General features: G+C 45.5%; 4 protein-coding genes across 14 annotated transcripts; 2 read left to right on the top strand and 2 right to left on the bottom strand.

Moving 5' to 3' along the window:
- The first annotated feature begins 34,989 nt into the window (after positions 1-34,989).
- Positions 34,990-36,679, top strand: FOXI2 (forkhead box I2). The gene is made up of 2 exons (XM_032169449.2): positions 34,990-35,500; positions 36,234-36,679. Exons 1-2 carry the CDS (start codon positions 34,990-34,992, stop codon positions 36,677-36,679), a joined length of 957 nt encoding a protein of 318 aa, XP_032025340.1.
- Positions 36,680-166,179: 129,500 nt separating this feature from the next.
- On the bottom strand, positions 166,180-195,216 carry CLRN3 (clarin 3). Its single transcript, XM_032175195.2, has 4 exons — positions 195,129-195,216; positions 180,899-181,148; positions 172,014-172,193; positions 166,180-166,748 (listed from the first exon to the last, which is right to left on the bottom strand). Exons 2-4 carry the CDS (start codon positions 181,125-181,127, stop codon positions 166,477-166,479), a joined length of 681 nt encoding a protein of 226 aa, XP_032031086.1. The 5' UTR covers positions 181,128-181,148; positions 195,129-195,216; the 3' UTR covers positions 166,180-166,476.
- A 212-nt stretch (positions 195,217-195,428) lies between these two features.
- On the top strand, positions 195,429-371,994 carry PTPRE (protein tyrosine phosphatase receptor type E). Of its 7 annotated transcripts, none has more exons than XM_032175143.2 (21): positions 195,429-195,597; positions 271,057-271,079; positions 330,341-330,456; positions 336,840-336,936; positions 337,211-337,284; positions 338,979-339,115; positions 345,400-345,490; positions 349,972-350,048; positions 350,706-350,742; positions 352,111-352,208; positions 355,028-355,147; positions 357,018-357,181; positions 358,469-358,604; positions 359,078-359,227; positions 359,587-359,680; positions 360,923-360,999; positions 362,128-362,262; positions 365,413-365,538; positions 366,433-366,599; positions 368,373-368,508; positions 371,665-371,994. In XM_032175143.2, the coding sequence occupies exons 3-21, from the start codon at positions 330,348-330,350 to the stop codon at positions 371,737-371,739; spliced, it is 2,100 nt and encodes a 699-aa protein (XP_032031034.1). In that variant the 5' UTR covers positions 195,429-195,597; positions 271,057-271,079; positions 330,341-330,347; the 3' UTR covers positions 371,740-371,994. The 7 variants fall into 7 exon arrangements, with proteins under 7 accessions (XP_032031034.1, XP_032031044.1, XP_032031051.1 ...); XM_032175153.2 differs by lacking the exon at positions 195,429-195,597 and adding an exon at positions 196,349-196,403; XM_032175160.2 differs by lacking the exons at positions 195,429-195,597; positions 271,057-271,079 and adding an exon at positions 288,301-288,747.
- A 4,330-nt stretch (positions 371,995-376,324) lies between these two features.
- MKI67 (marker of proliferation Ki-67) lies at positions 376,325-414,779 on the bottom strand. 5 transcript variants are annotated; one of them, XR_009212668.1, is made up of 17 exons: positions 414,664-414,779; positions 414,138-414,312; positions 411,697-411,775; positions 411,486-411,601; positions 408,038-408,104; positions 405,296-405,341; positions 403,733-404,812; positions 402,206-402,381; positions 400,906-401,218; positions 400,697-400,815; positions 400,415-400,586; positions 399,146-399,301; positions 391,359-398,200; positions 390,030-390,473; positions 384,256-388,050; positions 383,111-383,232; positions 376,325-376,508 (listed from the first exon to the last, which is right to left on the bottom strand). XR_009212668.1 is itself a non-coding variant. In XM_058435892.1 (14 exons), exons 1-14 carry the CDS (start codon positions 414,227-414,229, stop codon positions 387,985-387,987), a joined length of 9,768 nt encoding a protein of 3,255 aa, XP_058291875.1. In that variant the 5' UTR covers positions 414,230-414,312; the 3' UTR covers positions 384,207-387,984. The 5 variants fall into 5 exon arrangements, 1 of the variants encoding a protein (XP_058291875.1); XR_009212670.1 differs by lacking the exons at positions 383,111-383,232; positions 414,664-414,779 and having other exon boundaries at positions 376,326-376,508; XR_009212671.1 differs by lacking the exons at positions 403,733-404,812; positions 414,664-414,779 and having other exon boundaries at positions 376,327-376,508.
- Positions 414,780-454,713: the final 39,934 nt, after the last annotated feature.

Genomic DNA, 454,713 nt, shown 5'->3' with positions numbered 1-454,713 from the left:
CCCCCTCCAGAGCTGTCTCCCCAACTTAGGTTCCGCCTACAGCCTTCCAGTTACCACCCCAGCCACGCCTGTCCTCTTTCCGGAGATCAGATTAAACGGAGGGGGTGTGAAGGGCACGGGATGTTGAGTCTCGTCCAAGGACAAGGACACCCGGAGCTGGAGACTAAAAATATCTCACTCCAGGATGGCGTTTGGGGTGGGGGTGGAAGAGACGCCCCTCACCTGTGCGAGGAGAGAGCAGCCCGATGGATAGAGGATAAAGGGTCCAGGCCTTGGAAGGATCCCCCTTGACCCCCACAGTGGGCTGGGCTTAGAGCCTGGCCCCCATCAGGTAGGGATGATGGACAGGAAGCGGGTCAGACCTCACGGGCCCTTCACCCACTGACCCTCCACCCACTTGGTGGAGGTGCTTCCCCAGGCCAGCAAGTAGACTAAGATTATATATTATATTATATGTAATATTTATAATTATATATTTTATATATTATATATAATTTATATATATAAATTAATATATTTATATATTACACAAACTATATATATTATTTATAATTATATATTATTTATATAATATATAATTATATACATAAATAAAATACATAAAAAATATACATAAACAAAATACACAAATATACAATTAAATATATTATTTATATAATATAATTATATAATTAAATATATTATATAAATTAACAAATATTTATATATATGTATGTATTTTGAGACAGGGTCTCACTCTGTCATCCAGGCTGGAGTGCAGTGGCACGATCTCAGCTCACTGTAGCCTCAATAGCCTGGGCTCAAGCGATCCTCCCACCTCAGCTTCCCCAATAGCTGAGACTACAGGCACATACCACCATGCCCAGCTAATTTTTCTTTTTTTGCGTTTTGTAGGGACAGAGTTTCACCATGTTGCTCAGGCTTACGCTGATTTTTTAAGTGTTAAAAATATATGGGGAAACAAAAAGATCAATAGAAGGACTGAAACGAAAAGTCAAGGAATTCTTCCAGAAAGTATAACATTAAGAAAAAGAGAGAATGGGACAGAAAAGATAAGGAAATGGTGGATCAATCCAGGACGTCCAATATCTGACCAGAAGGCATTATAGAAAGAGCAAGCAAAGAAGAATGACATAATTTTTTTAAAATGATAATATAATTACTTCCCATATTCTTTTTTTTTTTTTTTTTTTTTGCGCCACTGAACTCCAGCCTGGGTGACAGAGCGAGACTCTGTCACCCAGGCTGGAGTTCAGTGGCGCAATCTCGGCTCACTGCAAGTTCCGCCTCCCGGGTTCACGCCATTCTCCTGCCTCAGCCTCTCCGAGTAGCTGGGACTACAGGCGCCCGCCACCACGCCCGGCTAATTTTTTATATTTTTTTTTAGTAGACACGGGGTTTCACCGTGGTCTCGATCTCCTGACCTCGTGATTCGCCCGCCTCGGCCTCCCAAAGTGCTGGAATTACAAGCGTGAGCCACCGCGCCCGGCCTATTTCCCATATTCAAAGGATCTGAGTCTCTAGAAAGAAAAGGCCCTCTGTATGTTCAAAATAATGAAACAGAGGCTTTATAATCATGAATCTTTAGAACACCAAGAACACAAAGAAGACCTCAAAAACTTTCAAGTAGAAAAAAAAATACATCTTAACCCAAGATTTAAGAATTAAAAATAGCATTGGAATTCTCAGCTGGTTTTGAAACAGAAGTGCAACGAAAAAAAATCTTCAAAATTCTGAGTAAAAATAATTCAAATCTATAAGCCTATACCGAAACAGACTACTAATCAAAGTAAGGGTAGAATTTTCAATTTACGAAATTCTCAAAACCACATACCTCCCTTTCTTGGGAAGCAACAGGTGCTCTACTTTCAAAGAAGCAAATAACCCAGGAATGAGACAGATAAGAGACCCACAAAGGAGGAGATTCAATAAGCAAAGAGGAGAAAGAAATTACATGGATTACAGCAAAGGAAAATCCCCAGATACCTTCAGAGCAGCCAGCCTGGCTTAAAGAAAGTTCAAAGGAGTCCAGAAAGACAATTTCTCAGACACACACACACACACACACACAGCTAGTTAACTTCTTAAATGACACGGTAGATTGTATGAAGAATTGTATTGATACATCTTCAGAGAGTACAGGAATAAGGAGTGTCTTAGGCAAATGAGAAGAAAAACTACGTAAATTGAAAAGATGAGGCACTTGGAAAATTGGAAAAGTAAATGTTTACAGAAAAGACAATGTAATCATACCACTCTGCATCATCAGCAGTGAATGATATTTACACTATTAAAATAGTTAAAAACGCTGAAGGTGGATTTAAATAAAAATAAAGATGCTATACCAGAAGAATGGGTTGGGAGTTAGGATAAATGAGCCAGAATCTCATCTCTCTTAAATGAAGCCAATAGACAAAGCTAAAGTCGTTGAATCAAGTCATAACATGTGGAGGTAAATATTTTTAAAATCAGGTGAAAGAGTTTGAAAGTAATCAACTCTGTACAACGGAACAGGGCAGGTGCGCAGGAAAGGCAACAAGTTCATGTTCTAAGCTCTTGGTACTGCTTTGATAAAAATAGAAGCTAATCAAAAAAAGAAAAATGGTATAAGGATATCATTTAGAGTTAGAGAGGAAAATTCAGAAGTTCTATCACAGAAAGAATTAAAGGGAGTTACCTCTAGGGAATAGGTTGGGTTACAGGGAAGATGGAGATTTTGATGTTTCACTTTAAACTGTTTAGCATTATGTACGTATTGCTTTAATAACGAAGAAAAACAAAAAATTATATAATTAAAAATTAACATATTTAAGGTTATTATAGCAATTTAAAAAGATGTCAATATCTAATAACCGCCCAAAGAAAAATGTGATACTAACAAATATTGGGGGCTTCCTGAGTGCCAGTCACTGAGCTAAATGCTTTTCCATGAATTACCACATTTGGTGTTATAATGCCCTGTTGTAGCGACCGTCAACTAATCCCCAATTTAACGCAGAAGGAAGTTAAAGCTTAGCAAGGCGAAGTAACTTGATTAGTAAGAAGTCATTGTGGAGCAAAATTGAAGACCAGACCATCACAAACACAAACCCTATACTTTCAGCCACTCTGCCAGGTTACCCTCACTGCAGGCAGCAGTCTGCAAAAATGTGCTCACGGACTTTCTGTTCTCTGTGTCAAAATGGAAGCAGCTGTGAGTAATGTTATGAAGAACATTTGTGGCTACATTTTAAACTCTTGTATTTCACTTTTGCTCAAGTCTTTGTTCACATCTTTGATTTATGCTGAAAAAATGTTCCCCCAGAACCTGGATTTTGGGTCTGTGTTAGAGTACTGTATACAGCTGTGTTAGGCTATATAAAGCTTTCCTTTCAGAAACAGGAGCTCTGAGCGCCTCTCCTCCTCCAAAGGAGTGCAGCTCCTCGCCAGCAATGGAACAAAGCTGGACAGAGAATGACTTTGACCAGTTAAGAGAAGAAGGCTTCAGACGATTGGTAATAACAAACTTCTCTGAGCTAAAGGAGGATGTTCGAATAAATCGCAAAGAAGCTAAAAACCTTGAAAAAAAGATGAGATGAATGGCTAACTAGAATAAACAGTGTAGAAAAGACCTTAAATGACCTGATGGAGCTGAAAACCATGGCACAAGAACTATGTGACGCATGCACAAGCTTCAGTAGCCGATTTGATCAAGTGGAAGAAAGGGTATCAGTGATTGAAGATCAGATGAATGAAATGAAGCCAGAAGAGAAGTTTAGGGAAAAAAGAGTAAAAAGACATAAACAAAGCCTCCAAGAAATATGGGACTCTGTGAAAAGACCAAATCTACATCTGATTGGTGTACCTGAAAGTGACGGGGAGAATGGAACCAAGTTGGAAAATACTTTTCAGGATATTATCCAGGAGAACTTCCCCAACCTGGCAAGGCAGGCTAACATTCAAATTCAGGACATACAGGGAACACCATAAAGATACTCCTTGAGAAGAGCAACTCCAAGACATCTAACTGCCAGATTCACCAAAGTTGAAATGAAGGAAAAAATGTTAAGGGCAGCCAGAGAGAAAGGTCGGGTTACCACAACGGGAAGCCCATCAGACTAACAGCGGATCTCTCGGCAGAAACTCTACAAGCCAGAAGAGAGTGGGGGCCAATATTCAACATTCTTAAAAAAAAGAATTTTCAACCCAGAATTTCATATCCAACCAAACTAAACTTCATAAGTGAAGGAGAAATAAAATACAGACAAGCAAATGCTGAGAGATTTTGTCACCACCAGGCCTGCCTTACAAAAGCTCTGAAGGAAGCACTAAACATGGAAAGGAACAACCGGTACCAGCCCGTATAAAAACATTCCAAATTGTAAAGACCATCAATTCTAGGAAGAAACTGCATCAACTAACGAGCAAAATAACCAGCTAACATCATAATGACAGGATCAAATTCACACATAACAATATTAACCTTAAATGTAAATGGGCTAAATGCTCCAATTAAAAGACACAGACTGGCAAATTGGATAAAGAGTCAAGACCCATCAGTGTACAGTATTCAAAAGACCCATCTCAGATACAGAGACACACAAAGGCTCAAAATAAAGGGATGGAGGAAGATCTACCAAGCAAATGGAAAACAAAAAAAAAGCATGGGTTGTAATCCTAGTCTCTGATAAAACAGACTTTCAACCAACAAAGATCAAAAGAGACAAAGAAGGCCATTACATAACGGTAAAGGGATCAATTCAACAAGAAGAGCTAACTATCCTAAATATATATGCACACAATACAGGAGCACTCAGATTCATAAAGCAAGTCCTTAGAGACCTACGAAGAGACTAAGACTCCCACACAATAATAATGGGAGACTTAAACACCCCACTGTCAACATTAGACAGATCCATGAGACAGAAAGTTAACAAGGATATCCAGGAATTAAACTCAGCTCTGCACCAAGCGGACCTAATAGACATCTACAGAACTCTCCACCCCAAATCAACAGAATATACATTATTCTCAGCACCACATCGCACTTATTCCAAAATTGACCACATAGTTGGAAGTAAAGCACTACTCAGCAAATGCAAAAGAACAGAAATTATAACAGTCTCTCAGACCACAGTGCAATCAAACTAGAACTTAGGATTAAGAAACTCACTCAAAACCGCTCAACTACATGGAAACTGAACAACCTGCTCCTGAATGACTATGGGGTACATAATGAAATGAAGGCAGAAATAAAGATGTTCTTTGAAACCAATGAGAACAAAGACACAACATACCAGAATCTCTGGGATACATTCAAAGCAGTGTGTAGAGGGAAATTTATAGCACTAAATGCCCACAAGAGAAAGCAGGAAAGATCTAAAATTGACACCCTAACATCACAATGAAAAGAACTAGAGAAGCAAGAGCAAACACATTCAAAAGCTAGCAGAAGGCAAGAAATAACTAAGATCAGAGCAGAACTGAAGGAGATAGAGACATAAAAAACCCTTCAAAAAATCAATGAATCCAGGGGCTGGTTTTTGAAAAGTCAACAAAATTGATAGACTGCTAGCAAGACTAATAAAGAAGAAAAGAGAGAAGAATCAAATAGACGCAATAAAAAATGATAAAGGGGATATCATCACCGATCCCACAGAAATACAAACTACCATCAGAGGATACTATAAACACCTCTATGCAAATAAACTAGAAAACCTAGAAGAAATGAATAAATTCTTGGACACATACACCCTCCCAAGACTAAACCAGGAAGAAGTTGAATCCCTGAATCCCTGAATAGACCAATAACAGGCTCTGAAATTGAGGCAATAATTAATAGCCCACCAACCAAAAAAAGTCCAGGACCAGATGGATTCACAGCTGAATTCTACCAGAGGTATGAAGACGAGCTGGTACCATTCCTTCTGAAACAATTCCAATCAATAGAAAAAGAGGGAATCATCCCTAACTCATCTTATGAGGCCAGCATCATCCTGATGCCAAAGCCTGGCAGAGACACAACAAAAAAAGAATTTTAGACCAACATCCCTGATGAACATCAATGCAAAAATCCTCAATAAAATACTGGCAAACCGAATCCAGCAGCACATCAAAAAGCTTATCTACCACGATCAAGTTGGCTTCATCCCTGGAATGCAAGGCTGGTTCAACATATGCAAATCAATAAACGTAATCCTTCATATAAACAGAACCAAACACAAAAACCACATGATTATCTCAATAGATGCAGAAAAGGCCCTCAACAAAATTCGACAGCCCTTCATGCTAAAAACTCTCAATAAACTAGGTATTGATGGGATGTATCCCAAAACGATAAGAGTTATTTATGACAAACCCACAGCCAATATCATACTGAATGGGCAAAAACTGGAAGCATTCCCTTTGAAAACTGGCATGAGACAGGGATGCCCTCTCTCACTACTCCTATTCAACATAGTTTTGGAAGTTCTGGCCAGGGAAATCAGGCAAGAGAAAGAAATAAAGGGTATTCAATTAGAAAAAGAGGAAGTCAAATTGTCCCTCTTTGCAGATGACATGATTGTATATTTAGAAAACCCCATCATCTCAGCGCCAAATCTCCTTAAGCTGATAAGCAACTTCAGCAAAGTCTCAGGATACAAAATCAATGTGCAAAAATCACAAGCATCCCTATACACCAATAACAGATAAACAGAGAGCCAAATCATGAGTGAAGTCCCATTCACAATTGCTTCAAAGAGAATAAAATACCTAGGAATCCAACTTACAAGGGATGTGTAGGACCTCTTCAAGGAGAACTACAAACCTCTGCTCAATGAAATAAAAGAGGACACAAACAAATGGAAGAACATTCCATGCTCATGGATAGGAAGAATCAATATCATAAAAATGGCCATACTGCCCAAGGTAATTTACAGATTCAATTGCATCCCTATCAAGCTACCAATGACTTTCTGCACAGAATTAGAAAAAACTACTGTAAAGTTCATATGGAACCAAAAAAGAGCCTGCATTGCCAAGACAATCCTAAGCCAAAAGAACAAAGCTGGAGGCATCACACTACCTGACTTCAAACTGTACTACAAGGCTACAGTAACCAAAACAGCATGGTACTGTACCAAAACAGAGATATAGACCAACGGAACGAACAGAGCCCTCAGAAATAATACCACACATCTACAACCCTCTGATCTTTGACAAAACTGACAAAAACAAGAAATGGGGAAAGGATTCCATATTTAATAAATGGTGCTGGGAAAACTGGCTAGCCATAGGTAGAAAGCTGAAACTGGATCCCTTCCTTCTACCTTGTACAAAAATTAATTCAAGATGGATTAAAGACTTAAATGTTAGACCTAAAACCATAAAATCCCTAGAAGAAATCATAGGCAATTACCATTCAGGACATAGGCATGGGCAAAGACTTCATGACTAAAACACCAAAAGCAATGGCAACAAAAGCCAGAATTGACAAATGGGATCTAATTAAACTAAAGATTTTCTGCACAGCAAAAGAAACTACCATCAGAGTGAACAGGCAACCTATAGAATGGGAGAAAATTTTTGCAATCTACCCATCTGACAAACGGCTAATATCCAGAATCTACAAAGAACTTAAACAAATTTACAAGAAAAAATCAAACAATCCCATCAAAAAGTGGGCAAAGGATATGAACAGACACTTCTCAAAAGAAGACATTTATGCAGCCAACAGATACATGAAAAAATGCTCATCATCACTGGTCATCAGAGAAATGCAAATCAAAACCACAATGAGATACCAGCTCACACCAGTTAGAATGGTGATCATTAAAAAGTCAGGAAATAACAGATGCTGGAGAAGATGTGCAGAAATAGGAACACTTTTACACTGTTGGTGGGACTGTAGACTAGTTCAACCATTGTGGAAGAGAGTGTGGTGATTCCTCAAGGATCCAGAACCAGAAATACCATTTGACCCAGCCATCCCATTACTGGGTATATACCCAAAGGATTATAAATCATGCTGCTATCAAGACACATGCACACATATGTTTATTGCGGCATTCTTCACAATAGCAAAGACTTGGAACCAACCCAAATGTCCATCAATCATAGACTGGATTAAGAAAACGTGGCACATATACACCATGGAATACTATGTAGCCATATAAAAGGATGGGTTCATGTCCTTTGTAGGGACATGCATGAAGCTGGAAACCATCATTCTGAGCGAAGTATCACAAGGACGGAAAACCAAGCACCTCATGTTCTCACTCATAGGTGGGAATTGAACAATGAGAACACTTGGACACAGGGTGGGGAACATCACACACCGGGGCCTGTCATGGGGTGGGGGGAGGGAGGAGGGATAGCATTAGGAGAAATACCTAATGTAAATGACAAGTTAATGGGTGCAGCACACCAACATGGCACAGGTATACATATGTAACAAACCTGCATGTTGTGCACATGTACCCTAGAACTTAAAGTATAATAATAAAAATAAATAAATAAACTATTTTCTTATTAAACTTGTATTGGATGGCATTAAAAAAAAAGTTCCTGAAAAAAAAAAAAAGAAACAGGAGCTCGGAGTGAAGAACATGTCAACGATTTTAAAATTCAGTGATACGATCCTGCAAAACGAAGCCCACTACCAATCAGACTATTATGGTTCAGGGCAAGTTACAGTTTATGGACCCTGACCATTATAAATCCCGAAGTTAGAACCCTACGTTTACCACCCACCCAAAGTGTATGGAATCAGTAAGATGAAAAGTTAGACAATATCAAGAGTTGGAAAGAATCAGAGCAACTATTATAATAGAAATCTTACACATGATATGTATGTCAATTAGTACAATCATCTTAGAAAACTGTCAATATCTAACAAATCTGAACATAAACTTACCCTATGACTAGGTAATTCTACTCCTTGAAAGCCGTACATATATTCCTCAAAAGCATTGTACAGGATGTTCCTGGCAGTGCTATATTTAATAGTCAAAACACTGGAAACAATGCAAATATCCACCAATGGGGGAGATGGATGGTTAAATTATAGTACAGTCACACAGTGGAATAGATGAAAGCAAACAAGCAAACAAACAAAAAACCTATCAATACTTGCAACCACATGGAAGAATTTAACAAACATTGTTGAATGAAAGATCTAGATACAAAACAGTACCTATTAAAGATTGTAGTCGCTTTACAGTGATAATCAGGGATTGCAGAGCTGCCACCTGTCTGCTGGAGCTGGAACTCACCGGATCCCGTGCCCGTTGCCATCGTGTGCAGGGCTCCAGGAGCTGTCTTCTGCCAGCTGCCACCTTTGCAGGAAGAACCCCACACACCTGCCACTGCAACAGGTGCTCCTGCCACACCTGCAGCTTTCCACAGTCCCCTGCCACTGCCCCTAGCAGGGACTATGGCCCTGCCTCACCAGAGGTGCTGCCAGAAAGAGAATGGCTCCCACCTTCTCCTGCCTGATGCAAGAGTCTCAAATTGGCAGAAGCTAATGGAACCCCAGCTGCTCCTATAGGTTTGTATCCCCGCAGAACAAAAGAGCAGATACAAAGGCCTGGAAGAGCAGATGGAGAAATGAGTGCTGCAGATGATATCTGGCACAGTTTTAAATACTTGTTATGCTAAAATGTATGCAGCCCTGGTCATTGTAACCACACCGATATCTAAGGAGAAAGTGAGACTGAGTAGGCTGCAGTTCATTTTAAGGGGACTTCAAAAAAATAAGTGTGAGAAGAATAAACTTTGAAAAATTTTCAGTTTTGGTAAAAGGCTAATTGAACATCATTTCTTTTTAAGAGATGTACATATTCCTTCCGTGTCTCCTGTGGAAGAAAAAAAAACAATATCCTTGTGTAGCACATCACAAAGTACTTTGACGCATCTCTTTTTATTCTTTATAAAGCCTTTCTGAGATATGACATGTTTCACCATTCAGAGAAACGGAGGCTCAAGCAAGTTTAAGGGTCATGCCCCAGCGCACCTGGATGGTAATTGGTAAAACAGGAACCTGAAGACCGCCCACCTGCTCCCTGGTCAGAGCTCTTCCCATTGCTTCTCTAGGGTCTCCAGGGTGGTAAAGGTCTCAGGACACAGAAGCTGCACTGTGTAAGGGACTCTGGCCATGGCTACTAGACCTGGTCCTCACAGACTAAGAAGGGTGAGTGAGACCCACCAGCCCAGTGTGCTGCCTCGGAGTGAACTGGTCAACCTTGTACCCAATGCTCCACCCACTCCATGTGCCGTGGAGATACACAGATGGTTGCCATATTGTAATTAAATTAGATTAGTTTTCTTTTCTTTCTTTTTCTTTTTCTTTTTTTTTTTTTTGTGGGGAGGGAGTCTTGCTCTGTCACCCAGCCTGGAGTGCAGTGGTGCAATCTTGGCTCACTGCAACCTCTGCCTCCCGGATTCAGGTGATTCTCCTGCCTCAGCCTCTCGAGTAGCTAAGATTACAGACATGTGCCACCACACCTGGCTAATTTTTGTATTTTTAGTAGAGATGGGCGTTTCGCCATGTTGGCCAGGCTGGTCTCGAACACCCAACCTCAGGTGATCCACCCGCCTCAGCCTCCCGAAGTGCTGGGATTACAGGCGTGAGCCACCACGCCCGGCCTAGTTTTATTTTCTTAATGGGATTCTCTAGAAATGTATAACAAACCTAGACAGATGTTGGGCATTTGGCTTTATGTCCCCAGAGCTGACAATCTGTTAGTAGCTATCTAAAGGTAATTAAAGGTGAAAGGGATATATCTAAAACATTACAGAAAACGACTTCTTTTCCACCATCCCTGCAAGACTCTGATGGAAACACAGAGCAAATTCCAAGCCATTGGCAGGGAAGAAAGCAGCGCTTGGTGTGGGAAGAGCCTCATTAAACTCATGGACATAGAGAGTAGAAGGATGGTTACCGGAGGCTGCAAGGGGTAGTGGGGAACCGGAGGTGGGGGAGGAGGAGACAGTTAATGTGGACCAAAAACATAGTTAGAAAGAATGAGTGAGACCTACTATTCGATAGCACAACTGGGTGACTACAGTCAATAATAACTTAATTGTACATTTTGAAATAACTTAAGGTGTAATTGAATTATTTATAGCTCAAAGGATAAATGCTTGAGGGGATGGATACCCCATTCTCTGTGACGAGCTTATTTCACATTGCATGCTTGTATCAAAATAGCTCATGTACCTCATAAATAGATGCATCTTCTATGTATCCACAAAACTTAAACAAATAAAAAAGAGCCTCAGAGTGGAACTCCTTTGGACACAGTACATTTTATTTCAGTTCTGCATCATCGTGGATAATGATGATCAGCTTGAGCTGATGTGGGTATGGAGGCTCTTCAGATGAAATCCATGGAGGTGGGAGGGGTTCAGCTGGGGGTACTGATCTGTTCCAAAAGCATCTCCACCTTTTATATACAAAATTGGCAAAATTGCAGAAATCCAAAGTTTTCAAAAATGCCATGGGCTATCAAATTCCAGGGAAGTAACCCATAAAAATTCTCCAGGCCTGGAAAATGCAACAAGAGGAAGAAGAACCAGACCTATTTAACTGACATGGGGAAATGGGGAAAGCTGAAAAACCAAATTATAGGCAATCATTATGTGGAAATGGAAGCACGATTTCCTTCATCCAGGAATACCAGAAAACCAAATAAATAAATAAATCTCAACCTATTAGTATCACACCATAATACATAATTAAAATTTTAATCTAATGGAACATATTAAATAGTATAGTATATAATAAATAATACATAATATGCTTTGATACAGACATGCAATGTGAAATAAGCACCTCATGGAGAATGGGGTATCCGACTCTTCAAGCATTTATCCTTTGAGTTATAAACAGTCCAATTACACTCTTTAAGTTATATGCAATTATATATATATATATAACATGTAACTAATATGAAAACCATCTAATATATTAATATATGATTCATTTAATATACATAGCATATAACAGTTAACTTTTAATAACAATGTATTAAGCACTAACCAGATGTCAAGCAATATGCTAACCGTTTAGCACATATGAGCTTCCCCCTGTGCCTGGAGGAAGCAGGTGCTGTTATTACACGCGTGTTACACACGGGGCTAATGAAGTTCATCACTTGTAACCAAGGAAAGGGCACAGAGCAAAGAAATAGATTCAGAGCCAGGACCCCCCCAACTATCCAGAGCCCACACTTAAACACTAATTTCACTGCCACTTAAGACAACATTTGGGCTCTCACGTCCTTTTGATCCCTGCCACAAGGGATCATTTCTGAGCCAGGACAGGTGACAGGTATCAACAATTTGTGCAGCAGCAAGATCAAGAAGACCACACAGGCCTTCCTCATTTCTGGAGAGTCAGTAACCTTCAGACATGACAGCTGTACTTTCTCGTTGTGGTACCTAAACACAGCAAGTGCCAAGGCTGGTGCAATGGTACCCTCCTTAAGGTGTGTCTCATGATCTCCATCTGCATCTCTGGCAGAAAGTTGGGAGCCTGGCCCCCTGGGCCCTCCTGCATATGCTGGCGCAATTCAGCACCAAACCCAAAGCAAGGTGGCAGGAGTCAGGAGACATTGATTCAACTAAAGCGATAAAATTATAATCATTCAAAAATAAAACAATTTTCTGAAGTCTAGTCAATACAAGGTGTGGCCAGGGTTACATCTGGGTAGCAGCAAGGAAGGGGTAGAAATGCCCCAGCAGCCAAGAGCATCCTAACAGGATCAATCGATTACCATAACTATTTCAAAGTAAAAATCATGACTTAGACTCCCCTATAACTGGTAAGCTACAGTGGTAAAGAGCAGGTCTCACTCTCCTTTACAAACCCGAAGCTAAGGATTAAAGGATGCCACAAGATGAAATGTGAGAGAGCTTCTCACCCAGTCTGATCATGTGCACATGGAGCGGGGGTGGGGCTCTACTCGAGGTCACACTGGATGGAAAGGCAGGAGCCCAACCTGGTCCCCTGGCTCCCTGGTGCTACCTGCTGCCACCACGAAACTGGATGAGCTTAGGTTCATGATCAGTGAGACTTTATATTCATTCCACATTCATTATTTTAAAAAAAAATCAAGGCAAAATAAAAAAAAGTGTTTAACGATGACAGGTCTTTCTCTTAAAAAGCATAGCCTTATTACAAGCTCCTGTGTATCTGCTAGCATTATGTTAAAACAAATTAAGTAGACTTATAATAAAAATTGACATGTAAAATCTTAAATACAAATACAAAAATACAAGAGAAAAGTTTTAGAATAAAACAAACCTACCCTCTCTGTAGGAAATTTTTCACTCATAAAATACTAAAGGCTATGTCCTTAAAATAAATTTCATCAAAAATATCTTTATTGATGACTATGGATTCTGAACTAACAAGGAAGGAATGGAACTTGAGCCATCTATTACATAAAATAAACATGGGATTTTTTTCCTTATCAACTGAGGCTACTTGAGGAAATAGACTCTGTCACCTTCCACTAGATGGCATTAAAGTCACATAATTAAGGACAGAAAAATTCACAGAGGAATGCTTAATATACAAAACTACCATAGTGAATTCATTCTCCTTCTCACCCTCACCCCCAGATTATTGGAGTTTGCTGTTTGTTTGTTTGCTGTTATGAAGACAAACCATGCTCATTATAAAAACATTTTTTGAAAAACCAATAGAATAATAAGAGAAAAAGTGCACTCTTATTTGCCACCCTAATAACATTAGCTACATGTATGGTGCCGGGAAACGTGCAAAGTGCTTTATATGCATTGTTTCATTTATCCCGGATTGGAAATGAAGCCCTGTGAGATGATTATTATTACTGTGTTACAGATAAGAAAATTGAGGGTTCAAGTTAACTCATCCAGGATTATACAGGTAATAACTGACAGGACTAGGATTCTTGCCTGAGTAAATCTGACCCTGCAGGCTGACATCTCAAATATTTTTTCTTATCGCTAAAGTCAAGCACCTTTAGCATCTTCCCTCTCAGTCTCTGAAAGGGTCCGCTTGTCTGTGGAGATACAACACAACAAAGGTTACCACGAGCCTAAAAGTCCTTAGATGAGCCCAATGCTTGCCATAAATGTTAACACTCAGTCAACCTATATAAATTCCATCACACCTAATTATTTAACACATACAGGGAAGAATAGAAATATTGTGTAAGTAAATCACCAACTGTGTTTTCCAACTTCTTATTTCTTAGCAAATTTAAGGCTTTAAACTTAAGTGGCATGAAATGAAATAACCCTAACTATATGCCAAAACAAGAAACCACTGAGAAAAATATTTCAAGTGACTCTATAACATAGTCCTTTGACTGTATGTCATTACTGGGATCTATTTTTTAAAGACAGGTCGGGCACGGTGGCTCATGCCTAAATCCCAGCACTTTGGGAGGCCAAGGCAGGCAGAGCATTTGAGGTCAGGAGTTTGAGACAAGTCCGACCAACATGGTGAAACCTCATCTCTACTAAAAATACAAAAATTAGCCAGGTGTGGTGGTGCATGACTGGCTCAGCTACTCAGGAGGCTGAGGCAGGAGAATCGCTTTAACTCGGGAGGCGGAGGTTGCAGTGAGGTGAGATTGCACCGCTGCACTCCAGCCTGGGCGACAGAGTGAGACTCCATCGCAAAAAAACAAAACAAAATAAAACAAACAAAAAACAAAACCACCAAGGAATCTTAAATCTCTTAAATCTCATTTAGTAGTTTGTTAACACTAATACTCATATGGTCATTTGAAACTATACAGGTATGCTGTAAGATAACACAAGAGATAATTTGTTGATATTATTAGAAACCAAGATTGTATAAGAGAAATGAGATACAAGTAGGGGGTAAATGTAAGTTTTTTAAAGGCCTGTAAGTATTTAATTTAAATAAGAAGCATATTAACTTATGATTTTTAGAAATATGTTTCCTAGTTTTGTCCATTGAAAGGTCTAGAAGCAATGTTACCCCTTCCCCAGGAAACTTAGCCCCCTAGTCCCATCATTTGGTTTATCTTACTGTTCTTTCTGAAAAGGAATCTGGGACCACTGGAGAAGTAGCCTATTTAATGTCAGGGTCTGGGAATGTGCAAAGTGAGACTGGGCCAGCTTGTGTCAGAAAAGAAGGAAACTTCTAGAGACTAGTAGAGCCACGTCCAAAGGGCACAAGAGCCAGTCCCCGGGGACTCCACGTGACCCAATGTTTGATGATATAAGGATCACAAAAATAATAATAATTTATTGAAACATTAAACATATTAAAATGTTTAAGTCTATGCTGATACACAAAAGAAGAGAAATCCCATACAGAAAAATGAAAAGTTGTGACCAATGAAGATGACTGTTTCACCAAATACATTACTCTAAAAACCAGTCAATAAAAGAATTAAGCAATTATTTTGCCTTTTTAATAGGAATTGTATTTCAGTGAAACCAAGTAAGTTCAGTTGAGATGATAGAAAGCTCGTTTTTACAGAAAAATGCCAGTTAGTGAATGTTAAACTAATGAAAGAACTAGAAAATTTCAATTTTGCAACTCCCAGTTCCTACCTGAACAATTGATTCAGGTAGAGGTCATTAATGGAAAACAAAAGCAATAGCAATTCTTATCGGGAAATCTCTTTACCTGTGGAACTGGATTTTCACAATGTATCCAGGCATCACCCCATGGACTAGTGGCTGATGACCTTTGCAATGGAGAGATCAGCTGTCATTCCCTAACCCAATGATCAAACCCCATGTCAGGAATAGTAGACACGCCTGAAATTATGTGCCTTCTATTGTGATGAGGTAAATAATTTAACCTGAATCTAAACATAGCTTTAGACCTGTTAAAGAAAAATAAAAATGGAGGCGGGGTGCCATGGCTCACACCTGTAATCCCAGCACTTTGGGAGGCCGAGGCAGGTGGATCACCTGAGGTCAGGAGTTCGAGACCAGCTTGTCCAACATGATGAAACCCAGTCCCTACTAAAAATACAAAAAATTAGCTGGTCGTGGTGGCAGGCACCTGTAATCCCAGCTACTCGAGGGACTGAGGCAGGAGAATCGCTTGAACTCAGTAGGTGGAGGTTGCAGTGAGCCAAGATGAGCAACAAGAGTGAAACTCCGTCAAAAAAAAAAAAAGAAAAGAAAAGGAAAAAAGAAAGAAAGAAAAGAAAAGAAAAAGAAAAATAGGCTGGGCAAGTTGGCTCACTCACACCTGTAATTCCAGCACTTTGGGAAGCCAAGGCGGGCGAATCACGAGGTCAGGGGTTCAAGACCAGCCTGGCCAACATAGTGAAACCCCGTCTCCACTAAAAATACAAAACTTAGCTGGTCATGGTGGCATTTACCTGTAGTCCCAGCTACTCGGGAGACTGAGGCAGGAGAATTATTTGAACTGGGACCTAGGAGGCAGAGGTTGCAGTGAGCCTAGATTGCGCCACTGCACTCCAGCCTGGGCTACAGAGCGAGACTCCGTTTCAAAATAAACAAAAAAAAAAGAAAAAGAAAAAATGGAGACCACAGGTTAGAGATAACCTACAGCCAACTGCCCATAACCATGTAATCAAAACTTTAAGTCATCCTGATTTCCCTTAAATGCTAGTTCTAATCATAAATGAAATACAAGAGATAAGTCTTATGGCCTTGTCAGCATGATTCAGTGAAATTAAATCAAATAGCTATAAACAAATTGGCTAAAACAATTCTGTTTGCCTTCCAAAAAAAGAAAATATAATAGCCAATCACAAAAAATATCAAAATACTTTCTCCTTAAACTCTGTGGAAACTGCTAATTATACAGTGCACTTCCTACCACTTGGTTTGAAATCTCCTGGATTGTGATCTGTAGTTTTAAATGACAATAAAATTTTAAATTGGTCTTACTTGATCTGATTTTATTTTTGATAGACTAAACTTTCAGTGTATAGAAAATCCAAAGGATAAGGTAATAAGTGAAACATCCCCAGAAAGAAGCAATCAGACAATTTCAGACTGTGGGATTCTTATTTTTGAGACAGAATTTCGCTCACTCTGTTGCTCAGACTAGAGTGCAGTGGCACGATCTCTGCTCACTGCAGCCTCTGCCTCCCAGGTTCAAGTGATTCTCCTGCCTCAGCATCCTGAGTAGCTGAAATTACAGGCATGCACCACCACGCCTGGCTAATTTTTGTATGTTTAGTAGAGACGGGGTTTCACCATGTTGGCCAGGCTGGTCTCGAACTCCCGAACTCAAGTGATCCACCCGCGTCACCAAAGTGCTGGGATTACAGGCGTGAGCAATCACACCCAACCCAGATTGTGGGAACTTCTGTGAGTTGAGTGGACTGCTCTTTTCAAAAAATTAACTCATTTTGCCTGAGCAACAAGAGGAAAACTCTGTCTCAAAAAAAAATGAATAAAATAACACATTTAAATAAAAAGTTTGAGAGAGAGGTGGAACAAGATGGTGGAATAGAAAGTTCCACTGATTGTCCCCGCCTTTCCCACCCTCACCAGCCTGGGCCCAGCAAGGACATCAAGTTAACTATCTACACAGAAAGAAGCACCTTCATAAGAACCAAAAATAAGTCCGTGGATTTAACTTCATATCACTGAAAGAGGCACTGAAGAGATAGAATAAACAGTCCTGAATTGTCGATGCCACCCTTCCCACCCCTGGTAGTGGCAGCGTGGTGCTGAGAGCTTCTCTGGGTGCTGGGAGGTGGACAACACAGCAACTGAGAAGGATTGAACTCGGTGCAGTCCTGTTAGAGCAGAAAGGAAACCCGGACAAAACTCAGCTGATGCCCACCCACAAAGGGAGAATTTAAACCAGCTCTAGCCAGAGGGGAATCACCAACCCCAGGGGACCAGACTTGAGTGCCTGAAAGCCCCTCCATTGAGGGCTACAGCGCTTCATGTCTCCAAGCAAACTTGAAAAAGAGTCTAGGCCATAAGAACTGTAACTCTTAGTCGAGTCCTAGTGCTGAATTAGGTCCAGAGACAGTGGACCGAGGGGGCACATGGCACACCGAGACACCAGCTGGGGCAGCCAAGGGAGTGCTGGCATCACCCCTCTCCTAACCCCAGCCTGCATAGCTGGAGGCTCCAAGAGACCCCTTCCTTCCATCTGAGGAGAGGAGGGGGAAGAGGGAGGAGGACGTTGTCTTGCATCTGGGATACCAGCTCAGCCTCAGCAGGATAGGGCACTGGGCAGTCGTGAGGGCCCCATTCCAGGCCCTACCTCCCAGATGGCATTTCTAGACACACCCTGTGCCAGAAGAGAACCTGCTGCCTTGAAAGGACAGACTCAGTCCTGCCAGCATTCATCACCTACTAACTGGAGAGCCTTTGGGCCCAGAATAACCAACAGTGATACTCAGGTACTACATCAGGGTCTCGTGCCTCTGAGGCTTGCAGGCTTTGAGTGAGACTCAGCACACTCCCAGCTGTGGTGGCTATGGGGCAAATTCCTTCTGCTTGAAAAAAGCAAAGGGAAAAGTAAAGGGGACTTTGTCTTATACCTTATGTACCTGCACAGCCACAGGGTAGTAAAGCACCAAACGGGCTCTTGGGGTGCCAGATGCCAGGGCTTGACTCTTGGATGGCATTTCTGAACCTGCCCTAGGCAAGAGGGGAGTCCATTGCCCTGAAGGGGGAGTCCTGGGCCAGGGAGCGTTCGTGACAAACTGACTTAAGAGACCTTGGGCCTTAAGGGAACATGGGCGGTAACTGTCTGGCAGTACTCCTCGTGGACTGGGGTGGCAGAGGCTACAGGGTGAGGCTCCTCTGCTTTGGAAAAGGGAGGAAAGAGTCAGAAGGACTGTGTCTGGTGGTTTGAGTGCCAGCTCAGCTGCAATACAGTAGAACACCAGGTAGACATCTACAGTTTTCGACTCTAGTTCCTGACTCCGCAATGACACCTGACTCCCCAATGGCACTTTTGACCCCACCCAGGGCATGGGGGACCTCACCTTCCTGAAGGGAAGGAGACAGGCCTGGCTAGCTTTGCCACCTGCTGATCGTAGAGCCCCATGGCCTTGACTGAACATAGGCAGTAGCCAGGGAGTGGTTACAGCAGGCCTTGGACCAGACCCAGTGCATTCATAGTAGTGGTGGCCACAGGGGCTCTTGTGTCACTCCACCCGCAGCTTTAAGTGGCTCAAAACAGAGAGAAAGGGAAAGAGAGAGAGAGAGAGAGACTCTGTAAGTGTGGGAAAAATGAAAAATTAAAGGAAGAGAACAAGAGTCTCTGTGGTAATCTGGAGAAAGCTCCCAGGTCTGGTCCAAGATCACCAAGGTGGTACCTCTACGAGTCTGCAAGAACTACAGCATAACTTGGCTTGGGATTCCCCCTGAAGCAGATGCAGCTTTATCACAACATCTAAGTCCTTTCAAATATATTGAAAGCCTTCCCAAGATAGATGACTACCAATAAGCCCAGACAGTGAAGACTGCAATAAATGCCTAACTCCTCAATTCCCAGACACCAAAGAACATCTGCCAGCATCAATGCCATCCAGGGAAACATGACCTCACCAAATGAAGGAAATAAAGCACTAGGAATTAATCCCGGAGAAATAGAGATATGTGATCTTTCAGACACAGAATTCAAAATAGCTGTGTTGAGGAAACTCAAAGAAAATCAAGATAACATAAAGAAGAAATTCAGAATTCTATTAGATAAATTTAACAAGGAGATTGAAAAAATTTTTAAAAATCAAGCAGAAACTCTGGAGCTGAAAAATGCAATTGGCATACTGAAGAATGCATCAACATCTTTTAGTAGCAGAACTGATCAAGCAGAAGAAAGAATTAGTAAACTCAAAGGCAGGCTATTTGAAAACACACAGTCAGAGGGGACAAAAGAATAAAAAAAAATGAAGCATGCATACTGGATCTAGAAAGTAGCCTCAAAAGGGCAAATCTAAGAGTTATTGTCCTTAAAGAAGAGGTAGAGAAAGAGATAGGGGTAGAAAATTTATTTAAAGAGATAATAACATAGAACTTCCCAAACTGAGAGGAAGATATTAATATCCAAGTACAAGAGCACCAAGCAGATTTAACCAAGAAAAACAAACAGATTTAACCCAAAAACTACCTCAAGGCATTTAATAATCAAGCTCCCATATGTCAAGGATTTAAAAAAGGATCCTAAATGCAGCAAGGGAAAAGAAACAATAACATACAAATGGAGCTCCAATATGTTGGGCAGCAGAACTTTCAATGGAAACCTTACAGGCCAGAAGAGAGTGTTTTGACATATTCAAAGTGCTGAAGGAAAATAACTTTTACCCTAGAATAGTATATCCAGCAAAAATATCCTTCAAGCATGAAAAAGAAATGAAGACTTTCCCGGACAAACAAAAGCTGAGAGATTGCATCAGTGCCAGGCCTGTCCTATAGGAAATGCTAAAGGGAGTATTTCAATCTGCAAGAAAAGGACATTGATGAGCAATAAATAATCACCTGAAGGTACAAAACTCACTGGTAATAATAAGTACACAGAATATTATCACACTGAAACTGTGGTGTAGAAACTACTCTTATCCTAAGGAGAAAGACTAAATTATGAACCAGTCAAACATAATAGTTACAAAAACTTTTGAAGACATAGTCAGTACAATAAGATATAAATAGAAACAACAAAAAGTTAAAAAGAAGTTAAGATGTAGAGTTTTCATTAGACTTCTTTTTGCTTGTTTGTTTATGCATATAATGTTAAGGTGTTGTCCGTTTAAGATAATGGGTTATAAGGTTGTATTTGCAAGCCTCGTAATAACCTCAAACCAAAAAATACAATGGATACACAAAACATAAAAAGCAAGAAACTAAATCACATCACTAGAGAAAATCACCTTCACTAGAGGAAGACAGGAAAAGGAAGAAAAGAGAGAAGGAAGAGAAGACCAGAAAATGAATAACAGAATGGCAGAAAAAAGTCCTTATTTATCAATAATAACATTGAATGTAAATGCACTAAACTCTTCATTCAAAAGACATAGACTGGCTAAATGGATGAAAAAACAAGGCCCATTGACCTGTTGCCTACAAGAAACATACTTCACCTATAAAGACACACATAGTCTGAAAATAAAAGGATGGAAAAAGATATTCCATGCCAATGAAAACCAAAAAAGAGCAGGAGTCACTATACTTATATAATAGAAAATAGATTTCAAGACAAAAACTATAAGAAGAGACAAAACAGGTCATTCTATAATGATAAAGGGGTCAATTCAGCAAAAGGATATAATAATTTTAAATACATATGCACTTAACACTGGAGCACCCAGATACATAAAGGATATGTTATTATATGTTATATAAAGGATATATTAAAGAGAGAGAAGCCCCAGTACAACAATAGCTGGAGACTTCAACACCCCACTTTCAGTATTGGACAGATCTTCCAGACACAAAATCAACAAAGAAACATCAGACTTAATCTGCACTATAGACCAAATGGATCTAATAGGTATTTACAGAACATTTCATCCAAGAGCTGTAGAATACACATTCTTTTCCTCAGTATATGGATTATTCTCAAGGATAGACCATACGTTAGTTTACAAAACAAGTCTTAAAACATTCAAACAAATTGAAATAATATCAAGCACCTTCTCTGACCACAACGGAATAAAAGTAGAAATTAATAACAAAAGAACTTTTGAAACTATACAAATACATGGAAATTAAGTAACATGCTCCTAAATGACCAGTGGATCAAAGAAGAAATTAAGAAGGAAATTGAAAAATTTCTTGAAACAAATATAGTGGAAACTCAACATACCAAAATCTATCGGATACAGCAAAAGTAGTACTAAAAGGGACATTTATAGCTCTAAATGCCTACACCAAAAAAAAAAGGAAAAACTTCAAATGATGCATCTTAAAGAACTAGAAAAGCAAGAGCAAATCAAACCCAAAATTAGTAGAAGAAAATAAATAAGAAAAATCAGAGCAGAAAGAAATGAAATTGTAATGAAAGAAAACAATACAAAAGATCAATCAAAAAGTTGTTTTCTTTTTAAGTAGAATTGACAAACCTTTAATCAGACTAAGAAAAAAGAGAGAAGATCCAAATAAATAAAATCAGAAATGAAAAAGGAGACGTTAAAACTAGTACTGCAGAAATTAAAATGATTATTATTGGCTACTATGAGCATTTATATGCCAACAAATTGAAAAACTTAGAAGAACTGGAAAAATTCCTAGTCACATACCTATTGAGATTGAACTAAGAATAAATGCAAAACCTGAATAGACCAATAACAAGTAACAAGATCAAAGACATAATAAAAAGTCTCCTACTAAAGAGAAGCCCAGGACCTGATGGCTTCACTGCTGAATTCTACCAAACATTTAAAGAAGAATTAATACTAATCCTACTCAAACTATTCAAAACAATAGATGAGAAGGGAATACTTCCAAATTGATTCTATGATGCCTGTATTACCCTGATACCAAAACCAGACAAAGACACATAAAAAAAATCTACAAGTAAATATCTCTGATGAATACTGAAGCAAAAATCCTCAACAAAATACTAGGAAACTGCATTCAACAATACATTAGAAAGATCATTTATCATGACCAAGAGGGATTTATCCCTGGGATGCAAGGATGGTTCAACATACACAAATAAATCAATGTGATACATTATATCAACAAAATGAAGGATAAAAGCCATATGATCATTTCAATTGATGCTGAAAAAGCATTTGATAAAATTCAACATCCCTTCATAATAAAAACCTTCAAAAACTGGGGATAGAAGGCACATAGCTCAATATAATAAAAGCCATATATGACAGACCCACATAGTACCATACTGAACAGTGAAAAACTGAAAGCCTTTCCTCTAAGATCTGGAACACAACAAGAATGTCCACTGTCACCATTGTTATTCAGCATAGTACTGGAAGTCCTCTCTAGAGCAACCAGGCAAGGGAAAGATATAAAAAGTATCCAAACTGGAAATAAAGAAGTCAAATTATCCTTGTTTGCAGATGATATGATCTTATTTTTGGAAAAACCTGAAGACTCCACAGGAAAACTACTAGAACTGATAAACAAATTCAGTAAAGTTGCAGGATACAAAATCAACATGCAAAAATCAGTAGCATTTCTATGTGCCAACAGTGAACAATCTGAAAAAGAAATTTAAAAGTAATCCCATTTACTGTAGCTACACATAAAATTAAGTACCTAGGAATTAACTTAACCAAAGAAGTGAAAGTTCTCTATAATAGAAACTATAAAACACTGATGAAAGAAACTGAATAGGGCACCAAACAATGGGGAAAATATTCCATGTTAATGAATTGGAAGAATCAATATTGTTAAAATGTCCATACTACCCAAAGCAATCTACAGATTGACTGCAATCTCTATGGAAATACCAATGACAGTCTTCACAGAAATAGAAAAAAAAAAAATTTATATGGAACCACAAAAGATCCAGAATAACCAAAGCTATCCTAAGCAAAAAGAACAAAACTAGAGGAATCACATTACCTGACTTCAAATTATACTACAGAGCTATAGTAGTCAAAACAGCATGGTATTGGCACAAAAACAGACAGACAGATCAACGGAGGAGAATACAGAACCCAGAAACAAATCCACAACCTACAGTGTACTCATTTTTGACAAAGGTGCCAAGAGCATACACTGGGGAAAAGACAGTCTCTTCAATGAATGATGCTGGGAAAACTAAATATCCATTTGCAGAAGAATGAAACTAGACCCCTATCTATCACCATATACAAAAGTCAAATCAAAATGGATTAAAGATTAAATCTAAGACCTCAAACTGTGAAACAACTACAAGAAAACGTTGGGGAAAATCTCCAGGACATTGGTCTGGGCAAAGATCTTTTGAGCAATACCCCACACGCATAGACAACCAAAGCAAATATGAACAAATGGGATCACATCAAGTTAAAAAGCTTCTGCATAGCAAAGGATACAATAAAAAAAGTGAAGAGACAACTCACAGAATGGGAGAAAATATTTGCCAAATATTCATCTGACAAGGAATTAATAACCAAAATATATAAAGAGCTCAAGCAAATCTATAGGAAAAAAGTCTAATAATCTAATTTTTAAAATGGACAAAAGATTTGAATAGACATTTCTCAAAAGAAGACATACAAATGGCAAACAGGCTTATTAAAAGGAGCTCAATATCATTAATCATCAGGGAAATGCAAATAAAAACTACAATGAGATATCATCTTGCCCCAGTTAAAATGACTTATATCCAAAAGACAGGCAATAACAAATGCTAGTGAGAATGTGGAGAAAAGAGAACCCATGTGCACTGTTGGTAGGAATGTAAATTAGTACAACCTCTATGGAGAACAGTTTGGAGGCGCCACAAAAAAAACTAAAAATTAAGCTCCCATGTGATCTAGCAATCCCACTACTGGGTATATACCCAAAAGAAAGGAAATCAGTATATCAGAGATATCTGTGCTTCTATGTTTGTTGCAGCACTGTTTGCAATAGCTAAGATTTAGAAGCAACCTAAGTGTCCAATAGACGAATGGATAAAGAAAATGTGGTACTTATACCCAACGGAATACTATTTGGCTATAACAAAGAATGAGATCCAGTCATTTGCAACAACATGGATGAAACTGGAGATTATTATGTTATGTGAAATAAGCCAGGCACAGAAAGACAAATATTGCATGTTCTCTCTTATTTGTGGGATCTAAAAATTAAAACAATTGAACTCATGGACATTGTAGAAGGACGGTTACCAGAGGCTGAGAAGGGTAATGGAGGGCTGAGTGGAGGTAGGGATAGTAAACAGATACACACACACACAAAAAGATTGAATTAGACTTACTATTTGATAGCACAACAGAGTGACTATAGTTAATAATAACTTAGTTGTACATTTAAAAATAGAAAATGTACTTGGATTGTTTGTAATTCAAAGGATAAATGCTTGAGGGGATGGATACCCCATCTGATACCCCATTACCCAAGTGCTGATTTCACATTGCATGCCTGTATCAAAATATCTCATGTACCCCATAAATACATACACCTGCTATGTACCCACAACATTTTTTTAAATAAAAAATTTGAGGTGGGGGGAGGAGCTCTTCTAGAATAAAAGAAACATAATGAACACGACAAATACATGAGCAGTCTCATAAATACACTGGATTCTGATTTGGAAAAAAAGGCAACAAGTTATTTAGAGAAAACTGAAAAAATTGAAATATGAAATGTGTATAAGATAATATTAGGGACTGCTGCTAATGTGTTAGTTGTGATTATGTACGAGAATATCTTCCCTTTTTTTAGATGGATGCCGAAGTGTTTAAGGGTGAAAATTTAAAAGTTTATATTTTTAAAGGCTCCAACAACAAAACACATACATAAACAGAGATGAAGTAAATATAGCAATTATTTACAAATTTAAATTTAATATCTAGAGTTTTTAGAATATACGTTCAAATATATATAATTTAAAATAGTTTTGAAATCATTTACATGGGATACTCTTAAATATCGTATTTTGGTACAGTCAGGTTTTTCCTAGTAAATGGACACTAGCATATATTTGGAGAAAAGATATTGTAAATAAAGTCTTTTCTCAGTTTAGTATCAAGAATATACATATTTGAATAGAAGAGTGTATTTAACATATAGAGAGCCAAACTTTAAACATAGAATTCAATCTCTAGGTCAATGAATGATAGAGAGAGAGAGAGAATACCAATAAATACTATACATAAATTACTTAATACTTGTGCTTAAGTGTTTTGAATGCGTTATCTCATTTTCATCCTCACAATATCCTATGAGGTGGGCACTATTAGTTCTATTTTACAGAGGAAGAAACTGAGACTTGGAGGGACTAGCACTTTACCCATTTAGCTGCTTGAAACTAGGGCCAAGATTTGACTACAGGTCTACCTGTAATTAAAACTGAGAAATTCACCAGCTGAGAAAAGTTCCTGAGAGTCTACATAGGCCTAACGTCGCTTTAATATAGTTTTTCTCAGTGAGGAGAGTTTGAAGCAAATTTTAGTTATGATAACCAGGGAGTGGTAAGGAAACAGGATATGGACAGGCATACCTCAGAGACATTGGGGGTTTGGTTCCAGACCATTGTAATAAAGGTAATATTACAATAAGGTGAGTCAAATCAATTTTTTGGTTTCCCAGTGTATATAAAAGTTGTGTCTACACTTTACTGTAGTCTATTAAGTGTGCAATATCATTATGTCTTTAAAAAACAATACACATACCTCAATTTTAAAATATTTTCAAAAAATGCTAACAACCATCTGATCCTTCAGTGAGTCATTAATCATTTTGCTGGGGGAGGGTCTTCCCTCAATGTTGATGGCCGCTGGCTGATCAGGGTGGTGGTTGCTGAAGGTTAGGGTGGCTGTGGCAATTTCTTAAAATGAGACAACAATAAAGTTTGCCAAATAGATGGACTCTTACTTTCACAAGAGGTTTTTCTGCAGCATGCAATGCTGTTTGATAGCATTTGCCCACAGCAGAACCACTTTCAAAACTGGAGCCAACCCTCTCAAACTCTGCTGCTGCTTCATTGACTAAATTTATGGATTATTCTACATCCTTTGTTGTTATTTCAACAATGTTCACAGAATCTTTACCAGGAGTAGATTCCAGCTCAATAATCCACTTTGTTTTTTTTTTAATTTTATTTTAATTTTAATTTTAAGTTCTGGGGTACATGTGCAGGATGTGCAGGTCATTACATAGATAAACATGTGCCATGGTGGTTTGCTGCACAGATCAACCCATCATCTAAGTATTAAGCCCAGCATGCATTGGCTGTTTTTCCTAATGCTCGCCCTCCATTGATCCCACCACACAACAGGCCCCAGTGTGTGTTGTTCACCTCCCTGTGTCCATTTGATCTCATTGTTCAGCTCCCACTTATAAGTGAGAACATGCGGTGTTTGGTTTTCTGTTCCTGTGTTAGTTTGCTGAGGATAATGGCTTCTAGCTCTATCCATGTCCCTGCAAAGGACACTATCTCATTCCTTTTTATGGCTGCATAGTATTCCATGGTGTATATGTACTACATTTTATTTATCCAGTTTGTCATTGATGGGCATTTGGGTTGTCAATAATCCACTTTCTTGGCTCATTTGTAAGAAGCAACTGCTCGTCTGTTTAAGTTTTATCATGAGATTGCAGCAATTCAGTCACATCTTCAGGCTTCATTTCTATCTATAGTTCTCTTGTTATTTCTACCACATTTGCAGTGACGTCCTCCATTGAAGTCTTGAACTCCTCAAAGCCATCTATGAGCACTGAAATTCACTTGTTCCAAACTCCTGTTAATGTGCTATTTTGACTTCCTCTCATGGATTATGAATGTTGCTAATGGCATCTAGAATGGCGAATCCTTTCCAGAAGGCTTTCAATTTACTTTGCCCACCTCCATCAGGGGAATCATTGTCTATGGCAGCTATAGCCTTATGAAATGTATTTCTTTACTAACACTTAAAAGTTGAAAATGTTCCTTGATCCATAGACTACAGAATTAACATCATGCTAGCAGGTATAAAAACATTAATCTCCTTGTACATCTCCAGTGACCGGATGTTTTGTCAATGAGCAGTAATATTTTTAAAGAAATCTTCTTTTCTAAACAGTAGATCTCAATAGTGGGCTTAAAATATTCAGCAAACCATGCTGTAAATAGATGTGCTGTTATCTAGGTTTTGTTGTTCTATTTATAGAGCTCAGGTGAGAAGATTTAGCATAATTCTTAAGGGCCCTAGGATTTTCAGAATGGTAAGTGAGCATTGGCTTCAACTTAAATTCCCCAGCTGCATTATCCTCTAACAAGACAGTCAGCCTGTCTTTTAAAATTTTGAAGCCAGGCATTGACTTCTCCTCTGTAGCTATGAAAGTCCTAGATGGAATCTTCTTTGTCTACATTGGAAATCTGTTGTTTAGTGTAGCCACCTTCACCAATGGTCTTAGCTAGATCTTCTGGATATGTTGCTCCATCGTCTACATCAGCACTTGCTGCTTCATGTTGTACTTTGATGTTATAAAGACAGGTTCTTTCCTTAAATCTCATGAGCCTTCTGCTAGTTTCAAACTTTTCCTCTGCAGCTTCCTCACCTCTCTCTCAGGCTTCATAGAATGGAATTGAGTTGGGGCCTTGCTCTGAATTGGTCTGGTTTATGGGAATATTCTGGGCTGGTTTGATCTTCTATCTAGACCAATAAAACTTTTTCCATATCAGCAATAAGGCCGTTTCACGTTATTATTCATGTGTTCACTGAAGTGGCACTTTTCATTTTCTTCAAGAATTTTTCCTTTGCATTCACAATTTGGTTAACTATTTGGCACAATAGGCCTATGTTTTGGCCTCACTCAACTTTCAACATGCCTTCCTCACTAAACTTCATCATTTCTAGCTTTTGATTTAAAGTAAGAGATTTGCAGCTCTTCCTTTCACTTGAACTTAGAGCCATTGTAGGGTTATTTATTGGCTTAATTTCAATATTATTTTGTCTCAGGGAATAAAGAGGCCCAAGGAGAGGGACAGACATGGGAATGGCTGGTTGGTGGAGCAGTCAGAACACACACATTTATTAAGTTCATCATCTTATATGGGCACGGTTCATGGTTCCCCAAAACAATTATAATAGTAGCATCAAAGACCACTGAACACAGATTACTATAACAGATTAATAATAATGAAAAAGTTTGAAATATTTCAAAAATTGCCAAAATGTGACACAGGGGCATGAAGTGAGCACACACTGTTGGAAAAATGGTGCTGATAGACTTCCTGAGTTAGGATTGCTACAATTACTCAATTTGTAAAAAGCACAGTATCTGTGAAGCATAATAAAACAAAGTACGCCTGTGCTAACTGAGAAACTTACTATGTCAAAGCACTTCACAGGCAGGGAAAAAAATGAGGCTCAGGGATGGAATGGTTGACCTAAGATCTCATTGATGGAGCCCAGTGTCAAACCAAGATCCGGTTGTATCCCCAGACTAAGCTCTTGGCCACAGTAGCCCCTGACCTGATCCTTTCTAATGTGAGAAACCAGAAGTCTACATAAAATTCCAAAACCTGCAACATAATTTGAAAGAGAAAAACTGCAAAAGTCAAGGAGAGTATCTGAGGATGTCGCAAATGATCCCTTCTAAGACAAAAGCCTCTTGAGCTCTCTCTGGATTTTGAAAGTTTGAAAATACTAAGTAGACTCCTCCACCAAGTTGATTCCTGCACAACAGCTGTAAATTCTAGCAAACACACCTTGCTTGGGATCCCACACTGGGGATGATGAGAACACAGGCTATAGGGGCAGAGCCGTGTCCTGGGGAGGCTCCGTCACACTGAGAAGTGGGAATCTTCTGAGACAAGGGGAGTGTCTGGCCTGGAGGGTACATGACTCTATTTCTTTTTTAGTTTTTGATTGCTTTGTGACAAATTACTACACATTCAGTGGCTTAAAGCAATACTCACTTATTAGTTCACGGTTCTGTAGGTCAGAAGTCTAGCAGGATATGTCTGAGTTCTCTGCTCAGACTGAGGTCAAAGTGTCAGCCACTGTGTTCTCATCTGGAGCTTGGGGTCTCCTTCCAAGGTTATTCCTGTGATTGGCAGAATTCATTTCCTTTTGGTTGTGAGATTGAAGTCCCTGTTTCCTTGCCAGCTGTTAGCTGGGACCACTCTCAGCTTCTGAAGGCTGCCCACATTCCTCCTGTGGCCTCCGTATTTAAGCCAGCAACGGTGCATCAAATCCTTCTCTGACTTCTGGCCAGGTGCGATGACTCACGCCTGTAATCCCAGCACTTCTGGAGGCCGAGGTGGGATCATCACCTGTGGTCAGGAGTTCAAGACGAGGCTGGTCAACATGGCGAAACCCCATTTCTACTTATAAATACACAAGTTAGGCAGGCATGGTGGCAAGTGCCTGTAATCCTGGCTATTTGGAAGGCTGAGGCAGGAGAATCATATGAACCTGGGAGGCAGAGGTTGCACTGAGCTGAGATTGTGTCGCTGCACTCCAGGCTGGGCAATGGAACAAGACTCTGTCTCAAAAAAAAAAAAAAAAAAAAAAAAAAAAAAATCCTTCTCTGACTTATGCTGCTACTGGCAGCCAAAGTAAACTCTGCTTTTAAAGGGTTCACCTGGCTGGGTCAGGCCCACTGGAATAACCTCTATATCTTAAGGTCAACTGACTTGGGACTTTACATCCGCAAAATCCCCTCACAGCAGTAACTAGGTTAGTGTTTGGTTGACTAACGTGGGAATCTTGGGAATCATCTTTGGAATTCTTCCCACCATGGTTTTAGAAAGGTCAGTATGGCCCTAGTGTGGATAACATATTGGGAGGGACAAGACAGACAGCAAAGGGGATCTACTAAAAGCTGTTGCAATCATCCTGAAAGACAGAGGAATGGGCTTTGGATTAGTGAGAAATGATTTAGACACAGCATAAAGACTTCTTGCTGACTGATTAGTTGTGGGAGGGAGGGAAGGGAGAGTCAAGGAGGACTCCCAGGTTTTGCCTCAAACAACTGAGTAATTGATGTTGCCATCCTCAGAGATACTATGGATAAACAGGTTTTGGAGTAGTAGATAATGAATTATTCCTCTTCATGTTGAGTTTGAAAGGAAGACAATCAAATGGATGATAAAAATGGAGGAATCATTGGTTAACGCAGGAGTTCTCCATGGGAGTGATTTGGCTCCACAGAGGACAGTTGGCCGTGTCTGAAGACATTTTTGTTGCCATAATAGTGGGGGCATTATCCACACTGAGCAGGTAGAAAGCAGGAGTGCTGCTAAAAATCCCACAACACACAGGACAGCAAAGGCTTACCCTGCCCCAAATGTCAATAGTGCTGAGGTTGACAAACCCTGAACCAGAGGCCAGAAATTAAAGCCACAGGAGTGAAGAAGAGGGCCCAGAACAGAGCCCTGCAGAACCCCAGCCTCAGAGCAAGGCAAGCCAGCCCAGAGCCCGAGAAGAAGCCAGAGAAGGGGAGGTCAACCAGATGGACAGTGTTGAAAAGCAGGCAGAGAAAGAGGTGTTGATTCTGGCAGGTGTCAAGGGCTGCTGCTGCGAGTCAAGCAAAATGAGGAGTAAAAACCATCATTGGATTTAGGGTGACTGAGGCCACTGGAGGCTGTGTCTGAGCAGTTTCATTTGAGTCGTGGGGGTGGACGGCTGTCTGCGCTGAGTGAAGAGTGTGCTCTTGAGAGAGGAGGTTGCGGCAGCAGCCACCAGAGACCAGGCTTCTGAAGACCTGGAGACACCTCAAAAGGGATGTGGGCTGAAGGGATTTGTTGCCACGGAGAGAATTGAGATCTGCAAATGCTGATGGGAAGAAGAGAGGAGATCACAGAGTGAGGCCCTTGAGAAAAGTGTGAGAACAGAACTAAGGGCACAATGTCTCTTCCAGGCCCTGCCAGCGAATGTCCCCTAAGTGCTGCATCCCAGGTGTGCACCTGAGTCCCAGTCCTGCCCAGGAGAGACTGGCCTGATGATGGAGAAGGAGAAGAGGTGCCCTCAGTAACAGGTATAGGTGCAGCTGCAGGTGGGCTTGGCAGTTTGAAAGGTGGGAAGCTGGGGAGACTTATCCTCCATGTAGACAGCGGGGGTCACTTTTGAGAATAAAGGAGAAGAAAATGGATCAGAGGCTTGAGGGGGGTGTGGAGGGCTGCTCTGTTTAGAGAACCCCAGCAGGACTCCCAGACAGGGCACAGTCTTTGTCCTTGTTATTTCTCTCCTGAGATTTTTTTTTCTCTTGGAAAAATTCTCATCAAAGTTCCATGCAAGACCATTTAAGGGTTAACACATCTTCCCCCAAAATGATTACAGTCCCTCTACTGAAATTCATTTTATGAGTCCAGTCTGTTGAAAGATAAGAAAACTATCACAGTGGAGATGGAAGATGGAAATTGGGCTCAGAGAGCAAAGAAGGGTGAAAAATATATGGACATATATATCCATAGCACAAATTTTAATGATTTCTGTAAAGTATAATTGAGGGAAATTACAGGAAGTTTCATTTGATTTTCTTAGAGGTCCTGAAACTCACGAGTGTTACAGAGTTATAGTATTTACAGAAGGAAAGGCTATTAAAATTCAAGAGAATGTGGAAAGAGCTGTCGTCTTTTTTAAAAAATTCCTGGCCGGGCGCGGTGGCTCACGCTTGTAATCCCAGCACTTTAGGAGGCCGAGGTGGGCGGATCACGAGGTCAGGAGATCGAGACCACAGTGAAACCCCGTCTCTACTAAAAATACAAAAAATTAGCCGGGCGTGGTGGCGGGTGCAGTGGCGGGCACCTGTAGTCCCAGCTACTCGGAGAGGCTGAGGCAGGAGAATGGCGTGAACCCGGGAGGCGGAGCTTGCAGTGAGCCGAGATTGCGCCACTGCACTCCAGCCTGGGCGATAGAGCGAGACTCCATCTCAAAAAAAAAAAAAATTCCTTTACATTGCAAAAGATGACCCAAGCTATTCTTTAAAATTCAACATCTCTGATATTATTCTCACAGTAGTGCAGTTAGCTACAGATAAAATTAGTTCTTCCTGTCAAATCATTGTGTTATTCCACCAAAAAAGGTGTCTTCTACGTACACAGCCTTGGAGAGTCGAAATCCTTGCAAGGAGCAGCTGCTTTTGTCCAGTACTTCACATCAGCCGCTAGAAAGCAGGGACGGCCAGGGGGGCTCTTGTAGAATCTGCCATGCCGGTGGCCCTGCCGGTCTGGCTGCAGCTCCCACCTTCGCACTCTCTCTGGGATGATTTGGGTCAAGGCAGAGCTGTGCAGCCTCTGTACATCCACATCAAGCACGGACTCAAAAGCTGAGTCCTAATCAGCAGCCGTTTCAAAATTCCTGAAGGTGTGGAGTCATCCCAGACCCTCTGGCAAGCTCTGGAATCGTGTTTATGGGAGGAAAGTGGGTGTCTATAGGCGGTGATACGGGTTTGCACCCTAAGGAGAGGATCCAAGTCGTGTTTGCTACACGTGTGCTGAGGGAAAGACACTTTCTTCAAGAGGGAGTCACCAAAAAGCTGGTCACATCTACGGACAACTGCATGGTTTCCCCTGAGGGGGGCACTGGAAATCGCTAAGCTGAGTGGCAGGTGGCACTGGCTGCTCTTTTGGGTGGAAGCAATAGACTGTGTTCACCTGAGAAGCAGGAAGAGGCGAGTCTCACCCCCGAGTACTTCCCGTTGACCCCGCAACCGCCCCTGCAAGGATGGGGATGGAGGGGGAGGGTGGCTTCGTAAAAGGCACCTGGGACGCCCACAACTGGCATTCCTTTGACAAAAATCAGAAATCTTTGGGAAAGGGGGGAGGAAAAGGGGGCAGAGTCCAGCCGAAAAGCCGACCTCAAAGAACCATTTGGGGCATGTCTTTTCTCTTGACTGCTTGGGAACTGCCTTCAGTTCACCCACCACTTCTGAAGGGGCTTCACTTCTAAGGCGAGAGGCCAACGTCCCAACAGAGGGTCTCTCACTTCTTTCTGCCATTTGTTAAATTGTTCCATAAATCAGTTGTTTTGCATAAAATTTGGAACTACGATCTGGGAGGCCTAGGAGCTGCACCACCAGTAAGTCGCTGACTCAGACCGGGCCCTTTAATCCCCAAACCCAAACTCTTTCCTCGATCGAACGGCTGGCCTCAACCTACAAGCCTCCTCCACCGCCAAAAGTCAGGAAGGGTTGGTCCTTTTGCTTTTTAAATGAATTAAAATTAGATCCACAGCCCCGCGTAACGTTGGGGAATACCCAGGGCGAGGCCAGCCTCCAGGAGGTCAGCGCCAACACCGCCGGCAGGAATTTGGGGGGATGAGGAGGTCTCCTCATCTCTGAGCCTTGAGCACCAGGCCTGAATTTTCGCCTCTTTCGCACAGGTGCCCCACTCGGAGTCCGGGAGGCGGGCCCTCTTCCCAGGTACCCAGCCCAGCGCGGCGCGTCAGCCTGGGGACATCCTCCGCCACCTCACAGCGCGGGGAGCAGGGGAGGCCGAAAGCCGGGCAGCTTGGGGGGCCGGGAGAACCCGGGCTGCAGCAAACCCGGGAGGCAGCAGGACTGCACGGCTGGTGTTGGACGCACTGCAGAGACGTCCCTGTTTTCGGTGCGTCCTCCCACACCCAGCAGAGAGCTTGGCTCCCTCCGCACTGCGCGGCCGAGGTCACAGCGCGGAGAAACCTGGCGGGGCGCCGGACTCCCCGGCTTAGGAAAAGCGATGACTGCCCTGGACTGCTGGGGCGTTCGAAATTTCCAGGGTCCCGACCCTCTGTGGGGTACGTGCGACTTCGGTGCAGATGTCAGTCCGCTGCCTTCGCGCGTTGAGGGCGCGAGGACTCCGGACGACCCCAGGGCGGCTGTCCAGGCCCAGCCCCGCGTTCTCCACCTCGCCACCTCCCTCTGCGGCTCCAGCCTGGAGATCTACGGACTTCATTGCGATCTCTTGGGCAGTGTAGTCGCCCTCTACCCCTAGCCCCGAGTCCCGGGTAACCCAGGGGCCCCTGCGAGGCGGGTTTCGTTGGGGCGAGATGTCCCCAGGCGAGCAAAGGGGCCGCGCATTGGACGGGGCTCCCAAGCCACAGCCCTGGGGCCTTGAGGAGTCGTGGTACGGTCCAGGGCAGTCGGGGCTGCGGGGCCCATGAAGCCAGACGAGGCTACGGACTTAGGGTCCCTGCAACCAAGACCGCGAGCGACTGTGGACTCGGGACGGAACGCACAAAGGAGGAAGGGAGAATCAGAGGGGCGTCCGGTCCAGGACCTGTCAGGCCTGGGCGGGGCGGAAAACTGACACCACGGCGAGGACAAGGATTTCGCTCCTCCAGGGCTGCCAGGGGAGGGGCTCGCCACCGTCGCTCTCCATGGGCTCTGGCCCCAACGGTGTTTAAAGGGCGGAGGGCTGGGCCGGGCTGGTCGCACCCGGGCGCTGCGGCGGCCAAGCTGGATGGGTCGCCAGTGAGTTTCTGTGCGGCACCGCTGGCCCAGGCCCGGGCGCGGCTGGACATGGCCACCTACTGCGACGACCTGGGCCCCTCCTCGGCCCCGCCCGGCCAGGCCTGGGCCACCGCGCACCCCCCGGGCTATGAGCCAGGGGATCTGGGCGCGGTGAGCGGGGGCCCGCTCCTGTGGGTGAACGCGCCAGCGCTCAGCCCCAAGTCCTACGCTTCGGGTCCCGGGCCCGCGCCGCCCTACGCGGCCCAGGGCTACGGGGCTCCCGGCCCGCTCCTCGGCGCCCCGGGCGGCCTGGCGGGAGCCGACTTCGCCTGGCTGAGCCTCTCTGGCCAGCAGGAGCTGCTGAGGCTGGTGCGGCCGCCCTATTCCTACTCGGCGCTCATCGCCATGGCCATCCAGAGCGCGCCGCTGCGGAGGCTGACGCTCAGCCAGATCTACCAGTACGTGGCTGGCAACTTCCCTTTCTACAAGCGCAGCAAGGCGGGCTGGCAGAACTCCATCCGCCACAACCTGTCGCTCAACGACTGCTTCAAGAAGGTGCCCCGCGACGAGGACGACCCAGGTAATAGCGGCGCGCCGGCTCGCTCCGTCCAGGACTCCCCGTCTTCTCGCCGGGCCGCGGGCACTCCGGGGGTGGGAGCGACCTTGGACGACCTAATTCCTCCCTGCGCGGTTGGGGATATCCGGGGAGGAGGGAGAAAGGGGAGACGTGCTTGGGCATGGACAGGTTCTCAGACAGCGGCTGAGCCCACAGGCCCGCGTTTACAGTGCGGCGGTCCCGGGGCTCTCAATCTCTGTGCGCTTCTTCGGAGGAAGAAGCGGGAGAGCCAGCAAGCTGGGTGACCTTGGGAGTGACTCAACTTCCCTGGGCCTCAGTGCCCTACCTGGTAAAATGGGGAAGACAGCGCCTACCCCAAGGATGGGCAAAACAAATAGGATGCCCGTTTGGAAAGCTCTGGAACCTACCTGGGAGCCTGGCGTGGTCTGCGCTGTCCTTGGCAGAGCGGCTGGCGGAGTCCCACCGTTAGCATCTCGCAGGCCTTCCTTCACCTTAGCGGGGCTCCTTCCTTCCCAGGCCTCCCTTCCTCCTCCTTTCTGGATTGTCACTTTCTTCCCAGTCCTGCTGTGGAGGCCCATCGGGTACAGAGTGCCCGTCAAGGGTGGGATGGGGGCGAGGACTCAGACTCTCTGCAAGGGCCAGCAGGGGGTCTTTCTGAAGCTGACCTCCTCGCTGGCTCACACCACGGCCCGTCAAAGCTCGAACTTTCTGAACTGGGCTGTTTCTTCTTCTTCAGGTAAAGGCAATTACTGGACCCTGGACCCCAACTGCGAGAAGATGTTTGACAACGGGAACTTCCGAAGGAAGAGGAAGAGGAGAGCTGAAGCCAGCGCGGCCGCGCCCTCGGGAGCCAGGAGCGGGGGAGGGGCCGAGGCGCCGGCGTTGGAGCCCCCGAGCTCGGCTTGCCTGGACCTGCAGGCCTCGCCCTCTCCATCCGCACCCGAGGCCGCCACCTGCTTCTCGGGTTTCGCCTCGGCTATGAGCGCTCTGGCTGGCGGCCTTGGCACCTTCCCCGGAGGCCTGGCGGGCGACTTTTCTTTCGGGAGGCCGCCGCCGACGGTCACCGCCCACGGTCCCCAGACCCTTAGCGCCTCGCCTGGCTTCGCCCCTGGCCACCAGACCGCGGCCACTGGCTTCCGCGTCAGTCACCTCCTCTACAGCCGGGAAGGGACCGAAGTTTGAAGGAAGGCTGGAGGCTAGCCGGGTGCGGTGTCCAGAGGTGCTGAGCTCAGGCCTCCGGTTTCCCCTGGTGACAGCCCCACGTGTCGGCGCCGAAGGCCTTGGTGCCCCGGGAGGAAGCGCAGAGCCAGCCGGGGGCGGCTCAGCCAGCAGGGAGCTGGGCTGAGCGGCTCTTGGGCTTCAAGGGGGTGGCCCTTCTGCTGTGCATCCCTCACCCAGGCGACCTTCAGAGCCTCCCTGCTCTGCCTCTAAGTCCAGCCCTCCTGGGCCTCTAGAACCTGTGCTCTCGAGGGATTTGCCTTGAAGGGGCGGCGGGTTGGCCCTCAGCTCCAACGTTTTCCAAGGAGGCTGGCGGACTCCAAAGAGCCTTAGAACAGGTGGGAGGAAGGTGGGCTGCCAGAGCGGCCCGGGTGGTGGGGGCCCTTTCCACCTCCACCCAGCTTGGCCCACCTGGCTCAGGGCCTTCCCTTCTGCTTCACGGAAGCTGCCGCAGGGGCTGGGGGACAGAGCTCAGGAGCAGCTGCAGTGGGCTCCAGGTGGGCCAGGAGCCTGCACTGAGGGGATCTGAGACTGTTGGGATTGGGTCCTGTGTAAGGAAGGTCTTGCTAATGGCTGTAACTGCCGGTGGTGGGAGGGAGAAGGGCTGCGTGGGCAGAAAATGCCCTTGGGATACCAGCTCCCTTCCCTGTCACTCAGCCCTGGTCCTTGATGACCCCCCTCTAGGACAAGGCAACTCCCCAGGGCCCCGCCATCACGGACCACAGGAGCGGTGCCCAGCACCCAGGAGTTCCCCAAGGGTCCAGGTTTGTGCCACCCCACCCACACTCACACTCACACAGGCTCATGAAAGGCTACACCTGTTTTGGTCTCTTTCCCCTCCAAACCCACAGTTTGAGCCAAAGCTGCGCCTGTGTTCAGAGCTGCTGAACAGCAGCCTCCTGTGTAAATTGAACCCTGGTCCATCCTGTTCGTTCTCAGAGATGGTATCTTCGTGAAGGACAAGGAGACCCCAGTCACTGGGAAGAGGAATTTTGGCCTCTGTACTCCTTAGAGGACCTAAGTGCCCCAGTCAGATGCCCTGAGTCTTTGTGGCATCTGGGACTCCCTGGAGATGGAGACGTTGGTGGGGAGGTACCCATCTTGTTGTCGATGGGGGGTACCCATCTTCCCTGCATTTTGGGGGAGGGTGGGAGGGGGCCTTCCCAGGAAGAGAGTGGAGACAGGCTACTGTTAATTTGGAGTGGGACAGGCCGGTTTAGCAACCCTAAGCCCCAGCCACGCAGGTATTCTTAATCTGCCCGCAGGGCCCCTCACTGCAGCTGCCACCAGTGCTGGAAATGAGAGCAGGGCTCCTGTCCGTCCCTAGAGCTGACTCATCATGGCCCTGCTGAAGAGTGAGGGGGGTGTGTGTGTGTGTGTGTGTGTGTGTGTGTGTGTGTGTGTGTAAGGCAGAGAGGGAGGGAGAAGGAGGGAGGCGGGGGAACATGGAGAGAAGGAGCCAGGAGTTGGGATAAACCTGGCCCCTGGTCATATGTTTCATCAGCAGCGGCTCCTAACTCCACGTGGCATCTCTGCTGCTGCCCCCCACAAGCAGGGGAGCAGAGTGCCAGTTGTGTCAAAGGTGATGATGTCACCTAACCAAACTCACAACCAACCCACAATCTCTCTTGTGGGGACACTCCCCATAAGCAATACAATTAAAGAAGGGCAGGAAAGGAAAATAAATTCCTCAGCTTATACATTTAAAAATTACCTCTTGAACCTATTTTAATAGAATGAAATGCTAAAAATAAAGACCAATATAACATACATAGCTTGCATGTGTATGCTATTTCGTATAAGAATTCCACTGCTATCACCAACATCCCCATTTTAGAGTCTGAACTTGCAGGAAACTTGGAAAGAACTTTTCCTAATTAAATTTGACAACAGTTGGAAAATGCAATGGACAATTGGACAATCAGTGGAGCTTTGAGAAAACTGGCTGACACGTATGGATGTAAACATGGAATTTCATGGCTGCATGACTGCCAGACATTGGGAAGCTGCTTTTTTTTTTCTCTAACAATGGTATTTATGTTAAAATTGAGAAAAAAATATTTAAGATTTTTCAACTTTTGGTTTGTTTGCCCAAAGATCGTTTTTTGCCGTTTGAAAGTTGCTCATTTATTCAAAGCTTTATACCATTAGTAGGTAATAGTATAAACAAATAGGTGAAATCTTCATGAGAAAAGCTTGGTTAAAAATACTTCCAGCAGTGCAAGGTATTTGGACATGGGTGGGGTTAGATGGCAAACCCATTCTCTCCTCCAAAACAGCCCACATGCCTGGATGTGTTTAGGAGAGGGAAAGCCAGGCCAAAATGCATTTCATAGGCCCAGGCATGGCACAGTCAGCTTCAGACTCATTATCCCACAGAAGCATTTTCCCATAGCAAAGAAACTGTTGAAATCAAAACAGAAAAATGCAGCTTGAGGTCACTTTATGGTTAAATACTTTCTTCTGGCCAGGGCTCGGTGAACTTGACCACAGTCCCTAGAGATCACTGAATGCAGGCAGCAGAAGGACGTGGTCCTGTTGGTCAGGCCAGGGCATTGCTGCCAGGAGGCTAGGAGGGTGCTCTAACCCCAGGGCTCTGAGCTCACTGTGGCACTCAGACCCCGTCTGCTCCCCTGCCCTGTCTTTTTTTTTTTTTTTTTGCATTTAAAATCGTGAATCCTGCAGACAATTCCAAAAGTAACTGAGAAACTTCAACGAAAGGAATACCTCTGCATCATGGCATAGGCACGTGGCAGTGTGCCATAGGAATATCCAATTCTTAGTCTGAATAAACAACTTGGTGGCACTGAGTAGTTTCAAATATAGAAGCAAGCTTCAAAATTCAGAGATGAAAGACAATTAAAACATGCCAAAATATTGGGTGACTGGGAATTCTTTGCATTGCCAAGCAGCAGTGGTAATTTCCTAGTGACTGAAACTCAAAGAGAATAATAACACAGGAAACTGTAATCTGCCCTAGAAAGCTTTGGTCACTGGGTCAGTTATCCCCATACAAAGAAGAACCATTCATGAAGAAGACTCAACATTTGTTAGAAATGTTTTTTAAAGTACCATATATAGTGTTTTAAAAAGTGAACATTGGATTTCAAGATATTCCACATATTGATTAAACATTGAGTATGTTTATTTCTGATGAAAAAGTTTTGCATTTTAGCAATGCTGCCTTGGGATATTAATCAACCTTCAATCTTTAGTCTCCTAAAATGTATCCACTGGTCAAGTGACATTTTTCATTCAAAGAAATACCATTATAGTAATTATTAGAACTCTTCAGTGAAACAGAACACTGAAGTTCATCCCCATTTTGCTGACAGAAAAGCTGAGTCAACGGGCTAAATGATCTCCAGAAGCTAAACTGATGAGAGCTAAAAGGGACTTCAGATGCACCTGCAACCTTTACATGGCTCATATTCGGAAATGCACCTACTGATGGACATGCGCACGCGCACACACACACACACACACACACACACACCCCCCACACACACACCACCGAGCCCCATCTTGGGTAGGATCTTCAAGGGAAAAGCCACAGATTACACCACCTACCCTCCATACCTAAAGGCATAGTATTTTCAAATAAGCCATTGAGTTCAGGATTTGACTCCAGGTAGGAGAGAAACATGTGGAAACACCATAGAATGCAATAGAGGTTGAATCACTTGTATCCTAATAAAATGTGACTTGTTCAATCTATCTCTTTTGAGTGTTAACTATGTGGTATCAAGTCATGCAGTGAATAAGTTGAGCTTGTTGCTACCCTCACAGAGCCTCCTTCCAGTGGTCAGAACAAAGATGAGTGAGCAATTACAGGCTGGACATGGCTTTTTGGCTCTATAAGGATTACTTATAGATGATCAAGTCGTCAACCATCTCACTTGTCAACACAAGTAACATATTGTGTCTTGTATACAGACCCAGTGTGTTCCACATCCTGCTAACTCAGGAAGTGTTTGATTTCTCAGTTTCATAACTTCATTGTGATTTTAGGCAGGGAGTTAAGCACTGCCCGGGGCTGCTGTAGGTCCCATCTGCTCACTTTTCCACAGTGTCATTTAGGAACCTTAAAACCTGCCCTCATATTAGAAGATCTGTCATGTGGCAGTGACAGGGGAGGCAATTAATGTGATCAGAGTTGGCCCTTCCCCAGGGCTTCTGAGTGTGCAGTCCATCTATAGGTTAAAGTTTTTAGAGCTCTTTTTCTTTCAATCTAATTTAAATTTGCTAACCAACGTTATTCAGGGCTAACTGCTGGGTACCTGCAATAAACTACTTTCTTTGGTCAGATTTCATCAGTGGCTGAACACAAAGAATTAAAAATATCTTTAGTTTCACTCATTTCATGGAGGGCAATAAATAGTATATTAAATTGGACCTTCACAAAGAAAAGAAAGAAAGAAAAGAAAATTGGAGTTGCGTCCCTGCTGTAATCTAGAGCAAATTAAACTTATAAGTCACTGAGTCTTTCTCTACCCCTAAGAGTCACCCATTCATCCATCAGACAGAGTGAAGGTCAAGGAAAGTGTCAGGGACTCTGTTAGGTGCTTCCTGTGCATTTGTCATTAAGCCTTCACAACAACCCAGTGATGCCCCTATTATTATCCCCATTTTACTTATGAGGAAACTGAGGCTCAGACAAGTTAAGTGACTAGTTTCTCAGAGGCCACAGATAATACTGAGCTACGTCAGTAGGAGCCTTCCTACTGTCTATTCCTGACTTTTCTGCTTCCCACTTCATCCCTCAGGTCCTAGAGAGACCTCACTTTTCCAGACTCCTTCTGACAATCCAGGTCCAAGTTAAGTGCCCTTTGGTGTGTTCTTGGGGCCTTGGATGTATTGCATCACACCCACAGAAGACCAAGTTCCTTCCTGCCTCTTCTCCTATGGTTTATGTGGGAAGGGACCTGCTTGCCTTCTTCCAGAGTAACATCCCTAGAGCCAGGAAGACTGTGGACAGGTGGTAGCAGTTGAACAATGGACTGACTGACTGAATGAATGACTGAATGAGTACATGTGTGAGTGAGTACAGTTATACCCTTAGCTTTTCATAAACCTTTCTACCCACCACCCAGCCCCCAGCCCCCAGCCTCCTATGATGGGTGTGATTCTTCCTTACCCAGGGCCGGGCCTGCTGCTGGACCCTGTAGATACAACACTGAGTGGGCCAAGCCCAGGGGGCCATTGCTGTTGAATACCCATGCTGGAGGGGCTGTGTGCCATGCTGGGGGAATTTGGAGTGGGCGCAGAGCTGGGGGATAGGAATATTCAGAGATAGTGTTGACAGTGAGGCCAGTAGGGTTTGGTTAGTCCATATAAGTTTCACTTTGAACGTGAAAGCAATCATAATAACGTAAATTATGTCCTTGAGAATCTAGGCTCACGCCCCCGCTTTCACTTGTTGATCAGTGATCAGACGTGTATTTTTATCTGAGGGATGATTTGTTATTTGCCAATGATGTCCAAGCATTTTCCAGATCATCCTTCCCCTTTCCTGCTGCACTCCCTGGATCTAAACCTCCTCATCCAGAACAGGACTTAGCTCCCAAGGAGGCAGGAAGAATTTGAGGTCAGGAATGGAGTCAGGCTTGTGTGCTCCTTTCACAGGGCCAGGGCGCAGTCAGGCTGAAAGATGAGAGAGGCATTGAAGATGCTTTCGAGGGATCATTTTTACTGCCTTCTAGAGGCATTGAGGAGTCGCCTGTCCCCAGGCCCCTAATCCAGTCTGGCAATCCATCACCTGCACTGAAGCCCCCAGACCTGCATGCACGGGTGGTTCCGATCTGCCTAAGGCACTCGTTCCCTTCGACACCTGAACCAAACAACTCCACCAGCTTTGACTGAACCTCCCTTTGCTGGGCTGAGACTACTTTACTCTGAGAAGCCTAAGGGCAGGTCAGGTTATGGGAAGAAGATGGACTTCTGGAGTGAGTAGAATTAATACTTTAATGGAAGGTTTCTGTTTCAGCATTCTTGAAAAGTGTGGAGCTTAATTCTCTATGTTCTTTTTGTAATCCTGAATGGTATAGGACTGCCTCCTTGCTCTGTTTATATTGACTACTTTGGTTTTTTAAAAATTTTTTCCTTTTTGCTAAAAAGAGTAGACTACATTGTATATTTCAATTGGAGGAAATTAAAGGCAGTTTGGTATACTGTTTAAATAATGCAACATCTAAGAAAGAAATTGCAAGGGGAGGAAGAGGGAAAACTTAAATAATCATTTGATATGCAGTTCTTAAGAGATACTTTGCTCCAGTCTTTCTTTTTTTGTCATTCACTATTGCTTTATTTCTCTACAATGCCTTGGTTAGTATATACAATACGTGAAAGAAAATTTGAGACATAAAAATTTAAGAATCTATAACAATAATACTGTTTTATTGGCAAGTTTATTTTTGTTATCGTTGGTGAGAATATTTTCTTCATTTTCAGGCTTAGAATGTGTAAGGCATAACCATATCTCTGCATTCACTGCAGGAACAAAATTAAAATGAGATTTATAACAGGAAAAAGCCATACATTTTCAAGTAACTGGTAAGATGGATGCTCCCACATTCTGACCTGGCAGGAGAGACCCACTCTTGAGCTCAGATTTCACACAGGCTCATTCATACAGCACATCAAAGCTCCCTTGATGGCCCAATGGGGCGCCCACAGTGAGATAGACTTTTAGCACAGCTGAGTGTAGAATGATGAGTCTTTGCTGAGATGTCCAGTTTACCCTGCACCAGAGCAGTCTTTCACGAAACCGGACATGGTGTTGTGGCCTTGTGAAATGGAGATGTTCCATTTAGAGGTGATGTGTTGCGTGCTTTATAAATGTTCTTGCACAACAGACTGAGTGAAATCTCCAAGACAGAGCAAAAGTTTAGAGCTGGATTGTTGTATTGAGGAATGCAGACACCTACAGCTGCAACTAGTGTTTCTAAGATGCAGCACACTGGCTTGAGTAAAGTTAGGGTGATGAGGACATTTAAGTGAGTGCCTACTAAGAGTAGAGATTTATAGATGTGATTTCTAAATAAAAACTCATAGTCAATGTAAGTATTACTAGCTTAGCTTTACAAATGAAAAAAAAACTATGGCTCAGAAGGGTAAGGTGAATTGCCCAAAGGGGAGGGATTAGGGAAAACCAACATTTTTTTTTAATGTAACAATTCTATTTTTAATTTTTTCTCACAAACATGTTTTTAAAAATTTATTAGATATATGTTCTTTTTTATATATATACTTTAAGTTCTAGGGTACATGTGCACAACGTGCAGGTTTGTTACGTAGGTATACATGTGCCATTCTGGTTTGCTGCACCCGTTAACTCATCATTTACATTACATATATCTCCTAATGATATCCCTCTCCCTCCCGCAACCCCACACAGGCCCTGGTGTGTAATGTGCCCCACCCTATGTCCAAGTGTTCTCATTGTTCATTTCCCACCTATAAGTGAGAAGATGTGGTGTTTTGTTTTTCTGTCCTTGTGATAGTTTGCTCAGAACAATGGTTTCCAGCTTCATCCATGTCCCTGCAAAGGACATGAACTCATGCTTTTTTATGACTGCATAGTATTCCATGGTATATGTGCCACATTTTCTTAATCCAGTCTATGATTGATGGACATTTGGGTTGGTTCCAAGTCTTTGCTATTGTGAATAGTGCAACAATAAACATACGTGTGCATGTGTCTTTATACTAGCATGATTTATAATCCTTTGGGTATATACCCAGCAATGAGATCACTGGTCAAATGGTATTTCTAGTTCTGCATCCTTGAGGAATCACAACACTGTCTTCCACAATGATTGAACTAGTTTACACTCCCACCAACAGTGTAAAAGCATTCCTATTTCTCCACATCCTCTCCAGGATGTGTTGTTTCCTGACTTTTTAATGATTGCCATTCTAACTGGTGTGTGATGGTATCTCATTGTGGTTTTGATTTGCATTTCTCTGATGACCAGTGATGATTAGCATTTTTTCATGTGTCTGTTGGCTGCATAAATGTCTTCTTTTGTGAAGTGTCTGTTCATATCCTTTGCCCACTTTTTGATGGGGTTGTTTTTTTCTCGTAATTTTGTTTAAGTTCTTTGTAGATTCTGGATATTAGCCCTTTGTCAGATGGGTAGATTGCAAAAATTTTCTCCCATTCTGTAGGTTGCCTGTTCACTCTGATGGTAGTTTCTTTTGCTGTGCAGAAGCTCTTTAGTTCAATTAGATCGTATTTGTCTATTTTGGCTTTTGTTGCCATTACTTTCATGTTTTAGTCATGAAATCCTTACACATGCCTATGTCCTGAATGGTATTGCCTAGGTTTTCTTCTAGGGTTTTTATGGTTTTAGGTCTAACATTTAAGTCTTCTATGCATCTTGAATTAACTTTTGTATAAGGTGGAAGGAAGGGATCCAGTTTCAGCTTTCTACATATGGCTAGCCAGTTTTCCCAGCACCATTTATTAAATAGGGAATCCCGTCCCCATTTCTTATTTTTGTCAGGTTTGTCAAAGATCAGATGGTTGTAGATGTGTGGTGTTATTTCTGAGGGCTCTGTTCTGTTCCATTGGTCTGTATCTCTGTTTTACAACTAGTACCATGCTGTTTTGGTTACTGTAGCCTTGTAGTATAATTTGAAGTCAGGTAGTGTGATGCCTCCAGCTTTGTTCTTTTGGCTTAGGATTGTCTTGGCAATGTGGGCTCTTTTTTGGTTCCACATGAATTTTAAAGTAGTTTTTCCAATTCTGTGAAGAAAGTCATTGGTAGCTTGATGGGGATGGCATTGAATCTATAAATTACCTTGGGCAGTATGGCCATTTTCACGATATTGATTCTTCCTATCCATGAGCATGGAATGTTCTTCCATTTGTTTGTGTCCTCTTTTATTTCATTGAGCAGTGGTTTGTAGTTCTCCTTGAAGAGTTCCTTCACATCCCTTGTAAGTTGGATTTCTAGTTATTTTATTCTCTTTGTAGCAATTATGAATGGGAGTTCACTCATGATTTGGCTCTCTGTTGGTCCGTTATTGGTGTATAGGGATGCTTATGATTTTTGCACATTGATTTTGTATCCTGAGACTTTGCTGAAGTTGCTTATCAGCTTAAGGAGATTTGGGGCTGAGATGAGGAATATAGCGGTGAATGATAAAAGGAGGTGACTAAATAGCCCGAAAAGTTCTGGGGACTATCACCAAGGGTTCAGGCAAAGGCAAGAATAGGTCCCTTATTTGGGTCTAAATCCTGGTGTCAAGCAGAGAGGGGCAGAATTATCAAGGCTCTATCTAAAAATTAAAAGCTATGATATCTTCAAACAATTATTTCCAACTACAAACTATGAAGTTGTATTGGTTTAAAGTAATCTTAAAATTCAAGCATTTTAGAGCAAGAAGGACCCTTTGACACCATTATTCCAGAAATGGCAAATCTGTTGCAGGTGTTTCTCCCAGAGAAGACATCAGTAATCTGTCACTGGACAGTTACCTGCTCTGTCTTCAGAGCCTTTCTCATCATTGTTTTTCATGAAGTCATTGCCTGTCTATCAGTCATCATTGTTTTTCAGGAAGTCATTGCCTGTCTATCAGAGTTCATATGTGTAATTAAACCTGTTTCCAGCCATGATAATATAAACGAAAACTGAAAGTGGTCAAGTAATTTGTTCAAAGTAGGACTACTGCTTAGTGGCTCAGCCATACAAAGACTCCAGGTCTCTCCACTCAGTCTGCCATCTGTCATTCTGATGTGTTGTGGAAAAGGTGGCAGACATTTCTGTATTTCAGCAATAACTGTATAATAGACCCAAATCTCCTTGAATATCCTGGTTCCAGCATTTTGTGCAAATTGGACAGATATCTTTAAAAAAGTCAAAGAAGCATTAAGAAAACCTCCAAAGGACGAGCATGGTGGCTCACGCCTGTAATCTCAGCACTTTAGGGGGCTGAGGCAGGAGGATCACTTGAGCCCAGGAGTTCAAAACTAGCCTGGACAACATACTGAAACCTTATCTCTTCTAAAAATACAATACAAAAACTAACCAGGTGTGGTGGTGTGTGCTTGTGGTCCCAACCACTTAGGAGGCTGAGGTGGGAGGATAATCTGAGCCTGGGAAGTTGAGGCTGTAGTGAACTGTGATCGTGCCACTGCATTCCAGCCTGGGGGGCAGAAATGAGACCCTGTTTCAAAAAAAAAGAAAACTTCCGAAACAGAAGTGCTGTTGGCCCAGTCAGGCTTGGTTTTAAATGGCCACCAAGGCATACCCTTCGTGTTGGAAATCTCAGTTGCTGCTTCATATGAGTGTCTCTGAAAGTTCTCTCCTAAGTGCAATTCCCAAGAGCTGATATTTACATGTCACAAATGAGCAACACTCTACTTTGAATACTTTAAATTTATTATATATTTTATATCATCCTACCAATAATCTTATAAAGAGATATATTATTATTTATCTCATAATAATATATCCAAGTAGATATTATTATTATTTATTGAGAAGATGAGGAAGCTGAGGCACAAGGGGCTTATCAAGGGACTTGCAGAGAGGTCACACAGCTGGAAGGTGACAGAACCAGAATTCAAGTTCAGGCCACCTGATTCAGAGCTGGATCCTTAATAATCCTTAACACATCTTCTCAGCAGAGTTCATAAGCCATGACCAATAACATATTTCAGCAAGTATCTTCTCTTTTAAAGGTCATCGTGGGTAGGTTAAAATTTTTTCTTGACCTTAAAGAAAGAAATTATCAAATACAAGATCAGAAGCCACTGATATTCCTTCCTTTTTTTAAAAAAAGGCAAATTTCAAAACAGTGAGTCTGTAAGCATTTTAGTCATCCTGGCCTTCAAGAACCATGTATTTTTTTTAATATGATTGGTAGGAGCTACATACTTTGTAACAAATAGTTCCCTCAAAAACTCTGAGTTATAAAGATGTGAACATTAATCTAATTGAAACTTTATGGTACGATAATACCATCTGACGACTTTCCGGTGTGGGACGCTTATGGATAAGGGGGCCATGCTGCACTCTTGGTCACTTTCATCCAATTCCAACAGAGGCTGGGAGAGAAGATCAATCCTTCTGTTTTCTTTGATGGTGCACATTCCACACAGATCTTTATTGTCTTCCAACTTCTCTTTTTCCTGCCATTTTCAGTCTAGAGAGAGAGGTTGAACAAATGGAAGTCCATGCCTGGGCCAGTGTGAAACTTCCCTGTTCTCTTACACAACTCTGCTAAAAACCAAGCTTGGGTGATCTGGAGCCAGTTCAGTGTTTCCCTCTAATAGTGGAGCTCAGCACGGCCTGGAGGAGAAGGGACTCTGCACTTCACAGCACTGCAAGAAGGAGGAAGCCCACATACCGAGTTCAAGCACTCTCTCGCCCAAACCTGGATCCTCATTTCACCAGCTCTCTTTTAACAGCCAGGTCTTGGCAAAGCCTCTAGAATAGAAGAGGCACTTCTCTCTGGGGACAAGGAGAAGCGAAAGATCATGACTTATTGGAACTAAAGGCAGAAACATACTTGGATTCTGCTGAAGAAAAAGTGAATCTTTTATGGAAGTTGTTTGATAAGTACATCTTTTTAATCACTTCCTTAATTCACCAGTCCACCAATTGGTATCTGAGATGATATTTGAGGATCACAACAGAAATGTCATACATCTTAGCCTCAATTTTAGAACTTAGCCATAATTAGTCCACCCAGTTCTATCATCTTCATTTTCTTGTGATTCTCTAGCTATTCCAGAGGCATAAGAATCATGTATTTTTTTTTTTTGTAAAAACACATGTATCTATTGGGAACCTTAATACCCCTGGCAGTTTGCCAAATGCAGTGTAAGAAGAGTTACACAAAGCTGACTTCCCCTCTCTAGAGAGTATCATTTGAGAAGGGCACATGGATGTGAAGTCACCTGTGCTCAGTAGAGACAGAATTGGGATAACCAACATAGGTATGGAAAGTCATTGTCTTTAACACACACGGACCTATTGGCAAAAGGGCTAAGAAAGAGTAGAAAAAAAAGAATGAGGCCATAGGAGAACCAAGTGTTGATTTAATCCATTTTAAATCATATATGACTAATCAAACAATGCTTCATTAGCCAAGTTCAAGGTTTTCCTACTTTGTCATTTTTGATTGCTAATTAAGTATAATAATATTTACTTCTCAATACCTATCACCTAAATGATATGCTCTTTTCAAGTTAAAGGCAAAATCTAAGGAAATCTGTATTTAACTCAGATATGTTTGTGCTGCATTTTATGTTCCAGATCATTATTTTAGTTAGTTACCTTATTATTACGTTATTTCATACTGTATTATAATGTAATAGCTATTACATTATTTTAGTTAGTTACATGGGTACATGACATCGCCTGTTACGTTAGAAGCTCCGTAAAGGAGGAACGAGGAACCGTGCCTTATTGACCTTTGCGTAGGGGCCTTGTCTGAGGGTTCCTAGGTGGATGTTCTGGATGTTCAATCGGTGTAGCCAGGTGGTGGGTATAAAGGAGGCTGTTGTTCATCTAGAACAACCGAGTCCACCACATAAAGGGAGGAGCTGGCCATCCTGCTGAGTTATGCTGCTGCCCACCACAAGGAGGCAGCAGAGCAAAGCACGCTGGGCCAAGGAAGACCACGTGTTGAATGACAAGTGGATACTAGGCACTGTGCTAGCAGCGTTTTGTTTTTTCTTGGTTCTCCTGGAAGACTCACAACAATATCATGCATCTCATAGGACTTTGGAAAGACTCTATCAGGAACACACCAAGAGCACCTGGGGCAGGCTTGCTGGAGCCAGGCCCTGCAAAATAATGTTTTTCCTTGGCTCCATCGAGGGCTTCCAGGCCTGTGGAGTCTCCCCAGGTCTCCTGACCTCCAGCTGAGCGCCTACTTTGAAATGGAAGCTCCTCTCCCTCCTGCTCACCAGTCCCCTGACTGCCCAGCCTTACCTGCTGGGACCCTCCCAGGAAAGCCCACTCTTGATGCCCCTCCTGACTGCTCTCTAGAGCCCTCTGTATCTCATAGGTGAAGACAGAGAAAGAGAAAGCTGGGTGAATGACACGCACGGTGCCCTTGACGCTATTGAGCAGAATTTTATTGCTTTGCTGGAAAGTTTGGAGAACAATTAGCAATTGATTCAAAAGAATACAAGTTGTGCAAGGCAGAAAATATAATCTTAGAATTTTACAAAGTTCAGCTATAAATAATAATTAGCTTGTTAAAGTAATATTTAAAAATGCATATTAATTTAACCAAAAATCATAATTTGAATGGAAGAATGGGGTCGAGAAGTGGAGGTGAGGTAGGCGTGGGACCAACTATACACCTATGTTGTAGGAGGTCAAAGGAAAATGTCTAAAGATTTTTTAAAAAAGAAAGAAATGGCAGTGAGGACATATTATTTGGAAACATGAAACAAAATACAAAAAAAAAAAAAAAAAAAAAACCCAGCTAGAAGAACTATAAATACGGCTGACCCTTGAACAACCTGGGTTTGAACTTCAGGGTCCATTTATACATGGATTTTCTTCTACCTCTGCCACCCTTGAGACAGCAGGGCCAGCCTCTCCTCTTCCTCCTCCTCCCCAGCCTACTCACTGTGGAGATGATGAGGAAGAAGACCTTCCTGATGATCCACTGACAGTCCATAATGAATATATTTTCCACTGCCACTTAGTGAATAGTACATATATTTTCTATTCCTTATTATTTCCTTAATAATAATTTTCATTTCTAGCTTATTTTAAGAACACAGTATATAGCACATATACAAAATATGTGTCAATCGACTGTTTATCAGTAAGGCTTCCAGTCACCAGCAGGCTATTAATAGTTAAGTTTTGGGGGAGTCACAAGTTATACATGTATTTTTAACTGTGCGGGAACTTGGCGCCCCTGATCCCTTCATTGTTCTGGCGTCAACTGTAGTTACCACCAAGGATTTGGACTTGAAAATGGGAGGAGATTAGGGTAAAAACTTTTATAAAAGCTCTGTAGCAATATTTAGCTTTCTAAAATATAAGCATATATAAGCTTGATAAAAATGAAAGTTAAGGAGAATGGAAAGTCCAGTGCCCACTTAGAGACTTCTGGGTGCTTTGCATCCTTGCATCTTCGGAATTCTGTCCCCTTAGCTGTTTCTGGGTGTCTGTAGGCCACAGAGGGGACAGTGCTTCATACCTCAGAGCAGAAATCTGAGACTCTAGGATTGGGCATCTGTTCCTCAAATATCCCTCTGCCCCTGGCTGCAGAAGACATGCCTGCCCCCGTGGATGCGGGCTGCGCTGGCCTCACCATCTCACTTCACAATCCTGTGTCTTTTCTCCTCATTATGTTCCTATCCTTGAAGATTGCCTCCAGCCATCCCGATTCGCCTCCCTCTGCTGTGCAGAAGGTTTCATCTCTTTCAGACTTTATTCCTCAACACTGCTTCTAACTCCCATTAGGACATCCAAAGCCTATCTAGGTTGTTGAGATGATGAGGAAGCCATGGGCTTGGGCAGTGCGTGTCCAGATAGCAATCTCTGCTGAGCTCTCCAATATTTCATGGTAAGTTAACTCCGCAGCATCCCCCATCCCAATTAACACTTCCCTTACAATCACATTTAGCTATTTTTATAATTTTTCTTGCTCCTTAAAAGACCCACCTTCTGGGAAAGCTCCTGAAATTTTGAAAATCTCTCCCCTCCCAGGTTTCCTAAGTGCCGACCTTCCGAGGCATTCCATACTCCAACCCCTTCTCCCTTTCCCCTTTCCGTCTATGTCTCTGGGGACTTTGCTTTCTTTTGTGTTCTTTCTAATTCCTCAGCTTCTGCACTTCTTGATTGGCCCTTCTCCTACATTTTGCTGATGTTCCAAAAAAATTCCATTTTCTGCCCTCTATGAGGTCTCCATGAAGTGTCAGATCTGTTCATCCCTCTATCCACTTCTTTTTCTTTTAGAGCAGTTTTAGATTTACATAAAAGCATGAAGATAGAACAGAGAGTTCCCATCTACCCTGTAGCCAGTTTCTCCTGTTACTAACATCTTACATTGGTATGGTACATTTGCTACAATTAATAAAGTTTATTATTAATAAAAATTATTAATACATTATTAGTTTATAGTTTTACCTAACGTTCTTTTTCAGTTCCAGGATCCCATCCAAAAAAACCCATGTTACATTTGGTGATCATGTTTTCTTAGCTTTTTCTTGCTGTGACAATTTCTCAGACTTTTTTTTTATGACCTTGGCAGTTTGAGGAGCACTGGTCAGGTATTTTGCAGAATACTCCTCAGTTTGGGTTGTCTGATATTTTCCTCGTGATTATGCTCAGATTGAGTTATTTAGAGGAAGACGGCAGAGATAAAGTGCCATTTTCATCACATCATATTAAGACTTATCACAACGATTTATCATCATGTTGACCTGTAACCTTAATCACCTGCCTGAGGTCATGCTTGTCAGGTTTCTTCATCGTAAATTTATCCTTCTTCTCTCCTTCCACACTGTCCTCTTTGGAAGCTATTTTTTACATATGGCTGTCTAATCATTCCACCACTATTTATTGAAAAGACTGTACTTCATCCATTCGAATTGCCAAAAGATCAGTTGATTATACTTATAGGGGTCTATTTCTGGGCTCTCTATCATATTCCATTGATCTATGTCCCTATTCTTTCTCTAATACTATGCTGCCTTGATTACTTGATTTTATAGTAAGTCTTGAAATTGGGTAGCATGAGTCCTTCAACATTGTCCTTTTTCTCAGCATTGTGTTGGCTATTCTTGTGTTGACATATAAACTTTAGAATAAATTTGTCAATATATACAAAAATAGCTTGCTAGATTTTGGTTTTTTGTTTTGTTTTGTTTTTGTTTTTTGAGACAGGGTCTCACTCTGTCACCCAGGCTGGAGTGCAGTGGTGTAATCTTGGCTTACTTCATCCTCAGCCTCCTGGGTTTAGGTGATCCTCCTACCTCGGCCTCCCAAGTAGCTGGGACTATAGGTACACACCGCCAAGCCTGGCTAATTTTTTGTATTATTTGTAGAAATGGGGTTTTGCCATATTGCCCAGGATGGTCTCAAACTCCTGGGCTCAAAAGATCTGCCTGTCTCAGCGTCCCAAAGTGCTGGGATTACTGGCATGAACCACCGTACCTGGCCTTACTTGCTGGATTTTGGGATTGCATCGAGCCTGTAGAGAAGATGAAATTGATATCTTAATATTGTGTTTTTCAGCTCATGTATATGGAATCTCTTTCCATTTTATTTCAATCTTTCTTGATTTTTTAAAATCAGAGATTTTTAGTTTTCTACATATAGATCCTATATATATTTTGTAGGATTCATATACAAATATTTATTTTTTCCATGCTATTACAAATAATATTTTTTATTTCAAATCCAGTTGTTCATTTTTGGTATATGGGAAAGTAATTGGCCTTTGTATATTAACCTTGTATCCTGCAACCTTTCTATACTCACTTTGTAATTCCAGGAGTTATTTTGTGGATTCTTCAGGATATTCTACACAATCATGTCATCTGCAAATAAAGGCAGTTTTATTCCTTTCTTCCCAATCAGTATATATATATATATATATATATTTTTTTTTTTTACTTATCTTATTACACTAGCTATGTCTTCTAGTACAATGTCAAATAGGAGTTATGAGAGAGAACATTCTTGTGTTGTTCCTTGTCAGAGAGGGAGAGGGTCTAGTTTTGCACTGCTAAGTATTGTATTAGTTGCAGGTGTTTTCAGACGTTCTTTATCAAGTTGAGGAAATTGCCTGTTAGTCCTAGTGATATGATTTATAATTTATATGATTTTTAATATGATTTATGATTTCTAATTTTTATAATTTATGATTTATAATTTTTCTTCTTTAGTCTGTTAAAATGGTTGAGTCTTTACATTTAAAGACTGCATTAATTTTCAACTATTGACTAATCTTGCATACCTGGAATAAATCCCTTTGGCTGTGATACATAATTCTTTACCTTCTTGGATTCAATTAGCTGATCTGACGTTGAGGATTTTTGCATCTATGGTCATGAAAGACATTGGTCTCTAGTTTTCCTTTTTTGTAATGTCTTTGTCTGATTTTGGTATTAGGGTAATATTGGCCTCATAGAATGAGCTATGAAGTATTTCCTCATTTTCTATTTTCTATGGGGGATTGTGGAGAATTGGCATCATTTTTTCTTAAATATTTGGTAGAACTCAACAATGAAACCGTGTGTGTAGTGCTTTCTTTTTTGGAAGATCATTAATTATTTTTTAAATTTATTTAATGGATATAGGCATAATCAAGTTATATCTTGCTCCTGATGAGTTTTGATAGTTTGTGTTTTTCAAGTAATTGATCCATTTCATTTCAGTTATCAAATTTATTGGCAGAGAGTTGTTCATAGTGTTCCTTTATTATAATTTTAATGTCCATGGGATCAGTAATTATGACCTCTTTTTTGCTTCTGATATTGGTAATTTGAGTCTTCTCCCTGTTTTCTTGGGTAGCCTGACTACAGGCTTATCAATTTTGTTGAACATTTCAAAGAATCAGCTTTTGCATTTGATTTTCTCTGTTGCTTTCCTGTTTTTAATTTCACTGATTTTTCACTCTAATTTGTGTTATTTCTTTTTTTCTGTTTGTTTTAGGATTTAATTACTAATCTTTCTTTAGCTTCCTAAGGTGGAAGCTTAACTTGTTGATCTTAGATCTTTCTTCTTTTCTAATATATTCATGCATTTAGTGTTATAAATTTCCCTCTAAGCACTGCTTTAGCTGTATCTCATAGATTTTAATAAATTGTATGTTTAATTTTTATTTAGTTCAAAATATTTTAAAATTTCTCTTGGAGACTTATTTAACCATGTGTTACTGAAACTGTCCTGCAAAAATTTTTATAAATTGATTAAAGGAAAAAAAGATTAAGTAGGTTTGGAGAACAATTGGCAGCAATCAGTAAGCCAGCTTGCCCTTTGGCCCCTTCTTTGTAGTTAGTTGCCACTTACTACCCCAGGATAACATAGCCCTTGTCATAAGCTTTCCATTCTGAGCTTCTCCTTTAGATTCTGCATACCACCACCACCAGCTGGTTCCAAGGGCCCAGCAAAACCCTAACTCATGGAAGAATGTAGTTTCTATATCCTAATTATCTGCTCCCCCCTTACCTCAACCAATTAATGACCCTAATTTTCCAGTCCCTCATCCTCCACAATCCCCTACATAACCCTTCCCCAGGACCCCTCACAGAGACAGATTTTAGGCTTGAGGATTCCTCCTGCTCCTGCCTCCTTGTTCAGTGTCCTTGAGATTAAACTCCTTCTCTGCTTCAAACCCCACCATCTCAGTGTACTGCTCTGTTGAACACAGTAGTCTATGAATCTAGCAACTCTATAACATTTCTTAAAAGTGCTTTGTTTAATCTCCAAACATTTTGTTATTTTCTAGCTATCTTCTGTTACTGATTTCTAGTTTAATTACATTGCGATCTGAAAACATACTTTGTATGATTTCTATTCTCTTAAATCTGTTAAGGGGTTCTTTATGGCCCATAATGTGGTCTATCTTGATGACTTTTTTCCTCTGCTATCTTTCAATATTTTCTTTTTGTCTTTGGTTTTTTGCCTTTTGCATATGATACACTTAGATGCCAGTTTTTAAATAATTATCCGACGTGGTGTTCTCGGAACTTTCTAAATCTGTGATTTGGTGTCTGTCATTAATTTTGAAAGTTCTTCAACCATTATTGCTTCAAATATTTACTTGGCTCATTTCCCTCTTCTCAGGTATTTCAGTTGTTTGTATGTAATTAATTGTATTACATTATTTGTATATAAAATATCTTCTGCAACGGTCCCACAGTTCTTGCATCTTCTATTCTGCTTTGTCAGTTTTATAAAATTTTTACATTTGAGTTTGGAAAATTTCTAGTGACCTATTTTTAAGTTCACTGATTCTTTCCATGACTAGTCTACTGATGAGTTAATCAAAGGCATTCTTAATTTATGTTATGTTTTTTATCTCTAGCATTTCCTTTTGATTCTTTCTTAGAGCTTCCATCTCTCTGCTTAACTTACCCATCTGTTCTTATATATCATCTATATTTTCCATAAGAGTCCTTAAACTATTAATCATAGTATTTTAAATTCCCTATCTGATAATGCCAACATCTGTGTCAAATCTGAATCTTGTTTTGATGCTTACTTTGTGTCCTCAATCTGTGGATTTTTTGTTTGTTTGTTTTTTGCCTTTTAGTATGCATTGTAGTTTTTTTCTAAAAAGCCAACTATAATGTCTTGGGAATTCAGATAAATAGACATTTAGAGTGAGGTTGTGTATTTATTTGGCTGGGGATTTGGCTGTGTTTAATATTTGCTATAGCTGTAGGTGCCAGAGGCTTCAAATTCCCCTAGTGTCCTTGTTTTTGGCTCCCCTGCTGACTTGGGGCTTCCCTAAATCCTCCTCCTGAAAGAAAGCCTGTGTCTTGCAGCTCTTTCAGCAGGAATCCACTGTGATTTTACTGACTCCCTGTTGGTTTGGTGGTAAGGCATGCAGGAAGGGAAGCATTCTACAATCTTATTATTACATCTCAGCATCTTAGTTGGCCTGTGTCCCTGGGTTATTGTGATCTTCACCAGCATTTCTTAATAATCTTTATGCCCTTTCTTAGACAAGAATATCTGAGGGGGCTAGAGTCAGAGAAATGCTCTTCTCCCATCCGACTAAGGCTGTGGTGAAGTCTTTTGCCTTGGAGAATATGCTTGTCCTATGAAGGACACTGCTTGTACTTCAGAAAGAATACTCTTCTCCTTCCTTTGCCAGAACCATGAGGGGATCTTTTCATCTCCTCACCATTGGGAGTATTAAAATAAAATTCTTAGCCAAATTAAATTTAATAGAGTTTAATTGAGCAAAGAACAATTCAATAATCAGGCAACCTCCCAAGCCAGAGTAGGCTCAGAGAGGCTCCAGTACAGCCACTTGGTGGAAGATTTATGGACAGAAAAAGGAAAGTGGTATACAGAAAACAAAGTGAAATACAGAAACAGCTGAATTGATTATAGCTTGGCGTTTGCCTTATTTAAACATGGTCTGAACAGTTGGCCCCCTTGGATAAACCAAAACTCAATGATTGGCACAAAAGTAGGTTACAGTCTGTTTACACATCTATTTAGGTTATAGTTCACTATGTACAGAGAAACCTTTAGACGAAACTCAAAATATGTAAGGAGGCAGCTTTAGGCTTAAACAGCCTGGTGGGATTCCTGGAAGTCAAACCCAGGAAAGTCTGGGGATCCCCAGTAGTTTCTCACTCTCACAGTAGTTCACACTCAGCCTTAAGCAATTTGTTAAAATTCCTATTTAAATTGTTCTTACCAGTTTATGGCCCCAGCAACTTCTGCTCCTGGCAGACAGATCTCTAGATCTGCTTCAAGCTATGACTCTAGATTTGCCTGTCTCTCCAGATTTTAGGGTAGTAGTTTGTCCTGAGGCCTCCGTTCTCTGATGAGTCTGAGAAAAGTCTTTGGTCTTCAGCTTGTTCAGTTTTTTTCTTGTTGCAAGGAGAGGAGTGATGACCTCTAAGCTTTTTGTGTGTCCAAGCTGAAACTAGAAGTCCCATGCATTTTTCCCCAATATTTATTAGAAGCCTACTCCATATCACGCCACATGGCAGTGAACACAAGACACAAAATCCCTGCCTTTGCTGAGCTGACGTAGATGTCTGGGAACTTCTAATGCTTCATTTCCAGCCTTGCTTTCCTCCTAAATCAAAGATACATGCCTCTAGCTGTTAGAAGGGTGTTCTATTGGCCCCTCGAACCCAACATTTCCAATCTGGAGCTCGGTTTCCTCCCACCTAACCAGCTGCTAGTTCTGCATTCACTCTGGTCCTTTTAGACACTGATCACTTCCTCCCCCAAATTCCTCTGTTTTATCAATAAACCTGTCACTTGCTTCTTCTTAGCTCTTAACTGAGACCTGTACTCTTCATCCCCATAGCCATAACCTTGGTTTGGGTCTCAATCACCTCTGTCTGGGATGCTCCAGTGGTCTCCTGACTTCAATATCCTCCAGTCCTTCGCCTACATTACTACCCTACTTATATTTTTAATGTTCCCTTATTATTCTTAAAATATCATGAATATAAGATAAAGTCCAAATTTCTCACCATGCATACAAGATCCTTTACCATCAGGTCACCAGCTGCCTACTCATCTTTCCATTCTCATCTCCATAACTCCTCCCACCCCTTGCCAACTGTGCCGGGGCCAGTCCCTTTGCCCACAGTGTCCTTGCTCTCTCCCCGTGTCCCATGGAACCCCTAATAATCCTTAAGCAGCTCGTTCATCTTTCCTTAATTCCTAGGCAAAATAAATTCATTCCTTTTCCATGTTTACACACATGCACGCTTTCTGTGACGTTTCACTCTCTAAGGTGATTATAAACATGTATTTTTTTCTTCTGCTAAAAAATATGTGACTTTTTAGGAGATACATCTCACCCTCAGTTACTTCTTGTGGCCTGACAAGCCAGTGGTATACAGCAATCAATAAGTATTAGTTCTCACATTAAGAAACCATATGAAAATTGAAATATTTGATTAATATTTGTTGCAAGAAAATTGAAATATTTCATCAATATTTGTTGCAAGAAAACAATGTTTGCTATTATAAAATGGAACGATCTGGGCTTTTCACTGACTTTTATCTTTATCCTGGCCTTGAGATTACCTGGCTGATTTCTAGGTTTACTCTTGCCCACCTGACACCCTTATCATATCCTCATTAGAAATACACTAAGCAAGCAACTAAATATTTTATTAACCAATAATATAACAGGAAAGATAAGCAAAACCCCATGCACCTTCAAAACATTTGTCTCATTTTGCATGCCTTCCTCTATTTAGTAAATTATATGATTTAAATGTAAAAGTCCCACAGTGAAGGAAACCTGACTATTCACCGAGGAGGAGAACAGAAGGAAAAACAAACTCTCCACTAATGTGTTTTAAAATTAAACCAGGCATGCTTCATAAAATAATAGATGGCAGCTTCTGATTAAGTAAGCTGGAGTTACATTATTTTTTAAAGAGTTGACACAGGGGCAAAAAGCAGGCAGATTAATTACTGTTTTACTGAATTTATGTTATATTTGAGGGGCTTGAATAAAGCTTACCAAATTATGAACAGGCGTATGTCTTCATTCTTTCAGCAAACTCCGTCTAGTATATAACTGAGGCTCTATGAAAACAGCTAAACGGCTTGCAATTGAGTTGGGAAATGTCAGTGAGTAAATCAGGGAAGACAATAAAATTGGAGAAGGGGTGCTATGTCCATCTACATGGTAGCATGTAGCCCACAGAAGACTTCATTATGAGACAACGTAGCTGCCCAATAGCTTCACCTTGTCCACTGCCTAGACAGAGTCCATTTATCAAGACAGGGGAATTGCAATAGAGAAAGAGTATAATTCATGCAGAACTGACTGTATGGGAGACCAGAGTTTTATTATTACCCAAATCAGTCTCTCCAAAGACTCGGGGATTGGGGTTTTTAAGGATAATTTGTTGGGTAGGGGCTAGTGAATCAGAAGTACTGATTGGCTGGGTCAGAGATAAAATTATAGGGAGTGGAAGCTGTCCTCCTACACTGAGTCAGTTCCTGAGTGGGGACCACAAGATCAGATGAGTCAGTTTATCGATCTGGGTGGTGCTAGCTGATCCATCAAGTGCAGGGTCTGCAAAAATATCTCAAGCACTGATCTTAGGTTTTGTAATAGTGATGTTATCCCCAGGAGCAATTCGGGGAGGGTCAGAATCTTGTAGCCTCTCACTGCCTAACTCCTAAACCATAATTTTGAATCTTGTTGCTAATTTGTTAGTCCTACAAAGGCAGTCTAGTCCCCAGGCAAGAATGGGGTTTGTTTGGGGAAAAGGCTGTTACTATCTTTGTTTCAAACTTAAACTATAAACTAAATTCCTCCCAAAGTTAGTTTGGCCTATGAAAGGAATGAACAAGGACGACTTGGAGGTTGGAAGCAAGATGGAATGGGTTATGTCAGCAATGGCGGTTTCAACCGCTACTCTTGAGTCCTGAAGAGCTTCCCGACCTGGGCTGCGTGGAAGGCATTCTTGGTAGCTGGGACTGGATGAGCACAAACCTTGTGGCTTAAAACAGCAAACAGATGTAGTGGGGTGTAGGGAGTGAATATGTGGGTTCGTATTGCCAAGGTTCTATCAGCTTTGTAGTATGGCACTGAAATATGAGGCGACTTTAGTCACAAGCATTGATATCAAAAACAACTTAAAATCAAGTCAAAATAACATTAATGCTTGCAGAAAAGTCTTGCTTGACCACTCAGGAAATCTTCCCATGGAAATTCCTACAGCAGTCATTACTTTTTTTTAAGATTTTCAACTTTTTATTATGATCATCAAAGATATTGTCATTTACCAGTTTCACTTTTTAAAGAAAATTCATTTTTTTAAATTCAAATTTTGATAGATTGAAATGGGATAGAAATTCAGATTTCAAAAAGGAAATTTATTTTGTAAATATACACAAAAATTAGGACAGATAAACTTAAGGGTAGTTTTTTTTTTAACTTGACGTTGTATTGAAGCTGGAATTGCCTGTTAAAATTTAGGACTCCAATTAAATTTGAATATTTATTCACTATTTGGGACATACTAAAAAATGTATGTATCTGAAATTCAAATTTTGGGGGGCATCCTCCTCTATTTTTATTTGCTAAATCTGGCAGCTCTAACTGGAATATAACTTAGTTGTATACCTCCCAAGCTTTATTTGCAGTTACGCATTTGAAAATGATGGTCATATAACACAAAGCAGAACAGAACATACAAGCAATCAACCAATTTGCAACATGACTGAAAATTCTCTTAAGATTTCCTGGTACCACTTCTATTCAACATAGTACGGGAAGTCCTAGCCAGAGCAATCAGACAAGAGAAATAAATAAAGGGCATCCAAATCCATAAAGAGGAAGTCAAACTGTTGCTGTTTGCTGATGATATGATTGTATACCTAGAAAACCCTAAAGCTCCTAGATCTGATAGATGACTTTAGCAAAGTTTCAAGATGCAAAATTAATGTACACAAATCAGTAGCTCTGGTATACACCAACAGTGACCAAGCTGAGAATCAAATAAAAAATTCAAACCCTTTTACAATAGCTGCAACAAAATAAAATACTTAGGAATATAACTAACCAAGGAGGTGAAAAACATCTACAAGGAAAACTACAAAACACTGCTGAAAGAAGTCATAGACAACACAAACAAATGGAAACACATTCCATACTCATGAATGAGTAGAATCAATATTGTGAAAATAATTATACTGCCAAAAGCAACCTATAAATTCAAGCAATTTCCATCAAAATACCACCATTATTCTTCACAGAACTAGAAAAAAATATCCAAAAATTCATATGGAACAAAAATGAACCCACGTAGCCAAAGCAAGACTAAGCAAAAAGAACAAATCTGGACGCATCACATTACCTGATTTCAAACTATACTATAGGACCATAGTCACCAAAACAGGATGGTACTGGTATAAAAATAGGCACACAGACCAATGGAACGGAATAGAGAACCCATAACTAAAGCCACATACTTACAGCCAACTGATCTTTGACAATGCAAACAAAAACATAGTGGAGAAAGGACACCCTATTCAACAAATGGTGCTGAGATAATTGGCAAGCCACATGTAGAAGAATGAAACTGGATCTTCATCTCTCACTTTATACAAAAATCAACTCAAGATGGATCAAAGACTTAAATCTAAGACCTGAAACCATAAAGATTCTAAAAGATAACATGAGAAAAACCCTTCTACACATTGGCTTAGGCAAAGACTTTATCAAGAACCCAAAAGCAAATGCAACAAAAATAAAGATAAATAGATGGGACTTAATTAAACTGAAAAGCTTCTGCACAGCATAAGAAACAACCAGCAGAGTAGACAGACAACACATAGAGTGGGAGAAAATCTTCACAATCTATACATTCAACAAAGGACTAATATCTGGAATTTACAAGGAACTCAAACAAATCAGCAAGAAAAAAAAACCAATTCTATCAAAAAGTGGGCTAAGGACATGAATAGACAATTCTCAAAAGAAGATATACAAATGGCCAACAAACATATGAAAAAATGCTCAACATCACTAACGATCAGGGAAATGCAGATCAAAACCACAATGCAATACCACCTTATTCCTGCAAGAATGACCATAATCAAAAAATCAAAAACTAATAGAAGTTGGCGTGGATGTGGCAAAAAGGGAACACTTTTACACTGCTGGTGGGAATGTAAACTAGTACAATCGCTATGGAAAACAGTGTGGTGATTCCTTAAAGAACTAAAAGTACAACTACCATTTCATCCAGCAATCCCACTACTGGGTATCTACCAAGAGGAAAATAAGTCATTATACGAAAAAGATACTTGCACATGCATGTATATAGCAGCACAATTTGCAATTGCAAAAATATGGAACCAGCCCAAATGTCCATCAATCAATGAGTGGATAAAGAAATTGTGGTATATATGTATACTTACACCATGGAATACTACTCAGCCATAAAAAAGGATGAAATAATGGCATTTGCAGCAACCTGGATGTAACTGGAGACCATTATTCTAAGTGAAGTAACTCAGGAATGGAAAATCAAACATCATATGTTCTCACTCATGAGTGGAATTTAAGCTATGAGGATGCAAAGGCATAAGATTGATACAATGGGCTTTGGAGACTCGGGGGAAAGGGTGGGAGGGGGATGAGGGAGAAAAGACTACACATTTGGTACAGTGTACACTGCTTGGGTGATGGATGCATGAAAATCTCATAAATCACCACCAAAGAACTTATTCGTGTAACCAAATACCACTTGGTCCCCAAAAATCTACTGAAATTTTTTTTTAATTGCAAAAAAACAAAACAAAACAAAACAAAAAATGTCCTGGTACTCCATTTTCCCAAACTTCTCTCTTTGTACATGTTTTGTGATGGTTAATTCTATATGTCAACTTGACTGGGCCATGGGGTGCCCAGATATTTGGTCAAACATTCTTCTGGGTGTTTCTGGATGACATTAACATTTGAATTGGTAGACTGAGTAAGGCAGCTTGCCCTCCCCATTGTGGGTGGGCTTCACCTAAGCCTTTGAAGTCCTGGCTAGAACAAAAGGCTGACCCTGCCATGAGTGACAGGGACTTTCTTCTCCTTGACTGCCTTCAAGCTGGGACATCAGTCATTTCCTGCCTTCAGATTCAAACTAAAGGGTTGACTCTTCTGAAGTCTCAAGCCTGCCAGCATTCAGGCTAGAATTCTACCATCAGCTTTCCTAGTTCTCAGGCCTTGGACTTGGACTGAACCTACACCATTGGCTCTCCTGGGTCTCCAGCTTGCTGACTCACACTGTAGATCTTGGACTGTCAGCCTCCATAATCATGGGAGCCAATTCCTTATGATAAATCCCTTTCCATCTATAGGCATCCTGTTGGTTCTGTTTCTCTGGAGAACCCTGACTAATGTGTCTGTGGAACTAAAATTGTATTCTACCTGAAACTTGCTTCATGGGTCTCCACTGCAACCTGAAAATACATGTTCCAAGTTCTGCCTCAGTCTCTGGGAATATTCACTGTCTGGACTTCTAGCTGAGATTACAAACATTCTATTTATTCTTCCTAGCTCTATTGGTGAAGTGGTCACTTACAGTTCACTTACAGAAAAAAACAGCAATTTTGTTCTTCTGCATTTTAAAACAGACATTTTCTTTGGCTTCCAAAATAATATTCCATTAAAATAGCCACTGATTGGAAGAACCTTAGTATGTATGTCATGGTTTCTGCAAAGAGAACCTCAAGTTCAAGAGATGTGAGTCCTTGTGAAAAGCACACCTGTGATATATAAAATGCACAAAAGACAGTGACTGTTCCCATGGCCACACTGAGGCAATGTCCTTGTGTTCTGGTCTCATCTCTAAAATATCACATATCATGTCGGGTCACCTCCTCTGGGCCTCCCCTTGGGATAGACATTTTCCCTACCAATCAGACCTAATCACTGCTTCCCCATGAATCCCTTTGCACCGTACACACATGCCTCTGGTGTTTATGTCCCATACTGGGATTTCATTATTTGTTTGCATGTTAACTTTTTGTGGAAAGAGTCTGGAATTTCCACTTCTCTGCAACCATTCCTGATGTCCAAAACACATTCTATAAGTGTTTACTTTGTACTTATCTTACCTGACACTTCCATTTTCTTTTAATCAAGGTGTGTCTGAGTCATCACTGTGTCCTCTCTGCACATGTATTGGGCAGCACCTTCATCCCAAGCCCACTGCTAAGCACTTCCATGGAAGAAGCCTGTGACCAGCAATGGGAGAAAAGAGTCTTTAACCACTGTCATTCATATTCTCATTTTTCTCCAGTTTCACCTAGGTCTGGGCAGTTCTCAGAGGTGTGTTTATTCTGTCCATAGGCTTTGACACTTAAATTTTTATGCAAGTAATAATCCAATAGTCAGACACTAGATAAATTTTTCTCTGTTTCTTTTTGCTAGTGATATATCTCACTACTCAGGCCACAGCTGGTATTGCCAGCTTCAGCCACCATAAGCGTTCTATATCAGCCAAAGTATAGTATTCAGAGCTGGTAGTGCAACACAGCTTCTGCAGGTGATATTTGATAGGCAAAATTCCTTTCCTAAATGCACCCTACTGGCTTCAGATATTTTACCAAAAATAATCATAATATTGAACTTAAAGCTTCTACAAGTTCACAGTGAAAAATCTGATCAGATTACATATATGCTCAAGTTTTATTGTTCTCTTAAAGTTGGAAGCAATAAATATGTAATAAAAATGAAAATATATTTTAATATTAGTTTCCCTGATGTCATTTCTCTACAGAATATCCTTAACTTTTACTTCAGAGATAGATTGATAAACAGTGGAAATAAAAAGTCTACACCTACAAAAACCTCTTTTAAACTGAATTTATATTAAATACTTAGGATAGCTCTATTCAGCCCTACTGGCTGAAAACCAACATTCCTAACCATTTGTTTGTCAAAACAGTGGTCCTATGTACCCAGACAACCAGTCTGATGGTGATGCTATGTGCTGATGATGAAGCAGAATTGATGCTAGGGGAGGGGGCTCAGGTTAAAGTTTGCTTCTCTCTTCCCTCCAACCCAACTTCCCTCCATCAAGCAAGCCTCTGGAAAGCTTGCTTTGAAGTGTATCTTTTTCATTTCTCTCCCCAGCTGGAGGCTTGTGGACCACGGTCTTACTGTTTCAAATTCACTGTGGTTTGTAAATAGAAATATTTCATCCTAGCAGGGTAACTGAAAACAGGTTTTTATAAGTACCCAGGCCCACCACCCATGGAGGCCACAGGGTAAAATTACAACAGGACCCATCTCTCTGGTTGTCCCAATCAGCCAGAGAATTTGCTTCTGCATTTAGGGTCTTGATTTTTCCGGGAAGGTCATGAAAATTGGTCCTCATCTTCCTCCACCCTGAATGTGAAAGTAGAGTAGGAAGTTACACTGAGCTTATCCTCCACCCAGGCGCTAGTTTAGTATCAGACTGACAATCCTGTAACTTTGGAGAGAACACATTTGTGAGAAGCATAATCAAGGAAGGCTCAGCTGAACCATATGCATCATTTTGATCATTTCTTCATAAATAGATAACTGACTTAAGTAAGACCTAGAAGTTTATGGGGTTTTATTGACTATAAACCTAACTGTTTCTTTAAAAGTGTTATACAATAGGAACACAAAATTGGGAGAAGCTCCTTAATGACCTCTTACTATCTTTCAAGCATCATCAACAAGAAGTTTGGCACAGAGTTTCTGTCTGAGGGAAAAAATCATCATTAGTTTCACTTGAATCATTACTATCACTCAATAATGAACGAGTGTCATTATCATCCAATAGCTCTTGTCTCTCTAGTTGGGCTTTGTTAATGAGTCACTCCAGCATTTGGCATGAGGGCTGTGTTGGGATGGGCAAGGATGAGAGGGAAGGTCCATTCCCACAGTTGCCCACATTGCAGGCATTGCCTGATGGACAGGCAGTTAAGTTCATCAAGATAAGTAAAATAAAAGCAGAAATCAGATAGATGGGTTCTCTGTCCCACAAATCACTCCATTTTTGAACCCATTTCCCATAGTGTGGCCAAGATGGTTTCCCAAAACCAAGATCCCTTCATTCACCTCTGGAAATATCCAGGGCCTCCAAATAACATGAACTTGAGTCCTAGAATGCAAGTTCTGTCCAGCTCAGAGCACCATAGCTTGTGGGAAGCTGCCTTGCTATCTATCCAGCATTCTACCTCCTCCCACAATGCTTTCTTCCTATTACTAATTGTCAAGATTTTTAAATTATTTCTTGTATTTTTACTGCATTGCCTGTCTATCTCCCTGAGTGGATTGTTGGCTCTCTTTGGACAAAGCAGGCTAACTAGTCTTCAGAATCCCAGGACACAGGTGTGGGGCTTGCCGGTGGACTCTCAGGACCTGTAAGACAAGTGCACAAGTTAGCTGAACTTGGCTTTCCATTCGCAGATCAGTAGGGTAGATGGTGATGTACAATAATGTTTTGTAATCTTAAATCTTCCAAAATGGAGTCACTTATAACAAGTGACTCATTTCGCAGTGAAGTTGCTGACCCCTCAAATTGAGAAGCATGTGTATGGTGGACTGTGGCGATTAGATGACACCTGCTGTGGCCAGGCATGCCCAAGACCTGACTAGAAAGTGAAGCCAACAGGAGACTGAGGTCATGGTCATGGACACTCCTGCAGAGGCCATAAAAACAGCAAAGGAACTGACCCTGGTGAGATGCTTGCAGAAGCTCTGCCCATGAGAACTCTGGCCTCTTTTCCATCAGGTGGCGGCCAACGGAAGCTCTGCTGGGAGAAGGGCACCCCCTGCCTAAGAGTTAGCATAACCAGGCTGATGGCATCTGACACACTAGATGGGGACTTGGTTCATCTTTGGAAGATCCAGGGGCTGTGGGAAAGGTGGAACAGCCCAGGATAATCTCAAAGTCCCTCTTCCCCTCCCCAGGCAATTCCTCTGTAAAGAGGAGGCTTGGTATCTCCCAGACAAACTTCAAGATCAGTGGAGAAGTCTCAGCCCTGTCCTCTCCCTCTTGCGTCCCTGCCCAGCCTGTCTCTGGACAAGCTTCTGCCCTGTCGCTGCCTCCGTTCATGCCCCTCTGCAGCCAAGGCTGGAGAATCCTCATCCCTGCTTAATTCTTTCAGCTGCTCCCTATTGCCTTCTAACCTCAAATCACTGGCACATCCCACAGGGCTCTGAGACTTCGGGCCTCTGCCTCCTCTCAGGCCACACTCACCCCTCAGCCCACAAATTTGAGCCATGCAGAGCCTTCCTCTTCCTGCTTATTTTGCCTGCATCCTTCCCACTGAAGCTTCCTCCCAGCCCCACTCAGCTCACTCAGCAGCATAGCTCCTCCAGGAAGCCCTCTCTGAGTCTGGCCCGATCTTCATTTTCACAACCCCTACTTCCTGGGATAACGCTCAGCACACTCCTAGTTACTCTCTGCGATGGGGAACATGTTGAGATTTTTCCTCATAGTGTCCCCTTGAAATAGCACCAGGGGCAAATCCAGCCTGGTGCCTGCTTTTGTATTGCTCTGAGCTGAGTGGCTTTTAGATTTGTAAATGGTTGTATGAAATTAAAATAAAATCCTAAGCCCCCTGACTGACTGAACAGACCAGTCTTAGCCAAGTAGACTCCAGAAAACTTTAAAAACTAAATTTCAGGGCCATCAAAGGAGGGAGGTTGGTCATGTCTCATTACACGTCCTTTCCTAGCTAACCATTGCCAGACCTTTTTTTTTTTTTTCCCTAAGAGTTAAACAGAAACCCGCCCTGGAAAACAAAGAACAGAAGACTCCTCCACTGACCAATGCCTGACACTGCAGCCAGACTCCTTGCACTTTTTGTGGGTTTGATATTGACAGCTGACCAGTTTCCTTCCTGTTAAATGACCCTGACCACAGGCAGCTTCTGCCGGTTTACAGAGGGTGTGCACTAAGCGCCCCTACATCTAAAGTTTCACCTTTGGAGGTATACAGCCTAGGTTTACAGCATTTTAATGTCGTCTCCACCCCAAAGTAAACACTGGACACATGTAACACGTATGATTGCTTACCACACGTGCACATGATCCCCCCACAAAATATTCTAGTTCTAGTTCCTCCTATTGTAAGAATCAAGTAGCAAAAGAACTGTTGATGAACTGTCATCTTCCCCCCGCCCCCGTTCCCTTAACACAAAAGAGTCTGAAATCTGTGCTGACTTAAGATGATACTTTAGAATGCCAGTTCTCAGTTTCGCTGGCTCTCTGAATAAACCTGCTTTTCCCCCCACCAACTCTCCTTTCTCCTGTTGGGTTTTTGAGCAATGAGCAGCCAAACCTGGGTTCGATTACCCTATAACCTGTTAAATATGTATGTTTAGCCAATCCATGTAGCATGAAACTCCCGTTCCACCCTTCCTCCCTGGAAGTGCCTTTCTGTCTCAGCTGGAGGCCCTGATTCCCAGCCTGCAGGTCACCATCCTTCTGAGGAATAAAGTGCTGCTTGTGAAATGTATAGATCTTGTGATTTTTAAGCTGACAGTTGTAACAAAACAATGTATACACACACACATTCACACACTCAAAACAAAAACAAAGAAGAATATGTGGGAGAGATAATGTGTGGTTTGAAAAGCGTAAAATATTTACTCTCTGGCCTTTCACAGAAAGTTCGCTGACCCCTGACCTAGAACGATGCCTTGGCACACAGTAGGTGCTCAACTAGTATTCGATAAACAAGTGATTATCTGTAGCTGAAGGCATGCCAGATGCTGCACTGTCTGCAAGGACATGCTCTTTGGGCCTCATTAACAAACTGGCACAGATTAAACTTTAGATTCTGGGAGTGACAGTTGGAAGCATCAGAAAATTGTTCTTGAGGAAGGTTGAGTGTATTTATGGGGAGTGGGTGGAAGAAAGATATCCTTCCAGTGTATTTGTGAAGGAATCCAGGGAATTTCACCCCAACATATGGCATCCTGGTATGCTGATTATTTTATATTAAAGGCCCCTGAAGGTCAGCAGATGCTGAAATTGGTCTACTCAGATATGCGCTTTTCTATCTTAAGAAAATAGAACACAATCACCTTCCATCCCCTCCCTGAAATCTCATCAGCTATCGAAGAAAAGAAGAGTGAGAAGGAAGGAATATAACCACACCTTGATGGACTTTTTCACAGGAGAACGTCTGCCTCCTGAGCTCATTCAAATTCCAAAAAGAATTATTTACCAGATGATTTCTGTCTCCCAGGTCCATTCATTCACCTAATAATTATTTACTACCCCTCCAAAGAATTGCCTGCATTCCCTATCTCCTCCCTCCGCTATAGAGAAAGCATATTCACACCTCTACCTGGTTGGGTTGTTGGGTTATCAACACAGTAATCAAATTGTTTGCCTTTTTTTCTGCTAATCTGTCTATTGTCAATTCATTTCACCAGACTTAGACTTGAAGCTTCAGAGAGAAAAGTTGAACCTCCCTATATTTGCATCAGAAACTGCGGGGAGACATTTTTAAGTACAGTCATGTGTACCTTAATGATTGAAATACATTCTGAGAGCTGTGTCATTAGACAATTTCCTTATTAGGTGAACATCATAGCGTGTATTTACACTAACCTAGAGGGCATAGCCTACTACACATCCAGGCCGTATGGTGTAACCTATTGCTCCTAGGCTATAAACCTTTATGGTATGTTATTGTAACCACCCAAGCGGTTCACCTTGCCTACTGGCTAGACAGAACTGATTCATCAAGACAGGGGAATTGCAATAGAGAAAGAGTAATTCATGCAGAGCTGGCTCTGCAGAAGACTGGAGTTTTATTATTACTCAAATCAGTCTCCCTAAGCATGCGAGGAGCAGAGTTTTTAAGAATAGCTTGGTAGGTTGGGGGAAGCTAGTGAGCCAGGGGTACTGATTGGTCAGAGAGGAAATCATAGGCAGTCGAAGCTGTCTTCTTGTTCTGAGTCAGTTCCTGGGTGGGGACCACAAGATCAGATGAGCCAGTTTATCCATCTGGGTGATGCCAGCTGATCCATCAAGTGCAGGATCTGCAAAACATCTCAAGCACTGATCTTAGGAGCAGTTTAGGGGAGGGTTAGAATCTTGTAGCCTCCAGCTACATGACTCCTAAGCCATAATTTCTAATCTTGTGGCTAAAGTTCATCCTACAAAGGCAATCTAGTCCCCAGGCAAGAAGGAGGTCTGCTTTGGAAAAGGGCTGTTACCTTCTTTGTTTAAACTATAAACTTTCTCCCAAAGTTAGTTCAGTCTACGCCCAGGAATGAACAAGGACAGCTTGGAGGTTAGAAGCAAGATGGGGTCAGTTAAGTTAGACTTCTTTCACTGTCTCGGTCATAATTTTGCAAAGGTGGTTTCACTACTGTACTAAATACTGAAGACAGTTGTAACACAATAGTAAGTATTCGTGTATCTAAACATATCTAGGCATAGAAAATGTACAGTAAAAATACAGTAGAAAAGATCTTCTGCTTCGTTTTGTTTATTTGTTTTGGGGATGGAGTTTCGCTTTTGTTGCCCAGGCTGGAGTGGAGTGGTGTGATCTCAGCTCACTGCAACCACCACTTCCTGGGTTCAAGCAATTCTCCTGCCTCTGCCTCCCAAGAAGCTGGGATTACAAGCACCTGCCACCACACCCAGTTAATTTTTTGTATTTTTAGTAGAGATGTGGTTTCAACATGTTGGCCAGGCCGGTCTCAAACTCCTGACCTCAGGTGATCCACCCGCCTTGGCCTCCCAAAGTGCTGGGACTACAGGCATGGAAAAGATTTTTTTTTTTAAAGTCATCGGTTGATATGGTTAGGTTCTGTGTCCCCACCCAAATCTCATCTTGAATTGTGATCCCCATGATCTCCATAATCCCCATGTGTCAAGGGAGAGACCAGGTGGAGGTAATTGAATCATGGGGTGCTTTCCCTCATGCTGTTCTCAAGATAGTGAATGAGTTCTCACAAGATCTGATGGTTTTATAAGGGGATCTTCCCCCTTCACTCAGCACTTCTCCTTCCTGCTGCCTTGTAAAGAAGGTGCCTTGCTTCTCCTTCACCTTCCGCCATGATAGTAAGTTTCCTGAGGCCTCCCCAGTCAGGCTGAACTGTGAGTCAACTAAACCTCTTTCCTTTATAAATTACCCAGTTTCAGGCAGTTCTTTACAGCAGTATGAAAATGGACTAATACCTCTGATAGGACACTTACAATGAATGAATGGAGTTTGCAGAACTGGAAGTTGCTCTGGGTGAGTCAGTGAGTGGCAAGTGAATGTGAAAACCTAGAACATTGCTGTACACTACCAAAGACTTTATAAACACTGTACTCTTAGGCTACACTGAATTTATGTAAAAATATTTTTCTTTCTTCAATAATAATCTTAACTTACTGTAACTCTTTGGCTTTATACACTTTCACATTTTTTAACTTTTTGACTCTTTTGTAATAACAGCTTAAACACACATTATACAACTGTACAAAAATATTTTATTTCATTATATTCTTATTCTATCAGCTTTTATCTATCAAAAAATTTTATAATAACTTTTTAGAAGTTTTGGAGAAAGCAAAGACACAAACACAAATGGTAGCCAAGGCCTACACAGGGTCAGCATCAACAGTATCACTGTCTTCCACTCCACCTTGTCCTACTAGAAAGTCATCAAGGACAATACAATGCTTGGAGCTGTGACCTCCTATGATAACAATGCCTTTTTCTGGAAGCCCTCCTTCAAGTCGTACCTAAGTCTGTTTTACAGTTAACTTTTATTTATTATTATTATTATTTTTGAAACAGAGTCTTGCTCTGTCACCCAGGCTGGAGTGCAATGGTGCGATCTCAGCTCCCTTCAACCTCTGCCTCCCAGGTTCAAGCAATTCTCCTGCCCCAGCCTGCTGAGATTACAGGAGGGATTACAGGCGTGGGATTACAGGTGTGCACCACCATGCCCTGCGAATTTTGTGTTTTTAGTCAGATGGGGTTTCACCATGTTGGTCAGGCTGGTCTTGAACTCCTGACTTCAAGCAATCCACCTACCTCACCCTCTCAAAGTGCTGAGATTACAGGCATGAGCCGTCACACCCGGCTTAACTTAATTTTTAATAAGTAGGAGTATGCTGTAAAATAACTATAGAAAGTATGGTATAGTAAATAATAAACCAGTAACATAATCATGTATCATTATCAAGTATTACGAATTGTACATAATTGTATGTGCTATGCTTTTACAGAACTGGCAGTGCAGTAGGTTTGTTTACACCAGCATCGCCACAAACATGTGAGTAGCACTGAGCTACAACATTATGACAGCTATGTCACTAGGCCATAGGAATTTTTCATTGTGATCTTACAGGACCACTGCCATGTATGCAATCTGTCATGAACGGAGACATTATCGTGCAGTGCATGACTGTACGAGTTGTGATGGAGCATTGCATTTTCTCCTTTCCAGCAAGCTCCCATTACACAGCCATATTTTTAGAGGAATGAAGAGAAAAAAGGGGGGAAAAGTCTAGGGTATAATTAAACCCAGTAATAACAGGCATCTTTTATGAACTACCACTACATATCCTGTTACCCTGTAATAAACATTTTTATGATTTCATGCTTGCTATGGTTTGGCTGTGTCCCCACCCAAATCTTTTCTTGAATTGTAACTCCCACAATTCCCACATGTCATGGGAGGAACCCGGAGGGAGGTGATTGAATAATGGGGGCAGATCTTTCCTGCACTGTTCTCATGATAGTGAATGAGTCTCATGAGATCCGGTGGTTTTAAAAACAGGAGTTTCCCTGCACAAGCACTCTCTTTGCCTGCTGTCATCCATGTAAGACTTGACTTGCTCTTCCTTGCCTTCTGCCATGATTGGGAGGTCCCTAGCCATGTGCAACTGTAAGCCCATTAAACCCTTTTTCCTGTATGAATTACCCAGTCTTGCGTACGTCTTTATCAGCAGCATGAAAACAGACTAATATAATGCTGTTTTTCTAATATATGTGTGACCAACTTTACAGTTAATATGAGCCTTTTCTTGAAAGGTTATATTCTTTAAAAATAAAAAAGGCTCCATAATGAAATAATTTGTCATTTCAGGGAGCCATTTCTTCTGTATATTGAGTGTCCAGGAAGGCAGAAGAGGATCTCTAATGATAAAGAACACAGAACAGACCAAGTTTATTCTTGCTTAAGCCCATTGCTTCAACCTGATTAGTCAGATAAACAGACTTCAAGTTCAGCGCACAGAGCAATAAATATTCTGTCTCCTTGTCTACTTTCTCTTACAGAGAAAGATAATTCTCAGCAAAGCTCACTAATAAACAAAATAAATGTAGGTCCTTGAGATTGTTTTCCAAACCTTTTGCCTGTCTTTATGACCTATAGTTTTGTTCAAATAAAAAAAAAAACTGAACAAGAATGTAAGAGTATTCCAGGTAGTGGTGACCTACAAAGCCTTAAAGGCAATGGAGAAGTTGGCATGTTTCAGGAAAAGGACAGCAGATCAGTATGGCTGGTGTCCACCATGGAAAGGGGCACCAGATGTGGCTGGGAGGCTAAGCAGGTCCAAGTCCTGTAGGGAATTAGGACTTGCTTCTCAAGACAAATCCACAGACCAGATGCTTCTGGTGCCAAGAGGGGCTGGCCCAGTGGGGAGGGGATTACTTGGAAATGGTTGTGCCCACTTGCTTTTGAAAACAATCATGGTGGAGTGAAGAGGTATGAGCACTGGCTTCATACACTGGCTCTGTATTTACCGTCAGGATGATTTTGGGAAAATTATTTAAGTTGTGAGATTCCCAGGTTTCTCTCTCTGCCATGGTAAAAGGCACACAACTTCATAGGGTTTCTGTGAGGACTGAATGAGAAACTACATACAAAGTTCCTGGAAAATGTCCTGCAGTTGGTAGGACATTTTTTATTTATTTGATTTTTTATTCTGCAGCATTTCTCTCTAAACATCCTTTCATATTTAGTGATCATAGCTAATATCCTGTGTCCCAGACTTTATTCCCACTGGTCTATATGAATTATTTCATGTAACCCTTACACCCTATAAACTAGGACTTATTGTTATCCTTGCTTTATAGAAGGGGAAACTGAGGCACAGATAGGCTTGATTAAAGTGCCCAAAATGACACAGCAACTAAGTAAAGATCTGGGATGTGAACCCAAATAGTCTGGCTCAAGTCCTCTCACAACCACAAAGCAATTCTGCCTATTACACAAAAATTATCCATCAGAGCCCCACAAACAACTGCTAAGGTTGCATACATTATTTTCATCATGATTTTCCACATACAGAAATTGAGGCTGAGAGTCCAAGTGGATTGTCCCTGATCAATTAGCCACAAAGAAACCAAACAAGGGCTCTGACCTAAGCCTGAAGATTTCAAATTGTGGGTCCTTCCCACCATACCTCATGGGAGTCCCACCCTCCTAAAGACGAACTAAAAGCAGGTTCCCATTTAATTACTAAAGGGCATAACTGTTCACAGGCCTAGTAAATCATTGTGTAATTGGAGGATATTCCAAGAGTATCACTCTCCCCTAACCTTAGTGCTTGTAACATACCGAGACAATTTGAATTAGGGCCTCTGACTGCAAGACCCTCACATAATCCAACACTTGCAAACCATAGGAGTTGTGATTTATACAAATTACTTCCACATGTCTCATTTATACATATACAGTCACACCTAATTTTGACACATGTTATTTGATAATAACAATGGATATCCAAATCAATTTTGTTTTCAAAAGAAACAACATAGCAGTAAATCTTGTGTAAAAGCCAGAAAAGATAGAAGATAGATAAAGTATATGTGTGTGTGTATATGTGTTTTCTAAACCTAGAAAGTGTGTTCTCTGCAAAGGGCAAAATATTAACTGTTCTATAATAGCTTCTATAAAGTGAGAAACTTAACCAGGATCTCAATAATGCCATATAAGTTATAGTTATGAAAAGTCAGACATGGAACTCCCTTGGAGTGGAGCGTGTGGAGATTCCTCAGGCCCTACTGCTGTCTGCCTGTCTCGTTGCTGCCATGTAACCTTACTCTTCTTCATGCTGCTGGGCTGGGCTCCACAGCATGGAGCCACACATCACTCTGGCTGGACAGGTATGAAAGACCCTCTGAAAGTCACTAATAACAAAGAGGAACACGATGACCTTAACCACGCTGGGAAGCCGAAATCACAGCTCTGCACCTTCCAGACATGATTCATTCTCAAACCTCATCCTTGCAGCTTCCTGCTCATTTTAAAGTAACCCACAAGAAAACTGTGAGGAGCCTGAGCTATTTCACACTTGCTAAATTTCCCACCCCTTTGATGCTGAAAATAGAACATATTTGGGAAGTTTTATTTTCATACCTCAAATTTTATACTGATTATCTGCCATGTAAATGCAACTGAAAATACAGTCATTCTTAACTACCAAATGTCATTTTGATTCGGTTATGCTGAGTCAGGACCTTTTACATATTCTGAGAAAAAATTTCTTTTTTTCCTGTTTGGATGCCCTCCATTTCTTTCTCTTGCTTGATTGCCCTGACTATAACTTCCAATACTATGTTGACTAGGAGTGGTGAGAGAGGGCATCCTTGTCTTATGTCAGTTTTCAAAGGGAATGCTTCCAGCCTTTGCCCATTCAGTATGATGTTGGCTGTGGGTTTGTCATAGATGGCTCTTATTATTTTGAGGCATGTTCCTTTGATACACAGTTTATTGAGAGTTTTTAACATGAATGGATGTTGAATTTTATCAAAAGCCTTTCTGCATCTATTGAGATACTCATGTGATTTTAGTCTTTTGTTCTGTTTATGTGATGAATGACATTTATTGAGTTTTGTATGTTGAACCAAGCTTGCATCCTGGGGATGAAGCTTACTTAATTGTGGTGGGTAAGCTCTTCAATGTACTGCTGGATTTGGTTTGCCAGTGTTTTGTTTAGGATTTTTGCATCAATATTCATCAAGGATATGGCCTGAAGTTTTCTTTTTTTGTTGTGTCTCTGTCATGTTTTGGTATCAGGATGGTGCTGGCCTTATAGAATGAGTTAAACTATCCCTGTTTGCAGATGACAGGACCCTATATCTACAAAACCCTGTAGTCTCAGCCCAAAAGCTTCTTAAGCTGATAAACAACTTCAGCCAAGTCTCAGAATACAAAATCAATGTGCGAACATCACTAGCATTCCTATACAACAACAACGATCAAGCCGAGAACCTTATCAGGAATGAGCTCCCATTCACAATTGCCACAGAAACAATAAAATCCTTAGGAATACAGCTCACTAGCAAGGTGAAAGATCTGTACAAGCAGAACTACAAACCACTGCTCAAAGAAATAAGAGATGACACAAACAAATGGAAAAACATTCCATGCTCATGGATAGGAACAATGAATATTGCGAAAATGTCCATACTGCCCAAAGCAGCTTGTAGATTCAATGCTATTGCTATTAAACTACCATTGGCATTCTTCACAGAATTTGAGAAAACTATTTTAAAATTCATATGGAACCAAAAATGAGCCCAAATAGCCAAGGCAATCCTAAGCAAAAAGAACAAAGCTGGAGACATCATGCTACCTGACTGCAAACTCTACTACAGAGCTACAGTAGCCAAAACAGCATGGTACTGGTACCAGAAGAGACACATAGACCAATGGAACAGAATAAAGAACCCAGGAATAAGACTTCATACCTACAACTATCTGATCTTAGATAAACCTGACAAAAACAAGCAATGGAGAAAGGATTCCCTATTCAATAAATGGTGCTGGGAGAAATGGCTAGCCATATGCATAAGATTGAAACTGGACCCCCTCCTTACACCATATACAAGAATCAACTCAAGATGGATTAAAGACTTAAATGTAATACCTAAAGGTATAAAAACCCTGGGAGACAACCTAGGCAATACCATTCAGGACATAGGCACAGGCAAATATTTCATGACAAAGATGCCAAAAGAAATTTCAACAAAAGCACAAAAGCAAAAATTGGCAAATGGGATCTAATTAAACTAAAAAGAAGCTAAAGAAAAGAAATTATCAACAAAGTAAACAGCCTACTGATTGGGAGAAAATTTTTGCAAACTATGCATCCAACTAGGTTTAATATCCAGTAGCTATAAGAAACTTAAACAAATTTATAAGAAAATAAATACAACCCAATTAAAAGTGGGCAAAGGACATGAACAGACACTTTTCAAAAGAAGACATACATGTGGCCAACACTCATATGAAAAAAAGCTCAACATCACTGATCATTAGTGAAATGCAAATCAAATGCAAATCAAAACCACAATGAGATACCATCTAACACCAGTCAGAATGGCTAATATTAAAAAGTCAAAAAAATAACAGATGCTGGCAAGATTGTAGAGAAAAAGGAACACTCATACACTGTTGGTGGGAGTGTAAATTAGTTCAGCCATTGTGGAAGACAGTGTGGCAATTCCTCAAAGACCTAAAGACAAAAATACCATTCGACCCAGCAATCCCATTACTGGGTATATACACAGCGGAATATAAATCATTCTGTTATAAAGACACCTGCATGCATGTGTTCATTGCAGCACTTTTCATAATAGCAAAGGCATGGAATCAACCTTAAAGTCCATCAGTGATAGACTGGATTTTTAAAATGTGGTACATATACAACATGGAATACTATGCAGCCATAAAAGAGAGGTGAGATCATGTTCTTTGCAGGGACATGGAGGCAGCTGGGGGCTACTGTCCTTAGCAAACTAACACAGGAACAGAAAACCAAGTATCACACGTTCTCACTTATAAGCGGGAGCTGAATGATGAAAACATGTGGACACATAGAGGTAAACAACACACACTGGGGCTCTTCAGAAGGTGGAGGGTGGGAGGAGGTTGGGAGGAGAGAATTAGGAATAATAAATAGTGGGTACTAAGCTTAATACTTGGGTAATAAAATAACTTGTACAAAAAAAACCCCATGATACGAGTTTACCTACGTTGCAAACCTGTACATATACCCCTGAACTTAAAATAAAATGTAAAAAGAAAATAAAATACAGTAGAGCCATAAATTTTTTTTTTTTTTTTTTTTTTTTTGAGAGAGAGTTTCACTCTGTCACCCAGGCTGGAGTACAGTGGTGCAATCACAGCTCGCTGCAGCCTTGCCAGGGCTCAGGTCATCCTCCCACCCCAGCCTCCCAAGTAGTTGGGACTACAGGCACAGGCCACCATGCTGAACTATTTTTTGTAGAGAGGGTTTCACTATGTTGCCCAGGCTGGTCTCGACCTCCTGGGCTCAAGAGATCCACCCACCTCGGCTCTCCCAAAGTGCTGCGATTACAGGTGTGAGCCACTGCACCTGGCCGAGGCAAAAATTTCTAATGATTATTCTATATTTTTTAATGTTGGTGAAACAGGATCAGAAATGTAAATGTAAAAAAAAAAAAGCAACCTTTTAAGTGCTAGAAGAAACTGTGAGTGAATCTGTCTTTAATATGGGAGTGAAGAAAACTCAAAACCCAAAAACAGTAAGAGAAAGGATTGACAGGCCAGGTGCAGTGGCTCACACCTGTAATCGCAGCACTTTGGGAGTGCCGAGGTGGGTGGATCTCTTGAGCCCAGGAGTTCAAGACCAGCCTGAGCAATACAGTGAAACCCTGTCTCTACAAAAATAGCTCAGCGTGGTGGTCTGTGCCTGTAGTCCCCGCTACTTGGGAGGCTGAGGTGGGAGGATCCCCTGAGCCCTGGCAAGGCTGCAGTGAGCTGTGATTGCACCACTGTACTTCAGCCTCTAGTAAAAATACAAAAAATTAGCTGGGTGTGGTGGCACACGTCTATAGCCCCAGCTACACGGGAGGCTGAGGCAGGAGAATCGTTTGAACCTGGGAGGCGGAGGTTACAGTGAGACCAGGATATTGCACTCCAACCTGGGCGACAGAGTGAGACTCCGTCTCAAAAAAAAAAAAAAAAAGAAAAAGAAAAAGGAAAAGGATTGATAGATTTAATCTCACATACACACAATTTTTTTCATAGCAAAATGTAGTTATATTGTCTTGATGTACAAAATGTTCCTCTTTGTAGTAGTATGTCCAGGCTTTAAATCTATTTTGTATGATATCATTGTAGCAACTCCCGTTCAATGTCTTCATAGGGTATCCTTATCCAGGCTGTAACTTTTAGTTGATTTGTTTTTATATTCAAAGTAAATATCTTGTAATAGTATATATTAACAGTTCTTGAATTTCTATACTGTCTTTTGACAGGTATCTAGTTCATTTCCCTTTAATTATTAATATTGTTGTATTTAAGATGGCTATTTTACTATTTTTAAAGTTTGTCTTATTTGTTTATTTTTCATCTCTTCTTCATTCCCTGCCTTGAGAGAGAGAGAAAGTGTGTGTGTGTGTCTGAGAGAGAGAGAGAAATATATAGAGAGAAATATTTCAATATTTCATTTTAATTCCTTTAGTGGCTTTGTAGCTACCTCTTTGCATTACTTTTTAGTGGTTGCTCTAAAAGTTACAATATGCATCTTAAATTTTCATCAAACTACTTAAAGTTAATATCGAATTATTGCAGGTGAAATACAGGAAACTCAAAACTGTATATTTCTGTGTATCCCGACACACCTTCTTTGTGATATTATTGCCTTATAGATTTCATCTATAGGTGTTACAAATCCATCAATACAGTGCCATTCTATTTGCTTTACAAAGTCACATATCTTTCAAGAAAATTAAGAGACAATGTATATGTTAATAATGTCTTTCATGTATCCACATACTCAACACTTCTGGTACTCTTCCTTCCTCTGGTAAATCAGTTATTTGTGCTGCTTTCCTTCAGCCTCAAGAATTTGCCTTACCAATTTGTTGTTGTTGTCCATGTCTGCTTCTACAAAATTCTCTCAGTTTTTTGTTTATCTGAACATGTTTTTATCTTACCTTTATTTTTGACAGATGATTCCACTGGACATCAAATTCTTAATTGATAGAGTTTTGTTTGTTTGTTTGTTTGGTTGGTTTGGTTTGGTTTTATTCAGCACTTTGAATATTTTTTTCCAACGTCTTCTAGTTCCCACGGTTTTGAAAAGAAGTCAGCCCTTAATCTTGTCACTGCCCCTCTATCTGTGATATGTTTCTTTGTTTCTTAATGCTTTCAGTATTGTTCCTCTGTCTTTTTGGCTTTCGGCATTTGACTATGGTATGTTTAGAAACTTTTTTTTTGGTGTTTATACTGCAAGAGGTTTGTATAGATCCCTGAATCTATAAAATAATGATTTCCACCAAATTTATTTTATCAAATAGGTACTTTTTCTGTTTTCTCTCTTTCCTTTCCCGAGATTCCCATACACATATGTTGGGCCACCTCATATTGTCCATATATCTCTGAAGTTTTGTTCATTAATCTTCAATACTCATTCTCTCTTTTTGTCACATTAGGTAATTTTTATTAATCCATCATCAAGTTTATTTATTCTTCTGCTCTTTATAAAGTGCTGTTGCACCCAACTAGCAAATTTTTATTTCAGTATTGAACTGTTTGCTCCAAGACTTTTTATTGTTTGCTTTCCTCTATTGAGTTTATCTATCCATTCATTACTAGCATATTTTCTCCAATTATTTAAATGTACTTTATTTTAATTCTCTGAATATATATATCACGGCATCTATGAAGTATTTGTCTGCTAAATTCAACAAACAGCTCTAACAATAAGGAAAGAAGTCAATTTCTACTGACTTCTTTTCTTCCTAAGTATGTGTCATACTTTCCTGTTTCTTTACCTGTCTAGTGATTTTTGGTTTAAAACTAGAAAATGTAAATTACATGTAGTAATAAGTCTATGGTAATTTTTCTGAGGTTTATTGGTTTTTTTCTGGATTCATACTGCAAATTCCATCTCCCCCCAATAAGCAGCTGCTGCTATGTATTCATAGGGCTTCCTCTGCTCTGTTCATATGTTGCCACCCGTATGTCTCCCCTATGCTTGTGAAATTTGGTGGTCAGCCAATAATGTGAGCAGAGATGAGGCTTCACCTCTCTGTTTTTCTTGCTCGTAGAGAGTCTCATTTTCAGTTACTCTGCTGGATTTGGGCTCTGCATTGTAACATTTCAAGCCCACTCAACTTCAGCTGTCACTCAGTCTCCTCATAATTGGAGAATACAGACAGTTTTTTAAAAGTATCAAACTCACTGATCTGCTTCCACATAGATATGTGGATTATCTTTCAAGAATCTAGTTCTCTCTATCCTCTTGTTGCTTTTTATGGGGTCCCTTGTGGTCTCACCTACAATGGCATATTTAGCATCAGCCAGAGATTTGGAGCTTATTCCTGAATTTGGGTCTTACCCTTTCTGAGGTGTTGGTATTGCCATAATTTCCACTTTCAATTTTCAGCTGTTTTTTCAGCTCTGAACTCCGACTTCTGGCAGGAAGGCCATGTTTTGTCCAGCCACCATTACTAAGAGCCATAATTGGGGTTGATCAGCCTTCTTGTGCTTATGAGCCACAAACTCAAAATTGCTGACACTTCCCTTTGCAATCTTTTGAAATTAAAGTCCCTTGGCTTCTATTTGTTTTTGGATGCTTCCCAGTGTCTTTAAAGAGTTGGTTTTTCTATTTTAACCCATTTTTTAAAGATTATTATCTTCAGGGGCCCGTGTGACTGCTTCCCTTCTCTGCCTCCTATGAAGTGGATGTTTGCCCAAAATTTATATGTTGAAATCCTAGCCCCCAATGTGATGGCATTAGGAGCTGAAACTTTTGGAATGTAACTAGGTCAAGCAGTGCCCTTATAAAAAGATAGGAGAGACCCTGCTTTCCCACTTTCTACTCTCCCCGATGAGAGGACACAGCAAGAAGACAACTATCTGTGAACCAGAAAGAGAGCCTTCACCAGAACCCAGCCGTGCTGGCATATTGATCTCAGAATTCCAGCCACAAGAACTGCAAGAAATTAATTTCAGTTATTTAAGCCACCCTGTCTATGGTATTCTGTTATGAAAGCCTGAACTAACTAAGGCACTGCCAGTACAAATAGTTGAGAGATTTTTCTGAAATTTTAAATATTTTAAAGTACTTAAAATTTCCTTGAGTTTTTCAGTTTTGTATTTGTTAAAAATACAATATACTTGTTAAAAATTACAAGTATATTGCATTATGCCAGAGTATCTGCATCTGTTCTACATTTGGAAGGAATTTATTGAGTTATTTGTAGTCTAACATGCATCAGTGTTTGTTAATGGTGCATCATAAGCAGTGAAAAAATAGATGTATTCACAGGTAGAATGGGATAAAGTTTGATATACCTATTAGGTAATTTTATCAATTATGTTTTTAAGAACGACCATGTCACATGTTATTTTTTCTCTTTTAGGTCTTTGATAAGCTATTAGAGGTTACTTAAAGTCTCTTGCTACTATTATGTTTCTATCCACTTTGTTCTTGCTTGCAGTCTACATTTCATGCATATTGATGCTATTGTATATTTTATGCACAGTGGTGGTGCTAACAATATTTTATATTATTTGGTACATAAAAACTCATGACAGTTACAGGTTTATTTTACAATGTATCTTCATTGTGAAATAAGTCTCAGTCATGCTTTTCAATGATATATTTATTATTATTTTTTTTTGGCCATTTGACATGATTTTAGTTGTTTAAAACTAATCTGTGTGTTTCTTTTCTGATACAAAAGTATCATTAAGTACTAGAGTTTTGCTGCAAGATTTTATAGAAACGTGTGGCAAGATGGAAAATATTCTTATGTCCTCATCAGCTACTTAATCATTCTGAATTTTCTCTCTTCCAAGGCTGAATCAGGCTCAACCCAGACCCAAAGCACAAGGAGTTCAGCATTATTGTACACCGTCTAGGTTCACGCAGGCCCCTTTCTCTTAATTCCATGAACGTTCATATTTAAGGCAAAATATCCTTTGCTTAGCCCTTTCTATAAGCTAGGCACAATAAAACACACTGTAATTATATAATATTGAAACTGTCAACAATTACGTGAGGAAAGTATTATCATCAGCAGTTGTACAGATGAGAAAACGAGGACTTGAACATTAATTTGCCCAGGGACACAGGTTCTTTCAAGGCATTTTATGGATGTTACATGCCAGTTAGACCATGCATTGTAACTAGTAAGGGTGACAGCCAGAGTCAGACAAAACTCTTGACTTCAAATATACTCCCCGACCTACCATATCTACCCTCCTCCCTCTCATACCACTTCCCAAAAACAGGCTTGGCTTGCGGCAGCATTCTGGCAGGAAACCTCCATGTAGGGCTGCTGGTTCCATTAGCTTTGAGTGAGGTGCCATGAAAGCACTCATGCATGGTGAATAAGCCATTCGCCACACAGAGCATGGGCCACAAAGAACCACTGGGACCATTTTCTTTGCAAGAAAGCAGGGCACTGGCATTCATCTGGAGGCTTCTGCATTGTTGTATGGAGCTTTTCTGTAACAGGTTACTCATTTCCAGAGCCCTTCAGTCCATTGCTTATCTGTCTTCCCCGCAACCAGCTCCTGCAGAGCAGGGGCCCCTCTTTGGTTACTGTTGTATTCCCAGAGCTCAGCACAGTGTGTGGCCAGGCACTCGGTGCATGTTTGTGGAGTTTTAAACATTGTGTGTCATGAGAATGCATTCTCTGTTCAAGAAAACATCATTGCTCAGATTAGCTGAAAGAAAAGCAAGTACGAATTTTAAAAAAACTTGGTATTATAGCTTCTATGCTTTTTGTAAATTATAAATCTAAACAATAGCGAATGGCTAAATGGAGAATGCTTCCCAGGGCTTTTGAAATGATACATACAGATAAAGGTCAATTAGCACAACTTTCAAAATAAAAATGGTGTTGTTGACACACTTAAACATAAAGATCTCTCCTCTTCAGAGAGTTAAACATACTTTCTCATCTCCAAAGTCATTTCATCTTTGGGCTGAAGTTCTGAATTGATAAAGTTTTATTGACTATTTTAGCCAATTGCATCTATTACAGACTTCCTTTCTCTAATATCTCTCTTAATGAAAGATCACATAGAATGTACTAAACCTTAAAAACAAAGGGCAGGCATCATGTATTTTAAGAACTTAAAATTTGAACTTCTTTTTCTTTCTGTTTGTTTTGTTTATTTGTTTGTTTGTTTTTGAGATGGAGTCTGGCTCTGTTGCCCAGGCTGGAGTGCAAAGGCGTGATCTCAGCTCACTGCAAGCTCCGCCTCCCGGGTTCACGCCATTCTCCTGCCTCAGCCTCCTGAGTGGCTGGGACTACAGGCGCCCGCCACCTCGCCCGGCTAATTTTTTGTATTTTTAGTAGGGACGGGGTTTCACCGTGTTAGCCAGGATGGTCTCAATCTCCTGACCTCGTGATCTGCCCGCCTCGGCCTCCCAAAGTGCTGGGATTACAGGTGTGAGCCACTGCGCCCGGCCCTGTTTTGTTTTTTTAAGACAGAGTTTCACTCTTGTTGCCCAGACTGGAGTGCAATGGCGTGACCTTGGCTCACTGTAACCTCCGCCTCCTGGGTTCAAGCGATTCTCCTGCCTCAGCCTCCCAAGAAGCTGGGACTACAGTCACCCCCCCACTATGTTAGGCTAAGTTTTTGTATTTTTAGTAGAGATGAGGTTTCACCATGTTGGCCAGGCTGGTCTTGAACTCCTGACCTCACCAGCTTCTTTGTTTTTTAAATCAATATTTTCATTTTAAAAATACCCAAAAATATCACCTGATTGGTTTTAAAACAATTCGTCCTTTTCCAATTAATTTCTTCTCATTTTATTCTGACTTTATGACAGCTCATCTTAATGAACCGGGATACAATTACATCTGTGACATAGATGTGCAGCACCTGTTTTTATAGCATCTGGGGCAAAAAGATCTGCTTGGAGGCATGCACTGCAGCCTCCAAGATTGCATCAAGAGGCTTCCATGCTGAGGTTGAGGGAACAAGGGATTTTTCTAATAAAGAAAACTCAAACATATTTTATTTCATCAAGCACAGTCACCATGCTGTGCAGTACTCCATTCTCCTTGAGAACTTAATGGGGGAGCTGGGTCAACCTGTATAGTTGTACATCTTTACATTTTGTTTCCCCTTTGCTCCTCACTTACCCTGAGTCCAGTGCTCCAGCTACCACCTGTAGAAGAAAGGAAAAAGGAAAAAACAAGGTCCTTAGATGATGGGGACACCAGCAGGAGGAATTCAGACCAACAGCCCCAAAGGTGCAAGATCAACATTCTGCCCCAGGCCCAGAGAGTGAAGAAAGATTCTATCCGGGGCAGCGGAGGCATTCTCACAGGACTCGAGGAGACTTATCCATGAAATAAGGACCTTTACCTTACAGTATTGTTTATGACTTAAAAGAGATAAAGTATCTGTAGCTCCCTGAACATGGTGAACACCCAGGAAGTGCTACCAGTGGTTGTCAGAGGTAGTCAGAAGCTCATGGGCCAAGTGGACATGGGCCAAACAGAGGAGACTAGAGGCAGCTGTTGGTCTATCCTGGAAATATTTTTGGTCTTTCCTATCAAGCAAGAGGCATAAAGGTGCCAAACCAAAACTACTTCTTTGCAGGCCCATCTCAGAAAAGAAGGGGGTCTAGACCATGGTAACAGGCTTTGCTTCACTATCAGAACCCCAGTGGAATCAGCTACTGCTAGGCACCATCCTGCTCAGTGCTTCTCCTTTCAAATTCAAGACCCCAGAGCCATGTGGTAGGAGATGGAACTGTGCCTAGAGTAGATAGCTCTCTAATTTTCATATTTTTTTAAATGTAGTGGGTTACATATTTTGTGTATATTGATTTATATTCTTTTTTTTTGAGACAGAGTCTCACTTTGTCACCCAGGCTGGAGTGTAGTGGTGCAATCCTGGCTCACTGCAACCTTCACCCCCTGGGTTCAAGCAATTCTCATGCCTCAGCCCCCCTAGTAGTTGGGATTACAGGCAAACACCACCATGACTGGCTAATTTTTTTTTTTTTTTTTTGTATTTTCAGTAGAGATGGAGTTTCACTATATTTCCCAGGCGTCTCAAACTCCTGGCCTCAAATGATCCACCTGCCTTGGCTTCCCAAAGTGCTGGGATTACAGGCATGAGCCACCATGCCTGGCCTAAACCTTCATTTTTAATGTTCATCACTGAAAAGCTTCAACAGAAAATAAAGACAGTTAGTTGCTTTTATGATATCTAGTCTTGGCCAGGCATGGTGGCTTACACCTGTAATTGAAGCACTTTGGGAGGCTGAGGTGAGAGAGTCACTTGAGGCAAAGAGCTTGAGACCAGCCTGGCCAACACAGCAAGACCCCCATCTCTACACAAAAATTTAAAAAATATCCAGCTGTGGTGTCACATGTCTGTAGTCCCAGCTACTCAGGGGATTGAAGTGGGAGGATCTCTTGAGCCCAGGAGTTCGAGTCTGCAGAGAGCTATGATCACACCACTGCACTACAGCCTGGGAAACAGAGCAAGACTCTTATCTCTAAACAAGTAGATAAATAGGTAACAATTTTTGAAACTCTAGTTTCCCTTCTTTTTTACTGTATCTACAAGATCTCACTATTACTGTGGGTGGAGGCAATGTACCTGTTTTTTTTTTTTTTTTAAAGAAACCTACATTTCTCATCATCCTGTGCAAATATGGCAGCCCTGTGACTAAGTTCTGGCCAATGAAATATAATGAGAAGCTGGTGAGGATTTGGCAAATCTTAAAATCATGATAAGGAGGTACATATTTGGTTTGTGTACTGCCTTTTTGCCGTTTGCTCTTTGTCTTCCTCCTGCCTGAAAGCAGACATGGCTGGAATTCTAGGAACTGTTCTGAAAGCATCAGGATGGGGAGGACCCCTGAGAACAGCAGAGCAGAAAGGTGGAAAGAACCTGGGACTCAGATGATTTTGTGGAACCCCTGTACTGATACAGACAGGAAACTGGGAAATACTGGGTAGAAGAGGGCAGTTCCCCAGCGAAGGCCCCACCCTCAAGTCTGCAAACCCATGGCCCTAAATGGAAACAGAAATTCTTGTTTTCACACCCAAATGTTGCCTTTTCCAAGACCATCCTGGCCGGCCACACCCCCATCCTTTACGCATAAAAACCCCAAACCCCAGGCTCCATGAGCAGAAGAGCAGCAGAGTGGTGCAGCAGAGAAGGAGAGAAGAGAAGGAGCATCACAATGTCGAGAGGAATTTGGCTGGGGAGAGTCAGAGGAGAGATCAGCCATGGGATGGCCAAATTCTAGGGGAAGATCATCTTCCCACTCCATCCCCTTTCCAGCTCCCCATCCATCCTGCTGAAAGCCACCTCCATCACTTAATAAAATCCCTGCATCCACCATCCTTCAAGTCCACATGACCTGATTCTTTCTGGACACTGGACAAGGACCTGGGTACCAAGAGGGCAGGGTGTAAAAGGCTGTTGCCCTGACTCTCCACTGAGCTAGTTTAACACTTAGCCGTCCATGGATGGCAACTGCTAAAAGAGCATTAATTGTAACACACCCCTAGACACTACCATGGGGCCAAAACCCAAAAGTGCTCACCTGGGTCCTGCACTTGCCCATCTGCATGCTCCTTTTCCCGTAATGGATTTGAGTGTGCAGCAGCTGAGCAAATGAGCCACACACACCTTGTGGGTTTGCAGTCCCACAAGTCCCACAAAGGGGTCAGGGAACTCTCCCATTTCCGTACCGGGCTTCGTTGGCCACTTCCAGATGGTTTTTACATCAGAAAAATTTAGTCTACTAGAGTGTTCAAGCTCTTGGCTCATCTTAAACATAACCATTAGAAAATAATTAGCCAAAGTTAATATAACTATGTGAGATAGAAAGAAAGTTCTTGGCTGGGTGCAGTGGCTCATGCCTGTAATCCCAGCACTTTGGAAGGCCAAGACGGGCAGATCACAAGGTCAGGAGATTGAGACCATCCTGGCTAACACGATGAAACCCTGTCTCTACTAAAAATACAAAAAATTAGCCGGGCATGGTGGCAGGTGCCTATAATCCCAGCTACTCGGGAGGCTGAGGCAGGAGAATGGCGAGAATCTGGGAGGCAGAGCTTGAAGTGAGCCAAAATTGCGCCACTGCACTCCAGCCTGGGCGACAGAGTGAGACTCCATCTCAAAACAAACAAACAAACAAACAAAAAAAGTTCTGGTTGGGAACCTTGCCTTATATATTCCTTTTTTTCTCCCAGACATTATGGTCAGTTCTTATCTATGCATACCAGAAGAAGTATACAGAGGGAACTATCCAAAATTTCAAAATCATTTATAATTAGGTTTCAAAACATAAGCAAGCAGAAAAGCAACAAATAGATAAATTGGATATCATCAAAATTAAAGACCTTTGTGCTTCAAAAGACACCTCCAAAGGGTAAAAAGACAACTCCCACAATGGGAGAAAATTTTTGAAAACCACATATCTGATTGTGATGATTAATACTGAATGTCAACTTGATTGGATTGAAGGATGCAAAATATCGATCCTGGGTGTGTCTGTGAGGGTGTTGACAAAGGAGATTTACATTTAAATCAGTGGGCTGGGAGAGGCAGACGCACCCTTAATCTGGTTGGGCTCCATCTAATCAGCTGCCAGCAAATATAAAGCAGGCAGAAAAACATGAAGAGGTGAGACTGGCCTAGCCTCCCAGCCTACATATTTCACTCGTGCTGGATGCTTCCTGCCCTCAAGCATCGGATTACAAGTTCTTCAGTTTTGGGACTTGGGCTGGCTCTCCTTGTTCCTCAGCTGGCAGATGGCCTGTTGTGGGACCTTTGAGTTAATACTTAATAAACTCCCCTTTGTGTGTATATATATATATATATATATATATATATATATATATATCCTACTACTTCTGTCCCTCTAGAAAACCCTGACTAATACACTGATAAAGGACTTGCATCTAGAATATATAAAGAATATTTACAACTCATTAATAAAAAGGCAAACAATCCAATGAAAATGGGCAAATGATCTGAATAGACATTTCTCCAAAATATATACAAATGATCAATTAACACCTGAAAAGATACTCAATGTTATTATTTCTCAGGGAAATGTAAATCAAAACTACAATGAGAAACCAATCAACACCCAATAGGATGGCTATGATCAAAGAGAAAGATAACAAAAAGTATTGGCAAGGATTTAGTGAAATGAGAACCCTTATACACTGCTGGTGGGATGTAAAATAGGGTAGCTTCTTTGGAAAACAGTCTGGCATTCTTCAGATTATTTTAGAAAAACCTATGACCCAACAATTTTACTCCAAGATATATATTCTCCAGTGAATTGAAAACATAACCACACAAAAACTTATGCCTGAATGTTTATAGAAGCACTAATTACAGTAGCCACAATGTGGAAACAACCCAAATGTCCATCAGCTAAGGAATGGAGAAACGAATGTGGTCTATCCATACAATGGAATATTATTTGGCCATAAAAATGAATAAAGTACTGAAGCCTGTTGGCAATATGGATGAACCTTGAAAACATTATGCTAAGGGAAAGAACTCAGTTACAAAAGGCCACATCTTATGTGATTTCATTTTTGTGAAATGTCCAAAATGGGCAAATCTGTGGAAAGTAGCTCAATGTTTCCTGGGGCTGGGGAAGACAGTGAGTGACTGCTGATGAATACAGGGGGACCCCTTTTGGGGTGATAAAAAATGTTCCAAAATTGACTGTGGTGATGGTTCACACTGTGAACACATGACAACCAATGAACTACACACTAAATAAGTGATGTTATGATGTCATGTGAATTATATTTCAACAAAACTATTATTTTTTTAAAAAAATAAGCAAGTGGTTTGTGTATGTTGTTGTTGTTACTTTGACAAGCTGGACTCCAGTTTTAAAGTGGTCTGAGGTCCCTGGGCACACCCTTTATGCATCCTCTCCCACTGAATGTCAGAGAATTGCCCTGGAAGCATCAGTGCTGAAGGGCGTTGAGTGAGTAATACCTGAGCCAGAGAGTCCACAGCACACCCGATGAGGCAGCCCACCCCAATCATGGAAGCTTCTCCATGCACCAAGGAGTTCCCCCTCTGCACTGGTGCCCTTCTGGCCAGGAATGACCATTCAGCTACTTCTCCATCTGGTAAATTCTAGCGCTTCTTGTAAGGCATGGTTTGGGGCCCCTCCTAATGAGCCTTGCCTAATTCTTCCTGTAGGGAAGCTGCCTTGTCCATTCCCCCACTTTCAGATGGCTCGCACTGCATTGTCATTGGATGAATTACATGTTCACCCCGCATTATGCTTTCAGATCCTTAAAAGTAGGAATTGAAACATGCCCATTTGAGTGCCCACATCACCCTACAAATACCTTGTAAACAAAGAATGAGAAAGCAAAGAAGTCTCTGAGCGTCCACTGTGTGTCACAGGCAGTGATGTAGTGCTCACACGCAATAGTTAAGTCTCACATAAACCTACGGGAGTTAGAATTATGAACACTCTTTTCCAATAAGGAGACTGACATTCAGAGAAGTCAGAAAACCTTCTCAGAGCTACAGAATTAATACTTGGCAGGACCTACATTCCAGTCAGTGCCACGTCATGCTGAAGACCACAGCCTCTTATGGATAATTGAGTGATCTTTCCAGACCACAACTACTCATCTACTCACCTAAAACTTTCTCCTGTTTTTTTCTTTCTAGCTCGCTCTCACTCCTGCTTTTGCGCCGGAGTCTCTGCATCCTCTGGCAGAGTCTCTGGGACTCGTGTCAGGTCCTGGCTTTTTCTTAAAGGTGACTTCACCTAGGATGTATGACAAATGCCTTCTTGTTTGCTTGGACCCAGTTCATGCCTCTCCAGTAGAGAATGTCTTGACCTTGTGACCCTGCCTGTCTGCCAACCTAGCCTTCTCACAGGCTTTGGACAAACCGTTGCTTTTAAAATTTTTACTTTTGGCAAGATTTCCAAGGTGAGGCATTTCTGAATCTGAAGTGCAAACTCTGCATGAGCTTTTTGGCAGATATTCTGTAAATGTTATGTTGGGTCAAAATGTCCACTGCAAAATAACTCTCCAGACATTTGGGAAAAATGGTTCCAGCAAAGCAAAAGTGGCATCACAGAGAGGGACAAGAGCATCTTGTTGCCATGGTAACAGCAGCTGAGCTTCTGGCACAGCCTGCAGCCCTGGTAAATGCCAATATGTTGTCTCACTTCCAATGAAAAAAACAAAACAGCTTCCTAAACCCATCCCACTCCCTCGGGGTGCAGGACTGTGATATGACAAAGAGGCAGGTCAGCAGGGTTTCATTTCTTCATCAGAGTGTTTCTCTGGAATGGGAAGTATTAAGCTGTGCAACAACTGAGATTTCTTTAATGACATTGGAATTGGAGTTTCTGTAAATTTCTCCTTTCACCCAATGCCAAGATCTCCTGGGAGGAAGAGAAGCTTGAGCCACACAGAGGCTTACTCAGAACACACTTTCATAATGGAACAGAGTGCCCGATTTCCTTTTTGAATGTGTTTGAAAGATATGAAGTGACCCAGAATGATTTACAGTAAATATTATTTTTACACAGATAAGAATAGCACCACGACACCTGCCTTCTCTGACATTCTCAACAGCTGAGACAACTCCCCACACTGTTGACTGTCAATAGAGTGAAAACAACAAGAGGATGCTTCCCAAGGTCACCCCCAAGGTCACCTTGAGTGGGTGTCCATAGGGCCTCAGCTTCCAAAAGGCACTCAGATCACTGCATTTGTTAAAAAGTCAAAAAGATGGTTTTTTATTCTAGAAACTCCTGAGGCATTCCTTCTTGATGTGGGAGACCAAACCCAGAGGTGGGCTGGGGTGGTGGGGAGGGAAGGCAATGCAGTCCACGAAATGATGTCATGGGGGTTGATGCCCTGTGGCTCTGAATGTTCACAGGCCTTTCTGGGAGAAAAGAGAACCCAGGAATCCATTTATTCTAGATTCCAGCAAGCCAGAAAAATATGCAAAAACAAATAGACCTGCCAGAGCCCTGGCCCAGATGGGGCCTGCAGAGACTCCTTCTAAAGGCTCTGGGCAGACTCCCTACCAGCTCCCTCTGCCATGCCTTCTGCTCAGTCATTGGCGTGTCTCTTGACAACCACAGAAAGCTACTTCTCCCCAACTGTCCTGTCTGGAGGGGCTGGTGCACCACCAGAACTGCCTTCCAAACACCACCTACTCCGTGCCCCACACCGTACTGCATTATCTGGGTAGTATTGTTTGAACTTGTTGAAAACATTACTCTATAAAAGTTTCTTCTCCTTCTGGACAGGAGCACTGTCTTCTCTTTTCATTTTAATCCTAAGCAATAATGCCATATTCTATCCTTGGTCAATGTTCTGGAGTTGATTGACTGATTTGGGACATTTCTGCCACTGCTCCCACTGGGTGTTCTCCATCTGCATTTTTAAAACGCCACCTCCGTCATCCACACATGCTTTCTGCTAAGCAGCCTTCCCTTCAGCCAGTGTTTGTGGATCTGTTCCTCCTGCATGTGCTTTTTCATAGAACCCTAGATTTTTAATCAGATGTACTTTTTGTTGTTATTGTTACAGCCATAAAACCTATGCTCTAGGAACCATGTGAACAAGTATTTTAAAAGGCACAAGGTTTGTTTCTTGCAGTCAGGTGTACTCTAAGGGATTCTAATTGTGCATTTGGTTCCCTGAAGAAAGGACACGGGAGCTTTTCCACTGTGGTCATGTTGACCTCCCCATCACACAATGTTTCCATCATGGGGGAAGAAGACAGAAGGAGAGGGAAGGGGAAAATGCATTTTCATCTCTACCTATCCCCAGCCCAGAATGCATGATAGATGCCGTATCCAGTCCTATCTGTCATGTTTACTGAAGCCCACCCTCCGCTCCTGCCCCTAGGCAAATTCAAACAGCTTCATTGTTTTACCAGAAAAATGAAAACCACCCCAAGCTGCCCTTTTGCACTCATGTGAAATTACTGCAGTGACCCAGTGCTGTCTCAGACCAACAAAGCTGAGATGACTGCCAGCTACCCAATTAGCTCTGTCTGCCACTGATGCATCCGATAGTGATGTGGAGACCTGGGTGCTACACCAAGCAGACTTGTCCAGCTGCATAACTGAATGTGATTCTCAGATGGAGCCCATCCCTTTATTATAACATAACAATCACTGCAGTTAACAATGTGCTGGCTGCCTGACTGGTGCTTGGAAAAGCAGATGTGCAGAGATAGTCTTAGGAAAAGAGAGCTAAAAATCAGCAAATTCCAGAACAGCTGTGAATCACCTGCTCTGATGTGGGAAAATGAGAAGAGATCATGACTATACGAACTTGCAGGCATGTGTGGCTGTCTTTATGGGCCCAGTGCAGAGCTCTAGGTTCATGCTTCTAACTACAATGCCAGGTGAGACAATCTTCACCTTTGCGGATGGGGATCTGTGCAGGTAATGACTTCACCTTCCCTAAGACTAATGGGGCATCAAAGGTCCTTCCTGATAGGCCTACAGCTCATGGTCTTATGCACCAAACTTTCCCATTTGCCCTTCACACTTCAGACACATGGAGTGATTCCAGCTTCCCGGACCCCACATCTGGTCTTGCAGAGCTCTGTGCCTTATGCTTAGTGTCCACACTACCTGGAATGCTTTCTTGTCTTCTGTCTGATGAGTTTCCACTCACCCCTCAAGACCCAGCTTAAGTATCCCCCCCTCCAAAAAGTGTTCCCTGACCCCAAGCCCAAGTTGGGCTCTTATCTCTTTCCCCTGTACCCATACAGGAGTTTGTTTCTTATCACAGTTATAACACTCATCAAATAGAACTACAGCTATTTATTCATGTGTCTGGTTCCCTACACAGAACTGCAAACCCCATGGAGGGTAAGGATCATGCTTTATCTTGTTCCTCTTTGTACCATCTGTGCTGGCATATAGATGTGTGTTGAATTAATAGATGATTGGAGCAATATGATGTGTTAAGTTTAATGTATTTAGGGTTTAATACTATCACCTTATGAGCTCGTGTATAAGGAACGGGTATCTTGTTTTGACCCCTAAGTTCTCTGATTGTTGAACAGAAAACACATAGCTCTTAGTTTATTCAAAGATACCATGGCAGCCCACCCAGGGTCCATGGGCTTGCCTGATAGAATGTTGATGACTCACCACTCTGCAGAACATAATATTTTCAGCAGAAGAATCCCAATTACTTATACACGTCAAACTCGGCACCTGCTCTTTTCAAAGCAGTTGGAAAGAAGGCTTTAATACTTGACACACATTATAAAACTACAAAGAGAAGAGCCAACCCATTCAACATCATAGCGTGTGTTGGTTGCTGACACTTCTGCTGGTATATAGAGAAAACAGACATGTGCAGAATACTCTACTTGTAAATCCTCTCCCACCCAAAGACCAATGCCAGTAGGAGTTTATATTACAAGTGTGTGAGGGAGAACACACCACACCTTCTCTGCAAGGTAAAGTAGGCTGCCCAGCAGCCTCTGGAATTCACAGGGAAGATCACCCTCTCATCCTCAGAGAAGATCATTTGTGTCCTAATGCCAAATTCCAGCCACTTCTGAGTCTGGGACAATGGGTACAGTTGTGCCAGCTTGCTTGTCTTTTGGTTCCTGACAATGATTAGAGGTTGCTCCATAAGCAATCTACATAACTATGGAGTGGGGACAGGTAGACTGTGTGAGTTCTCAGGGAGAGGTCATTAGACACAAGCGCCACGTAAGACGCACAGTGTCCTGGTCCTATGACTAAGCTGAGACAAAAGCAGGGCAGTTAACATCTCAGGGTTCAGTTTCCCCACAAGTAAAATTAATATAAAAGTAGCTTTTGCAAGGTCACTGTCAGCCCTAGCCCTTATTGACTTTGTACCCCACACCCCCATCTAGTCCAGTGTGAAATACAAGTGGCCTAGGTCCCACTGGGAGAAACTTTGGCATGCAGTGGGAATATCTACCACTGAAGATCACATGTGACCTTTTCAACCAGTACCCCAGTTTTCCTAACCCCCTTCCCTGCCTAGTTTTCTCCAGAGCACTTACCGCCACCCAATGTACCTTGTATTTTCTCAAGTATGTTATTTGTTTGCTTATGCTCTAATGCAGGGCTGATGGCCACAGAGATTGTTCTCTGCACCTAGACTCTTTCCTGATACATAGTAGGTTATTAATAAATATCTGTGGAATTAAAGAATTGAATTGCCCTCTGCTTTGAAAACCTTCTGTGTTATCTTAGGAGCAAATGATCAGGAAAAAAATACCTTTTTTACCCTAAATAGTATCTGTTACTGAGAACAAAGCTTCAAAGGTTAAATTACGGAGTGAATGACACTATAAGTCAGCTACTTGCTAAACAGTCTGGAAAAATCTGGAAACATACACACAAAAGAGAAAAAAAAGTGTGCAGTAAGTAATAGGTAATTGGGCTATTATAAATAACTGAAAAATGAGTCATTTTATGCTTTGATACATTTGCAGAAGAGTCAATGGATAGAGCTGATTTTAACCTTTCATAGCACACCTGAATCTCTATTTCCTGGGGTTTCCACTCTTCCTGGGACTTTGTCAACCTGCCTGTCCTTTAATCTCAGGTTTGCACAGATGAGAGAAGGATAGAAAGTAGATAAAGTTAAATTCTTAACTTTCCTGAGACCTAAGCAATGAGTCTGTAAGGCCACAGCATTATTACTTTAAGGTTTTCTAACATGATATGCACCCCTGCTCTGGGAACCAAAAGTCTTTGGAAGATGCAGCCATGACCTCCTGCTAATAGCATGATATAAAATGTAAGTCTAAACCCCAGGCTTCCCCTGTCTCAGGCCTTGGCTCTCAAATGTCTTAGCAGGGCCCCAGAAGCACGGGATCTGAGCCCTAAAGGCAGTGGTGATTTAACAGGAGCAGGGTTTCTGCTTAAACTCACTGGGTCTCAACATTCCTTAGAGTTCACAATGTGAGAAACTGATAATGGGAAAACAGGAAATCAACAAACTATTATTTAGCCCCAAAATGTAGAGTGTGTTTATCACAATAAAGTGGAAAACCCTAGAAGAGATGAAAAATCATCCTATTAGAATGGTGACCACATGATTTGAAAAGAATAGCTAGGTTTTAGACTGCTTTGAGTTTTTAGTGGGAACTCACAAGATTGGGCAAGGACTCCAGGGCAAACACCTCTGAAAAGTGGCCCAGCATCCCAAGTAGATAAACAACAGAAAGGGCTTAGCTTCCTTAAGCTGCCCAAAGCAAACTGGGGATACTCAATTGCTCTGGAAGAATGACTGCCAACTTCACGGGGATTTTAACAAATAATTCCCAAGAGTCTGGGCACTTTGAGTCTGATGCATGTGTTGCCAGATGGTTCCCACGTGTAGGGGATGTTTAGAGTCTCCACATTTAGGTTATTTGACGTTCTAGGCATTCCTTCTAACTCACATTTCAGACTTTGCTCTGGGTTTCTATATGAACTCTAAAACTACAGCATCGTCCAGGGTGGGATAAAAGTTTAGTTTTTGTTCATTCATTCATTCCCTGCAACAGCTGGGTAACCATCTATGCCCCTTTCCCTAAGCCAAACAGTGAATTGAGCCATACAGTGTGTGAAAAAATAAATAAATCTTGGGACCCCAAACTCACTAAGTCAAAGGGAAAAGTCAAGCTGGGAACTGGGTCTTACAATTCTGCCTCCCATTTTGGTTCCTAAATAAGACGGCTATGCAGATGAAAAGCTACATACCTCCCTCACATTTTGCCCACAAGGAAATTCCTTGTGGGCCCCAAGATCTTTACCCTAAAGCAGTTCTGTTGAAGTTCACCATGACGATGTAAATTGATAGCTTACCTTCACAGGTGTGGGACAAAGGACAGGACTCAAAGTCAACCCTCTGCTCACCTGAGACAAATGCATATCTGATTGCTTCCTCTGCCCTATTGTCTATGTTATCTTATGTAAAGATACAGGTTCACTAAGCCAGACAAAGGCATAAATAACTATTTCCCTACCTTCCCTCACATGAAAATTGTGTGTTTCCCCAATATCCTGCCTTTTCCCCTTTAAATATTGAAGCCCTCAATATTATCTCTGGAGGAAAACACAGATCTGTCTCCTGGGCACATATCCTTGACTTTGCCAAATAAACCTCCTAAAATGAGTAAGACTTGCCTAGCTCATTTTCTTTGATTTACAGGTGCCCTCCAAGCTAAAAATATAGATTAGAAATACAAATGGCTATGGTTAGAATGTGTCCCCCAAAGTTCATGAGTTGGAAACTAAATTCCCAATGCAACAGCCTTGAGAGGTAGCCCTTTGAGAGGTGATTAGGTCATGAGGGCTCTGCACTAGTGACTAGATTAATGCCATAATTGCAATAGTGGGTGTGTATTCTTGGGAGTGGGTCCTGATAAAAGGATAAGTCTAGCCCACTTCTGTTTGGTCTCTTACATGCCCTCTCACCATTCTGCCTTCTGCCATGGAATGAAACAGCACAGAAGCCCTCACCAGATACTGGTGCCATGCTCTCGGACTTCCCAGCCTCCAGAACTGTGAGCCAAATAAATTTTTCTGTTTATTATAAACTACCCAGTCTGTGCTGTTCTGTAATAGCAAAAATTAAGCATATGTGGTGTCCCAGATACGCATAAGCCCCATCAGGACCAACTCGTGTTAGAAGAGGCTTTTCCTGGTTTGCCCACTCTGGGTACCAGAATTTTGACTTTAACAGTCTTTGAGAATCCCTTATGTAAAAATACAAAATCAATGTGCAAAAATCACAAGCATTCCTATACACCAATAACAGAGAAACAGAGCCAAATCATGAGTGAACTCCCATTCATAATTGCTTTAAAGAGAATAAAATACCTAGGAATCCAAATTGAAAGGGATGTGAAGGAACTCTTCAAGGAGAACTACAAACCACTGCTCAACGAAATAAAAGAGGACACAAACAAATGGAAGAACAGTCCATGCTCATGGATAGGAAAAATCAATATAATGAAAATGGCCATACTTCCCAAGGTAATTTATAGATTCAATGCCATCCCCATCAAGCTACCAATGACTTTCTTCACAGAATTGGAAAAACTACTTTAAAGCTCATATGGAACCAAAAAAGAGCTCACATTGCTGAGACAATCCTAATGAAAAAGAAAGCTGGAGGCCTCATGCTACCTGACTTCAAACTATACTACAAGGCTACAGTAACCAAAACAGCATGGTACTGGTACCAAAACAGAGATATAGACCAATGGAACAGAACAGAGCCTTCAGAAATAATACCACACATCTACAACCATCTGATCTTTTACAAACCTGACAAAAACAAGAAATGGGGAAAGGATTCCTTATTTAATAAATGGTGCTGGGAAAACTGGCTAGCCATATGTAGAAAGCTGAAACTGGATCCCTTCCTTCCATCTTATACAAAAATTAATTCAAGACGGATTAAAGACTTAAATGCTAGACCTAAAACCATAAAAACCCTAGAAGAAAGCCCAGGCAATACCATTCAGGCCATAGGCATGGGCAAGGACTTCATAACTAAAACACCAAAAGCAATGGCAACAAAAGCCAAAACCAACAAATGAGATCTTATTAAACTAAAAAGCTTCTGCACAGCAAAAGAAACTACCATCAGAGTGAACAGGCAACCTACAGGATGGGAGAAAATTTTTACAATCTACCCATCTGACAAAGGGCTAATATCCAGAATCTACAAAGAATTTAAACAAAGTTACAAGAAAAAATCAAACAACCCTACCAAAAAGTGGGCAAAGTATATGAACAGACACTTCTCAAAAGAAGACATTTATGCAGCCAACAGACACATGAAAAAATGCTCATCATCACTGGCCATCAGAGAAATGCAAATCAAAACCACAATGAGATATCAGCTCACACCAGTTAGAATGGTGATCATTAAAAAGTCAGGAAACAACAGGTCCTGGAGAGGATGTGGAGAAATAGGAACACTTTTACACTGTTGGTGGGACTGTAAACTAGTTCAACCATTGTGGAAGGCAGTGTGATGATTCCTCAAGGATCTATAACTAGAAATACCATTTGACCCAGTCATCCCATTACTGGGTATATATCCAAAGGATTATAAATCATGCTGCTATAAAGGCACATGCACACGTATGTTTATTGTGGCACTATTCACAATAGCAAAGACTTGGAACCAACCCAAATGTCCATCAATCATAGACTGGATTAAGAAAATGTGGCACATCTACACCATGGAATACTATGCAGCTATAAAAAAGGATGAGTTCATGTCCGTTGTAGGGACATGGATGAAGCTGGAAACCATCATTCTGAGCAAACTGTCACAAGGACAGAAAACCAAACACCGCATGTTCTCACTTATAGGTAGGAATTGAATGATGAGAACACTTGGACACAGGGTGGGGAACATCACACACCAGGGCCTGTAGTGAGGCAGGGGGAGGGGGGAGGGATAGCATTAGGAGATATACCTAATGTAAATGAGGAGTTAATGGGTGCAGCACACCAACATGGCACATGTATACATATGTAACAAACCTGAACGTTGTGCACATGTACCCTAGAACTTAAAGTATAATAATAATAATAAATAAATAAATAAATAAAAATACTTTATAGGATTTAAGGATTCCACAATGATGACAAAAGGGTTTGTAGCCAGTGACTAGACTCCAGGCAGTTTTTAATGAGAACTGTGTGTGTTTTATTCAGCATTCCTATATGCAAAGTGGTGTGAAGTGTGTGTGGTAGTTCTGAGGTTGAATTTTCAGTTTCTTCTCAGTGAGGAGCTGGTGATACCCTACTCAGAGACTGAGGACACAGTTCTGGCTGAGTTTTCTTCGTTTTGCTCCATGCATGGATCTTAGCCTTTGCCTACACATTGTCCAGATAAGTCTTGAGGCACTATGCCTTTATTTATTGCTTCATGTAATAAACCTTGCTTCTTCTCCATGCACTCTCTAGCATAAACTTTATCTTAGATCTTTTGCCATGTTCAGGGTTCCATGGGCTGTGGTGATGTTAGAGATATTTTGTGTTTTTTTATTTTTTTTATTTTTTTTTCCTTTTTTTTATTGTTATTATACTTTAGGTTTTAGGGTACATGTGCACAATGTGCAGGTTTGTTACATATGTATCCGTGTGCCATGTTGATTTCCTGCACCCATTAACTCGTCATTTAGCATTAGGTATATCTCCTAATGCTGTCCCTCCCCCCCCCCCCTACCCCACAACAGTCCCCGGAGTGTGATGTTCCCCTTCCTGTGTCCATGAGTTCTCATTGTTCAATTCCCACCCATGAGTGAGAACATGCGGTGTTTGGTTTTTTGTTCTTGCGATAGTTTACTGAGAATGATGTTTTCCAGTTTCGTCCATGTCCCTACAAAGGACATGAACTCATTATTTTTTATGGCTGCATAGTATTCCATGGTGTATATGTGCCACATTTTCTTAATAAATCTCCCTGGAAATCTGTATGAAGTCTTAGTGAAACATGAACCCTCTTGTATGCTGCTGCTCAGTCCCTGTCACTTTCTGCCTAACACCATTAAACTCACCCCCTACCTGCCAAGAGTGGCAGCTAGTGAACTTTCCTACCTCATTACCCCCTGTGCCCTCAGTGCAGTGGGCTCATAAATCCTGTCAGGAGTTACTCTAGCTTGTAAGAAATGAAGATCAAGGGAAGAGCACCAGAGCATAGCCAGTATCTCTCTTAGAGGCCCAGGCATCTTCTGTTTTCAGGTGCATGTCATCAAATCCTTCTCGGCCAACTACCCAAGGACCAAACTCCAGGAAGCCTCTCTCCAGCTCCTTTTAAATTGTTGTCATTGGTAACTGGTTTAGCATGCATGTGTATTTCAACTGAGTGTAAAGGGATTGGAAGGAACTCAGTAGCAATGGGGAGTTGCCTGTGTCCTGAGTGTCATACTTTAAACATATTAAATGCAAGTTCCTCAGCCAAACTTAACACACCAAAGTGAGGTTGAGTGAGTATGTTGTGAGCTGAGTTGTATCATAAGAGGCAGCTTAGAGTAGCTGTTAAAAGCCTGGGCCCTTTAGATAGGCAACTACAGTCGGACTGTAAGCTGTATAGCTTAGAAGCTGCACTTCTTGAGCAGACGGCTTAACCTTGATTTTCCCAACTATAGTATCAAAAGGAGATAATGCATGGGAAGTACTTAGCTTAGAGAAGTGGATTTAGGAAGGACTCAGTAAATCTAAGCTTTTTGTGATGTACTTAGGGCTAGAAACCAAGTGGACTGTCATCCAGAGAAATGTGCCACATGACGCCCCAGGCAAACTGCTCAGACTCTTCGGGGGTTATAACATCTTTCTGCTTCCCGACTCTGCCAGTCCAGTTTCTACATACGCATCTCCTGAAGTCCTGCCCAGTTCTCCCCACTCCTCCATGAAGCTTTCTCTAGCCTCCTGAGTGGTGGGACTCACAACGCAGCAAACCGGAGGCCCCTAGACAGCCGTGGATAACTGCAGACCATACTCAGAATCCTGCCAAATTCATGCAGCAGCAGTCCCAGGGTATCTATGAAACCCCTTTAGTCTGTTGCAAGTCAGGTTTTGATAAGGAAGAGCTAATAATACCTGGATCTCAAAGAGAGGCTAGTGTCCAGTGTTGCCCTTGTCATTAATTAAGCTAACACATCAGAGAGGTAATAAATACAAACGGCAGCATGACAGGCCAGCACTGGGCACCTGGATCTTGGCGGTGTTGATGTTGTTATTCTCATCATGGTGTGGGATGCATAGCTGATTGGCCGCCTTATATCTCTGTGACTATCTCCCACACCTCTCCAGTGGTCTCATGTCACCGTGGAATCTCTCCAAATATTGTGGAAATTTATAGCCCAGAACAATCAGTTGTGTTATTCTCTCAAATAAAAAAATACCTTGCATCATTTCAAAGGACAAGTATGACCTCTGCTGGAAGAATCATGGGACTGACCATTACCAGAAAGGAAGGAAGGAAAAAGAGGGAGGAAGGGGGAAAGTCCTTGATGGCAACTCAGAGCCCTCTCATCTGTGAAATGTCAGGCTGATAGAACTATCTGATTGACTGCCTAGTTTCATTGCCTTTGATTTTTCTTTCCTGATGCCCCCTGGCATGCCTCACAAGGGTGAAACCAGCCTTCTATCACCCCCAGGAAGCAGAGCTACTATAATCTGATCTTAACCATCCTCTACTTACCATTTGGATGACTTTTTTCAAACAAGGTTTTGAAGAAAAATATTCTATCACTGTGTTTTTATATTCAATTTTGGCTTGTTTTATAGCCTTATTTTGACAGAGGAAGTGGGTACAGAAGAAAGGGAAAAATTGTCATGACAACCATTTAAAAATCACAATTTGGGCTGGGCGTGGTGGCTCACACCTGTAATCCCAGCACTTTGGGAGGCTGAAGCAGGCGAATCATCTGTGGTCAGGAGTTCGAGACCAGCCTGGCCAGCCTGGTGAAACCCCGTCTCCACTAAAAATATGAAAATTAGCTGGGCATGGTGATGGGCACCTGTAATCCCAGCTACGTGGAAGGCTGAGGCAGGAGAATCACTTGAACCCAGGAGGCAGAGGTTGCAGTGAGCCGAGATCACGCCACTGCATTCCAGCCTGGGTGACAAAGAGTGAAACTCCATCAAAAAAAAAAAAAAAAATTTGAATGGAGACTGGTATTTAATTGTGGAAGCTTCTTTATCATAAATCTGTTTACAAGTGAAAGATTTTCTCCATATTGGAAGATAGATGCTATTAGCAAATATTTCATTGTTAAGATGAAGTAAGGGACAGCAACTGAAAGATTAAATGCTTCCCAAAATTTCAGAACAGGTATAAACTGAAAAGGTTGAACCTATACTGTCGAAAACATAATTTCTCCCCTAGTGGAACTTCTCAAGAGTTGGAGAGAATGGCTTGAAAATGAGAAGGTATTTACCATTAAACCTGTCTCCTCTTAAATTTCAGCAAATTTAAGAGGAGACTTAAATTTGTGAATCCTCTTATCAGATCCTCACCCTTACTCCTCCTATTCCGGATACTCGGGTGCGAGAAATGCTGGTCATTTCCTCCTCCGCTTCTCCTCTGTCCTACAGACTTTGGGAGAATCTGCTTCTCTCAGTCCTGGGTGCTCAGGTTATAGCAAGGACCGGGCTTCTCCTCCCCATATATCCACAGGAGACTCCAGGCAAGTTATCAGCTGGACTGGGGCAGTCCAATTTGTTCACTCTGGAAAACTTGAAGATACCCAGCTCTTAACTGGATGGTGATGTGCACCCAGGGCCACGGTAGTTAGTTTTCAGCACTTCACACAAGACAGTGCAGCAACAGAGCAGAAAGAAGCAAAGATGAGAAACCATAAGCCTCCAGAGAGACAAAAAAAGTAGCCTCACTGGTTGACTTCCCATGTCCCAGGTCTAGCCCCTTATACGACCTGATTCTCCTTTCCACCATGGAATCCCAAATATACCATCCCCTCCCCCATCAGTGTCATAGCCACCATCATCTTTACCATCATCAGCATGATCTTCACCACCTTCACACCAGCACTACTTTCAGCACTATCATCACCATCACCATTTCCACTGTCATCACCATCACCATTTCCACTGTCATCACCATCACCAGTCAGTATCATCACCAAAGCCATCAGCACTATCACCATGACACCAGAACCATGACCAGGATCACCATCAACCATACCCATAATGACCATCATTACCATCACTGTAGCCACCATCACCAATTTCTATAGCAACATCCATACTATCACGCTATGAGCAAAGTGATCTCTTCTGGATTAAGCTAATTTGAGTGAATTTCTGTTCCGTGTAACTAGGTGATCCCCTAGTGGACAAAGAAGAAACAGAAAAGTTGTCGCTGTGGACCATTAAAAATCATAATTTGAATAGAGGTCATAAATGAAGAGGTCCTTAGATTAGGATTTCCGAAAGTTAACACGGTGACAAAAATATTGACACTAACCCAAAACTCACATGAGAAAAGCATAATGTGAAACAATGGCTTTGGTAGATTTTCATAGAGGAAGTCAATAACATTTTGTTTAATTACAATTTAGTGAGGGGAATGTCACCACAAGCAAAAGCAAAACCATATTTTGCATTTTTCTTTTTAATACATCCTCACATGCTATGGTACAGCAAAAACTTTATTTGGAATAAAAACCTGTGGTGCAAGAGGTCCAAGAATAACACTGGGCAAATTTCCTAGCATCTCCCAGCCTCAGTTTCCACTTCTGTGAAATGGGGACAATTGTAATATCTACTTTAAAAGGTTATGGTATTAATAAGACAACAATTACTATTATTAAATACTTGTCACTTGTCAAGCCCGGTTCCTGGCACTAAAAATGTAAGCAATTTTCATTTTGCTTTTATTAACCTTTTGTGTCTTTTGCAGTCTACCCCATGACTGTTTAATTAGTGTTAAGAATACTAAGAAATGAACATTTAACTTAGGAGGGGGGTGAAATACTGGAGATGGGAAATACACTTTTTGCCATTGAATATACAATGCCCCTCTAAAAAGAGGAGAATCAAACGCGGTAATGTTTGTTTAATTTTATGCAAAAACCAAAAGTGCCTTACAGACTGTCTAACGAGTTGCTTTAGGCCTTAGGGAAAATTCCTCTTAAAACTGGACCTAGACCCAGGTGTAGTAGCTCATGCCTGAAATCCTAGTGACTCAGGAGTCTGAGATGGGAGGATCTCTTGAGGCTAGGATTTCGAGACCAGCCTTGACAACATAAGGAGACCCCATCTCTACAAAAAAACACATTTTTTTAATTAGCTGGGTATGGTGGCATGCACCTGTAGTTGCAGCCACTTGGGAGGCTGAGGTAAGAGAATGACTTGACCCAGGAATGCAGGGATGCAGTGAGCTCTGGTCGTGCTACTGCACTCCAGCGTGGGTGACACACAGTGAGACTCTGAGACTCTGTCTCTAAAAAATAAAAAATATAAGTAAAAAAAAGGAAAGAAAGAACACAAAAATCCCAACCTAGAATTCCTGAATTCCTAAATATCTCTGAGTCACCAGAAGCCTGGTAGGCTTATAAAAATACAGTGTGGTTATCTTATGCAAGGGAAAGCAAATATATTATTGACAGTAGATTTAAATCTATTTGTTTCTAGAAAGACACAAATTAAACAAGGAAAATGTGAATGGCTTCCCTATTCCTAAACCAGATTAGAAATAAATTACAGGTAAATTTAGGCTCACAATAAAAGTCAGTATGAAGCTGCAAAAGCCCAAACAGAAAACCCAAACAAATATAACCATCTTCTTAACATTAAAACAAATGTTAAGCCTTTTATTTGTTTCACTGCCTTAAGAATTTTGAGATAAGAATAAGTATAAGATAAAATTGACACTGAGACCAAGGGCTGCACAGGCGCAAGCTGAAAATAAACAGAAGAGTGGCCGCCCATTCTGAGGACCAAGGGGTCTTGAGTCCTTAACCATCTTAGTCTCAATCTGAGAACCTTGTACATTCTTCTTGTTAGAGATGAGGCTAATCGCAGAAGAAACTACACCCAAATGTCCCCAAGAGGAGGAGGATGGGGAACTCAGAAAGCTGGCAGTTCCTGATATTGACCCTATTTCATGGTAGGATTCCTGTATCAGCCAGTCCACAAGCATTTCTCCATGTGTTGGGTTCAGTATATCATTTTTGTGGCACCAGTCCTCACGGTGACAAATTCTAAAAGTGACGAGCAATCAGACTAAGATGTGCTACTGCTTTGTCATTGACTGTTCAAAAGATGTGGTACCTATGTATTAGTCAATCAATTTAATAAAAATTGTTCTGCCACTGTAAAGTCAGCACTTGACTCTCTCATTTGGGGTGTGTAAAGAAAGGTCCCTATCCTAATCTTGGAGAGCGTAGAAAATGGGCTGGGGGTCAGAGTGGGAAACTATACTTGAATGAGTTGACCAATATGGCTGAAGGTGGTAATTTTCTACCCATTATCCACTATTCTCCATTTGCCCAGCTGAAAGATGATATAACCAAGCTTCTCCGACTTCTAGATACAACCATGTAACTAAGTGCTGATCCATAAGATGAAAGCAGATGTCAAGCTTTTGGCATACTCCTTAATGGGATCTTAGTGTTTTTACACTTCTTCATTTCTACTGCCTAGAATACAGATATGACTTTTGGAGATTTGACAGCCATCTTGGACCTCAAGGTGATCTTAAGAATGGTTGTCATGTGCTAAGGATGATGGAGTGAAACAACAGAGGAACCTTAGGTCCCTGTTACCTTAGATCTACATTTCCAGACATGGGCTACCTAACTCTGAACTTCTTTTACATGAGAGAAAAAAACCCTAAAATTTTGAAGCCCCTATTATCTTGCATTTGCTGTTATTTACAGCTAAAACTAGAAGTTACAACCTCTTATTCCTGTTCTGTTTGTATACACATCTAGAACAAAGCTCATTAAGCTGAATTCTAAAATGACATTCTTCACTGCAGTTATCTAAGGTAGCTAATGACAGTCATATGTGAAGGGACTCTAGCAGGGCTTCTCAGCTAATTCTGCTCACCCTTTAAGGCCCAGCTCAGGGGTTGATATGTTTTGGCTCTTTGTCAGCACCCAAATCTCATCTCAAATTGTAATCCCCATAATCTCCACGAGTCAAAGGAAGAACTTGGTGGGAGGTGATCAGATCATGGAGGCGGTTTCCCCCATGCTGTTCTCATGATAGTGAGTGAGTTCTCATGAAATCTGATAGTTTTATAAGTGTTTGACAGTTTTTCCTTCACACACTGTCTCTCTCACCTGCCACCATGTAAGACATGACTGCTTCCCCTTCCACTATGACATAAGTTTCCTGAGGCCTCCCCAGCCATGTGGAACTGCGAGTCAATTAAACCTCTTTTCTTTGTAAATTACCCACTTTCAGGCAGTTCCTTTTAGCAGTGTGAGAACTGATTAATTCAGGGGTCACCCCGTGAAAACTTCCCTAATTTCACCTTCATGCCTAGGTTGCTTAAGGTGCCCTCTGTGCTCCCATTTTATGCCATGCGTGACTATGTCTTAATATTATGTGCTTGATACAGCCACATTCCCCACTCCTTGGGGGTAGGCACTGTCTTCATTCAGCTTTGTCTTTGCAGGCTCTAACATAGGGCCAGGGATACGGTAGACAGTAGGCACTCAATAAAAGTTTATAGAACTCGGTTATGTTTATCTGTAGCTGCTTTTCAGTGATGTTTGGGGCTTTCTTGACTCACTCTAGAGACAAAAATAAAATAGCCCTTACATAAAAATGAGTGGAAATGGATGGTTTGTTGTAGATGAGTGATCAACAAAATAAAGACCCTCACATCAGAGAGCTGCCACCTCTGCAGGTAGGGCCACGTTTTGCCCACAGTTCATGGTGGCATGATGTAGGGCTCTGTAGATCAGACAAGCAATTAAATTCTGCTTCCTGTGAGTGCAAAATTGGTCACCAAAATAACTTCATCTCTTCATGGCATGCATCAAAAGTGTTTGTTTACAGACAGTTGACAGGCTGCTAATTACCTCCTGACACCCTGCGACGACACTCATTCATCTCCCACGCAGGTCCTGACAACCGTAAAGTGTGTACCTGTCACCCTGGCTTACCAAGGAGCAGTTTCTCTGGGTTGAGGCCATTGACCCTGCTCCCATTTGAGTGACAGGGATCAGGCCGTTTCTCACTTCGGGCAGCCTGACCCTTGCACAACCCACTCCATTTTTTTGTAGGAATCCCTTCAACTAATGAACACTGCGTTCCTCGGGCCAGAGGTTCCAAGTAATTGCTGTGTGATTGTATATCACAGTTCTTGGCAGCTCATTATGGGAGGGAGGAAAAAAACCTTAGGATCCGAGTGAGTCTAACATTAGACAGCTCAATTTTACCTTAATTGAGACATTGAGAACTCCTGAGTCACAAATTCTACTTTTCTCAATTTTAGGCTTATAATTCTCCACTCAGTCCATTTATAACCTCACTGATTTTAACTTCCTGCCCCCTATTTTGTAGTAGTTGATCTAAGAAAGATAACTGAGGTGGGAAAATGGCCTTTAGATATTCCACCTGTTTCTTAAGTAAGAAGTAGAGGGAGCTCATGGATATTGCATGCCCATGAACCAGGCTAGTATGATAGGTCTTCCATCTCAGCTCTCTCCACCACAAAATGGTAGGTGGACATCTAGGTCCTTCAGAAATAAAATTTTCCCACTTGGAGTCATATTTCACCAAACATCATATAAAATACATCCTGGGCCAATGCTTGGAGTTGAGATGTTCCTGTAGACCATACTTACACGTTCTCTTCTCTCACCTAAGTTCATTCATTAATTTAATAAATATTTGTGGAGTACCTACTATGGGACAGGCACTATACTCAGCCCTGAGGCTATAGCAGAGATTAAGGCCCTGTCCTCAGGGAGCTCACAATCTAGGGCAGAAGACAGACAACAAGCCCCAAACAGGCTGATCCTATTATGTCAGGAGCAGACTAATGCTATGAAGAAAATGAAGCATACTGGAAGGACAGAAGGTATGAAGAGGAAGTGTGTTCTTCAACATTGTCATACATCAGGAGGATCCACAGGATTCTGGAAAGAGTAGGCAGAACACTTGAAACAGATGTAGCTGAAGACGGTTATATGAGTTAAGAGACTACCAAAAATGCTGAAACATCCAGCAATGAGCTACAGTGGGAATCCATTACTTCTCTGGACCTGAAAGAGCTTGGGAGAGAAAGGAATTAACAGGCCACGTGACAGCCTGCTCAGTAGAAGAGAGAAGGTTGAGACCAAACTCTGAGGCAAGGGCCAAAGCACCAGTGAAGGCCCACACACCACCACTGTAAACATTTCCAAGTGATATTTCAAGCTAACAAATTATTAAATAAAGTCAGTTCTATTCTCCTGCCTTGGTAAGTATATCTCTATAATGACAAAACAGAAAAATACATGTGAAATTATAGTTGTCTACAATACCCCAGTGGATGGCGCTTGGACATGCTAAGTCCTTTAAACTAGAGCCACAGCCTCATAGTCACCGCCCCTCTGACCTTCTCTCACCTCTCCTGAAGCACAGGGAGGGGCTTTTCCTGCAGGTCTCTTATCTAAGGGAAGTTCCTCCCTTAAAAGGAATGGGACAGTTGTGAGCATTCTCCCTGGGATCAACGTGAATTGGAGATGATTAAAGGTCTCCACGCCCAGGTCACCACACCCAGACAGACTTTTCACCTCTTCTTCTGAGGGTTCCTACCTGAGGAACTTTTATTTCTGCATAAGACAGCCTTAGTTCCCAGTGCAGTGCCTCCCCTCACCCTCCTATAGCTTGTCACCACCACTCTCCAGCAGCCTTTAAGCTCCTGTTTACTTCTGTAGCTCAAAATGCTATTTAAGCTTCAACCACCTGGACCTTTTTGAGGCTCATGCTTGTGGGACTTCCATTCATACACATTTAATCAATTTGTATGCAGTTTCTCCTGCTAATCCGGCTACTGTCAAATTTATTTCTCAGATGTAAGTATCAAAACACCAGAAGGGAGACAGAAGGTTCTCTTGCCCCTACACAACTGAATTCATTATTATTACACATCTTGGAGTATTCTGTTGATATGCAAACAATATTTGAATGAGTAGAAAAACTCTATATAATCCATAAATTTCTATATATTTAATCCATACTATGTATTTTCCATGCCTTAATTTATTCAAACTTACAAATTATGTTTTAAAATCAAGCCTTTTAACGTAGTTTATATTGTGTTGATGATAATGCCAAATTAGACATTTCTTGAGTTACCATAGTTCTTCAGTTCTTAAGTTCATTTATTAAATTCAGTTGGGAGAAAGTGTGCTCTGCTGACGCAGTAGCAATTGGAATTGCCAAAAACATTGTAAGCAATACTTAAATTCAGAAATAAATAATAAATTTGACATATCATGTTCAAAAATTATGAGTTCTTACATGATAAATTATTATTCCTTAAAAGATTCAGAACATTTTAAGTTTATTACATAAATCATTCTCATGTATTAAGCAATTTAACTATCTCTTAAAGCAATATGTGTGTGTGTGTGTGTAGAGTATTCGTTTTTCTTTTCTCTTTCAAATTTTTCAATGCTAGACTTTTATAAAGAAAACTGATAATAGTATGAGAATATTCAATTTATTCAATTTTCTCTTTAATTACAGAAACTAGTTTCAGAATTATTTTATAGAATTCTCTCCTTCATAGTCATGCAAAATTTTTATTTTTGGATTCTAATTTTCTGATATGCTTTTTGGAATGTAACTTTACTTTTTCTGATATCCTTTCCATGTGGATTTTTTTCTCTTGAAAATTAAAAAATATTAAAAGTTCTTTAAAAAAGTAAAAATAGAGAAACTATGATCTACTTGACTTTTTTTGGTTTGATTTTGCTAACATTAGTAACAGCAAGCAATAATTTATAAGAATTATGACTGATGGTATCACGAATTCAACACTGATTTTTTCATAAAAGACCAAGACTTACTCTTTATTTGAGGACCTCTTGTTGTCATTGCTTAACCATCCAGTGCATCTCTTATCTTGACTAAATTAAACCTAAGTGCTTTGAAGTCATCCATTTGGCATTCTATTGTGTGTCTAAAGCAGTTGCAAAGTCAAATTTGACATGTGTTTCATCACAACGTTCCATGGTGGGCCGATGCAGAAAATACCATTTTGACCTTTGAAGCCACTTTTGCGAAATTATGACAGTAAAAGAAACCTGACATAGTTTACTCCATTTTGCTTCAAACCTCCCAGCTGTCCTTGGTGATTCCTGGGTGTAGACCAAGCTGGCCTGGGGAGAAATTTGGTTTATAGTTTAACTTTAAAGCAAGGATGATAATAACCCTTCCCAAAACTCAACTGCCTTTGTAAAACTAATGAAAGTCCACAAGATTAGGATTACAAGAAGGTCCTGAATTCTGCTAAGATGTAGGCTTAGTTAAACAATAACTAGTCACTTTTCCAGAGGTCACAAGATTTGTAACTTCCCCAAGTACTCTCGCAGATAACATCACTGTTGTAACACCTAAGACTGGACTTTTGAGATGTCTTTCAGACTTTTGCATTTCTGATGACCAGTTATCTCCACCTGGACTCATGACTCATGACTCAGTCCTGTGGACCCTACCCAGAGGCAGACTCAGCACATGAGGACCATTTTCCACTCCCCTCTGATGGCATCCCCAAACAAACAGCAGCACCCATTCTCTAGCCCCCTCTGCCCACCAAGCTATACTTGAAAACTCTAACCTCTTAGCCTTCAGGGAGATGGATTTGAGTAATAACTCCATCTCCCGCCTGGTGTGTCCAGATTTGTATTAGTTAAACCCTTTACTGCAATGCCATGGTCTTGGTGAATTGGTTTTGTCTGTGCAGCAGGCAGGAAGAGCCTATCAAGGTATTAGACCTTAGTATCAAAGTATTACATGGCTTGGAAAAGCTGGGGCCATGTCTCCTGGTAACAAACGTGTCAGTGCCTGACATGCAAGACCCACTAGAACCAGAATCAGCCATAGGAGAAGTAAGCAAATGGACACTGGTCCCTACAGGTGATTGACGCCTCATTATGCATGAATTTCCTACGTCTCTTAGCATGAGGGGAGGAATCTGACAAGGTTGTTGATCTGTCTTTTCTCTTGCCTGAGAGCTTCAGCCACTCAAGTCCTCCCTGCTCTGTAATGCAACATCCATCTCTGCCTTGGCAGTGGCACTGCCCCCGAATCCTGATGGCCTTGGGATGAAGTTGCCTTTTGCTGTCAGAACACAAGAAAGAGACATGGAGATGTATCCTCAGGGGCCTGAAGGACCTTAGTCCTGAGAGCACATGCTTGTGGGTGTGCCAGGGTAGGTGAGGAAAGTCTTTCCTCCGTGTCCTTCTGGGATCTGTGGCTGGGGCTCAAGAATCAGGCTGGTGAAAAACAGATTAACAAGAGTAAAAGCAGTTTTAATTCTGTATGTGGTATGCACAGGAGTTCACAAAGAAAAATGTAGCTCCAGGAGGTGGCCAGGTGGCTGAGGCTTATGCACCATCATAGGCCAAACAAGGGAAAAGGGGTCTGGAGCTTCTGGGAGCAGAAGAAGCCAGTTCTGGGAAGGCAAGTTGAGGTCATCTTGTTATGCAGCTAAGAGTCTTTCAGGGCATGGGGGTTGTCTCAAGGAGCTGCTCCCTCCCTGCTATGGAAACAGCTTTACTTTATAAATGTAAATTTCCTTTACAAGAGGGAAAATGTATACTACATTTTTAGGCAGTTAGGGGGAGGTAAGGAGCTTCTCCTGTGTCTGCTGGTTCTCAGTTGCCTTCAGCTCAAAATAATGTGCATGCCAAAGAGACAGACTTTCGGATGACATATTCTGATACCTTGTGTAAGCAAGAGAGGCACCATGTGTTCCTTAATGCATTTGTGTGTGTTTGTGAGATGAGGGACCTGCTGAGGCATAGGGGACCAGAGCAGGGCTTCCACCTGCCTGGGTTTGTGTTTGGTACAGAAGTGATTGTCACCGAGGGAAGCCAGCACTTACAGAACACTGTGGGCAAGAAGAGGAGAGAGATGCTTGTCTTCTCATTGCCCACCCTGCCATCTTCTACTGGGCTGAGAAAGCAGAGGGAGAAGCAGCATGGGGAGGTGGGATTCTGGGGCACAGAGTGGGGCAGAGGGGCTGGAAGGCATGGGGGGTGGTGACTGAAGACCATACTCTGACCTTTTCTTGCTCACATTTCTTTCTAAGGGGCTTAGGAAGTCTCACCTTACAAACCATATAATTTCCTTAAGCAAGATTTTTTTTTTTTTTTTTGAGATAGAATCTCACTCTGTTGCCCAGGCTGGAGTGCAGTGGCATGATCTCCAATCGCTGCAGGCTCTGCCTCCTCGGTTCAAGGATTCTCGAGCCTCAACCTCCTGAGTAGGTGGGACTACAGGTGCACACCACCATGCCCAGCCAATTTTCGTATTCTTTTGTAGAGACAGCCATGTTGCTCAGGCTAGTCTTGAACCCCTGACCGCAAGTGATTCCCCCCACCTTGGCCTCCCAAAATGCTGGGATTACAGGCATGAGCCACTGCACCTGGCCTGTATTAGTCTGTTCTCATGCTGCTATGAAGAAATACCCAAGACTGAGTAATTTATAAAGGAAAGAGATTTAATTGACTCCCAGTTCCACATGGCTGTGGAAGCCTTAGGAAACTTACAACCATGGTGGAAGGCACCTCTTCACAGGGCGACAGGAGAGAAAGAATGAGTGCCAGCAGGGAACTCTTATAAAACATGAGATCATGAGAATAGCATGAGGATAACTCCCCCATGATTCAATTACCTCCTACCAGGTCTCTCCCACAAACCATGGGGATTATGGGATTATAATTCAAGATGAGATTTGGGTGGGGACACAAAGCCAAACCATATCACAGCCAAAGATTTGTATTGACCCTGCATAATATGGCCTGTTTTCCAACTTGACTCTGGTATGGCATCACCTGAGAGATACCAGGCTCCCTTATCTTAACTCAAACATTCCTTTCTACTGACTTCAAGTCTTTAGACAAAGCTTAGCTCTTTCAACCAATTTCTAACTAAAGAATTCCTAAACCCAGCAGGTTGTGGTGGCTCAAACCTGTAATCCCAGCAATTTGGGAGGCTGAGGTGGGAGGATTGCTTGAGCTCAAGAGTTTGGGACCAGCCTGGGCAACATAGTGAGACCTTTTCTATTCTATTATAAAAATTTTTTTTAAGTTGCCATGTGTGGTGGTGTACACCTGTAGTCCCAGGTACTGGGGGGCTGAGACAGAAGGATTGCTTGAGCCCAGGAGATTGAAGCTGCAGTGAGCTATGATCATGCCACTGTACTCTAGCTCAGGTGACAGAGTGAGACCCTGTCTCAAAAATAAAAATAATAAACAATAGATATTTTAAAATAAAATAAGGAATCCCTAAACCCACCTATGACCTTTAAGTCCCCATTTTGAGATGTCCCCATCTTTTCTGGGCAAACCGATGTTTACCTTCCATGTATTGATTTTACCCACAATTGCTGTCTCCCTGAAATGTATAAAACCAAAGTAGAACCTGACGGCTTCGGGGGCACCTTCCCAGGGCCTCTTGAGACTCTGTTTTCCTGGGCCATAGTCATTCATGTGGCTCAGAATAAACCTCTTTAGCTATTGTGGCAGAGTTTGGTGTTAGTGCCATCACGACAAATGAAGCAGTGATCACATGGTGCTCATTGTTGGCCTTAGGGAGGCCTCTGGCTTTCACAAGTTTGTATTTTCTCAGTTTTGGAGAGCCTGAGCAGGAGTTTTGATTCAAAGCTAGGTAAAACAAACCTTCCTCAGTCCTGATCTAGCACCTTAGAGGGAGCCAGCCCAGAAGAGGGTGCTTTACTCTTAGGCCTTCTGGGAGGGGGCAGGCTGAGAGGGCTGTCAGCCGGGCGAGCCCCAGAGAAGAGCCGGGGAGGAAGAGGCCTTCCTGGCGATAGAGGCTCATTACTTCTGTGGCACTCAGCTTGGCCGTTAGAGGGTTCATGGACTTCCTAGGAACAACTGCTCAGAGCGCTGCAAAACACCCCACACAGTTCCCCCAGCACATAACACCACACATGCAAAGCAGGGTGAAGGGATTTGATTTTTCTCACAGGAAGTGCCTTGATGGAAGGGAAATGGAAGCCTTTCATTTTTGCATAATTCTGTAAATTATATACATTTTGCCAATTCAGCCCAAATTGGTATTTTCCTCTCCCTGATTCCTATTTCATTGACACATAATACTTAACATGCAACTCGGGTTTCCAGACTGCCTGGAGAAAATAGGTTTGCCTCTGCTGTCCTAGCCTCCTGCTGGCTGCGTGCTCCGCAAAGCACCGTGCCGTCTCGAAGCATTGCTTGTGTGCGTATGGGAAGGAACAAGAGCCTGCAGCCACACTGCTGACAGGCCTTTCTAAGGCTCTCACTTCGTGTTAGAGAAGGCGATTGCCATGCTGAGTATTCATTCAGTGTGTCTGAGCAAAGTCAGCTGGAAAGAAGTATTTGTCACAGTGCTGCAGGTCCCAGAGGGAGGCCTGGTCCTCACAAGCAGGCTGCAGTGGGGACTCCACACTACCAGACCTCAGCCTTCCACTGGCCTCTGCTTCTCAGAAAGACCAGAGGCCTTGAGTCTGCGTTCTCCAGCCACAGCTAAAAGCCCCCCATGAAACAACCAAGACATTCCCTTATTCGGAACCTGTCTTTGTGGCTCAGCCACGCAGATATCTGCCTTTTGTCAGCCGCTTGCTATGTCATGAGAAGCACACAGCCGCCAGACAGAGGAAACCCAATTCTTATTGACTCTTGGGAGGTCTTAAGGAATTTATTTCCGCCACTGCGTCTCAGTTTCTGCAGGTATACAACCAAAAGCCAGGATCCCCAAGACCTACATAGTCCAATATGATAGCCGCTAGCCACAGGTAGCTATTTAAATTGTGTTTGAATTAATTAAAATTAACTAAAAGTGAAAATTCTATTCTTTGGTCAACTAGCCACTTTTCAAGGGCTCAGTAGCCACGTGTCACCGGTAACTCCCATACTGGCTGGTTCAGGTAACGGAACATTTCCATCAAGCCTGGAAGTCCCGTGGGACAGTGCTGATCCCGAGATTCTGAAGGCCCTTCCAGGGCTGGCATTCCAAGCGGAGGTGGGTGAGCCCCGGCCTGCCTCCCCTCTGGTTGCTGTGGGTGTCCAGGCATGGGTGTGTCCTTTAGTGCTCATGGTTCAGAGTAAGCATCAGGAAACCTTGGCTTTGTTACTATTTTGAGTGTTCTCAGGGACCCTTTAAGGCACGGTCCAGGAACAAAAGTCCTCAAGTGACCTGGAAGAGGATGTTTCACTGGCCCAGAGAGTGCTAACCTGAGATGAGGAAACTGAGACCCAGAGAGGCTGAGGAGTGAGGGAACCAGGGGAGACTGTTGCTCGCTGGCCCCATGGAGGAAGGAGGGAGTTTTCTGCAGATTCAGGAGGGATGGAAGGAGTGGTGCTCCCAGACCCGAGGCCCTGTCCTGAGAGACGGGTGTCTGCATGTGGCAGGCCTTTATGACAGTTGTTGCCCAGCGCCTGTCAGTACAACAGACTGACATCCTAGGTGCCAGTCAGAGAGGTCCAAGGCTCTGTGGGTCTAGAGGAAGTCCTTGAGCCCCCATTGGTGGCCACTTTTCTTGAAGAGCTTGGCCAGGCTCAGCCGTGGAGCCTGTTCAAAGTGAGGATGCCCACACAGGCTCTGGGACGCAGGGGCCAGATGGGGCTGGCTGCAGTCCCTCCTTGGCTTGTCATGCCAGGGTGGCAGCTGAAAAAATCCTCACACCTCCTGGACAAAACCAAGGCCTGCTTTACTCACCCCCACACACCTTGACTTGACTTGTGTGCCCAGGTGTTTGAGAGAAAAGTCCAGAAAGAACAGCACCCAGGAATCCAGAGGGGGCGGGGCCCAGTGTGGGGGTTCCCCTGCCGGAGTGTGGGAGGCAGCCCGGTCACTGCATCCTTGCTCTCTCTTGTTCATCCTCAAAATGTCCCAGAGATTGCTGTTGGAACCCTCACCTTACAGAGGTGGATACCAAAGCTCAGAGAAGTAACTTAGTCCAAGCTACAGAGCTTAACAAGTAGTAGGGCCAGGACTCAAAGCAAGCTAGGCCAGCCTCCCAGCTGCTTTTTTCCACTCTTCCACGCAGAAGTCTGATGTCTGACTCTGTCTCGGATGGATTATTCATTCATTCACTTAATTTCTTTTCTTTTCTCTTTTCTTTTCTTTTCTTTCCTTTCCTTTCCTTTCTTTCTCTCTCTCTTTCTTTCTTTCTTTCTTTCTTTCTTTCTTTTGTTTGTTCGTTCTTTCTTTTTTTGAGATGGAGTTTCGCTCTTGTTGCCCACGCTGGAGTGCAATGGTGCATTCTCGGCTCACTGCAACCTCCATCTCCTGGATTCCTGCCTCAGCCTCCCGAGTAGCTGGGATTACAGGTGCCGGCCACTATACCTGGCTAATTTTCATATTTTTAGTAGAGATGGGTTTCACCATGTTGGCTAGGCTGCTCTCGAACTCTTGACCTCAGGTGATCTGCCCGCCTCGGCCTCTCAAAGTGCTGGGATTACAGGTGTGACCCACTGCACCCTGCCACACTTAATTCAATCAGCCCACCTGAGCTAGGTGCGGGGGCACAGCCGTGCACAGCACCGTGAGGGCTCATCTCACAGCACTGACAGAAAGCAGCCTCATCTAGCGAACTGCCTCTGCTGTGAATTCTACAGTGGCCCGGCTTTCAAGACAGCCTGCAATGGGGAAACCTATTCTAATTAAGGATGGTCAAGCTGGACTTCCTTGAGGAGGTCAACTTTGAGCTGAGTTAGGTGGCCTCCTAATGCCTCTGTTTTCTTGTCTGTAAAATGGGAATAATGGGAATCCCCATTGTGTCTCCTCCAAGGGCTGCTCTCAGGAGCCTCTCATGGGAGGTGATGGTGAGGGTCTTTGCAGACATCCTCTGGAGGTAGAATTACAAAGGCCCAGGAAAGAATGCTGGGCCAGGACCTCACACCAATCTCGGTCAAGGCCTTTTAAAATGCATTTACCCACCATCCCCTTTCAGCAAGACCCGAGCACACTGGCTTCAGGGACTGGGCTCTCCCTATATTCCTCAGTGTTGAATAAAAGATAGAGACAGAATCTCTAAATTTAAAAACTGTTCTTCAGGAGGCAAGAATTGCAATTCAGAGCATACAGACCAGGTGGTCTTTGTTATGTTCAAAGAACAAAGAGAAGGTTAAAGAATTTAGAGAAATGTTATGTATTGTTGTGCAAGAAAGTTCATTAGATTAGCACCAGTAAAGTTTTGGGGAGCTGGCAAGCTCCGATTGGTGAGTGATGGTGGTGGATACAACTAGTCTTAAAGTTGCTGTAGGTTATTTCAGTAGCTATTAGATAAAACTGGTTTCAGGTGACAGCAAGCAGTTTCAGCAGCCAGGCTTGCAGAGAATTCAATCCTCAGAGCAATGTAATGTGCCCTGAGGGCTTTATCCTCCTGGCCTCTGGACAGGAACAACCCAATTTGCATGATCAACTTTCACGTTAGTAAGAGCTTGAACCACAGGCCTGGGAGAGCCAAGCCTGGCTCTGACTCCACCTTCTTCCACTGACATCTTTTCAGTGACTTTCAATGAGCTCAGGACGCCAGGAGCCCAGACGACCGGCTCTTCCCCATCGGTATCTTTGTCTTCACTATTTGGTCACCCAGTGAGTCTCTTAGGCTGGGAGTTCAGTTTACATTCCAGGCCCCCAAGCTACAAATAAAGGAGACTCCTGCCAGCCCAGGGTTTCCAGAGATGCCCTACAGAATCCTCAAGAGGCACCTGTCTCTCAGCCTCCCAAGTCAGAGGCATCTTCACAGAAAGGTAGCGGACTGATAATTTCTAGAATCCTGATTCCACGTGTATCCCTCCCTCTGGCAGAAAACTGAAATTCCACCAGTTTATGCTTTAAAAATGTACTATCCTTGCTGTGATTTTAAACTACATCCACAAATTCGTTACTCCTCTCTCCAAGAAGTATCTTCATATGGCCTCCTTAGAGGACACCAGTCATATTGGGGTAGGGTCCACTCCACCCCAGCAAGACCTCATTTTGATTAGTTACATCCACAATGACTTTGTTTCTAAGTAAGTTCATATTCTAAGGTGCTAAGACCTGGGATTTCAGCATATCTTTCCTTTTTTTTTTTCTTTCTTTCTTTTTTTTTTTTTTTTTTTCAAAGTGGGAGACACGATTCAACTCAGTACAAATCCTTTTTCATTTTTTCATTTTCTGTAGTGAGATGTCAGGCAAGGCTTCAATGATTCTGCTTCCTTAAAGTTTGTAGAACTGTTGGCAACTGTTGTGAGACCTCGGTTCTTGTCTTCTTAGTTTAAAAGAATTTAAACAAGAGACACACAGCAAAGGAGACGCAGCATACTGCACAGGAGAAAGAGTATTTTGTAAGTGAAATGCAGAACGGACAACACCCTGAGAGCATGCAGGGCGAATGTTTGTAAAGATGACACAACATTGACCATTAATGGGGAGACTCCCATAAGGGGGTGGGAGATTATTCATAAGAGGGTGGGAGAGGTATTGCTAGTAAGCGTGTTCTGGGTGCTTCTCTGGGTGCACATGCATAGTAGCTGTACAGGCTTGCTCATACGTCGCATGTCTCATTAGCATCGTAAATCTCCACCCAGGGCTGTGTTTTTTACTATTATAAAAAAGGGTCAGTTTGAGGACAGGTAAAATCAAAATCCATGTACCCTCTACAGGGGAAAGTCCTTACCGGAGGCAGCTTTGCGGGAATGAGCTTGACTACAGTGCAAATTGTGTGTTGACGGTGAGGTTTCCATGGTTGCTGCCTCCCAAGGACATGGTTATGTCCTTGACTATCTCAAAACTACTGATCTAGTGGGCAAATCCCTGGAAGAAAAGCGGCTCTAGTAAATGCTTGAATGAACGAAAGGGTGAGCAACAGCGTCCCTGCTCTGACATGGCCCACGCTGCACTCCCCGGCAAGTTGGCACCCTGCTCAGGGTTTACGCCCTGGAAAGCAAGATGGGCCCAGTCATTCCCAGTTGTTGGGTGATGCCAGGGAGCAGGCTGTGTGTCCTGAAAGGAAACCTGGAGTGGAATGTTGATCTGCCCCACGCTGGGGGAGAGACTTTCAGGAAATCATTCATTCAACAGATGCTTTTTCATAAATTTTAAAAGAAATTTTGTGGGTACATACTAAGTGTATATATTTATGGGATTCATGAGACGATGTGATATATGCATGCAATGTGAAATGACCTCATCATGAGGAATAGGGTCTGCATCCCCTCAAGCATTTATCCTTTGTGTTGCAAACAATCCAATTACATTCTTTTAGTTATTTAAAAATGTACAATGAAGTTGTCATTCACTATGGTTACCCTGTTGCACTATCAAATAGGATCAACAGATTCTTATTAAGTGCCTACTATGTGCTGGCAATTGTGACAAATGAGAAATGGATCAGACAGGAAGACTAATCCGGGACCTGTCCCCATGAAGACCACAGTCTAAGGCGGACATGCAATCCCACTCACATCACAAAAATCCCACCTGCCAAGTGCTTGGAAGGAGAGAGGCGTGGTGCTCTGAATGCCTCCCAGAAGCCACAGCCCACTCAGGGTTACAGGGCTGGAGGCAGAGTGGCTTCAGTGCAGTGTTAAAGGCTCAAATGCGTTCCCTCAAAAACTCATACTTTTGAGACCTCAGAAAGTGGCCAAATTTGGAGACAGCCTTTAACAAGGGAATCAGAACTAAATGAGGTCACTAGGGTGGCCCTAATCCAATCTGACTGGTGTCCTTATAAGAAGAGGAAATTAGGTCACAGGCTTCACACAGAGGAGAGACCACATGGTGACACAGGATAAAGGCGGCCTCTGCAAGGCAAGGAGGGAGGACTCAAGAAACCAGCCCTGCACACACCTTGATCTCAGACTTCCAGCCTCCAGAAAAGTGAAAAGGCACATTTCTGTTGTTGCAGCCCACAACCTGTGGTACTTTGCTATGGCAGCCCTCTCAGATTATCAGGTACAAGAAGGGAAAAGCATCCTGGCCAAGGGAACAGCATGTGCTAAGGCCCTGGGGTAGAACAGAGAGTGGAGGATGCAGAAGCTCACAGGGCACTGCAATCGGGGCACAGAAAGGAAGGGAAAGTGAGACACAGGAGGGTAGGGAGAGGGCCCAGGCAGACTCCCAGCTCAGGGGCTTAATAACAAATCTTCTCCTAAGAGAAACGCAAGGGCATTATGTGTGGGGAGGGAGGAAGACTGGCTGACCAGCTCGGCATTCCGGAAACACCCTTATAGCTGAAGCAGGAGAATAGGGTCTGTGGACAGGGAGCCTAAGGGCTTCCTAGAACTGAAACAGTAGAACCCCAACTTTCTACAACCGAGTACAGAACTTTGTAATTCTGCTTCAGCTATGACAGGAAACATCTCCTTCACTCGCATAGGGTGTACACCAAGTAAATCACTCTGTAACCTCCCTCAGCCTCTTCAATTGCGTAGAGAATACACCAAGTAACCAATGGGAAACCTCTAGAGGATATTTAAACCCCAGAAAATTCTGTAACCCGGCTCTTGAGCCCCTTGCTCAGGCCACCCGCCCCCCCCACCCGGTGGAATGTGCTTTCGTTTTCAATAAATCTCTGCTTTCGTTGCTTCATGCTTTCCTTGCTTTGTTTGTGCATTTTGTCCAATTTTTTTGTTCAAAACACCAAGAACTTGGACACCCTCCACGGGTAACATATCTGCTGTGTGGAAGGGGGTCAGGCAAAGGCAATGAGGCCAGCGAGGGGGAGCACGGAGGCACATACAGGGTCCCAGCTGCAGACAGGAGGGCAGGTTGGTCTCCACCTGCGAAATGAGGGCAGTGTTGTGCACGGTACAATCTCTCAACAATTGCCATTTGTGATTTACTTCATCGTTTGACCCCACTAGACTGGCAGGGAGTTCTCTTTTGGTTCTGAAGTTATGCACATAAGCTATAAACTAATGTTAGTGCTCATCTTGGTTTAATGGAGATAGCCTGAGAAATGTAGTCAAATGCCTGCTGCTTTCAGCATGACTGCTCCTGACATCAGTAAATGGGCCTGAGGACTCTGAGGAAGTGCTGGGTGTGAAGGATTCAGCTCAGGGGAAGTCCAGCTTCTTGTCCATTTACATTCTCTTCTCGTTCCATTCCGTAAGTAAGGGCGGCCATGGCTTCCACATTTTATTTGACTGAAATTTTAAGGATTAAAAGCATTCACATCTAAACTTGTTGATTTATTTTACTAGGCCATCTTGGCCAAACAACCGACTAATTCAAAAAAAATTTTTTCTTTATAATAGTAATATTGTTTTAGTGGCAAAAGGATAGGCCAGAGTTTACCAAACTGTATTCTAGAGAACATTAACATCTTACAAAATCATAATAGCAACCATTATGGCTGACATTTATTGTTTACTTCAGGTTGGCTCTTGGGCTTAGTAATTGTCACACGTTACATAATGCTGATAGTTTTTTCTTTGAAAAAAAGGGTTGTAGAATATTTTCATTTTCTTCTTGGCAACTCATGATACGGATTGTTCCTGAGTAGTTTTACAGGAAAAAACATATTTCATTTTGTTTCTCTGTTGTCGTCCTTAAAAACACAACTCGGGGAAAATGGTATGAGATTTTAAAACTTGGCAGCTTCACTGAAGGTTTTGATGTCGGTCATGTTGTATGGGTTTTATTGTAACAGATGGTACAGGTAAGAAGCAAAAGGTAATTAAATTATAGATCAGTAGTTCTGGAAAGGGCCTGGGGAAGCCTTCCTTGTTCAACAGCAGAAGCTGAGCGGTGAGATGACTGTCCCAGGCGGGTGGAGTGGAGTGGAGCTGGGATGGGCTCTACCTCCCCGTCCACTAGCACCTCCCTGTCCCCACTCGCAGGTGTCACCGGGAGGCCTCCCCTGGGCTCAGCTGAGCCAGGGTGTCTGGGAGCAGTGCCAGAGAATATACAGGACACTCAGTGAAATTTCAATTTCAGATAAACAATAAATAACTTTTAGTATTAATAAGTCCCATTTGTTGCTTATCTAAAATTCAAATTGAACGGAGCTGTCTGCATTTTTATGTGCTCAACCTGGCAACCGGTGCCTGAACCCTGGACCAGCATCTATCTGCCCTCCGGCTTCCTCCGGCCCAGGGACACAGGGCCTGCTGAAGCTGCTTGGGATGCCAGTTCCCACTGCCTTCTACCCCTGAACAATGCCGCCGATGCCAGGAAGACCCAGATGTCCATTCTGGGGAGCAGGGGAAAGGAAGTCATCTTTACAAAAGTATGTAAGATTGGTCACATCTGTCCTCACCCATGCTCACATCCTCTCCACACCCTCTGGCCATGAGCCCAGCTATTCCTTCAACAGCCCCGGGGACTCCACGGCAGCGTTGTGGGGCTCTGCAGGACCTTCCCCACGGGAAGCATACAGCCCACTGCAGTTTCTCTATTCCACAGGCTCCAGGCTCTGCCAAGCTGGTCCTGTCAAGGACAGTGGGCTGACCCCACCTAGGGCCTCGGCTCCACGTCACCTTCCAGGGATAGGGTGGAACCCCCGGCTCACAGTTCCTCCTCCTTTTGCCATTCATTCCCTGCTGCCTGAGTGGTCCCTGAAACCCTTGCTGGCTTGTTCTTCAACCTGGCCTTGAGACTTGAACAGCCTTGCCCAGTGTGTCCACCTCCAGGGGGGCTTCTGAGAGAAAGGAGGTCAGTGCCATCTGCCTCTCCAACTCCACCACAGGCCTGTGTGTGACCACAGTGCTGCTGAGGGTCTACCCCCACCCGCCCACTCAACCTTGGGCCCCTGGAGAGAAGGCACCATCTCTTTCATCCATCGAGTCCCAGCACCTGGCCGGATGCCTGGCAGAGCAGGCTGTCTGCGCTCTGTGGCTGGATCGATGAGAAGAGCAGAGACACCCCTGTGCCTGCCTACTCACAGCCTCTCCCGCCCAACCTGTCCTCCATAAAGTTTCCTCTTTAAGGCCAGAACTGATGATTCCCCTTGAGTCCCTGCAACTGGTCCCCAAAACAAGAAGGCATCACAGTGAAGGAGGCACAGGGAGCTGCTCAGTGCCGCCCTTCTTTCCCTGCAAGTGGTGCCTTTCCTAGCTTTAAAGAGGCCGCAGGAGAGTGGGAACAGGCCACTGAGGGACCCTGAGCAAGGCACAGACCCCGTTCTGGGCACACTCTCCCTCAGTGATCAGGAGAGTGGCCAGGCAGGCTGGGGACATGGCTAGGGGCACGGACACAGGGCCTTGGGAGTCGCCCGCAGACATCTTCCCAAATCCACACTCCCTGTCACCTGGACAATGCTGTGTTATGGGGACTGTCCTGTGCATTTTAGGATATTGACCCAAAGAACCTTAAGGACCAAGGGGGTTCCAGGAGAACAGCTGGGCAGATGGGGCCAAAGACAAAACCCTGAAAGCCAGGTGAGGACAGCTTTTCCACAAGGCATCGGACTCATTTTCCTAAAGACAGTGGCTGCCATGTCTTCCAGAAGGTAAAAAAGAACCTGCTCTACTGTGAAACCACCATCCCTTAGAAAAGTACCACACGGCTGGGATCAGCTCCATGGAGGACTCTCTCAATATGTTGGCCACTTAAGCTCAACTTTCCATTACCAGTAACACGCACAGCTCACGTGTGTACACACACACACAAATGCCACCACCCTGTCCCCACATAGGTCTCGACTCCAGTGGATCTCACTCAGGGTGATTTTACTCCCTGGGGAGCATTTGGTAAAGTCTGGAGACATCACTGGTTGTCACAGCTGGGGGCAGGGGAGGTGCTTCCAGAATCTAGTGGGTAGGGCCAGGGATGCCGCTTAATATCCTAAAGTGCCCAGGACAGTCCCTGCAACACAGAATGATTCAGCTCAAGACCTCAGCAGTGCCCAGGGTTAGAAACCCCACTGTAACATTGTGAAGCTGCCTGCAAACTTTTGCAAAAAGAGATCTTGGAATTTCCAGTTGGCTTCCCTGGGGCTCTATAAACCAGATGTCTGTGGTTGGCATCAGTTTACATAGATACCTGCAGAAAGCTGTCTGCTTGTGATGAAGCAGCCCCTCTTTTTCAACTACTTTGTAAGTGAAGCTGTTGTAGGGACACACACACACACACATCTCTTGATAATGCATGTTCATTTTTCTCTTCATTTTCTCTCCTGAGCTACAATCACTTTGGGCAATGCCAAGAATGACTGTGGAGACACATTCAGACCCCTTAATTAAGGACGCTAGAGGATGCCCCCGAGGCCCATGTGTGAAGGCAGGATTCCTTCATAACTCACGTGCAGAATGGAAATGGGAATCGGAAGTCTATTTTCGTTTTGTTTGGTGTTTAATGCCTTTTCTTCTGGTTGACAGACTTGAACTTTAAAAGACAGATGATGATGTAAGAACAATTGACCTGTCATTTGACAGATGGCAAAATTTGTCTTTTCACTAATTTAGACTAATTTCTCACCGCAATTACTCTCCATTGTCACGGGGGGGGGGTTCTCACTAGGGTGGCCTCCTAATTTTTAGTGCAAATGAAAGACACCAAGAAATTTTGTGCAAAGAAAAATACTCAGCCTTGTTATTGGTTTGGCGGAGGTGGGTGTTTCTCACTGACATACATCAGAAAGCTGTAAGAAAAGCAAATAGGAAGGGACTTATAATTTTCTTCATTGAAGTGAGTCATATTTTTGAAACTACAAAAACTCATTATTTAATCTGGAAAAGTTTGGAGGAGAAATTCCATTCTTCCTCATTTCTGCGGAGTAGTGGTGACAGAAGCGCAGCGAGCTGACTTGGGTTGGTGATGGTTGTTTTTCTGTTCAAAGAGATGTAACAGAAAGGAGGCTCCAGACATTCTCATTTTTCTTCTCTCTGCTAACAAGCTTTCCAAACTCTGAAAAAAAAAATGAAAAATAAATAAATAAATAAAAAACAAACTAGCAGTGGAGAAATGCTGATTAAGTTGTCATGCTGAAATTATACAGCAGATAGATCCTTGGACACTTGCCAGAAATTGCACTTGGAGGAAAAGAAACGAGCTTCATCACTAGATATTTTCTTTGGAGAAGGAGCACTGCAAAGCGGGCACAGAGAAGACTTTTGTGTAGCGTCTGTGACAGCAAGAGGTGAAGTCTCCATCAGCAGCGGGCGGGTGAGTAGGAGGGTTGGGGTCCAAATGCAGGGTGAAGGAACTTCACTTCCAAGGGAAAACTGGGCATGAGTCCCTAGAGGTGACAGCCTCCTGTGAGTGAGTCATCTAGGTCTCAATCTGGAAAAATACAGGGATCAAGGAATCCACTGGGGTTGCCCACACTTGACCTTTAATAGGAATAGAGGCAGGCAACCTGGGGACACAGCAAGCAGACTGCACCCCATCGGCGTCTCCTGTGAAACCCCAGTGCACCCCTCTTCCTCTCCACCAATCACAACAGCCCTTCTTTGAAAACAGCATTTGCAGGCAGGACTTTTTTTTGGTTTTATTTTAAAGCATCAGTCAGTCCCGAGTTCTTAGCTCCGACGTATGCATATTAATTTCATAATGACAAAAACCTTGTCTTGTTCTGTTAAAAGACAGATGTCTCTGTGTCCTACTTTTTATCGATTAAATTGTTTTATTAACATAACATCTCTGTAAAATGAAGATCTTTGTTCTGGAAGGCAAGTGATTCTAAATGTTTGCTTTGTATGCCTTTTTATTATGCTTTACTAGCTGTGATATCCTTAACCATAAATTAAAAGGATTTAAAAATATCCCTATACATTTTTTTTTTTTTTTTTTTTGAGACAGAGTCTCGCTCTGTCGCCCAGGCTGGATTGCAGTGGCGCAATCTCGGCTCACTGCAAGCTCTGCCTCCTGGGTTCACGCCATTCTCTCGCCTCAGCCTCCCGAGTAGCTGGGACTACAGGCACCCGCCACTGCGCCCAGCTAATTTTTTGTATTTTTAGTAGAGACGGGGTTTCACCATGGTCTCGATCTCCTGACCTCGTGATCCGCCCACCTCGGCCTCCCAAAGTGCTGGGATTACAGGCGTGAGCCACCGTGCCCAGCCTAAATTATCCCTATACGTTGTAAGGAAGGGGTCCAGTTTCAATTTTCTGCATATGGATAGCCAGTTCTCCCAGCACCATTCATTAAATAGGGAATCCTTTCCCAATTGCTTGTTTTTGTCAGGTTTGCCAAAGATCAGATGGTTGTAGATGTGTGGTCTTATTTCTGAGATCTCTATTCTGTTCCGTTGGTCTATGTGTCTGTTTTGGTACCAGTACCATGCTGTTTTGGTTACTGTAGCCTTGTAGTATAGTTTGAAATTGGGTAGTGTGATGCCCCCAGCTTTGTTCTTTATGCTTAGGATTGCCTTGGCTATACAGGCTCTTTTTTGATTCTATATGAATTTTAAAGTAGTTTTTTCTAATTATGTGAAGAATGTCAGTGGTAGTTTACTGGGAATAGTATTGAATCTATAAATTACTTTGGGCAGTATGGCCATTTTCACAATATTGATTCTTCCTATCCACAAGCATGGACTGTTTTTCCATTTGTTTGTTTCCTCTCTTATTCCCTGGAGCAGTGGTTTGTAGTTCTCCTTGAAAAGGTCCTTCACATGCCTTGTTATCTGTATTCCTAAGCATTTTATTCTCTTTGTAGCAATTGTGAATGGGAGTTCATTCATGATTTGGCTCTTTGCTTGTCTATTATTGGTGTATAAGAATGCTTGTGATTTTTGCATATTGACCAGGCAATATCATTCAGGGCATGGGCACAGGAAAAGATTTCATGACAAAAACATCAAAAGCAATTGCAACAAAAGCAAAAATTGACAAATGGGACTTAATTAAACTAAAGAACTTTTCCACAGCAAAAGAAATTGTCATCAGAGTGAACAAACAACCTACACAATGGGAGAAAACTTTTGCAATATATCCATCTGACAAAGGTCTAATATCCAGAATCTACAAGGAACATAAACAAATTTACAAGAAACAAAAACAAACAACCCCATCAAAAAGTGGGCAACAGACATAAACAGACACTTCTCAAAAGAAGGCATTCATGTGACCACCAAACATATGAAAAAAAGCTCAACATCACTGATCATTAGAGAAATGCAAATCAAAACCATGATGAGATATCATCTCATGCCAGTCAGAATGGCAATTATTAAAAAGTCAAGAAACAACAGATGCTGGCGAGCCTGTGGAGAAATAGGAACGCTTTTACACTGTTGGTGGGAATGTACACTGTCTTCAACTATTGTGAAAGACAGTGTGGCAGTTCCTCAAGGATCTAGAAACAGAAATACCATTTGACCCAGCAAACCCATTACTGGGTATATGTACCCAAAGGAATGTAAATAATTCTATTATAAGTATGCATTCACGTGTATGTTTATTGCAGCACTATTCACAATAGCAAAGACATGGAATCAACCCAAATGCCAATTAATGATAGATGGATAAAGAAAATATGGTACATGCACACCATGGAATACTATACGGCCATCAAAAGGAATGAGATCATGTCCTTTGCAGGAACATGAATGGAGCTGGAAGCCATTATCCTCAGCAAGCTAACACAGAAACAGAAAACCAAACACCACATGTTCTCACTCATAAATGGGAGGTGAACAGTGAAAACACATGGACACAGGGAGGGGAACTACACACACTGGGGCCTGTCGTGGGGGCGAGGGTGAGGGGAGGGAGAGCATCAGGATATATAGCTAATGCTTGCCGGGCTTAATACCTTGGTGATGGGTTGATAGGTGCAGCAAACCACCGTGGCATACGTTTATCTGTGTAACAAACCTGCACATCCTGCACATGTATCCCAGAACTTAAACTAAAATAAAATTAAATTAAAAATAAATAAAAATAAAAAATAAAAATATCCTTAATCTTTCTTTTTTTATTGTTGTTGGTAGGTTCTATTTTGTTTTGTTTTTGTTTTGGAGACATGGTCTCAATCTGTCACCCAGGCTGGAGTGCAGTGGCAGTATCACGGCTCACTGCAGCCCTACCTCCTGTTCTCAAGTGATCCTCCCCCTTCAGTCTCTGAGTAGCTGGAACCATAGGTGTGTGCCACCACATCCTGCTAATTTATATACATATGTGTGTGTGTGTATATATATATATATATATATATGTGTGTGTGTGTGTGTGTGTGTGTGTGTGTGTGTGTGTGTGTGTATATATGTATATATATATATATATATATTTTTTTTTTCTTTTTTGTAGAGACAGGGCTTTTCCTTGTTGCCCAAGCTGGTCTCCACCTCCTGGGCTCTGCAGTCATGAGCCACTGCGCCCAGCCCCTAGTCTCTCAATTTGTAATGGGAATAGCAGTTCACTTCCAAAAGATTACAAATGAAGAATGACAAAAAATTATAGGAGCGAGAATTATTTCTGTTTCCCTGAATCAACAATCCAGACAGCACAGATAAACACATTTCTTGTTAGCAATGCGCGCCCAGAAACTACATGAGGAATTTCCATCACAAAGTTTTGTTTTGGGGTTTCTGAAGTTACTTGCTGAAGGTGGAAGAAGAAGGTGGCGACTCTGCTGCCTTCCTCCATTTGCAAAAGACAAATGAAGATGGATGAGGTAGGGTCGGCAGGCTCCCCCTGTCAGGTTGATTTAAGGCCTGGTGATGAAGGCTTTTGCCAGGCAGCCAGGTAAATCAGAAAGTGGAGGTCGATAAGGATGGTGGAGGGACCGTCTGGTCCTGCATCCTGAAGCTATCTCTCTCATAACTGCAGTCGTCCATCAAGGCCAAGGTGGGAGCCACTGGGTAGCATAGCTTCAAGTTGAGTTTATTTTCTAAGCCTTATTATACAAATAAAATTGTATTCCCTGGAGGCCTCAGCTGAAGAAGGAATTTCCTTCCATAAGCCTTTTAAGAGCTGAGAATGGCATTGTCGCAGATAGGGGATTGACAGTTTTCGAGGGCGGATAGCGTGTGCGTTGCCAAGTGAGCACCATTAAATGATCAGGAAGCTAGCCTCAGGGCACAGCCCGCACCAGGTCTTTAGCATCAGGCATGTTCAACTCAACCCTAGGATGAGCGGGAGGAAGATGACAGCTCCTAAACATTCCGCCAAGAAGAATCCTGAGGCTTCCTCCATCTCTGTCCATCAGTATTTGTCGCCACATATAGTGCAATAAAAAGCAGAGTTCTGAGAGGCAGACGGGGAAGGGCTTCACAAAAGCATCTGACAGCCACAGAAAATGAAGTATCTTCCAATTACACAGCCAGGATCAGGGCCCGTGGCGTCAAGAGCAGGCCCGCCTCAGCGCCAGGGGCTCTTCAATTCTGGGCTGGTTTTCTGAGTCTCCAAGTGAGCATTGACTGTCACTGAGCCCATGAGCACATCTGGGAATGAGTGGAGCGTTCTCAAGGCAGCTTCTAACCACACTGGAATGACATTTCGGGAAAACACTTAACTCCAGCTGATCAGAACACTCACTGTAAGTAAAAATGTTCTGGCCCTGCCTTTTGAAAGATCTTGTGTGGCCTACGCATACTGCTAGTCACAAACAGCCTTGAGTCCTGCCTACAAGGGCAGTGCACCTGGATCTAAGGGTGAGCTGACCCCCGTAGGTTGGCTGAGTTCAAGCCCACTGTCCTCAGATGAGAGAAGAAAAAAAGGACAGACTTTGCTCAGGTATCTTTTGCCAAAGGCATAGTTGGGACCAGATTCTGCAGTGAAGCCAACTTAGATCAATGGCTTTCCACCCAAGGGGGAGGTGATTTGGGAAGGTAGCAGAGGCCACAGGTGTCTATGCAGTGAGGACACACTGAATCCGGGCAGCTGAGTGAGCAGTGAGGAGAGGCGGAGGGGTGCAGATAGACACATAAGATGCAAATTCAAAAACGCCCCTCACCTCACCTGCATTTCCTTCACACATCGCTGCTCTTACAGACCCCTCCAAACCACCTGGATGCTTCCCCACTCCACTACTCACTAGCTGTGTGACCCTGTGCAAGTTACATAACCTCTCCAGGCCTCAGTTGACCCAGCAGGGAAATGGAAGTAATCATTAACTTCAGACAGTTATATTGTAAGGACTGATATTATATGCAAAATGCTTAGAACAATGCCGGCACCTAGTAAAAATTGATCATCATTATTTTTGTGTTGGCATTAATCAAACAAGAAAACGCCATTGTTGGAACTTAGTTATATATATGGAGAAAGAGAGGAATTGGGAATTGACTTGCCCAAGGTTCCAGGGCTGTTAAGCAACAGAGCCACACCCAGGCTGAAACCTCATGCACAGTCTCGGGATGTTCCCAGCATGGGCTTCCTTATCCACGCTCAGCAACTCAGTCCTGGCCTTGCTGACCATAGGAAGGCTCCAAGGAGAGCTGGTAACATCTTTGTGCTAAACAGCACAGAGACTCTAGAATGGCGTTTCCCCAACTATTATGTCTCACTTCATAAACTACTTTTTCTCTAGGTAGAATTACATTTGGACTAAGCTGAGATGACCCACAACTTTCTGGCATTCCACAAACTGACCTGTTTCCATCTGCTGATCGTACTTGCAGCCAGCATCAAAGCTTTAGCCCTTTAGCCCGATTATCAATATCATCTCACATCGAGGTGTCTCCTATGAGATAAAAATGAGCCCACTTTAAGGAGTCGGGAACTGTCAAGAGTGTCAGTAATCTTCCTCTGGGTAGTAATTCACCTCTCAGTAACCTGATATAAGGAGGCCAGCTTTGAAGCAGGAGAGGATGGCGGGGATGGTGACTGCAGGTGCCGTTGAGGAGCTCAGTATGCACTCAGCGGTGTTAGCAGAGAACAAGACGTTGTACAACAAAACACATCACCCTGTAATGGCTTGGTGTTTGTGTGGGATTTGGACAGCCTTAGGAAACACTGAGGCTTCCTAAACTGAGATTCAGCAGCATGAATTTCATATCTGGTGTTCTCTTGTTTCAATTCTGGTCTGCTAAGACTTAGAGACTGAATAATGCTTCTCACTCTGAAATATCAGTTATCTCTTTCTGTTTTTTCTTTTGAATATGTGTGATATGGTTTTGGTTGGTGTCCCCACCCAAATCTCACCTTGAATTGTAATAATCCCCATTTGTCAAGGGTGGGATCAGGCGGAGATAACTGAATCATAGGGGAGGTTTTCCCCATACAGTTCTCGTGATAGTCAGTGAGCTCCCACGAGATCTGATGGTTTTATAAGGGGCTTTCTCCCCTTTGCTCGGCTCTCATTCTCCCTCCTGCCACCCTGTGAAGAGGTGCCTTCTTCCATGATTGTAAGTTTCCTGAGGCCTACCCAGCCATGTGGAACTGCAAGTGAGTTAAACCTCTTTCCTTTATAAATTACCCAGTCTCAGGTATATCTTTATTAGCAGCATGAGAACAGACTAATACAATGTGCTTTGGAAGAAGGAGAAAACCAGACTGGTGTCCCAAGATTAAAATAAATGTGGGGTTTAGAAAGCTTCTATCACACAGGTGCAGGCTTTATTATTAAGATTTGCTGCAGGACCCTGAAGCCACTTGCAAAACAAAATGTATGTGAATGTGTGTGTCCATTTAATTTTGAAAGTTCTAATTCTTTAGGGTGCTTTTCGGTTTAAGGATTTATCCTACAGGTTCAAAGATGGTGTTCTCCTCTGTGAATTTGGAAAGCAGGTGAGTGTACAAAAGTTTTAAGACAAGTTGTGCAAAGTCAGCAAGGTCCCTAGGAACAGGGGTCTTATCTTCCATCTTTTGCGTCTTCCATAGTACTGGTTGCCCAGAAGACATCACTCAACAGGTGGTGAATACATGAAGGAGTGAATACATGAATGATTCATGTAATAAATGTGTGATGTGATCACAATATTCCCTCTGAAGTTCATCACAGCTTCTCTGTCCAGTCCAGATGGCCAAAGATGAGAGGAGAGTCCACTGTGTGCATGGCTAAGGGCCTCACAGTCCCTCCCTTCCAATCTCTGTGCTGGGAAGAGCCCAGGACCCATCAGCGCCAAGACCAGAGCCTGCACCTGGCTCAGCTCCTTCCTGTCCCTGTGGTCATGGGCAGGTCAGTTACCTTCTCTGTAAGGTAGAAGTAATACTGACCTTGACTTTTACACTGGACTTCTGTAGCCATCCAAATGGTTGACCAAGGACTATGAAATATTTCTGGTCGATTTCTGTTTCTTGTTAATGTGTGTAATACAAAATTAATAAATGAAGCTCATCCTATCCACCCACCATATAACATGCACTGGACATCTTACAAGACAAGTCATGAGAAGGGAGATAGGAAGGTAGGAGCAGGCCAGACCATGGTGGGGTGGCTGTCAACATAACCAAGGAACTCCAAGGGAAGAACCCAACATTGAATGGGCACCCGTCTGCGGCACGTGCCTCATCCACACCTAGAATGTCAGATCCTCCCTTGGTAGCCACCCTGGGCAGGTGTTAGCTTCCTTTGCAGGAGAGTAGGGAGGCCTGCTGTGCCAGCACTGTTAGATGTCGCAGAATGCTGATGGTCTGGAAGGAGGATGCCCCTGCTTCCGTTGGTTGGGGCCAGGAGGGGTAGCTCTGCAAGTCTCTTTGGCGGACACAGGGCCTGAAGCTCTGCAGAGTGGTGATTTCTGTCTCCTTTGAACATGCAAAGCATTTTCCCAGGCCCAAGACACCAATGAGAACTGCAAGTCTATAGGCAGATGAATCTTCTCCCCCTGGCTGACTTTTGAAGGAAAAATACTGTCTCACAAGTGCAGACAAAGCAGCATGTCCGTGCTGGGTTCTCACCTCCAAGCGAGCCACACATGCGCATGGTACACACACACACACACACACACACACACACACGGGTAATGGCAGTGGATGCTGATGCCCAGCAATGCTGTTCCCCAACCAGAGCTTCTCTGGCAAGGTGCTGTTCCGCTGGGAGCTGTCTGAGTCCTGAGGCAGCTTCGTGGATGACCTGGTCCATCAGTGGAAAGGCTTGGCCAACCACACTAGCCTTTCACCAAGGGGACTCAACTGTGGGGAAAAAAAAATAAATAAAGTTAAGCACAAGTCAAACTGCACTGTGTGAGGTGGTCTCCAGTCCAAATCAACAGGGCTAGGGCGGGGGGGACATGATAAAGCCACATTGAGGGTGTGGCCATGTCCTGGGGAGTGCAGCCCAGAGACCCCCGGATACAGCAAATGCTGGATTCGCTGCTCTCTCTTTCCTGATGGTAAAAGAGAGCTTGAGTCCTAGGCCATTGTGGGATGGAGAGGAGAGAGGACAACCTGGGGAGACCGCCTGGAGCCTGAGACCCTACCCACCCTGAGAGTGTCCTCCAGGGCATTTAGCCGACTTCCTAAGCCTCCAGAGTCTCCTTCCCAATTTTCCCCATCCTTTTTATCTCCAAGTTCATTAGTTTTCAGATGATTTGATTATTTCTCATGTGCAAATAGGGTCCTGTAATTGCTCAGGGACTGAGAAATGTCTTTATTGTTCTCTGAAAAATATTACAGGTTTGTGGGTTTCCCTAGTTCACAGCCAGGGTGCAGGGCTCAGCCTGGGCTGGCAAAGCAGGGTGCCAGGAAAGAACAGGAATCAAGTCCCAGTGGGTGGGGGTGTTCCAGGCACCCAAAGCTATCTTAGAAAAGGACAGAGCCCCAGTACACCCCTCCATTCTCTTGGGGCCTTGGAATCACTGTTATCTATTTGCTTAAATGAAGGGGGCGGCAGAGGAAGAGATCAGTGTGGTATTTGGGTCCCCGTGGGTTTCTGTTTGCAGGATAAACAAGGAGAGATCTCTATCGTGACCTGTAACTCCTTGATTCTGCTCTCAGTGCACCAGGTACGGAAACTGATCTGGGGAGGTTTTCAAGCTTAATATTCTCACTGCAGTTTCTTGGGGGCAGGAGAAAAAGCCCAGCACTGGGAGGCTCCTTGGGGGCTGGAGGGTGGGCTGGAGAAACCCAGGGGCTTGGGGGAGAGGCTGAGCCACTCAGGGCTGCAGTGTCGTAGGGAACTGGTTGCTGGCAGCTTCACCCCAGAACCTGAAGTGGGGCTTTTGCAGGAGAAAGCACGTTCTCTGGGGGGAAGATCTTATGGTTTCTGGGCTCAACCCTCAGCCTGGCCCCTTCCCACGCCCTGTGCTCTTCCTGGCACACCAGGGCCTCCCATGTCTTCCTCTGCCATCAGTCCCCAGGCTAGTGACTCCCGAAGCTTCAGCCAGACCATTCTTGGAGCTCCCTCCAGCTGGCACAGCTCACAGCCTGCTAGGCAGCCTCCCTACCATGTCCCCAACATACCTAAACGCATATGTCCCATACTGAGCTCTCCCCTACTGGCTCAGACCTGGTCCTCCCTCAGTGGCCCCCACTCTAAGGGAAGGGTCCACCCCACTATCTGCCCTCTCAGAAACCTGCAGGGCATCCTTGTCTTGCTCCTCTCTCCAATCTGTTCTCTGAACCCATCAGTTCCATATTCTTAATCTTTGGGAAATAAGTGTCTTCCCTCCACCCCCACGAGACTCCCAAAGCTCAGTCCCTGGTCTTCTTCCCTAGCTCTGCTGCCACAGCTGCTGTGACCTTGCCCGGACAGTGGTCACACCGCCACAGAGAGCCCATCTAAACCACACCTCATGGCCACTGCTGCCAGCTCAGACCCCTTCACAGCATCTACTGCCTTCAGGGAAGATGAGAGAGGAATCCAGGCTCTCGACTTCTGCACCCTCCTTTCTCGCTGTTTTCCTGCGTCTTGCTAAGTCCCAACTACCCTCCTCCACGTGGAGTCCCCAGAACCCAGCAAACACCCTTTCCTCGGCTCTTTGCCCCTGCTGGTCCCTCTACCCAGGATGCCTTTTCCTTCCTTCACTGCCTGACTAGTTCCTCCTGGCCTTTCATATTACCTCCTCCAGGAAGCCTTCTCTGATAGGCAACTTTATCCCATCCCACCTCCCTTCTCCCAGTGATGCTGCACTTTTGCTTTTTGCTTCCTGAGGATAACAGACAAGCTCACCCAACTCTAAAATATTCTACACTGGGGGTCTATGCTCTGGACCACAGATCTGTTGGCTCTTAATTTTGGGATAAAGGGGTCCATCTTCATAACTCAAAAGTAAAGTTCAGCAGGGTTAATATTACTGCAGCCTACACAATAGCATTTTAAAAAGTAAACGTCTTAAAGCATGTATTTAAGCACATAGGTATGACCCTGGTATGGCATGCATGTGTTTTTGTGTTTTACCTAATGTATATGATGGTATATTGACACACATATGTAATTTAATATTCCATTTTTACATGTATTTGTATGTTATGTATAACATACAGTCTTTTATATTTATACAAAACAGAAATGTGTTGTGTGGATGTAATAGAGAGGGGATGTGTAAGAAGCGTGGGCTACTAGAGGCTCTGAGTTTGAGAAACACAGCCCTGTGGCTTTGTTTCACTTACCCTAGAATGTTTGCTCCTTTGCAGAGCGTCTCCTAATGATCGGAAGCCAGTGTCTGCTGTGTAAATGCATCTTTTCTGAGTTTCCAGATACTCTTCTCAAACCCGACAGTGCCCAGTGCAGAGACAGCATGCATCCAGCAATTGTTGAATTACAGTTCACACAACATAGTTACTTTGTCTGCCTTTCTCTTCTCTAACCATTTTTATTTAAAATCTACCATTTTTATTTTTTTAATCTTTAAAAAAAAAACATTTTTATTTAAAATCTAAAACAGGAAACTGGAGTGTACCGTCCCAGCCGAGCCACACCCAGTGGGCTACCTGTGGCCTGAGAACTGTCTGTGATTGGTGTGCTGTGGGACAGACACATTCCACCCGTGAACAGCCTGCTGCATGGCTCCATGCTATTTTGATGTGAGTAAAACTAAAAGCAGTGTTTGAAAGGATACATAACCCCTGTCTCCGGCCACCTTTCCTGCCCGTGAGCGCAGACACGGTGCACAGGGACACAGGCACCCTACGCTGCTGCTGCGGAGTCCCAACGCCCCATCAAGTGCTGAGTCAACAAGCATCAAATGCACCCTCCTGGGCACCACTCCTCTGCTGGCCTCCAGGGACACAGAGAGAAAATGACCAGGAGAATCACTTGAACCCAGGAGGAAGAGGTTGCAGTGAGCTGAGATCGCGCCATTGCACTGTATCCTGGGTGACAGAGTGAGACTCTGTCAAAAAAAAAAAAAAGAGAAAGAAAGAGAGAGAGAAAAAGAAGAAAGGAAGAAAGAAGAGAAAGAAAGAAGAAAGAAATAGAAAGAAGAAAGAAAGAAAGAAAGAAGAAAGAAAGAAAGAAAAGAAAGAGAAAGAGAGAGAGAGGGAGGGAGGGAGGAAGGAAGGGGGCAGAGAGAGAGAGAGAGAGAAAGTAAGCATCACCTGCACACTTAGGCTTGCAGTTGTAGGGCATGGAAGACTCCAGGCCATGGAGTGACAGTGCTGCAGGGTGGGGCCCACAGGGGTGTGCTGGGTGCCTGGGTCCGCGGAGGAGTCTGCCCTGGGGATGAGACTTCAGCTGCATCTAGACGCACGTGGCCTCCACGACAAGGCTCCTCAAGAGAACTTCCTGAGGCTGGGCCTTCACAGTGTGCTTGAGAAACACCCTCGCTCCTGCTGCTCCCAGCTCTCTGGGGCCCTCCTCTGTGAGTGACATCCTCACAGAAGGGACTCCGCTCTGGCATCTCCTGCACACAGGGACCCCTTCCCTGGCACCACCCTCAGGGCTGCTCCCCTTGCCCAGCCTCCTCCGCCACCATAACGCAGACCAGGAGGGGAGTAAGCGATCCCTCATCCTTCCTTCAATGAGCAGGGTCTTGCGGTGGGCTCTGGAGCCACCTTAAAAGCAGTCCCCTGGGCCGGGCGCGGTGGCTCACGCCTGTAATCCCAGCACTTTGGGAGGCGGAGGCGGGCGGATCACAAGGTCAGCAGATCGAGACCACGGTGAAACCCCGTCTCTACTAAAAGTACAAAAAATTAGCCGGACGCGGTGGCGGGCGCCTGTAGTCCCAGCTACTCGGAGAGGCTGAGGCAGGAGAATGGCGTGAACCCGGGAGGCGGAGCTTGCAGTGAGCCGAGATCGCGCCACTGCACTCCAGCCTGGGCGACAGAGCGAGACTCCTCCGTCTCAAAAAATAAATAAAAATAAAAATTAAAAATTAAAAAATAAAAAAAGCAGTCCCCTGTTCCCTGGGGAATGGACCGGGGCTTATAGATGCCGAAGAACTCTCCAGGGTCCACAGCCAGCACACCAGCAATCTGCTCTCACCCACTACTCCCTTGCTCAACACACATTTGTGGCTGCCAATGGGCCGGGGGCTGTTTGGGGGTATATTCAGCTGTGGGCCTGCCCTCAGGGCACTTAGATTTTAGAGGAAGAGGGTGGGGACAGAGACTGGACAGACCAAAACATAAAGCGCCTGGCATGCATTGAAAAGGGGGCCATGGGATAGAGAGCAGCTGGGGAGGCGAGGACGAGGGGCATGAGGAGGGTCCCCGGCAGGCAAGGAGGAAGGTCCTGGGGGAGAGCGAGGGGGGAGCAAAGTCCCTGAAGGGACAAGCCCTCGCGCCCCTTCCCGGGGCCAGCACAGGGACCTTCAGATTACACCCTATGCAGAAGATGGTGCAAAATACATCATCTCTTCCCATTCCCATTCCCATCCCCACGGGCAACTTGACAGTAAAAGCTTCTGCCATGCCACAATATTGGCTCCTTTCTGGTAGTTGGTATGGAATTAACCCCCTTGTATTAATTCAGATAGATGAAAAACGCACATTTACAAAAGGAAGGACACCAAAAAAAAAGAAAAAAAATCTGCCTTCTTTCTTAGAATTATGTCTGAAAGAATGATAATCTTATTGAGAGAATCTGAGAGCTGGAAATTTATGGAAAATCTCTATTGAAAAAGGACTGAAATGGAGACTGTGAGAAATAATTGTTCAAGAAGAAACGTGAGCTTTTCCCTCCGGCCATGGGATGTTTCTGAATTGGCCCTGCCAAAAGGCCATCGGTCAGAGCCTGTTAGGTGAAATGAATCCTTCCCAAGGTGTGGTAATCCCATCAAAGGGGAAGAAGGTGGGAAGGAACGAGGCGAATCCTTCCCCTTAGAGGTTAGGGAAGGAAGTCCTTTGCTCAGAATACAAACAAGTTTCCAGTGTAAGAAGGATTAAGCACGACTCTATTAACCTAATGCCTGCACTGATCACCAGCAGCTGCCCCGCTCAGTACCAGAAAGCCTGGCAAAGCCTTTGGGAATATTTTATTTGGGGAAATTTCCAACTTCATGAGATTTTTCCTTATTGCTTTCTTTTAAAAAATAAATTCATTACAAAATAAGAAGTGCATGTTGCCTTGACCCCATCCGCCCGCCAGAGGGGCCGAACGGAGGTTCCCCCTGGAGCCTGTGACAATCAATATCAAATCAAAACTCGTTATAAAAATAAATTAGCAAGCAACTCCTAAGCGTAAGCACTTACTGTTAGCTGGTGGTGGTTGTTCTTCTCTTTAAAGTTCAATAAAACAATTAACTTTTACATCTCAATCTAAAAGACCCACGGCCAGGGAGCTCGTTTTTCAAAGGCGATGAACTGAGTGGGAACTCACTAGATGGAGGGAGAAATGAATGCCTCCTACCAGGGCAAAGCTGACAGCCAGAGGCAGGGCTGCTGCTGCTGCCTTGCAAGAGACACCTGGGCCTGCGCGCAGATGGCTTTGTTGGCCTGTGAATGCTTCAAATGAGGCAGACCTCAGGTCCCATTTTGGCTGCTGTTCATAAAGACACAGAAGAAAGAAGTTTGTATAAATGTCTCTCTCGGAGTCAGGTGAAGAGAACATTCAAAACCCAGGACAAGCACCGGACCAAGCGTTCAGCTCATGCGTTGTTTTTCAAGTTAATTACAAATGTGGTCCATAAACCCCCACTGCTGACTTGGGGGCCACTTCCTTTCCTTTTCTGGCCACAAGACAACAGTGGGACTTGGCTAGGAGGAGGGACCAGCCTCCCCTGGGCGAGAGGTCACTTGTCTCAGGGTAGGGGGCCCATAGTGAAAGACCAAGAGGGACAGCCAGGGCCTCCAGAGCGGCCACCCCAGGCAGCACCCCATGGGCTGCGACTAGCAGTGAAGCTCGGGTCCAACCGTGGAGAAGGAGGGAGAAGCAGGGTGCCGGGAAGGCCACCTGAGCACAGTACTGGGCAGCTCGGGTCAGAGGAGGCCAAGGCAGAGGGATGGGTCTGGGCCCGAGAGGCCAGGTGAGGTGCAGCTGGTACTGCCTGGGGAGAGGCTGTGACTGGGAGGCCCCTGGAGCCTGGTGCAGGAGCAGCCTCTGCGGGGAGGGCAGCTGAAAGCAGGAGCACAACGGGTGCCACCCAGTGGGGTGGAACAGCAGAGAAGAAGGCAGGTGCCCCAAGCAACTCCTTGATGTGTTTGCCTTGAGGAAGGGTCCAGAGCATGCTTCATGGGGACAAGAGGTGCCAGTAGAGGGGAGAGGCTGTGGTTTTAGGGACGAGGACAAGAGGAGGGAGGTCAGAGAGACTGGGGTTGGCCTGGAGTTCTAGGGGCCGCTTGTCTTTTCAAGACTTTTCTGACTAGACCTTCTGGAGAACTTAGAGCTTTTCCAGAGGAGGAACAAGAGGCCATATGCCTCCGCTTTGACGGGAACATCCAAGAACCGGCGTGTCCCAGGGGATGGTGCTGTGCCTGGCAGAAGCTGTGCCCCAGGGGAAGGAGGCAGGCCCTAGTTTCCAGACTCCCCTCTTCTGCAGCTAGAAGGAGGATGGCAGGGCCAGGCAGGACACAAAGAGAGAAGAGCCAGCAGGGCCCATCCCCTCTAGGTGAGCGGGGATCTCCAGGCCCCCAGGAAACGGGACCATCCAAGGCAGCATTGGCCAGAAGGGGCAGGGAGGAGGGGCTGGAAAGGAGGGCTGTGCATGACGCCTCCAATTCCTGATAGAACCACCCAACAGCTCGTTGACAGTGCGTCTGTGAGCATTTAAAGAGCAACAGATCCTCATTCAGAGGCAGTGTGGTTCCATGGAAAGCAAAGCATTTCAGTGATGCGTGCTTAATTTATCAGCTTACTTTATGCAAAAAGGATCCAGTGCCAGGAGTCCCCAGCCTGACATGAAGGGTGGGGACGACAGTGACCAAGAGCCGCAGATAAAATGCTAAGGGAGTGCTGTGACGGGGGCCCTGGAGGGCTTCGTGGAGGAGGTTGAAATATTCTCAGGGCCTTCAACAATGCTCTGCGGAAGAATTTGGGAGGTTACGTTGAAATGGCAGGTGGGCGAGGCTGGGGGTAAAAGGGAAGATTTCCAACACTTTGGATCTACAAGGACACAACAGGTTTTGTTTTTTAAAATCGTTGTGGCTAAAATCAGCTTCCTGGTAACATCATAAATGGGGATGGAAACCCTCATCAGCTTGGTGTCAGTGGTGGTGGCACCTTGGTGAGCAGGTAACCAAATGGCCTGAGTGGTGACGTTAATCCACCTGTTCAGTGGCTGTTGCCAAAGCGAGGCCTATTGGGAGATGTTTGCATTTCTTCTTGGCTTCTAAGACCAGGTTATGACAGACATCCTGCGGTGCAGGAGGAGCTGGACAGGAGGACAACATCACACCTGGCCCTGCCATCCTCCATCTCCAGAAGCCATGGTCCAGCAGGGAGACGCACGACTCATGGTCTTCCATACTGAGTGGAAAAGCCATGGCAATGTGGGCACTGCCAGGGGTTTCAGGGTGCTCTGCATCTGTTTCTTAAATAAGACTCTCTTATTAATTATGAACATTCCAGCTGCTTTTGTCACAGCGTCCCCAGACAAGAGGGAGCCTGAGAGAGACTTAGAGATCAGGAGAAGCAAACTGGCCCACAGGTGTGACAGATGCTGTGTCAGTGTTTAGGATTCGGGAGCCCCGCTCTCCCCTTAGAGACGGATGCAGTTCCGCGCACACAGGCCCTCTTTCCTGTGTAGGGGAGGGGCACGCTGTCTGCACATGGCATGCTCCCTCCTGCCCAGGGGAGCCAACTGCCATATTGGCAAAGATCGTTTGAAAATGAACAAGAATCCCAACTTAAAAAACACATATATGCAGTCATCGCTTGGTATCCGAGGGGGATTTGTTCCAACTCCCCCATGGTAACAAAATCTGCAGATGCTCAAGTCCCTGATATAAAATAGTGTCATATTTGCATAGAACTTACACAATCCTCTTGTGTACTTTATATCATCTCTAGATTACTTATATATACCTAATACAATGCAAATGCTACGTAAATGGTTGTTATACTGTCTTTTTAGAATTGGTATTATTTTTCATTGTTGTATTGTGATTTTTATTGTTTTTTTAAAGTATTTTTTTTATCCTGGCAGGGTGCAGTGGTTTATGCCTATAATCCCAGCACTTTGGGAGGCTGAGGCAAGACGGTCACTAGATCCTAGAAGTTGGAGACTAGCCTGGGAAATAAAGTAAGACCCCATCTCTACAAAAAAAAAAAAAAGCTGGGTGTGGGGTTGGGCACCAGTGATCTCAGCTACACGGGAAGCTGAGTCAGGAAGATTGCATGACCCCCAGAGGTCTAGGATGCAATAAGCTGATCGCACCACGGCACTCCAGCCTGGGTGACAGAACAAAACCTGTCCAAACAAAAACATAAAACTGTCTTTTAATCCAAAGTTGGCTGAATCCACGGATGTGGAACCCACAGGTGTGTAGATGGGCATCTCCCACAGCGTTAAGTCATCACTTAGCAATGTCTGCTTCCTGACGTGGCTAAGTTTAGACACACACGCAGGCTCGCACGAAAGATCCTAATGTCGAACAAATTGGGGGAAAAAAACCCAGTTCAGCTAGATGGGCAGATTCTCGGAAGCCTTAGTGTGCACATATGTGCTGTGCCTGTGCAGGAGGGCAGTGGGGAAGGCAGAGCCCCATGTGAAGGGACGTCTTTGACAACAAGAGCATCTCCAAAACCACCGGGGAAGCATGCACGTGCAGCAGGTGGCTTTCAGTTCCCTCCAGCGTCTCACATGCTGGAACGGTCCCTCCACCAACTCTGACCCAGGCCCAGAGGCCTGACGCTCCTGCTGAGTGCTCAGGTCCTAGTGGCACAAGCCTTCCCCAGTCCTGCAGCCTTTGGGAAGCGGCGGTGCCCAGGGCGCAGGGCTCCTGCATTGCACACATGGGCTTATGCTGCCCTCTAGTGCTGTGCTCTTGAAATAGCCGCATGGCTTTGCCACTTAAGGCTGATGCGGAATCTAGGGCCTCGTGGGTCCTCTAAAGAAACTGCCTCATTGCATCAAAATCAATGCCCTGCTGTTCTAACAGATGCTCTGTAATGCCCTGTAATGAAACCCATACAGATAATCACCTATCTATGCTCCAAATCTCAAAAGGTAAACATAATGTCTTAACACTAATAGAAAGTGGAAGTATGAGAACTTAAAGAAAAGTAGCTTTTATAGCATGGAACATGTCTTGCAATGAGCTTGACCTACGCTCACCAGAAGCAATTTCTTAAATGCCCCCTCAGAGGTGACACTGCTTCCATTGAGAAACACTGGCGGAAGGCCGGGCTGGCCAGCCTTGCTGTAAAGGGCCAGGTGGTGCATATGCATGGCTTTGTGGGCCATAAGCTCCCAGCCACACCTACACAGCCCTGTCATTGTAACGCAAAGGCAGCTGCAGACAGCAGCAAGTGAATGGGCATGGCCACATTCCAACAAAACATCATTTGCAAAAAGAGGCAGTTGGCTAGATTTGGCTCAGAGGATAATGGGTTGTGGATTCCTGGTCTAGAGCATCACCTTCAGTTTACAGATTGGGAAACTGAGGCTCAGGGTAGGGGAGGGGACAGTGGTCAAGACTAGGAAATTAGACCCTGAGCCAAGTCCCTTGGCTCCAGCCCATCCAGCCCAGCTCTTTGGCCTGAGCTCTGTGGGCTGTGACTCAGGTGGTCTGGTGACCCCAGGGATGATCCTAGGGAAAGGAAGGTCTGTGTTGGGCTTTCTCTGACAACGGCAGTTCTCTCCCATGCCCCCCGTCCTCCCCAGCTCTGATTCATTCATTCACTCAGGTCTCCACTGAGTACAAACCTGTGTCTGCCCACCCTGCGGTCATTCCTCCTGGCCAAACAGCCTGTGCTGACCACAGCTCCCAACCCCTAGAAAATGAAAATAAAGATATGCAAATTACATTATGAGATTCAACAGGCAGACCCTCGGTCAAATGGCTCTAGGAAGTGTCTTGGCTGTCAGTCCCACTTCTCGCTGCGTGGTGGGATAGCAGATCCTGTGATGGGCTCAGCACTAGCTCCAGGGGCAGCCAGGCTGGCTCGTGGCCTCATGGAGGTGGGGACCAGGCAAGCTGGGGTTTGGTGAGGCTCCTGACAACCCAGAGCCCATGGGGTGGCTGAAAGGGCTGTGCTTGTGTGTGTCCTTGTCCTCAAAGTCACTCACTGTAGCATCCCCTTGTCCCCACAGGCCCCTCTTCCCTGCAGGAGCTCTCAGGATGGGCTGCCCCTGCACCACTGGGCTGAGAGAACCAGAGCCCGGGAACTGTCTGTGGTTCCAGGGTTGGGGAAGCTTCCAGTCATATGGGAGCTCATGAGGCCAGGACCCATCTCTTCAGCTCAGCTAGGAGGCCAGTCTGGTTCCAGCCTCCCGGCTCCTTACACTGTCCTCATCCTGGGGGCCCAGGCTAACAACCGGAGTCAGATCCTGGAAGGAGGGTGCCTACTGGGGGTCTAGAGGCATGGAGGTGGCTTCTGCAGGGGCTAGGGCTGTCTGAGGTCAAGGATTCCCTTGGGGCCAGGGAACAAGCACCTTCTACTAGCCTCTTCGGGTCCTGGAAATAGCAGACCAGGGCCCACAACCTGGGCACTTGTATGGCCCCTTGGATTTAGCCCCATGATAAGCTGGGGAGGCTGAGGATTCACTTCTGTATCCTGTTGCTGATGGAGCCTCTCAGACAGACACAGCAGGGATCTGTGATGGCCGTGTTCCAGAAACCCAGGAGCAGGTCTCAGGGCTCTTTGAGGGGCCACGTGGTGAAGCCAAGTGGGGATCATGAATCAGCTGGGACAGGCAGGGAGGATCTGGGATTCTGGAGAAGGAGGAGTGGCCTAGAACAGGAGGGGGCCCAGCAGGCCCAGGTCCAGGCCCCACATTTGACCGAAGGAAGCAACGCTGCCCCCCAGGCAAGTGGCCCCTAAAATTTCAAGAAGCGTCAGTGTCTTTGTCTGCTTGGGCTGCCTTAGCAAAGGCCACAACCAGGGAGGATCCAAGCAACAAAAGTGTACTGTGTCACAGTCACAAAGACCAGAAGTCCCAATCCAAGGCAACTGCAGGGCCATGCTCCCTCCGAAGGCTCTGGAGGCGAAGTCTTCCTTCCCCTCCGGCCAAGCCCCGGTGCTGCTTGGCTGGAGGGGCATCGCGGCACTCTGCCTGGTCTTCACACACTGCCTCCTCCCAGCATCTGTCTTCACTCAGCACTCTCCTCTGTATGCGTCTTTATGTCCAAATCTCCTTCCTCTTATTCAGACACCATCACATTGAATTGGGGGCCCACCCTACTCCAGTATGACCCCATCTTAACTCAACCAATTATATCTGCAATGACCCTGTTTCCAAATAGGGTCACATTGACAGGTGCCAGGGATTGGGGCTTCACCATCCCCTTCTAGGGGATGTCATTCAGCTCACACCAGCGCAGCACTCCCCAGATTCCCCCGAGTGGGGCAGATGTTCCCTGGCCTCAGGCTCATCTGTAGAACACAGGCCCTGGGACACAGCAGCTAACTCGAGAGTCTCTTCCTGGACAAATATACAAGGGGAGGCTGGGCATGGTGGCTCACATCTGTAATCCCAGCATTTTGGGAGGCTAAGGCGGGCAGATTGCCTGAGCTCAGGAGTTCGAGACCAGCCAGGGCAACATGGTAAAACCCCATCTCTACAAAAAATACAAAAATTAGCCAGGCATGGTGCTGCATGCCTGTAGACCCAGCTACTTGAGGGGCTGAGGCAGGAGGATGGCTTGAGCCCAAGAGATTGAGGCTGCAGTGAGCTGACATGGTGCCACTGCATTTCAGCCTGAGTGACAGAGCAAGGCCCTGTCTACAAGAGTTCTCGAAAACCTACTAATTCTCACTGTTATGGGCAGGCTTCCAAAAAGAAGCAAATCAACATCTGTTCATAGGTGACATGGCACTGAAGGCAAAGACCATCTCTCGTTCACCTTTGTGTCTCCCATGGTGCCTTGCAGATGCTGGTGGGCCAGAGGCTCACCCCAGAGGCCCTGCAGGTGCTTTTTAAGGGAGTGGTGCCCAGGGTGGGAGTAGTCTGAGACTCCCCATGCATGGGCTTCTAGAATAATCTGTTTACTCATCCCTGTTTCTGAGGCAAATATTTCATCCCTCAACGAAGGTTCTTTTTCTACCATGATGGACTGTCTGAAATGCAAAGCCTTTTCACTCCTCTGGTTTTCATCCTTTGTCGACAAAAGAGGTAAAATTTTCAAGACTTGTGGGAAAACTTGTGCCATTTGCAGATGAAGGAGGTGAGAATTAGTGGAGTTCTTAAGAAATCTAGATTTCTGCTCAAGCTCTTCAGAACAGTAATTCTTTACCTTTTAAACAAGGTTTATAAAATTACCTTAGAACTGTAAAAATGTTTCTGAGAAAACACCAGAGGTGTTTTTAGATTTCTGTGTGTAATACATTCACCATTAATATTATTCACAATGTTCTTTTCGGCACAATATTCTCAGATTAATGAGATTATTTGTGAGGTTTAGCCACAGAACCTTGTTGGAAAGCTAGACAGAGGATGAAAAAGGGGGCTTCATAACCCAAAGGTGAGACAACAGCATCCAGCCACAGTTGGCTGGAGTCAGTCTGGCTTTTAGACCTTGGGTGGCTCAATTTTTTATTTTTCTGGACCTTGGTTTGCTCATCTGTCAAATGGACATAGTAGCAATACAGTCTTGCAGGGCTCATATGGTGGTTAAATGAGAAACACAAGAAAGACACTTGGTGGCGTATGGAACAGCATTCTAACCACAGACTTCAAGGTCAAAATCCAGGATCATGAAGGCCTTGGCCAGGGTGGAAGGGGTTGGAACCAAGGAGGGGTAGGAACTCGACTTCCACATATTCAGTGATCTTGATTTCCTTTTTCTCCCTCTCTCTCTCTTTTTTTTTTTTTTTTGAAGTGGAGTCTCACTCTATTGACCAGGCTGGAGTGCAATGGCATGATCTTGGCTCACTGAAACCTCTGCTCCTGGATTCAAGTGATTCTTCTGCCTCAGCCTCCCAAGGAGCTGGGACTACAGGCACGCACCACCATGCTTGGCTAATTTTTGTCTTTTTAGTAGAGGCGGGGTTTCCCCATGTTGGCCAGGCTGGTCTCAAACTCCTGACCTCGGGTGATCGACCCACCTCAGCCTCCCAAAGTGCTGGGATTACAGGCATGATGAGCCACTGCACCTGGCCAGACTTCTTTTATGTAAAAAAAAAAATAAATAAGAGGAGATGGTTAAAAATGCAAATACAAATAAATAAGAGGAGATGGTAAAAATACAAAATTACACCTGTAATCCCAGCAGTTTGGGAGGCTGAAGTGGGCAGATCACCTGAGCCCAGGAGCTCAAGACTGGCCTGGGCAACATGGTGAAACCCTATCTCTACAAAAAAAATAGAAAAATTCTCTGGGTATGGTGGCACACGCCTGTAGCCCCAGCTACTCGGGAGGATGAGGCAGGAGGATCACTTTAGCCCAGGAGGTTGAGGCTGCAGTAAGTCAAGATTGCACCACTGCACTCCAGCCTGGACAACAGCAACAACAACAAAACAAATTTCAGTTAGACCGGAAGCTAAGTTCAGGAGCTCTACTGTGCTACGTGGTGACTGTAGTTAATACCAATGTATTATATTCTTAAAAACTGCTGAGGGAGTACATTTTAAATGTTCTCACCACAAAAATAACCAGCATGTAAGGTAATGCATATGTTAATTAGCTTAATTTAGCCATTCCACAATATATATCAAAACATCATGCTCCACACCATAAATATATACAATTTTTGTTTGGCAATTAAAAACATACAGGAAGAGAATATAACAGACTCTTAGGAATGGTTTTATTGAGATATAATTCACAAATGTACATAATATGTACAATTCAGTGGTTTTTAGAGGTTGGTACAAAAGCAATTATGGTTTTTGCCATTAAAAGTAATGGCAGCCAGGTGTGGTGGCTCACACCTGTAATCCTAGCACTTTGGGAGGCCGAGGAGGGCAGATCACTTGAGGTCAGGAGTTTGAAACCAGCCTGGCCAACATAGTGAAATCTCATCTCTACCAAAAATACAAAAAATTAGCTGGACATAGTGGTGGACGCCTGTAATCCCAACTACTTGGGAGGCTGAGACAGGAGAATTACTTGAACCCGGGAGGCAGAGGTTGCAGTGAGCCGAGATTGCACCATTGCACTCCAGCCTGGGCGACAGAGAGAGACTCTGTCTCAAATAATAATAATGTCAAAAAATGCAATTACTTTTGCATCAACTGAATATATTCATAGATATGTGAAGCTGTTATCACAACTTCAGAACACTTTCATCATCTCAAAAAGAAACTGTGTAGCTTTAGCCATCTCTCCCCCATCTTTCCTTCTCCCCCAAAAGACCACAAATCTACCTTCTATTTTTCCTGATTTCCCTGTTCCACACATTTCATATGAATGGAATCATGGGAATGTGTGCATATGAATGGAACCATGCACTTTGTGGCCTTTAGTGTCTGGCTTCTTTCACCCAGCAGAATGTTCTCAAGGTTCATCCCTGTTGCGGCATGTATCAGCACTACACTCCTTGTTCATCGCTGAATAATATTCCATTGTATAGATAGATCACATTTTGTTTATCCATTTGTCAGTTGACGAACATTTAGGTTGTTTCTGTCTTTTGATTATTATGAACAATGCTGTAAACATTTGTGTATAAGCTTTTGTGTGGAAGTGTTTTCAGTTCTCTTGGGTATCCACCTGGGAGTGGAATTGTGGGGTGATAGAGTAATTGTTTAATGATTTGAGGGGCTGCCAGACTATTTTCCAAAGAGGTCATACCATTCTACATTCCCACCAGCAATGAATAAGGTTCTGATTTCTCCACATCCTCAACCACACTTGCTATTATCTGATGCCTTGATTCTAGCCAGACTCATGAGTGTGATGCAGTATCACTGTGGTTCTGATTTGCAGTTCTCTGGTAACTAACGTCAATGAGCACAGACTTTTAATATTTTAAATTTAGTGATGGAAATATGGGTGTTTGGCATATTATTTTCTGTATGCTTACACCTTGCTGAAAAATGTTTTGCTTACTATTTTGCTTAATAAATAGTAAGGAGGCTTAACGAAGGGAGGCTTACCCAAGTGTCTATCACAGAGTGAGGCCTCAACAAACGATCATGATGCAGTTGGAACAGCAGAATTGGGTCTGAGCAGCCTTGTCCATGCCCTGGGGCCTGCCCCTTTCTCCCTGCCGGGACAGCCAGGGAAATTCTCAACTCAGGGCCCCCAGCACTGATGGCCCCCTGAGCACTTGCCCTCCCAAGACGGAGTGTCATTCCCTCGCCGTCCTTGTAGCAACGCCCCAGAAGTCCTCTAGAGCCCTCTCCTGCATAATTACGATTAGCAAGGATTTTAAAATGCCCTCCAAGCGCACTCCCTTGCCCCCCATGGGTCCCCACAACCTGAGCAGTGCCACAGGCAAGTGAGGAAAGAGGACCCTTTGAAAAGGTCAGCACCAGGAGGGGGCCAGTAAGAGGGTCTTCAGTAAGTCCTGTCCTCCTGACCAGGCCTCCTGAGCTCCCAGCACTGTCTTGCCACCCCTGTCCCTCAGAGCCTGGTCCACGCCGACTCTGTACCTGGTTCTTTGCCCTTCCCTTCTTCTCCACAAAGACTCATTTGGTAGTGAGTCTGCTAAGGGGTGCTCTGGTCATTCATGATCATCTACAGTGCCTTCTGCAATAGACTGAATGCTCATGGTCCCCTAAATTCATGTGAAATCCTGACCCCCAAGGTGATGGTATGAGGAGGTGGAGACTTTGGGAGGTGATTAGGTAATAAAGTCAGAGCCCTCATGAATGAGATCAGTGCCCTTCTAAAAGAGTGCTCATCCCACCATGCAAGGACAAGGAGAAGACACCATGCACGAGCCAGGAATCTAGCCCTTACCAGACACCAAATCCACCTGCACATTGACCTTGAACTTCCAAGCCTTCGGAAGTGTGAGAAATAAATTTTGGTTGTTTAAAATTTCTGTCTATGGTGCTTTGTTATAGCAGCCCACATTTCTTCCATGTCACATGTACCATGAGCCAGTCCTTCCCGTGGACCTTGTGTAACCTCCTAACCACATCCCAAAAACACACTTCTATTCCCACTCCATTTTACAGATGAGGAGATTGAACCAGCCTGAGGGAAAGCCAAGAGCATCCCTCTGCATCCTGTGGGACATCCTGGGATGCCCTGCGGCCAAAGAAGAGAGGCTGTTGCTACTAGGGGCAGAACCAGGGCTGTACTTGGGGATGTGTGACCCCAAGTCCCAGGTGGTTAAACATCACTCTGCTACTTTCGGTAGAGCAATATCAGTGCCTGACAATGCACTTTTTAAAATGTTTCTTGTTTCTCTTTGCAATCTTTATTTCAAAGAATATAAAGAACGCCCTTGAACCCACTACTCAATCTCAGCAGGAGAAGCTTGATATAACATCTGCCATGTCCCACCTAAGATGCCTGAAGGAGGAGGTACAAAAGAGCTGGCAGGTACACCAGAGGCCTGCAAGATGCCTGCTCCATTTCCCTTCTGAGCTAGCCTCATGGCGAAGGCACCTAAGGCATAGGAGTCCATCTTCAGACTTCCAGAAGGCAGAGTGAGAAGCTTTACCCAGCACTTTTCTAATCAGGTAGGTGACATTTTACTTTTGCAGCAGACTGTACACTCATCAGCTCCAATAGGGAGAGTGTTCTCCAGCTTTTCTGCCTTCTCCCAAGTCACCCACATAGGATGGGCCCGTGGCAGCTGCTCATCACAGCCACCTCCTTTGGGGCAGCCTGGACACCAGGCTGTTGCCACTGATGGCAATGCTAAATCTTGCCCCCAAACACTGGCTCTTTATTTACTTTGGCTAAAGGGCAACAAAACATTATTGTGTGGCTGGAATCAGGCAAATTACGAGCACTCTGTACTACAGTTGGCAACATTCCACCCAGCAGAAGGTCTTGGGTGAGAAAGCGGGATTGTTCCTGGGAGCAGGTGTCTGAGGCGATAAGAAGCCCATTTATCAATTGGCTTTTCCTGAGTCTCTGGTCTGTGTGTTCCTCAAATGGAGGCAGAAGCCACAGTGAATGCTCTCATTCAGATCCGTGGGGCTAACAAGCTCTTCCATGCAGAAAATTCCTCCCTCTGTCATCACCCTTTTGGCATTAGGGTCCCTTAAAAATTCATGGCTGTGTTTTTCCATTTTATTGAGCCTCCTTTGAAGGTGGCTGTTAGATTTCCTTTCTGCAGAGATTGGGTCTCAGGTAGGGGCAAGGCCTGTGCTTCGCAAGCTCATAGTGCCAATGGCTCAAACAAGTGGCCTTTGAAAAGCTTTATCAATCTTCCTCCTGACTTGGGCAGAGATCATCCCTCCTGAACCTGCACTAAATTGTCAAAAAGTGATGAACAGCAGTGGGTGATTTCTGAGGGATCAGGTAGGTCTGGGCCAGCCTGCAGACCAAGGGCATGTGCTGTTGACTGTCTGCCTACTGGGGCTTCTCCTCTTCATTCACTGCTAGAATCTGTCCTCATCTAAAGGAAAAATGCTTCCAAGTGTGGCCTGTTTATTTTCCTCATGCCCCACCTCAGTAAGCTCATGCTTTTTACTCCCAAAGACTGGCTGCAGTGCAAAGTGATAGTTAAGAACAAGAAAATTCACTAGAGTTGCCCTTTCAGATCCTTGTGAAAGATCCAGTGTTTAGATCTGAAGTGAGCTCAGGGATCATAACACTCTTGTCACGTGAGGAAGAAAATGGAGGCCCAAAGAGGAAGAGTCAAAACTCAAGGTTGCATGGCCGGTTAGTTGGAAGTCCCGCTGTCTCTTCCTCCCACCCCACTCAAGAACCACTGACTAATTCTCAGATTCCCTAAAAACTTTCCTGCGTAGTCCACATAGTTTTGCCAGAGATGATGAATTCCTCTTCAAAGGGTTTAATTGTGTAATGTCCTTGTCCTTGGTTTGGAGGCCCCATCTCCTTGTACTTTCTTGTTTCTAGCCTTCAAGCTGCCCTCCTGTTCTTGTTGTGCCCTGACTTGCCCAGACATGTCTGAACATGCCTTGTGCTGCAGCAGAGGGACCACTGCTACCCCCTCCCTCCATTACGAATCACATGTTTACCCTGCTTGGAAAAGTTTAAGTCTTAGCCAACCGGGATCAGCTTAGATTGTGTGATCCAACTCCAGCCATTGGGGACAGGACACAGAACCAGGGACTAACAGCATTAGGGATAAAAACCCCTTCCCTCCTTTGTTCAGTGTGCTCTTGCAGTGGCCAGAAGTGTGAGCAGCATCCTTCTGCAGAAGTAAATTTGCCTTGCTGAGAAATCCTTTGTTTGAGTGCTCATTTTCCTTGTGACTCCAAGCTCTTATTTCTAACAGTTTCCTTGGTGTCTTCTTTCTGTTCAAGTTCCCTATGCTCTCCTTAGGTGAAAAGAGCCTTGACCCTCAAAATGCAGAAAACTTCCAGGACCATCTTGGAAGACACCACTTGACACTAGAAATTGTGGTAAATTAACAAGGGGGAAGCCATGCTGTATGGGTCACAGTTTCAGACAACATTTGCCCCAAAATTATTGATTTCTATGGTCTCATTTTATCCTGGTGATAACCTCTATGGTAAGGGGTGGTTTGTGTTATTGTTCTTGTAACCAAGTACCCCCATTTTTTCTAAGAGATAGTTTAATTATTCTTTCCTCTTTCTTTTTCTCTTTTCTCCTTTTCCACACTTCCTACTTAGCCCTTTAGAAATGCATATATAGCCTTTTGCCTACTTTTATCAGACACTCCCTACAGGGCAAATTCATCTAACTATGTGCTTGGGAGCTTCAGAAGGGAACTCACCCACCAGGAGGTTGCCTCAAGAGATAACAGTAGATTTACAAGTCAAAGTATGCTTGCCCATGAAGACACCAGCAATCACCAGCTTGACTACATCTACCAAGCTAACACCTGGGCCCCAAAACTGCTCACTTCCCCCACTCCCACCTCCTTGGACTCCCTGATAGCCCCCCTACCACATGCCATTCATGTTAGGCCCTCCTTACAAGTGTTCACTTTCTTCTCCAAAAGCTAAATTGTACCCTTAGGCAGGAAGCTTATACTTATTCCCTTAAGCCAGCTTTAGAGTGAAAAAGCTACTTTCTTTATACCAGACCTCACTCTTATTAACTGGATTCTGCAAGTGGTGAGCAACTGAACCAGCATGTTAGTCACATGCTCTCAGTTTTGCAGTTGAAATCGAACACCCAGCAAGCTTTGCAATTCAAAGTTTACCCCTTTCCTATGATTCTGGCTAATGCTCTAAGACCTCCAGACCTTATGATAAGTGAACTGATTTTCCCCGTTTTCTGTTCTCTTCCTTTTTAAAAAGAAAAATGTTGAATATTGTTTCTAAATATAAAAGTAATGCATGCTAATTATGACATCATAAGAAATGCATATTTGGTCTCAGTCCCTGGTTCCTGACACAAGCTCCTGAACTGCAAGAAATAAATTTCTGTTGTTTATTTATACTTTCCTGAGTGATAGGGGTGATAGGTGCATCTTTTGTTATAATATTTGGTCTCAGCCCTTCATTCCTGACACAAGAACTTCTAAGACCCTTGGAATCTCCAGAGTGATAAGTGTCTTTTCTCTGCTAATGAGATGACTGCTGGCTGGGAGCCCATAGGGTCACTTTGGGATGGGAGTGGGTCACCAGAAAGACCAAGGCCTGATGAGCGAATTAGGACTTTCAGCCTCACCCCCAGCCTCCAGAGAGGGGAAAAGGTCTGGAGATTGACTTAATCATCAGTGGCCAATGATTTAGTGATCATGCCTTCATCATTGAGGCCCCCATAAAGCCACCACATGATGGAGTTCAAAAAGCTTTCAGGTTGGTGAGCCCACCGAGGAGCTGGGAGGGTGCTGTGCCTGGAGACAGCATGGAAGCTCCTCTTTACCCTACCCCCTAGTACCTTGTCCTGTGTGTCTCTGCCATTTGTTCCTAAGTTGTATCTTGGTAATAAACTGGTAATAGGGAGTAATGTGTTACCCTTAATCTGTGAGTCATTACAGCAAATTATCAAACTAGAGGAGGGGAATGGGGGAACCTCTGATTTGTAGCCAAAATGGAGAGAAGTGTGGGTAACCTGGGGACCCACTACTTGTGATTGGTGTCTGAAGTGGGGCAGTCTTGGGAGGGTAAGCTCTTTAATTTGGGGAGTCCGCCCAGACTCCAGGTAAATAGTGTCAGAATTGAATTAAATTGTAGGACACCCAGCTGGTGTCCCCACAGAATAGGGGAATTTGGTGTCAATAACTACACATTTGGTGTTAGAAGCACTGTGTGAATATAGAGGACTTTTGTTTTAACAGGGCAGTGTTAGGAAAAATTAAACCCAGTATGCCTCACCACCCAGAGGCACCTGTGTTAACAATCTCACTCCTGCCTTTTTCATACAACATCATATTGTACGTATCATCTCCTCAAGCATGATTTTCAGTTGCTTAGTCACATCTCATGCATGGATATAACCACATTCTCCACATCTCCAACCTCCATAACTGTCATTCTCCATAGGAACAGAGTAAAACATGGAAATTGGTTTCAAAGGCTTTATTAAGATACAGATTCTCAGTTGCAAAATGGAGACCATCTTGGGATCCTAACCTTCCTTTGATAATATTGTTCCAATTGAGTTCTATGTTACTGCATAACAAAAACTAATTTAGAAACCTAACTGCAGGTTAGAAACAGTTCCTACTTACTATAGAAGACTGTTTATCTATTGCAATCATGTGACCATTTTCAAAACAGGTTTAGGAATTGCCGGGAAGCCCAAGGTAGCAGCCTGAATGGAAGAAAACCTTCTTGCAGGTAGATTCATTTAGTCTTTGGAATCAGCCGATTCAGAACCAAGACTGTGACTCAGTTGTGGAATGCTATTTGGGGACAAGGCTCTCAAGGAAGGGGGCCGTTTTCCTGTGTGGCTTGGAAACTGGTTCAAACAGCAGTTCTCAAAGAGAAGTCCCCAGGACAGGGGTCAGAATGTCCTCCCTCTCCCACTTCTAGGACAGTCGCCTAGTCGTCCTTCAAGCCTCAGTAAAACGATCTCTTCCTCTAGGACGACTTTACTACTGACTCATTCAGACAATTGCTCCCTCCACTGGGCGCTTGTGGTACACTATCCTTATTCCACTACTGTCTTCATCTATTTCCATATTTCCAGCACTCAGCATAGCAGCTCACCCAAGAAGGATGCCCATGCATTGTTGAAAGAAGGGATGGGGCCAGGAAGCTCAGCTAGGTGCTGTTACGTTCACGTAAAACGAGAATCAGCAAATTAGAAGTGGGGCATGGCCTTCTACAAATGAGTGTCTAAACAGCAGAGAAGTAAACTGAAAGAAAAAACAAGCAACAAGAAAAGAGAGCATTTATCTAGAAAGGAAAAATCCAGAAACTAAACAAATACAGAGGTCTGAGACCATTGTGTGTAGAGTCCAATAGTCCAATGGGCACACTAGTCATCTGGAAGCCACTGTCCTGGCAGAGGGTAGACCTGAGTGTTGCTGGTGACAAAGATAAATGGTCACCTTGGATCAAGATGAAGATGCAATTTAAACACAACCTAGTTTTTTTTTTTTAAGTCTTCTGTAGCTCGAGAAGTCAATACAATTATTCCTCCCTCTTTCCTAGCCTCTTCTCCAGCATTTAAAGATAGAAACAAAGAAAATTATGGAATACATCATCCTAAAACTAAACCTACAGGAAGGAGCCAGATCCTTTGGAGAGCATGCAACAAGCAGATTTCCTTCAATATAAAATGAAGTATTTTATGCTACAGGGTCTTTGGGTGGCCCTCCCACTGGGACCTTCTGCTACAACAGAACCTGGCTTGTGCATTTAAAACCTAAAAACAGGAGGATTTACATTTGCCGCACAGCTTGCTTCCAACACTACTGAACACAGTTCCAGATGATGCAGGGAAAGCTCTTGAAGATTAAAAAAAAAATACATGTGATTACAAACTATTGTATAACTTTGAATTTTTGTAAAGACATAATGGAGCCCTCACAAAATGAAAAGTTTGCCAGGCAAGGTGGCTCATGCCTGTAATCCCAGCACTTTGGGAGGCTAAGGAGAGTGGATCGCCTGAGGTCAGGAGTTCAAGACCAGCCTGGCCAACATGGAGAAGTCTCATCTCTACCAAAAAATACAAAAAAAAACTTACCCTGGCATGATGGTGTGTGCCTGTAGTTCCAGGCACTCAGGGGGCTGAGGCAGGAGAATCGCTTGAACCCAGGAGGCAGAGGTTGCAGTGAGCCAAAATCACGCCACTGCACTCCAGCCTGGGCAATAGAGCAAGACTCCATCTCAAAAAAAAAAAAAAAAAGAAAAAAGAAAAATTAATTCCAATTCAAAGAAAGAGTCCAGGGCTGGGCATGGTGGCTTATGCCTGTAATCTTAGCACTTTGAAAGGGCAATGCAGGAGGATAGCTTGAGGCCAGGAAGCTGCAGCTGCAGTGAGCCATGATTGCACCACTGCATTCCAGCCTGGGTGACAGAGTGAGACTCTGTTGAAAAGAAAAGAGTCCAGAACAGTTATGGCCAACAGACGTATATTCAGCAACCTCACTCACTCTAAGAAAGCCAGCTTCAGGGAGTATATTTACAGACCAGGTGGAGCAGGGCCTTGGATTGGTTAACACAGAGACTGGCTATGCATGAAGGTGAATTGCTGATGGCAGAGTGAGTCTTCCAAAGATTAGATGCAAGTCAGTTGGAAGTGTTGACACTATAAGCTTTAGTGTTGAGGACCCACGAGATGATGAGATTATTTTCTCTAAATCAGTGAATAACTATTCAAATGCTTTTTAATGGTGATATAAACCCCAAGTTATCAAGTTAATTTGAGTTTTTGGCTGGTCTCCATTGATCACCTTTTGAAGAAGGAATCTTTTTCCAAGTCTAAGAAGCTATCCACAGGGAAGTAAATAATAACTAAAGAAAAAGAAGATTGTCTTAAAGCTTCAGAACTTTTTGGATTCCTGGAAATTCTATATCTAAACCTAACTGATGGGAAGACCAAAACCAGGTGTGTGACATTTATTTAATAAACTAGATTTGCCTGATTTATTCCAGAATGGCAGAGTTTGGGTGGGAGGCACCTATAGCAGCATCAGGTCTTAAAGAATGGTCCCAGACTCCTGGGGGCTCCTGAGACTACACTGTAAGGTCTGCAAGATCAAAACTATTTTCATCACAGTACTTAGATGTTATTTCCTTTTTTGCTGTGGGGATACTTGAACAGATAGTGGAAAAGCAATAGTGGGTGAGATGGGTTGACCTTACCACAGTATCAAGGCATTGGCATCAAACTGCACAACTTGTCACTGGGGACATCACCACCCCATACTTGGAGGAGTGTGGATGATTTGTCTAGTGCTATCTGTGGAGTGTTGAAGTCCCCCACTATTATTGTGTTACTGTCTATCTCTTTTCTTAGGTCTAATGGTAATTTTTTTATGAATCTGAGAGCTCTGGAATTAAATGTATATATATTTAGGATTGTTATATCTTCTGATTGAATTGGTCCTTTTATCATTATATAATGTCATTCTTTGTCTGTTTTTACTGTTGTTGCTTTAAAGCCTGTTTTATCTGATATAAGAATAGCTATTCCTGCTCACTTTTGTTTTCCATTTGCACAAAATATCCTTTCCCACTCCTTTACCTTGAGTCTATATGAACCCTCACATGTTAGGTATGTCTCTTGAAGACAGCATATATTTGGTTTGTAATTTTTTATTCATTCTGCCAATCTGTATCTTTTAAGTGGAGCATCTAGGCCATTTATATTCAACATTAATATTGCGATGTGGGTTACTGTTTCAGTCATTGTGTTGACTGTTACCTAGTAACTTTGTTTTCTCCATTATGTTATTGTTTTATAAACCCTGTAAATTCTATGCTCTCAGGAGTTTCTATTCTGTGTGTACCAACCTTTAGTTTCAAGATTTAGAACTCCTTTTCACATTTCTTTTAGGACTGGTTTAGTATTAACAAATTCCCTCAGCATTTGCTTGTCTGAGAAAGATTTTATTTCTCCTTTATTTAGGAAACTTAGTTTTGCTGGATACAAAATTTTTGACTGACAATTATTCTGTTTGGAGGAGACTAAAGATGGGACTCCATTCCATTCTGTCATGTAATGTTTCTGCTGAGAAGTCTGCTGTTAGTCTGATAGGTTTTCCTTTGTAGGTTACCTGGTGCTTTTGTCTGACTGCTCTTAGAATTTTTTCCTTTACATTGACTTTAGATAGCCTGATGATTATATGCCTTGGTGATGTCCTTTTTGCAATGAGTCTCCCAGGAGTTCTTTGAGCTTCTTGTATTTGAACGTCTAAATCTCTAGAAAGGCTAGGGAAATTTTCCTCAATTACTTATTCAGAAAGGTTTTCTATACTTTTTGCTTTTTCTTCTCCCTCAGGTATGCCTATAATTCTTAGGTTTGGCTGTTTTCCCATATTTCTTGGAAACTTCATTTATTTCTTTTAATTCTTTTTTTCCTTTATTTTTGTCTGATTAGGTTAATTTGAAAGCCTTGTCTTTGAGCTCTGAAATTCTTTCTTCTACTTGGTCTAGTCTATTGCTAAAACTTTCCACTGTATTTGTAGTTCCTCAAATTTGTCTTTCATTTCCAGAAGTTCTGATTGTTTTTTCTTTAAAATATGCCTCTCTTTAGAAAGTTTTTCATTCGTGTCCTGAATTGTTTTCAATATTTCTTTATGTTGGTTTTCACCTTTCTCTTGTCTCTCCTTTAGTAACTTAATAATTTACCTTTTGAATTCTTTATCTGGTATCTCAAAGATTTCATCTTGACTTAGACTCACTGCTGGAGAGTTAGTGTCATCTTTTGTGGGTGTTTTTAGAACTCTGTTTTTTCATATCACCAGAATTGTCTTTCTGATTTACTCTTATTTGATTAGACTATTTTTTCTTGTGATTTTTAAATTAATTTTTATTTGACTGGATTTAAAACATTTCCCCTTGAGGATGTGACTTTAATGTTTATAGTTTATTGTCACCTAGCTTCAGCTCTGCATACTTTCAGTGGCAAAGACTCTGAGTTCCTTGGTTATGGAGAATCTTTGTGTGATGGATTTCTCAGATGCTGGATGTACTAAAAATGTGTTGTGTGTGTAAGCAGATTCACTGTCTCATGTGGGGCTGGAATGGCAGTGGTCTCATGAATATCTCATTCCCCAGTGGTGTGCACTTAAAAAAAAAAAAATTCCCCAGTATTTTATTCACTAGGTTGAACAGTTCAGGCTTCGGGCCAGTAGGAGGTGCCAATGGGTTAAAAAGAAAATGGCTGCAGCTAAAGCAGGTGGGTAAATGCGATATCCCAGTGGTGGGTGGAGGTCCCAGCTTTGACAGAGGTGACTGAGGAAGCTGTCAGTAAAATGCACTGAGTTCTTTTCAGAGGGAGGTGAGGGATCCACCACAGTTCTCCTTCCAGGCCAGAAGGAAAGTAATCCACCTCCCAGCCCACACCTGACCTGGTATTCCAGCTGTTAGATCAGACAGGCAGCTCTTATTCATCAGGAATACTGATGTTCCATGTAGAGAGGGGTTATGAATCTCTCTCTCTCTCTCTCTCACTCTCTGTCTCTCTCATGTAAGCCTGAACCTGGAAGGGAATGCTGTGGGGATGCAGTCACCCTAAAGTGTTCCAGAAAGGGTGTCTACTAATGTACCCACACCAAGCTCCTATGGGAGAAGCCCCCACTACCTCCGCAGTGGCGGTCAAGGGATGGAAGAAGTCCCCTTCTCCAAGACCATTCACAAGTACCAGGGCTGCCTGACTACTTGGGTAAGCAACAGACTTTCCCCACCGAACCGAGCACTGCACTTGGGCCTCTGCTGAAAGAAACTTCCCACCCGTGGAAAGTTCTGGCACTCAGGGCCTGCCTTCTGAATTCCTTTGTCTCATAGGGTCCTCCCTTAATGTGTGCATTCTCACTTCCCCTAGGAGTAGCAGCCCCTGAAGGCCAGACTACTGTGAATGCTGCTGCTCCTCTGGGTCCAGCCACCCAGTCGGGCTGCCACATTGCAGGCTGGTGCTAGGGATATCTACAAGGGATCCAGTGATGTGACTTGTCTAGTCTCCCAGCAGCGGCAGGGGAGAGATATAGACTGAGATTTTCTTGATTGTAAATAGCCTTAGTATGTTGGCTTTCTCAAAACCAACAATAGTAACGTGCTAGGCACATGGAAAGACTCGACATCTGGTTAGCCGGGGTGATGCAGGCAATGGCAGTAGTTGAGGTTGCACCAATGTTTTCTCCTTCCTGAGTAATGTGTTATTGTGCCTGCAGATGCTGTAATGGATGGTGTCAGCTGGCCACCAGCCAGGAGGTGGCACTTGCAAAAGATCACCAGCTGAGGTGGTAGTGATGGGGTTGGTGCTTACCTCATGTTACCCAGGGGCGGTACTCCGGTGTCTCAGGCAATGGGCAGGGCCCTGGAGCTCCCAAACATCCCTGTCCCTTGTGTTTACCAGGGCAGGTGAAGGGGCAAAGTGGGTCAGGCTAGGTCAGGTAAGTCCACGCTCTGGCTCCCTGCATGCAGGGGCAAGCAGTGTCCTCAGCGGGGGATCAGAGGGCAGTTCTCTGGCTGCTGGGATAATGTTCCAGAGATGAGTGTAGCTGCTGCTGCTGCACAAAAGAATCCGCATGGGGAGTGAGGAGTAACAGGTGGCAGTCAGTCCCACTCAGCTCCCACGCACTTGGCAAGGCAGGCCTCACACCCGCAGGGCTCGGCTAGCAGCAGCGAGCTGGGTTCTAGGCAGACTGCTCTCAGAACTCAAAACCATCCAGGCCATGAGCCTTCCTGATGGAGACAGAAACCTGGCTTTCATGCTTCGCCCCTCCAGGTCCACCCGGGAAGCAGGGGTGCCAGCTCCTGCACCCGTGGCTATAGCACACTTCCCACCTCCCCCTGGGTTCAAGCCGACGGGGTTCATCCCCACTAGAGATGATGTGATTAATCTCAGTCGGGAGCTTCTCTCACCCTGTGACCACCGCCTGAGTCGGCTGGCAGACTTCCGCAAGGGCCCCTGTGGGACGGGATCAGGAACGGCTTCCCTCCGTCACCGCTGGAGCCTGGGACTGCCCACAAAGCCTGTCCCGATGTTGCTCCTTCCTCTATTCTCCCCACCACTCACTAACTCGGCTCCAGTGCTGGGCAGGATCATGTGCTTCTGAGGGTTGTGGCTCCCCCGTGGGAGTGAGCGCGTCCAGGTGGCTGTTTCTCCCCTCATGCTCTGGAGACTCAAAGTCTTCCATCTGCTTGGCAGAATAGGCTGTTGCCCGCCACTTCTTTCAAAGAGACTATGGTTTCTTTCCGTTTCTGTTAAGTTCCCGTGTTGCTCTTGGAGAAGAGTTCACAGCGTGACTCTCTACACACGATTTTGTGTTTCCAAGTGGGAGAGGCAGGCTAACTAACGATGCCTCCCATCTGCCCGCTTGGGAGAAGAAAAAGGTTCATTGATCTTAAGACCAGGACGTATATAGGAAGACAGGAAAGATACCGGGCAGCATGTAGTGTCCAGTGTATACACCACAAGAGTCCTGCACTCTGGGTTACTCAAAATGAGACAGGCCTGGGGCCAGCAGAGGGAGGCCAAGGTCTACTACTGGGATGTGCACTTCAGACTTTGTGCAACCCTTTTACACACACGCAGGGCCGCTGCCAGGCTATAGTTCCCATGTGTGCCTCAAGGAGACTTTGGTAAATCTGCATCAGAATCTCTGCTCAGCCTCTCCTTGGTTGTAGCATGGTGGGGACACCACTTTGCCAACCTAAGCCTTAGTGGGTCATCTATCAGATGGGGTTAACTATAAAACAACACATGATATTGCTGTGAGGATTCAACACAATCCCGTTTGCAGGGTTTGGGACAGGCACACCCTGAGGCCTGGCACCTGGGGCTGTGGTTTCTGCTGTTGCGACAGCCTTGAGGACTAGGACCCCTACTCGGACCCCCGCTCTCTTCTGGGGGACCCTGGGAGGCTCCACCATATCCCTACGCTGAGTAAGAAAAGGAGAAGCTTCCCCCTGTGGGAACAGTGACTTACGGGAGCTGAATGTGGTCCCAAAGTGGCGTGCTTCAAGAGAGCCAGAGGAGCAGGGCATTCCGAGCGCCAGGATGAAACGAAGGGCCAGGACGAAATGAAACGCCTCCCTGCTGCTTGGCAGTAGGGGCGTGAGAAGCAGGAGGGGTGTTCTTAGTTACAGTGATTTTTGTAAAATGAATAGTCATAAAATATAATTCATTTCTTCCTCAATTTTCCCTTTTTACTAAACATTTAAACATTTTGAAAATGAAACTTTCATGGTCTGAAACCTGTCACTAAAACAAATTCTTTTCTTCTTTTAAACTAGAACATTGTCTGAAATTCTAATCAGTGCTGTCATTATTTTTCAGGGTCTTTGGGCAGCATGAGGACATATGTCAGCAACAGCAAAACAAACATAGAATTGGCGGCCCTAACAGCGGGGGAAATAGTGCCTGTGTATCCTCGGCGTCCTCACTGCCACCCCGCATGGGGCATTCAGGTTTCACAGACATCCCTTATGCCTCAGGTCCTTCTCCAGTGCAGCTGTAGTAAACCAGCGCCCTGATCACCAGGAGAGCTTTGGGCCCTGGCCTTCTATTTGAAGGATCACAAAGTCCTCCTCTGGGTAGGTATGGAGGGTCATGCAGAGGAGACTCCACCATCTCCTGCTGGGGTCAGCACCCAAGCTCACCGGAGGATTCATGTGAAACACGTTGAATGCCTTTGCCTGAGCCCGCTGCCTCTTTTCCTTCTGAATGAAGAAGACCCACCATGAGACTCACATGCGGGGTGAGGCGAGGCCTTACCTCCTCTGGGGCACACCAGGAATGCCACACTTCCCATCTGGGACAGAGCTCTGGGACCAGGGGCCACCCTTCCTTCCCTTCCTGACTCCACCCAAGCACCTCTCCTCGGCCTGATACGCACAAACTGTCAAACGAATCCAACACAGAAAGAAAGGACTTGGAGACCTGTTTCCATTAGGCTCTGCCACTTGTCAGGTTGAGTTCCTGGGCAGGTCTACTAACACCTCTGGGCTGAAGTGTTTTGTTTATTACTGTTTATTTACAGGACAGCAGAATGAGTGTGGCCTGCAGAGGTTAAGGGTGGTGACAGTGTTCCCATCCACAGTTTCTACTGTGTTCTAGAGGCTTATGGGTTTGTGAAAGAGGAGGCCACCCTGAGCTGTCAAGGGCACAGAGCTCCTTATTATGGTTCACTCACAACAGCCCTGCAAGCGAAACCAGCTCCTGTGATCCCATTTCACAGATTTAGAATGAGGCTGACTGAGATGAAGTCACTTCTCTGAGTCGTGAGTAGCAGATCCCAGGCGGCGTGACTCCAGAACTTCCCTGCTTCATCCTACACTGATTGTTGTTTCTCTTATGTATTTATTTTGATGAGGAAAGATGAGTTCAGAGATAGGCAGTGACTTTGCTGGTTTCTCACCACTCTCTGTGGGATGTCAGAGCAGCCTATGAACGTCCTCAAGTCCTGGGAGGTGGAGGTGTCTGAGGGGTCAGGGAACGAGGACTAAGGCTAGAGAGCTGGTCAATTGTTATGAGAGGTCAGTCCTCTGCACCACTGGCCGATGACCTTATCTGCCTGAGGCCCCTGGAAGTTCTGAGTGCTGGGTCCAAAGAGTCCAGAGGGGCGCAGGGACCAAGGGTCCCCAGGTTCTCCCCACACTGGAATTGCAGGGTCAGAGGGCCCCTGACTCTGAGCCACCTCTGCCCCCTACACATCTTCCCTGTTGTCTAGGCTGTAGAAAGGCAACAGATTAGTCAACTAGAAACCTGCTTTGAGTCTACCCTGAATGACCGGTTCCAGCATAAGAGAAGGAGGGTTGCTGGGTAGGCGTGGGGTGGGGAAGGAGCGCCCACTCTGCAACTCTGCTTAGCACCTGCTGCCCTTTGCAGAATCTGCAGGGTCCCAGGCCCTCCAAGAGGCTGAGCAGCCTCAAAAGGCATGAAGCTGCTGGCGTGTACCTGCGGCTCCACAGGCAGCATACAAGGGCATCACTAGTGCATGGCCATGTGAGGCTGGCTGCAGGATCACTAGGAGGACCCTAAGAAGTACCATATCCAAGGACACAATGCTCCCATCCTGCCTAACCTACAGGGTTTGTTGAGTTGATCAGACACAATTCTAATGATGATAGCAAAGCTTACCTGGAGGTTCCCTCCCGTATCCCACCATGCTTTGCAAACACTAACTCACTGGCTGAGCCCAATCAGTTTGACAACAAAGTATTGATTTCTCTAAAGTTATCATCATAGACTATATGAAGAGCATATATTTTATACTACTTACTTATTTTGCAAATATAGATAAACCTTGTAACCCAGATCATCATAACAAGACCATGTGGGTTCATTAGAGTCATACACTGTTTCAAGGGTCATAATATGACAGTTCAGACCCCTTCGAAATAGTGCTGCAAGTGAATCCATTCACCAAATGTAAAACAATGTACATTTATTAAGTCATTTTAAAACAGCAAATTACTATTCATTTTGTAATGAATTGTTGCCTCACTATGCCATGCACCCATCTTTTAGGCTGAGGCATGGAGACCTGTGTTCACCCTTCCACACACCCACCTGTGCTTGTGAAATGCATTAAAGCCATTTCTACAGACTTTGCGTGTGTAGTTTCATTATCTTCTGCCTTAAAACACATTGAGGAAACCATTCTCTTCATCTCCCAAATTGTGAAACATAGTTCCATTTACCTGCTTCCCATGTTTTAAAGGTCATTTGTGATATAAGTATTAAGAAAAATTTCCCCCTAAGGAAACTGAGCTCTGCTCAAATGCTGAGGTGAATAAATGCGGCACTTTTTCCACAAAACACAGTCATTCACACAAACACACGATGTGTGAGTGCCTATTTAGCAATTGTTTCTGCGGGTTTGTTATCTATAGCTGTTTCCTCTTCATTAGTTGTTCACATTATTAAAATCTGATATAAAATGCGAACTTTCAAAGAATGTGTTTCTAGATCCAAAGAATTTAGAAAATGTTCGCTGTTGATCAGATTTTTAAAAATATATTCAAAGTTAATATTAAGAGTAACTTTGAATAAGTAGGGCTTTAGGGCAGGATGTGACAGAGAACTGACCTTTCAAAGAATGAGCACAATTTGTGACTAAGTACCTCTTTTAAATGGAGTTCAGCAATTGCTTTCTGAATACCTGTCTTGACCGTCCAACAGTAGCTCCATGGGGGCAGATACCCTGGTTAGCACTGTGCTAGCCACATCGCAGATAGCCTACGTGTATTTCTTAAATGAAAAATATTCTTTCTAAGACAGTGTTAAAAAATAATGAGTAAGAAGGTCATTAATCCCTGATAGCTTCATAAATGAGATATTCTTCTGCCCAAAGAGATGCTGCTCTGCAAATCACACCCAGGGAATTCTGCTCCTTTTGGCCGTGGTCCCATCAAGACATGCAAGGTGATCGCTTCAGAACCCTATCAGTGTTCAACCTGGCTAATTTGTGAAATAGTCAAGCTCAAAAGATTCTCAAAGTGATTTTCTGGGAAAATATTCTGCCGTAAAGAAGGTCAGATCCATTCGGTTGCCTTTAAGGAATTTTCCTGGTTGCCCACCGGCTTCTCATGAAACCAGGAACCAGTTTCACCCAATCTGTTCTCAAAGGGCTACCCTACCCCATGCGCGTGTTCCACGTTTGCCCTGTCTCTGACTCAAGGAATGAATGCCTGCAAGCCACGGTGTTCTAACCCATTTCTCCCTCAGTCTCTGGCTGGGCAGGAGCCTGCTAATGGATGACACACTTCCATCGGACCTGCCACACCCAGGTCTACACCACAGAAACTAAGGCTGTTGGTTGACATGGTGGTTGCTAGAACTTGCTGCAATATTTCATTTCCATTTTGACTCATTCACCATAATCCTATTAAACCAGAAGTATAACGTTTAGCCTCTTTAGCATATAGACCACAGGGCTATCATTTTTCTTTTTGTCTGATCTTCTCATTTCTATTCTCTTTCTGACCAAATACCATCTTGGAATATCAAAAATGTGTTTGAGGATCACATATAATCACTTTTACCCACTGTTGGGTTTGAATATGCCAGCAGCTGAGGGTCCAGAGAACCAAGTCATTTACTCCAAAGTCTCTCTTTGCCTCCAGCGCTTGGTCCTGGAAAGGTGAGTTCTGAAACCCTCTGTTCCCAGAAGTCTTCATGCATAGAGTAGAATAAAAATACCTGGTCCCTCCTGAGGGGAATGAGATCATAGGCGCTGAAGTGCTTTGAGATACTCAAAGAAAAGAAACATGACACAGCCTTTTATTATTTCAGATCGTGAGACCAGGTCAGAAGGTTCGTTACGCTCATCATGATACTACTGCTTTGAATACCACATAGACCATGTCACTACATTTCCCATTCATTTTCCCCAACCTTGTGGGAAAAACTTTCCAGGAGTACAGCATCAATGAAGAACACAGTGTCACAAAACACAAACGCTGTCACAGATGACAGTCACGTTACCATGCTGAATTGTCCAGAGAAGCTAATCAGTTACTTCTCAGGGCTGATGTAAAATGAGATGAAAGAGAATTCAGAATAAAATTCCGTCCCTTGGAGCATATTCCATTGGCTTTCTCTGCTCCTGCTTCCGCTGGTATCTGGCCTTCTGGTAGAAAATGATGATGGTTACAGTGACTATATTTAGAAGAATGACGAGCAGTATGAGCCAGAATGAGTATCCGTAACTGTGGGTCGTTCCTTTACTGGCGGTTGCCGGGTAAAGCATGTGGAACAACTCTTCAGAGAGTTGGTTGGACTGCGTATTTGCCACAAACAGTATCATGGTCACAAAAACGAAGGATGCTGAAAAGAAGATGGAGTTTCATGCATGGCATGGTGATACAGTTTTTAATATCACTTGTCTTTATGGAACACATATATATGGGAATGTATTGCATATCTACACGGGAGTTTACACTCTTTTAAGCACTAGGGAGAAGGCACAAAATTGTAAGACACAAACTAGATGTCTAGGCATAGAACACTAAAGATTGTGCAGGGCTGTGTAGGACCAACAGCGAACGTGCTGACTCAAACGCTTTCAGAAGTAGTTGTGCAACTGGTCTACCAAACAGTGCACTTCCTGGATGGTGAATGCAGTAGTGTGCTGAGTGAATGAGTGAATAGGACAGTTCAGAGAGAAGGTGTATAAGGAGGTCTGGGAAGAGCTGAGGAAGGACAGGGCATCACAGATGGAAGAAGCTGCCTCAACAAAGACCCTGGGTGGGCAGTGGGCCTGGAGCACCTGGGACTGTGAGATACAAGCTCAGCTGCTGGGGAGAGGTCCCAGGGTCCTAAGAACTGGGTAACGAGACTGAGCTGCCCTGAGAGCCACAAATGCCATCCTGGGAGCTTGAATCTCATGGCATATGATGCCACTGGCAAGAGTGTCTAATCAGGAGGGATCTCCTTACAAAACTCATTAGAGAAGAGAACGTATTGTATATGTTTCTGTCTTCCCTTTTTTATTCTTCACAATATCCTCCACTAGAAAACATTCTTTTTTGTTTGTTTTGAGATGGGGTCTCACTCTCCCCTGGGCTCTGAAGTGCAGTGGCACGATGTCAGCTTACTGAGCTTCCACCTCCCGGGCTCCATTGATCCTACCACCTCAGTCTCCTGACTAGCTGAGACTACAGGTACATGCCACCATGCTTGGCTAATTTTTTATGGAGACCGGCTTTTTCTATGTTGCCCAGGCTAATCTCGAACTCCTGGACTCAAGTGATCCACCTGCCTCGGCCTCCAAAAGTGCTGAGTGTGAGCCGCTGTGCCCGGCCCTAAAGAACATTCTTTGTATAGACTTGGGAGAGCCACTTTTGTCTAGTTAAAAGAACATAGTTCGGGAGTCAGAGAGAACAGGATTAGAAATCCCAGCTAGGTGAACTTGGACAAGTCATGTAGCCTTTCTGAGCCTCATTCCTCATCTTCCAAAGGGAATGAGATACAGACAAAAAAAAAAATGTAGATTAGGGCTTTCGCGGTTGCCTAGTGCTGGAAGTGGGCTGGGAGGGGGTGATAGCTAAAAGGCATGGGATTTCTTTTCACGATGATCAAAATATTCTAAAATTGGCAGTGGTAAGGCTTGCACACATCTGAGAACATACAAAACACCATGGAATTGTATACTTTAATGGGTGAATTATATGGTGTGTGACTCATGTGTCAATAAAGCTGTTAAAAGAAAGGTTTTGGAGGATAAGGATGCCTATGTTCCAAGACCTGTGATGAGGCCGGTGAGCAGGCTCACCCAGTGAGGTCTGATACGCACAGGGGGCCGCCAGGGGATCCTGGCCTCAGAAGCCCTTTGAGACTCTGTCTGCCGCCACGTACTCGGAACTCAGTGGACATCAAATGTATCCTGCTATAACCCACACCCAGGGAAACCTTCCAAACGGTCCTTCAAAAGGCTTTAATTAGAGGGGTTTTGTATGAGGAGAATGTTTTAAACGCTCCTTGATGACAGACCTTCATCCTCAATGTAATGGTTTTATTTCTTAATAATTTGTCCGTACAAAAGCCCTGGCCCTCTGAAGCTCTCCAGGTGCCTCACAGCCTTAATTATCTTTCATTTTCCTCTTGTGAAGTTTCTTATAAAAGCTTAATCATAAAGGGGCAGGATGTATATAGGCTAAATGCTTTTTTCCAGAGCGGGCTGCCTAGAACTTTGATTTGAATGGGGAGGGGCCGACACATAGACACAAAATGCAAACCTGAGTCCCCTTTAGTGATGAGATGCCCAGAGCCTCTACCTGCCAGGCTTCTCCAGCCTCTGGGACAGAAGGATTTACAGGGGCTGGAGGAAGCCCCGGAGTAGATGAGGAGCTTTGGAAGGCTCACGGACCCTGGCTTCTGTCCTGGCCTGTGACCATCGGGCCCTGTGACCTGCTTATCACTTTCCACTCTCTGGGTTCCTCAGAGGAGACACAAATGTATTTGGAACAGGTGGTCTGCAAAGTTCTCTCTGGCTCCAAGCTTCCCTCAGTCGACAATTTTATCCCCTTTGGCCAGGATGCAGCCTCATCAGGTCAGTGTGGTGCAGAAGGTAGGCTGAGGTCAGAGGTCACGGGAACCTAGGAAGTGAGGCTGCTGTTTGTCTCCTCAAAGCAGAACCTGCTTCTTTCTGTCAGAAACAAGCCAGGAAACCCACTTCCTTCCCTACCCAATATCTGCTGGCCAAGCAGAGGTTGTTTAAAACCAGCCCCTAGGAGTTTGGAGCACTTCCTTCTGGCCCCAGGGCTCCCAGAAGTCAGTCTGATCATACTCTCCCACGGCCATGACCCAAGGCAAGAATTAAGACATCTCTGTATATGAGCCCTTCTGCAGGCTGAGCCTCCTGACACTGAGAGTTTCAGTAAGTTCTCCAACCCGCAAAGCTCCTGTGAAGAAAATCAGGAATCTCCAAAGGGCTACTTTGGGCAAAAGTCAGGCCTATCAAAGTGTTAGGGTCAAGGGGCCTCAAGGGACATTTAGAGGAAGCTAAGCTGTGCTGAGGCCTTCTCCCAGGCGGGCATCAGAACGCAATCTGCTCTTGACACATCAACCTCTCAGGTTGTTTTCTGCCCACCTCACGGCCTCCCTCTGTGTGTTAGAACTTGCTCCTGAGCCAGGAAAGGAAGGTGGCAGGAATTCCCTCTCCATCCAACAATTCTTTGTGGATAGGAGTAGGCAGGGCTACGGGGAGGCTGTCAGGTCCCTATTTTTCATGTTTTCCTTCACAAACATGCATGAGGCCTCTGCTATATGCAAAGCCAGGCCATACTCCACTGCAGAGGAGCAGAGATGTGGAGCCACAGCCTAGTGGAAAAGGTGGCGGACTTTGAACCCTGCAGGCTGTAGACACAGCAATGCTGGGCCCCTGTTGTTCGGCTGGCGCCACGCCTGGCCCTCCACTCTGGTCCTGGCGCCTGTTTTCCCTCCAGGAACGCAGTCTTCCTTCCCCACTCACCCCTGCGGCTAGGGAAGGGCCGACTCCAGCCCCAGCTCCAGGATGGGCAGGTAGCCTTGGCCAATCAGTGTGGGCTTGGGGAATTCAACCCTGCCAGCCACAGAGATTGGTCAAGGGATGGGAGAAGGGCAATGCCAGTGCAAAGTAGCTCAGGACTTTCTCTGAATTTGGAGGAAATAAGAAGGTTTTTCTCCTGGGGCTGCCACCATAAGCAGTGAGCCCAGAGTGGCCAGCAGCCATCTTATCTTCGAGAGGATTGATCCGGCCAATTAATGAATGATGGAGTCAACGCTGAGGATTCCAATAGATGGAACAATGGCAGGAAACAGTCCTCACGAAACGGGCCGAGCCCCTGACTCAAGCTATGGCTGAAGCCGCTGCTTCTCGTACCTTCTTAGTTACATGAGCAAAAGTAAAAATAATCTATATCTTTACCCTGGCCACAAGTACCAATTGGTTTACCATGGTTTGATTGACTGGGGTGAACCATCATCATACAAGTAGCTTGGGCAAGGGACTCTGGCATTCAGGTGAGTATATCTGATTTTGTAACAAAGTCCCTTAACCTCTGACACTCAGCTCTGCTATAAGAATGGGAAGCAGTGATATTCATTCCACAGGACTTTTGTGCCTCGTCCATAGTGGCAGCCCATTAAATTGGGGGATTTATTTGTTTTTACCCCCAAGTAATGAAAGCACAGAAAGAAAGAGCCAGTCATATATGAATGTGGTTAAACCAGCCTGACCCCAAATCCTTGGAGCTGAGGTGTGAGTGTGTAATGTGGCCCTGGTCCACCTGTAGTCCTGGCTTAATGCTTTTCCATTTTAAAAAGCGTCCCTCACCTTCCTACCTGTGCTGTGCCAGGGCCAGTTTGTACATCTCAACTCCAGGTCAGTGATCTCACACTGGGAGTTTGAAAACGGCCATGTCGCTGTGTTTACACCATTCCAATCACCAGGGCTTTTTTCTCTTTTTGTTTTTCCCCACTGGAGAGCCAGTTGTTCATATTCCTCAGCACACCTCTACTCCATGGCATGGAGACGCTGGCCTCCTCCAGCCACCTGCGCCTGCCTTGTGGTAAGGATGACACTCAACGGAGGGACAGGATGATGCTGCCCCTCAGCCCCTCCTCTGAGGCTTCCTGACATGTCTGATATCCAGAGCCTCCTTCCTGTGCTTCAAAATTTCAGGCCTGTGTTAAAATGCATCTCCTGGAGCTTACATGAAGCCACCTCAGAAATCATTTCCTTAGGACAGGCTTCACTCCCAAGGTCCAGATTCGATGGTGGAGAGAGGGAAAGAACAGGAGAAACCTGACTGCCTGGTGGGAGCAGAAGGCCCTGCAGGCAGCTGGGCAGGGCAAAGAGGTACTTCCCCAGCCCCGCTCTGGGCAGATGGGTGGCTGCAGAGCCCTGGAAAAACCCAGTGAAAGCTAGAAGACTGTGAGTCAAAGCTGGGACCTGCTTCCCATCTGGGGTCCGTCCTCCCAGCACCACACCCATGAAACAAACAAAATAACCAAGCAACACCGCCCAGCAACACCCCAGGCTCACAGGTAGCCCACAAGAAAGGTTATTGCCCCCAGATTCTCTTATATACCATTATCTGTGGCTCTGTGGCACGACCATGCAGAGATGTCATGTGTGGAGACCAAGTGGACTCTTGTCATGTGGAAGAGGAAAGAGAAGGAACTGTGTGCCAGTGTATTTGTATGTGTGTATGCGTGTGTGTGTGTGTGCATGTGTATGTGTGTGCACATGTGTGTGCTTCTATATGCCACACAGAGCCTAGTTTGGAGTTAAGCACATGGCAGGAGCCCAGTCAATATTTTGTTGACTTTTGTGCATTTTGACTTCTTATGTTAGAGTCTCAAAAGCAAAGGCTGGCTTGTTATAAGCCTCCTCAACAGTGCATTTAAGACAGAATTCTATTTCCAGAGATGCTTCGCAAACACTTTGGATTGACAAAATAAACCCCAGCCCTCAGCTCACGGGAGGTGCTCATAGTTTCCTTGGCGTAAACGTGACTGTGCATGTTCATGCATGCGTGAGAGGCAGAGACGTGGGGACAAGCGGGATGCAGTTCTCTGCAGAGCACCGAGTCTCGCAGGGCCACTCACCGCTGAGCCCGTTCCAGGTGTACACCCCCGTCGGCCCCAGGAACGTCTGGTAAGGGTTGCTGACGCTGTTGTAGAAGGTAAACCCAGAGCTCAGCAGCGACGTGATCAAACTCAGAACCAGGAACAGGATAGTGACCGAATGCAGAGTTTTTTGGGAAGAATTATTCAGTATCTCTAAAACTAAAACAATGTTTTGTGAGTGCATAGTACATAATACAAATACCAGCTCTGGCCTGGCATTCCTCCCCACCCTACCCTCTTAGTGACTTGAGTTAGCCATTGTTGGATGTCAGTTAGAGATACCAGGAGCCTCCACATCACGCAAGAACAAGACCCGCATTCCCCACTGGAGGCTGGTTGTTGAATCAGTGGTTGCATGGGTATAACCGTGACACTACAGATAACTGGATATTTATCCTGATTTTGAAGTCCCCTAGGAAAGAGTTTACCTTCCTGGATACTGGCAGCAGGGCTGGACAGCCTTCCCATTACTGAGCTCGGGCTCCATCCTTGCCAAGGTGCTTTTCACAGTTTCATCAGTGCCCCTGTTGCTCTGAGCACTAACTCGGCTTCCACTTGGAGGTACTCACAGGGTAGGTCACCCTGAAAATCTGTGCACTGTGAGAATCCCACAAGCCCTGTGGCGTCTGGGGTAATTCCATGAGTCAGGGGTGGCATCAGCAGAGAAAAGCCTAAGAAAGGTGACCAGGAAAGTGGAAGCCGAGGCTGACATAAGAAAATGACTTCTTGTGGTGCAAATCGAGTTGTGGGTCCTACTTCAGACTCCACTTCCCTGGGGCCAGAGAGGACCAGATGCCCAGAGGGCTCCAGCGCTGGAGACGGCTGGGAATTCGCCCATGAGTGAGCCTTGACTCTGCTTTCCAAGGAGAACTCTTCTGAATCCTAACAGCATTGGATGAAATTTGCATATTTCTTACGTGCAGAGGAGCTCCAGGCATGGAAGGACACTCTTATAAAATGAAGCAAAGGTGCCCTGGCTGTCAGTCGTGGGTTCCTGGTTTTGCCTTTCTCGGGCTTCTGACCGCCACCAGCCACCTCCTCCACCTGCTCTTTTGTGGAGGACGCAAGGCCCAGGCACCACAGGGCTGCACTTACATGTAAGCCCAGCCCGGCCACGGGCTGTCAGGGTGTGTGAGGCCCTGTGGAGGAGGCCAGCACATTAAATAGTGTTTACAGGGATGTTCCATGAAAGTCACCAGGACATGGGAGAAAGTGATTAGGGAGAAAGAGTTCCAAGTCACAGTAAGGCCACAGCAACATCACTGGGAACAGGTGGGTAAAAACAAGTGAAAGCCTCTTTCTTTCCGTTCTGGTTTCTCTGGTCTCCAGGGAGAGAGCCTTGGAGACCTCACATCTTTATCTGGAGCAGCTTTAAAGAACAGAAAGCGAAAAGGCCGGGTAGGATCTCTGGTTTCTTGACCTAGGGGTGGTATTCCCTCAGTGTATGCCCACGGGTAGAAGGTCAAGGAGTTCCCAATGGAACCAGAGTGTTCCAAAGAATTCAGAGAACAGGCATGGGAGGCAGGAGACCCCAGGGTGCTGTGGGCACCCATGAGAGGGGTCACCAAGTCCCCTCCCCTTTCCCTCCCTACATCACCGTAATGATTTAAAAATTCCTCGTTATGCTGAGCCCAAATCTGCATCTCCACAACTTTAACCCAGGGGTCCTAATTCTCCTTTGGGAATCAAACAAAATTCACTTGCTCCTTTCCTGCCTGGCAGCCTTTCCAAATATTTGAGGAGGGATATAAATCCCAACACGATTAACAGCCCACGTTTCTGGAGTATTCTCTGCTGGGTGTGACTGCAAAGTCCCTGCCAGCCTGGCCCCCTACACATATTTTATTCTAACTCTATTTCTCTTTCTCTCTTTTTCTTCTGTTTTTGGAGACAGGGTCTTGCTCTGTCACCCAGACTGGAGTGCAGTGGCAAGATCATCACTCACTGCAGTCTTGATCTCCCGAGTTCAAGCAAAGAATCCTCCTGCCTCAGCCTCCAGAGTAGCTGGAACTACAGGATGTGCCACCACGACCACGCTCAGCTAATTTTTTTAATTTTTTTTTTTTTGAGTTGGAGTTTCACTCTTATTGCCCAGGCTGTAGTGCAATGGTGCAATCTCGGCTCACCCCAACCTCCACCTCCCAGGTTCAAGCAATTGTCCTTCCTCAGCCTCCCAAGTAGCTGGGATTACAGGCATGCGCCACCGCGCCCGGCTAGTTTTGTATTTTTAGTAGAGATGGGGTTTATCCATGTTGGTCAGGCTGGTCTCGAACTCCCAACCTCAGGTAATCTGCCCACCTTGGCCTACCAAAGTGCTGGGATTACAGGTGTGAGCCCCCATGCCCGGCCTTTTAAAAATTTTTCTGTAGGGACAGGATCTCACTATGTTACCCAGGCTGGTCTCCAATTCCTGAGCTCAAGTGATCCTCCCTCCTTGGCCTCCCACAGTGCTGCGATTACAGGCCACCACACATGGCCAGATAGACACGGGGCTCCCAATGAGACCCGACACTCCCCTTGGACAGGAGGACATCATCACTCCATTTTTGAACCTCTTAATTCTATTTGTTCACTATTGTTTTCTTTTTTGGCTTTTTAATCAGCAGTGTTCCATGAGGAAGAAAAGTTTCCTCCTGTTGAACAAAGAGTGGGCATGAAGGAGATGTGGCCAGCAGCTTGCAATCGGGTGCCTGAGACACAGCCTCAGGCGCTGCTGGCAAAAGGGTCCTGTGGTAAAGACCCCTATCCAGAGAGAGCGGGCATCCCGAGTGGTGCGGGTCTTGGGGTGGGGCCTCCTAGACCAGGAGTGGGAGAAGCCCCAGAAGCAGTAATGACAGGTAACCCAAGGGCTCTGGCTGCAAGGGAGAGTGAGAAAGTGCAGGAAAGCAAAGGGGTGGAGAGAGAAAAGGGCAGGAGGAAGGCAATGTGGATATGCCTCACAGCGGTCGGCATGGCCGCATGTCCCTTGAAAACCCATGGGATAAGGGAGCAGACCAGGAGATGACTGGGCAAGCCTCAGCTCAGTGGCCTGAAGACGATGACTTCACCACCCTGATCCTCAAGTGGAACTGGGGACTGTGGGTACAGCCTACTTGTGCTCAATGGTGACTGGACTATTTTGCAATTTCTGCTAATAACCCATAGAGCGTGGTGAAATTCTCAGCATAGTCTTGGGCTATGCATCCCAGGGAAGGGCTCTAGCGGGGCATGGGTCACGCCAGCCACTGTCTATAGCCTGGGTGGGGATGGGTGGGGCCTGCTGGGCCTGCCTTCTGTGTGAGTGGGATGTGGCCACGAGGGCTGGGACCTTTTCCATCCCCGACCTCAGGTGAAATTTCTTGCCTCTGCCTATTGCTCACTGTGGAGGTGCAGCCTTTGGGGGATTAATATCACTAGAATTTAGCACACAGTTGTCTTGAAAGTAATAGAGGGTGACACCGGAAGAGAGAAGGAAAAAAAACTACAGCACATAGGACACACCTGTTCAGGGGGTCAAGTCAGAGGCTGCAGGTGAATCACTGCTGAGTCACCATAAGAGGGAATCACTTCCCATTCTGCACTCGCCAGCTCCTCCTGGACGCTAAAAGGGAAACTCCAGGATCTATCCCAAAGTTTGCTGGGGACTAAATGAACTCACTCCTTAGCAAAAAAGGAGCTGTGTCCAAGGCCTCTGAAGTGGCTTCCAGTATTTTTCTGCTTTACACACTTAGTAAAAGCTGTTTTTGGGTATTCACTGGTAAATGGTTCACATTCCTTTTTTTTGTTTGTTTGTTTGTTTTCAGAGTAAATTAGAAAGTGACTATTGAATTTAGTTTTGTTTGTGACTTTTGGTAAGATCTAATGATGTGATTTTTCAAAAGAGAGTCATTTGGGGCCTGCTGACTCATATTTTCTGCGTATTAAGGTGACAATTCATCTTGATTCTAACTGCTGCATTTTAAAATTATTTTCCGGCTTTCTGAATTTCCTGCCACACAGGTCTGATAGCTGTATCTCCACTCCAGCTCCTGGCTCAGAACTTAGACAATACAAGCTGAAAATTCAGGGAAAGTTATCAAGAATGAAATAACAATAAACTTCCACAGCATCTGACAGCTGCTCTCTGCCTGCAAAATTAGCAAACACATTCCGTTCTTTTTCTTCCTTTTAGGGGGCAAGCGTGTGAATCAGGAAAGCCACCTCACAATTGGCGCTAATTGCCCCAGGAAAGAGCCAAGAACGACGTGGCCAAAGAGAAGAGCGCCTGGCCCGCAGATCCCGCAGCTGGCAGGCAGAAACGTGCTGCTGGGCAGTGGATAATGGGCGCCCATGAGAGCCATCCGGACATCCAGGCTCCCCACGCAGGGAAATGTAACCCTTCAGGCCCCACTTGCCATCTGCCTTTTGAGTTCTAGTTTTCTGTAAGTCCTCGGACATCAAGGGAGAGCCCGTGGCTTTGTGAGTGGTTGGGTGGGAATTACCGTGACTCCCTCCATAAGCACCTGGTCACCAGGGAGCCTGAACAGGGCAGCTCCCAGTGCCCGTGGGAGGAGCTCATTCTATCAACAGATCTCCAAGTGTGGCCTGACAGCTTTCCCAGGGAGCCCAGGCTGCTGCCCCAGCCTCTCAGAAAGTTGCCAGGGTTCCTTGGGGAGAAGTGGCCTGAGCCTGGGAGGGAACCCTGTTTGTCCTCTCTACTCTCCCCATCACAGTGTGATTATATCTCTGGGGGCGGATGATGAACCTGCTCTCCAGGAGAATCTCCTTATGTGGACAGGGTAGGAGTAGTTAAGGTGGGGGCTCTTTATGAATTCTGGAGAAATAAACTTCATTTGTTCTTCTCATTGCAATTCATTCGTTTCTGCAGCAGGTTTATTTTTCTAATTATTTTTAGCCTGGGCTAATGGTGCAATGTTGAGCTCCCTGAGAACACATGGAGGTTGGTGGAGAAAAGAGACTAGCAGGCGGGGGAGTGCCAGATGGGGAGAGACTCCCGCCAGCTGCAGTGGATCCTGACTCGGACGCAGCACTCAAAGGCCAGCTGGGAGCCGAGCTTTCCCTCAGTCTGCCTTGCTTCCTTTGCAAGGTTGTCCAGAGCTTTTGCCAATAAATTAATTTAATTTCAAGCAGGCCACATCCAAAGGACTTGAAAAACAATACCCAGTACAGCGATGCCTGTCAATCTAGTGCCTGGCCTTGGTGGAAGCTGGTTGTTGTCCACACTGAATTAGGATCACCTGGGAAGATTTTTTAAAAACGAGCAGGTCAGGGCCTCACCCCGCAGAGATTGCTATTCATTTGGTCCAGGGTGGGGATGCCTCACCTGCATCCCAGGTGATTCTACCTTCTGCTGTAGGCAACGTGACTGCTCAAGGTCCCACAAGTCTGTAAACCAGACTGTTCTTGGAACCGAGAACAAAGAGTGCAGTGTCACATGAGGAGAAATATCTCTCATAATAAAGTCCATCCTGGGCTGGTGACACCCTGTCTCTACAAAACATAAGAAAAGTGGTTGGGTATGGTGGTGCGTGCCTGTGATCCTAGCTACACCAGAAGCTGAGGCAGGAAGATCTCTTGAGCCCAGGAGGTAGAGGCTGCAGTGAGCTATGATCGCGCCACTGCACTCCAGACTGGGCGACAAAGCAAGACGCTGTCTCTAAAAAGAAAAGAAAAATCTTGCCAGGCGCAGTGGTTCATGCCTGTAATTCCAGCACTTTGGGAGGCCGAAGTGGGTGGCTCACTTGAGGTCAGGAGTTTGAGACCAGCCTGGCCAACATGGTGAAACCCTGTCTCTACTAAAAATACAAAAATTAGCCGGGTGTGCTCGTGCATTCCTGTAATCCCAGCTACTAGGGAGGCTGAGGCACGAGAATTGCTTGAACTCAGGAGGTGAAAATTGCAGTGAGCCGAGATGGCGCCACTGCACTCCAGTCTGGGTGTGAAGCGGCCTGGGTGATGAAAAAACAAACAAAACAACAACAACAACAAAACTATCATAAAAACTTTTCCTGTCAACATGATTCTGTAAAAAATACGTTCTGGTCAGTGCATAGGCTGAGTAATATTGAAATAACATTCACAGGAATTCCATGTCCTAAATGTGAATGACTCATTTTGCCATGATTGCCAGTGTGAGGAAACAGAGCACATTGTGCTTCCGGGACCCTGACCATATTTTCAAAACACAGAGTTAAAGGAATGACTTCTTTTTACATGGCACCCAAGATCCAGAACCGCGAAGGAGATGGGTGTCCACAGTGTGAGCTTACACCTCCTAGCAGCTCATTTTTCAGGATTCTGTCCTCCGACAGGGCTTTGCAGACATACATTTCCCCCAACCACCTTGCTTCCATGCAGAACTGCACACACCATGCTCCAGCAGTGAGCGCAGGGCACTCATTTTAACTGAGGAAGAGTCTTTCTCTCACACTGGGTGGTGGGCCCTCCAAGGCCAGGAACCACGTGCAATTCCTTTCAGTATCCTGAGCCCCTTATACATGCAGCAGCTGCTCAGGGAAGTTTTTTTGAACAGAAATTAGATCTCCAGAACTTTGCGAGTAGCAAAGACAACCTGCTCACAGGTGGACATACAGGACCTGTCACTTTGCATCTGGATGTTGGGCCAACTAGGATGCAGCCAGTCAGTCTGAGCTGCCTGCACCCTCCAGTTACACACTGGAGGATTTCCTTACCAGGTCTGAAGGACGATTTTCCCCACAGATGGGCCAATGTTGGCTGAATTATTTTGGCACTTTGAAATCAGCCGTCATTGCTTCCTTCTGCTATTTCATTTCAAAATCTACAGTCAAAATTGGCTCAATATAATAAATACCATGCAGAAATACAGCAGAGCCTTGCAATAATTATTACTCTTGGGGGACTCTTGATGTGACCTCACCCTAGCCAAGAAGCTGATATGGTTAACTTCTCAACTGGAACAGTCAGTCCACCACTGCTGGGCAAGAAAGGGGCATTTATACAGATTTGATTGTGCTGCAAATGGTTGGTTTCTGATTTGAAGGAAGCCCCAGGTGGCCATGAGAAACCACAGGAGAGCACCCATGTCTCACTGTGCACACTGCAGGGCTGCTCCCAGGGGAAGCATCCCGGGATCGTTAGCAGCTGAACACTGCAAGTTGAAGATTCCAGCAACATGACTTTCCCTTGCCTGAGAAAACTGCTTACAGGTGTTCAAGCCCAACGATTATTACAATCATTGGCAATGAAGACCCCCTAGGCTCTGAGAGGTCCTTAGGTGTCAACCAGAGTTGACAGTGCAGCCCCTTCATTAATTGGGTGGTGGTTCACCTTCTTCAGCACCAGGAGGTTGGGCAGTGACTTGGGGAAGGTCCGAATGTGGCTCCCCAGTAACAAAGACTGAAAGTAGAGATCCACCAAAGGGAAGGCAAATACTCTGCCTGGCTGTGCTCCCACCTGGGCTGCCACACCTACCTGGCCCTGGGCCCTTTCAGGGCTCTCCTTGACAAGTGCCTGCTGTGGTCCCCTGACATCACCATGCTCACCTGCATGCACACAGGGCTTTAGAGCCAGGTCCTGACCCATCCTGGCCTTCTCTGAGTCTCCGTGCATAGAGATAGTTGATGCTTTCTTTGAAGCCATTTATCTCAAATTGGAAATCAACTGGTTCCAAACAGACACCATATGGAAACCAAAAAGACTTGTAGGTTTTGTCTCTTACTTAAAATTTTTTAAATGTGTCTGAGGCTTCAGGGCAGTTTTTGGTTTTGAAAATGCTATTCACATAACTGAAAGCATGACTGAGTCTTTGAAAGTTGCTGTAAAGCCAATGTTCCCCATCCTTATGGGAAGCTGAGGTTGACACCAGAGGAGAGGTCCCTGAAAGGCCATGGCAATGCCAGGGGAGACGCTGCTTTTGCTAACATCTAAAGGACAAATGTGTAACTTGGAACATAACCAGGTTGCTTTGGATTTAAGAAAATAGTTTCATTAACAAAGTCATAAACACACTAGAGCTAGAACTTAGAGCTAGTGTCTAGGACTCAAACTTCTTCATGCATTACACAAGGACTAAACATTACATGTGTATAAGGTAGAAAATGATGCGTATTTATAAGTCAAAGGGTAATGACTGTGTGATACCCAATAATGCCTGTATAATACTTGCATACAACATTGTTCAAAACAAAGTCCATTTAATGTGTTACATAATTTATGAATGTTTTTAAATTTAGAAAACATGAAGGTAGGTATCGAACCTCAAAAGTCAAATAAGTAGCTAAATCAACTTACTATTCTCAATGAACTTTTAATTTTCCTTCCATTGAGAGGAGGGCATTATTATATAAGAAATCAGAAAAAAAAGTTTAGGAATTCCTATCAAATATACAATTAATAAATTAATGGAAATTTAATATTTCCAACGATTAGATATTTTGGAGGTAAATTAAAATCAGTTAAAGAAATGAACTTGAGAAATAGAGATAATAAATTTTCCATTTACTCTTTCCTGCATAGATGCCACTTGCGAAGTTCTAGACAGAAGCTGTGGCTCCAACTAAAAAGCCAGTCAATACAGTTAAAACATGTGTTCCTACTGGCTATTCAATGCCATATTGATGCCACATGTTTTTACTTATTTACTTGTCAGTCAACTTGGTAGGTATTATTTAAATACAGCCACTGCTAGAATGATATAGACTATTGTATTAATAGACACAAGCAGAACCGAGGAAGCTCAAATAATGACATGGCAAATTTCCAAAATTACGAGTTAGGCTTGTATCTTCAGCCTAACCCAAAACTTACAAAGAAATTATTCTTGAATGGTTATTTGGCCCAAATATAGAATGACATAAACCTTAATTCAATCTCACTATATCCATTCAAATTAGTTTATCATTTACCTGCAAACTTTTTCTTTGGTTCTGCAAGTCCGTGACTCAATTCTTGATTACTCTCCCCACGAAAAAGTCCGTAAGTGATGAAAACGCTCCCATTTGAAGCAGAGTCTCTAATAGCAATTGTACTGGTGATCCATGCTTGTGTCCCAAGAATAGAGCAAATTACAATGAAGGACCCAAGGCTGGTGAAAAAGCTTGATAAGAACATCAGTGTCTTCTTTGTGGTAGGCATTTTCACAGGAAAATAAGTTCTCTGGGACAAAAAAATGAATATTTTCTTACAACACTTTTGGACCTTATCTTTTGAAGTCTAGTATTTAGAAATGGAATCTAACACTTTGTTGTCAAATATAAAATCTCACTCTTCCTGAGGAAGGGTTATGCTAATGGACATTGAACTCTGAACATGGCCATAAAATTAGCAGTAGCTGAACTTTGGTCTGGAGTAAGAGGCTGCTATGGTTACAGCCAACCAACGTGAACAAGGGGTGGGCATGGTCTTCCCAGGGACTTCCTCAATCACGCAATTAATTTATAATCCTTGGCCAAGTGTCATGGGAGCAAGTTTAGCCTACCATATCATGACAAGAGTAGAATTCCTAAATAATAGGGCGTGGAGGATCTGTATTCCCAAAGCGTTGCTGAGTCTAGCAGACAACAACATGAAACCCCAACTCCTCCAAGAATTATTGGAAATATGTAAACATATACTTCACTATTGTGGACATTTATGTTGTTTCAATTTCACAATTATGTTTGAGAAAGAACACACAAATATCTTTAGGCATAAACCTTTGTTCATATCTCCACTTATTTCCTTGCTTAGACTTCTAGAAGTTTGATGAAGTCTGGATTTTTCTGAAGTTTTTGCTGTGCATTGCTCAGTTTCTTTACTCGTTAGTGATTTGACTCTTAGAATTGTTCCACGAGGAAATCCTAAGGAGGGTAAGCCTTTGTCAAATGTACTGGGGAGTGCAAAGAGAAAAGCTTACACCTCCTTATGTTTTATACCTCTCTATTTTTAGACTTTATCAGAGAGGTATGGCTTTCAAATTTCGTCTTCCAAATTGGATCATATTTGCATATTATTTAAATTATATCTTGAAAAGTTTCATCTTTATCATTTTTTAGTACTCTTGATAGAGATGGTTCTGAACATTCTTGCTTTTGGTCATTATATCTGTATCCACTCTGTTGAGTGGTAAATAGTTTATAAATGGTCATTTCTGGACTTTCGAAAAACTCTCCCATTTGGCGAAAAGATCATTTCTTGAGATGATAAATAGACATTCGTAGCATGTTTTCCATACCGCTTTTTACTGTATTCTTTGATTATTTAGTAATATCGTATTAAGTTGGTGCAAATGTAATTGTGGTTTTTGCCATTGAAAGTTACATTTACTTTTAATGGCAAAACAACACAATTACTTCATCCTCTACTTTTCTTCACTAACACCTAACTTATTTGTGGAATTGGCTGATCATCTGTCTTTGCCGTTTCTGTAACTAGATGACATGCTCCAGGAGGTGGACATGTTTGTTTTGTGTACCACTGGATTCCAGGGACTCTCAAAGAGCCTGGCCCAGAGAAGACACTCAGCAAACATTTGTTCAATAAATTATTGGAGATATGTACACACATACTCTACTACTGTGGACACTTAACGTTGTTTCTATTTTAAAATTATGATTAAGGAAGAACAATGCATGAACATCCTTATGCATAAACCTTTGTCCATATCTCTGATTATTTCCTTGCTTAGACTTCTAGAAGTGAGTCAAAGTCTGTGAATGTTACTGAAGCTGTTGCTACACATTGCCCAGCTGCTCATTAGAAAAAGATACCAGTCACCTGCCATGCCCTTAACACAGTGAAGGTGCACACTTTCCTACAACCTCAAAACATGTATATTATTGGGAAAACTTACTATTTTTTTCCATTTAAGTCTATTTATTTTGACCACACTTGTAAAGGGTGGGACAGAATTTCAGTAGTTAGTTCCTTCTGGCCTTATTCTTAGTGTGGAAAATAATTTTGTATTTATTATTGTATTTTGTATTACATAGGCCCATTACAAAAATGTATTCAAATGGAACTAGCAAGAATAAAGAAGAAAGTAAATATAATAAATAATTTATCCTAGAAGAAGTAATTGTGTTCATAGTTGGGCAAAGACTTGCATATAGCTTTATGTCTTAGTTTCCTGCTGCTATAACAGAAGACCTGAGGCTGGGTGATTTATAAAGAACAGAAATTTATTTCTTACAGTTCTAAAGGCTGAGGAGTCCAAGCTCAAGGGGCTGCATCTGGTGAGGGCCTTCATGCTAGTGAGGATTCTGAGTCCTGTGGTGGCACAGGGCATCATGGTGGCCAGGTAGCAAGTGGGCTGACAGTGCTAGCTCAGGTTTCTCTTCCTCTTCTCATAAAGCCACCAGTCCCACTCCGGAGAAAACCCATTGATCCATTAATCCATTAGTCCATGAAATAATTAATACATTCATGATGGCAGGGCCTTCATGACTCTATTGCCTCGTAAAAGTGGCAACTTTCCATACTGCCACAGTGAAACTCACCAATACGAGTTTCAGAGGAGATAAACATCTGGTGTAGCACCATGCACACATTTATAATAAAACTAAGTCCTACTCTATGTTCTATTTTATAATCTGCTTCATAAAAATTTCAACAACTTGCCATGGCAATCCTTTCATGTCAATAGATCACATTTACCATTGCACAAAGCAAGCACAAATTATTTCTACAAACCCTTTTTGGTGGACATTGAGGTCATTTCTAGCTTTTCACTGCTGTACCCCTGATGTGGTGATACTCCTTTTATGTTCGACCTTGCTAACCTTTCTAGGTATTTCCTTGAGATAAATTCTGAGAAGGAGAATTGTTGAGTCAACCAAAAATATGTGTACACCAGTTGAAAGTGTGTCCCAATTTAAATTCCTACCAACAGCATTTTGTATTAGAGTCCCCAATTTCCACAGCTTCCTCACAGCATAGTATTGCTAGTATTTTTAATCTTTCACAAGCTGGGAGATAAGAAGTAGCTTGTTGGCATTATTTGATTTTTACATGTCAGTTAGAGTTACTATATTCTAATAAGCTTATTACCCATGTGTATTTTTACTGGCACAGTTTTCTGTTTATGATGTTGGCTCATTCATTATATAGAGAGGTTTTTTATTCATGATTTTTTGTACAGTAAAGATAGTAAACTTTTGTCAGTTCTGTGTATCTTGTGGATATATATATGTATACTGAAATATATTCATTGAATATATATATTCATTTTGTTATTTGCATTTCAATCATATTTATACATTTATACATTTTAAACATATGTGTAGATATTTTGCTGGCTCAAGTTAAAAATGTCTATGTAACCGAATATTTCAGTCTTATGCTTTATACTTTCAGGATTTGGTATCCCAACTCCAAAGTTATTAAGGCTATTTACATATAAAAACCAACTCAAGTTTGTGTGAAACAGAAAAGTGATTTTTTTTTTTTTAAAGATGTAGGATTATTTTGCATTACCCAAGGTGAGGTGACAATGAGAACTCAGGAAAGTACTGGAACTAGAATTTCTGTTGTCTTCTCTGCTCCTTACTGCATATCTGTTTCATTTCCTGGGTTTTTTTCTAATATTAAATGTTATCTTTGCTGCTATTCTGTTGCTGTCTTTTATTTCACTTTTCCTCTTCTAATTTTCTGAAATGAATATTTTATTTTCTTAATTATTTTGTTTTTGCATTAATAAAATATTTAAAACCACGAATATTTTTCTCTTAATATATATATATCTTTGGCTAGGTTCCATAGGTTTTTACATATGTTAATTGGCATTTAACATCTTGAAACTGCATTTTTTATTTCCTGTTTGTTGAGGACAAAGTTCGTAAGATAATTGTATGATAGCATTATTTCTATTTTGTTTATTTGTTTCTAGTTTTCTATAATTTTAATCAAAGAATGTGATCTTAAAATATATCTACTCTTAGGGTTTTATTGAGATTTTATTTGTAGACATTTATAATCAATGTTTATAAATGTTTACAACATTTTTTGTCACTCTATGCTATTCCGTTTAATGGATTTACCATCATTTATTTAACAATATTTTATTTTGGCCATTTTGGATAATACTAAATTTTTTGCTTATATAAATTTGCTTAAATACAGATCATTAACTATATCCTTAAAATAAATCTCAGGAGAATTGCTGACTCAGATAGACATTTTTAGATTTATTATATTAAATACAAATTGGCCCCAAACTGGCTTGCAATTCATAATCCCAACATAAATGTATGAGAAAGCCCTTTTTTCATAGCACTGGAAAATGTTTGTTATTTTATATGTAATATTGCTTTAAGTTACAATTCTATGGTTTGCTTTTCTGTCACTATAGTTTTGGCTTTTCTAGAATTTCATAAAAATGGTATATTATAGTAAGTAGTCTTCTGTATCTGACTTTATTTTTTAGATTAATCTAGATATAGACACACACATTTGTTTATCCACTCAGCAGTTGATGGACATTTTGGTAGACTCAAATTACATCAATATATTATATTTGTTAAGAATAAAGCTGTTATGCATTCGAGTACAAGTATACGTGTGGATATCTGATTCCTTTTTCTTGCATAAATAAATAAGAAAGATATTACTGGAACATGGTAAGTGTATATTTAGCATTTTAAGAAACTGACAGACTGATTTCTCAAGTGGCTGTTCTACTGTGCATTCCCACAAGTTATGTATGATAGTTTCATTTGCTCCATACCCTCACCAGCACTTGCTATTATAAGTCCTTCAAAATCTGGCATTATAATGAGTGTTTCCTGATATCTCACTGTGGTTTTTATTTGCATTTTGCTAATACTAATGATGTTGGACATCTTTGTATGTGTTTGTTTGCCACGCATATACTTTCCTTGGTGAAGCCTCTGTTCACATCTTTTGTCCATTTTCTTATTGACTTGTCTTCTTTTTGTGGAGTTGTAAGAATTCTTTATATTTTATCCTCAAGAGGCAATATTTATTAGATATGTTTTACATATATCATATATTTGTGAGTTATATGTCTTGCAACCATTTTGTCCCAGTATCTGGGTTGTTTTTCCATTTCCTTAACAGCATCATTGAAGAGCAACATTTTTAAAATTTGGTGAAGTCTAACTTACCAATTTTTTCATTTTATGGCATTTGGTTTAAATGTTATATTTAAGAAATTTTTGCCTAACCCAAGAGCACAAATATTTATTTTCCTATGTTTTGTTCTAGAAATTTTATGCTTTTAGGTCTTATATTTAAGGTTATGGTCTATTTCGAGTCAATTTTTGTATATGATATGAGGTAAGGGCTGAGGTTCATTTTTATGCATGTGGCTAGGGTGTTGTCCCAGCTTGGTTTCTTGAAAAGATTATCCCTTCCCTGATGAACTGCCTTGGCGTCTTCTTTGAAAATCAGATGATAACATCTGTGTGGGTCTCTTTCTGGATTCTATATTAAGAGATCATTCTTTCCAGTTCTTTGTAAGCTCCAGGAATTGTTTGTCACTCGGCTTTGCCATGGCTCCTTTCCTGGTCTCTGTAGCTTCCTCTGAGGTGTGTGCCTCAGCACTCATTTAATGATTCCAGGGATCCCTCTAGATTTCTACGCTTCCCTCTGCAGCTCTCTCCTCTCCAGCACCCGCCACCAATCCTAGCACTTTGGCCTCCTCAAACCTTGGTTTCTTTCTATTCAACTGCAGAAGACCATTGGCTTCTTTGGTTTCCCCTTCCGCACCACAGCCTGCAGATTTCCTCCTTGAAAACCTCCTGGCGCAATTGTCAGTCTGACTTCATTTGTTTCTTTTATCTCAGGAATCATGGACCTGTGCTGCCTGATGTCCAATGTCTATTATAGAAGCCATTCCTTTATATATCATCTTCTGTCTTATTAATTTTATGAGTCTATAGGGGGCCCTTCTTATTCCATCATAGTCCAGGGAGGTAGTCAAGCCTTGGTTGAATGACCACATGGCTGCCACACTTTCTTTCCCTTAGAATTTTGTAGCTACCGCTTTATTGCCTTTTTGCACTGAACGTTGCTGTTGAAAAGTCTGAGGCCAGCCATATTTTTTCTCTCTGTATGTGACTGAGTTACTCTGATAGCGTGGTTATAAGAGTCTGTTTGTGAAGTGCAGCCATATCCACCTAAATTTTGTTTAGATTATTCTGATTCATTTTATTCTCCTTTCATGTAGTTTCTCTTTTCAGTGTGCATATTCAGTTTATTACAGAAACATTTTTCTGTGTCATATTTCTAAATTATGTGTTCCACTTGTTGAAATTTTACCTGCAGACACACCAGTTATTCTTATGTTGGGTGATCTTTGACCTTCATATCCACTATTCACCCTCTTCTAATTGCTTTATTCCCTTTATGTTTTTGCTGTCTATTCACTGTGACTTTCTTCCACAATGATAACTCATTTTTAGCTAAAATTTTTTCTAACTTATGTATTAAATCTTAAGTTATATGGCTTGGAGTCTCAATTTGTTTTCTATTAACTTATCTCTGTTGTTTTATATCTCATTATTAGTCCCTTGTGTAATTGAATCTTTGTTATTATAAGTAAGTTCTCACATAGCATAATACATGCAGAAGAAACTGCTTCTGCCCATTGGATTGGATGTTTTTCCAGCCTGAGATGTGCTTACCCTTTCTTTTCTTTTCTTCTGCTATGTTGGTGTAGATCCCACTGGATTGGATGTTTTTCTTTTCTTCTGCTATGTTTGGGTAGATCCCAGGGTATTTCTTTTCATCTTGCTGAGTTTAACATGAGCAGTTCTATCCAACTATTGGTTCACACGGATCCATGATTAGTGAGTTCCCCTGACATCCTTCTTACCTTACCTGGGGCTAATTTATCTTAGCTTCTCCATGCATCACTCTTTGACTGGATGGTTTTCTATCATTTTTTTTCTAAATACATCCAGGAGGGAAAAAAGTATACAGATCTTTGACAAAACATGTAAGTCAGATTAGCTTAAGCTCACAGAAGTTCGGGGTAAGGGAAACCGCTCATGTGACATGATGCAGGGCTTCCAAGAAGGTCTCCAGGACATCATGTTGCTCTTTCTCCATCTCTGGGTTGCGTTTCTCTTGGCTCTGCTCCCAAGTTCATGGACTTGGATCCTCATTCAGAACTTTTATTCTCTCAGCTTCAAGTTTATTACAAGAAAGAATCATATGCCTCTCCCCCAGAAATCTCTCAGCATTTTACTTGCTCTAATGCTGCCACACACCCCCACACCTAGAGCTGGACAGAAGCAGGGAGAGGTCTTGTTGTGTTGTAATTAGGATTACTGCTGATTCATTCTGAGTTTAGGGAGGCAGAATCGGTGGTCTTTCTTCCATCAGCTCTTGGCTAATCAGAATCTCCACGCAGTCAAGGGCCTTTTCTAACTAGGCTTGGAAATGGCACAGGGCATGCATGGCAATGGGGACTATCTTGTCCCTCTGCTCAGAGTAAGAGGCAGCCTGAGACTCTGTCCAGGAACAGGAACTTTATAAGGGATGGGCTAGGGCAGACTGAGTCTGGATGTGCATAAGAGGAAGGTGATGTCAGAGCCTGTGATGAAGAGGCCTCTTCAAGTTGAAAACGTCTAGAACATGAAGGCCTCATAGAAAGGAGGAAAGAAAGACCAAAATCTGGAATGCAGGTTGCTACCAGAGGCTGGGAGGTCGCCCTAGCTCAGGATTTCCCATAACTCAGTCATTTCAGTTCCACTGTTGCAATTTTTGCCACCTATGACTATCACCTCTAATGTTATTTCCTTAATAATTTTCTCTAAATTAATTTTTTATAAATTAATTGACCATGACACTATCTACATTAGCTTAGCTGTAATAAAATCTTGAGTGATGTTTCAATGTTTTTCTAATATAATAAAAATAAATATGCAATTTATATGTGAAATGAGAAGTGGCCATCCTTGTACTATCTACAATCATCTTTGACATCCCTCCACATACACTACTCCCAATAGAATCTTACTTTGGAAAACCCTGGCCTAGCTGATACGAAGAAAGAAAATGACCTTCTGTGTTGCTGGAATGCACTGGGGAAACTGTTTTTTGTTTTGTTTTGTTTTTAACTACAGTTTGAGGCTGCCGATTTCTTCTACTTTTCATAAAGCTTACTATACATCAGTGATTTTTTAAAAATTACAAATACACACCTTACAGTACATGAAGTTCCAGAATATATAACAGGATTTATTTTACTATTTTTAACTATGAATTCATGTACACGTATACTTTCATCATAAAACATATGTAGTTTATATGTACTTTGGGATCATTTAAGTAGAAAAATTGCCTCAAGACGATCACACTTTTCCATTAAAGGCAATTTTTTTATATGTAAAAATCTTTCTTAACACTGCCATGCTTTAGGAAATGAAATATTTAAAAACTAAATTTCTATTGTGCTTTAGTAACCGCTAAGAAATAAATATCTGTATCTCCTTTTTAGGAGAGCTCTCCTCAGTGCTGTATTATGTATGTCTCATTATCAACTTTTTCCTCAATTCCAAGAGCAAACTGAAATTATATACCAGGTAGAAAAAAGGTGATTAATAAATCATCCCACCAGTGATAATGTTCTGTGGATTATTGACACGAATTTCACTGTGAGGAATAAAGAAATTATGTCATAGGTCTTATAATTTCTCAAGTTCGAGGAAAATATCCTTTTGCCAAAGTGTAGATATTTCTGAGAGTCCTGTGATTTTTTGAGTGAGGAACACAAGGGTATTCAATGCATTATGAAATCATCTGAAACAGGCCATGGAAGGTGCTGGATTATTTTATTATTTGGCCTTCCAATGAAAACAACTCTAATTTACAGACATCAGTTTATTTTGTAAATTGAATCAATTTTTCTTAATCATAGAAGAAGAGAAATAATAAATGACTTTTGCCACTGTGCATGGAATGGTCACCTGCCCTCATCCTTATGCATTTGACAACGTGATAACTGTCCCCAAAACAATTATACAAACATACACAATGATAATATTGTTCACCTGTACTCGGTGACCAAGAAGTTAAGATTCAATCATACCCTCATATGTGTGAAATGACACATGAACAAGGCTATTCTTGTAGCATTTTGTGTTAGAAAACAACTGGGACACGCAGTGGCTCACGTCTGCAAACCCAGCACTTTGGGAAGCTGAGGTGGGCAGATCATTGTGAGCTCAGGAGTTCGAGACTGCCCCAGATAACATGGCCAAATGCTGTTTAAACAAAAATTACAAAAAAAACAATTAGCCAGGCATGACGGTTTATGCCTGTAGTACCAGTTACTCCAGAGGCTGAGGCTGGAGAATCGCTTGAGTCTGGGAAGCAGAGGTTGCAGTGAACCAAGATCGTGCCATGGCACTCCAGCCTGGGCAACACAGTGAAACTCTGTTTCAAAAAAAAAAAAAAGAAGAAGAAAAAAGAAAAGCAAACAACTGGGAATAATTAAGTGGCCTAGAAGTGCTATTTTAAATATATCCAAAGATTTAAAAGACAACATGAATATAATAAATAACCATATGAGGACCTCATTAGAGAAATAAAAATTATTTTTAAAATAACAAAATGAAAAGTCTATTACCTAAAAATACATAACAGAAATAAAAAAGAAATCACTGGATGGACTTAACAGAAGATTAAGCATTGCAGAAGAAAAGATCAGTCAATTTTAAAACTTAGCAATAGAAACGATCTAAACTAAAACACCTACAAGAAAAAAGGCTTAAAAATGTTAAAAGCCTCAGTAACCTTGTGAGACAATATTTGGAGATACCACGTACATCCATTGCAGTCCAAGAAGGACAGGAAGGGGAAAATATTTTTAACGAAATAGTGGCTGAAAATTTCCCAAATTTGATAAAAACCATAAATTTATAAAACAAGAAACTCAAGTAATCCCAAGAAAACAGACACAAGGAAAACCATACCAATGGCAGGTGCAGTGGTTTATGTCTATAATCTCAGCACTTTGGGAGGCCAAGGTGGGAGGATAGCTTGAGCCTGGGGGTTCAGGACCAGCCTGGGCAATTTTGTCTCTACAAAAAAAAAAAATTAAAAATTAGCTGGTCATGGTGGTGCACGCCCGTGGTCCCAGCTACTCAGGAGGCTGAGGCAGGAGGACTTCTTGAGCCCAGGAGTTCAAGATTGCAGTGACCTATGATCACACCACTGCACTCTAGCCTGGGTGACAGTAAAAGACCCCATCTCAATGAATAAATACATAAAATAAAATAAAGCAACACCAAGACACATTTTAATCAAATTTCTTGAAAACAGTGATAAGGAGAAGATTTTAAAATCAACTAGAGGAAAAGAGTACATCACCAAAACTACTGATAATAAGCAATAAAGGATGAATCTCAAAAAGAGTTTGCTGCCTAAAAGAAATTAGAAATAAGATACTATGTGATTCCATTTATATGAAGATACAGAGCAGGTAACACTACCTATGTTGAAAGATTTCAGAATAATGGCCATCTTTGGCAAGAGTGGGGAGATTCTATTGGGGGAAGAGACATCAAAGAACTTTCTAGAATGATGGAAATGTTTACTGTCTTGAGACAGGTATGCATTTCACTAGTTTATACACTTGTCTTTACTCATTGGCATATCCCTTAAGATCTGTACAATACATGTGTACTCTTCATCAGTGAAAAGCAATTCAAGAAAAAAACAAAGAGTTCAAATGTGGTAAGGATCTGGGGGAGGGCCTAATTATTGTTTTTTTCTGGGTGAGTAGAGGAATCTTCCAGCAAAAAGATCTGTCCTCTTGATTTCAGTAATTGTTAACACTTGGGCATAACTTGGAAAAAGAGGAGGAGAGGGAAGAATAGTCGGGTAATGTAAAAATAGATAGTTCTGAACCCATTTGTTATTCAATCTAGTACATCCTAGAGATCAGAGTAACCATCCTGACTGTGGTTACTAAAAGTTACCTCTTGGTGGGAACAGGTCCTGAACAAAATTATTGAAGGACTCTGGTGTTGTCTCAGTGTATTAGTCCATTCAGACATACCTGAGACTGGGTAATTTACAAAGGAAAGAGGTTTAATGGACTCACAGTTCCATATGGCTGGGAAGGCCTCACAATCATGGCAGAAGACAAGGAGGAGCAAAGGCACATCTTACATGGCGGCAGGCAAGAGAGCATGTTCCCTTTATAAAGAGAACTGCCCTTTATAAAACCATCAAATCTCGTTGCGATTTATTCACTATCATGAGAACAGTATGGGAAAAACCGGCCCCCATGATTCAGTTGCCTCCCATAGGGTCCCTCCCACAACACATGAGGACTACGGGAACTACAATTCAAGATGAGACTTGGGTGGGGATGTCGCCAAACCATATCACTCAGTTTTTCCTTCCTTGCTCTGCCACACAGCCAATCGATGATCAAGACCTGCTTTTTTTCCTCCTAAGGTTGAATAACTTTATGAGAATGTTTCTGTATGATGTTTAAAAGCAACTTCTTATTTGGTTTCCACACATTGATTTTGCCTTTTTTTTTTTCTTATCCTCCTAGACAGTATTCCTGGCCTCAGCATTTTAATTTTAATTGACATCTATTGGGCCCTCTAAGCATGATGGGCAGTATCTGAGTTTCTGCAGAGAAACCCAAAGGCCCAGTCCTCAAGTAAAGTAGAAGACAAGACAAGTAATTGCAGTTAATATCAATAATCGCAGGAGCACTGCCTCAAGCTGTGTTTTAGAGGAAAGAGGCTAAATGGTTGGGTGTAGGGGAGGCCTGGGGACAGTGGGCGGGAGGCCAGCCACGGAGAGGCCTGAGACAGGACCAGGCAGCCAGTGTGCCAGGGAGCTGAAGAGGACTCTGTGGACTCAAGAAGCGCCCTAAGAGATGAGGGTGGTGAGGTGTTCAGGAGTGCAAGAGGCAGATGAGCTCCTCAAAGCCTGGGAGGAGGATAGGGGAATTGACTCTGATGTCAACAGGGACCTTGAGCCTACGAGAGGCAAAATGAAGATGGTGAAGAAGGATGAAGGGCTTCCCTGTGGTAATCAACAGGGACCTGGCACAAACACTTCTGACAACACGCTTCTGTGTGACAATGATGAATGTCTGTAGACTTTAGAAAGAGTTGAGAATTTTTGGGGTCCAGCAGAGAAGATATTATCAGGAAAGAAGAGCCATCTGCCTCCCCATCATGTTACCAAGGCTGTTCACTTTCCAACAGCAGATGTCTGACAAAGGCAACTTGTTTCTGTCTTCTTAGCTCACAGTCTCTGCCTCCTCAGCCCTGCAGCGTTAACAAGCAAAACTGTGCTTAGCAGAGCTTTGTAATTATGGCCTTCATGTACATAAGCCTGACTCTGCAGACCACGACAGCAGAAAAATCCAAAGCCTGGGGATGTCATAGGCTACCTGGCCCCATCTCAACCTGGGCTGTTCCTTGGAAGTGCACTCAGGAAGGAGCCACCCGCCCTGCTGGGCTCTGAGGTGACCAGGCTGTCTGCTGCTGCTGGCTGGGGCCCATCCTCCTCTGCTCTGACAGCCCGGACGCCTTCACTGAGCACCTCCTGGCTACTGAGTTTGCTTTAGGAGCTTGAGTCTGAGAAGCCATGGAGATCAGCAGAGCCTAGGCTGCTGGAGCTTACAGCCCTGGGGGTAGGAGAAGAGGGCATGACAGACACCAAAGGAGCAAATAAACCCACAAGTAATTCCAAACTGTGATGGAGGATGTGGAAGAGAGTGGCAGAAGAGATGGGTGCAGGGTGATCTTCCAGAAGCCACCAGTAAGAAGGAACCAGGTGCACTGGTTGGAGGAGCCCCAGGCAGGAAGGAGCTTGGCTCTGGCACTGAGAGAAAGGAGCCGTGGTTGGAGCCCAGCAGGCAGGGGTGAGAGGCTCAGAGCAGCCAGGGAAGTCAGGCAGAGCCTCGCGGGAGTTTGGGTTTTAATCTTCATGGAGGCTTTTAAGCAGGGGGCTAGCAGGACCCGGTTTACACTTTGTGAGGTGCCTGGGACCAAGTGTGAAGAATGGATCATCTGGGAGAGTGGGTCGGAAGCTGGGGAGCCACTGCAGGCTTTGGACGGGTGCAGGCAGTGAGAAGAAAGGGCGAGATGCATGGAGAAGACGGTGGGAAGTGGACTCGGGCCCTCTGGGAGGTGGACTGGAGGTGGGACATGGAGGCAGGGACAGGGACGACTGCAGAGAAACTAAGTAAGAGCAAGAGGCAGGTCTGAGACAGCAGGAGGCAGCCAAGAGGAGCTGAGCTTGGAGGAGAGGGTCCCACAGTGGTGCTGTTTAGAGTCATTCCCATAAGGATGGTGTTTAAAGCTTTGGGGCTAGACAAGGCCCCCAGGGACAGAAATGGGCAGGGCAGGGCAGGAAGGTGGAGCTCAAGTTCTCCACTGGTTTCGCAGCTCTCTGGCCCCTGTAGAGGGGAAGTCCCACTCTGGGCAAATCACCTGCGGGTGGCCTCTGCCAGGAGGCGCCCATTGCTCTGCAGCCTTTGGGGTCTGTAGCTCTGTCTAAACAGGCCTCAAGTATGCTAAGAGTTGTCGGCTGGCAATCAGTGCAATGTGGGGTAACACACCCTAAGTGCCACTTTCTCCCCATTCATTCATTCATAAGCCTAATGAGCTGGGCCCCTACCACAGAATGCAGCTTCCCTCATGAGGGCTGGGCCGTGGCCCCACCCAGAAGGCACGGTACGAAGGTTCAGAACCAAGATGCCACCAGTGTCTTTTCTGCTCCTCCCAGGGAACTGCCTTTTCTCTGAAAGCTCCCTAAATAGCTTGAGTGAAATTCCCTGGAAGAAGTCGGCCAGACAGCAGCAGGCCCAGTGCCTGGCTCTGTCGCTCTTCTTTCTCTTTGTGCGTTTTTAACTTTGGCAGATGCTGCCTTCCGGACAAGCAAGCCCTCTTCTATATCCCCCAAACAGGCGCCTTATCTCCTCCTCTTTCCAGAGGAGGGCACCAGGCCCAGCGACCTCACAGCTCGCCCAGTTTCCTCGCACCAGAAGCGTACGGGGTGCCCTGAGCGTCCCATACCTGCTGCAAGACCAGGGCGAGTCCCTAGCCAGGCCACTTCCTGGTGCACAGGGATAGGGCAGGGAGAGGCAGGGCCTTGCCTTTGCTCTCCGCCAGGTGTGAGTGCCCGCCATATCTTGACCCTCTGTCTACGCACCTGGGTCCTGGCGGAGTGGCTGGGCCAGGCCTCCCCGGAAGGGGCACCAGCCTTGGGTAAACGGATACCCACAGTGCCTGGGTGCTCCCAGGGCAGGGCCTCAGGGCCATTCCTGCCTCGCAGGTGGGGCGGGCGCCCTGGATGCGCTCCCCGCGCCGGGCACCAGGCGTCGCCCCCGCTCCTCGCAGCGCCCAGGCCCCCGCCCCCGCCGCGGAGCCGCAGCCGGAGCTGGAGCCGAGGCGGCGGCGGGACCCGGCCGGCCGGACAAATTTCCTGCTAGGCTGCGGACGGCGGGCGGCAGGAGCCGGCGCGAGCGGCTTCAGGAACCCACGGCCTCTGCGCGTCCCCGCGACCCTTCTTCGCGCCCGGCAGGGACAGCAGGGCGCCCCGGAGGGCGGCGGGCGGGCGCCCGGGAGATGCGGAGCCGCCGCTGCAGCGCGATCTGCGCGACCGGACCGGCCCCCCCGAGGTGAGCGCGCGCGTGCGGGCAGGGACGCTGCGCCCCTATGGGGGGACCGTGCGCCCCGGGAGGCCCAAGCAGGCCGGGGACGCTGCCTTGGCCGCTGCCGCGGGAGGGAGGGGCCGCTCCGGGACTCAGAGTCCCGACCCTGTCCCCGCCGCCCACGCGGCGCGCCCAGTACCAGCGGCTGGGGACCGCACGACCCCCGACCCCGGCCTGTGGCGCGTCCCCTCACCCGGAGTCCCCAGCCCAACTTGGCGACCACAGTGGCAGTGCTCACGCTCCCTCTCGGTAAACAGGAGGAGGGTGCGCGTGTCTGCGGGTGGCGACAGTGCGCGGGGGCCGGCGGCAGGGCGGCGTACGTGAAAGCGGGCGACACAGAGAGGGGGTGCAGGCCGCGCGTGGGGGGCTGCGCCCACTCGAGGCTGGAGGCTGGAGCCTTTGAAGAAAGTGGCTCGAGTTGTGCCAACTCCGGGAGGGGCCGGCGCGCTGCCAGGATGCTGCCCCGCAGCCGGGCGGGCGCCCGCGCCTTCCCAGGGAGGCAGGCGGAGCGGGATGCAGCAACCGCGGTGGGTCGGAGATGCGGCGGGGAGACCCCGGCAGGTGGTCCAGGCTGGGCTGCCGCGATTTGCAGGGTCGATGACCTCACAGGGCTCCTGGGCACAGAGGCCAGCGCGGTGCCAATTCTGAGAGCTCCCGGGACCATCTGGGGAAGGCCGGGCAACCCACAGGATGGGGAGGCAGAGCCAAGCCGGATGGAGACCGCGCTGGACCTGACCTAAATTCCTTCCAGGCATGCAAACCTTTCCAGAAAGGTTAGGCAATTATACTTGCAGAATTATGATATTGATTTGTCTTGAGTCGTGACCATTCCATCAGAGTTTCAATCCAGGAAACTCAAAGAAAGAATATAGCTCTCTGCTTATATTTTAGAGTGAATGAGCGTATGGGTGAGTTGAATGAACACCAGCAAAGAGTGATCACGTGATCCAGAAATTACTGTGTCCATGTCCAGTCAGCTCTGCGTTTGGCCCCAGGTACCCTTGACCCAGGGTGTCCGGAGGTCTTTGTGTCCCAAAGATGGATGAAGTTCTGCCTCTGCACACTAACGACTCTTGTCCATTTAAACTGTGTGTATGTGGGTGGGGAGGGGGGGCGTGGAGGGATGTTTCCAAAACTGGGATGCTAGGCCAGAGGAGGGCATGAAATGGTGGGGGCCAGTGGCTGGGGCAAGCGTCTCACCACCACGGTCACTCAGCCAGCGTGGTCCGGGCAGAGCTCTGTGGTGTGAACAGGGTTAGAGTCTGTACTTTCCGAGCACAGGCTCTTGGCATTTGGGGAGCAAGAGGTCAGAGGCGAGGTGGGGCAGGCCCAAGAGGTGGGGGCTGCGCTGTCAGTGAGAGAGGCCTGACGCACCACCCAGCCCTTCCCAGACAAGGCTCTGCCCCTGAACGTGACCTTGGGGGCCAAGATTTTTGTTCATTGATGTTGGTGATGCCTGTGAGTCACCACCGCCCCTCCCTGCCCCAACAGACCATTCCCATGTGGACTAGAGCTAGGAGCTAGATTTGTCTCTGTAAAAGGTCAGGTCACTGGATGTGTCCAGATGGCTTGGGACTTAGTCACACACTCCCTCATCAGTTCCAGTCAAACCAGTTGAGGGAAGTGGATGAGGGTGTTATTGTCTTTATGTGCGATGCTTCTTGGAGGCCCTGGGTGGACACAAAGTGAGGATAATGCGGAAAGCTATACAGAGGCCACCTCTCATTTCTGTGGCGGACAGCCGGCCGAGAGAGATGCGCTCCCTGTGTCAGCACTGCCACCTCCACGGAAGCCTGGAGGAGGTCCTGAAGCACTGTGCCCTGATGGGAGCCCCCTCTTCTCCAGGGATGCGTGTGTGCAAACCATTGCGCCTGAGAGTAGATGAGGCTGTGCATGTACATCATTGCCCCTGAGAGGAGAGGCGGCTGTGTGTGCAAATCTTGCCCCCGAACCCCAAGAGAAGATGCAGTCACAGTGGGGGTGATGGTAGATGCATCAGTTTCAATTGGTGAAAGTATGCTTCTCCCAGCTGTGCCTCAGTGGGTCCACTGTGCTCCATCTGCACCACCATTAGCCTAGTCTAAGGTGCACGGCTGATCAATATTCCCTCCCTGAAGGCCAGAGGTGTGTTTCTAGGCCCGGCCACTTCTCTGCAGTTGTCCTCCGCAGCTGCCCACTTGACATTTCTCCCTGGGATATCAAATGCCCCTTGACTCAATATGTCAAAATCAAACTTGTGATCTCTGCTCCCCTTCCAGTACTTTCCCAGTGTTGTCTTTATCCATCCAATTCCACCAGCCTCCATGTTGCTTCTGAAATGTATGCCAGACTATAGTTTCTGTGAAGAGAGGTCAATACTGTGTCTCCAGTGCCCAGCCATGTGCCTGCCAGTGGAGCCTTGAGGACTACTGTCCATGGATGAAAAACTTGGAAGTGAGACCTTCCTGAAGCACATGTGCTGATGGAGCAAGTGTGTGTCTGTTGTGTGGATGTTGTATGGTTGATAGGCAGCCACACATTTTTGCTGATGTGGATGGGCATGGTCCATCCAGGGGTCATGTGGCCAGCCCTTCTGGAGATGCTGGACTCACCTGCTAAAATGACTGCCAGCTTGGACCAGAGACACGCCAAGTGACCTCCCAGGGAGGCAGGCTTGGGAGCAGGGAGGGAACAGGATCGAAGCTGCCCTGTATTCCCTTGCTAGACAAGTCTTTTTCATTTATAATGTTTGAGTCACCCTTACAGAAGTTCTGTTGCCAAAGCAGGAATGAATGTATCCATTAGAGTAAAGACTGGCCTTCTTAATATTTGAATATCACTTGGGAAAAAAACTACAGTTCTAAGAACATCTCTAGTTTTTCTTTTGGCTTTTTTCCTACTGAACCAATGGCTTTGTCTTCCATGAAGCTCCCAAAGCTTTCCAGATCCCAAGACTCAGCTCCCTGCTCTCAGCCTCTTTCCCCTTTATCTCCATCTTAGGAACTCCTACCCATATCTTAAGGCCCACCTCAAAAGTCTCAGTCTCCACAAAGCCTTCCTGGCCCCCCTACCTGAGAGGAATCTCTCTTACTCGTGGTTCCATAGAACGCTATTTGTGCCTGTCCTAAAGCACTTGTTGGACTTGATTTTGATTTCCAGTTCACTTGCTCAAGTAGTTCATCTCCTCCACTAGGCAGCCGGTGCTGTAAGGGTGGAGCATGTGTCTCTGAGAGTGTGTACTTCGGGTTCAGTCAGTCAAGTTCTGACTCTGGTGTGACTTTGGCTAAATGACTCAAAATGCAGGCTTCAGTGCTCTCTTCTCTGGAATGGGAGTCATCATCGCTACTTCCCAGGGCTGCTGCTGTGAGGGGGGACATAGGATACATATAATTGACAGGCCACATGGCTGGTATGCGTAAATTGTGGTTATCTTTCCTCTATAACATCCAATGCTGTGCGTTGCACATGTAAGAATCAATGAAGTTTGAGGCTGGGTGCAGCGGTTCACACCTGTAATCCCAGCACTTTGGGAGGCGGAAGCACGCAGATCACTTGAGGCCAGGAATTCCGGACCCGCATGGGCAACATGGTGGAACTCTGTACCAAAAACACAACAAAATTAGATGGGCATGGTGGTGCACATCTGTAGTCCCAGCTACTCAGGAGGCTGAGGTGGGAGAATCATCTGAGCTTGGGAGGTCAGGGCTGCAGTGAGCCATGTTCACACCACTGCAATCCAGCCTGGTTGACAGAGAAAGACCCTGTCATGAAAAAAAAAAGAATCAATGAAGTTTGAATGAATACATGAACCAAGCCAAAAACCATACAAATAGATAGATACCTTTTGTGTGTCATCCAGATTGGTAGGTCAAATCAGTATGGTGTGACCTGCTAGATAACTTTATTTTTTGCATGGCAATCTAAATGATTATTATGTAAATTTTGCGTGATTAAGTATTTTAATCCTATAATGTTATCACTTACCATGAAGGCATTCATTCTTCAATATGCATCATTGACTCCAGTGATCGATGAGGCAGAAATGCAACTTGCTGTGCACATTAACCAGGCTCGTGGCCTGAATTAAACCAGGCTGGGTGTGAGGCACTGCAAAAGCAAACGAAACCCACCCCTGAGAAGCAGTGTGGCCTAGAATCAGGTGTCTGGAATCAGGGTAAGAGAGCAGCTTCTAGACTGCTAGAACTGCTATGAACATAAAGCTGTGAAGCTACAACATAAAGCTAGAACATAAAGCTGTGAAACTGTGGCCTACCCTAGAAACTCTCAGACCTTCACTTTGCTTATCCAAAGTAAGAGGCTGTCCTGGACCATCTCTGAGCCCCTCCCAGCTGCTGTGCTTCCTCCCGATTTCACCCCTCCCCACCACTGGGCAGGAAGGGCTGCTGACTCCATACAAGGCTGGATCCCAGGCAGGGAGGCCTCCTGTTTCTTGGCTCAGCACTTGGGCCACGTGTCGCTCTGCTCTGGACACCAAATCTAGAGAGAGTGAGGAGAGGCCTGTGGGTACGTGTAGCGTGCTGCCAATTTTAGGTACTGGCCCTAGACATATCAAGAGTTTATTTTGGAGGATTAACTTCTCATTATTTTGTCACTAGGATTTTTTTTTTCACCAAAAGCAGAGTGTTGAATGATATTTTAGATGGCTGGGATTTTAGATCAGCCATACCTGAGGCAATAAGGGTTGGTCGAATGTTACTAACCCTTGAGCAGACACAGATGAGCAGTTGTGGGGCCGGTGGCTGCTGGATGTGGGCTAGGAGACCCCTGGTTTGGGATTACGAAGCCAGCCTCCTTTTCTTCCCTTGGCTCTGGCTGCTGTTCTCCCAGTCATACCCATCATGGTCTGCCCTGTCCAGGTGTTCCATGTGGGGAGTTTTGATGTGGTGCACAGCCTTTGAGCTGTTAACAATACCCTGTTCACAGCCAGAAATGTGGGCCCCACATCTTTCTTTCAACTATATGAATACTTCAGAGACTTTGATTGAGCTTATGAAATAAAAATTCTTAACAATATATTTCAGAAAAATAAACATATCCTTTTATATTGATTCCCAATGAAACAGGGGCCAGATAAAATATTTTAAAAGGGCATCTGTTTTTAAAAATATCTTTCAAATGCAATCAAGAATGTTCAGTTAATCCAGTCCATTATGTATATTGTAACAAGTAACAAAAGGGGCAGAGAAATCTTTCTCCCAAAAACAAATATAAAGTCCAGCAGGGAGTAGGGAAATGTTTGAAGAAAAAAAAATGATTCTTAGTTATGTGCTAAAAACCAAATGTGTTTTGGGCAGGTGCTTTGATGTTAGTGTTTGTTGGGTGGAGAGTAAAGAATTGATAGGAAAACTTGTTTGGATCCCAGGTCTGGGTGCCGGCTACACTACATTTGATCCAAGGGAAGGGCTAGCACGGGAACAATAGCATTTGGCTGTGAGCGCCCTGGGCAGGTACATGACTCTGTCATCCACTGCCAGGGATGAACAGCCAGTCCCACAAGGCCTGGAGCTCAGAGCTCACTCTGTGCATGTATGTGACGTGGAGAGATGGATGGATGAAGGTAATAGAACTGAGTAGGAGCCCGTCCAGGTAGCAGTGGAGGAGGCCAAGCGGCAGAGGCCCTTCCTGCCGTGATTTTACTCTGTCTGAATACCAGCAGCAAGTGCAAGCCATGGGGCTTTATTTTCAAGAGGAGGTGACACAGCCTGAGGCTCAGGGAAAGGACTTAGGAGCAGAATGATTGGCATCAGATGGGGGGACTTCCCCTGGCCCAGTGTGAGCCCAAGTCTTTACAGTGGGGAGCATGATGCCACCAGGGGAGCTGCGTGGGGATCGGTGGAGGTGGTACGCAGAGGCCTGGCCCCGTGCTCACCAATGGGCCAGTGGTCTCACACAAGGCAAGGGCCCAGGGGACCGGAATCAAAGGCCTGAGATGATGTGAGCCCTGACTTCTCCTCTGCCACAGTCGCTTTGTCCTCAAGGCAAGTCACTTAATTTCTATTCAATAAATGCACAAACATAATTTTTGGTTATTAATGTCCCTAAATCTGTTTGGACATTTCCAGCTGAACATTAGTCACCAGTTTTGTACTAGAGAGAAAATTAGTTCCATCTTTCTTCTCAACTGAGATTTTTAAATGTTCTATCACGTAGCTACTTGATTACAGTGTATTATTTTAAATGACCTCTGTACTAAGTCCTTTTATTTTGGCGTCCTCTCACTCCAGAAGGACCTGGCGTTTTTCAGGCTGTGTCTCCACAGTAGGGCTTTCATAGGTCCGCGGTGCAGACTGGTTTGCTTGGCCCCGACCCCTCGGCTAACATGCACAAGGGCGCTCTGAGGGTCCGAAACGCACCCACCAAGCACAGCCCAGACAAAATGGAAGCTCCCATCCAGGCGGGTTCCTGGTGAAACTCTGGGGAGCTCCAGCCTTCCTTTCTTCTCCAGTTTATAAAGAGGCCGGCCTCAGAGGTGGACACCTACTTCTATGATTTGATGTCCGACCCTGGGACTCTCCTCTCTACCCTGCCCCCACCTCATCCACCAGCCTTTTGGTCTGAAATCCTTGTCGTGGGGTAAAGCTTTTAATTTTGTTGTTGGAAACACAGTATATGGTTTGGCTGTGTGTCCCCTCCAAATCTCATGTTGAAATGTGGTCCCCAGTGTTGGAGGTGGGGCCTGGTAGGAGGTATTGGATCACGGGGGCAGTTCCCTCATGATTACTGGCGCCATCCCTTTAGTGATGAGTGAGTTCTTGCCCAGTTAGTTCACATGAGATCTGGTCATTTTAAAGAGTGTGCCACCCCCCACCCACTCTCTCTCTTGTTCCCACTCTCACTGTGTGGCGTGCTGGCTCCCTCCCTCCTCTGCCTTGATTGGAAGCTTCCTGAGCCTCACCTGAAGCAGGTGCCAGCATTATGCTTTGTGCACAGCCTGCAGAACCGTGAGCCAATTAAACCTCATTTCCTTATAAATTACCCAGCCTCAGGTATTCCTTTATTGCAATGCAAGAACAGACTGACACACGCAGCACAGGTGGAAATACAGGCTTTGCAGACACCGGTAGCCTGTTTTACTGACACCATCATTCTTCCCAGGGCAGGCTCTACTCTTAACTCTTCTAACCCCATCCACTTGTTACAAAACACACTTTCAGAAAAAGGCTAGGTTGTTACGGAGGTAACATGGGATGGATCTTTGGAGGTTGGGAAGGCCTCCAGCCTCCTCTGGGGAAGACAAAGTAAATCCTCCCTACGGAATGCTCCAGCTTGTTTTCTAGATTCCAGAGAGACCTGCTGGTGAATTCAACTAAGAGGTTGGTTTTCAGCACAGAATATTTCCTACAGATGTCGGCGTTTCTTTCCAAATCCTTCCTCTCTTCAGGGCACTTTCCCACTGTTCTACATATAGGAGAGAAAGCACTTCTCAGATGGTGAGCTTTTATCTTCCAATGGTTGTCAACTGAGGAGACCTGGAAGTTCCCTTTCAACCTGGAATGTGAGCCCTGCGTGCTGGGTGTGAGATAAGGACCAATGAATGGCCCAGGACAATTTCAGAGAGCACGGGGTGGCGTATTCTCATGTCAGGGCGTGGAGCTAATATTCAGACCCAAACACTCTGAATCTCTGAAGCAGAAGCTCTCTTACAATTCCTGGGGAGGAAATCAGTATGAATTAATAAAAAGCCTGAATATTGTAGATTTTTATTAAATTTGAGGATTTATAGTAACTCAATCCAGGCCAACAAATCGGGTACTTACTTTAATGAATAGAAAGCATGTAAATGCACTTCCAAAGAGAATAACACATTTTAGCGTCTTAAATATGTAAAAATAAAACTCCTGTACAATCTTAGTTGCACTAGGAAGTCTACTTATCAAAAAAAGAAACTCCTGTTTCCAGCCACATTATTTCAAATCATCCCGAAGCTTACATTGTTACTAGTAAAATTTTTCCTTGTGATGAAACCTTTTTCCAGGATGGTTTTCCTCTTTCTGAAAGCAACCTTAGTTTCATAAACAGTTGGACATTTAAGTACTGGACAAAAAAGTACTCTGAACCAGTAACCTCGTCCTTAATTTTGAACTGCTGTTGACTCAGCGCTCTCTTTTCCTAAGCTCATAGCAGCCCTTCCTTCAGTGCATCAGTAATTCAATAAATTACTTTTTGCCAAGGTTGCAAACGTCAGCTAAAGTTCAGTCATCTATTGAAGCTGTTATCAGTCTGTCCATTTAAATTCTTTTGTGCAAAGTCCAGATTTGGGCCCAAAGTAATATAAAAATGCAAGGGCCAGAAATTTAATAATTTTGTACTGTGTTGTGCCAAGCCAGGCCTATTCTTAGCTAGCCAACAAAATTCTTTCAAAGGATATTTTTTGGTTTTCATCAAATGTAAATAGTGTTTAAGAGTCTGTAATATCATTTAGAAGGAACAAATGGAAGTATTAAACCTTTATTGCCTACCTACAGTATATAGAGGATCTATAACTTATGATGGTTTTATTATAGTTTCTCAACCTTACAATGGGTTTATTGGTACTGGGTACATTTTAAACTTATGATATTTTCTATTTACAAGGGGTTCATCAGGATATGACCTCACTGTAAGCCCAGGAGCATCCGTACGTACAAGCACTGTGCTTAGCGCTAGAGTTGCAGGGAAAAAAAAAAAAGGCACGATGGCTTGTGACATCCTGTGGATGCTCCAAGTCCACAGGAAGACAGAACTCACTTCCAGGGAATGTTAAATGTGATGCTGGATGCTCTTGTGGAGGAGGGGAGACATGGAAGGGCCTCCCTAGGTAGAGCAGTGACGTGGTCTGGCTCTGTATCCCCACCCAAATCTCATCTTGAATTGTAATCCAAATAGTAATCCCCACATGTTGGGGGAGGGACCTCGTAGGTGATTAGATCATGAGGGTGGTTTGCCCCATGCTGTTCTCATGATAGTGAGTGAGTTCTCATGAGATCTGATGGTTTTATAAGGGTCTCTTCCCCCTTCACTGTGCACTCCTCCTTCCTGTCGCCTTGTGAAGAAGGTACCTTGCTTCCCCTTCCACCATGATTGTCAGTTTCCTGAGGTCTCCCCAGCCATGCTGAACTGTGAGTCAATTAAGCCTCTTTCCTTTATAAATTACCCAGTCTTAGGCAGTACTTTATAGCAGTATGAAAACAGACTAATACAAACAGGCTTGGTTTACTGGGCCATTTCCTAGGCAGCTGACAGGGATTGAGCATTCCAGACGGAGGGGCTACCATGTGCTTGCCTGGCAGTAGGAAGCCGTGTGTCCTGTCTGGGGAAGAGCAGGTGTCTGCATGGAGGTGGAGCCCAGGGACAGAGGGGATGGGACAAAAAAGGTGGAAAGTTTTAGGATCACCCAAACATTTGTACACCATCCAGGAGTCTGGATTCTGTGTGATGGACTAGCAGTTCTTACCCTGTCTTAAATTATGACCCCCTTTGAGATTCTAAGGAAGACTATGGACTCATTTTCCAGAAAAATGCATGTGTGCACACAGTCATTTTTATAGTTTCAGCGAGTCTTTCCTAACACCCCTCCCCCCATCCTGAGGCTCACAGGTTCCAGGTGTGTCCACTTTGTGCGGCCTGACCAGCCCCCCAGAGCCCAGGAGCATGCTCAGCTGTGAGTTTGAGAAGGGGCCCCCTGCTGGCTGTGTGTGGTAAGCCAGAATGGAGGTCATGGGGGAAACCGATTCCGCAGGTTGGATTTATAGGCAACATGACCATATGGGTGAGAGGATGAGAGTGAGAACCAAGGCCCCGCAGTTTTCGGCCAGGGTGACTGGATGCATCCGGACCAGACACAGGCCTACGAGATGATGATGCACCCAGGGTGTGAGCTGAGTTTGAGGGTGCCAGAGGGGGAAGCCGCTCCAACATGTGGAATCCAAGCAGCTGATTCCAGCAGGGAGGGTCTGTCCAAAGGGAAGTGAAGATAGTTTTTCAGCATGAAACTGATGGTGCCAATGTTTGTGCTTCACTGCACTAAACTGTCATCTTTCTGTTAAATTTGGCTTACAGGGCCAGGTGCAGTGGCTCATGCCTGTAATCCCAACACCTTGGGAAGCTGAGGTTGGAGGATTGCTTGAGGCTAGGAGTTTGAGACCAGTTTGGGCAACATAGTGATACTGTCTCTAAAAAATATTAGCGAGGCATGATGGTGCATGCCTGTAGTCCCAGCTGCTCTGGAGGCTAAGGCAGGAGGATCGCTTGAGCCCACGAGGTCGAGGCTGCCATGGTCATGCCACTGTACTCCAGCCTTGGTGACAGAGCGAGACCCTGTCTCAAAAAAATTTTTTTTATTTTGAAAATTGGGTTACACTGTACATTCTTAGGGTCTAGACAATATTCCTAATAAAATGCCATGTAGGCTGGGCACGGTGGCTCACACCTGTATTCCCAGCATTATGTGAGGCCAAGGTAGGTGGATCACATGAGGTCAGGAGTTCACAACTAGCTAGGCCAACATAGTGAAACCCCATCTCTACTAAAAATACAAAAATTAGCTGAGCACGCTGGCACGCACCTGTAATCCCAGCTACTTGGGAGGCTGGGACAGGAGAATCGCTTGAACCCATGACGCAGAGGTTGTGGTGAGGTGAGATCACACCTCTGCACTCAGCCTGGGTGACAGAATGAGACACCATCTCAAAAACAAAAAAGCCATATAATGATGGTTGTTGTCATCAGAGAAGTCGGCTCACAGGGGGTGACGTCTCCTGCTCCCACTTACAAAGTAGGTGGGAATGATCTCGAGAAGCTCCATGAGGTGACCCTCAGCCTCTGATGGGGACAAACGGGAGTCACTCTGCTCTCTCTCTGGCTCCCATGACTCTTATCTAAAGACCTCAGGCTGGCTGGGAGCACCCCCTTTAAACTTGCTTTAAAAAAAGAGAAAATTGGCCTGGCGCAGTGGCTCACGCCTGTAATCCCAGCACTTTGGGAGGCCGAGGTAGCCAGATGAGGAGCTCAGGAGATCAAGACCATCTTGGCTAACATGGTGAAACCCCGTCTCTACTAAAAACACAAAAAAATAGCCCGGCATGGTGGTGGGCGCCTATAGTCCCAGCTACTCAGGAAGCTGAGGCAGGAGAATGGCATGAAGCCAGGAGGTGGAGCTTGCAGTGAGCTGAGATTGTGCCACTGCACTCCAGCCTGGGCAACAGAGCGAGACTCCGTCTCAAAAAAAAAAAAGAGAAAATCTATTTGGAAGAAATGAAAGTTATTGAAGGAGCTTGGGGAAAAGGCTGAAAGAATCTTGGCTTTTCATGCAAACCAAGTCCCAGGGCTGACTTCATGGCTGTTGGGCAGCCCCTGCCCAGTCAGCATCCTGGCAGTTGTCACTTTGGCAGAGTCGGAGGACAGACACACAATGACAGCAAGAGCAAAGGCGGGGCCTGCCCGTGAGGAAGAGCCATGGCTGTTGAGCTTGGATGTGTATTTCTCAAGGAGTATGAAAGAGCCTTTTTGCAAAATTGCAAAGAACTGGCCTGACTGGGAGGTGCAAGAGGGAAGAGGGAAGTTTAACTGAGGCCTCCTTGGGCTGGAACATATCTCAAAGTCATGGTTCTCAGAAACCCAGGGTGCATTTATGGACAAGTCTATTATAGGAGTTGTAGATGTATCTTGAAGATGCAAAAGTTCATTTTGTACCTTTATTTTACACATCAGACCTTACCCAGGGTCCATTCTGTGCTAGGCAGTGCCTAGGACTGAGGCAAATTTGGCTCCATTGATGTGCCCAGGAAATGGACTTCATTGCACACTGAAGGACCAGCCCTTAAATGCGTTGTCTTCAAATAAAAAAAAGAAAATTTCACTCATTTCTGGTGATTTTCTCAATAACCTTTCTCATATGTTTGAGTATAACTAGAAATATATTTTTTGTCCAAGTCTTTCAGTTCACCAAAAACCAAAGTTAAATTCTACCCTTGTGCTTTAGATGTTAACAGTTTGAGAAGTTTGGCGAGCAATTTGATCTCCCTATTTAGAGTCAGAGCTGGAGGCCAACTGCAGATGAGGAAAGGGAGACTTGCCCAGGGGCACGCTGCCTGCTCCTGCCACCTGTGGGCTGCCTTCTTCCTGTTCTGTTCTGTGCTGCCTCTAGTGGACTGACCCCTTATCCCTCCTTCCTGTGCCTTCAATGCGGCTTATGGTGCTGGGCCTCAGGACATGAGGCCCCTCATCTGCATCCATAAGAAGAAAGCCCGGGTTATTCATCTGTTTAGACAGAAGTGCGTTCCAACCTTTAGCAGGATCTGAAGGTGAGAAGCTATGACTTCATTACCGCGCATCCACCTTTTGTCTGCTTGGCTCTAGTCCTCTGGGTGTGGTTTCATCTTATGATGTAGCGTGTGGAAACATCTTATGTGCAGCATGCTTTTGTTTACAAATGATTTATTACTGGTTATGTCAAAATACACATCCTGAATGAATGGGCAGTGCTGGGTAGAAATCAGTGCCGTCAATCATGGTTATTTTGCTTAGCAATGGATTTTTTTTTTTTTCCTTTTCAGTGTAGTAGTAATTTGTAAATGCTTTAAGGAGGTTATGCTTTCTTTAGTGGCTTGGCATCTTGGAAATTGGAGTAGCCAGGCTCAGCATGCTGTGTCCATTTTTAGCCCTAGCAGGCAGGAAGTGGGGCCATGCTCTCTCAGGGTAATTGCTGTGAGTCTGTGGCTAGAATGATGTTGGGTGGGGGTTACTCAACTGTTTGAATGCAATGGGCTTAGCTAATGGTAAGAAAGTGCATGGAGCCTGGGAAGCAATTGATAGCTGGTTACCCTGAGTTCAGCCTCTAGTAGCAAATGACACAAGGCATTTGTGAAGGCTGGAAAGCCTCCGTGAGAAGAGCACCTTGAGTCCTACTGGGAAGGGGCAGCCCCTTGGAGCATGAGGGGTCTCTTGCTGCCCCCGCTTTGGGTCTGGCTAAGGGTCCACTTTGCTCCCTCACGCCAGCCAGGGTACGAGTTCGCAGATTGCTGATGGGCATGTGACAGCCCACGTGGCCACAGCACCCTCCCCTGCTTCTTCAACGCTCCTAGGTGGGGGAGTCCCAGTGGCAGGGCAGAGGGACCAACTCCCATGGCTGACTCAGCTATAGTCCACCCAGAGTGCGTTTATGGGTAGGTCTACTACAGAGGTGCTGTACCTGAGCCTGGAGCAGCCCTTCTTCTTTCGTGGACTTCCCTGGTCTCTCCAGGACGTTTCAGTGCAAATGCAGCTGTGTGATGCCACCCCACACACTCGGGGCTGTGGGCTTCATATCAGTCAGGGACCTTAGGGATCTATGAGATAGAAATATGACTCAAGTTTAGTCAAGTTCATAGGGGCGTTGACTTACAGAACTGAAAGCCCAGGTGCGACTGGATCCATATGGCCAGATGTTGCCACCAAGGCCCTGGCTCCCTCTCATATGTGCTCAGACAGACTCAGTCCTGTGGGGCCTCCAGCAAACTCACATTCTGTCTTCCCTGTGGAAGGAGACAGCGTTCCCCTACAGATCAACCCAGACGTGAGTCTCCTTGGCTCTGATGAGCCAGGCTTGGATAACTGGCCCAACCTCAAAGCTTCCTCAGTGTCTAGGGATTGCCCTGTTCTGATAATCCAGGCTTGGGCCCTGTGTCTTCCCAGGGGCCAGAGGTGGAAACACAGCTCCTTTGGCAAGGGTCCTATTTTCAGTGGGGGTCCAGGGCAATACATGAAATACTCGTTACGATAATACCAGCGATCACCAGTGTTGAGGGTGCACTTGCTGAGTGCCAGCCAGGTTCTGCTCTAAGCACTTGGACATGTTAACTCGGTCAGTGCTCACAGCTGCAAAACCAGGTAAGAGCAGCAATCAGTGCATTTTTGACAGAAGGAACTGGAGGCCCAGACAGGGTAGCAGCAGGGCGGGGATTTGAAAAGGGATTGAGACCAATAATCCCCAAGACGGAGGAGTGATGCTTACGTGTGGGAGCAGGGGCCACACGGCTGCTGGGGATGGGGTGGGAAGAGGCGTCCTGTGGCCTCCAGGCTCACTCAGGGAGGAGTCAGATGGAAGGCCGGGGTAGACACCTGGACCTGCCTGGGAAGGGCTTTAGAATCACAAGAGGGACTTGAGCTCCAACTTGAACTGGGGGAGGTGATGCCAGGGATGTGGAGGTCTACAGGGACTGGGCTGGGGGCACAGAGCTGGGGGCCAGGAGAGGCTCACTGAGCTGTTCCCCAGCAGGGCTGTGCCTCAGAGTCACAGGGGAGGTTCCTGAGAGCCTCCTGCTTGGACCCTGCCCTCGTGATTGGCTCCAAGTTCTACAGTGAGGCCAGGGCATCTGCATTTTTTACAAAGCTCCCCCAGGAAATTCCAAGTGTGGCCAGGGTGGAGAATGCCACGGTCTTCTGCAGGGTCCCAGAATGAGGTCAGGACTTTCTTCGATGCGGAGGGCAGGAGGGGAGTCCAGGAGGAATGGACAGGGTGCTGTGGCTCAGGGTGCCGGTGGAAGGGAGGCATCGATGCTGAGTCTGACGCCCTGTGCTGGGCAGGAACTTTGCTCTTGCAGCAAGTGAAATTGCTGGAGGAAATTGCTAAAGGAAAGCAATTGAATAGACTAATCCATGACAAGTTGTTAGTGAATTCATGAAGTCCAATTTTAAGAGCTGCTTTTTGAAAGAAGGCTACTGGAGAAAGGCTAACTAAATGAACAAGTTGCTGATGTTGGGATGTCAGGCAGCTGAGCTGACAGAGATCACTCCCAGCAGCCCTGAAGCCACAGGAGCCACCACACATGGTCATTTACACAGTTCCATTCATTCATTCACTGTCTCAAGTTCACTCAACACATACGAATGGAAGAACTTCTGGTGCTGAGACTCCAGTGGTGAACAAAACCCATAGGTGCCCTTGCATTCTTTGCCGCCGGACACCTAACCTGAATCTGGGGGTCCTGTGGGAGGCAGTCCCCTAAAGCTCAGCCCTGCTCTGGAGACTCCGTGGGGCGAGCAGTCCAGGAGGCCATCGAGGGCCACTCTGAGGTCCTTGTGTTGTCCGTGTGGGATTGAGAAGGCCTCATGCCAGGAGCTGTGCTCTTCTCTTCCAGGTGGGCCGGGGCCATGCGTATTCACTAGGGGCCTGTCATCCACGTGGGTGCTTAGGACAAAGTGGTTGCCCGGCTCTCTGCTCCACAGAACCCCAGCCATCACACATGATACTACTGTTGCTAGGCCTTCTTCTAAAGAGTTCCACTGAGCCCGTAAGAGATGTGTGTTCCTGCCACTCTGTTCCCAGCCACAACATAGAAAGGGGACTGAACTCTATGCCAAGGTGGGTGGGCTGAGAGCCCCAGGCACAGGCGGCTTCTGTTGGGCCATTTCTGCCCATGTTCCTTTCTCTGGCTCCCTCCTGCTCCCGTCTTTCCTCCCCCTCTGCCCTCTCTGGCTTTTCCCATCCTAAGCTTCACGTCTTAGGACCTCGTCTTCCAGAACCCCAGACCCAGCCAAGCTCAGCCTCCCTCAGGCTTTCAGCTAGTGACCTCAGCTTTGGCGGAGGGACTGCTCTGACCCCAGCCCCAGCCCTTAGTGGCAACAGTGGCAGCTCTGTGGGCAGCTGTGGCTAACTTGAGCCTCTGGCAGCATTCCCACCCTGCACTCCTGTCCCAGGCAGAGGCCTGGAGAGCTGGTGCTCAGCCCGGCACAGCGGCTGGCATGCCATTCTTTTGACATGAGTAATAGCAAAGCAAGTCCAAGAAATGTCCAGTGTTTTCTCCCTGTTGTTGCCCAATTTCAAAGAGATAATCCAATCACCTTATCAGGTGAGGAGTGGGGCAGCCTTCCCAGAAGCAGACAGAGTGCTGGGGACACCCTGACATGGCCCCGGGAGTCCTGGCTATCCAGAGCGAGTGCTGCAAGTCTGGGAAGAACCTCATAATGGAATCACTTGCCTATTTGCTCCTGATGTGAAAACAATTTGAATTTTTTTTTTTTTTTTTTTGAGACGGAACTTTGCTCTGTTGCCCAGGCTGAAGTGCAGTGGCGCGAACTTGGCTCACTGCAACCTCTGCCTCCCAGGTTCAAGTGGTTCTCCTGCCTCAGCCTCCTGAGTAGCTGGGATTACAGGCGCCCGCCACCATGCTTGGCTAATTTTTGTATTTTTAGTGAGGACTGGGTTTCACCATGTTGGTAAGGCTGGTCTCGAACTCCTGACCTCGTGATTCACCTGCCTCAGCCTCCCAAAGTTTTGAATTATTTTTAAAGGCTCCAAGGAGCGCTTTTGTTTTGACAGAAATTCTATCAGGATATCATCCAACCCAGTGTGGAGACACAATCTTCCTTTAATGTACGATTCAAACCACATACAGTTTACTTCCGGGTATCTCTGTCAGGATCTTGCATTCATTTCCCACTGCCTGTATCTGGTTGGTGGAAGCTGAGGCCCCTGAGGGATCAGAACAGATCCAGGGAGAGCTGGGAGTGCTACTTTTCCACGTCTGGTCTGGGTTTTGGGGGGTGATGTCCCCACAGAAGGCTTAAGCTGGAAAATATCCATGATGAGTCCAGGGTGCATTTGGTGGAGGTTTAAATACTGTGTAAAGATGCATACAAATAAAATTAACCATGGTGCATGGCAGAAGATGTCTCTGGGAAACTGAGTGTGTGAACAAATGAAAGGAACACAAGAGAACAAACTCTTAGGCTTTTTTATAGAGAAAGAGTTTGTGCTCGAAATAGGGACAAGTTACAGGGTGACAGGCATGACTATTTTCAGCAGGGAGGGCAAGCGAAGGTGGGTGAGCTTGTTTTTTGTTGTTGTTGTCGTTGTTGTTTTGAAACAGAGTCTCCCTCTGTTGCCCAGGCTGGAGTGCAATGGTGTGATCTCGGCTCATTGCAACCTTTGCCTCCGGGATTCAAGTGATTCTTGTACCTCAGCCTTTCGAGTAGCTGGGACTACAGGCACCCACCACCGTGCCCGGCTAATTTTTGTATTTTTAGTAGAGACAGGTTTTTGCCATGTTGGCCAGGCTGGTCTCGAATTCCTGATCTCAAGATCCTACGCCTACACCTCAACCTCCCAAAGTGCTAGGACCACAGGCATGAGCCACTGCATCTGGCCAGGTGAGCTGTTTTTAAGACACAAGATCAGACAGACATGGGATTGTCAGCAGGATTTTTACCATCAGGTTAACAGTCAATGTGTTCCCCTCTGCCCAACTTCCCTCACTGTACTCAAGGAATATCTGATGACCCAATAATAAAAACTTACAAGATTAACTGGGATAACCCAGTTTAATGTTCAATAAGGTCCCACTGGGCTGCAGAATATAGAAAAATTGACCCATATAACTTGACATTTATATCTTTTCTGCAAACTCTCAAGAATGTATAATTTTAAAATCTGGAAGTTATGGAGCATTGAAGTAGCTGAGCTTTCTAGAAAGCGGACATTGTAATGAATAAGCAAAGCAAGAAAACCTCAGACATTGGTACCAGCTCTATTTTAAGCAGAGACATGTGGAGCTCCCTGGGATACTTGGAAATGCACATTCCCAGGTACTGCAGAGGCTGTTCCTATGAACTATGCTAACTCAATCTTCAGCACAGTCTTCTGTTTTCTGAGCTCCAGGGCAAGGTTGGCAATTTTGCACCATCTTACCTGCCTGAAGCCAGCACACCTGAGGGCTTGGCTCGGGCTGGAAGATCCACTTCCATGGCTGGAGGATGTTGGCCATGGACAGGAGGCCTTCGGTCCTTGCCAGATGGACCTGTCCACAGGACTATGTCTGTGTCCTGATGATCTGGGAGCTGGCTTTCCCCAGAGAGAGTGATCCAGGAGAAAGCAAGAAAGACGTTACAGTGTCTTTAGGACCTAGCCTGGGAAGCCATATTCTGCTGTTTCTTTGACATCCTGTTTGTCACCTGATTTAGCCTTATTCCTTCAGGAAAGAATGGCTGGCTCTTTCCAAACAGTATGTATGGGTGAGGGATCCTCATTCTCTTATGACCCCGGGCGGATTAGTTGTGGCTCCCGGCAATATCCCGGCCAATCTGACTGGTGAACTTAGTGAGAAAGGGAGCTTGGCAGACAGCTACCGCAGAGTTCTCAGAATCAGTGGTGAAGCTGGAGAACGAGGCTCAGAAAACAGGGAGGAGCCCAGGAAGCTAGCAGCCTGAACCATGGTCGAGGCCAGGCCACAGGAAGCTTTTAGTAAGAATGTGGCCTGTGGTCCACCGCCACTGAGCCTACTAGGCTCTTCCAGCTGTGGCCTCTGCAACAGTTCCAAAGCATCACTGGAGCTATCACCCTAAAGACCAACATCTTGGGTAGGATTGATGGTTGGAGTCTGTGTCACCCCCTGACGAACCCTAACTGCACGGGGGAGGGAATGTGAGTGGACAGGAAGGACCTCCCCTGGGAGGTGGAGCACTTTGGAGCAGCAGCTGATACGTAAATGGCACCTCACCAGCCCACAAAGGACAAAAGGTCACCCTGTCTATACTGAGGTCAAGCGTCATTTTTGGCTGCAAGTATACCTGGTATTACAGTATTAACATATTCCTGAAAAGTGATGTTAATTGGAATTGTGCTTTATGCACACTGGGTAAGCTCAATACCTTTCAGAAGACCGTAGCTAATCCTTTTGTGAAGCAGCTAATCTTTTTAGAGAACAAATGGTCACTTCTTAACCATTTCTTTCAAGATTAGGAGTCTATTGTGTTTTCTCAAGGCAGGATAGCCAGTGTTTAAGTTTCCCCTTTTGCTCATGGTGAGGAAATGTTACTTTATAGAAAGCTGCTTGCAGCCTCTCATGCAGAATGAAAAAACAATGAGGGTTTTTTTTCCTTCATTTTTAATCTCCACTGTAATCAACTGTCTTTTGCAAGGAGTACAGATTGTTGAAAATTTTAAAGAGCTTGTATGATTTTATTCTTACCAGCAAGGCTGTTTTAATATGAGCATATTTTAAAACTAAGAATGGCAGGATCTGAATGAGTGAAGAAGCAGGCTCTGTGAGTTGTTCTGCGGCAAAGCACATTTGGACATTCACCTCCAACATTTCTGTTTTTCTTCTGTGAGCAGCTTTCAGACTATATATAGCGGAGGTATTTTGTTCGGTTTCCTAGAGTTGCTTTCACATTTCCTGGATAACAACATGCCGCGAGAGGGGGCTGGGAGGCTGGCTGGGGTGGGCGTGAGGAGCAAGCCTGAGAGGTTTAGACTCTGCTCCACCAGGTCTAGCGACGGGCTCTGTGTGTCCGAAATAGTCATGGTGGCCACAGGAGAGGAGAGGCCTAGCAGAGGAGGAACTAGACAGGTGACGAGTTGGGAAGCTGCTGTCACAATCAAAGACCGGAGGGGAAGAGGGGAAGTGAGAGAACAAGGGAAAGAGAGTTGTCTCTCTCTCTTTTTTTTTTTTTTTCTTTTGAGATAGAGTCTTGCTCTGTCGCCCAGGCTGGAGTGCAGTGGTGTGATCACGGCTCACTGCAACCTCTGCCTCCCGGGTTCAAGTGATTCTGCTGCCTCAGCCTCCCAAGTAGCTGGGATTACAGGTGTGCACCACCACACCTGACTAATTTTTGTATTTTTAGTAGAAATGGGGTTTCACTGTGTTGGCCAGGCCAGTCTCGAACTCCTGACCTCGTGATCTGCCAGCCTTGGCCTCCCAAAGTCCTAGGGTTACAAGCATGAGCACTACGTGAGTCTTTCTTAACCCAAGAGTGACGATGGCAGGCAGGTACCCTGGAGAGTGATGATGGCAGGCAGGTACACTGGATGGCCCTCCCCGGGGGTTGGGTTCTCCCTCACCATTAGAGAGATAGCATGTTGAACAGTAGCGTATTTCTCGTATGTCTAACTCGGCTACTTTTTTCCTCCAGCATTGGAACACACAACTATCATTGGCTGATGCCAGATGAAGTACTGGCTTGTATTCCTTTAAACACCAGAATCTTACTCAATGTGGCAAGACACTCCCCGTGAGTGGGCATATCGGGTAACGGTGGATCCACTTAGCGGGGTTGAGTTTTCTCAGTTTTAATGTATGTAAGATGTGGGCCCATATTATGGTTAGCAAAACCAAGCTCAGAGATGGAAACTAAGTTGTTCAAGGCCATGTAACCAGAGGGTAGCAGAGCTGGGATCAAGCCCCAGTTTGTCTCCCCAACCCAGGGCGTCTCTGCAGACCTGAACAGTCCCCCTCCTGGTGGAGAGGAGCCTCCTGGAGGAGGTGCCGCCTGGGAATCGGGGCAGCTAGTTTTGTGCCACCTTCTGGAATTGCAGACAGTGATTCGAAGGTTGTCACATCTTTGAGTAAAATACATAGCTGAAGTAAACTCAGAAAGTAACATTTTTGAATGGGTAGTTTAGTCATACCAGTGAAAGGGAATCACTTTCTTGATTTGATTGTACTTTTAAAAGAGAATACTAATACCTATTTACCTGGTGCATTTTAGTGAATGACTCATTATTTATTATTATTGTACAGTATTGTTGAAAGCATGATGGCTTTATTTCTTTTAAACAGCTTTTTCCATACTTCATATTGCATTTAAGTATGAAACACAGAAATCATCATCGTTTTTTGGCTAACAGAATTGATGCACTCTTCAAAAACTATTAGAGAGAATATTGATTTCCTGGAGATAAGAAGCCAGATTTGTTTTTTTTCTTCAAGACTGTAAATTGCATTAGTGGTAACCGTCAGATTTATAGTTAAAGCAAAACTTCAAGAGGGGTAGATTGGATGACTCACAAACCTCCCATCATCAGTGTTCACTGTTTACGCTTGTCTGACCAGCCTGTCTCATGCAGCATCCAAACAGACTTTAAAATTCCTTTAATTTAACACAGAAATGTTCTCTGATGAGTTTTTTGTTTTGTTTATCTGGTCATCTCTGTGCCCTTGTTTCCTGTCCTACTCCCTCTTTCGGTAAATCTTGTTTGCTATCAACAGGCCTGTGTTTGTTTCCTTAGAGCTTGGAATTCCTGAGCGGGAAGGAAATACTAGGAAACTTAATGCAGATATGTAGTTCTTTTACTGTTTTCAAATGTACAGGGACCATCGGTTGAATTGATGTATCCTTCCTTCTTTTGGAATGCTCAGTGCCAATTCATTTCCCCTTTTGCATAGCTTTAATGGCTTAACTCCATGCACCTAGACCCATGTCTCCTGGATGGATGACAGATTAGCTGTTCTGGGTTAGAGTCACAGACTTATCTGGAATCCTGCACTCATCTACAATGCTGATTGAGTGAACAGCAAACATCGTACTGTGGGTACAAACTTGGAGGTGTTTACTTGGAAATTTATATCTACCTTCCAAATAACATCTTGGAGAGCACACTGGTAGATGAGGCCTCACTGATGAAGTCACTTAGAAAGACATCATAGCATTCATTTTTATATCAATCTTCATTCAGCCCAATATTTGTAGCTGAACAAAACACTGACAACATGTGAGAGGCGAAGGCCATGGTCAGTTGCCTTTCACACGGGAAAACAAAGATTAGCTGTGTAGCTACAGAAAGTGAATGTCTGTTAAGTACAGAGGTTGTTGTTAACAGCTTTATGTATTCAATTTGTTTGCAATTGACAACACCTCATTAATTGTAAGCCCAATGATGCTGCTTGCTGTTTCAAGTCACTTTTAAATTACACACGTGCCACTTAATCTTAAAAGCAAAATTAAACATTGGACTGGTTTACATTTCAAGCTACAACATGAAACCATTGTATTTGGGGAAGGAGTTTAATATGCATTGTAAAATAAAATTAGGGGGTACTTTGCATTCACGGTGGCTTATGTAATTAGGTTCAGTCAACTGTAATCTTTCAGGTTAATGTCTTCCACGATGTATGCTGTGTAAATAGTGAACTTACATATCCCTTAATACATCTGAATTATTATATAAATCCTTAATATTAATACAATACAGTATTTTAAGCAAATTACTTGGAAGTGTGAGTTGCATGGCAAGTAGGTAAAACTGATTTATTTTTAAGAGATCAGCAAAGATAAACATTTCATTTATTTAACAAATGCAGGTATTTATCAAGTCTCTACCTGGTCCAGGTACAGGGGACACAAAGATCTGAAAACCATAGTTACCGCCCTCAAGAATCTGCTAACTGAGTGTGACGTTTCCAGAGGGTTCCCTGAAACACGGATCCCCAGTTCCCTGTTGGACGTAGGCAGGAGAGTTGGGAGTCATAGGCTGCAGCGGGTGGGTTCTCTTGAGAGTTTGTGGATAGAGTTCAGAGTGCCTGCAAATATAGATGGAGAAAACATTTGCGCTTTTATTTCCATATAATTGGCTTCTTTTGTAATCCTACATATCCTCTGTGCCTTTAAAACATTGCTTTTAGGCCTGGCGTGGTGGCTCATGCCTGTAATCCTAGCACTTTGGGAGGCTCAGGCAGGCCGATCACACTTGAGGTCAGGAGTTGGAGACCAGCCTGGCCAACATGGCAAAACCCCATCTCTTCTAAAAATAATAAAAATTAACCAGATGTGGTGGTGTGTGCCTGTAATCCCAGCTACTTGGGAGGCTGAGGCAGGAGAATCGCTTGAACACGGGGGGCAAGGTGAAGGTTGCAGTGAGCTGAGATCACACCATTGCACTCTATCTAGCCTGGACAACAGAGGGAGATTCCACCTCAAAAAAACAAAAAACAAAAACAAAAGTATTGTTTTTAGAATTTATTTTTTAAATTACATGCGTGGAGTAAAAGTCACTCATTTTGGCGTACAGCTCCATGAATTTTGACAAATGCAGAGTTGTGTAACCAGTAACACTACCAAGACACGCACATTTTACCACCCCACCCCCGAAAAAAAAAAATCTGTCATCGTGCACCTTTATGTCAGACCCTGTAACCCCACTCCTACCCGTGGTATCCACTGATCTATTCTCTCTCTTTGTAATGTTGCCTTTTCTGGAATGTAATATATATATGGAATTATTTATAGCCTTTTGAGTCTGGCTTCTTTCACTTAGCACATGGATTTAAGAAACATCCTTGTGTGTATCAATAGTTCATTCCATTTTATGGCTGAGTAACATTCTGTTGTATGCATGTAGCACAGTTTGTTTATCCATTTCCCAGTTGGAGGATATTTGGGTTGTCTTCAGTTTGGGGTGCTTAATGAATAAAATGGCTGTAACATGTGCACGTAGGTTTTTGCGTAAACCTAGGTTTTCATTTCCCATGGATAAGTAGATAGGATGGGATTGCTGGCTCACATGTTAAGTGTGTTTAACTTTATAAGAAACTTCCCAACTACTTTCTGTCATGGGTTCACCTTTGCTTTCCTACCAGTAGTTGCTCTGCATCTTTGCCAACATTTGCTATTCCCAGTTATTTATTTTTTATTTACTTATTTACTTTTTTTTTTTTTTTTTGAGATGGAGTCTCACTCTGTCGCCAGGCTGGAGTGCAGTGGCGCGATATCGGCTCACTGCAACTTCAGCCTCCCAGGTTCAAGCGATTCTCCTGCCTCAGCCTCCCAAGTAGCTGGGATTACAAGCACGTGCCACCACACTCAGCTAATTTTTGTATTTTTTAGTAGGGACGGGGTTTTGCCGTGTTGGTCAGGATGGTCTCAATCTCCCGACCTCGTGATCCACCCGCCTCAGCCTTCCAAAGTGCTGGGATTACAGGTGTGAGCCAACGTGCCCGGCCCGCCACTTGTTTTTTCCTTTGTAAGTTTTTGCCACCCTTACAGGTGAGTAGTAGTATTTCATGTCAGTTTTAATTTGCATTTCCCTAGTGACTCACAGTGTCCAGTATCTTTTCAGGCCCTTATTTGTATATAAAGTTGTTTATTTCCTTTAATAGTATCTGTTCAAATATTTTGCCTATTTTTAAAATTGGGTTGTTAATGCTATATATTTTATTGTATGCAATTAAAAGCATTATTCTGATGATAAGTTTCCCTAAATGGCCCAAAGGATTCATCTTCCAAAAAAGATTAAGAACCTTTGAAAGACACACTGCCTTTAAAATGTTCTTTACATTTTTGCCTGTTCTCATGACACGTCTACTTTGCTCAAAGTCCACCTCAAGGCAGTAGCTGGCCTGTGGTAGAATATTTCCCACCCCATCTTTCTTTCTTTCTGTTTTTCATATATGAAGAGAGATTTCCAAATGTCAAGTGTGGGCATTCCCTATGCCCCCTTCCCAGGAGCAGCAAGCCATTTTTCTATTCTGATTTCTGAAACTCTGCCGCCCTCTTTGCGTCGTTACCCAAATGGAAGGAATCCTAGGTTGTGGGGAAAATGTGAACTAACATATTCCAGAAAAATGACCCCACTCCACCTTAGGAATTAGGAGTTTTTTTCTTAATGCAGGACAAAAGTCTGATTGTGTATTTTATCGTCGTTTATCATGCACATTTTATTACTGTTTATCTCCACAACACTATGGGCTTGATATATTTTTCTGCCTTAATCTCTGTTTTTTTCATCAAAGCTTCCCAGTAGGGACTCATCTCCTAGCAAAAATTTTTTTTCACTATTTGGGATATTTTTAAAAGCCTTTTGTGCACCCTTTTATATGGTCAGCTAAGTTTTGACTTAGTCATCACTCATTCTTTGAGTCAAGTTTCAATACTGTCTTCAATGGTTAACATTTCTTGGAACCATAAAGCTTATTTATGATGAATATATTAATTTATCTTGCAGTTCTTCTATTAAGGAATATAAGAAGGAATATAGGGCACAGAGAGTGGTTCTGTATTATTTTTATTTGAATTCAACTTACGATTGTCCTCCTCGAATCAAAAAGAAAAAATCATTGAAAAAGCAAATTACACGCAAAGTCTATATTGAAAATTAACATGCCGCATTGAAGAAATCTGCCCTGTGTTAATTATTAATATTGTTGCTTTAGAACGAGCTTTATCGATAAATGGATGTCCTAAATTTTATATTTGGCCTATTGTGGCCAAATATAGGCAAACTTTTGTTAAGTGCTTATGTTTTGGGGTATAGGAGCTATAAAAAAAGATTGTCCCCCTCCATATGTGTACAGTTCTTCTGGGGAAATGAAGACATACACAGGTGGAACGGTAAGAACAGTGGCAAAGAAGGGCTGCACGGAGTTTCTCTCCAGCCTTTTGTGCATGGCACACAGGCCCATCATTGCAGCTACAGTTTTTTACTCTGCTTTCCCTGCAGTGACAGAGACAGGAGGGTGGAGAAGGGCGCCTGTGCTCTTTTGCAGCCGTGTGTGCTCATGCCACCCTCCCACCCACCACTCCCTGCTCAGATTCCTCATGCAGCAGTGACAAAGTGCCACTCAGTCAGTGGCTCACCATCAGAGAAGCCTGGGCCTGGCCTGGCCCAGCTGGTTCTCTGCTCGTTGTCTCACTTGATGAAGTTGACGGGCTGCAGTGTCATGTGCCTTTCTGGAGGCTCAGGATGAATTCACTCCCACACTCATTCAGGTGTCGGCAGAATGCAGTTCCTTGAGGTTGTAGGACTGAGGTCTCAGCTTCCACGCAGGCTGTGGGCTGGGAGAGGTCCTCAGAGCTAGAGGCTGTCCCGATGTTTTAGCAGGTGGCTCCTCCCTCCATCTTTAAAGCCAGCCACGTGCTCCCAGTCTCTCTGACCCCCTTTCTCCCTCATCTCTCTGGCTCTCCTGCTCCTCGTCTGCCTTTAAGGGCTCATGTGGTAACACAGGGTGCACCCGGATGATCCAGGATAATCTCCCTACTTACAGTGAGCCATTTAGCAAACATAATCCCATCTGCAAAGTCCCTTCACAACGGTACCTGGATTACTGTTTGATGGAAAAAAACAGGACTGGACATCTTGGGGGACATTTTTGGATTCTGCCTACCACCCCCTCCATACACATATAAACAGCAAAATGACAAAATTCAATGCTCTCCTGAGTGACTGTTTGCAGCAAAGAAAGTTGTTTCCATTTCAGAGACAATATGTGCTGAGATCATTTTGTGATATTTACACATTTGGTGTTTAATCCTCGTGGACTACATTATACATATCTTTAGGAATACTCTTTACATAAATTAAGATGATTTTCTCTTTCCTGAAAACATAACAGCATGCCACACATTCTGGATGAAAATGAGGAACTGTTTACACCGTGGGCCCAATTAAACTCTGCGAGAATTCTGATGTGCGATAAAAATGTGCTCAGATGTATAGCATATTTTAAGTTTCCTAGGACTTTCCTTGCAAACATAATCACAAATTAATATTAAAAAGCTATTTAATTACAATATCAAGAATGTATCTAAGGCTCCCTGGCATTTAACAGAGAAAGTTATGCTAAACATACATCATTATTTTCCTCCATGCAGTTGTTCAGGGTGACCTCTCTTAGCTGGGACTGACAAATCCACCCCAGGTGGCAGAGTGGACGAGCTTGGGGTTTGGAGTTAGAAGGTCTGGATTGAATTTTCTCTTTCCAGGCCCCTACCCCCCAGGCTGGGCCAGTTTGGGAAGCCCTGTGGTTTCCTTAAACCTCGATTTCCCTAGTGGGCATGATAATCCTGATTTGAGATTTAATGAAGTCATATCAAAGAAAATACTTTGTAGCCTATAAAGCACAGACACTTACTAAACAAATCCTGTAAACATACATTATCCCCCTTCCCCCCTGCCACCCCCCCACGCACACACACACACACACACACAACTCTGGTGATTGTAACTCACTCATCTTTCTTTCCCACAGTTGTTTTGAAAACTTCTGGGTTTCTGAAATGAAGGTTCTTTGCAGAGGACAATCTTGGAAAAAAAAGATGAAGTTTGATTTCCCTTTTTTCTTTGCACTATAGGGGTGTTCACTGAGGTTGCAGAGCACCAGCCATGTCTGCACAGGAGTTCGCACCTCACTGGTATTCATTGTATTGCTTCACCATTGAGAGCCTGAATGTGAACCTTGTTGTATTAAGGTGATATTCTTGTCCTTCATGTGTTAGAATATCCATTTGCTTTGAAGAGAGAGTCAGACTCCCTGCCTTTTGGGACATGGCTTTGAGATCTGCCTTTCAGTAAGTAAGACGCTATCCTCAAATTGAGCTGGGCTACCTGTCTACATTGGAAAACCTAAGTACTTCAGAGAAAGCTGGGTGATGGTTTGAGTTTCCCAGAATGCCGCACTCATCCCCAAGGATAAGTCACGCCTTTGGGGGATGATGGGGCTTCGACACTGGACACGTGGACACTGGACGGGAAGTTAGAATCCAGTCTCCCAGCCCTCAACCCCATGCTCCTTTCCATGGGGAAGGAGGAGAAGCTCGCCACCACCCCACTGGCCTGCTCTGCTGAGGTTGTGGAGCGCTGGGAAGCAGGGGCCGAGCCTTCCCCACTCTGTGCCTGGGGGCTCTGGGCACTGTCTACACCTGGGAGGTGGTCAGCATATGTGCGTGGGAACTTGCTGGAAGGAAGGAATGACCCTTCTAGCCATGGGACGGTGGTCATCCGTGAGCCACGGCCTCAGGAGGTGGGTTCCCTTAAGGCTCCAGCTCTCGGGGCAGCGCCCCCTGGGAGCCTCCATTTTTAAGCCTGTGAAGAAAGGGCTGCTGACGTTTGGGGCCCTCGCTGTGCGCACAGCCCCCACTCTCTCCTCCCCAATCCCTGTCCGTGCCTCGACATACCTCTGTGGCATTTACAAGCCCTTTTCTTAGCAGGTGCTCCCATCTGTGTTTGCCCTTCTCTCCTCCCGTTTCCATGGAGAGGCTGGCACCAGGACACGTGACTGACAGTGCTGTCTCCCCCAGCAGTCCCCTCTGAGTCTGTCGGGTGTGGGCTCCGGGCTCCACCCTGCTCCTTCCTTAGTCCCCTCTCTGCCCCTCCCACTGCCCAGGCTGCTGGGGCTCCCAGCTCCCGTGGTGCAAACGTGGCCTTTCCTGGCGGCAGGATGCAGTTGCGCCAGGAGTAAGCAGAGCTTTTGTGACCAAAATCAACCCTGGGGCATCTCAGGCTCTAGCGCTGGTGGGCGTGTGAGATCATTTCAGCCCAACCCACATCCCAGGCTTGAATCCCATTACCAGGGGCAACCCATCGTTCTTGTCCTTTCCCGGCCTGGTGATGGATGTCCACTGTGTCTCCACGCAGCTGGCCACTCTGTGGACAGCTGTTTGTGACTCAGCTCCTCCCAGCCTGAGCGGCATTTGGGCCCTGCAACTCCATCCTTTGCTCCCCTTTCTTCCCCCGGGGAGCCTCTCATCTCCCTGGCAGGACCCCGTCTCCACCCGAGGGCACATTCTCTGACCTGTTCTGGGGAGCACCCTGGCTTGATGACGCTTCCGGTTCCTTACCAGGGTTGTGCTGCGGGCATCAGTCTCTGAACAGTCCCTCCCTGAGGGCTGCCGTGTCCCCTCAGTGCCCAGGCACATCAAGCACTGCTACAAACCCAGACATTCACAGGGACCCCTCCACCTCAAGTCCACCATAAGGTAGAAGCTTCTGGAAGGGGTGATGCAAAGGGGTCAAAGATTTAGACTAAGCCTCAGAGCTGCATGACTCCTTCCTCTAACTGTGAAGCAAATAGATAGAGATTTCTCTGGGTCTGCCATCGAGGCCTTCTTCCCTCTGCTGTCACCCCAGGTGCCTTCCTAATGTGCAGGTGACGAATGCCTCTGAGCTCAGGCTTGCAGCTTCTGAGATGCACTGACCTTTCACGACAAAGCATTCCGCATAGGGAAAACCCTCTCTGCATCTCCAAGCTGTGACCTAGCCCTTCATTCATCAAATGGGATACAACTTTCATTTCTTATTAAAATCTAGAAGTCACCCTCCATTTGTAAGATATCCCAGGGGTTGATGTCATCTTGTAAAGGGGGGACAGTGCCGTTTTCTATCTTACACTTTAAAAAGTCAAAACCACTAGCTACAAACGTCATTCACCACAGCATGGGAGAGGCAACCCGACAGCAAAGTTTATGTCAAGTGTCATAAATGGGTATGGATTTGGGGGCTGGTTTTTTAAATAAAAACATATTTTGAAACTTGACATAATTTGAGCTGTTTATGTTATAGATGTATTAATTAATAGTGTGTATTTTCTATGCCTGGGCTTGCCTGGACTGCTGGTCCTTGCCTTTCTTTCTGACACAGAATTTCAGAGCCTCAACCTGCTTCTGTCTGGAAGTGACAGCCCACTCCACAGAGGTCTTCAGATAGGGGTAGAAGGTGGTGCCCTGGGCTCTCCTGGTTCTAGAGAATCTGGCTCTAGAATCACGAAGCCTTCCAGCATCCCCGGCTCCCCCCTTGCAATAATCCCATAAGGGAAGTGTTGTCCCATTTTACAGAGAGTCTGTGGGGCTGAGAGGTGTCATGAATTATTTTAATGTTAGCAACTCTATTGAAGAGGCTGAAACCTGGGGCTCGTGGATGTTGTGACCCACCCCCCACCAGAATCTCCCTTCCTGACTCACTGAATATTTAGTACCATTGTCCCCTGGAGGATGGTCTAGTTGGCAATCAGCTGAGGATTTCTAATTCTAATTTAGTTTAAACATGGCAGTTTGTTGCTGTTGCTCTCTAAAGGGCCTTATTAAAGACTCTTGCTGCAGTGAAGGGGGCCGTCTAGGAATCGATACGGATGTTGAGATCTGAGACTCTACAACACCCCCAATCTCAGTCCTTCTCACTGCATAGGCAGTCCCATTCCCTGCAGACCTAACTGAGATTTTCACTCCTGAAAATGCCTGGACGATAAATAAATGCAAGGTGAAGCTGTCGATGCCAGTGACCTAGCTGCATCATTTTATTAATGGCATGAAGTCTTCAAGAATGTGGCTTAACTTGTATTTATTCACATGATAATGCCTTTTTATAAATCTGCATCTCTTCCTCCTCATAAAGGGCATCTCTTCATGAGTCACTTGATTAAAATTCCTCTCCAGTACTCTGTACCATCCACTCATATTGGAATTGTTGAAAATCAGGTGATTTGCAACTCCACACTTGCCCAAATTAAACCATGAGTGGAATTGATCATATGAATCCTGAATTTTCTGAGCCGGAAGGAGGTTCTAGTGATTACCCACACCAGGGATGGCATTTTACACATGAAGAAACAGAGGCCCCAGGGTTGTTTCTGATCCAGGTAGAATCAATATCTCAGTAGGGAAAAGGGGGAATTTTTTTGCTTATACTTTTTAAAATAAGCTACTTGTAGCTGGGCGTGGTGGCTCATGCCTGTAATCCCGGCACTTTGGGAGGTCAAGGCAGGCAGATCACTTGAGGTCAGGAGTTTGAGACTGGCCTGGCCAACATGGTGAAACCCCATCTCTACTAAAAATACAAAAATTAGATGGGCATGGTGGCACATGCCTGTAATTACAGCTACTTGGGAGGCTGAGGTGGGAGGATTGCTTGAACCCAGGAGGCTGAGGTTGCAGTGAGCTGAGATCACACCACTGCCCTCAAGCCTGGGCAGCAGAGCGAGACTCTGTCTCAAAAAAATCAAAGTAAAATAAGCTACTTGTAAAGAGAGAGAGAGAGAGAGAGTGTGTGTGTGTGTGTGTGTGTGTGTGTGTGTACATGCATGTATGTAAACTCTGTGGCCTGTGACCTGGATATATTTAAAAAGGTGTAAGAATAATTCAAGTAGGTAGCACTCTCTCATATTTTTTAAAAAAAGAAAGAAGGAAAATGTTTATTCCCTTATATTTCAGGATGGCTGTCAATTAGGGTGTGATGTGGCTTAAAGGTCACAGGAGACCTAGCCTCTTGCCAAGTGCTGCCACGACTGTGTGGAAAATCTCTTGTGTACTGGGGACCCAGTTTCTTTCCTGTGAAGGGAATTGACAGAAATAAAAAAAGATCACTGAATGAGATAATCGTTGTGAAGGAGCCAGCATAGCAGCCCCTTAATTAGGGGGAGTGTGCTGTGTCACTGAAACACTCTTTGTTTCTAATCAAGGAGCTCTTACTGATCAGTCAGGACTCTAATTGTTGGATAGAGTCAACAATTAGAAAAAAAGTTATAGTCTCCTAGGAGACACAGACGAGTGAGCTGAGAGGACGAGGTGGTCCCAGCACCTTGGGACGAGTGTCAAGGCAAACAACAGGCAGTTGGGTGCAGTGGTGTGAGCCTTTGATTCCTGCTACTTAGGAGGCTGAGGTGGGAGGATCGCTTGAGCCTGTGAGTTCAAGGCTAGCTTGGGCAATTTTTGGGAGACAGAATAAACAAAAATTGACTTTTTTTGAAAAATAAGTTTGTATTCTCTTCAATTCAAAACATTTTTAGAATTGATACTACTTTTTTATAGCTTTAAGGCATATTTCACATCTATATTACTTCTTAATATTTTTTCTTTTGCTACAGATAGGAGTGTGTAAATTGATAAAATTAGTATCGATGCTATTGTAACTACCTGGAATTGGTAAAATAGCAGCAGTGCCAGTCACCTTTCTTAGAGCAGAGATTGCCAGGAGGCAACATCTTCATCCTCAGGACCCAGGTCTCTCTTCTCTGACCCTGCCTGGACCCTGACAATCCCAGGGCGCTCTGCGTTGGAGTAAATTTGGATTTGCGTTATCAGATCTTCACTGAAGAACACAAGGAACCCAGCGTGCAAAGCTGGCCACTACAGATACATTTTTCCCTCCGTTTGAACAAAATTTTATGAATGCCTTTCTGAACAAAGAATATGAACTAATCCTCATCATTCATTACATTTAAATAGCATAACATGCCATTGAAATCCTTTTCCAGATGTTTCAGCAAGTGAAATCATTTGTGGTTCATGTTATAGCTTTTTCAGTAACGTGACTTGAGAAATTTTTCTTCATACTAATAAAAGGGAATCATTCCAGCAGTTAAAGAATTCATCTTGGAATCATCTGGGTTTTCATCATGCTTTACTTTTAAAACTTCCCATTCTGCTGTAGCAAACACGAGTGCATGTTAGGTTTCATCTTTGGAAGATGAATGCAGTATGTGACTTTTTAAACAGGGATCTCACATTTTAAGTCTAGTTATTCCAGAATAAAAACAAGCCAGAGGCCCAAACACAGGATTCTTCACTGTCGTTAGCAATTTGGGCACAAATCTTTGAAGGGTCAGTTGGGGGCAGGTGTGCTGGAGGATACATGGATTTAAAAAAAAAAAAAAAAAACCATGTTCCAGTCTGGTTCTGATACACAGAAATCAAAAGAGCAACCCAAGGAGTTGGGTTGCTCTTCCACATGGTCAGGATGAGCCAAGGCTTCGGGGCAGGGCTTTTAGTGCAAGTGGGCCCAAGCTGAGCCCAGCAGGGGCAGGGCCAAGACGAGCAGAAGGAAGAGATAGGCTCTGGAAGGAGAGGCAGGAGGAGGCATGTGTGGGCAGGTGCAGGCAGATGTGGGCACATGGAGGCAGGTGGAGGCAGGAGGAGACAGGAGGAAGCAGGTGAGTGTAGGTGCAGGCAGATGTGGGCAGGTAGAGGCAGGTGGAGGCAGGAGGAGACAGGAGGAGGCAGGTGAGGGCAGATGCAGGCAGATGTGGGCAGGTGGAGGCAGGAATAAACAGGAAGAGCAGATGCAGGCAGGTACAGACAGATGTGGGCAGGTGGAGGCAGGTAGAAACAGGAAGAGGCAAGAGGAGATAAGAGGAGCCAGGTGCGGGCAGGTGCGGGCAGATGTGAGCAGATTGGAGGCAGGAGACAGGAAGAGGCAAGAGGATGCCAGCTGCCTGAGGTGGCTGACAGCCTCACCCAGCCGAGGTTCTTGCCCATCAAATACACCCATCCCAGGACCTCTCTCTAAAAACTCTGCTCTGACTTTGGCATTTCCTTGAATAAACACCCCGGAAGCTCCTCATCTCCCTCATACAATAATCCAGTCTGCCTAGCCCAGTAAACGAGGGTTCTACCAGAGCCCGGCCAACCTAGGACAGCTCACATCCAACCATCCCTGAGGCACTGCAGGCTCATAGCCTTCCTGATGGACTGCACCTGTGTACCGGGCTGGTCTCCTGCATGCACCTCTCATTCAAGTCACCTTCCTCTGGGAAGCCCCCAGGGACTTCTTTTCTGTCCTGCACTGGCAGAGTCCCCCTGCTTCCCCTGCACCCAGCACATTCCTTCCTTCATCAGGTGTTGCTGCACGTCTGCTGCTGGGCAGGCTTGGTGCCAGGCACTGAACACACAGCTGAATCCCAGATGGATGTCTTGGTGTCAAGAGACAGAGTAAAGTGCTAGGCCTATTGCCCATCGTTTCTTGAGACAGGGTCTTGCTCTGTTGCCCAAGCTAGCCTTGAACTCACAGGCTCAAGCTATCCTCCCACCTCAGCCTCCCGAGTAGTAGGGATTACAGGCTTACACTATTGCACCCAACTGCCTGTTGTCTGCCTTGACACTCATCCCAAGGTGCTGTGACCCCATTCATTTGTCTGTGTCCCCTAGGAGACTGTGACTTTCCTGCAGGCAGGGTTGTACCTTCTCATCTGCACCCTCAGTGCACTCAGGCAGGTAGTGTCCAGAAAATGCTTAAAGACAAGAAAGATTCCCCCAGTGAGTCCATGCAGAGCAGAACAGCAAGCAGGGCGGGAAGCACCAAGCTGGCAGGGCAGGGCCTTGTCCCAGATGTGCTGTGTCCTGGAGAACGATGTGCTAATCACATGCAGGCCGCCTGGATGGAGAAGAGCAGTGGAGTAAGTCTCCCTGCCCGGTGGAAGGTGGAAGCCCTGTGGCATCTGAGGTCAAGGTCAGTGCCACTGGGCTGGCAGGGCTATTTCTCCAAATGTTAGAATCAAGAACTTCAGATTAAATTGCCCCTCTGCCTACTCCTTCCCCATGTCGGCATTGCTGAACAGCTGCCATTTAGCAATTGTGGGTGCAACACCTATTTATTGAGGGTCCATTCTGTTCTGGGCCCTGACACAGTAGCCCCAGGAGGTGTCACAAATGCAAGAGTCAGGCAGGTGTCATCATACATGAGCCGGGGGAGCCAGGTGGGCCTGAGCCAAGGGGAGCAACACCTATCCCGGCCACAGGGGTGCCCTGCTGTGGCTCAGCCCACTGTGGGCTCACAGGAGCACATCTTCTGATTTTTCAAGAGAAGCTGAGCACCTAGATTTTTGTGTGAAATGCTACAATTTAAAAATGTAAGCAATGAATGTAAACAAATCTTACACCAGGTAGGCTAAATAGGAGCCATTTCCTAGCTGCACTTGGTTTCTGGACAGCCAATTTTCCACCTTGATTGATGAAAGAAATAACCATTCTTGGTTTTTTATTTATTTCCAGATCTCCATTCCCCTGCTCTTTCTACAATACAACTCCCACCCCTCCATCTCACTAAAGCTCCCATTGACACTCTTGAAGTCTCGATCTGTACATCCAGTCTTCCTTGGTTTGTGGCCACAAGCCCCGAAGCCCTTACTCTGATTTGCAGAGTAGGGGACAGGTGAGGGCTGGGCCCAGGGCAGAGCCACCAGTGAGAAGTTGGGCAACCCTTGATCTCATCAGCGTGGCCCAGACTGTGTCACCAGTAAGGGAAAAGGCAAAGAAAACAGGCAAAATATTGATGTTTATCTGCAGAGCTGAATGTCTTTTTATCTCACAGAAAAAAAAATAGGTCAGCCTCCCCTGAAATGCAGGCCAAGCCTCCTATAGTCCAATCAAGAGCATTTTGAGTGTCACTTGCCATGGAAGGAAGCTGGAGACCACCATGTCAGAGAAATGAGAATGAGAGAAACAGAAGGAGGGCTATGATATCCAGGAAGATGGTTTAAGCACAGGGAACCAAGGAATCTGGCTCCAAGTGCTAGCAAACTGAGGCTGTAATCACTATCAGAAACGGAAGAATGTTGAGGAAAGGCGATAAGAGATGTGGGTGTTGTGCATCAACCTGTCTAAAATGAAATTTTTAAAATATGTTTTCCTTTAAATTGTATGACATCCTTGATTTATAAAGCAAATCAACTGACAAAGCTATGCCTTTGTGGGCACTCAACTTGATCCTTTGTCTTTAGGTTAAAAACCAAATCCTACAAAATGTCCATCAAGGGATGAATGAATAACCAAAATGTGGTCATACATGCATTGGAATGCTGTTCCGTCCTAAAAAGGAAGGAGCTCCTCTCATTTGCTGCAACACGGATGAATCTGGAAGACATACTGAGTGGAATAAGCCAGTCACACACAGACAAATACTGTATGATTCCACTCACATGAGGTCCCTAGAGTAGTCAAATTTGTAGAGACAGGAAGTTGAATGGTGGGTGTCAGAGGCCGGAGAGAGAGGGATGGAGGGTTATGTTTAAGAGGGACAGAGTTTCAGTTTGAGAAGAGGAAGAAGTACTGGGGCTGGGTAGTGATGATGGCTGCACAGCAGTGTAAATGCACTTAATGCCCCTGAACTGTACACTCAAAAAGGGTTGAAATGTTCAATTTCATTTTACATATACATTACCACAATTTAAAAAACTCATGCAAGAGCAGGAATTTCAGGGCCACATCTGTCATCATAAAACCATGGCACTGTCAAGACTCGGAAGCAATTTTAATCACATGGGCCAGGAAACCCGTGACTTTCTTACCTCTTTGATTTGATGGAAACACCAACATTTTTTTTTCATATGTTTTATTCTTCTCTTCCCAGCTCTGCCAGACATCCACACATCCTGTCTAACGAAAACAGTAAGACTGTTTAAACTCTAGAGGTCATTTAAGGAAATCATCCCTAAATGTGTAATTCAGAGTACAAAGTGCTCATGTTGATAGCAACTTTTCATAAATTTGTTTTTCTGAGCGTCACAGTGGTATTTGTTCATCTCTAAAAATCTGGACTGTTTCAAGATGATTTTTAAAATTATTTATAAGGAACCCCCAAACTTGCCTGGCTGCCAGTCTCTCATACTCCCTGTAACCCTCGAGTTGAGGAGTAGGTTGCTAATCCTCTCCTAGAGTGTCTCTGCCACCAGCCTGGAGGGCGTTAGGGCTCCATGAGTTCCTGCAGCTCTTTGTCTGTGCATGCGAGAACTTTCCCGTCATCTTCTCCCATGCAGGAGGGAGACGGCTACCTGCTGGGACCTCCTGGCCTGCCTCTGAGTCTAGGTTGAAGGAAGGTTGGTGAAGGCCCCACCCACAGTGAGACAATGGGTTGGTCATGGGGAAGCTCCACCCACCAATGCCCCAAGCCCCTGAAGTCCTGCTGCCTGGAATGCACAGGAGGCTTCCAGGGCAGCTGAGGTGACTCTGATTTCATTTGCTCAGGCAGATGGTATTGGAGAGACTGCCACTTTATTCTGCAGTTGGTCGGCGCTTCCCAAGGGGATTTTGTTGGTCTTCTCCAAACTCTCTTAATTCCAGACCTTCCCAGCCTCACATTTGCTAGTCTCAGAACAGAGCTAGGGAGACCTGTTCCTCACGAGCTGGACAGGCAGACTGGAGTGACCGTGTCCACTGCTGGGGTGGCAGTATTAGGCATGGTGTATGAGTGTGTGTGGGTTGACCTGGCTGTGGACTCTGGGTGGAAGGAGGAGGAAGTAGTTCCTATGGGCATTAGGGCTGGGAAGTCTAATTAGAAGCAATAGGGTTGTCCCAACAAGTCGGGCATTCGTGCACGACAGAACCTAAGGGCACACGAAGTTGCTCCTGTCAGGCATGTGAGTCAGCCAGTGGCCAAGCTTTGACTTTGGGCCAGGGTGGAGAGTGGCAGCAAATCATGGTCCTGCTGCTGGAAGGACTGAAGTCCAGGGAATATTACTGCTCAGAGGGCCTGATAAGAATCTGGGGACCAGAACTGGGGTATAAAGTAGGACTGAGAATTAAGAGGAAGACCACAGCTGTTGGGTCACATGCAGCATGATAGTCAGGGATGGATGAGCACCTCTGGGAGGTACTTGATAAATACTGATTGAATGGCTAAATGGTGGGTGGGTGGATGGATGGATGGACAGTGGACAGATGGATGGATATGTGGATGGATAGATGGATGGATGAATGGATAGATGCATGCATGGATAAGTGGATGGATGGATGGACAGATGGATGGATACATGGACGGATGGACGGATGGATGGATGGATGGATAAGTGAATGGCTGGGTGGATGGATGGGTGGATGGATGGATGGATGGATGGATGGATGGATGGATGGATGGATGAGTTGATGGATGGATGGGTGGATGGATGGATGGACAGATGGATGGATCAGTCAGTGAGGTTAGAAAAGTAGGCAGAAACTGGATCATGAAGGCCCTATAAGGAGTTTGCACATAATAGAAGGTCATTTGAGGAGATTGAGCAGGAGAGTGACAAATGGAACTGTGTATTTGAAAGATCTCTCTGGCTCCACGTGGATAACAGGCTGGTGTAGGTACAAGACTGGAAGCAAGAGACTAGCTAGGGGGTTGTTGCAGTGAAAGAAGATAGTGGCATAAAATTAGGTAGGTGGCAATGAGATGGAGAGAGTGGGCAGATTCCACACATTTTTAGAAAGCCTGAAGATCAGGAATCAGTGACTGTTCTTTAGATGTGTGGGGAAAAAGAGGGCAGCATCTAGAATGACCCCCAGTGGGCTGGACAGCTGGGGGGATGGTGGCACCTTCTATCAAAGTAATGGGGCAAAGGAAGAGAAGGCTAGAAATGGATCATTGTGACTGTCATGGGCCAGGAGTGCCTTGTGGCATGGATCTGTTTGTAAGCCTATCTCCTTCATTGGACCTCAGGAAAGACCCTCCAGCTTCCTCACCCTTTCCCTGCACATCCAGAGCTTAGTGCAGTGCCCAGTACCTGGTTGGTTTTCGAAGTATTGGACTAAAGAGTGAATATGGATCTGGGATTAGACAGTCTTTAAGATCATTCCCTGCTTAGTTGTGCTGCTGTAGCAACATTCATACATGGGGGTGAGAGGGGTGACTTGAGGAACTGGCAATTCAATGTGGAGAATCTTCCAGGGCAAGCAGGTAGAGGAGAAAAGGCCTCTGTGCCTAACCTCATACCTGAAGCCCAAAGCAACATGCCAGCCAGACTTTGGGCTCCTTGCCCGTGGACACCTGTGTCTCGCTGTCTGCTCTGGGCTCTCCTTTGAGGAGGCCCTTGTCTCAGAACAAATGTCACAAACAATGAATGCCATGCTTCAAAGGAAGCTGATGTATGGAGTGTGTGTCACCTTCCTCCACAGAAATGGGGTTTGGCAGTGATCCAAAGACTCACTGTTACGACATGTTCTCAGGGAAGTAGGTTATGTGTCCCCAGGGTATTCAGAGAGGCCTGTGAGTGTGAGATGTTTGGGCTGAGCAGGGCTTTCTTCCTCGCAAGGCTCCAAAGGGCAGGCCAACAGGTCATTTGGTTTTTCTCAATGATATGTTTTCCTCCTCAAGATTCATCACCCCTCTCTCCTCTTCTGCTTGTTCTGAGGCAAATGGACACAGAAATACATTCTCTGTTTTATCCTTCATCATGAGGCAAATTGACACAGAAATACATTCTCTGTTTTATCCTTCATCATTGCTAACCCCTCTGGGGTCACTGACATCATGGAGTTCTCTTCTGGTCATGCATATTGTAGCTCATGAAGAAAAGGTTGTAAATCACCTTTTCGGGATATTTTGCCTTTGACCTACTATGACTCCATGGAGTATCCCCTACAGAGCTCTCCGTGGGTCTCTGAGAGGCATTGGTGTGTGGCTGCATCTGGCACCTCAAGGTGAAGATAGGCCAGGAGTAGATCCAGGAGGAGCACAGCGGAGCATAGGAGGTGGCTGGAGAAGAAGGTCAGATGCTGTGGGGTCAGGAAGTGCCTGTCAGAGAAGCACCTTGGAGTTTGTTTCTGGCTGAGGCCAGCAAGGGGTGCAGGCTGCATGACTTCCTTTTTCTGAATCTTCCTTTCAGAGTGAGGAAGGGGATGGGGCTCCTTCAACAGCAGGTGTATGAGGGGGGTATCAGGCAGACAGTTCAGTGCTGACAGGAGAAAGAGGGGCCTTCTCTTTTCTCGCTATTATTCCAGGAATATATTTGCTTTCCTTCACAATTCTGAGACAGAAACAACTCAGGGAGGTCACCAGATGACCTTCAAAATGAAATTGTCAAGCTGCTCTTGGTGGGCTTCTATTGTCAGATGTTCAGTTTAGAGAGCTTCCACAAACTTTGCACATTCTGAGAAAACCCACAACACTTACAATTTGCTTATCCTGCTTCAAAGAGATTTTCATTTTCTTGATCCTCTGTCCCAAAGATGTGGAGACATTGTACTCTCCATTGGGAAGATTGTCCCTGGGATAAAGAGAGTGGTATAAATGAAATTACAATTCTTCCAGTGATTCCATATTTACATTAAAGGATAAATGCATAAAATGCATTGAAATCCTCTAATAATTCAAAATAAATATATGCCTCTATTTAATTTACACATGAAATTAAATTATTTATTTACTTCATTTGTGTCTCTGCAGCAGGGCCCAAGTACAAAGAGAAAACACACATCAAAATGCTTGGAGAACGAATGGCTATTCGTGTATATACCATTTCACTGATATTGATAACTTAGTATGTGGCCGATCCTGCTCAAGGGCCTAGGAAGAAAAAGAACTCTCTGCCTTCATTTTGGGGCCAATAAGTAAGGATATATGCACAAGGATGTTTATTGCGGCAAAAAATAAAACACTAAATTTATAATGGCAAGGCCTGTCAACAGGGAAAGGTTGAAAAGAGATTGATTCTGTATCTGCATCATGGAGCAGTCTGCAGCCCCTGGGAGGTATTCATCAGACCTCACAGGCTGGCAGGGAGGGATTTCCACCCTGCACTGGTAAGAGAGGAGAGCAAGATGCACTTGCACATTGCACCTGTGCACGCTTGCTCGTCTGTAATTGTGGGTGCAGGGACAAAGGTGTGTGCAGACACACTGCAGGTCACAAAGACTGCATAGAGGCATAGAGTGAAAGTGGGTACAGAAAAGGGGAGGAGTAGGAAGAAAAGAAGCAAGGAATTACAGGACACGGCAGCTCGTGCCTGTAATCCCAGCACTCTGAGAGGCAGAGTGAGACCCTGTCTCAAAAAAAAAAAAAGCTATATGTTTTTAAATATCATTTATAGTGTGATTTGTGTAAAATTGCATAGGCACAGAGAAGGGTTTACGCCATGGGAAAGCCACGAAAATGTTATAGCACTTCAGTGTGACTTTAAAAAAATACTCTTGTGCATTGTTCAATTGTTTTTATAATACAGTGATCACATTTATTTAGTGATTGGAAAAGAGGTTATATTTTAGTTTTGGAAAATTAAATAAGTGTAGATGTTAAAACAAAATAAATAAAAATTCTCAGAGGTATCTGCATCTAAAGTGAGCCAGATTCACCTGCATTCAAAAGCTCCTCTCCTAGGAAAACCTCCCGTGGATTGTCTTCTTCAACTGTTATGAAACAGTGTTGAGGTGTTGCCATACCCTGAGGCCCATTCTCCCCTATGCTGTGTGTTAGAAGTCTGTCTCTTGTTCTAAAGAATTCAGGTTTGTGCCGTGGGTTTACATTTTATTTATCTCTTCACGCTTACATCCTCTGATGCCTCTGACACTTTACCTTGTCTTTGGACAAATTTTCACAATGTTTAAAAGGTATGCTTTTAAAAAGATATGCTCTTACATAACTTTTCTGTGCCTGGCTATTCTCCCATATGTTAAAGGAGGCCTCCTTTCCCTGGACGACCATGACCACCCGAGGGACTTGCAGGTTGCCAGGGCATCACCTGTCATGTTCTTTTATGGAAAGAATCTGGACTGGGATTCTTGAGCACATGAGCTCAAGAAACATCTCGGACTTAAAATTCAGTCTACAAGCTAAACTGACATTGTCCTGGACCTGTGTAATGGGCAAAGTTTGGTTTCCCCACTCCCTGACCTACTTCCCTCTGGAGTACAGGGAAGTAGGTCAGGGAGTGGGGAAACTGAGGCCTGTTGTGGGACTTCTCAGCCCACCCTAAATAGAGGGGTTGAGCCAACCCCCCAATAAATCACTTCTCATGTGACAGCATGGGAAGTGAGATGGGAGAGGCCCATCGGCTAAATGGGAGCCACACCGTGAAGGGTGCCCCATGCCATGCCCAAGGGTTTGGATTTTCTCCTAGGAGGGGTGAGGAGCTGCTGAAGCTTTTGAGCCCTGTAGATGCTTAGATGTGTGTTGGGCCACTCTGTTGGCCCCCTAGGAGAGCAGACGGGGAAGGGTGGACCTAGGCTCAGAAGACCAACACAGGGTCCTGAGCTTGGGGATGTGCACACACCATCACCCCCTCCTTTTTTTGTTTAAGAGAGATTTTATTCTAGGGCATTTTAAATTCACAGCAAAATTGAGTGGAAGGTAGAGATATTTCCCATATGCCCCCTAAACCTACACACACAGAGCCTCCCCACTCTCAATATCCTACACGTCATCATCACCCAGAGTCCATAGTCTGTGTTGGGGCTCACTCTTGGTGTTGTACATTCTATGCATTTGGACAGATATACGACATGTATCCACCATGGCCGTGTCATATAGAATAGTTTTACTGCCCTAAGCATCCTCTGTGATCCATCCATTTATTCTTCCTCCCTGTGAACCTGGCAACCACTGATTTTTCTTACTGTCTCCATAGTTTTGCCTTTTCTAGAATGTCATGTGGTTGGAATCATGTTGTATGTAGATTTTTCAGATTGACTTCTTTCACTTAATAATATGCATTTAAGGTTCTTCCCAGGCTTTTCATCACTTGATAGCTCATTTCCTTTTAGCGCTGAATAACATTTTATTGTCCGGATGTACCACAGTTTATTTAGCCAGTCACCTACATTGCGATGGTTAATTTGAGGTCCCAACTTGACAGGATTAAGGAATACCTAAAAACTTGGTAGCGTAGTATTTTGGAGTGTGTCCTTCCAGAGGAATTTAGCATTTGAGCCTGAGTGAATTAGGTGGAGAAGGTTCACCCTCAGTGTGGGTAGGCAACATCCGATCTGCTGGGGACCCAGACATGACAAAAACAGGAAAGGTGACTGTGTCGATCTGTCTGCTGGAACTGGGATACACCCTGCCTCTCCTGACCCTGGATAATTCCAGGCTCGTCAGCCTTTGGACTCCAGGACTTACCCCAGTGCCCCACACCCAATCCATCCCCTGGTTCTCAGGCCTTTGGCCACGGACCGGGAATTTCACCAACACCTTCGCTGGTTCTGCAGCCTTCAGACCTGTACTGAACCATGCTGTCAGCATGCCAGGGTCTTCAGCTTGAAGATGGGCTGTCGTGGGACTTCTCAGCCAACCCTAATTAGAAGGGTTGAGCCAACCCCCAAGTAAATCCCTTCCCATGTGTCTATCTAGCTATGCATGTTCTATTAGTTCAGTCTCTCTGGAGAACCCTGGCTAATACAGATTTTGGTACCAGGAGTGGTTCTAGAGGAAACAATTTTAATTTTTGGTTTTGGAGTTTCTGGAATTGGCACTCTAACCTGTTTAGAACTAAAAATGCTGGAGACTCTACTTCTAATAGCACAGAGAGCACTGATAGCTCATGTGCTTACTGTTTGTAAATACGCAAAATAAATACATCCATACTCCTAATTCACCACTTATAAAAGGCAAATAATTTAGAGACTTTATACCTGATACATTTGAACATTTGAGGAAAACCAAAGAATATGCTGACGTTGATTGGTTGCTCCTAGCACGGCTGGACCAAGTGATGAGAGAAAGGGGTGAGCTCCAGTATTCACATAAATGACCTGAGTTTCTACGAGTGCCCTGGATCAGAATCTTCTCTCCCATAGCCACAGGGCTGAAATTGCTGAAAATCAAACACAAGCCTTTGTCCCTCGATTGACTGAATTACCACGAAAGTTGAGTCCCAGCTTTGCAGAAATTTGGGATGGGGAAACGTGGGGAGACCTTGATGAGGCTACAGACATTGAGCTCCAAAATTCTGATGAGTCTTGTTTGCTAAAAGTGACCTCCACTATCCCAGAAATAAATCCCACCTCTGCCTGAGGGGATTAACTCTGATGGGACTCACAGCCTCCCCTGAGCCAGTTGCCAGGCAAGACAGTGCTGAATCTCTCTGGACCTGCCCCCACCAACCCTCTTTGCTTCTAGACCTACTGTAATTAGACTGAAGTCCCAGCAGCCCCTACAGGTGAGGTACACAGTGTGCCCCATGAAGAGGTGGTTACTCTTCAAAAGATCTGCTTTCGTTTTCTAATTTATACAAGCAGAAATCTGGGGAACATGTGTGGGAATGGATATTAAGGGTGTGGGCTAAGAGAGACATAAAGGGAGCTGACTGAATTTATTGGTATGGACCCACTGAGCAGAGATTCTGCAGTTAATGCTGCAGCGCCAGGAATTTGGGGAGGGGCTCAGTTTGTTTCATTGGTTGGCTGAAATGTGGGTCGAAAGATGGTCCACGATGACTGAGTTGGAGATGCCTGATCTCCTTTGGCTTACTTTAAAGGAAGGGATCCAGAGGCTTAGGGAGGCTGGAATGCTAGAGTGGATTTGTCACTTAAAAGCAACTCCCACACACTAGGAGGGTCCAGAAGACAGGTCTTTCACCAAAACCTTGAGAAACAGATTTTTGGGGGGAGCTCCAGCATCCCTGAAGAGCTCCGCGATTGCTTTTCTCTGTAGGCTGGACTTTACAGTGGGAACCTCAGTCACTCAATTAGGAAACTTAAATGCTGTGGGGATAATTAGATCCTGGGGTGGCAGGGGCCAAGTGGCAGCACTCAACTGTCAAAGGCAAGGTGGATGTATTACTGTAAGGTACACCAGAGGCAAAGCAACAATCAAAATGGTCTGACTCGTGTAGATCTATGGCACTGGCTAGTTAATCATGGTGTTTCTAAAAGTGAAATAGGGCCGGGCACAGTGGCTCAAGCCTGTAATCCCAGCACTTTGGGAGGCCGAGGCAGGCAGATCACTAGGTCAGGAGATCAAGACCATCCTGGCTAACACGGTGAAACCCCATCTCTACTAAAAATACAAAAAAAATTAGGAGGGTGTGGTGGTGGGCGCCTATAGTCCCAGCTACTTGGGAGGCTGAGGCAGGAGAATGGTGTGAACCCGGGAGGCAGAGCTTGCAGTGAGCTGAGATTGCGCCACTGCACTCCAGCCTGGGCAACAGAGCGAGACTCCATCTCAAAAAATAAAAATAAAATAAAATAAAATAAAATAAAAACAAAGTGAAATAGATAGGAAGCCTACTAAATTCTTACCTGATCTGTATAAGCATAAAACTTTCAGGTCAACTGCACAAAAGTCCAACTCAAATCATGAAAACTGAGAGTCATGGTTCCTCAATGAATTCCCAGACTTGAGCCAGTTTATAGACCCAGAACCCCTTGGGTGAAGGAGAGGCTGGGTTCTCTCCAGGAAGGACTCTGGTAGACTACAAAGAATGTATACTGTTCATCTTTCTCCCATCTTTCCCTAAAGGGATCTATGGCCTTTTACCATGGTAACTGTGTGCTGGGGAGAGGGAAATAAACAGACAATTTGGAAACTACTGGACGCTGGCTCTGAACTGACATTAATTCCAGGAGACCTGAAATGTCACCATGGCCCACCAATTAGAGTGGGGCTTATGGAGGTCAGGTGATCAATAGTTTTATCTCAGATCCAATTAACAGTGGACTCAGGGGGTCCCTGACCCCATCCAGCCGTCATTCCCCCAGTTCCAGATGCGTAATTGGAGTAGACATACTCAGCAGCTGGCAGAATCCTCATATTGGCTCCCTGACCTGTGGAGTGAAGGCAATTACGATTGAAAAGGGTAAATGGAAGCTATTAGTGCTACCTCTACCTACAAAAATGGTAAATCAAAAACATGACCTGGAGGGACTGCAGAGATTAGTGCCACTATCAAGGACTTGAAAGATGCAGGAGTGGTGATTCCCACCTTCAACTCTCTTATTTGTCCTGTGCAGAAGACAGATAGCCAGATAGCTCCTGGAGAATGACAGTGAATTATGATAAGCTTAACCAAGTGGTGACTCCAATTGCAGCGGCTGTATCAGTTGTGATTTCATTGCTTGAGGAAATTAACACATCTCCTGATACCTGGTGTGCAGCTATTGATCTGGCAAATGCCTTTTTCTCCATCCTTGTCCAGAAGGCCCACCTGAAGCAGTTTGCCTTCAGCTGGCAAGGCTAGCAATATACCTTCACTCTCCCACCTCAGGGGTATATCAGTTCTCTAGCCTGTGTCACAATTGTGTTTTCAGGAATCTGGATCACTTTTCCCTGCAATAAGATATCACACTGGTCCACTATATTGATGACTGAAGGAAATTATGTATACAGTGATCCATTTCCAAGACAAAGTGCCTTAAATCAGCCTAGGTCAGCAAAACTACAGAAGAAACAGGATATAGTACGCCCCTGCTTAGATAGCCAATGCCTGCTTGTTGTGCCCACCCCGCCCCCCAGCCCTTAGTTGCCCTCACCGAAACCAAAAAAAAGTTTAGTCTAAGATGAAAGTTTATTAGCCTGCAAAATAGCTCTCTTTGTCTATTCTTATCAGCCTGCCCAGCTACTTAGGTCATAAGTCAAATACTTAAAGAGTCCCTGAGCTAACAAGGATTGCAATGCATTGTGGGCTGCAACAAAATGCAGCAAGACAACCCTAATAAAAAAACACCTAAAGCCCCTACCCAACAATCAATAGGCAATGTCCAGGAAGATTGTAAACCCATAGTACTCAGCCTATAGGGAACCGGGGGAGGGACCCGTGCACTAGGGGATAAAGTACTTGTTAAAACTGGGCTGGATGTGCCTGCTTGTCAGACACTTAACCTTGCAAGCCTGTCATTACAAGTCTCACTTTTGCTATTCCTTGGGTCTCTGAGTCCATTCTTTGGGTTTGGTTGGGTAAGTTTATTTCTCACAATGACAATATGCTGATTGGGCGTAGAGAGCATGAAGTAGCAACCACTCTGGACTTATAGGTAAGACATTCATATGTCAGAGAATGGGAAATAAATCGAGGAAAATTTAGGTGCCTCCTACCTCAGTGAAATTTCTAGGGGTCCAGTGGTATGGGGCATGTCAAGATATCCCTTCTGAAGTGAAGGATAGGTTGTCATATCTGGCCCCTCCTACAATTAAAAAAGTGCCTAGTGAAACTATTTGGATTTTGTAAGTGACACATTTCTCCTTTGGGTGTGTTACTCCAGCCCATCTACCAAGTGACCTGAAAAGCTGCTAGTTTTGAGTGGGTCAGAACAGGAGAAGGCTCTGCAATAGATCCAGGCTGCTGGGCAAGCTGCTGTGCCCCTTGGGCCATATGACCCAGCAGACCCAATGGTGCTTGCAGTGTCAGTGGCCGATAGGGATACTGTTTGGAGCCTTTGGCAGGCCCCTATAGGTAAATCACAGTGAAGACTCTTAGGATTTTTGAGAAAGGCCCTGCCACTACCTGCAGGTAACTACTATCCTTTTGAGAGACAGCTCTTCGCCTGCTGCTATATCTTAGTAGAAACGAAACACTTGAATATGGGCCACCAAGTTACCATGCAATCTGAACTGCTCATCGTGAACTGGGTGTGATCTGACCCACCAAACCATAAAGTTGGGCATGCACAGCAGCACACTATGATCAAATGGAAGCGGTGTATATATGTGATTGGGCCAGAAAAGGTCCTGGAGGCATAAGTAAGTTACATGAAGAAGTGGCCCAAATACCTATGGTTCCTACTCCTGCTATGCTGCCGTCTCTCTCTACCTGCACCCCATGGTCATTTGCTAGAGGAAGAGAAGACCAGGACCTGGTTTATAGATGGTTCTGCATGATATGTAGGCACCAACAGGAAGTGGACAGCTGCAGCACTATAGCCCCTTTCTGGGATGTCCCTGAATGACAGTGGTGAAGGGAAATCTTCTCAATGGGCAAAACACTGGGCAATGCACCTGGTTGTGCACTTTGCTTGGAAGGAGAAATGGCCAGATGTGCAATTACATACTGATTCACGGGCGATAGCCACTGGTTTGGCCAGATGGTCAGGGACTTGGAAGGAACATGATTAGAAAATTGGTGACAAAGAAATTTGAGAAAGAGGTATGTGGATAGACTGCTCTGAGCTGGCAAAGGAAGCGATATTTGTGTTCCATATCAATGCCTACCAAAGGGTGACCTCAGCAGAGGAGGACTTAAATAATCAGGGGTAGAAAATGACCTGTTCTGTGAATACTTGTCAGCCTCTTTCTCCAGCCACCCCTGTCATGGACTCGTGATCTAAGTGGTCATGGTGGCAGGGAAGGAGGCTATTCATGGGCTCAACAACATGGACTTCTACTCACCAATGCCAACCTGGCTACAGCCACCATTGAGTGACCACTCTGCCTGCTGCAGAGATCAACATGGAGTCCCCAGTATGGCACCATTCTTTGGGGTGATCTGCCAGCCTCCTGTTGGCAGGTTGATTACAATGGAGCACCTTCATTGTGAAAGGGGCAGTGTTTTTTCCTTACTGGAATAGACACTCTGGATATGGATATGCTTCTTCCACAGCTACCATCTGTGGACTCATAGATTGCCTTATCAACCATCATGGCATTCTGCACAGCATTGCTTCTGACAAAGGAATTCACCCAAAGCCAAAGAAGTGCATCAGTGGGCTCATGCTCGTGGAATTCACTAGTCTTACCACGTTCTTCACCTTGAAGCAGCCAGTTTGGTAGAAGGGTGAAATGGCCTTTTGAAGTCACAGTTATAGCACCAACTAGGTGACAATGCCTTGCAGGGCTGAAGCGACGTTCTTCAGAAGGTTGTATATGCTCTAAATCAGTATCCAACATATGATGCTCTTTCTCCTATAGCCAGGATTCACAGGTCCAGGAATCAAGGGACAGGAATGGAAATGATACTACTCACCATTACTCCTAGTGACCCACTAGCAAAATTTTTGCTTCCCGTTCTCATTACTGTTAGCTCTGCTGGCCTAGAGGTCTTAGTTCCAGAGTGAGGAGTGCTTCCACCAGGAGACACAACAATGATTCCACTCAACCAGAAGATAAGGATGCCACTTGGCCCCTTGGGGTTCCTCATGCCTCTGAGTAAACAGGCTAAGCAGGGAATTACAGTGTTGGCTGAGGTGACTGATCCAGACTACCAATGGGAAATTGGACTACTACTCCATGGTGGAGGCAAGGAATCTGGAATACAGAAGATCCCCTAGGGTGCCTCTTAGTACTACCATACCCTGTGATTAAGGTCAATTGGAAGTTACAACAAACCAATCTAGGCAGGACAAGTAATAGCCCAGGCCCTTCAGGAATGAAGATTTAGGTAACTCCACCAGGTAAAGAACCGTGACTATCATATGATGCAGAGAATAAATACATGTGTGCATACATACATACATACATATATACATACACACATAAAATCATGACCAGTGATGTGCTTATCGAAGGCAAAGGGAATACAGAATGGGTAGTAGAAGACAGCAGTGTATCAATACCAGCTCTGCCCATGTAACCAGTTACAGAAACAGACTGTTATGAGTATTTCCTCCCTATTTTGTTAAGAATACGTCCATGTGTATAGATGCATATAGTAAGCAAAGATATTTGTTTTCATTCCTCTCTTATTCTTTTATCATGTAACAAGATTTTCTGAACTTATATTAGTACTTAAGTGTTGTTAATTTTGTATCATAGTATTTAAGTCATGGGATATAAGGAGAAGAGTAAAACATCACGCAAGGACTTCTTCTGAAGAAGGAATTATATTCATCTGTTTTCACACTACTATAAAAAACTACCTGAGACTGGGTAATTTCTGAAGAAAAGAGGTTTAATTGACTAACAGTTCTGCAGGCTTAACAGGAAGCATGACTGGGAAGCCTCGGGAAACTTAGAATCATGGAGGAAGATGAAGGTGAAGCAAGAACCTTCTTCACATGGCGGCAGGAAAGAGAGAGAGAAGGGGGAAATGTCACACACATTTAAACCATCAGATCTCGTGAGAACTCACTCACCATCATGAGAACAGCAAGGGGGAAATCCATCCCATGATCCAGTCACCTCCCACCAAGCCCCTCCTCCAATTTGACATGAGATTTGGGCAGGACACAAATCCAAACCATATCAGGGATTAATGTGTTTTTGGTTGTATGCAGAATAGTTGCATCGTGTCAGGTGAAACTATTACCTTGTTATTATCTTATTTGGAAATTAAGTATGATTCAAGAGATGCATATATATAGGTGCCAAGTTGACAAGGGGTGGGCTTGTGATGGTTAATTTTAGGAGTCAACTATATTAAAGAATATCTAAAAACCTGGTAAAACAATATTTTGGGGTGTTGTCTGAGGGTATTTCCAGAGGAGATTAGCATTTGAGTCCAAGTGGAATAGATGAGAAGCCACACTGCCAGCATCTCAGGGACTCCACCTTGCAAACGGCCTCTCAAGGGACTTCTCAGCCACCACAATTGTGTGAACCAATCTCCCTAATAAATCCCCTCTCATATGTCTATATATTCATTGTATTGATTTTTGTTTCTCTGGAGAATCCTGACTAATACAGACATCTTGGTTGCTTCCAAGTTTGGGCAATTAAGAATACAGCTGCTATATACATACATATGTGGGTTTTTGTGTGGACATGTTTTCACCTCATTTGGGCAAATGCCAAGGAGTGCAATTGCATATGTTAAATGTGTTTAGTTTTGTAAAAAACCACTAAACTATCTTCCAAAGTAGCTATACCATTTTGCATTTGAAGCAATAAATGAGAGTTCCTGTTGCTCCAAATCCTCACCAGCATTTGGTGTTGTCAGTGTTCTGGATTTTGGCTATTACAATAGGTGATAGTGGTGTCATATTGTTGCTTTAATTTGCAATTGCCTAAAGACAGATGATGAAGAGCATCTTTATGTATGCTTATTTTCCATCCATATGTTTTCTTTGTTGAGGTGTCTGTTCTGGTCATTGCCTGTTTTTTTAATGGGATTGTTTATTTTCTTATTGTTGAGTTTTAGGAGTTTTTTTGTACATTATTGATAAAAATCCTTTATCAGATATGTTCTTTACAAATGTTTTCTCTCCAGTCTGTGGCTTGTCTTCTCATTACCTTGACAGTGTCTTCTGCAGAGCAGGAAGTTTTTAATTGTTATGAGGTTCAATGTATCAATTCTTTCTTTTATGGGTCATGTTTTGGGTATTGTTATCTAAAAAGTCATCCCCTTATCCGAGGTCATCTAGATTTTTTTCTGTTATTTTCTAGAGTTTGCATTTTACATTTTACATTACATAATTTTGCATTTTACATTTAGGTCTATGATCTATTTTGAGTTAATTTTTTGTGAAGGGCATAAAGCCTGTGTGTAGATTCATTTTTTGCATATGGATTTACAGTTGTCCCAGCACCATATGTTGAAAAGACCATCAATCTTTCTGCCTTTGTATTGCCTTCACTCCTTTGTTAAACATAGTTGACCATATTCATGTGGGTCTATTTCTCTTCCATTCTGTTGGATTTTTTCCTTCAGATTTGTTACATAGATAATCATGTAATCTGTGAACAAAAATATTTGCATTTTTACTTCTTAATCTGTATACTTTTTAGTTTCTTGTCTCACTGCAATAGCCATGACTTCCCATATGATATCAGAAAGGCTCTCCATTCTGTTCCAACAATGTATTTGTTGATTGTTTTACTGAAGCTTTATAGTTAAGTCTTGGGTCAGGTAGTGTCAGTCCTCCAACTCTGTTCTTCTCCTTCAATATTGCGTTAGCTATTGTGAGTCTTTTGCCTCTCCGTATAAACTTTAGTATCAGTTTGTTGACATCCACAAAATAACCTGGTGGAGAGTTTGACTGGGATTGCATTGAATCTGTAGATCAAGTGAAAGAACTGACATCCTGACAATTTTAAATTTGTTTATCCATGAACATGGAATGTCTCTCCATTTATTTAGTTGTTATTTGATTTCTTTCATCAGAGTTTTCATATAGATCTTGTACATATTTTGTTAGATTTATGGCTAGGTATTTCATATTTAGGGGTGCTAATATAAATAGGGTTGTGTTTTTAATTTTAAATTCCACTTGTTCACTTCTGGCATACAGAAAAGTGACTAACTTTTTTGTATTAACTTTATACCCTGAAACCTTACTATAGTTACCTACTAGTTCCAGGAGGTTTTTGTTTTGTTTTGTTTTTATTCTTTCAGATTTGTTACATAGATAATCATGTAATCTGTGAACAAAAATATTTGCAGTTTTTACTTCTTAACCTGTATACCTTTTATTTTATTTTCTTGTCTCTTTGCAATAACCATGACCTCCCATATGATATCAGAAAGGAGCATCAAGAGAGGACATCCTTGCCTTGTTCCTGATCTTAGTGGGAAAATGTCTAGTTTCTTACCATTAATGTATGACATTAGCTATAGGTTTTTCATAGCTGTCCTTTATCGACTTGAGGAAATTTCCTTCTATTCCTTGTTTGTTGAGAGTTTTCATCATGAGTCAGTTTTGAATTTTGTCACATACTTTTTTTGCATCTGTTGATATAATCATGTGATTTTTCTTCTTTAGCCTGTTGATGTGATGGATTACATTAATTGATTTTCAAATTTGAATCAACTTTTTATACATGGGATAAATCCCACTTGGTTATGGTGAATACTTATTTTTATACATTTTGGATTTGATTTGCTAATATTTTGTTGAAGATTTTGCAGCTATGTTCATGAGAGATATTGGTCAATAGTGTTGTTTTTTTTTTTCTTGGAATGCCTTTGGTTTTGGTATTGAGGGTAATATGGGCCTCATACAATGAGTGTTCCCTATGCTTCTGTCTTTTGGAAGAGATCATAGAAAATTGATTTAATTTCTTTCTTAAATATTTTGTAGAATTCACCAGTGACTCATCTGTGCCTGGTCCTTTCTGTTTTAGAAGTTTATTAATTATTGACTTATTTTCTTCTATAGATATAATTCTATCCAAATTGCCTTTTTTTTTCTGAGACGGAGTTTCACTATTGTTGCCCAGGCTGGAGTGCAATGGCACGATCTCAGCCCACTGCAACCTCCTCCTCCTGGGTTCAAGCGATTCTCCCATCTCGTCCTCCCGAATAGCTGGGATTACAGGCATGCACCAACACACCCGGCTAATTTTGTATTTTTAGTAGAGATGGGATTTCTCCATGTTGGTCAGGCTGGTCTCAAACTCCCGACCTCAGGTGATCCGCCCGCCTTAGCCACCCAAAGTGCTGAGATTATAGGCGTAAGCCACCACGCCTGGCTGAAATTGCCTATTTTCTTTTTTTAAACAGAAATCCAGGTTAATGACAAGTTGGGACTTGAGGGGAGTGGAGAAAAACAGTGCAAGAGTTTCCTAAAAGCTTACCCAGTTCATGCATTCACTCATTCATTCATTTGTACATTCATTCATTTGGTAATTCACTCAATAGCCTCCTACTGGACCCATTTACCAGAAATAAGTCATGCCTCAAGATGACAGCATATGCCTTTCTTATGCCTTCCTGGGCATTTTCTTGAATTACTTTTTTGTTGTTGTTTTTAATGTGTAAATATACATCCCCAATAATTCAGACTCATTAATTTATGTTTGTAATAATTGTTGAAATAAGTTTGACAGAAGGTAACCTTTCTGAATTTGCAAAGAAAATGATTGCCAGCCAAATTTAAAGCAGAAGTCCATTGTGGGGAAGATGTTGTGTCCAAAGCCACACACTTTTCAATCCGCTTTTAGCACTTCCTCCACAGTGTTGAGGGCACAACTATGGAGTCAGACTTTCCCCAGTATGATCCTGGGTCAGCTATTTCCCAGCAGGGTGACTTAGGATTGTCTCCTTGTCTCTTTAATTCTCCTTTCCCTGACTGTAAAGTGCAAATAATAAGACCCACCTTGCAGGCTGCTTGTGAGGGTCCATGAGATATTATGAAGCTTCTAGCACAGTACTTGGCAGGGCACCAATGGGAGCTCTTACCTTTATTATTAATTCATTCAAAGGGAGATTTACTGATACTCTCTGTAGCGCTGTAAGAGATGTGACGATATCAAAGCTAGTGCCTGTCCTCTTGAAGAATGTAATTCTTTGGGGAAGCTAGGACAGATGCAGATTATTACTATGTAAGATGGGAAGTAATAAAAGACCTGGGAAAATAAGTGAATGGCAGACACAGGTCAGAAAGGAGACCGATCCCTCCAGCTTGGGCATGCTTGCTGGCATGCGGGTGCCCCAGGTACTCGAAATCCTGTTGCTGAATGATCAGATGGTGGCATCTGGGGTGGATGCTGAAGGACGAGGCTGGCTGTGTGTGTGACAGCAGACCTTTCTCCCTGCTGCCTGTGCTGTGCTTTCATACTGCAGACACCCAGCAAGTGAGCGCTGAGTTAGATTCCAGAGAGAGAGTTCAAGAAAATGCATAGCAGCAGGAAAACCCCTCTATTGTTAATAGCAAAGATTTCTTATTTGTTCATTTGAAAGATCCTTTATCAAATTCTTCTGGCCTTGGGCCCTTTGATCACTTGTGTCCTGTGCACTTAAGTCTGGTGGATTCCTTCTTGCCCCTCAGCCCTCAGCTCTGGCAGCCGTGCCTCCCCCGAGTCCAGTCTGACCGTGCCCTGCAGCTTTACCTGGTCCTCTGCGAGCCTGAGCACTTGGGCTGCTCCATCTTTCAACAGCCCCAGGAGTTGGTCTGAGTCATCTTGGACCTCCTAGCTCAATAAATGTGTAAACTTGCGATAGCCCAGATCTTGCTCTGATTTATGAGCATTTAGCCATTAGTCCAAATAGGTCAAGCTTTTTCAAAAATACAGAAACAGCCGGGCGCGGTGGCTCACGCCTGTAATCCCAGCACTTTGGGAGGCCGAGGCCGGCGGATCACGAGGTCAGGAGATCGAGACCATCCTGACTAACACGGTGAAACCCCGTCTCTACTAAAAATACAAAAAAAATTAGCCAGGTGCAGTGTCGGGCACCTGTAGTCCCAGCTACTCCGGAGGCTGAGGCAGGAGAATGGCGTGAACCCGGGAGGCGGAGCTTGCAGTGAGCCGAGATAGCACCACTGCACTCCAGCCTGGGCCAAAGACGGAGACTCCGTCAAAAAAAAAATACAGAAACAAGTAGTTCCCACTCACCCTTCCTCTCTGCTGTTAGTGTGCATTCAGACGATGCCAAGGAATGGGCTTCTCTGGGCAGAGCCGGGGCTTTGCGAGGGGTCTTTCTCAGCCACACGTGTCCAGCATGTATGTGGCCTTCTTCTGGGGCACAGAAGTACTTATTTCAGCTCACACAAATGAAAACGATTAACATTCAGCAAAATATCCCAGCTGCAGTCTAATTATTTCCTATGGTTGTTGGTGACAGCGTCCCTTTTTTGGAGCGGGGTTGGCTGGAGGCAGGCTGAGAACAGTGTGGGCTTGTTGGGGAGGTGTTTTAAGGCACCCAGCATGGAGAATTGAAAAGGCTTCTTTAGAAGCTTCTCTCTGGGGCAGGGTGGGGGTGGGAGAGGCTATGGTAAAGACCCACAGTGGCCTGGGCTCTTCTCTCCAGCAAGATGCAACAGGACAGGGAAGGAGGGCCCCCAGGAGGCCCCTGGGGTGGCCTGGAACTTGAGAAGGAACTGATGCTGGCAGGCACAGCCTTCTTCACTTCTTCACAAGGGTGGGCCCCACCTTAGACTGCTGGGTGACATCTGTGCATAAGCGCTCCAGCCCCAGCGAGAGAAAGCGGGCCACTGGGACTGGCTGTCCTTTACTGTGTGACTCTCCCCAGCATCTTGTCTGTCCCTTCCTACCTGTCACTGCACTTGGTAGTCACATATTTACTTGTACCTTGGTGCATTTATTCCTGTCTCCCCCGCAAGACTGCAGGCAGCACTGAGAACCCAGGCTGTCTTGCTCATGCTCTGCCTCCAGGACTAGCCGGGCTGGGCACCCTGGGGGTACTCCCCGGGTGCCTGTGAAGTGAATGAATGAGTGGATAGATGAGTGAGTGAAAGAAGATATGAAACTGGTTCTGCAGGATGCACGGCCTGCAGTTACCACTCAGGAGATGCTGGCTCCAGGTAGGAGAGAGACTCCATTTTTCTCTGGGCATTACTTGGCTGTTTTAATTTCATCAAACAATAGAAATTTATTACCTGTTTTCTTAAGCTCTAAATAACAAAGGGAAGCACAGTCAGTGTTCTGTTCTTCTTCTTTGCCAGGGCCCAGAGGTTGAGGGAGGAGCAGCCCGTGGTGCTGGGTGCCAATGGGGGGTGAGGAAGAGGCTGCAGAGGTCCCTGCTGCCTGGACACGTGGCTCTAGCCCCTAATGGAGGGGCAGCCCCAGGTAGCACTCCCTGAACCTGCGGGAAGGCTGGCACAGACAGCACGTGAGTGCAGCACATGCCAGGCTACAGGGCTCCTTTCTTGTAACTCTCAAGGCCCCATGAGGCAGGCCAGGTGACCAAGGCTCAAAGGGCAAAGTCACTTGTTCTGGTGGCTCAGCTGCAGGACAGCGACCATAGGGCCACTGCTCTTTGCACCCACAGCTGCTCCGCTGGACACAGACCTCCCCAGGGAAGCAGAGACCACCCTGCACCTGAATGGGGAGGGGTCGATGGAGTGTGCCCTGGTGACAGGGGCTCTGCAGGGCGGGATCAGGACTCCCGCTCAGTTCTGTGTTGGTACTTGCACCACAGGGGCCTCAATGAAGCCGAGGGAGCTCAGGGGAGCAGGAGTCGAAGCCGGAGGCCCTCAGCGGGGCGACTGTGCCCTCCCCAACGCCCAGGACATCAGCAGTGTCTGGAGACAGGTTGGATTGCTATGGCCAAGGAGGGAGCAGTGTCATTGGCAGTTAGTGGGCAGAGGCCACAGATGCAGCAGAACAGCCTACAGTGCCAGGCAGTCCCCAGGCCCTGCAATGTCCGCGGTGCTGAGGTGGAGAAATCCTGGGCTTAGGTCACGCCCAGGTGCACAGGAAGGATCTTGCATCCCAGGAACCAGGGGCTGGGAGAGAGGAGAGCTGGGCTGGGGGCTCTGGAGGTCCCAAGTTGGGGTGCCCTTGGATTCCTATGTGAAGGTGGAAACCTGGGTCTAAAGGCCTTGACTAGGGGTCTCGGGCTGAGAAACACTGGCTGAGGCTGCAAGAAAGATGTGCCTCTGAGGAGCAGGCCTGTGGAGGCCAGACACTGAGGCAGCTCGGTCCCCTTGGGGCCTATGGAAATGCAGGTAACCCATGATATCCCAGGGTCCTGCTCCCACCCAAGAGAGGGCTGGGGTGAGTGGTCACAGCTGAGGGCCTGCAACTGTATGTACCCATTCTCTACACCACACACAGATCAGCAGAAGCATCTGGAATGTTCCCCCAGCACCCCTGCATCTCACTAACTCCCATTCCTCCCTCTCCTCTCAGCCAAGGCCACTCCCTACAGGAGGCCTTTCCTGACTGCTGCTCTGGGTCAGGTTGCACCTTCTCAAAGAACTGTATGTAATTGACATCCTTTGTTAATGTGAACATGTGATTAACTGGCTTCTGGGTGGATGCATCCTGGTGTCTTCAGAGCCCAACACATAGTAGATGCCCAGAAAGTGGTTTTTAAATGATTACGCTTTGTCCTTGATAAATAACAGAGGTGTCTTTACAGTGTGTATAGGCAGAGCTGAGTTGAGACATCAAAAGTGGGCAGGGAAAGCGTCTCCAATCCTGGAGTTGTGGGGAAGCACTGTAGGTGAGCCTGTGTCCTCCGATCTCACCCGGGGTGGAGTGTGTGTGTGCGTGTGTGTGTGTGGAAGCCACGGGGCTGGGGATAGTTTCTAGCAGTGTGAGACAAGCAGCACACAATCCTGGTGCTGAGCACAGCTCAGTGTCCGTGTCTGGGAAGCCCATGGCCCTTGGGGCAGAAGTTCTGCACAGAGAGTCCGCAGTGGGCCAAGGCAGTGGTCTTCAGCCCATTTGCAGAGCTACTTTGCCCCTCTGTCCTGAGATAAAAAAGATAGTTTCTCCTTCATGGAGAAGGAGTTCAGTTTTATTAATACTTTCTTAAAGTGAGCCACAGGACTAGTGCTGGCCCCCAGGTTTTAAAATCTTCCATCTGATGTTCAACCTCTTTCCTGTTGAGACCACCCCTTGCAAAGATGATTGCTCTTGAAGTTGAACCCAGCATAACTGCAGTCCATCGCCCCCTCCCAGCTGGCAGGGTATCCTTTGCTTTCATTTTATTTATTGTTTATTTATTTATTTATTTTTGAGACAGAGTCTTGCTCTTTGCCCAGGCTGGAGTGCGTTGGCACCATCTTGGCTCAGTGCAACCTCTGCCTCCAGGGTTCCAGCAATTCTCCTGCCTCAGCCTCCGGAGTAGCTGGGATTACAGGCGCCCACCACCATGCCCAGCTAATTTTTGTATTTTTAGTAGAGATGGGGTTTCACCATGTTGGCCAGGCTGGTCTCAAACTCCTGACCTCAGGTGATCCGCCCACCTCGGCCTCCCAAAGTGCTGGGATTACAGGCATGAGCCACCATACCCGGCCTCCTTTGCTTTTATCAAATTTAAACTTCTAGGAATATATTTTCATAATGTGTTTCTAGCCGTCTTTAAGAATTAATGAAGTTCTTAGTTCCATTTTTTTTTTCAGCCCTTGGCTAACTGTGGACAATTCTCAATTGTAAGGGAAAGATTTACTTCTCTATTAATAAGCCTCACTGTCTCCGAAACTCTTTTCGTATTCAAAAGGCACTCGCATTACCTGGCAATTACTCTTTCGGGATGAGACACAGGTTGGTGATATTTGGGAATATGACTTTGGGGAATACAAACTCTGTGTAAGTAATGATGTTGAAAAAAATCTCTCTGCACCAGTGAATGCCATGAACAGTTTCATTTTCAGTAAGCGCTTGCAGCCAGTTGTCTAGTTGTCAGAAAGTGGGCTCATCAGCGGGCTCCTGGTGTCAGCATTCTGCTGCTGGAAGGTCAGGGAGTTCCCTGGACCCCACGGAAGCAGCTGTCTCCATGAAGGACAGGGACTGTGCCTTCAGCCTTTCTTTTATTCTCCCACTGACATGGTATGAAGGCATTTCGGTTTTAAGCATCCTTTTTCGCAATTTCTCAGAACCCTTTGAAGCTCTCGCACTTGACTTCTAAATTCAATCCAATTCCTTAATAAGTGCGTCACTATTATAAGTTGGCTTTTTTACTTCTTAAGAAGCATCTTTAATTTGAACTTCCATAACCATATTTTTATAATTATCAAATGGCAGGAAATAGATGCTGACTCCCTTAATTTTATCATTCTAAATGTCACGAGAATGGCAAGGATCTTTAAAAGACAAAAGAAGTTCTTCAGTTAGGAATTCCCATGGAAACCAATATAGCCCAATCTTTTTTTTTCTTTCTGTGGCTATTTTAAGTATTTAAATTGATTTACATCCCTGCGGAAATGTGAAAAAAAGCCTGGATCCCATATGCATCCATTCCACCTGGAGTTTTGGGGTTTTGTTATAAGCCATGTTCTTCTTTTGATTTCTTCCCAGTATCTGCAGTGGAAGGTAAGGGTTCGCCCCTAAACAAAAGCCTGTTAAGTTTCCTTAACTTAGGAAGAAGTCGTGATTTACCTTTGTATTCCTTTTGCAGTTGATATTAAAACATAAACATATAAATTATCTCATTTTGTATTGCTCTTACACTTTATGTTGAACAATGAATATAAACGTATTTTAGTGGCCAGACATTAGAGGACAGCACTGGCTTAATTTGTGCTAAGTGTCGAGCCCCTTCTGGGTGCAGTGAGGGTCTCAGCCTGTGGACCTCGTATCTGCCCAGCTCCTGCTGGACAGCATCAGGGATTTGCTCCACCTCTTCCTGGAGCAGGACACTGCACACCAAATTCACTGGTACTGCAGCCATAACCCTGGACACCTGGACACATGCATTTTCCCATCTTCTGCCACACTGGCCCTTTGCCTGACCTCCTCCTGGCCTTCAGTCCAAGGTCCCCTGGGGTCCACGAATGCCTCTCCAAAGTTGCAGGTCCCGATGGTCCCGATGGTGGGCTATGGGTGCTCCCAGCTGAGCACAGTCATGACTCCCACACTCACTGTACAAGGAAATGAACACAGTAAGTGTGGATCCACCAGATCTTCACTAAGCCTCAGAGCAACCCTAAAAAGAGGACAGGCGTGTTTATCCTCATTTCATCCATGAGGAAGTGGAAGCTCAAAGAGGTCAGATGCTGCATCTGGGGTCAGTGTGGCTTTCTTCCTCTGGGACCCTCTACCCCTGAGGCCAGTGTCCATCCCCCTCAGCAGGTGTGTGGAGCCCTCTGGACACAACATCTTGCTAGGAATTGCATGACAGTTACTGATCATTTATCTTTTAAAATGGGTCAATAAGCTGAAGGAAAGATGGGAAGTTTCTCAGATATCACATATTGGCAGATATTACAGCCAAAATACACACAGAGGGAAACATTTTGGGGAAGGTTGTGGCCATGATAAAAATCGGCATTTATTGAGCCTGTGATATATGGCAGACACCATGAAGGGTGCATTGCAGACATTACCACATACACCCATGCAGCCATAGGGTGACCAGCCACTTACTTAGCCAGGGACTGAGGGGTTTGCTGGGATGTGGGATTTTAGTATTAAAACAGGGATGGTCCTGGGCAAAGCAAGGTAAGTTGGTCACCCCACCCACCACCCCAAGGTTAAGATAGACTTACCTTCATTTTGTAAATATAAAACCCATGGCTCAAAGAGTTGAGGTAACTGCCCAGGCTGCTCTGATGGGAAGAGGTGCAGCTGAGGCCTAGACCAATACCTGTCAGAACCCAAAGCCACATTTTTTGACCACGACACCCTTGTCATGGCCATGAAAAGCAGTCCCTCCTGCAATGGAAGTCTCAAGGTCACCCATATGACCAATACCTTGAAAAGATTTAGGTGATAAAATTGAGATTCTTAATTCTTTTGAAAAAAATGATTAAAATCAGAAAATTATTTTCAGATAAAGTTTATGCCAAAAGATACAAAGGCTTGCTCTGTAAGAGATAAAGCGTTTTGTGGCAAACAAACACACACTTCAAGGGCAAAGTCAGGCCAACCGTCCTGCTCTCTGCCATCCGGTAAGTCTCTCCATGCTCATGGTCATCTGTCGCCCAGTGTGAAGACTGCTAAGGGCAGAGACAGGCTCAGTGTTTCTCAGCTGACTGTATTTTTTAATTGAGTTTTTAGACCAATTAAATTAATGAATTTGTAGGCCGGGCGCGGTGGCTCACGCTTGTAATCCCAGCACTTTGGGAGGCCGAGGCGGGCGGATCATGAGGTCAGGAGATCGAGACCACGGTGAAACCCCGTCTCTACTAAAAATACAAAAAATTAGCCAGGCTTGGTGGCGGGCGCCTGTAGTCCCAGCTACTCGGGAGGCTGAGGCAGGAGAATGGCGTGAACCTGGGAGGCGGAGCTTGCAGTGAGCCGAGATTGCGCCACTGCACTCCAGTCTGGGCGGCAGAGCGAGACTCCGTCTCAAAAAAAAAAAAATTAATGAATTTGTTTGCTTATTCATACAGAGTAAAAAGCAATACCCACTCTACTCCAAAATAGTAGCTCAAGCTATGATTTTGCAAATTGCTATGGTTTTGCTGTGTCCCCACCCAAATCTCATCTTGACTTGCAGCTCCCATAATCCCCACGTGTCATGGGAGGGACCCTGTGGGAGGTAATTGAATCATGGCAGCAGGTTTTTCCCGTGCTATTCTCGTGATAGTGAATAAATTCTCACGAGATCTGATTGTTTTATAAAGGGCAGTTCCCCTGCACACACTCTCTTGCCTGCTGCCATATAAAGATGTGCCTTTGCCCCTCCTTCACCTTCCACCATGATTGTGAGGCCTTCCCAGCCATGTGGAACTGTGAGTCCATTAAACCTCTTTTTTTTAATAAATTACCCAGTCTTGGGTATTTCTTCATAGCAGTATAAAAATGGACTAACACACAAATTATATTAAAAGGCAACATCCTTACAGAAAAGTCTGCACCAGTCATAAGCACACAGAGCTCTGAACTTTCAAGTGAGCCAGCACCCAGATCAAGGAATGTGACAGGCCCATTCCCCCAGCCCAATCCCCTTATTGCTCTTCCTGTCCCTTCATGCCTCCCTTCCAGGGGTAACCATTGTCCCCACTTCTGACACCATAGATTAGTTTCGCCTGCTTTCGAACTTTATATAAGCTGGATCATAGATTATATCGAAGTATTTTTATGTTTATTGAATACCTACTATGTGCAAGGCCTTGCATAGCTGTTCAATGAATCTAAATGACTTGGTTTTGAATGCCTCCCAGGTTGCTCTATAGATGTGTGTGTGTGTGGGTGTGTGTGTGTGTCCCTGGATATAGGTCACAGAGTTGTCTTAGCAGTCAGTCCTCAAAAGGCAGGTTCACATGGTGGCCAGCTCACATCCTGTGTGTGTTCAGGAAGGCACTGCTGCCATGTAAATGTCATTTAAATGTGGCATATCTATGAATTCAACAGGGTAATTTGGTTCCTATGTTGTTGGAAAGTTATCTGAATGCTGAAGTCATCTGCACTCCAGCCTTGAGTAAACAAGTCAGGACAATGAAGACAGGAAGTTGCTGTTAGTTTTGGTGGGGGGAGAGGAAGGTGACTTTCACAAGTCCTCTTGTACAAGGGCCGCCGTGTGAAACCTGATGTCCAGTGAAGACACAGCAATCCAAATAGATCACTGCCTTCCAGCCCCAGGGTCTACGCAACAGAAAGTCTTCCCCATTGAGGCCATCTGGCGAGTTCTGCCTCCAGTGTCCTGGGAGCAGTCATCCAGAGCCCAGGGCAGGGAGCCTCCCCAGCCTCCAGCAGATCATTCTTTCTGGGCAATTCATGCTCATTCCCACACAGAAAGGTTTGAGGCAATTTGTGGAAGGAGCGTTGTGTCAGGATGGTTCCTAATTCAGGTAGATTAAGGTATGGATGCTGTCTTCACTGCTCACTTGTCAAATAACTGAACTCCTGACTTCTTTGAACTCTGGGCTTCTAATCTATGAAGTCAGAATAATAACTGGGTAGCTGTGAGCATTAAGTTTAAAAATATGTTGTGGCAGCACTTTGCATGAGCAGACCATAGTATAAATGCCAGCTCCCTTTCCCTGGAGATAAGAAGTGATTGTGATTGTGCATTAAGTTCTGTTTTAAGCTTCCTGGCTGACAAGGCAAAAATGAAACACAATGGCTTATATTGTTCTAGTCTGATTCAAAGAATGTCCCTAGGTTTTCAGGAAATATAAACACTTTCCTGATGTTACATTCTAAGACAACTTTATTTTGCAAGCCTAAATGATTCAGTCAGGGTTTCCAACAATGGTTGTCACCCCCAAAAGATGGAGAATTCCCCTTTCTATTTCCATAGCATGTATCAATCCTTTAAAAAATACTAATCTGAGGATATGATAGTGCAACACTGAATTCGGAAGGCGAACGCCATGGAGCTGGAATTGCATTCTGTTGCTCCATTTCTTTCACCGTCTCTTTTTACTGGACATCTTATAATAAGAACATAAATGGAAAGGGCAAGCCTGGAGTGACAAAGGGAATCCTCCGTTCACTCTGCACAGTGCTGTTGCTGGCCTCGGGACATGGAGACGGCAGGGGCCGTGAAGACATCCTGGTGCCTTTGCAGGGTCGTCATGAGGATAAAGGGGATGGGCCAGGTGTGGCAGCTGAGGCTTGTAATCCCAGCACTTTGGGAGGCTGAGACTGGCAGATCACTTGAGGCCAAGAGTCCCAGACTAGCCTGGCCAATATGGTGAAACACTCTCTCTACTAAAAATACAAAAATTAGCTGGGCGTGGTGGTGCACACCTGTAATCCCAGCTACTCGAGAAGCTGAGGCACAAGAATTGCTTGAACTTGGGAGGCAGAGGTTGCAGTGAGCCGAGATTGGGCCACTACACTCCACCCTGGCAACAGAGTGATACTCTGCCTAAAAAGAAAAAAAAGGGGGGCGGGGGGGGATGATGCAGACATGAGCTTTGTATGTGTTCTTGTCATATCACATCTAAAGGAGACGGTCAGACTGGTGGTCTTTTCTGTTACAAAATTATACATCTGGAGAATCACAGTGAACATGAATTCTGTGTGAGATGCTGGCACATGCGTCCGGTGCTTCATGAAGGAGGCTGTTGGTTCGGGAGCATCCGTGGCTTTGCTCCTCGGGCTGCTGGCCATGGGGACCCTGAGTCACGAGCTCTTCAGAAACTCTGGTGCTGGGGAGGCGAAGCTGTCTCCTCCTCTCTACCTTTGCACAGAAATTCCAGAATTTGGATTCTTTTGTAACCTCGAGCATAATGTTCAAAATGTTGAAGCTGGGTTCTTGTTTCGTTTTTCATATAAGCACTTACACACGCGTCAAAAAGAGCCAGTAACCAAGGGCTTTTCCCAGGCCCCCAGTGGCCTGGAAGTCCAGCCCACACTCCCAGACTGCAGCTGGGAGACACAAGAGGGAGGGAACTTGGGTGGGGTCACCCCACAATGATGAGGTCCTTGGAAGCCTCCAGGGCCTCCAGGAACTCAACTGCCACCCAAGAACACCCTAAATCTCGGAAGCTAGCCAACCCAATGGAAGGACGGTAAGGTCTTTTCAGCGTAAGCACAGCTTTGCGGATGAAAGCGTGGTATTTGCAGAATTAGTTGGAATCAGGGCTCCAAGCCTAGAATGTCCTCCCACCCTCTACCCACCCCAGGCCTGGATTCCTGTCCTGTAAGACCAGCTGAGCTCTCCTCCCTCATTACCTGTCCCCAGGTACAGACCTTCCCCTCACACCATTGATAACTCATCTGTTGCATTTTTTCATGTATCCTGAAGCACCTACACAGTAGGCATTCGATAAATATCTGCTGAGCAGTGGATTATATAGTAGAGCCACAGATGAGATGATGCCTACGAACCTCCTACAACACTCCTGTTTTATTATATCAAACTCTGAAAACTGACAGTTTGGACTATTCTTTTGTTAATCCTACGATGAGGTAAGCTGACTAATGGACACTCAAGTTTCCATCATGGCTGAGCTCACAAAAAAAGATCAGCTGATATTTTCCCCTTGTTACTATGGAATATTTTAGGTGGATCATATTCCTGTTCATATCATAGGAATCATTTACTGGGGAAGGGTCATTTCATTTCAATTATGTTTTGAATGATTCGTCGTTTCAAAAATAAACCATCCCTCCAGGTTAAATTTATCTGGGACACGTGGTTGGATAAGCTTCTATGTCATTAAAATTAATTGATGTGGCAAAATCAGCTGCAGTCATTATCCTGTCCCATATCTGTGGCAGGACCAGGAAGGTGCTCACCATCTACACACAACGGCAGAGGCCTCTGTGTCCTTTGTCCCACGCACAGACCCTGCCTGTAAGTCTCACTGAACTGAAAGTTAGGTCGGGAGTCTCCATATGACCTGACTGAGAGCTTCATGTTGTCAGGTGTCCATACAAGGCTAATGTGACACTCACACTGGGGCTGGCACGTTTGAACAAATGGTTCACTTCAAACATTCACGTCCCAAAAAAAGGACCCCAGTGGGCATAGGGAGTCCAGCCCAAGACGAAGTATCAGGGAGCTGCTGGGAACATGGGTCTTACGGTAAGAGACCTGGGGTAGGGTGGGGATTGGCACCCCCCTGGAGGGCGTCTCCATGTTCTCAATGCTTCTGCTTCCTCCTCTGGAAGGCAGGGAGGGCCCTTCTCAGCTCTCCGCACTAGGTGGAGGGGAGTCAGTGAGACGAAGCCTGCCCAGTGTTTTCACTCGGTGCCGCCCTGAGGTGCGAGAGCCCCGTGCACGGTGCCCTGGCCTTGCTGTCCTTGCAGGTACCAGCGCACTCCAGTTCCTTTAGAGAATGAGTACTGGGGTAAGGAAAGTCAGATGTGTGCCCATCCCGGCCTGCAGTGACTACTTGCCCCTCACAAGGCAGTTCCTGGGGAAAGTCTCCAGCATGCGCGATTTGCAGTTTAGTTTAAACGGAAGGAGGTTTATTAGAACCTTGGCAGCTCTGGAAGGAGATTCTCAACTCTCCATTGGCTACAGATCCCGGCCAGCCGTGTGGGTGGCTCACTCAGGACGGTCAGAGGTTCCTGCTGGGACAGCCAGGGGCACCGGGAGAGCTTTCCCTTAGCACTCTCAGACCCCAGACCTCCTGGCAGATTCAGGCACAGCATTGAACTTCATGCAGTTTTCCTAAATTCAACTTCCAGAGCTTTTACCTTTTCAGAGACCCAGCCTAGTTTATAGAAGCCCGGCAGAAACTTTTCTTCAATTTGCTCGTGACTCTTAGATGAGTTTGGAGCTGGGTAGGAAGATGGTATTTCAGCATGCTAGGCTGGGGCACATCAGACAAACTGTGCGCTTTGAAGCCATGATGCTGCTGACCATGAGGGTAACATGGGGGAGGAGGAATCCTTGTCAGTGTCCTGTCTGTGGTCAGCTGGGCAGTGACCACTTCCCCTGACCGCTGCCTGGGGACTGCTCCTCCACACCCAGCTTATCTCCCAGGAAGCAATCAATTCCCGGCCCAGGCACCAAGGACCCAGGGTTTTCCTAATGTTGAGGACATTATTGCCCAGTGGCAAAGAACATGTGATTTGGAGTCAGATCTGGCTGGATTTGATTTCTGGCTCAACCTCTTATTGACCATGTGAGTTCACGCATGTTACTTCAGGGTGGCCGTGAGAATCAGACAGGATCCTGTACGTACAGTGTCTAGCACGTGTCCCAAGGACCATTTGTCCTCATAAATGTGATTATTAAGTAGCAAGGCAGTGCTACATGTGGCCCCACCCATGGCCAACCCCAGGGTGTGAACAGTAGCCTTTCTGTCCTCACCTGGGCTTTACCCCCCTCTGTTTCCAAGCTCATCCACCCAACATTCTCTCACTGGATCGTTACCATGACGCTGTGGATCATCAGTAAGTATCAGTGACCTCATGTGTAGTGGCCATTGAAGCACAGAGAGGTGAAGGGGCTGCCCAAGGTCACCCAGTGGGCAGGGATCTGGCTGGAGAGCACACGCTGCTGCTTCTCCCTCCCTTGGACTATGGATTACAGGAGAGACCAGCAGCCATGCAGGTGGCAGGTGGGAGGCCTGGGGCTCTGCAGGTGTGAGCAGACACACATCAGCCCCCTCTACCACCGGCCTTTCATGTCTCCACATCACACAGAGGCCTGGGACTGTCCCGCTGTGTGGTGCAGCGGCTCGAGCACATACACTTTGGGATGATTCCTTGAGTTGTAAAGAAAGAAAATAATTTTCCTTGAGAATGATGGATGCACTGCTTAGCAGTGGAAGAGGAGAGCTGACCTTTCTAGGTAGACAAAACCGAATGCCTGTCAAACATTACACTTTTGTTGCAGTATATTGTTCCAGAATGGAGCGCTGCATATTTTTGCTATAATGCTGTTTTTGTTTCTAAATGAATACTGCAGTGTTCTTTTATGTGGAGGAGGGATTCATTACTGGTTCACAGAACTTTTTCAGTGGTGGGGAAAAAATAGGTGCTTGTCCTCAGCAATGCGTATCAAGCCTAGACACATTTCTGTTAGGAGCACAGTGATTTGTGAATTCCCTGACAGCTTACCTTTTATTATGAGCTCTATTTTAAATGGAGACATGTAGCTTTTCCTCTTCAAGACAATATAACAGATACCTAGAATCTTCTCTGTTATCTCTCATTTGTTTTCAAGCTAGCCTCTTTTTTGTGCATTTTATAGGGATTCTTATGTATGAACTAGTTTAAATGGTTCAGATCAGCCAGTTGTTGTGGGGTGGAGGATCATTAAAACAATAATATTTACAAATGTTTCAGCAAAGTGGCTAGTTGATTGCAGATTTTTCATTCGTCAGCTTTCCTAATTTTCAGAATCTTCCTGAGGAATATCTAACAAACGTCTCTGCTCTGAGTACCATATTCCTGAAAAAAAAAAAATTGATGTGTTTTCAGGATCGGCCTTCCCTTTTCTCATGCTAATATATTTTATTAGTCTCTCGGTAATATCCTCTGCGTGCCTGTGAAGGATGCATCACTTTCTGACAGCTCTGTGCCTGAACCCCACCTCTGTCAATGGCAACGCTTCACCCAGGCCCCTAAGCCAAGCCCATGGTCACGCTTAGCTTCTTTCCCTTTTCCCCACTTCTCACATGCCTCCAAAGCTTGTGAGCTCTGCTTCCTCTATCGTTAAATAGCTGCCCCCTCCCCGGCCGCCCACCACTGCCCTTGAGAACACCTTTTCATCCTGCATCTGGACCACAGGTGTGGCCTCGTTAGTCAGGAATCCACAGTCCACACTTAGCATGGTCCTGTCCCTTATTCTTCTCTGCAGCCATCACAGTGACCTTCTTTGCAGAGAGCAGAATGGGAACACCCAGGCTTGCAGACTTCTGCAGCCCCCTTGTGGCTTCAGCCCAAAGCCAGAGGTCTCTGCAGCATTCTGGGATCGCCCACCACACATCCCAGGCTCACAGCAGTGATTTATTGGGTCCAGGCCTTATACTGAGTTCTGCGTCAGGTCCTTACCTCCTTTACTAACCCAGCAGGAAATTTTATCATCTCTATTTCGCAGATGAAGAAACTTAGGCTGAAAACCGTCGTGACTTGTTCCAAGGTCAAAGCCAGGATCCAACTTATTTGCCATTTCCAGAATGTTCCATACACTCTCTGGCTTCCTTGCTTTTGTTCACGTGTTCTTCCTGGGAATTTTCTTCTTGAGAAAGATGCCCTAACTTTGGCCAAACACAGGTTAGTGTTCTGCTTCCGTCTTTCATGGCGCCTGGGCTTGCCATGACCTAGCACTGCTCACCCCCGCATTTCAATGATCTGTTTATGAGCCTGTCCTCTGGACTTCTTTCAGGGTAAGGAAGTTGAGGTTCCGTCCATGTATTTTTTTTAATCTCTAAATCCTAAGCAATTGGCACAGAAATAGCACATAGTAGATGCTCACTAATGTTAAATGGCTGGTTTAGCATATTGATGTACTCATTCAACTAGTATTTTATGAGTTTCTGGTACATGCACAGAACTTTTCATATACTAAAGATGTTCAAGCTGGAGATCACAGGGTTTCTATTCAGAAATCACCAAATTAGCCATGGGTGCTCTCTCTTTGGGGAGGGTCTGCACCTGCCTTCGTCATCTGTAAAATGTGGATCATACCTCCCCACCTCATAGGGCAGCTGAAATGGCAGCAAACATCCTTAATGTTAATCCAGAGTCCTACTGTACTGTGTTGTTGTAGAGATGTGAAGACACATAAAGATGGAAGTGGCGGGTGGGGAACAGCTATGCACCAGGAGGGATAAAACCAGGGCAGCCCAGAGGGCTCAGAAAAGATGTCAAGGAGAGAGGAGGACTTGACCTACTGGATCACCTGGCGTCTAGTGGGTTTGGGTGAGACTGGGGCTTTGTGGGGCAGGGAGCAGCATGAGGGAAGCAGGGGGACTGTGCTGTGTTGGAGCCCTGTGAGACACAGCTGTGTGAGTGAGCGGCCTCTAGAATGTGGATCACCGTGGTGTCTGCTCAACTTGATGCCCTTCCTGGGAGCTTCCAAACCTGTTAAGCAATCCAGAAGGGCTGTTTACCAGCACACACTACTCTTCTTATCCGTGCCAATCTCATCAGCAAACATGCTATTTCCCTTATTCGTGAATAATAATTATTATTATTTCATAATAAAATGATCTTTCTGAATAATTATTTAATGCCAGAGCTCATCCATTCTGCCTTAGTGAACATTGCTTTGCCCTGGCCTCTGGCCACAGATTAGCATGGACAGCCGAGTGTCAAGATCATCACCAACCAGGCCCTTCACACACATGCTTAGCCTCATCGTAGACCTAGGGTCACCTGGTGAAAGGCAAGTGTGTTTCCAATTGGCACTCTAAAAAAGAAAACCTGCAAACACTGATGTAACATATCTGAGTATTAGAGATCAATCATTTTCTCTGGGGCTTACTGAACAGGAATTAGCTCAAGAAAAACATCTTTAGCGTGTTCAGTTACCATTAGCGTCAGGCACCCACCAAGCTTGTCCTAAGTACATTTCAGAGTCTGAGCCCAACCGGAGGAGCGAGGGAGGTAGAGGGGAGTAAAACAGGCCTTGTTTTCGAGGACTGCTCTTCTGGAATCCCACTGCACTGCCCAGTGTGGGGAGTCCTTGTGACAAGCTACCCTGTATCTCTGAGCCTCAGTTCCTCGTCTGCAAAGTGGGTCTAATAACAAACTCCTCATATGAGTATTGAGAGGATGCAGTGATCCCTGTTGGGTGCTTAGCAGGGAGTCTGGCATGAAGTTCCTGTCCTTACAGTGGCTGTTTCTTTTGCAAGGGTCTTCTCTTAGTGGCTGTTAACACCATCCATCCCTGTCCTCAAACACTAGAGCCCCTGCCAAGAAGCTACTCATCGGGCAAAGATTTTTTTAAAAAAACATGAGAGTGACTGTCACTATCTGAGATGTGTCCGTGCCCAGCACCAAGAGGTGGACAAATCCATAACTCTCCCCTCTGGGGCTTGGAGGGCACCCCTACACCTCGGAAGGGAGCCCAGAATCAAATTGCCGTGTTTCCAAATTTGATGTTGATAATAATGGCATAGACAGACGAGGCAGTGTGGAAACCAGCAGACACTTGTACTTGCAAAGGAGGATTTGTCTGGCTTTCTAATTTGCATGTTTCCTAATCCAAAGAGGGTGCCTCAACCGTGGAGTAATTAGAGAGTGTGTGCCTTGGTCGGGGGAGGAGGGAGCTTGAGAGGCAGGCAGGGATGCACGTGGATCTGTGCTGAGCAGCTGCCCATGAATAATTTCTAAAAGTTGCCAAATATTTAGAAGTCCTGATCGTCTGTCATAGACTGGCAAAAAGAATGGTTGAGAAAAATGGGTCTTTTTTTCCCCCCAGGCTTAGCCACATTGTTTTAAAGATTTCATCTCCTTTTCAAGGTGGTTTAAGGCTGTGGGGTAGGCAGGATAAGATTCTACTAAACTCCTTCATGTCAAGGAGGGCTCCCTCCCCCGAGTTCAGTAGCTCCTTCTGTCCTGTCTTTCATGTATTAGAAAATAGAGACATTAACAGCTTTACTGTTGCCTGGAAGGTAAACAAGGAAGCTGTGAGTATGACATCAGTGCGAATCTGAAGCCTAGATGATTCAGAAATGTTTTGCTTTCTTCCATCATTTGAATTACCACTGGAAGCAGAATGAAGTTGTCCGATAGAATGCAGAGACAGCCGCAGGGGCCGTGGCTGCAGTTCTGTCCATTCCCGCTACACTTAATTAAAGTGATGAGGTCTCTGTTATTTTTTCATCTGGAGTAATGATCCTGCTCTTTGACCAGTCCATCTAAAGTAATGGTCATAGTCATGGTGCTTGAGTGTTACTGCGATTGAGGGTGAATGACAGTTCTTGCTACCCCAGTGCTCTAATTGATCAGGACAACTCAGTGTCTTTGGGGAAAAACTGGAGTCCAAGAGAAGGCAGCCAGGATTGAGGAACTTGGCTCCGGGGGCTGGTCATTCACAGTAAGACTGCTTCAAGGTCAGTATCTCTGGCATTTAACTGCATGAAGTAGAGTTTTATTCTTGTATCCTTTTTTATAAAATTTTAATACATCATGAAAAGCTCACATTTAGATATACACATAGAAACATGTATGTAAACATGTTAAAATAAAATGTAAATGCACTTCCAAAAAATTCTTCAAGGTTTAAAAGACTGGCTTGGAGATATGCATGCTACACAAGCCACTCAGCAACCTACATTCTGCCCACTCGAATGCTTATGGTGCTTTAGGCCAAGGTTGTGTGTAAAAGGCATTTTCCTTTTGTCTGAGTTTGGAAAGATTGGCCAGTTCTGTTCATCTCAGAAGTAATTTGAATGTTTCCCTTAAATGGAATCGTTCCAATGGACTGATTCTAAATGCTGTAGTTTTATTTTCTTCTTTGCAAGGTTAGGATGCACAATAACGTCGCTCGGTCTTTCCATATCTTGTGAGTAATCAGGACCCAACCCAGCAGCCTAGCCATTTCCTGTGGGCGCCCTCACTGGCCTGACCTTGCCTGCCCCTGCCCGCCTTCCTAAGGGTGGATTTCCCCTGTTCCGATGTTGTCACCCTGCCTTTTTCCCAGGGCCTTGTCGGGCTTCCTCCCTGCCTCTGTTCCCTGGAAGCAGAGTGGCTGCAGCTGTGAGCTCCAAGGACTCACCAGCCAAAGCTCCGACTCTGTGGCCAGGCTGGTCCAGGCTTCTGTGGGCCGGGCTGCTTCCAAAGACCCACTTCTCCCACAGTAAATATATGGCCATCCCAGGGCTTTCCTTTCTGGAGGAGAGAACATAATGGAGGACTCTCTAGGACTGGAAAGGATTTTAAGGAATAATCCAGTATCATTATTGCCACCCGCAGAATGCCTTTCCTACACCATTCCTACACTAAAGGAATTACAGCTTCACTGGGAGGAAGGAGATATAGACAAAACAAAACAAAACAAAACAACAACAACAACAAAAAAAACAAGCAGACGAGACTGGGCATAGTGGCTCACGCCTGTACTGCCAGCACTTTGGGAGGCCAAGGTGGCTGGGTCGCTTGAGCCCAGGAGTTCGAGACCAGTCTGGGCAACATCAGGAGACCCTGTCTCTACAAAAAATACAAAATTAGTGGGACATGTTGGCGCACGCCTGTAGTCCCAGCTTCTCGGGGGGTGGCTGAGGCAGAAAGACGGCTTGAGCCCAGGACATCAAGGCTACAGTGAGATATGATTGTGCCACTGCACTCCAGCCTGGACTACAGAGTGGGACCCTCTCTCAGTTTAAGAAAAAAAATAAAATAAAACAAGCAGACAAATGTACATTGCAATGTAGGATGGCTTCCTCCGGGAGGCCTAGCCAGGAGTGGGTTCAGCAGCCCGAGGCTGGCATCACTGCTGCCCTGTCTCCTCACTCTGTGATGCGGGTCCAGAGCCTCACCAAGCCTCAGTGTCCTCATCTTTAAAGTCGGTCTCGCCGGCCGGGCTTGGTGACTCATGCTTGTAATCCCAGCCGTCTGGGAGGCCGAGGAGGGTGGATCACTTGAGGTCAGGAGTTGGAGACCAGCCTGGCCAACATGCCAAAACTCCATCTCTACTAAATATACAAAAATTAGCCAGGTATGGTGGTGCATGCCTGTAATCCCAGCTACTCAGGAGGCTGAGGCAGGAGAATCACTTGAACCCAGGAGGCGGGGGCTGCAGTGAGCCAAGATCCCGCTACTGCACTCCAGCCTGGGTTACAGAGCGAGACTCCATCTCAAAAAATAAATAAACAAATAAAAATTTAAAAATAATAAAGTGTGTTTTGCCTTACCTACTAAGATAGTTGTTAGATGTGGGAGAGACGCCATAAGCAGCGCCCAAGGCACTCCACAGCCCGAGAAATCTAAGCTCATCTCTCCTTCCCCTTGCTGGAGGACAACAACGTTCAAGAGAACAACAGGAAGCTTTCTCATGAGTGGAAGGATGCTGTGTCAGCTTCTCACTGACCCCACTTCACGGATCTGTCTGCTCAAACCAACCTCCCCAACCCCCAGCTTTTAAATGTGCCTCTTTAACAGTTTCAAACCTATTGCTCAATATTTCAGTAGCCATCGGCGTCACAGTGTTGGCCTAATGGAAGTCTTCACTTGGTAAAGGTTTAGTTTAGAGAACATCATGATTGGTTTTTGCTCTAATTCTTTAAGAAACTGATAGTTGTGGTTTCCTGCTATCATGTGTGAGCCACAAACCAATAAAATACACGATCTATTTGTAGTACAAAAACTAGCGGAATGTGGTAGTGCACACCTGTAGTCCCAGCAACTTGGGAGGCTGAGGCAAGAGGACTGCTTGAGCCCAGGAGGTTGAGGCTGCAGTGAGCCATGATTGCACCACTGCACAATAAGGCAAGAGTTCAGTGTATTCTTGCCTTATTTTTTAAAAATTAACTCCAAATTTAATTTCAAATTATGATTTGTGTTTGATTGGGGTTGTCAATCGTGCAACCGTTGGCAAAGTGCCAACAGGTTCTACCAAAATTGGTCTTTTCCCATGTGGTTTTAGTCTGGTTTGACTCAAGCCTGCTGCCACTGTCTGCAGCCCCGCTCCAGAAACTTTTGCCTAGCATTGGGCTTTATTTTACATTAAAAAGAATCAGCATTGCATTGGAAAATTGATCATTTCTATCAATCCTCTTGAGATATTGGAGGTATAACTTCCATTCCTGGCTTCTTCCCTTGCTTGGTCCCAGTTAGACACCACGAGTCACTCTTCTCAGCATCTTTTCTGGTTCATTTTGGGGAGTGGAAAGGATGGACTCTTATGATAACTTATTCCTACAAAAAAGCAGTTCCCCTATCTGCAGTGATCCTCAAGTAATCATTTCTTGCCCAAAAACCGATGCCCTCTCAATCCCCTGCCATCTTGCTCTATGTTATACTGGGTTCCACTGCACCCTGGAAACCCTCTGTGCTTTTATATGTTACGCAACAGATTTTCCCCAGTTGTTTTATATAGCTGCCCCAGTAGATGCTTTGGCATTATATAGACTGTCTTTTACATTTCATTTATAATTGTTGTTAGTATATACAAATCTTTTTTTTTTGTATTAGTAACTTTGCACCTTGTGACCTTAACTCATATATTACCTGTAGACTATTATATCATCTGAGAATAAAATTTTATTTTTTTTCTTTCCAATGCTTATGTCTTTTAATTCTTTTTCCTAACTTAGTGCATTGGCTATGATTTCCAGGATAATGGTAAATAGGAGTGGGACAAATCCTTGCTTTGTTCCCAGTACTGGGGAGAGGTATTAAGTCTTTCACCATTAGGAATAATTTGAGCTGTAAATTTGCCCAAATAGACTTAAAATTCCTTAGTAACCAGAAGTATTTTTTCTGCTTCTTGGGCTTCAAACATACCTCATGGGTCAGCTTTTAAATGTATAACAATATACATTTAAACAATTTTTTTAAATATAACAATTTATAACAACTTTTAATTGTGTGCTTTAGAGTCTTTATTTGATTTGATTTAAAATATCTAGTTTTGTCAGGACTAAGATAGCAAGTAGTCTATTTTAGTGAAAAACATCATGTACTGCATTCACTATTTAAAAATAGTGACAATCAAAACATGCTTCCAACCCTTCACCAGTGCAGACATGCAGTGATGACTGAGCAAGGTCTCATTCACAGGTAGATAGCAGCCTAATCAATAATCCCAGTGTGAGGCTGCCATGCTGACCACTCAGAACAGAACAAGCGAGCTAAGTTCATCCACTGAGGAATGGGTCAACAAAATGTGGTATATCCATGCAATGGAATATTATTCAGCCATTAAAAGGAATGAAGTACTGGTACATGCTACAGTAGGGATAAGTCTCAAAAACATAATGCTATTATAAGTGAAAGAACCCAGTCACAGAAGGCCACATATAGTAGGAGTCCATTTATATGAAATACTCAGAATAGGCCAATCCATAAAGACAGAAAGTAGATTGGTGTTGCCAGGGGCTGGGGACAGGATGGAGCTTGGGAGCTAGTGAGCTAATAGTGGGTGTGGGGTTTCTTTTTGAATGATGAAAATGTTCTAATATTAGATTACATTGATGGTTTCAAGCTGGGTGAATATACTAAAAACCATTGAACTGTACACTTTAAACAAGTGACTTTATGGTAAGAAAATTATATCTCAATAAAACTTTTTTTTTTTTTAAAGAATAGCATGAGAGCTAAATTAATGGGAGGCTGGGCATGGAGGCTCATGCCTGTAATCCCAGCACTCTGGGAGCCCAAGGCGGGTAGATCACTTGAGGCCAGGAGTTCGAGACCAGCCTGGCCAACATGGTGAAACCCCATCTCTATTAAAAATATAAAGATTAGCAGGGCGTGGTGGCATGTACCTGTAGTCCTGGCTGCTCAGGAGGCTGAGGCAGGAGAATCGCTTGAACTGGGAGGCGAAGGTTGCAGTGAGCCGAGATCACTCCATCACACTCCAGCCTGGGCGACAGAGCAAGACTCTGTCTCAAAAAAAATAATAATAATTAATTAATAGAAATGATCAAGCTAGACAATGATTAAGCTAGAAATCTGGAGAAAGGGAGCTGCCCCAGACCAGGTTGTAAAAGGCTCTTTTGGGGGGAGGTTGGGCTAAAGGAACTACTTGAAGGGGAGGGAACCCTATAGGCCACAGCAGAGGCAGCTGACTGATGGAGCATCTTGGGGGCTAGGTCAGTGGCCACACCCCACCATCAACTGACCATTAGAGGTTGTATTAAAGTTTGGGGTAGGACATGGTTAAAAGTTGATGATTGCAGCCAAAAGAAGTATCATCTAGATAAAGAGGGCTCCAGAAGACCCTGAACAATTAAGCAAAAATGGGATAGTCGACTAGTGCTGTACAGAAGGAAATGGCTAGAATTAGCAGCCAACTCCTGTTAACCAGAAAACTAACTTTTTTTTTCTTCTTTCTTTTTCAGACTATAGCCTTCACTTTCCCTCGGTGAGTACAAAACTTTTTAAAAATTATTTTTGATGTACAGATAACTAGCTTAAAATAATATGTGGGATTTAATTATTAGAAGAGCATTGCTTTCTTGAGAAGGAAAGCCATATGGTCAGCGTGTTATATTTGAATTTTATGCCTTACCTTGCTTGAACAGGCTCGTATCACACCTTTTTGTTACATCATTTGCGTGTGTGTGTGTGTGTGTGTGTGTGTGTGTGTGTGTGTGTGAAATTTGGCTCAGCTGCTTGGTCTCCTGAAATGTATTGTTGAGGACACAATTTCTACATGCTTTCCCTTCACTGACTTGTCGTTGCTTTTAAAAGGGCCTAGCCTTATCTCAATGGCACACATCCGACCAGTGTTCAGGAACGCGGGGGCACATAATTGCATTGATGGTAACTGCTTCTTAAATTGATCTGCTCTAGAGAAAACTGCTGAAAAGGAGCTTCTCCGGATTGCACGCTCAGTAAAAGCAGTGTCAGGGGTGTCGTATAATTTTATGCCTTTTGGGTCCAGGCAATGGCAAAATTCCATGGCCTTGATGTCCTTAGAAAAAGAAAACTTTAAACAACAGAGCCCCTTTTCAGTCTACTTAATCAATTTAATGCTGTTAAGTTTCCTAAACAAATCGAAGGAAGAAAATCTAAGCGCTTTTGCAGCGTCTGCAGCGTGCAGGCGAGTGGCACATGGACTTCTGGGTGTGCTTGCTTTCAGCAGGCACCATGATGCCGGCCACCAGGAAGCTGTATTTCCTAAATGTATTGCCGTGTTTGAAAGGCACTGACTCCATTCTGGAATCATTTTCAGGTCAATGGATCAATTATTGTGCCCTAGCTGGCCCTCTTTTTTAGGCAGGGTGCCCTTTGTGGCACTGTTCCATCTGGGCATAAATGCTTATGGTCATTCTTGGTGTGATCAAATGCATTTTGACTGTGTGGATTGTTTCTTTCTTTCTTGGTAAGGAATGTTAAGTAAAAGTAATGATTGATTAAGCTAGAGAAGAGGGATGCCTTCATTTGCCACCTACTAAGTTAATTTTGTTGTCCATGTTCTCCATTGCATCATTATAAGACGTTGATTCTCAATGGGGAACTCTTCTTGGGTAAATGTCAGCGGTGGCATCAAAGAGAAGGATCGTTACTGGAATCATATTTGTGGGATGGAGGATTAACTATATGAAATCTACAATCCCTTATAGCCTCAGAATCCTGTACAAGGGGTGTTGGCTGGTCGATACTGGTTCGAACGCTTATTAAATGTGGCTTTCCTCAAAAGCAATGGAGCTGCGTGCTTTATCGAACGCAAACGTGCCTACCATGCTAGAATGAAATATTTGAGTGTCAGACCCCACAGATACAGCTCCTTTTGAAATACAGGGCTCAGATTATGATTTGTTACAAGTGTGTGACCTTTGCACCCCTTGTCTTTCCACTCAGTACTGGCCCCTCCGCACCCCGTTTTGCCTTCTGCCACTTCCAAAATTTCCTATTCCTCCCGGCAAGTTGACCTGCCCCCCATCAGTGAGTCAGCAGCTCCCGCAGCTGAGTGATCCTGTGATAGGTGCTTCCGGGGCTCCTCCACCTCCCGGCATTGTCTCAAAACCAGCAAGAGATTCAGAAGTGCGTGCCCCGCCCAAAGGTCACTGAATGTGTGTCCAGGAGCTGACTTCCTGTCCTCCCTGCATCCACCATGGGTAGTTGGCAGCCACAGCAGCTTTAGGGGGCACCTCCCTTTTCCTGGCCCCATCCTTCCTTTGCCTCCATTTCTTTCTTTTCTTTTCTTTTCTTTCTTTTTTTTTTTGAGACAGAGTTTTGCTCTTGTTACCCAGGCTGAAGTGTGATGGCACGATCTTGGCTCACAGCAACCTCTGCCTCCTGGGTTCAAGCGATTCTCCTGCCTCAGCCTCCCGAGTAGCTGGGATTACAGACAAGCACCACCACGTCCAGCTAATTTTGTATTTTTAGTAGAGATGGGGTTTCTGCATGTTGGTCAGGCTGGTCTCGAACTCCCGACCTCAGGTGATCCGCCCGCCTCAGCCTCCCAAAGTGCTGGGATTACAAGCATGAGCCACCGCACCCGGCCCTGCCTCCATTTCAGTGGGAAAGTAAAGCTCTTCTTCAGGAAGATCCTGAGTTCCTAGATTAAGGGTACTTCTGATTCCAGAAATCTTTCTCTTGACACGAGGAAAAGGTTTTTGAAGCCTGGGTCTCCTATCTGTGCTGCCTTGTCTGCTGCCTTTGTTTGGGACCTGCCCACTGGGCTACTGATATGGTTTGGCTCTGTGTCCCCACCCAAATCTCATCTTGAATTGTACTCCCCTAATTCCCACGTGTTGTGGGAGGGACCTGGTGGGAGATAATTGAATCATGGGGGCGATTCCCCCATACTGTTCTCATGGTAGTGAATAAGTCTCACGAGATCTGATGGTTTTTTAAGGGGTTTCCACTTTAGCTTCTTCCTCATTCTGTTCTCTTGTCTGCGCCATGTGAGACATGCCTTTCACCTTCAGCCATGATTGTGAGGACTCCCCAGCCATGTGGAACTGTGAGTCCAATCGGCCTCTTTCTTTTGTAAATTGCCCAGTCTTGGGTATGTCTTTATCAGCATCGTGAAAATGGACTATCACAGCTGCCAAGGTAGAATAGCAGACTGATCTATTAGCCCGTTGCATTTTCACTGCTAAGCATTTGAGACATGTACAGAGCTTCAGGATATCTATTAATGGAAGGGAACTTATTGCTCACTTGTGGGATTCAGAGACGTGCTTTTGAGTCAGAACTAAAAAGATAGTTCGCCTTGGGCAGGGCGGATAAGCCCACTAAGGCTGGAGATGGTGCCACAGCCACCGCCCACGCTGGCCAGCTGACTGCAGAGGAGCCTAGTCACACGTGCTGGATGAACACATCAGCCTGTGCAAGCCTTCTCTTCTCTCATCAATCCATCACTTCCTAGGATGTGATGTGACAAGTAAGATGACCCAAGGTAAGCATTTAATAAAAGCTAGCTATGGGCTGGGCACGGTGGCTCACGCCTGTAATCCCAGCACTTTGGGAGGCCAAGGCAGGTGGATCATTTGAGATCAGGGGTTCAAGACCAGCCTGGCCAACATGGTGAAACCCTGTCTCTACTAAAAATACAAAAATTAGCCGGGTGGTAATGGCACACACCTGTAATCCCAGCTACTTGGGAGGCTGAGGCAGGAGAATCGCTTGAGCCTGGGAGGTGGAGGTTGCAGTGAGCCAAGATTGCGCCACTGCACTCCAGCCTCCATGACAGAGTGAGACCCTGTCTCAAAAAATAAAAATAAAAATAAATAAAAGCTAGCTGTGGTTATCACTGCTACTCTTATTATGATCATCATCACAGAATCATGGCAACTGTTTCCAACTTTTAAGGAAGGCGTTTAACTGAATTGTAACATATATGCTGGTACTATAGTGGGTATCAAAAGGAGTTCCCTTTACTAGCAGTAATCCAATTTTTCACTTAAAAAAACTATATTAATATTTGACATCTAGGGCGGGTGCGGTGGCTCACACCTGTAATCCCAGCACTTTGGGAGGCCGAGGTGGGAGGATCACCTGAGGCCAGGAGTTCAAGACCAGCCTGGCCAACATGGTGAAACTTTGTATCTGCTAAAAATAGAAAAATAAGCTGAGTGTGGTGGCGGGCACCTGTAATCCCAGCAACTTGAGAGGCTGAGGCATGAGAATTGCTTAAACCTGGGAGGCCAAGGTTGCAGTGAGCCAAGATTGCACCACTGCACTCCAGCCTGGGTGAAAGAGCAAGACTCTGTCTCAAAAAATAAAAGAAAAATTGACATCCAAAAAAATGAGTCAAGTCTTTTTTCCTGTTAAGCTGGATTAGGAAGGGTCTCTTGAGTGGAGTCACCCGTTCCCATGTTTTCCTTTCCGTTTTGTTTGTCTTTAACAATAGATTTGTGAAAATAACGCTGTAGTTCATATCAGTGATCCAATATGACCAAAGTTCCTTCAACTGGAGAATGCTTGCAACTCTGTGGGTCTCTCACATAGTATTTAATGCAATGAAATTTCAGAATTAAGAATTTATAAAAGACGTATCATTAAGGTTTAAATATTTTCTCCAGACTCTTTGAGGTCTTATATTGTTATACCTAAGGGTATTCACTCGTAAGTACAATTAAATGATTCTGTAACTTGACTATTTCACTTTGGTTCATGGAAATACCCAAGGAATAAAAGAAGACAAAATCAACATGTGACTATTCAGCCACTGTGAGTTTCAATTTCGAAATGTACTTAGGCTTCCCTTCACTCGCTTGTTCTTCTTTAGTAATCTCTGTTTCCTCCTCTGTCACTTTTAAGTAGTGTGATTTTTTCTCTTCTGACTCATTTGTGTTTCTTGATGTTGATTTGAATGGCTACCATGACAGGAAAAAAAAAATCTGTTCGTTTTAAAATAAAGTTCAGGGTTCTGACAGGCAGGGGGACCTCTCCAAGCTTGATTCTGGCTGCATCCGCTGGGGTGATGTTTCCAGCAGGGCAGAAGCTATATGCCCCGGGCTGGCCTTCAGAATCCCAGAAAGAAGTGAGAAGCCTGGTGGGCAATGCACATACAAAATTAAAACCTTCTAAGACATGTGATTCCTATTTCCCTTCTTCATCATATACTTGGGTTTTTTATGAGCACCAATGGATTCCACGGGTTTCTATCCAAGCCACAGTGACAAATTATTCTCCTGGTGACTGAATTAGAAGTTGACAGTAAGTTGGAAGAATGCCTTTGGATCTGACATGACAAACAGATTAATCCTTCATTTGTTTCCATTTCCAGTCCTCCCTCCCCCCGGGAAAGTTTCCGCATTCTTTCAAGAAGTGCCTCCTAAAAGAGCCTAGTAGGTAATCCTTTGTCACAGAGCAAAGGCATGGGCGTTAATCAGTCACAGTTTCCCCTAAGAGGAAATGGGAACACAGATTTCCTATATAAACTCATGTCTCTTCACCGTGTTCACAGCAGACCCAGTTCAGAGTTGGAATTCTTCTAGAAATCCTTTCTCAGCTGTCAGGGAAACATGGATTCTCCAAGGCCAGGCTGGTTTCCCAGCGTCTTCCCAGGAAGACAAGAGGTAACGGGGAGCTCAGAGGGGCCTTTCTTGTCTCTTTGGTTTTATGTCATGGTTGCTTCTAATATAATTTCTAAAGTACGTGAAAATCAGGCTAAAGAATATTACCAGGAAGGCGTCGTTAAATGAAAATTTGGCAAGCCTCTTAGTTACCTTTATCCAGCTCTGTGCAGGAAATCTGGGATCTATGCTTCAGGAAACCATTTCCAGTCCACCACGCCTCGGTCGATAGGGCACTGGGGATGGCACAGAGGCATTGTCTGTTTGGGCCTGGTGGGTTGTCAGACAGCCAAGAATCCAAGGTGAGGTTCACCTTTTTAGAAAAACAGTCCCTAACAATTGCTGGGGACATAGGCCGGCTCAATGACATGGGAAAATCCCACCCACTGTAAATTAGACATTTTCCATCTTTGCAATCAAAACTCCCCTCTTCATTTTTCTTAACAACTAGATTTGTGAAGCGGCATTTTAATTAACAGTGACACTCAGAGCAAGCGTGAGGGACCTGGACTGCGGGCCAGTGAGCTGGTCTTCAAGGAGCTTGTCTTCAGGCTCCTGAGGCCAGGGCCGGCACTCCGTGTGTAAGGGTTTCCTGCCTGTGCAGTTCATGTTGCAGAAACAGATGATATTGTCGGCTGCAGGTGCTTGCCAACTGCCTAAGGGGTGGCATCATTCATATTAGGAGAAGGAAGACAAGCAATGTATAAACGCTTTTGGGTGTGTAAGTTACAGAGATTTCCCGACCCAGCGGTGCATCAGGACGAGGTCTGGTGCCAGATGCAAGGGCCATGAGTAGACCAGTCCTACCTGATACAGGAACTCACCCTCAACTGCAGCTCCATCCCCTGGGGGCGGCCCCCTGTAGATTGAGCAACAGGAAAGGGGATTACATTCTGCTCAGAAATGACCATTTGCAGTGACTCTTTTTTTTTTTTTTTAAACTGAGTCTCTCTCTATCATTCAGGCTGGAGTTCACTGGCACAACCTCGGCTCACTGCAAACTCTGCCTCCCAGGTTCAAGTGATTCTCCTGCCTCCACCTCCTGAGTAGCTGGGATTACAGGCACCTGTCACCATGCCCAGCTAATTTTTCTGTTTTTAGTAGAGATGGGTTTTGCCATATTGGCCAGGCTGGTCTTGAACTCCTGACCTCAGGTGATCCACCCACCTCGGTCTCCCAAAGTGCTGGGATTACAGGCATGAGCCACCTTACCTGGCCTGCGGTGACTTTTTAAAGCTGCTTATACACATGAACATAAAGATGGAAACAACAGACACAGGGAACTCCAAAAGGGAGGAGGGAGGGAGGAGAGCAAGGCTTGAAAAACTATCTATTGGGTACTATGTTCTCTACTGGGGCGATAGGTTCAACAGAAGCTCAAAGCCCAGCGTTATGCAATGTACCCATGTAACAAACCTGCACACATACTCTCGAATCTACAATAACATTTTTTAAAACTGCTTATTATGTTGCAGAGTTTGGTAAAAATTATTTAAAATGGTAAGAAAGGAAGGATCTCTGTGGAACTATTGAACAAAAACATGTCATATAATAGATTTTCTGAGTAGCTTTTCTCCTTGTTTTGAATAGAAATGAGCATAAGCAAAAAAAACGAAAACTGGATTTGTGTTTATTTTATGATGAGGGCTGATTGAGTTCTAACAACTTTAAAAAAATATGTTGATAGTATTTAACTGATTTCAAACAACTCTACCAAGATTCATCTGCTATCAGAAATGGTGCAAATTTCATGTTCAAGTGCTATAACATATACATATAGATAGCTTCTTAAAGCTATATATATTTTGCACATACATATTATATATTTAAAGCTATCATGTTGCCGTGTTGCTGCTGAGAAATGAATTTTTTTAAATCTCATGTTTGTGGAAATTATTATTTAGAAAAACAGGATTTGCTCTATTTCCTGTTTTTCCAGATAACTTACATGCCTTATGCTTAAACAAAAATTGCATTTCTGATAGGACACATACATATAGAGCACTTATTTACAAAGCATGCTCAAACTCATGACCTCAAGTGGGCCCCCTAAACACGCAGAGGCAGCAATCCAGGTGTGCCTCCTCACCTCTCCCTTAAAGAGGGGAAAACAGAAACCCAGGCAGGCTGGATAAGTGAGTTGTAGGACAGTGGAAAGGAAGTGCCAGTCCCCTGCAGTGCTCTCTCAGACTGAAACGGTGCTCCTCTCCAACTGAAAAAAACAGTCAGCTCTCATTACCACCACCAAAGGTGAAGTTCAGACCTGCCAAAAGAAAAACTTTTCCATTATGAAAAATATTATTTGACAGTTATGCAAGTGACAGAAAACATTAACAAATAAGAACATACCCTGTGGATTCTGCAAACAATTTGCTGGTTGATAATTATATTTTGGAACAGTTTTATGATCACTTGAGTTGACCTTGGCCAGAGTTCCCAATTATTTCTGCATGTTATCTGCTGACCAAATCCAGCTTTCTAATCTCTTTTCACACACTTGGCACGTTTCCTTTCAGCAGAGCCAATAATTTGTTCATTCGCTCACTGAGGGTTTATCGGGTTTATCAGGTATCTCTTGCAAGTTCATAATTGTGCAAGATATTGAAAAATGAAGTGGTTGATTCTAGTTCTAATTTCAGGAAATATTGCTTAGAGAGTCAATGTTTGAGTCCTTTCTCTACTAAGTATAAATGTGTGTTTTGCCCAGGAGCCTAGCAAAATGATTGATTAGAAAGATTTTCGTTCTGGAAAGTTGAATGACCCCTGTAATCTCAGCACTTTGGGAGGCTGAGGCAGTTGGATCACTTGAGGTCAGGAGTTCGAGAGCAGCCTGGTCAGTATGGTGAAACCTCGTCTCCACTAAAAATACAAAAATTAGCCAGGCATGGTGACACGTGCCTGTAATCTCAGCTACTGAGGAGGCAGAGGTAGGAGAATCGCTTGAACCCAGGAAGCGGAGGTTGCAGTGAGCCGAGACTGCGCCCTTGCACTCCAGCCTGGGTGACAGAGCATGACTCCATCTCAAAAAAAAAAAAGAAAGAAAGAAAAGGAAAGAAAGCAGAGTGACTTAGACTTGTCACTTCATCACTCTGAGTCACACCTTCTTGGTCTAAAACATAAAGGGCTGGGTGAGAATTGTTTAAAGACATCTTTATGCTCTAGGGTGGTGGTGGTCTGGATTTGGAGTTAGCAACAGAAATCCCCGGAAAGTAACTACTGCAGGTGTCAGCCATGACTAGGACCAGCCGCACTCATCCCCTTGTCTTGCAGGATGTGTCTGCATGTTTTGGGGTGAATGTTTTGTCATCTTCCTATGAGAAATCAGCACTGGCCTGGGGGGCTTCCTCCTCCTGCCTCACTCATTTGTTTTTGCTCTCTCACTGCGCTCCAAAAGAAGCGAGAACATTTTTTTAAAAAGCATTTTATTAATGGAAAATTTTTATTTGAAATATGGTCATTTCCTTTTTATAATGTTGCTTCTATTCAGGAAGGAAAAGCTGAGAATCCGTGGGCTTTAATTTTAAAACTCAAACAAAATGTTAGTTAATAAAACAAAGGTATTTTTCCCACTGTTCTGAGGGCCGTCTGGCAAATGGTTCTGGGGGCCGCGTGATGGTTTATGTCACTAGAAGAAGTGATTCACTGGGAAGGTGCACCACTTCATCTCGTCAGAAACCATGGAAACCCCCGATATCACTCTGTTCCCCTCTTGGGGGAGTTCTCAACAGAAGACACACTGGAAAGTGGATGTCACTGGGATGAAGTTAGAAATCCCAAAAGTAGACTATTTGAGCAAGATCGGATTCAAAGGCATCACTATTTTCAAAACCTGTTTTTGGCTTCCTTCCCATCTGAAGCCAACACCGACATGCTGTTATGCTGTTTCCCGTTGTGGGCGGATTGACTTAATTTTTAATGAGTGATTCACTACCCACGGCTGTATGTTTTCCGCCTGCTGAGCTGAGAATTAAGTCATTTTCCTTTAAAAAATTCTTTCTGATACCAACTGAGTAATGTGGTTCTCAGTGTTTGAGACAAGGAGACATGTTAATATCACTTAAGAGAAGGCGTTTCACCTGACCTAGGCTCCTAAGAGACGGCCATCGTGACGCCATCATGACTGGAATGCTCTCGAGAAAAGGAGCCTGTCTCATTCAGCTTTCGAAAACACTTCCTTCTATGAAAACATTTTCCAAAGTTGTGCAATTTCTTGAAACATTTTCTGAGGGTAATACAAAGCCAATCCATTTGGGAAGTCACGTGGCAGGTTTCCTAATGGGAAGCCTGGTAATATCGTGTGTTTCCCTACAGTGTTTGCAGGGTCTCACCCCGTCCACTCTGACGACTCCGACTGGCCTCTGTCCGTCCAGCAGGGATCTGGCAATCCTTTCTGATCCATAATCTTTATTAAAATAGCACCAGAGGTACTTGTGGCCACCAGAGCTATTTAGCTCCTGTCTTGGGCCCTACCCCTTACCAAACTGTTCCCTCTCCTGGGCCCCTCAACACCACTCCTTCAGGATGACTCTGAAGCACAGGCCGCCCTATCTTTACAATGAGTCCCTCCTGCCTGGCCGGAGCACAGACCAGTGAGCCCACCGGGTGAGCAGTTGAAGCTCATCCCTGTGCCCAGCACCTCGGGGCCCCCAGGATCAGATTTTACCCAGTAGAACCCAAGAACCTACAGGATGGGAAACACAGCTAGCAAAGAGGCGGCAGGAGGGGTGCAAATCAGACAGGTGAGAAAGGGAGGCTGGAGGGGCAGGTGGAACATTCAGGAGTCAGTCGTGGGGAAAACAACACGACCGGAAAAGGAGCAGAGGTGGGGCCTGCGAGGCTTAGTTGCCAAGTGTCTGTGCTAAGCAACCACGTGGGGGTCAGCAGGTCACCCCTCTTTTAAGGACATCCGTCTCCCTGGCTGCCCAGTGGAGCGACCTCTGCAAGGCTCAAGGGTTCTCGCCATTCAGGTTGGGCCCTCAGAAGAAACTGAAAAGTTCTAGCACAAAATTCATGGCACACTGAAAATACAAGGGGTGGCAGCTGGGGGTCTCTTTCCTTTGCGGATGATCTGCTCTTAACCCAGCATCTTGGGCCTCGGCTCAGGGCTTCCTGAAGCCGAGCTTTCCTGGAGAGGAGGCCCCCTGTACCGGGCAGCTGCTCCCCAGCGCTCCTGGGCCTAGGGGCACTCAGGAAACACCCGGGTACCCTCAGGGCCAGACCACAGGCCTGGAGCCGCTCCTTTGCTGACGCACCTGCATCAGAAAGCCAGACACCTGCTCTAGAAACCTAGGTACCAGGTCTAAAATCCAAATACGGCATCAGGAGCCCAAATACCTGGTTAGAATCCAAGTCCCCAGGCAGAAAACTAAATATCATGCAACAAATCCAAATACCTCTTCAGAAACCCAAATATGTGGTCAGAAAGCCAAGTACGTGCCCAGGCATTTGTAATAACTGTGTAAGTGGGAGTCTTCATTTTTCTCCAGAACATGTAGCCCCTTTCTGAAATTCATCATAAAGCTAAAAAAATAATAATTGCTTTATTTCAGTGAGGCTGTAGTGCATTTTTTTAATGTGTCTGCTGTAAATATCGCAGTGTGCCTGGGATATTTGAAAAAGTTTGAAGTTGCCCCTGGTCACAGAATCTAGGGTCCTGATTGAAAATGAGCAGAGGGTTGTGGAAATAGACTCACTGAAATTGCGTATTCAGGTCTATGAAAGACAGAGAACTACATCGGGGTGTTTCAGCAACCTGGGGGCTCCTCTTCTAAGTTTCTTAAATCCCCAGGAAAGGGTTTTCTTCGAGGACGTGGCTAAAAGGAAATGAACTACTAATCTTGAGACATGAAAAGTCAAGTTCAGAGAACGGCCTGACGGTTCGAGCGATCATGGAGTGCATATTTTCTGTAGCTCCCATTTTCTACTTTATCCATAATTTATATGACGTGTGACACATAACTTGAAGCTAATGCGTGGTGGGGCCACCGCAGATGGACAGAAAACAGTCGATGTGGAAGCCGTGCCTCACTATCACAGATGGGGGTGGGGGGCTAGGGTCTCATCTCCTGGAGGGGGCGAGGGAGCCCATTGTCCTGGGATCCCCAGGGCTTACCCAGCGTGCACCGGGTCTCAGGAACTGCGTTGCTGATGGATGTGTGAATGAGTGGACGAACAGGCGTGGAGGATGGGGGAGTAGGGATAAGACAGTTGTATCTTTGCATTCTTCACAGAGCCTGGGGCAGCACTTAGCACAAACAGGGCTGGCTACTTAAAACCCAGGGTCACTCGTTCAAAAGGCAGGAAAAAAAGCTTTTTTCCTTTCTTCGTGTTCTCTCTCTGGACCTTTCATGGTGTTTTGTGTGTGTGTGTGTGTGTGTGTTACCTTCTATTTAATGTCACATTCCCCCAGGCACTAGGATACTCTCACTGCCTTCAACTGGGCAGGAAGAGGGTGCGCATCCAGCCCCCATTCTCCCTGTTGAGGAGTGGGGGGAGTCTCAGTTGCTGGTCGGGGCAGGAAGTGGACAGTCAAGAACCCAGCGGGGTGGAGCAGAAGGTGGGCCCAGTGTGAGTTGAGGGGCCATACCCCGGCACATGTCCCATTGCCCCACCAGAGTTCCCTCACAAAACACAAGTTCAGAGATAAAATTCTTATGACAGATATAGGTAGCAGTTACAGAGCATTAAACCCCAAGCATGAGGGGCTCTCTTCTAAGTGAGGGCCTGAGCACTGCTCTGCTCTTGTGTCCCCGAAGCCCACCCTGAGTATGAGAAGTGAGGGTCAGAGCCCTGCAGCGTCCTGCCCATGGTGACTTGCGAAGGACTTTCTTTTCCAGGGGAGCACAGCCAGAGCTCTCTTCTCTGATTCCATCATTAGTTTCTGGAAAGGCCTTACCTGCCCACCCTGTCTGATGCTACCTATACAACTTCCAGCCCCAAGTTACTTTCTGTACCTCCGTTTTACTTTATATTGTCATTAAAGCACTTACCAGTATTTGGAACTGTGGTATTTACCCATTCTCTCACCCGCAAGAACGCAGGCCCCATAGGATAGGGATCCTGTCCCTCTGTTCCCTCGCACAAGTGCTGGCATGAGAGAGGCACTCAGTGAATTTTAGGTGCATGAATGAATAGTCCTTACATGACTTTATATCCTTTTAGGACCAAGCGGGATATAAATAAATAAATTAAGTCAACTAACACCTCCAAGTGTCTCAGTCAATTTTCAGTGATTTTTCTCTGTCCAACACCAGACTGGCTTCAGTGATTTCTTTCACTGATGTGGCCACATTTGTTTTGCTTTATTTTGTGGCCATGCAGCCCAATGTCTCAGGGGCTGTTGGTCCTCCTGAATCCCCGCTGGAACGCAGGGGAGAGCCTCATTCCAGGTCTGCACTGGCCCCAAACTGGGCCAAGACTGCACATTTCAGTTCACTCCGGGTTTCTGATAGCAGTTCTCTCCCCAACCCCCCATCCCCAGAATTCCTAAGAGCTAAGGGATGTGCCCACCAATCCAAGCCACCTACTAGCATTGAACTTCTGTGTCTTGAAAAGGGATTTGGTTTTGAACCAGTCACTGGGAAATGCGTTCTAAGGTGAGGCCTTCCCAGTCAATAAACCTGTAGGTGTCGCCCACCAAAAAAAGTAAATCTGACCTCAGCCCAGTCCCATGGTGATGCCTATTCCATCAGGGCAGAGGGGCAGCAGCTGGCAAGAGAGGCTCAACCCCCACCACTCCTGAGAGCCAGGAGGCCCCGGCTTTCAAACTCAGGCTTCACAGATCCACACATCTTTGTTCTCAGAGAAGAGAACCCAAAGTGTGTCTCCCAGTGAGTTCTGAGGATGAGGGAATTAGGAAGGGCACCATGTCCGCTTGTGAGATAAACCGACCCACCTGGTTCCACATAGTGGGAGGTGGCTCAAGTGTCAAGTGGCCCATGCCATCTGGTCTTCTTGGTTTTCTTCCAGCCTCTTCCCTGGAGATGGTTATGTGCTTTGCTTCTTACTAAACATATCCAGAGGCCAAGGCAAGCTAGGAGGAGAAGTGGGATCTGGATCAGCAGATCCAGAATAGCACTGCAAAATTACCCAGCTGGGGCTTAGCTGACTGTCCAGACCCTGACGGTGGGGTTTAGAATTGGATAGCATCCAAGCCTTTCTGTGATTTCATCAGCACCATCACGCAATAGGTTGTTTGAACACCGATATGAAAACCTGTTTTCCAACGATGCTGCAACATTTGATTAATTCTTCTGTATGGGATAGCAAGATGGCTAAAGCAAGCATTGCTTGCAGTTGTGATGAATTTGCCGAGTGTCAGAGGAAAATTGTCAGGCCACAAACTAATCATTCTTAGGTGCCTCATTTAGCATTCTGTCCATGTTTATACCAACTCTACACGAGCGCACACACACACAAAATATTCCACCTTGAGCTAAATGGATTTGACCTCTATTTGTAAAGTGTGCATTAGCGTGAAATGGAGGGGGGCTTTCTTTGAGGGTTCAGCAAGCCATCTAGCCTACATGCTCTTGTCTTAGATGCCAGCCTTGGTCTTAAAGAGCCTAGTTTCTAAGGGAAAATTCATGTCATGGACATCTTGTTTCCAGGATTCAGTGTGATTCACTTTTCATTTCAGGATGATGTTGAGTCTCCTGTGTTATTCCCAGTGTGGACGTGGAGCAGTGACTGATGTCTAATTATTTGGAAGGGAGAGAGCTTCTCTAAGAAGGACATGCAATGTCGGAAGCTTCCGTTGCTTGGCAACACGTAACTTTACCTATGTTAAACTGCCAAAGGCAGTTTAAAGGGCTAAAGACGCCCATTCAGGCAATAGTAGATTACAAGGAAGATCTCGAAACCTGCCCCATCAAAATCACTTTCCACCATAGAAATAAACACCTAAGAGAGGGTCTGGGATGTGAGTGGTTGCATGTTGCACACCAGCAAACAGGGTGAGAAAGAAGGCAGTAGTGCCATTTTTCTGCAATCATACTGTGTACATGCCCTGTTAAAGTTGATTCGAATTGCTCATTCCTTACAATAAAACCTCCAACCAGAGACTCCCCTTCAGAATGTATGCCCCTGCAGCTTCCCCCATTTTTATGACTGTGGCACCTCACTGGAACCCATGCCAGCCCCTTCCCATCCAGCTAGTATGCCTCCCGGCGTTCAGCTTCAGCCTCCAGCCTTGTGTCATGTCAGCAGCTGAGCTCATGAAAACTCTTCTATCCAATGAAGGAGGAGGCTGAGAGGTGCACCAGTGGCTGGATCCAGGCACATGCAGGCTCCAAGTTCACAGAAACAGAGCCTTCATGTCCCGGCTGTCGGGAGTTCCTGTGAATGTTGCAACTCTCATTTCTTTTTGAAGTGGGTGTGTAAGAAGCCTGTCTGTTCATTGTGGCAGCCTGAGTTTTGGAGGCCCCACAACATTCTTTCCTACGTGGAAAGAGTTTTCTTTTTAATTCAGAAACAACAAACCTTCTCAGTCTCAAACCAGGCCAATCTTACAGTGTCATGGCAAAAAAAAAAAGAAAAAAGAAAAAAAGAAAGAAAAAGAAGAAATTAAAACATGCAAAGCAAAAAACAAATAGAAAACAAAGAACACAGTGCAACAGTCAAAATCATGTTAACTTAATGAATTTGGGCCAAACTTAGAGTTAACATTTCCTTGAAGTTTGACTTCCATAAATCACCTGTCTTTTTCAAACAGCAGCCTCTGAAGTACAATCCAGCTTATTTCTCCCCTTTTGATCAATGCTCTTCCCGGGAATCATACCCAGCTCTTAAGAGCATTTGTAATGAAAGCTAAAGACAGCTGACCACTAACTGGCCCTGAACACCCAGGTACACTCTGAGTTTGCCCACAAGGAAAAGTTATGGAGTCCACATGCTCCAAAGGGGACCCCATGTTCAAGGTAATCTCCCAAGTCCCTCTGCTGCTGCTGGCTGTGAGGCATCAATATCCTCCCACAACCTGGACTCAGGGGCTGCAGCCTCAGAGGACCAGCATCGTGGAGTTCAAGTTCAGTTCAGCACTTGAATAGTACATCCTTCAGGAAACCAGGGCACCGAAGACTGAAAAGCAGAATCAATAACATTCATGTATATTTTAAAGCCAGAGTTCACAAATTAGAGACCTTAGGAATTAATATAAGTACATGCACATGTATTTGTGGCTATGTGTACTAGTTACAAATAAGAGACAAGAAAGGAGATATACAAATAGGAGAACGAAGCATATTCAAAAATGAATATGGCAAAAGTTCAAATGGATGTGAACTAACAACAAAAAATATATAGTTTCTCGTTTCGAGGCATATTACTTCTGCTTTTTCAAAACCATTTCTCAAGTTATTGATAATAATATGAATTCTGTCCTTAAATTGCTTAATGAAGGAGAGTAAATTAATGTATTTTAAGATGATCTTTCTGTTTTTAAGTCCCGCTGCTTCCATCACATTTACACCGGCACACACGGACACTTCCATCTGTCCCCATTCGTCATCACTGTGAGATGAAGCTAAGAGTTCGATTCACTAAGTTTTATATAGCCAGTACCATGTGAAACACATGACTTGATTGAAATGTGTGGTGTGACTGCAATGGGAAGCAGTCGAACACGCAGCAGCAATACTGCACCATCACCATGACAACCAGTGGAAATAATGGCCCCCTTTGGGAATAAAAGAGATCTCAAATCCTGTTGCAGTCAGTAGCGCTGGCTGTCTGCAGTAGAGATGGTTTTCAATGATTGTTTCAGAAATTCCTTATCAACAGAAAATGAACGAGAAGGGGAGTTTTCAGAAAATAAATGGATTTGCAGACAACTAACGTCATCATCGAAGTCACCAAAGAAAGCAAAGCAGAGATTGGGGAAGCTGAGGCTGAAGTAGCAAGGGCATTCCACCCAGGCTGCTATTCCAGTCGCTGTGAAAGCCTGGTCGCTGTCTTTGCCATGCAGAACACATCTCTGGGAATGCTGTCGATCTGTGCCTCCATCTTTTAAAGGCTTTCCATTTCTGTCTGGATTTTTTCTTTATGGGAGGCAGAAATAATAGTGAATTGAATGAAATGGAGTATACAAGTGTCTAGCACAGTCCTTGGCACATAGAAAGTGCTCTGTAAACAGTACTTCACATCAAATTCTTGGGACAAATGAAAGTGAGTGCCTGGCGCTGCACATAGGAAGTGTAATCGTCTTTTAAAGGAAAAGACGTGGCAGCAAACCATCCTCCCGACGTGACGTGCTGCGTTGGTGCTTTTACGTCCCTGGTCCTTCTGAAAGACGCAAAATTGTGTTGGAGCTACTGGTGCACCTTTGTAAGGCCTGCACTGATGACTGCGCCACTGGGAAGGGCACTTCTTTATGAAGTCGTCATATTCTCAGGGAGACTGGTCAACACATAGAATGTGAAAAAAAGAAGCTATGTGAAAAAAAACTCCCCCTTGTCACAGACAAGGAGAACTTGGTGAGGCTGGGCAGCTGCAGGAGCCTCGGTTTTTCAGATAACAGAACAGCATAGAACTTGAGCGTCCGTTTCCCTTTTCGTTTTAGGAAGTGCTGTAGAAGAGGGCAAAGAGATCTTTCATATGAGAAGGGATTTCTGCAAAGCAGCATCGTGCCTGAAATAGCATAGTTCTTTACGCTGAGAGAGAGGGAAATGGGAATTTGGTGTTCAACGGGTTTAAACTTCCAGTTACAAGAGATGAACAAGTCTGAAAGCTCTGTCGTGCCACATCATGCCTGTAGTCACCGAGACTGCGTTGTACACTTGTTTGTTGAAAGGGTAAATCTCATGTTAAATGTTGTTACTACAATTAAAAAAAAAAAAAAAAGCCCTAGACTGTATTTGCGGAAAGGCACTAACCATACATGTGCTCAAAAGCCCTTTCAAGTTTTCTTCACTTCATGTTGTAGTTCAATTTAGTTTTGCTTTGCAAGGATCCTCAGAAAGTGTATCATCAGCAATGACTTTTATTTTAAAACTCAATGTGAACCACGGGGGGAAATCATGATCGACGTTGTTCTTTGTCGTTTCTTCCTCCCTGTGGGCTGTGAATCCAACTCGCCCTGGGAGCAGGGTGCTCTCGCCTTCTGTTCCTCGCTGAGCTCAGTGCACAGAAGCATTCTGCTTACCCAGCTGGGACTGCTGACTGCGCCATCGAGCACACGGGTTGCACTGTTCTCAGCAGCTACACTGGATTATATGCCACCTTTCTTACTGACTGATTATGAACTTAAAAAAAAATTCACTCTGCTGCTGTGAATTATACATTTATTTTTAAACATTTATTTCAACTCGAGATGAGCGGTCTCTCCTGTAAATTTCTCCCTGCTGGATCTTTGCTCTGGTTTCTGATGACATAGTGTGAGTGCCGGCAGCCGCGAGCCTCAGAAGGAAAATTACAAAGGGAATACCCAGTAAATAATGTACTGCCTTTCGCATCAGTAGCCTGCTTGGAAATGTTCAAATTATCAGCCCAGGAGACTCCAGTGCTGTGGACATGGGTCTGAACGAATTGATCACCCAGGGGCTACTGAGAACGCGGTGCTCTGTAAGTATCCATGGATGCACAGCACAGACGCGGAAAGGGATCCCCAGAATGTTCCTTCTGTTGCTGGTTTAGATTGTGAGGAAAAAATGCATTTTCCGTGAGTCTTTAATTTAGTATTAAATATTGTTACTGGTTGATAATTTAGGAACGTCACAGCAGTTCTATTCCTTGTCAACTCTGCTTGAGCCTCTCTCCCGGTTTCTAAAATGTAACATCCATTAGTTGGTGGGGTAACAATTTGGTTCAAATGATTTTCTGCCTGTTTTATGTCTTCTACTTCATTAAATTGATACTTAATGTATAAGTAATCTCTCTTTCACCTGAAATAAAAGAGCTAAATTTTCTTTAAGCAAACAGAACACCCTTAGAATTTTGGACCCGCACCCTTCAACTAACATGAAAATGTTAGAGACATTTTGGGAAATATTTTATATGGAAGCTGACTAACCAATGATTTGAAATGTCACAACACAAAATTGGAGGGGAGATTTTCTCTAGCTGCGTTTCTTTTCTCTGTCTCTCTTTTTTCAGAGGCATACTGCTTATAGTTTAAGACCATATCCTATTGAATGAATAGCCTAAGTTCCTAGAGACTGTATATTTGATAAATGCTCAAATTGTTTTTAAATTGCTAATGCTCCCCTGTGGGTAAGCTCAGATATATTATAGCTCACCTATGAATTGGTTTTGATACTTATGATGAGAACAGACTTCCTGCTGAGAATAAATATTAGATTTCATTCTATGTGGCACTTTGTTTAAATCAGTTTATCCCCGAACCTTGGTTTCTTTCCTACAAAGTGAAGGAGGCCCTATGGGCTCTTGCACTGCACTCAGAGGCAGAGTTGTCCCTGGCAACGTAAGAATTCCACCAAGCCTCGCTCACTTGGGCAGCTGCCCAGAAGTGCTCAGCAGTGTTCAGACACCTCATGTCTCAGTAGGTGACCGTGCCCACGGACAGGAAGCTGCCACTCCAGGGCCGTGCTCTCTCCCGTTCAGAGTCATGGATACTAGGAGAGTCTTTATGCATCTGAACTCTGCATGTTACCATCATGAGTGGCTACAGTTCACTTTCAACATTTGCTGTATTTTGTTCACACTAAGAGAGAATATTTGACTATTTCATATTAGAGAAGCTAGGCTAAAACAACTAATCATGTTTCACCTATAATGTGAAAGGGCTTCCATTACCTTCTAATCAACTTACGTTCCATCGCAGTTACTCTGTGTGCAGAGAGATCTGAGTGTGTGTGTGTGTGTGCGTGTGTGTGTGTGTGTGTGTACTATGTGTGTGACATCACATGGAAACCGGGGAAGGAATGCATTTATAGAAGTGGGAAATTCTCAGGAAGTCTTCAGCTTTGGATCTGCTTTCACACTGAGCACTTGGTGTCAGTGTGCTGCAGAAAGGCTGATAGTAAGTAAAGTGTGGGCACAGCTAGGGTGCCGGAACTTTCCTTGCATAGTATTTTATCCCAGTCACGCACTGAAGGATTCTGGACATTTTGTCAGACCCCCATTTTAATGGAGAATTATATCCCTCCACTCCTGGAATTGCTTCCTCGGGGCTGTTCAGTGCTGCTGTGTGGTTCAGTGGCCTGTCCTCGTCCCCAAAAGTGCCTCCTACTTCAAAACCCCCGGCCAACCCCCATCCCAGTGCACAGGCAGGGGCTGACAGGTGCTCAGGTCCCCTGTTCCCTGAGGAAACTCCTCATAGAGGCAAATTAAGGATTATGCCCTCCCTTTTCTGACCTAGGGGTCTCCCATGGGATGGTGACATGTTCTGGGAGATAAGGTACGGGAAAGTTCTCAGTATCAGGAGCACAGGATGCTGTGGAAGCCAGCCACACGTTAGCTGGGCCAACGTAAGAGAGCACGCTGTCATCTGGAGTAAGGGGCATTGGAAACATCACCGGGGCCCTATGGGTTGAGAAGGCTGTGGGCTCACCTGGTTTCTCCTCTCTCCTATCCCTCATCAGTAAACCCCATGACCCTTTGGCAGTAGCAGGGGAGATAGCAGTGTTCCCTCTCGCCTGATCTTTGCAGGCTGGAGGGCTGTTCTGTTGCTGGCTCTGCTCGTACTTGGTAGAGCACAGCCACTGCCTCGGGAGCACAGATCCAGGCTGTGCCGAGGCAGGACTGTGAGCCCCAGTCATGGGGACCCCCGGGGCAGCCACGGTCTCAGCCATTGCCCCCGCTGACAGCCAGAGCCTACATGTCTGTGGAGGGAAGAGCGAAGCTGTCAGCATGAGTATGTGCTTGTTCAGCTGACCCTGGACTGCTCCTGCCTGTTTATTTCTGGCTGTGACCTCAGGGTGCTGAGGGCATCGAGGGGGAACAAGGCTATCAGGAGGAAGTGGGCGAGGGCAAAATTATTTCCAGGGAGTTTGTATAAATGTGGTCATTTGCAGGGGAGCTGCCTAGGGAGGGGGCAGGGAAGACACTGCTGTTCAGGTGGAAGTCAGTAGTGGGGAGCACCCTCTATCTAATTCCAGGGGCCCTACCAATCAGAACAGGTGCCAAGGAAGGAAGATGCAACAGTGCATAGGTTGGCAGGAAAAGTCAGTGATACCAGAAGGGTGGATACAGGAAGGGCCAGGTCCTGCTCCTGGCTGCTGGAGCCCTGTGTGGCACATGGCACAGGCTCAGGCAGCCATGTCTGAATGGCTGAAAATGATCTGATCTGATGAATGATGCAATATCAATTGGCTTTGCAATGATTGGGAGTCATATGTCTTTTTTTTTTTTTTTTTTTTTTGAGACAGGGTCTTGCTATGTCCCCCAGGCTGGAGTGCAGTGGTGCGATCACGGCTCTTGACCTCCTGGGCTTAAGCAATCTTCCTACCTCAGCCTCTCACGTAGCTGGGACCACAGGCGTGCACCACCATACCAGACTAATTATTTTTATTTTTTATAAAGATGGGGTCTCACTTTGTCACCCAGGCGAGTCTTGAACTCCTGGCTCAAGTGATCCTCCTGCCTTGGCTTCCCAAGATGCTGGGATTACAGGCATGAGCCATCGTGCCCGGCCTGGAGTCATATGTCTTATGGATGCTGGGTTTTGTGCCTTTGCAGATGTGCATGCACAAATATACCACTTACAGTCCCGAAGAGCAGAGTGGGCTGTGGCTCAGACACCGGGTTCAAATCCTGGCTTCTCACTTCCTTCCTGACCTCGGCAGGTGACTTAACTGCTGTAAGGTAGTATCTTCCTCGTTGGTGAGGAGAGACATAGCTGAGATGATTCTTATAAACCACTCAGCACACGCCTGCACACGAGTGGGCCCCATACAGTGTAGCTGCTGCTGTTGCGACTGTTTCCTTCTCTGTGTTTTCCTAATCACACTGGGTGGTTGTCATTTTTTATTTCATTGGGAAAAAAAAAATTTAAGTCAGCTGTACTTTGGGAAAAGAGATGTTAAAAAATGTTTTCCAATACATTAAAAATATTAGTCGTGTTGATTCTTTTAGAATCACGCTGTATAACTCTTACTTTAAAACTATACTCTGTTACATTCATCCTGGTAATAGTGTTTAACAAAAAGGAAAAAGAAAAAAAGTAGCATAAGAATATCCGTGAGCAGTTTTTAAGTGTGAAATAATCCTGAATAGCTAGAAAATTCAGAGGACATTTTGCGACATGCGTTTGTGGCAGTTCACCCGCGGACATCAGGCTCTGGAGTTCTGCCAGTGTTTTAAAATTAGAACTAAAGAGATGCGCTCCAACTTAATTAGTATAAATGTTGCCATGCAACTTCTAATAATGAGTGTAATTTGCAATACATGCTTACCATGTAATTTAGCACAATGGGACCCGCAGACTGTAGGACTAGTGTTTAATCAAGAGAAATGATTAATACAGAAAGGAACAAAGTTCAGCAATTGGAAGCCTTTGCGGGGGCCTCATGGATGCCCATTGGGATGCTCCCATTTATATCACCCCATTGGCAACACCCCACCCATTCCCGCCCCAGAGCATCTGCCAGGACCACAGAGAGGAAGCCATGTCATCTACTTAGCTGTACGACAATTTACACATGAGTGGGTGCCTCAGTTTCCTTCTCTGTAAAATGAAGGTGATAATGGTCCTAACATCTTATTGTTGGGGGGACTAAATGGGTCAATGATGTAAAGCACTTAGAAAGGGCAAAATGTGCTGCGTGCAACAAATGTTATGTGTTAATAACGATGATACTACCCTTATGATCATCTTTCAAGAGTCATTCTCCATGGGGATCTTGGATGCCAGGCTGAGGAGGGTGCCCTTCATCCCAAAGCGCAGTACATGTTGGCCCTGGGGTGATTTATCTTTATTGAGGTAAAATTCACATAACATAAAATTCTCCATTTTGTACATTCACAGTGTTGGGCAGCCATCACCTCTACTTAGATACAACATATTTTCATCATCCAAAATGAAACCTGAACCCACTAAGCAATCAATCTCCATTTCCCCCTTCTCCCATGCTGGCAACCGCCAATCAGCTGTCCATCTGTATTGATTTACATATTCTGGATATTTTCCATAACCATCCAGTATGGGACCTTTTGTGTCTGGTTTCTTTCATGTAGCAGTTTGTTTTGAAGTTCACCTGCTCTGGAGCACGTATCAATATTTCATTCCTTTTAGGCTGAGTCATATCTCATTAAGTTACTATGTTTTGTTTACTCATTCATCAGTGGATGAACTTAGGTTGCTTTCTGCCACTTGGCTGTGATGAATTATGTGCTGTTACGGTAGTCATAGATGAGTTTTTCTTTGAACGTATTTTCAGTTCTTTTGGATATATACCTAGGAGTGGAATTTAAACATCATTCTATGGTTAAATTTTGAGGAACCATTAAATCTTTCCATGGTGGCTGCACCACTCTAATTCTTACCAGCCATGTCTGGGGGTTCTAATTCTTCTACATCCGTGCCAACACTGGGTTTCCTTTTATTTTTTTCTAAATTATAGCCATCCCAAGAGGTGTGAAGTGAAGTGTGATTATGGTTTGGGTTTGCATTTCTGTAATGAATAGTGATGGTGGGCATCTTTTCATGTCCTTTCTGGCTGTAGGAATGACTTCTTTGGAGAAGCGTCTATTCAAGTCCTTGGCCAGTTTTTTGGGGTTGTCTTTTTGTGGTTGGGTTGTAAGAGGGTACTTTATGGATTCTAGCTACTACATCCTTATGAGATAAATCACTTGAAAATATGTTTTCACATTCTGTAGGTCATCTTTTCACTTTGCTGATGGTGTCTTCTGATGCACAAAAGTCCCGAGATGATTCTAGATAGAGACTGAGCATAGTGGTGAAAAACATTGCATCATAAAGGGAGAGACTACTTCCTCTCTTCGTTCTCTTCCACCCTTCCGTATACCCAGAGAGAAAGGCTCAGCTTGGTGCTGGTGTGGCCTTAACATCCATCTAATCCTTGCTCATCTACCTTTTTAACAAAGAGAGAACAAGCTCTAACCCAAGAGCCTTACACAGGGCCAGCCAGGAAATTCATAGTCTGTCTTCCCCATCTTCACTGGTGATACTCGGCCTCCTATTTAAACTAATGACAAAGAGTTTTAACATAATGTATTTGGTGTTTAAAAAAATGGGTGAGTGATATGATAAGGCCTGTGAAGGTGCTAAGAGAATAGCAGAGTATGAGAACTGCAGCTGGACGCCTCTGGGCGTCCCTGAGCAGGTGACAGATGGGGGGTGCCCAAGGACCCTCAGTCTGGTGATGGGATGTGGGGCAGATGGAAGACACTGGGCAGGCCGGCTGTGAGCCAGCAGCTGGGCAGCCATTACTGACTCCTCAGTGTGATCCAGGAGTCATAGAGTCATCCTGGGCACCATTCCCCATTCTTTCTCCCTTAATCTTCTCAGCTGCCCAGCGAGGTGAGGAAGGCCTTGAGCTTCAGGGCTGAAGAGAAAGAAGGGAAAGGTGTGAAGGTTGGCTGAGAGAGGAATGTGGCAGGACTTGGTGAGGAATGGATGTGAGGGATGAGGGGGAAGCAGGGTCTAGAAGGATCTGGAAGGATCCATGGCCAGTGAAGGGGAAGATGGACAGACACGGAACTAGAAGCAGCATTTGAGAAGCCTCTTCACGTTTTTCATAGCTTGGCCTGTTTCAGTTCCCTGTGGCTGCTGTAGAAAATTACCAGAAATTTAATGGCTAAAACAATAGAGGTGTGTGGTCCCACAGTTCTGGAGGCTGCAAGTCTGAAGCCAAGGCATCAGCAGGGCCGTGTTCCCTTTGACGGCTCTGGGAGAGATTCTTCCTTCCCTCCTCCAAAGTCCATTGGCTCCCTCAGTCCCTGGCATTCCCCAGCTTGTGGTTGCCTCCCTCCAGCTTCCACCTCCATCTTCACGTGGCCTTCCTCTCAGCATACATGTGTGTGCCACCTCCTCTTCTTATAAAGACACCAGTCATTGCATTTAGGGTCTACCCTAATCCATGATGACCTCATCTTAACTAACTACATCTGCAATGACCCTGTTTCTAAATAAGGTCACACTCTGAGGTTCCAGATGGTCATGAGTTTGGGGGACCCTGTCAACCCCCAGTACTACATTGTTTGCAGCTGGCCGATGACCCACTCCCACTGAAGCTCTTGAGCCATGACTGACACCATTGAGTTTCCCAAAACCAACCTGGTGCATCCACTTTTACTCTGAAGTTCTGACCTCAATTGGCGTTGGCACCGTCAGGGTCCCTGGATATTTCACAGAAGAGCGGGGAAGCAGATTTTCACAGACAAGTTTCAACCTGAGCACAGGAATTGTACACCTAATCACCTAGTCAACTTGTAGGTGCCTCTCAGGTACTTAACGTTGACTTGAAAATCATTGCTTAATTTAGATCTGTTTCTTGTCTGAACTAAATAGAATCCAGGAGGCTTATAGTCTTTCATGCTTGCTAAATTGTGTTTTACTTGGTTTCCAACTAAAAATGAGAGATCAAACTATATTTACACTATGTTGATACAGAGTTCCGTCTTTATTGCAAACTTCACCGCGCGGAGCTGGAAGACGTCTGAGTGCAGGGATCATGTTTTTGTCTTTGTTTGCCTGACTCTGCTAGACCTGGGGTACAGCAGCAAAGAGACTCATAAACATTTGGGGGGATAAAAGAATAGAGAAAGCATAGTCCGGGTGAATGAAGGGGCCTTCCCTGCACCCCAGAGATGGTGTCAAGTCCCACAAAAGACTCTTTTTTACCAGAAGAAAAGTATTACTGTCATGGCTCAGCCATAAAGTATTCTCTCTCCTCCTTCCAACCCCCCCATTGTCATTGAATTTCAAATAAAATGATACTCTTTGCTCAAAAGCGACACCAGAGTTTGATACAGCTCAAGTACAACTCCACGGCTCCTAGTCAGGTCAACTCTTATTTGACCTGAACATTGCTAAGCACAATTGAATAAACTCAAATTCTCACTGCCTATTTCCTATTTTCCTATTGCCTGATTTTCTAGAAGATCGTGACATTTATTTACTTTGAGGTTTCTCTCTCTCTTTTTTTTTTAAGTAACCAAGCAAGGGGTTCTCTCTCAAAAGACATACAATTCTGTGGCTCTACATTGATAAATATTTGAGGGGATGTGGCTGAGTGTTTATAGAGACCTGGGTTGGGGAAAAATACTGCTCAACTCCAACCTTTTTTCATAAACCTTTTGGCTAGTTCATTCACTCCTTGAACAAATATTTATGAAGCACCTATTTTAATGACGCAAGGGTTTTTCCAGGTAGGCCAGAATTAAAATTAAGTTCTGAGTGGAGATGTTTAGAATCCACAAACCACACAGTGTTAACCTCTGTTAGTGCCAAAATAATCCATGGCTATTATTTGGGTAGGGGGAGGAGTTAAAATAAATATTTCCAATGGATTTTTGGAATTTACAAAATGTGTGTCCGTTTATCCTGAAAGGGGATGTTTGTCTGTTTCAATAGAGCTTCCCATACTTGTCCTGATAAAATCTTACAATGTTTCAGAATAATTCCCACGTCCTGTGAGCTATGACCCTGGAGATGTGGGTTTCTGAAGTCTGGTTGCTTTCAGACTGCTGGGATTTGAATTCAGGCTCTGCCGTTTTACCAGCTGAGCAGCCTTAGGCAGATTACTTAACCTCTCTGATCCTCAGTGTGCACAGCTGGAAGGCAGGCACCATGAGAGTCTTGTACTGTCTCAGAGAGCTGCTGTGGGATCAGATGTGTTCTGCAGAGAAAGCACCATGAAGACATTATGCCCTGATCAGCATCCGCATCTTGACTTTTGCTCATCTGTGCAACTTGCTCGGCTTCTGTACATGATTGTCTCTGAAATAAGAGGGCACCTTCTGCCTCGCACACCTTGTTCCTACATTGATAAACCCTCCTACATCCCAATACTGACTTAAGGATGGAACCCCGAGCTTCTCATCACCCCTGCTGCTTACAGGGGTTGCACTGGGCCTGGTAGTCAGCTTCCTCCAGGAAGAAGGCGTCTCTCACCACTGGGGAGGCACAGGAGGCTCCACGCCACGTGTGCCTGTCTGCAGAGTCCCCTGCCCAGGGTACATGCCCCTGGGAAAACTGCCCAAGGGAGACAGTGCATCCACCGTCTCTCTGCAGCCCTGCTGGCTCGTCCGCCCTCGCCTCCCTCCCTCCCTTTCACCCTCCCTCCCTCTCTCCCTCATTCCCTCCCTCTCTCTCTCTCCCTCCCTTCAGGTGCCTTTGCAGCCTCAGGGCATTCACGCTGCACCTCTGGCCTCCTCCTGGAGCTTCTGGAAGGTAAAGTCCCTGGGCTGCCGAGCTCTCTGTGGACCTGAAAAGGCCTCCCATCAAGAGAGAGAAATCCTAGAGATTCTTAGCAAAAGTTTCGGTAGCCAGGGTTAATGTCAAAGAGCCAGTCCTGGGTTTCTAAACCCAGTTGATCAATATCCCCTTTATTCTAGTAGGTCAGGGGACTCTGGAGTTGGGGGTGGTATTTCCTGGGAGACAGCCAGCCCGGGCTAGTGGGGCATCCCGCCTTTGCTTTTGGTGTGGGAAGGAGCCTGACACACCTGGTCTTTCTCAACTCCTGCAAGTCACATCTTCCCAGAATCTACTGTGCTAATTCCGGCCAGGACTCAAGGATGTAAGAAGTAGGAGACGCAGGAGCAGGGGCACAGAGCTGCCGGCCCTTTCTCAGAAGCACATCAGCTGAATAAATGCACCAAAGCCTCCAGGCATCCAGCCTGTGTCCTTATCCTGCCAGGGCCCCTGCTCCTCCTGTCACTGATGAATGCAGCCAGTCAGTCAATCAACAAACCTGCATGAATTCAGCACCCAGTGCTAAGCCCCAGAAGTGACAGAGAGACAGAGAGAGGAGTCTCTGGTCTGGCTGGGGCTGGGTTACTTTGTTTCCTGCAGATCTTACCAGGAGTGCACCTTGTCAGTCAGGGGTTGCTTGGAAACTCAATCCTGGAGGCCCAGCTGGCTACAGTGTCACCTCCACCATGGTGCTGGCTGTCACAGCAAGCCACAGAAGCACCTTTTCTCCTGGCACCCGGGAGCTGCAGCATCCAGGCGGGGTCTCACTGTCCAGCAGCCTGCACATTCTGGAGGTTTATATCTTTGGGACTGAAAATTGGGGTCCCCTTTAGATTTCCATCTCCTGCTCGGGAACGTCAGTGTATAATAAGAGAAATACAATGGATTTTGTTGCCTTCTCGCTTGGTTGCCTTTGAGCCGACATATTTTAAAGTGTTTGTTTACATTCCAGAAAAGGGTACAACATCAACGGCAGGTGAGCTTGATGTTCTGTTAATTCCTGAGAAATCAGGGATGTTTTCTTGCGTTCGTGAACAACTCGGGGAGAGCTGAAGGGTGCGGCAGCGTCTGTGAGACTTGGTCTCTGCTTCAGGGCACGGAGCTGACATTTGCAAAGACCCCTCTGTGCCAGCCAGTGCCAAGGGCATGCTTCTTCCCTGTGGAGCTTCCCCCGAGGTGCAGCGAGGTCACTGTTGTGCCTGTTTTACTCTGAGCTGGAAAGAGCTGGCCCAGAGCTACACGGCTCGTGGATGGGAGCTCGGGTCGTCCTGAACTTGTGGCCCAGGCTCTTCCCAGAGTCTGTGCTGCTAGGAAAACAGCTATGCCCCGAAAGATGCTGAAAAGAATTCAGCCGCTTAGGTTTTAAAACTTGGGCTTTCCCAACTCCTTCATTGTTTAAATATCACCAATGAAATGGAGGAAATTTATTTAGCACATTGTTGTAGTCTCGTTTCATATGAAGACAACGAAATTTCTCTCTTGTTTCTGAGTGGTTGCCTCACCCCCCTCCATGGCCAGGAGTCAGGGGGACATATGAGTCACCGTCCAAGCCCTGAACCTTATGAGAGAAAGCAAGCAAGATTGATAATTACACCGAGCAATGACCATGAGCTGAGATGGTCTGGAGCTAACAGGGGCATGTGGTCCCCCTATTTATAGAACATCTTACAGTGATGAGGGCCATTCATTCATTCACTCACTCACTTATTCATCCCTCAAGTCCTTCTGGGCAGCCCCTGGGTGCCAGGCCCTTTGCTGGCCGTAAACCAGGCCGACTTGTCCCCAGCCCTTGCAGCCTGGATACCTGGGTGGAGGCGGTTTGTAGCCCCTCTGTTCTCACACCAGAGATTACTTCCCATTTTACAGGTTGCCAGATGTACATGAGCGCCCACACACAGAAAATGGCAGAGCCCAGGGACTCTGAAGCCCGGTGGTCGAGGTATGCCCAGCCTTTGCTAAAGACAGCAGAGAATAGCTTGGCTTGGGGAATCGAAATTTTTTCTTGCCTGAGAAATACAAGAACTCCTTCCTTTGCCGGGACAAAGATCCACAGATCCCATCACCACCATGTCAGGGAAGAGACCGTGCAGTCCCCAGCCCAGTCCTCTCTGCCTTTTTCTCTCTCCTACTTCCTTCTCTCAACTTTAGATCCCCAGCCACGAATGTCAAACCCTTTTTCTTTTTTTTTTTTGGAGACAGAGTCTCACTCTGTCGCCCAGGCTGGAGGCCAGTGGCACGATCTTGGCTCACTACAAGCTCCACCTCCCGGGTTCACACCATTCTCCTGCCTCAGCCTCCTGAGTAGCTGCTGGGACTACAGGCGCCCGCCGCCACGCCCGGCTAATATTTTGTATTTTTAGTACAGACGGGGTTTCACCGTGTTAGCCAAGATGGTCTTGATCTTCTGACCTCGTGATCCGCCTGCCTCGGCCTCCCAAAGTGCTGGGATTACAGGCATGAGCCACTGTGCCCTGCCTTAAACCCTGGTTCGTTAAACAGCTGGTAACCCATCCATTAAGCGGAAGGCAGGCAGAAGGTTCGTGTCCCAGGAGCCACCCATCTTCCTGAATTGCCACCCCTGTCCTAAGCATGACACTTCATTTGAACATACTTTGAGCTATAGTCTCCAGAAAAATTAATATGTATGGAAGAATCGATTCCCTGGGAAGAAAGCCAATTTCCTAAACGTGGCATGCGGTTTGATGGGTGATTCTCTCTCTCATTCTAGGCAAGGGAAGTCCATTTGGGTGTTAAATTTCTTGGCTGGGGTAGAGATAACAGACCCACAGATTGTAAAATTCCAGGCTGGGACATGGTGTGAGGATGACTATTGGGAATTCAGATGAATCTTACAATGCTAGTTCCTAATTAATCACTGTAACACGGCGAGTGAATGGAGAGGAAAAACTGTCTAAGAACAAATATTTAGGCATTGGTGAAGTGGTTATTTAAGGGAGTGCAGTTACCAGAAACCACGTTTCTAGAGTGGTCCTGCAAGGATACTGGTTGAGGTGACTGGGGGACCCCGGAGGAGGCGCGAGTTCGGAAGGTTCTGGGCATGGCCTGGGCGCCACCAGGCGGGTGCGCGGTAGACGTTCCTGTGGCTTACCCGACGGTGCCACCTGCTGGTCACCTCTGGCATAGCACCCGGGCTTCAAGTTTGGCGCATGCGCAGAAGCGCCCCCGTACCCCGACCCGATCCCTAAATGCTTCCAAATTCAGGTGCTAAGTTGAGCCCATAAAATGCAAAGTTATAACACCATTTCACTAGAAATTCCTTTTGGGACACTCCTGTCACTCTATGCTTCCTCTATCTGTCTTATTGGGCTGTGAGCATCCTAGGGGCTCCCCCATCCACCCCAGGAGGGTGCCATGGCTGGTACCCAGCCAAGCTCAGCAACTGTGGGTGCCTCACATGTGCTAGTTCACAGGCGGTGGCCTAAACACCTGGAATGTGGCTGTCACTGTCCCCCTCCCACCAGCTCGGAGCAGAACCTGGGCCAGAGAGTCCACCTGTGTCCTCACCCATCCTAAGGGTGGAAAGTGTCCCAAGATCAGAGAAGGGAAAAATCTCTAAGAGACAAGTGACAAGCCCAGGGTGACAAGATAGAGAGCCTGGGTGTGAACACAGGTCCACCTGTCTCCTGGCTCAGAGTGACAAGATTGCGAGCCCGCGTGTGAACCCAGGTCCACCTGTCTCCTGGCGCAGAGTGACAAGATTGTGAGCCCGCGTGTGAACCCAGGTCCACCTGTCTCCTGGCTCAGAGTGACAAGATTGCGAGCCTGGGTGTGAGCCCATGTCCACCTGTCTCCTCTGTTGGGGCCCTTTTCAGAGTGCTGGCCGCCTCCTGGAGCCTCCCAGTGCAACTCACCCTTGCAACTCAAGGGTGATTTCAGGGCAATAAAATGCTCCGGGATGGCTCTGACCTATTGGTCACTCAAGAGTCCAGCAGCTTCCTGGCCAATACACCAAACTTCTCCTTGCCCTGTGCCTGTGAGGTCTGGCCCATCCTGCCCATGAGCCTGAGCTAGTAAATATCCATGTCACCTGCTACCCTTGCTTTGCTGAGAAGCCCCAGATGAAACTCCTCACCATGGCAGCGAGGCACCCCCCAGCCTTGGGAGAGAGGCTCATGCCATCAGCTTTGTCCTAACAGCTGTGCTGTTGACCGCCTGGGTTTCTGCTCAGCTCAGGATTCATTAAGGTGCACCTGCTACTTGCTAGGCATGGACGAGGCATCATTTCCTGTCCTCGGGAGCTTCACAAGAGCAGATGGGGACTAGCTCTGGTGGCATATTCAGCACCTAAAACACCTATGTCAAATACAAGGATTCCAGCAAATTTTCAAAAGGTTGGCACCAGCCACTCCCCACAACCCTACCTTGAACCCGCTGAAGTCTTTTTCAGGAGAGTGTGGTCTCCCAGTTAGACTAGAAATCCCTTGAAGGCAGCAAGGTTGTCGAATCTTGTGAATTAAACAAGGCCTCCTTCCCTGCTCTGTGTCCCAAAGACACTCAGTAAATATTTGTTAAACAAATAAACACATTTCTACTACTGGCTCTTGGTCACTAAAATCAGCATTTCTTTAAAAATTCATGAGCGCCATAATGCTTCCCACTGCGAGAGCAAGCCACATTATGAAATTGGCATGAATTTTCTATTAAAGAGAAGAGTATCTATTTAATAAAATACTCCCAAAGGGTAGCTTTTTGGGTTACTGCTGTGCTACATTATAATTTTCTATAATTACATGGTGTTGATTGTAGCTTACCAATAGAGTGTCAGTAAAGAAAAACGTAACCCTGGAACTGTATTACTTCAAGTGTGTAGCCTTAACAAATGGAAACTCATTGGTTAGCTGGGTCTAGGGTGGCAAGGAGAATGTTCTCCTCTGAAGTAGTGAGCAGAGGAAACATAAAGTTGCCCTCCAGCTCTCAATGTGTGCAGTCAAAACAAATAGCCGAGGGGGTCTGTTAGGAAACCTGTTGGGATAATCTAGAAATGGAGGGAGAATCCTATCTTGGAGCGCCACTGGGGGCTGCAAGTAGAAAGGAGTTTGATGGACAGCAGCTTTAAGGGGCAGCACCTGCTGAGAAAAGCAATCTTTTAAATCGTCGCATGGTAGACAGAGGAGGGATGTGCTATGATCTGAATGTCTGTGTTCCCCTCAGATTTATATGCTGAAATCTGATCGCCAATGTGCTGGGTTGAGGAGGCGGGGCCTTGGGAGGTGATCAGGTCATGAAGGTGGAGCCCTCTTGAATGGGGTTAGTGCCCTTGCAAAATAGGCTCCCGGGGACCTGTTTGCTGAGGACACAGCAAAAACGTCTCTGAACAGGCAGAGGGCCCTCCCCAAACACCACATCCGCTGGCACCTTCATCCTGGACTTCTCAGCTTTCAGAACTGTGAGCAGCTTCTGTTGCTTTTAGGCCACCCAGTCTAAGATATTTTGTTATGGCAGCTGGGCTAAGACAGTGTGTAGAGGGAGTTTTCCGAAGGCAGGTCTGTGTTCGTTGTGTTCACCTTTGAATGCAAGTAGGTGCCAGTAAGTAGTGGAATGCATGCATGTGTGCGTGCAGGAGGCTACCACAGACTTAGACAAGACCCGATGTGCCCCTGCCTCTGCCATTCTCTTGATGTGTGCCTCAGGCCAAATTGCCTGTCCTCTCTGGGTCGTGGTCATCTCTGCTCTAGAAAAGGATTCTGATCCTCCTTCCCAGACTGGCTGAGTGTAAGACTAGGGGCTGTGGGATCACTCAGTACATAATGTCCGTGGGCCGCAATCAGCTCTGCCTGAGACATCCCTTGGCATTGGATCTGGCAGCATTCAGGCTGAAGGTTGGTGGGAAGCTACTCTTGCCCCCAGACTGGCTGGCAAAGCAGGATATGCACCACCCTAGCAAGTCTGATGAGGACCGAGGTTTTGGCAGGGACCCCGGCCCCACAGGTCCCCTCCAGGCACCGGCAGAGAGTGCATCCCCTCACAGCTGGGGTGTCCAGGGAGGTTGTGAAGCAGCTTCTCTGAGTTATAAAATATGGAGCGTTCTCTCCTTACTTGCAATTTGGGGTCAAATGTTCTCCCAAACAACCGGAGGAGCAGTTATAAATAATGCATGCACACTGTTTGGCCCAATTAACATTCTTCAGAAGATGGGGGCAATTCTTTGAAGTCTATTCCTTCAAACGGCCTGTGTCAAGGGGGACATTGACACACCCCTGTTGGGCTGGGCCAAGCTTCTGTCCTAATTAGATATTTACACAAGAGACCCAAGCGAGGAGGGTGGATTTATTTTTAATAAAAGAAGATTAAAATCTGTGTATCTGCAGCATATTAAGGAAGACTGAACCAAATTAAAAATCCTCCCAAAACTTTGAATAGTGGGGGCCTGGAAAAGGAAGCATTTCACTTGGAATTTACTAAAACTTGTTGCTTTGAGTCAGGAAGAAAAAAAATCAGCAATCCCCCTTCCCCCGTCTCAACCCCAACTTCACCTTGGCTTGTTGGCGTTGCCAGTGAGGGCGCTGGGGGTGGTCAGCGGAGCCCTCTGCACTTGACGAGCCACTGTAAACCCAGACCCTGCGTCTGTGCGTCCATTTGTGGAACTGCAGCCCCAGGCTGGGAGGAAGGAGACAGTGGAGGTGACACAGCTGGGAATGGGATGGGGTGGGGGCCACCCTGACACTCTGCAAGCTCAGGGACCAGCCCAGAGGGTCACACAGGAGTGCAGGCCACACCCGGTCTTCCGGAGAGAAGACAGATCTCCAGACTTTCATGCGGACTCCCCTGATTTTAAATATTTCAAACTAATTTAAAACCTTTGTAAACATATATACTTCCTCTTCCAACCCAGAAATTCCACTTATGGTCGTTGACCCCAAATACATGAAGAAATGTGTCCACAAAAAGACCTGTACCCAAGCATTCATAGCAAAGACCTATACCCAAGCATTCATAGCAGCTTTGTTTATAAGAGCAAACTAACGGAAACAACTCAAATGTGTATCAAGAGGGAATGTGGCCAGGCCTGGTGGCTCATGCCTATAATCCCAGCACTTTGGGAGGCCAAGGCAGAAGAATCGCTTAAGCTCAGGAGTTCAAGACCAGCTTGGACAACATAGGAAGACCTCTTTTTTTTGGAGACGGAGTCTCACTCTGTCGCCCAGGCTGAAGTGCAGTGGCGCAATCTCGGCTTACTGCAAGCTCCACCTCCTGGGTTCACGCCATTCTCCTGCCTCAGCCTCCTGAGTAGCTGGGACTACAGGCGCCCACCACCACGCCTAGCTAATTTTTTGTATTTTTAGTAGAGATGGGGTTTCACTGTGTTAGCCAAGATGGTCTCGATCTCCTGACCTCATGATCCACCCGCCTCAGCCTCCCAAAGTGCTGGGATTACGTGAGCTACCATGCCCAGCTGACCTCATCTTATAATTAAAAATTGGCCAGGCATGGTGCCACATGCCTGTAGTCCCAGCTACTCACTTGGGCCCAGGAATCTGAGGTTACAGTGAGATATGATCTTGCAACTGCACTGTAACCTGGGGGACAGAGCAAGACCCTGTCTCTAAAACTAATAAATGAAAAGGGAGAGCTGGAGAGCAGATGGCAGCACAGTCACATGACTGTATGCTGCTCTGCAGTCCAAAGGAATGGGCTGCAGTGCCCATGAGAAAGCGGATGGGCCTCGAAGCCTGTGGCACTAGAGGAGCATTAGGACATGAGCTGCATGGTTCCACTTAGAGGATGTTCAAGGGCGGGCAGAGGCGTCTTCTCTGGAGGTGGAGATCAGAATGGTGTGGGCTTCCTGGGGTTGCGGGAGGGGACTTTTTGGTAGACTGAAAAGGGACAAGAAGGAGGTATCTAGGATAGTGACAGATGTTCCTCCAGGGGACTAGGGCATGGACCATGTGGGGGTCTGCAGCAGACATTTGCCCAAACTCGTCACACCATAGGCTTAAGGCCTATGCACTTAACTCTATGTAATTACAGCTTTTCAAAAAGTGTAAAACTTTCAAAACACGGAACAGATCAAACCTAGTAATGTAGGTCAGTCACATTTAGTCAGGGGACCCCAATTTGCAGCTTCTGTTACAGTACATTTTTACCCTTATGTTAACTAGGGACCCGTAGCCCCCAGGTGGAGAAACATCCTTCACCGCCAGCCATCCGTGTGGTGAGAACCTAAAACTACTCTAAAAGCATGTCTATTTTTTTAGACCAGTGCCACTATGCCTGGCCAATTTTTTTTATTTACTTTTTTAGAGATGAAGTCTTGCTATGTTGCCCAGGCTGGTGAGGAGACAGCTCAGGGTCCAGGGCACAGCATGGGCCAGGCTGATGGCGGTGAGCAGAGGGCAGTTCGGTGGCCTGGGAACAGCACACAGGTGGCCGAGATGTGTCAGTCCCTGGGAGGTTGGCACAGCTCAGAGGGGACCACAGGGACAGGCAGAAAGGTCTCATCCCACCAAATCACTGCCCACCCAGTGGCCCCAGTCATGCTACTGTTTTGGATTTGTTGGTATGACTTGCCTTTTCACACAGGTGAGAGGAACAGACTCACCTTGTTTAGCCCAAAGTGGCCGAAGCACAGCAGCTTCCTGCCTTCCTGCCAGGGAGACCTGTGGCTGCTGTGGAGCCGGTGCCACCCTGGCCTTGGCTCCCTCTACCCCAGACCAAATACTCAGGGGTTCTGTGAGGTCCCTCCCACTCCTCCTTTACCTTGGAAGGGTTTAGGAAATGTGGGCGGAAGATGAGGCACATCTAGGAAAGTATGAGGCAGACCTCGTCATGCACACGCATTGAGCACCTCCTGTATGCAAGTCAGACTGCAGAGCTGAGGGGTCAGAATGCCGGGAGGAGACAGCCCAGCATCCAGTGAGCAGCGTGGGCCAGGCTGATTGTAGTGAAAAGCAGGCAGTTCGGTGGCCTGGGAACAGCACCCAGGTGGCTGAGAGGTGCTGGTTCCTGGAGAGGTTGGCACGGCTCAGAGGGGAATGGATCAAAAGAGTTTGGCGGGACAAGTGGGGCGGGCATTAAGAACATTAAGAAGAGCTGGGAGCTACAGAAATTGGAGGTAAGAGGCCTGGCACGCTTGCTGGAGGGGCCAGTGGGCACATTGTGAGGGCTGCCGCCTGAGCTGGCCTCAAAGAGGAGTCTGTGTTCAACTCCAAGGGCAGTAGGATCGGGTGAGGATTTTTTCTTTCTCAGACATTTTTTTAGAGGAGTTTCAGGGTCACAGCAAAATGGAGTGGAAGGTACAGAATTTCCATATGCCGTCTCTACACAGGCACAGCCTCCCCACCGTCAACATCCTGAACTGGGATGGGACATTTGGTAATTGGATGACCTACTCTGGGACAACGCAGTTACCCAGAGTCCATACTCTATGCCACGCTCAGCCTCAGTGGCCACATTCTGTGGGTTTGGACAGATTTAAGGTGACCAGGACCCGCCAATGTAGTATCCAAGGAGCTTCACTGCCCTAAAAATTCTCTCTGCACCGAGACTTTTAGAGGCACAGAGGCTTTCACTCTGAAAGCTGCAGGGGGCAGTTAGAGGGGTCAGGCTGGAGGCTGTGGACAGGAGGTGGGTGGGCCTCCTCCCCCAACCTGGCTCAGACACCCACTGGGCGTCCTTCCACAAGACAACCTCCTCAGGGCTCCACTCGGACTCCACTCGGTCGTCATGCGTGCTTCGCACCACACGCAGGGACAGGGGAGGGAGAAAGCACCCAGCATGAGCCCGCAGGGGCCGTGACACAGGAGGGTCTGGCACAAACTCGCTGGGCTTCTCATGCCCACAACAGATCCAGTGCCTGCCCTGCAGATCCCAGCAGCCCAGGCTGAGAGTGGAAATTCACAGAGCAACTGAAAGGGGTGCCTGTTCTGGAGGTGGTAGGAACTTTGGGGCGGGGGCATAAGAGTGACTTCTGAGACCCGGCGTCCTCCGAAACCTCACGTCTAAATCGCACGGCACGTTCCTTCTTGACTCCAGCTGGGCCAGAGGCTCCCTCCCGGCTGCCGGATGCTGCTCCTGGCGGTGCTGGTCACAGGCATCGGACCCCCAGGGGCTGGATGGACCACATCTGCACAGCAGTTCCAACTGACTCTCACACACGTTACCATCATCTCGCAGATCTGTGTCATCCTGACTCTTAAATTTCCTGTCTTGTGGTCCAATCAAAATAGGTCTTACTGATCCAGCCAAAATCTATATTCATGAGGCTTTGACGATGCAGATGTTTCCTGCTATTCCTAGAGCAGGAGGCGGTGTTGGCTGAGGCCCTGGCCAACAGCTGTTCCCAGAGGAGGGGGGCTGAGAGAGACTCAGAGGGAGGAGAGGCCGCCTCCCCACAGCCTCCATCTCCTCTGTGACCAGGGACCCTCACTCTCCTCTGCTGAAGCCTAAAGCTGCTCCCAGCCAGTTCTCCCAGATCAGCACCCTCAGGAGACCTCAAGAGTTGAAAACCAAGACAGCCAGAAAATGGGGGCTTCTCAGCCTAGTGGGGAGTACTGAGCCCTGGGCTCTCCCACCCTCCAAGCCACTCCAGTCCCCATCTCTCACACTCTCTGTGTCTCTGTCTCTCTCTCTCTCTCTCACACACACACACACTCACACAGCACATACAGATAGACACACAGATACACAGCGTCTCAGCGCATTTCTACAGAAATTACTAACGTGCACACTGCACCAGGGAAACACCAAATTGAAATCAAGGACTCCAGTAGGTCATGAGCTGAGGGTGCATCCACATTGAAATCAAGGACTCTAATAGGTCGTAAGCTGAGGGTGCATTTTTTCAACCCAGGCATTGGGGTATCCCCCGGTCCCTGGGCCCCCTCTCCCCTCCCAGCCCCAGACAGAATCGTGCAGCGGTTCTATCAGGACATTGGAAGCTGAGAGGCCCGACCTCCAATCCCAGCCCTGCCCCTTGCTCGCTGCATGACTTGGGTCCATTGCTTGGCCTTTCTGAGCCTCAGTTTCCCCAGCTGGGGGAGTGAAGATGGCAGTTCCTGCCTCATGAGGTTGTGAGGACGAGACAAGAAAACGCAGGTGGATCATGTAGCCTGATGCCCAGCGCTCAGAAGATCTCCACGCGGTGCTGTTTTTGCGAGGTCACTGCCTTCCTCTCAGCCCAGCGTGGCCTCAGCCACCAAGAGGCCTAGAACTCTGGGAAAGGAGCAGTCAGGTCTGGACACGGCTCCCGGCTTTTCTTGTTTCTCTAAAATACTCAGAGTCCAGGGTCCTTTGTGGGATCTGCCTTGAGTAGCCAGAGCTGGCATAAAGGGAATGGGAACCCTGAACACAGGTTTGCCGTTCCGGGGCTCTCTGGTGGTGTGTCCTATGTCAGCCCGTTCATCCATCCATTCATTCATTCATTCATCTAAGCACGTGTTCATCAGCTGCCCCCTAAGCATCCACCATGTGCATTAGGGTTCTCCCCAGGCCTCTGTTGGGCGGGGAGCCCAGCCTGAAGCCAGGCTGTGAGTGGGATGGGAGGGGGTGCCAGACAGGGTCCTGCGCGAGGTGTTGGGCACACAGCACCCACGGTGCCTCTCCCAGAGGACCCCTGCCCCTCTCATCTGGGCAGTGAGGATGCTTGGGGTGGACGGCCTGCCTTTGCCCAAGCCCAGAGCAACGGTCCCGGTACAGTGACTGTTATTAAGTTCTCAGAGAAATGCCCAGAGTCCCCCAGGTTGGTAGATATTTGCTCCTTGGACTCCTCAAAGGCTTTGCCAGATGGTGGAGGCTGTGTGTGTGTGTGTGTGTGTGTGTGTGCGTGTGTGTGTGTGTGCACATCCACGCTGGACACAGGGCTGTGTCGTGATTGTCAGATCGGAGGCAGAGTAATTGTGCTCAAAGCAAGAATAATTAATAAGCCTACACTTTTCCACAGTGGACCTTCTTATTAAAGTGTCAGAATTTAAGTAGCCCAATGTTGTACATATGGATGTAAATGAGATACGCATTGTCCATTGGAATAGCTCTAACTTTGTTTCTGGCTCAAGTGGTACATCTTGCACTAACACAAATCCATTTTTGACTTGACTTTGATTTTCTGATTAACATTATGATGCTGAGTTCAGGTATATGATCAGGTTACAAATATAATCAGTTTTTCACTGAATGGCTGTTATTTGGTTTCCATTAACAGAAACCTGTTTAAGGATATTTCAACGAAAAACCAAACAACTGCTCAGTCTTACTGTGGCTCGGTATTTGGGTTTTAGAACAAGAGTAACTAGATAACCCTGAATGTATTCTCTTCTTGGTTTATATTTTTTAAAAAGAAAAGAAAAACGGCTTGGTTTTGACATTAAGGAAATAGCCAGTAGCTTCTGGTTTCTCGCTGGGAGATGCTGGTCTTTACTCTTCTGCTCACTGCCCTCCTGGTGTCCCAGCGGTGGGATAATCCAGAGCCCACCTCAGATAAGTCCTAACCCAGATGAGCTCACAGTACTGCCATCCCACTGCAGGTGAGGGGGCAGTGGATTTCCAGCGTGGGGCCCCATTGTGGGTGATGGAATTTAGAGGCAGTGGCGTGATTTGATAGGGGTGGTTCAGCCGTAGCTCAGCCCTGTGGGCACAGTGTCTTTTTGTTCTTCTTTTTTTGAGATGGAGTCTTGCTCTGTTGCCCAGGCTGGAGTGCAGTGGCGCAATCTCGGCTCACCGCAAGCTCCGCCTCCCAGGTTCATGTCATTCTGCCTTAGCCTCCCGAGGAGCTGGGACTACAGGTGCCCGCCACCACGCCCGGCTAATTTTTTTGTATTTTTAGTAGAGATGGGGTTTCACCGTGTTAGCCAGGATGGTCTCAATCTCCTGACCTCGTGATCCACCTGCTTTGGCCTCTCAAAGTGCTAGGACTACAGGCGCGAGCCATCGCACCCAGCCGAGCGTCTTTTTTTCAGGTGGGATGGTGGTAAACTCAATGAGAGAGAATTTTGCACATCAGGCTAAAGCCTGCATCTGAAGTGGCAGAGGGCATTCATTCTCCAGGTGCCACACAGGCCTATGAAGGGACTGTGACCTCCTGGGGGCAGGGGTGTGCTCCCTGACCTCCTGTGAGCCTCCTTAGCACTGAGCAAAACCCCGCACATTTGGGGATATTTGCTGAAATGAGCCAGATGGGATTTAATGGACTCTGAAGTACAACCGTGCAGCCTCAGGTTGCCTTCGGCATCCAGGCCCTCGGGGCACTGCCATGCTCCCCAGGGCTCAGAAAACACAGTCTGTTCCCAAAATTAGCACAGTCAGAGCCCAGGTGAGAAGGTGAAACTACTGTCCTTGGCCTCCAAAGCATGGAATGTCCCCAAGCCAATGAGTGGTCATGAAATCTCCCACCTCCTGTTCTGCTCACTTGCCAGTCACTCAGAGACAGCGCCTGCTGTGAGACTGTGCCCCGGAGTCTCACCACAGCCGGTCACGGGACCACAGGTGCCTGCTCTGAAGGAGGGAAGAAAGGCCAAAAGGCACAGAAAAAATCATCTTGCAGTTCTAAGTTTCTTGCTGTATCTCTTACCACATGCTTCCCATGAGGCTGCGTTTGGCTGGAGGGTCAGCCTCTTTGACTCTGATGGCGGGTCTACATTCCTGTTCGAGGCCTTGATTTCCAGTACAGTCGGCCCCAATTTTCAGGACTGATCCTAGAGTATGCATTCAATTATTGATCATCAATAGTTTGTTGTCCTGTCGCCGCATCTCCCCTGGACACGGTAATGGAAGTATTGGTTTATTCATGAATCCTGTTTGAAGGACGGGACAAATTGATTTTCTGATACAGCCCAGATAATGTCAAATGAAAGTCACAAGGTAGAAGAGGTGGTCTTGACCTGATCTCACATCGAAAGTGTCTTTACCATGTTCAGAAGCCCTGGAGAATCTCACAGCACCACCCGGGCCCCTCTTGGGTCGGCAGCACTGAGTCCCCAGGTGCACCCAGCACCTGCTCCCTGAGAACCACTCAGACAGGACCTGAGACGATGCCCAGCGAGGAAACAGGGCAGGGCCAGGGCTGCCCCCAGGCCTCGTGAAAGTGGGAGCTGTGCCTCTCACAACCTTCCTGTCCTGCAGGGGGAATCCCAAGGCACCACTGGACATTCTCCAGGCATTTTGTGAAGCTTGGGTCCAGAACAGGAGGTGCCTGGCAGCTTCAGAATCGACGGCCCAGGGCCTGGCCTGCCCCATGCTGACTCCCCCAGTGAGACGGAGGCACACACCTCCCTGCACTCCTCCTGGTCACCCTCCCACAGTTTCACTGGGTGCTGCTGCTCTGGACTCTGCCCTGCTCCTGCAGAGGCCCCTCCAGAAAGTGCAAGACCATGAGAGGGACCTGTCTCACAGGAGCTCATGTTCAAGTTCAGAGAGAAACGCAGACAGGGAGGCACACGGCGCAGTGGACGGCCAGCCATCGTGGCCAGTGGAGACGGCTAACAGGGCTTCCCAGGCGGGCACAGGGGCCTGGGAGGGGCGCTGGAGGTGGGTGCGATGCCGGAGCGGAGTCCTGTGAACAAGGACCGGGAGATGACGGTCGATTGGAAAGAAACTGCCATCGCTGCTCCAAAGTCACCCTTGGAATTATAGTAATTTTGACAGGCTGTGGCAGCTGAACATCTTCATTAATGTGGAAAGACAATCATGAAGACAATGAAAATGACTCTGACCGCCTCTCCCAGGGAGTAGAGAGCGCCGTCTGCGTTTGCTACAGTGGCCCCCATCTGTGGTTTCACTTCACAATTTCAGTTACCCACGGTCAACTGTGGCCTAAGATACATGAGTGAAGAAGATATTTTGAGAGAGAAGAGAGAGACCATGTTCACATGACTTCCATGACAGTATATTGTTAGAATTGTTCTATTTTATTATTGTTGTTAATCTCTTACTGTGCCTGATTTATAAAATAAACTTTATGTAAGTATGCATGTATAGGAAAAAGCATAGCATATATACATTATATAGGAAAAAGGGTAGTATATATACATAGTACGTGTAGAAAACAGCATAGTAACTGGTCTAAAATAGGTGAGTAGAGTACAAGATATTTTGAGAGAGAAGAGAGAGAGCACGTTTACATAACTTCCGTGACAGCATATTGTTAGAATTGTTCTATTGTATTATTGTTGTTGTTAATCTCTTACAGTGCGCAATTTAGAAAATAAACCTTACGTAGGTACATATGTATAGGAAAAAGCATAGTATAGTATATCTGTGGCTTCAGGGCCTCTTGGACCGTATCCTGCACAGATAGGCGGGGAACTGCTCTATATAAATTGATGGTGCTTTCCATTAGAGCCACGGCAGTGTCTAATGGAAAAAGTAACAAGACTGCAAAAGTATTGAGGGCAGTGTCCTTGGTGTCTCTGAATTGTAGTTTACTTTTGTCTGTGGAGGTGAACCTTGCTGTCTTCAGGCCATGCTTTTGTGATCATAAATAGTCTACTCTGTAATAATAATTTGGTCTTGTTAAGATCCAAAGACTATCCCAAACACAATTATCTTGTCACTGCTTAGGTGGTAATTTTTTTTTTTTTTTTTTTTTTTTTTTGAGACGGAGTCTCGCTCTGTCACCCAGGCTGGAGTGCAGTGGCGCGATCTCGGCTCACTGCAAGCTCCGCCTCCCAGGTTCATGCCATTTTCCTGCCTCAGCCTCCCGAATAGCTGAGACTACAGGCGCCCGCCACCACGCCTGGCTAATTTTTTGTATTTTTAGTAGAGACCGGGTTTCACTGTGTTAGTTAGGATGGTCTCGATCTCCTGACCTCGTGATCCGCCCGCCTCAGCCTCCCTAAGTGCTGGGATTACAGGCGTTAGCCACTGCACCCGGCCCTTAGGTGGTAATTTTTAATGAGTAAAAGGTTCAACTGGTATCTTGGTATTGCTGGTATTAGTGGTATATCTTATTTGAAATGACAATCAGTTACTACAAGGATGGGAAAAATTATTGGTAATCTTTGAAACTCATGAAGAATTGTGAGACATTGTACACTGTTCTCAAATTTGAGATTAGGTAAGGAAATCTTTGTCTTTCATCTTTGGTTTTATGTGACCCCCATTCAGGAACGAAGAGTTATCACTTTAAGGTTTTCGAGGGCTTCCTTGCTTTGTTCTTTCAAGACAAGAAGGATAATTTTCCTTCATGGGGAGGAAATGTATCCAGTAAAAGTCTAGCTATATATAGTTCATTCTGTCTTATTTGGCCCCAGCTATTATTGTAAGGTTCACATTCTTTAAATGGGTAATTAGCCAGTGGGCTTGTTGGTTGTTGATTAAATGAATTCAAGTATGGCTTTAGGGTCTGAGAAAATGTGCTTTCGAGAAGCTTCCTTGTGTCTCCAGCTATCTGTGGGTCTGTCATCTTTATTGGAATCAAGATAGTCTTAATTCTCACAGAACAAGCTCTTTACTTTTTATTCATTTTCAAGAGGACACTGTGCATAATTGGAATTACGCAAATTAGAGAATTAGAGTTTGGCACATAGGAAATTGAAATTATCCATTAACAGACTTCCTGACTCGCCAGCGTTCTTACCGGTCCTTGGCCTGGGTGGAGTGCTATTGCGTCCTCAAGCAGACCCTGTGCCTGTGCTAGTCCCACCCCCTCAGCATCTGGGCCTCCCCAGTCCAAGCCAGGCAGGGAGCCCCAGGAGGAAGCCCATCAGGGGACTTTCTGTGGCCTTAAAATTTCTTTTGCTTTTTAAAAAATTATTTGATAAAATAAAGTTTAGTGTATAATCCACAGGTATGCACTTGGGGCTTCTGCAGTGTTTATGTAAGAAAGCATTGAGCAGTGGCTCACACCAATATTTCCAGCGCTTTGGGAGGCCAAGACAGGAGGATCACCTGAGGCCAGGAATTTGGGATCAGCCTGGGCAATATAGCAAGACCCCATCTCTACAAAAAATATAAATGAAATTAGGCAAGTATGATGGTGCATAACTGTAGTTCCAGCTACTCAGGAGGCTGAGGTGGGAGGATGGCTTGAGCCCAGGAATCTGAGGCAGCCGTGAGCCATGATCATGCCACTGCACTCCAGCCTGGGTGACAGAATGAGATCTTGTCTCAAAAAAAAAAAAAAAGAAAAAGAAAAAAGCACTGAAATGAGTTATGAAGCATTGTTAACTCTTAGACATAATGGATTTTTTAAATTCTTTTATGACAAATTAGCTCACTGTTACTCTGCCAGCATCAGGGAATGGAAGTCAGTGCTGTGACTCCCCAGTAAGGACCCACGGCTTCAGCTTCTCTGTCTTAGCTTTGCTGGAGCTTCTTCTTCACTCAAGGAAACCCCATCTGCAGATTCCAAGCCTCCTACTGGAGAGGTGAGGGCAGGATGTGGTCTTTTGAGTATGGAAATAGTGATAGATTTTACTGCCCCACATTACAGATGAGCAAACTGCAGACATCACCTCCGCAGTCACCCACACAGTCAGGAGTAGGCCTGGGTGTCGGAGCCAGACCCTGTGCCCTCATCCTGAGCTCCTCCCAGACCCTGCAGCTTCTCCACGCAGCCTCATGTGGAGGGAGCCCAGTGCCACTCTTCATCCCCCCAGGAACTCCCCAAACCCTGGGGCCTCCCTGCCTGCACTGGATTCGGATCCGAGGGCAGCACTGCCCACAGAGCGCTACATGTTGGGCTGGACTTTTCCACCAGGACCTGCTCCAGGGGACCCAGGGAAGCAGCCCCTCCCCAGCTCCCAGCAGCCTCCTGGGTCACCCCCTTTTCCCAGGGCACTGTCTGTTCCCCAGGGACCTCAGATGCCTCTGAACACACTTGGCTTGTGTGTATAGGGGGCAGGAGACATGTTTAAATGGGGAGGGAGAAAAATATTTGTGTCCATGGCTGCCTTTCTCTGGCCACCAGAGCCAGGTACTTCCAGAGGTACAATCTCCCAGGGTGCAGTCAGAATTCAGTTTCCAGCACCCCGAGAGTCTCCCATGTATCTCCAGAAACCGCAAAACAACCCATCCCTGGCAGGCCAAGCATGCATGCATGCATGGTGGGTGGCTGTGTGGCCTGACCCTGCACGGCCCAGGTGGGCCCCAGGCTGCAGAAGAAAGAACACAGCACTTCCTCCCTCAAACCCTCAGCGCCTCTCTGGTTGGCCAGCCAGGTGCGGTGCACAGATGCTTCACCATCTCTGACCTCCCTGTCCTCATCCATCTGTGTTCCAAGGCAAAGGGGCACTGCCTGTCTGGGCTACTGTCAGGGGAGGGTCTGGCGAGAGGTCCCCTGCACCCTTGCCAGCCAGCACAAAGCAGTATTTCTTTATCCCTTCCTCCTTTCCACCTGTCTGGCACCTGACCTTTCCCCAATCTGTCTTCAGTGAAGGAAGACACAGAACAACGCCCCCTTCCAGTGGGTCAGCTGGGGCTTGTCCACAGCATGGCTGGTCCCCTGCCCAGACCCCTGGAGGACACTGTGGGCCCATTCAGGTCCCTGCAGTGATAGCCAGACCAGGGACACCACCAAGCCTGTCATCCTTATTTCTCTCTGCCTGTTTCCCCTCCCACTTTTTCTCTCTTAACACTGGACTTCTTTGCCAGTCTTTTAGTAGTGTTTCAGTGATGTTACATTTAGACATAGGCAATTACTTTCGTTCAAAACATTCAGTTCCAACCTTCACCAACTGAGATAAAAAGCAAGCCCTTTGCTTTCCCTTTCTCTTTAACAAGCAAAGCTGTCTCCAAAGAGGCCAGCTTACTGTGGCTCCATCTGAAACATGCTGAGTCGACAAATTTTACCATTAAGGGTTTTTTATTATTATTCTTTAAATCTTTCATCCATGTAAGTATATTCACACTTGAAGCTTGGAAAATGTCTGGATTTTGTTTCGCCTTCAGAAAACATACTTTTTTTATTTGAGCTTTTGTTTTTCTCCATGTATAACAAATAATCATTTTGCCCTATGAGTCATATTGCCCTGATTTCACAGAAAACAGGTGCAGTATTAGATACAGACACAGAGAGGGTCAACCCACAGCTGTGGTTTTCATGTCTGTGGGCAGGACTTATAATAGTCCCTATTTCCTAGAGGGGGTATTAGCAGGCAATGAGGTGATGCTTAGGTTAGAAGCGCTTAGCACGGGGCCTGGTATGTACTCAGTGCCCAGAAAGGTTGATCTGTATTATTAGCAATTATTCTGAGAAAGTAACTCTGGCCTTCTGGCCTGTGCTTCCTGCGGTGAGAGGCCTGATGGAGCCCAATGGTCTGTGTGGCTGTCTGCTTCTGAGCACTCTCCCTCCTCGGCTGCTTTTGTGGGGCCTGCATGGTGGAGGGATGCCCGGCATCCCAGAATTCAGCCCCCACTGACCAGCACCCCACAGGATGCAAGTCAAAGTGGGGCTCTAAGCTGTAGGTTAAAGGAGGTGCTTGTCCACTGGCCAGGAATGCCATTTCCCTGTTGTAATTGTCCTTGTTGAGGCTGTTCTGCTCTCGGGTTTATCAGAAGATAAAGGGGTCAGCCTCCGCCTCCTGGCCTTTGCTTTCCTTCCTAACCCAGAAACATGTGGGTCAGCGCCTGCATGACCAGGATGGATACCGGAAGAGTGGGCCATGGAACCTTTGGAAAGGTATCCGGGCATCATTTCCACACCAGCATTCATGGTATTTCTCCGTGCATGGGTAGATGGGCCTTGAAGAGCCCGAAAAAGCAGGCTGAGCTCTCCTGAAAGGGGATAATCCTTAGTCTTTCTCTTTTTGCCAAAAGATCCTGGATAAATGAACCCAGAGAGACCCCAATCTGGACCAGAGATGCTGCCCCTGCTGTTTGAGCCCACCTGGCTGAGAGAGGGCAGGTGGCAGTCCCAGGACACCCACAGGTGGCTACTCAGGAGCCTGTATTTTGGGCAGAAACAAAGAAGCTGAGAGGCACAACGAGGTGGGACACCTGCACGCTGAGGGTCTCCACCTCCCCAAGGCAGGACAGGTCATGGCAGAGGCTTCAGGGGAGGGTCCCGACTTTGGCTGGGGGTGTGGGAGTCTCCAGAGGCAGCGAGCCCAGGACACTGATGGTGCAGACCACTGGATTTCCGGAGAACACTGTACTTCACCAGCCTGCGTCAGACACATAATTCACAGAACTTTCTCCAGAGGAGGTTAGCCATGTTTGTCAGGCTCAGGGAGAAGTGAGGAGGCCTCCTTACCATCGATTAAATATGGGATCTGGATCACCCTGTGCCTGTCTCCTGCCCAGTCCCTTCTGCGACCTCAGGTGGCCTCACTCCTGGCTGGCAGAAGGGACTGGGGTCACACACAGCCACACTCGGGGATTAGGACCTGAAGTATATCATTGAGCCCGCTGCCCGCCCCAGGCTGGGAATTGCAGGGCCGTGATCTCCTCCATCTTTTCTTTCTCCAGCTGCCTCTGAAGGTCACGGAATCTGCATTCCTTTGGAAAAATGGGGCAAAGGTAAGATGGTGCACAGCACACCTGGCCCTGGCTCAGCCCCCCATGTGGACAGGTTGCAGAGGGCCACTGCCTCGCTGCAGGGGGCTCGCCCTCAGCGCCCAGCAGAAGGAGCGGCCCCATTTTGTCCCTGAGACTCCACCCTCTCAGGCACAGCTGAGCAGCTCGCTGGGGCCCAGGGTTCCTTGGCTCTTGGGTTCTGATGCCTTCATTCCCAGAACACGAAGCCAAGGCCAGGAGCGGGGATCTGCCCCCAGGAAGAAGCCTCCATCCCTGGGGAAGCCTTGAGACCCTCTGGGATGCAGCCCAGTCCCCACCCATGGCCACTCGCTTCCACCCTGCCCCGGCCCAGCCCTGGCCACCCCAGACGTCTGGCCCTTGTCCTAAATGCTGTCACCTCTGGCCTCAGCTGTCCTCCTCCCAGAGCGCTATCCTGCTCCATCTCTGCTCAGGGTCCCCCCAGAGGCTTCCCGCTGGGATTTGTCTCCACTTTGCAGTTGCCTTTTGCCCCACATGCCCCGTTCTGTGGTTATTTACCTTATGGGGGCATCCTCCCTCTTGATTACAGACTCCTCAGAGGCAGATAAGAGTGGGTGGCTTTCATCCTCCAGCTCCTAACTCTCAGCCCACTGGGCTGCTGTGCTGTGGTCCATGTGAGTCATCAGTTGCCCCACGCGGAAGCCTCATGGGGGCTCAGGGCCCCAGCTGGGGGCAGAGAACCTCAAGAATCCGCCCAACCAGCTGCAGGCTCCTAGTTCTTGGTGACTTAGTGGATGGGAGACCCACCTACAGGTTTCCAAGCTGCTGCCTTTCTCTAACACATGAGCGGGTCCTGGCTCAGCACTACTGTTCTCCGCCAGCCCTGACCCAGCACTCACTGTGAGCCAGGCCTGTGGGCGTCAGCACCAAAGACCAGAAGAGTCGCCAGCCCATGGGGCATCTGAAGCAGGCGGCACAATTGACCCTCTCAGCCCAGACACCGCCCAGAGCCTTCTCCCTGACCTCAGTTACAGCAGATGAGAAGGACACCGTGGGAGAACCGAGTCAAGATGCCCAAACTGGATGACTTCCCTGCAGGTGGTGCACTGCTGAAGGCCCGTGGGTCTCCTTTCTCTGGGATAACGCCAGCCTCCAGCAGAAGCTTTAGTCTATTCCTGAATAGAGAAAATCTGCTGAAAAACATCTATTTTCCAGCTGAATAACAAGCCTTTCAAGAAGAGGAGGATGAGGAAAAGACGGCATGTGTCCAAGTTGAGCTGAGACGGACTGTAAGCCCAGGCCTGCCTAAGACCCCCACAGTGGGCATCACCAGGGCCGGGGCCTTAGGGGCCGCCAGTTTCCTCCACCCACCTGCCTGCACAGACAGCTCCTGGGCATCAATGCCTCATCCGTCAGATCTGCCCGGGCTGCTTCTGAAAGAGTTTTGTAGAGAGATTGCTCTTCTAGGGGTGGGAACAGGACACTTATCTCCATCCCCCCACCAACCATCACAGGAGGATGAAAAACCTCAAAGAAAGACCCAGGGGGCAGATGCAGGCACAGATCCCAGTGGAGAGGCAGGCTCCGGAATTGCAGGCTGCTTTTTGGAAACGGCAGAGGCTCCCCATGTGGGCTTCCCTCACCCCTCCGAGGCCTTCCCAGGAAGACGTGGTGGCAGAGACCGTGTCCACTCAGCAAACACCACCGTTCGCTTTGCTGAGTTTGCAGTTTCCCACAGCATGACTGCTGCCCTGGCGAACAATGGGGCCACGCCGTATAATAACCAGCCCTTGCTTGATGAGTTACAGTTTACAAGACTCACTCATTTATGATTTCGTGGGATTCTCTTGTTTCACTAATTGGGAAGCAGGCGCAGAGAGGTTAAGTGTTCTGGAAAAGGCCCTCCTCTAGGGGTGGAGGGAGGGGAAAGAGAGAGAGAGAGGATGAGAGTTCATGAGAAGGAGAGGCAGAGAGAGACGTCGAACCAGCTGGGTCTTCAGGCTCCGTGGCCCAGGCCCTTCAGAAAGTGCCGTGAGTTGATGTGCTGGAGAGAACGTGCATGTCAGTCCCCTACACCTTATTTCTTCATGGCAGTTCCTTTAAAAACGCCCGTGGATCACCTCCTCTGTGGCAGCTCTGAGAAGGCACCAGGGTAGAGACCTGCATGAGAGTTGGCCTCTGCTTTGAGCAGTGCCGCGTGCATGAATAATCCTGCCAGAAAGGTCTTCCTGGACATCTCTGACACTGAGCATTGGCGTTGCCAGGGGAGACTCCTGGTCGCCCGCGTCCTATTCAGGTTCTGTGGGTTCCCAGGGCCCTGTGCTCTCTGTCCCCTGCAGGCCTCCCTCACCTCCCCAGCCTCCTTGGACCGGTTGACTCCCTTTCTCCCCAGGCAGCCCTCCACACCCCTCTAGACAGGGGCAGGCACCCTGCAGGGCGCCCCTACCACATCGCGTGCTTCCCCCGCCTAACACATGGCAGTTGCATTCTAGTTATTGAAGTCTTTTCTCTCTCTGGCTGAATCGCAAGCTTTGCAAGTGGGGAGGTGGGAGGAGGGGCCAAGGGCAGTGTTTGTCTTGTTTAGTTGTCTCTCCACATCCTGGCAGTCAACTCTTAGTAACCAATGCTGAATGAATGCATGGATGAATACATAAGCCAAACAGCAGGTACTCGTGAGTCTACAGTCTCCTTCAACTGGCAGCTGAATAGATTTCTTTGAAATCAAAAGTGTAGCATAAACCTACCCACAAAAGTTTAGTCCAGCCATCATCACTTTTGGAGGTCTGATCCAGGGTGGGCTGCACTCAGCGGGGCCTGGGGCACAGCGGGCCAGCATCTCCTCTGTCAGCCACACCCCTGAGTGGAGGCTCCATGGAGGGGCTGCAGGCCTCAGCTCCGGGTGCTCTCTTCTCAGTGGGAGACAGCGGGAGGGCTGTGCTGTTTCCAACATTCCCAACACTTCCATTGTTTCACACCATTACTGCTGAGCTCCAAGGGCGGATGGATGGAGCCATGCTGTGTGGGCCCTGCTGTTTTCCTGCCCAGGGTGTTTTGGGCAGTGGTTCTATTTCCCATATTGATGTTTCCCACAGCCCTGCCAGGTAGCCTCTGATAAAGCACATCTCTTCTGAGTGAGCAATGGCCTTTGGGGACCATGAAGTACCTGTGAGTGTGACTCTGCCAGATGACGGGCAGGTGCAGCCATCGGTGGGACCTGAGCAAGGCTGCATTCCTTACCTGGCTCAGGTGTGAATCTTCAGGGCAGCAAAATGTGGATGAGACTGAGTAAGGGGAGAATCAAGATGTGTTTTGTTGAGAGAAGGAAAAATATGAGCAGGTCTCATGACAGAGGGGTCAGAGATCGAAATCTTGGAGGGCCCCAGGGCTCAGTTCCAACCACGTCACCCCATCTCTCTGCATTCTCTCCAGGGGGCCGTATTTCCCTCTTCAACAGAGACAGCCCTGTTTTCTGCTTGTTGTCCCTGTGTCCTGTCCACTTTCACATTTGCTCCATATTTTTCATCTTAGAGCAATTGAAAATTAAACCTTTATGTTTTTTGAAAGAGTCTCTTTCCATCACCCAGGCTGGAGTGCAGTGGCGCAATCTCAGCTCACTGCAACCTCCGCCTCCTGGGTTCAAGCAATTCTCCTGCCTCAGCCTCCTGAGTAGCTGGGATTACAGGTGCCTGCCACCACATCTGGCTAATTTTTGTATTTTTAGTAGAGATGGGGTTATACCATATTGGCCACAGTGGTCTTGAACTCCTGACCTCAGGTGGTCCACCCGCCTTGGCCTCCCAAAGTGCTAGGATTACAGGCATAAGCCACCATGTCTGGCTGAAAATTAAACTTTTAATGTTGAAATGATACTTGCATTAACAGAATCCAGGAAGGTTCTGTAGGCTGTCCACTTGTGCCTCCCAGCTTCTGCTATGCTCTCCTCATAGGATGGAGACACCTGTGTAGGGAACAGGCTCTCTTTAATGATGACTAAATCCGGAAGATGACAGCCACCGCCTTCTCTCTCTTCACCACTCTTTCCTAACACAATGTCAGTAACACTTACATTTCAAGGTCAACAGGCAGGTTAGAAGAGAAAAAGCGCCCTTGGAGAAGAGTGGGTTAGAACCAGCTCCCGTTGGCCTCCCAGTGTGGTGGGAGGAGGCTTCAGGGCTAGGGCTCCTGCTGGCCACTTGTGGCACCAGCCAGTTGAGCTGCAGCCCACACCATGGCCTATGAGATGCCATGGTCATCATCTATGGGAAACGAGAAATTACAGGGTAGGGGATTTTGAAATATTTGCAGGAAATCAGTACAACTTGTAAAAAACAAACAGTCTGAACTCTCTTCTTCCATGGGCTTGGGCATTTATTGTATGGTGTGAATCTGCAACTCTATTTAAATTATGTTTCAGTAGAACTTTCTGAATTTGCCTTAAACTTGTGGGTCAGGAATAATTAGAAAAGGCATATCAAGCGCTGATTTTTTTTTTCAGAAAGTTGATGATAATGTTGGTATAATTTGTAATTTATACAAAATACTTATAAACATTTACTAACTACCTCGGGGGCTGTAATGGTATCGCTGACCACATAGAGGCAAGAAAGAAATAAAAAGCTGCTAAGAGATCATCAGTATTCACTAAGCGGCTGCTTGAAGAACCCTGTGCCCGAGGATGATAAATTGAAGGTGCTTTGCAAACTACTCACAAAGCATGACTTTTCACTTAGATCAAATGACTATTCTCAGCTAATTTTGCTCATCCTCAATTCCAGGTTTCACTGTGTGCTTACACAAGGTGAAGTGATAGCTGTTAGTGCTCCCAAGGGTAGAAGAATTTCACGAACCATCAGATGATGCCAGTGTTACATCAGTGTCATTTTCAAGCGGGGATTTTCAAACAAAATCAGTCCATTCCCATAGCAGTTTTTTTTTTTTTTATTCATTTCATGGAATCCCAATACAACTTGGATGTTCCTCCTGTCAAAGGCAAAGCCTTGACTTAATTACTAATGTCACAGGAAATGCAGTGGAAGAGTCAGCATCGTGATAAAATTATTTGTGGGGGAATTATGAATATGATTATATAAGTGTGGGTAAAGCTCGGCATTTGTAGTAAATGTATTGTACTTGGAATTGATTGTGGTGTACACATCATTTATTTACTTATTTATTTATTTATTCAAGATGGAGTCTCACTCTGTCACCCAGGCTGGAGTGCAGTGGCACAATCTCGGCTCATTGCAACCTCCGCCTCCCAGGTTCAAGTGATTCTCCTGCCTTAGCCTCCTGAGCAGCTGGGATTACAGGCGTGCGCCACCTCACCCAGCTAATTTTTGTATTTTTAGTAGAGACGGGGTTTCGCCATGTTGGCCAGGATGATCTTGAACTCCTGACCTCAAGTGATCTGCCTGCCTCGGCCTCCCAAAGTGCTGGGAGTACAGACATAAGCCACCGCACCCAGCCTCACAGCATTTATAATTGTGTCCAAATTGGACATCTCATCAGTTAAAATAGAAGCTGTTGATGTCAAAATTTATAAATAGTTACATGTACACAGAGTAACTAAACTGCAAATTCATGGTAATTAGGCTGACGTTGAATTTTTAAAACACTGCAGCTTTGTAATATGCGCTTTCTCTCTCCTCATCACCAATCAGATTCTAGAAATGTTCGGGCCTTTAAAGAATTATTTTGTAAATAAACCTAAGTGTCCTAAAAAGATGGTGAATCTTTCTGCAAACAAGGCCCTAAGTGTGAGTTTAGTTTAGTTTCAAACTAGTTGGAAATATATTATAGGAGGATTCAATAAATGGAGCACCCAAAACCCTCCCCTCCCCACCCACACACACACACATAGAACTCTTGGCTTTTGAAACTTTTATAGAGTTACAATTATTGAAAACAAAGGCTATGGCTGGGCGTGGTGGTGGCTCACACCTGTAATCCCAGCACTTTGGGAGGTCAGGGCGGGAGGATTGCTTGAGTCTAGGAGTTTGAGACTAGCTTGGGCAACATAGTGAGACCCCCCCCATCTTTACAAAAAAAAAAGTCTTAAATTTTGCCAGTCATGGTGGTACACCCCTGTAGTCCCAGCTACTTGGGAGGCTGAGATGGGAGGATCCCTTGAGCCCAGGAGGTTGAAACTGCAGCGAGCCATGATGACACCACTGCACTCCAGTCTGGGCAACAGCGTGAGACTCTGCCTCAAACAAACAAATGAGGTTATGAACAGGAAGACACTAAAACTTATTTCTACAAAAACAAGGAAGCAATAAAGTGAATTAAATGATGAGACCTCACAAAATGCTAATCTGAAAAAAATGCAGGCAATTTTATTTTAAAATTTAAAACATAAATAAGAACATTGAAAACTATATTGAATGAAACATTAGGAACAGATAAGGCTGAGAAATTGATCAGAGGCTGTGAATGTGTGCCGAGAATAAGTATTATTTTACGTTCTCATTTTATTTTCAGATAATCAATACAAAAAGGTTTTTTTCTCTTCTTTTCTTTTTGTTGTTGTTGTTGTTGTTGTTGAGACAAGGTCTGGCTCTGTCGTCCAGGCTGGAGTGCAGTGGCATGATCTCAGTTCATTGCAACCTCCACTTCCCAAGCTCAAGTGATCCTCCCACCTCAGTCCCGCAAGTAGCTGGGACCACAGACGCATCACCACGCCTAGTTAATTTTTTGTATTTTTGTAGAGACAGGGTTTTGCCATAGTCCTGAGTTAAACGGTCTGTCGGCCTGGGCATCCAAAAGGTTTTTAAAAACATATATATATATATATATATATATATATATATATATATATATATATATAAAATATATATATAATATATATACACATATTTTTATATATATGTTATTTTGTTTTCAGAAAGATTAATTTTTAAAAATTTTTTTGAATAGAACTACTTAATAGTCTCCCAGCTTAATAAAATCAAATCATTGGTCAATAAATGTTTTAGAGAAGCATATATTTTGAATCATTATAACCCCCTCCTTTGCTCTCCAAGAAGTCCTGGTTTGGATGAGAAATTACATGGGACCCATTCCAGGGGCTCTCTTTAAGTGCGGTGGCTTTGAAAACTGAGTATGGCTCCCAAATCATTGTCTCCTGCTTCCTTCAGAAGAACCCTCATCTGTTTCTTAGCTGAAAGCAAAACAGCTGCAGGTTTTGACCACGTAGGTGATGGGTTTGGGCTGCAGAGAGAAAACACTACCCTCTTAGAGCTGCAGGGGGCAGTGTGGGTCAGTCCACTGCTGGACATCCTGGGCCAGCTGGAAAGGGCACTTGCGGGTTTGGTGGGGCCAGAGGGGTCAGCTGGGCAGCTCCTGCTCAGAGGCACTGGCCCAGGGATGGCCCCTTGCCCTCAAATGCCCTGAAAGCTCCAATTATTGAGGTGCCAGGGAGGAAGTCAGTGGCTGGGAAATGGGGACACAAGACAGCCCCTACTCTCTGGGGTCTCCTGGGCTGGCTGAGAGGTCCAAAACCCAAATCACCTTACACAGGGCCAGACAGTGTGATCCCAGGAAAGACTCCATCTCAGGTCGCTCAACCTCAAAATCTGGTGGGGTCAAGTAAAGGGTGAGGAGAGAGAGGGGACCACTCCAAAAGAGGGGGCAGGGATGTTGGGAAGTAGACGGGGCTCAGGAAAATCCCTCTCCTACCCTTGGTTGTGCACCTCAACCTGCCTCCTGCCCTCCCCCCAGCCTAGCCACCTTTTCCCAGTCTCCTGCCCAGTTCCCTTCCTCTTGCCCCAGTGCAGTGACTTCCTGCAGCTCGCCACCTTGACCCTGGCCTTCCTCCCCAATAACCCCCACAAGGAGTGCCTCCTCCACACCCTGCATTTGCAGCCCACCTCCCCTTCTGACAAGGCTCCAGACCCCAGATGCAACTCCTACAGGCAGTCTCCCCAGGAATGTTCCACTGTCCTCTCTAATGCAACCTTTCATCTTCAGTAGCAACAGGACATTCCTCATAGGATTTCGGTGAGGGTTGATGAAGTCATTTATCTCAAAACCTCAGGTAGCTTATCTCACTTCATAGGAGCTCAGTAACTGGGAGCTTATATTATTGCTTTATGCCTCCAGCCAAAAATCATCCTTATCCCCACCCTGGAGCCTCCATTCTCCTTATCTCAGCTAATGAATGATGCTTCCTCCCACCGCAGCTCCCAAGATGGAAACCCCAATACCTTTGTTGCCCCACTTATCACCCACATCCCACTGACCACCACTGCCATGGACCCTACCTTTGAAATCCTTCTAAACTCCCTCCCTCCTTTCCATTCCCATTGCCTCTAGCTTGGTCTTTCTTAGTCCATTGCTTAGACCAATACGTCTCAAATGTTAATGAGCAGAGGAACCACCCAGGAATCTTCGTAAAAGGTGGGAGGTCTGGGATGGTCCTGAGACTCTGCATTCCTCATAGACTCCCAGATGATGCTCGGGCTCCTGGACCACTCTCCGGCCGCAAAGGCTACCCTGTGTCAGGAGCTGACGAGCGGCGTCCAGGGCTCCCTTTGGAAATTTTCATGGCAGCTCATGGCTCGTAGCCAAGGTTTTTGAACTTCAGTCTCTATAAAGCCATTATTCCCCATATTCCCCAGATACTCGGATTTCTTCCATCTGGGGTTGGGCACAGGAATGGGCATCTTTCCTTAGTGCCCCCAGGAGACTCTAATAATGTCGATTGTTAATGGAAAATGAGCCCTTAGGGCCAAGCCAAACTCTAGCATGGCATTGAGGACCTACCCAATTCCTCTTCAGACTTTTCCTCCTCACTCGTCTTCACTCACGTGCCAGAGAACTGCTAACTGCCTGGACAGTGGGTCCTGTCTGGGCTCCCTTCGCTTCTCTGTCCCCTGGCCTGCGTCTCCCTCTGCCTTCCATCCTGGATGACTCACTCACTGCACTGCATTTCTGGGGAAGGTTTCATTAACTGCCTAGAGGAATCATTGCTCCCTCACCCTTGCTCCTTGGCACTGTGGCCTTGTCTCCAGAGCATGGGAGTGTGGTATCAGGGTGGCTGTCCTTCTGCCTGTCCTTCCTCCTCAATGAGCCACTTTAGGGCTGAAACAAGACTATATTCTTTGCATCTCCGGGGCCTACCTGGCTGCCTGACCCAAGGACCTGCCCAGTGAAGAATATTAAAAAGACATCAGATGGAATAAAAAGACAGATGTATAATGAAATAGATAGTGGGTTGACTGTTGAGGGGAGTAAATATACAACCTGCTTTATCACAAATAAACTCCTTTTCTCACCTCAGTTCTAGAAATCACATGCAATTTGTGCTCTACATATTCAGCATTTGGTAGACTCACAATAGAAACTGATGAAATACAAATCCTTAAAACTCTGCATGCAGAGTCTCACTCTGTTGCCGAGGCTGGAGTGCAGTGGTGCGATCTCGGCTCACTAGAAGCTCTGCCTCCTGGGTTCAAGCAATTCTCTGCCTCAGCCTCCTGAGTGGCTGGGATTACAGGCGCCTGCCACCACGCCCGGCTAATTTTTTTTTTTTTTTTTTAGTAGAGACAGGGTTTCTTGGGCAGGCTGGTCTTGAACTCCTGAACTTATGATCCACCCGCCTCGGCCTCCCAAAGTGCTGGGATTACAGGCATGAGCCACCGCAACTGGCCCTGTATGGTTTTAATCACTGTTTCAAGTACCTTTTGGAGCAATTCATGTCTGTGCTTACAAGGTCACTTGTGCAAGCCCACTGAGAGTGAATGGCCAGGGACTGGCAAGTTGTCATTGGCCTTAAAACCATTGTGGAAGACAGTGTGGTGATTCCTTAAGGATCTAGAACTAGAAATACCATTTGACCCAGCCATCCCATTACTGGGTATATACCCAAAGGATTATAAATCATGCTGCTATAAAGACACATGCACACATATGTTTATTGCGGCACTATTCACAATAGCAAAGACTTGGAACCAACCCAAATGTCCATCAATGATAGATTGGATTAAGAAAATGCGGCACATATACACCATGGAATACTATGCAGCCATAAAAAAGGATGAGTTCATGTCCTTTGTAGAGACATGGATGAAGCTAGAAACCATCATTCTGAGCAAACTATCCCAAGGACAGAAAACCAAACACCACATGTTCTCACTCACAGGTGGGAATTGAACAATGAGAACATATGGACACAGGGTGGGGAACATCACACACTGGGGCCTGTCGTGGGGTGGGGGGAGGGGGGAGGGATAGCATTAGGAGATATACCTAATGTAAATGACGAGTTAATGGGTGCAGCACACCAACATGGCACATGTATACATATGTAACAAATATGCACATGTACCCTAGAACTTAAAGTCTAATTTTATATATAATATATATATATACACATGTAAAAAACGGGGACAGACCCGGGCTCCAGCCAGTGGACAGGCTTTGAATTCTGCAGGTTGTCGCCCACTGCTGGTCATGTCAGGAAAATCACCTGTGGCTCCCCTGAGCACTTCCGGACCTCAGTGTCTAATAGATGAACAAAATGATCTTTGTCTTTCTCAAGGGTGTCGGCCTCCTCTTAGATCGCTGAGCATTTGGAGAGGAGGGTTATCAAATTAATGCATGAGATAAGAAAATGTTTCAACTAGGAATTCTGCATCTCTGGAATTGTATTAAACCCATTAATACTCCCCAATCAATTACTCTGTAATTTACTCAAGTATATTAAAAGTATTGTGGCAGTGTGCAATAACAGATTTTTAAAAACAGTGTGTGCCTCCGTGGGCAGAGCTGCCTGTCATGGAAGGGCCAGGGCAGCATGCAGCGGGGGTGAGGGCTTCTGTCTCCAGGGTTCCTGGGTTCAAATCACGGTTCCTCCATACCCTCCAGCCTGACTTTGCTCCATTTCTCTATCCTTCGGGTACCTCTGTTTCTCAGCCCTGTGGGGTTATTGTGCGGATAATACAGATATAAAATACCCAGCACATAGTAGGTGCTTATGGAATTATTTGTGTGTATGGCTCATTTTACAAATCTAAAATGTGTGTTTTGGAAATAAAAAAGAGAGGGAAGAAGTAAAAGTGCTGATTGCCACCATCGTAGTTGTTCTGGGCTAATTGTTATAATATCCTCATAATAGTTTCATCTTAATGGTGGTGATTACTGAAACACAATTAGGATTTTTCACGTTCATTCAGATGTCTTCTCTAATTACAAGCATTAGTGTTTAACATGTGAGCAGCCAGGGAATGGACGTTTCTTGGCCTCAGTTCTGAAATGGGTCCATTTGCATCCCTGCGGGAGGCCTCAGGCAGGAGAGGGCTGCTGGTGGGGACAGGCTGACCTTGGATGGGGTTCAGGGGGTGGGGAGTTGGGGGGCCATACCTCCACTGCATGTCTGCGTTGTCAACAGCAAATCCCATTCAGCAGGTGCCACTGCCCACCTGCACCTGCCAGTGAGCCTCTAGTGAGGGGTTCCACACCACCAAGCAGTCGCTGCCACATTTAGCAATGCTCTGATGTTTTGGCAAAATCGAGTGCCAGGTGAAGATCTGAGGGGATGGCCCACGGGTCCTCAGCATGAAAGAGCCTTTTTCTGTGCTGAGCCACTTTACAATCTGGGTCTGCCCCTGGGCATTCCCACCCCCTACCCCCAATAAATACTCACCTGCATCCCAGGGTACTCAACTGGCTCTGTCAAGATGAGCGGACCGTGGCCCCATCCTCGCAGAGGCAGCTTACCTCCACTTCACCTGAGAGTTTAGACATGGCCATGGTCAGATGCAAGGGTCAAGCTGGAGCCAGGCAGAGCGTGCTGGAGCCCGACCAAGCGTGTAGGAGCTAGACTGAGTGTGCTGGAGTCAGACTGAGTGTGCTGAAGCAGCGAAGAACAGAGAACTTGGCTGCAGCTGGGTGACGAGGCTGCATGAACTAGGCCCTGGAAGGATCGAGGTTTCCCAGGCAGAGTGAAGGGGGATGAAGAAACAGATTGAAGAGCAGTGTCTTGCTGGGTGTGAAGAGGACAGCGTGGCCAGAGAACAGGGCTTGAATGGGAGGGGTGGAGTTAGCAGGGCGAGTGGAGGGTGGATGGTAGAGGGTCCAGGACACCAGGCTAGGTCACCCAGGTGTGATTTCTGCTAAGTGGTTCTGGTGAGGGCAGGGGTCTGGGATGAGATCTCCCTGGGTACCAGTCCCCTGTCTGCCCCCACTAACCATCAACCAAGCAGGTGCTCTGAGTCCTGGTTCCCTCCTTTGAGTGAATGTCCACAGTCAGTGACTGTGTCCCCCTGGTGTTGGGAAGGCTCAGGGAGAGGATCCGCTAAAGTGACGGGCAAAGTTCTTGGCTCAGAGGAAGCCCTGAAATGAAGTTGGCTCTTATCCTCACCATCACTGCCTGGCACCGGAGGGTCCCACGGCTGCTGCTGGATGACCTCTGAGCCTGTCCCTGCCTCTCTGCAGGTCCACCATGGAGCCCTTGTGTCCACTCCTGCTGGTGGGTTTTAGCTTGCCGCTCGCCAGGGCTCTCAGGGGCAACGAGACCACTGCCGACAGCAACGAGACCACCACGACCTCAGGTAAGGACACATCCCCCTCTCCCTTTCCCTGGCTGCCTCCCCTACTGCCTCCTCCTAAGCTCCTGGGACCGTTCAGAGGGTGATAAAGGGGCTTAGGGTAAGAGAAGAATGGTGTGGCTGAATTTCTTAGTGTGCTTTTAATAGTTTGTGCCTCTAGAAACAGGCAGGCTAGATAAGCTAGTTTAGCATTTGGTTGTTCAGCAAAGCTTAGTGTTCTAGAGATGACCCATCTACAACCCCAGCTGAGAGCTGGGGTCAGCCTTGGCTGGAGGCAGGAGAGCAAAAGGGTTAAAAATCCCCCAAAATCCCCTTGTGCAGAAAACCAACCATGAACATACATGGATGAGGCGATGTGACAGTTAATGATATGAACTAAAGAATTATTCTTAGGCCGGGTGCAGTGGCTCATGCCTGTAATCCCAGCACTTCAGGAGGCTGAGGTGGGCAGATCACAAGGTCAAGAGATCGAGACCATCTTGGCCAACATGGTGAAACCTTGTATCTACTAAAAATACAAAAATTAGCTGGGCTTGGTGGTGGGCGCCTGTAGTCCCAGCCACTCGGGAGGCTGAGGCAGGAAAATCACTTCAACCCGGGAGGCGGAGGTTACAGAGAGCTGAGATTGCACCACTGCACTCTCGCCTGGCAACAGACCGAGACTCCATCTCAAAAAAAAAAAAAAAAAAAAGAATTATTCTTAATATTTTAGGTCAGATATTGGCATCATGGTTAGTTTTATTTTTAAAAAGAAGAGTCCTTGCCTTTCGACATGCCTGCTAAAGTGTTCACGAGTGGGCTGTGATGTCTAGGCATTATGCAGAGAAGAGCAAGAGGAAGTGGGGGTGGGGGCTTGTGAACAAAGTCACATCAAGGGCCCCACATGATTTTCTAACCCTGGACAAATGTCCTGCAAATGTACCACTGGCCCCAGGAGGAGGAAAGAGTAAAGATTTCCGGCGACAGAACCTCTAGCGAGGAGAGCACTTCTAAGTGCCCGCCTGTCTTTTTCCTCTTCATGTTGAAACCTCAGAGAAATCCAAAACCCCAAAAACGAGGGACCAGAAGCTGCTGGCAAATATAAACTTGCCTCTTTGCAAGCCAGCCCTTCAGGGGCAGGTCACTGGTGGTTCAATGAGTTATTTCAACCCACAGTCCCGACTTTTCTTCCCAACGCTAATCGACTGGCCACTTAGAAACATCTGACAAACTGCCCGGATATACCCTCACATCCAGGAGCCACCATGGCAGAACATCCGTTTGCGCAACAGTGGGGAAGAATCTGCCCGAGCTCTGCAAACAGTCCCTCGGGTGGCACTGTGGGCACCGGCAGGATGATGTCCACTCCAACATCTGAGGCTTTTCAGTTTATTTGAAAACAACATTATTGGGCTCACATATTGCCATAGACATGGGGTGTTACTTGCAGGAGGAGGACACTGTTATGTGACCTCAGCGCCCAGAGCAGAACTAAATGTGAAACTCACACCTTGGTCCAGCCTCTGCCAGGGCCTCTGCGTGCTTAGCAAGGCTGCTGATCCACGAGCCAGAGGGAAATGGGCCTCGGGTTATAAGGCGCAGACGGGCTCCTTTGGCCTAGAATTGTGGAGGGGAACCTGACCCTGTGAAGTGCCCTTTAAATCTTCATCTGAGCCCTGGAAGAAGTATGAAGGACCATTTCAGATGATAACACATTGCCACAGTGTGCCAAAATAACAGGAAGCTGTTTCATTTGTTCGTTGAACAAAATATATTCAGTACTCATCCAGACAAATTCTTTTACAGAAGAAATTGAAGGTAAATGTTTACAAATTATATAATAAAATGTTATCTATAAAAAAAAATGTAAAAGAACACAGTCGAAAAACGAGTAGAGAATATGATCAGGCAGAATACAAATATCTAATTATGTTTCACTAATCATGAAAAGATGCTCAACTCTCTAGAAATTAGAGAAATGCAAGTTAAAATGACATTATCATTTTACCTATCAGATGGACCAAAATGAAAAGGGTTGGCAACAATATCCCAGAGAAGAGAAATTGGCTCCATTGCACACTATGGGCAGCATTCCGCAACCTTTGTGGCACCAGGGACCAGTTTAATGGAAGACAGTTTTTCCGTGGAATTGGGGTGGGGGGTGGTTTGGGGATGATTCAGGTGCATTCTATTTATTGTGTACTTTATTTCTATTATGACTACATTGTAACATATAATGAAATATACAACTCACCGTCATGTAGAATCAGTGGGAGCCCTGAGCTTGTGTTCCTGCAACTAGACGGCCCCTCTGGGGGTGATGGGAGACAGTGACAGATCACCAGGCATCAGGTTCTCTTAAGGAGCGCGCAACCTAGATCCCTGGCATGCGCAGTTCACAATAGGGCTCAGGCTCCTGTAAGAATCTAATGCTGCTGCTGATCTGACAGGCGGCGGCGCTCAAGCGATAATGCCTGCTCACCTGCCACTTACCTCCTACTGTGTGGCCCAGTTCCTAACAGGCCACAGACTGATACCCATCTGTGTCCTGGGGGAGTTGGAGACCTCCGCTATGGATGAATGTAGAAGTTGGAAACTTAGGGCTGCCAACTTGGCGATTGTGTTAAAATGTAACAGGCGTACAGGCTAACACAGAAGCTATCCTACAGAAACACTTGCGAGACACAAAGATATATATATGTGTGTGTGTGTGTTGCAGAATTGTAGGTAATAGCAGAAAAGTTGGAAACAACTTAAATGTCCATCCTATTTTGGTCTACCCAAAAAGTGGAATCCAAGCAGCTATTAAACAGAATGAGGAAGCTTATCTGGGCTGACATGGAAACTCTCCAAGACAGACAGCCGTACCAGAAAAGCAAGCTGGAGAACTGCCCCACGGTGCATTTCATCTGTTTCTTTCATATTTAATGTGGCTATATGGGGACGTGTCTTAAAATTGGTAGCACTTCACAATTATAATCAGTATCATTTTTTTTCTTTCTTAGTGGTTCTTAAAATAACGATACTTTTTACAATCCGTGAAGCTGTAGATGAAACGAGAGTAGCATGATCTATTTATTTCCCAAACCTGCATATTTATGAACGTAAATTTATAGAAGAAAATGTCAGGAAAGGTACGCTTCGAAATCTTCATTATGTTTAACTCTGGCAAAGAGAACAGGCTCCTGAACATTGAAAATTTTAGGCCGGAGTGAGTTGGGACCTTAAACCATTGTCTGCACACCTGTCCTTGAGTGGGCCACATCTTTCCAGTATGGACTTGCTCCACCTCTAGGGCCCCTGGGGAAGGAGGGCTTGGAATGAAGGTGGGAGAGGAGAAGAGGGATGGAGAGAAGATGGGGGACACAGTGAGAGCAGCTGTGCCCTGGGGCAGAACTGAGGTAGTCCCTGGAAGACCCTGGCTCTTGGCCAGAGCTCAGGATGAGCTTCCTGAGCAGAGGGTGCTGCGTGGCCACACTCCAGCCAAGGTGGCCATTCTCTTTGTCTGCTCCAAAGTCACATTCAAGCCTAAGGTTTTCAACTTTCAGATCAGATTCTATGTAAGCAAACATGCGCGCACACACACACACACAAGTTGCAAGTGTACATATGTATAAAATCGGTGTGAACATACACACACTTCACTTTGGGCAATAGCTAGACAGTCATACAGGAAGAAGGCTGCTTCAGGATGACCACCCTGGGGACTGGCCACCCTGACCTCTGTCCCACGCCGTCAGAGCCACAACAACATGAAATGAAAATAGACTGTGACAGGAATCTCTTCTCAGATGCCTCCCTGACTCCTGGCTGGACCGCGTTGGTACCCAGAGGACTTATTTTTGTTTTCTTCCTGGTCCACACCATTTTAAAAAATTGTTTTTAAATTGAATTTCTTACCAATATGTAAAAATCAGAAAATGTTTACATAAAAATATGAATTTCTTCTTTGGGACAGTGGGAAGAACTAGGCACTCTGGGCACCCCTTGTGCTTGGCCCCAGTGGGCTGGAACTCAGAAGTAGCCATCCCTGCAGGCAGGACATGGGGAATCCGCACTCCCGCCCCCACCTGGCCTCCCCACGCCACCCGGGGACGTTCTCACCTGCCCCTTGAAGGCCATTGGGTTTCTGATCCTGATCTCTGGCCTCCTGAACAGAGGCAGCTACTAAGAAACACCAGGACCAGAGCTGGGGGAGCCACTGGCCCTGTGACCCATTCCTTCTGCCTATGTGCACGGCCCCTTTCTGGGCATGGGTGGTTCCGCCCCATCTTCTATGGAAGCACCAATGTCTGTGACTGCAGCCTTCACTCCAAGCAGGAACGTGGAGGCTGGACCCATGGAGGGCTGGTGGGGCCCAGGTGCTCCCTCGTGTCTCTCTCTGATGAGAGGACCCCATGAGTTGGCCTGGACTAAACTTAGTAGTCACCATCCCTGCAGAAGCTGAGCCCAGAGCCTGACCTCTGTGTGATGCCCAAGTGGGAAGTTTCATTGCCTGGGGCCCCAGGACATGAGGGCAGATGTACTTGGGTACATTCGGGAAGGAGGAGGGGGACCAATGCCCAAGCTTTCTGGCTGAGTCCGGAGTGCGAGCAGCAGCCAGGCCCTCCATGGGGCTGGGCTCCATGCTGCCCCTCTCTCCGTGTCAGGGGTCTTCCCACTCAGCCTGTTGGAGTTGCTCCAAGGCCCTGGCAGAGTGGAGAGGGGTGCTCTCTGGAGCTGCAAGTGTAGAAGCCTCAGGCCAGCTCACTTCCCCGGGGAAGCTCTGCTATGGGCAGGTTGGAGGTCAAAGGTGGGGGACTGTGGCAGCCACACCCAGCCACTCAGCCTGGCACCAACCCAACCTTGCGTGGGGCCAGAACCGGCTCCTCTGGGCCAGGGTCACAGACACCTGAGTGTGGGGGCTGCAGAGCACAGCCAGGCTACCAGGCTACTGACACTGCTAGCCAGATGGGGGAGGCACGGACGCCACCTGGAAGGTGGGCACTTAGTGGGTGGGCCAGGTGAACAGTGCCCTCTCATGGCTGGGGCCACCTCCTCATCACAGACCAGCTGTTTCCTCTGTGAACTTCAACATCTAATGGTCACCCACGTCCCTAAAACTTCATCATTTATTAGAAACGATGGCGTGGACCACTCACAGGGTGCCAGAGTCAGTGCCAGGCCCGGGAGGGTGGAGGATGAGGGAGGAAAAGCCAGACCTTCCCTGGGGAGTTTATAACCTAGGGTGCAAAGCGGAAGGCATGAGGGTCCCTTTTAGAATCCAGATGAGGGGTGTGAGGTGAGCAGAGCCTCTGGGGCGGCAGAGCCCTCCCAGTGCCTGGAGCACCCTCGGGGGGCCAGGCCAGCCCTCAGGAGGAAGCGCATGGAGCCTGTGCTGGGCTCGGGGCAAGTGATTGGTGCTTCTGGGAACTTGAAGAGTTGGAAGCCCAATCGTTGCCTTCGAGGGGCTTCCCCAGAAACCTGGGCGCCAAGGCAGTCATGCTGACGGCCTGTTCACTCATGGCAGAGTGAGGTTTGCGCTTTGAGGCATCCAGGGCCCCTCTGGGTCTACAAGAGAGGAGTCCAGTGGGCTTCTTGGAGGTGGGGGCCTTTGAAATTGTCCTCGAGGAATGGGAACATTTTGGTGAGGAGGGGGCTGTGTGGCCGGCTGGGGAGGAGCAGGAACAAAGTCCGACATTGGGAGAGTGGGTGGGGCCCAAAGGTGGCAGTGAGGCCACCAGTGCCCCTTGGAATTTGGGGCGATGAGCCAGGGGCAGGTCCTGAGCAGCAACAAAGCTACTGAGCTGGGCCTGGGGCTGTGGGTCTCTTTCCGGGTGAGGAAGGTCAACCTGTCAGATACAAAGGACAGAGCAAGAGGCTGGTGGTGGCTGGGCACTCGGCCTCTGACAGGTGGAATCGGGACCTGGAGGCTCTGGAAGGTGGGGTCACAGTGCGCCAGGGCCACAGGCCTCTGCCCAGCCCCAGGGCCAGGCTGCCTCCCTGTGCCTGAGCTCCTGCCCAAGCCCAAGGGGCCCTAAGAGCTGAGCTACGCCGAGTCAGCCTCCCTCGCTGTCCTGGGACCCTGCAGTGGACACCGGCCCCTTCACCCTTCTCCAGCTTCTTAGCAGGAGAGCCAGGCAGCCAGGCCGTGTGGGGGTCTGGGGAACTCACCCCTGTCATGCCTGCCCCAGAGACCTTGGACAAGTCACCGCACCCACTCCTCAGTCCGGGATTCTTTCTCTGAGTCAACAGCAACAACAAAGTGGCTTCTCTGTTACCTCGTGGGGCCTTTTCAGGATGATGGATCCACGTTGCAAACTATAGTGTGGGGTTCTGGTGTCCAGGAAGAAGGGCTCACGGAGGGGGACTCTTTTGCAGACTGTGAAGTGAGGTCAGGGGTTCGGGTCTTTCTGCTTCTCCTGCAGGCCCTCCGGACCCGGGTGCCTCCCAGCCGCTGGCCTGGCTGCTACTGCCGCTGCTGCTGCTCCTCCTTGTGCTCCTTCTCGCCGCCTACTTCTTCAGGTAGGAGTGTCCCGGGGCACTGACTTGCCCCAACCAGCTCAGAGGAGGAAATGAGGCTTCTGATGCTGTGGGCGTGGGCTGTGCAGCAGAGGGCAGCCGGGAGGCTGGGTGGCCGGGTCCGGGAGACACACAGAGGCCAGGCCTTAGCGCAGCTCAGCCATGAGCAACAGGAGTAGCTTCTCCCGGCTCACCTGGTGGGTATCACTGTACCGCGCGCTGTTGGCTCTCAGGGAACCTAGAAGCGTGGAAACCTAACAAGTCCTGTGTCTCTAAGGTTCAGGAAGCAGAGGAAAGCTGTGGTCAGCGCCAGCGACAAGAAGATGCCCAACGGAATCTTGGAGGAGCAAGGTACAGAAGCTCCTCTCTGGCTGGGGCCTGGGGGAAAATGTGTTATTTTATTACAGACACTGAGGTGCTTTCTGTCTTTAATGTTCAAAGTGAATTTTGAGGTGTGCCTTGCCACTTTCATCTCACTTTACCTGGTATGATGCTGTCGTTTAGAATTTCACGATTTCAAAACTTTAAGGATCATTTTTCTCTCTGGTGTGACACGGACGTTTGAGACATTTTTGTTTGTGGCTTTTTTTAGAGAGACTGTTCATATCCTGTCGTTTTCACAGGGTGTTGACATGTAACACTTTTCAGTAAGGCCTTACAATCATTCTCAGATAAGACTGTCTGGCTCAGAAACTATTCAATTGGGTTTGTACTGCTTTAGGATCAAGCTGGAAAAAGGGACTGGCTCTCCTAAAGTGCTTCATGTTTACAGAGCATCAGAGTCAGCTGGGAGTATTTCCAACTTTTCCATCCGAAGTACAGTTTCGAACTTGTTGTCGCTACTTACAGAGGAACATTGTTTTTCTCTCCATACATCCAGATGAGATGACCGAGAAACGTGTGTAAGGCAGAGGCCACAAAAATATTGCTTCACACCCCAGTGACTACAACTTCCTGGAGTCAGCTTCCTACCTAACTGTAGTAGTCAGTGCTATGGTTTGCGGGAACACACGTGCTGTCAGACTAAAATAGACTCTTAAAGCGGACCCTTAGACAATGGAAAGAATATCACCAACAAGGACCCAGCTAAAAAGTAGCCTCCCAGCGCTCGCGGGATGCGAGACCTGGTTAGATGATAATGTGGCCCCAGGTGCTGTCTTCCTGCCCTTGTTCCAGTCCCCGGTTCCCTGCCCTGAATGTTTCAATAGCAGGAACGGGAGGGAAGAGGGTGTGGCTGGTGAGTACCAGAGAAGCTCAGCGTCACTCATTCTGATCCCGTCTGTCACTTGGAAGAATGAGTCTTGGGTGAAGTTTTTGGCTGGGCTTCAGAACGGCTCTGCAGGTGGGGACAGGCCCTTTTGCAAGTGTGACAGCTGGGTTATCATGTTGACCTTGTCAATATCAGCTCATTCTTCAGGAAGAGAAACACATGCCCATGCCTGTTCTTGCCTCTCACTCCGAACTTGGGGAAGGAATGTGTCCAAGAACTCCCTTATAACGCGTACTTCTCCTTCTCAATGCCCCTTGTCACCCTCCCCAGACAAGGGTGGTTTTCCCTTGGAGCTTATGGGGTTTGAGGAACCAGGAATATTTGTTGTGAAGAAGAAAAGGCTGAGAGAGACCGTTCTGAGTTTGCTCCCAGAAGCCATAATTACTCTTTCTTATTTCCAAACCTGGAAAGCTGAGCTGGAGAGTGAGGCCGTCTTGAATCCTTTTTGGAAGGAGCAGGGGCTGGAGGGAAGGAGAGGCGGGAGGGTGGGTGGATGAGTGGCCTGGGGAGGGGGACAGGGTGTCTCCGATGGGGGAGAGTAGGTGACACTGGGCAGAGGGACGCCCGTCACTTGTAAATGATGTGGATGCCTCATAGGAGGCGAGTGTTTGGATACAGCTGCTCGGACTCGGCTTAGCCCAGCTATGCAATTTGAGAGAACTGTTCCAGCTCCAGCCTGGTCATTTCTTCAGGAATGTCGTTGGTCAGCTTGGTTACTCAGTCACCTATCCAGGAATGTGGCTAAATGGCCCCCATGTTTCTTTTGATCCCACAGAGCAGCAAAGGGTGATGCTGCTCAGCAGGTCGCCCTCAGGGCCCAAGAAGTACTTTCCCATCCCCGTGGAGCACCTGGAGGAGGAAATCCGTATCAGATCCGCCGACGACTGCAAGCAGTTTCGGGAAGAGTTCAACGTGAGTGTGGGGAGGGCCCTCTGCTGGGTGCCCTGTGGTCGAGACCTGTGAAATCCAGTGTTAGAGTTCAGGATGAATTATCCCAAAGACTCAGAACCCTTGCATCGGTTATGACACTGTCCCATGAATGGGCGTGGGAGGAAACCTGGTTTGTGGTTCAATGCCCTTCGCCAGTGCTTATTTCCTCATTTATAAGATGAGACAGTAGAGTTAGAGATTTATGAAGCCTCCTTCCACCTCCCACACTCTGAGTGTCAAGTTCTAAAGTCAACTGTGACAGAAACACCGTTATCTCGATAACGTAGAAGGCTAGGTCCTGAGCACAGCACGGTATGACAATATCATGGGGAAAGCAACAGAGCCCCAAACCATCCTTTCATGGCTTCTGAGAGCTGGAGCACCTAATCAGAGTAGGCGATGTTCCTCTTCTGAACCACCATCTCGGCATTAATGAAGCAGCTGTGAGCTGCCTTGAGGGAACACTAGCTATATCTGCTTGTGTATCAACATGGGTGGGTGGGTGGATGGATGGATGGATGAGTGGGAGGGCAGATGGATGGATGGATGGATGCATGGATGGATGGATGGATGAGTGGGAGGGCGGATGGATGGATGGATGGAATGGATGAGTGGGAGGACGGATGGATGGACGGATGGATGGATGGATGGGCAGATAGAGAAGTAGACAAACATATATGAGGAAGTATTGTCTTGGATTTTGCTATTCAATATTTATCCTTGGTCATGTTTTGAATTTTATGCATCTTCACCTTCTTGCATGTGGCTGTGCTGAGTGTTGATCTTAAAGAGGACAGGTTTTCATCAGGATTGCTGACTGGTTCTGGCTATGCCTGTTGCGTGCTGGCCCTGGCACATCAGTTAATCTCCTTGAAGCTGTCTTCCACCACCTAGGAAGGAGCAATGGAGATGGGCCTGTCTTAATTACCTTGAAGTTCGAATGGAAGGCTCAGACAATGGATTTTGTAAACAACAGTGTTGTGCAGTTGTTATATCTGAAGATGGCATGAACTCTGCTGCAGACATGAGACTTTACCCAGAAGCAACGTGTGAAGGCATGGGAAGGTGGTGGCACATGTAAACTGTACATTGCTTGTTTTTTAGCACAAGCCTCCTCTGCCTTTATCTCGCTTCCTTTTTATTGTTTCCAAATGTGTCCCCTTTTTTGGAGAAATTAGGTCATATTGAAAGACAGCTTGAAGCACTATTGTGTTGCAATCTCTCAGCCTGACAACAGACCTTAATTCTCATTTTCAAAATAACTATCCAAGTTTTCAGCTAGCAGATCCCCTCCCCTACCCTTCTCATCCCATTTCCCCTTGCACTTTTGTTTCCCCAAGTGGCAGAGGCTGGGCTTGCTGATGGGGGGTGTCTGAGTCAGAACCAGCTCAAAAGTGGGGGCCACTCCCAGGGAGGGAGTCCGGGAATAGGGTGGGGCAGGTGAGACACTCACCCCAGGCACAAAATTTAAGACAGCACCAAAAGCTCAGTAATGGGATAAATTATATTTTAACACAACACTTAAAATATCAAAATTATCAGCACCACAGGAAAGGTAACAAATAAAATATCAAAATGAATGCAGGCAGTCCCTGGTGAAGAAAATAACATGACCATAAAGGAAGACAGGCTTGGGCTGACGGATTTTCCCTGTTGCCCTGGGCCCTGATACATACAGCTTGTCACCACACAGCTACTCACCCTGCCATTAATTAAAAGTTTCATGTTTTGGTCATCATAGATTTTGTGCCTTGATTTGGACTCTTAAAAATATTTCATTCGAATATTATTTCCCCTGGTTTCTGAATTTTGAGGGCACCCCATTAAATTTTGTACCCAGAGGAAGTCCCTCATTCTCTTCTGCCACTGGGTGGCCCTTGGCTGAACATTGGAGTCCCTCTGCTCAGTGACAGGCAGGGTAGAGACGCGGTGGAGGGGAAGAACACTGGACCCAAAGTCAGGATCACGGAGCCTGATCCTGTGTCTGGGGAACCCTGGGGGAGCTGCTTTTTTGTCATTGTTTTGTTTTATTTGTTTGTTTGAGATGGGGTCTCGCTGTATCTCCCAGGCCGGAGTGCAGGGGCCTGATCACAGCTCACTGCAGCCTCAGCCTTGCAGCTCAAGTGATCCTCCCACCTCAGCCTCCCAAGTAGCTGGGACTACAGGCATGTGCCACCATACCCGCTGGCTTTTTTACTTTTTTTGTAGAGATGGGGTCCCACTGTGTTGCCCAGGCTGTGCTTTTTTGCTCATCTGTCCAGTGAAGGGCTGGCCGTGTCCTGAGTCCACGTTCATGCAGCACCTGTCCTCTGAGAGCGCTGGAGCCTGCCATGGCCAGCTCTGTCTTGGGTCCTCAGAGGGACACGCTCCCAACCCCATCTTTCTTTTCCCTTGCCATCTGATCTGAGCTCCTTTCCCCAAAGTCATGAAAGGGAGACACCAGAGTCTCAAAGTGGCCGATCCAGTTAAGTTTTGACATGTGTGCATTGCCAATTCAAAGTGCAGGCAAACTTGGTGGGGATGAAAAGGATTTGGTATTGGGGTCAGTACGGTGAATGCTGGAGTTGGCCTGAGTGTTTATCCCAGCTCAGAGAGCTTGGGCAATTAACCTCTGCCTGTTTCTTCATCTGTGAAATGAGGATACTCCCTGCCCCCCATAGGATTGTGATAACATGGACATAAGGTTGGATAACCTGGACATGCAACTGAGTCCTTATGAGAACGCACTCTGCAATCTCCACCCTGCACTGGTAGAACACCATCCTAGGAAAGTCTGTTCCCAGGCCCCAGAGTAAGTCCTGGAAAGTGAGCGCCACTGGGCCAAGGAAAATCCCCCGCTCCAGACAGGCTCGTCCCTACCTCCATCATAGCAAGTTATGTCAAGCCGAGTGCCTAGGACTAACACACTGATAAGTGCTGTAAAAATGCAGAGGGAGGTGTCAACCGCAAAGCTTCCAGCACAATAAACAAACCAGAACCATTCCCTGGAGCTCCATAGAGTAGCTGGGGCCTCTCGCAGAGCTGCCACACCTAGCTTCTTGTACACTCTCCTGCTGCCTGCCCAACACTACCGAGTGGAGAGAGAAAGGAACATGGCTCATGAGTTCATTGAAATGAAACCTCCAGGCCGGGTGTGCTGGCTCATGCCTGTACTCTCAGCACTTTGAGAGGCCGAGGTGGGCAGATCACTTGAGCCCAGGAGTTCCAGACCAGCCCGGCCAACATGGTGAAACCCCATCTCTACCAAAAACTACAAAAATTAGCTAGGCATGGTGGCGTGCACCTGTAATCCCAGCTACTCAGTAGGCTGAGGTGGGAGAATCACTTGAACCCAGGAGGCGAAGGTTGCAGTGAGTCGAGATTGCGCCACTGCACTCCAGCCTAGGTAACAGAGTGAGACCCTGTCTCAAAAATAAAAATGTTAATAAAAGAAAGAAAAGAAATGAAATATCACCTCAAACAGACAAACCACAAACAATTTGGACAATTTACATAATGGGACAGCCAGTTACTATGAGCAAGCCCCAAGCAAGGCACTGCAGAGCTCACCCAGGTGTGCAGACCCCTCCAGGTGCTCTTCTTTCCCCTGGGCCACCTGAGCAGCTCAGAGATTTGAGGCCCCAGTAGACAGAGAGCCAGAGAAAGGGCTGCAGAGTCCATGTGGGTGGTTATTCTGTGCGCTTGGATCCAGGATACATACGTGTGCGGTGCACAGGGCACAATGCCCCTCACCACTTCAACTTTGACCCTCTGTGCATCTGGGTGGCTATGCCCCATCTCCATGGTATGGATCTCTGCAGCTGCCAGGAACACGCAGCTGTAGGGTATCACAGCTTGGTCCATCCTTGCCATCCAATCCCTCCAGGGAGCCTTCTCAATTTCTTTTAACTTATCTTTTTTTTTTTTTTTTTTTTTTTTTTTTTGAGAGAGAGTCTCGCTCTGTCTCCCAGGCTGGAGTGCAGTGGTGAAATCTTGGCTCACGGCAACCTCTGCCTCCCAGGTTCAAGCAATTTTCCTGCCTCAGCCTCCCAAGTAGCTGAGATTACAGGCACCCACCACCATGCCCAGCTAATTTTTGTATTTTTAGTAGAGACGGGGTTTCACCATGTTGGCCAAGCTAGTCTTAAATTCCTGACCTCAGGTGATCTACCCGCCTCGACTTCCAAAGTGCTGGGATTACAGGTGTAAGCCACCACACCTGGCCTAATTTATCTCTTAACAGACTTTATTTTAGAGCAGTTTTAGCTATACAGAATAATTGCACAGAAAGTACAGAGTTCCCATATGCCCCCTTCCTCCCCTGTGAGCAGTTTCTCCTATTATTAACTTCCTGCGTTCGTGTGCTTCAACAGCTGCAACTGATGAACCAACACTGCTCGTTGTTACTAGCAGAAGTCCACGTGTCAGGGTTTGTGTGTTGTGCGTTCTGTGGGTTTTGACAAATGCACAGTATCATGTACGCACCATCCTGTATCACGCCTCCTGTGTATTTTCAGTGCTGGGGCCAAAAAAAGCTTTTGCGGGTAGAAAAAGAGAAGGCTCTAGAATTTTACCACAGATGTCAGGCTTAGATTAGGTCAAGAAGGTCAGTATTAAGATAGCCCTGATGAAGAATCAGGAACTACAGGCGGCGTAGGTGCTGGTGGCTGGGGATGAGGCCAAGAACCACCCATCGCCCTTGCCACAGTGCCGCCAGGCAGGTCCCTCCACATAGGCCACCCTCTTGCCTCTGCTTTGGGACCAACAAACCCCATGGCCGGAAGGGCCCCATCCTGTGGCCATGGGGTTTGGTGGCCCCAAAGCAGAGTAAAAAGGGTGGCCTACAGTGCCCTACCATGAGCACCAGCTGGTCAGATCTGAGTCTGCAATTGGAGAAGCTTCCTGCCCTCGGGAGAGGAAGACTCGGAACACCTGTGGGCGGCAGGTCAGGCCCTGCTCTGCCTTGTGAGCAAGCCCAGGCCTGCACGGCTTGGATCCAAAGCTACGCAGTGAGGCCTGCTCCGCTCTCCTGGGTAGTTGCAGCGGGACCCCTCACATTCTCCCACATTTGAAGAAGTGAGCATCCTTCTGGTGGTCTGGGCACTGCTCCAGCCTCCTGCCCCTTGCTTGCTGGGTGACCCTGGACAAATCTATAACACCTCGCTTTGGCTTTCAGTTTCCTCACCCATAAAACGGAGACCATCCTAGTATCACCTAATAATAGGTGAGTTGCGAAGGCTGGGGCAGATGACCCGGCTCCTTCCACCGTACCTGGCGCACTGAGGCATTCAATGCATATTGATGCATGTTACTGGAATCCCAATGGCCCCGGGTCCAGCCACTGGTCAGGTGTAATGTCAAAGGACAGGACTCAGGGCTTCAAGAGGCTCTTCACACTGTGCATTGTGGGGAGCTCACCCGAGCAGCGAGCAGACGCAGGAGACAGCTGGAGGTGACCAGGAATCAGAGGTGGCGGCTCCAGGCGGCAGAAATAACTAGAATTCAGGCCACCAGGGTTCACACTCGGCTATGCTGCTCAGAGGGGATAGGGGCCCCGCGGCATTCCTTTCACACCTGACTTCCCTGACTGGGACACAGGAGTTGTTTAGCGTGGTGCTTCCCAAAGACGTGTGCACTGACGCCCTGGGGCTCATGGTAATGTTCGTGCTGATTCTGTGGGTCTGGGGTGTGGCCAGAGCGTCTGCATTTCTAACAAGCACCCTCCCAGGCGTGCCCATGCCACTGGTCCACAGAGCACGCCTGGAGTCTTAAGCAAGATCAGGACTGTATCTAAGGCTGTTTCCCGCCCCTCGCCTCCCAGGACTGCTCTATTCATCCTTCAGCCCCAAAGTCACAGCATCCCGCTGTAAACCCTCCGCGTGCCTGTCCTCGCTCCCCCATCTCCCGGTTCACAGCCATGTCATAGTCAGTTCTGACCAAATCCTAGGCGCCTGCTCTAGGCCAGGGCCCATGGGCCCTGAGATACCACAGAAATGCAAAGGCAAGTCTCTGCCTTCATGCAGCGTAGGGTCTGGCTGATGAGACCATCACTTTGGCCACACCACGGTTCACCCCACAAGAAAGAGCACCCTGGGGAAAGCCGGGGTCTGTGTCTCCTTCATTCTCTGCCCCATGCCTGGTACAAGGTCTGAGGCAGAGACGGACTATGGGCAGCAGGTGGTTTACTCCACGCGTTTTCGTTTAATTCCTGTGCTCAGCAGGGAAACTGACATGAGCATGGTGCTTGAATCCATCACATTTCATACTAATGCTACATTTTCTTCCAGTCATTGCCATCTGGACACATACAAGGAACTTTTGAACTGGCAAATAAAGAAGAAAACAGAGAAAAAAACAGATATCCCAACATCCTTCCCAGTAAGATTTTATTTTATGTTTTGCATGATCGATGGTGTTTGCACTAAACTCAGCTTTGCCTTGCAGCTCCCCATGACTGCAGGCCATTCCCGGTGCTCAGAGGGCCCCAAATCAGTCTAACTGCTCAGCATTTGCACCTAGGACTCCAGAACGTTCCTCTCTAGGTGCCCATCTCCCTGCACAGGCCCTGGGCACCTTGGTTGCTCTTGGGTCTGGCTGCCAAGCCTGTGCTTACTGTTGAGACCTGGGCTGCCTGGGGCCCAGCAGGTAAAGGTGCTGCTTCGTGGCCATGGGTGCCAGCTGGCAGGGCCCCTCCTGTGGAACTCAGGCCTGGCACCCGGTCTAGGCCTGCCAGTAGCCCTAAGCAGCTCCCTTCCCTCAGACTCAGTGCTTGTGGCCACAAGCTGCAAATCCCTAGAGTTATCTGGGGTCCTGGACCAACGACAAAAATAACAGAATACGAAATTTGTAGGTGGGCAGTAGCTTTGTAGGAAGGCTCTGAATTAACCTGATTTAACCCCAACAGTACAAGTGGGCATGGGCCGGGGAGCATGGGTGCCAGGAGGTGGCAGGGCCAGAAAGCAGACGGATGTGTGCGGGGGTGCGTCTTGGTGACCTGCTCCAGCTGGATGGGTCGTGACCTGGGGGCAGCTTTCACAGCCTGTCTTGGTGCCAAGACAAACCCCGTAGGTTCTGAACCGCCTTTGTAAGAGCTGGCCCGGGCCGGGTGCTGTGGCTCATGTCTGTAATCCCAGCACTCTGGGAGGCCGAGGCAGGTGGATCACCTGAAGTCAGGAGTTCAAGACCAGCCTGGCCAAGATGGTGAAACCCCATCTCTATTAAAAATACAAAATATTAGCCAGGCATAGTGGTGGATGCCTGTAATTCCAGCTACGTGGGAGGCTGAGGCAGGAGAATCTCTTGAACCCAGGAGACAGAGGTTGCCATGAGCCAAGATCGCGCCATTGCACTCCAGCCTGGGGAACAAGAGCGAAACTCCATCTCAAAAAAAAAAAAAAAAAAAAAAAGAGCTGGCCCAGCAGCAGGGGGGCTGGGCATGCAGTTCAGGATCCTTCACCCGGGACCCTCCCATCATCTGCTTTGCCCATCAGGCTAACCAAATGGCATCCTCAAAGGGCTCCACTAAGTTCAGGTTTAAATCCTGAACCTGCAGCCTCCCCCTGGTCCACAGAGGGAGTCCACCCCACCCCGCCAGGGCCTTGGTGGGATGGAAGAGGGCAGCCCATGTGAGCCCCGGAATGCTGCTCCCTGCTGCATTTTTAGGACTAGAATTGAGTTCATCTGCTCTGTATGTCAGAGCAGCTATGGTCTGTCCGATCTGTGGTCTGTCCAAACTGTGCACTTTTTAGAAATAATTCTGTCCCATTTTACATGCATAGGATTGATACGTGGTTTTCACAAAACCCACTGTGAACCCATGATCCAGTGAAAACTGGGAGAAATTCATCAAATCGTCTTTCATTCAACACATACATGTAGGGGTACCAAGGCAACACCAGGAAGATGGGTCAGAAGGTCATGTGGTGGTCACACAGCTGAGCCTTGGCGGTGGCTCAGACCATGGCTAGATTCTACACACTTTGGAGGGGATTTGTTGCCAATGGGTAGAAGATACTACAGAAAGAGGGGAGGCAACTTACATGGCTTGAGCAGCTCAAAGGAAAGGAAGGCCGTGGCAGGAGGAGGTCTGAGATCTTTGGAATAATTTGTGTCAAATTTAGGATATTTAGAAATTAGTTTCAACGCTTAATTACCTTAATTTAGTGATTTTAAGTTGTGCCTTGATTTGCCAACCATATGTGTTAAGAAACCGCTCAGTGCTAAGCACATTCCTGAATTCCTCATTTCTCTCTCAATCACTAAACCTTCATCCCTTAAAGGTAACATCACATTGTTAATGAAGACTATTTAGCTAGGACCTCTGTGGAAGCAGAATCATGGCCAAGTGTGGGCATTGCCTACACCCAGTCTCCTCCTCAAGGTGTGATGGCCCAGGGCAGAGCAGCGGCCTCACCTGGGAGTCCTCCACCTGGAAGAGGCTGGGCCCACCCACTACAAGTCTTCTCTGAGCCACATTCTCAAGTCTTCTCTGAGCCGTGTTCTCAAGTCTTCTCTGAGCCGCATTCTCTAGGTTGCGCTACAGGAGTCAGGTGGCATTTCCTCCAAGCCTGAAAGCGTAGTCAGATTCAGAACGGGCTTTTCTAGATTCCCCCGTAAGATCTTTCCCCTGCTCCTGGCAGGAGCACCACACCATGGGAATCCCAGGGCCCAGGCAGCTGCCCGGGGCTGGGGGACTCTGCCAGGACGTGGCATGTCTCACGCAGGTGGAAAGATGGGTTTACAGAATGTGGCATGGAGACGCTGTGGTCTGGCAAGGATTAATGGGGTGGCATCTGGCATTAGCTATCAGGAAGACTTAAGGCTGAAGGGACATCGGGCAGGGAGCTCCTCAGGGCTGCTCCACCCGCCCCCAGGGTGACAGTCCCTAGTATCTCTTAGGGTGGGACTGAGAGTCACCTGGGAGAGAGGGGAGAAGGGATCCAACTTCCCCAGCCCCTGGCACCTTCCCTGCCTTTCCCAGTCTTTTACCAGAGTCGTAAGGTGGCCCTTGGCTCTGGGCAGGCATGTGGCCCTGGGGAGCTCTGGGGTCAGAGGTCAAGGTGCTTTGCATGTCAGGCAGGCTTGATTTTTGCCTAGAGAAAGACTGTGTGACTGATGGCGGGCGAGGCCTCTTTTCTGGAAAAGTGCCAACAGCTGATAATTTTAGGAAATAATGTTTTGAATGTGAAGTGTGACTTTTTAGAATAAAAAGACAGGAAGCTCTTAGAAACTGCAAGATTCTAAATCTAAGCAGAAGGCTATATTTTACCCTGTGCTTTTCTATAGCTGTCCTCAAAGCATAAACCATTCCAAATTAGTTTCAACTAGTGTTAGATGTGCTCAGCAGAGCTATTTCTGCCTGGGCATTGCCAGTCCCTGAGCAGGAGGGTCTCACAGTGAGGTCTGCAGGACTAGAAGTTTGGGGTCTGACTCCCTGGCCACCCTGTGTGGGCTGTGACTCTCTGAGAGCTATACCCACCCTTTCTCTGCTGGAGCCCGACAGAGCTGGCTCAGCCATTGGGGGTCCCAGGCCACCAGCCCGTAGCCCACCTGGCAGCCTTCCAGGTGAAGGTGAGACAAACAAGGCATGACCTGGGGGCCGCCCGACTCCCCATCGCACATGCCACAAACGCCACAAACACAACCCACCCTGATCAGAGACTAAGCAGAGAAAGCAGGAGAGGACCTAGAGTCACTCAGGAATGAGTCGGGAAGGAGACCCTAAGCTTCCGCCACGCGCCACACTCTGTGCCCAGTGCAGCATAAACGTCCTCAGAACCAGCCTGGTCCCAGCCCGGCCGAGCCGGACGTTCCTGGGAAAGGTCACGGGAGGAGCAGGGCCAGGCCCACAGCACTTTTAGAGGCCCATGAAAACATCTTCATTTCTCTTCCAATCACAAAGTGTGCAAAACCCATTGTGGAGGGCATCTTTTCACTGGCGACCAACCCAGTCCTAAGATAACCTTCTTAATAGTTCTATGGAGGAAGCTGCGAAGGCAGAAGTGACTGCGACCCACAAAAGTCATGATGGAGCCCTGACGTGTGTGTACACACACACTACATACACACACACACTACATACACACTACACACCCACCGCACATAACACACACACATACACACTCCACACACACACCACACACTACACACAAACATATCACACACATACCACACACACCACACACATCAGCCTCACACAGTACACCAGTCACACCACAAACATCCAGATGCACACACACACCCCACACACACAGCACTCCACGGTCAGCCTTCCACCCCGGAAAACTGCTTGTGCAACAGGCTGGATCTACCAGGCATTCCTCACTGTGCTCGCCTTCCAGCTCTGGGGCAGACGGTGGTGGGACTGAAGGTCAGAGTCCCCAGTCCTAGACCCCCACATCCACTGGTGCTCATTTCCCTGGGAAGCCTGGGAGAGTGGACCCAGTTCTCCTGTCCTTGGGCTCTTTTAAGTGCACCCACACTTGGCAACACTGGGGCCCAGTGCAGGGTTCATAAAATACAGCCCTTGCACTGCCAGGGGCCTAGCACGTTCTGCCGTTCTTGCTATGTAATGACCCGGCAGCCCCCATCCTGGATGCTGAAATCCTACCCTTGTCGTCATCCCACAGCTGAGACAGTCAGTGTTCACCAAAGCAGGTGCATTCTCTCTCGGGACACTAGTGGTCTCCATGGGAACGTTGAGGAAGAACATCTCTGCCACCCCCGGTGTCGCTGTGAAGCTGCTTTTGCCCTTCCCAGGAGCTGACACTGCAGATGAAGAGATAGAACTGTGATTTCTGGACGAGACAGCACTGTGCTTCCTGGTCCTGATATCTTGGCTGTGTTTGGGTTTTTTCCAGATGACCATTCTAGGGTGACTCTGAGCCAAGTGGATGGAATTCCCTGTTCGGACTACATTAATGCTTCCTACATAGATGTGAGTGGGCAAAGCTTTCCTGTTCCCCTGGGCCAGCTGGGGCATGAGCAGTAAGCACTTTCTTGTCTGGTGCCCGGAGTGTAAATTGTCACAACCTTTCTGGGCAGTTTGGCCACAAGCACAAAGGGCACAGAACCGCCCGTGCTTTACAAGCTAGCATCAGCATCTGGGAATTTGATTTCAAGAGACAGAGATGAGCACAGAGGATGTTCACTACAGCATTGTGTATATTCCTGAGCAAATGAACAGGGAGCATGGGCAGTTAAACAGATGGTGGTAAAACGATGTGCAGTGGACTGTTAGAGCTCCACTTGTATTGATCTTTAAAAGATCATTTAATATCAATTATAAAATTCTCGTTAAAAATACAACATAAATTGTACATGTTCACCCAATTAGAGGACAGAAATGTCTGCATGTCTGCTTGTGGGTGAGTCTGGGAAAGGTTTGGCAGAAAAACAGACGAGAGAGGGGACGTATGAAATAGGATTTGTTATTTCTGGAATTGCTGGTGAGTTTTCTTTTCTGCTTAACCTTTTCCTGTGTTTTGCAAATTTTCCATGGTGAATATGTATTGCTTTCCTAACAGCAACAACAACAAATCCTTTCAGCAAAGATAATTCTGAAAAAATATCAATCTGATGTTATTTTTTCTAGGGTTACAAAGAGAAGAATAAATTCATAGCAGCTCAAGGTAAGCTTTTTATTAATTTCTGAACGTATTTTTGGTAAAATGATGTGAGTAGCTCTTACTTCCTTCTCTGTATGCCAACAAGACCAAGGACTTATACTGGATTTGTGTGTGTGTGTGTTTACACCTAACAGACATGTTAGATATCCATTCACACAACGGGTATTTGTAGACAGAGAAACACACACTTATTCCCACACCTATACGGTGTGAACACAGGGCACGCAGTGGCCCCAGCTGCCATTCCAGTATGTTAATACTTGCATCAGATAACCTTGAATTTCCCTCAGCTGGCTGAGCCCTACATGGCCCCCAAGTTTGGGCGGGGGTTAGTGGAGTGAATAGCTTTTCAGATCAAGGCCATAACCAAGAAGATACTTCAGCCGTGAAAACGTGCCCTTCACCTTGCACAGGGCTCTAGCCTGTGTGTTGAGTACTGAATCCAGCATCACTCCGTTCCACCAGAGGTTGTCATCTGCAGGACCTGGTGCGCGTGCAGTTAGATATCAGTGGAGCTGAAACCAGATTCCTCAGACTTCCTCACTCTTAGGCCAGGAGTCTTTAGGGCAATGAGCTGTGAAATTCAGCGTACATCAAAATCACCTGGGAAGTTGTTACAACTGCAGAATCTCTAAAAGGACACACGTGTGCACACGCAGAGGCCATCAGGAATGTGCCCAGCTGGAAACCTCAGGAAACTTGATGATCCTGGCTGAAACAGATGAAAGCATGTGTCTCTCTCTTGCCAGCAGACACCCACGGGGAGCCAGCCCAGGGCAGGACAGCAGCAGGGCCGGGGGCTTCCTTATCTCCCAGCCCATCCCCCTCAGCACGTAGCACTTAGCTCAGGGCTGCAAAATAGCCGCAGCTCAGACAGGAAGTGGATAGGGGCAGAGGACTTTGTCCTAGTGACACTTTGTCTGTTGTTCAGCTCCCCCTCCTGAGGGACTTTAGCTCATATCGTATTGGACAGCACCATGCTGAGAGGAAGATTTTGACAAAGAGGAGGGGATTGGGAATGCAGGGTGAGGCTGGCCGTCTCTGCCTCTCCCAAGGCTTTCACCAGCTCTCCCACACTTGGCTGTAGACCCAGCCCTCATCTGAACCCTGCTTCTTACCTGTAAACGTCATAACTCAACCTGGGCCCAATTATCTTGTCCACTGAGGAGTTCCTGGCTGGAGTGGGTGAGTGGCAGGACAGGCAGCCCCTACCGGTTCTGGAACGCTTCAGGGCATGACGTGTGTGTCCCCAACAAGCCCGAGAAGGGAGTGAACAGCTGTCCAGGGGCCAACGGCCAGGGTGCTGGGGCTGGGGCCCCAAAGGGACTTCCCTTCATGCCTTTTGACTTCGGAATTTTCCTCTACACACAGGCCCCAAACAGGAAACGGTTAACGACTTCTGGAGAATGGTCTGGGAGCAAAAGTCTGCGACCATCGTCATGTTAACGAACTTGAAAGAAAGGAAAGAGGTGAGTTCCAGGCATCTGACCCCGGTATCACTTCCTTTCAGCTGCTGCTGCCGGGCTGGGGATGTTCTTACCACTTCCTTTTCCTACTTCCCTCCCTTCCTCCCACTATCACTGCAGAAAAAACCCAAACACATGCAGTGGCTTACAGCATTTTCGTCAGGAAACAAATCCCCTGTGTCCCCAGCATCTCACTGTTATCTAATCCGTGATAACACAAGTAAGAGCGGCCCCCGGCCGGCCCCATGGCTCCGCCTGCCTAATGGGAGACACGAATCTTAGAAGTTAGAGTTTTAGGATGTTGAGCATGTCATGCGGCAGACCTCAGACTAGAAATGAACATGATTTCACGCTTATTATCCAGACTAGAGAAATGCATTTGAAAAACGTGGTATATTAAAGAAATGTTGATTTGTCATCCGAATATATTTAATTAGCTGTTTCTAATTCAAAAAAGGATGCATGTACATTATAAGAATTTGAATCATTGACAAAGAAGAAAAGTTGAACTGATTCGTTTCCTAATGTAACAAGTACTCATTAGCATCTGCTGTGCTGGGCCAGCTCTGTCCCAGGTGCAAGGAATAGGGGCTCAAATTCAGGGCTGAGAAGCGGGGGCTGTGGGGAGCCTGGGCGGGGCTTGGGGTTGAGTGACAGGCAGGGAGCCATGCCATAGGCAGTGAGCTCACTCTCCAGAATGAAAGAACTGGGAGCCTGAGGGACACTTGCCACAGGTGGGGCGAAGTTAGGAGGCTGTGCTTCTGGTGTGTTCTGGCATGAAGGCCTGGTTCGGTGGGAGCCGTGTGTCCTGCCCGGCCCTACTCAGGGCCTGCCGTGTCCTGAGCTCCTCAGTTGTCTGCTGGCCTGGCCCCAGCAGTTCCCAGGCATCGTAGCGAGGACTGTGGGGAAGGGCTGCCATTTTTAGGTGGGAGTGCCAGGCCTTGGGGAGCTCAGCTGGGGCAGAAGATGGGTGGCAGGAGCCCACAGGAAGGGCAGGCTGGGAGGTGCTCTGGTCCCCACAGTGCCAGCTTACTAATTGCCACCCACAATACAGGAAGCAGCCTCCAGCCACCGTTTCTGGTCAGGAATAGGATGGGGGCTTTCATTCTGCTCTGGGGGGAGCTGAAACAGGGCTGCGGAGGGCCACCCCTTTGCCCTTGCAAATCTTGCCCCTGTCATGCTTTGTCACGGGGAACAGTGACAGAGGGAAGCAGGGGATCCCCAGCACAGGACTCTTCACCCTGCCTGCGCTGTAGCAGCCATGGAGGAGGACACCCACGTGAGGGAAAAGGAGGCTGACCCTTCACCAGGAGCCTCAGGGTCCCCTGTGACCCGCAGCCCATAGGGACCAGTCTTCCTGGGGCTGGTGCTCCAAGCATGAGACCAGCACAGAAGCAGTGGGGCTCAAGGACGCCCTCACTTCCCTCTTTCAGTCATTCTGTTGAAAGCGTCACTGGCATTTTCTCCATAGCCTCCTACTGGATTTTTCCACTCCTGTGACTCAGTGCTGGGCTGCTGCCGCGTCCTCATTCTTACCAATTCAGATGAAATCATTTCTCAATAGAGTTCCCTTTTTCTTAATTGCTCACACTTCTGTTGTGGTTTCCTTGGCTTCCACATCCTGGGCTCTGCATTGCAAAACACAGCTGCCCTGGCATCTCATGATCGGGCGGGAGGGAGGCAGAGGGAGGGGGTACACTGAGCCCTTGAGAGGCTGAGACACGTTCTCAGTTCCTACTGGACAGCCTTTCAAGGTGAGAAACTCAGGAGGGTGCCCAGGGCTCCCCACAGGGCCAAGACTCACCCACACCGGGACCTGTAGGCATTTGCAATTCCCCTGGGCTGCATCAGAGATGCCCTGTGACCCGCAGCCCCGCCCGGAGCCAGGTGTAGGGAGGGGGAAGTTGTCCGTAGCCATCATAACACTGTGATGCTGCTGTCTACTAAATACCAGATGCTGTTTGTTTCATAAGACTGTTAACCCTGGAGGCTTGACCACGAGCTGTGCTGCTCAGGGGCCATTTCCTGGATACATCTCTGACTACTGGCAGGCTTGTTCCATTCCAGAGATGTTTCTCTGGCAGAAGAAGTAGATCTCTTCCCCCTTAAGGTGGGTCCTCATTCACTCGTGAAGTGATGGAGGACACCACCGGGCAGGTGCTGCGGGCGGTGCTGCAAAGTGAAAGGGCCCCTGGAACGTGTATTTGGGGTCATTCTTGCTTCAGAGGTCGGGAAGGTAAAGAAATGGGCCTGTCTGTAGCAATGCACCCTCTTCTGCAGAAGAGGCAGCCTCATCCCTGCTAGAGAAAAATGAAGATCATTAGACCAATCATAGGTTCATCACTCTTGAACGGCACACTGGCAGTGGTGCAAATTAACTTTGTCCTTAGTGAACTGAGCAGAAAAACACAAATTGCTGAATCCAGTGGGAAATGCCTTGGGGGAGAACCATCCTTACCCTCTGGCCCGAGGGTCATTTGGAGTTAGGTGCCCAGCTCTGAAGGCTACAGGCTCAGCATAACTGGTTGATGGTCAGTTAATAAAATGTATGGGATTCGAGAATGAATGAAGAAATGAGACATTGTTGGTATCTACATCAGAAAGCCTTGGGGCGTCCTAGTCATGGTCTCAAGGCTGCCTTTCACCAGTTTTGCAGCCTCAGTTTCCCCATTCATGAGGTCGACACACGTGAACTTGTTCTCAGCTGTGGGAGCTGTGTGACTCCAGCTGGTGTGTGTGAGGCCTTCTGTAGTTGGGTGGGGGGATGTCGTGATGCATTGCACCCACAGATCTATTTGCTTCTATTAAATTGTTCCGTGCAGGAAAAGTGCCATCAGTACTGGCCCGACCAAGGCTGCTGGACCTATGGAAACATCCGGGTGTGCGTGGAGGACTGCGTGGTTTTGGTCGACTACACCATCCGGAAGTTCTGCATACAGCCAGTAAGAATCTCTAGTTGCTGACCTTCCAGAAAGATCATTCTCAGAGAGCATGATGCCCAGAGTTAACACCCTTCAGCATTTATGAAGTGCTTTGCTCCCACCCCGGCACTGTCGCAGCCCTGGCTGAGAGGGTGCAGTGGCCAGGCTGTGATGGGCAGATGTGCAAGTGGGCCAAGACACCAGAGGCCGGTGCACAAGGGTCTGCAGGCAGCGCTGGGGGCTCCTAATTCCCAGCGACTCCTCTGGGACTCTCCAGGAGGAAGACCAGTCACTGGAGGGGCCTGGGGGTGAGGTCCTCCCTCAGTAGCACAGTGACATTTCACACACTGACTGGGAGGCGGGGTTTTTTTCTAACACTTTCCGAATTCTGTCTGAAATCTCCTCGTTATTTTCTGCACTTGGGTCCTGGTAGTTCCACCACCCCAAAAGGTTTAAGAGAGAGATCGGTAAAAATATCTGTATACAAAGCAGATGAAATCAAGGTATAGAAGAAATTTTAAAACCACAGAGAAAAGACAGAAGACCATTTTGTCAGGATTTAAAGATAGAGTGATTGGCATAATTAGGTTACAAGTGTCCGAGGTTCCAAGAAGCCACAGCAAAAAAGGAAAAGGATGAGCTGATCATTCTTATCCTATCCCCTGCTCACATCTCTCCCAGAAATGTGCACACAGGCACACACAGGCACGCACATGCACACGCACACACATACTCCCACACATACATACCCCCCACAGGACACACACATGACACATCCAAACACCCACACACAACCACACATGACACACATACATACTCCACACACATACACACACACAGGCATGCACATACATACACATACTCCCACAAACGTGCATGTGCATGCACACACATACACCCACACACAGGCACACACATGCACACACACAACTGTATACATGCATGCATATTCACACATGTGCACACACATACATACACCCCTACACATGCACACATGCACACATATGCACATACACCCACACATGCACATTCACACACATATCCACGCACATTCACACACATATCCACTCACATTCACAACGCACACGTGCACACATGCACACGCATTCACACATACACATATACATACACACATACATGCACATGGGTGCACACATGCATGCACATTCTCACACATCCACACATGTGCACACATACACCCACACACATTCACACACATGTGCACACAAACATATGCATACATGTGCACACATTCACACGTGCGTGCACACACATCCACACACGCACACATGTGCACACATACACATGCGTACATGTGCACACACATGCACACACGTATTTGCTTCCAAATACACTGTGTATCACTTTCCATGATCTGAGCAAGGGAATTAAACTCATGAGTTCTGGGTCCGAAAGCTGAGAGAGGCTCTGAGGGCAGTTCTGGGAGTCTCCACAGAGCAGGCTGACTGCATCATCTGCCTCCCGAATGTGAGCCAGCTTTGCACAAGGAAGGTTGTGCTGTTGGTGGTTACTCAGCACCACAGGCCTGAGGTGGGACTGTCCAGGCAAAATGGGCCACGGCCGCCCCACTTGCACGGGGGTCTGTGAGCACACAGACCAACTTTGGGGATGTGTCTGGCTGCTTGGGCCCTGCCTGACCTGGGCATAGACGGTTGCTGCGGGCCCCGTTCTGTGGCCCCCAAAGCAGCACATGTTCAGAGTCTCGCAGGGGTAAGGGCCAGGCTGTCTGGATCGGGCAGGCTCCCTGTGGATGGGCCCCTCCCCCATGCAGCCTCAGCCCAGGGGAGCCCACGGTGTCCTCAGAATGAGCTGCTGGGGGAGCAGGGAGAGGATTCTTTCACCCACTCTCGTCTCCCTGCGTCCCCCGCAGCAGCTCCCCGACGGCTGCAAAGCCCCCAGGCTGGTCTCACAGCTGCACTTCACCAGCTGGCCCGACTTCGGAGTGCCTTTTACCCCCATCGGGATGCTGAAGTTCCTCAAGAAAGTAAAGACGCTCAACCCAGTGCACGCTGGGCCCATCGTGGTCCACTGTAGGTACGCTGGGGGGCCACAGTGGGAGGACTCACCCTCATGGGCAATGCCAGGGGACCAATATCAGGGTGGGCAGAGGTTTGCACAGGGCTGATGTGAACACAAATGTCAGTGACTGAGCCAGGCCCTAAAGACCCTACAGGAGAACGCTCAGAGAGCCCCCCTTCATCCCAGCGGATAAAACCCACCAAAGCCAAGAGGCTCTGGTTGATGGTGGGAATGGAGTTCCAGGAGGGTCTGCTTGGCCGCCCTCACCTCTCCCTGGGAATCCCGTCACCTCTGGGAACCAAGATGGAAACCAGGGAAAGCCCCTCAACAACACACAAGTCCTTATGGAAGAGCACACCACACTCAGACGGGCCCCCACAGCAGAGTCTTCCAGACTACGCTGTCCTGGAGACCAGGGTCCGAGGACCAGGCTGCCCCTCACCAGCTGCCACTTCAGCCTCGGTTTCCTCACCTGTGATGGGAGGGACAGCCTCAGAGGAGCCTGTGACTTGCATCTGGGTGGGCTTTGCACAACATGAAAAATTACTCAAATGTACAGCCAAGGCCACGCCACAGCCCCCTGTCCACAGAGAGCCCCACTTGTTCCTGGCAGTGATTGGCCTCACCAGGGTATCACTTTGATTAGATACTAAGTTTCCATCTGTTACAGACAGGTTCATTCTGAGTATCACAGCACTGCCAGGGACAAAAGCCACCTGCATGCAGTGATGCAGGCGCTCTGCACCTGTCATGCAGGTGTTCAGGAGAAGCCATCCGGGAACCCCCGTAGAACGGGCTTTCCCCAAGTCTGAGCAACACTCCCTTGCTGGGGCCAAGCAGAGGCTGGACCCCACCCCACCCACCCTCCGGTGTAGCTCATACTGGGAGGAATTTGCAGGGTCAGATAACAGTAATCTGACAGATGCCACCTCACTTAATGCCCCAAGTCAGGTGACTTGGTTTGCCCAGCTTGACAGAGAGGGAGGCTGGATACCAGAGCTGTTGCATAGTTGATCTGAGGTCCCTCTGCTCCCAGGGGGGCAGATCTAGGATGCCAATCACACATATAAGAAGACGACACTGCTTGGTAAATGAGAAAAATTCTCCGCACAGCCTAATCCGAGGCTTACTGCACCAGCTGTTAATGTGCTTCTTAGTAGAGTGTCGGCGGCCATCAGAGGACCGGCCTGGGATCACTTTACTGAGACCACAGCTCCCTCTGGTGGCCTCACTGTGGCTTTGCTCCTAATTAACCAAAAAAAAAAAAGTTGCGTCCAGTGACATCTTTCTCTTTCCCCAAAGCGCGGGCGTGGGCCGGACGGGCACCTTCGTTGTGATCGATGCCATGATGGCCATGATGCACGCGGAGCAGAAGGTGGATGTGTTTGAATTTGTGTCTCGAATCCGTAATCAGCGCCCTCAGATGGTTCAAACAGATGTGAGTTATGCCTTCCTCTTGCCCTGGTCTAGCTTCCCAAAGCAAACCCGATGCCTTCGCCACACAGGTGTGCAGGGGCCTGGCTCTGATGGGCACGTGGCAACCAGCCTGGACCTGGCCTGGCTTCCCTCCCCATAGCCTTCCCTGCCCGTGCGTGGGACCTCGGGGACTCCCTCGTCCTCAGCTTTCCCTTGTATCCTCATGTGAGATGGGGCAATCCTACTCCCCCAGACGGCGCATGTACACAGTGTGTGGCATGCTCACCAATGTGAGGCTCTGCTGCTACCGTTCTCCTTACTCAAGGGCATAAATGGTCATTATCTGTGGCCAGTACTCTGACCCTTGCCCCACACCTCCTTGTGTTGGTAAAAAGAGAAAAAGAAGAGAGCTGCCCCCTTTGGTCTGCCAAGCTCCACGTGGGCCAAGACTGCAGGGCAGAGTTGAGGGTGTGGGCGCCCCTGGCCTCTCTGCAGATGCAGTACACGTTCATCTACCAAGCCTTGCTTGAGTACTACCTCTACGGGGACACAGAGCTGGACGTGTCCTCCCTGGAGAAGCACCTGCAGACCATGCACGGCACCACCACCCACTTCGACAAGATCGGGCTGGAGGAGGAGTTCAGGGTGAGTACGGCTGACCCTCCTCTCCATCCTGGTGTAAGCAGCCAAGGGCACGAGGAAAACAGGTGACCATTTAAAGGAAGCCTCTTTCAATCACTTGCCCCTTAACTGACCTCAGAAAAAGCAGGGGCAATACCTGAGCCGTGATTTACAAGGGAAGAAGGATCAGGTGGCTTTCAGAGCCTCACAGCAGCCCTGCTGGGCACATATTTCTACTTCCCAGTGCTAAGGAGGCTTCCTGGGGTGGAGAGCAATGTTTCCTTTGAGCAGGTGTCCTTGCCAGCAGCGCTAGTCCTCGGCTGAGCGATGTGCTCAGGCGTGTCAGAGGTTTAACTGTGTCATTATGTCCTTCTCTGCTACAGAAATTGACAAATGTCCGGATCATGAAGGAGAACATGAGGACGGGCAACTTGCCGGCAAACATGAAGAAGGCCAGGGTCATCCAGATCATCCCTTGTAAGGCACCTGTGGCGTGGCTCGGGCAGGGCTGGGGCGGGGCTGGTGCCGGAGGCTTTCATCCCGGAGAAGCCATTGACCACTTACCCCTGTGCACCAGGGTCAAAAGCAGGGTGTCCTCTGGCCCCAGGCGAAGGGCTTCTGTGTGCTGTATCAAGTGTCAGGTAGAAAAGACACCTGTGAAGCACCAGCTGACCCAAACAGTCCTGCATGGGTCTCGGGCAAGCTGCTTGGGATATGAGCTTGCAGGTGCGGGACGGGAGGGCGGCTGAGGCTGGATTGCAGGGGAGGGCTTCACAGAAGCTGGAGATTTGCGGCAGGCACGACTTGGGATTCCTTGTCTCATTCCTTGTCTCCCCAAGCCTGGGCAGAGGCCCGCCTCCCCCTCACACAGAGGGGCCTGAGCCACCCAGCCGAGGCCATGCAGGTGAACTCAGCTGAGACCATCTAGGAAAAGGCTGTGGCCTTGAGGAGGACAAGAACTGGGCCTGGGGTGGAGTCAGGACACTGGTCTGCCCCCCAGATCATGGGAGAGGGAAGGAGGACCTGGCAGGCGCGGGAGGAGCGGAGGCAAAGCTGTCAAGAAGACAGGGCCACACGCGGTGGGCAGGGGGGTGGGAGTTGGGAGGCTCACCAAGTGGGAAAAAGAGAAACTCGAGAAACCCGGCCCAAAAGCAGACTCCACAGGGATCCGAGGAACTAGGGAGGGAGGTGGGCGATGCCCCGCTTGGGAGGAGGGTGGGCCTCATTATAGACGTGTCCTCGATGGAGTCACAGTTCAACAAACACCATCTGGAAACAGCTGTGAGCAGGCCTGCTGCAGCAGGGTCTCCCCGAGCACTGCAGGCGAGTAGAGCTCCCAGGGGCCCTGCCATCTTCAGACTCTGGCCCCTGGTTTCCTGGGGCCCCGGTGTCCTGCTGGCCACCCTAGATTGTTTGCCTGGCCACATTCCATTTACTCCTTCAGTGCGATATTTTTAGTGCTTGTATTTTGGTATGTATTATATCGATTCCTGAAAAATGAAAATGATAATTGGGTTGTTTTCAGAGTTTTCCTTCAAAAAGAAAAATACCCGTGAGCCACTTTAATTATCGTCTTTCATAATGTAAACTTTCCAAAGAGTTGGCTTTACCTAGTGATTTTATTAATAGGATCTATATTTTGCAAGCTTGTAGCAATGGATTAAAGTTAGCAAGGTGGACCCCTTTTTGTAATAACTAAAGGAAGATAATGCTTTGCAGATGACTTCAACCGAGTGATCCTTTCCATGAAAAGGGGTCAAGAATACACAGACTACATCAACGCATCCTTCATAGACGTACGTATGCTGGCCTGGGTTGTGTTTATGCAGATGTGTTTCCTTCACACGTGACCACACAGACTTGATTAGCTTGCTTTCACCATGAGAAAGAATTGACATGTTTCCAGGAACTCAACCATTTTTGTTAGCAGAATTACTTGCTTAAAAAAAAAAAAAAAAGGTGGCAAGGCACGATGGCTCACACCTGTAATCCCAACACTTTGGGAAGCTGAGGCGGGCAGATCACTTGGGGTCAGGAGCTTTAAACCAGCCTGGCCAATAGGGCAAAACCCATCTCTACTAAAAATACAAAAATCAGCCGGGCGTGATGGCAGGTGCCTATAATCCCAGCTACTCGGGAAGCTGAGGCAGGAGAATTGCCTGAATCCAGGAGGCTGAGTTTGCAGTGAGCTGAGATCATGCCATTATACTCCAGCCTGGGCAACAGAGCGAGAGCGAGACCCCCTCTCCAAAAAGCAAACAAAAAAAAGTGGACTTTGGAAATAGAAGGACATAGACTCGCTGCTAAGTAATTGGCTCTTTTTTCATTCTGCTTTTAATATATAGTTATTTTTCTTTTACGTATCTGTTAAACACCAATTATCTATCCACTGCCTCTGTGCTCTTCTCTTGTGTGATTTCTGCAATGTGTACCCATGTGGACAATACAATTATATGTTCAGGGCACACAGACAGAGGCTGTCTTCAAGCACAGTGGAGTTTGCAGAAGAAGGGCAAAAGGGGGAATTGCAGCCACGTATATGTTAATATTGCCATTTGCAGATGAGAAAATCGTACCAGAATCTGGTGGGCTCCATGCTGATCTAGCTGAAACACACAGAAGCATGTTAGAATCTAAGCCACCAGGTGCTGTTCAGGTGGCCGCAGGCAACTATCAGTTCATAATACCCATTTGTTGATGACCTCAGGGGCTGACAGTGGCCGTTACGGTTTCAGTTAAGCGAGCTTCTTGACCTGCTTGTCAGGTGTGTGCCTGAGTGCTCCTGCCAGCTGGGGCCTGGTGCAGGCCACGGAAGATGGGAGAGTTTTCCTCATTAGGCCTCGGGCTGTCCTAAACTTAGGGAGAAGGTAATGGAGCCAGGATGGAAGGAAGTCAGACTCTAACCTCTGCACCTCCATTTGAAGGGCTACCGTCAGAAGGACTATTTCATCGCTACCCAGGGGCCACTGGCACACACGGTTGAGGACTTCTGGAGGATGATCTGGGAGTGGAAATCCCACACTATTGTGATGCTGACGGAGGTGCAGGAGAGAGAGCAGGTGAGGAGTGCCGCCCGGCCCGGGCCCTCCAGGGGCAGCCTGTGCACCTGAGGCACTGTCGCCATTCATTATAAATGTCCCCACCTGCCATCGGTGCAAACACGTGGGTGAGACCAAGCCAGGACAACTAGGGAGGGAGAGAGGTTGGAAATGAAAAAGGTTTCATTTCACCCTTTCCCTTTTTGGGGAGTGAAGTTTAACCATAGCTACCCGCTGCCCTTTATCCTTAGCCTACATGTTATTTAACCTGCCCTGAAATTCTGCCATTTGGTATTGGCCAAGATCATAACCTGTTGAAGAAAAAGACATTTATTGACTTTTTTCAAGACATGAAGACAACAGTAAACCCAAGGTTTTACCAACAATGTACGTCTATCTGGGTGCTCCCCCAAGACGTAACTACTGCTGTGTATTTGTGTTTTTATTTCTTTGCTCTAAAAAGGAACAGCTTTATTGTGATATAATTCACCTGTAATTCATGCACTTCATCTTTTTAAAGGGTACAATTCAGTGAATTGTAGTATATTCACAAAGTTGTGCAACCATCGCCACTATCTAATTTGAGATCATTTTCATCAACCCAAAAGGAAACCTTGTACCATTAACAGTCACTCCCCATTCCTTCCTTCCCCTAACCCCTGGCAACCACTAATCTGCTTCCAGACTATGGGTTTGTCTATTCTGGACATTATTATAAATGGAATCATACAGTATATGGTCTTTCGTGATTGGGTTCTTTCACTTAGCATTGTGCTCTCAAGGTTCATCTATATTGTAGCATGAATGAGTAAATCATTCCTTTTTACTGGCAAATAGTATTCCCTTGTGTGGATATACTACATTCTGCATATCCATTCATCAGTTGATGGACATTTAGGTTGTTTCCACTTTGGAGCTATTATAAATAACGCTGCTTGGCTGGGTGCAGTGGCTCACACCTGTAATCCCAGCCCTTTGGGAGTCCAAGGCGGGCAGATCACCTGAGGTCAGGAGTTCACGGCCAGCCTGGCCAACATGGCGAAACCCCGTCTCTACTAAAAATACAAAAATTAGCTGGGCATGGTGGCGGGAACCTGCAATCTCAGCTACTTGGGAGGCTGAAGCAGGGAGAATCGCTTGAACCTGGGAGGCAGAGGTTGCATTGAGCTGAGATCGCGCCATTGCACTCCAGCCTGGGGGACAGAACGAGACTCCATCTCAAAAAAAAAAAAAAAAAAAAAAATGCTGCTTGAACATTCAGGTAGTAGTTTTTGTATGGACACGCTTTTTCACTTCCCTTGGGTATACACCTAGGAGTGTATATGCTAGGAGTGGAATTGCTAGGTCATGTCATAACTCTATGTCATCAACTTACTGTTTGACATTTTTGAGGACCTGCCAGACTGTTTTCCTCAGTAGCTGCCCCATTTTACATTCCCACCAGCAATATATAAGGTTCTAATTTCTCCATATCCTCACCAACATTGTCATTGTCTTTTTGATTAAAGCCATCCTAGTGGTTATGTTCTTTGCTTTTTTAAAAAATCTTTTAAAATCACATCTGTTTATGCCTACAGAGACTGTTGTTTAGTTTTACTTGTGTTAGAACTTTATAGAAAGAGCATCATTACAGCATGTTGTCTTCTGAGACTTGCTTCTTCCACTCAAAATTGTGCTTTTGATATTGTTCTATGTTGCTGCTTATGCTGTGGTTCATTTGTCATCATTATTTCATTATATTCCACCGCACAAACTATATCCTGCATTAGCTCAGGTATTCCTTCTCCTGTCATGGGCGCTTGAGTTGATTTCATTTCATTGTTTTACAAATAATGCTACCTGCACATTCTTTTTTTAAAACTTTAAGTTCTAGATACAAGTGCAGAATATGTAGTTTTGTTACATAGGTATACATGTGCATGGTGGTTTGCTGCACCTGTCAACCCATCATCTAGGTTTTAAGCCCTGCATGCATTAGCTATTTGCCCTAATGCTCTCCCTCCCCTCACCCTCCACCCCCTAACTGGCCCCAGTGTGTGTTGTTCCCCTCCCTGTGTCCGTGTCTTCTCCCTACCTGTATATTCTTGTACATGTCTTATGCTGCACTAGGACTAAGATGTATCAAAGAGCCAAAATGTTTCATTGAAGAGTATGTGAAAGTTTGAATTTGCAAGGTAATTCCTAATTGCTTTCCAAAGTGGACATCAACAATGTATAAGAGATATCATTCATCTACCTACCTAGTATGGTATTCTCAAGGTGTCCTAATTATTAATTGAAAATTAACAAAATATCATTCATTGTGTAATTATTGTGTAAGTATTATCTTTTTGTGGCTCTGATTTGCGTCGTTCTGATTCCTACAAGGTCAACCCCATCACTTCATATATTTGTGGATGACATATTTCCTCTTGTGTCAAATGCCTGTTCCTGCCTTTCACTGATTTCTCTATGGGGTTGTTTGTCCTTTCTTATTGATTTATAGGAGCTCTTTACATAATCTTGATACTAATTATTCATTGGTTTTATGTATTGCAAACATCTTATTGCAATCTGTGGCCTGTCTTTGCACTCTTTTAATGATGTTCGTTGATGAAGAGAAGTGAATGTTGCTGTAATCCAGTGTTTCAAGTTGTTGCATCGTGATTGGTTAGCTGTTTGGGCTCTTGTCTAGTAATCCTTGTGTACCTCAAAGTGAAAAAATATTTCTTTTTCCAAGAGTTTCATAGTTTTGTTTTTTACCTTAAACCTTAATCCATCTGGGTTTATTTTTATTAAGGTTCAAGGCCACTATACGTGGAAGTGCAGGGTGTACACTGCCCAGTTCTAGGAAGAGCTGGGGGCACTCACATCAACCCTGGTAGGGTATGAGTCAGGGATCCAGTTTCATTTTCCCCAGGCAGAAAACCAATTTTTCCAGCCCCATTTATTGAAGAATCTCTCCTTTCTGCCACATGTTAAGGTTTCATATATATGTGTGTCTGTTTCTAGACTCTGTTCTGTTCCCTGGGTCAACAAGCATTAATAGGCATTTATATTCATATTCATATGTTATTTTTTTTGGTCAGATGAAATACATTAACTGGTTTGAGAACAATTCTGCGTTATAAACTCAAAATCGCCAGCAGCAAATTATTTATTACAAGACCAATTTTTATTTTATCCCCTAAGGATAAATGCTACCAGTATTGGCCAACTGAGGGCTCAGTTACTCATGGAGAAATAACGATTGAGATAAAGAATGATACCCTTTCAGAAGCCATCAGTATACGAGACTTCCTGGTCACTCTCAATCAGGTATTGTTGAACTAGCTCTTTAAACGCTTGTGAATTTAGTGAACCACGCCCTCCCTCCGGGTTCTGCTTGTCATTGAACCAGAATGTGGCCCTGCACCTGTCCTGTTCCTTCACCTAGTTCCATCAGCTATGAATGGCCAATGGGTTTCAGAGACAGTGGCAGGCCTCCTGTACAATTCCCATCTCCCTGGCCGCCTACTTCCCATTTATCTCTCAGGAGAATTATATTAGCCATTAGCTGGGGGAGGAAGAACAAAGGGGACTAATGAAGCCACAGGGGCCTCTCTGGGGCCCTCCTCCAGGTGCCTTCTCAGAGCCCCACAACTGTCCCCATTTCCACTGGGTCCTCGGTTCTGCTCATCCTCTCTCCTTGGCAAAGATGAGAACTCGGGGTCAGCCATAGGTAGGATGACTCACTTGTGCACAGGACTTGACACTGAGCTGCAAACAGTCAGTACCACAAAATGTACCTGCCACCGGCTCCTCCACGCCAGCCACAGAGCCACCCCAGCCACCAGACTCAGATACTGCTCATTTGAGCTCTGAAGGGAAATGCGGGGCCCTGGTTTCTTGAGAAAGTGATTCCCTTCTCTCCAGCAGAGCTGCCAAGGATCCCGTAGGGGTTGGGCGGTCCTCACAGGGCTCCAGGGGATGTCCTCTGGACGGCTCACTCCCCCTTGCAGAAGGAAGCACAGCCAGCCGCCTGCCTTCTTCTTTAGGGCAAGCAGATTTCAGCCTTCTCCTTCAGGCTGCCTCGGTAGGGGGTGGGGACGGTGGTAGCAGAGAATGCTCAGGGAGGGCTCCCAGCCTTGGCCAATCCCTGAGAGGGCAGATGGGGCTGGGGCCTGTTCCCCGGCAGGCAGGCAGCGCTGAGGCCCCCTCTCCTCCCTGCAGCCCCAGGCCCGCCAGGAGGAGCAGGTCCGTGTAGTGCGTCAGTTTCACTTCCACGGCTGGCCTGAGATCGGGATTCCGGCCGAGGGCAAAGGCATGATTGACCTCATCGCAGCCGTGCAGAAGCAGCAGCAGCAGACGGGCAACCACCCCATCACCGTGCACTGCAGGTGAACCCCCAGCCCGAAGCCCTCCAGGTGGGGTGGACTCAGGCTGCACGCCCCCAGTACCCGCAGCTGTGGGCAGCAGAGACCGGTCGCTGGCCATGGTATTCCCTAGAGTCTCGTCTCTACCTCTCCTTACATACATGCACACACGACTTCACTTAAGTATATACATGTCATCGTATCATAAGATGTATACATGTCATCTTAACATACATGCAGAATGCACTTCAGAGGGAGGAATTGGGAAACCACTCAAATACACATTTCCATGTGCTTTTGAAGTCATCAAAAATTGCCAGGCAGGGCTCGGAGGAACACACTCCTGGACTTCAAGTTCCTGGGTGGGTTTTGAGAGACGGCCTGGCTGGGCTGCTGTGTCTACACCCGCCCTCTCCCCTGGGCTGGGATTCCTGGCCATATGAGGAGTCCCAACTGGGATTGTAGCCACGCTGCTCCTGCAGCCTCAGCCTGGCTCCCAAGTCAGGCCCAAAGGCAGAGGGACACCCTGGGCACGTGGGACACTGCTTAGTCCGCAGGTGAAGGCGTGAAACACAGCATGCCCGGGGCAGATGCGCAAATCTGGTCAAGCCCACGGGCTACCCACTTGCCTGCCTTCTGTGCCTCTGTGGTTCTGAGCCTGCTGCATACTTCTGCCGGCAGGGACCTTGACACTTGGCAAGGATCTTCCAAGCAGGAGCTTGGGGTGTTTCTATCCTTGGGTGGTGCTAATGTGCTCCTAAAACTGCAGTTCCATTTCTTGTCTCACACCGGTGGCGCCCACTCTTTGTGACTGCCTTTCACCCCCACCCACTGTCCCACCCCTTATAAGCTGGCAGAGCTCTCTCTCTGCCTGGACCCCGCCAGGGTGCACTCCTGGCCTGGCCAGTAGGTGGAGCACACACCTCGGTTTTTTGTTTTCCTGGCACCGTCCAAGAAATCATTTAGTATAAACTCCAAATGAGTTCCATAGGGCACTGGAGATGCAGAGGTGAACAAGATCCCACCTGTGAGAAGGCAGATGCGGGGCCGATCATTGCGGCAGGACAGGAGCCTTGGAATAAGCCCACACGTGAGATTATGGAGCGCGGAGGGCAGCCAGGCATCTCCAGAAGACCTGCTGGAAGAGACCGGTCCACCCCACCTCCTCCAGCCCAGTACACCTGGGCTCTCTTACCAGGGCCTGGGCTCTGCTCTTGTGGGGCTTGTCAGCAAATGACCATGGTAAATGGAGGTGACTCAAATCGGCCTCGCTGGGAAGTGTCAGTTGACTGTCAAGTTGACTGTTCCTGGTTGTGAATGTCCTTAAACCGCCCCTCCCTTTCAGCATCACCCGTTTCAGAAGACACCCCTGGCACAGTGAGGAGAGGGTATGCCAGGATTACCTCCTCCCTAGACCTGAGCTGGGAGGGTTTGCATTTCTGACAAGTTCCCAGGTGCCAACCATGCTGCTGGTCCAGGGACCACACTTTGAGAACCATTGCCCTACACAAGAGGGGAAATGGTGACACTTGCTTATAAACTTGTCACTGGTCCTGACTCATTTTATAAAATATCGGTCTACTGTAATTAGGGAGGTGTTTTAGGAATTTTACATTTGCTAAATCTTGCTCAGAAGTTATGCTACATACAAATGATCAAAAAAAATTTCAGTCAAACTCAGATCATTTTCAGCGATTGTTGCTTCAGTGCTGATATGCAGGGGTTGGCTGTCAGCTCTCTGTTCCTCATCCCCAAGTGCAAGTCGGATGATCTGCATTAAGCGCTTTTTCTCTGCAGTGCCGGAGCTGGGCGAACAGGTACATTCATAGCCCTCAGCAACATTTTGGAGCGAGTAAAAGCCGAGGGACTTTTAGATGTATTTCAAGCTGTGAAGAGTTTACGACTTCAGAGACCACATATGGTGCAAACCCTGGTAAGAATCTGAATAAGGATGTTACCAGAAGAGTGGAGAATTATTTCATGTTGTATTTGATGTATGTTTCATTAAAGGACCTTAAGTACATGGGGGAGGGGGGAAGGTAAAATTCCCAAGGAAAAGAGCCAGCTGCAATGTTTCGCAGTAAGCCTCTGCAGAGCCCTCCTTCCTTGGGTCTCTGACGTGGGTGTCTTCTGGGCAAGGCCCGGAGGGGAGGGGCCCGTCCACCAGTTTCAATGTCTGAGACCACTCGGAGAGACGCACTGAGGATAGGAGCTTTTGTGTCAAAGTGAACTATTCTACGAGATTCCTGTGTGCACTGAAAAACATACTCTTATCAAGTTCAAAAGCAGCACTGAAATTTAAAATCCTGGTCCTTCTCATTTCAATGTTATATCATCCATGTGGCTTGTTTTCCCTGGCTGGGTCTCACTCAGCCTCAAGATACTGTCCACGGGCTGCAGGAATCCCTAATGTATTAGTACTTTTCCCCGTACATTCTCTTTCATTTCAAGGACTCCTGCTTTCTGGTTTTCAGAAGCGATTCCTCCTCACCAAATATGACTATGGCTCCTGCTGCTAACCCACCGAGTACAATTTTAAAGTCTGTTACAATGCATCCTTTTTCCCAAAGCTTCCCACTTCGGACCTGTCCTCCCTGCCTGCTCACTCTCCACGCTAACAATCCTAGCTCACGCAGCCCCCTGTGCATAGAGAGGCAGGAAGGAGGCCCTTCCACGCACCCCCTCACAGCAAGGCACAGCAGGAGCCAGGACACCTGAGCTGAGGGTGTGTCTGTCCATCCACACCCAACGACCTGCAGCAAATACCATCTCTCTAAGCAGCAGCATACAGAGCTCCCCTAGTCTTTTTAGGGACTCACAGCTCTCATTAATCTGCCTGGTATGGCCAATATATTCTATCTTCGAGAGCATCTGGCATCCAGGTGTCCTCCCGTCTCAGCTCTGCTCTTCCTGACCCCAGCTTGCCCCTCCATGCTCCCTGACTGGGAAGCTGCCCTCAGATGTTGTGTGGCTGTCATCTGTGCTCTCTTGCCTGGTAACAGCTTGACAGAGTGCTTTGTAGCCTGATTTTTAGAGTCAGGGTCTAGTCCAATGCCCAGCCCATGGTGACGGCTCCAGAGCAAGTGGTGAATCAGCAAACGAATGAGGGAGAAGTGAGTCACTAAACAACCGTCAGGTGTTGGGTGCAGTGCAACCAGGTGCCTTACAGACGTCTTTCTCATTTCATCTTCACCATCTGCTTGCCCTTGTGCCTGCTTCTGTTCACAAGGAGTGTTCTGCAGGTGCCTCCAGTTAGGACAGTTGAGGGGCCTGCCTGAGATCTTCAGGTATTAAGTGTCAGAATGAGATTCAAACTCTGATTCCAGAAGGGAAGGGCTTAACTAGTACTCTATGCTGCCAAACCTAACATTTGGCAGGGAGATTTTGGCAAAAAAACACAGGAACAAAAATATCATTGAGTAAAGAGATGATCGCTGACATGCAGGTTGATTTAGCCCTGCAGGTGAGCACAGTGGCCCGAGAACCAATTTCCAATTGCTGAGCACTCTGGGAAGACTTGCTTCCAGCATCCTAGGTAGCCTTTGGTTGGAACTGACATTTCAAAGGCCACAAGTACGTCTGTTCTCCTGGGGTCTGTGGCTTGACCAGAAATGTCTGTCTGTGACCTGAGGTGTGGCTTGTATCATCCCAGCATACTCCAAAGTACACTTCATCACTGGCCCCAATCACTTGTACTCAAGACTACATGGGATGGTCAGCAGTTAGCTGCTGTGTTTGCTATGAAAACAGAGTAATTAGTTACCATCTCCATTTCCATCCCAGACTGAGCTAGCTTTGATATTCAGTCAATGTTGCTTTAAGTTGGAAAAGTCAATGTTGCTTAAAGCTATTTGCCTCTTTAAAGAGAGCCTGTATATTTATTGAGAATTCCTTCTAAGAATTCAATTCCCTTTCCTTCTGAAGGCTGGGTGATCAAATGCGTGTCTTAGTAGCCAGAAGTGAGGACCCTACAATCTGGTCTTGGCTCTTCCAACAACTTCATGCAAATTCAGGAGTAAAGTTTCAGGCTCACCTTTTCCTTCTCTGGAAAACTCAGCTCCTTCCCATCCTGGCCAGACCGGGACTCAGGAAGGGCTAAGCTAGCTGTTTGGCATCTTTCCACCCAAAAGCATTTAGATATTTGTTCACTGTGTGCTGAGAAGAGCCCAAGTCAAATGTGTTGGAAAGAACCAGGGAGATACTGAGGACAGCCCTTGGCCTCTCCAGCTCTCCAAGGCCCTGTCCCAGCCCCAAGCTCACATATCCCACCCAGAGGTCTGGGAGGACCAGCCTATATATAAAACAATGTCCCTTTTTTACAGTAAATGTAGGCTTTAAAATCTAGATGTGCATTTTATTTAACTTTTATAGATTGCTTTCTTTATGAAATTTATCTGGCAATGTTAGATGTTAGTACTCTGATTTTTTTTCTCTTTTTTTTTTTTTTTTTTTTTTTTTTTTTTTTTTTTTTTTTTTTGAGACAGGGTCTCACTCTGTCACCGAGGCTGGAGTGCAGTGGTGAAGTGGCACAATCTTGGCTCACTGCAATCTGCCTCCTGGGCTCAAGGAATCCTCCTGTCTCCGCTTCCCAAGTAGCTGGGACTACGGGTGTGCACCACTATGCCCAGCTAATTTTTGTATCTTTTTTGATAGAGATGGGGTTTCACCATGTTGCCCAGGCTGGCCTGGAACTCATGGGCTCAAGTGATTCTCCTGCCTCAGCCTCTCAAAGTGCTCTTATTACAGACGTTGAGCCATTGCACCTGGCCTGGTTCTTTTTTTTTTTTTTTAATTCAAAAATAGTTGTTTTCCAGTTTCAGTGTGAAAGCCACAGACATTTTGCTCAGCCCATTAAATACACTAAGTTGAAATGTTAATACACTAACTGACACATTCTACGTAGGAAAACACCTTTATTTGGAATTCTGCATGTGCCTAAAAACCAAATTATGATGTGCATAAAGGTATATGGTATTTTAATGAATAGTCACCCTTATTTATGTCTTGTTTTTGAGTATTTCTCCTGATTAAATTAATCAAATATATTTTTGGGAATATCATTTTAATGTGTCCTTGTTTGTCTTTTCAGGAACAGTATGAATTCTGCTACAAAGTGGTACAAGATTTTATTGATATATTTTCTGATTATGCTAATTTCAAATGAAGATTCCTGCCTTAAAATATTTTTTAATTTAATGGTCAGTATATTTTGTAAAAATCATGTTAATTTATTTCATAGTTGACATTAATATCTTCCCTAATTTCTTTGTATATATTTTGTTATGCCTTAAAGGCCACCTGCTATAAAGTTGTTAAATCTTAAATATGCTTTTTAAAAATTGGAATAATGTATTAAGGTCAAATAATATCCCATAAAATATATATTTCTGCTAATATTAGTAAATATCTTAATTTTTCATTAGATTCATATCATTTAATTTCACACATTCGACACCTTTAAATGTTGTAATCTTAATATGCGAAGTGTGCCTCTGCAAGATACTAAACACAAAGCTCACGTTAAGAAAACAGTTGAAGACTCAGAAGTCAGTTGAAAATGCACTTTCCTAACAGTGATTTCACAACCCCGAACAGCAGCATTTTTGGGAGGCAAACTGTTCGTGATGATACAATGTAAATGGGGACTTCTGTAAAGTTCTCAGTATGGGCCCATGTGGTTTATCTTTACATTTTAAAGATCAAAGAAGTCTTTACAACCTGAATCCAGGTCTAAAACACACTAGAGTAGCTGGTGATTATAAGTAATATTTTAAAATGCTGTGTCTACACCACGAAGACTGCGTCTACACTATCTTGGCTGGACGAGCAGAGATGTAACTGCTGGGTGGTCCCGTTGACCCACGGCCTTGCGTACAACAAAACCAGCCATCGGAGTTGCACCCTGAAGCACCACTTGCTGTCCAGCTGCCTGTCGTTTGGCCCAGACAACCCTCAGAAAATCAAACCAGCTGCCTCTCCCATTCTCCCTTCCCGTTCTGCCACAGCGGCCTGTGCTGGTCCAGTGCTATGCCTGGAGGCTCAACACGAAACTTCCCATCCAAACGTTCAGATGAACTGAGCGTCTTACACACGCAGTACAGAGGAGCACACATTGGGATAGAAACAGTAGAATAACCACAGGCAATTAAACTTTAAATTTTCTGAGCAGCATTTTGGTATTTAAACATTTCTTGTAAAAAGCTAAGATTGTTTGTAAGGAAAGAATCCTTAAAATCTAGATTTATACCATTTTTTAAAGTCCCACCTTTCAATGTTTAATAAAAGAAAAAGAGAAATCCCTTAATCTAAAAGCTAAATTATTTTTGAATGGAAATACTACTGGGACCATTGACACTGGATAACAGTAATGATCCCATTGCCAGATAAGATTGGCTGATGGGAAAAAAAAAAAAAAGAATGGGGTGTGAGTGTACCAACATTGAATTTTATAGCAGTTATGTTTCTATGGCCATTAGGTACCTAGCAGATGAGCACAATATAAACAAGATATCTGGCCTACCTTACTACTAAGAGCATTTAACACGTGCATTTTTGGTACTTTCGTTTTCTAAAAGCTATATAAAGGCCTTATTTGACATTTTCACTGATAACTGATCGCACCCTCGCGTTGCAGTGTTCGTCCCCTATTCATTAATGGTGTGTGCAGATGCAACCCCAGGACACATTATTGTTCTGATAGAGGCTCACAGGGAATCAAGCTTCTCGTCCACTCCATGGCTCCGAGCCCCATCCAAGGGCAAGACTTGGTGCCCAGCTGGAAGGACGAAAGCACACTTTGTGACCGCCATCCTCACCAGCTGCACGCCTGGGCTGCACACTGCTGAATGTGTTTCTCTCTCCTTCTCTGTACAATGATTCAGCATCTCGGTGGAAGAGAAAAATGGAGCTTTTTGAGGCTCGCCAGGTCCCTTTAGTTTTCACTGTTAAAATTCCAAACCCAAAGCCTTTTTTTGACTGAAGGAGAAGGAAGGGAAGTAAGCTTCTGTTCAGCACCTGAACCCTAGAAACACAGCCAGTTTGCTATGATGAAGGTGACGTTTCTCTGGTCATTTATTTGAGAGTTTGAAGTCAGAGTCGAGGGGCACAGGCTTTGGTTCATGTCTAGGAGCCCTCTATCAGAATCCTTGAAGCCCTTTAATGGTCTAACTGGCATCTCTTGTATCAAGAAGTACCTTTAAGGTAGACCTTTTCAGTGTGCCCTCAGGAAAGGGCCCTGCTCATGATTTTTTCCTGTCCCCTGAGACCAACCCCAGGTGTCCGCTGCAGGGGTTCTGCTTGTTCCCAAACCTTTTCCATTCCAGGAACAGAGGAGAAGCCACTTTCCCCAGGACACAGGACTCTCCCCTCCACTGTCCGGGGCAGCGTTCGCCCTTTAGTGGGGAAGTCATTACAGCCTCATGGCCTCTACCAAGGCTCCAGTTCACAGGATCTCCTGGGCCTTGGAGCACCTCACACTGGGGGAATCAATCCCTGGGGGACTCAGAATCTTCTCTGTGCAACCTGGAAAGTTCATCTCTTCTTTCCTTCCGTCAAAGAAAGTCCATTGTACATAACAAAACAGCCCCAAACAGCCCAGTGCCAACACCGTTGTTCCTTTCACATTTTCCTTTGTTGCATGCAGTTGGGTTCAAATGCCAAATAGTGATTAGAAGACGACCATTCTGATCTGTGTGTGATCTGGTCACTGTGTGACTGCTTTTACGGTTTCTCTCCATGTGCTATATGAATGAAGAATGCATACCAGTGTTTTAAAAGGTATTTTTATGTGTTTTTAAACACTTTTTTAAATGAGCCTGACACCTGTGTTTCAGCATTTGGAGACATCCCCATGTTATTCTTTTAAGTGTATAATTACTGATACTTTTTCGTTTGTTTAACTCAGTTGTGTTTAATTTATGTGCAATCTTTATATGTGTTATTACAGTTTCAACTATCATATTTTCTTTGATTACATTTATAATTTGATCTTGCTCTGATTATAATGCCAGTGAATGTTGCTGAATTCTTTGTATATGCAAATTGCAAGATTTAAACCATTCTGATGCAAGGATAAACCTTTACTTTGACTACCAGCCTGTGTTTTTGTCTTTAAATCCCTTAATTTCATTCCTGTGCAAAAAAAAAAAAAAATCGCCTGCTGTGAGATGGTGTTTGCTGTCGTGGGCCCTTTTGTTACCGGTTTCTCTCTATGGGTCTGTGGGTCCCAATGTTCCATCCTAGACGAGCAGCATCCACTCTGCTGTGGATGTGGTCTTGGCCCTTCCCCTGGGGTAAGCAGACCTGGATACATGAAGGTGCAGGCACAGCTGGACACAGTGGGGAGGGGCAGAGGGATCCAAGGAAAAGGAGGTATGGAAGAGGCATAAAGGAAGTCACCAACTGGGCCTCCACCAGGGGCCAGTGAACCCAAATGGCCCTGCCTGAGCCCAGCGCCTCTGAAGGAGCTGAAGTCTGCAAAAGTACACTTGCCAGACCAGCCTCAAAGGCAGCTCCTATCAACAGAAACACACAGATAGGACACTGAGTGCTGAGGGACCTCAGGAGAGACAGGCAGGCATTCAATGGCACCGATTAGTGTGTGTGTCTCAGCATGCCACTCAGAGGAGCATTACTGAGACCACACTGGGAACTCCACTCTGCAGAGATGTGCGAGGGGCCTCCCCACATCTTCTGCATGAAGGAGCAGGATGCTGCAGCGCTGACCCACGGCTCTCGCCCACCAGGTGGAAAGTTGGTTCCAGGGCTGCCATCTCCCTGGCACATGCATGCCCCATGTGTGGGCCTACTGTTGCTAAAATCAGAGGAACGCCCAGGGACAGTGACGCACAACATCAAGATATCTGCTCTGGTCACCAAGCTCCCAAGCTTGGCCTCTAATGGCTTGCATATTGGGTGTGGCAGCTGTGTGTCAGTGGGGAGCAATGTTCATCCCAGGCGGGCCTCGGGCCATCTGCTGGGTTGCTGGGAGGGCAGCTTCAGGGCCCAAGACAGCCATGCCCCAGCTGGGGCTCACATTGCCACTTCCACATTCAGTGCCCACAGCTGGTCTCCCACTTGGCCCAGGGTCTAACAGAGCCAACTGCCCCTCGTCTCAAAGGACGGGGCAATACCAGCAATATACGGAGACATGTGTGTTACAAACATTCAAACCAAACGGAAACACACCGAGAGCATTTAGCCCTTTTCCTAAGTCCTCTCCCCATCTCAATCCATTGATAACTTTGGAGTGCATCTCCAAACAGACAACACTCTGCTATTTAAATCTGTATAGTTACAGAAACATATACATTGTTTGCTTTTATGAACAACAGTCAAACTCCTGGTATATCATCAAACCCGGGACTACCATTGTCAAAATCACTTTATGTTCTGCTAAGAAAGCAAAAATACTGCCATTTATTCCTGTAAGATCCCACCAATTTTGTGATAATCCTGATGTTAGGGAGGTTAATATGTGAAAGTACTGTGTCTTAGAAGTGACTAAATCTGCCACATATGGGCAGTTTTGCAGATGGCCCTCTTTGGTCAACATTCTGCCTGGACATGTCAGCACGTACACAGCTTCCTACTTCTGTTTAATGGCTGCTTGGCATTCCACAGTATAAATATAACAAAGTCTGGAGAGTCACCTCCACCTCCCCAGTGACAGACATTAACTTCTTTCCACGTGCTGCAATTCTATAATTCAACTGTATAATGAATACTCCTGCATGTGTGTATGTTTGCTAACGTGCAAACTAGTTCTATGGGAGAATTCCCTAGAAGTGAAGTTTGTAGGTCAAAGGGCACATTTTAAATTTAAGTAGAAACCACCAAATTGTCACCTCCAAAGGACCTTCCCAGGCACCAACTCACCAATAGGGCATGATGGCGCTGTCTCCCTAGAAGTCACTCACCCGGGACGTTGCACACCTGAGAGGCAAAAAAAAAAAAAAAAATCAGACTTTACGTTAATTTGCGTGTCCCAGAGTTCTATCGGGTTGAGCACGTTTTCACACATGGGTTATTTGTGTTTCATCAGTGAAGCATCAGTCATAGTTTCATCCATTTTCCTCGTTGCACCAATTGAGTTTTCCTCGTTGGTTTATTGTCAATCTTTTATTATTATTATTATTTTGTTTGTTTATTGTCACTCCTTTGAAAACATGGGTACTAACCCTTTGTTTTTCCTATTCTAACTATGCCCCTTCTGTTCCTTTATCAGAGTGTCTCTGACGCCTGTTTAATGTACTTGCCAGGAAGCAGCACCATGTCACCCAGCACGTAGTGGCAACATACTAGTCTCATCTCCAATAAGACTCTGGGCTTCTTCCAGGAATCAGACAAAGTTTCAAGAAACACTTCACAGGATCAGGTTCCCCTCCAGAATTCTAGGCTAAAGGAGCCCGTCTGTGCCTTAGAAACCAAGACCTGTTACCCTCTTGCATATGGACCAGCAGCCGTTGCTATAAGCACTCAGCGGCCCCAGCAGAGGCTGGACTGAGGTGTGAGCTTCACATTTGGCTCTGCTCTGGATGCTGAGGTTACATGACAGTGCCCTCCTTCTGAAAGTAACACACCCCCACTCTGTCCGTGGTAATATTATGAGCCAGCAATTTTGTTTCCAAATAAACTGAAAAGCCCCATGGATGAAAGTGATGTCATCCTGATGGTGCCTGCATTGCCACCTGCGGGAGTGTCTGCGAATGACCGTGCACCTGGAGGTTTGTGTCACTGAGCGGCCAGCATGTGGCTGAGGTATGGGGCTGCCGCTCCTTTCCCAACCACTGAATCCTGTCCAAGGTTGTCTAGGGCATCCTGCCCGCACTGATAACCCTTTCCTGAGCAAAACCTCCCTCAAAGCTGCAAACGGATGCCATTCAGAACAGAGGCCAACAAACACAACACCGGTTCTTTGGGGCCCTTGTGTGGTGAGCACTAATGCTTGTGATGAGAGAGAATATCTGAATGAGCATGGAAAATCCCAGTGGTTTTTCAGTAATCACTGTGAAGATGAAAGCATAATGAGCATATTATAACAATTAGCCCAGAACAACTATGATAGTAACAATCAACATATTCACTTCGTTTCTCTTTTCTTATTTTCAAAATATGTATTTTAGGCCTATAGAGTGAGCCATATACACAAATAGTTCTCATTCCATGAGCACCTATGTGCTGGGCCCTTTATATGGGTATTATCTGCACAACAGCCCCTCAAGAGCTGAGAAACAGAGGCTTCCGGAGGATATGAAACTAGACCAAAGTTAGGTTGGAGGTGGTAGAAGAGAGAGAATTCCAACCCAGGACACCCCTATGCCGCGGTGGCCCTTCTAAATTCAGCCACTCTGCATACCTTGCCCTTCTTTGAGCTGTTATTGAACAACAGTGTGGCACATTAAAAATACTTGAGAAGGCCAGGCATGGTTTCTTACGCCTGTAAACCCAGAACTTTGGGAGGCCGAGCTGGGCAGGTCAGGAGTTCGAGACCAGACTGGGAAACATGGCAAAACCTTGTCTCTACTAAAAATACAAAAATTAAACGGGCATGGTTGCAAGCGCTGCTAATCCCAGCTACTCTGGAGACTGAGGCATGAGAATTGCTTGAACCTGGGAGGCAGAGGTTGCAGTGAGTGGAGATCACACCACTGCACTCCAGCCTGACCGGCAGAGTGAGACCCTGTTTCCAAAAAAAAAAAAAAAAAAAAAGAGAAAATCACCACGTAATTGATTAAAATGTGCAGGTGGGTTTAATACAACTCCAAAGATGCAGAATTCCTAGTTTAATATAACTTTATTCAGCATGAGAATCATGTTGATCCTCCTCCTCTCCAGACACCAAGTGAGCTGATACTCTGGAGACAGAGCATGATCGCTTGGTGTGATGGAGCCATGGAGGTTTGTAGTGCAAGAAAAAGGGCTGCAGGTGATTGCTCCAGTTAAAGGGAACCCAGTCCCACCCCACTGTCAGCAGTCTCTTTCGTGTGGTTCTTGCTTGAGAAGGTCAGTAATACCCTCTCAGTGCTGTGGTCACTTGTCCTAGGAAAGCTTACACATGTAGCCAGTATGCATTCAAAACGAATCAGTACAAAAGTGCCACGTACCCATCCACCTGTTAAGGAAAAGGCTCAGCACTGGGGACGCTCTGAGGACACATCAATATGTCGGAGGACACCCACTCCCTGCCCCCAAGGAGGTCAGCACTGCCCATGGGGAATACACATCCTCTACCTTTCTATTCTCTTGATAGCCAATATCTTGCATTTTGTAATTATAAACAGAGCCTTGATTTTTAATAGTTTTACCACCTATATTTGCATCTCTAAACAACAGCAGTTTATTTTTGCCTGTTTTTGAGCATTTTATAAATGAAATTAACTTTATGTATTAAGACTCAGGTTTTGAATGTACAAGAGTACCACATTGATTCAAATAGACACAGTTCATGTTGTGTTTACTAATATTTCAAGTAAAATAATGTAATTACAGGTATGATGTATTGTTTCTTCAAATCACACAGCTCTCAGTAGAGTCTATTTATAGCAAAGATGCTTCACATTGGAAACCAACACTGACTGGCAAATAGAATCCACCAGAAACCTGGGCACTCAAAATGAAACAGGCATGCAATCCACTGCAAGCCTGGTTAGGGAGGGTCTGTATCGTCTAGCATTACTACCTAAAAAGCGGCCTCAAAACCTCAGTGATAGGCAACAGGGGCCCACTTTGGGCATCTTCGCATCCATTGTCATAAAAAGTTTACATTCAGAAACTGGTCTCACCACTTCACTGCTCTTGCCACAAGCACAGAACACTATTATCTCCAGCAATTCCCAAGACCCTCATTTGCCCTGCACCTTGCATTTCTTTGGCTCTGTATGTCAGTCACATCTCTAAAGCTTCTAGTTGCAGAAGTTACTCCAGTGGGAATACTCCAAGTATGTCTCGTCCTCGCTTGCCTTGGCTTCTGCATAAGGTTAGTAAGAAGCAAAGCATGGCCAGGACTCCAGGGAAATGAATGGACAAAAACCAAGAAAGCCAGATGGCATAACCAGATAGCAAAACCAAGAAATCATGGGCCACTTTGATGCTCAAGCCACCACCCACCATCATTAACCGGGACAGGGTGGGGGTGGTGTGCTTTATCAATGGACTTGGTGCCTTCCATAATTCCCTCATCCTCAGAATCATGAACCGAGAGACATACTTTGGGTTCTCCTCTCTGGGATGAAAGACGTGCAGATCTGTGTGGCCCAAGGTTGAATACTAGGACCATCCTGCCTCTTTAGAATTCTGGGAGGACCTCTCTTGCCAGGTGCTGTTCCTCTGCCCCAATGGAATGTGGCGTCACAGGGCTGGGCTGAGGTCAGATCCACTTTTCCTGGTGGATACGACCTTCAGTTTTATAGAGCAAGAGGGTCTCATCTTAGAATATGTCTTTAAGTGACTGATTTTTAATTATTTACTTATTTGTTTATTTATTTATTTATTTATTGAGATGAAGTCTCGCTCAGTCGCCAGGCTGGAGTGCAGTGGCACGATCTCGGCTCACTGCAACTTCCGCCTCACGGGTTCAAGCAATTCTCCTGCCTCAGCCTCCTGAGTAGCTGGGACTACAGGCACCAGCCACCACGCCCGGCTAATTTTCGTATTTTTAGTAGAGACGGGGTTTCACCATGTTGGCCAGGATGGTCTATCTCTTGACCTCATGATCTACCTGCCTCGGCCTCCCAAAGTGCTGGGATTACAGGTGTGAGCCACTGTGCCTGGCCTAAATGACTGATTTTAAACCATATCCCTTTTCAAGACATAGCAGTGCAATGCCTTAAAATCCAAGGCCTGTTTCCCTCTTGCTTTGATTGGTGGGCACATCCCTGAGTTCTTAGGAACCCAGGGGAACAGACGTTGGGAAGAGAACTGCCGTGAGAAACCCAAATTGTTTAGGTGGCATCTGGGGTCAGCTAGACATTGACGAGGCAGCTCTGTGATGCTGGCTAGGCTTATTCACGTTCACGTCTGGGGATTGGCTGGTAGCTGGGTAAACCCAACTAGCCTGGGCTGGGGGGCCGGGGTAGCTCAGCGGTCTTCCGCATGGCTCTCATCTTCCACCAGGCTCGTGTGGGTGAAGGCAGGCACAGACGGTGCACACACATGGCCCATTGGTTCCCTGACCAAACTGGAATCCAAAGGAAGAGGCGGGTGAGCGAAGTGGGCTGTACAGAGGAGGGGGCAGAGGTGCTTCTGAGAGGGGTATCGGACTGTGCTCAGGGAGGCTCAGGGGCCACCTAGTGTTGTGTTACTTCCAAAGCAATGCTTTCTCGGAGTAACAGAGGGCGGGCCCAGGGCCAAATAGTCAGCTAGATTCTGAAACACAAAGAGATACCACGAGACTAGTTTTTATTACACTAAATATTCTTCACTAAGTTTTTATCATTGCCAACCTAAATCTATATAAACATATAATATATTGTATGTATATATTATTTTTACATAAACATGTATGTATATATTTATAACATTTTATATACATATTTATGTATAAATATTCATATATAATATTTATATATTTATACAGAACTTAGGTTGCCAATGATGAAAACCTAGTGAATATTTAATATATTTATATATTTTAGTTATGCATAGAAAATATATATTAAGTTATATACATTGTATTAAATATATTTAATTTATATTAAACATAATATATTAGATTATATCTATAGTTATCATATTTATATAAAAATACATATGCTTATATATAAATATAGGCAACTTTTCCCCTAAGTTGCTCCTATCGTTGTTTTTGGCTCTAGGGTCATGGAAGAAAGCAGGCAAATGAGGGGCCGAGGAATAAGTGACTCACTTCAGCACAAGCTGCATCTCTTGAGCCAGGGTGGAAATTTAGGAATTTGCTGATACACAATCACGCCCCTCCTCTCTCCCAACATCAAAACTGACAGTGCTGCCTGGCCTGACCCGCTTCCCCTTGCTCATATCAGCCTGGCTTGGATCTGAGAGCCCTGCCCAAGAGGGACCTTGGATATAATTGCGCTTCTCCTTTTCCAGACCCCACATAAGAAACAAGAAAAGCCTGGAGTCGTGTCCAGTCCTGACTGCTCCTTTCCCAGAGTTCTAGGCCTCTCAAAGGCTGAGGCCACGCTGGGGTAAGAGGAAGACGGCACCGCGTGGAGACCTTCTGAGAATGGGGGCCAGGCTACACGATCCACCCGAGTTTTCTTCTTTTGTCCTCACAACCCTACGAGGCAAGAAATTGCCATCTTCATTCTCCCAGCTAGGGAAACTGAGGCTCAGAAAGGCCAAGCAATGGGCCCAAGTCATGCAGCGAGCAAGGGGCAGGGCTGGGATTGGAAGCCAGGCCTCTCAGCTTCCAATGTCCTGGGGCTGGGAGGGGACGGGGGTTCCAGGGCCCGGGGAGACCCCAAAGCCCGAGGTGAAACGCACCCTCTGCTCGTGACCCGTTATATTGCAAGGGGCTGCTAATTTCAGTGTGATATGTCCTAGGAGGCACATATGTTAAATCACTCATTTCTCTAGATCAGGGATTTGTAAACTAAGGTCCTCAGCCCAAATGGGCTCACAGCCTGGTTTTTGTTGTTGTTGTTGTTGTTTTGTTTTGTTTTTTGTTTGTTTTGTTTTAAGACGGAATCTCACTCTGTCACCCAGGCTGGAGTACAGTGGGGTGATCTCGGCTGACTGCACCCTCCGCCTCCCAGGTTCAAGCAATTCTCCTGCCTCAGTCTTCTGAGTAGCTGGGATTTCAGGGGCCTGCCACCATGCCTGGATAATTTTTGTTTTTTTAGTAGAAATTGGGTTTTGCCATGTTGGCCAGGCTGGTCTTGAACTCCTGGCCTCAAGTGATCCACCCGCCTCAGCCTTCCAAAGTGCTGGGATTACAGGTGTGAGCCACCGTGCCCAGCCCCACAGCCTGTTTTTATAAGCCATTTTTTGGACACGGCTGTTTGCTTGTGTGTTGCTTACAGCCACTTCTGTGCTTTAACAGCAGAAGTGAGTCAGCATAACAGACAGTATGGCCCACAAAGCCATATTTACTGCCTGGTCCTTGACGGAAAAAGTTTGCTAATTGCTGACCTGGATTAAAATCCACAGAACCTTTCCTATCCAAGGATGTGCTTCCCTATGTCCTGGCCATGTCTGGTCCCAGCACCACCTGTTTTAGCCAGACCTGTGTCTGGGCCAAGCTCAGCAAAGTTCTGCGATCTGATGTCATTTAAAGACACTGTTGACCGGACATGGTGGCTCACGCCTGTAATCCCAGCACTTTGGGAGGCCAAGGTGGATCACCAGAGGTTGGGAGTTTGAGACCAGCCTGGCCAACATGGTGAAACCCTGTCTCTCCTAAAAAAAATTACAAATATTAGCCAGGTGTGTGTGGTGCATGCCTGTAATCTCAGCTCCTCAGAGGTCGGGAGTTCGAGACCAGCCTGGCCAACATGGTAAAACCCTGTCTCTCCTAAAAAAATTACAAATATTAGCCAGATGTGTGTGGTGCATACCTGTAATCCCAGCTCCTCAGAGGCTGAGGCAGGAGAATCTCTTGAACCTTGAAGGCAGAGGTTGCAGTGAGCCAAGATTGTGCCACTATACTCCAAACTCCAACCTGTGCGACAGAGTGAGACTGTCTCAAAAAAAAAAAAAAAAAAGACACTGTTAATATGGTATCAAATTGCAGCTGCCATATCACACATATTCTTTTCTCCTGCAGAGGCCATATTCAGTTTGGATAACCCTGAAACGTGGTTACTGGACTCTTAGTTAAATAACGTTTCTTTGCATTGTTGGTGGTCTGGCTAGTTTTCAATATGTGGGCTCGATGAAGACACAGACATATTATTCAGGATTTTTATTTTTGTTTTTTGAGACAGGGTCTTACCCTGTTGACCAAGCTGGAGTGCAGTGATACAATCATAGCTCACTGCAGCCTTGAACTCCTGAGCTCAAGCAATCCTCCCATATCAGCCTCCCAAGGAGCTGGGACTACATGTATGTGCCACAGTGCCCGCTAATTTTTTCTTTTTTTTGGTAGAGATGGGGTATCGCTATGTTGCCCAGGCTGATCTTGAACTCCTGGCCTCAAGTGATCCTCCGGCCTTGGCCTCCCAATGTGCTGGGATTACAGGTGTGTGCCACTGCCCCTGGTTATTCAGGCCTGCTTTGTTCCAGATTCTTCCTTCACCTCCATACAGAAGTCCCTAGTGATAAAGAATTTACGAGCCAAGGGAAATATCTTGGAGTTTTAGGCATCTAATAAATATATTCATCTTCTGATGATGATGATAATTAGCATGTATTGATGCTTACCAAGCTCTGGGTAAAATGCTAAGTGTTTTACACATATCGTCTCATTTAATCTTCTCAACAATGCTATGTGCTCAGGTACTGAACAGCGTCATTTTACAGATGGGAAACTGTAGCAAAGTTAAAAGACTGTCCAAGTCCACACAGCAGCAAATTAGACAAGCCGGAATTTGCACCTACGCATTTGACTCCAAAGTCTGAAGTCTATCTAGGAATTTACTCTGCAAGGGTGTGGAACACATACCAGACATCACGTAAATTTTGCAAATGATAAAGGAGCAGCACCTGTCCTAACCCCAAGCACACAGACAACAAGGGCCAGGATGGATTTTAGAACACTGACCTGTGAGAGAGGTGGACAGGCCTGCACCAGCTGTATTTCTGTAGTGACATACACAGGTGTATCACGCAGGGAGCCTGTCCAGTCACGGAGGCCTGGGACTGTACTGTCAACACAGTCTCTGTTTGTTCTTCAGGTCGCGTTGAGAGCTCCCCCTGGGAGGTTGGGCTGGGGATGCTCCTTAGGAACCCCACTGGAAAGATGAGTCAAGCAGGTATCCAAGTCCAATTACCCGGCTCGGGGCTTGACATCACAGATGTGGGACTTGCCTGAGATGGGGCTGATGAGCAGGAAGCTAACTGGGGCCCTTGCAGGGCAACACACAACAAACGGATCAAACTTCCTTCCTGAAATCATTGTGCACACTGCAGGAGGGGTTTCCTGCCGACACATCGTGGGTATTACTGGTTCCCTCATGAAAAGCAACAGTAATGAAATCCACATTTCCAAATTGTGGAGTGCTGTGTGCCTGCATGGCACTCGATGCCAGGAATACCAGGATGGGGGTTTGGTGACTGTGTCCTGGAGATGCCTTGGGGGTCTGGGAGCATCTGCACAGCACTGAAATCAGTTTCTCCAGCTGTAACTACAGTGCCAGATTCCTACAGCTTATCTAGAGAACTTTTCCAGGAAACCCAGCAAACGGTAGGATCCCAGCCACACTAAATCATTTAGTTAAGTAGCTAGTTTACTTTATGGAGTCGCCATTTGCCATGTTGACCCTCGATGACAGCCCAGGATGTCGACTGGAGCCTGAACTCTCTTCTCTGACCAGACTGACCACTGAGCACGGCGCTCCCTCCATTCCTCCTCAGCCTCTCCAGATGGTAGATGCACCCACCTGCACACTTTTCTCTCACTCCGACAGAAAGGCCTCTTGCTCAGAACTGACCTACCGCAGGCTCCTGCCCCTGGAACTTGCCAGCAAATTCACTCCCAGGATCCATGTCAAATCAGGGTTGCCAGGGGAAAGTCAGGGCGCGTATTTTCATCTGCTGACTTGGGGCTGCCCTGGGTCAAATCCCCAACCCTCAACTCAGCACCTCTGTTGCAACAAAGCAGGCACGGCTGCAAGGACTTATTGGCCAAGAGAGAAAATGACCATCCAGCCAAGTCCTTGTAGAAATGAAAATGGAACGTAACAAACCGATCTCTCTTACACTGGCCTGTCTGCCCCACCCACACTGTTTCTTTCCCCACTCTCCCTATAATAAAAATACCATGGGTTTTAAGACCATTTCATCACACACTTTGTTGGACATCTCCTGTGGCTGGCCACTGGGATACAGTAACCAGGAAATACAGTCGGCTCTCATGAATGAACAAAACTTAGAACCCCAGGAGGGGAGCCAGAAACTCAATTAGTGGCTTAGTTTCCACAATGCTACGTGCTACAAAGAGGCACAGAACAATTCCAGGCAAACTAAGAACCTGCCCCAGCCTGGAGGACAGGCATGGGGGTGAGGGAGCCCACAGGCAAGAAGCCTCCCTTAAGCTGAGCTCAGGACTGGATGAAATGATCTTGGTGGAGCAAGAGGGAAAGTTCCAGGCAGGGAAAACAGCAGGGGGTGTGTGGTGGTTGGAGGTGCCTGCCTAAGGGAGGCAGGAGATGGTAGGTAGAGTTAGAGTAAGAAAGCCCAGGAGAGGCTGGGGGACCAGATCGCACAGGCCCTGGGAGGCGAAAAAGTTAAAACAGCTTCTCTCTAATGGGAATGTCCTATCACATGGAAATTCACTTGGAAACTGAAGCTCAGAGAAGTTACCATACCATGGTGGAAACGGGTGGGTATTTGTTCTCAAATCCAGTCAGCCTAGGGGAACGGGCAGTATTTGTCAGATCCCCCCTCCCCCCATACCAAGGAGGGTTGTGTAGAAGTGTTGTTCATCTATTAAACACGGGGGTAGCCCTTGAATGAACATTTTTAATCCATCAACAGCTCCGTAAAATGAAAACCACCCTTAGCATGCTCTTGAAATACTGTATTTACCAGGGTGAGAAAAGGTGCTGACATACTTCAGCAAGATTTCTGGTTAGAACTGAACTCCAAAGGATTTTTCTACTAAACAGAATATTCCACTCCACAGGCATATGGCTGGATGAAAGTTTTCTGTGAGGTTCATAATTACTACCAAGTCTAAAGTGTTAGAACTTGATCATAGCAACATTCCTACTAAAAGTTTTGAGGTTGGCCTACCTAGAAGGAAGCGTTTATGCCTCACACCTTCCAAAGTGCATCTGCTAAGAGCCACTCTTCCTTGAACACCCTCCCCCGTTCTGCCCTGGTGCAATGCCTGTACCCTTTGTAGCACCGTGAAGCCCTCAGATGTCCCCTCCCTGCCCCCTTCTATTCCCTCCCTCAAGCAGAATGTCATTCTCCCTTACGATCATGGATGACGCTGTTAGAACACGATCATGGCAGCCAATATAGTACAAGTCAGTACCACTGATTTCTGCATTCATTTAGCAAGTATTTATGATGTCACCTGGCTCCCCGCCAGACACTGGGGAAATAAGCGTGGATACGGGGCACTGCCTGCACAGGGCACATTTTGGGGGACAGCTACCCTGTCTGGTGCACCATCCTCACCTGCACCTGGCAAGGTGGGTAAAAGGGGAGGAATCCAGACAGGTGACCTGGGGGATGGTGGGCTATTCTCTGATTTGGGGAACACGGAGAGGACAGGGGGCAAAGTGGAAAGTAAATGAAGATGAACAAGTTATGTCTACAGTTCTGAAGCTGGAGAAAGATGTCTGGACTTCAAAGGAGATTTCGGAGGCAGCAGCTCACAAGGAAGTGATCCTGAAATCGTGGCTGAAGGCGCTGAGTGTTCAGTCTCTCCAAGGATGATGATGCTTTTCAGAGTACTGGTGTCACTTCCTGTACTGGGTGGCATCGGGCTGCCAGATAAGAGTCAGAAAGAAAACAGGCGGGAGCAGAGCCAGTAAACTTCTGAAGCTTCCAATGACAGGAAAGCTGGAGATCAGGAGCCAGTTGGAGGTCATGATGCGCCGCGGCCTGGGACCCTGAGATTCCGCGGGTGGAGAATGTCTCAGGTGAGAGCAACCCTGGTTAGAAAAGTATTCCCAAGAGACAAAGGCAAGCCATGAGTCACTCCTTACAGAAAGTCACTCTTGGTCCCTAAAGATGTGCTCACAAGTCATTCTCCAAAGCACAACTTTATTTTCAGAAAGCAAAGGACATCAAAAATAGGACTGTCCTGTGCAGATGTCCAATAGCCTAATGTGGGGACCAAATGCCCCCCAGCCATCGGAAAGACAGATCTTGTAAGCTCCGTTCATCTGTGCGCTCACCCATTCATTCGTGTTTACCGAGTGCCTGCTCAGTGTTGGGACAGATGAAGATAGTTGTTCCTGCCATCATGCCCTGGAGGACATAGGCAAACATTTAAACAATGACACAGTGTGGCAAGGGTCACAGTTAAGGCTGCTGTAGGGTGGCTGTGGGTGGTGACAGACCTCAAGGCTTCATTCTACAAAGCTGAGGGCAAACCTTGGCCCAAAATCCTTCACGAAGCCCGCGGTGTTCAATTGTTCTCAGTCCAGGAGCCCAGCAGTGCTCCCAGTGGAGTTTATGAAGCCGATTCAGACCCAGCAAATCCAAAGTTTTCTTCCCTTAAGCAGACTGACAGCCTTACTTACAGAATTCACTTGTAATTTATGACAAAAACTGCACTAGAACTTATCACAAAACTAACTTTTCGATTTTTCTGTTAAATATCTTCACTGTCCCTATGACTTCTGGTTCTTATTTTCTTGACGCACACATTGTCCTCAGCCTGTGTGGGAAGAAAAAAAATAGAACTCTTAAGTAATTTAAACACCCATTTTTATAATCGACCTCCTCTGCAAAACCCCGAAGGCTTACTAGGTATTATGCAGGTCCTTAGTTGTAGAAAATTAATTTTGAGGTTGGAAATAAGTTTTAAAATATATTCCATTAACGTTGTTTTTCTTGACTTGAACTGCTTTTATTATGCAGTTTTTTACACTTAAATAATGTGATCTTTTCATACAGAAGTTCCTAATGCATTTTTAAGCTAATACATAATAAAATTTCTTCATCAATGCACACATTTTCACAAACTAAAATATGTCACTCAGAAAAAGTGAATCCAACCAGGATTAAGTCTTTTGGGTCTCCTAAACCAAGGAACCCCCGTAGGCAGAACCATGCCCAACTTGCATGCAGGGGACCTGCCTTGCCCTTCACTCTTGCAGTAGTTCTCACCCCTTGGCTAAGGGGGAGGGACCATGGTGAAAAGCATGGCTACAAGCTTCTCACTGGAAAAAATCTATCTTATATATGCATTTTCTAGGACTACCGACACCCACCGAAGAGATCAGCAATAAAGGAGCATGTGTCTGTTGGGCGTCTCCTGGGTGCTTGTGTGTGAGAAGAGGCTGAACGCCCCCAGCAGAACACACCGGGCCTGGCTCAGCCTTGGGCCTGGTTGCTCTGTGTTTAGGAATCATCCTAGTTAAAAGATTCGCTTTCCCCCTTCTTTGGTTTCATTCTGATGAAGCAGCACCTTCCAGACTGTGAATTCGGTAAGCGCCTGGAGCCTGCATTTTACTGTAAGACTCAACGGGTGAATGTGATGACCCACATCAGCTGTTGCGTCCCTGGTGTGCCTGTGGTTTCTAGGACCTTGTCTGGCACTGTCGGGTGTCTTCTGCTTCCAGCCTGCCCCAGAAGTACAGTCTCTGACTTAGGACACCTGTGTGGGCATCAGCATCCTTCTTGAGCCTCTCCTCTTCCCTCTCTGGAACAGTCTATGGGCATCTCCCCACTAGGACTTCCTGCCCACCATCCAGACACACAAGCCCTGCCCCTCCACTGGCTGCCTGGCTATGCAGCAGGTACTGGGGACACCTGGGAATCTTTCCTCTTCTTGGCAGTTGAAGTTTCCTAGTTTGTGCCGAAGAGGGTCTGTCTGGACAGCTGTACTTGCCAGAATTCTGTATCTGAAGAGGTTATTGCTACGTGAGTTTCATTTGCTGAACTCAGAATATGGTAGTCTTAGGTCCAAATTTTGTGTGTGCTAAGAATTAAATTTATACCACTCACAAAAAGGGAGCAATTCAACCTATTTTTATTTTAGCTAAACCAAGTATTCCCCAGAAGAACACTAATGGAATCTAATCATTCTTAAGGATTTGTCCACATGCTTGTAATTATGAGTGGCTAAACTTGATGTGATTTCAGTGGCACTTAAATTTCATTAGCTTAGATAGTCTCTGGCTGGAGGAGGGTTGGAGGGCAGACGCACCCTCCACTGATCAGGAACTCTCACATAGTGAGCATGTGTCTCAGGGACACCCCAACCTCTGTTCCTTCTACCTTTCCAAAGAATTCCTTGGAAATTTTTCTGTTTCAATAGTTTTTTTGGGGAAAAGAACTTTCCTGTTGCAATAGGTGATTTTGAACTACAGAAAGGCTGAAGACATCTACCTACAATTGTATCATGAGGTACATCATAAGCAGTCAGAAATTAGCCACTAGACAAATTCCTTTTCTTTCTGAAGAAAGTCTTCATAATGTGAATTTGCTATTTGAAGTGAAATGCCCAAAGCAGACACAACAAAATATAACTAAAATGACAAAATGTATGTCTTAGCATAATGCTCCTTCCATTAATGTAACTGGGAGCTGGCAGGGTGCTGTTGAAGATAATGCTTTTTGTTTGCCTTTGCAACCTTGGGCAAAAAATACATCAAAACATTCTGTGTCTTTTAAAAACAGTAAATGGCTTACCTTCTTTGGATTTTCTGCACACCTCTTGACACTCCGCATTACTCTCTGCGCAGATTCGCTCTCCAAAGTGCTTGCTGCAGACTGGCTTTTCGTCTTTCTTGATCTCAAACACCTGGAGTCTGAATTTCCTGCTTCTCCTTTCCCTTCCTGATTCTGCATGAGAACTCTCGCGCTCTTCTGCCCTCCGCTCTCCTCTGCCACCTTAGGCTGGGAGCTCTCATTCTGTCTAACAGACCTCAAGCACCTTTTGTTCTCACTGACTTTGTCTCTAGGCATGGGTTTCCGGGCTCCATCATCTGGATTCTGAATGTCCATCTCTGGGGAGGTCTTCATGGGCTTCTTTTCATTTCTGTTTATTTCTATTCTTTCTGCTAATACAAAGACTTCAGTTATTTGCTGTTCCACATCAGTCTTATTTTGGCATCTGGAGCGCAGGGATATTCCCTAAAGAAATGAGAAGACATCCACAAAATTCCAATAATTAGTAAAACAAACTTCAAAATTCAACAGGGAGCACAACCAACAGTAAACTAAAAGGAGAAATCATTTGAAAATCACACACTGATGAATTGTCTAAGAGACTTGTCATCTAAGATAGTCAAGGTAATGCCTTGGTACTTTGTTCCTATGGAGAAATGACTGTCTCTGCTGACAAATTATAAATAAGGAATTCAGGATAAATTTCAATAACAATGCCTAATAAGATAAATATCAAATCTAATTTGTAGTTCACATTATAGAAAGAAGCTCCGTTATTCATTCACTTACAGGGAGTAAATGAATTCCTATTCCTTTAACCATCACTGCTAAGGCAGAATAGGAAATTGCCATTTCTGGAGTTCCCCCAAACTTCTCTGGATGCAGTAGGAGCCTCTCTTATCTAACAGTCCGGACAGATTCCCCTTCTCAAGTATACACATTCCTTATTGATATTGTTCTGATAGTTAAAATAGTGACATAGATAGTATTTTTAACCCAGTCCTGGTCTTGGTGACCAGGTGTTCAGTATCCAGAACACAGAACTGAACCACCCACCTATCCTCTGATCCATTTTTTAAACATTTGAAGATGAACATTACTCATTTGGCTCTTGAGAAACTCTTCTAAGTTTGCATTAATCATGTTTGACTAGTTCTTTTCCCAAATTAGTCTATTCCCTCTATAGGTTCCAAGAAGATTCTTTACCATGGCCTGCAGTTATTCAGTGTTAAAGGAAACCCTTTGGGGAAAGGATAACCACTTATAACGTCAGGTTACATGCAAAGCATAACACAGAAATTGACAACTATCCAAGATGATATTGAGTGATGCTGTAATACTCCCTCTCACCTTATTTTCAGGGACCGAGTCTTGTAATTTGTGTTCCGCTTTGTTGGTTTTCATGTCGTTGCTGTTCAGCTCTTCCGCAGGTTCAATTCTTTTTGCAGAAGTCCTCAAACTTCTCTTCGTGATGACCACGGGTTTGGGTGATTTGCCTCTTGCCCTGGGAGCGACCCTCTGCTTCTTGCTGGCCGGCAGCTCCTCCACGATTTCCTCTGGTGCTGGCATGCGGCGCAGCCTCTTGGTTCCCATGACGCTTCCATCTTTGCCACCTCCCCTCTTGAAGGGCAGTGGGGGCAGGGAAATGTTGCTTTTGCTTTGTGATTTTACAGGGTCTCTGGTGCTTACCATGTCTCCCACGGGTTCTACTTTAGGGGCCCGAAGAACTCTTCTGGATATTTTTAGAGGTTTTCCACTGTCGGGTGTTTGCTTTGGAGCGCTTGTAAAGCTATCAGCAGCACCATTTGCCAGTTCCTCAGGGTGGCCTGGTATTTGAGAGAGCTCTTGGAAGCTGGCCAGATCTTCTAGCAGTTGGGCCTTTTCCTTAGGTGCTCTTGGCCGTCTCCTGCTGCCAATTCCATCTTCTGCGTCCAGCTTCCGCTTTGTAGGTTGCTTAAATGCTTTCATGCCTTTGCCCTCACCTACTGGCTCTTTGTCGGTGTGCGTGGTTTCCCCTGATGTTTGTGTGAGCTTGACGACCGCTAACAGCTCCTCCTTCACTTCTACTTTCTGGGCACGTGTCCTGGGCCGTCTCTTTGAGCTTGTTGCGGTGTCTTCTAGTTCTGGTGATGATTTGCAGGGTATTTTAGTGGTTTTGTCATCAGTCATTGATTCGTCAGTGTGACCTGGTGCTGGGTCTTTGAAGCCAGCTAGGTCTTCTATGGCTTGGGCATTTTCCCTGGGTGCTCTTGGCCGTCTCCTGCTGCCAGTTACACTTGCTGCTGGGGCCGGTGTCTGTTTTGCAGATTCCTTCAATGCTTTGATGCCTTTATCTTCACCTACTGGTTCTTTGTCTGCATCCGTGGTTTCCCCTGATGTTTGTGTGAACTTGACTGCTGAAGGCTCTTCTTTTACTTGTACCTTCTGCACACGTGTCCTGAGATGCCTCTTTGTGCTTGCTGTGGTGTCTACTACTTCTAGTGGGGGAGATTTGCAGGGTATTTTAGTGGCTTTGCCAGCAGGCAGTGATTCCTGAGTGTGACCTGATGTTTCAGAGAGCTCTTTGAAGCCGGCCAGGTCTTCCAGGGGTTGGGCCTTTTCCTTAGATGCCCTTGGCCTTCTCCTGCTCGGTTCCTCTCCTACTGGGTTCGGTTTCTTCTTCGCACGTTGCTTAAATACTTTGATGCCTTCATCACCACTTGCTAGTTCTTTGTGTGTGTGTGTGCTTTGCCCTGATGTTTGTGTGAGCCTCTCAACTGCTGAGAGCTCCTCTTTCACTTCTTTCCTGAGACGTGTCTTGGGGTATCTCTTTGTGCTCGTGGCAGTGTCTGTTAGTTCTGGTGGGGGAGATTTGCAGGGAATTTTTGTGTTTTTGTCAATAGTCATTGACTCTTCACTGTGACTTTGTGCTGGGAAGAGCTCTTTGAAGTCAACCAGGTCTTCTAGAGCACGGGCCTTTTCCTTACGAGTTCTCAGCTGCCTCCTGCTACCATTTACACTTGCTGCTGGGCCCAGGATCTGCTTTGGAGACTCCTTAAATGCTTTGATGCTCTTACTATCTCCCACTGGCTGTGCGTGTGTTTGCGTAGCCTCCCCTGACGTCCGTGTGAGCTTGCTGACTGCTGGGGGCTCTTCTTCCATGTCCACTTTCACCAGGGATATCTTGAGCCTTTGCTTGGCGCTTCTTGAGGTTCTGAATGACTCTGGCTGTGGAGATTTACAGGATACTTCTGTGATTTTGTCATCAGTCATCGATTCCTCAGTGTGACCTGGTGTCTGGAAGAGTTCTTTGAAGCCAGCCAGGTCCTCTAGAGCCTCAGCCTTTTCCTTAGGAGTCTGTGGCTGTCTCTTGCTGCCAGGTAAATTTCCTAGCAGGTCCAGTTTCTGCACTGGAGTTTCCACAAATGTGTTGGTATTTTTCTCATCACTTACTGCTGCTTTAGGCGTGTGCATGGCTTTGCCTGCTGATGGTGTTCGTTTCCTGAGTGCCAAAAATTCTTCCTCTACGTCTGCTTTCCTGAGGCTTCTCTTAGGCCGTTGCTTTGTGCTTGCTGGGGTGTCCACTGGGTCTGGTTGTGGAGATTTGCAGGCTATTTTGGTAGTTTTCTCATCAGTCGTGGGCTTGTCAGTGCCTGGTGTCTGGAAGAGCTCTCTGAAGCCAGTCAGGTCTTCTAGAGGATGGGCCTTTTCCTTAGGAGTTTGTGGCCGTCTTTTGCTGCCAGGTAAATTTCCTGGCAGGTCCAATTTCTGCACTGGAGTTCCCATAAATGCTTTCATGTCTTTCTCATCACCTCCTGCTGGTTTTGGTGTGTCCATGGCTTTCCCTACTGATGGTGTTCGTTTCCTGAGTGCTAAGAATTCTTCCTCTACGTCTGCTTTCCTGAGACTTCTCTTGGACTGTGGCTTGAAGATTGTTGGGGTATCCACTGGGTCTGGGTTTGGAGATCTGCAGGCTATTTTGGTAGTTTTCTCATCAGTTGTGGGCTTGTCAGTGCATATTGGTGTCTGGAAGAGCTCTTTTAAGCCGGCCAGGTCTTCTAGAGGTTGGGCTTTTCCCTTAGGAGTTCTTGGCTGCCTCTTGCTACCAGTTACACTTGCTGCTGGGTCCAGTTTCTGTTCTGCAGTTTCCCTAAACACATTGATGCTTTTATCCTCACCTCCTGGTACTTTGTCTGTGTGTGTGGTCTGTGTGAGCTTCTTCGGGGCTGAGAGCTCTTCCACTATATCCCTTTTCCCCAAAGGCATTTTGGGCCGCCTCCTTGTGCTTGTTGGAGTGTCCATTGATTCTGGTGGTGGGGATTTGCAGGCTATTTTGGTAGTTTTGTCATCAGTTGTTGATTCCTCAGTGTGACTTGGTGTCTGGAAGAGCTCTTTGAAGCCGGCCAGGTCTTCTAGTGATTGGGCCTCTTCCTTAGGTGTTCTTGGCCACCTCTTCGTCCCAGTTCCATAGTTTGCTGGGTCCAGCATCTGCTTTGCAGATTCCTTAAACGCTCTGATGCTCTTTCCATCTCCTGCTGTCTCTCTGTGTGTCTGTATGGTCTTCCCTGACATCTGTGTGAGCTTGCCGACTGGTAGGACCTCTTCTTTCACACCTACTTTCCCCAAGGATATCTTGAGTTGTCGCTTGGAGCTTGTTGGGGTTTTGACTGGGTCTGGCTGTGGAGATTTGCAGGATACTTCTGTGATTTTGTCATCAGTCATTGATTCCTCAGTGTGACCTGGTGTCTGGAAGAGCTCTTTGAAGCCAGCCAGGTCTTCTAGAGCCTTGGCCTTTTCTTTAGGAGTTTGTGGCCGTCTCTTGCTGCCAGGTAAATTTCCTGGCAGGTCCAGTTTCTGCTCTGGAGTCCCCACAAATGTGTTGATGTCTTTCTCTTCACCTACTGCTGCTTTAGGCGTGTGCATGGCTTTGCCTGCTGATGATGTTAGTTTCCTGAATGCTAAAAATTCTTCCTCTATGTCTGCTTTCTTGAGGCTTCTCTTGGGCCGTTGCTTTGTGCTTGTTGGGGTGTCCACTGGGTCCAATTGTGGAGATTTGCAGAGTATTTTGGTAGTTTCCTCATCAGTCGTGGCTTTATCAGTGCATGGTGTCTGGAAAAGCTCTCTGAAGCCAGTCAGGTCTTCTAGAGCCTGGGCCTTTTCCTTAGGAGTTTGTAGCCGTCTCTTGCTGCCAGGTAAATTTCCTGGCAGGTCCAGTTTCTGCACTGGAGTTCCCATAAATGTGTTGATGTCTTTCTCTTCACCTACTGCTGGTTTGGGTGTGTGCATGGCTTTGCCTGCTGATGGCGTTCGTTTCCTAAATGCTAAAAATTCTTCTTCAATGTCTGCTTTCCTGAGACTTCTCTTGGGCTGTGGCTTGGAGCTTGTTGGGGTGTCCACTGGGTCTGGCTGTGAAGCTCTGTAGGATATTTTGGTAGTTTTTTCATTAGTCATTGATTCCTTAGTGTGACTTGGGGTCTGGAAGAGCTCGTTGAAGCCGGCCAGGTCTTCAGGGACTTCAGACTTTCCCTTAGGAGTTCTTGGCTGCCTCTTGCTGCCAGTTAGACTTGCTGCTGAGTCTGAGATCTGCTTTGGAGACTCCATAAATGCTTTCATGCTCTTACCATCTCCTGTTGGCTGTGTGTGTGTGTGTGTAGTCTCCCCTGACGTCTGTGTGAGCTTGCCAACTGCTGGGAGCTCTTCTTTCACGCCCACTTTCCCCAGGGATGTCTTGAGCTGTCGCCTGGAGCTTGCTGGGTTTTTGTCTGGGTCTGGTTGTGAAGATTTGCAGGCTACTTTGGCAGTTTTATCGTTAGTCATTGATTCCTCAGTGTGACCTGGTGTCTGGAAGAGCTCTTTAAAGCCAGCCTGGTCTTCTAGAGCCTGGGCCTTTTCCTTAGGAGTTTGTAGCCATCTCTTGCTGCCAGTTAAGTTCTCTGGCAGGTCCAGTTTCTGCACTGGAGTTCCCATAAATGCGTAGATGTTTTGCTCACCACTTACTGCTGGTTTGGGTGTGTCCATGGCTTTGCCTGCTGATGGTGTTCGTTTCCTGGGTGCTAAGAATTCTTCTTCTACGTCCACTTTCCTGAGACTTCTCTTGGACTGTGGCTTGGAGCTTGTTGGTGTGTCCACTGGGTCTGGTTGTGATCTGCAGGCTATTTTGGTAGTTTTCTCATGAGTCGTGGGCTTGTCAGTGCATACTGGTGTCTGGAAGAGCTCTTTCAAGCCGGCCAGGTCTTCTAGGGGTTCGGCCTTTTCCTTAGTTTTTGGCTGCCTCTTGCTGCCAGTTACACTTGCTGCTGGGTCCAGTTTCTGCTTTGCAGTTTCCCTAAACACGTTGATGCTTTTATCCTCACCTCCTGGTACTTTATCTGTGTGTGTGGTTTCCCCTGATGTCTGTGTGAGCTTCTTCAGGGCTGAGAGCTCTTTCTGTACATCCCTTTTCCCCAAAGGTGTCTTGGGCTGCCTTCTTGTGCTTGTTGGGGTGTCTGCTGATTCTGGTGGAGAAGATTTGCAGGGCATTTTAGTAGTCTTGCCAGCAGCCACTGCTTCCTCAGTATGACCAGGGGTCTGGAAGAGCTTTTTAAAGCCACTCAGGTCTTCTAGAGCCTGGGCCTTTTCCTTAGGAGTTTGTGGCCGTCTCTTGCTGCTGGTTAAGTTCTCTGTCAGGTCCAGTTTCTGCACTGGAGTTCCCACAAATGTGTTAATGTCTTTCTCTTCACCTACTGATGGTTTAGGCGTGTGCATGGCTTTGCCTGCTGATGGCGTTAGTTTCCTGAATGCTAAGAGTTCTCCCTCTACATCTGCTTTCCCGATACTTCTCTTGGGTAGTTGCCTTGTGCTTCTTGGGGTGTCCACTGGGTCTGGCTGTGGAGATTTGCAGGGTATTTTAGTGGTTTTACCGGCAGCCACTAATTCCTTGGTGTGACCAGCAGTCTGAAAGAGCTCTTTAAAGCCAGCCAGGTCTTCTAGAGCCTGGGCCTTTTCCTTAGGAGTTTGTAGCTGTCTTTTGCTGCCAGGTAAAGTTCCTGCCAGGTCCAGTTTCTGCACTGGAGTTCCCATAAATGCTTTAATGTCTTTCTCATCACCTCCTGCTGGTTTGGGCGTGTGCATGGCTTTCCCTGCTGATGGTGTTAGTTTCCTGAGTGCTAAGCATTCTTCCTCTATGTTTGCTTTCCTAAGACTTCTCTTAGGCCGTTGCTTTGTGCTTGTTGGGGTGTCCACTGATTCTGGTGGTGATTTGCAGACTATTTTGGTAGTTTTCTCATCAGTCATTGATTCCTCAGCGGGACCTGGTGTCTGGAAGAGCTCTTTGAAGCCAGCCAGGTCTTCTAGTGATTGGGCCTCTTCCTTAGGCGTTCTTGGCCACTTCTTCATTCCAGTTACATGGGCTGCTGGGTCCAGGATCTGCTTTGGAGACTCCTTAAACATTCTGATGCTCTTGCCATCTCCTGCTGGCTCTCTGTGCGTGTGCGTGGTTTCCCCCGACACCTGTGTGAGCTTGCCGACTGCTAGAAGCTCTTCTTTCACACCCGCTCTCCCCAGGGATGCCTTCGGCCGTTGTTTTATGTGTGTTGGGGTGTTTATTGGTTCTGGTTGTGATGACTGGCAGGGCATTTTAGTGATTTTGCCCTTCTCACTCTTTGGTGCCGTGGCATGATCTTGGGTTTGGAGGAGATCCTGGCCACGTGCCGTGTCTTTCATGAGTTCTGTATCAGGCAAGCTCTTGAAGTCTGTCAGGTCAGACATTGGTTCACATTCCTGCCCCCAAGTTCTTCTTGATCTCTTCATTGCTTTCATCTTTTCATCATTTTCTTTTAATTCAATATTTTCCTTATATGTCTCAAAAGGTCTTTCTATTTCCTCCATCTCTCCTTCTCTCCTTTGTTGTAGCAGTGTTGCCTTCTGACATCTTTTTAGGATGCGCTCAACAATGTCTGTATTTGTTTCTTCACTCTTGCTTTCCACAGGTAGCTTCTGTATATTTCTGAACTCTGTAGACCTTCTTGACTTGTTTGCAGTGGATACTGGTTTTGAAGGCTCTGTCTCAGTATCTGAAGTTTTTGTCTCCACGGAAGTCATTTTGTCGGTGTTCCTGGGCGTTTTTGCTAGGTTTCCATTTTCTCTAATACACTGCCGTCGTAAGGGAGGGCTTGCAGAGCATTTATCAGATGGCTGTTTTGCTGCATTCTGTGCACTGAAGAACGCATTTCCTCCTGAAATAAAAACATACACAATAAATACATTCTATTAGTGTCTCATGTCAATCAAGTATTATAGCCTCATAAAATATAGTAAATATTTAGCTTCATATTCACTTAACGACATGAGGCTACCTATGTGTCTATAAATCTGTCTTATAAGAGCCATGCGCAATTAAGAATAATGTTATTTGGTGCTATAGTGGGGTCACCATTAAGCAAAGTTAGATGCTGAAATGATTATAGAGGTAAAAATATTGCTTAAGAAGGATCCTCCAAAGGTTGCCATGCCCTGTGTCATTGATGTAAATATAGGCATTTTTTCCTGCAAACATTAGAAACAAACAGCTGTTTCTTGCCTTAAATCACCAATAAAATAACATGGATTATCCTTAAGTGGTTAGGGTCCATATTACACAGGAAATATTTACCTACCGCAAACATCTTCAGGGTAGCAAGTTGTACCCTCTGTGACAGGAACACAGTGACCAGTGCCAAATGAGAGATTAGATAGATTCTCATCTCCCATCTCACACTTACCCTGGGCCTGCTCCCACCTATAAGTTTAGCAGGAATAATTGCACAGTATACAAACTCTTATCTTTCTGTTTTGTAATTGGCAGTAATTTTGAATTTGAGTAATTTATATGTAAATATGGTGAGACACCATTGTATTTTTTTGCTATGTCACCCTGGTTACTTATAATAAAGAAGCCAAAAGTGTACACAGGTCATTTACACACATTAATGGAGTCTTTCTTTCTATGTAAGTCAATGAATGCCAATGTTAATTCAACTGCTGATTGAAATCTCCCTTTCAATTAGAACAGAGAAGATGGAAATGGTATTTTGTGCCAGGAACATTTGTTTTAGAGAAGTAATACCATCCTGCTTGTAAAAAAATAATACTGTATGTTCCTATCCCAAAACATCACAGTGGTAGGAAACGAGGAAACCAACCAAAACTCTCTGAGGTGGGGAGCAGAGGTTCTTCTCCTGAATTAGTTCCTTGAAACTGTTTTCCAAGCAAATTCTCTGAATTTGAAATAGCGACGTGACATGTGCTTGTCAACTGTGGTTGCTCCTTCACTGGGGTCTTGAACATTTCAGCTATTCCTGTTAAATGAAAATATTTGAAAAGTGATTGACACATTGCTAACATGCAAACAACCATCCCAGCCCTCACATGTAACATGCAAATGGTGGGAAATAACAGTAGATTCCTCCCTTGAATTCATGGTACGCAGGCCTCATAAAAAGGGTGATTCCATTAATAATGTACTCATTTTGTAAAAAAGAGAGCAAAGAGAAGATATGTTATGCTCTTTGCTTTGCTTTTCTTGGAAAGGAAAGAAATGAAGTTAGCTGACCTCTGTGGTCCTCCTAACTAGACCCCACACGTGAGCTCTGCAGCACGGAGGCTGGTGATGGACTCCTGAGACCCACAGGCCTCCCTGCTAGGATCTAGAGGCCAAATGCCTTCATGCTTCTCAAAGTCTTGGGTGCTCAGTTCTAGATTTTAAGTACAAATAACATGTATCCACATTTTAGAAAATGACAAAGAGCTGCCCATTTTTAGTACTGTCAAGTAATAATCTATATTTTTGAAAATCTAATATCATTATCATTCCGTTTGGAATGATAGGAGGCCTGAGCCTCCCAAAGTGTTGGGATTACAGGCATAAGCCACTGCGCTGGCCATCCCCACTTTAAATTACGCAAGTCAGGCCACAATTTACGGAGAGTGGGAAGTGAGTGGAAACATTTCTTCAACAATCAATTGTTTACGGGAATCTTCTCATAGGGCTTTCTTTCAAGAAAGTTAAGCTACGTAGAAAGTAAATCCTGAAGAAGCAAAATATTGCTCAAAAACAACTGGTCCACACCTGGGATAAACTATTAGTGTAGCTGCAGATAACAAGTTAACTCGCTTCACCGTAAAGCACCTTCCAGATTTCTATGTATACGCTGCTCTCCAGGGTAAAGACATGCATTTGACATTTCCACACCTATTTCACGCAGGACATGTGATCCCAAAAATTAGCAGAGACTTGTCCTTGCAAGCCAAACCAGGTTTATCTTCCCTGAACACTAAGACCCCAGAAGGGTGATTGAATCATTTATTTTATAATCTCTTTCACAGCAGATAAACAAAGTTAGCAAAACAAACATTAACACCGTAAAAAAAAGTAGTCAAAAGATTTATAAGATCTAAGGCTATGTTTTTACCTGAAAGATCTTCCTTAAAGTCCATTTTTTGGTTGGAAACGAAGTTGTTGAGCATTCTGTAAGGTCGAGCAGGCATATGAACTTTTTCAGTATGAGCTTTCCCTATTATTATGGTACAAGGAGAGTTTGCGTGGCCTGTACTAAATTGACTGTGAACTTCGCCCACAGGCTTCTGTAGAAAACAGGAAGGAGGTAAACAGGACATTAAAGCATAAATCCACACTGAATGCAAGCTTCGATGACACCGGTATGTGTAAAGCAGCCATTCCGTGAGGCCCCTACCTTTGGAGTAGCAGGTCTTCTTTGCTTTTTGTTCAATGACCTTTGAGGACCATGTTTTATAACTTTAGTTTGTGTTTGTTTTGCACCAAGCTTTACTACATCTGCCCACGATTTTGCAACTGTCGAAGGGAAAAGATGATGAAACTTTTCAAAAACTAGCATTCATGAAAAAATTCACCTTAATATATGTATTCTAATGTAAGACTAACCAATCAGATTGGCTTCTGAAGCACCACTTCTTCTTTTGGAACATATCATCTGTAAAATATCGTGTTGACTTCGGCTGATAGACACTCTCTTTGAAGGCAGGTTGCCGCTCTTTCTCCCTCCTCTCTTAGGAACCTCTGTCTGAGATTTGCTGCTGGAAGCAGGGGCTGCTTTGCAGGACCTACGGCGTTGATCACTGGCAACTGGAGTTTTCCTAGGACTAGGAGCTGGAGGGCTTATAACCAAGCTTTGTGCCTTCACTTCCACATGGATTTCTGAAGCTGACTCTTGTTTTCCTGACGGTTGAGGCTGTTCCTGACAAGACAAAATTGTTTACAAGAAGCCTTAGCAAGGATGTAACATCTCTGGAATGACTGATAAAAACCTATTCAGTTAAGAATTTCAGCTGTTTAAATCTGGAAGCATCAAATGCTTAAGCCACTGTCTTTCAAGACTATGGTAGAGGTGAGACTGTCTCAGTCATTTAAGGAAAAAAAGGAAACAGAGGCAGGCCAAGTCTGAAGTGAGGTCATTTCAGGTGGAAAGGCGGAAGGAACGTCCTGATCAGTGAAAGACAAGCAGGGTCTGATCTCAGTCCCAGTAAATACCAGCCATGGGCAGCCCGCCCCTCACGTGGAAGGAGGGCCGCTTGCCCCTGGGAGCCAGTGTAAAATGGAAAGGGAGCCAGGCAGCATTTTCCACTCCTGTTGGGAAGAGAAGAAAACAAAGACCGCCCAGGCCCTATTACGAAGGTTATGAGCTATAGGGCCATGACTTCCCAGGGGTGTAAAACCCAGGAAGGACAACGCAGCAAAGGAACAGGTAAGCAAATGTTCTAAAGAGCTGAGGGTGTAAAACGTAGATGTGCCATTGATGATTTTCCTTTACACCAGGTAAATGCCTTAACTATAGCCTTGTAACTCTAAAAGAAAATAAAACAATCCTTATGGGTCGATGTGGTAATGTATCCAGAATCTTTGTAATTGGCTGTTCTGATGGTGCCTGCAGGTGATTACGCAGTGCTGTAAGCGTGGGTGTCTGGGAACTTCTGCACGAAAAGGACATCAAGGACTCCCCCTGACTCGGTCGCATCAGCACCACAGTCAGGGACCCAGGGGCTGATTTGCTGGTGCCCACGTCAATGAGCTTTCATTCTTCTTTTTAAAAACGTGTTTCTTTAAAAAATAAATAAATAAATAAAGGTCTTCATCATAATTCTACTTGTGTCAGTATTTGGAAAGGAACAGGTACCCGGTGTGTGAGCCACTGTGCGTGAATGGGAATGCTGCTTGTTCAACTCACCTTGATGATTTTCTTCAGGACAGGTGGAGTGTGCGTTACCAGAGACTTTCTTTTGGTTGGGGCTTCTCCCCTTTTGAGAGGCGTATTAGGAGGCAAGTTTTCATCAAATAATTCAGGTCTTAGGTGCCCACCAAAGGACACACGCCTTCTTTTCAAAGGTATTCCCTCACTCTCATCTAAGGTAACGAATACAAACGTGGAAAGAGCAATGAAAAAACATACCAAGACCAATGATTTATTTCATATTAGCATTAAAGACGAACCAAGTGAAAAGTCATCGAAACACAGCACCTACAGCACGCCTCTATTCTTGCAATCCTGGTGAAGCTAAGCTACTAAGAGTTCCTAAAGGATTGCGGGAGTGGCCACTAAGACGTCAAGCTCCCACTGGACAGTACAGAGGCTTTCTTTAAAACGTTGAAACATTATGTGTGGACACAGAAAGGAGGAGTCTGCAGCAGCAGCTTTCACCTTGGAGTAGGGGGACGACAGCCAGAGAGAACTCTCTAAAGACATGCACTTGGGCCTCACCCTGAGCCACCCAGTGACCAGAATGCACGAGCTGTAAAAACTCCTCCGGGTGGTTCTGAGTCAATGCACAGGAGCCCAGTCCTGGCCACACATTTTCCTGAGCCACCAGTTAATGTAAATCCCTTGCCTAAGTGATGCTTCCCCACTAGGAGGTTTGGTGGAACACTGAGACTGATGTTACAAACCTTATTTTATCGATAGCCTCATGCCCCACCGCTATGGGCCACCTGCAGAAACAGAGCCTGGAGTACGAATACTGCGTCTGTGGCCCAGACAACTTTTCTTCTAATAGCCAATGCCTAGGAGTGTAGGAAGCTCCCAAAGAGCTACCACAGCTGCTATAAAGGTCCTATCTCTGCCACTTCCTGGGTGGCCTTGGGTTGTGCGTTTCCTCACGTGTGACATAGATCTAAAAAGACAACCTAGCCACGGGCACTGCTACTGCACCAAGGATCAAGTGTTCATGTCTGCCAAGCACATGGAAATTTGCCTGGCATATAGACACATGGGTACAGTCCAGTGTTTACAGCAAATTGTTTGTAGGACACTCTGAAAACAGAGTATCAACACCTGAGAACTACCGCTATGTTCAATGATTTCCAGTGATTTATTCCACGTGACCAAACTCATGATACAGTTGATTGTAGTTCAGAATTAAACTCCATGTGAAAAGCAATTATGATTATTCTCTTTTCTATTTTGTGATAGATGGAGGAGAATCAAACATTTCTGGGGCCACCCTATCTCCTTCAATAACCCCTGCTTCATGCTTCCCTGACAACCTCCATCTCCTCTGTCATTCCTTGTTATAATTACCTAGGCCTTCAGTATTCATCTATCAGCGAAAACAGCGTGCGTGTCTGCCTTATCCCTGTGCCTTATGTGCTTACATTCTCTTCCACAAAGCTAATCACTACTGAATGAATGAAGGTCTCACAGCTACACAGAAGGTGTTCATCTTTTAGAAAAAATAAATTTACAATTAAATAAACTTACTAATGGAATCACCAAAGTTGTTGATATCAACTGAACTAAGACCAGGTAACCCAGAGCACATCTGTCCAGCTGTAGTGCCCAATTTTTCAGGCTTGTTGAGGGAATCCTTTTGGATCTTCCTTTCAACTTGAGTGAGCCACAGAGTTAAAAATGACTCATTGTGAATTTTGGTTTCTGTAGGCAGAACTTCCACATCTGTAGGAATACTTCCTCTGGTTTTGGAAGAGAGATTTTCTGGCTTAGCGGCAGAGTTAGCTGCATCTTCAACTTTAGCTGGTGTTCGATTTCTAGTTGAAAGCTTCCTGGGAGTAAGAGTTTTATCACCAGCCTTGAAGCCTTCACTTTTACCCAGCTTCACAGATTCTCTTCTACCAGTAGTATACAGGTCTTTGTTCTTATGTTTTTGTGGAGAATTTTGTTGCTGTGAATATTGTACAGGGGTCTTCATCTTAGCCGGCTCATAGAGAGGAAAGCTGGCACCCACAGCCTTGCTGGGAGTCTGAACAGACTCCACGTCTCTTCCCTTCCCCTTGTTCTGGTCAAGCTCTTGTTCAGGTGAAGCAGGCTCTGCCATAGCGTGGCTGCTTCCACCAGATTTCGATCTTGACTTACACGAGACCAACAGTTGGGTCTCCGCCTGTAAACCATCAGCACTGTCTTTTTCTGTTGTGTAATCAGTTTGATATCCAGATTTTCTACGATACTGTAGAACATTTTCTTTTTGTGATTTTACATCCAACTCTTTCTTCATTGACTCATAAAGCTTCCTAAAGGGAGATTCATTTTTTTTGCTATTGTCAAGACATTGTGTAGTGGGAACAGACTTCAATTCGCCATAACAGCTCACTAATTTAACCCTGGAAATTTCTTTAAAATCCCCAGAAATGGGATCAGCTGCATTTCTGCCATTACATCCAGCATGTTCTGAGGAACGAACACTAGGTGTTCCCTGAGCAACACTGTCTTTTGAGTCATCTGCAGTACTGTCTTCTTTGACATTCTTGATATGTACCTGAGGACTTCCTGAAACTTTTCCTTCAGTGATTTTTGAATAGGCCTTGGAATCTTGAGCTTTCTCATCTTGGCAATGAATTATGAAATAAGAAACAGAAGTTCAACATTTTCTCAATGATTAACATTTGTGGAATTCAATATTTTAATTGTTTCAGGTTGTCTTATAAGCTAGCTTTTACTTGGCCTACAAATTATTTAATGCCTAAAACTTGCAAGTCTTATGATACTAGTATTATGATACAAATAAATAAATCACATCAGCTCCAATAACCAGTATAAAATATCACATGCTATCTAACTATTGAGAACTGAGTTGACAGCTGAACAGGCAATTTTCTCATATCTAGTCTCTCCTAAGCATAGCACACCATCAGTCACCAAGGGAAAGTTAGGCATCTGTCTGTTGTTGACATGTTAAATGACACCTCCTCCATTTCTGACCGGCTAGACATTTAGCACACTTGCATTCTTATCGCCCCTTCTTTGCCAATATGCTTCGCAAAGACCTGATCTTTCAGGATTCTGGAATAAAACCCAACCACTACTCACCAGGGTCAGAAGAGAAGCTAGATCTTGAGACACGACGTGCTGGCTCCTGTAAGTTGGGAAAATAAGAACAGTTATTTGCAGGCCTTTCTAAATGATGACAGTCACAACAGTGAAAATATTATTGATTGTTTTCTGGCTGGGCACGATGGCTCATGCCTGTAGTCCCAGCACCTTGGGAGGACAAGGTGGGCGGATCACTTGAGGTCAGGAGTTTGAGAACGGCCTGGCCAACATGATGAAACCTCATCTCTACTAAAAATACAAAAATTAGCTGGATGTGGTGGCAGGTGCCTGTAGTCCCAGCTACTCAGGTGGCTGAGGCAGGAGAATTGCTGGAACCCGGGAGGCAGAGGTTGCAGTGAGCAGAGATTGCACCACTGCACTCCAGCCTGGGCAATAAAGTGAGACTCCATCTCAAAAAATAAAAATAAAAACAATAAAAAATTTTTTTCTTTACCAAACCACTCCTATATGACTTCTAAAGACTGTTTGAGAAATGAGCAAGTCAGTTGGGAGCTAGTGGTCAGGATAAAAGTACTTCTTAGCTGACTCGTTAAAAAATAGTGAGTGATTAATAGGAAACAAACTAGAGGCTTAAAATTACTAAAATCAAACCTCGGTGCGTTTTTCTAACTTCCTTTGAAGTTATTTCCCAACATCCTATTGTGGAAGAACCAAAGTCAATATTAAACATCACCTATACTGAAGATCTGTAACCCCCCATGAGCTCAGAACTACTGACTGCATCATCAGTTTTCTCACAAATGGGCCATAGGACCTGTGGATGAACTGAGGCTCCACTTGGCATGTGCGCCCTCTTGGCTGGTGGATACTTAGGGTGGATCTGAGAGCCTAGATTCACCCGAAGTAAATTCATGGCACAGGCACACATGGTACATTCACAGGTTCTGCAACCTCACAGCCTGGGAGCAGGTGCAGCGCCCCCACCTGGCTCCCCAGAGACAGCGCCCTAACTTTCCTTCACGGAATTGTTTCCGGAAGGGTGGAAGAACTAAAGAATAACATATATATATAACTTTTATAAAAGTCTGATGTCCCAAAGGAAGAAAAGCTTATCATCTGAATTATTAAGAAAATATCTAAAAAATATTACCAAAGGCAAAGAATCTAACTTCCTTAGTTAATCAATTTCAAGTTTCTTGATACCTAACACCTTGCTTCTAAAACTATGTGAGGGATGGTTTTTTTATTTCCAATCTGAAGTGGAACAAGAATCTTATGACTAAACAATATAAATGAACTACTAATAAAATTATGAATATGTACAGTATATAATGTCACTTTTGTTGTATGATTATATTCAATAGCCACAAAATTGCTTTTGAATTGCTGTCATATTTCCTACATACTCCATTTCAGTACTTACTGTATCACAGACCAGTAACAGAACAGTTCCTAGACTGCTGAGTGGCACATATCTAACCCGCAGTTCAACTGGCTTTTTGGTTTATTTACTCCCATAGACTAGCAAGTTGCCTGGTGGCTACAGTGTGGGATGCCTCAGAAACAAGCTGCCAGCACAGGAACTGATGACCACCAGATTCAACATTAAGGCTGTTCCTCTAGGGAAGAAGCAGTACTTAAATGGCAGAAATGGGCTGGGCATGGTGGCTCAAGCCTGTAATCCTAGCACTTTGGGAGGCCCCGGTGGGCGGATCACGAGGTCAGGAGTTCGAGACCGGCCTGGCCAATATGGTGAAACCCTGTCTCTACTAAAAATACACAAATTAGCCAGGCATGGTGGTGTGCACCTGTAGTCCCAGCTGCTCGGGAGGCTGAGGCAGGAGAATTGCTTGAACCCGGGAGGCGGAGGTTGCAGTGAGCCGAGATCGCACCACTGCATTTCAGCCTGGGTGACAGAGCGAGACTCCGTCTCAGAAAAAAAAAAAGGCAGAAATGTTGAAATTCAAGAGTACCTACTGCTAATTTCAGGTGCACTTAAGATAACTCTCCTAAGCCAAGATATTCCAAGGAGCTCATCTGAAACTAGCTTTAGGAGCACTCTAAAATGTAGGAAAAATATGAATTCTCAGGGCTTATCCTAAGCCTAAATCCCACTAAATTTCCAAGCACATGCCGACAATTGTGTTTTAATAAGCTGTACAACTAAAATACCTCTTCCACACTGACACACTCAAACTATCTAAATTTCGAAGCACGTGTCGACAATTATGTTTTCATAAGCTGTACAATTAGAATACCTGTTCCACACTGATACACTCAAACTATGGGGTCCTCTCACAAGACAAAGCACAGGATCCCTCTTCCTGTTTCATGGGTCGACTATCAAAATAGAGAAGCATCTTTGGCACTCACGATTTTCATAATGTGATTATTTCAGACACATAAAGATGGGTGAGTACAATGACTGGGAGACAAAATGAGCCGCCAGATAATGCAATTCCCAAATGTTAGCTCTATGTGTTGGGGTTCTCCTAATCATGGGCTTGCAAAAAGCTCCTAACATACTCTAATAGACTTTTTGGCTAAAAGTGTAAGACCAACTTAGTGCTCTGATTTTTAACAATAAAGAGGAAATATCATTTTAGATTATTTTAATATGTCTAAGTTCAACTTGTTTTAATACTTTAGTTACATCTTCCTACTATAACAGTAACCACCCTCTTTGTAACTGATTTCAAGTAAGAAATCATTAAAGCATACATAAATGATTTCATATCATCAAAAAGAATCAGCCCAAACTTGGATATTTTCTATCACCTGTTCACGTATTTTTCTTGGAAATTCAGTTGACTTCCTTCCATTCTGAAGACTTTCATTTTCATACCTGCAGTTTATAGAACAACAAAGATCCTGATTAAAAATTTATACCCTGGGACAGAAGTCTCCATATCCACTTAATGTCCAAGGATCAAGGAACAAACTTTGGGTTTAGTTCAAGACGTCGCCTTATACAAAGAAATAAATTTAGAGTTAGAAAAGTGCTCTTACACTAAAAACTAGGATTAGTTGCGTCAAGTTTGTTTTGAAACACGACTGTCAGAGGCTGGAGACCCAGATTAACTTCTGATCACTGACGACTAGCCCAGGTATGATTTGACAATATTCCCGAGCACCTATGACAGAAGCTAATGGACATGAGAGCAAAGTCAAGTTTCTTCTAGTTTAAGTCCATGGAAATCATCTGACGGCTTGGAAGGCCAGCCAGGAAGCCTGTAGGTAACTGAATCTTTCTCAGGTTGTGAAGTCACATACCTCAGGGTAAATAAAAAGCTACGCTTACACTACAGGGTAACTACAAAGCTATATTTTAGAACACTATGATCACTTCAGTTTCCCACATACTCAGTCTGTATCTGAACAAGACACGTACATCTTAGGAAGATCACATTTAGCAAGATACATAATTGTCCTGGCAAACCTCAGTGATCAAGTCATAGAAGCAATCCTTTATTTTGCATAACGAAAACTTTTTGGCCGAAGTGAAATGACCTGATTTGAATTTACAGGCAACCTAAGTAAGATTTGAAGCAGTCAGATATCTGAAATTGTTTCTCATGGTAGGGAGTTTGGAATCAAGTCTCTCTAAGATTCACTTTCTAATCTTTGTTGGATGTCTTTAATCATCTGAATTTATCTCAATTTGGATAATATCTTGTTTTGGAAAAATAGTTCAGCTCTTCAGTACACATCAAAAGCTTCCTACCTATAGGCCGGGTGCGGTGGCTCATGCCTGTAATCTCAGCACTTTGGGAGGCTGAAACGGGTGGATCACTTGAGACCAAGAGTTCCAGACCAGCCTGGCCATCATGGTGAAACGCCGTCTCTACTAAAAATTGCAAAAATTAGCCAGGCGTTGTGGCGCATGCCTGTAATCCCAGCTGCTTGGGAGGCTGAGGCACGAGAATCACTTGAACCCGGAAGGCGGAGGTTGCAGTGAGCCAAGATCACACCACTGCACTTCAGCCTGGGTGACAGAGCAAGACTCTGTCTCAAAAACAAACAAACAAACAAACAAATAAAAAAGAAAGAAAAAAAGAAAAACTTCCTACATAGAAGTCTGTATTCAATAAAAATACTCTTTAAAAATGAAGGCAAACTTTCAAGAAGCACAGTAAAAGAAATGACCAGGGAATTTAAGTGGTACATTAAAAAACAGCTAATACAAATGAAGACAACAACAGAGATCCATTTAGCAGAATGGATTTTTAAATGACCCAACTAATACGTTGTCTACAAGAGACACAATTTTGATTCAAAGACACAATCTTTTGAAATAAAAGCATGGGAAAAGATATACCATGCAAACAGCAAGCAGAGGGGAACTGGTGTACTGTACTAACATGAGACAAAATCATCTCAGACAAGTTATTCATAGAGAAAAAGTTCATTTTATATAAGGATCAATCCAGCAAGAAGACATTCCAGTTAAACACAAGAGTTCACCTGACAACAGGTTCCGAGACAAACCATAACAATTATGAAAAGTTAAAATTAAGGGGGTGGAAATAGTTATACTACACAAGCACTAATCAAAAGGAAATTAGTTTAGCCATACTCACCATCCAAAGGAAACATTAAGCAGAAAAGAAAGCACTACTAAAAACAGAGGACATCTCTAAATGACAAAGAGTTTCATGCACCAAGAAGACATCATTCTAAGTTTGTACACGATAGTACAGCCTCAAAATATAGAAAGCAAAAACTGATAGAGATAAAAACAAATCAATCAAACAATCCTCAGGAGGTGATTTGAACATATCTCTTAGAATAGTAGGGGAAAACTTACTGAGATTATAGAAGATTTGAATCTAATGGGAGTGTGTGTATCTGTGTATGTGTGTGTATATATACATATATATCATATATATAAAATATATTATATATGTATATATTATATATATAAAATATGTTATATATGTATATATTATATATAATATATTATATATGTATATATTATATAGTATCATATTCTATAGTATATATTTAGTATATATTATATTATATATATTATAATATAATTATATATTAATATTATATATTATATTATATATGGACATTAGTCAAATGTCCATCAAGAATGAATGAATTCTTTATAGTTATGTATATTATTGTATATATTAAACATATTTCAGTGAAATACTTATGCCATGAGAAAGAACAAACTACAGAGATGTCCAACATGCTATGAATCTCACACACGTAAAAGCACAAGCCAGGCACAAATGTATGCATTCTTATATTACTGGTAAGGACTTTTATAAGAACAGACAAAACTGTAGTGTTCAGAGATCCATGCTTAGGTAGTGCAACTCAAGACGTTTACGATATCCTAAAAGCCAAAACGGTGGTTTACTTGCTGAGGGAATGAAGTAGTGATTAGAAAACAGCATTTTAAAAAAGCTTCTGGGAATGTTCTATATGAGCTGAGGGTGCATTAGTCTGCTAGGGCCACCATAATAAAGTCCCACAGACTGAATGCCTTGCACAACAGACATGCCCTTCTCAGTGCTGGAGGCTGGAAGTCCAAGAGCAAGGTGTCAGCTGGATTGGATTTCTCTGCGCCTCTCTCCTTGACTTGCAGATGGCTGCCTTCTTGCTGCCTCTTCTCATGGGCTTTCCTCTGTGCACGTGTTCCCTAATCTCCTCTTATAATGACACCAGTCATCAGATTAGGGCCCATACTAATGGCCTCAAAAAGCCTTCATTGCCTTTTTAAATGCCCTCTTTCCAAATACAGTTACATCCTAAGGTACGAGGGGTTAGGAATTCAAAATATGAATTTTGGGAGAGCACATATCAGTCCATAATAGGTGGTGATGAAAAGGGTGTTCATATGATAAATTGACCTGTCCATCTTGTTTTGTACCTTTTTCTCTGTGTATATTTTGCTTTAAAATAAAAAAGAATAGAAAAATCTCATGCAGTTTCAAAACACTTGGAAGAAAATAACAAACTCCTTTAGGACAAGGTCAGCCTCCCTCTGCATAATTATTTGCACCCAAATCCTTGAATTCCATCACATTTTGTCCCAATTAGTCATCTTCCTAGAATCATATCCTTTTAAATTAAGATTAGTGTTGAGAATGAAAACCTGAAATACTTTGACATCCATGAACATTAAAGAAGAATGACAGTTGACTATGACACTAGTTTATGGTTAATCAGAAGATGACATTTACTGTTAGACCAATCAGCTTTTACCTACCTGAAAGAACGATCAATAATAGTTATTACATCTCCATGTTTTAGCCGTACAGGCTCATCAATAACAGACCCATTTACTTGTGTTGGATTTGTGGAACTGAAATTATGTAATATTGCCTGCAAGTGAAAAGAAGGGGAAAATATGTAACTAATGAACAGATTAAAAGTGAACTAAAAAGCTTTAAAAGTAGATCTCCAAAAAAACCACTCACCTCCTGCTCATTGATTTCAATTTTGCAATGTTGTTTTGACACAACAGGAAGCTGGATACGGATGTCACATTCAACACCCCTTCATGCAAAAAAAGAAGGTTTTTTTGGTTGTTGCAACTTTTTAAAACATTACCTCAATTTCCCAAAATAAAACACAATTTGACTAGAATGTTTGATCTGTAAATATGACATAAAGGAGTAACAAACAAAATGGGCAATGTAAACGATCTTGCATTTTGCAAAGAACTTTTGAAGTATTAAACATGTAACTATTAGATCTTTAAAACAGAGTACATAAAAATAAGGGAAAACACTAGAATACAAACTGAATTACCTTTTATATGAAAAGCTATACTTCAAAGACACAAATAAAGGAGTACTTACATCAATTTTGGAAAATGACTATTTTTAATACTCTGTGCTTTTTCAAAAACGTTTGTATTGTAATGTTAAATATGTTTAGAGGTTTAATCATCCCCAAATGTGCTTATTTCATGCTAGCACTTCTGTGCATCAGTTTCTTCATATACAATAAAGAGATTACATTAGAACCTACATCATGTGATGTTCAATTAAATGGTTGTACATGTCACTAATTTGCCTAGCACATAGTAAATGCTCATTATGGGTGAGCTTTTCATTGTTGTTTTAAAACCACACTGAATTTACTGACAGATTCAAGTCTCTAAACAATAAAAATAGTAATTTGCACGCAATAAAAAAAAAAATCTAAATTCAACTTGTTTTTCCACAGAAAGTAACACCATGGCAAAGTAGCAGAAGAGACAATTCCTAAACCTACACAAACTAATAATCAGAAGAGTTCGTTAGTAGGTTCCTGGAGTCTTCAGTGTTCCTGTTCAAGCCCGTGATCTTAGAAATTTGAACAAACTATGCAATGGCCTGTCTGTTCTCCATCCGAACCTTTGGAGTCTAAGAATCTCTCTTCCTACCCAGGTCATGTGACCAAACACTTAGGAATTATTTTCTAAATTGTAAAATCTTGCATGAAAATATATTCAAGGAGTACTGTATAAAAAGCAAAAGGACTGCCACTTGAGATGAAATGTTTATATTTTTCCTTTTCAAGAGAAAGGTATCTATGGAAAGTGAAAAGCTTCCTTAACCCCAATAAAATAATTTGATTTTAAGGTAACAAGACATCTGAGCAAAGGAGAGACTATCCCTTAAAACTGAGAATTTGTTTGGCAGGAGGACGACTATAGATGGGTGTTTCTGAGCTTTGGCACTGTTGGCATCTTGGGCCAGATGCTTCTGTATTGTGGAGGCTGCCCTGAGCCTGGTAGGATGCCCACCCTGACCTCTCCTCCGCGATGACAGCGCATGCCCCCCTCCTATATTGTGACATGGAAATTCAAATGACTCCTGGAAGGTAAGATGACCCTCCTGTGAGAACCACTGCTCTCAAGAGATTGCAAATCCATGGCTCCAGCCCATGTTTCTACTGACCCTTGCCAGAATGCTAGGTATTGATCACACACCCTATGCCAGACACCATCCCTGGCCCTGCGCACATGATTGGTAACAAGACAGTCTTTGCCTTTGGGGAGCTCAGCCTAGTGGGAGACAAACCCACAACTCACCCCTGAAGCTGTGGGGTTAGAAATACAAGTTTCCACGCAAGGCTTCCTCGGAGGTGACATTTCACCTGATGCCTGAATGATGGAAATCACACAAGCTTGGGGAAGGGGAGAACTTTCCCGTCACAAACTTCCAAGTGTGTAAGAAGTACCAAGATGAACAAAGGCTTGGAATGCCTTAGGCGGGAGGAACAAGGAAGGGGATGGGGTTGGGAGGACACGGTGAGGCCCGGATGGGATTCAGGGCCCAGACCACACAGGAAGTGCCTCTAGTGGGACAGATGTCAGAGGCAGATAGGGGCACTGTCAGCAACTGTACCTGTTATACAGGGACAGGGTTATTACCACCACCAAACAGGACAGCAATATAAGAGGAAAAGTTCTCAAACTCCAGGCAGGAAGACTTTCTGTCCCATTTTCCTATTGCCACACAAAGAGCCAAGAGGCAAGTGTATGGCTTCCTTCCTTCATTCTCTCAGTGTCTCCAGTGGCCAGTGATGCCCACTGTGGAGGGACTCGGGGGCGCACAGTGTCTTCAGACGCCTGCCTGAAGCCAGTGACATATGAAGATCATCTGTATCTTTCTTTATCGCAAGATTAGAAAATCGATTTTTTAAATTGGCTTGATTTTTAAAACCACTTAAACATACAAACACTAGCATCAAATTTATATTTAGCAAAACAAACAAAACACAGCTATGTCAACTTAGTAAGGAATGGGAGAAACACCAAGGAAAAGTGAAGGCAGGACCGAATCCTAGAGTTTCTGGACTGCATACTGTGACTAAGATATTTTCCTCTTTCTCAGCTCAAACGTCCGCGCGCGCCCGCGGGGCTCACCTTCCAAACAAGCAGCTGCTGAGGCTCAGGGGAAAGTGGGGACCGTCGACCCCGCTCCTTTTGATAGTAACCAGGCGTCTCGTGGGCCCCATTTTCTAAACAATAAGTTGAGTATAATCCGTAGAGGAAGGCCAGGTACCAAAAGGTTTGCAGAAGCAAATTTACAACTCTTCCACTGCAAAAGAGGTGCGGGTTACTCTGACAGCAAAGGAGCTAAGAAGGGCCGCGTGCCCAATTCGCCTATCCCCGGCCACAGAAGCGCACACCGCAGCTAGCCATCGGGGACCCCAGGATGATCCGACCGCAGCCCCCGGCGCCCCCAGAGCCCCAAAGTCCCGCGGCTGGGGTGTTGTCGCCAGCGCCTGCGCCTCCTGGGAGCTTCCACCGAGACGCCCTCGCCAGAGCCCAGGAGGAGTGGGGCCGAGGCCGCGCGTCTGTCCCCTGCCCGTCCCCGCAGAGGTCGGGGGGTCCCCGCGGCTCAGCCCTCGACCCCGGACAGCTCCCAGGAGTCCCGGCCGCAGCTCACCTGGGACGATCCGGCCCGCAAGGCCACTTGTTGAACCACCGCTCGTCAAGTCGCACCCAAAGTTCGCCGCAGGAGGAGCCGGCGCCGCGCTCACCTCCGCCCGGTAAGCTGCGCCCGCCACGCTCCGCACACACCGGGCAGCAGCCCGCGGGGCCGCGCTCGCTCCGCCTTGGCCTGCAGTCCCCGCGGTTCCCGCCGCCGCCCCTGACGGGGACCCGGTGGCCCTAGAGGCTACGTCCCCGGGCGCCCGGCTCTAGCGGCTGCCGCCGAGTCCTCCCACCCGCCCGCCGCGTCAGCCCGCCACTTCCTTCTTCCAGCCCGGCGCTCCCGCCCAATTCAAACGAAAACTTAGATTCAAATTCTGGCGCTAAGCGCTGCAATTGAACGGGAAAGCGCGGCATGGGACCAATAGGAAGGGCGCGCAGGGCGTGGGCGGGGAAACCGGGCTCCCGGGGCGGGGCTGGCGTGTCCGCGGGCGAACCCTTCCTCCATCCGGAGGAAAACACCTGGGTGCATCCCCCGCGAGGGCGGCTGGCGGAGGGCGGAGGTGGAACACATTCCTACCGAGATAACCCGTCCTGCCATCCTTTTCTTAAAGGGCCAAACACCTGGGACACTATAACGTTACTCATGCCAGAAGATTTAAAACTGCAAAAAATTAAAAACAGGCGGGACGCGGTGGCTCACGCCGGTAATCCCCGCACTTTGGGAAGCTGAAGCGGGAGATCCCTTGAGCCCGGGAGTTCAGAACCAGCCTGAGCCACCTGGAGAGAACCCAGCTCTACAAAAAATTAGCCAGGCGTGGTGGCGCGCCTGTAGTTCTAGCTACTGGGACAGCTGAGGTGGGAGGGTCGCTTGAGCCCGGGCGATCGAGGCTGCAGTGAGCTGAGATCGCGCCACTGCACTCCAGCCTGGGCGACAGAGCAAAGCCCTGTCTCAAAAAAAAAAAAAAATCGGAACCTTCCTCTTCAGTGCATACATCTTACCAAACACAAACACAACCAATTATATAAAGTAATTTGGTGTGTCTTTTCCTGCTATACGTGTATTCTCTTTTTCAAAAGCACAGAAAAAAAAGGTCATAACATGCACAACACGATTCTATACTTTGTGTTCTCTGCTTTTAAATATCCTGAGGCTATCTCCACTGAGCACATTCTCGCTTTTACTCTCTGTTTGATGGCTGCAGAGCACTGGGCTTCGGGAAACCGTAGTTTACTTAATCATTACTATTGCCACATATTTCGGTTTACAATGTTTTGTTATTAGAAAACATTCTTCAATTGAAATGCCTTGTGCATGCCAAGATGGGTGAATCCTAAAATAATTCTACACAGGATTCTATCGAGGTCTGCTTCAGTTGCTCTGGTAGTTGCGCATATAGGCTCAGTAGGCCACCTGGGGTGAAGTGAATGGAGCCTAAACATGCTTTTGGTGACACCTCCTGGCTGCCCCATCTCACCTCCTCCGGCTCCTCAGCAACCCTTGGAGCTTGGCTCCCTTGATCAGGGAGCCCTCGGTGGAGGGGACCCCTGAGGACTTCCTATTCCTTTCAGGGGAGTCTATGAGGTCAAAACCATTTATCTAATGACGCTCTGCGTTACTTGCTCTTCTCATTCTCATGCTCCCAAGAGTGTGGGGTGTGGTTCTGCAAATGCAGAAGCAGTGAGGAGACTCCCACTGTCTCCGTTTCAACCAGGTATTACAGAGATTTGCAAAAATGTGAACTAAAACGCTGTTTTCATTTTGTTGTTGTTTTTTTCCATAAAAATAAGTTATTGATGCTAGCATGAAATAGGTGCACCGCTATCTTAAAATGAATCAATAAATGAATATTTTTAAATTCCTTAGCCTTAACTTAAAATATATAAATATAGCTAGATATAACCCATCCACATTAATAAAAATTCCTGGTGGTTCTCAATAATTCTTAAGAGTGTAAAGGGACCACAAGATTGAAAAGACTGAGCCCTCTGCTCTAGAGCATCTACAAAGATATCAGCTGCTGATGGAAACAGAGAAACTGAGAAAGCAATATAAAAGCATAGGACAGCAACTCTAAATCGTATAGGCCAAGTCTGAAGTAGAAAAATTCAATGCAGGGATACTATTATATAAACGTTTTAGGGGGCATGAGTTTCCATGTTTTCCCCCATTAAATGATCAAACAAAGCTCACCACTGCATAACCCCATAAAATACAACTTTTCTCATCCTAATTACTGCTTGTTTCCAGAGACAGTTCTTGCACCCTCATGGATGCAGCCTAATTAGAACTAGAAGGTGCTAGGCCAGGTGGAGGGGGTCATGCTTGTAATCCCAGCACTTTGGGAGGCTGAGGTGGGTGGATCACGAGGTCAGGAATCCAAGACCAGACTGACCAATATGGTGAAACCCCATCTCTACTAAAAATACGAAAATTAGTCGGGTGTAGTGGCACACGCCTGTAGTCCCAGCTACTCGGGAGGCTAAGGCAGGAGAATCACTTGAACCCGGGAGGCAGTGGTTGCAGTGAGCCAAGGTCACGCCACTGCGCTTCAGCCTGGGCAACAGAGCGAGACTCCATCAAAAAAAAAAAAAAATAGAAAAGAGAGAGAGAGACAGAAAGAAAGAATGAAGGAAAAAAGAAAGAAAGAGAGAAGAAAAAGAAAGAAAAACATTTTGAGTTACTTCTTTGAAACATTTTGAGTTACTTCTTTTCTGTTGTTGTTGTTGTTGTTTTTCTTTTTCGAGATGGAGTCTTGCTCTGTTCCCCAGGCTGGAGTGCAGTGCCGCAATCTCTGCTCACTGCAACCTCTGCCTCCCGGGTTCAAGCGATTCTCCTGCCTCAGCCTCCCAAGTAGCTAGGATTACAGGTGTCCGCTGCTAAGCCCAGTTATTTTTTTTTGTTGTTGTATTTTTAGTGGAGATGGGGTTTCACTTTTTTTTTTTTGAGACTGAGTCTCGCTCTGTCACCCAGGCTGGAGTGCAGTGGCACAATCTTGGCTCACTGCAACCTCTGGCTCCTGAGTTCAAGCAGTTCTCCTGCCTTGGCCTCCTGAGCAGCTAGGACTATAGGCGTGAGCCACTACACAGGGCTAATATATATATATAATATATATATAATATATATACACTATATATTATATATATAATTATATATAATATATATTTATATATAAATATATAGTGTATATATATAATATATATATAATTATATATTTATATATAATTATATATTTATATATAATTATATATTATATATAATATATAATTTATATATATATAAAATGTGTGTGTATGCGTGTGTATATATACAGTATACTGTCACTATATATATGCATATATGTGTGTATATATATAGTATACTGTCTCTATATATAGTATATAGTATGTGTGTGTATATGGTACACTGTATATATAGTAATTATATATAGTATATATACTATATATAGCAATTATATATAGAGTATATATATTATATATAATTACTATATATATTACTATATATATATATAGTAATTTTAGTAGAATCAGGTTTTCACCATGTTGGCCAGGCTGGTCTCGAACGCCTGACCTCAAGCAATCCGTCCGCCTCAGCCTCCCAAAGTGCTGGAATTACAGGCATGAACCACCATGCCCAGCCTTCTTCCTGGCTTTTAATCTGGTCTTTTGTGGGGAGGTTGCCCACACTTTTCTTCCCAACTTTCTTCTCTGTTACGTAAGTCAGGGACAATGTATAGTTCCTTCCAGACTTCAGTATTCTCTTTCATTGATCTTGGACCTAGAAGTCGGTTTTGTAGCTCCATTTCTGGAGTTTTATTTTTTTCATGATCTTCTTTCCATTTTCATCTCCTTTAAATGGTTTTCTACTAATATAAGAAAACTAAGGGTGTATCGTTCTTTATTGGTTATGTTTTTTGTTCTTGGACACAAAGGTATTCCCTAGAGAAATGAGAAGACATCTACAAAATTCCAATAATGATTGAAACAAATCTCAAAATTCAACTAAAAGTAAACTCAAAAAGAAATGCATTTAAAAATATTAGGCTGATTAATTTTTTAAGATGTCAGTAATCTAAGATATCCAATATGATGCTTTGCCAATTTATGAACAAGAGAAATCTGATTATAACAGCTTACATTATAGCAAAATGCCCCATTACACAGGCATCAAATGAATTTCTTATCACTTAGTCATCTCTGCTAAAACAAAACAAAACTCTTCATTACTGGACTTTCGTCATACTTCTCTCCACACACTAGTAACCTCTCTAACAACTCCAACAATTATGTTGACTGCAGAATACACATTCCCTGTACGTACTGCTCTGACTGTTTTACTATTTCTACCCAATGCTCCTGGTGATAGTGTCTAGAGCAACAGAAGACTAAGCTGCCCATCTTTTCACTGAATAATTTTTCACACATTTGAAGATGAACACAACTCATTCACTTCCTGAAATACTCTTGTTAAAATGTTTATTAGCAGTTTTTGTTGTTGTTGTTGTTGTTGTTGTTGTTTTTGAGATGGAGTCTTGCTCTGTTGCCCAGGCTGGAGTGCAATGGGCATGATCTCGGCTCACTGCAACCTCCACTTCCTGGGTTCAAGCGATTCTCCTGCTTCACCCTCCCGAGTCACTGGGACTATAGGCATATGCCACCACGCCCAGCTAATTTTTGTATTTTGGGTAGAGATGGGGTTTCATCCTATTGGTCAGGCTGGTCTCAAAATCCTGACCTTAGGTGATCGGCCTGCCTCAGCCTCCCAAAGTGCTGGGATTACAGGCATGAGCCACCGCACCCAGCCTTATTAGCAATTTTGACTAGTTCTTCCTTTTCCCACACTTAGTCTGTTCCTCTATAATGCCTGAAGCATTCTATACTATTACCTGCAGTTATTGCCTGTGTTGAATGCAGACATCTTTGAGAGAAGGTCTAAGAATAAATTCAGGTGGCATATACATTTTACAATCATGGAGATTATATAATGATTATGGGATAGCTGCCGCCACCTTATTTGCTGTGGCCCAGTGTCCTTTAGTTTTCATGTTCCTTCTGTTTTTTAAAGATTCAATATTTATTGCAGTGAATTGCATATTTCTTCTTCCTCTTAACACGTGGGCTTTTTTCAATGTTCAGGTGCAACATGTTGCTTTCATTTCAGTGTTAAATTGCTCTCTGGTGTCCATCAAGTATTCCAGTGTCTTTATTTTGTTGGTCTTGAGGACTCTTCCAAATATTTTTAAAGGTTTTCCTCTCTCAAAACCACTTGTCTTATCCTCAGCATCATCTTGTATTTGTGTGACTTTTTGAAGCCAGCCAGATGTTCTCAAGGTTGAACCCTTTCCTCAGGAGCTGGTGGGTGAGTCTGGCTGCCAGTTACATTTTATCCTGAGTGAGGAACATCTGCTGTAAATGATATACTACCAATGGTAAAGAAAAAATACCATCTATTAGTTCCTATCCCAAAACATCATTGTGTTAGGTATAAAGGCAACCAATTCAAACTCTCTAGAGTTATTGGCAGAGGTTTCTTTCCTAAATTAGTTTCTTCAAACTTTTTTCAAGCAAAATTTCTGAATCTGAAAGAGTGACAAGACATTTGTTCATCATTTGTGGTTTCTTCTTCACTGGAGTGTTGAGCATTTCAGTTAGCCGTGTTAAATGAAGATATTTGAAAAGGAATTAATGTATTGCCTGTAAATGCAAAGGACCATCCCAATCTCTACATATAAAAACCAAATGATTGGGAATAAACATCAGATCACTGCCTAGATTTCTGCTGGGCTGGTCCTGAAATAAGGTGATTCCATGAATATTGTACTCAAATTTTTTAGAGTTCAGTGAGAAGATACACAATATATCTTCTCATCTTTCCCTTTCCTGTTTGAAAATAAAGCAAATGAAAGCAGTTGACCTCGGTCATCTACCAACCAATCCCCAAGTGGAGCTCTGGCAGGAGGACAGGACTTGGCCATCGGTGCCTTCACCTCCTGCCTCCTCTCCAGGTTCTAGAATCCTAGTGCCCTTGGGCTCTCTTCTAAACATCTCAGGTCCTAAAGTTCTGGATTTAATATAAAAAGAACATGCTCCTGCATTTTATAAAATCACAGAGGGCTGTTCATATTTAGTGTTGTCAAGTAAACACGTATTAGAAAAACAGCTAGTATCATCATGTTTCTATTTTAACACCAAAAAAATAGTATTGACGTAATGTCAGGGAAAAAAAAGAATACCAAATAAAGAACTTTAAGTGGAACATTTAAGCTTCTGAAACATTGATATTAATCCATGTTCTTATTTTTTCATCGTGACAGGGATGGATGAAACACTTTCTACAGCTGGAGTCCATCTACAAGATGTTTCTGGGAATCCCTGTTTGTGAAGGTCCTACTCAATCCTACCAATCTATCCATCTCACTTTTTTTTTTTTTTTGAGACGGAATCTCTCTGTGTCCCCCAGTCTGGAGTGCAGAGGCACAATCTTGGCTCACTGCAACCTCTGCCTCCTGGGTTCAAGAGATTCTCCTGCCTCAGCCTCCCAAGTAGCTGGGATTACAGGCGTGAACCACCATGCCCAGTTAATTTTTGTATTTTTAGTAGAGATGGGGTTTCACTATGTTGGCTAGGCTGGTCTTGAACTCCTGACCTCGTGATCTGCCTGCCTTGGCCTCCTAAAGTGCTGAAATTACATGTGTGAGCCCCTGCACCCAGCCTCCATCTCACTTTTAATATTTCTTCTACCACAGCCTTTCAGGCCTTATTTAAATACCCCAAATAGTCTTCAGCAGATATTGGTGTATTTGTATCAAAAGTTACTTATATTAGGGGTTAGCATTGTTTGAATTCCTAGGAAAGTGTCTTCAAAAAAGAAATGCTTGAAATAATTCAGTGTTCCATGTGCTGAGTATTTAAATGTCCATTTATTTTACCTGAAAAATACTTTGATATTATGGTAGTAATAATAATCACAGTAGTGTATAAAGTTACACATGTATGAATGCCTCAATAGATGTGCATAACAGGTCATATGTACTCAAAATATTTTGCTAGGTGAGACATTCTGTGAAAAACTTTGCTACTTCCTCTTTCTTTCTTTCTTTCTTTCTTTCTTTCTTTCTTTCTTTCTTTCTTTCTTTCTTTCTTTCTTTCTTTCTTTCTAGCTAAATGTGTTTATTTTTATGTGGCTGTTTGGTAAGTAGCTTCCATGAGCTGCAATGAGAAGCACAGCAACTCTTCCATTTTAACATCGGCCATGAAATCAAACAAGATTCCTTTTCAGCAGTTTAATCTCAAAGCCTCCCAAAGCTTCTCAATAAATAAATAAATAAGCCTCCCAAAGCATCGCAGTACAAACAACTGCTTGATTTATGCAACCCAGGAAGATTAAACCCTGGGTGCCTGGCATGGTTCTAATCCAGTACAACCATCACCATGTCAATTCCCACTTTTACTGAGATGGAGATTCAAGTGGCAACATTTCCTCAACTGTTAATGGTTTAAGAAAAGCATTTTACAGTGTGTTGTTTCCAGAAACAGCTATGACCCCTGGAAGGAAAGTACGTCTTAACAACACAAAATAGTGGTCAAAACCAATTACTTAACACTGGGACAATCCATTATTATAAAGTCAGTAAGAGGGGCAGGTATAATAGCAACAGCTTTCCTCACCATAAGGCAGCTGCCAGGTTTCTACATATCTTCTGCTCTCCGGAGTAAAGACGTGCATTTGACATTTCCATACCTATTATATGCAGGACACATGATCCCAAGAAACTGCAGAGCCTTTTTCTTGTACCCCAAACCAGCTTTCTGTTCCTTGAATATTAAAACCCCAGGAAGTTGCCTGGCTTATTTATACCACTATCCCTCTCACAGCAGACAGACAGATATAGCACACAGCAACACAGTCACAAATAGTAAAAATAACGAAGGACTATGATTTGTAAGATAAAGGCTATGTTTTCAAATGAACGATATTCATTGTAAAAATTTTGTTGAAAACAAAGTACTCATACCTTCTAAATATAAATAATAAATCAATAAAACTAATATAGATTTGAATCTAATGGACATACTTAGATTGAAGACTTCACCAAACAGTTGTAGAGTACACATTCTTTTCAAACATATAGTACACAGATTAGTAAAAATTACAGCCATATCTGATCACAAAGCAAATGCCAACACATTTCAACAACTAGAAGCTATTGAAATGTCCATCCAGAATGATAAAATTGTATATAATTATGTATACTATTTATTTTTCTTTCTTTCTTTTTTTTTTTTTCAGAGACAAGGTCTTGCTCTGTCACCAAGGCTGTAGTGCACTGGCACAATCATAGCCCACTGCAACCTCAAACTCCTGGGCTCAAGTGATCCTCCCACCTCAGCCTCTGAGTAGCTGGGACCACAAATACACACCATCATGACTGGCTAATTTTTAAATTTTTTGAAGAGATGGAATCTCACTGTGTTGTCTAGGCTGGTCTTGAGCCCTGAGCCTCTAGTGATCCTCCTATCCTTGGCCTCCCAAAGTGTTGGGATTACAGGCATGAGCCACTGCACCTGGCAGGTATATTATTTCAATCAAATAGTTAATGTAAACAAATGACAACTACAATCAATATTTTATGATTCTCATAAGGACTAGAAACATCAGACATAATTACATACTTTATTATTTAATTTTTATGAAGTTTAGTAATGTCAGACAAAATATAGTGTTCAAAGATGCATGTTTAAAAATAAAACTCAGGCTGGGCACGGTGGCTCACATCTGTAATCCCAGCAGTTTGGGAGGCTGAGGCAGGAGGATCACTTGAGGTCAGGAGTTTGAGACCAGCCTGGCCAACATGGTGAAACCCCGTTTCTACTAAAAATACAAAAATTAGCCAGCTGTGGTGGTGGGCGTCTGTAGTCCCAGCTACTGGGGAGGGTAATGTTCTGTGCAGGAAATGCATGAGGGGAGAAGAAAAGGCACCCACACAATACTTTTAAGGGTAAACAAGCTTTACCCCATGTAAATGGCAATGCAGATATAATAAGGAAATGATATAATAAGCAAATGATATAATAAGAAAATCAATATAATAAGGATATTGTTATAATAAGCAAATTGCAATGGGAAGAGGAGAAGGGAAAAGATACTTACACTCACCAGACTGTGGAGGAATCACCACCAAACTGGGAATCAACATCCTGGGATCCAGAGTCGACCACTCGTCCATGCAGACAAGGAGGGGGTCTCATGAAGCTTCCGCGCAGTCTGAGACCCTAGCTCTTTTTGTAACGAGTTGTTTGGCATGAGGTCCAGTTACAAGGGCCCTTCGTGACGGGGCTCAAGGAACACAAAAAGGTCAACTTGTTTTTGCAATTATCTATTGTTTTTCAATAACTAACATATAGGAATAGATTGAAATAGGAATTTCTCTGAAACAGTGCTGGATGAATGCCTTAAGGGGCTCACACAACCTGTTCCGAGACTTGGTGACCATTGTTTCTGTCCACATCCAAATGAGTTCACATTTAATATTTAACTATTCCTCCACAAGGCTGAGGCAGGAGAATTGCTTGAACCCAGGAGGAGGAAGTTTCAGTGAGCCGAGATCGTGCCACTGCACTCCAGCCTGGGTGACAGAGTGAGACTCAAAAAATAACAATAATAATAATAATAATAATAATAATTTAAAAAAATTTAAGGCCCAGCGTGGTGGCTCACGTCTGTAATCCCAACACTTTGGGAGGCCAAGGTGGGTGGATCACGAGGTTAGGAGATCGAGACCATCCTGGCTAACATGGTGAAACCCCGTCTCTACTAAAAATACAAAAATTAGCCAGGCATTGTGGTGGGCGCCTGTAGTCCCAGCTACTCAGGAGGCTGAGCAGGAGAATGGCATGAACCCGGGAGGTGGAGCTTGCAGTGAGCCGAGATTGCACCACTGCACTCCAGCCCGGGTGACAGAGCGAGACTCTGTCTCAAAAAAAATAAAAATAAAAATAAAACTCAAAGTATTTTTTATAATATTATAAAAGCCACAGTGACAGACTCTGTGATGAGAGAAAGAAGTCGTGGTTAGAAGACAGGATGGAAGAAGCCTCTGGACTTGGTTTTATTTCATGACTTGGTTTAGTTACATGAGTGTTTGCTTCCTGATCATTGAAACTGTAAGACTCTTGCAGAGTTTTACATTCAGCCTTCTCCACAAAGTAAGTTCTGTTAGGACCAGATCACCTCTTTGGCCTGGTTATCTGTACTCAAATCCTTGAATTTGATATTTAAGTCCAATTTCTCATTTTTTGAATGGATCCAAATTATACCACAGTGGCATAAAATTTTTTTGAGCTGAAAACATTTGAGAATCAAGAAATGCAGACAGAAGCTTTGTCTGAATTATGCCCTATCCTCACCCCATTATCAGACTATGAAGTTGACAGATAAGCCCCTATCTTCAGCTATTGGCTACTTTCTTTGTGCTCTTCCTGAGAATGGATATTAACAAACAAAATGAATACACTTTGTCTTTTCTCTTGTTAATCTCTTGTTAATTTGGTTTTTGTCATTTATTTTATTTTTTGAGTCAGGGTCTCACTCTGTCACCCAGAGTGGAGTGCAGTGGTGAGATTTCAGCTCACTGGAACCTTAACCTTCTGGGCCCAAGCTCAGCCTCCTAAGTAACTGGGACTATAGGTGCACACCGTCATGCTGGGCGAATTTTTGCTTTTTTTTTTTTTTTTTTTTCCAGAGACAGGGATTCACCATATGGCCCAGGCTGCTCTCCATCTTCTGGGCTCAAGCAATCCACCCACCTCCTTCTCCCAAGGTGCTAGGATTACAGGTGTGAGCCACAGTGCCAGGCTAGCTTTTTGTCATTTTAATTTCCAAGACTCCAAACACTGATTCTAAGAGGCTAGAGGAAAAATTATTGCTTTCTGACAAATTCTAGATCTATATGCTATTCCATTTGGAAAATGTATTGAGAATTACAATCTGAAACCTGTTAACATTCATCAACATTAAAGATAGATCACTGTTGAACTGTTTCAACTGTTTATGATAAATCGAAATATGACATTAATTGTTTGCAAAATTAGCTTTTACCTACCTGAAAGATCGATCAACAGTAGTTATTATATTTCCGTGTTTTAGCTGTGCAGGTTCATTAATATCAAACCAATTAGCTATGTTGGATTTGTTGAGTGGAAATGAAATAATATGGCTTGCAAGTAGAAAGAAGAGAACAACTGGCAACTAATCAATAGGTAGAAAGTGAAAGGAAAAGCTTTAAAAATGGGCTTTCAAAAGCCCTGCTCTTTCATTTGCATTTTGCAATGTTGATGTGTCACTAGAGGAAGCTGGCTGCAGATGTCACATTCCACTCCCCTTATTTCAAAAGAATGGAGATTTTTGTCTGGTTATTGCACCTTCTAAACAAAATACATGAATTTTTCTTTTTCTTTCTTTCTTTTTTTTTTTTTCAAGATGGAGTTTCACTCTTATTGCTCAGGCTGGAGTGCCTTGGCTCACCGCAACTTCTGCCTCCTGGGTTCAAGCGATTCTCCTGCCTCAGCCTCCCGAGTAGCTGGGATTACAGGCATGTGCCACCATGCCTAGCTAATTTTGTATTTTTTTAGTAGAGATAGGGTTTCTCCATGTTGGTCAGGCTGGTTTTGAACTCCCGACCTCAGGTGATCTGCCTATCTCGGCCTCCTAAAGTGCTGGGATCACAGGGGTGAGCCACTGCGCCTACCCTTACATGAATTTTTCAAACTAAAAAAAAAAAAAAAATTCACTAGATTTTTTTTTTTGTTTTTTGGGACGGAGTTTCACTCACGTCGCCCAGCCTGGAGTGCAATGATGCAATCTTGGCTTACTACAACCTCTGCCTCCTGGGTTCAAGCGATTCTCCTGCCTCAGCCTCCCGAGTAGCTGGAATTACATGCACCCGCTACCATGCCTGGCTGAATTTTTTTTTTTTTTTTTGTATTTTTAGTAGAGATGGGGTTTCACCGTGTTGGACAAGCTAGTCTCGATCTCCTGATCTCAGGTGCACCCGCCTGCCTCGGCCTCCCAGAGTGCTGGGATTAGAGGCATGAGCCACTGCGCCAGGCCTAAAAAAAATAACATTGACTAGTATGTTTGAACAGTAAATATAATGATGTAAATGAGTAGCTTATTGGGCAATGTAAGTGATTTTTCACTGTGCAAATGACTTTTGTAAATATTTTATCAGTAACTTCTTAAACATTAAAAACTAAGAGTACTTAAATAAAAAATCACAATAAAATACAAAAAATACAAAATTGAATTGCCTTTTATGAAAACAGCTATGCTAAATGACAGATAAGGAGGACTTGAGGTCAGTGTGGAGAAAGAGAAATTATTGTTCATATTTTCTGCTTTTGTCCTCAAAACCACTGTGGGTTTAAAGTTTAAGTTATCTCTACAAGTGCTGTGTTTTATGCTACCACTTTACTGTGCCTTAGTATCTTCTTTTACAAAAAACAGGATCAATTAATGCCTCAAAGTATTGTTCAAATAAATGAGTTATTCACGTCCTTCTTGTCCCAGCACCTGGTAAATGCCCTTGTATGGTAGCTTGCGATTGTTGTTTAAACTCACACTGACAGACTCTATAGCCTCCTAACTTTTAAGTTACTATTCTGTTAGGTAGCAGAAAGTGTTACCTAGATTAATTTCCTCATTCCACAAAGAGATAACAGTAGCAGTTCCACCAGAAGAGAAAATTCCTAAGACCACACTAAATTCACTAAGAGTTTATAGTAAGATTCCTTGTGTCTTTGTTGTTCCTGTTCCATCCTGTGACTTTTTTTTTTTGGTGACAGAGTCTTGCACTGTCATCCAGGCTGAGTGTAATGCTGTGATCTCGGCTCACTGCAACCTCCACCTCCTGGGTTCATGTGATTCTCCTGCGTCAGCCTCCTTAGGAGCTGGGATTACAGGTGCCCGCCACCACACCAGGCTAATTTTTTGTATTTTTAGTAGAGACAGGGTTTCACCATGTTGGCCAGACTGGTCTCGAACTCCTGACCTCAGATGATCCATCTGCCTTGGCCTCCCAAAGTACTGGGATTACAGGTATGAGCCACCATGCCTGGCCAGTTTCCTCAAACTTTTAAAATCACAGGATGGGCCGGCGCAGTGGCTCACACCTGTAATCCCAGCACTTTGGGAGGCCGAAGCGGGTGGATCACCTGAGGTCAGGAGTTCGAGACCAGTCTGGCCAACATGGTGAAACCCTGTCTCCACTAAAAATACAAAATTAGCGGGGTGCGATGGTGGGTGCCTGTAATCCCAGCTACCAGGGAGGCTGAGGCAGGAGAATTGCTTGAACCTGAGAGGGAAGGTTGCAGTGAGCCAAGATCATGCCACTGCACTCTAGCCTGGCAACAAGAGCAAAACTCCATCTTGAAAAAAAAAAAAAGTTTGAGGAAACTGTATAATCTCTTCTCTATAAAAATCTTGGGATTAGAAGAATGTCTCCTCCTAACCATGTCACCTGACCAAACACTTCGAAATTGGTTTCTAAATTATAAAATCTTGAATCGAAATATACAAAAGTGTCACTGTATAATAACTAAAATGATTGCCATTTGAGACCAAAATGTGTTGTTGTTGTTTTCCAAGAGAAAGGAAGCCAGAGAAAATGAACAGCTTTTTAAAACCCAGGGAGGTAATTTAATTTTTAGGTATCCGAACACGTCAGCAAAAGAGAGACTGTCTTAATAGAACTGAGAAATTGTTTGGCAGGGGGTCATTATACATCAGCGCTTCTTAACCTCTGTGTTAGTGACATTTCCCACCAAACAGTGCCTCACTGTGGGGGGCAGAGTCTTATTCACTGCCGGGCACTTAGCATCCCTGACCTCTGCTCACTGAAGACAGCGGCCAGCCTCTACCTCATCCTGACGAAGAAAAAAACTACTGTCCTCGCAAATCTCTCCTGGGGGGCAATATGGCCCTTGGTTAGGAACCAGTTCCGTCTACTGGTTTCAAACCCAAGTCTCCAGCTCACATTTCTGCTGGACAGTTAGTTACCAGAATGCTGGGTACTGATCATGTCTTATATGCCGAACACCAAACCTGGCCCCGCATATGTAGGAACAAGATGGTCCTTGCCCTTGGGGAACTGAGTCTGGTGGGAGAAACAAACTCAAAATTCATTGCTGGTGTTGTATGTTAAGAAAGACAAGTTTTCATTAATGGGTTCATCTGAGTTGACATTCATTTTGTTGCTATTTTTTGTTTTTATTTTTTTGAGACAGAATGTTACTCTATTGCCCAGGCTGGAGCGCAGTGGTGTGATCTCGGCTCACTGCAACCTCTGCCTCCTGGGTTCAGGCGATTCTCCCGCCTCAGTCCTCCAAGTAGGTGGGATTATAGGCACACGCCATGACACCTGGCTAATTTTTGCATTTTTAGTAGAGATGGGGATTCACCATGTTGGCCAGGCTGGTCTTGAACTCCTAACCTCAAATGATCCACCTGCCTCAGCTTCCCAAAGTGCTGGAATGGATTATAGGCATGAGACACCGTACCTGGCCTTATTTTATTTTTATAAATGGGATCTTGCTTTTTTACCCAGGCCGACCTCAAAATTCTCTGGGCTCAGGGGATCCTACAGCCACAGCCTTCCCAGTAGGGGCTACAGCTGTGCAGATGTGAGGTGGCATTTCACTAAAATCTGAAGAATGGAAATAAATCACTCAAGTAGGAGGGTGGGGAGAACTTTCCAGTGGTGAAGTTCAAACAGTGTAAAAGTGCCAAGGTGAACAAGGACTTGGAATGCTTTGGGTGGGAGGAACAAGGTAGGGGATGGGGTTGGGAGGATGAGGCAAGGCCAGGATGGGTTTCAGGGCCTAGAGCACACAGGAAGGGACCCCTTCTCAGGCCTCTGGAAGGACACACGTTAAGAGGCTGACAGCAGCACTGTTAGTAACTGTGGTTGTTATACAGACACAGGGTTATTACCAAGCAGGAAGGCAAGAGAAGAGGAAACCTTCCCAAATCACAAAGAGGGTGACTTGTCCTCCCATTTTCATATTTCCACAAAGAGCTGAGAGCCATTCCAGGCCTCCTCTCTTCATTCTCTTAGTGGCCCTAAGTAGCCGGTGGTGCCCAGTGAGGAGAGATTCAGGTAAATACACTGTCCTCTGAAGCCACCTATAGCCAATTAGGTTTAAAGTTATCTACCTCTTTTTCCATTGCAAGATTTTTTTTAATCGAATCAATTTTAACATTTTGGCTTGATTTAAACAATCATACACAGAGGGTGGGGAAGAAAAGAAAACTTTGTAACTATAAGCATTATTTTAAAAATTACATTTGGTCCTAAACACTCTCTCTTTTTTTTTTTTATTGAGACGGAGTCTCGCTCTGTCGCCCAGGCTGGAGTGCAGTGGCACAATCTTGGCTCACTGCAAGCTCTGCCTCCTGGGTTCACGCCATTCTCCTGCCTCAGCCTCTCCAAGTAGCTGGGACTACAGGTGCCCGCCACCACGCCTGGCTAATTTTTTGTATTTTTTAGTAGAGACGGGGTTTCACCGTGGTCTCGATCTCCTGACCTCGTGATCCGCCCGCCTCGGCCTCCCAAAGTGCTGGGATTACAAGCGTGAGCCACTGCGCCCGGCCTAAACACTCTCTTGATTCTGGTGATGATTTCAAGAGCATTCAACTTTATTAAATTTTACACTTTGAACACATACAAAGTTTTCTGTATTCCAATTAGACCTTAATAAAATTGTGCTTAAAAAAACAAACAAACCAAAACCAAAACAAACAAACAATTAAAAAACCCAGACAAACAAAAAAACAAAACAAAGCAAAACAAAGCCAACCACCCTGTACATGCCATCTGGCAGGCTTTGGGAAATACGCATGGTCAACTCATAACCATTAATCTATTAAGTCAGAGGATGCGTACATGTAAAATTGTTATGTATATTCTTAAATTGCCATCTTCTACGTTTGAGCTATGTTTTTCTTTCACCAATAAGGAACCGTAGTATCAGTTTTTTTCCATTGAAACACTCAAGCGTGGCCGGGAGCAGTGGCTCACGCCTGTAATCCCAGCACTTTGGGAGACCGAGGCAGACAGATCACGAGGTCAGGAGATGGAGACCATCCTTGCTAACAATGTGAAACCCCGTCTCTACTAAAAATTGTGTCTGTGGCCAGGAAAGGTGGCTCACACCTGTAATCCCAGCACTTTGGGAGGCCAAGGCGGGCAGATCACTTGACATCAGGAGTTTGAGACTAGCCTGGCCAACATGGCGAAACCCTGTCTCTACTAAAAATACAAAAATTAGCCAGGTGTGATGGCGCACGCCTGTAGTCCCAGCTACTCGGGAGGCTGAGACAGGAGAATAGTGTGAACCTGGGAGGCGGAGCTTGCAGTGAGCCGAGATGGCGCCATGCATCCAGCCTGGGTGACAGAGTGGAAAAAAAAAAAAAAAAAAACAACAACAACAAAAAACTCCATCTCAAAAATAAATAAATAAATAAATAAAAGAAAGACTCAAGTGTCTGGGATGTTGCCTCCATCCAGGCAAATTTGTAAAGCACCTATGGACCCGTACCTTTGATCTGCCTTGAATTCTGTTAGTGCTTCCTCATTCTGTGTGTCTCACCTCTGAAGAGGCTGGGATGTGGTCCTGCTGACGTCTGGGACCTCAACGTAGGTGCCTCTGTACAGTCAGCATAGACTCAGTGAATGCCTGCAAATCCACACCAGGCCATGTTGCTTCCCAGCTTACTCCATTCAGAGGCTTTGAATTGCTTTTATTTTATGTATGTATTTATCTCTTGGAGACAGAGTATCACTCTGTTGCCCAGCCTGGAGTGCAGTGGTGCAATCTCAGCTCACTGCAACCTCCGCCTCCCAGGTTCAAGCGATTCTCCTGCCTCAGCCTCTCAAGTAGCTGAGACTACAGGCGTGCGCCACCACACCTGGCTAATTTTTGTATTTTTAGTAGAGACAGCGTTTCACCATGTTGGCCAGGCTGGTCTCAAATGATGTCCAGCGATCTGCCCACCCTGGCCTCCCAAAGTGCTGAGATTACAGGTGTGAGCCACTGTGCCTGGCCAAAAACACAATCCCAGTAGCTTTTAGAATAGCATCTGGACTCCTGCCTGGCTCTCTGAGGCCGTTGCCTTCCTGCCTCCTGGCCTCTTTTGATCTCTTGATCCAGTCCCTGTGCTCAGCCCCCTGGGCTTCTTCCTTCCTGGAAGGTGCCATGCTCCTTGTGCCTCAGGGCTGTTGATTCTGCTGTTTCTTACACTGGAATTCTTCCTGGTGGAGGGAGAGGAGGTGAGCTTTGCAGCTGGATGAGCCACTCCTGGAGCAGGTTTTGTGAAGCCTCCAGAAGAGGAATCAACCTGGATGTGCCCTGACCGGTGAAGACCTGCTCCAGCCACAGGGGGTTGTGCATCAGCCCACCTGCCCGCACACAGATTAGCCACCTGGACAAAAGGGAACCAGGGCATAGATCTCAACTCTCCAACTTTAGAGAAAGGCACTGAAACAAAACATGACATCAAAATTTATGTAAAGTGTGGGCTTATGAGTATATATGCACATCTGCTTTTATTAAAAAGAAGCTACAGGAAGATAAACCATACAGTGTAAATATGGAGAAGGGAGGGGATAGGGATAGAAGCCCAGTTTCTCTGAACTGTCTTCTTTGATAGACTTGACTTTAGAGCCTTATGAATATTTACATCAATATAAAACCAATTAAATCAATAAAGACAAAAAGAAGAAACCCTAAAAGTAGAAATTAAAATACAACTGTGTATCATGCAGCAATATAGCTGCATAGAGAGGAATAATTTAGTTATTTTAAACACACCAATGTAAGGGTACTTCTCTAGATAGACATTCTCTGAGGACAAAATGAACTGAAAACCAAGATTAATCAGTTTCCACGAATTGTATTGGTAGTGATATTGATGTTTATCTGAACCTATATATTATGATAAGATGAGGCAAATAAGTGATTATTTGAACATCACTAGGAATAGGATTTTTTTAGCCTAAGAGAAAAGGAATATAAAGTCAAAAAGTTGTGTTTTGTGGCCACTGTGCAAAAGCAGAAGGCGGTCTCCACCCAAAATTTGGTTTGGGTATCAGGACTGATGGTGCCACACATCCACCCGGAGGGTATGGGAAGGGTTACTACTCACATAATTGAGCTCTTTGACGGGACAGACAGGCCTCCCAAGAGGGTGTGAAATGGCCTGGGAGAGCAGGGAAGGATCTGGCTTGTGGTTAGGGCTGGGGCCTGTTGAGAGCTGGTGGCAGGGCCTCTGTGGGTTGAGGAAGAAGCTGAAGCTTTCTTATCAGTTTGCCCAGATGTGGGGTTGGGGAGTGGGGAGAGGGAAGGGTGAGGCTTTAAAGCCACCAGCAATCAAACATCAAACATCAAAAATGGAGTCTGACTGCTTATGGCATTCAGTAAATTCTGTACTGAGAATGTCAGGATGAACTCATGGTGTATTACCTCTCAAAATTTAAAATAAAACAGATTTCCTTATATATCCACTGAAGAGGCCTTGAATTTACCCCGTAGTTATGAGTGTCCTTACGTACTAGATTATGACCTTGAAAACCATTTTCCATTAAAAGGAGTTAAGTTTCCTTGTAGAAATGGTGGATTCCAGATCCGAAGCAAGAAACCTACGGGATAACCCTGGAGCATTTTGTCACATCAACAAGCAAGGATGCCCTAAAAAACTAAAAATAAAAACCTACTGTGATCATGTCTGGAGGACCCAGGAGCCAATCTGAAGAGACCCTCCTCTGCTTAACACTGGGAAGCTGTGATCTTCATAAAAATAATGTCTGCCATAATTTGAAACACATCGAGTATGTTTAAATTCCTCAAATTCACAGATACTTTTCAAAAAGGAAGAATGGAAGAAAGAAGGGAGGAAGAGAAGCTCATTAAATATCTTTGGACCACGCAAGGTGATATGGTTTGGATCTGTGTCCCCGCTCAAATCTCATGTCAAATTATCATCCCCCATGTTGGAGGTGGCACCTGGTGGGGAGTGATTGGATCTTGGGGCAGCTTCTTATGGTTGAACGCCATCCCTTTTGGTGCTATCATTGTGTAGTGAGCTCTCCTGAAATCTGGTTGTTTACCAGTGTGTGGGGCCTCGCCCTTCTCTCTTCTTCCTACTCCGGCCATGTGAAGTGCCTTGCTGCACCTTTGCCTTCTGCCATGACTGGAAGCTTCCTGAGGCCTCCCCAGAAGCAGAAGCCACTATGCTTCCTGTACAGCCAGCAGAACCGTGAGTCAATTAAACCTTTTTTCTTTATAAATTACTCAGTTTCAGGTATTTCTTTATAGCAATGCAAGAATGGACTAATACAAAAGGAAACCAGCCATTTAGGCAAAAAAAAGGGACAGGACCAAGCTTTCATCTGCCCATGCTGTGGGGACTGGACTCCAGTGTAATCACACCGTTGATCCTCAGGGAGTTTCTCTCTATAGATGTATTGAGTAAATGAATGGAGAAGGAAAATGGACATAGAATATCATAACTATGTATAGCCTTAATGAAAAAATAAATCTAGGCAATTGTATAACTCAAAGGCTGCTCACAGCACAAAAGGAGACAGAGCGTGGCATGCACCCTGCAGGAAGTGTCCACCTTGGCCTCTGAGTAGTCTGGAAAAAAAATCACCCTGAAGGATCTGCCAGTTTATAAGAACCGCGGGGAAGAGAGAAACTGCGAAACATCACTAGTGGGGTGTAGTAAACAAAATCCAGAATGTGGGTGACTCTACAGGACTAAGAATGTGATTTCTTCAAAACACTGCAAGGAAACAAAAAAAGAGGGCAAGGGAACCAACTTTTTAATGTTATTTTAAGATGGAGTCTCGCTCTGTCGCCCAGGATAGAGTGCAGTGGCACAGTGTCAACTCACTGCAACCTCTGCCTCCCGGGTTCAAGCAATTCTTCTGCCTCAACCTCCTGAGTAGCTGGGATTACAGGCACCTGCCACCGTGCCCAGCTGATTTTTGTAGTTTTAGTAGAGACGGGGTTTCACCATGTTGGCCACGTTGGTCTTGAACTCCTGATCTCAAGTGATCTGCCCACCTTGGCCTCCCAAAGTGTTGGGATTACAGGCATGAGCCACCACGCCTGGCCAAGAACCAACATATTTTAAAGCAGATCAAAGGACTTAGACTCACTTTCCTCCCACCAACAACTTTAAAACTGGACAACATACCTTAGGCAGATCTTTTCCGGTATTCTGCTACAGCCAGCGCAAGGCTGCCATCCTTGAGAGACAGGAGGCACATGACCTGAGCTCCTCGTTCCCCTCACTCCAAGATTTCGGTTAGGGTGCAGGGAGGTGAGACCACATGGAGAGGAATGGCCTCTCTGCTCTAAGAAGGCGGAGATTGGAGTTTGTGGCTGTGGAGAAAGGTGGGTTTGTGGGTGAGGCTGTGTGGGAGGAAGCTGCACAGGGTAGGGGCAGGCAATGGTCTGCCTGAGAGATGCATTGTTATATTAAAAAGAGTCCTTAGCCAAGGGCTGGATTTGGAAAGTCCAAGGAAAGGCTCTGTAAGGAGACTCTGCAGGGAACAGCTGCTGAGAGAAAAATCTGCCCACCTGGATTTTCATATAAAAGGGAGACGGTTTGGCTGTGTCTCCACCCAAATCTCATCTTGAATTGTAGCTCCCATAATTCCCACATGCTGTGGGAGGGACCCGGTGGGAGGTAATTGAATCATGGGGGTGGTTTCCTCCGTGCTGTCCTCGTGGAAGTGATTAAATCTCACCACATCTGATGGTTTTATAAGGGGAAACCGCTTTCACGTGGTTCTCAATTCTGTCTTGCCTGCTGCCATGCAGGAGTGCCTTTTGCCTTCTGCCTTCTGCCATGATTGTGAGGCCTCCAGCCATATGGAACTGAGTCCATTAAACCTCTTTTTCTTTATAAATTACTGAGTCTCGGGTATGTCTTTATCAACAGCGTGGAAATGCACCAAAGAACATGTCTTGTTAAAATAAGGGTGAAATAAAGGCACTTTCAGAGAAATAAAAACAGAACTCATTCCCATCACATCACGGAAATGCCATTTAAACCCACAATTAGAAAGTCACACCCACCTTGATGGCTCAGACAAAATAGATGGCAAAGAGCAAATGGGGAGGAGGTGGGGCCGGTGGAACTCTCATACTTGGCTGGTGGGAACATTCACGGTAAAACTGTGCTGTGAAAACTCTAGGCAGTTTCTTACAAAGTTAAATAGACATCTTCCCTATGATCCAGCAATTCCACTACGAGGAATTTGCTGAAGAGAAAATGAAGGCAAGTTGCCACAAGAGACTTGGATAAGCAACTTTACTCACTATATCCAAAACCTGGGAACAATCCAAATAGCCATCAACAGGATATTTCCTAACAGAATAAATTACAATATAAATTGCATTATATTCAGATGGTGAAATACTACAAAGGAATGAACAAAAATTACATACACATAATATTGGTATGTGCAACACTGTGGATGAATCTCAAGAACATTATATGGGGTGAAAGAAGTGTGGCAGATAAAACAATATAGTGTTTAATTCTATTTATGTGAATTTCCAAAACAGGCAAAAGTATTCTATGATAATGGAAACCAGATCAGCGGTTTCCTCTGGGCTGCGTTCATGGGGAAAGGGGAGGGAATTTTCAGAGGTGATAGAAACTTTCATATTTTGATTGATGTGTTGACCACACAGGTGGTTCACATTTGCCAAAACTCTCAGAACTATACACTTCAGATCTGTCCATTTTACTATGCGTACATTTTTTACCTTAATTAAAGAAACTTTAAAAACCAACCGGATACAATTTATGGGGCTTATTGGGACCTGAATTGGAAAAATCAACTGTTAACTACACTTTTATGAAGCAGTTGGAGAAATTTGAACATTGAAATTTGCTGGCATCCAGGAAATACTTTTTGGTGTGATGATTGTATTACTAGTGTGGCAATGGCATTGTTATATTAAAAGAGGCTTTATCTGTTAGTGACACACCCTGGAATATTTATGGAGGAAGAGAGATGATTTCTCACATTTGCTCCAAAATAACCCCACACGGGTGGGGTACAGTGTGGTTAAGTGTCCTGGGGGCGGGGGTTCATAGGTGACACCTATGAACATCGATCTCTGAAGCTAGGTGATTGGGTACACGGGGTTCGTGTATTTTCTTTTCTTTTTTTGTGATGGAGTCTCTCTCTGTGGCCCAGGCTGGAGTGCAGTGACGCGATCTCGGCTCACCGCAATCTCCGCCTCCTGGGTTCAAGGATTCTCCTGCCTCCGCCTCCCCAGTAGCTGGGATTGCAGGACCATGCCACCACGCCCAGCTAATTTTTGTATTTTTAGTAGAGACGGGGTTTCACCATGTTGGCTGGTCTCGAACTTTCCACCTCAAGTAATCCGTCCGCCTCCGCCTTCCAAAGTGCTGGGATTACAGGCGTGAGCCGCGGCGCCCGGCCAGTTTGTGATTCTTTCTACTTCTGTATATGTTTAAAATTTTGCATGAGAACAAGGTTTTACAATCAAGTGTTTCAGCCATGAAGAACATTAGGAAGTCAGTCGTGGTGGGCATGGGGTTCCATGACAGGGGTGGAGCTGGCAGGGAGAGGTGCCAGGCCCTGGTGCCGGGGCGCGCCCTACGCCTGGGGTGCCCGTGGAGACCCCCGTCCTGGGGAGTTCCTGGGTCCCGCCAGCTTCAAGGCCTCTGGCTCTGGGCGGCCTCAGCGTTGTAGTGTCACCCGCCGGCTTCCCGCACAGACAGGACGACCCCGCGTCCGGTGACAGCCCGACCCCTCTTAGAAAAGGAACTTCCCTTAACATTTAAAGTACATCAACTGCCAACATTTCAAACAAAAATCTAGCTTTCTGGCTTCTCTTGAAAGAGCAAAGGATCAGGTCACCCTCCCAGGCCCAGACTCCACGGTCAGCTGCCGCCGACGGAGCCCACAGAGGAGGCTCGGGCGCCCGCGCCCCCTCCGCAGCGGCCCCAGCCCGCGTCCCCGCAGCGCCCCTTCCGAAGCGCCCCCTCGGAAGCGCCCACAGCCCGCGTTCCCGCCCGGGTCGCCGCAGTGCGCCCTCCGCAGCGCCCCCAGCACGCGCCCCCAGCCCGCCCCACCTGCAGCGCCCCCAGCCCGCCCCACCTGCAGCGCCCCCAGACTGTGTCCCCGGCCCGCGCCCGCAGCCCGCGCCCCGCAGCGCCCCTGCATGTCCGTCACAGGAGCGGAACCTACGCGGCCCTGGAGCGCGGTGGCTGGGCCCGTAGCGCCACCTGGCGGCGGATCAGGGCCCCCGCGCCCTTGCGTCCCCGGAAGGGGGAGGGGAAAGGGGAGGGCACTCCACCCTGCACCCCCCACAGCGCGCTCCCGAGGCCGTTTCCCAAGGATGCGCGGGCCCGAGGGGATGACGACGCGGCCCGGGCGGCGCGTTCCTGGCTGCCTGGTGTCTGGGAATGGCGAATCCCACTCGCAGCGGACACAGGCGAGGCGCAGCGGGACGGGATCGGTGGGAACGGAAACAGCGGTCACCTGGGAGCCCAGAACCAGCAAGTGCGTGGTGCAGTGTTCGCTTACCAAACGTTGTGGTACAAACGCCTTTCAACTGTTTCCGGACACATGTGGGCCGGCGTTACCCTGTTGAGCCATTCCTATTAGCTTACTATTGTTAGAATTGTTATTATTTGGAAACTTTATCCTACAACGATATATTGATTAATTTGGAAACTTAAGACATATCTGCCCAATCAGCCACTCTGTGTTTTAGGCATTCATCTCTGGTCCGTTTGATCTCAGGCAGCGTGCTGAACAGGATGAACCGGGCAGCTGGAGTTGTCCAGGGGCACGGAGCCTGCGGGGCGCACGGAGGGGCCTCGAGCCGAGGCCCTGCGCGTCCCGGGGGCGCCTGCTGTCCACAGCCGCCTTGGGAGCTCTGCCACCACCCCTGGGAGATGGAACAGCGGGTGTGGGGAGGAAGGAACCCGGTTTTGGTGAAGTTCTAGTTCCAGGCTGCTAGAAACGTTCTTCGGGTAAACTCTGGAGAGGATTGGACCCGGGAGAGGTCTGCAGGAGGCTGGAGTCTGTTTTCAGGAGCTTAATGGGTGGCGAGCCCGCAGGGTTATAATTTTCATTGCGAGCTGATCCTATCTCAGGAACTCAGCTGAGCTTTGCAGGTTTCTCCTAGTCCTACTCAACCACCCTGTGCCCCAAGCTCTTCCCGTCCAGGCCAGGACCAGGATGAGGCCAGCAGGGAACCTGAGGTCCAGAATTTAAGGAAGCGCTCACTCTCAGGGCTGACTCTCCACCCGCACAACCCCAAGAGTGGGCGCCTCCTTAAATGTTGCACCCCAGGTGCCTGTCTCACCTGGTCCGGATCCCACCTTGCGAAGGAGGAATCCAGAGGTCAGAGAGGTGAGAATGCTTCCTTCCATGGCCGGGCCGGGCAGATTGGATGCTTCAGAGCCCGGTTGTGAACTCGACGGCTTTGATTCTGTAGTCCTCACTCTGAACATCTAAGTCACCGGTTTCTTCTCGCCTCTCTAGGCGTCCCCAGACCCCGGGTGCTTGTTTTGTTTTAAGGGTCACTGGCCCAAGTTTTGTTTTGCTTTGCTTTGTTTCATTTTGCAGATGTCTCAACTCTTGGCAGGTCTCTTGGCTGCAAGGCGGTGGAGGCTCCAGGGCTGGCCCGCCTGGTGCCTGAGGTGCCTCCATGGCCTGAGCTGAGTCCCTGCCTGGAATGAGTCTGATGGGTCGGGATCTGGAGCTGTATCCCTATGGCTGCCTTAGGGCCGAGCGTCCAGCCTGACAGGTGAAGCCTTCTGCAGCAGGCAAGTCCTCACTTAAAGCACCCCTTGCTGGCTGTACACACTAGCCTGCCCTCACGTCCTTCTCTCAGCACCCCAGTGAGACCGCACTTGCCTCTGGGCAGTTATCAAAGACTGAAGCTTTATTTCCCATTGCAGTTTAGCTAATAATGGTGATATTCACAGCAGTGTCTCCCACTGTCATGAGCCTGGCCCGACACTCCTTACACTTTGTCTTCTATCTCATGAACCTTCCCGACAATCATCTCCATTCACAGATGGGGATCCGAGCCTCCGAGAGGGAAGTGGTTTGGTCCATGCCACATGAGTAGTCTGCTAGTCTGTGGCAGAGCAGGGGACCTGAAGGTTTGTCTGCAATTCTATTGGCCAGACTTCCTCTCTGCGACATCTCTGTGTCTAAAGGGACATCTGTCTGTTGAGAGTGAAGGGGCTGCTGCTGCCTCTTTGCTTTAGATGGCTGAACGGGGCTTCACCAAGGCCTTTTCAAGGGGTGTGGCCCAGTGGTTAGGGATGGTGCGGGAAGACATGAACTCATTGCCGGCAGGCCCATGCTGTTGGCAGGGACACGCCTGACTAGGGGAGAAGCCAGAGGCTCCAGCCTGGGAAGTTCGCTGCTGCTGTTCATAGTGTGGGGTCCACAGGAACAGACTCAGTGAAATGGCGGCAGTGGAGAGCCTGCTGTGTCCTTTATGTGTTCTGGGCTCCTAGAAGCTTGGAACAGCTCACTTTGTGCTTGATGTTTAAAGTAACCTCATTATCAAAATTTTGGAAATATTCATTTTGAGACATCAGCAATGTCCTTTTGTAATTGGGTACTTAGGAATAATGACCAAATTATTTCATGTGTTCTAAAAAGTGACACTATCTGATCGGACATTTGAAAGGACTCGTTAACCATCAATGACTCCTGTACAATTAGAAGTGCAAAGAATCGGGTTTATTTCTAAATTGTTACAAAAGTGACAAGCATTCAGGGTTTTTTTTTTTTTCATATTTTGCATAACATCCATAAAATCATCTTTGTGCATAGAAACGCATCTTCTCAAGTGAGCACTAGCTGTGGAGGCTGAGAAATTGGGCTTTGGGGAGACGTTTATGTTCCTTTTCCACCTTCTTATCATAGTGGTGCTAACCTTCTCTGAGCTATAAAAGAGCAATAGGAATAGTGACATTGGGGTTGATTTTGTGTATTGCATGAGATAACATGCCTGTTATTGGTTGAATTGCATCCTCATACCCCAGAATTCCTGTGTTGAATTCCTAACACCCAGTACCTCGGAATATGACTGTATTTGGAGATAGGTCTTTAAAGAGGTAGTTAAGGTAAAATGAGGTTATTAGGGTGGGCCCTAATCCAATCTGAGTGGTGTCCTGATAAGAAAAGACCAGGAGACAGGCAGATACAGAGAGAAGACCTGTGCAGACACAGGCAGAGAATGGCCGTCTACAAGCCAAGAAGAGAGGCCTTAGAAGAAACCAGCCCTGCCAACACCCTGATCTAGGACTTCCAGCCTCTAAAACTGGGAGGAAATAAATTCCTGTTGTTTAAGCTCCCCCGCCCCCACCCGTCTGTGGTGTTTTGTTATGACAGCCCCACCATACTAATGCAATGGCTAGCTGAGTCCTAGTACATATTAGGCCCTCAGGACGTTCTAATGTCTTTTTCTTTTCTTGTCCTCCTTCAGGAGGCCCTGTACTTTATTAATTCATGACCTTCTTAAGATTGGGGATGGTGTCATGCTTATGTTGGTATCAGCTGTATCTAGCATGCACTGAAAGCTTGGGGCATGAGTGAGTGAATCCAGACACTATTTCTCCAGCTGTGTTCTGTGGCATAGAGTCCCAAAAGATGCTCCATTTGGCTGGGGGCGGGGACTCATGCCTGTAATTCCAACAATTTGGGAGGCCGAGGCCGGAGGATCACATGAGGCCAGGAGTTTGAGACCAGCCTGGCCTACATGGTAAAACCCTGTCTGTACTAAAAATACAAAAATTAGCTGGCGTGTGCCTGTGATATCCCAGCTACTTAGGAGGCTGAGGCATGACAATCACTTGAACCTGGGAGGTGGAGCTTGCAGTGAGCCAAGAGCACACCATTGCACTCCAGCCTGGGCAACAGAATGAGACTCTGTCTTAAAAAAAAAAAAAAAAAGCTGCTCCATTTGAAAAGAGGTCCTCAGGTGAGATGACTTGGGAAACACTGTATAGCATATTTCCTGCCTGAAGACTTGCACACAGTGCCCATGAGCACTGTATATGAGTCTCTAAGAGTCTCTGCAGTAAATAAATACATTGGCTAACCTAATGTTTCCAAGCCCAGTTGACCACGGGAGTGTTTTATAAAACCCGTCCCGTGTGCTGGGGAATGACGTTCTTCAGACTAGTCGGGCCAAACTAGCCTCAAAGACTGTTTATTACTTTCATCTGGACAGAAAGGGATCTGCAAAGCTGCAGAGGATGTCTTTGACTAGCACCGTGTTTTGAATAATAATAATAATAATTATTATTATTTTTCTTTTTTTGAGATGGAGTCTCGCTCTGTCACCCAGGCTGGAGTGCAATGGTGCGATCTCGGCTCACTGCAACCTCCGCCTCCTGTGTTCAAGCGATTCTCCTGCCTCAGTATCCTGAGTAGCTGGGATTACAGGCATGCGCCACCATGCCTGGCTAATTTTTTTTTGTTTTTGTATTTTTAGTAGAGATGGGGTTTCACCATGTTGGTCAGGCTGGTCTCGAACTCTTGACCTCGTGATCCGCCTGCCTCGGCCTCCCAAAGTGCTGGGATTACAGGCGTGAACCACTGCTCCCGGCCTCGAATAATTATTTTTAATTAGGCACAGTTTAGTGAAAAGACAATGCAGTGTACGTGTCCTAGACATTCTTTGAGGGCCGTTTTAAATAGTTTTTTTTTTTTAACTTTATCTGATTTACTTCTCATAATGGCCTGTGATTCCTTTCTTCCCTCAAATTCTGCATCTTAAGCCAGGTAGGTAGATGGAGGCTAATTAATTGATACCTGCATGTACATTTAATATGCGTGCCTGTTTTCATCCATTTTACCCATTCTCCTACTTTAAAATCCTCTCCCATCAATGTTATTCACAAAAGGCAAATGAAGGCAGTGTATTTGTAATAGCCAACTGCAAGAAACCCTCCAAATATCTGTCAACAGTAGACAATGGAATGTCACTTGGTGAGAATGAATAAACTACGTAGAGACGTAATATTGAGGAAAAGGAGTCAGATACAAAGAACACATCCATGAGGCTCCTTGCAAGCGTTTACCTTGGGTGGAAGGTTTGCTGGGAAGGGCATGAGTCAGTGGGCAAAGTTCTGGTCTTGGTTTGGGTGCCTGGCACTAGAGTGGATTCGCTTTGTAGAAATTCACTGAGCTGAGTTTTTGTGATTTGTGCATGTCCCTGTAAGTATATCATAGTCCAACAAAACATTCCAAACTGCAAAAGAAAACGGGCAAATGAAGCTTAGCTCAATTTTATTTATTTCTGGGAGGAGATAAAATTTCCTTATTTTTTTTTTTTTTGGACAGGATTTTGCTCTGTTTCCCAGGCTGGAGTGCAGTGGTGCATTCATGAGTCACTGTGGCCTCAACCTCTTGGGCTGAATGGATCCTCCCACCTCAGCCTCCCAAGTAGCTGGGACTATGGGCGCACTCTGCCACACCCAGCTAATTTTTGTTTTTTGGAGACAAGTTTTCACCATGTTGCCCAGTCTGGTCTTGAACTCCTGGGTTCAAGCGATCTGCCCATCTGGGCCTCCCAAAGGGCTAGGATTATAGGCATGAGCCACTGTGCCTGGCCCTTAGTAAGTTTTTTTTTGATAATTATTTCAGATTCAATGGTCACTTCTAAACTTCAGGAAAGTCTTTAACAGAAATTCCCAAGGAAGTAGTTCCTACAAGAGAGAAATGGGCTCCCTCTTCTCTGTTCTCAGGTCATTTGTCCTGCCTCAGCCTATCCAGATGGTGGGCCTCTGCCTGGGGAGGCTCTGGAGAGGCTCTGGGAAGTGGCTGAAGACCAAGGGGAAGGAGAAAGGTCTGCTCTGGGCTCCTCAGCTCTGAAAGGCAGCCGCAGTGCCCTTACTGCAGTAGAAGGTAGAAGCGATAAGCTCCGGAGATGCTTCGTCCCAAAGACTTCCTGGTCCATCGGGAACCAGCGGAGCAGCTTTGTTAGTAAACCAGCCTACATCCTTTTATTTTAGAGGGAATTCATACCCGACTCCCCGTGAGGCTGTGTCCATGGAGGGAGAAATCTCTGGGCCTTTTGTTGGTAAAATGTTGTGGAGCTTACAGTTGGTGACCTTGGCTTGAGCTAAGCTGGATGGGGGGTGGAGGGGGTTCTCTGTGTGCCTGAGGCTCCTTCACTGTTCCCTGCAGTCATCGTGGGCAGCCCAGAGGTGACCTGAGCAGAGCAGCCTCCTCAGCCCTTGCTCCACCTGGAAGTTGTTGGGGAAAAAAAAAAAAAAGAAAAAGCCACTGGTGTTTATTGAGTGCAAATAAATGTGTGAGGCACCTCTAAACCCCATAGATAATCTCATTTTATCTTTAGAAAACCACAAACAGATACTTTTCAAAAGAAGATATACTTGTGGCAAACAGTCATATAAAAAAAGCTCAACATCACTGATCGTTAGAGAAATGCAAATGAAAATCACAGTGAGATACCACCTCACACCAGTCAGAATGGGTATTACTAAAAAGTAAAAAAATAACAGATGCCGGCAAGGTTGTGGAGAAAAGGAACGCTTTTCGGCCCACCTGCTGTTATTGCTTTCCCAGGAGGCAAGTGCTTTGGATCCTTTTAGCTAACCAGCGGTGCAGCGACGGATTCTGTGTTGGTGCAGTCCTTCTTGCTGTCTCGTAGTTGAGCACCCTTCCCACTGGGGAGATGATAAAGCACGCCGGGTTCCTCCCTGTCACCCCCCACAACCCCCACTCATGACTTTCCTGTCCATGCGTGCTTCTCAGGTACTTATATTGTGATTTTGACACAACAGTGTACATTATTACAGCTGTGTAAATGCTGTTTGAAGCTAAGCCATGTAGTAAATGATGCTTACCATTTACTTGATCGAACATTTATTTTTTTTTCCTGGAGTCAATTTTCTTTAATTTTTTTTCCCCTTGCTCAGTTTTATGCATTCATCACAGAGTCATTCGTCTTGACCTTCAAGACACCTACTTGAGGAAGCCTCTCCCAGAGCTTCTGACTGGGCATCCGGCCTGCACCCTTTGCTTCCCAGACCCTGTGCCTCATGGGGCCTGGCTTCTCCCGACCATTGCCCTGGGATTCTCTTCTCTTCCTGGTACTTGACCCTAGAGGGCCTGCATTCCTGAGAAGTGTTCTTCTTTCTTGGTTTGCTATTGAGCACCCCCACTGGCCATCTCCTAAGAAGCAGTGCATGGGAAGGAGTTTAAAGAACATGCGTGTCTGGGCCGGGTGCGGTGGCTCATGCCTGTAATCCCAGCACTTTGAGAGGCTGAGGCAGGCGGATCACCTGAGGTCGGGAGTTTGAGACCAGCCTGGCCAATATGGCGAGACCCTGTCTCTACTAAAAATACAAAAAATTAGCCGGGCATTATAGTGGGTGCCTGTGATCCCAGCTACTCAGGAGGCTAAGGCAGGAGAATTGCTTGAACCTATGAGGTGGAGATTGCAGTGAGTCGAGATCATGCCATTGCACTCCAGCCTGGGCAACAAGAGTGAAACTCTGCCTAAAAACAAACAAACAAACAAACAAACAAAAAACATGCTTGTCGGAAAATGCCATTATTCTACCTTACACCTGCTCTGTTCCTAGCTAGGAAATCATTTTCCTTTAGAATTTCGGAGGCTTCAGTCCCTTGTTTTTTGGCTCCTGGTTTTGTTGTCAAGAGGCCTGAAGCCAGCCTGATCCCTGATCCCTGATCCTTACCTGTGGCCTGTTTTTCGTTTGCCTTTTTCCTCTCTGGAAGTTGGAGGGGTCTTCTGCTTGTCCTGAGAGCTCTGAGTTCTCACCATAGTGTGCAGTTCCATGGGCCTACTTTCATCAGTTGCATTCAGGCTGCTTGTGAGGCCCTTTAAGCTAGAATTTCATGATCTGGGGTGTTTTCTAGGATGATTTTATGAGTTAATTTCCTCCACTTGGTCTTCACTACTCTTTCTTTCTGGACACTCCTGTGATTTGGATATTTGACCTCCTGGGCTGAATCTTTCATTTGCTTGTCCTTTCTTTGCTATTATCAATTTCTTTTTCTTTTGGGTGTCTGGGGGATCGCCTTGATTTTTTTTTTTTTTTTTGGTTCCAATCTTTTTGTTGATTTTTTAACCTTTGTTATAGTATTTTTAATTCTCAGGAATACTTTTTTGCTCTCTAAGTATTCCTTTTGATGAATCTCTGTCCTTGTTGTATGGTTTTAGTATCTGCTTCTTTCACTTAGCAATATGCATCTAAGATTTCTTCATGTCTTCTTGTGGCTTGGTATCTCATTTCTTCTTATCACTGACTTATATTTCATTGTATGGATATACCATGGTATTTATCTATTCACCTATTGAAGGACATCTTGGCTGCTTTCAAGTTTTGGCAATTATTAATAAAGCTGTTGTAAACTTTCACCCGTAGGTTTTTGTGTGGACATAAGTTTTTCACCTAATTTGAGGAAATGCCAAGGATTGTGATTGCTGGGTTGTATGGGGAGACTATGTTTTTGTTTTACAAGAAACTGCCAAACTGTCTTCAAAGTGGCTGTGCCATTTTGCATCCTCATCAGCCATGAATGAGAGTTCCTGTTGCTCCACATCCTCACTAGCATTTGGTGTTGTCGGTATTTGGATTTTAGCCATCTAATAAGTGTGTATGCTGTCTCATTATTGTGTTAAGTCTCAGTTCTCTAATGACAGAAGATGTTAAGCAGCTTTTCATATACTTATTTCTCACTTGTAAATCTTCTTTAGAGAAGTGTTTATTCAGGCCTTTTGCCCGTTTTTTAAATTGGGTTGTTATTCTCTTATTGTTGAGTTTCAAGAGTTCTTTGTATATTTTGGATACCAGTTCCTTATCAGATATGCGTTTTGCAAGTATTGCCTTCATCTCTGTGGCTTGTCTTCTGGTTCACTTGATAGTGTCTTTTGCAGAGCAGAAGTTCTTTAATATTAATAAAGTCCAGCTTATTAATTTTTTCTTTCATGTGTCTCATTTTCACACCCAGCCTTTTGTTTTATGTTGTTTTGCTTTTAGCCTGAAAATGTGCATCCTTCACAGTTGCACCTGTTCAGAAATGCTCCTGCCCCATCCTTAGGCCAATGGTTGCTAATACCTGCTCTTGGATTTATGAGCTGCATGACTTTTTGCAAATTCTTAGTTCTTGGGCCTGAGTGTCTTCATGAAAAGCTGCTGCCCTTTCCATTTATGTCACCCTGAGTCTGTAATTTATACTTTTAATTTATGTATGACCCTTTTCTTCCCAATTCAACTATAACGCTCTTCTCCTGGAACATTACTCCTTCCCCATGCTCAGCCTGTCTTCCCACATCCTGGTGTGCTTATGTTTAACCTTTGGTGATTTCATCACAAAGCCTGCCTCTTGTGGGCACCACCCGTGGGACTTTGAACCATGAGCTGTGCTGTTCTAGCAACTCTTGCAGGCAAGGCTAGTAGCGGGTGGAGGGCAGGGGCTGTGCAGGAGAACAGTGAGAGGGAGGCCAATTGTGTACACCTAGCTTCTGGGAGGCAGGACAAGAGAGAGACACTTGGGTCAATGCCAAGGAGGCACAAGGGTGACAAGAAGCCAGACATCTGGAAGACAGAGCATTGAGCCAGGCAGAACCAAGAATAAATGGATTAGGAAGTCTCAGTGGTAGGGTCAGAAATGTAGAATTCAGCTCTTTGTGGATGATGAATAGAAATAGTCCAGTGAACCTGAACCCAAACTGCAGGAGTGACTCTGTTTGGCTGGAGTCAGTGGGGGCAGGGGATCAGCATCAGGGAGGGCAGCCTGGTCGTGATGGGAGAGATGCAAGGCTAGTCATCAGCAGCTGCTGTACTAAGCCAACCTTTAACTGGCAGGTATTCGAAGAAGCGTGAACCACAGCAAGCAGAAAGAGCTCTTCTGCTGGTGAGCTCCACGTTGACATTAAGGTCCACAGGGGCAGTTGCTCATCTGCAGGCTTTTAGTGACACAGGTAAGCTCAGACATTGGTTCTCCTGGCCCTTGTGATGGTCCATGGGGCCTAAAGGAGCAGGGCTCCCAGCAGAGCTTTCTTTGGGGGCCAGATGTGCTTATTTGCCACACTGTGGCACACCAGCTTCATGGCCATCTATGTGTGCTGTGGCATGGAAACAGTTGAGAAGCATCATGGGTAAGGTTTGAATAGTCTGTCCTTAACATGTTTTAGGAACGACATGGAGAAGTTTTTTAAAGGCATATGAAGTATTTCCAGTGGGAGATGGAAGAATAAGCCTAACCTGTTGGAGTTAAAATCTTAGAGACAGCAGGAATGCAGAACTATGACAGTGTGCACCACTGATTGATGGCTTAGGGTTCCTCTGTGACATGCGGGCCACCACTCTCCAGTTCTGCTCCTGTGACAGACATCATCAGTAGACGGTCCTGTGACAGTCATCATCAGTAGATAACAGCACCCTTTCCTGCTGAGATCACCCAGACTGAATTTTCCTCTCGAAGCAGGGCCCCGGACAGCCAGTGCAGTCACCTGCAGGTGCCGCAGGAGGCGCGCTCCTCACCACCCATCCTCTCTTGCTTCCTCAACTTGGCTGAGCACAGGAATCATTGAGCGAACTCCAGATTCTTCAGTTCATTTCCTGAAGCTTCTGGTTCAGCAGCCTGGACACATTAGGAAACATTGATTCAAGGAAGGGGGGAATAAATGGAAGAAGAAAAACACAGGCCATAAGAAATTTATCTATATCTATCTACCTAATATCACGTATAAAATATTTTATAAATTAACATTTTTACATTGAATACTTTAAGAATAAGGACGGAAAAAAGTGACGAATGGGCAAATTAAATTTATAACTGTGGAGATATGCAAAATAATCGCAAGTGGACAGCACTTCATTTTAGGAGGTTGGAATTTAACTTGCTCTCAGGCTGGGGGACAAGAGACCACTGACCTTTTGGGGTTCTCTATACTCCAGGTCTTTATGACTCGGGAAAGAAAAGGCCATTATCTTCTTCGCTCCTTCATATCCTGGCTGAGCCAGCTGGGCAGGTGCGTCAACCTAAGGTTCCTTGTCTGTAAATGAGGCTAATAGTGGGATGTACTTCATGGGCTCTTAAATGAGTTAATACATGTAAAGTATTTAGAATAGAGGTGCCCATGTGGTGGACACCAATAAATAGTGTTACTATTGACATGTTTGAATGTTCTTATAGCATATCCATTGTCTCTGTGCAGATCAAGTTTTCCTAGTTATTGAATAAATTATTCAATTGACCTTTAATGTAACGCCTATTTGTATAAGGTGCTGTGGACACATGGTTTCAGTCCTTAAGGAATTCAACATTTAGTTTGGGAGACAATAATTAGATTAAACAAACAAAAAAAGCACCTGCACAGGCTTTACACAGTTCAGCAGTGGAGTGAGTAGCCTTCCTCCATGTTCTGGAAAGCTCTGTGGGGCATGGGTGGGGCTTGGAGAGGGGGAGGGTGTGGGAGAGCAGGGCAAAGGGGAAATGGAGGGTGGCCCAGGGGAGTGAGGGGGGACTGGAAATGGGGGAGACCAGAATCTGGGGAGTCTTGAAAGCTGGGTGAGGGCTATCAACCCTCTGTTAGTTTGCTGGGGCTGCCATATCAAAGTGCCACAGGCTGGGTGGCTTAAATCGCAGACATTTATTCTCTCTTAGTTCTGGAGGCCAGGAGTCCAAGGTGAAGGTGTTGCAGGGTTGATTTCTTCCGAGGCTTCTCCTTGGCTTGTAGACCGCTGTTTTCTCGCTATGTCCTCATGGCCATTCCTCTGTGTGCACATGTCCCTGTGGTCATGTCACACCGGTCATGATTAAGTCATGATAATCACCTAGTGACCCCTCCTTAAACTTAATTACCTCTTCAAAGATGCTGTCTCCAGATAGGGTCACAGGGTGAGGTCTTGGGGCTAAGGCTTCCACATATGAGTTTTGCCAGGACACAGTTCAGCCCCTAACAGACCCGATGTCTTTGGAGAGACCCCGGGACAGCTGGAGGTAGAGTGAGTGGGGCAGCCCAGAGGAGGTAGGACAGCTGAGGGTGGAGGGTGCCTTGGGGCCCAGCCAGGAGCTGAGGGAGAGATCACTGCCCTGTTGGGGATGCACAAAGCCCAGTGCTCCTTGAACTTGCAAAAGGAACGTTGTGGGGAGAGGGATGCTGTAGAGGAGGTCAGGGCTGATGACGTTCAGGGAAACCCTGAGCTCAGCCAAGGAGCTTGGGTCTAAATAAGGGGCTCTGGAGATTTGGGGTGTGGTGGTGATAAGCTTTGGCTTTAAACTTTCCTGTAAGTCATCTTCTTCATTCTTCCTGGGTCTCTTGTGTTGCTACCTGATCGCCTCCTTTCCCTTTCCTTTGAAACCAGAAGCTGGCAGATGAGCATAAGGGTGCTTTTGGAAGCATGGCCATTCCTATCCACTTGTCCCATGCCCCAGTCTGTGGCCCATCACAGGCCCTATTTTGGCCCTGGCTTTGGAGTTTAACACGTGGGAAGCAGACTCCACCAGTCACTCCAGAGGGAGATGCCTGCTGGATTGTCATCTGTTATGGAAATGAAATTCCATTTCAGAAGCTGCCTCTCCCTTGTTCATGAAAGTTTACATTTCTCTGGCTGGGCAGCCTGGCCCTCACTTGTTCCTAGTTGCTCAGGTGATGGGTAATAGCGAAGCAGGTGATGATGGAGGAGGCTGTCACGTGCGCAGTTTCCTGTCTGAGCACCATGGAGGGTTTGTGGCACAGAAGGAGCAGGGGCCTCCTCTCCTGGAGTTAAAACCCCTCTGTTTTGCAACAGGAAACCTCTTATAACCTGAAGGCAGCATTAATTCTAGACTGGGAGCGATCAGGTGAGAGGCAGCTGCAGTTAAAATGACTGTTTTGGAGTTGTCTTCATCATCATGACACTCCTACCAAGGCGATTTCCTTTGTAAACACAGAAGGCGATTTTATAAATTGCTCTTAGGCAACTGGTGGGGGGCTGTTTAGTTGTGCATTTTTACAGCAGCTAAATCAAGCCCAGGGCTTTTCAGAGCTCAGCAACCCATCACTATTAAAAACAAAAGTTATTAGTTTCAATGCCAAACAATAAATCAATGTGAATGTTCCGTTGGCTTCATAAAGGAAGATCCCTGTTTCCGGGGTCCTGGAGAAGCTCAGCTGACCTGGGCCATACAGAGCAGCCTGCAGGGCGGGGCGTTGACCTGGGCCATACAGGGCAGCCTGCAGGGCGGGGCGTTGACCTGGGCCATACAGGGCAGCCTGCAGGGCGGGGCGTTGACCTGGGCCATACAGAGCAGCCTACAGGGCGGTCGTTGACCTGGGCCATACAGAGCAACCTGCAGGGCGGGGCCTTGGGGGGGACGTACATGGGTTTGACAGGCGACCTTCTGCCAGGATTTGCCACTTGTTGCATCTACAGGTTTTCAAAGGAGTCAGGTCGAGTGGCTTTCTTTGACTGGACCGACTGTGCTTAGAAACATTGCTTTCCTTTTCAGTTTTCTCCAAAAGGAATAGTCTGCAAATTCATGGAAAGCTGAAATACAAACATGACTCCAGACTAGAACAAGTGAGTTAAAACCACTCCTGCACGCCCCACTTCCTCTTTAATCTTTCTCAAACCCCCTTCCTCATTGTTGCTTTCCTTTTCTCCTTCCTATTCCTCTTTACTCTTCTGCAGTCACTGATTTTTGCTGACTGCCCCGTCTTAGGATTTGCACAGCTGGCCCTGCTGGCTCTGAGCAGCGGCAGGTGCACAGTAGGTCCACAAACGCTGCTTGTTAAAGAGATGAGCAAGACCTTGGTCCCCGCATTTCCAGCTGACCGTTGAGTGCTCCCATTGTGTGTTCTAGAATTCAAACCAGTTGTATGAGAGGAGAGAGCCTTGGACCAGTGTAGTATTGGACCCGTGTGACATTGGACCTGTGGGGCATTGGACTTATGTGGCATTGGACCCCTGTGGCATTAGGCAGGTATTGTCCTCTCCGGGCCTCCATTTCCTGCCTTTAAACCTTATTGTGGTTTTCAAACCTTTTTATTTATCTACAAGCCCATTATTGAAATGAATAAAAACTGGGTGTGTTTTGAGTGGGATGGGGATGCCTAATTTCATGGTTGAGATCCCTGGGGATTCCAGTACTGGCAAAAACCAGTCATCTAGGTGATTCCCAGGATCCTTTGCAGTTATGCCTTCATGGGTCCTATGGGTTTGTGTCTACCTAATTCGTCAACTTCAGCCTCAGGTCAGTTGCTTCCTGGACTTCCCTGTGTCCAGTTGAGATGCCAGCCCTCCCCCAGGCAGCATCCCTTCCAGGACCAGCAGTCTATGATTCTACAAGACCACCTTTACGCAGGAGGGTCCCTATGGCAGGGGCTCACCGCTGTCCTCTGGACTCACTGCCACCTCTCACCTTTTCCCCACTCCTGGTCTTCCATGCACCGGCCCTTCCTTCTCAGCCCCACTGTCTCCCTAGCAGCTCTTGCCCCCCATAGTCGCCAGTCTGGACCATTCTATGGCCTTCTTACAACTTCCTGCCCCCTCTCTTCTCTCCTTACAGGCCTTGTCGTCTTTCCATGAAGGCTTTTAGAACAGAGTGTTTTTTTTTGTGTTACTTTTCTCCTCACCTCCCCGACACATTTGAGAAAAAGTCCTCAGTTCTTGGCCCCGCACTGAGGGCTGAGCACACTGTGGTTATCATCCATCTCTCCGGCCTTGTCAACCATCCTAACTCACCTGTGGCCAGGCTGTTTTTTGGGATGCCTCCCAAACATTTAGGAGCAGAACGTATAGGTATGGGCAGAAAAAGGAAGAAGAAGGAACGTACAAGGGTGAAGAACAGGCAGGAAGAGAAATGGAACTTGCAGCTCCTCACCCTCACGCTGGCCACCCAGTCTCTGGGGACCCTCCCAGGGTGCACTCTCCCTGCTGGAGGATGGACACCTCTGACCCCGCCACCCACTCCTTCCATGAATGATAGAGCCCAAGAATTCAAGATTTCGTAAAAAAAATTTAAAAAGAGCTCAGAATAATGGCAGAATGATGGTATCTAAATGAGTTTACAGAGATTTAATTATAACTCATTACAATCTCCAAATATGTCTCAGCATTTCTTGGTCTCCTCTTTCCTTTTTTGAGACAGAATCTCACTCTGTTGCCCAGGCTGGAGTGCAGTGGCACGATCTCAGCTCACTGCAACCTCCGCCTTCCAGATTCAAGCGATTCTCCTGCCTCAGCCTCCCGAATAGCTGGGAACACAAGTGTGCACGACCACGTCTGGCTAATTTTTGTATTTTTAGTAAAGACAGGCTTTCGCAATGTTGGCCAGGCTGGTCTCGAACTCCTGACCTCAGGTCATCTGCTCTCCTCGGCCTCCCAAAGCTCTGGGATTACAGACGTGAGCCACCGTGCCCGGCCAAGTCTTTTTTCTATATAATAGAATATTAATGTAGATGTGGATAAATGTACCTCCTCAGCCGGCATGCTGGAATATTACTCATGAAGTGAATGGTGCCTTATTAGTGTTAACAGGACCTGTGCCATCTCATAGGGAATGGGTGTTGCTTCGGGTACTACTGTCTGCATTTTATTCCCACAGAGCCATGCTGAGACCACAGGACAAGAGCAACCCCTGCCCCTATATCTCAGCACCAGGCTGTTAGTGACGCCCCTTAGGTTCCCAGCTCCACAGGCAGCACAAACCCACCTGGCATCGTGGAGAGTTGTTGAACTGGGTTCTGTATGTAGAGTGGGCTGGGTGAGAGGGGCACCCACGAGGGCTTCCAGAGAAGCCATCCGTGGGGCTGGTTACCTGAGAATGAGGGTCTTTTCTAAAGGATGCCCCTTGGTTGGGGCAGCTGGTGGGGAGCTGGGCACTCAGGGTGAGTTGGACCCCAGATCCCCTGTCATTGGCAGCTGCTTAGCCTGTGTGGGCCTCAGTTTCTCCATCCCTAAAATGGGACTATCAGGGACTCTGTAGGTTGTTACAGCCTCAGTGGCCTGGATCATTTCTTAGCAAAGCGTCCTGCACTGCTATTCTTGGAGCTCTAGGGTTTTCTTAACTTTTGCTGAATCCGGCCCTTGGTTTGCCATTTACAAAGTCCCCCAAAGAGAGGGCAACATGTGGGTCCCCCTCATTTCAACCTCCTGGACTGGTCCTGATCTATCAGGGCATCTTGATGTGGTCTTGGGGCAGTTGGTTTGAGATCATCAGCTTGTTTTACAGAGGATCCAGGTTTCTTACAACTCATTTTAGACACTACAGTGGAAATGGGCTTTGGAATGAGGCAGAGCAGGTTGGAGTCCTGGCTTTTCAACAGGCTGTGTGGCTTTTTGCCAGTTTCTGAACCTCTCTGAGTCTTGATTTTCTCATTGGTGAAAGGGTAAAGCCTGCTTCTCAGGGTAGCTGTGAGAATTAAATGAACTGACATATGGAAAACACACAAGCAAACCACAGGCACCCCACAAATGGGCTTTCCCTTTCTATCTTTCCTTAAACCATGGCTCCCTGCCTCGGGCCTCTGTTCAGAATCTTCCCCTGTAGTACTCTTTGTGACACCTCAAATTCCTGGGTTCTGAGACTGGACATGGAGGGCCAGCCTTAGGCAGGGGAAATGGTGGTGCAAAAAAAATTCAGTGGAAAAGAACAGAAATGAAAGCAGACAAGCATCTTACTGTGTGGCTTGGGCTGTGGGAGTCTCAGGGAGAGGCCTCCGTCACCATCCACAGCTCAGGGGGCCAGAAAACTCTGGTTGCCAACATTTAAGGCAGCGTTAGGATTTTATGTGAGCAGGAAATGCCAGTTTTAGATCACTATTTTCTCATCATTTGTAAGAAAATATCATTTATACTCAAAAGGAATGACTACTTTTATTAATTTGAAAGCTGGGATGTGGAATAAGCAAATTAGGGAATTACTCTTCAAGATATGTACAAACATTTTGAGTCTGAAAAGTCAGTCTAAACTCCAGATTATTTCGAGAAGCTGCC

Source organism: Hylobates moloch, unplaced genomic scaffold (genome assembly GCF_009828535.3).
Source record: "Hylobates moloch isolate HMO894 unplaced genomic scaffold, HMol_V3 SCAFFOLD_3, whole genome shotgun sequence".
NCBI lineage: Eukaryota > Metazoa > Chordata > Mammalia > Primates > Hylobatidae > Hylobates > Hylobates moloch.
Note: the sequence above shows the minus strand (reverse complement) of the source record. Positions and strands in the feature narration are given on the sequence as shown.

Bases quoted from the DNA above. Each gene is read 5' to 3' on its own strand.
- FOXI2 (XM_032169449.2), top strand. From the start codon at position 34,990: ATGGCCACCTACTGCGACGACCTGGGCCCCTCCTCGGCCCCGCCCGGC. The intron at 35,501-36,233 runs GTAATAGCGGCG...CTTCTTCTTCAG, and splicing joins CCGCGACGAGGACGACCCAG to GTAAAGGCAATTACTGGACC.
- CLRN3 (XM_032175195.2), bottom strand. From the start codon at position 181,127: ATGCCTACCACAAAGAAGACACTGATGTTCTTATCAAGCTTTTTCACC. The intron at 172,194-180,898 runs GTAAATGATAAA...ACATTGTTTTAG, and splicing joins ACCAAAGAAAAAGTTTGCAG to TTTTAGAGATACTGAATAAT. The intron at 166,749-172,013 runs GTGAGTGGCCCT...TCTTCTTTTCAG, and splicing joins CACCTGGAACGGGCTCAGCG to CATCCTTCGTTTTTGTGACC.
- PTPRE (XM_058435893.1), top strand. The intron at 350,743-352,110 runs GTAAGCTTTTTA...CTCTACACACAG, and splicing joins TAAATTCATAGCAGCTCAAG to GCCCCAAACAGGAAACGGTT. The intron at 358,605-359,077 runs GTGAGTTATGCC...GCCTCTCTGCAG, and splicing joins CTCAGATGGTTCAAACAGAT to ATGCAGTACACGTTCATCTA.
- MKI67 (XM_058435892.1), bottom strand. From the start codon at position 414,229: ATGGGGCCCACGAGACGCCTGGTTACTATCAAAAGGAGCGGGGTCGAC. The intron at 411,776-414,137 runs GTGAGCCCCGCG...TTTTGCATGAAG, and splicing joins AGCAGCTGCTTGTTTGGAAG to GGGTGTTGAATGTGACATCC. The intron at 402,382-403,732 runs GTAAGTTTATTT...TCGTTACCTTAG, and splicing joins CAACTTTGGTGATTCCATTA to ATGAGAGTGAGGGAATACCT.